Source organism: Leguminivora glycinivorella, chromosome Z (assembly GCF_023078275.1).
Source record: "Leguminivora glycinivorella isolate SPB_JAAS2020 chromosome Z, LegGlyc_1.1, whole genome shotgun sequence".
Lineage (NCBI taxonomy): Eukaryota > Metazoa > Arthropoda > Insecta > Lepidoptera > Tortricidae > Leguminivora > Leguminivora glycinivorella.
The window spans coordinates 48,459,543-48,885,705 of NC_062998.1; the positions used below are offsets into that span (position 1 = coordinate 48,459,543).

The 426,163-nt window shown below is 38.4% G+C and overlaps 6 protein-coding genes across 13 annotated transcripts; 3 read left to right on the forward strand and 3 right to left on the reverse strand.

The window, feature by feature from the left end:
* Positions 1–16,979: 16,979 nt before the first annotated feature.
* LOC125241576 (phosphatidylserine lipase ABHD16A) lies at positions 16,980–27,735 on the reverse strand. Its single transcript, XM_048150124.1, is given in 10 exon segments — positions 16,980–17,575; positions 18,736–18,916; positions 20,346–20,530; positions 21,214–21,378; positions 21,893–22,146; positions 24,636–24,697; positions 24,699–24,794; positions 25,458–25,768; positions 26,568–26,621; positions 27,443–27,735. Coding segments are annotated over 10 exon segments (1,476 nt in total). The 5' UTR covers positions 27,512–27,735; the 3' UTR covers positions 16,980–17,476.
* Positions 27,736–28,003: 268 nt separating this feature from the next.
* Positions 28,004–61,163, forward strand: LOC125240897 (protein GPR107). The gene is made up of 12 exons (XM_048149056.1): positions 28,004–28,216; positions 37,021–37,131; positions 37,772–37,926; positions 38,357–38,490; positions 44,370–44,449; positions 45,463–45,567; positions 46,585–46,868; positions 56,674–56,791; positions 57,871–58,001; positions 58,475–58,616; positions 59,360–59,505; positions 60,551–61,163. Exons 1-12 carry the CDS (start codon positions 28,130–28,132, stop codon positions 60,657–60,659), a joined length of 1,602 nt encoding a protein of 533 aa, XP_048005013.1. The 5' UTR covers positions 28,004–28,129; the 3' UTR covers positions 60,660–61,163.
* Positions 61,164–73,137: 11,974 nt separating this feature from the next.
* On the reverse strand, positions 73,138–216,751 carry LOC125240555 (disco-interacting protein 2). Its single transcript, XM_048148485.1, is given in 21 exon segments — positions 73,138–76,674; positions 77,118–78,730; positions 78,851–78,960; positions 79,668–79,899; positions 81,459–81,667; positions 82,245–82,466; positions 83,128–83,331; positions 90,348–90,517; positions 93,259–93,471; positions 95,173–95,365; positions 99,205–99,351; positions 99,354–99,515; positions 99,594–99,632; positions 99,635–99,893; positions 99,981–100,099; positions 100,533–100,733; positions 100,736–100,774; positions 101,234–101,362; positions 173,172–173,285; positions 197,432–197,503; positions 216,588–216,751. Coding segments are annotated over 21 exon segments (4,785 nt in total). The 5' UTR covers positions 216,673–216,751; the 3' UTR covers positions 73,138–76,421.
* On the forward strand, positions 113,541–114,788 carry LOC125240554 (zinc finger protein 366-like). The gene is made up of 2 exons (XM_048148484.1): positions 113,541–113,672; positions 114,515–114,788. The coding sequence occupies exons 1-2, from the start codon at positions 113,593–113,595 to the stop codon at positions 114,696–114,698; spliced, it is 264 nt and encodes an 87-aa protein (XP_048004441.1). The 5' UTR covers positions 113,541–113,592; the 3' UTR covers positions 114,699–114,788.
* Positions 216,752–218,048: 1,297 nt separating the features above from the next.
* On the forward strand, positions 218,049–332,836 carry LOC125241181 (protein phosphatase 1 regulatory subunit 12A). 8 transcript variants are annotated; one of them, XM_048149532.1, is made up of 21 exons: positions 218,049–218,649; positions 250,644–250,774; positions 252,876–252,994; positions 255,062–255,210; positions 255,830–255,985; positions 258,518–258,686; positions 260,774–260,902; positions 264,653–264,731; positions 274,614–274,733; positions 280,950–281,066; positions 282,795–282,887; positions 284,722–284,884; positions 285,546–285,611; positions 288,149–288,286; positions 290,957–291,083; positions 291,622–291,770; positions 294,428–294,487; positions 321,786–321,941; positions 324,487–324,570; positions 325,916–326,014; positions 332,191–332,836. In XM_048149532.1, exons 1-20 carry the CDS (start codon positions 218,407–218,409, stop codon positions 326,012–326,014), a joined length of 2,547 nt encoding a protein of 848 aa, XP_048005489.1. In that variant the 5' UTR covers positions 218,049–218,406; the 3' UTR covers positions 332,191–332,836. The 8 variants fall into 8 exon arrangements, with proteins under 8 accessions (XP_048005489.1, XP_048005490.1, XP_048005491.1 ...); XM_048149533.1 differs by having other exon boundaries at positions 282,798–282,887; XM_048149534.1 differs by lacking the exon at positions 325,916–326,014.
* An 8,412-nt stretch (positions 332,837–341,248) lies between these two features.
* LOC125240506 (CUB and sushi domain-containing protein 1) lies at positions 341,249–413,463 on the reverse strand. Its single transcript, XM_048148398.1, has 19 exons — positions 413,454–413,463; positions 410,415–410,597; positions 409,611–409,820; positions 394,100–394,195; positions 374,392–374,514; positions 373,568–373,731; positions 371,987–372,113; positions 368,575–368,724; positions 364,602–364,778; positions 360,171–360,469; positions 353,286–353,520; positions 352,545–352,718; positions 350,815–350,994; positions 350,435–350,607; positions 349,850–349,919; positions 347,144–347,323; positions 346,465–346,650; positions 345,646–345,934; positions 341,249–345,130 (listed from the first exon to the last, which is right to left on the reverse strand). The coding sequence occupies exons 1-19, from the start codon at positions 413,461–413,463 to the stop codon at positions 344,854–344,856; spliced, it is 3,303 nt and encodes a 1,100-aa protein (XP_048004355.1). The 3' UTR covers positions 341,249–344,853.
* Positions 413,464–426,163: the final 12,700 nt, after the last annotated feature.

Below are 426,163 nucleotides of genomic sequence, written 5' to 3' on the forward strand. Positions count from 1 at the left end.
TATGTAAACTTGGTTTTAATATAAGGTTGCAATATTTTATTTTGATTTGTAATGAAAATACATCTGTATGACTTTGTTTTTATGGGTCGGAATTAGATTTTATAATACTCCAATTTATGCCTATTACCGATGGTACGATCAGATAACCCTCGGTAATAGAATATATAAGAATTTATTACCGATCCATGCAATATTTGTTTGGGTCGGTAATGGGTTCCTATAGAAGTATCTATTACCGAGCGACATATTAGTCTTGCATCAAAATATGACATTTAGTGTACCGTAAGTACAGATTTCTTAGGTGAAACTGAGTCTTCTGTGGGTATTCATAAAGGAGGATAGTATAGGTATATGTATTTGTCATAATTTGTATATTCAACCGTCGGTATTAAGCTCCGAATTTTGAGATGGGTTTCTATTTACCGATGGCAGAAAAACACTGTCATTCATACCCTCGGTAATGAAATCTCAATTCGCGTTAATAGAACTGCAGCCTGTTCATTACCACGGTAATAGAAAATTTAGGTATGTTGGCTTCAATAATCATTTTATGACATATTAACCGATAGTGGCATTGGCGATATTTACAAATCTGCGAATCTGCCGAATGCCACGATCTTTACATATTGGATCATAGAAGGACAATTTTACGGCATTGTTAGAACAGCCCTAGCCATCGCCACGTCACTCTTCCTCATACGCATGGCCACAAGCCAAACTTTTCTCCACCGAAAGAGAACGACGTAAGCATCTACCAATCTAGTTTACACTTATTACCTTCCTGTTCTGAAGCGAGGCTAGCCTGTTAATACCACGACCAAGAACTTTCAATAGGTGACAGAGACAGCTGATTAGTAGCGACGCGTGAAACTATGATACTTAATATACAAGTTTATTAGAGTTTCATGTCAATTTAAGTACCTAGGGCAGCGGTTCTCAAACTTATTTTCCCATGGGAACCCTTTTAGAAAGTGAAACATCTGACGGAACCCTTAAATTATTATTTTTTTATTGCAATCTTTATTTTAATAAGCAATCATGATAGTAAAATCTAATGATAGTAATTCTAATGTGAGGTATTACATGAAACTGTTTTTAATTTTTTATTAATTGGTGAATATTTGGTTTTATGGAAGAGAGTTGAAGTTGCATATCAGGTACCCAAAATTCACACGGAGCCCCCAGAGAGGCTTTGCGGAGCCCTAGGGGTCCGCGGAGCACACTTTGAGAATGGTTGACCTAGGGATTAAAATATTCTTAATGTAAATTTTGAAGAAGATATAAGTACTTAGCTAACCGTTTGTCTGGTAAGATGACGTTAATTTAACGATGTGATGTTAACCTACATCTTGCTAGTACAAGGTCAGATTTAGTGTGAAAAGATTACAAGATGTACTGACATTGACTGAACTAGCGTGACAAATATTACGAACGTTTCCGGGAAAATACCGAGGAAACCCTTTTTGGGCCATTTTTTTCAAAGTTTACCACCCCACTTTTTTTGTAACATGGGTATTTTTTACGCGATTCATACTCAGAATCGAGAGTTCTTTCGATCCTGATAGGAGAAAAAAATGTCCCAAGATTTCCATACATTTTTTCGAACCTTCCATTCCGTTACCGCCATACAAAATGTATGAAAAAGTGGTAACGGAATGGGAAAAAACCTTGGGACACTTTTTTTCTCCTAGTAGGATTGAAAGAACTCGCGATTCTGAGTGGAAAACACATATTTCCAAATCTAAAAAAAGTGGGGTGGACAACTTTGAAAAAATGACCCTTTTGCACTACATCTGTACCAAAGTGCATTTTTTATGATTTTAAGGTGTGGTATTAAGACAAACACTGATTCAAATACTTATAGGGAATCTTTATACTGCAGTAGCTCTTGTAATGGGTAAAATAAAGTTCCTACACCTAGGTATGTCAGTCCTAACTGAGCCCATAAGGATGAAAACGAGCAAAACGAACTGTCGTCCATGGAAACCCGCAACAGCAAAGGGTCTTCGTGTTTCTGAAGTATCGCACAGTATCTAAGTGCGTGCTGACCTACTTGTTTCCGACTAGCGACGTTTCAGAGTTATGTAAGTGTACATGTCCCTACATTCGATTGTACTACGCGCATTACTTTTCTTTACATTTGATCTGTACACAACAGTAGCCCTTCAGTGCGATGACTCATAACACCAAGTCAAGAAGATAACCGACCCAAATGTACATTCATCACACAAGGCCATCTGTAAGCTCGAGAAAAATTGTAGTCTGAACCCACTCTAAGTACCCACCAACAAACAATGAGCTCGGGCAGTTTATTTCCGTTCAATAGCGTCAGCTATTGTTATTTCTTTTGCATCTTTCAAACAGACAACGTAAAATGAAACTTAGTGTCGAATGATTTAACGGTGAAGCCGTCCAATACTAAACAGTTTTGGGTTACGGCGACACAGCTTTCAAATTACAAAATAACATCTATATTTTTACAGACTAAAGTTTACACTCGCTTTTGGTAATAACTATTTTGTCGTGGGTAACAATTTTACTGCGGCAATTATAGTTAACATCGCAATCAATCAATTGAATCTTATCGACTAGGATGCCTCGTCAACATGCCTATATTGCCTATTGTTTGCTCCGTAGCATATAAAACGGCAATATAGGTATCACTCTTCCATATTAGTGCAAAAGAGCAGAGCTTTCGTTTGTTACAGTACATAAACGTTTAACATCTTATTAGCTAGCCTCCTCATGCAGCAGTGAAATTGTTAATACATATTTTTTCACCAGCGGCAGTTTGTCATTTCAGTGGCAAATTACGCACACGAAGTTGTCTAAATATAGTGCAACGTGACAGCATTATGTCGAGAAACGCAACCCGAAGAGTGACAGGGTACGAAAGCGTCCTCAATTAAGTTATAAAATGCGGGGACGCGCCAAAAAAACGCTAAATACACCTTTATTTACGCGCTTTTCAAGCGATTCGGGAACAAGTCTCCTGTACCACAAATTGCATCTACCCTCGCAAGTACTGATAACACCTTTATTTCTCACTGAAAGAGTACTCTTTGTTAACTCTCCTTAAAGTTTCTTTTTAAGTAGCATATACGGAGCGAAAGGAGCTTTTCAAAGTACCGATATGAATGGCATGTTGGCCACAAGCCAGAGGAATCACACACCGGTTCTTTTAATTGTGCGTAAAGTGTTAAACGAGATATTGACACGCTCTGGGCGTTTCGGTTGCAGCGCTGTACGCTAATTGACGGCCTTGAAAATAAACTCGGGCAACACAATACAGACATATGTTTTATTTTGTGTCATTAACTTTGGAAAGTAGGACGCTCACCGACCTCGTGGGTATTAGGTATGTGTTGTAGAAAGTCGGGAAAATCAATTCTTTTGGGACTAGCACGAGTCGCAAGAGTATAACCCCAACGCATGAAACGCAGCAGTTCCGAAACCTTCTTGATTCAAAAGTCTTTATAAATATAAATCCATACTAATCCATACTAATATTATAAATGGGAAAGTGTGTGTGTCTGTTTGTTTGTCCGTCTTTCACGCCGAAACGGTGCGACGAATTGACGTGATTTTTTAAGTGGAGATAGTTGAAGGGATGGAGAGTGACATAGGCTACTTTTTGGCTCTTTCTAACCCCCCATTTCCCTTCAATGGGAGCTGGAAGTTTGTATGGAGTATTCCACAAATTTCAAATTCACTTTTTGTCTCTTTTTAACCCATTTTAAAAATTTAACGCGAGCAAAGCCGAGGGCAAAAGTTATATATAAATGAAAGTGGATTAATAATCATGTAAATTACAATTTTATGAATAGGCACTATTGTATTAGGGTTACCTGGGTGCGTAGCCGAATGGCATTTCTGCGACGCGAAACGCCGCAAAAATGTAGTCTGGCTCTGTCGCGCCAATACGCAAGAGCGATAGAGATAGATAGCTACGAAAGAGGATATTATCGTGAACGTTTCGTGAGCGTTTGTGCATTCGGCTACGCACACTGTAATGATAGTTGTTAAGTGATAATAAATGATAAAAAAATTAAAAAAATATACGATGGGTACCTACCGGAGAGTCAGTTAAGGACAAATAGTGACAGCGCCGGCTCCTTTAAAGCGGGGCATTCTAGTCGGTTAAAATCGATAAAACGAATAATCGATTCACTATTTTCGTTCGTAATTTCGTTGGCAAGGGCCGCGTAAATTCCTAATCCATCATGAGCATACGCGTGTCAATGTACCGCAACTATTTTCACACTGCACCGAAAATTGGCACCGGTATCGCATAATAATGATAAACATCGTTACTGTCCACGGTACCTGTAGACAATTTGTATGTCTTCCAGTAGCCAAATATTATACTATAACGAAGAGCTTTAAGACGATACAAGAGGAGTCAATTCTCCATACAAACGCTCTCGACTATTTCCTTCCTGGTTTTTGAAGATAGAGCAATGATTGTTTCAACACAGATATTTGTATGTCTTTCCCATCACGGAACAATGGTGTTCCGGACCTTTGGGAGGCGTGTGCGGGGCCGAAGCCAACGCTCAGAGGCCCTTTTGACACTTTAATGAAATGTAAGGGGTACACCGAGCGGATGTTGCCCTTGTCCGTATCATGGAACACACGCAGAGGCAGCACCCGCCCATTATTATTATTTTTACATATCTGTGATGGACCGTTATCATTTTTTTTTTTAATTTTTAATTTTAAAGACGCTAGAGCCAACGAACAATTTCCAAAAATGCTTTTTTCATTATGGCGCAAAAAAAGGTGTGATACTCAAGATTGGTAACAATTAGCCAAAAAAACTAAACCGTGCGACACAGACTATTTCATTGTTATTCAGATTCTAAAATTTCGTTCCGATTGATTAAGTTTTGAAGGAGGAAACAGTCGAGAGCGAATAGCGATAGAGATAGATATCTACGAGCGTTTCGTTTCGTGAGCGTTTGTGCCATTCGGCTAGGTACCCAGCTTCTCTAAGTTTTCTTAAGTCGCTACAGGAGCGAAAATGCTAAAATTGAAAGGAGCTCCCCTTTCAATTTGGGAATTTTAGTTAAATATACTATAGGTAGTTTCAACTCAGTTGAGGCCACGCACACTATAACACTGTCATGTAATGACAACGAGATTTTGAAATTAGTGTTCTTAACGTGTACCGACTGCAGATTCAACAGTGAATTGTAAGAAAGTCCAAAAAGTTTCTAGTTACTATTTTGTTAAGAATTACGTCTATAGAACAATTTTCAAACCAGAAAATAAAATACTTATCTCGTATGTGATTAATTAATTGTCAGATTATGATTGTAATATAAATCGTAGAAATCAAAGATAATATGTAATAAATTGCCTTATTTTATCATCGTAGCTGTTAAAATGGTGTTTACCTATTTTTTCATTACTTATTAGCAGACATAGAAGTCGCAGTAGCAATAACGTCGATTAACATAGGGACATCCTTCCGATATAAAATATATCGATAGGGAACCTATGATAGATGATTTAACCGAAAACCAAAACCTTATAATCAATCCTAACGAATCAGATGAAGATATGCCAAGTGACGGTGGTTTATAAAAGGATTTGTTCATTATTTTTACTGCTTCTAATACCATTAATGATAAGTATATCAATAAATAATAATGTTTTTCAAAAATATATTAATCGTTTTTTTACATTCACTCACTCATTTCATTCATTCATTTTTTTGCAATCAGTACTAATCTTCATTTAGCTGTGTGTGTTATCATTCACTTCAACCTCCGTGGAATTACCTATACTTAGTGTTATTAACTAGATTTATCGAAAAAAAGTTGTCCATTCTGAACAACTCAGTTTAAAAGATGTTGCGAAAAAAATCTTTAAAATCGAGGTTCCACTCTCGACTGTTTTCCCCGTCAAAACTTAATCAATAGTAACGAAATTTCAGAATCTGAATAACAATTAAATAATCTGTGTCGGACCGTTTTGTTTTTTTGCCTGATTGTTACCAATTTTGAATACCACACCTTTTATTGCGCCATTATCAATAAGGCCGTTTTTGGAAATTTTTGATGGGCTCTAGCATCTTTAAAAATTAGAATATCAAAAAAATCAAAACGGTCCAACACAGATAGAAATAATAATAATCTGTGTTGAAAAAATCATTGCTCTTTCTTCAAAAACCAGGGAGGAAATAGTCGAGAGCGTTTGTATGGTGAATTGACCCGTCTTGTATCGTCTTAATTTGCAAGTTCCAAGTTTAGTGCATGAACTTCAGATTATATTTTTCGCACGAGAATAAGCATATTTCACTAGGTTCATTTACAGACAAGCATGAAAATTAAAACAATTTAGACGTTCTTCATATCATATTTAATCTTATTAAACCACAAATAAATCTTCAATACCTTTACACATGCCGCATCGTGTCTGTTAACAATTTATATTATTCCGAAACTACATCCAACATCAAATAATAATGAATGCATATTGTATTAGGATATTGTTAACAAGTTCACAGAAGACTCTGTCGGGAGGACCGCGCAGTTCATATTCACATTGGAAATATAATATTGATGTAAAGTTATTGTGACCAAATCGTGTCCGGAAAATTCCATACATGAGACCTTTTTTCAGATTTAACCATAGACTACACAGAGGCAGCATTAGCGCTGGTGGCCTAGCGGTAAGAGTGCGACTTACAATCACGAGGTCGCGGATTCGAACCCCAGCTCGTACCAATGAGTTCTTCGGGACTTATTTGCAAAATGTCATTTGATATTTGTTAATCGCTTTTCGGTGAAGGAAAATATTGCGAGCAAACCGGACTAATTCCAAAGGCCTAGTCACTCTTTGGGTTGGAAAGTCAGATGGCAGTTGTTTTCTTAACGTTAGTGCCTACGCCAAATCTTGGGATTAGTTGTCACAGCGGACCCCAGGCTTTCATGAAGCCATGGCGAATGCAGGGATAACGCAACGCTTTGTGTCTACGCAGCATTTTCATAATGTTTACAAAAAGCACGTGGTCACCATACCATGTAGACTGACCAGAAATATATGACTACGCGCCATGTTGCGGAATTTTAGAACTATTTTCTTCATACTATACCGAACTGACACCGCATAGTGCGCGGCAAAACTTTTAGACCATTAGGCGCGGTGGTGGGGGGTTCGCGCATCGTACACATACGATCATAATAACTACCTAACACAGATCAAATAATACTAGTACAGATACCTAATCCCATACTAAAAATGGGCGCCGTCCTAAGTATACCTGTAGGCTAAATTTAATCCACATCAAAATAATGGCGCCAGTAGCCACGCGTGGCCAACAAAAGAATGAACGAGATCCGCGGCGCCCCACCCCGCGCCCCACGCCCCGCGCCCCGCGACCACGGCGCCGGCGACCTTGAGTTGAGAGGCCCCAGCCCCCGACCAAAGGATGCATTGATTTGTTAAAATTTAAAGCACTCGAAAGCAGGCGCGTAGTTAATTAGAAATATGGAAAATTGGAAATGAATATTATTATGTAAGAAATACATAAGTATTATAGCTAAAAATGTACATGTAGTAAACATAATGAACAAAATGTAAAGTACGTATTTGATAAAACATTTTCGAGAGTAATATTTTTACTCATAAAATTGTGCAAACTCTGCAAACTTAATTTAAACTCCGAAACTATTTATTTTCTGAAACATGGTATGAAATGTTGTCATTACGTCCTTTTAAGTTAAAATATGCTTCCCGGTACCACAACATAGTGTAATTTAAAAATACAGATATAAAATTAATACTTCGCAAATAAATTACGACTATAAACACATAAAATTATTAAAACACCAAGACCAGACAATTTACCAGACAAAATTGACCAGACAACAGACCAGCTGATGTGGCGACAGGTGTATTCAATATATTGTTAATAAATAATTATATTTGTACAATAATAATGTTTTTAAATGCTGTTGCGCTTCGCGCGACGCAAGCGCGGCGTCGCGTCGAGGTCTCGGCCCACTCCGCCGCAGATCGGCGACCGAGCGCGCATTCGTGTGCGTTCGGAAATCCTAGCCAGTCGGCAATCGTCGCGTCTCAAGCTAGGAACACACTACGCGGACGTCCGTCGTAAATCGACCGCGGACGGGAATCTGGACAATGGAAATACACATAACCGTGCAAACTATCGGTCGACGGACGCGGACGTGGCCTTGAGCGCATGGACGTCCGATCGAAATCTGGCTCGCTGGATCTTTTGTTCCGTGCACACTGATAGGTCGCGGTCGCGGTCGTTTTACGACGGACGTCCGCGTAGTGTGTTCCGAGCTTCATACTTCCATATCGATAAGGTTTGATTTCGCATGCATCGCATCGGTCGTACATGTGGCAAATGTCGGAAGGATTTCAAAGGCAAAAATCAAAGATGGCGGCTTCAATGTATGGGATATCGGTCCTACATCCGATATCGGATCGGATAATGTGAAAACGCACTAACGGTTAATGCTTAGGCCGTTTTCACATTATCCGATCATTCCGATCCGATATCGGGTGTCAGATCGACATCCTACATCCGATAAACGCTTACGATAGTGTCGGATGTAGGTCCGATAAAAAGCATTGTTCCAAATCAATGAAGTATGATTTTGTATCAAAAAGTATTTAAAAAATGTTTTATATTTAATAATTATAAGCACTACATTCCAAATATTATATTGTAAAATTAAAATAACGGCATAAAAAATACTCAAGAGTGTCAGGCAAAATAAATAATTTTATATTCAATTATATCTACTAAAAGATGATAAAACTAGTATCCGCAATTCGGACATCGATGCATTTGGCTTCCCACAGACAGTCTTAAAAATTCATAATCTTAAAAAAAACTTGTATGCAATCTGACAGTTCAAATCTGTCAGTGTCTTGTCAGTGTCAGTTTGAACTGTCAGATTGCATACAAGTTTTTTTTAAGATTATGAATTTTTAAGACTGTCTGTGGGAAGCCTTACAAACTTTTTTTTTTCAATGGAAATTGTTCAACTAATTTGAATTTCAATCATTGGCAGCTGTTTAATAGACGACAACGACATTTTTGTCACGCACACTACTACAAACGTATACCTACATTATTAACGCACACAAACAAATATTATCGGCCGACAGCTGAATATTCTACGAACACGCGAGCGGGAGCGAGGCATCGATTTAAACTTCCCTAGATACCATAGAGGAATAAGTAAGGGAAGAGTTGTAACTCCATACATCAGTAAATGCGAGTTATTTGTAGTGACATCTATCGTCATTCACTCGTTAATCACGCGCCAACTAGCGTAAATTATCAGTACTGCTACTCGACACTAGGTGCCGACAGTCTTGCGTTTGCCAAAAATGTAATATTAAAACAGTTTACACCTTATATTATAAGCTGAAGTAATTGAAAGCAAAGTACTGATTAATACTATTGTAATATTAGCTAAAAATTGTTGAGCAATAGACTTTTTGTTCGTCGTGACGTCTATTGACAAGTAGCAGTACTGATAATTTACGCTAGTTGGCGCGTGATTGACGAGTGAATGACGATAGATGTCACTACAAATAACTCGCATTTACTGATGTATGGAGTTACAACTCTTCCCTTACTTATTTCCTCTATGCTAGATACACTATCGCCTACAAATTCGACACTCAAAAGTGTCCGATCGCTTAGTTGCAAATGTGTGCGTCTAGTTGACAAACGAAAACTTCGCAATGTAGTAAAAACTACTTTAATTTTTTTACAAAAACAACGTTATTTCTTAGTACTTAGAGTTCAATTTCAAATGCAAGCAATTGGCGGTTATGACATTAATGAATGTGATCATCGCGAAAGCCATAAAATTTTATGACCGCAGATCGCAGGTGTGCATATTTTTAAACAAATCTACGTCTTATTGCAACCAACATAAGTTTAATTTCGTTCGCGCTGCAACAATCTTAACGCCATTTTTAAATTGGGAACGAGGATGGACAGAGGCATCATGGGAGTCGCGCTATGAGATGAAAGGCGAGAATGAGGAAATTTGCGGTATTTTTGCGAAAAACTGTTTAAAATATATATATATATATATATATGTGTGTGTGTGTGTGTGTGTGTGTGTGTGTGTGTGTGTGTGTGTGTGTATGTATGTATGTTTATAAATAAATAGATATTGGGGACACCTTACACAGATCAACTTAGCCCCAAACTAAGCAAAGCTTGTACTATGGGTACTAAACGACGATATACATACTTAAATAGACAAATACATACTTATATACATAAGATACATCCATGACTCAGGAACAAATATCTGTGCTCATCACACAAATAAATGCCCTTACCGGGATTCGAACCCAGGACCGCAGCTTAGCAGGCAGGGTCACTACCGACTGAGCCAGACCGGTCGTCTAATATATATAACATATGTGTGTGTGTGCGTGTAGTGAGTGTATGTGTAGCGATTATGTGAAGGTAAACAGTTGAGGGATTGTATGTGGTGTGTGTGAGGGATGGTGCACTTGGAGAATATGAATTAAGTAGCTATTAAAACAAAGAAGAATTGAATGATGACATTAATTTATTATTCTACGTAATTTCTTTCAAAGCTTTGTGTGGGTAAATCTTCTCTCCGCTCCTCAGCTATAATCTTGCGCCATTTTTCCCTTTCAACGTCTTGTTTTGGGAATCTGGAATAAAAACCTTTTTTATTACTTAAAAACGAATTTGCTATTCCCGGGTTGTTTCTTTTTATAATTAAAGTAATTTATAAGATATGTATTAATATTATTGAATTGAAATCATTTATTTCAGACTTATTGGTCCATAATAATAAATAAATACATACACTAATAATATGAAATAGGCTTCTTTTATAAAAAATATAAATTAGCGACTCCATCATTCCATTTTTAACTATGTTCCACTTCATCCATCTTTTGTCGCCGTCCGCTCATTACTAGTATAGCGCGAGAGAAAGAGACAAACAGCGTAAGACCAAATCAAGGAATTTACTTTAATTATTCTAGAAAATAAATGTTTTTAGTAAGTTAGGAAGCCATTTTGGCCACAAATGCATAACATTATAAAATTATTAACAATTACTTACCGGAAGTACGATACGTCATCCTTTTTTAACGTATGTAAGGTGTTATTTTTGCACTTTTTTACGGAGCACTTAGACATGTTGCCGACACGGCGGATGAAGCGCTACTGACCGCCCAATTGTGCTTAAAACATTTTCAAGCACAATTTGCTGCGGACACATTCTACGCCATGATGGTGCATCTATGGAGCGAGGCTGCCGCGATTTAGGTGACGCAATCATAGACTAAAAAGTTAACCGCGCAGATGTGCCATTTTCATTGTTCCTTCTAATGTGTTTCACCTCTAATAGATTTGCGAAATATATTTATTTCAATTTGGAAAATTATTAGGTAACTATACTTACTACTTTATGAATTATACATACATACATACAATCACGCCTGTTTCCCAGAGGGGTAGGCAGAGATCACGGATTTCCATTTACTACGATCCTGACAAACCACTTTCGCTTCACACACTTTCATAACGTTTCTCATACACGCTCGTCGGTTTCGAGTACTTCTGACCTGGCCTTTTTGCAATATTTCCCCGATTTGATCAAGAAAAGTTCGCCTAGGTCTTCCACTACCAACTGACCCTTCCACTCCTTTTTCATATACTTTCTTCGTTAATCTCCTCTCATCCATCCTCTCTACATGCCCAAACCACCTTAACATACCCATCTCAATCTTTGTCACCACATCTACATCCACTCCACACTTCTCTCTTATCACGCTATTTCTGATCCTATCACTCAACTTTACACCAGCCATGCTTCTTAACGCTCTCATTTCCACGGCATTCACTTGACTTTGAAGTCTTTTCTCCCACACCCAACTTTCACTACCATACATAAGTGTAGGCACCAAAACTCCTCTATGCACTGCCAGACGTGCTTTTTGCGACACTTTCTGGCTGCCCATAAAAGCGTTTAGTGCTCCATTCACTCTATTCCCAGCATTCACTCTCCTTTCAATATCTTTTCCATGTTTACCGTCCCTTGTAAACAACGTTCCCTTTATGAATTATGTTACTATAATATAAAAAAAAGTTTATTTGTTTATTGATTGTTAATAGTTATTGAGTAAAATTGTCTTTTTAGCACGCTCACTTTTTGCTGTTTTCTTTGGCCTGGTCATGAAAAAAGAGAACAATGGATACGTTTTGTCCAAAAAAACTGACCGCACTATATATATATTATTATATATAAGTATATATTTGTATTTTAAAGAAGAAGATAAATCGTCAATCGTGACACTTGGCGCTACCTAATTAAGAAAAATCGTTTCTGCGCAGGTGAGGCCACAAGGTCTAAAAGTTTGCCGCGCACTATACATCAGATTAACAGAGCCCTCTTGACAATAGCATTAGTGTCATTCAAAGACATGTAACTCCGTATAGACAGATAAAGTCTAACGCTCCGCGCACACGGATGCAACAGTTGCACGGCGACATTTTTTGTCTCTGTCGTGCGTCTATGGAGTGACGACAGAGACAAAATATGTCGCCGTGCAACTGTTGCATCCGTGTGCGCGGGCCCTAAAACGTATCTCAGCACCATACAGAATAAGGTACGGTGGCCTAGATGGCATTACACTTTTGGGGTACGCTCAGCTAGATGGCGCTAATATTAATATGTGACATTTTAACACATATCGAGCTAAGAATATGGACCAAATTGTCAAAACTTAGGTTCAAAAGTTTTAAGCCTGTGTCAAGAGATGGCAGTCTATGCACTGTGATTACACATTTTACTTTGACTCTCTAAAAATACTCGATCCTCTTTGCTCTCTATAATACTTGATTCTCTTTGATAGTATGTATAAGTTATATAACAGTCCAGGTTCAACCCTAAAACACACTTTTTTATAAATATTCCTGAATCAAACGAGCGCTGGATGTAAACGTTAACACAAGCGGTTGCGTTCCCATAGGTACTAAATTACTACTGGAGAACAGTAACTTTGACTTGGCTTGAATGTTCCGAACCCTCGAAATACGTCCCTGGGTACATAGCCAAATGCACAAACGTTTACGATAATATCGTTATCGTAGCTAGCTATCTCTATCGCTCTTCCGTATTGGCGCGACAGAGCCAGACTCCATTTCGATCGGCGTCTAGCGTCAACGATAGTCATTTCGGCTGGGCCGGCTCGTATTGTGATGGTGAAACATTATGCACACATCTTGACCACAGTATAGTAAAGAGTACTATCGTACAGTATGGCCACTCCCACTCCCCGCTGAAAGTGCCGCCCACCCGCTCTCGGTTACATCACAGTTACCGGCTGTCAAAAACGCGAACAGTCCACCTGTCATATTTCACTTATACAAGCATAGTACTCGTTCACCTACACGACCTTAGACAGTGTGCTAGCAACGCGCCTCTTTCATATATTTGATCGCCAGTGTCCGGTTGCGCTTATGTACGAAACTATCCATAGACGGATTGGCCGTATTCATAATGTATTAAATTTACACAGTGAAAAAGTTAATTTACATAGAAAATATGTGATGCAATTATATGATTTGACTACCTACTATCTAACTATGTTTATAAAAAAGACGAAACATCGTGTTTTGAGAGGTAGAAATAAAAAATACGCAATGGCATTAATAATTTAGACCACCATCACAAAATTTTTGTAATAGAGATGTTTTACTATAATAAAAAACACATTACATGAGTAATATAGGTAATTCCACGGAGGTTGAAGTGAATGATAACACACACAGCTAAATGAAGATTAGTACTGATTAAATAAATTATGAATGAAATGATGAGTAATTAAAAAAAAGAATTAATATATTTTGAAAACATTACAAATTTTGATATACTTAGATTAATGTATTAAAACAGTAAATAATAAAAAAACTTTACATAAACCACCGTCACTTGGCACATCTTCATCTGATTCGTTAGGATTGATTATAAGGTTTTGGTTTTCGGTTAAATCATCTATCATAAGTTCACTTTCCCTATATCTTTCTTCGTTTTCTTGGGGTTTTCTGAAAATACTGTGAAACGTTTCTTTATCAAGTGCTGCTATTTCTTCGTTTAATTTTGTCATGACGCTATTAAATGTGAACTCAGTATTACTAGCTGGAAGTCGCGGTGGCACGAATAAAATTTTGCTAAGAACAAACGATATTATTTCATTAAATTAAATTATCCGGTGAACTTTCTAGTTCATATGAAATTTCACTTCCAAATAAGTATTCAGCTATCGATATATTTTGTATCGGAAGGATGTCTCTATGTTAATTGACGTTTTGCTACTGCGACTTCTATGTCTGCTAATAAGTAATGAAAAAATAGGTAAACACCGTTTTAACAGCTACGTTGATAAAATAAGGCAATTTATTACATACGAGATATTTTATTTACTGTTTTGTTTGAAAATTGTTCTATAGATACTAGCCCCTGTTGATGCATATGTTTTCGTCTAATCAGACCAGTTTTTTGAGGTTTTCGTCTCAGACCATTTTTTGAGGTTTTGTACAAAAATAATGTCTTAGTTCAAAAATCATTAATGTTTAATACTAATACTAATCTAGTTTATTTTTTATGGCAGTATTGTACAATAACCAAATCTAAATACGAGAAATATCATTGATACTGAAAAGAAAAAAAAATACGATTTTATATTATCTTTTATCGATGGGTATTATAATATTTATAATACATGACTGATGTAGGGCGGCCCAAGGAAAGTAACTAAGTTCTGCTAATAAACTAAAAACAAATCTTAAAGCCTAGCACGCAGAACTGCTATAGGAGAGGAGAACGTGATTAAGACAACAATTTTTAATATTATTTTTTTAACAATATAAGTCACATCCAACTTTATTTTACATTCATAATAAACTATATTAGAGTAGTTTTACAATTCTCACTACTGGGTCGTGATATACCTACATGTGTAAACGTTATTAGAATAAACAAAATATTTCTGTATTACTCTAGACGAACTCTTCTGCATCGGGGCTAGTAGAACAGTAATATTATGTACATATAGATCGGAATGATAAATAAAAGCAACATTTAAACCTAACACACAAAAAGCCCTAAAACACCGAAATTGAACATCAATCTGATTGTATTATAATTTAAAATGGTATAATTAAATACATTGCAATAGAAGAGGCTATTTAAGTACTTACTGTATGGACTCGCGCGCGACAAGGCAAGTTGTGCTAAAGGGGCCGAGGTTTGATTGTACTTCGACCAATCAGGATAAAATGGATAGAGACAGACAAAATAGGTACATAAATACTCCTAAATATATTCTCGCATACCCTTCTTTCGCAATGTATTTTTTTACCTATTAAAAATGTTAAAAAATTTAAGACTCAAATTTCAATATTGATATTTCATTAATTATTGTAAAACTTGAAGTACAATCGACCAATAGGGAACTTGACTGTTGTCAAAATAAAATATTGTATACCATGCACGAATTAAAGCATCAGATAATTATAGGAAAAACATGGACACTTGGACAGAAGTTATATTTAAACCCAATTCCTATTTAATCAGTCAGGTAGAAATATATGAAGTAACTGAGTTGACCGTGACGTCACTCAATTCGATTTCATATAAATTCCATATTAGCAAGTCGTTAAAATTCGTTTTGACAGTTCTTAAAAAGAAGCTGATTTGATTAGGAGGCAAGTAGCCTATTTGAATGCTAGGACACTGTAGAACCTTTTCTCAGTAAGCATCAAAGTGACTTCGAATGCAAATGAAGCACGATGTCAATAGGACAGGGTTCTAGTGTGGTCTAGGTTTCCAATGAGGAGGCACACTGACATTCTATCCCGCCAGGCGGCGCCTCTGCAGGTGTGTAGGCATGTCACTGTCATTCATATATGTGAGAGAGAGAAAACATATCATCTTCTCGCTCTCACGTATGGACTAATAGCACAGTATAATAGAGTAGGTACTAACGTAATAGGGTGGCGGCACCTTTGAGTGTGCCTCCTCATTGGTTGACCGTACATAATCATTTCAAAATCATACAAAGAAGTAAATGCATGCGGTCCTTGTATTTTCAACTATTTTTTTATTAACCTAACTATAACCATAAATCAAATATAAGAGGATCATACCATCCCATACATTAAAATGCGACCGCCTAAAAACGCGCATACACTACACCACACATGCAACAAAATGTCTTGTAGCTTTCGATTATTCATTTATTCAATATGTTCAGCCTCGTGTGCCTTTGCCAATGACAAGTGTATTACATAGATATAAAAAACACCGATGTGTGCATGTAAGTGATTAGGCCTTCACGTTGCACTGGAGGATAGCTGGAGCAGCAGTACAAAGCATGATGGCGGCCGGGACCACGAACTGCCGAGTGATGTCCGTAGAATTGGATATTCGCATCTCCAAACGAATTCTTCATCTACTGCACCCTTTGCGTAGGCCATTTACTGCATATGCTATCAAACTTATACATTAAACAGCAGAATGCAAAAATAAAAAATACATATTTGGAGAACGATTCGCCATGTTCCATGGATCAATCGAAAGTCCAGTAAATGGCGTTAAGAGTCACTATTGACATAAATTTATGGCTCGAAAGTGACACTTTCCACGCCATCTACAAATAATCGATGGCAGCAAGGATTTTTTTTTTGTGGCGCCATCTGTGTGTGGTGTAATGTATGCACGTTCCTAGGCGGTCGCATTTTAATGTATGGGATGGTATGATAGCGCCATAAACTAAAGTTAAAAGCTACAATAAATAAGTTAAAAATTAGTTAAAAATTATTGACACAATCATCCAAATCACAACAGCACAACTTCTCTAAAATGTGTTACAGGGTAATTTTCAACATTTTATAAATTCCAAAAGGAAGAAGATTGCCAAAATTCAACATGCTTTATTTTATTTATTTTCATTAAATTACCCTGCATTTTTGACCACGTCATTTGAGTTTAGACGCAACAATTTGAAATCTTACATGTAATATTTAACCCTTTCTAGTTGTCGATGAATAAAGTTGTCTATGGCGTCATATGCATCTTGGGTGCCAATTCTGAACATAAAGTAGCGTCACTTTTGATCTAGCATTCCCCATATAACAGCCTACTGCTACTGACTGGTCGTGAGACTCCATGAGAGACGTGAAGTATTAATGAAATATTAAGGGCGATACATGCACCTTGAAGTGTTCAACAAATATGAACTCTAGGGCGCTGTATCTTGGGCTTCAAAGGCCATCGTAGATGACCACACTAACAGTAGCGCGACTGACGGCCTCAAAAATATATCAAGATCGTCGTGTACCTCGGGCGCGTATTCTGTACACTCAACAGCGTCGCTTGTTCATCAGTAGGCCGCCGCGGATGACCACGACAACGCACCGCTACTGACGAGCGGCCAGACTCTCCATGATAGCTTCGAAGTGCTCCTCGGGAAGCGGCGTGCAGTGGCTCGAGCGGTAGTCGCGCATGTACTTTGAGATCTAAATAAAAAATGCATGTTATCAGAATGTGGAGTAAACCCCTACAATGTAGAAAACCTTTGTTCGATCGAGGTAACTAGGCAGATCGCGTAAAACTTATATTATGCCTATAAGGTACAGTCTGACCAAAAACAGTAGAAATTAAAAAGTGGCAACATGGTAGTGTCATCCCTTTCAAATCAATATGTGTGCGAAAATGGGATGATTCTTTTTGGTCAGACTGTATGTCATGTCTATAAAATTCTGTGATAGATATTCGTCTAAAGAAATCATATTATCAACGGAAAACTGCAAAACTAGAAGTTGCAAAATGAAATTGAAATGTTTTCTTACCAGGTTCAGAGGCCCCTTGACATTCTCATCGACATCCTGCTGGCTCTCAAGCAGCGCCACCTACTTATCTCCAGCGCCTTAACTGACAGACTCAAGTGTCAGCTGGCTACCAGGTGCACTCACCAGGTTCAGAGGCCCCTTGACGTTCTCATCGACATCCTGCCGCAGCAATGCGGCGCGCTGGCTCTCAAGCAGCGCCACCTACTTATCTCCAGCACCTCAACTGACAGACTCAAGTGTCAGCTGGCTACCAGGTGCACTCACCAGGTTCAGAGGCCCCTTGACGTTCTCATCGACATCCTGCTGGCTCTCAAGCAGCGCCACCTACTTATCTCCAGCACCTCAACTGACAGAGACTGCACTCACCAGGTTCAGAGGCCCCTTGTCAGCTGGCTATCTCCACCACAGACTCAAGTGTCACTCACCAGGTTCAGAGGCCCCTTGACGTTCTCATCGACATCCTGCTGGCTCTCGCAGCGCCACCACTTATCTCCAGCGCCTCAACTGACAGACTCAAGTGTCAGCTGGCTACCAGGTGCACTCACCAGGTTCAGAGGCCCCTTGACGTTCTCATCGACATCCTGCCGCAGCAATGCGGCGCGCTGGCTCTCAAGCAGCGCCACCTACTTATCTCCAGCGCCTCAACTGACAGACTCAAGTGTCAGCTGGCTACCACGTGCACTCACCAGGTTCAGAGGCCCCTTGACGTTCTCATCGACATCCTGCCGCAGCAATGCGGCGCGCTGGCTCTCAAGCAGCGCCACCTACTTATCTCCAGCGCCTCAACTGACAGACTCAAGTGTCAGCTGGCTACCACGTGCACTCACCAGGTTCAGAGGCCCCTTGACGTTCTCATCGACATCCTGTCGCAGCAATGCCGCGCGCTGGCTCTCAAGCAGCGCCGCGTACTTGCGAACAGCCTCTAGCGCTTCGGCTGACATCTCGTGGCGAGACTCGATCAGTTTCAGCAGGAGGTGGTTGCCTCGGTTCGAGGAGAGCTGACCCGGCCTGTTAGAACAAAAGTTAAGTTAACCACGATACAAAATTTTAATTTTAACAAACCACGACATAGTGGACCGATTCTCATCAAACATGGCTAGGAACACTGCCGATTAATTCAGCTTTCAAACAAAAAAAAACGAAATCTAAATCGGTTCATCCATCCGAAAGCTGCGACGCCACAGACAGACACACACAGACAGAAAGACACGTTAAACTTATAACACCCCATCTTTTTTGCGTCGGGGGTTAAAAATGTGTGCTATTAAATAGCAAAATTGCTCTTTGGTAGGCCAATGAGGAATCGCATCTCATAAAAATCACCGTAGAATAAAATACAGGTTTATAGACGCCGGTACTGCTTAACTGATGACGCTCTGATACTACATACTTCATATTACCTCACTAATCGCTTGACTTACGACATAAATGCTGCAGACAAGAATACTTGTGGACGTGACGCGCAAAGGATGACATTTTAGGGCCGGAGCCTCCAGACTTTGGCAAAATGATGTCAGTGGTGATTGTCATAAAAGGCGTCGCCGGAATCCATAGTCCGAACTATCAGTTCTTACGTAAATCATTATCATTAAACTGCGCTTCTACCTACTTTTTGCTATTTACCATGCCACTAATCGCTACCGTATTAGACCCACCGGGTATTACCGGGTAGAGAATTTCACCAAAACCTTTTTGTCCCGTGATTACTGTAAAAGTTGACTGTAAGACCTGTCTCTACAATATCACAATTTCGCTTAGGTACTCGTACTTTCAACCGTCGAATTGGTTGAATCGATTAGGCCCTATGTACAAGGAGGCGCTTAAACAAATATTATACGATTTCATTGTACAAATGTATGTGACATGTATGTAACGAATGTACGATGTGGTTTGAATCGAAATGACAGACTCTGCCACAGCACTAGTTTAAAAATAAAAATGAATGATAAATGACATACTGAGTAAATCCTGCCTGATAAATTAATATCGTAAAATACTCACTAACGAAGATCCGCAAAAATGTAACATGTGTTAGATTATATTTAAAGTAAGCGAAATATTGTTTGTTAATACTTGATTTTTTTTTAAATATTATTATAGGATTTTATTTAAAATTTCATTAGGTAGCGCGAGTTTTCGTTTTGTGGACGCTGTCATGTGTCAAAAAGAGGTTCTTACAGCTCTGGGACAATAAGTGTGGCACTGAAACTTGAGCAGTCTCGTGTGCTCTGCCTACCACTTTTGGGAATAACGGCGAGAGTTGATGTATGAATGTACATAGTATGTAGTTTATTTTATTTTATTTATATGAGCCTCTTCCTCAGCACATTTCAGATGGGTATAGTTTTAGTATTCTAATATATCTCTCTTTCTTATCATCTGAAAGTCTGTTTGCCAGTCGGCAAAGGCCTCCTATGTAGGCCTAGTATATAGTTACCGTAGGCAGATGATTTCGTCCTCGGTGCGGCGCAGAAGCTGCACCGGGCCCTTGTACTGAGCCAGCAGCTCCCCTATATTGAGGTCCACGTGCGACCTAACCACCTCCTTCACTAGTAGAGACCAGGAGGAAGGCATTTGGTTCTCGGCGAGAGGTAGAAGGTCGTCGAAGGTTGCGTCGAGTACCTGTAGGAAAAGTTAGATTTAAAGTCAACAGTATGGTGCCAATAATAAATTGTTGTCAACAGGGCCGCGTAGCCATTTTTAAACCAAGTGAAAAGCATGATCTACGGTCCAGCCACGACATTGGTCTAAGCGCGACAGCGGTGAGCGGCCGCCATACGTGCGAATGAAGTCCCATCGCTGTGTCTCGCTCCAATGTATGGCCGCCGCTCACCGCTGTCGCGCTTAGACTAATGTCGTGGCTGAGCCGTTAGGCTCGAAGCTTAACTCATATCTAGACGTACTACGTCACTTTGAAACGTAAACCACGCCACCTGGGAAGCTATACAAATTATACCACACCTACTTAGTAGAAGCTACTCGCTATGGCATATATCTATGGGGAAATAAGCTACAATAATCTTCTTAGCAGAGCTTTGGTCTCGGGGTAATTAGCAGAGGCCCACATCGCTGCATGGCCGCCTATAGAGTATTGACCAACCGTAAGGGACACTACCTGCTTCGACTCGATGATTAGCTTAAACCTAGATGTACCACTTCACCTTGAAAGCCATACAAATTATACCATGCGTACGTATGAGATACTACTTACTATGGCATTCATCTTTGGGGAAATTATAGTGAATATATTAGTTACTATGGCAGTCATCTTTGGAGAAATATAGTCAATATATTAGTTTCCTTACCAGGGCTTTGACCTCGGGATAGTTGACAGCGGCCCACGTAGCTGCATAGCCGCCTATAGACCACCCGTACATGACGATCTGTTTGGGCTCGAAGCCTAGTTCATTTATGGCGTAGCGCATTATGGCGTCCATGGCGTTTTGTTCTTGCGTCGGGTAGGGCAGGCCCTGCGAAGGGAAGCACATCATATAAGCAAATTCAAGACGAGTACACTTCAAATACTACTAAGTGGAGCGACATCGCCACCTTCGAAAACCAAGTTGATATGGTCATTTTGAGTGAAATTAAGGTTGTTTCTTAGTGTAAAGCCTGAGTGGACGCCCGGAGCGTTCGGCGGGCTGTGCAGCAGGACACTTGCACGAGCTTATATTGTTTGACATGCACGCCGCACGCCCTGCCCCCGCTGCACGCTCAATATAAGTATGCATTCAGGCCGCACACTTACCTACTAGTCTTTAGAATTGGCGGGGTGTTGAAGCTAATGCTAATGCTAGTTCAGCAGCAGCTGATATTCCAGTAAAGTAAAACGCGAGAATGTACTATTTATATGTAAATGAAACTGTGAAATGAATATCAATGAATTAAGGCTTATTATTTGGCAATGAGGATGAAGACATCATCGCATCTGGTAAGGCTTCCAATGAATAATAAGACATACACCATAAAAGATGGTTGACTCACAGTACTCCCGGCGAATCCCGGATGGTTCCACCCAAGCGCGGAAAACCCAGCCTTCACCGGCGTCGTCATGATACCAATCTCATAGAACCCGGAATTCCCCTCGCAGCAGATAACCAGGATCTTCCCCTTGGGCGACTCTTCCCGGTTGTCCACAAACATGGTGTCTAGGTCATTCCCGTCGCAAGTACGCAGCTTGGCGCGCTGGCCGTTGAATGCTTCGACCAGTTGGGTGCGCCCTTGGAATAATGCGGTTCCTAGAAACATTTGGATTGTTTAAAGATTGCCAATTGTTTACTTTTTAGGATATTAGATTATTCGAATAGAATCTGAAATCGCAAAAGCCATAATTATAACATAACTAGCTTTTGCCCGCGGCTTCGCTCGCGTTAAATTCGTAAATTGCTGAATTTTCCATACAAACTGTCAGCCTCCATTTTAGGAAATGGGGGGGTTATAAAGAGACAAAAAGTATCCTATGTCACTCTCCATCCCTGCAACTATCTCCACTTAAAAAATCACGTCAATTCGTCGCTCTCTTTTGCCGTGAAAAACAGACAAACAAACAGACACACTTTCCCGTTTATAATATTAGTATGGATGATTTTGTTGCACAAATTGTTTTTGTGTACTTAACACAGCAAAAGGGAGTGTACAAGTTTCTAATAGGGTGGCAACGCGCTTGTGACACTGTTTGAGTTGCAGGCGTCCATAGGTTACGGTGACCGCTTTACATCAGGCGGGCCGTATGTTTGTTTGCCACCGACGTAGTATAAAAATAAAATAAAAAAAAACAAATGTCTGCTTACTTTCGCTGGGCCAGAAATAGCAGCTAAATTTGATTTATATGTAAGTATTATTTTTTATTTCGCATAGCATAATATAAAAATCGCTTTTTTTAATATTCAAATGAACTAAGTCCCACGCTTACGTAACAATTTAATTACGTAAGCTCAAGAAGGTCCTTATTATGGATACACAACAAAAACATCCATGACAGGAACAATATAATTAATTATGTTATGAAATTGCTACTCTTTGTTGCCTGATATTTCAATATATCTAATGGTTTATGGGTCCTATATTGTAACTAGAATACGCGCAAAGCAGCATACCTACATATTGAGACCAAAAAATGTTATTTTGTGAAGTTTAAACTTAGAAATATTATTTACATTCGACCTGTGAAGTGTGAATAAATGATAATTTTAAATCTTATTTTTTACATTCGTTCACGTTCCCATATATTATATTAAAGTGTTAAGTAGTGTAAGGTGTAAGTACCTAAGTAGGGAAGAAAACTGTTTAGGAAAATTACTAATCAATATAAAAATTTATATGAGCAAGAAAATTTATCTTATCCAAGCTGAAACCAAGACCTAAGAAAATCCACACTCGTCCAGCCAATAACTAAAAACCATCAAAACTTGTGATTCAAAACATGTCGCGTCGCTAGCAGCCCTATAATAAGAGATGAACCGTATTTTTCTATGTTTAAAATATAACACAAAAGTTTAAATTCTATAACTAAACACGTAGGTCATGCTAGTTGAGACAGTGCCAGTACGTCTTGTACTAACACTGACTGGAATAGCATGACACTTCGTACGTTTCAAGTTTCGGAGGAAAATCTTTTCGCACTACACCTACATATATATTAAACTTACGAGCGAACGTTACGAGCAGATTCTGTATGAGTCCAAGTGAGCCAGGGTATACACTATACAGGGAGGCTCATTCAAATCGGTCAGTATGGGAAAGTCTGAAAATATAAGACATACGAAGATCTGTTCATAGGAACCATGACATCGATTTTAATAAAAAGAAAAACTGCATTCATACATTTGAAAAACTTTACAACATTACTTTACCCAGCTGGGGAATTGAACCCGGTTGTTTAGAAAAAAATAACTTGCACTTTTTCTATGCAAATATCGATTGCGTAGGTCTTAAGTAGTAAATGTCTCCATGAAACATGATGTCTAGAAGGAATAAAATGTACTGTTTTCACATACCTAATTTAATCTATTTTAGTAGACGTTCGAAGTGGCCCCCGTTACAATATTCAACAAGTTGGTACAGTTTTTTTAATTGTATATGAATGCATGAAATAAAACTATGGAAACGGATTAAATCGCGTATAATGAATACATAGCGCATAGTTTTATTTCATGAGTAACTATCGCGGTAACCGAAGACAATATTATATGAATGCAGTTTTTCTTTTTATAAAAATCGATGACAAGGTTCCTAAGAACAGATCGTATGTCTTATAGTTTCAGACTTTCCCGTACTGACCGATTTGAATAGGCCACCCTGTATAAGGCTCATCGCAAAGGTGTGTGTGGCCACTTAGGCAAGAACTTGTATGGTGGCCTGCTAGTATGCCGAGCTTAGGTTTGGTATGAAAGAGTCATGCCAAACTGAGCATAAATGCATACATTCTTCTAAGAACAAATTAATTTATTTTCATAGAAAATATTTTAATTTGTATTTTTAAGCAGTCACACTACTATTATACTTCATAAACATGAAATCAGGGATGGTTAGAGGGCGCCACGAGCCACATATACTTGGAATTTTCGACCCTTGCTTTCGTGACCCGATGGCCGAGCGGTTTAGGTATCCATCCGGTAAACAGGAGGACTTGGAGGACTTGGTCACTTTTTCATTGTATATGACATTTATTTCATGTGCATAAATTCTTTAAAATTTTTTCGCACTGCATCTGTAATGTGAAACTTACGCAGCAGATTCTGTATGAGCCCCAATGAGCCGGGGTATATAAGCCTCAGCGCGAAGGTGTGTGGCCACGTAGGCAAGGACCTGTATGGTAGTCCGCTGGTACGCTGGCAGCTCCGGGTTAGCGCAGGCAGCGAACGGGTGCCGGGCGAGCCATACTGAACTGAAAATATGGTAATGTTATAAAGCTACGTTTTCACTTACGGCCCAGCCACGACATTGGTCTAAGCGCTACAGCGGTGAGCGGCAGCCATACGTGCGAATGAAAAGTCCCATCGCTGTGTCTCGCTCCAATGTATGGCCGCCGCTCACCGCTGTCGCGCTTAGACCAGTGTCGTGGCTGAGCCGTTAGTGTTCTGAACAGATCTGAGCGAGCAATCGTCCGTTCGTGCGCAGATGATAACGCTTGACTTCCATCGGCTAACGAACGAACGAATGCTCGAAGCTCGCTAAGACATCCAAATATCCATCAAATAAAGGAGGAACTAATTTATCTAGACACCACCCTGGAGGATGTGCAATTTATCTTAAATTCAAATAGCAAGAAATCATGAAAACATTACAAGATTTGTTTTATTTTTAACCGACTTCAAAAAAAGGAGGAGGTTCTCAATTCGACTGAATTTTTCTTTTTTTGTGTGTATGTTACTCGATATCTCCGAAAATCATGGACCGATTTTCAAAATTTTTTTTTTATCAAATCTTTATTCTCACAGATGACATCGCCATTATCTTTACACAACAAAAATCATACAGGTGGAATTTAATCAACAACTCAACAGGCAACCTGCTTTTTCATAATGCAAAACAAAAGACAAATACACACCTGTTTTTCTGCTTCGACAACAGATAAGTAGCGGGCCAGTATTGGAATTCAAAGTCGTACTTCCTAATCCCTTGCAGGTACGCATTTTGATCCGTCAATGGTGTGTTGAGTGCCTTCAGGAACTCCACATATTTGGGGTTGCTAGCCCTTCCGATGCCCCTCATGATGTAGGATAGGGCGAGGAGACAGCTGATGCCGCCGATGTAGCGGATCAGCACGCGGGTCTCATCGAAGGAGAAGAAACCTCGCTTGTAGATGTAGAAGCAGATGAATGGGGATGTATACAGACCGATACTGAGGATGGTGCTAGCCTGAAAAGTATATAGAGCTTCTAGTGCACAGAAGTTTATCTCTCCGCCACACAGGAGCGTTTTGAGACCGTGGCATGAGCGGGGCGCGATGCTTGGGTAGCGTACGAGCAGTCAGAGCAACAACACAACACAGCAATGTTGCTTCCTGAGTCTAACGTGTGCTTCGCGAAGTGGACAGAAAAGGCGAGAGCAGCTCTTATCGCGTCCAGCTCACGCCACCTGAGTAGTATGCATTACAGCTCTACATTAGCTATCTTTGCTATAATATTTGTGCAGCCAAGTTCATAATTATAATAGATTATGTTATAAGTCTTATCTTATTATGTACTAGCTTTTGCCAGTGGCTTCGCTCGCGTTAGAAAGAGACAAAAAGTAGCATATATGTCACTCTCCATCCCTTTAACTATCTTCACTTAAAAAATCACGTCAATTCGTCGCTCCGTTTTGTCGTGACAGACGGACAAACAACCAGACACTCACACTTTCTTATTTATAACATTAGTATGGATTATACTGTCCCTACCAAAAGAAACTTACCCAAACAAAGATATTGGAGAAATATTTTCAATAAACATATATTAGGGTCAGCCTCAAGAGGCGTCCTGTGATGCTTTATAGTCTACCTGTCTCAGTAACAAATAAATACTGATAGCAAATTAAGTGATTTACATAATTTTCTTAAACCAAGAATTATTGTTCTATCTATTCTGAGTTTCTGGCGTCCATACCCGCTACCCGTAAGTACAATGAATAGCTATATCCTGAAAATAGCTCCCCAGGCACAACCAAGTAAACTTACTGTTGAGATGATTTTGTCTCCCCATTTCTCCATTCCTTCTGGTTGGTACAGGGTCTGAAAGGCAAACAAAAACATCTGTATATTATACCATTTACAATTCTCAGACTTTCATTATGTTATGATTTAACCACTTATTAGGCAAGTGTCGAAAAAAAAATCTTGCACAGAATTTTTAGCACAATAGGTTGGCAATGTAGCACTTTTTCAATTTAGCCCATTAAAGGATTAATAGTGATTACCTTTTTAACAATTAAACTAAACAAGAGTTAAGAAAATAATTTAAAAAACAAAATTTGTAAAATATGAAACAAAGTTAAACAATTTACCATTCCTATTGTACAGACTGGCAGTGAAAGTTAACTGCTTGTTTATAAAATGAACTGCAACTGATTGTCAGTTAACTAATTTTTTTTATACCTGTTGTGTACTGTATGTACTAATAGAAACAAAAAAACTGCTAAAAACAATTAGAAAAAATAAATACTAGCAGTTGGGTTTCGCAAAGAGGCAATCAGATTTTGTAAGCGCTTTGGGCACCAAGCATGTTCCCTTGGGAATATGAGTCTATACTGCTCTCTGAGGTTTAAATTATCTTTATGCAAGAAAGTTGATATCTTGATTTGTCCCTGCGTAAAAAAAAACTTATCAATAAACAAAACTAAGCATAATACCTAAAATGTTGTTTAAAAAAACATGGTTACAACACAACATTGGTATGTATTAAGAAAAGCTTATTTAAAGAATATAAGAGGCGACACCTGCGATTAACTATACGATGTAAAATTTATGCTTACTAATGTAGACATTCACCAATTAGCATGAACTAGTGAAACTTACACAATATTAATAGAAACAATATATTACATAGTACTTACATCTCTGCCCCCATCCTTGTAAATCTTGTACAGTCGCGGCGAGAACATGCATTGCCACGTTAGTTTCATTTTAGGATTTAGGAAACTCGGCTTGTACAAATTAAAACACAATTTCTAAGCGTTAATGTCTGCGTATAAAGCAGTTTGTAATTTTACTACCTAACTGTAAAAGTACAGTAATATTTCAATTATTCACTGGATCAAATATCTTGAATAATACAAAATGTAAGTCGCTCTATCGTTAATTCGATTAATTTCTTTTCACAATTTAGCGAATATTTTCCTAATCATTTTCCTTTCCTGTGACTGGAGTAATTTTTTTTTAAAGTTAATGTCATGTCACAATTGATTTTGTTAAATACATATCTAATCTGTGGTAATAATCTTCTATAATACGTGCAGCTTCTGAAAGCGGCAACAATTTTACTAGCGCCATTTTTTATTATAATGTTGGCCATACGCATTTACTACAGAATCACTCAAATCAGGTCTATTCAATGTATATTTTTAATAATATAATATTATCTGTGGCGAATCAAATAGACAGTCGCAGTCAGTCAAGTCGATCTCAAATATCTCAATTGCATTGAAAATGAAATTATTATAAGATTATAACGTATACATCAGAGAAATATTGTGGAAACTATCGCATTTTTCACCAAAATATTACGAGACTAGTCATGAAACATGGTTTATTTAGTGAAGATAATTTCGGTAGTTGTACTAACTGCTATAGTTGCAGTAAAAGCCAGAATACACAAGTTGCCTCTTACGGTAAGGATAATAAACATATTTTACTATTTTCTGTTGCTCCTGCTAGTTTATCCGTAGTAATATATTTATAAACACGTGGATACCTTTAAATTTATTCCGTAAAGTGAGTTAAAAATCGCTGTTTATTTTATATTTCAAAATTAAGTGAACATAATGTTATGTATATTGGATTAATGACGAAGAACGTCGCGGTTGGCTGGTTATTGTTGTCAGAGCTGTGCTAAATTATTCGTGTCATTTTATTCCGTATGCAAGGAAACTATTATTGGCTGATTGAACAAGTTTCACATTCACTGATACAATATTTTTGAGAAAAGTTATAAATTGTGTTTGCTAATAAAACAATTTTATGCAAAGCTATTTAGTATATAGCATAATGATTTCCTAATATAGTGTGTACCTACTGCTTCTGCTGTTATATGAGTTTAAAGACTTTTTTTTTTAATGAATGAATGATTTATTTGCATGTGAATATTGGGTTTACATTAATAGGTGTTAGGTACAATATTTTATATTCGAATCTCCAAGATTCTACCTATACAGGTGTACATTCACTGTATATTGGCTTGGCTCGCTACTAAATAGTAATAGAGTTTCACCATATTACAGAAAACTTACATATAACGAAGAACACGGCTTTTGCTGAACCAAAGATTTCCTATGGTAGGATTGGTCCTTAGGGCCCAAGAATGGATTTTTGAAGTGGGGCCACTGTGATTTTTGATGTTAGTTTTTTGAGGTTTTGGTAGCTTCTGCTCTGGAGGAAAATAGGGTCTCAATTTATATAGTGGTATTCATTATGCTACTATTCCAAGTTGGTACCATATTTGTATGACGTAAGGATGTCAAATACATTATAGGACCCATATGTGCACGAGGAAGATGTTAAACTTCGTAAAATAAGTAAAGATTACAGTACCTATTTATTTAAAAAAATCTAACACAAAAAAATCCGAAAAATTGGCACGATGGTTCCTAGGATCCTAGCCCTCGTCTTCAAATAACTCTAAATCCAACAAACCAGCAAGCAAACTAAAAGTGACAGTTATTCAAACATAATATACTTAGAATTATCACAGTTGCCATTACTGGTCTTGCATAGGAGTGTGCATGGCATTCCTTCTCGTCTACAAGAACAACGGCCTCTACAGCTGTTCTTACATCCACATTTTACCAGCTCTCATATGGACAACCCAGCACATTATCTGGGATGCGGCACGAGAGTTGGTAAAATGTGGATGTAAGAACAGATGTAGAGGCCGTTGTTCTTGTAGACGAAAAAGAATGCCGTGCACACTCCTATGCAGGACCTGTAATGGCAACTGCGATAATTCTAGGTATATTAGTGTATGAATAACTCTCGCTTTTAGTTTTCTTGCTGGTTTGTTTCAACTTTTTTGGATAATCATTGTTTTATTTTTTGTTACAGTGTAATGGACCGCGAAGCACTCATCGAAGATGATATAGAATAGGATATAGAGGTATTGGAAGACGAGGGCTAGGATCCTAGGAACCATCGTGCCAATTTTTTGGATTTTTTTGTCTTAGATTTTTTTTAATAAATAGGTACTGTAATCTTTACTTATTTTTTTATTTTACGTAGTTTAACATCTTCCTCGTGCACATATGAGTCCTATAATGTATTTGACATCCTTAAGTCATACAAATATGGTACCAAACTTGGAATAGTAGCATAATGAATACCTCTATATAGATTGAGACCCTATTTTCCTCCAGAGCAGAAGCTACCAAAACCTCAAAAAACTAACATCAAAAATCACGGTGGCCCCACTTCAAAAATCCATCCTTGGGCCCTAAGGACCAATCCTACCAAAGGAAATCTTTGGTTCAGCAATAGCCGTATAATTTACCCTACAGACGCAACTATATGGACTAATAATTAAAAATGCGAAAATAATGTCATACACATAAAAAATTAAGGTAAAATTAAGATTGAAATTTATAATTTAAAAAGTCATTAATACTATAAAAACAACACTTACATAACATTTCATAGAGTTTACGTTTGAATTGGCAAGGATTTTAGAGCTGCAGGAATTTTGTTAAAAATTCTAATGCACATAATGTATGTGTCGCAGTAAGATAGATAAAACCGTTATATAGTTATAACCCTAGGAATATAATTATACGTCGTAACATAGTTAAACGAAAGCGATTAATTGCTATCTTACTAGGAATATAACTATAATACGTTACTAGTTTAGTCAAATAGTTATATGACTGGATTCAGTCTAGTGAAATGATTGTAGGCAGGAGTGCGGCGCTGCGGCAGAGGTTTAGTTATAACCCTAGCTAACCATCTTACTAGGAATATAATTATAATGCGGTAGGTACTAGTTTAGTTATATAATTATATCACTGGATTAAACTTAGTCTACGGATATAATTATAATACGTCTCTAAGTGGGACTGCAACCGGGAGTCCCGGTTCTTTATAGTTCTGTACCATAAAAATCAAAAGGAACACTTATGTCGCGACTCTGTCCATCCGTCTGTGTGTTTAGAGAGAATAAGCACATTGAATTGGAAATAATTAACAAATTCTTGCCCTTAACAATTCTTCACTGTGGTTTGTTTGTTTAACGCATATAATTATATCCCTAGGGTTATAACTATACCTCCGCCGCACCACCACACTCCTGTCTACAATCATTTCACTAAACTGAATCCAGTCATATAACTATTTGACTAAACTAGTAACGTATTATAGTTATATTCCTAGTAAGATAGCAATTAATCGCTTTCGTTTAACTATGTTACGACGTATAATTATATTCCTAGGGTTATAACTATATAACGGCTTTATCTATCTTACTGCGACATATGCACTCTTTTTCCTGACTACTAAGCTATGTGGCGGTATTGGCATTTGGTATTGTCTTAAGGGCCTATTGGAAAGATTCCCCTGTGAAGGAAAGAGTTCAGTATGAGTCAAGATTGAAAGAAAATATATTGTAATTTTTATTATACACACCTTTCATTTCATTCTGTCAAGGTTTTAAGATATAATCTATAGGTATGTATTAAACAATATATGTTCCTAGCGAATTCTATTATTAAACCATAACACTGTAAACAACATAAATATTATAATGCTTATATGGAACTGCTTTTTATTATTTATTTATTTACTTTTTGTGTCATTTTGCTATTATGTCATAACAGGCTATCCACAGACCATGTAGTCTAAAGCAGAGTTTAGACCAGCAAGTTATTGCTGCAAGTTTTGAGACGCGACTATAGGTAAGAGTGAGTGGCAAATATCTGCATCTCTTTCTTGCATATACTTCTGTCTCAAAACTTGCAGCAATAACTTGCACGTCTAAACTCAGCTTAAGGCCAAGGCCCAACCACTTAAGTCATAGTTAGTGGTTACCCTTCAATTTTGTTGGTGAAAGTGGCCCTAATTGTTGTACAACATTTCTTTTAAAAACATTCGAAGTATTGTCCGTTGTACAATGGGACATGATAACAACACGAACATGTTGATTTGCCAACTTTCATTATTTTCTGACTCTGCTACTGAAGGTGCGTTTAAACGGCGCGCGATAACGCGAGCCGAGCCTGGCTCGGCTCGTGATCCGGCGCGCCACGCGCCGTTTAAACAGCTACGCTCGGCGCGGCTCGGCTCGGCTCGGCAAAGTTCGCGCGATCCATCACTTGTCGGTTTTTTCGACACGGATCAAAGGCGCGCGCGCCATCTTCGGCTCGGCTCGTGTTAATACGCGCCGTCTAAACAGATGGTACAAAGCGCGCGACGACGGAAGTCGAGTTTTAAGTTTTTAACACGCTTTTATTAGGTCATCGTGTATGTAACTATGTAATGGAATCTACGGAGGCTAATTTAACCATCTTCCAAGGATCGTAGCGTAATGAAAATTGGCAGCTGTATGCAGTTCCTGATGACAATGCAATAATATGGTACTGTTGAACTGATCTGATGATGGAGCCGGAAGATATGAACTGGAACTACATGATGGAACATCGTATCATAGCTGTTTTTGGGTTTCTTAGAAAAGTCTTGTAATGAACTTTGACTACGATTAGGTTTCAAAGTCTGATGATGGAGCCGGAAGATATGAACTGGAACTACATGATGGAACATCGTATGAAAGCTGTTTTTGGGTTTCTTAGAAAAGTCTTGTAATAAACTTTGACTACGATTAGGTTTCAAAGTCTGATGATGGAGCCGGAAGATATGAACTGGAACTACATGATGGAACATCGTGTCAAAGCTGTTTTTGGGTTTCTTAGAAAAGTATTGTAATGAACTTTGACTACGATTAGGTTTCAAGGTCTGATGTTGGAGCCGGAAGATATGAACTGGAACTACATGATGGAACTTCTTATCATAGCTGTTTTTGGGTTTCTTAGAAAAGTCTTATAATGAACTTTGACCACGATTAGGTTTCAAGGTCTGATAATGAAGCCCGAAGATAGGCACTGGCATTCCATGATGGCATATCGTATCATAGTTCTGTTTGCGCTTGTGAGAAAGGCCACGTAATGAACTTCGAACGTTACGTTTTCAACGTTATAACAAACCTATTATTGACCGAAGCGAAGCGAGGCCTAAGCTAGGTTAGGGTTTTCTTGCGACCCTTATGAGCGGAAAAAGGAAAGACCGAATCAGTATATCTAAACTAAGTCAGGTTAGGGTCTTTTTTGTGACCCTTAAATATGCAGCCCAGCCAGGCAATCATGGTCGCGCAATAAACGATAAAACATCGGGCATCGATAGGGACGGCCTGCTGTTTTATCATTTATCGCGCGACCATGATTGCCTAAATAAATATCAACGTAGTATTTAAAATAAGTTGGTTAAGGGTTTTCTTGTGACCCTTAAGAGCAAAAGTAAGAGGGGCTCGGGGGCGAAGCCCCCGCATAAAAGAAAGATTAACGTAATATTAAAAATAAGTTGGGTTAGGGTTTTCTTGTGACCCTTAAGAGTAAATAAAGGGGGCTCGGCCCCCGAAAAAAAGAAAGATTAACGTAGTATATAAAAAAGGTGGGTGTGGGTTTTCTTGCGACCCTTAAGAGCGAAAATAAGGTGGGGGGTGGGGGGGGGTGGCTTTATCAACGAAAAATTTCACGCCACGCTACTGCTAAGCATGTCGCGAAGGTCTACAGTTCCCAGAGCCACTATCAGTCTTTTAGTTGCTTAGCAAAATGTCGCGTCCACGTTCCATATCCAGGTTCAACCCAACGTAAATATACTAGAGTGTGACTGAGAAAATTCAACCCTTTGTCTCTATCCTCTTACAGAGTAAGATGAAATCCTTAAGTTCCGTATTGCATTAATCTTCAAATAAATATAAATACCGTGCACAAGATGCAAGGCACTACGCAGTGGTGTATTTAGGGTCCCTTACTTTTGCGGTTGGACAGGCTCATGTGGCCCTGAGTAGAGTAAAATTACTTAGTGCTCTCCAGATAGAAAGCTAGATTGTTCTAAAGCTGAAAGGTAAAACACCATGCAATACAGACACACTGGCGGAGATGGAGAGAATGTGGGCTCAATGAAATAGAAATTGAAATAAAAATTAAATGAATCAATGAAAAACTTTATTGCGATAAGTTTGGTACCTATACATCCGGTGGTATTAAAAATTATTATTAAGTAGCAATACGTGTTAGCCACAAATGGCTTGCGAAATTCGCCTACTTGGAATAAATTTATGTTTAAATTTTAAAGATATTTCATTATTAACGACTAAAAAGTATAAAATAAATTTATAGTTTAAAAAACTCTAGAAAAACACGCTTTTATAAATGCACGTAAAAGCCAAAAATAAATTATGGATCGTTCAAGTTGTCTCTATTTCTGGGATGAAGAGTAAACTCTGTGCTTTTAATTATACGGACGGTTACGGTCGTAATAAAAAATCTTTTTGTATAACTTGCTGAGAAATCAAGTTAAACTATATTACGAGAAGCAGTTTACACAGATTGGCGCGCTAACTGGACTTGCAGCACGACTGCAGCGCCCCACGCTTTTACAATCAAATATTATAAAAAAGCACATAGTTTACTCTTCATCCCAGAAATAGAGACAACTTGAACGATCCATAATTTATTTTTGGCTTTTACGTGCATTTATAAAAGCGTGTTTTTCTAGAGTTTTTTAAACTATAAATTTATTTATCGGCGTTTTCATGTGTTCGAATTATGGAGTGGAGCAATGATATGATTCAAAGCTTTATTTAATTATATGAAGAGGAACCATCAATATGGAACCCAAAACATCTCGGTCACAAAAATCGCAACAATATAATAGGCTTTCGTTCGTATCTACACGGACGGCTCGGCTCGCGTAGGATCGTGCTACCTCGCGCCGTGTAAACGCACAGGCTCGCGTCGTATTGAGCCGAGCCGCATCTACACGGACGTAAGATCGTGCTAACACGCGCCGTTTAAACGCACCTTGAGCTGAGTTGCTTCACAAAAATTCACATAAACACATAAAGAATCTCAGAGACATTAATAATTTAACACATTCGTGGACATATATGCTATAGCATACGCATAGTCATTTGTTTCCTTTGGTCTATGACAGATGTTGTCACTAGCTGTCCGTGAACGTGTTAACATGTTCATAAGCCCTCCGGTGCGAACGCCATCTTAGCGGTATCATGTTGTGAATAATTTCTTTTTCCCCTCACTAGCTCGGAAACACATGTTTTGTCCTTTAATACCAGCGAGTAAAAACGCATTTTATCCACTAGTGGGTAAAGTAATTTGACCTTGAATAAAGTCCAATTAACTGATTTAAAATTGATAAAAGTAGGTGAATCTAGTAATAAAGATGATTTACCACCTGTGGAACTACTGGAAGCAGTGATAAACGCATTTTTTGCGTTGTAGTTTCCTCGCTATAGTGAGGGGAAAAGTTGTGTGTTACACGGGTGCAAATGTATTTTACTTCTCGTGTGTTAAAAAAACTCGCAAGTTAAATTCTCGCACTCGCTTCGCTCGTGGTTCAACTATAGAATCCTTTCACTTGCTCGTTTTTCAATTCCACACTCGGCGTTTCTTTTTGCTCATTAATGTTGTTTAAAGTGTAATATTGATAGCTTATTAAACAGTAAACGAATGTTTTAGTGAGAAGCTGAAGAAGAATTAATCTTGAAACACGTATTATAGCCACTTTTTTGTCGTCAACGGCCGGTAGTCCACGTGCTCTTGTAAAATCTAGCTATCAATTTACAAGTGCTAATGTAACGTACACTGTCGTACTTACCGTACAAAAATTATTATTTATTATCGTATTAATAATTAATTAAGCGAGGGGAGGCCTTTGCCCAGCTGTGGGACACAAAAGAGGCTAATTAAAAAAATAATAATAATAATAATTAGGTCATATCACCTTGACACTGGCGAAATAGTCCCAATGGACTGAAGCCATTTAATTTTAAAAGCTGCTTTTTAAAAGCGGCTTTATAAATATCATACAAATTATTATATAACAAGCCAAGGATGTAGGAAATGGGATGCTACCTTATTGTATGTGACATATTAGATAACATGTCATAGACATAACAAAGATATGTAACCTACTTATATACATTCCTTTATTACAAATTTGATAAGGTTTTAACAACATTATCTTACACAACAGTAAGTGAAGTTAGACCACGTTCTCTGAATCTCTCCCTCACGCTGAGCGTAAGAGTGAGCGAGATGGAAGTCGGTGCACGAGAATGCCGATGAGAACCTCCTCCTTTTTTGAAGTCGGTTAAAATAGGGCTACAATATGCTACTAATTAAGTAATTTCTTGAAAATGAAGACCTGTGGCCCATTTCTCAAAACTGAAAGTTACAAGTTACAAGCGGAAGTTTCGTATTAGACATTGACTACCGCTTGTAAATTGTAATTTGTAGCTTCGAGAAATGGGCCCCCGGGCTCTTTGTATCACATAGGTCAGCGGTTCTCAAACTTATTTTCCCATGGAACCCTTTTGGAAAACAAAATATCTGACGGAACCCTTAAATTAAACAAACAAAAAAAAATAGTTTATAGTAGAGATGGGCCGAATACGGACTTTGCCGAATACGAATATTCGGCCGAACATTCGGTTCAGCTGTTAACGAACCGAACATTCGGCCGAATATTCGGTTCCGCCATATTTTAAATCCTTAGCCTTAGAGCTTAAAACTTTTCAATGATTGGTTAGTAATGAGTACTAAAGCTCTTAATGTTCCTATAATTTGGTGCATAACAAAATTTTGGTGTTTGTATGTTAAGCTACGTTATTTTACTTTTTTACATAATTAATTAATTATTTTAGGTATATATATTTTAACGCATATTTAAATCCCTTTGGTGGTTCCTTAGAATCCTAAAATAGGATGTCATTATCCGATGAATTACGAAACAACTTACGCTATTTATTTCCTTTGTTTATTCGGTAAATATTCGGCAATATAACCGAACTATTCGGCCGAATACGAACATTGAAAAACTTGCCGAATATGCCGAATACCGAATATTTACCGAATATTCCCCCATCTCTAGGTTATAGCAATCTTTATACTAGATTCTAATGTGAGGTATTACATGGAACTGTTTTTATTTTTACAATTGGTGAATATTTGGTTTTATGGAATAAGAGTAAAAGTCGCATATGAGTCAACCAAAATTCACACGGAGCCCCCAAAGAGGTTTTGCGGAGCCCTAGGGTTCCGCGGAGCACACTTTGAGTATGGCTGACATAGGTTATACCTACACGCTAATTAAACCATAAATATAGCTTAAGCTAATCATTGACACTGTGACACTTCAGGATGATTACCGCCACTATGTGGACCTGACCACCTTCGGGTTCTTCCAAGGCGGGGTGCTTGACGTGCGGATGGTAAACTTCAAACTACCCTCAAATGTGGAACCTGGAGAGGTATGCACACGATTCAGCTCACATTTTTTGTACTTTTTAGGGTTCCGTAGTCAACTTGGAACCCTTATAGTTTCGCCATGTCTGTCCGTCCGTCCGTCCGTCCGCGGATAACTTCAGTGACCGTTAGCACTAGAAAGCTGAAATTTGGTATATGTATATCAATCACGCCGACAAAGTGGTAAAATAAAAAGTCGAAAAAATGTTTTATTCGGGTACCCCCTACACGTAAAGAGGGGAGTGTTTTTTTTTTTTTCAATTTAAATACTAATGTGTGATATATTGTTGGATAGGTATTTAAAGATGAATAGGTGTTTACTAAAATAATTTTTTGATATTGTTAATAATTTCGAAAATAATTGCTCCACAAGAAAAAAAAAAATGGTCCCCCCTCTAACTTTTGAACCATAAGTTTAAAAAAATATGAAAAAAATCACAAAAGTAGAACTTTATAGGTTGAACAGTTTTTGAAAAAATACGGAAACTACGGAACCCTACACTGAGCGTGACCCGACACGCTCGTGGCCGGAAAAGTCCTATCGCTGTGTCTCGCTCCAATGTATGGCCGCCGCTCACCGCTGTCGCGCTTAGACCAATGTATGTCTTAGCTCATGTATTCACCGTGGTTATATTTCACTTTCAGTACGGGTTCACCCTTGACCGCACGGTGAACGACGCCATAAGTCCGTATCTAGAGGCACACTCTGACACCTGCTTCTTGAAGGACAGCGAGAGCAGTGTCACGTCACCCCAGCATCCCGCCATCGTGTTCCTTAAGATGGACTTCAATAACTTGAAGTAAGTATTGTTTTGTACTTTTTAAAGGCAACTATAAAGGCAGCATTGTTCTGATTTATGCTTACTAGCGAAAGTAGCTTCATGTTCTTAGGCACTGGCCCACTGGTGGAAGCAGCACGAAATACATTATTGACCCGTACAAAATACTGTCTTAATTTTCATGTTCGTAAATACCGCGTACCACGCTTGATGAGTGATATTGATATATGACAGGTCGACTGGTCGCATTTGTGACAGACGGTAACTGTGAGGTAACCGAGAGCGGGTGGGCGGCACTTTCAGCTGGGAGCGGGAGTGGCCATACTGTACGACAGTTCTCTTTATGTACTGTTATAAAGTCTTCAATTTTACCGACTCTAATACGAATATCTTGACAAAATAGGATAAAATACAAAACTCATTTCTTATATTGTCATTGTATGGGTTACAGGTTGAACATTACGTGCAAGGGCAACGACTTGAAAGCGATGCATCTGTACCAGAATCGGTCGCAGATACCGCTCGATCGCGCCAAGCGGAGCGACTTCTGGAGCCATCGTTACATCAACAAGCGCTCTGCAGACCGTATGTATATGTTGGATCGTGGGCGTATCATACCAGAACCGTTGTCAGGACCTTCCGTAGTTGTTCATGAGAGCTTTCAATGAAATACTACGTTCATATCACAGAATTTACTGCACAAAACCGATTACACATCAAATCACATCATAGAATACATTCCGCTTGCTATTTCGACCAAACCGCCGGATTAGACCGATGAATCTCCAATCTCCAACAATGCCAGCACTCCTCAACAATTTCCCCTGCAGATCGATTGACTCTGACGTTTTGGCAGAACTCGGTCGAATACCAGCCAGGTTGTACAAAGTTGTAAAATCCTTGTTTGCTCTATTTGTCAAATATCCATACTAATATTATAAATGGGAAAGTGTGTGTGTCTGTTTGTTTGTCCGTCTTTCACGGCAAAACGGAGCGACGGATTGACTTAATTTTTTCAGTGGAGATAGTTGAAGTGACATAGGATGAAGCAAAGCTGACATAGGTCTTAAATACTTTTTGTCATTCTCCGACATTCTCCCAAGACGCGAGGAAAGTACCTAAAATATCCAGATAGGATATATTGCTGAAAGAAGACTTTATTTTATTTTTAAAAGTAAAACTGCATTCAAAAAAAAATTTTTTTTTTTTTTAATGTATGGACATAAAACGCCATGTCTTAAAAAACGACACATGTTTTTAGAGAAAGATAATCATTCTATCGACATGACAAAATATATATTTTTTCACTACCTTTTTGCCCACATCTTCGCTCGCGTTAGAAAGAGACAAAAAGTAACGTATGTCACTCTCCGTCCCTTCAACTATCTTCACTTAAAAAATCACGTCAATTCCTCGCTCCGTTTTGCCGTGAAAGACGGACAAACAAACAGACACACACTTTCCCATTTATAGTATTAGTACGGATTAGTGTGGATTATTAGGGTTCCGTACCAAAAAGGTACAACAGGAACCCTTATGGTGCGACTCTGTCCGTCTGTCTGTCCGTCTGTCACATTCCTAAATATCTCGAGAACTACTAATGCTATCAACTTGAAATTTGGAATAGTTGTGAACATTGTAAACCTCTACAAATAGAAAGTATAATTTTTTTAAATATATTAATTTTAATTGTAGAAAATGGCCAAAATGAAAGGGGGCAAACTGTAAATTTCAAGTTACTAGGTCAAGTGGGGTATCGTTGGAAAGAGCTCAAATTGAACGTAAATAAACTATTTTTTATAATTTTTTTGTTGTGGAAAAAAAAAGAATTTTGAAGGAAAATGTAAAAAAAAATACCGTCCCTCCCCCCTTATCTCCGAAGTTTACCAACGAAAAATTATGAAAATTTTAGTAAACATTGGTTTTATGCTATATATTACAGGAAAAATATAATCGTGTTTGTATTTTGAATACTTTTTTTTTAATTCACAAAAAACTTTTCAGATTTTTACTTTCAATTTACCCACCCTTGCGGATGTATATCGTACTTAAAATTAATACGAGATGTTACGTAAACCATCTTCTGTCCTATAAAGTAAAAACTGTTTAAATCGGTTAATATTAGAAAGAATTATCCCTGAAAAACCAGGCAGGCAATTATGGTCGCGCGATAAGTGATAAAATAGCAGGCCGTCCCTATCGCACTATTTGTAAGTGCGATAGGGACGGCCTGATATTTTATCGTCTATCGCGCGACCATGCTTCCCGTGCAGGTCGTGCAAATTAGTTAGCAAATTGAACGGGAGATGGCGCTATACACTATAATACTCATTAGTGCCTATACTTTTGTCTTCTAGTCAAGTCATTAGAGTTATAGTTTAGTTTATTTATTTATTCATGAACAATTTGACATCGTGTTTGAATGTGTATGTACAATAAATATTAACCTAGTAAGTCTAATATATACAGTAAAATAATACAAACAAAAACATATTATACAATAAAAACCCCCAATAAAAATGTCTGCTATTATACTTATTAAATAAAACAATGATAAAAATAATGATTAAAAAAAAAAAAAATTAAAATTAATGAAAGAACATAATAACTAATAATAATAATACGCACTACATGTCAGCAAAAATAAATAATAATAATACCTACTTAGAACTAAAAATCATTAATGTCATAGCAGCATTTTTCTAATAAATACAATTTTAACTTATCTCTAAAGGTTACAGAGCATCTTATAACTTTAAACTCTATAGGCATCCTGTTAAATAATTTAACCGCTTGTACTTTGGCACTATGCTCTACAACCTCTAGCCGCGGTGCTACTTTTGGTGTTAAGTTCTTAGTCCTAGAGGCTTCCCGCAACACCATTTCTGAATCACATATGAAAATATGAGATTATTTTTACTAGGTAGTTTGAAAGAAAGTTTGTACGGAACCCTCGGTGGGCGAGTCCGACTCGCACTTGGCCGGTTTTTTATAAATGGGCTAACTCTTGGCCATAAACTAGCCTAAGGTAAAGACGTGGCACGTGGCCTACCATGGAGTGAACACGTCCAGAAGATGCCTGTTCACCCAATACTCGTATTACCGATTGACCAACATAAAGGTCTTTGCTCACTACATCGTATCATGTGTGATATTTGCCTACTACACCGTGCATGACACCCTTATAACACACTTACCAGTATTGACTTTAAATCATATTTTTTTGGTTGATACGCTCTTAGCACGGTCATAAGCAGGGAGCGTACTTTTCGTGCCGATGACATCAATTTGACGTCACGCTCCATATAGGGTGATCACAAATTGTTTTATTGTTAATTATTAATCATTAGTCATCAATCATTTTAAGTTATGAATTTCTTTGCATGGTAATGAATGCAAGAAGGATGGTGTGCTTTACGTTAGAGAGAAATTCTCTTTTCTACGTCTTTATTGTAATGTGTTGTTATCAATACTATTTAATTAAATTTATTTATAAAAACAAATCAAATAATTTTATTCACGTTTCACATTTCAAGTAGGTATTATTTATGCCACATGTAAATGGACTACTGAATTTGTACACGATTAAAATGATTGACGACTAATGATTAATAATTTACAATAAAACTATTTGGGATCACCCTATACGGAGCGTGACGTCAGATTAATGTCATCGGCATGAAAAGTACGCTCCCTGGTCATAAATATGGTACGGTGTAGTGATCTTTATGTTGGTCGATCATATAAGTAGCTTGAAAGTCATAAGTTCTAATAGAACTGGTGGCAGATAGTGTTGAATCGTGTTGATAGTATTTTTTGGGGTTATTTTTATATGACCAAGTCTCCAATCTGCGTCGGAAAGTGCTGGTGGCCTAGCGGTAAGAGCGTGCGACTTTCGATCCGGAGGTCACGGGTTTGAATCACGGGTCATACCAATGAGTTTTTTGGAATTTATGTCACACACACACTTTACCGTTTAAAATATTAGTATGGATGGGTGTGATTGTGTATGTAGATATTTGTTACGTAGTGTAGTAGTTTAGTAAAGTTGATGTGTGTAAGATTGTTAAGGGAATTTGGTGTGTTTTACAATGAATGAGTAATGTATTTTATTGGTAGTTGTGATTTTGTTTTTGAAGTTTGGGGTTGAACCCTGGTTAGGGTGTTTATCAGCAGCGGCTGGTCCATATAAGCCGATTTCTATTGGCTTGCCTAAAATTGATTATTAGTAAAGTTCTTCTTATTTTTACATCCTGTTACCCTGTGCTGGGGTGTAGGGCTCGAATCATATTTCTCCATTTACTCTGGTTTTGGGCAGTTTGGGTAACCTTCTGCCACTCCATGCCTAGTAAAGTACCTAATGTTAAGGTACCTAGGTTTCTTTATGTTTAGTGTTGCCTAGTAGAAATTTTCGTCAGCTGTTACTGGTGTTTATGTATATATGATGAGTGTCTCTATTATTATGGATAAGATGTTGTTAATTTAGATTTAGTATCAAGTCAGTTTTTTTTGTTTTAGTGGTTTAGAAAGGAATGTTTGATACAAGCATTTTCCCGCGGTTTTGTCTGTTAGAAAGAGATAAAACTATATTTTTACTTAAAAAATCACGTCAATTCGTCGCTCCGTTTTGCCGTGAAAGATGGACTAATAAACAGACACCCACTTTCTCATTCATAATATTAGTATGGATTTTCTAGTTGTTTTGTGGTGAAGAGAATAATCGTGAGGAAATTGGAGATTTAGTTATTTTTTGAGTTGGAAGGTCGGATGGTTAAGAAAAGATTTGATAGGTGTGTTACATTTTGCCGGAGACGTTCGCTCGGCGGCACGCCGAGGCCGGCCCCGATAGCGTCAGAATAGACGACCGTCGACCGCGGAGGGTCCCGGCCGGGCGCCGGGGTGGGCACCGAGACACGGAGCGGCGGCGGCCTTGGCTCAGGCTCGACGGTCAGCCGCTCGAGAGCCAGCCGCAGGAGGCTCGGCGGCGACGGACCACGGGCCAAGCAATTTCTTTTTCTTTGTTAAATACAATACAAAACAAATACATAGAAATTTACATTATTTCGTTACTGTAATACTGAAAATGATTGTGTACCTATTTAATGACTATTAAACATACTTACTATAAACCTGTTTTAATAAAAATACTTTCTTTATTTTTTTAAGTAAAAAACAATAAACTCTTATCAAAATCAATATAACTGTCATCAATTAATTACATAACTCTTAAAACATTTATACATCTTCAATAATATTAAACAAATACATATAATATAAATACAGCCACGAATTCATTAAAAACACATCATAGATTTGATAACCACAACATCACACAGCCATTTTTTAGGGTTCCGTAGCCAAAATGGCAAAAACGGAACCCTTATAGTTTCGTCATGTCCGTCTGTCCGTCTGTCCGTCTGTCCGTCTGTCCGTCTGTCACAGCCGATTTACTCGGAAACTATAAGTACTACAGTGATGAAATTTGATGGGAATATGTGTTGTATGAACCGCTACAAAATTATGACACTAAATAGTAAAAAAAAAGAATTGGGGGTGGGGCCCCCATACATGTAACTGAGGGATGAAAATTTTTTTTTCGATGTACATACCCGTGTGGGGTATCAATGGAAAGGTCTTTTAAAATGATATAAAGTTTTCTAAAAAACATTTTTCTTAAAGTGAACGGTTTTTGAGATATCAGCTCTCAAAGTCGTAAAAAGTATGTCCCCCCCCCTCTATTTTTATAACTACGGGGTATAAAATTCTAAAAAAAATAGAGGTGATGCATGCTAATTAACTCTTTCAACGATTTTTGGTTTGATCAAAGTATCTCTTATAGTTTTTGAGATAGGTTGATTTAACTGTAATTTTGGCAGGTGTATAAATTGACATAATAAGTTTATTATATTTGCTGCTACGGAACCCTTTGTGCGCGAGCCCGACTCGCACTTGGCCGGTTTTTTTTTAACATAAACCAACACACACTCACTACATTACAAAATACACCCAATATCCTCATAATCTTTTCTAAAGAAACTACTACCTCCAAAATATAAAATAACAAGACATTTAAACAACACCTAAAAACATTAACTTATATCAAATTATACCTTCAATACATATAAATTTAAAGTCACACACAGGTCAAATATGTGTACAAAGCGCGAGAACTGAAAGTGGCATATAAATTTTATTAAATCACTAACTTTTACCCGCGACTTCACTCGCATTAAATTCTACAATTGGGAATTACTCCATACAAATTTCCACCCCCATTTTAGGGAACTGAGGGAGTTAGAAAAAAACAAAAAGTAGCCTATATCACTCTCCATCCCTTCAACTATCTCCACTTAAAAAATCACAACAATTCGTCGCTCCGTTTTGCCGTAAAAGACGGACAAACAAACACACACTTTCCCATTTATAATATTAGTATGGATAACTATATACCTTTCTCATTTCAGACTGCGAACCTCCTTGCTCTTGCACCCATCTGCCCATCACGAAAGCAACGAAGAATGGCTTCGACTATTACAACACTAGTGTAAGTTATTTAAATTCATTTAATAGTACATTTCGAATTTTCGATTGAAGTGCGAAAAAGATGAAGGTCAAAACAAGTGGCGATAAATTGAAACACGACCGAAGAGTTTTAAATCACAACGTCTTACAAATGTCCTCTTCGCACGTGTATCAGTACATTTGAAGTATCGACATAGGCACATAATGAAACCACTTCTCGCACTAGTGCGATAAAGTAGCACCATACGTACTGAACTAGTACATTACGATACAAGTTCGAAAAAGGAAGTTCGAAACGAGTGGCGATAAATTAAAACACGACCGAAGGGAGTGTTTTAAATCGAATCGACACGCGCGAAAAAGAAATTCGTAACTCGTGTCGATTTTAAACACTCCTTATGGTCGTATTTTAATAAATCTCCACTCGTTTCGAACTTCTTTTTTCCGCACTTGTATCGCAATGCACTATTTCACCACACTAACTTTCTTGACGCTTCAAAAACAAAAGAGGAAATAACATTTTACACATATGCGAGCAAAGCTAGAATTGGTATAGTGAATCTATGCGCCTATTCGAATGCAAAATTTTATTTTACCATCCTGCCTTATAAGGCACTGGTCCCACCGAGAGCTTGTAAGCTATGAGCTATCGGCTATAAAAACAAACAAAAGATAATCACTCCCGTGTAAATAAAAGAGACACGGCGATGTTTATAGCTACTCGCCCAGTGGTGAGATATCAATATCGCCGTGTCTCTTTTATTTGCACGGGAATGCTTATCTTTTGTTCGTTTTTATAGCCAATAGCTCATAGTTTACCAGCTCTCAGTGGGACCAGTGCCTAATCCTGTCAAGGCTGATTAGGCCTGATTTAGACGGCGTGCGAACTCGCATGCGATTTTAGTTACATTGCGGGCTGTTGAGGTTAGATTAATTTTGCACAGCCATCAAATACCGCAATGTAATAAAACTCGTATGCGAGTTCTCGTGCCGCCTAAATGGGGCCTTATTCCATTATTTCCTTTATTTCCCCAGTTCGCTATGTACGTGGCATCCGTGCGAGAGGAGGGGTTGTACAACCTGTACTTCCACAACTGCCCCAAGACTGACAAGGGAGTCACTCCCGCTATGAACTTCGTTGTAAGTATTACCTAAGACATATGTAACTCCGTATAGACAGGTAGTCCAAGAAAAAACGTACCTCAAGCCATAGAGAAAAAGGTACGGTGGCCTAGATGGCGATACACCTTTGGGGAACGCTCGGCTAGATGGCGTTAATATTAATATTTGACATTTTAACACATATCAAGCTAAGAATATGGGCCAAATTGTCAAAACTGAGGTTCAAAAGTTTTAAAGTCGCCGTCAATAGAAATTGTCAACAATGTAAACAAACCATTCTATAAAATATCATTATTCTAGCACAATTTTATTATTCTAAAGGTTAGCGATCATAATGTGATATGAATTGATTAAATAACACATGGATTTAGCCAGTATCTGATGAGCAGGGAGCGTACTTTTCATGCCGATGACATTAATCTGACGTCACGCTCCGTATAGGGTGATCCCAAATAGTTTTATTGTAAATTATTAATCATTAGTCGTCAATCATTTTAATCGTGTACAAATTCAGTAGTCCATTTACATGTGGCATAAATAATACCTACTTGAAATGTGAAACGTGAATAAAATTATTTGATTTGTTTTTATAAATAAATTTAATTAAATAGTATTGATAACAACACATTACAATAAAGACGTAGAAAAGAGAATTTCTCTCTAACGTAAAGCACACCATCCTTCTTGCATTCATTATCATGCAAAGAAATTCATAACTTAAAATGATTGATGACTAATGATTAATAATTAACAATAAAACAATTTGTGATCACCCTATATGGAGCGTGACGTCAAATTGATGTCATCGGCACGAAAAGTACGCTCCCTGCTGATGAGTTAGGATAGAAATTAAAGTTATGTTGACTACAAGGTTTGTTTACATTGTTCAAAAATTCTATTGACGGCGACTTTAAGCTTGCGTCGAGAGATGGCAGTCTTTGCACTGTGATTACACGTTTTACTTTGACAGTAACTCTCTATAATACTCAATCCTCTTTAACTGTACATTGCACCAAAACCCCTTTTTCATTCCAGATAGAAATATACGAAAGCAATGACGGCAACTTCCTCTCAGCGGGCGAGATGCCCCTCCCCGCGCTGTACAGCACCATGTCTCTGATATTCCTGCTCTCCGCGGGCTTCTGGACGTTCATCTTGAAGAGCAGCCAGCACCCCGTGTACCGCATCCACATCCTGATGTGCGTGCTGGCGTACCTCAAGGCGCTCTCGCTCGCGTTCCACGGCATCAACTACTACTTCATCCGGACCCGCGGCGAGCACGTCACGGCCTGGGCCATACTCTACTACATCACGCACCTGTGAGTGTGCTGTAGGCTTGTGTAGTACAGTCGAGTTCATAAATGGCCGTTTTCCAAATTCAATCTCGAATATCGAATTTCACCAGATCTGGACGTGTTTGAATCTGAATCTGAATTCGATCCCGATGATAAAAAAATGTCTCCCAAATTTTCCATACAAAATTTGAGTTTCCAATACGTCTCGCACGTAGTAAGTTTATACTAAAATCGTGACGTAAATGGAAAAAAAAATTAGGAGACATTTTTTGTCGTTAGGATCAAATCAGCTCGTGATTCTGAGAAGTATGAGCCCAGACTCGTCCAGATCTGGTGAAATTTGATTTTCGAGATTTATTTTGGAAAACGCCCAAATATCTGTACATTATTTCACCTTATTGCTACGAGTTAAAGTGAAGAAATGTACAGAGATTTATGAATTCGACTGTACATGTACTAATATTACAAAAGACACGATCCCCTATGTACTAGACCGAACTACTCCCAAATGATTCTGCTCTCTAGGGATCATCCACATATTACGTCACACCAAATTTCAGGTTTTTGGACCCCTCCCCCCCCCCTATGTCACGCTTTTTTGTATCCCTTTAACAGGGCTTGTCACATTTAGTATGACCCCCCCCCCCTCCCCCTTACACTGTGACGTAATATATGGATGACGCCCTAGTACATTTAGTACACTCACACACGCGCAACAGAATGGGACCGAAAGGAGCGAAGAGCCGAAGTGACAATGACAGCAAAGCGATCCGTGTGACCCGACCGCAACTGAACTAGAACCAACTGACTCGGACCGAGAGCGCGCGAAAACGGCCGATCAGCTCTCGGCTAGTACGAGCGAGCGTTACTGTACGCCATATGCACAATTTGTCTCTCGGTGTACTACTGTACTAAATGTCCTAAAATAACAAACTAGTACACTTCGGCGATAGTATTAGATGTAAGCGATCTTTTCCATGAACGAGCAGGCACAACTCTAGCACATCTCGGACACTGGCGATCAAATATATGAAAGAGGCGCGTTCCTAGCACACATTCTAAGCTAGTGTAGGTGAACGCGTGCCAAAAAAAAAAAAAAAACGAAAATATCTGCTCCCATGCGAAAAACGACATGCAACATTTACCCCCCTCGTAACATCCGTTGATGGTATCTTCGCACCTCAAATGTCTGCCTTTGTGAAACATCTGGGTGAAGCAATCGCCGAACGATGGGACAGATCCCTCAGTGTGGTCATGGGTTGGTTAAGATCAAAAATTACAATTTCAATAATCCGTGCTACAAGCATGTGTATCCGGGGTACGCGATACAAATTTAACACGTTCAAAAACTTCTTTGGCTTAAATGATGGCGCAGCCCTACCCAATCCTTCCTCCACTTCATAAATTTCCCTGTTTTGTTGATAAATATTATCATATAGCTTGTACTGGTCGACTGTTCGCATATTTGACAGGCGGTAACTGTGAGGTAACCGAGAGGGGGTGGGCAACACTTTCAGCGGGGAGCGGGACTGGCCATACTGTACGATAGTACTCTTTATTATACTGTGACTCTAGTGTGCTGAGGCCTTAGTCCTTCTGACCCTTCGCCGGTGACGCCAGCTAGTTTATTTCTTCCTCGGTTCCTCATGGCTGAGGGTCGCGACTACATGAGATCGTTATTTTGCGCATCAAAGCTCTCCATTCAGTACGGTCTTCTGCAGTCCTAATAATAGATGCCTGTGTTAACCCCTCGAACGCCTTGTTCCAGATCTGTCACAGACGATTTAAACTACAATTAACGAATTTAATAAGGTTATTGATTCTGTAGCAAATTTTTAACATCAGCGTACCAGGGGTTAATGCCTGGTAGGCCTTCTTAACGCTGTCCACCCCGCCGGTGGTTTGTAAAGACAAATGGACAGACAAGTTTTAATTTTGGCAGATAATTTTAGCTCTCAAATTACGAGGGCAAAGGTCTTATGCCTGCTCCGGACACAAGGTTGACAAACAACGGCTTATAACAACCAGACCCTTTAACACAACTTGCCTTGTCGCGCGCGAGTCCATACATCAAGCGCGACTTCCAGTAAGGACTCGCGCGCGACAAGGCAAGTTGTACTAGAGGGGCAGGTATGTAACTACGAACACGAACGTGTGGATGTTCGTCTGTTCTGACATAGATTAAATATAACAAGATCATACCAGCCCATATATTAACACTTTCGCTACCAAGAACCCGACTGTCGGGTACACCGCTCGTAGAAGCGTAGCCGATTACATGGGTTTCCCCGTATGTAGCGAAAATGTCGTAGCGCCGCGTAGAGCCCGGTTTCGAAAGTGTTAAAATGCGACCGCCTAAGACCGCGCTTACACTCCACCACACATAGATAGCTTTCGATTGGTATGGTCGGAATTGACACTTAATGCCAATCTACAAATAATCGGTGGCAACAAGGCATTTTTTTGTGGCGTCATCTATGTGTGGTGGAGTGTAAGCGCGTTCGTAGGCGGTCGCATTTTAATGTATGGGATGGTATGATCTTGTTATATTTAATTTATGGTTCTGATCAGTATTTGCTAGTGTTCGACATCATTGTCGGTTTTTTTTTGCATAAATCAAAGGAGTCTTTGACATACTACAACGTGTTTGTGTTGCGAACTGTTTTAGCATGAGTTGGATATTCGTGGCAAACACCAACCCCCATATTCATCAACCCACATAAACGTAAATTTGTTTTTTATCATGCAAAAACGTCTACGTATTTAGTATGGGTTAGCACCACAGATGTCATATATACCATAGATCAAGCAAACGTATCTACTTAGCGTGTCAAATGAACTCAGTGAAATCCACTGAGTTGTCCGTCTTTACTCGCAGCTTGCAGCTTTCGGGCGTCAATTTTTGTAAGTTGAAGTCAACCAAAACATAAAAAATGCCTCGTTACGTGATATTTAATTGCAACAACACAAAAATTATGAACAATCAAGAGCCTGAGACATATTTAAAATTACAGGCAAGAATCAACTTCAGTACAAAATTTGACACGCTCGGCCCCTATACAAATAGAACCGTTTTTCCCCCGAAGGGTAAAAAACGGATATTTAGGTTCCTGCCGAAGCTTGAACCACTAATGAGATTAACACCTTCATAACTCGGCCCTAATCGAGTGAATTCCTCGACTAGTAGCGCCATCTGGCGCGCCAGTCAAGTACTAGTGTCGCCCTGTTACCAGCGCTCGGCTGCTTTTTCCTCAGTACCTTTAGCCGGCAAGGCCCTTAAGGGTGGTTCAAGCTTCGGCAGGAACCTAAATATCCGTTTTTTACCCTTCGGGGGAAAAACGGTTCTATTTAGGTGTCCGTGCCTTCGCTTGAACCACTAATGAGACGTGTTTAAACCTCTGCCGGCGCTGGTTAGGGCGTACTGTGACTGATATACTTTATTTATACAGAAATGTCATAATAAGAAATAGGAAGGTATACAAAGGGATGTTTCAAAATTTAGCCACTAAGGTTTCATGAGTTGAAACTGACTCAACACAGCACAGCACAGTTATCCATTATGACTCTATGATGGTGGTGAATCACTTAATTTATGCATAACATGAAACCGACAGGAAGCCAGTAGTTAATAGATCGGTATTACAATATTTACGGAAATAAAACCTGTTATTTCAATAACATTTTTGTGAGAAAATATCTGTAGCAACCCAAACTCTGAAGAGCTTCCCCTTAATCAATGGGTGTTACATCAACGTCGGCTAAATTTGTCTCGCGTTTCCCTTACAACAGTCCCTAGTCAGAACAAGATCATATACATGTTTTTTGTCTTATAAATTCACCAAAATACTAGTCTTCTTCTGCTTAAGATAACTATAATTATATCATGTAACTATAATAAACAATTATATCATAGCACTGCCATGAGCATTATGACATTATGTTTAAATTTTTATTTTTCATGTAAATTGATTACTGTACCATAAGTAATGCGCCTATATGTATCTCCGAATATGCACATATTATTGTTAGTATACTGAGTAATAAGCAATATTGACATAGCTTAAACATTGTCTTACATAGCCCACTGCCAAATGTCAACATTTCCCATAGCATAATGTGTTATGAATTCTGTATATGAAATATACATTTGCCAAAACAATTGAAATGAACGCTTGAGTTGGAAGAAATTGCACGCTATCATATGTTAATTTGTAATGTATACCCACATCACGATAATGTATGCGTTACTGCTGGACTAGTAGCAAAACTGCAAATAAGATGATAATACATTTTCGGCTTCTGACTGAATTGACAATACCATGGCCATGGTTAGCTAAGGATCCATATAATAAAAGGTAAGCTCCTACTCAAAGTCTTTACGAGAACGGAAACTATGCAAATTTTTCCTATTAAATTAAAATGGGTCAACTGAGCAAAAAACTTTGGGATACAAGCGATTGAAACGAATCAATGATCTAATGATTCACACATACTTAGGCGAAGATCAAATGAAGGCAATTATTTCTAATTAAATTGACTTTGATACTTCCATGAATATACATGAATGTTAATGCGGGAATCCTCTCTACACTGTACGTGTCAACTTTATTTAGTCTTTTACTATGTCTAGCTAGTATGCTTTTTTCGATATTTAATTTGTGTTTGAATAATTATGAATATGTGATGCATATATTTTTAGGCTTATCATTTTTATGACTTATGTGCTGACTAGCCGAAATTATAAAGGCAAAATTGTACGATTCGTGAGCTAGTAATTCTAAAACATTAAGACTTATAGCTCTTTAGTCCATTTCGATATTCTAATAAGAATGTAAGACGACAGATAACTCTTCAAATAAGGGTTAATGATGTACGATTACCCATTTATAATGAAAATTCAGTCATCAGCTTAAGATAGTAAATACATAGTTTTCTTTTCAGAACTTTCGTAATTTATCACCAAATTGCAAAGCAATATATTCTATATTGCTCTTTTGTGCGAATAATATAAATGTCTCACGTTCTTTATAAACTGATGTATACACATAAACATACGGGTTAATATTTACTGTATTCTTGCTTATTTCCCAAAATCCATATGCAGCGGGACTTCCCACAAACAAGATGCAACTGTTATGTAGGGTAATACCTGATTCTACAATTATATCGAGATGACAATTATTTATTTATCATATGGCATATAATTAGAATTTTTCTTAAAAGTCGTATGTGCGCACGGCTGTAGCATATAGCGCCACGGACGATGACAATGGTATTTACACTTGCCTGTCATCCGAGACCAATAGGTCAAAATATCGTAGCTATAAGTACTGCGTACCTTAAGCGCTTTCTTACTTCTGATAAATATAGTTCATCAATATCTATTTAAACGGCAATAATTTTAAGTTTTTTGTTACCACTAGAAACCCATTTTGCCTAGAATCTGCGCTACCTTTTATGAGTGTCCTAACAAATTCTTGTATGTCAGGTATATTAGGAGTCCGAAGTCTTCTAAATTAAGTCATAAGCACAGTAATGTTATAAATATCATATTTCTAGTTCCTTACACTAAATTCAATTGGGACTGGGACTCGTCCTCTGACCTTACGAACCGTTTTTGAATAAGTTGTGGCGTCTACTCTGTTACTGACAAATAGTCGCGCCGCAAAATTCTAATAAATGGCGTTTAGTAAGCAACTGCGGAAATGTGTATCGATCCTACAACGCGCTAATGGAGTTCCAAAAGTTAATTGTAAATATACAACTTCTGTTAATCTCTCTAGGCCCCAGAAACCTATTCAGAAAATATTTGTCAAATGAAATAAACGGGAACTTTCTGTTAGTAATACTGCAGTAGCGGGCGATAATTTTAGGATGCGAGCGCCTCTTTATTTGTAAGAGGAAACTGTGTTCTAAAATCGAAAGAGATTCATCCTTCAATTTCCGTTTAATTTATTATTTCAGAAACAGGCGTCCACATTCAGTGACTACCTTTCAACATTTTATCCATAAGAGTGCCTTAGCAAATTGTGAAAATCGGCTGCTCTCGGAAAATGTATTGCCCTATTGGTTTTAATGAGCTTAAAGTGTTTTCGATATATCATACTCATACAACAAATAAGCACTTTGAATACAATTTACCTACACGGTTTCTTGCTTTGTTTTGTGTAGTTGTTTAAGTTTAGGACCAACTTCATTTACTTCGGTCAAGAGATGTAAGCCATAGTTCTTCGCTGTAAGTAGTTTGAGAATATTGTTCGGTCGTCTCTTTAATCTAATTCGTTAGTTATTTATAGAAACATAGGATTCGTAACATTACGCCATCGAACTGGGCAACCGACAAATCCTTTTACGACGAGAGTCCGTCCTGAGTAACAATGCAATAAGGCATACTAAAATGCTATTGTACTAAATAACATATCCTTTAAGTCATTTTGCCAAACTATCCACAAAATATCGTATATATTTGGGAGTCAGATTTCCGGTACGAGTTTGTTGTCTTTGTAATTAACCTCTTCAAGGATTGTCTGTAACCTTGGTCTAGATAACGTTAGTAATAATGCATGATTGAGTATTCTAACCGTTGGTCGATTAACGGCAGTTTGAGGTCAATTTGTAGTACATATATGTATATATCGTACTTAGAAAACTTTCCGAGCTGTAGCTTTTTATTTCTAAATGAATTGGTTCAGAAGTCTCTACTGGGTCGATTGTTACAGAAGTAATACGTTTGTCAGTTCGGTATACTGAACAACATATACTGGAACATTATCCGCCATTAGTCCGACTGGATGTTTCAGCCGGACAGCTATAAGTTTGCTGAAATACAGACGAATATCCAGGTTTCACAAAGTAATGAGCCTAGTACAAGAATTTTCCTTTGCGGTAAGTTATTTTGTAGCTAATAGTCAACATTTGCTAAGTACCTGAGTGGTTCTTCTGCATTTCTAAAGTCCGTATCAAGACCCAAGACCATGCGTCAATTATTGACGCCCGTGAGTTGATGAGACTAGAGCTCTAATCATTCATTTAAAAGAATCTGCACTCTAGGAATAGCGTAAAACAGTGGCATAAATTAATGGATTTTCTTTTTCCCATTGGTATCTCTTCGCCGCCCCCTCTCCCTTTCTGATTGGGCAAGAAGGGCTTTGTAATATAAAGTGGTTTTTCATTCTGTTTAGCATCACTATTATGTATATTTCTTAATTCGCTTAGTATCTGACAACAAAGTGCTAGTTAATTGCTACCGAAGCTCCACCCACACGTTTTTAGATGTGGAAGTGGATTTTCACAACGTCAAACCTGCTAATAAACCTCTATCATGACGAGCATTCTAAAAGTTGACATGACAAATTAGGTTGGCAATAACGGCGTTGCTTTACAGTAATTGGATCACACATTCGTCATCATTATGGCCGTTCAGATATTCACGAGTGAGATAAATTTGGACATTCCTCACAATCATTCATCTGTTGGTCAGGTGACCACGCTGATTATGTATTAGCTAATTAGGCAATTGAGACGACGCCGATGTCGTTCACTTTACCTGTATAAAACGACCCCACTTATGAGAACCCATCACGTGATGATTATTGTCTAATAAGACAATGACTAAACTGTGTAATTGTGTATGTCTCAGGTTAACACGTACGCTGTGGTTCTGATTCGAAAGACCTTCTACGAAGAACATATGTTTAGAAATACCTTATACAAAGTATGTTTAGTTAAGAGTTGTGCTAATTACCGCAAAGTAGATGTTAAAGCGACATAATCTCATTGAGATTCGAGTACAAATACAACATTTTGCCTCGCGATCATAACGCTCGTCTCATGACACGAAAGGTGAATTAGTGCATAGCATGTAATAACCCAATGGGTTCTCACAGGATGTCGTAAATCATCGCATAGGGCAACGAAATCCAAATTTCAAGTCGCTGCAAAGTTTAATCTTTTACGGGGCGACGCTTGTCAATTTATATGACAGTGTACTTTTTCGCACAGCACAACTTTACTCATGTTGTCTCTAATGACGAATCATGTCTGCACAATGAATGATCTCCTTTGTCATATCACGAGGCGATACCCTACCGGATCGTGGGCCCTATCTTTTCATAGGCCAGGTTGTCTAATGGGACCTCATCTGTCGTTTCAAAACATCTCTTGTGTCCTGTCACCTCACGAGGCGAAGCTATGACTTTTCAAGGGACGAACCTATGTCGTCTCACGGGACGTCGCTCTGTCTCGTCTTACGTGAGCGTGGCATTTGTCCCTTATATTCTTTATGACGGTGCATAGGATTACACTGCGTCCCATCGCTGTCAATTTTCTTCATCGTCTCCATGCCACCACACAGGAACAACCCTGTCGTCTTGTGGGACAATGCAATGTCGTCTCATTGGACGACGCCTGTCATGTCACCGCACGACGCCATGTCGTCTAACAGGACGACATCTGTCGTCTCACGGGACTACGCTATGTCATCTCACTGGACGACGTCATGTCGTCTCACGGGACGACGCCTGTCGTCTCACGGGACGACGTCTTTCGTCTCACGGGACGACATCTGTTGTCTCACGGGACGACATCTGTCGTCTCACAGGATGACGTCTGTCGTCTCACAGGACAACGTCTATCGTCTTACGGGACGACATCTTTCGTCTCACGGGACGACGTCTGTCGTCTCACAGGACGACGTCTGTCGTCTCATGGGACGACGTCTGTCGTCTCACAGGACGACGTCTGTCGTCTCACGCGACGACGTCTGTCGTCTCACGGGACGACGCCTTGTCAGTCTCACGTGAGTGAGTCATATGTATCCGCGTATTTATGACGGTGCCTACAGGAGGTCACTGCGTCTCGTCGCTGGGCCAAAGGCACCGAGCGGAATATCACGAAGTTAGAAGTAATCATAATCTTTTCGATGTTTTAAATTTTTCGAACTTTTTAAGACTTGCTTTTGTAAACGTGTTGCTCGGCCGAGTTACAAAAGCGTACTGAGGAAAAAGCAGCCGAGCGCTGGTAACAGGGCGACACTAGTACTTGACTGGCGCGCCAGATGGCGCTACTAGTCGAGGAATTCACTCGATTAGGGCCGAGTTATGAAGGTGTTAATCTCATTAGTGGTTCAAGCGAAGGCACGGACACCTAAATATATGAATTTGTTTCTTCTATCTAAATTAAGTTCTGTGGTTAGCACATTGTTACTGGCGAATTCTCAATGTAAATTGGGACTCCAGTGCCTGTTAAGATCTATTCTTACGGGTAGATGTTTGCTATAACGCCACCCTAAGTGCGTTTTCACATTATCCGATCCGATATCGGATGTCGGACCGATATCCCATACATTACAGGTGCCATCTTGGATTTTTTTCTATTGAAATCCTTCCGACTTCCGATATCGGATCGGATAATGTGAAAACGGTCTAAGGCGGTTGAGAATTGAGGGAAGGCATGGATAAATTCGCACACATACAGCAGGCCTCCGTGGCGCAGTTGGAAGCGCCCCGGCAAGGCCAGAGGTCGCAGGTTCAAGTCCTGCCGGAGGTGTGAATTTTTCCATTTTTCCTTTAATTTAAAAATATGCCACATAAACGTACTCTAAAGTTATCCCTTTCCGACGTATTGGTGTGATAGAAAAGGACAAACGAACTTTATCGGCTTGATAACTTTTAGAGTACATTTATGAATAAGGGGACAAGTATGTGGAGCGGGCATTAGATAAATCTATTATACACATGTAATACAATAAATGGATTTAATTAATCCTTGTATAAATTGTTTCTAAGCATTATTATTTCTATAACTTTATATTATACTGTTTGTTCGTCAGGCTAAAAGGCGCGGTGTTATTCGTGACGATAGTGCTGGTAGGCACTGGCTGGAACTTCATCAAACACATCCTCGCTGATCGCGACAAGAAGCTCTTCATGATCGTCATCCCACTACAGGTATTGAAAATATAACTTTTTTACTTCACTTAGATATTTCTAATGTTCAGGAAACAGTTCAGGAAGTTGAGGTTATAATATAGGGTCAAACATCAGAGCCGCTACCACAGGTGCCTTAGCAATGACAAGCTGACATATTCGCTGATGTCTTCGTAACGTACTTTCTTTGACATTTCGCTCGCATTAATATGCAAGTCCAAATGATGGTCAAACTGGTAGTAATGTGACTGGTGATATTACATAGGCATTTTCACCTATTTTTACCTCTATTAGCTCTTCCTATGATAACAGCTTCCTGTAGAAAATAGGCTCATAGACTCATATCGAATTTAGCACAATAAATGATTTTCTTCTGTAGTATTTGACATAATAATTTAATAAACCAATATTAATAGATTTTGGCTATTAAATGTGTATGATGACTACGTATTTTTGATTAAAAATGTGTGTATTTTTTGTTTATATTGGCCACCGAAACGCTGTCAGCGATGTAGTCATTGAATTCGAACCTTACCGCATGTCAAAACAATCACTGACATATTGAACTTTATGCCTTACTTACTTAAAAAGTCAGAAAATATTGTTTTCGAGTAGAATGACCTGATGCACAGATTATCGTTTAACATGACTAAGTTGTTTTTGCCTGATTACGTAAAAGTATACTTTAAAAATATTTTTTGCTATTTTAAGTCATAATAAAATATGGTCATATTTACAAGTCTGCCTTATGAAGTATATTAGAAGAATTGCATGTCGTAGGCGACATTCTCGGGGACTTCCCCTTCAGTGTAATTAAAGTTACAAAAAAATCGTGCAAGTAAATCCAGACTAATATTATAAATAAGAAAATGTGTGTGTCTGTTTGTTTGTCCGTCTTTCACAACAAAACGGAGTGGCGGATTGACGTGATTTTTTAAGTGTAGATAGTTGAAGTGAAGGGATGGAATGTGACATAGGCTACTTCACTTCTATAAAATGGGGGGTGGAAGTTTGTATGGAGCATTCCGCAATTTTCGAATTTAACGCGAGCGAAGCCGCGGGCAAAAGCTAGTTTGATATAAAGGTATCTGCATTGATAGGTGGTGGCGAACGTAGCAGAAATCATAATAGCGGAGAGCGAGGAAGGCGCGGCCGAGCATAATGCGTGGAGCGACACCTTTATACTGGTGGATCTGCTGTGTTGCGGCGCCATACTGTTCCCTGTCGTGTGGTAAGTGATTATTCGAAACTGAATTTCTCAATTTGTACATTGTTAAGTCTCTCGCAATATCATTACTATCATTAGATCTCGAAAACAGATTGATATTTAACTAACGTTGCTTGAACCCCCCGCAACGCTCAAGATTTATTTATTTTCAACTTTAAGCACATAAAAAAAGTACAATTGGCGGACTTAATGCCACGTGTGTGCCATCCCTTACCACTTCTTAATGTTATTTGTTTTGACATGTGCCGTCAAACACTTGACAATGACTTTAATGTTATGATTAAGGTCGTCACACTATTAATCCATTTATTATGTATGGAAATGAAAAAAAAAATCCGATTTAACAAATAGCGATATATAGGGTGGTTCTTGATGATGAACCTCGAATTTAACGGAAAACAAAAAAAAAACACGGTGTATATTAACATGATTAGCGACAAGACTTGGGCAAAATAAAACAAATAGCAAATTTCCAGGTCGATACGTCACTTGCAAGACGCGTCGAGCACGGACGGCAAAGCGGCGATCAACCTTCGGAAACTGAAGCTATTCAGGCACTTCTACATTATGGTGGTGTGCTACATATACTTCACGAGGTTCATCGTCTATCTGCTCAAGGTACTTAAATTAGTCTCAGAGAATTTGGTTTCAGAGTCTTCAGAAAGAAAAGAGGCTTGGAAAGTATACATTCTGTGACTTTTCTTTTTCGCACAGACTCTAAAGATGCTGTTACACGGACAACGAGAAAATAGTGGAAATCATAAAGGGCTTAAGATACATTAGGGTCTAAGGCACTTATGACTGTTATGATCATTGTGAGGACGCTGTGATAGTAAACAGTTTTACGATGCTGTTACAGGGCAACACAATTGCCAGCAATTCACATGCCCTTGCCGCGTTCGCTCCATAGTTAGTTGGTGTGTATTGTGCAAATTGCTAGCAACTTGTCTGCCACTTTATCAATCGAATATGCAAAAGTGATAACGAAATTTTTATATTGGTGAATCACGTTAGGCTTTTAGGCTTATGTTATTAACGTTCTCGACGAAGAGAATTGTACAATATTCCCTTATTTCATTTATATTCTATTTATCTATATAAAAGAAGAAACTGACTGACTGACTGACATATGAACGCACAGCCGAAACCGCTGGTCCTAGAGATTCAAAATTTGGCACGTAAGTACCTTATACGGTGTAGAGGAGCACTAAGAAAGGATTTTTTTAAAATTCACATGCCAAGGGGGTGAAATGCGAGTCCAATTTTTTTAACTAACATTAATTTTAGTACGCGGTCTAAACCGCGGGAAAAAGCTAGTACCAAATAAAAAAATAAAAAAAAATACCCTTTCTGCTCCACAGATAACGGTACCGTTCCAGTACTCGTGGATAGACGAGATGTCGCGCGAGCTGGCAACGTTCGTGTTCTTCGTGATGACCGGGTACAAGTTCCGGCCGGCCGCCGCCAACCCGTACTTTACGCCCAACACGACTGACGACGCGCTAGTGTGAGTGCCCCCTACTCTACATACTTACCCCCTTATTCATAAACGTACGCTAAAGTTATCAAGTCCATAAAGTTCGTTTGTCCCTTTCCGACGTATTGGCGTGATAGAAAAGGACAAACGAGCTTTATCGGCTTGATAACTTTAGAGTACGTTTATGAATAAGGGGGTAAGTGTGCCCAGTACTAGGGATAGACGAGTGGAGCGAGCTGGCAACGTTCGTCTGTCTGGTTAACCCGTACTTCACGTCCAACAGGACCGATGCGCTAGTGTGAGTGTCCTTCACTCTACTTGTCCTGTCACGGTCGCCAGATGTAGGAATGTAACGCATCTCTCGGTCCCGTACGAGAAAAGGCGCGAGCTGGCAACGTGTGATGAGTGTCCCCTACTCGACGTGTTCTGTCACGGTCGCTAGATTTAGGAAACTAAGTAAAAGATTAGCCCAAAAGAAAACTAACGCGACCTGCATTTTACGTCTAAGACGTCTGACGACGCACCCATGTGAGTGAAGTTGGAGGCTTGTAACCCTCTCATTTTCAGGATAGGCGAAGGTGACGTTGCAGTTAGGCCATAGATTAAATATAAGAAGATCATACCATCCCATACATTAAAATGCGACCGCCTAAGAACGCACATACACTACAGCACACATAGATGGCGCCACAAAAAAAATGTCTAGTAGCTTTTGATTATGCTTTTAGATGGCGTTAATGACTTTTGGCATAGATCTATGGCTCGAAAGTGACACCTACCGCCAATCTACAAATAATCGATGGCAACAAGGCATTTTTGTGGCACTATCAATGCGTGTTGTAGTGTGTGCGCGTTCTCAGGCGGTCAAAAATGTTTGGGATGGTATGATCTTACATTTAATCTCTGGTTAGGTCTATTAAGAAGCATTCTATGAAATAGTCTGCCGTTGTCCTATTTAAACGCGAATTTGCTCCAAGTTGGCTGGTGTAAGAGGATTTTTTTGCCAACTATAGATGTTAATAAGAAAAAGTAGCAATTCGACAGTACTAATTTAAATTAATTCTATCGTTTTCAGCCTATCGGAAATCGGCGTGCTAGAAGGAGTGACGAAAATCCCTCACCGCGGCGAAAAGAAGCGAGAAGACACGGTCCCTCTCATGCAGGACGGATACAACTCCGACTAGCGTAGTTAGTTTATTAGTTATTAGTATTACCTAATTTGTGTCGAACCATGCCTGAAAGGCCCCTATGCTGCAATAAGGACGGATATGTGCCGAAATTGAATTATAAAAACACAGGTTACCTACCTACTTGAACAGTGGTGGGCAAACATTTTAGAGCGGGGCCCAAATTTTTAGAGGAGGCCGCCAGCTTTTTGCATTTCAAACGCCCTTTTTTGGTGGAAAACTATCTAAATTTTGTATAGGGGTTAGGAGTGCTAAAGACTATAAAAAATCTTGCTAAGTTAGACCGAAATTAGTACCGATTTTGACACAATATGTGTCCCCGGCAGGCATAACGTCTAGTGCTTATATATTTTGTCAGGGCGTCTGTATGAGTATCGGACAAAATAGGACGTTTTGCCGGACGCAGACAAATATACGGGATGTAATCGTTAAGCCGATTATTCGGTAAATAGAACAGAGAACGTTTTAAACTGATATCAAAAGTTTATTAACGATTTCACCCTGTATATACGATAAAATATACGATAAAAGTAGTCTATGACAATAACGTTTAAGGAGTGGATGTGCTATTGAACGCAATATGTGTGCCGTCTTTTATAATGATCCATATATTACAACGCACACGCGCGTTCGGTTTGCACAGGCTTTTACAGTGGCATTTGCATAATTTGTTCTGTCAGAGTCGGTGCTAAAATAGCTTACTTACTGTAAAATATCGGTCGCATTGTGTTTTTATACTATAAAGATAGTAAATTATGCTGCTTGTCTTATGATAAGCGGGAACCGCTGCCTATAGACATTTGGGAATTTAGCACCATATTTGTATATAAAAAAGTAATTACACATTACATTTGTATATAATTGACTACATTTTAAATGTTGCCTTTTTTATTTTTAGCATTCTATTAAGGCGAGACCGCATTAGCTTCGTGTGCCCTGACTTGCACGCACACTCCACGCAAGCAGTGTGTTGTCTATTATAATGAGTCATATAATACAACGTGCACGGGCATTTCTATTTAAACTTGTACCATGACTCATTTGAGAAGTTGAAAATAAAATTGGCATTATTTGGTATTTTGTCGTGTTATTCTGTTAGAAAATATATTCTAGTTTACGAAACACTGAAGAGAATCGCAATATTTTTAGGATAAACTAGTTAAAATGAATTTTTATTATGATGGGAGAGGTTTTTTTGTGGTCCGTTTGGTTACAAATGTTTTTAGTGTAGGAAATAAAAGACATACTTGAACCAAAGGTTTTAATGTTTAATAGATATAATTCGTATTAAACAAAGTAAAAACAATCATCATTTAATAATACTAATGAAACTTTTTTTATAAAACCGTATTTTAGGTGGTTTGGTTACGGCATGGTCCCAAACCGTACCTTATTTTTAGTTTTATTAAGTAACTACGGGCATTATTGACATATAATGAATAACAATCAATAGAATTAACGAAACTTGTAATTATTAGCATTAAAACATAAGATTTATAGCTTCTATACTTTAATTAAACAATAAAAAACACTTTTTTAACAAGGGGACAATTTCCAAATGGACACCTATGTAACTTAACGGACAAAGTAAGGACGAGATCACAATAAGCAAACATTTCACTCAAATGCTTGCTCAGTAAAAAAACACAGTACGTAGGTACTTGAAAAATCAGAACTTATAATATCAATACTTATTAAAAATATATATCACTATTATAATGGCTTTTTATGAAATATACCTAATATCTAATCTCACTTTGGGTAGAGTTTAGTTCTACTAAACATCTGTGGTATCAAATGCGTATTAATCACAGTTAGAAATAATAATATTAAAATTAATATTTCTTATCAAAATGAATTTAAGTAATAGTATATTTTAGTCTTAACTCTCTTAGTAAGTAGAAAACACATTAAACGGAGTATTTTCTTAAGTAATGGGAAATATCTTCTATTTAGTAACAAAAATTATCTTATTATTATATAAGGTCATATTTTGTGTCCATGAGATCTGCAAACTAGTATGAATATTACCAAAAAAATAAGCATGGACAAAGTCACGGCAAAAAACTAGCTATTCTCAATGTGCACGCAACTTTACCGTGTCAGTTTGGTTACATTTGACTGTCCGGCAATATGTTACGCTGCAAATTGTTTCCAAACGGACGTAACGATTTGTCTAGACCAGAATTAAATCGATTGAAAATAATACAAAACTAACAGCAATATTTAACTTATTTACTTGAGAAATAACTGTATGAGGCATTGATTCATTTAACATCAACAGTTCTTTACTTACCTAACAGTTTAGTTACGTAAAAATTAGAACAAAACGGACCAAACATAGTGGTAAACTTACCTGTCACATGCCAGCACTCCTTGTCGGTCGCGGTTTGGCTGTTTTATTAACCAAAGTGAAGTTAGACAAGGTTTGTTTATGGTCACAGGTTTGCCAGGATTAAAATAAACCTTAAATGTTGGTAAAAAATATTTTGCTACTTAGTTAAAACTGCGTAACCAAACGGACGATCTCGAAACTGGACATTTCGAGGGGACAACGTTTTTATCGAAATTATACCCTGTTACTGTTGATTTTAAAGTTCTTTTTCATCAAAAATACGTTTTCTACTACTTAAACTATGGTAGAAATGCATTACTTAATGTTACTATCATAGAAAAAAATTGTGTAAAAGTCCAACAAAACTTCGAATCGTGGAAGGGGACAGTACTAGAGCCACATTTTACCATATTTTAAAACTTAATTGTAAGTATAAAAAATTGATTTATTATGCATTTTACTTGATAAATGATGCGTCTACTTAATATATTTCAATAAAAACCAACATTTACCCAGTTAAAACTTCAATCTTAAGAGTAAATCGCAAAAAATGTAAGGGGACATGCGAAAACTCGGGGGTACAACTTTAAATAGAAATGCCCGCACGCATCCTGTGTGCAGACCTTTAAGTAGTTAGAAGTGGTACCTTATAAAATAACTCGATGTGTTTACCATCGTAAAATAGTTGTGGCTTCTTGTTTTCTTACATGAATTCAAAAGATGAAAACTTGAACAGGCATCTTCTGGGTGAGCTCACTCCTTCGTAAGCCACGTCTTTGCCTTTGGCTATTCTGTGGCCAAGAGTAAGCCCATTAATAAATATGACTGGTACCACTTTTTATTTTTTCTATAATGACTTTCAATCTGTACGAACAGGAACAGTGTATCAAATACTACATGCTTTTTTGTACCTTATTGGTACGGAACCCTAAAAAATGCAATGCAGACGAATATTTTTAGTTTTTAACAATTAGTTTTCAGTGTTTTCGTATATGGGGAGCACAATAAGTCTAGTCTGTACGAGCGATTATAGTAATTAATTTGGTTGAAAATAATATGATTTAACCATTATTGAAATGACTTCGATATTTTATCACTCATTATCTTTATTTTTATTTTTTTGTCATTTTTTTTCCTTTTACCTTAAAGTTATTATTTGACTTGGATTTACCAGATGGTACCATCACACGTTGTTACGGAAATCCTTAAAATCGTGATGTTTCTGGATAGTTTTGTCTTCTGTTTCATGGATGTTTTCTATGTATATAAGTATGTATTTCTCTATATAAATATGTTTATCGTCGCCTAGCACCCATAGTACAAGCTTTGCTTAGATTGGAGCCAGGTCTACCTGTGTAAGGTGTCCCCCAATATTTATTTATATTTATTTAGTATAGGTTCTGACAATAGATGATCGCTGTACAGACGCCGTCCTAGATAGATGTAGTAGCTGGTCTGAGCTGAAATTGTACGGTAACCACTCACGGTATGCTATATATAGACTCCTGAGTCCTGGAAGCAATTGTTTTGTTTTTGAATTTAAAACCTTTGGCTCCTCTATAAAAGTTCAAAATTGGAATATTCCAATGTACATATGTACAAAAATGTGTACACGAGGACTGAAGAGGAATAGGATAGTAGTATGCTCTTTCCCTATCACACAATGCTACAAAACATTTGCAACAATTTGGAGTACCTTTAGTCCGTTTTCACATTATCCAATCTGAAATCGGATGTCGGAAGGATTTCAATGGAAAAAATCCAAGATGGCGCCTGTAATGAATGGAATATCGGTCCGACATCCGATATCGGATCGGATAATGTGAAAACGCACTTACGCCCAAGCTTTTGACTTGCAAGTAGCGTTTCGAATATGACGATTTTAGACCGTTTTCACATTATTCGATCCGAAATCGGATGTCGGAAGGATTTCAATGGAAAAAATCCAAGATGGCGCCTGTAATGTATGGAATATCGGTCTGACATCCGATATCGGATCGGATAGTGTGAAAACGCACTTACGCCCAAACTTTTGACGTGCAAGTGGCGTTTCGAATATGACTATTTAAGGCTGAGCAATCAAACAATTAGTTGTGGTACAATTTTTCCTCAGACCTTAATATAATTATTATAGTTGCATTCATAGTGTAAAGTGGACCAAATCGTGAAGCGGCGTCGAAATAGTACACTCAAATCATTATTTAGGTCTAGTGTATTTTCCTTATCGAATATTTTGTGTTTTGTTGCATTTTGTCGAGTGTACTGTTCGACAGTGATATGGAATGGAGTTAAAGAGGTCTTGCCAACACATGTTGAAACTGACATTTTACGATGTAATTATTTGTCTAGTTAAACTGTAAGGTATAGACTTTTACAAAGAGAAATAAAAAAGCTTGAGCGCTCACTCCATATAAGGTCAATACGGATAACTGTGTCTTAAGGGCAAGTCTGTCTGGCTGGCCTCCACATTTGGCCTTTTTACTCGTTGTTACAAGTGGTTTTGCGAGTTCATACTTTTGCTACTTGCTGCACACGATTATTGGTTAACGTATTGAACGCTCAATAAATAAACAATGAACAATGATCATTGTTTGAACATGCGAACTGTGAAGGCCAGTCACATTTCCCCTTATGACACACAAGCCGTTTTGACCTTACGTGAGAAATTCTCAAAAAGTTTATATATTTGGTGACCGTTTTCGATATTGATACAGAAACAAACAAACACAGAAACTTTCTGGGGGATTTAGAGAAGTCTACTAGGCTCATCCTACCAATTTTTATCAATATCGGAGACATGATCAAAATATACAAACTTTTAAGAATTGATGAAATCCTGTTCTGTGCCTAAAACATTTGAAGCGAAACCCTTGTCAGTTTAAAAAATGGTGAATAGAGTTCATAATACTGGGTAAATTACAGCGGGCCAAATCTCGACTGGGGGGCAAATGTAACTGATCCAATTTTTTTTTTCATGTTTTACAATGTTTGCATTATTAAATAGAATGTCCACCGGTTATATATGGTCTGTGTTCAGTGGATACATGTAGAACTCAACAAATAATGGAAGAAATGGAATAGTTACAATTACAATTGCCCCCAGTCGACATTTGCCCCGCTGTACCTTATTTATAATGTATGGAGTAGGCGCTCTAAGCTTATTTATTACTCTATTTGGAAAGGACTGAAAACGGCTAAGAACTGACTGCGTCGTATAGGGTCGTTAATAACTTAATTTAATAAAAGAGTATGAAATCGTAATTTCGTTATAATTACAATGAACGTAGTTAGCTTCCGGAGAGTTTATTTAACGCTAAATCAGTGACTGACGGTTTGATGCAACCGTCCCTTAATCTGACAGTGAGTTATGTCAATATTTATTTATTGCTATTAAGAGTCACACTGTACAAATTTTTACACCGCTACCACGAGTCCATGCTTACCCGCCTGGCATTTGACTTTTTATCGACGGTATTCCATCTTTCGCCAATACTTCAGTGCCAGTGAGATGGTCCGTGATCAGCACGGGTAGCATGGTCGCGCGATAGACGATAAAATATCAGGCCGTCCCTATCGCACTATCCCTAAGCGCGATAGGGACGGCCAGATGTTTTATCATTTATCGCGCGACCATAATTGCCTGCCAGGTTTACGCAGCCGGTAGTCAAGTGTCAGTCAAGTCATGGTACAATCGAATTACGACAGCAATTCCCGTCAACTTTGTACAATGGCACGTCAGCAAATTTTAATTGATCCTATTTTGTTACCAACATTTAGTGATATAATTCGACTTTCGTAAGATATATACAGGATAATTGTTATAATTAAGAAAATATAGATACTAGAGAACCTTAATGACGAAATAAAACTTAATAAAATCTCAATTCATCAACCAAATCTTGGTAACAAAATAGGAATTAATAAAAACAAATTTAACTTTTCCCTTAATTTTTGTACAAAGTTGACGGGAATTGCTGACGAACTCTCTTTTTAAAATGGCGTGACGGCGGATTAGTGTGACTGTGTGACTCTTAATAAACAATGCAACAAATTTGTCTTCCGTAAAACAGTTCAAACAACTCTTTTGAGTTATCAATGTGACTGTTTTCTTCGGGTTTCTTCATATATTACAAGTATCTTATACTCCTGGGTGTTAATAATTATGAACCTTTATCAGGATAAGTTTATGAGCATGGTTTATTCGTCAAAATACCTACCTCCCTATTTTTATATCTAGTTATTTTGATGGTTGTTTCCTAAAATTATTCCATATGAATTATAAATTAATCCATTAACTATTATTATGTCGTTATGTTTACACCTGCAGGGGCTATGGTGCTTGCAATTATATCACTTATCGACGTGGATAAAACATATGGCACTCTCACACTGACATGCAAGTAGGTATGTCACAGATTCTTTCTCCACGTAGATAAGTAATAAAAGCAAGCATCATAGGCCTACTGTATACAGATGTAGTGCATATTATGGCCGCTGTACACATATGGCCAACGGTTCCACCAACCCTTTGTGAAACCCCTTGGCCAAGATAAGAGCCGCTGTTTACACATTGGCGAACCAATCACTTGACATTGGCTCTTCATGAAAGATGGACGTGGAATGGAAAAGGCTAGGAAATTCTAGGTCTTTTACGTTGTCAGCAAAATTTGATTAAAAAATAATAACCCCGTAGTAAAATTAAATTATTTGATATATTAACAATTTTTTGAATATTCTGATAAGAACATTTATCTTTTTTAGGAAATACATTAAACATTTGCAAGGTTATTTTATTTCCTAAAATCTACACTATTATTGGCATAGATAAACTTATTATTTTCGTAAATATTTCACTACTGTCCTCTCTGACGGCCGACGACCAACTGAATGAAGCGCCAACGTGTAAACGCAGTTGGCCATTGGCGCCAAGATCCTTTGATGTGTGGACAAAAAACCGACACCAATCGGTTGGCCGGCAAGCGTAAGCGCCAACTGCCAACTTACGGCCAAGTAGCCCTCTACACGCTTGGCCAAGGGGGTTGGTGAAACCGTTGGCCATATGTGTACAGGGGCCATTACAATGATTTCTCTATCTTATATTCTCGGAAACGTTCGTATTTATCGTGCTAGCTCGGTCAGCATTAGTAGATCGTGTACTGAGCCTCACTGAAATAGCATGACACGATCGTGAGTTTTTGTCAATATAAGAAAGAAAAATATTTCGCACTACATAATATGTACTGTTAGGGGGTTATGTTTATTTTAGATAAATTCGCTTTAGAAATATGTAATGTTCCGTTATTTGTATCATTAGTGTAAATAATTAAATATTCATACATGTTGAACATTTGTCGCATAGTGTATACCTGGCTTTATATTAAAGGGTGAAATATATTTTTGACCAGATGAAATCTATACTGACATTTTAATAGCTCGACAAAATTTTTTAATGTTTAAAAATATTGCATTGTGGGCGTTACGAGATATAATGACTAGTTGTCAACCTTAACCTCATAGCAACAAGGTTTCAATGGTGACATATGTCATCACATATATGTACATAGCAAGTAATTACGTTAGTTAGTAAATCATAGTTTTTTTATAAATTACATTCTTATTCTTGCAATCTGTTGGCACTTCTCAATTTTACTCATAGCCTGTATGCATCGGAATTTATTATTGTTCATTAGAGTGTATCATACAAACTAAAACTATATCGGCTATGACTAATTAAATTTGAAATTTGCCGACATTTTCAATTCTGATAGCAATAATTCGATATCACAATTTTAAATTCTTTATTAATAAGCGTTGTTTTCATAAAATTGTACAAAATAAATCGAAATTATTACAACCATGGTGTTTATTCTTCCGTTTCCTAGTTTGAAACTAACTACTCCTCACAATTTTAGAGTAGGTACAATGAGGAGGAAGAGCTTCAGATTCACTCCTCAAAGATTTTCATTGAACTATAAGTGGAGATCACAGATGTCATATATACCATAGATCAAGCAAACGTATCTACTTAGCGTGTCAAATAAACTCAGTGAAATCCACTGAGTTGTCCGTCTTTGATCGCAGCTTGCAGCTTTCGGGCGTCAATTTTTGTAAGTTGAAGTCAACCAAAACATAAAAAATGCCTCGTTACGTGATATTCAATTGCAACAACACAAAAATTATGAACAATCAAGAGCCTGAGACATATTTAAAATTACAGGCAAGAATCAACATCAGTACAAAATTTGACACGCTCGGCCCCTATACAAATATATAAATTTGTTTCTTCTATCTAAATTAAGTTCTATGGTGGAGATTGTGTGGCGTTTTCTCACGTCTTATGGCCGCTGTACACACATGGCCAACAGTTCCATCAACCCCTTGGCCATGTGTGAGGGCTACTTGGCCGTAAGTTGGCACTTGCTGGCCAACCGATTCGTGTCGGTTTTTTGTCCACACATCAAAGGATCTTGGCGCCAATGGACAACTGCGTTTACACGTTGGCGCTTCATTCAGTTGGTCGTCAGCCGTCAGAGAGGACAGTAGTGATATATTTACGAAAATAATAAGTTTATCTATTAGGAAATAAAATAACCTTGCAAATGTTTAATGTATTTCCTAAAAAAGATAAATGTTCTTATCAGAATATTCAAAAAATTGTTAATATTGCAAATAATTTAATTTTACTACGGGGTTATTATTTTTTAATATTTTTTTTCTGACAACGTCTATGACCAAGAATTTCCTAGATTTTTTCATTCCACGTCCATCTTTCATGAAGAGCCAATGCCAAGTGATTGGTTCGCCAATGTGTAAACAGCGGCTCTTATCTTGGCCAAGGGGTTTCACAAAGGGCTGGTGGAACCGTTGGCCATGTGTGTACAGGGGCCATTAGACGATGTTCACCAAATATCAAAAGAATTATCTGCTCGTTTAAACAAACATAGATCTATTCTCTGCGTTTAAGAACTAATCAAGACTAGCTTAAAGCCCGCGGCTTTGCTCGCGTTAAATTCGAAAAATGCGAAATGCTCCATACAAACTTTCACCCCCTATTTTAGGGGAGCGGGAGGTTAGAAAGAGACAAAAAGTAGCCTATGTCACTCTCCATCCCTTCAACTAACTCCACTTAAAAAATCACGACAATTTTTCACTCCGTTTTGTCGTGAAAGACGGACAAACAAACATACACACACATTTTCCCATTTATAATATTAGTATGGATTTGAATGTATGTCAGTTGTGGTTGATACTTAAGTTATCAAGTATTATGTCTAGGTATCAGATGGGAAGAAATTAATAAAAGCATACACATCAGAATGCACGTTTATTTATTCATTTTCAGAAAAGAATCACAATTTTTCAAAAGCGGGTCACCACACTTCCGTTTCTTTGGCCGTCACCGTTAGACAAAACAGAACCACAAAAAAAGTCTTCCAAAAATGTAGGTAAACAATTTTGTGCGTTTTATAAAAGTTTCCAAAGTTCAACTATAGACAGTACCTAATGTAATAGATTAACTTATCGGGAGACTTTATTTTGAGTGCACTAAATATTAATTGTGATGTTTGTCTTACACTAGTTGATCCAGGCGGCGTATCATGGTCTCAACTTTGTCATTTATCACAATGGATAAAGCGACACCTCGCGTTTATGTACCAATTCATAGGAACCTACCGGATTGCTATCTAGTGCGATAAATGACAAAATGCGATCACAACAACCGTGCAGTGCGCGCGACGTGCATTTAGTCGATTGTCGACTACCTTCCTCTATAACTTAGTTACAATAATAATGATTACAAATAATGCGTTTGTTCATTAAACTGAGTTATAAACTAAGTGTACACTTATACCGTATACTGACTACATTTTTTATCAATAAAAATATTTTTATAAGTGACAACTTAAAGAAGTTCTGATAATACAAAATCAGTTGGCGGATACATTTCCTTAAAGTAATTGCTGACTTGTCAAAAATAACAAAGCATCAATACCAAAATCATTTAAACGTAAAATTAAATAACAAAATTATATTTACATTTTTATCAATAAATAATTACAAAAAAGAAAAATGATCTAAATATGTATAGACGAAAATAAGCTCGTAACAAACCATAGTACATAATTTAAATGGATTGATTGCATAAATATAAATTCTGGAATGGATTACAACTGTTATTTCTTCAATAATTTGATCGCAAATCATTCATAAATTTCATTAACATTTGCATCGTGAGAAAATAAAAGAGTAATGGCGTATCGTCGAGTAGGCAAAGCCTTACCAAGCCCTGCAGGCTCAAATAGAGGAAGCGAGACCTCACACAAATTATGCTACATTGCCAATCACTGACATCCAACTCAATCGATATATCAAATACAACAACGTAGACACTCGCATGCAACTCCTCGCAACGTCTAAAGGAGCCATAAGCGACATCGCGTCTGAACTTTAATTTAACACATTCTTAAATTAAATGGTTTTTTAAATTGTTCTTGTGCACATGCTACGTTGAGCTGAACCGCAGTCAAACACTTAAGTTACATGAATACATGAATAATCAATTGAAATTCAATAATAAACGTTATCATCTAAAATCTTACATCAACTGGAATAAAAGTCATATATTACTTTCAACAAGGTTTCACTGCCATCAATATTATTTTGAATTATCTTTAATATAGCCTATTGTTTACTTGTTAATCGAAGAGTTTGAAATAGACATAAACCATTTTTTTTGTATTTGCTTCCCTCCAATGCAACATCGCTCACATATAAAACGTAACGCACACAAACAAGATTTGTTTGCCGTATTTTGTGTACGTTACTTTTAATGGCCCCTGTACACACATGGCCAACGGTTCCACCAGCCCTTTGTGAAACCCCTTGGCCAAGATAAGAGCCGCTGTTTACACATTGGCGAACCAATCACTTGGCATTGGCTCTTCATGAAAGATGGACGTGGAATGAAAAAATCTAGGAAATTCTTGGTCATAGACGTTGTCAGAAAAAAAATATTAAAAAATAATAACCCCGTAGTAAAATTAAATTATTTGCAATATTAACAATTTTTTGAATATTCTGATAAGAACATTTATCTTTTTTAGGAAATACATTAAACATTTGCAAGGTTATTTTATTTCCTAAAATCTACACTATTATTGGCATAGATAAACTTATTATTTTCGTAAATATATCACTACTGTCCTCTCTGACGGCTGACGACCAACTGAATGAAGCGCCAACGTGTAAACGCAGTTGGCCATTGGCGCCAAGATCCTTTGATGTGTGGACAAAAAACCGACACGAATCGGTTGGCCGGCAAGCGCAAGCGCCAACTGCCAACTTACGGCCAAGTAGCCCTCTACACACATGGCCAAGGGGGTTGGTGGAACTGTTGGCCATGTGTGTACAGCGGCCATAAGATGTGGATGTGGAATTGTGAATGATTTGGGGAGCAAAATGTTTTAACTCTAATTCGTACTCGTAGTAAATTATATTTGAAGTAGCATCTTAGTCAGTTTTTGAAATGTATAGATCAGTTTTTAAATATTGCCACAAGTTTAAAGACACATATCTACAAAAATAAAACAGCATGTTGGTTGAAGTGAATTTGAAAGTTTCAGTTTGAGCCTGACTCGTCGCTACGTTGTATAGTCTTTCTTGGACACAAAGAAGTTAGTAGGCTGCCCATGAGCCGTGGCAAATGCCGGGATAACGCAAGGAGGACGATGATGATAATAGGCTATAGACCTATCAATTTTGGTGCCAAATTCGTATCATGCATTTTCCAAATAACAGGTGCAGTCCATATTGAACACCTACGATATAAGCATTTAAGTTTACACGATTTGACACTTTAACGTTCCGAGAGCCAGGCTTGCGAAAATAATAAATGCAAAAAAACTAGTGTAAATTTGGTCTCAGCAGTAATGTTGTAAAAACCGCGTTGTCGTGTAAACAAAAGAACGGTCGCAAGAACAGTGGTTTCGTGGCGAGCCAACTTATTATACTCTCTTTAGCTTGAGAGGTGTCAATTTGTACAGAATAGTGCGAAATGATTTTCCTTCGTATTTTTAAATGAACTTATGCTATATCAGTCAGTCCAGGAGGCCGATTTTTGAATCTCACGGCGTTCGAATTCAGAAAATTTACACTGAAAATTCGGTGACAATTTTCTGAATTCGAACGCCGTGAGATTCAAAAATCGGCCCCCAGTACACGAAATACTGATATAGATTGAACTAGCACGACAAATACGAACGTTTCAAAAATACGAAGGAAAAACATTACTACATCGGTACGAGACGCATGTAACAAATTCTCGACATGTTGGGAAAACAGTTTTATTTTAGCGAACATTCTTCTGCCTGTCTTCTAACTCCGCGGTAACAATGAATACTATTAAATGATATGAAATGAAATGACACTTGAGCAAGGCTACCTGACCCTAGACGCGTATAGTCTAACTATTTGCAACAAACATTACTAAGTATTTAAATTTATTAACAACCATGCTGCTACTTGCTGGATAATGAAGATAACTTTCTTTGTGATACTATACAATACAGAAAATTATAAAACTGTACTTTGACCTTAACCAGGAGATGTATACCCATTAATATATTTATTTTTCGTCGGGTAAAGGTTTATTTTATTATTTTTATATACTTATTTTCTTTCAAAGCTTTTAACTAAGCTGACGCTGTAGTTTTCCCCGGCATAGTTGTAAAAAGCAACTGTTTGAGCAAAATCGCGGTGAAATGAAAGCGGCTCAAATTATTTATAAATTGAGCTAAGAGCCAAATACGCACATAAAAAACATCGCTAGGTTTTATTTTGAGCTGTCAAAGGAAAACGGTGGTATAGAATTAAAAGGCGTGAAGTAAAGCTAACATCCTAGAGAAAAACAGCGGTGCATCTACACTGTCAACTGAAAATTTAAGTAAATCTTGTTACCTAGACACAAATACCACAAATGATCAGTTAAGAGTGTTGCTGCTAAAGCAAGGACACTAATCTCGAAGAGTTTCGTACGATGACCCCCGTGTTGCTACTTCTATTGCTGTCTTGCCGATGATGCGATCGGCCGCGGCCGATCGGAGCGAGACTGCAATACAAATATGTAAGTGCGATAAAGACAGGAACATAAGGATCAATGTACGAAACTCACCGTGCTTAGCGCCCTACCTTTAGTACAGTGGAAACCACTATATGATGCGTAAGCTGTAACCATTCCTTCTATTTATGTCTACTTATTACGAACTAACACGTAATAAAGCTAACACTATGGTACGAGAATTTCATTTGTCAGTTTCACCGGATTCCAGTATCGTCATCACGTTATTGTCGACTTTAACCGAACCGCGAAACTAAAGTTAAACATATAATATTAAATGCGAAACATTATCGTCACTAACACTCATATTACTGACTGCCATACATAAATTTACAACTACGATAAATTATTGAATGATAATCACAACAATATAATTGTGTATAATAAAAACAGTACAAGCTGTTTGTCGGATAATTATCAATTATTATATAATTTTATAAGTTCTAATCATTATGTTGTGGTCAAACCCCGAAATTGCGGTAGTCCAGTTTTGGATAGCCAAACGTAATATTTATTAGAAAGTGGTCTTGACCAAAATCCTAAATTAAGACCTTTAACAAGTCAAATCTAGAAGGACCATTGAATATCAACCTTCGAAATGTACAAATGTTACGTAATTTGTTAGATTCTATTTCAAGAGCGGCACAAGCAATGGGACTGACTGTTGTAAATCCGATTTGATCGGTCTGTGTGTACCTGGTCAAACCTAGGACTGACTAGATAAAGGATGAGATACATGGATGGTTTCATATTTTTCCCCAGATCACTAACAAACCGTAGGAACATCCAAAATCGCCACAATTTTGAGGTTCGCATACAACCATTACACTAACAAATATAATTACTGCACAAACCCGAACCATGCATTAATATTCACTGTTCCACGTCACTGTTCAAATAGTTCCACATCCAAGTTACATTACTGGGAATAAGGGCGGTAAAAATACCTTAAAGAGAAAGTAAAAAACTTTTCTAGAATTCAGACTTGTATCAGTCTTGTCCCGATCTTGATTCGAGCTCAAAGCACGGTAATTTCAAAATGCTGCACAATTCAGGGCTTTGTCGTACTCAACTATTTATGATTTTCGTTTGACGTCACTAGACAGCTTGCAATACGACAAGGTCCTAAAAGGTCAGCTTCGACTACCGTACGTCTGATGTAATTGTAGAATTCGTTTAAAGTCTTAGAAATCGTAAAATATGTGTGGGTTGGTACCGGTGCCGGCTTTTGAGCTAAATACTAAGTATTCTATCAATTTCAAACAAACTAATCTAAGTCAGATAACAATTTTGACACCGAACTGGTAACTTTTAAACAACCTTACAAAATAACCTTAAAAATCGTTTAGGCGCCGGCACCGAAACTACTAACTAAGCTATTTGTTTTAGACAATTCCAATTTGGAAAGGGAGAGAGGGTAAAATGCTAACTTACAAAGTCGTGGGGTCGTAGTCGGTGTTCTAAGATACTAAATACGATGGGGTCGATAGGAGGCGTATGGCGCGTGAGGTAATAGACAGATTCTACTAACGGAACCAGCACTTGCTACTAAAAATAACACAGACTTATGTACTGCATTAGTTTCATTAAACATAAATTTACAACCAATATTAGATTAGGTTTAAATGAACCCATCTCTCAATGAAACTGGTACACATGTAACTATAGGTTAAAGTATAAATATAGTTTAACCAAGCACTGCGCGTCACAGTATCTGTCTGTTACCCGAACAAAATCTTTCCAAACGTAATCGTTTTTCGTCAACATCTGAAGCAACAGCTTCCGTCACAGTTTCTTGAGGAGATCGTCATTGGTCAACTGGGATACCTGCACTTATGTTACATACAGTCGTCAAATACTTCTAATATACAATCAAGACAAGATCTTGAAGATAACGTCACGTTAAACTTACCACAAAATTGCAAATTCGTAACTTTCTAGCTTTCTGAACTCATTTCATATGAGTTCCACGATCTCGGAATAATGTGGTCGTACGTTTTTTTTTGTTTTCATTAAAATTGTGCCAAACAATTCACCGCGCTGACATGCAATTACTAAAGTTTCATTTGACTTAAGAAATGTTTCGTAACAGATAAATTCGAATAAGTTTTTCTTTGAAAATTAAAGTACTAGTTTCAACACGCGAATGCCCAATAGATGGCACACTTCTGTCACATCACATTTAAAGACAGATTGAAAGTGGCATAAACTGTCGATCCCTTTACCTTAACAAAACCGAAAATTGCAGTCAAATGTAACATTAGCTATAGTAACAACTTTTCACTATCAAAAGCGAACCTGTCACAATTTACATATTATAAGCGATATAGATCGCGTCGATCTGGTCAGACAGGAACCCGTCTCGCAGGTGCATGCGCTGCTTCTCGCCCCGCGAGTTGATGGGCACGACTCCCGGGTCCACGACCACGACGACGCCCACGATGAGATGGTGCTCCTCCAGCACGGTGTTCGTAACGAGTGGGACCAGGTTCAGGGCCTCGCTGTCGCTGCCGTCCAACTCGACGACCACGACGAGGAGGTTCGTCCATGTGAACACGGCGCTGGAACAAATATGGATTTGTGAAGATTTTGTGACAAATCTATCCAGCTACAAGTTATGTTTTATGGTGGTGGTTTATGTGATGGTGTCGTTTTGTTTTTGCAGAGTTTTAACTAAAAATCTGTCGTCAGATAAGTGTCAGATGTTGTTTCTCCATGTTCCATTAAAATATATATCTATCGAGTATAGTAAATTAGTAATTACTAGTAGTTACACATGTCTATTTTGGCTTGTCAAATAGTTAAGGCAAATAGGGCGAGGTAAAATTCAACTTCTATTGGAATATTTCTGTATTGAGTTGTAAATGCGGTTTAACACAACTTGCGTTCCTGCGCGCGAGTCCGCACTTGAATACAGACTCGCGTGCGAGAACGCAAGTCGTATTACATCGCAAGGTCTGTTTACTCGCCTTTATAGCAACTAATGGAAAAAAAGCGTACTCACCATTCAGCAACCTTCTTGTGGCACCGCATGACCGAGTTCTCAATATCGATGGGATGGTATCGCATCCCGCGCAGCATGATGGTCTCGTCGAGCGCGCCCACCACGAACACGGCGTCGTGCGTGTCGTGCGCGTCCGCGCCGGCGCCAGCGCCGCCCACGCTGCCCGACGCCGACGCCAGCGACTCCGTGTCGCTGTCGCGCAGCAGCGAGCTGTCGTCGCCCGCGCTCGCCGTCGTGCTGATCTCCGTCCGCCGCAGGAACCCGAGGTACCCGGTCCGCGCGTACACCTCGCCCGTGTTCCCCGTCACCAGCTGCGCGCAGAAGTGGTCCGCGTAGTCACTCTCGTCCCCGTATATCGTGAAGTAACCGCTCGCGCTGTGCGGCGATTGAACCCAGATCTCACCCAAATGCGAATCCCCGCATTGACCTTTCGTTTCAGGGTTCGCCGTGATCACTTTCACTCCCGGCAAAAGCTTGCCGGACTCCATTAGACATAGCGAGTGCGGGCTGCCGCGTTCTACTAACGATACTCTGTCGTTGCGCAGCGCACGCAAGTCTACGTACACCGTAGAGGGCTCGGGGCTCGAGGCGCCCTGCAGGCAGATCGCTATGTTCACTCGACAGCCGAAGGACGTCGAGACGGCGCGTGGACTGAGTCCCAGCGCCGAGAACAGCTTCGAGAACGAATTCGTCAAGTTTATCCGCGGCCTCTCCTCGGCGACGACGACGCATGTCCGCACGCACGCCAAGTTAATCCCCTTCGATTTGAGCTGGTTCACGGAGCTTCCTAGCCCTTTAGTGCACAACTCCATCACTCCGTACGAGCAGAACGTGTCCCTCACTTTGTATTGCGACACGGCGCTGAGCCACAGCCCAGGGTTGATCTCCACTTCGGAAGGCGGAATCAAAATCGAGTGATGTCCGGAGTAGATGCTGCTGAGGCACCAGAGAGCGAATCCGAGGCCGCAGTAGGGGTCGAGGCATAGCGCTATATGTCTGGAGGGGTATAATTCGCAGGCGATTTTCATGGATCGACAGAGCGACGTGACCGCGGCGTGTGACATTTTGATGCCGGCGAGCATGCCCGTGGTGGACACGCTGAAGTCGAGGTACGCCAGCATCTCAGCCGTGGGCGCGCGGTACAGGATCGGGAGTTTCTTCTTAGGCATATCATCGGTGTCGAGCGTGATGGGCCAAGCTTTGCTGTCGAGCACGTTGCTGGCCTCCTTGGAGCGCAGCAGTTTTATCACAGACTGGTTGGAGAGGACTAGAGTGGCCTTGCTGACGTCGACGATCATTCTGACGGTGGGCAGCGTGGTGTGCAGGTTCTGCGGGTGCGGCGGGCGGATGGTGACGGGCACGGCGCCCACGTACAGACACCCGTAGAACGCGCAAATGAGATCGATCCCGGGCGGGAAGATGAGCGCTACGTGGTCCCCCGTGTTGACGCGGCCCTTCTCGAGCAGCAGGTTGCCGATCCGCTCCGCCTTCTTGTGCAGCTCGGCGCAGGTCAGCACCTTGGACACGGCGCCCTTCGAGTTGAGGAGCGTGAAGATCACGTGGTCGGAGGTGCTCTGCGCGCGCCATCTCAGGATTTGAGATATAAATTGATACTGAAAAGAAAATACATAGGTTTATATTTTATTTTATTAGTAAAAAGTATTTAAAGACAATAATTCAAAAGTGATTCTTCACAGTTTTCAGGCGTCGGTTAAAGCTATGTCCATGGTTACCTTTCTAGCAGCGTCCGAGTCGTCAGTGTATCCCATGTCACGACCCTGCGCGGACGCGAGGCGGTTGCCCTGCACCAGGTTGCCAACGATCACCGACGCCGGCCCGACGTCTAAGAACAAATACATGAAAATTTTAAAAGCGTACTTATTGGTGAAATTAGAGTGCCCTATCTTAATAGCGCCGTACTGCCTAATTTGAACATATTACTTTAAATTTGTATTATATCAAAATATACATAAATGCTACAGAAAAGGATATTGCTACATCTCGGCACATAACTACACATAACTTCACATACACAAACACATACACATATTGTGAGCATATTGAAGTTCGGGAATTAAGACTTCAAGTCTTCTTCTTTTCTTTGTAAGGTCCTGGCAGAATATCAGCGATGTGGCTTGCGCTTCATAATGCTGAGCCAGCGCCTGTTGTCTGCCACGACACATGGTTTTGAAAATTTGTATTACCTTCTTTTAAAAATGTAACAAATTAGCTTTTAATTTCTACTATAAGATGCATGCCTTTTATCTTTTGTTTTATCTACCATGTATGTTGTGGGAATTAATAAAGTTCTTATCTATCTATCTATCTATCTACTGGTTCATTCACGAAAGCTGGCTCGAATAGAATGAGCGAAACTATTTTTGTACGAATAGCGTACATACCTACTTACTATACACAATTCCTTACATACTAGCTAGAACCAAAAACTTCACATTTTCATGACGCTAACACTATTGAGCAAGACGTCAAAAAGTCATTCCACCAGCACCAGAGATACCCACCTGGGTGTAGTGAGGATCAAATAATTACCCGAATGTATTTCCCTCGGTTTCGGCAGGTTAGTGACGCAAGTATGCGGGCACATTAGCACATTGGCCGGGTGCAGGGTTCCCTCCAGGAATCTCCTCTTGCACTCGCTGAGATGGATGCCGCCGAGAGGAGTCTTCGGCAGGTAGTTGGGCTGCACCAGGGCAAGGCAGTATATCCCGACCTGGTGTATGGAGTCTACCGCTTGCAACACGCGGGACATCCATTGGAATGACTGGAAGACATTTTTAATGTTAGCGTACGAGTACAAAGGTATACACTGATTTAAAATGAAAGTTGTCAAGTCTGTGAACAATAGTTAACCCTTCCGGGTCCCAAGCATCTACATGTATTTACTTATATTTTACTGACATCAGATAATGTCGCTGGGACTCGAAAGGTAGCCTAGCTAATCTACATTTTAGTCATTTATCACACCGATTAGGAGGCAATTAGTCACCTACGAGACAGGCTTTGCCTAGTATAGGAACCAGCAAATCCTAATGATAATACCTAAATGTACATACATAACTGTCACTTAGTTGTAAGACCAGTGGCCCGTTTCTCGAAAGGTACAAGCCTTGTATTACAAGTGTGTTTTCATGTCAACCCATACGATTTGACAGTTCGCGCTCTTGTAACATAAGGCTTGTTTCGAGAAACGGGCCCCAGATAATTCAATTTCTGTTTAAGTTTTTTGTGTGTACAGTAAATACTTTTTACTTTACTTTACTTTTTTAGTTTTTAGAGTTCCGTACCTTAAAACTATAACACGGATCTCTTATGAGATCACTCGTGCGTCTGTCTGTCAGTCTACTTTTTTATAGGTTGAACTTTCTACTTACTCCTTTGCTCTTCGACGATGCATAACATCTCATCCCTCACCACTCTCACAGAGAACAGCAACCGAACTTCATCGGTTCAACAGCTAGCAGACAGTGCTTCTTGGTACAGATACAATAACGTAGTGTGTGCACTTAGAACAGCACTATAACATACCTCTTCTACAGTCCGGCCTCTGCTCCGGAACGATGCATATCCTCTCTTACCTCAACACTCTCACAGAGAACACAGCAATGCGTCCTCGGTATATAAACTTCAACGTTTCAACAGTTAGTACTATATTTAGATGGACAGTACGGTCAGCCAAAAAAGTGGTTTACCACTTTTCAACCTTACGCTGCCGATGCTTTGGAGGCTTGGAAGATTCTCAATTCGGGTGCGCCTGTGCCTGAGAGACAGGGTATTCAACGGCTGTGGGATGACGTTGGGGTGAAGCGGGTGTTTGATGGCCTGCTGGAGCCCTCAGTGGGAGCGGCCCGGGCTAGGCTCCTAGCGGGATAGAGTTCGGAGTTGGGAGCATGGTTGCAGGTGCTTCCCTCCCCTCATATAGAGACGGGTTCCTCGACAACGATTCATTATTCGTATTTAGAATGAGTTTTAGCTATTCTTTTCAACTCTATTTTAAACTCATAAGGTCGAAAAGTGGTAAACCACTTTTTTGGTTGACTGTACCAAGGTATAATCTATCTTCTATCTTCTAAATATATAAAAAAGAAACTGACTGACTGACTGACATATCAACGCACAGCCGAAACCACTGGTCCCAGAGATTCCAAATTTGGCAAGTAGGTTCCTTATACGGTGTAGAGGAGCACTAAGAAAGGATTTTACCAAATTCACCTCCTAAGGGGGTGAAATGGGGGTCCAAAGTTTGTATGGGAAAACAAGATTAGTACGCGGGCGAAGCCGCGGGAAAAGCTAGTAACATATAAGAGCATTATTATAACATACCTCTTCTTCCCCACAGTCCGGCCTCTGCTCAGCGACGATACATATCCGCTCATCCCTCAACACTCTCACAGAGAATACAGCGATGCGTCCTCGGTATATGAACTTCATCGGTTCAACGGCGAGTACTGTTGCGATGATGTCGTCCATGTTGTGTTTGCGGCCCGTCACCGTCATCAGACCGTCGCGGGAGCCGCAGACGAAGACCAGACCTGATGGGAAAAAACAGTTTATTAGCCTGGTCCACAACAAAGACAATAAATATATCGTCATTACTTTGAAAAAATCTCGTATCTCACGCTGCTCCTCAAAGTTAAAACGCAGTAAGTCTATATGCATTCCATACATACTTACTACAATTTTCTTTTCATTGACAGACGAAGATACATGTTTTTTTTAAAGTAGTGACGATATGTAACTCCATGTAGACAGATAAAGTCTAAGAAAAAACCGTACCTCAAAACCATACAGAAAAAGGCACGGTGACCTAGATGACTATACACCTTTGGGGGACGCTCGGCTGGCGGCCAGTGACCTAGATGGCTATCGTACAGTATGGCCACTCCCGCTCCCCGCTGAAAGTGCCACCCACCCCCTCTCGGTTACCGCACAGTTGCCGCCTGTCAAAAACGCGAACAGTCGATCTCACTCATACAAGCTTGGCACGCGTTCACCTACACTAGCTTAGAATGTGTGCTAGGAACGCGCCTCTTTCATATATATTTGATCGCCAGTGTCCGAGATGTGACTACGAACACAGTATTAGCCCCGCTAGGCCCCAGTACTCACCACCAGGCCCCAAGAATCCGAGCAGCCCGCTCCTCACGTAGCTCTCCTCGCCTATAGTATCGCCATCAGCGTCGAGGGGCCTCACTCGGAACACGGTGTTCGTTAGCCCCGGCAGGCCCCAGTACCCGGACCCCGTGGCCCCGGACAGCACGCAGATTTCACCCACTTCGTCCGTCTTGCAGAGATACGCGGGACCCTCCATTTTGACTACGACGATTACGCCTGTGGGACAAATTAGGTGTTAATATTGTGAGCCAAATAGTTGTTGTATGATATTGCACAAATACCTACTTAGGGCCAGTTGCAGCAACCACAGTTAGCAAACACATCAACGTGATGCAGCAGAAGTCTATGGATATTCCTATACAAAAAAATTGCGAACCAACCAAGTTTTGAGTAACCGAGCCTTAGTTTGTGTTGGTTCAAAGTACAAAATTACAAAGGTTGAACGTCTAAAGTTTCATTGAAAGCGAAAAAGTTAATTTCTACGGTTTTAATCGAGAGTCACTTTATTTTGAATTTCAAACGAGTTTCAAACCGTTGAGCTCTGAAACATGATTCTGTTTTGAATGAATATAGTATTTTGGTCAGAAGTACACGAGAGCATAACCTATCCGCAGTCTTGCAGCTTTAGCTACGCGAAAAAGTTCTCTGCATCCACCGGGACGACTCTATACGACAGTCCGGAAATAGACAACACACCGCAAAAAAAGGATGTTGCCCACTAAATACTAGGATATGATGACACTTACACGACGGCATGACCTGCTCGCAGTCCTGCAGCTTCAGCGACGAGAAAAAGTTCTCTGCATCCACCCGGACGGCTCTTTAAGACAGTCCGGAAATAGACAGCACACCGCAAAGGCTATATAATGACACTTACACGACGGCATGACCTGCCCGCAGTCCTGCAGCGTGAGCGACGTGAGCGAGTTCTCCGCGTCCACCCGGACGACGCCGTACGACAGCCCGGACATGGACAGCACGCCGCGTCCGGCAGAGGAGCCCCCGCGGCCCGCGCGCCGGACGCACACGACCAGCGACTCGCTGCTGCACGCGCACGGGCAGATGGCGTCGCCGCGGACACCTTTAAGACAAAATATACATGTTAAAAGTAAGTATGAGTGTTTTTAAATATTTTATTTATTTATCATTCTATAAGGCTTGCTAAGGTTAAGGCTTGCAATTGCTAAGTAAATATGGAGTTTTCAGACAGCTAATGTGATGGATAGCGGCCTGTCTATTACATAGTTTATAATGAAAATCCGTCAAATGATAATTTCCCAAACTGTTGTAATGCAACTTTTATAACCACAACTGTTCATTTCGCAAATGTTTCACTTAGACTAGAAAAGTTTGCTCAACTTTACTTTCGTCAAATTAATTACTGGACAAAATTATTTTGTCAATTATTTGATTTGTTTAGTAAAAAAATGTTTCTTTAAAAACACACCATGCAAAACCACTTTTTGACAAGTGTTTTAACATGATTGTTTTCATTTACCGAATTTCATTTCCCAAACAGATTTTAACAACTACTTACACGTTTGCTTCCCACAAACACTTCTGACGAAAATACCATAATTATGACGACTCAAATAATCTTTAAAAACCTAAACATAGCCTAAAAACCTAAAAGTAGGTTTAGGTAGGTTGGATTGGAATTGTGACCCCCACAAAAAACTGTTGCTAAGAAAGTATAGGTTTAGGTTAGGTTGGAACTGCGACTCCCACACAAAACTGTTGCTAAGAAAGTAGGTTTAGGTAAGGTTAGAACTGCGACCCCCACACAAAACTCTTGCTAAGAAAGTAGGTTTAGGTTAGGTTGGAACTGCGACCCCCACACAAAACTGTTGCTAAGAAAGTAGGTTTAGATTAGGTTGGAACTGCGACCCCCACACAAAACTGTTGCTAAGAAAGTAGGTTTAGGTTAGGTTAGAACTGCGACCCCCACATAAAACTCTTGCTAAGAAAGTAGGTTTAGGTTAGGTTGGAACTGCGACCCCCACACAAAACTGTTGCTAAGAAAGTATGTTTAAGTTAGGTTAGAACTGCGACTCCCACACAAAACTGTTGCTAAGAATGTAGGTTTAGGTTAGGTTAGAATTGCGACCCCCACACAAAATATTGCTAAGGTTTAGATTAGGTTAGAACTGCGACCCCCACACAAAACTGTTGCCAAGAAAGTAGGTTTAGATTAGGTTAGAACTGCGACCCCCACACAAAACTGTTGCTAAGAAAGTAGGTTTAGGTTAGGTTAGATCTGCCACCCCCACACAAAACTGTTGCTAAGAAAGTAGGTTTAGGTTAGGTTAGAACTGCGACCCCCACACAAAACTGTTGCTAAGAAAGTAGGTTTAGGTTAGGTTGGAACTGCGACCCCCACACAAAACTTTGCTAAGAAAGTAGGTTAAGAGGATACGATACCGAAGCACGAATTCAAATTTGAGATTTTTAGGTCTTTATCGCCGTCGCGCTGACGGGGGCGGCACCCACAGAGAGGCCCTGTGTGCGTGCGCGTGGCGCACGCACACACCCACGTCCGCCGTCGGCGCAAGTACTTACTCGCGCTCAAGCGCTCTCTATATTTTGTCTTGTTTCGGACTTCGTGTCGTGCATAATGTTTTGGACTCCGTGAAGATATTAATTGTTTTAAGGAATGGTAGAAACAATTCCTTATCTTATACATAATGTGATTATCTTAAAAGATGATTTCTTTTAAGATAGTCACATTGTTAGCGAAATAAAGTTATTCGGTATGTAAAAAGCTAAAACCTTTTCGATTTCAAAGAGAAGCCATATTAAGTATAGGAGTAGGTACGTACAATCAACCAATTAATCTGAATCCTAGGTCATAGGCCAATCTAGACCCTTTCACAGTAAAAGTAAAACTGGCTTCTGTAGCAAATAAAGGACGGTGTCAATACGACAGGGTTCTAGAGTGGCCTAGGATTCTACATAATTGGTTGACAGTATCTACCTACCAAAAATGTATGTGAATCTTATTCTTTTATTTTGCACATGTTTGACAGAAGTGACAGCGTAGGAAAATTTAACTAGGTAACAATTTGGTACCTATTATACTTACCAGACACCGGATTATGTTCCAAGGTAATTAGAACTTTTTAGCAGAATACTAACAAAAAATCTGCCAAACAAAATCTTATTGCATAATTATGAAGCATAAGGACCTTTATGGAAACCTACATATGCATCTTATATTTCTAATGTTCTAGGGTTGTGTATACATATTACCTACCTAGCATTAGAAATACAAGGCTTAGCACAGAACAAGACCAACCATAAAAATGCTTAACTAATTTGCCAGCTAAATTTAAACCTAGGTATCGGTACTTAAACGTATAGATACTTTTGATATTTTTATTATTTAAAACTTATTTATACTTACATATCAGCATTTCTGTTACCATAGAATTAAAACGTATATAACACTCATTTCATCTACCAACTAAAGGCATCTGTAATCTACATACAAATAAGGCCCGGTTAAAAGTCTCGAAATGTTATGTACATTTTATAATTAGATAAGTGTAAATGGGTCAAAAAATTGGGTCCATGTGCAATTGTGCATTAAGTAGGTGCACTTATCCCAAATTGCTGCATGTATGAAATAAGGCCCATCAGTAACTTAACAAAAAATAAGGCATTTCTTACATACCGAATTAAGCGTATTGTGTCGCTTAACTTCAAACCTGGATAAATCCATTCTGCTACAAGGTTAATATATATTTTTTATATATTCAATCTTAAAGCAGAATGGATTTAAGTACCCAAGTTTGAAACTAAGCGACACAATTGATAGTATGTATCTAGGAGATATTTTCTTTACAAAATCGTATTATTCAATTGATAGTATGTATCTAGGAGATATTTTCTTTACAAAATCGTATTATTCAAGAGCACAGTTCAAGAGCGCTATGATAAACGCACGTCGAAATAAAGTAAAATTGACAATATTTACCGATGAGATTGTGCTCTGTGTGTAATGGTAAACATTAATAATATGAAAAGTAATTGTTTCAGTCAGAGCATCTTCACTCGTCTATTTCGTCTTACTCTTTAGTTGTGAAACATGGGTGACAAAGGACGGTCGCCAGAAGGAAAAGAATAAAAATATATGGATACCTATATATATTATAATATTTATCCCGTAGGAGAGCAGGTTACTTCAAAGTACTTTAATTAACTACCTAATTTTAATGTTGTCTTCGGTTCCCGTCGTCGTTCGTCGTTCGTCGAATCCCGGTAAGGGTATTTATTTGTGTGATGAGCACAGATATTTGTTCCTGAGTCATGGATGTTTTCTATGTATATAAGTATGTATTTATCTATTTAAGTATGGTTTTGTATTTATCTATGGGATATGGGTTAAATTGTGGCGTAGGCGAGAGGCTGGCAACCTGTCACTGCAATGTCACAGTTTCGTTTTCTTTCAACCCCTTATTTGCCAAGAATGGCACTGAAGCTTTATTAGTTTCATGTGTTCTGCCTACCCCTTTATGGGATACAGGCGTGATTGTATGTATGTATGTTATCTATTTAAGTATGTATTATTTATTTATTTATTAGTAAAAACATGTTTACATGACATTACAGTAAAACCAATGCGTCACGAAACTTAGATAACAAAAAGAAAAAAAAACAGTAAGTAAGAACATGAAAAAAAAAACATACAATCAAGTTTAAAACTAAACAATTTATTTGGGCGATGACGTAACAGCGTGGCTCCGTTGCGTCGTTTGCCCCGGTGTAGGATTCGGCAAGTTGCCCCGGAATCGCCGAAAAACCACACCTTTCGGCCAGAAGTCTGCGCTCGCGATGGTGTCCTGCGCTATATCGTCGCCTAGCACCCATAGTACAAGCTTTGCTTAGTTTGGGGCTAAGTTGATCTGTGTAAGGTGTCCCCAATATTTATTTAATTATTTAATTACTTACCATAATGTAATAAAATGTGCATTTTTTCGTGGTTACCAACATGCATACCAACCATAAAAATGCTTAACTAATTTGCCAGCTAAATTTAAACCTAGGCTATTTAAACGTATAGATACTTTTATCTTATTTATTTATAGTTATTATTTAGATCTTATTTATACTTTTCGGCAAAGCATTTTTGTTACCGCAGAATTAAAACGTTGGTAATACTCATTTCATCTACCTACTAAGGGCATATGTAATGTCAATGCAAACAAGGCCCGGCTATTAAGTTTCGAAATGTTATGTACATTTTATAAATTGATAAGTGTAAATGGTTCAAAAATTTCGTGCAGTAAGTAAAAAAGTAAAAAGTAAGTATTATTAAACAGAAAAACTATGGGTCTTATTTGATGCAGGTATGAAATAAGGCCCATGCCGCCCATGTGTCCACATGTTCACAACCTTCGATACCCAAGAAGTAGCGCTGCGGAAATAGAGATGGATCGGATATAATCTTCAAAGATGAGCTATATCAACAGCGCCAGTATTTGAGTGGTGGCCTCAGAGTGGAAGGCGACCCCGCAAACGCCCAGTACTTATGATACACAATACACATAAACACAATACATTATAATATTTATTGCCCCGTAGGACAGCAGGCTACCCCACACTACTTTAATTAAGTACCTAATTTTGTCCCTTTAAACTTAATATGAAATAAAGTCTGCCTATCTTGACCACATTGACCTTGACGCACTGTTTGTTAAGACTTGAACCCCTCTAATTTAGAGTACCATATCCTAAATACATAGTCCTGAATAAATGTGTTTTAGACGACAGACCGTAGTATAAATACTTATCTCAAAAATTGATGATTGAATTCATGAACACAATGTTTACACAAAGTTATAAAACTTAAGAAGCGAGCGATGGGCCTTATTTAGAGAAGTAACTATTTAGGGCATTTTTTGATTCTATGTCTGCGAAGAAAATATACAAAACGGCATGATTGATAAAACTTAGAAGAAATATAAGCACTGGGCCGTATTAAGGGCAGGTACTGGTACCAACCTGAACAAACTATGTTTTACTAAATAAGGCCCATCGTTTTTTTTAATATTTTAAAACATGACTTAAATTACTAATATTATGTCTGTTTTTATTGTGTGTAAATAAGTACATATAATATGACTAATATAACTACTTACCTAATTGGTGTTCGGCAGAATAGTAATAAATAAACAATGATGACCGAATACCAAATTTTCGGCAAAATGGCTGAAAAGACCGAATACCAAATAGTTGCCTAATATTCGTGGAATCTATCGTAAAATACAGCATAACTTTATAATTGTTACTAGTAAACCAATGACGAGAAAAGTTATGCATGTATAAAATAAACCTATACCTGTATGCAATTGTTACGTACCTATACTTATAAAAATATGGACTTAGTATTTCCACAGAATATATAATACAGATTCAAACTTTCACGATTTTTACACATATTTAAAATTGCAAACGGGACTTAATCGCGTATTTACTATGTTTTAAACACTAACCTCCGACGTTTCAAGGACGGCATTGTCCCCGTGGTCTCGGAGCAGACTGGTCTTTTTTGGACCACCAATTTTAAATATGAACATATAATAGTACGTATTTCTAACTAAAAAGTTCGTCAAACACGGTATGTCGATATTTCGACGTAGTATATCGATAATTTTTCACATCACTAGATTATCGACATTAGATGTCGAGTATTTCCCATCACTTTATTTCAGTGTACGTATATAAAAACTTAGCCCCGCCCCTAAATTTGGTGCGATAGGGACAACTGCAGCTCAGGCGCGAAATCCCGCGTAAAAACTGCAAAAATCGAGGTTCCGCTCTCGACTGTTTCCTCCTCCAAAACTTAACCAATCGTTACGAAATTTGGAAATCAGAATGACAAGGAAATTATCTGTGTCGGACCGTTTCGTTTTTTTGGATAATTGATCTCAGTTTTTAATACCACGCCTTTCTTTCTGGCAAATTCAATTAAGCCGTTTTTGCCAACTTTGAGAGGCTCTAATTCCTTTTAAAACAAAAATATCAAAAAAAGCAAAACGGTCCGACACAGATATTGATAATAAAAGTCTGTGTTGAAAAAACCATTGATCTAGCTTCAAAAACCAGAGAGGAAACAGGCGAGAGCGTTTGTATGGAGAAATGAGGGGTATAGTAGCGTCTTAAGTTAGAACTGCGACCCCCACACAAAACTTTTGCTAAGAAAGTAGGTTTAGGTTAGGTTGGAACTGCGACACCCACACAAAACTGTTGCTAAGAAAGTAGGTTTAGGTTAGATTAGAACTGCGACCCCCACACAAAACTTTGCTAAGAATGTTTTAGGTTGGAACTGCGACCCCACACAAAACTGTTGCTAAGAAAGTAGGTTTAGGTTAGGTTAAAACTGCGACCCCCACACAAAATGTTGCTAAGAAAGTAGCTTTACCCGCAACGCCGGAGCAGACGCGGAGTCCGACTTGTCACTAGAACCTGACTGTTTTTAGGGTTCCGTACTCAACTAGGAACCCTTATAGTTTCGCCATGTCTGTCTGTCCGTCCGTCCGTCCGTCCGTCCGTCCGTCCGTCCGTCCGTCCGTCCGTCCGTCCGTCCGCGGATAATCTCAGTAACCGTTAGCACTAGAAAGCTGAAATTTGGTACCAATATGTATATCAATCACGCCAACAAAGTGCAAAAATAAAAAATGGAATAAAATGTTTTATTAGGGTACTCCCCCTACATGTAAAGTGGGGGCTGATTTTTTTTTTTCATTCCAACCGGTCTGGCACCATTTCAACCAGTAGCATGCCGCACGCTTAGCAAGATTTTATGGTCACTCTAGAGACCTGAAGAGAAACTGGTCGCAGGAAACAGCGACCAGGGGTTGGCGACATCAGCGACGACTAACATGCGTAGCGACCTCAGCGAGATCTTATTGCCATGTTAGTTTAGTTGTCTGCTTTATACTGCCTCACCCTTGCTCTGGAACATGGACAAGAACTGGTCGCAGGGCGACAGTAACCAGCGACCATCAGCGACCAACAAGTCACAAGAGCTCGTCCAGATTTTATAATCATGTGTCTAATGTCTACTTTACTAATGTAAAGTAAGTCAGTACTTACCCTTGCTCTGGAATACAGACAAGAACTGGTCGCAGGATGACAGCGACCAGGGGTTGGCGCCATCAGCGACCAGTAACATGCGCAGCGAGCTCAGTGAGATCTCCTTGTGGTCGCGTGTGGCCAGCAGACCCCAGTGGAGGTCGCGGGACTTCACTATTGCTACTGATGCCCTGAAAATGTAAATATATTAAATATTTTCCTTATTAAACTATGGAGATACTTTTGAAATAAGATACAGATGTAATGCGAAAAGATTTACCTTCGTATTATTACGGAAACTTACGAACATGTTATGCTATTTCAGTCAGTCTCAGTACAAGATGTACTGACATTGACTGAACTAGCATGACAAATACGAACGTCTCCGGAAAAATACGAAGAAAACACTTCTCGCACTACATCTGTAACAGCTTGTGTATGCGATGATGAAAATAATATACAGAGTGGGGCCTGTAACCAAGGTGAAGAATTGAACTGTAGGCTATTCTCCTTATACTGATCAACATTTGTTCGGCGACTTTTAAAATAAACTTGTATTTTGATTTTTATTACCCTTGAAAGTTTTTTCTAAGAGGTAATGTATTGCGAATTCTGTTAAGTCTAAAGTGTGACAGACAACGTCAATGACAACAATAATGGCGTACATTAAAGCTAATATTTATTTTGTATGAAAAATTAAAAATTTACAGACTTCATAATTTTTAAAAGTCACTGAACAAATGTTGATCAGTATAAGGAGAATAGCCAGTTACAGTTCAATTAGAGGCACAGTATAACAAAGAGTACTATCGTACAGTATGGCCACTTCCACTCCCCGCTGAAAGCGCCGCCCACCCCCTCTCGGTTACCTCACAGTTACCGCCTGTCAAAAACGCGAACAGTCAACCTGTCATATCTCACTCATACAAGCATGGTACGCGTTCACCTATACGAGCTTAGAATGTGTGCTAGGAACGCGCCTCTTTCATATATTTCATCGCCAGTGTCCGAGATGTGGTAGAGGTAATAATAGAATTCGCGATGCTCGTTATTTTAACTTTTGGGTTCATCCCGGTGAAATCTTTCGCATTTTAATGACAAAATATCAATAAAACTGTTTAATCTTGAATGACGACTTCTGTGAACTATGTCTGCTTGAAACTATGAGTATCTTAGTAACTAACAAATAATACCTGTAGTTTATATCTCTATCAATCCCATTCAGATTTCAATCTAACATTAATGTTAAAAACATCCTCATGGTTCGGTTGTTTCACCAATGATGTAAAACATAACATATTTGTAATACTGTACCTATAGACACCAGAATCTAAGTAGGTACTTAAGTACTTTATATTTTAAGATGATTTCAAATTGTTTTGTAAACTTGTCAACTTCGCTTGGCAGTAATTTGAATCGGCTAAGGCAATATGTATAAATATAATTATATAAATATGTAATAATACAGCATGACAAATTGGCATGATGAACTCGTGTTTTAAAGTGAATCATGTTTTGAATCAGACTTCGCAAATGCAGTATTAATAAAGACTAAATTGAGACTTAGGCTCCCCGAAATATACGCGAGTGACTAAAAATAAGTGAGTTAAACTGTAAAATTAGCTTTATGTTGGTATTACTCATGAGTCTCATGACACTAAAAAATTAATAAGTGTTTATAAAGTCTGTACATGTAGTAACAGAGTGACGGAAAAGACAAACATACATACATGTATTACTTACATAGCAATGTACGTTTCTTTCAAAATTTTATCTTTCATTTTGTGTTCCTATACTCCGATGAAATACATATTAGAATAACATTCGCAATCGGCATAGGCAACTTTAAATAGGTCACCAAATTAATTGGAACTGGTTGAATTAATTAGATTAATCACATTGACGTTACAGTAGCATGTCCGTAGCGTAGGTGTTATAAATTTGCCGCGCATTGACATCAATTCTTTTTCTTTTACATTTTACAAATATCGATTCGTTTTTTTTTCTAATGTGGTCAGGTGTCCTCAACAAGTTGTAGATAAGTAATGATCATCGCCATCGCTTACAATTGGAACGTAAAAATCTCAATTCGCTTTTGCAATAACGCGTAGTAAGTACGAGTACAGATGAAGTGCGTAAAGGATTTCCTTCGTGTTTTTCCGGAAATGTTCGTATTTGTCATGCTAGTTCAGTCTATGTCAGCACATCTTGTACTGAGACTGACTGAAATAGCACGACACGTTCGTACGTTTCCTTAACAATACGGCGGCAAATCTTTTCGCACTCCATCTGTATCGAGTATATGACGTTCACTTGTTTTCCCTTACCTTTAGTTGTACTGCATTAAGAGTCAACAATTACCTGTGTTTAGTGATCATGTGCATCCATGTGCATGACTTTCATAAACGCATACGAAATGAATGATACGTGCATGCCGTTGAGCACTCTCACTAGCACGGCGTGTCACAGCCCGATCTCCCATACTATCACACTTATTCCTTACTCTGTACTTATCATTCTAACTAGCAGTTTATAGTCTAATAGTTACCTGTATTTAGTAATCATGTGCATCCACGAGGCGGGGCTGACTTTCATGAGCGCGTACGGGATGAATATAACGTGCATCCCGTTGAGCACGCTCGCTAGCACGGCGTGTCACAGCCCGATCTCCCATACTATCACACTTATTCCTTACTCTGTACTTATCATTCTAACTAGCAGTTTATAGTCTAATAGTTACCTGTATTTAGTAATCATGTGCATCCACGAGGCGGGGCTGACTTTCATGAGCGCGTACGGGATGAATATAACGTGCATCCCGTTGAGCACGCTCGCGAGCACGGCGTGTCACAGCCCGATCTCCCATACTATCACACTTATTCCTTACTCTGTACTTATCATTCTAACTAGCAGTTTATAGTCTAATAGTTACCTGTATTTAGTAATCATGTGCATCCACGAGGCGGGGCTGACTTTCATGAGCGCGTACGGGATGAATATAACGTGCATCCCGTTGAGCACGCTCGCGAGCACGGCGTGCCAAAGCCCGGTCTCGCGCTTGAAGTCGAGCACACACACCATGTGCTCACCCTCGGTGTAGTTGCACGCTACGGAGAGCATGCGACAGTGAGCCAGCATTGATTGGCTGAAATAGATTAAATTAGTTGGATTAATGTTCAATATTAAATGTACGGTCAACCAATTGGAATCCTAGGTCACGAGTGAGGCATTCTGGCTTACTGGCCGTATTTGTCTATATATTGTATTGTATTTCAAGCCTGAGAAGCCTAATTAAAATTTACACAATAATTATGTACGACCACTTATATGCGTGTAGTGTGTACTAAAAACAAATTGTTTTACTATTGGAAATACGACTACAGTAATTTTGATACACAACTTCAGTTTAGTTTATTTATATGTTTAATTAATCGAAAATTTCTGTTTCAACATCTAAATAGGAGGACTTCATGATTAAAGAAAGTATATTGGTACGAACTTTTCTGTGTCCATATCTACTTATCGACCCGGAAATGTACCTACATACAATTGTCAGTGTCAACTATCTGCGTACCTGCGTAGTGAAACAGACCACTATAGAAAACTAACCAAAGCGACACCTGTTTATTACATAGTGTAACTAACCAAAACTGCAACATTCACCCGCATCCTGCATCTTGTTATCAAACGTACAGATCTAGATGGCGTTAGTAGACGCATTGCTCAAAGTTTCACTGCATGTAAACTTCAACTAAGTTTTGTATACTAGCTTGTATGTACTGTCCTCCACGCTGTTAACTGTAATCACGAGAAGGACTACCCGTCCTTGTCTTACTGAATTAATAAGAGTGGGACGGGTAATCTATCTCGCGGGCGAGACACTGTCGCTCCTATTATGTGCTTGCTACTGGTTGTACCGAAACCTTATTCGAGAGACATAACGTGCAATGCTACTCATGTTTATAGTACTACGCTTCAGCGATTGAATTCCACAAGATCATATTCGTACAACCTATTTGAATTTAACTTTAAATCTGTGTAGCTAAAGATGGTTTTTGCTACAGTTTCATTGTGAATGTGATTCGGTCGTATAGTAACAAAGTTAAACCGTCCAGTTAAAGTTTTCGTATACAAAGTGCGAACTCTGAACAAGTTATTGTAATGCAGGAGGCGATAGCTTGACGAGATACCTTTAACTTTGATAACTTTATGTTTTTTGTTGAAATTAAGTATAATAGAGTGGTTGGGTTGGGAGCAACTAAATGCAAAAAAAAAATCAAAGATACATCTGTATCTCTCCATTACTAATTGTACAAGTTGTCCGACATTAATACACAGTTTTGGTGTAAATAAATGGCATAATCGAGAGTAAATATTCTGCCATTTATTCGACTGCGTTCGAGACTAAATTTTACTAAAATTTTGATTAAAAAAAAGATGATCAAAGGTGTTGTATGCATTGTCATACACTGCCACAACGAATAGCAAATATTTCGCTGAAAATATTTGTCTACACAGAACGAGGCAAAATGCTCGCACGGCAAAATCCAACGTAGACGTGCTTCGTCGCTCGACCGAGGAAAATGCGTGCGCTACACCGGCGTAGGCACGTCTGCATTATTAGCCGTTTGACGCGACGGAAATTTTTCCTTTGGACACATTGTGAATCTGCGAGGAATGTTTCCAGTGGACTTTTTTATTGTCACCGTGTGACGATGACGGCAATGGTAGACCCGTCGACGGCCGACGTATGTTCAATATGCGCGGGGCTGTCATCTGGGGGGCTCGCGGTCAGGACCCAGTCTCACCAGGGCGGGGAATCCTTTCTTTGCACTTTGATACTTACCGTGTGACTATGACGCCCATGGCAGACCCGTCGACCGCCGACGTATGCTCAATATGCGCGGGGCTGTCATCCGCGGGGCGAGGGGGCGGGATCCAGTCTCGCGGGGGGCGAGGAAGTTTCTCTGTGGACACCCATTGGAGGGACGGCCAGCCGCGAAATGAGACCACGTCACCGGATGACGTCTTTGGCAGACCTGGGGAGAAGAATACAGTTAAGGTTGTAAGAGGAAATTTCGACTTTAGCATCATGTGTTGCTGTGTAGTTATTACTGAAGTTTTAGGTCTGAAATTTCTACACAAGATATTTAAGGATACAATTTTTCTTTATGCCATTCAAAGAACCCTTTTAAATACTTATTCTTTCCTCGAAAGTTTGTCCAAAGTTAACTCTAAAAACGAAAATACAGCATCTGGAAAGTCTGTGTTTGTCCGACTTTCAGGGCAAAACAGAGCGACGAACTTACGTGATTTTTTAAGTGGAGATACTTGAAGGGATGTAGAGTGACATAGACTATTTTTGTCTCTTTCTAACCCCTCCCACTTCTTTAAAATGGGAGTTGGTATGGAGCACTCCGCAATTTTCGAATTACCACGAACGAATCCGCGAGCAAAAGCTAGAAGTACTTCATATACCAAAGACTCAGACTGCCCTAATGCATAAACTTGGAAATGAAAAATCGTAAATGTCTTGTATTTAAACGAATAACCTGTTAAAGCATCTCGACAATGAACATTCTCTTGCTTGATTCTCCTAGCTTTAACTTAGTTTATTATAACTTTACGATATTGAGAATGCATTTTAGATGATCCTTTGTATTGTATTTTTAAAACTAGCTACCTTTTATCGTCGGTAAATAGCACAAATGTGCTAAAGCCACAAGACTTTCTCTCTGGAAAAGGAAACACAGATATCTAAAGTTTCTTATCTTAGCATTTTGTATAGAAATCTAGAAGAAATGGTAGTACGAAAAGGTATTTTCATTGTGGAACGCTCGGGAAATGCAATGCATGAAAGACTCTGAAGACATATGATATTTGTTTAGATAAGTCCTGTTTATAAACATAGGCCTAGTCATTCACATACAGTACGTAGGCTTACTCGCACATAGAAGATATACACATAGTATTAACATACACAATGAAAATGTTTTGTTTATTTAGAATACCTATCATATTTTCTAGAACTCACGGCTACTATTTCTATTTTCTTATTATTCATTTTGTTAATAATTAGTTTAGATAATAACTATGTTGATTTAAATTACAATGATTAAATAAATTTATCACATACTAGTTTTTGCCCGCGCATTCGCTCGCGTTAAAAAGAGACAAAAAGTAGCCTATGTCCCTTCAACTATCTCCACCTAAAAATCCCGTCAATTCGTCGCTCCGTTTTGCCGTGAAAGACGGACAAACAAACAGACACACATACTTGCTCATTCATAATATGTAGTATGGATGTTGATTTGTAATGAATATATCGGTGCAAGGCGTGAATAATTTGATAAATCCGTCGTGAGGACGAAACAAAACTGAACCACAAGACTTGTCCCCATAGCCGAATGGCATTTCTGCGGCGCCAAACGCCTACGAGCTCGGCTACAGGGCCAGATATAAAAATCTCGACCGATTTAATCTAAACTATTGTGGTACATACTACATATTATAGTATACTTATTGTAAAATATAATTTATTAGCTTTTTCCCGCGGCTTTGCCCGAGTACTAAACCAAATTTGTTTCCCCATAAAAAATTAGACCTTCATTTCATCCCCTTAGGAGGTGAATTTTGAAAAATCCTTTCTTAGTGCTCCTCTACACCTTATAAGGAACCTGCGTGCCAGGATTCTCTAGAACCAACGGTTTCAGCTGTGCGTTGATATGTCAGTCAGTCAGTTTCTTCTTTTATATATTTAGATAAAAGGGATGACGAGTACATAAAAAAATGGCATTCTGTTTTGTCCGTCAGATCGTCCAAAAAAACTAAACACGTATTTTTCGCTTTTTCTAATTAATAGAAAAATACAACGATATAGAGCATCAAAGTTCCGGAGTGGGGGCTTGTGACGTCACTTCTAAGTAAAAATTGTACCTATATGCGTTACGTCACGCGAAACTTCAACGCACTGTACCGTCGTAATTTTTCGTTTATGAGAAAAAAGAAAAAATATGTGTCCAAAATTCTTTGATAATCTAACTGACGGACTAATTAGTTTTTTTAGTCGTCTAGCCTAATGAAAGTGCACATAACATAATCATGATGAGAAAAAACTCCATAGTACCTACTTCGTCGGACACTTGAATTTTCACATGAATCCTAACTGGCCGTCCGACCGCTTTTCAATTCCATCCTCCATCGCGCTATTCGTTTTTGCCGCTTGTTCATTTTATTCTGCACGTTAAATGTAGAAAAACCACATTTTTAATGGAAATGTTGCAAACAGCAACATATTTTTTTTGCGAAGAGCACGTTTCGCAAAAAAGATTCAATTACAACTTTGTTCGCTGTTCGGATTATTACACTAGTTTGCTCGTTTGCCAGTTTATTAAAAGTAATTTACAATAAAACGTCAGGAAATGCGGCGAAATAAAATATCAAGTTCAGACCCGCGTTATAACGAGTTTTTTGCGGGCACTTTCGCCTCGCGTTCGTCTTTTTGTAATTAGGTAGATTTCGACCAAATTGAATCCCAGTGGCCCGTTTTTCGAAAGGTACAAGCCTTGTTTGCTTGTATTAAAAGTGTGTTTCCATGACAACCCATACGATTTGACAGTTCGCGCACTTGTAATACAAGGCTTGTACTGGCTTGTACCTTTCGAGAAACGGGCCCATCTCGCAATTTAACTATTGAGATTTTTATTACACTTCGCTTTTATGTCATTATTAATACAATTTTCAGAATAAATATCAGGATTATCAATATCGACATCATTGCCAAACCAAAGAAAGCTAACTAACTATACTCGATCGATACGGAAGTAATATCCAAAATGGGACTTCCGTTATTTGGATACCTAATGGATCATTACGCGAATTAGGTTGGAACCGTTATAAATATACTTACGGAATATGCAACGTTGGCGCCGACGTGTGAGATTAGATTTGGGATCTTTTTATAGGTTCAAAAGAGAACCAAGCGTAATGTAAGACGGGACGGCGGCGTATTAGTGAAGGCAAGGATTATTTATATAGGATTTACATACTTCATACTACTACTAAGAATCGTACCTCAATTTTATAGAGCCACCTATTAAATACTATTATAACTACACTGATGATGCCTACAAATTTATATTAAAAAAAAAGTGTATTGACGTGATATCATGATTTTAAAATAAAGAAATATGTCATTTGTACTTATAAAATATAAAAACACGCAAAAATATTTGGGGAAAATATGATTTTGGCCACTTCCAGGCTGCGAACAGCGCCATCTAGTTTTAAGCCTAAAAGGCCCATACATTTCAGAGGTACGCTTTTTTGAATGGGCTTTGTCAGTCCAGTATAAAATCGTTTTTAGTGAAGGGGGTCAAATATATTTAAACACTGCACATCATTTGTTACAATTATATAGGTACAACTTGTTTTTGCCCGCGGCCTCGCTCGTGTTAAATTCGATAATTTCGGAATGCTCCATACAAACATGCCATCTAGTTTTAAGTCTAAAAGGCCCATACATTTCAGGGGTACGCTTTTTTGTATGGTCTTTATCAGTCCCGGTATATACCGTCCGTGACAGTACGTACCATTTTGATTCATAGGCCAATTTAGAACCCTGTCTTATTGACACCGTGCTTTATTTGCCATCGAAGTCACTATGACGTTTACTGTGAAAAGATTTTACAGAGCCCTGGGGCCCATTTTCGAAAGGTACGGTATTACAAGTGCGCGAACTGTCAAATCGTGTGGGTTGCCATGGAAACACACTTGTAATACAAGGCTTGTACCTTTCGAGAAACGGGCCACTGTTCATTGTTCGTTAAAATTTTACTTATACACCTACGAACTTGGACATATTTTATAGAACACATACCTTTGAGACACGCGTCGGAAGTCAATGCGTATTGTATCCCACAAGAACCAAGCAGGAACCCAACTTGCTGCAATCCTGCATCTCGCCTCGTCAGCGGCACTTCTATCGGCACCGGCACCACCCCAGCTTGCAGGCACCCGTAAAAGCGCACATGAAGTTGATAGGGTCGTTGTTGGGGTAGACTAGAGCCACACGGTCGCCGGGCTTGATAGAAGTGTCGCCGGTCAGTGGGCCGCCGCTGCTCGCCTTCGATGTGAAGGATTTGTTGAGCAGCGCGAACGCGATTTTGAGCGAGCGACTTAGCAGTTTGCCTGGAAAGAAAACGGCTTGAGAATTGGAAAATAACGTAAACTTCGTACTGTACTTGTAGTAACTTTCATTCAACTCACCATAAGTCAGCGAGTTGCTCAACTTCCCATTCGGATCAGGACCGTAGCCACATTCGCTTTGAACGACGCCGTGCCGTATCTCTGTAACGCTGCCTCCAAGTTCCTCGGTAGCCCGGCGGGGACCACCAGCTGCTCTCCCACCGCTGGGGTCATGGTGCCTCCCTCTGGCTTGGGCGCGTTCGGGTCCTTCGGGTTGGCCGCGATCTCCAGCTCGATGTCGTCATCCTCGTAGAACTCCGGTAACGGTCGGCGCTTGGGCCGCTTCAGTGTGTTTAGCAGTTGCTGGATCTTGGCTGATACCTGGTGAGAAGATTATTGGCGACTTAAAGATATAATATACATAAGTTATGATCCGGAATATGAAGTTACGAGTATGATATGACGTACCTTCCACCGACCGGTCCCTGTGCCTGTATCATCTGACTGGTAGCACCCGACTCGGTCGGCAACCAATGCCCCGCCGCGCCGCGCGCCGGCTGATGTGTGTGTTACATCTGGCTGGATATCTGCACAGAAAACGTCAGTAAAGCTTTTACATACTAACACATATAAACCAAGCATTAAACCAGATTTAAAAGAAAACTGAAGCCGCGACTGGTTTAGTTATTTCTTGGATGTATACATATAGAAAGAGTGCATAACTGCATAATACTTCCATGTGAGTTTAATGACCCTCTTAGCACCATAAAGTGTCTGTCTACAAAGTTGACACAGTCTCTACATGGAGTCTGAACAAAGCATATAATCCATACTAATATTATACATGAGAAAGTGTGTGTGTCTGTTGGTTTGTCCGTCTTTCACGGCAAAACGGAGTGACGAATTGACGTGATTTTTTAAGTGGAGATAGTTAAAGGGATGGAGAGTGACATAGGTTACTTTTTGTCTCTTTCTAACGCGAGCGAAGCCGCGGGAAAAGCTAGTCTGTAATAAACTCACAAGCAGGCAAATGTGTCATCTCCGACAGATCGATCTCCGTCCTCTCCCTCGCGTGTTTCTTCTCCCGCTCTCGCTCCCGCTCCCTCTCCCGCTCTCGCTCGCGATGGTGCGGCGGCTGCGGCAGCGGGTGCGGGTGCGAGCGGGGGTGCGGCGCGGCAGGCCGCCGCGCGGGGGGCGACCCCAGCTCGGGGGGAGGGGGAGGTCTGTGTCGCCCGCGCACGAGTCTTCATCTGAACTTGATGCTACAAGAAAATAAGGTAAGCCAAATAAGTTAAGATAGCTTTCAAACAGATAAAATATGTAGATGAGACGCTACCCCAAAACGTGAGTACATAAAATACATGGAAAGATTTGCGAGTACCGGCGTGGCTTCCTTACCTCAATTTGGTTAAGAACTATGCGCGGATTGCAGAAGATACATGTTCAAGTCCCGCCAGAAGTAGATGAGTATCAAATATCAACAAAAGGGTACTGTGATCTTCAGAAGCTTTCAACTTCTATTCTTTCTTTGACCAGGCTCTTAGTTATTATAGAGGTTCTACAAAACAGCTTAGTAGTTGAGTTTAACAAGCAATGGTGCCTCTAGGTGGTTAAGAACCGATTATTTAAGTAGTTTAAATTACCTTCTAGATTAATATCTCTGATCATTGAATCGAAGAATCCTCTAAAATCGACGTTTTGAACTAGTTCAAAGAACTTACATAAATCGTGCCGCTCTCTGTCCGGACTCTTTGCCATCATGGAGGTCCGCTTTGACGGCATGGGCAGCGATGGCTTGGGTCTGTTCTGCATTTCTGCTAGCGCTTGCTGTACCGCCTCTTGTCGGACCTCTGTAATGTTTATGTTGTCTTAGTACTTTTATTCACTCAGTCATATGATCAGAAATTACGGAAGAGACAACAAAGCATTCTAGGAATCTAAAGAGATAAATCTCAACATGCCTATTTTAACATCTACTTTTTCATGCATTTAAAATGGTAAAAGTACACCTCAAGAGCATTTAAAAATTGTGACTTCATGGCATGCGGATTCACTACACACTCAACCCTTGGGTTGTGAAATATGTTCGTGTATTACGAGAATATTAATAGAAAATCAACATGTTATGACATCGAGATTCAACGACGCTACTTTTGTCTCTTTATTTATATTTTACAACGCAGACAACGAAGTTTCAAACCTGCCATGCGTAATACCACATTCGCGAACAACATAAAACTTCCGAATCCCATTTTAGTTTAGTACCTACATCAAAACCTTTATGATTAGCGGTGATCGGAACTATGGGAGCAAAACTTTAACAAAACCTTAGAGCTGACATAAATTTAAAAAAAAAACAAGATTATTAATTTCAGATCAGTGTTCAATTTGATTCTATACCTGAATCCTGATATACAATACTTTACCACAAGGATATTAATATTTTCAGGGTTGTAAGCACTCTATAATATCCACTTAGCAAGTTTTGTTAAAGTTTTGCTCCCATAGTTCCGATCACTGATTACACTGAATTGATTAGGTGAGGTGTTAGGTCTCGGTTGTTCTGAATCGCCGCGGATACTGATGTGCCGACGGAAAGTTTCCAAAATTCTGAAATTTTCACATAGGAAAACTTCGGAAACTTTCCATACTTTTTATGGACAATTGTATAGATAGAAACATTCCATTTCATAAATTTAAATTCCTTTTATTGTTCGTGAAAGTTTCGTGAATTTTTCAAAACATTTAAGATTTTTTTGGAAAGTTTCCGTAACTTGCACATCATTATCCGCGGATGACGAGCAGAGGGTGCCTGCACGGCGAGTCAGAACGACCAAAGCCTTATAGACCATCGTTGGAACAACGTACAACATTGTACATTCAACCATTTTTATTATTTACCTGTTCGTCACCGGCATAAGTGATGGATGATTTCTGTACCTTGTCACACTAATGTTTTGTTTGAAATGTCATACAAAATAGTCAAACTATTAAATACGACAAGGTGCAGAAATCATCACTTATTTATGCCAGTAAGTGTTCCCATAATAAATGATAAGATTGTTAGGTTTTTAGAGTGTTTACATGCTTATAATCTATGTTAAAATCCTCACAAAAGCTGAATGGTAAGCAACTATGACAGACATGCAAAATGGTTGGTTAGGCTTTCAAGTTATTCAATGAAATGCGTTTCAAAAACTAATGGCAACCATCAATGGCAATCTACTGGAAATAAGATATTAAATTACGAGTACTACACAGGTAAGTTGGAGAACTGTTTATACATAGGAATAAGTAATTTGTCGTAAATAAGGTACAAAATTAGTATTACGAATTATTCTAAGACTAGCAGCATAATGTTCGTCAATTTTGGCAATAAATAGTATTATGGTAACAGGTATACTCCTCATGAACAGCGTTTAACATTAAAGCTTTGGAAAGCTAACACCTGTAATCCCTATAACACCTGTCACTTATCGCCTCACGTTTCAGAAAAGTATGTTTCCAAAACGCGCCATTATCAAGTGATTCTTAACTACAGTAACATATTCATTGACTTATATATTACTTAGTAAGGACGTGGCTTTGAGCGCTAAAAATGGTGCTAGCTTAGCAGTTTCAGTATTCAGTAACACCGCTGTGCACCAATACGATCCAAGCGTGCAGTCTGTGCGATGAATCGCGCGCGTGCTACGATTTCTAATGGTCCTCCTCATCGATTCCGATGACGGCGACCTCAGAAATTATGGATTACATCTGTTATGTTATGTGCTCTAATATGGCTGAACAGACCGAACTTGGTAAGTGTTAAATAAGAGTTTGGCTGATTTATTGTATATAAAAACATAAGAGAGCTAGAAGTCTTTCTTTGCGTTGTTGACGTTTGACAACTTTAAATGACATCGACTAATATCGACCGTACCATCTAACGAGAATTATCAGTCGCATATGTATGGCCATATCCTTACTTTCGAAATCTTCGGGCATATTGGTAAAATGTTGTACTTGTGTGAATCAGCTCGTCTAATACTCGCAGCTTCACGTTAAGTGTTCTAACGAATGGAGAAAGTCATCAAACGTGTTGCAACAGGTGCGTGTTGACGTCACTGTCATGTTTACAAACTGCACGATTCGAACAGTGCTTTTAAGATATCACAGCGATACGGTACCGTATACAAATGTATTAATGTCTATAAGTGAGATTATTCCAACCAATATATCACATTGGACGCTGAGTGTGAGATCACGATCAGAATCGTATCGCTATTAAAATGTTATAAATCCTGTTGTGGATGAATCACAAACACTTTTTAAAAGAAAAAACTGTATTTTTTCAATAAATTTGGGACACGGGAGACGTTGAAAGAAAAGAGAAAGAGTGAGTCGATGATATAAAACTGTTCATTCAATTTAAATTATGGCTGCGTTCAGTAACAAATCCTTAAAAGATCCGACAGTTTATAAAATCCTCACTCGTCGAATGGTGTTAGGTACCTATTTCGTTTAAAAAATGTTATTTTCTATAATAGTAATTCCTAATTGCTTCCAATAATTTCTAATTGGATCTATGGATTTATCCTTCTAATAACATTGTTAAAGAAAACAAATGATTTTACTATTTAAATACGCAGCCTACTGGGCACCATCACCTCCGAGGATGATCTGGGGAGCATTTTCTATTTGTAAATATATATTTATTTATGTAGTTTTAAGTTGTGTATAATTATATTAAATTGTTTAGTTTAAATTATATATAAGTCATTGTTTTGTGTTTTTTTTTCTGATGTATACCATGTTTATAGCAATAAAGACGTGATTTATTTACTATAAGTGTGCCGTTCAGATTTGAGGAGTTCGGTTCTGACCATCATCAGCAGTTCCACTGCACCAAATGTCACTGTTCCGTACGTAAATGCATGCTGTTCTTATAATAATACCAAAGTCACTATAAGCGTGCCGTTCAGGTTTGAGGAGTTCCGTTCTGACCATCATCAGCAGTTCCACTGCACAAAATGTCACTGTTCCGTACGTAAATGCATGCTGTTCTTTAAATATACCTATGTAATTATAGATTTGATAAATTAAACATTACTTTCTACATTCTACAGTTTCTACGCAAAAACAATTACAAGTTATTTTGTTAAAACACAGTTAAGATGGCCGAGTGGTTGCATTTCTCAACGGATTCTGGTGTAATTTGATGAGCAGTTTTAACTACATAGCTACCGATGTGATGCGAAAAGATTTTCCTTCGTTTCACGGAAACATACGAACGCGTCAATGCTATCTCAATCAGTCTCAGTACAAGACGTATACTTACTGACACTGTCTAAACTACGAGTAGCAAGACAAATACGAACGTTTCCGTAAAAATACGAAGGAAAAATGTGTTCGCACACATCTGTATGTTTTTTTTTAGATTTAGACTTTTTTCAAAATGGCGGAGGGTTGATGGGTCCATCTAGCGTACATACTCGTATCATCATCATTTCAGCCATTAATCGCCCACTGCTGAGCATAGGCCTCCCTTCGTGTACGCCACTTATCCCGGTCCTGGGCTAATCTCATCCAGAAGTGCCCCGCAGTTTTTCGAATGTCGTCCACACAACGAGCCAACTCGTATGTATTACTTATACTACTTTTTGGTCTAGAGGTATAACCACTTAAACAGCCCTTACAGAGTCACTGCTTTAAATTGTGTTATAGTAAAACGTGCTTCAAATAACAGTCAATATTAAAGAGGAAGGAGTGACAGGTGCCCGTGCGAACACACATATGGCGTCCTTAAAAAGGGGACAGACAATGACTGGGGTGGCATTGCTAACGCTTGCATACACAGTGTATCTAGTTTATTTACTTGTGCACAATAAGTATTTGGTTAATTTCTGACCTTTATTTTACTTCTGTATGTTTCTCTTTCTTGCCTACTTTATTGTTCCTTTCATCTACTCTATAATATATATTATATATAATATAAAATGTAGAAGCCACTTTATTCGTAACAGTCACATCTTTGACGTACCTGACCGTTTGAGGTACCTGATCTACGATTAGAAATACTAAATTTGGATTTCATAAAACATTAAATCCATATATTTTTGTACCTCTGTACTTTTCGCATCAGTTCCTTTGAGTTTTCTAGGATCGAAATAAATTAAAAAGTTTCTAAAAAACAGATGAACTGTCAGAGAGACCATTACTACCTATATGTAATGCTTGAGATATACATAGATAGATGACTATACTGTTTCGACTTATACTGGTTTAGCTCCCACTATGCGGAATAAGTTGTGATAATAGACAGTTGGGTTACAAGTATGACAAAATGGACGGCGAACACAATAACAACGTGAATGATGGCCAACGCATAATTTACTACTAAATAATGTTCACTATGGACTTGTGTATTATAACGTGATACAGTTTGACTGTAGGACGATATTTCTAATTGGAGATTATTAAACGCATTTATTAACTTAGCTTTACGCAGGTTAGCGCTTTACGAAAAACAATATGAGCACCGTCTTAAGCGGATGCGTGAGACTAAGTGCGTTTTCACATTATCCGATCCGATATCGGATGTCGGAAGGATTTCAAAGGCAAAAATCAAAGATGGCGGCTCAAATGTATGGGGTATCGTTCCTGCATCCGATATTGGATCGGATAATGTGAAAACGCACTTAAAGTACCTACTCAGCTCATAGATTCGTCGTTATAAGACCTATTATAATATTTTAAATATAACATCATAGCGGGTATGGTCGGGTTAAGAAATTTTCCAGTAAGAAAGAGATCGTAATTAGACATGCGCGAAACAGTGCTTCAAAATGTAATGCCATATCACATCACTTTTCCGAGAAAGTAACATCTCACTGTGATGTCACATCATACATCACTCGAAACGTTACCCGACCTTGAACAGCGCGCGAGACACACATGTACGTAATGTACATCTAGATACATTATTAGCCGCGAAAGTCAACTAACCATTTCACAACAATAATAATAATGTTTAGTTTTCGGCGCGCCCAATTTCACAGACAAAATTACTCTGTTTACCCGCATCCACAAAATGATTATAAGAAATGATAATAATAAAATAAGCTCTATGGGGACTCATTACAGTTTTAAATCTTTTGGACTGTTATAAAATCATATTCGCAAGCGAAATTTGCAACTACATAAACGCGACCGCGTTCGGCTGAGTGGCGCGTTCCGAACTCTTCCGGAAATAGCCGAAAGCATCGTATGATATTTTGATGGTTAGAACGAGAGCGACCGAGCGCTTAGTGCGGCGCGTGTGAGCGCGAGAGCGGGATAAGAAATAAGAAAGTAATAAGTGTAATAAGTGATGCTTTCAAACATCTCAGTTGTTACACCATTACAGTTTTCACATGGGGCAGTAAACATTACGCGCACTGTTTTAGTAGTTCCCGGCATTTGCGTTCGGGTGATACGTAATGCTAGAGGTGATGGTGGATTTCTCGGAGTGATACGTAATGCCATATTACGTGTTCAAGTGATATCACATTTGTGATATTACTCGCATTACCTACACATGTCTAATCGTAATACCCTTGCGCTTATTTTATTTAGATTTACTGCCAGATCTGATTAACAATAAAACAACTGCACTAGCACACTTTACTTAGTGTTCCCACAGACGCTAAAACGCTTCCCGCTTCGGTGTACGGTCGAGTTAACGTTTATAATGTTCACGCACGCACGCAGAACGCATGTAGATAAGGGCCTCCGCTAGCTGGCGCGGAAGCCCGCCGCGTGTGCACACTCGCGGGTCCCACCAATAAGTAAAGTCCGTCGCACGCGCCCGCACCATTTAGCGCTGTTCATACAAAGCTTCTTACCCCCGAATTTTTCGGTATATATTGGTATATTGTCACTTACCCACTAGAAAAAGCCAAACAAAAAAGAATCGGTGTTATAACACCAGGTAGGGTTAAGTGGGTTAGACGGGCGTCCGGGAAATCGCGTCAGCTAGCGGAGGCCCTAATGTGAGACCAAGTCAGTCTGCAGCCGGAATTACAACCAGCCACGTATGGCTCGACACTTGCGCGACACATGGTATTCAACCAATTCTAAAATAAACTTTATATCGCAAATTCATAGTTGCATTTCTTTTAGACAAAAAAAGCTCACTTAAAACCTTTTAAACGGCTGCCATCATCTTTTTAATTCGCACATTTATCATAAGAGTTTAAGTGAAATTTTCGTTTTGTGTTGCCTCATTTTACTTTTAACAAAGAGGATCGAGTATTATAGAGAGTTACTGTCGAAGTAAAATGTGTAATCACAGAGCATAGACTGCCATCTCTTGAGACAGGCTTTTGAACCCCAGTTTTGACAATTTGGCACATATTCTTAGCTTGATATGTGCAAAGACCGTAAAGACCGATAAAGTCTAAGAAAAAAACGTACCCCAAAACCATACAGAAAAAGGTACGGTGAGCTAGATGCCGATACACATTTGGGGTACGCTCGGCTAGATGGCCCTAATATTAATATTTGACATTTTAAAACATATCAAGCTAAGAATATGGGCCAAATTGTCAAAACAGGTTCAAAAGTTTTAAGCCTGTGTCAAAAGATGGCAGTCTATGCACTGTGATTACACATTTTACTTTGACAGTAACTCTCTATAATACTCGATCCTCTTTTATATGTGTTAAAATGTCAAATATTAATATTAGCGCCATCTAGCTGAGCGTACCCGAAAGGTGTAGGCCACCGTGCCATTTTCTGTATGGTACTGAGGTACGTTTTTTTCTTAGCCTTTATCTGTCTATACGGAGTTATATATCTTTGCTTTTAATTTGCTGCCGACTAATGAAGTTGGACAATAGGCGAGAAGACTAAAAAAAACTAATTAGTCCATCAGTTAGATTATCAAAGAATTTTAGACACGTATTTTTTTCTTTTTTCTCATAAACGAAAAATTATGACGGTACAGTGCGTTGAAGTTTCGCGTGACGTCACGCCTAGGTACAATTGTTACTTAGAAGTGACGTCACAAGCCCCCACTCCGGAACTTTGATGCTCTATATCTTTGTATTTTTTCACTAATTAGAAAAAGCGAAAAATATGTGTTCAGTATTTTTGGACGATCTAACTGACGGACTAAACAGAATGCCATTTTTTTATGTAGTCGTCATCCCTATTTATGAAACAATTTGATAGCGTCTGATGCAATTATATTTCTCTTCTGATGCAACGAGAAAATGCTGCAGGAATTTCACCATTGACTCATCTGATTACTTATAAATAATAATTAAATAATAAATAAATAAATATATATATAGGACATTCTTAATTTCTTACACAGATTGACTGAGGCCCACGGTAAGCTCAAGAAGGCTTGTGTTGTGGGTACTCAGACAACGATATATATAATATATAAATACTTATATATATATATATATATATATATATATATATATGTAAAACATCCATGACTCCGGAACAAATATCTGTGCTCATCACACAAATAAATGCCCTTAGCGGGATTCGAACCCGGGACCGCGGCGCAGCAGGCAGGGTCACTACCGACTGCGCCAGACCGGTCGTCACTTATGTCACAGAATAAACACTAATAGAACAGTGATTAAATAAGGTTCTCTCAGTTTAAAACCTACGGTTACCGCGTAACAAAATTAGTAGGGAGAACTGCAGAGCGCATGGTTCGGATAATCAAATAAAGGAAACATTGTAAATGCAAAGCAATACAATTGCTAAGTAAGTAAGTATAAATTAAAAGAACATAGATTATTTGCATAGAAAATATTTTAATTTGTATTATTCCTTGGTAACTTTTTCTTTGTATATGACATTTATTTAATGTTTAAGTATAAACTGTTTATTGTCCCAGGAAATTAAATCTGTATGATAATTATGATGTGTTTTATCAAAGCTGAGTTAAAAAAGTGCGTTTTAAGAACCAATTAAAACACTCCACATTGTAGGTACGTGAAAAACAAGTGAAGTGTAATGATTTTATTAATTAAAAAAAAACAGTCAGTCGAATTGAGAACCTCCTCCTTTTTTGAAGTCGGTTAAAACATTTATAAACGCTACACGAGTTTAGTCAAAACACTTGGATTGAAATGAGGAGCACTTTATTATAAGCAATCTCAATGAGTGCGTATTGAAATGTTAGTTACATTTTCTTACATTTATTTTATTAATCTTATTAAAATTACATATTTTTTGCTTTTTTTCTAGAAGGGCCTAGGAGATTTAAATCGATATATCAATGGAAGGAAACCTCCCTGAATAATTGACTTAATTTTTTAAAGGAATATTACTTTTTTTATTAAATGCAAAATAAAACCTACAGGACTTGAACCTACATCCTTAATATTTTTTGAAGGTTATATCTGGCTCGTAAGTCCAAATTTTAATTATATTCACGACACGTTCACATGTTATGTGTTGGCATCCCTCCCCGTGCCATCTTATAACAAAAGAGTACCACTTTGTAACAAAAGGTACAAGGGACAAAGACGCCTATTCCAAAGGTACAATACTAAATGGGAATATTCATTTGAAGGGTTGACTTTGAATCAAAAACCAGTCCACTTTAAGTGACACTTTACATAACCCGTTTCGTGTAATGATTTGTTCAAATTCATTTCGTGCATACAATGAAACTACAGCTATCTACGTATAATAAGCTAAAATTCTTAAGACAAGTTTAATCATTTCAGATTAATAATTTGAAGCGCGTTCGTTCTCACAAACACATTCCAATTTGAGAATAAAATCTATCCGAGATATATTATCGAGCTAGATTTTCTTCAGAAGTGCGAGCGGTAAAAATTTAAATAGAGATACTTATCTTAAAAAGTCAAACAAAGAAGTACAAGAATAACTAGGTACTCAATCTACTTTGGCTGCTAAGTTTATAATTTAGTTTCAGTTGCAGACTCCGCTTTCAGCGCTAAAGTGTTACTAACGGGTTAATATTTAACGCCAGTCGAGTCAAAGCGAGCTTGCCAGCGTGTTTGCCTGTAGAGATTATCGCCTGCATGCCGGCTGTCAGCACTGGCAGGCCTCGAGGCGATTCTGACACCTTTGAGTCAAAGGACGTGCCGATTGGTCTCAAACGGCAAATACTGGGGTATTTACTGAGCGCAGAAGGCAATCGTTCTGGGAAATACTGTGGAGCATTATACATTGAAAGTTCGTCTAAAGAATTCTTTCACAACATGTTTACAACAGTAGTAACAGTACAACCTACTTGTGTTGTAAAATCTTCTTGATATTTTTTTTATAAATATTTTAATCCTGTAATAAAGTATATGTATATATGTACAGTCTGACCAAAAAAGTAGAAATTAAAAAGTGGCATCATAGTAGTGTCGTCCTGCTTTCTCACACATATTGATTTGAAAGGGATGACACTACACTGTTGCCACTTTTTAATTTTTACTCTTTTTGGTCAGACGTAAACATATCTGCTATAAATAGTTTCGTATGCGGTATACCTAGAGTTAAAATCACATAAAAGCAAATTTAATTAAAATTGTACTTGTAGTAATTATGGTCTAAGTTTTATGACCATTTAAATGCCAAGTCTATTTATTTTTGCATAAGCTCAACACGCAAATAGAAAGCTGCCTCATGAACAAGTTGTACCGGTTATAAGTTGTTTCCTGCAGTTATAGGAAAGATCGGTAAAAACTATTACGTAATAATAACTTGTACGAAAATGGATTCCTAAAATGAAAATGTCCGAAAGAATGAAAGAAGACCCAACCGGAAGAAAACCTAGCACCCAAAAGAAAAAAAAACAAATGCACCAATGACATCACACCTCCATGGCGTTAGGTTCTTTATGTGACTCACCGGAGTGGTACCGACTCTCGTTGCGCGTCAGCCGGCGATTGGTCCTGCCCGGCGGGGAGCGGAGCGCGTGTGCTCTCACTGCCCGATAAAGAACCCAAAAACACGTACCATCAAAATAAGCTGGCCACATTACCCTCAATGTAATTGATAAGGCGTAGTACACATCTATTATTAATTCGACACTTATTCATAATACAGGTTACAACAAAATTTGGAAGCGAATTGAGCTAGGTTGGTATCTATTAAGTAGATGTACTATCTAAACAAATCAATTCTGAAGCGGCGTTTTTTAATTTACCTCTTTTATACGACGGCTGATGGCAGAAGGCAATCAAAACGTTTTATCATTTTCGATTCCAAATTTCTTAGTGGAAAAAGTAAGATAATGCATGTGACACGAACATGACCTAGAAAGATGACGAATCCTTAAAGTAGAAAAAGTGTGAAAGAAAGGAAAATGCGTTGCACCAGCACGCTTTCGTGACCACATTTCTCGGCACTCCAATATCGTTGGTCCTCTTTGTGAAAAACTGGCTCGCACACAACTAACAACTAATACTCATAAACTGCCATACAATCAAGCAAGAGTCTTTGTGTAATCTGTTCATAGTATTGCCACCACACCATGCCAGTAACTTAGCTGATGTACATTTCAGCAAGAGACGAATCTAAAAAGTAGGTATTTAAATTGACTATTTGATAAATACGGGCGTCATAAGTAATATAAGTACAGCCTTCTTATATTAAACGACATTTTTAAAGAAAAAAAGGTTTAATATTAGATACACGTACATATTTCATTTACTGCAAGGTCAGAAATAATATAAAATTCACGGTCTTGTTACATAATATTTTATAAAGGCATCAACCACTCTTTTTTTATTAAAGAATATGTCAATATCAATTTAATGATATCTGTGAGATTAATAAGTTTAGGATACGTGGCATTGATAGTTGTAAAAATGGCGCGAAACTCGAATGTTACATTATAAACACGCTAACTCTTCGATCCTACACTTTTACTATACCTGTTTGTTTCTAGTGACGGAAATAGCTACACAGACTATATTAAAAATATTAGATTTTGCATGGCAACATTGACAACCACTGACTACGCACCACCAAAGAGCATTGAATATACGTTTGAACTGGCTTAAAAGTTTCGCAACCAGACCATAACGTTTAAAAAAACACGAATTTCAATTAAAAAAAAAAATCTGAAACTTGCTCGGCATTCACAAATACAGTATTTAAATATTAATTTCAAAGATAATACAAATTGAGAGTACAGTCTCGTTTCGACATAGTAAACAAAACTTCTAACACTTCAGTTAGGTATGTGATTGTGCTATTTGTGCCAGAACCGCTTACGCATAGAATTATAGGAATTATCCACGAATTATGAAATTATTTGATTTCCGCCCAGAGTCTAGGTTAATACATTGGATAGGATTAATAACATTACTATAAACCCCACAAAAATATATGAGCCAGTTTAATGAAAAATAAATAAAATCCGTAATTTTTTTTTATGTTACCATTATAACTTTTAAGAAAGCTACCTCTTTATGGTCGAATCTTATGACAATTAGTGGCCGAAAAAAAGAATCTTTTTTTTAACGTGACGTTTCATTCAGAACTAGTAAACTGAAGCAAACTTTTACTAGGTATATTTTTTTACATTTCAGTGGAAATGGATGGTGCTGAAGTCGAGGTGTTTGTAGAACGTTTAAATAGCGATATTATTGATGAACATTTACGTACATCGACGTCGTTTTTGCATGACATAATGACTCAAGAAACTCGAGATCTCGTAAACACTGACAAAATACAGTTAAATTCGCGTCCCAAACAAGAGAAAATGGATACAAAAGAGCCTACGAAAAAACGAATCTCTACACAAGAGTACACTTGTAGCTTCTGCGGTAAAATATACAAGACGCGCACCACGTTACAGAACCACGTGCTTCTAGAGCATACCGACGCAGAAAAGAGCAAGTGCGTTACATGCGATAAAATATATCCGTCGCGGCTAAGTTTAGAGAAGCACGAGCGATATATGCACTTGAGGCACCGGTGCACCGTGTGCTACAAGACGTTTGACGAGGCTCAATCCTTGTCTATGCACAGTGAGGAGTGCAAGCGAGTGAAGGTACCGTGCGACGCTTGCGGGAATGTCTACGCTTCGCTTGTGTCTTTGAGGAACCATGTCAAGTACATGCATCCGTCAAAGACGGGCCACTGGTGCATGCTCTGCCGTAGAGAATTCGTCAGCGAAGCGAATTTGATGAACCACAGGTTAGTACCGCAGTGCTTACATATGTTTATGAAAAACTTGTTAGCTTTACAGTTTAGAGCTTTACAGTTTAGAGCGTCGCGTTTATTGTAGAAGTTTGCATTCCATACTTGCACTTTGACATTTCATAACTTGACGTGACTTAATAGTACCTAACACAGAAAACCCCTAGGCGCGTTGCGACCTATTTATTCCCTGTAGTCTTACCAGTTGAACTATTGAGAATTTTCTTCCTAATAGACTTACTGATTGTAAGACTTCGCTTTATTTGTGCGAAACTGTTTCGACGGAGACCCGCTGCGCGGGGCGCCTATTTCTGCACTGTTTGCCCTTCAGGCATCTACAGGTACCTAACAAACCTAACCTACCTATTGTCTGGCCCTATCAGAAACTCTATTAGGATTAAAATTGCGAGTGGTTGAACTGGTAAAACTACGCGGTACGACTAGAGGGAGTAACATATTAATGCTTAGTGCTTACTAAAATCTGTCTAGTAATTATCATGAAAAGATAACCGAACGAGACCGCGACACCTTTTTCTACTGCTTTTAGTTGAGCCAGAGTGTATAAAGCCACGTGTTCATGGTAAACATTTGTTGAGCATCAGTTTAGCAATTTTGTTGATCAAGAAAATGAATATTAAAATGTCGCCTGAAGAAGTCTCGTCGTTGTGCTCTCTTGTATTTATATACTTTCTTAATTCCACAGTCAAACATACCGCAGTTTTGTGGAGCACTGTATATTTACACTGAATACCATGATTCTAAGTAAGGGAATAGTTGTAAGTTATTTGTAGTGACATCTAGCGACAATCACGCGTCAAATAGCGTAAACATGGTTGCAGGAACACAGCGCACCCCGCCGGCGCGACGAACTGCACTCGCTGCGGTTTGCAGTTCCCGTCCGTGGCGCGACTTCGAAGCCACGAGTTGTACAAGCATGCAGCCGTCAGCCATAAGTGCAGACACTGTCACAAGGCTTTCGCTTCCGACTCTAGGCTGCAGCGACATGTACAACGCTTACATTAGACCAGTGGTGGACAAACTATTTTCATGGAGGGCATTTTAGACCAAAAATGCAGTGCTGGCCATATCACACACTATTTTGAAGGACAGGACTTTGCCCACCACTTTCGCGATGACTGTTTTGATATACTGACTTTTCTTATTGTCATAAACTTTGATTGTTCTTACTCTAATTCATTCTGGGTTTTATAAATTGTATAAATTAATTAATTAGTTTGTCACGACTAGGCTGAAGCTACATGACATGTAGCGCGCTTATATTAGATATAGATGGTCAACCAAATCTTAGCACTACAAAATTTTCTATAAGGTACAAACCTTCGCCCCTACATTTTCAATCAATTTTTAAGTGTTATGGCTCGTTGATGATTCTGCCAACGTCAAGGTTTAGAAAGGCACGCGCTTTATTAAGGCAATTGGCCGGTGAACTCTGTTTTTTTTTAATTCTCTGTCTTATTTAGTGCCAAGATTTGCTAGACCGAGTGTGATAGATATTGAATTTCTTTCTCTAACCAGCATACCTACATACTTGATAGAAAATGTAAAACCAACTTTCGCATCCCGTCTGAAGAGTTTGATGATTATTTGTATTTATTGTAAAAGCGATGTCAAATTAAAATTGATGTGATGATTAACAGTTAGGTACTAATTATAATTAAAACGAATTGGATTTATTACCACCGATGCTTTAATTATTTTAATGGATTGTAAAGCTCTACATTCGGTTTTCACCGTACTCGTAATATTAATTAAAACTCATTTACTTTGTAAAATTTATAATGTTCGGCAGAGTACAGGATGAGTACAAGATGAAAATTAAACATAATAGCATAGACTAAATATAAAATGCAACCGCCTAAGAACGCGCATACACTACACACACATAGATGGCGCGTTCTTAGGCGGTCGCATTTTAATGTATGGGATGGTATGATCTTATATTTAATCTATGATAATAGGTACCTACCTGTGAACAGTTTCGTGACAAATTTTAACAATTATTTGTAAATACATATAACTGTTTATTTACGGTTTGTGGTAGAGGCGCCTCTAATGCAGAGTTCTCAATATTGCCTGTTGCTTCCAAAATAGAACATTCTATTCTCTTTTCGTATTAGGGTTCCGTGCCAAAGTGCCAAAAAGGTAAAACTCAATCCTTATGTCGCGTGTTAATTCATCTTAAGCAGATAGCTGTTTAAGATTAATTTAGTTTATTTATGTCCACTTGCACCAACGAAAATGGAGGGACCTAACAACAACAACAACAACAAGAATCTTCTTAGGCCCACTTGCACCAAACATTTAACTCGGGGTTAGCGGGGTTAGTTCTTTTTCGTTGGTGCAAGTGGCCCTTATAAGTACTCTTAAATTTAACTGATACTATATCGGATCACACAATATCTGACAAATTCACACATTACAGACATTGTTCAAAGTTAAACAATTTCAATGCACCCCGCATTGGAAAGGTGCCAAAAAAATGCCAAAGCGAAATCGTGCAATCCGAATCCGAATTCAGGTAAATTGCCAAAGGCAGCGTGATCCGATTTCACGGAACCGGGCACAATTAGGAATCCCACACAGGTGATATTGACGATGTAAATATGTGGAAATTAACGGATTCGTTAGTCAATTCCTTTCGAATGGGGGTGCAATACTTAATTCGAGAGATAGCGAGAAACTTTATTCGAGAGCAGGTACCTAGTCTGTTAATATTTTTTTTGATGAATACTTTTGCTTTTTAAATTGTATCTTGTTTTTTTTAATGCATGTTAATTGTAAGATGTAATGTTTTGAAAAGAAGTGGCCCGCCGTGTTTCTTGCCGGTCCCATAGCGGATAGGCCTCCAACTGAGGGGGGACTGAAATCTTTTCGAGGCTGATGCGTAGGGTTAGAGCCGGCGTAGCTTTATTTGACGTTCATATGCGCATTGTGATATGCCTACTTGGAAAATAAATATTTCATTTCATTTCAGATCTTTCAACCCATATTGGTTTCACTTGCAAAATTACCACAGTATTACAGTGTGATAAAGTCTCATAACTAATGTCTAGTTGTGACATTTCGCTAATATTGTTTGTGATACTTTTGAACTCTGTGTTGTACCTGTAAAATAGGTATGTGCAATTCTCGAATGTCTAGGCGCCTTCCGCTATCCGGTCTGAAGCACTGAATCTGAAGGGCTTCCTTTCTTTAGTTTATTACTGCGATTTCAGCTTATAAATTCTAAATAGTAGTGTATATTTTATCAAAACATAAAAGAAAGAGATAAACCTTATTCGATGGACTGAATTGATCCCTGGTTATCATCCTAAGTTGAAAGAATAAATACTAAGAATAGGCAACATTGTTATTTCTGTTACCACTTCCTACCTACTCCTTTAGGAACACCTTTCCATTTCTGGGTACCTACCTGTTTATATTAATTAAAATAAGGATTTATTATTGTTTGTAAACTTATTCTCAATAAACTTTCGTAATTTATTTGTTTACATTGACGAATAAAAATAAACTTTTGCGTATTCTTTAACTATGTTCTTGGAATATGACTGTATTAAAAACAGAAATGAATCAGATTATTGTTAGTCATAATTCATATAGTAGTTGTGTTTATAGGTATAGCCTGACAAGATTTTATTTGACCCTGAAAGAGTGTCGCTACAAACCGCTTTCATATGGCAATAATGTGCCGACGTCATACGTATTGGGGACAGCGTGTACTGGTTACCCGTTAATATTTGTAGAAAATTAAAACATGGTTTTAGAGAATCAAAATTTAAAAAGCAAGGTTTTAAGACTCGCTACTTCTTTCCGCACAGCCTAAAATCCATGAATCTTGTGCCTTAATCGAAGTCATCGATGTTTATTTTCTTTTTTCGTGGGACCTTATTCTGTACGGGTGGCAGTTATGGAACGGCCTCCTTATTTCTATACATATTTTTCACGGCAGAGCTACAGACACCTTAAATTAGAACAAAAAATATATTAGGCTAAACGCGAAACCAACAAATTAATACAGGAGAACCGCACTATAAACTGTCAGTCCCGGAGCTTAGCCCGCGGCTTTGCTCGCGTTAGAAAGAGACAAAAAGTAGCCTATGTCACTCTCCATCCCTTCAACTATCTCCACTTAAAAAAACACGACAATTCGTCGCTCCATTTTGTCGTGAAAGGCGGACGAACAAACAGACGCACACACTTTCCCATTTATATTAGTATGGATAAGTATTCTCGTAAGTAGTTATGAGTAGAATGATGCAACGGAAGCTGCAAAGCAAGTGAAGTGATCAAGTGAGTTCAGTAAATGTTTGGTTTGGTTGAAAATCCCACCCATCCTTTCGATTTTGTTTTAACACTAATACGCACTAAGTAGGTACCTACAAACACTCACCAAAACATGATCCGAGCCTACTGTGTACGAATATATTGAGCCTACTGTCAGCGAAGGTGATGTTAAGGATAACACCGTTTTTTTAACACAATATTCAATGCTGACTGTACCACTCTCGTAAGCAAAATATGATAACTGTCCAAATGAACTTCAATTAATACGCGAATTCATAACCTCCGGCATTTCGGAATTCATATTGAATTTCTACTTACTCCATGCAAATACTGACCTGAATACGCATTTCCATAAATTACAAATTTCGCTGTATCTCGTAAGCTTTCAAACAGCAACGGATAGTTTTGCAAACTCTTATTGAAGAAGTATTCAGTACATATGTTTCGTTATTTCGAGCTCGGAAGGGCGAAATTGCAATAGAATTGTAAAGTATGAATGTATGTGAAATGCTGCAGTGATTACAGCAAGCGTTTAATTAAAAGGGAGGATTATAAATGTCCACGGCAATCACACTTAGGTAAATGATGAAAAGGTATTTGGTATCGTGTGGTAATTTTACCCCTTTGAGCGACAAGAACTCAAAGCAGCCTCGTGTTGTGACCATAGCAATGTATATTTTTCAGTACAGATGTTGCTTTTTTACGCACTAGTGCAAGAAGTGATTCATTTCTTGTCAGGTCGAAACTTCGGAGGGCCGTCTGTATTGAAAAACGTCTTATGATACATGTGCGAAAAGGAAATCCCTACTTCTTCTTTTGCACTTACGTACTTGGTCGACGTTACGAAATTTTTTATTTGAAGAGACTTCCGCTTGTAACTTGTAACATTCGATTTTGAGAAATGGGCCCCTGCCCTGGGGCCTATTTCACGAAGCTACAAGTTACAATTTACAAGTGGTAGTCACTTTCAGTATGACAAGTTGAAAAGAGACTTCCGCTTGTAATTTGTAACTTTAAGCTTTGTGAAATGAGTCACTGTTCTCACTCAGTTCTGACGCTGCTCAAGGGCTGAGTACCTTGGACATCAATTTGTGATATTACTTGTTGTGATATATTCTTTTCAGTACAGATGGTGTTTTTTTTAAGCACTAGTGCGAGAAGTGGTTCATTATATGCCAGGTCGAAACTTCGGAGGGCCATCTGTACTGAAAAACGTCGTACGATACACGTGCAAAAAGGAAATTCGTAACTCGTGTCGATTTAAAACACTCCCTTCGGTCGTGTTTTAATTTATCGCCACTCGTTTCGAACTTCCTTTTTTACGCACTTGTATCGTGTATCGTAATGTTTAATACGATTTCCCGCATTATACGCCATTTTACGCCGGTCCCTACAATTTGAGACTCGTTTTCACACAATTTTTCACGGTTAATACGACTCGCGTCCCCGCTTAATACACTATCTAAAACCACCCACCTTGCATTACTTTTACAACTTTATTTATGCGGGTGACAATAATCGGAACTAATGTACTGTACTAATTACGCGATTCTGGCGACACCGCCACCCGTAAAGATTACTTTGAATTTACGGTGGACCATTATTTATGTGATTACGCGCTTATTTGTGTGAGTGTGAGTGTCAAATTTAATAAATCGGAATTAAAGCCATATAATTAAATGTCCAAATATATCTACAGTTTATTTAAATAAAACAACATTGAAGTAGAGGAAGTTGTCCAGGAAGGATCGGAGGGTAAAGTGGTTTTGCAGGAATTCTTCGTAGTGGGTGGGGCAGGACTGGTCAGGATCCGGGGACGCTGCAAACAACATAAAAGTCAAACTTGGTAACTGACATGCGGGACAAGGACACGGAAAACAAAGCAAACAATGACTACCTTTACGAAAGTGTAGGTAAATAAATATGGTATATAGGTTATACAGAATTGTATACTGGCCCGGCCCATTTAAAAAAAAACTGTAAATGTCCGAAAAGTTATTGAATTGAAAACTAGATTCTCACAAATCCTGGTGTTTTGTATCATTCTACTTAGAAGCGACAGTAATCTCCATTAATATGAGATTTTTCTCAAAATTCCGCTCCATCCGTTTTTTTTTACTTGAAGTGGAAAGTACAATTTCCATAGAATTTATGAACATTTTTATCAGGATTGAATCTGCTAGTGATTCTAAGTACGAGCCAAAAAAAACTCGAGGACTTGTGAGAATCAGGTTTTCAACAACTTTTCGTGAAAGCGCCGAAGTATAATTTAGCTACTAATAAATAAATATTTGTGCAATGTATGAGTCTGTATTGGTTCCCATAAAGTTAATAAAAGTTATAATGTATCTTTGTCCACATTTTAGTTAGTCATAATTTTCCCAGAAACGCGTAACTTTTCAGGATCATAAAACAAACCAAACCTATAATAACCCAATCAATCTATAGATGACGGTTCAGGATAATGACTAATGATAATCTGGAAATCATTACATTATAACTTTTAATCTTCATGTCGAACAAAGGTATTAGTACATAAACATTATATTTATTTGTGTATTTTGCCTTAAAGCCTTACTATGTTTCGCGTATTATATGTACATTCCTAGTTCTGATTGAAACTACAGCTGGTTACACATCAGCTTACTTAGGCGTTACGAACTAAGTAATCAAGCCTGCCAATGCTGCCAGGAATCCGATGTCAAAGCGACGAAGTTTGAGGGAGTGATTGAGTGTCAGTCTGCATATTGCATATACGGCCTCGGCAGCACGGACATACAGATATTTGTAAATGCCTGTGCTACGAAGTAACTGAGCGTAAAAGTAAACCGAAAGGATTTTAAGTAGGTAGTTGCCGGGCTGTACAAGTGTGGCTTAGATTTTTGGTCAAAAATGTATAGTCAAAGAAGGAAAGTACAAAAAAATGCAAATTCGGAGCATTGTCAGATGTTCACTTATCACTTTAAGTCTGTGCTATCATAATCCCTGCCCCATTATCTTGGTCTGACTCTTGCTTGCTGATCAAATGCATAAGTATCCAATCAAAATTTATTTTAAAGATCTTAAAGACTACGCCACGCAACGATGATTTGGGCATCCCGCAAGACTCGAGTAAAAAGTGGATAAAAAAGATTTTGATGTAAGAGATACGCATCGTTTTTTGTGAGACATTCAAGTGGCCGGTAGAAATCAGTTAGTTCAATGTAATCGGCTGTTTGCATTCGCTTTGTTGTGGTTTTTGTCCAATCTAACGCACATATTACGCACGCTGTGGGTAATCAAAATATACACAAACACATCTAATAATATGGCGTACCTAGGTATTACATAGGTTTATCTTTTATAGTATCTACGTTAGTAAATAAGTGTATCACTGTCAGTTAAAATCAAGTAGGTTACACCAGAAAACCGGCAACAGACTGAACTGTCAGTTGCCGAATCTCGGACAATTTACATCTCCGACATCTCCTGATGATGCCTCGTAGAGAGGCGAAGCACGTGTCGAGTTTTGTACTTTTGGTGGTGGTTCGTTCTATATTTATTTTTGCGGTGGGTGGTTGGAGAGTAAAAATAAGCAAGATTAACGGATTAGCACTGATTGACTAGCACATTATCTATTCGCGAATTAGCAAAATAATCTTCTTGTGCCTACTTATACGCAGTGAATCCATACTTACTAATACATACTTACTATAATATTATAAATAGGAAAGTGTGTGTGTCTGTTTGTTTGTCCGTCTTTTACGGCAAAACGGAGCAACGAATTGACGTGATTTTTTAAGTGGAGATAGTTGAAGGGATGGAGAGTGACATAGGCTACTTTTTGTCTCTTTCTAACGCGAGCGAAGCCACGGGCAAAAGCTAGTGATGAATAAATATGAAACTAAGGCCTGATTCCATCGATCGGTGTCAGTGTCAATGTAATATTATCAGTAAAAAAAGTTAAAAAGACTTGTTTGGAAACAGGAAGATGGAAGTTAAATAACTGTTATCATCATAGATATTATGGTGTGTGGGAAGTGACAGTAAGGTTTTATTTACTTTTTACCTGGGCAACTTCCTTAGTAGCCCAGGAGTCTCTCAAAATGTATTATGTAAAGACCTCTGCTAAAAACAAAATTATGTGAAAGATCAACAAAACATGTCGGCATGCCAGAGCATTTAATCCGTATATTGAAATTTTTGCAGCAATACAATACCAGACCAATTGCAATGTGGCCGACCACCAAAGACTACCTTTCGAACTTCGCTATTTCCTACGCGTATGTGGCATTAGAATATCTAGCCTATCTCGCTACTCGCTATTAAGCCGAGCCGATAAATCTTCTTGCGAGAGTCCTAATCGTGCGAATCGTTGGACTCTGGTTAATCAAAGCCGTGAGAACTAAGGACGATGGCGCGCTTTCATCGCTCTAACCAACTCTCGCTTTAGCAGCGTGGCGATGCGTTCAATGTATCTGTATATTGACATTTTGCCGTCAATGCAATATCCACTACTCGTAAAAAAGTTGCTTTATCGTTATGTCCCACGTATTCACCAGTCGTACCGAAAAGCATTCTTGCGAGTCTCCTAATCGTTGTACTTAGTATAATCAAAGCCGTGAGAACTAAGGACGACGGCGCGCTTTCCACGCTCTAACCATCAACTCTCGCATCAATAGCCCTGTGAGATTAAAGTTTCTGTACATATATTGACATTTTGCCGCCGACCCAAATGTCAGTAGTCGCTACGTACTGCATAAGTTCACGAGTGCATCATCTTTCGAGACTCCTAATCGTTGGACTTTAGTTAATCAAAGCCGTGAGAACTAAGGACGACGGCGCGCTTTCCACGCTCTAGCCAACTCTCGCTTGAACAGCGGTGCGGATGTGCGCTTCCTGCAGGCTGTGACGCGTGCCGACGTAACGGGGGCGGCGCGTGAGGACACTGACAACTGCACCCGCGTGCATACCGGACTGGATATACAACTTATTGCGAATGGATAAGGTCTGCTAGTAGTCAATGTTTGTAAGCCTTTTAAGGGGTACCAGTACACAAGGTGGGCAGTCGCGTGCAAAATATACGTTATGGACCGCACATGGCACGCTTTATTTTGACAATTACAATAGTGGGAAAGATTGACACAAAGAGTAAGACTCACTTTTTAAAATTGGCTTTCTCACTATCAGATTTTTATAATTGGTTAAATAAATAATACAATATGACGCTGAAACATTTACTTTTTACAGAGGACTGAAACGAGTCCGTTCTGAAAGATGCTACAAAAAGTCACTAATGTCACTATTACTTCTCTGCCGGCCTAGTCAGTCACAGTCGTTAACGCTTCGTGGCGAACAGAAGGCAACTGGCTCTGTCGCGGCAATACGGAAGAGAGAAAGAGAAATATAGCTACGATACGGATCGAGATAGATGTGCATTTGTGCAGCTTGTCTAAGCACCCTAGTGCCCCAGTGCTAACTTGATATGCAGCGCCAGCGAAAATTTTACACAACTTTTAGTTATTGATTGGCTATGTTTCAGACTTAGCGAAGCTTTAAATTCCGTTTATCCGCAATAATAACATTGTTGGCTATCGGCACGTTTCAGCACCGAATTTGGAATCAAGTGGATGCGGATTGCCGAGTCGAGAAGGCCGGTTGTGCCTAATCTCAGTTGAAGGCAAAGCCACTTTGAAATGTAATTTAATTAGACCCAAAAGACAACAGCGCTTGATTTTCCTTTGATGGGTAGACCGCAGACAGGCATCATCGTAAAAAAATTAATTGACTTTTCTGTTAAATATTATCGTATTCGAATACATTTAGCATCAGTAAATAACTATATTTACCATGATAATTACAATCGAAGCACCCGTTTTCTCGAATAAAACTGTAATATGAAAATACGAGTTGCTGCCATGTGACGGTCTGCCGGATAAAAAAAAAGGTAGCAGGCAAACGAGTACGGTACCGCTGCCCATTGATACCTAAAACATCAAGAAGGGTAGATGCACTAGCATTGCTGGCCTTAAGAACTTTTCTTTAGGGTTTGAACATCGTATCGGTCCGGAAATACGGCAGCCGACAGTTCATTTGATGTGGTTTTCATATTCCACTTTGACCTTATGTAAAGTGTGTGAAAACATAATAGGCTACTAGACTCATATCGAATTTGGCACAGTAAATAATCATTTACTGTAAGAAAAAAAGTAAAGTTAATCGACTTTTGTAGTATTTGACATAAAAAAAACAATATTTATAGATTTTGGGTATAAAAAGTGTATTTTGACTAGGTACGTATTTTCGATTAAAAATGTATGTAATTTTTTATTTATCTTGGCCACCGAAAACGCTGTCAGGGGGCGTCCATTAATCACGTCATACTGTATAGGGGGGGGAGGGGGTCATGGAAAAATCACCAAATATCACCATGGGGGGTGGGGGGGGTCAGGAACATATCACGTGTATTTTTTTTTTGTTCCTGTGTGATAAACTGTATTATAGTAAGTGAACAAAAAATCATATTTCTGGGCTGTTTTTTTTAATATTATCAACTTTTCCATAGATTTTTGAATCTCGGCCATTCGATTTCGTGAAATTCGTTCAATAATATCTCCACTACTAGCGATTTCAATTCTACTAACAGAATCGAAAACGAGTGATCATTACCACTAGTTTTAAATTTACTAGCCGTACTTTATCAAAAATAGCATTACTTCGTTTTCCACAGACTTTCGAACGGCGAATTCGGGCGTTCGAAATTCAAAAATCGATCCCCTGACTGTCTAAACCTGAGCTGAGTTTTAAAAATCCATGTGCGCTAATTTGCCTTAACTTGCGTTGTGCAGTGCAAAAAGAGCTGGGTGATATAATCGTCCTATTTTTAATTCTCAAAGATTTTTTTAGTTTGCCCTCATCACGTGTACTTATAGTAGACGGTCAACCTAATCATGGCACTAAAATATTTTATAAGAAAAAAAAACCGCTGCTTCTGGGGTTCTGGTGAAAGATACTTGCAAATGTTGGATTACTTGGATTATGTAGAAATGTGTATGTTTTAAATTATTTTCAATGTAAAACTTTGATTATTTGATGATAATACATAGGTATATAATTAATACATAATTATGTAATTATGTATACGGTTAAGGTTTCAGGAGTTCCCTCATTATAAGAAATTGACCTTGATAAACTCAATATGCTTAACAAACATAACAAAGAGAAGAAATCTTCTAACATGAGTTACGGCGACGCGTACGTTCAGGAGATCAGTTCTGCTCATCATCAGCTGGGTGCGTAGCCGAATGGCACAAACGTTCACGAAACGCTCACGAAACGAAACGCTAGTAGATATCTATCTCTATCGCTCTTACGTATTGGCGCGACAGAGCCAGACTACCTTCCGTTTTCGTTTCGCGTCGGAGAAATGCCATTCGGCTATGGCGCCAGTTCTACCTGCACCAAATGTCACTGTTCTGAACAAAAATGCATACCTACTGTTCTTATAAAAATAACTAAGTCTTTCAGATTTGAAAAGTTTTTTTTTCTGATCATCATCATCAGTTCCACTCCATCAGATGTCACTGTTCTTAACGTAAATTCATGTTTTCCTTTTAAAAATACCAAGGTCACTATAACGCGTGTGCGTTCAGATTTGAGGAGGTCCGTTCTGATCATCATCAGCAGTTCCACTGCATCAAATGTCACTCTTCTGGACGTAAATGCATGCTCAGCTGATCTCATAAAAACACAAAAATCGCTATAAATATGTATGCCTTTAAGATTTGAGGATTTCCCTTGATATCTCCAGGATCCCATTATCAGAATTGGGTTTTGATGAAAATGGGACCAATCTGTATGTATATACATTCAAAATTGGTCCAATAATGAGGAAGATATCGAATAACAAACATTAAAAAAAAAACATTGTCTTCATAAAACGCGTAATTTGAATTTCGCGCCATTTTTAGTGCCAAGATTTGGTTGATTCATGTATTCGAAAAAAATTTACTTAAGTTGGCAAAAAATTACACGTCATATTGGCTGGGGGGGGAGGGGGTCCTGAAAATATCACCAAAGATCACCATGGGGGAGGGGGGGGTCTAAAATAAGCCAAAAACGTATGACGCGATTAATGGACGCCCCCTCAGCGATGAAGTGACGTCATCGAATTCGAACCTTACTGCATGTCAACAATCACTGACATATTGAACTTTATGCCTTCATACTTAAAAAGTCAAAAAATATTGTTTTCGAATAGAATGACCTGATGCACAGATAATCTATAGATTAACATGACTGAGTTGTTATCGCATGATTACGTAAAAGTACAGTCAAGTTCATAAATATGTGTAAATTTTTTCACCTAATTGCAACAAGTTAAGGTGAAGAAATGTACATAAATTTATGAACTCGACTGTATACTTTAAAATATTTTTTTTGTTTTTAAATCATAATAAAATATAGTAATATTTTATTTCGGTTAATTGGACAGTGCTTAATCATATAAGACAGACTTTAAAAAAGGGTCAAGTAGCCTATTTGCGACTCAATAAATTCGTCTAGATTTTCCTATTTTCGTTCGTAGCCTGTCAGCAGCAATGTGTCGAAAATGGAACACTTTATTGAATATGGAACGAAATGAACCTGTCAACCGTCGCGGGTTTATAAAAGTTGGCCGAGCTATCTCGGCGGTCAGGTGAAATTAACTTGTTTATTAAAATCTGACATAGTTTTTTCTTGAAACGCTCGTGGTGGTGGCGTGAAAGCAAATTCGAAATAGACAACCTTCTTTCATTAAACTGTATGTTTTTGTTTACAGGAAAATGTTGAGATTAAATTTTTATCACTACATAGTGTAAAACAAAGTCACTTCCCGGTGAATGTCCCTATCTATGCCTATACGAGTATGCTTAGATCTTTAAAACTGCGTCGCGGGGTTTGATGCAGTTTTTTTTAATAGGTAGATAAAAGTGATTCAAGATTATATACGAGTAACCCGTACGAAGTCAGGCCGGATCGCTAGTAATTTATTACAAAACAAATCTTCGAGTTTTATTAATATTATGTCAAACTTACATACATACATACGTACGTATTATAGGACATTCTTACACAGATTGACTGAGTCCCACGGTAAGCTCAAGAAGGCTTGTGTTGCAGGAACTCAGACAACCAAACTTACAAATTGTTTTATTTGTAATACCTAGGTATTTCATTGAATATCGTTTTGATGTTCCAAATAAGTATTTAACAAAATATAACGGCTAAATATACCTTTTTCAATAATAACAAAGTTACTTTGACAGCGCTTGCCACAATAACTGTTTTATCGGGAGCTACAGCATTGAAAATTCTCTGCTGTTTCCGCGTTAATTCAGAAATAGCCCATGGAAATGGCGATTCTGTGTAGCACCGTCGTTCCTGTCATACTAGGCTGTAATGGCAAAGGAACGAAACCAGGTCAATTGAATCTTATTAATAATGTATGCATGCTCGCCCGTCGCACGTAAGCACACCTACCTACTACTGGACGCTGGTTCCCGTTGCAGTTGAGAGTTCTGGCCAAGCGCGGATCCAGCTTCGTGCCCAGGGGGGGGGGGGTCACGTGGTAAAGGCCCTTGGCCCCAGGAGGGGGGGGGGGGGTCACGTGGTCTATTGGCAAACTTAGGCTCCGGGTGGGGGGAGGGGGGGTCATGACCCCCATGAAATTATTGCTCTTAACACTCTAAACAACAAAATGTTGACACTTTTTTTTAAATGGGAGTAAGGGGGATGTACTATTACTATATTGTCAATGTTATAGTCAATGTACGGCCGGGTAGCATAATACGAAATCAAAAAATAATACATTTTAGTTTCATACGAATAAGTATATCTTTCCCATGATCAATTTTTGGAAACGTGCGCGAGACCGATATCATTGTAAAGTCCCTTTTGAGAATTTAATACATATTATTTTCATAATTTAATAATAATTTAATACATTTATAAGACAACCGGTCTGGCTCAGTCGGTATAGTGACCCTGCCTGCTAAGCCGCGGTCCTGGGTTCGAATCCCGGTAAGGGCATTTATTTGTGTGATGACTTGATGAGCACATATATTTGTTCCTAGGTCATGGATGTTTTCTATGTAAATAAGTATGTATTTATCTATTTAAATATGTATATCGCCGCTTAGCACCCATAGTATCAGCTTTGCTTAGTTTGGGGCTAAGTTGATCTGTGTAAGGTGTCCCCAATATTTATTTATATACCTATGTATTGTAGCTAGGGGTACACCGAGCGGACGCTGCACTTGACCGTGCATAGGACGCACGCAGCACCCGCCTAGGTGTAAGGACTATTTGGGCCATTTTTTTTAAAGTTGTCCCACACTTTTCCTTTGGATTTGGAAATTGTTATGTGTTTTCCACTCAGAATCGCGAGCTCTTTCAATCCTAATAGGAGAAAAAAGTGTCCCAAGGTTTTTTCCCATTCCGTTACCATTTTTTCATACATTTTGTATTGCGGTAACGGAATGGAAGGTTTAAAAATGTATGGAACTCCTGGGACATTTTTTTTCTCCTATCAGGATCAAAATACTTATGTTACAAAAAAGTGGGATGGACAACTTTGAAAAAAAAAAAATGGCCCATTTGAGAGTTGATGGAATCTGTAATGAACCGGACTATTGGGTGCACCGTGCAGGAATAGCTGTGTTGTCTGTGATTTTTAATAAAAGGATAGCAATTTTGGGATATACAGTTGGGATATATAGTTTACCTAAAATTAGTGACGGTTTCCGGACCTTAACCATGGTTTCTATTTGCCCATGTCCATTCCCTAAAATGCCGTAAATAGGCGTGAATTCGCCAGTTTATAAAAAAAAATGTTTATCTTTTGAAATTATTCCAATGTAAAAAACTGACCCCTTTAGAGCTGGACTCACGCACGCACTATGTGATTGTTATAAGTTCATGAACACGTATCTAAATTATAATCTATTGCACTTGCCATTATGGCTACGCGTTGTATTATTCAACGTGCCGAGCAAAGTGTCCAGTTTTATATTTACACTTTCATACAGATGCATGTATTCAACATTTCAATCAACTTGCAATATGATTAACCCGGTTTTTGTAAACAGTTTTGTTTGCGTGCGTAAAGAAAATTACATATCTAATGAATTGTAAATTGTATACAAGTGAAAATAATAGGTACTTGTTGTTTACAAAATGATCTAAAAAGCAAAGCGGTGTTTAGCATTTTTATTGATAGCTACAAGCTATTTTGTTAACAATGATTTTGAATATGATAACGTCTTTAGTTGCTGTTGAATTGTATCACTGAATATATTAAGTCCGAATATTCATAGAATACATTTTATTCAATACACTAATACAAAAAAAAATAACAAAATTAAAAAGGTACATTTTGGATATCTTGACGCTTTATTGTTTATAAGTTCTAATATTTTAGTCATTTTGCTGCTAATAAAGAGACTGAGAGTTGCTTCGACGTACATTCCTAGAACTCTTTTAAACACTTATTATTTTAGCCAGCAGAATGTTTATTTGAAAAATAAGCACTTTTAAACTTAGTAATTTTTAGAGTAACATACAAAGCTGCTGATAAAGTTGTTGTTTGTTTTAAATAATAGTGATTTTAAAGCACTACACATGAACAGAAGTAAGCATGGCCAGGCGCTTACTTACCCAATAAAATATAATCATTTTGGATAATAATTTTAATAATTCATCCTTAATTTCCTAACATTGTATAATTCATCTTTAGTTCGGAAAAACTGTGCAAATTTATGATTTACTCTCGTACTGTACATAGTATCTATAAAAATATACTATATAATTTATAAGGTCTATGTAATGGAATATTTACCCTTAAAAAAGGGCAGACGCTGGAGCAAGTGTCGGTGATGGGAACTATTGAAGGGGCGAAACCGGATCGAAGCCGCGGGCGGCGGATATCTGTGGTCGGCACCTTGTAACGTCTCGGTATCGACTTGGCTCTAAAGATTTCAGTGTTTAGTAAAGATAGGAGGCATTCTATGTGTCCTGTACAAACCCATGCGATTGTTTTTTCTTTGTCCTGAATTCCCAATTTCGATTAGGCCAATATGAAAATCTGGGAAACAATATAGTGCTCAAGTAGATACACAAAACCTCTTCCTACTAGTACTAACTCTACCTACATAGCCATCTAAATATATAAAAGAAGAAGCTGACTGACTGACTATCAACGCACAAACGCAACGCTTTTTACGCAAAAATTTGGCACGTAGGTTCCTTATAAGGTGTAGAAATTTTTCATAATTCACCTTTAGGGGTGAAATGGGGGTGCAAAGTTTGCCTGGGAAAACAAGATTAGATTGACTATTTTATTCGAAACATCACAGGGGTATTATATGACTTTTAGGCAGTTTAGTATAATTTCGTGATATTGTAGTCATTACAGGTGGACAGACTCCCCCCAAATTGCCTATCATATGCACCAGTGTGCCGATATTGATTGATTGGTTGACTTAACCGGAATTACATGGCTGATCTGTTAATTGAGATGATTACCTCGCATCTAACACTGGTGCGGCTATGTATGCGAACATAGATGTAATTAATGTTAAATAGACAAGTAATCTGACATTTCTTCCAAGCGAGCCCCTCTGCGAGCAAGACACCTCTATGTTAAGGTAACCACGCCATCGTTATAATCGCTTACATTCCGTAGCCTTTCGTAATTGTTAACTCAAAAGTAGACATAATTTTGCTTTCTTTCGTGGCGCGACAGAGCCAGTTTGCATCTCAATTGTTACTGGCTAGGCACACGGGTGACTTAGGTATAGTTTTCCCTGCTCGCATCTTAGTCGTAATTAAAGCGACAGTATGTGTGCAAGAGGACCTTTATATCAGAAAAGGGTCCTTATGCATAATTGCACATAGAGCTTAAAGCCATAGTAAAGCTAAGGCAGAGCATAGGGAGGCACGACCGAACCTTATTACCCACAGCACACACGGTACGTGTTCATACCGCCCATAATCTTCCTAATTAACATCCCTCGGTTCGACAGAACTGTATACTGACCGAAGAGTGCGTAGTCAAGTAAATCTTTCTTGGTTTAATATAATATTGGAAAGAGCTTTTTGACCGGCCTCGTTGGGTCTACGAAAGCGTTGACTGTGCGCAAAAAGAACTTACATATATTCCGACTCCTCTCTTCTCAGACTCTAGTTGATACGAATATTACGAAAAATTAAATGTATTATGAATTACAAGCTTTTTTTCTTTAAAGATGTACAATGTACATGTAGTTACAGTAGTTATAAATTAATAGTATTAACTGACTGATCACCAATACGGCATGCATTACTTATAACTGGCAATATGCGTGAAATTCTGTAGGTAGCGACACATCTCGGACACTAGCGATCAAATATATAAAAGAGGCGCGTTCCTAGCACACATTATAAGCTCGTGTAGGTAAACGCGTACCATTCTTGTATGAGTGAGATATGACAGGTCGACTGTTCGCGTTTTTGACAGGTGGTAACTGTGAGGTAACCGAGAGGGGTACATGGCACTTTCAGCAGGTAGAGGGAGTGGCCATACTGTACAATAGTACTCTTTATTATACTGTGGTAGAGATATTGGTTGCACAATCTATAAATAAACCCTTGTTGTATTCGTAGCGCCATGACATCCTAGTTATAGCGGAATTCAGCCCTCCCTGCCAATGAAATAAAGGTGAGTATACGTGCCTATACATGTCCCACTGCTGGGCACAGGCCTCCTCTCAAGGGCTCGGGCTATAGTCTCCACGCCAGCCCAATAGTATATTGATATTTTTTCAAAATAACAAATATACATATACAGTCACCGGCATATATATGTGATGATTTCTATACCTTACCTTGTCACATTAACGTCTCGTTGAAAATGTTATACGAAATTGTCAAACGATTAAAAGCGACCAGGTACAGAAATTATCACTTACATGCCGGTGACGGTACCATAAGAAACCAACATGAGGCATGGCGGATGGCGGTGCAATTTGTTGTATTGTATGTTAAGTTGTTAACGTCAATAGTCCGAAATAAGCTAATTAGTTAATTCAAGCTATTCGCGGCTGTTTATCGGTAGGTAACCGAGCGGCAATATACTCTTGGTAAGCGTGAACGCACAAGCACCTAGCTACGTGCTCTACCGAAATCAGTATGTAGACCAGGAAAAATAGCTTGACCTGGACATAATTCGATAACCGTAATTTTCTTTTTCTGTCGTATAAAGTATCATTAGTGATAGTTAAAATACAAATTATTAATCAAATTAGGGTTCTGATTCAATTTAAAAAAAAATAAAAACGAACTTTGAATATTTTTTGATTTTATAACTAAAGTATTAAATGTAATCCGGAAAAAGTGCTTGTATTATGTTGTGACACCTGCATTTCATATAAAAACATCTAATTTTTATAAATAATTCATACAGAACTATCATTTATAAAGAAGGTTTAGTAAGTTACACATTTTCAGGCGTATTTCACTAGAAAATATTGTTAACCGTAATCCTGCAATTTATTATGAATATAATATTACGTGTGTTGATAAATTATTAAAACTTATACCAATACTTTTGGCGCTTGTTCAAAATCTTAAATATTGATAATTTTAGGAAAGGAAAAATACCTAACTAAATTGAAAGATGGTAAATTTTGCCGTTAATATATTCTTAGTACTATACGAAATCAATTAAACAACAAATATGTAAGATTCATTACTTAATTGATATTTTTCTTACTTGCGCTTTAATATGAACGTTATTACCTGCAGAATAAGGTCGTGCACAGAGTAGGTATAGCTAGTATAGTAGTAGCGGGAACGGGCGGCGAGTCGTCAACACGTGTTTCATATCAAGGGCGCCGCGTTTTCAAAACGCTTCGATAACAAATATTTCACCGTCCAGTATAAGAGAGCTCCCTTATTACAAGTGACAAAAGTCATACAAATCAATTAGTCCGATAGGTCACGTTAAACTGGTCAAGTCGTTAGCTCAATAATAGTACCTATCGAGCTTGACGAGATGCTTGGATCACAACAACGTAATATGTATGAAAGCTTGCGGCGCTTAAGACTGTATTCTTTCGAGTCGTGTGTAACGTATTTTGGCGAGGCAAATTTGAAGCACAGTGCGTGTCTGTCTCACTCACTCTTACGGTAAACCTAATGAACTGTTTCACTTTCAGAGGATTTTTGAAGTAATTTGGGTAATATGACATTGTCGCGGTGAGGTCTTTCCTGTACAAATTTATCGGTGGATCTTTTCGGATTTGTGGATGATGAGCCGATGCGATGTCGCTTCATTTTGAAGTGTCGACTCTCGCGAGGGAGTTCTTAGAGGACCGCGAGGAGCGCGTGTGACTGTTGAGTTTTTGAATGATTTGAAGTTTGTGAATGATTTTATTTTGTGTGTATTTGTGTGGGCATGAGGTGTTTGTGTTGCGAGAGTCAAATCAATAATATGAGTGGTACAAATTTTATTAGGGGGCCTCATGTGTGAGAAACTCAACACGAATGCTGCGTAACAATGCGAGCCGAAATCGCCTAATCGGAAGTGTCCGACTTGGTATCGACTAATCTATACACGTTGTAACATGAGAAACCAGAAATCAAAACCTGGTTTCTGGTATCTAGTACCCGGTAACCGGTAACCGGTAACCGATAACCGGTAACCGGTATCCGGTATCCTGTATCCTGTATCCGGTATCCGGTAACCGGTATCCGGTAACCGGTATCCGGTATCCGGTAACCGGTATCCGGTAACCGGTAACCGGTATCCGGTAACCGGTATCCGGTAACCGGTATCCGGTAACCGGTATCCGGTAACCGGTATCCGGTAACCGGTATCCGGTAACCGGTAACCGGTATCCGGTAACCGGTATCCGGTAACCGGTATCCGGTAACCGGTATCCGGTAACCGGTAACCGGTGACGGGTCTCCGGTATTCGGTGACCGGTAACCGGTAACCAGTAACCAATGACCGTTAACCGGTATCCGGTAAACGGTGACCGGTAACCGGTAGACGGTAACCGGTATCCGGTAAACGGTAGACAGTAACCGGTAACCAGCATCCGATATACGGTATCCGATATCCGGTTTCCCGTGTTCGGTTTCCCGTTTCTGGTTTGGTTTTGGTTTTAGTTTTAGTTCTGTTAGTTTAAACAAAAACAAAACTGAAAACGAAAACGGAAACCGAAACGGGAATGGAAACGAAAACCGAAATCGAAACCGAAACCAAGACCAAAACCGAAACCGAAAAAAATATTTAAGTTCCTAGAAGTAAAGAGTGACAGAGATAGCACTATAATCATTTAAGTTCCTGGTAGTAAAGAGTGACAGAGATAGCACTCATGTTAGTCAAACTCGTGGTATGTGCACTTCCCGTACACAGTAAAGAGTGACAGAGATAGCACTATAATCATTTAAGTTCCTGGTAGTAAAGAGTGACAGAGATAGCACTGTAATAATAAAATTTATGTTCCTGGTAGTAAAGAGTGACAGAGATAGCACTATCATAATTAAAGTTCCTGGTAGTAAAGAGTGATAGAGATAGCACTCATGTTAGTCAAACTCGTGGTATGTGCACTTCCCGCACACAGTAAAGAGTGACAGAGATAGCACTATAATAATTTAAGGTCCTGGTAGTAAAGAGTGACAGAGATAGCACTATAACAATTTAAGTTCCTGATAGTAAAGAGTGACAGAGAATAGATAGCACTATAATAATTTAAGTTCCTGGTAGTAAAGAGTGACAGAGATAGCATTTTTGTTATTTAAATTTCTGTTAGTAAAGAGTGACAGAGATAGCACTATTGTTATTTAAATTTCTGTTAGTAAAGACGTAAAGAGTGACAGAGATATCACTCACGTTGGTCAAAGACGTGGTTTATGGACTACTATTTGGACCCCCCAATGTCACGCTTTTTTAATCCTTTAACATGGATTGTCACATTTAGTATGACGTAATATATGAATGACGCCTAAAGATTGAGAGAGACAGCAATATTGTTCTTCAAATTCGTGGTAGTGAGAACAGGGTGCGTAGCCGAATGGCACAAACGCTCACGAAACGAAACGCTAGTAGATATCTATCTCTATCGCTCTTGCGTATTGGCGCGACAGAGCCAGACTGCGTTTCGTTTTCGTTTCGCGTCGGAGAAATGGCATTCGGCTACGGGGCCTGAACAGAGACAGCACTATGTATCGCGCGGCCGCCGACTACGCAAGTCGCCGCGTAATTATAATAACCGTTCGGCTCCTTTTTAGATCGTGTACAGTCAACAACACAGCTGGCAAGACAAAGTGCCAAAAATATGTATAGAGTATTTTATTTCCTGTACAAGTGTTGGTACTTGGTACATTAAGGTATGTGTATACATATATTTGGCACTTTATCTTTATTCACAGCTGAGTTGCTGACTGTACCAATAACGATCAACTATGAACTTTTGTGGTTTGTTTTAAATAGTTCTATGCAGATATAGATTAGAATACCTATTCTATCGGTACTTTTTGTATAGGTTATTATAATAACTGGACAAAATAATTATAATCAGTGCCGGCGCACTCCGCGATCACGATTCTTTCGCCGAGCTACAAGGCCTTGATATATAGGATGTATTATTTTATCAGCAACAAAAATATGTGATGATATTGAATTAAGGCAAAACAAGACATATAAACGCTCTCCATTATTTCCTCCCTGGTTTATGAAGCTAGAACAATGATTTTTAACACATACGAAATTCGTACACTGAAATAAAGTGATGATACTATAAATATACTCGACATTCAAAGTCGATAATCTAGTGACGTGAGAAGTTATTGATATAACAGAATTTTGCACAAAATTTTGCAGAATTTTGCCCTTTGATGTTGAAAATGCCGCCACTCTATAAAACAAACAGACCGCACACGAGCAGCCGACATTAAATTCTATTGCACGGCGCGAAGGTCGAAAGCCGCGCCCGCACCTGGGCGTAGGTAGCGAGATCGGGTGCACGTGCGCTTACCTTTGAAATCGCCGACACACAGGTGTCGCCGTTCGCCCTCTCTTTTCATTTATGTTTCTGTTTCAATCGGTTAGCCGTATGCCGGCCGGCAATAAAGGTTGTTTTTTTAACCGACTTCAAAAAAAGTAGGAGGTTCTCAATTCGACTGAATGTTTTTTAGGGTTCCGTAGTCAACTAGGAATCCTTATAGTTTCCCCCTGTCTGTCTGTCTGTCCGTCCGTCCGCGGATAATCTCAGTAACCGTAAGCACTAGAAAGCTGAAATTTGGTACCAATGTATCAATCACGCCAACAAAGTGCAAAAATAAAAAATGGAAAAAAATGTTTTATTAGGGTACCCCCTACATGTAAAGTGGGGGCTGATTTTTTTTTTCATTCCAACCCCAACGTATGATATATTGTTGGATAGGTATTTAAAAATGAATAAGGGTTTACTAAGATCGTTTTTTGATAATATTAATATTTTCGGAAATAATCGCTCCTAAAGAAAAAAAAAGTGCGTCCCCACCCCTCTAACTTTTGAACCATATGTTTAAAAAATATGAAAAAAATCACAAAAGTAGAACTTTATAAAGACTTTCTAGGAAAATTGTTTTGAACTTGATAGGTTCAGTAGTTTTTGAGAAAAATACTGAAAACTACGGAACCCTACACTGAGCGTGGCCCGACACGCTCTTGGCCGGTTTTTGATCATATTAATATTTTCGGAAATAATCGCTCCTAAAGGAAAAAAAGTGCGTCCCCCCCCTCTATATTTTGAACCTTATGTTTAAAAAAATATGAAAAAAGATCAAAAAAGTAGAACTTTATAAAGACTTTCTAGGAAAATTGTTTTGAGAAAAATACGATAAACTACGGAACCCTACACTGAGCGTGGACCGACACGCTCTTGGTCGGTTTTTTGTTACTCGATATCTCCGAGAATCGTGGACCGATTTTCAAATTATTTTTTTAATCGAACGGGTATAACCCCGAGATGGTCCTATTGGCACCAAGTCCCAGGCGGCGCGGCGCGCGCCACGCCACCTGGGGCGCGTCTTACGTCCTTCCTATACAAAATGTACTGAGGAGACGATTTTTGAATTACACTCAGGTGGCGTGGCGCGGACGTCCGTCCGCGCCCCGAGACACGCGACGCTCTGGTGTGGCCGGTACCTTACGTCCCTAACCTATTAACCGATCCGCCGCGGTGACGCGGCCGGTGCGCGGCGCGCTCTCCCAGGCCCGCGCCCCGCGCGCTCCCCCCGTCCCGCGACAGCCGCTCTACGACAACTTTGCACCCTTTTAAATTACTGACATTTACAGTTTCTTAAGCGCGACCTTCACAGTATTAATTTTGATAAAATCATGATTATAGTACACAAAAACCTGGTCTTAAGCAAAAAAATCTCAGTTACAATTTATACCTACTGAGAAATTCATGTTTATTTAAGCGTTAAAAATATATGTTTAAGATCGGTGTTAAATGTCTATATATACTTAATACAATGCAAATTGATATATATATCATGGTCACCATTTTTACCTACCTAGATATTCACATTAAATGAAAACGGTAAAAAAAAGTACACAATCAGATTTATTTTCTGTGTAATATCGCTAATAACTGATCGCATCTGAGTGCACCACAAAGTTAATCTAACAAAGTTTTCGGTTAACTATTTTGCTGTTAGCGAAAAGTGGGATAATGTACTTTATCTCATGATTTTTATAAGATATGAATACGATCGTCTTTTTTTTTATCTATGTACATAATTACTATTTGATGCTTAATAATAATACCCAATAAAATATCAAAAAGGACGAGTTATTGAATTATGTCCAGGGTACCTTACTTTTACTCCACTATAGAAAATTTGTGTATTTTTTTTTGGGTTTTGGGAAGTAAAAAACTGATCGGTTTAAACATTAAATATTCAACATTATTTTCGTTATATACAGCGCGTAAACCTAATAAGGGCGATAAATGAAACCAGGCATATAATTCAATATTGTTATCATCAATTAAGAGGTGTTTTTGAGTTACTCTTAATTTTCAGCCCATAATTAATTTTTGAAAAAATTCCCAGCAGCAATGTACTGTATAGACCAGGAAAAATAGCTTGACCTGGACATAATTCGATAACCGTAATTTTCTTTTTCTGTCGTATAAAGTATCATTAGTGATAGTTAAAATACAAATTATTAATCAAATTAGGGTTCTGATTCAATTTAAAAAAAAATAAAAACGAACTTTGAATATTTTTTGATTTTATAACTAAAGTATTAAATGTAATCCGGAAAAAGTGCTTGTATTATGTTGTGACACCTGCATTTCATATAAAAACATCTAATTTTTATAAATAATTCATACAGAACTATCATTTATAAAGAAGGTTTAGTAAGTTACACATTTTCAGGCGTATTTCACTAGAAAATATTGTTAACCGTAATCCTGCAATTTATTATGAATATAATATTACGTGTGTTGATAAATTATTAAAACTTATACCAATACTTTTGGCGCTTGTTCAAAATCTTAAATATTGATAATTTTAGGAAAGGAAAAATACCTAACTAAATTGAAAGATGGTAAATTTTGCCGTTAATATATTCTTAGTACTATACGAAATCAATTAAACAACAAATATGTAAGATTCATTACTTAATTGATATTTTTCTTACTTGCGCTTTAATATGAACGTTATTACCTGCAGAATAAGGTCGTGCACAGAGTAGGTATAGCTAGTATAGTAGTAGCGGGAACGGGCGGCGAGTCGTCAACACGTGTTTCATATCAAGGGCGCCGCGTTTTCAAAACGCTTCGATAACAAATATTTCACCGTCCAGTATAAGAGAGCTCCCTTATTACAAGTGACAAAAGTCATACAAATCAATTAGTCCGATAGGTCACGTTAAACTGGTCAAGTCGTTAGCTCAATAATAGTACCTATCGAGCTTGACGAGATGCTTGGATCACAACAACGTAATATGTATGAAAGCTTGCGGCGCTTAAGACTGTATTCTTTCGAGTCGTGTGTAACGTATTTTGGCGAGGCAAATTTGAAGCACAGTGCGTGTCTGTCTCACTCACTCTTACGGTAAACCTAATGAACTGTTTCACTTTCAGAGGATTTTTGAAGTAATTTGGGTAATATGACATTGTCGCGGTGAGGTCTTTCCTGTACAAATTTATCGGTGGATCTTTTCGGATTTGTGGATGATGAGCCGATGCGATGTCGCTTCATTTTGAAGTGTCGACTCTCGCGAGGGAGTTCTTAGAGGACCGCGAGGAGCGCGTGTGACTGTTGAGTTTTTGAATGATTTGAAGTTTGTGAATGATTTTATTTTGTGTGTATTTGTGTGGGCATGAGGTGTTTGTGTTGCGAGAGTCAAATCAATAATATGAGTGGTACAAATTTTATTAGGGGGCCTCATGTGTGAGAAACTCAACACTCGAATGCTGCGTAACAATGCGAGCCGAAATCGCCTAATCGGAAGTGTCCGACTTGGTATCGACTAATCTATACACGTTGTAACATGAGAAACCAGAAATCAAAACCTGGTTTCTGGTATCTAGTACCCGGTAACCGGTAACCGGTAACCGATAACCGGTAACCGGTATCCGGTATCCTGTATCCTGTATCCGGTATCCGGTAACCGGTATCCGGTAACCGGTATCCGGTATCCGGTAACCGGTATCCGGTAACCGGTAACCGGTATCCGGTAACCGGTATCCGGTAACCGGTATCCGGTAACCGGTATCCGGTAACCGGTATCCGGTAACCGGTATCCGGTAACCGGTAACCGGTATCCGGTAACCGGTATCCGGTAACCGGTATCCGGTAACCGGTATCCGGTAACCGGTAACCGGTGACGGGTCTCCGGTATTCGGTGACCGGTAACCGGTAACCAGTAACCAATGACCGTTAACCGGTATCCGGTAAACGGTGACCGGTAACCGGTAGACGGTAACCGGTATCCGGTAAACGGTAGACAGTAACCGGTAACCAGCATCCGATATACGGTATCCGATATCCGGTTTCCCGTGTTCGGTTTCCCGTTTCTGGTTTGGTTTTGGTTTTAGTTTTAGTTCTGTTAGTTTAAACAAAAACAAAACTGAAAACGAAAACGGAAACCGAAACGGGAATGGAAACGAAAACCGAAATCGAAACCGAAACCAAGACCAAAACCGAAACCGAAAAAAATATTTAAGTTCCTAGAAGTAAAGAGTGACAGAGATAGCACTATAATCATTTAAGTTCCTGGTAGTAAAGAGTGACAGAGATAGCACTCATGTTAGTCAAACTCGTGGTATGTGCACTTCCCGTACACAGTAAAGAGTGACAGAGATAGCACTATAATCATTTAAGTTCCTGGTAGTAAAGAGTGACAGAGATAGCACTGTAATAATAAAATTTATGTTCCTGGTAGTAAAGAGTGACAGAGATAGCACTATCATAATTAAAGTTCCTGGTAGTAAAGAGTGATAGAGATAGCACTCATGTTAGTCAAACTCGTGGTATGTGCACTTCCCGCACACAGTAAAGAGTGACAGAGATAGCACTATAATAATTTAAGGTCCTGGTAGTAAAGAGTGACAGAGATAGCACTATAACAATTTAAGTTCCTGATAGTAAAGAGTGACAGAGAATAGATAGCACTATAATAATTTAAGTTCCTGGTAGTAAAGAGTGACAGAGATAGCATTTTTGTTATTTAAATTTCTGTTAGTAAAGAGTGACAGAGATAGCACTATTGTTATTTAAATTTCTGTTAGTAAAGACGTAAAGAGTGACAGAGATATCACTCACGTTGGTCAAAGACGTGGTTTATGGACTACTATTTGGACCCCCCAATGTCACGCTTTTTTAATCCTTTAACATGGATTGTCACATTTAGTATGACGTAATATATGAATGACGCCTAAAGATTGAGAGAGACAGCAATATTGTTCTTCAAATTCGTGGTAGTGAGAACAGGGTGCGTAGCCGAATGGCACAAACGCTCACGAAACGAAACGCTAGTAGATATCTATCTCTATCGCTCTTGCGTATTGGCGCGACAGAGCCAGACTGCGTTTCGTTTTCGTTTCGCGTCGGAGAAATGGCATTCGGCTACGGGGCCTGAACAGAGACAGCACTATGTATCGCGCGGCCGCCGACTACGCAAGTCGCCGCGTAATTATAATAACCGTTCGGCTCCTTTTTAGATCGTGTACAGTCAACAACACAGCTGGCAAGACAAAGTGCCAAAAATATGTATAGAGTATTTTATTTCCTGTACAAGTGTTGGTACTTGGTACATTAAGGTATGTGTATACATATATTTGGCACTTTATCTTTATTCACAGCTGAGTTGCTGACTGTACCAATAACGATCAACTATGAACTTTTGTGGTTTGTTTTAAATAGTTCTATGCAGATATAGATTAGAATACCTATTCTATCGGTACTTTTTGTATAGGTTATTATAATAACTGGACAAAATAATTATAATCAGTGCCGGCGCACTCCGCGATCACGATTCTTTCGCCGAGCTACAAGGCCTTGATATATAGGATGTATTATTTTATCAGCAACAAAAATATGTGATGATATTGAATTAAGGCAAAACAAGACATATAAACGCTCTCCATTATTTCCTCCCTGGTTTATGAAGCTAGAACAATGATTTTTAACACATACGAAATTCGTACACTGAAATAAAGTGATGATACTATAAATATACTCGACATTCAAAGTCGATAATCTAGTGACGTGAGAAGTTATTGATATAACAGAATTTTGCACAAAATTTTGCAGAATTTTGCCCTTTGATGTTGAAAATGCCGCCACTCTATAAAACAAACAGACCGCACACGAGCAGCCGACATTAAATTCTATTGCACGGCGCGAAGGTCGAAAGCCGCGCCCGCACCTGGGCGTAGGTAGCGAGATCGGGTGCACGTGCGCTTACCTTTGAAATCGCCGACACACAGGTGTCGCCGTTCGCCCTCTCTTTTCATTTATGTTTCTGTTTCAATCGGTTAGCCGTATGCCGGCCGGCAATAAAGGTTGTTTTTTTAACCGACTTCAAAAAAAGTAGGAGGTTCTCAATTCGACTGAATGTTTTTTAGGGTTCCGTAGTCAACTAGGAATCCTTATAGTTTCCCCCTGTCTGTCTGTCTGTCCGTCCGTCCGCGGATAATCTCAGTAACCGTAAGCACTAGAAAGCTGAAATTTGGTACCAATGTATCAATCACGCCAACAAAGTGCAAAAATAAAAAATGGAAAAAAATGTTTTATTAGGGTACCCCCCTACATGTAAAGTGGGGGCTGATTTTTTTTTCATTCCAACCCCAACGTATGATATATTGTTGGATAGGTATTTAAAAATGAATAAGGGTTTACTAAGATCGTTTTTTGATAATATTAATATTTTCGGAAATAATCGCTCCTAAAGAAAAAAAAAGTGCGTCCCCACCCCTCTAACTTTTGAACCATATGTTTAAAAAATATGAAAAAAATCACAAAAGTAGAACTTTATAAAGACTTTCTAGGAAAATTGTTTTGAACTTGATAGGTTCAGTAGTTTTTGAGAAAAATACTGAAAACTACGGAACCCTACACTGAGCGTGGCCCGACACGCTCTTGGCCGGTTTTTGATCATATTAATATTTTCGGAAATAATCGCTCCTAAAGGAAAAAAAGTGCGTCCCCCCTCTATATTTTGAACCTTATGTTTAAAAAAATATGAAAAAAGATCAAAAAAGTAGAACTTTATAAAGACTTTCTAGGAAAATTGTTTTGAGAAAAATACGATAAACTACGGAACCCTACACTGAGCGTGGACCGACACGCTCTTGGTCGGTTTTTTGTTACTCGATATCTCCGAGAATCGTGGACCGATTTTCAAATTATTTTTTTAATCGAACGGGTATAACCCCGAGATGGTCCTATTGGCACCAAGTCCCAGGCGGCGCGGCGCGCGCCACGCCACCTGGGGCGCGTCTTACGTCCTTCCTATACAAAATGTACTGAGGAGACGATTTTTGAATTACACTCAGGTGGCGTGGCGCGGACGTCCGTCCGCGCCCCGAGACACGCGACGCTCTGGTGTGGCCGGTACCTTACGTCCCTAACCTATTAACCGATCCGCCGCGGTGACGCGGCCGGTGCGCGGCGCGCTCTCCCAGGCCCGCGCCCGCGCGCTCCCCCGTCCCGCGACAGCCGCTCTACGACAACTTTGCACCCTTTTAAATTACTGACATTTACAGTTTCTTAAGCGCGACCTTCACAGTATTAATTTTGATAAAATCATGATTATAGTACACAAAAACCTGGTCTTAAGCAAAAAAATCTCAGTTACAATTTATACCTACTGAGAAATTCATGTTTATTTAAGCGTTAAAAATATATGTTTAAGATCGGTGTTAAATGTCTATATATACTTAATACAATGCAAATTGATATATATATCATGGTCACCATTTTTACCTACCTAGATATTCACATTAAATGAAAACGGTAAAAAAAAGTACACAATCAGATTTATTTTCTGTGTAATATCGCTAATAACTGATCGCATCTGAGTGCACCACAAAGTTAATCTAACAAAGTTTTCGGTTAACTATTTTGCTGTTAGCGAAAAGTGGGATAATGTACTTTATCTCATGATTTTTATAAGATATGAATACGATCGTCTTTTTTTTTATCTATGTACATAATTACTATTTGATGCTTAATAATAATACCCAATAAAATATCAAAAAGGACGAGTTATTGAATTATGTCCAGGGTACCTTACTTTTACTCCACTAATGCTGAGAGCGGTTACTAAATCAATGGCGTGGAGCAGCGCAGTCAAACCTTGTTATCTACGGCGCGCGGTGCTCAGGTACATATACCATTATAGCAAGGGAAGCGCTCAAATAGGTTCAGATTCGGAATATTCGGACGACAAATACTGTGGGGCACACATAAACTGGTACGAAATGTACATGAATAGATATATTTTCACAATTTTGAAACCAGAACAGGTGAACAGGACCAAACTGCTAATTTACCCAGACAAGGTGCAGTAACACTACACTACAATCTAGTAAGTCATTAAAAATCGGTCGTCAAACTTATACTTATAATGAATAAATAAGATCTAAAATGTTTTTGCGGTTTTTATGACAAAGAACACATTGGAAGAAGGTAGTTAGAAGGTAGGCAGTTTTTTTTTCATTTATAGATAGGTACTTAGGTCACGTTATAGTGAATAATTCATTAAGTATAGTATTATTTTACTCCTGTGTGTCGTTCCAAATGTGGACTAGGCGAATTTTGTATAAGCCTTTATCTGTGTAAATGTGTGTAAATTGTTATGACGCGTCTTGCGATTGACTTGAGATATGTACAATCAACCAATTGGAACCCTAGGCCACTCTACAGTCATGTCAAAATGACAAGCAGTAAGAGATTCTTACAATCTGATTTATAAAGCCACTATGACATAGTTCTACAGTGGCCTAGGGTTCCATTCCAATTGGTTGACTGTACCAATTTGTTACTATAAAATCGATACAGACTTAGATGAATTCTGGTAACTATCGAGATGAGCAACGAAATCTCATTACCTACGCTACGGTACATCGCGAGGCTTGCAACAATTTCCCGATACATGACTAAGGGAAGGGCCACTTAGTTTGCACCTACGAAAATGGAGGGTTAACCCGAGGGCTAACCCACCATTTTATATGGAATTTGACAGATGACAGCCCACTAACCCTGAGATAAGTGGTTGGTGCAAGTGGGCCTAAAAGGATTACGAACCGTCGACGAATACTATCAAATCAAAGTTCATTCAAAACACAAATACAGGTATATCGGTAACGAATCCGCTTTCCTGTTTGCAGAACATGAAACGAACCGAAAAATGGAACCACACAGCCCGAGGTTGTAAAAATTCTGTCGGGATTAAAACACTTTTTTTTGACGAAATACTATCTGAACTACAGAGGACGAAGGGAAACTGGTATCTACGATTTTTATTCCTTTTTAGGCTTAATATCACAACTACTGTTACCGGTAAAAACTTTCGGTTTGCATAAAAATCCGAAAAAACTATTAGTATAATATGATTTCAAAATGCGTCATGCATTTTTTAACAAGTAGGTACAAGAAGTACTTGAAGACGATTGCGATATAATAATGTAGTACCCAATTGTAATTTTGCGCTCACAACGTAGAGTCGTAGACAAACACCATAATGTTAAAATTAGTATCTACTTGGGAGGTAGTGCTAATATTTTTTGCATGTTTAATTTGCACGTTTACCGCCAAGCCAAAGTTAACATTAAAATAGTACGTGTTCGTTTACGAAAATATACAGTCCGTGAAGTAAAATAACATAGCATTTATGCGACCTAGATACTAACATAAAGTTTGCTCATACACCCTTATTATAGGAGATAAAAAGATAAGAATTGATAACAAGTGGCCTAGCCGAATGACAATATATTATGTATTGGTATTATATTAAAAATGCTAATTCCTGACTATTATTAGCATCATTTATCCCGAAGCATTTTTATTTTGTTTATTTATATGTCACCTCAGTACTAGACCCGACCTGTTAAGCAGGTTACCTAAATAATACCTCTGCAGGCAAGACTTTCAGTGCGCGGTCAATGTCGAAATGAGAAAAAAAATGCCTCTCCTACACGTTTTAAAAAAAGGGGCCAATATGTATTGTATGTATGAAACTAGCTTTTATCCCGCTTATTACACGCACTGTCATAGCACGTTCGAAAACTAGAGAATAGAATTTAATAGCAATCGATAATAGGTATATCGGGAACGGTCGTAAAGCAATTCGCTTGCAGCGAGTGTCGCATCAACAAATAAAACGGTGTTTACACAACGCAACCCACTGACCCTTCTGAAAGTCTTGCGAAATGCACCGTCTACTACTAGATTAAACTGCACCAAGTTATCATTGCTCTCCCTAAGTGTACACACACGTGTGAAAATGCGCTTTACCACAAAGGAGACAAAGTCTTGTCGCTTAAAAACGAGATGAATTAATAATGTTGCTGCATGTCTACTGATGCATTATATGGTGTTATCCGGCCGAATGGGATATGTCGTTCGTGGAAATGGAGGAGGACGGGTGCGCTGTCGTATTTAATTTGGCTGGGTGTCAGCTAATGGCTGAAGCCGTAAAACTTTGCTAGTAATCACAATGCATGTGTGCAAGTTGCTCGTGAAAATTGAGGTTTCATAATAACGGGTAGTTTTAAATTACCTACTACATCCTGGTCATTCCTAGAGTCACGCAACAGCTAGGTTGTGCATGTGTATGTTATTTTTTAAATACAGCAGACAACTTTCATAAGTATAAATAATGTAAGTGTTATAGTACATTACATCAGAAGCCGGGAAAATGAGGATTTCCGGCCAAGTGGCTAGGGATACGAGGCCGGGAATCCGTTTTCACGCCGAGGCATGTATAGTGCTTTTCTCAAACATACAATGAAATAAAAAAAAATGCTCTAAAGGACAATATTTTATACAAAAAAGTTACTTTGCAGGCCTAAAAAATAATATGAAATCCCTTTACAGTCCTCTCGAGTTGTTGCGCCCAAAAAGCGATACTTCCTAGCCCATTTTAAGGAACGTAAAGACAATATTTCATTGCATGTTTGAGAAAAATATATTATTGTGTCTGCTCCCTGACTTCACATATTCGGTCTCAATCAAAAGCAGTGAAAAAGATCTGTTTTCACAATTATCAAAAGTTACTTAGACGAACTTCCAAAGTAGATCTAAAGTTCGTTAACATGACAAACGCTGTTTTCAAGAGTGGCTTTTAATAAATTGCTTTGCAAACCGTAACTAAATAAATTGACTGAGTTGCTCTGCGGGGTCGTCATGAGAAAATAAAAACACATTCGCTTAGATTTTCGGTGCCTATTTAGAGGCAACCAAAAATACACCACTATATAAAAAAAGTCACTGTGTTTTGTTGCAGTGTTGATAAGGGCAGGCCAGGCAGGGCAGGCCCTATAAAGTCGCGCCCCGAGCGGTCAGCGGGCCCGCCCTCCGCGCTGTTTATGTTTTAACTTTTAACGCTCCAACTGTAGCAGGCAACCTGTTATTAAACCTTTGAACGCCGAACGTGAATCATGGGCTTCTGCAATATGCAGTAGTCGTTGTGCAGGCAAGTAAAGGTATCGTTCGAGCACGTTAGTTGTGTACTTAGTTTTTTTTAATCATTTGCTGCTTTAAAATTAGAGCTTTGTTAATACTAACAGCATTCTTAATTGTAGTTGTTCATCTCAAATATGTGAGTTAAGCGTGCAACTTACAATAAACAAAGGTACAGATGTAGTGCAAAAAGGTTTTCGTTGGTATATTTTCGGAAACGTTCGAATTTGTCATGCTAGTCCAGATAGTGTCAGTACGTCTTGTACCGAAACTGTCTGAAATAGCATGACACGTTCGTAGGTTTCCGTAACAATACGAAGGAAACTCTTTTCGCACTACATCTGTATAATACTAGTATGTACATATAACATTTTAACATTCAGTTGGGTTGGACACCGGTACCACGAGGAGCGCGACAGAGTTAAGCCACGCATTTGTAACACACAAAAAAAAAGAAAACCAATACGATCTTTAATTTGAGATTTATTAGGCTGGTTTTTGTTGGTGTATGAAATTTTTACATATATAGTAAATGTTATTTGTAAGACAGCAACTTAACTGTTTTTTACGAACCTACTTTTTATATGCATCAAAAACTACCACTACGAATATTTGACATTTTAGTTTTTAAACTATTGTTCTATAAAATCCTTCCTTCCTCGTGTTACCGTGTATAAAGCTACTAGCTTTTGCCCGCGGCTTCGCTCGCGTTAGAAAGTGACAAAAAGTAGCCTATGTCATCCTCCATCCCTTCAACTATCTCCACACGTCAATTCGTCGCTCCGTTTTGCCGTGCAAGACGGACAAACAAACAGACACACACTTTCTCATTAATTTTAGTATTGATATGTATACATTTCATTTTACCCCACTAACACTCAATCCTTCAACACGACTAAAACAACTCAGGAAGTCCCACATTAAAATGCCCTCTTAGTCAGTGTTACAAAAAAAAAACTATCTGGATCGATTTCTTCACGTCATCCCTCGATAACCGGTTCTATGATTCACTCGCGTCTCTCTCCATCAATATGGGTTGAAAAAGGACAATGGTAGTTGTTCTGAATGTTCTGATAGACTAGTCGAATGTGCAACGAAAACCAGTGTAAGGTACAGTGGGGCAAATCTCGACTAAGGGAACAAATATAACTAATCCATTTATTTCCATTATTACACTATGATGGTGAGTTCTACATGTATCCACTTAACACGCCTTCCATATATAACCGGTGGACACTCTATTTAATAATGTAAACATTGTAAAACATGGAAAAAATGGACTACTTAGTGACATTCCGTAGGTCCTTTCTGATATCCATTTTGATCTCTAACAAATAGTGTCTCGGCTAATTAATTGAAATACGGTTGTACTCACGTTATTATATCGCTATTGCTGCGACATGTTAATTATTTGAATATGTCTCACGGAAGTTTAACGTGTATAGTGTCTCGGCTCTTGCAGGTCAAGAAGAAATGAAAGGGCGATTGTTCGTCTCACTTGATCTGGCTGAACGTTGTAAGCACGACCACAAAAGTGAATTGACTTGTTAGTTTTACAATCACTTTACTAATGTGTTGGATGATAAAGTAATATAGGTATTAACATTTCAGTCTAAGCGTCTGCAAGGAGCTTCTCTCGCTCTTGCAGTAAAAGATTAGGTAAGAAAGAGCGGAATAGAACACGGGGAGGTTTGTTCGCTTAGTAATTTACAATTAATTTAATATTTTTGCTCTGTTTTGCGGTATTTCGATGCGTCGGTTGATTTCCCTGGGGATGTAATATCAATTAACGTGTTACATAAAGTTCTGAGAATTATTAAGTAGTGTATTGTATTTTCCAGTTCATGTAATATTAATATATGTTAAGGACTTTAACATTAATTCGATAATTTTACAGCTTTTAGCTATAAAATAATACTTGTAATGGTTGAAAATGATAACTGTCATACATGGTTGATAATATTGATAATGGTTGTATTAAGTTAAAATACATAGTTCACCTACCTTACAGTAGTAACAGCAGTAACTAACTAGCCGCTGGAGATTCAGAAGGAATGCTTCTGTTTATTCTGTTTAGTTGTGTTTCGGCCCTGGGGGTCCACTTGGAGCTTTAAACAAATGAGATAAAAGTCTGCGAAGCATGCTTGGGTTGAGATAAGTATTATATCGTCAGCATCAAGTTATTGTAGGTTTTTAAATCTTACATCGAACGGGGAAGTAACACGAAGTCAGTTCTTACTTTGTCTTTACAGGGCTGTCTCGGCATTGAGATGTTTTTTCCATCAGAGAATTCAACAACAACAACTTAAGCTTTTGTTTTTATCGTGAAAGGTACGGTTACGGTTAAAAGTTTATGGAGCGAGATAGAAGACTACTCTCATCGATAAACTATTAAAATGGGGACCGGTCGACATGACGAGAATCGCAGCCACAATGCGTCTCTGCCTAATTAGCTCACTCGTCGAGCTTCCAGGGTAATATAACTCGTTCCTGTATTTCCTAAAGGCTTAGACAGAGTACATGTAACTGCTCAAGTTTCAGTGCCCTTCTTAGCAATTAAGGGGTTGAAAGAACACGAAATTCTGCATGTTGCTGTGACAGGTTGGTCATCGCCCACAACCAACAACACAATTGCACCGACAGTCGACTACACCCATGGGAAGAAAGGGGGTGGCGAACTTCTTAACACGGCACGGGCATATCCGTACTAATATTATAAATGGAAAAGTGTGTCGTGTCCGTTTGTTTGTCCGTCTTTCACGGCAAACCCACACCACGGACACTGGCGATCAAATATGTATATGAAAGAGGCGCGTTCCTAGCACACAGTCTAAGCTGTCTCGCATGTACTCGCTGCGTGCGAGGGTAGTTTTTCGACACACCGCGCGGCGTGAAGTTTGTTAGAAGAGTTATTACTGCTTTATACTGTGACACATTCTAAGCTCGTGTAGGTGAACGCGTACTATGCTTGTATGATATTGAAGATCAACTGTTCGCGTTTTTGACAGGCGATAACTGTGAGGTAAACGAGTAAGGGTGGACGGCACTTTCAGCGGGCAGAGGGAGTGGCCATACTGTACGATAATACTCTTCATTATACATACTGTGGCAAAACGGAGCGACGAATTGACGTGATTTTGTAAGTGGAGATAGTTGAAGGGAGAATGGAGAGTGACATAGGCTACTTTTTGCCTCTTCCTAACCCACCACTTCCTTAAAATGGGGGGGTTAAAGTTTGTATGGAGCATTCCGCAATTTTCGAATTTAACACAGGGTTGGCCGCGGGCAAAACCTAGTGTAGTAATAAATGTAATATTTACGTGTACTAGGCGTGGATACTCACGAGGCGTCGTGTCAGACGGCTATCGGTTCTCGGAATATGAGTGCGCGATGACTCAGGCGCTCGCAAAAACGCCACAGTAGGCCACGCGCCAATAGGGTCATACATTGACGTTTGCACAAAAAAAGACTACTATATGTTGGTTTTATAGTGTGATGCTTACCTCTTGTTGTGTTAGTTTTAAGAGTTGGAATAAGAGTCGAGACTAAATCTAAATAAGACGCTAATGGCGTTATTTCATAAATGATTTAACCTGAATTAGCTTATAATCGTTTGGCAAGGGGCAAGTCATGAATTAAGGGATCAGTAAGGAAGAATATAGCCCTAACTGATTTAACTATGATATAGATAAAGAAGGTGCGAATAATAATTAAAATTTGGCAGAGATAGCTTGTCACAATGTGTTTAAAGCGTAATGAACGCGTAATACCCCGTATAGGCTACTTGGCCCTTTTTAAAAGTCTGTCTTATATGATTAAGTACTGTCCAAATAACCGAAATAGAATATTACCATATTTTACTATGACCTAAAAACAGAAAAAAAAATTAAAATATACTTTTACGTAATCGAAAACAACACAGTCATGTTCATTTATAGATTATCAGTGCGTCAGGTCATTCTACTTGAAAACAACATTTTCTGACTTTTGAGTATGAAGGCATGTTCATTATGTCAGTGATTGTTTTGACATAAAGTAAGTTCGAATTCGATGGTGTCATTACATCGCTGACAGCGTTTACGGAGGCCAAAGTAAAAAAAAATAAATGTAGTCATCACACACTTTTAACACTCAAAATATTGGTTTTTTTATGTCAAATACTACAGAAGACAATCATTTATTGTGCCAAATTCGATATGAGTCTAGTAGCCTATTGTATGTATGGTCGAGTTCACAAGTATGTTTAGAAGCCAGCGTCCCATGTTTTTATTTTTATTACATATAACATTTTTGCACAACGTAAAATCACTGCAATAATAACCGAACCGAAGGTCGGAAAATACGTGACAGGCTCTTTATTATGACTTTAAAATACCGATAGATATTTTTGCAGCCTTCGTTGTGTAATATTTTGCATGTGACTGTACGAATGGTCGACAATGGTACCTAGTACCTACAGACGACGTCAATGATACAAATGTTGATGTTTACACTTTACACCATGTAGGTACATTGTCTGTGTAATGCGAAAAATGATTGTACCTACCTAAGTGACGTTAGCTACCAACTGAACATGACTGAATTGTTAATTTGAGAAATCTTAGAATAACCTTTAAAAGTAAAAAATTGCTGTCTTGGGTTAGCCAACTTCACTGACTATCAGCAGCGGCTGGTCCATACAAGCCGATTCCCACCGGCTTGCCTAAAATTGATTACTAGTAAAGTTATGTTTCTTTGTGCTCAGTGTTGCCTAGCAGAAATTTTCACCAGCCGCCACTGCTGACTATGGTTGAGGTCTTGGTAAGTCCGTTTTTACAGCCAGTGTGGGAGCACCATAACGCAAAGCATTTTCCACTTTTAAATGTATTCTGCCTAGTTTCGACAATCAAGTTAGTAAGTTGGAATCTTGTTTAAAAAGTAGACATTTTGTGTGACGTTAATACCTACATGGACGATACTTTACCTCTCTATAGTAAAGTTCAGGAAAGGTCAGTTACCCGACTTAACCGTGTTATAGGTGGTCTTATAGGTGGCGCAGTCACCAGCAATAATATTTTGCACAATGAAACGCATTTATCGACCTATAAACTCATATCCTATATATTTTTTAATGCGCTATTTGGGAAATGTTATTGCGAATTTACAGAAAATTAAAGCGAGTTTATTACACAACTCAGTAAATAGTTTCGTCATATTGCATTCCCTCTATCATTGAAATGTACAAAATGAAAAATATTCCACAGTAGCGAGCTGCATGCGAAATGACTAAAGTTTGTTCCGAAACACATCCTACAGAATGTACAACTAGTACAACTACCGAATCTTAAAACCCGTTGCGTTATCCAATAAAACACAATCCTGACGATTCGCATATAAATGTAGTAACGCTGTCCCACTCAATCGTGGAACCAGCCAAGTGTAAAAGGATAGGAATGTTGGTAGCAGTTCGGTATGCCGCAGACCGCCCGGTATTCCGGACCGATTGCAAATCCGCTTTGATGCGGTTTATCCTGGGACACTGTTGCAATTTATTAATTAGTTGAACGGTTTCACCTGTTACCAGTTTCAATTGTAATTGGTTTTATTTTTAGCAGTTATATTTATTAAAATAAGCTCACAGAGAAAAACTTTGAAGGTTGAAAGAGTCCATAGAAATGACTACAGCAACTTTTTGTATTTACTCGTAACTTACAAACTTCTTGAGTAACAAGAACTTTTATTATTTTGCAGACTGAGCAAATAATATTACATGCCAAAACCACACCTTGGACACTGGCGATCATTATATGAAAGAGGCGCGTTCCTAGCACACAGTCTAAGCTCGTGTAGGTGAACGCGTATCATGCTTGTATATGAGTGAAATATGACAGGTCGACTGTTCGCAGTGTTCGCGTTTTTGACAGGCGGTAACTGTGAAGTAACCGAGAGGGGTGGGTGGCACTTTCAGCGGGGAGTGGGAGTGGCCATACTGTAAGATAGAACTCTTTATTAAACTGTGCCAAAAGCTAGCGAACTTACGAGACGTTGAAGCTATATTGTGAATCGTCGTACAATAGTGAAAAGGACACGATTCCATGCGATTTGGCATAACATAACTTTAGCAAATATTATTGCAAGGAATATTCTTGTATTGATCAATATTTCGTCTAATCCGCCCTGAGTAATAAAGTTGGGTAGGGAAGGCTGAAGTTGCACAAGCCGACTGGGCATACAGATAGGATTTACCCCTACCACGAGTGTATTCTGTCTCAGCTAAGGTAGTATATACTCGACAACAAAGTGAGTGCGTTTCTTATAGACGTAAAATATGTGTTGCACTTTGCTAGCGACTGTTTGCATAGTTTAAGTAGCATAATTTTGCATAAAACCAGCGTGACTGAGGGGACCGTAACCATGGCAATAACAGAAAAAGTTGATTCACCCACTAGACAATTTTTTGCGATCCATTTCGGCGAGCCCTCAAGGCTTGAATGTTTACATCGAGTTCATTTGGTAAGGGGTGGAGATAAACATCAACTGTAAAACCCGGATTCCACGGCTATCGATAACGTTGCGCAGTGACAGATAATTGCGTTTACGACTTAGAATGTCAGATACAAGACCGGGATAAATAAATTGATGACGTAAGCCGCCGAGCATTTCTTGGCTAGGTCTTTTGAGTCTTGTGAGAGCTTAGGTTTATGACTAAGATCTGTTTTATATCCTGGTAAGATGACAGTTCGATTGGTCAATTTACTGATCAATAATCCTTTTGAATCGTCTTCTTTTGTCCCGCGCTTTTTACCTTGTCTTTGATAAAATATTGCCTTAGGTTTAAACATTTTATTTTATTTCTTAGGACAACTTACAGCTAAAGTTACAATAAGGCTTATAACATAAAAACAATGAACCAATAACAAGTTTCCACAGATAGAAACTGGGCAAAGTACATGCGTATTTTGGTAAAACTGACATCTAGGTATTCAACCGGGATTCGATATGAAAACAGGGTATAGATATTTTTTTATACAACAAAAGGTTTTTGACATGGCGAGTAATCAGTGGCGTTTATTTATCTATTTAGTCAGCTTATAGATTTTATTAGCTACCTTTTTTAAAGCTCGGGCGCTTTTATCCTTTACATGTTGCAGTAATTACTGTACGTATCTGATAAATTCAATATTTCAACTGGGCGGCGCTGGAATAGGATTTTATTCCACGGTAAAATATTTTTTGTTATCAAATGGTACTCCAACAATAATAGGATTCACTGGTTTTTATTCCAGTTAACTCGCCTGTTAAAATGAAATTTAATGAAAAAGATCGTAAGAATTTGATTAACGAACATAAAAATAGTAATTTAATTGTGGTTTTAATTCAATTGGGAAACGGAAGTGTCATGTAATAGTATCTAACTAACTATGCTAAACTGAACATATTAATAATTAAATTGAAATTGATCTTGGACACAGCGCGGATAGTCCGGCGGCGGTTCCTTTCTCACGAGCCCTAACCACAGACAGCTTGGACCGTGCCCCGCTTCTGGAGGCACCCTAGGCTGTGTTTTTATATTGTTTTGTAAGTCATTTATATTTTACTTTTATAGATATACAAATGTTCGATTAACCTAAGATTTCAAACGAATACTAAGTAAAGATCAACAATTACATCGTTCAAAGTCAGCAACACTTTTTACCTGTACTTACAATCTTTAGTCACTTATTTACGCAAGCTAAGCAAAAACATCGAGTATAAGGTTTCGGGAACGATCGATCGGTGTCACGGCCAATGCAATGCAGCGTGTTGATTGTATTATGCAACGCTACAGCTATTAAATACCTGACAGGTTAATATTTGAAATGAATTCGGCTGTAATTGGTTTGCGTCACAGTTGGGATTGACTTGGTGGTTGTGTACTACCTGTACTACGTTATATTACCGTTAGTTATAGATACTATAGATAAAGATGAGAGAGAGCATCGGCACATTGAGTGCACGCCGTAGTACAGTCATTAGCAATAATAAGGTTTCGAAGGCCGCAATAATATCTGACAGGGTGTTATTTTTATTACAGATAAAAAGTTTGTGTATCAATTCGCGTACGATCTTTATGCGCATTTACTAAATATATAAAAGAAGAAACTGACCAACTTACTGACTGACTGACATATCAATGCACAGCCGAAACCGCTGGTCCTGGAGATCCCATATTGGGCACGTAGGTTCCTTATAACGTGTAAAAGAGCACTAAGAAAGGCTTTTCCAAGATTCACATCCTATAGGGGTGAAATGGGGGTCCAAAGATCAACGTTTTAAAAAGATTACTTTTGATACCTACGCGGTCGAAGCCGCGGGAAAAAGATAGTTAAATACATAAGCGGACGTCTGATTAGGACTCTCCCAACGGGAATTTTCTCTAGAATGCGAGTGACTTGGTATTTACAACAACAACAACACAGGAACTATCCTAGCTCAGGCATTTGTACAAATCATCCCTTGTAAAATTCTTAGTCTTTAAGAAAAACCAATGTACACTTATGTTATTCATAATAAATTATTTCTATTTCTATTTCTATTTCTATTTATCAAGAGGACAAAGACAAATGTTCAAAATTCTAAAATTGTAGCGAAGTCGCATTTGTAAACTTTTGAATAATCTGTCCAGCCAGTCAATGAGTCAATACAGCAGGACAATCAGAAGGCCTACCGCAAATTATGAAATTCGAAAATAGCGAACAAATTTCTGTCACTGTCTACCTACAGCTTGGAGTAAAGTTAAAAGGAAGATGCCCTTAATATTCGAACTGCGTCGTTCGCTGTAGGCCCTGTATCGTCTGTGATTCTACAGAATAGAACAAGGAACCGAAGTGCGCCGGCCAGTCTAATTAAGGAACTGCCGATAACTTAATGGAAGCACTCTTGCACGAAAATGGGGATGTGGTTTTCACTGAAAGAGTTTTAATTGCGTCCATTAATGCATCCCGCTGACACTGGTGTAGGACGTGCGGAAATAAACTTTAATATTAAGCTTTAAAGACAATTTTACGTGACATTAATTTATGGAAGCACTTTTTAAGTTGGACTTTGCATTAAGTGCTTCCTAATCGGAATGACAGTTCCTGACAGTGTGTAAAGCGTGTTGTTAGGTTGTAATCTTCATTGGCTTATTAATCATCAGAAACCATAGTCTTTCGTCATTATTTAATGGGCCATACACACAGGCCGAAACAGTATTGTGTCTTTTATAATTTTCATAACTGAAAGAGACTGAAAACGGTCGGATACAATATTGGAATTTTCTTCTTTTCTTCGTCTTTCACGGCAAAACTGACGTGATTTTTTAAGTGGGAGTTGAAGGGATGGAGAGTGACATAGGCTACATTTTGTCTCTATCTAACGTGAGTGAAGCCTCAGGAAAAAGCTAGTGAGTTATAAAAACGACGGATACAGTCAGTCAGTCAGTAAGGCATGTAACTACATAGTTCAAATTCTCCTGTATAATTAATTAATAAATATGATGGGTATATCCTTCACTGTGTGCCTCCGGCCTTATAGATCGCGTGCGCGAACGCATGTTTTTTACCGCATCACGTTTCAACCACTATGCATCGCGTCTCGTCCCCGCAGTCAACGCAAAAACGGATGCTAGCAGTATCATTACGACGTGACCCTTGACGCGCGGAATCATATTTTTGCATATGATTCTACATATGTCACTCAAGTCCCTCAGTTGATCTGAGGCATATTTCTCAAAGCTGAAAGTTACAAGCGGAAGTCTCTTTTCAACTTGTCATATTACTACTTGTAAATTGTAACTTGTAACTTCGAGAAATGGGCCACTGCTTGCAAAAAGCCGTACCCGCAAAAAAACCTGAACGCAAGTGCGAAAGAGCTCTAGCCAACCCCAAACTAGCGTTTCCCGCATTGGTCTGTGCTTGACCCGACGCAATAGCGCAGCGACGCCATTTTCCATAACTTTGAATAGGCACCTCAGCAATTCCCGAAAAGTTTGTACATTTGGATCACGTCTCCGATTTTGATGAAAATTGGTAGGCTGATAGAGTCCATGATGCTGAGCAAGATCCACTAGGTTTCCCAAAATGTCCTAGGCTGTTTGTATGAAACTTTCCTTTTTTGTTACCGAAAATGTATAGAAATCTGGTAACAAAAAAGGAAGGTTTCATACAAACTGCCTAGGACATTTTGGGAAACCTAGTGGATCTTGCTCAGCATCATGAACTCTATCAGCCTACCAATTTTTATCAAAATCGGAGAGGTGATCCAAATGTACAAACTTTTCGGGAATTGCTCACCTATGAACTTTCAGAAGACGCTATGGGATGGGAGATCTAAGAGACAGACTAACCCCCTTATTTATAAAAAAGTTACTACACTTATTAGTTAATAAGTGTTTTGTCTCCTTCTGTCATGTTCAGTAGCTTTTGTATGAATATGGGATAAGTATGTGTCACCTTAATAAGAATCTATATACGGCGATACCAAAGCAAGGAAAACAATAGACGCATGCGCATCTCTCGCGTAAATCAAAATGGCCGATGCCTGAGTCAGTAACTGAGGAATACTTAATTAAGGTGGCATCATCCTGTGATGAGGCCACCGATTTAATTGTTGCCGCCTTTACTGGTCACAAAGGGTCAGTTGCATTAAACCGCTCGCTAAATTTAATATATGTGAAGACGTTTCCAATACAGGGTACAGCCAACCAATTGGGACCCTACCCCACTGTAGAACTATGTCATAGTGACTTAGTGACGTTATAAATCAGATTGTAAGAAATCTCTTACTGCTTGTCATTTTGACATGGTTGTAGAGTGGCCTAGGGTTCCAATTGGTTGACTGTACTTATAGATCCTGTCAAGGTATTCTTCCTACTTCTGTAGGGCTGTGAAGGACGGCTGTATATAATTTGTCACCATGTCTGTCACGTTCTAACAAGTACGTAAGTGACGCGGTGATTGATCCTTATCAGTGCGGCCTTAAACATTTCTATCATACTATAAATTGATAAGAAAAGTCCAAATTCAGAAGTTTTCTATTAAGTATACTTATTCAGAAACACACATAAGGACAACTTCATCTTTGTAGATCCCTACCTCGATTTTCTATCTAATCTAAACCCGAGTACGCCAGTGATTACAGCCACCGGGCTTAATAGAGAAAATCACTATAAAAAGCGTAGCCTAGCTCTTTAGCGCTGATGGTACTTGGAGATAAGTACTAGGCCTGCAGTGACGTCAGCGGCCAGGTGCGTTCCACTGACACAGAAAATGTCGCTCAGACCCGCCAATCCCTCTGGTTACTTTACCAACTCGGGGTTTTCAATTTGTATTTTTTCTATCATTATTTTTGCACGGGTACTAGATATAATGCTTATGTCATGTTATTGTACCTTATGAAATAAAATAAAATAAATAAATAAACCTACCTCTTGATGAAACTGTATTTGGGCCATTTTTTTCAAAGTTGCCCCACTTTTTCGAATTTGGAAATTTTTATGTAGTTTTCACTCAAAATCGCGAGCTCTTTCCATCCTAATAGGAGAAAAAAAGTGTCCCAAGGTTTTTTCCCCATTCCGTTACCATTTTTTTCATACATTTTGTATGACGGTAACATGGCGTTTGAATAATGTATGGAAATCTTGGGACATTTTTTTTTTCTCCTATCAGGATCGAAAGACCTCACGATTCTGAGTATGGATCGCGTAAATACCCATGTTCCAAAAAAGTGGGGTGGACAACATCGAAAAAAATGGACCATTTATTTCAGAAAACGCATTAAAGTCCGTTGCGTAGTTTTAAAGATCTTACTATGCATACATAAGGTTAGACTTAGACAGCGGGAAGCGACAAGTTTAGTTTGAGTGTGTAGTGATGGCTTACTCATGGCCAGTATGGCCACACACTAGCCGAGGCTAAGCGAAGACGTGGTCTACGATGGAGCTCGCTCTGAAGGTACCTGTTCACCCTTAATTTGATGGTTGCCGGGTTATACGAGCTCGGAAATATTACTGTTATCAAAAAAAAAAACGCAAACAAATTTCACTGTTAAAAACCGTGTCGGTGCGAGGTTCGGGGAAACCGAATTCATTAGAGTGGTCCGTACACCTTTATTTGTCTTATATAATCCATTAGGACCGGCCTTTTGTGTGTCCGAATACGACACGTTTAATTCGTACAGGGTTCCTAGCCTGTCACAATCGCTTACGATTCGTGAGTAGCTAGCTCTCTCTATCGCACTTCCGTATTGGCGCAAGACTATCACGCTGCATATATATGATTCAAGAGTTTTATTTAATAATTAATCATTATTCATCAATAATTTTAATCATGACTTCAAAACTAATATATTCATACGTGAAATAATTAATACTTACTTGATACGTGAAAAGTAAATTAAATGATTTGTTTATTTTTTACATTCATTTTATTAATTGTGTTTGTTACTATATTTCAATAAATGATTAAAACAAAACAAATTATTTCCTTTTCGTTTCACATATCAAGTAGGTATTAATTATTTGACGTATGAATAGCTTACTTTTGAAGTCATTTGTACCTACATGATAAAAATTGAGTAATGAATAATGATTAATTATTACAATAAAACTATTTGAATCACCTATAAGCAGCGTGACGTCAAATTGATGTCATCGGCATGAAAGGTACGGGCCCTGGTTATCATATACGCATTTTTGTATTCAAATGTTATGAACCTTTTTACTTTTCTGAACTTATTAAAACTCATTGGTTCTGATGCTAGGTTACGAATATTTACTCACTGCCTGCCTTAACCGCCGAGATTTAGAAAGCGCTGATTTCAAGGTTGGATTTCAGGATGCTTCTGGATTTTGGCACATAAGAAGAACTGATATCGCCCCGCAGAGTAGGACTCAAATGAATCATATCAGACACTATGCAACGCTGACGAAATACTGCCCCATCTTTTCTTTGTATGAAAAGTTCAAATCCTGCATTCCGTTATTACTATTTAAAATTTTGTGTAATTTAAGACGATAACAGGAGCGAAAATGCTAAAATGGAAAGGAGCCCCCTTTCAATTTGGGAATTTTATCGGAAAAAAAATTGTCCGTTAAGAACAACTCCGAGGTTACGCTCTCGACCGTTTCCTCCTTCAAAACTTAATCAATCGGAACGAAATTTAAGAATCTGAATAACAATGAAATAATCTGTGTCGGACCGTTTCATTTTTTTGGCTAATTGTTACCAATCTTGAGTATCACACCTTTTTTGCGCCAAAATGAAAAAGGCCGTTTTTAGAAATTTTTGATTGGCTCTTTAAAAGTAAAAATATCAAAAAAATCAAAACGGTCCGACACAGATAAAAATAATAACAATCAATGTTGAAAAAAAAACATTGCCCTATCTTCAAAAACCAGGAGGAAATAGTCGAGAGCGTTTGTATGGAGAATTGACCCCTCCTGTATCGTCTTAAGAAATTTTGAAACAAAATGAAAACGCTCGCTATTCTATTCGTCTTCTTCTTGTCCTCTTTTACTCTTAGATCATATCGCGTAAAAAGGTTCCTCTCGCCTACAAAACAGCTTCCTAATAGTCTAGCTACTCTAGATAGTGGATTCAAAGTGGTCTGTCAGCCTATTTAATCGTCAGGACCAGTAATAAAGAAAATTAGACCACATTGCGGTTGGGTGTACCGACTGGTGGCCTACTTAACCATAATTAAGTATTTACGGGCGCTATAAAGCTTAAAAATAAACAGTTAGATTGGGAGCTTTATCTCGTTGAATTAAGGTTGATAAATATTATATACTCAACTGTTTACTCTAGGGGAGAGTTGGATATGTCGTACTGCGGGCTATATCGTACCACCAAGTCTTATTGAACAACTAGTTTTCACGTCACGTCAGGCATAAAATAGTGCTCTAAAAGTAAGAACAATAACCAATTAGTCTGATTTGAACTAAAACTTTTAAAATGTGGTTGTAAGAACAACATACATACTCGTAATCTGCAATGATACCTAAACTATTTTTACAGGCTTTTATTCAACTTGCACAAGGCAAGTATGTTAGTTTAGGTCAAAACGTAGACGCTAAATTTGACCCACTTCCAGGTTTCCGATTGAGCTGAAATTTTGCGCACATATGTAAATCACGTGACAATTCAATATTATGGTATCATGGACCTGATCTGATGATGGAGCAGAATGGTGGTCATAAGGAACTCTGTTATCAAAGGTCGTATCCCCATCGAATAAGGGGTTTTTAGAAACGTCTCGGAGATCAGTAGATGACTGTTGAAAGAAAGGTACAATCGGCGATAAAAGCTTGTGCCAAAAATGATTTTTATGAAAAAAAACTTATTATTAAACTCTTCTCTTACTTGTCTAACAAACTATTCTCTTTCTTTTTGCCAAACCTATTTATCAATGAATTACAACAGTCATAACGCTTAACAGTCACCTGCGCCCTGCAATAATATCGCACAACGAAAAATATGACACTTCTTGTGCCACATGGCGTGTCATATGTTTGCACGCTTTGTTGTGCAAGATTATTATTGCTGGTGACAGTGGTGACTCTATCTATAAGCCCCCTCCCCCCCCCCTTCCTCCTCCATCTCGCGTGTCGCGAGCGTAGCGTCGGGCCAACTGTATGGCAAAGACTGACCCATTCCATTTAAACATTTTCACTCCTGTAGCGTCTTAACTATTCGTATACTTACTGGGCATGACTTTTTAGTCAATCTACTTATCGCCCCGTAAGCCAGAACGCTCGTGTAACACTAAAAGCAATATGTTGTCACTGCTACCCGCATTACTTACGGTAATACGGTGCTAAATATAACGGAAAACAATGATTGTATGGTTGACTGGTAGAGAATGCCTTAAAACAGTCCGCCATTTGTATTTTTTATTGTGCAGTAAAGTTTGAACAAGTAAAAACCAACGACTCGTATGATAGTCAATATATGTAGCTTATGTTTCAGAACAATAAATTTTATAGTTTTTTTATAAGAATAAAGCTATTCTTGAATAATGGACTCGCGTTTATTATTGAATGGTCATATACTCGTAATATACCAAAGACTATTATAGCAAACATATTCACTACATGCTATTAGTTAACAGCGTAAGGTACCAAACAAATACAAGATATTCACCACTGTGCTATGTGCCTTGTATCCATATCCATAGGATCGATTATATTGGTAATTAAATAGGCTAGTCTCCTATACTTAAAATAAAATATTTTATGCAGTGCACGAAATAAAGCACTACATAATTAGAAGAAATATATGGACAGTGGTTATGTTTAAACATTGTTTCTATTTAATAAGTCAAAGAGAAAGATAAAGTAAATGAATGGACCGTGACGTCACTCCTTAGTATTTTATAGTAATTCCATATTAGCAAATCATTTTGACAGTTCTTAAAAAGACTGTCTAAGTAAAATGTGACTGACATCTTTCGACACAGGCTTAAAACTTTTGAACCTCAGTTTTGATAATTTGATCCATATGCTCAACTTGATATGTGTTAAAATTGTCAAATGTTGATATTAGCGCCATCTAGCCCAGAATCGACCAAAGGTGAAATCTCGTTGACCGTACATTTTTCTTGATGATTCCGAGGTACGATTTTCCTTACGCTTCATCTGTCAATGTACGGAGTTATATCGTCACTACTTTGAAAAAAACTTGTATTTTCTTCTGTCAATGAAAAGAAAAATGTAATAAGTATGTATGGAATGCATATAGACTTACTGCGTTTTAACTTTGAGGAGCAGCGTGAGATACGAGATTTTTTCAAAGTAGTGACGATATACGTCTTTGATATTATATATGCTGTGGGTATACACCGTATCCAATAAGTTTGAATACAGCACAAATAGCCAATAAAACAAAATGAACAAATAGTTACTACATTATTATTATATTTTATGAATGGCACTCTTATTTACTACATTCACAACAAATGTTTTGGAATAACTCCAGCATTAACTTGTTTACCAGCCTCAAACGCTTCTCAAACGGATCACACGCGGCACGCACCGTTTTCTTCACATTTCATCTCAAATACTCTCGATAACCTTTTTGAAATGATGTAGGTTTATGATTTTATAAAAATTTAGTCTTCAAAGCATGTATGACCATACAAAATAGTCTAATACGCCTAAACCTGGAGGCCTGGGTGGCCACTCATGTTTCGGATAAATAAATAAATAAATATTATACGACATTCTTACACAGATTGACTGAGGCCCACGGTAAGCTCAAGAAGGCTTGTGTTGTGGGTACTCAGCAACGATATATATAATATATAAATACTTATATACATAGAAAACATCCATGACTCAGGAACAAATATCTGTGCTCATCACACAAATAAATGCCCTTACCGGGATTCGAACCCGGGACCCGGGGATAAAAAACTGCCAAATTAGTCTGAAACTACGCTAGAATACCATTTGCCGAATGTGCTGGAGGTGCGTCTTCTTGGGACACATGATACTCATTCCCAAGCATCCTTTTTAACTTTAAGGCATTTTTTTCTCCAAAACCATGGTTTTAAAGAAAAAAAACGTTGATTTTAACGCTTTTATCTGTAAGTACTGAAGGTAGTTTACCTCGCTTACATACTGCATCCCACATCTGGGCCGATGGTGAGCTCTGGAACCTAGGCACATTTTTCTAGTTGCCCGGAACGTTATCTATCCTCGGTACCCATAATAGTTTATTTTGGACACGGGGCGTCTGTTTTATCACATACAGATTCTCCTTATAAAAAATAACTCGTCACCTGCGTGCCGAGCAAGTATTTTGTTGGCACTTTACCTCTTTGTTTTTCTTAGACACTTCGGAAATTTCATGTACTTTGTGCTTGTATTTTATTAAGAGGAATATACTCTTTAGTTTAAATAAGAATTTGATGGCCTGTGATCCCTATATCTTTAGAACTGAGGTAAAATGTGAGTATTCGGACTTATTGGACACGGTGTAAGTAGCAGGGCTACCACATGATTGGCGCCTCGGTATCTCGCCACGAAATAGATCAAGATCACACGTATTTTCTAATTGTATTAACGCCAAGGATGGATACTTGGGTAGCCTATGTCGCGGCGAGATAATCTCGAGCAAATCATGTGCTGCTGGTACTATTATTTTGGTTTGGCAAAAAGCTTATCTCAGACACCGTACAAAATTCCTCATAGATGACTCATACTCAGCAAAACTCGTTTAAACGAAAACTCAACGGACGCACCGACATGTAACTTTCCCGAGCTCACATGTTGTCCATTATTTTGATTTTGAATTTTACCGCGTATGAAATAGGGTTCTATCAAGTAGTTCAGGAGTAGAAATTTTCATGGGACGGAGAGGCGTATTAGGCCGGGAATTACTATCCTGGTGTAACAAGTGGACCTACATACTTTAAACTGAACATCAGTGGACCTTATGAACTCGGAATACGGCTCATAAAATGTCAGTTTGGACGGTTCGGAGACCGGAGTGAACACGGGCGACCCACGTTGCAATTTGTACGGAGTATACGGGACATGTATTAAAAATGGGTATAATTCTGGAAACTCGCATCGCGACACATTACTCAGACCAACACCGACCTTTCTCCTCGCTAGTTAATGTCCAATTTAGGATGACTAAAAAACGCGACCAGATTTTGCGGAAGTTACTCATTGGAATGCAGTTAGGAGTGCTCTTAGCGCGGAGAGATAGGGTCGTTTTTTGTTTGATTACTGCTACATTGCAGTGATAGATTTTTAGAGCATCTCATGGCCTATATCCAGAGCCAGGCATGCGTTACAAATTGCTGACTGAAAGATGTACACATGTTACAGATACAATGCAATGCTATTTATTAGCAGAGAACAGTTGTATTGAAGCTGTTTACTGCAAACATTGCGATTGTTTTCATGAGTAAACCCAAGAGGTATTCCAATATCTACATAGGTGTCTACATAATATCACAGTATAATAAAGAATACTATCGTACAGTATGGCCACTCCCGCTCCCCGCTGTAAGTGCCGCCGACCCCCTCTCGGTTACCTTACAGTTACCGTCTATCAAAAACGCGAACAGTCGACCTGTCATATCGCACTCATACAAGCATGGTACATGTTCACCTACACGAGCTTAGAATGTGTGCTAGGAACGCGCCTCTTTCATATATTTGATCGCCAGTGACCGAGATGATACAAGACCTTTGCGATACGTTTTAATCAGGACATTTTATAAAATATACTTTTAGCAACAAAATATGATAAATCTTGAATAGAACACCAATTTACACTGTACACCAACCTTTAGGCATTATATCAAATAAAATACAGGTAGTAATAGTAAGTATGTCTGACCATCGATACCATAAATCAAGCAAACAAATTGCCATCGAAAAGGTTTCCAACATCTGAAAACTCTCGACAATTCCCACTATTCCATGTTTAAATATAAACTTTCGTGCACTCGTCACATTTTCGGGGTTCAGGTAAATATAGAACACTTTTCACCGCCGGGAAAAGCAGAAACACTTTGTCAGCTTCCGCGAAAACAAATTTCTATAAATAGAGAGAGAACTCTTTCAGAGTTGATTGTTTATGGAATCGTGGCTCGGTGACCCGATTTAGATGCACTCAACGATCGCATCGATAAAGCTAGGATTATTGATTTGCTGCATTCAATGCGATAGCTGTAACGTTTTAGCTAGTCAAGATAAAGCTGCATTACAAATACGGAGGCCCGATAGTACTTTTGATACGCTAATTAAAATAGACTTAACAAATGCCAACGAGATCGAGTCCTCGCAAATTATTAAAAAAGTATGCAAGCTGTCCAGAATATTAAAAACAGGCATCTTAACGGGTGTTCCCCTAAATTTCGTAGCTAACACTATTCATGAAGTCAGGACAGCACAAAGGCTGGCCGCCGAGGAGGTGGCGTTTGCTAACACTTAACGTCTCCATCTTGGCCGCTTCTTAATCACCCTGGAGTGTCTTGCCCCTCCGGGACATTGCGGCGTCCGACTTGTGGATAAGATACGAGGTTCCCTCTAAATTCCCAACTCTTCTATAAAAAAAAAAAACTTGAAAGATGCTTATAAAGTTATAATGTTTGCCTCTTGTTACCTAATTAGGAGCACTTGAAACTGTATACAACTAAAGCGACAACAAAGCGAACGAGCGTGTAAATATCACGACCAAAAATGAAAAGGGTCTGACCAGGTATCATTTGTTTTCACTAATCCTATTGTTAACACCTAAAGACCTCTCAAGTGCTATCGGGCCTCTGTATTTTAAATGGAGTATATCTATAGAATCAGAAGTGTCTGCGAAGCGTAGGGCTGATTGGAACGGTACATCTCGTATGCGAGTTTCATTACAATGGGGGATTTGGCCGGACGGCTGAATTGGATGTGAGAGTAACGTGAATATTCCTCAATGTGCCTAAAATCGCAGAGGAATTCCTAGTATGCGCCTACGGGCAACTTTGTCACTGCAACTATTAATTAGTCTCTCACATCCAATCTATGAACATTCGCACTTTCATACCAGCCTATCAATAGCCTATAGATTGGATGTGAGAGACAAAATAGTTGTAGGGACAAAAGTAGCCAGTGGACGAATGCCCTGAACTGTTATAACATTTGTATTGAAGGATCGGGAGCATATCTTTTAATTTGACATATGTATTGAAGGGTAGACGGTTCATTAGAAACGTTTGAGTCTTACAGGGTGAACAATCCCTTGCAATCTTTCAAAAATGTATCCTAACAGCCTATTAGAAACGGCAATCTTAAAAGGAAAGAGGAAAAATCATAGTGCACACAGCGTTCCCAGTGACATCATCATAGAGAATAAAATAGGGAAATGAATATAATAAAGTCAGCTTAATAAAAGAAAGATAGAACATGATTGTCGAATGAATAGACGAGTAGTTACAATCAGGATATATTCAGACGAATATAATTAAAGGCCGTTCCACTCAGTCTTATTTAATGTCAAATACTACAGAAGACAATCATTTATTGTGCCAAATTCGATACGAGTCTAGTAGCCCATTTCTTCGCGCGGCAAACGTGTTACATATATATGTAGACGTGCAAAGGAGACGAGCGAAACGCGCGCACTTTTTTTTTTACCCAGGCAGAATCCATTATTGATGCCACTGTCTCAACCGAGGCACTTCTATATTCCGTGAGCGAATAAACAATCGAAGACGTTCACACAAATGATAATCATCAGATTATCACCCATAAGAATATGTTATGTATAATTACGTATATTTGCCTGCGCATCGGTGTGCACAGGCCTTTAGGGAGGTCAAGGTTTCAATGTTATGAGTGTTATGACTGTTTTCATAATATGAATAATGTATGTTACTATTATTTTTGTGTACGTGATTATGATGCGATATTACTGTATTTCGAACAACAGTGAATGAAACAATGCTGACCCAGCAGAGCGAGAAGGCATATAATATTTACACATGGTTCACTCTAAGTTTTATTTAATAGTAGCTTTTGACCGCAGCTGCGCTCGCGTTAAATTTAATAAAAATTGCAGAATTCTCCATACAAACTTCCTGCCCCCATTTTAGGGAAGTGGGGGATTAGAAATTGACAAAAAGTAGCCTATGTCACTCTCCTCCCAGCTCCCTTCCAACCATCTACAATTAAATCCAGTCAGTTCGTCGCTCCGTTTTGCCGTGAAAGACGAACAGACACACACACACTTTCCCATTTATAATATAAGTGTGGAAGTACGGATACTGGCATCTCATTAAGCTATTCACTTTGATAAAACGAGAATAATTTAGCCGTACCGTGCCGTTGTTAGATCTTAGAAATACAGAGAATCGGAACATTGCAAACATTGAAGTCCCGGGAAACACATTTAATTGAAATTGTAACAGGTGGTAAAAGGGGTGATGTTGTTCCCTTTACCGAGCGCAGACTAATTGGGTTGAGGGTCCCAATAAGTCGACACTCTTATAAGATGGTGAGGGTTCAGGCCTGGCTTAACAGAACAACAACAACGATTCCAATTGGATTTATTTAGACAACACAAGAGTTACACGCAAGTTTACACAAATAGTCTTATACAATGTAGTCTAGTAACACTAAGTAACACGAATGCCGTGAGTGGTATATCTAGCACTGTACACTGTTGCTTTCACTGAACTTCACTTTGACTATGGACGCGACGGTAGCGGGTGTACCGAAAAGAGGTGACGTGACGAGACGTACTCCGAACCGGGCTCACGCCTTGCTAGTAGAAGACTCTCCGTGTGTGATCGGAATTGCGACCTTACGCCAAACGCAGGGGTTTACGCAATGTGTGATCGGAACGGGCTTTCTCCGTACTTAGCAAGGAGCTAGCTTAGGCCTAGAGTAAGGTCCTAGTTAGGAGCAGACTGGGATGTCAACTGATTTGGGATGTGTCCCGGCGGGCTTTTATACCACCCGACGGCGTGGGTGAAAGCGACGCTTCCTTCCTGAGTAACGGGACGCTGGACCCGCGCATCTGCAGTGGCCGGCCATCGCAATGTAGAAACAATGGTGCGGTACCGTTGGAATCGGAAGGGCCGGCGGAACCTTCTACCTGCGTTACGCGTGGGAAACTTGGTCGTGCTACAGTCTCCCCCTCTGGATCCGACGACGTCCCGGCGAGGAGCCAGCACGAGGTAGCACTTCTTCTTTTCCATCGATTTTGCTTTTACATGCCCCTTGGGCTTCTTAGTCTTCTTCTTGAAGTTTTTGAGTGGCTGGAGTGATGGTTCCATAGGGGCCACCACCTCTTCGTGATATAGCGCAAACGCTGCATCTTGGGGAGGTTTAATCTTCTCCGGGCAGTCACTATTTCGAGTGACTATGCATGATGCGAGCTGACGTTGTGACTTTACGTCAGAGTCAGAGCTATCTTGTTTTGGTGCAAGTTTAACACGCACAACGTGAGCTGAACTTCTTACAGCTTTCTTAATGACCACCGATGGATCACGTGGCTGCGACTTCAAAGTTTCCTGACTATTCTTGTCTAATGCTTCTTTTCTTTCTTCCGTTGAGGGAATTAGCGTGCAACCTACTTCCACTTTTGTAGGGCTTGGCCCTATTTCACCAGGGACGCTTGGGGCCCAAGAATATAGGCCAACGCTCTGGTCTCCTGGATTTGCATTTCTGCAGCAATTAGGACACTTGCTGCGAACGACGCCGGGTCTGCCGCATCCGTAGCAACTGATGCCAATCGGTGCTGATGGAGCAACCTTGCTCACATCTCCCCCTGCAGTTGAGCTCATCTCTTGTTGTTGCCGCTTCTTTGTGCGACAATCCGCTTCGGCGTGCCCGTTCTTATCGCAGTACTCGCAGCGTTGTCGGCCTGAAGTGTTCCGTTCATTGTTTGAAGGTACTGAGGCAACATTTTCTTCCCAGCTCGTCTTCTTTTCCAATAGGATTTCTTCAGCGCTCCTTGCGAGTTTTAGAAGTTCGTCGATCGATTTGAAAGCGCTTCTTGGCACCATTTCCTGTATATTCAAGTGGAGCTGACCATAAATCATATGAAGTTGATGGGTCTCCGGTGGGATTGGTGCAGGCAGCTGGGCTATGAGTGCCCTCTTCTTTGCGACGAACTTCTCAGTGGGGGTTTTCGCATCCTGCTTGAGTTCTATTATCCTCTGATACAGGATGTCCGCTGGTATTTTCGGGGCGAACGCGTGCCGAAGCCGATTCTCAAAATCCGTCCAGGACTTGACGTCTGACTTGGCACCTTCCCACCAGACAGCGGCGTCTCCTTTTAAAAGGAGGGTAAGCCCTTCGAGAGCGTTCTCGTCGTCAATGTTCTCGATTTTCTTGTACACGTTGATAGCTGCGAGAAAAGTCTCTGCAGCCTCGTTTTCGCCGGTCCCGTCGTATACTGCGTTGCATCGTGCGAATGACCCTTGTCTGCTTGCCGGTGCCAGAGCTGCGATGATGCGCTGGAGCTGTTCTTCGGTCATTGTGAGGGCCATCTTCGCTCTGTGTTGTGCTCGTGTTCTGGGTTCTGAAGCCAGGGCCACTTAGTTGGGCGCCAGTTGTAACAGGTGGTAAAAGGGGTGATGTTGTTCCCTTTACCGAGCGCAGACTAATTGGGTTGAGGGTCCCAATAAGTCGACACTCTTATAAGATGGTGAGGGTTCAGGCCTGGCTTAACAGAACAACAACAACGATTCCAATTGGATTTATTTAGACAACACAAGAGTTACACGCAAGTTTACACAAATAGTCTTATACAATGTAGTCTAGTAACACTAAGTAACACGAATGCCGTGAGTGGTATATCTAGCACTGTACACTGTTGCTTTCACTGAACTTCACTTTGACTATGGACGCGACGGTAGCGGGTGTACCGAAAAGAGGTGACGTGACGAGACGTACTCCGAACCGGGCTCACGCCTTGCTAGTAGAAGACTCTCCGTGTGTGATCGGAATTGCGACCTTACGCCAAACGCAGGGGTTTACGCAATGTGTGATCGGAACGGGCTTTCTCCGTACTTAGCAAGGAGCTAGCTTAGGCCTAGAGTAAGGTCCTAGTTAGGAGCAGACTGGGATGTCAACTGATTTGGGATGTGTCCCGGCGGGCTTTTATACCACCCGACGGCGTGGGTGAAAGCGACGCTTCCTTCCTGAGTAACGGGACGCTGGACCCGCGCATCTGCAGTGGCCGGCCATCGCAATGTAGAAACAATGGTGCGGTACCGTTGGAATCGGAAGGGCCGGCGGAACCTTCTACCTGCGTTACGCGTGGGAAACTTGGTCGTGCTACAAAATAACTTTACGAATCCGATCCGCGCAGAGCAAAGCTTTAATGGAACAAATTTCAACATTTGAGCCTTACTGAAGTAGATAATTAGTAAGCTGCAATATACAGTTTTTTAAACGTAGGTATACAAGTTTTAAAGTAAATTTTAAAACATGCGAAACGCCACCATTATTTTGTAACTTAAAAAATAAATAAAACATTAATTAGAAAATGTTAGAACGTTACACAATTTGCAAAAGTCACCTAAATGTAACACTGATACATAAAAAAATCACTACCACATACCGCTAACTTTGCATGACATTTTAAATGATTGAGCAAGGTCATTTGAACATTAAATTTCTGCAATAACATGGACTTTACAAAGACTCCCTCACACTTGTTTACATACGTGTTATGTGTCAGTCAGTGCAAAGTTAGTAAAATTGAGTGTAAGGCCTGAGTGGACGCCTGGAGCGGAGTGTTCGACGACGGGGCGGGTGAGCGTGCGTACATTCTAATATGCAGCGTTGACTCAGGACACTTGTATGAGCTTCAATTGTTTGTCATGCACGCCGCACGCCCCGCCCCGCTGCACGTGCACGCCCAATATGAGCGTGCACTCAGCCCTTACACTTAGGTAGACTACATTATCATGCATTTTTGAATGCTACAATTTATTTCACACCAGTACAATCGCCATCAGCATCAGTGGCCAAGTGTGTACAAAAATGGGGCATTCCACGAAAATGTCCCCTAAAAACTAAATGATTCTAACACTTCTGAAAAGGCTAAGATAGCGATTTTTCATCTTAAAATAAAATCTCCTGGCAATATCATATTCAATCTTAGCGGATTTTATTGAAGTGGCTGCGATAAAGCATTTCGTAAGGGACTTTCTCGAGGAATGCGACATTTGGCGGCGAATGCACCAAAGGGTCAATGTACATTTGTGCTAAGATGCAGTTTGTTGCATAAGTGATTTATAAAATAACTGTCAAACACTATCTACTCACGACACTCAACTACATGTGCTCTCAAATGTATGTGTACAGTTGACTACAGAGAGATATACACTTTTTCACCTAATTACAATGCAATGAGGTGAAAAAGTGGATACATCTCTTTGTAGTCGACTGTACATGGCTCGATTACACTTTTAATAATTAAATCGTTACGGTTTTTATTTTATAATATGCATCCTGTTACATTTTTATATATTTATTTTCTCTAAATGAGTTTCCAAGCATATTTTATGTAATCGAGACATAATATAGAGAAAGAAAAATGTATTTTTCTTACTATGATGCTTTAGGTTATATGAGTATAACACATGTATATATCATAGATAGTCCTTAAAAGAACTCAAAACTCAGGTTCTATAAGATTTATAAACTGTTTCACGAAAAGCACTGTGCTCAAACCTAATGCACCATGTTACACTATTCTCAGGTCTACCCTGTTACGGCCTAGTCAAGGTGCCAAACGTTTACGCAGTACCGAATGAAAGAAAGAATCAAATATCAACTATTAAGCATTTTGGTGTCATTCATTAATTACATCCCCGTTCCTCCTACTCCAATGTCACACTTTATCACAGGAAAAAAATAATGCGTGGAGTCCTCCGCGCGGAAGAAGTGAAACTACGTAACATAACCTTAAAAACATTATGTCAAGTGACTGTCACGTTTTTGCGTTTAGTTACTTCCACCTTTTTACTGTTTTAAATATTTTACATTGCTAACTAATTGCTCAAATTATTGAAAAAACTAGTTCAAGAGCTTTACTTTAAAAATTGCCATATTCCTGACATCGCATTTAACATCTAGCATTTTTTCGAAATTCGAGTTGGCAACACTGTCAGTTTGAAGTCGCATTAGAAGTTTCACTTCAAAATGACTTGATGCATTGTCAGTGTCACACTTGGTTGGCATGACCCGTTCCTCCTGATGCTATGATGTAATCAATGGATGACCCCTTTCCCTACAACGCAAACGCTTAACACCTCGCCATCCGGCAGGACAGTCAAGCCTGGCGTTGGCGTCCACTAAATAAGGCGTAATCGAGCCGCGTCGAATCGACTTCTCATACATTTGAATGAGATTCGACGCGTCATCAATGCACGCAGTCTCATAAGAAAAGCAGAAAGCGAATTAACGAGACTGGACTCGGCGAGCCTAGTGGACGCCAACGCCAGGCTTCAGGTGTCACAGCTACAAACACACGATACCTGAGTGGTATCGCTTCTCATTGTGCGTGACGCGCCGGTGCGTCCGGCGGTTCCTGGTGTGCAGACGCCCGCTGCCGCCGTCGCCCCGCGGCCCGCGCGGCGGCTGGTTGCCTGCTGAGTAAGTCGGGTGAGGTGTTAGGCAGAGGACTCCAAACATCGACTAAAGTTACGCTAAGATCCGCCATTTTGTTTTTATATTACTGGTCAGCTATATGTGGCTGCCTTCCCATTTCTAAAGGGTCCTTATTCGTCAAATTCAATACGGTCCTTTCTACCCGATATTGTAACAGATTTTAAAAATGGTTCTTATTGGACATGGATGGAGGCAGGATGCAGAACTTGGGACTCTTCATGCAGACAAATATCATCAGGCGGGTCAATGTTCTCGTGCTTAGCGTCCTTATTTTAGTGTAGCCATTTCACGATTTTATTGAATTTGGTACTTAATAAAATAATCTAGGGCCGAAACATTCCATAGTTTGGAGTCCACTGTGTTAGAGGGATGTGGAGGGTGGGTATAACCTGGTTCGAGGAGGATATTATCGACAATACTGTTAACTGCTCCATGTTAAGAATTTCTGCCGATAAAAAGAAAAGGATTCAATCCACAAAAAACACTGTAATCAAAATTTTAACGTTTGTCTAAAGGATAAGTCATTGATTTCAAGGACAATATTTAGAGGATGGATCCTTTTCGCCAAATTACATTTAGTTACGAGCTGTTAGTAGGATCGATGGTGTAACATACTGCACTATAATAAATGTGTGACATTATCTGGGTAAAGGGACCTTATTGTCGATGGCGCTTACGGCGTCTTGAGCGATGTTCGTGTACAAATACGACGCCGCGGGACGTAAGCGCCATCGACATTAAGGACCCTTTACCCAGATAACGTCACATATAAAAGATGAAATAAACATAACGTAGTACGTATCATTGTGAGAATAACATTCGCACATTGATACATTCATTATATGTATTCACTTACACCTTCAGTTTTACAATCTTAAACAACAAACTTATTTCTGGAAAGAACACATATCTTATAATACGTAATTATACCAAAATACGTAATTAACATAGTTGACTTAATATCAGTTGTATCTGAAAAACATCTCATTTTAAGTCTTCAAAACACTGCGGTCAAATGTCCATAAAAACTGCAAATAAAAAATAAAACTAAAAGGGGAAAAAATGCATGTAAAGGAAGTGTTAGCATTTAATCAGGTGGACTGGTAGAGTCAATATTTATGTATATGTCGATGGAGGATAAAGGCGATGTGTGAAAACGTTTAGTTTTATAGCATTTCGAGAGGTCTGATTACTTTTTAATACTGACTTACTGAGATGAGATCTTTAATGAAAATTTCATATATTATTATGAAGTACGTGGTTACCATAACCGACGATAAAACAACACATATCGTCACTACTTTGAAAAAATCTCGTATCTCACGCTGCTCCTCAAAGTTAAAACGCAGTAAGTCTATATGCATTCATACATACTTACTACAATTTTCTTTTCATTGACAGACGAAGATACAAGTTTTTTAGGGTTCCGTACCTCAAAAGGAAAAAACGGAACCCTTATAGGATCACTTTGTTGTCCGTCTGTCCGTCCGTCCGTCTGTCAAGACCCTTTTTCTCAGGAACGCGTGGAGGTATAAAGCTGAAATTTATATCAATTACTCAGGTCTACTGTCCCTTGAAGCTGTGAAAAAATCAAACTTCTAAGCCAACGCAATCAAAAGATACAGCCGTTTATGCCGCAAATTTTCGACACTTGCAAGGGAATCAAAACCTACAGGGTGCTTCCCGTGAACTCAGAATCTTGAAATTTGGTACGAAGCAACGTCTTATAGCATAGATAAAGGAAAAATTACGAAAACCATAAATTTTTAGTTAAATCACATAATATTTTTTTTTTTTAATAATTTTAACCTTACTACCCATTTCCTCATAAACGCGTAGAGGTATTAAATTGAAATTCATACCAAATACTCAGGTCTATAATACCTTTAAGCTGTAACAAAATCAAACTTCTATGTCAACGCAATCAAAAGAAACAGCAAGTAAACCTTGCAGGTTTGTACGGAACCCTCGGTGCGCGAGTCCGACTCGCACTTGGCCGGTTTTTTTTTAAAGTAGTGACGATATACTATCCCGTTTGTTATCTGTGAAAGATCATAGCTACCGATTTGGTTTGTATGGCTCTTCTTTCTGAACGTTGGGGAAATGCATTTACGCATACCACTTGATCGACAGAAACCTGGTCCAGTAAATGACGGCCTGACCAGTGAATGACCATAGGAACCACAGTCTAAAACCGCCAACGAAGGCTGATGCTGAAGGGCTGCTATAACTTAGCCTGAAAACTACTGTGTTAGGTAGCCGCTATCATAGGGCATATCGAGCGGCCATTGTTGTCACTGATAAAACAATAATTATTGTCGTCTACCGTCTACAACCGACCAACGCAACCTCTGCCTTAGATGGAGTACCACTGTGCCATTATCATTACCAGAGATCGGACAACTGGGCGTCATTCTAACAACATAAGGTTCATTATTCTGAAAACGTCATACAAATGACGCCGACCCAACTGTCTGATCTCTGGTCATTATACTACATGCACTTTTTTTATTTAACTGTACCCTGTAAGGCTAGCACATGACTGGCGCGAGAGCATCTTGGCGCGATATAGATCACACATTATTGTATTAATGACATAAGGACGTGTCTATGTCGCAGCGCCAATCTAACCCCGCTGACTACAGTTAAATATGCCTGGACTCGCGACCATAGCCAGAATCACCGGGCGTATCGAGAGAGCATTGTTGTCAACCATAAAACAACAAATACTGTCAAGTGCGACATTGTGTGTTATCGCATTGTGCGACCACTTAACGCTTCGTACCTTTTAAACGGCGTGATTCAACTTATGTGATAGACTGCGGTACAGGCTAGCAAAAAAGATTAGAAATTAATAAGGGTGCCACGTCTATGTATACCGTTTTACATGTGGCAACTATTGGATCACTTTTGTATGAGAACAGTGTTGCTATGATTAAAAAATAGTTCCATTACTACTCTTTTTTGTCAGGCTGTAATATAATAGCGCGATCTGAGGTAAGCTATCTTCGTGTTTCCGAGAACGCGTTAGCAAACTTCGAGATAACAATGTTAAAGGCTTTTCATACAACGAGCTGCTTTAAAATTCCCGTGTATTTTATAATATTTGTATTTTTCTGAAAAATTATTCCCCTTTTGGAGCGTCCAAGAATACAAAAAATAAACTCTACTTGTAAGCCTGAAAAATGTGAATAGATCTTTAAAACATATAATATATTTTTAGTGAACCTGCAGGGTTAGCACATGATTGTCGCGAGAGTATGTCGCCGCGAGATAGGCTACCCGCCCTTATGTCATTACAGTTAGAAGAAGAAGTGTCATCTATCTCGCGGCGACATACTCTCGCGACAATCATGTGCTAGGTCTACTGCAGGGTTAGCACATGATTGCCGCGAGAGTATGTCGCTGCGAGATAGACTACCCGTCCTTATGTGATTAATACAGTTAGAAGAAGACGTGTCATCTATCATGTGCTAGGCCTACTGGTACGGAACCTTTATTTGGCGAGTCAGACTAGCATAACATAACAGATTACGAATACCCGTATAGTGAAATAAGTACCAACTTAATGATAAAATTAGAACACGCGCCACGAACCAGTAACCCCAGGTGCCGGGTTCATTGACCCTCTGATAAGCCGAGGTGGCTTATCAGCCGTCCCTAAAACCCTTTCGGCACACATCTGTTCCGATAGGCACATCAAAGGGCACACGACATTTGTATCGATTTTACCGTTATTCGAGAGTTTTACTAGGAATATTCTAGATTTATTAAAAGATGGTTCAAAAATACGTTGAAAAAATTAAATTACAGTACGGTTGGTACGGGAATGTTTTTATTCAATTGATGATTTGTTTTACTACTTTAGATATAATTAATAGACTATGACAATTGTAATTTAAAATTAGATTAAGTATGACATATTGGATATTTATTAGCTTGGGAATTATAAGAATTGACATGAACCTACCTACCAGTGGCGGCTGGTGAAAATTTCTGCCAGGCAACACTGAGCAAAAATACACCTACCTTAACATTGGGTAGGTACTTTACTAGTAATCAATTTTAGGCAAGCCGGTGGGAATCGGCTTGTATGGACTGTTTTGTGTTTTTACATGCCAGCTGCTGGTGAAAATATGCATGTCCTAAATTATGTTAAGTCCACCTTGTTTACCATATTTTAGGCAAAATAAATATATTTAATATTTTGATATTTATTTGAACTAAAACCGAACATATTAATTTTAAGATACCCTTTACTAAGCGTGGGTTTTTTACTTGCGTTAAACTCAGCGTAGCTTAATATCCGATCAAAAGATGACAATGCTCATCGCTTACCGCTGCTGCGTTAAGACGCTACAGGAGCGAAAATGCTATCCCTTTCAATTTGGGAACTCTAGTTTAACTAGTATATTAACTAGATTTACTGAAAAAAAAAAATTGTCCATTAAGAACAACTCAGTTAAAAGATATTGCGAAAAAATCTTTAAAATCGAGGTTCCGCTCTCGACTGTTTCCTCCTTCAAAACATAATCAATCGGAACTAAATTTGAGAATCTGAATAAAAATGAAATAATCTGTGTCGGACCGTTTAGTTTTTTTGGCTAATTGTAACCAATCTTGAGTATCACACCTTTTTTGCGCCAAAATGAAAAAGGCCGTTTTTAGAAATTTTTGACTCTTTAAAAGTAAAAATATAAAAAAAATCAAAACGGTCCGACACAGATAAAAATAATAACAATCTGTGTTGAAAAAAAACATTGCTCCATCTTCAAAAACCAGGGAGGAAATAGTCGAGAGCGTTTGTATGGAGAATTGACCCCTCCTGTATCGTCTTAATAGTATAAACTAACCGCACGTTTTTGATACACAAACCCCAACGTTTGTTTAAATAATCAACAATAAGCCGCAGTAAATTTCTTTGTCGTTACCTAGTAAATAGTAGTGCGGTTGATCTGGTTGCCGTAACCACAAAATCTGTGCAGTAGCATTGGCTTTGATCAAACCGCGTACGAATTCTGTGACAGTGTTGCTAAATAGAGAAAATACAGGGTGCTATCAAAGCATTCTGCAGCAGTCATGACAAATTTACCTTATTTTATTTTTAACCCTCGACGCTAAAACGACGGGGTGTTATAAGTTTGACATGTCTGTCTGTCTGTGGAATCGTAGCTCCCGAACGGATGGACCGATTTAGATTTAGTTTTTTTTTTGTTTGAATTCTGTATTAGTAGGGAGTGTTCTTAACCATATATGTTTCAAGATGATCGGTCCACTGTGTCGGGTTTTTTTTTCAAAATTGTTATTTTGTAGTTAGATTATATTCATAGACAGTAGACATAGCTTTATGGGGAATTCTTAATTTAAATTTTATAGGAAATTAAAGTATAATAATTAAGAAACTTCTAACCTCTAACCTGCAGGTCTAACACTTGATTGGCGCGACAGTATCTCGCCGAGACATTGATCATACATCTTTTTCTAATTGTATTAATGATATAAGAACGGGTAGTCTATCTCGCACCTATAGTGTAGTAGTGGTAGCCGGTTTGCAGGTTACAGGTTTCTTAGTTATTAAGAGGGGGTAGAGCAGGGAGAATTTTCAGAATCTGTCAAATTACCCCATTACACACACAAACACCCTTCACTCACACTACCTCAATTTACTGTGAAAGGTCAGTGACCCTTAATTTTTTTCAAGAGTGTTATTTTGAGTTTGTAGTCAACTACTGACCTCCTTTGAGAAATTAAAACTGTAAAAAAGGTAGCATACAAGAAGACAGAGAAAAAATACGCATCATCTAGCTTTCCTTCTCTGTTCATGTCTCATGTGAATTTAATTTACCTAAATATGTAGATAACGTTCCTTATTCAATTGATTGTTTATCTAGGTGTATTTCAAATTACTTTGCACTACATTTTGCGTTACTTTTCTATACTTAGATTAAAAATCGTCAGCCTGCCTATCCCCGCAAACATTATTCAAAGACGTGTGTGAAGGGCTAAAGGCCGATACCTCCAGGCAGACAATTATTATGGTCGCGTGATAAATGATAAAACATCAGCCCTATCACACTATTTGTAAGTGCGATAGGGACGGCCCTATGTTATACCATTTATCGCGCGACCATGATTGCCCTGCCGGTCTTCGGAGGCCTGTGCTGTGCATTACGTATATGCGGGGTGTATTAAAGACTAACAGATAGGTACTTTATTCTTTTTGGTCGTTAGGTTTTTTATCAATTTATCATTTATTTTGATACAAAAATAAAGTATGTGTATAAAATAAAAACCTAATGAATAGAGTACAGCTAGCAGCAGTCATGTCAGAGACACAAAGAAAGACGGGGAATATCGACGCATATCTTATCTTATCCAATACTGCCATCGCCATCTGCATCAGACTCTTGATCTTACCCAATTTCCGAGTCCCTTTTCTTAATTTCAGTTCCTTGAGTTGAAAATGTTGAAACTCATACTTAGTATTAAATAAACCACAAATACATATAAAAATCACAATATAATTTTAAATTATGGCTTGGGCCCTGTACCAGTTGCAGTCGCTACGTCTGTAAAGCCCCTTGTAGTTTCTTTTAAATGGCTAAATACCTAGATGTCATGTCATACACATCTGTGATGTAACTGAAAATTAAAAAACATCGCTCAGAGATAAGGTTCAAATTAGCATGGCAAAAAATACAGTGCAGTCAAAATACCATCAAAATACGAAAAAGCATATGTCAATGTCAATATCACTGCCGTATGCCGTATTTCAGGCCATAAGGGCTGTTTTCTCAAATATGAAAAAATCTCAAAAGCAGAACTTTAAATAGTATTTTATGCAACAGGCGTTTAAAGGAGATCAAAAAAGACGAGTGGCGTGGGTAACAATTTGAGGCGAAGCCGAAAATTGTTATTAAGACGCCACGAGTATTTTTTGACTCAGTTAAACACCGGTGCATACAATACCTTTTTTACGACCATGCACTTAGTTTTTAATAGGTTTCTTGAATAACTTTCGTGAAATTCACACTGTTTCCTGTATTTTGACGCAAAGGTTTGCACTGTCAGCTCAGCTGCCCAAAGCCTTCCCGCGCACGCGCGTCGTATCGTTATAAGGCGTTGCCATGGTTACAGAGCCAAACAATGCGTTTTCAATTTTTTCGATACTGCGCGCATGCGCGGAAAGCCGGCGGACACTGGCTTTGGGGAATAGACTTTTATGTAGGGTTTTAAAGATCTTTGCATGACCCTGTAAATGACGAATAATAGTTCGGGAGTAGAAAAAAGACTTTCTAGGAAAATTATTTTGAACTTGATAGGTAGAACAATTTTTAAAAGTTGTACAAAAAAAATCTGAACTAAGTTTGTAACTATATGAAAAGTATTTTTTATCTTAGATTGCATATTTTATATGCATATTATCGTAACGAATTTTCTTTCAAATAAAAAGAGAATTATTAGAATAGGTTGACGGTGTCTACCGTAAACTAGGGTTACATTGACCATTGACCAATTTGGGAATTTAAACTTCTCTAGCTTCTACATTTAACCCTTAATTTGGCAGAGACTCTGGTGACATAAATTTTCCGATTTTACTTAATATATTGAATAACAGGTGTTTTTAAAGCGTCCGAAAAATATTTAAAAAAATCTAGATTTATTAGTTTTGGAAAAAAAATCTGTCCGCCACAGCGGACTCTGCCAAATATTGGGATAAATTAATATGTCCGCTGAGGCGGACACTGCCAAACATACGGTCATTTAAAATAAACAAGTATTTCTTAACATATATTTATTTTAAAAATTAACAAATATAATAATTTTGTATGAAAATCAAACTGACACATATTTATAGTCAAATATCATTATTTTAACTTTTTTCCGACTTTTTGGCCAGGTTGCACAGGCCGTGATCACGACAGACTGATGTGACAGTGATGTCCCAGCAAAATGTCGTCGAAGATGTAAACAACACAAAACTACCCGAAATTAATTATATCAATGTTCGGGGCAGACAAAGAAATTATAAATTTTGATCTACCCGGTTTTCTTCAATGTTTATTGCCCCTCGCGCGACATGTAACATTCACAATATCCGCGCACTACGTATACCTAAAAGTGCCAAAATTTTAACTGCTTGGTCCAGCACCACACGCTGTTGGATTAAATAAAAAATCTAAGCATAAAAGCAGGCCACCAAAACAAGAAAATCAAAATAATAAACAAAACAATATAATAATTTGTTACAACACGTGTCACCGCAACATTGGCATAGTCCGCCACGGCGGACAAATCGTATTTAGTATATATTTGGCACTGTCCGGTGCGGTGGACAACTTGTTTAGATGATGATTATGAGTATTAGAAATTGAGAAATAAATTGAAAACATAACCACTTGCAACTATTATGTAATATATTTTATTATTTATACAACAGAAATACCCTGTTCTTACAAAAACCAAAAGAAAATCGCATAAATATTTTGCTAAAAACAGTTGACTTCTGATGCGGTGCCATCTTGACGAGTAACTGTCAAACGAGTGTTGACAGTGGTCAAATAGTATTTTTATACAAAGCATGTATCATAAAAGAGTCTCTTTCCATATGTTAAATTAAATAAAATTCTACCTAAAAAGCGAAATATTTTTTTTTATCACCTGTCCGTCCCACCGGACTTTGCCAAATTAAGGGTTAATGGGTATTTTTACCCATTAAATGTAGGAGTTAGAGAAGTATAAATTCCAAAATTGGTCAACGTAACGTAACTAAGGAAGAAAAAAAATGGGACCATCAACTTTTTTAGTCTTTTTCTGCTAAAAATCTAAAAAGGTAACAAAATAAGTGATATCAGGATTATTGTTTTCTGTCACGATGCCTGCACGTATGAAATGTTTCTTTTTAACCCAGTGGTTGACTGGTAGAGAATGCCTTAAGGTATTATGTCCACCATTTGTACTTATTTTTTTATGTGCAATAAGGAATAAATAAATAAAATAATGTACGCAGAAAAAAAACGATGTGATCGAACATAAACTGACATCCAACTTTATTTGCAATTATTTCAATATTTATCACAAGAAGCGATCAAATTATCAGCCTCAACAAGTACCGTGACAAAATCAGACAATAATTAACTATGTGTCATTATGGTCAATGTTACCCCATGCAAGTGATCAAAGACACCCCACAGAGTAAATCATTAGTAGTAAATACCTAGTTTGACTTTATGATACAAATTCAATACAATGGTATAGCTGAACACATTTCTGGCAACCTAATATTCACTGTGAACCTTTTACTTTAATACCCACTACGTTAGTTTAGAAGTTTATTTTATTATTAGTTCATAAGATCTCTCTTTTTCTCTCTTTTTTTAAAAATGTATGTGATGCTGTATGATGGTTTCTGCAATAAACGTTTTTCTATTCTATTCTATTTAAACATGAAAAATAGCGACAAACTATGCTTATATTTTGACATCCGCACTGCCCACGACCATACTTACTTATTCACCGCGTCAGAGCACCATCTAACTATAAAGGTTGGTTAAGGGTTATCATAATATATGTAGATTTCATTACCGACCACTCATAACATATTAAATCCTTATTTTTTGTTAAAATAAATATAATTTGCTCGTGACAGGTCATATTTTGTTCGCAATCCGAAAGAGTCAACCCTTTTCCCTATTCACCCCCATCCCGACCCTATTCACTCCAACGTTAGGGTGAGCGAAAATTACTAAATAAAACGACATATTTTCAAAGACAAACCGAAGTTCACACTGCCGGAAGATTTTTTGTGTAAAAAATTAGCATGGCACATATAAAAAAATTGCTATCGACGTTCAAAAGTCGGTTTTGGCCCTATTCACCATAAATTACGTTAGGTATACCCATTCCGACCCCATGAACCCAAAATCTTCAGAAAACGATGTACTATGTAGCCCAATTTTATTTGGTATTTTGGAGGTAGCTAGTAAAAATAATTTAGTTTAACAATTGTGCGAAAATAGATTCTCATTTGGCCGGTTTTTTTAACCTGGCCTAGTGGTAATAACGTTAGCTGCGTAAGCTGAAGACCCGGGTTCGATTCCCGGCTCAGCCACCGTGGGCCTTGTCGTTTTTTCTTTCGTGTATGATATCTATTTCAATATATGTATGTATGTATGTGAACACTTTATTGTACATAAGACAAGTTAGGACATAAAAATACAGTAAAGTTATGATGTACAAAGGCGAACTTATCCCTATAAGGGATCTCTTCCAACCTTTGAGCGAATTGAAAATTTATTATTTATATAAACTTGAAAAAGAACAAATCAAAAATGATTCAATTAAATAATTTTATTTCTTCCCTAGTTGTATAGTTTCATACTTATGATTTTTATTTTAAAGTAATCCGTCTATATTATAGCAACCATGGGTGATTTTTGCGGACTTAAGTAGAAACGTGGAGGTAGACAGAAGTGTGATTAACATTTCTAAGTGTTAATTTCTTGTATCTAGTCTAACTACGAAGCAATACATTGGCGTATAAATTGCGTCCATATACAGAGAGGTCATTCATAAAAATACCACTTTAAGTAAGTTATATATATTTTATACAATGTGACAAGCATTGACCACACATCCCAATTCACCCCTCTTCCGACCCTAATCAGCCCCTTCGTAAACCTATTCACCCCCTTTGCGACCCGATTCCCCCCATTCCTGATCCCATTCACCCCTCAGGCCGCGGATATTTATTCATCCCGTAAAAATTCCCCAACACAGTTGCATCGCTTGAAACTCATTATAACCATTATAAAAATGAAAATATGTCTTATGATTTTCTGTTATACATAAACTTTAGAAGTGTATACACATTCAAAAGGATAATGAACGATTAAAATGAGTAAAAATCCAATAAATTTGAACGTCAACTTTGACAGACATGAAACTGTAAATAAAAATGTGTGGCTTGCACATTTTCACTGTAATTTTAAATATTCACACATTTTTTTTTAGTAACATATTGTGTATAATACTTTTCACTCAACAGATAACTGTTATTGGCCTAAGACTATGTAAAAATACCTATGTAAGTTGAATATTTACGGCTGTTGTCCTAAACACAAATAATAATAATAATAAAATGGCCGTGCCACGCTCTATTGGGATCGATCTATTATCACTGATAGGACTATTGTAGCCAATAAGCCTGACATTGTGATAATAGATCGACCGCAACGCCGGGCCGTGCTCGTTGACATCACCATCCCCCATGATGAGAATCTCGTGAAAGCCGAGAAGGACAAGTCCAGTAAGTACCTAGACTTGGCTCACGAGATAACCACCATGTGGGATGTTGATTCAACGATCATTGTCCCGATAGTCGTTTCAGCGAACGGTCTCATAGCGAAGAGTCTCGACCAACATCTTAAGAGACTCTCGCTCGGTGGTTGGATCAAGGGCCAGATGCAGAAGGCGGTGATTTTGGACACAGCGCGGATAGTCCGACGGTTCCTCTCTCTGCAGCCCTAACCACCGGCAGCTTGGGCCCTGCCCCGCTGCTGGCGGCACCCTAGGTTAGGTTTTTTATAATGTGTTTATATGTTTTATATTGTTCTGTAAGTGTTTTATTTTATTTTACTTTTATACTCATATTGTAAAAAAACCTAATCTAAGAAAAGAAATAAATAAAGGTTATAATAATAAAAAAACATAATATATTATTTTCCTACTTTGATTGCGGAAAATAGAAGGAATATGTCAAGAAATATAATAACATTATATACCCCCGGAACCCTTTTCACCCCAAATTACGGTATTTATTAAATTGTCATTATGTAAAATGTCGGAAACTACGGAACCCTACACTGACGCGCTCTTGGTCGGTTTTTCTTCTAAATGCTATGTAAGAGATAATAAAAAATTACACCTCCCAATTTATAATGTTTTTTTTGCAAAAAAAAATATTTATTGCTCTCCGAGACATTTCTAAAAACCCCTGACTCAATGGGGATACGACGTTTCATAACAGAGTTCCTATGATCACCTTTCTGCTCCATCATCAGATAAGCTCCATGATACTATAATATTGCATTGTCACTTGATTTACATATGTGTGCAAAATTTCAGCTCAATTGGAAACCGGAAAGTGGGTCAAATTTAGCTTCTACGTTTTGACTCAAACTAACATAACTAACAAGGTAAGTTGAATAAGAGCTTGTACGTATAAAGGCTTCTGATACTAGATTTGCAATAAGTTTACTTGTCATAATTTAAGAACAGATGAGACAGACATATCCAATGACACAAGTCTATACCGTTTTTGTGAACTGTCAAATCACCTCATACAATTTACGGCTGTAAGGCAACCAGGTAGGGTTTATTATTGCACTTTAATTACATATTAATGATTTCTAGCCCGTAAGATATATATTTGCTTTAACAATGGATAGATATTTATGCGGGTGAGAGTGTTATTTAGGTTTTTATAAAGAATCAAATATTTTTAAGCGACCCGATCAGATATGTATGCGGATAAGGACCCTCCCACATCTACCGTCTTGCGATCGTAGCGTCGGGCCAACTGTATGGCCGCGCTGACGCGGCGTCTTTTTCCATACAGTTGGCCCGACGCTATACGCTCGCGAGACGCTAGAAAGAGAGACGATGTTTTTGCCGGTCACGGAGCATCACAAATTGTCGTCATGTATACTTATGGTCCCCTATAGAAAATCAGATATTTTTGCACGGCTGTTCATAGTCATTTATGCTGGTCACCAGCTGGTGTTCCATGAACATTTGGTCTAAGTAGTTGAGTGGAGAAGTGCCATTCAAAACAAGCGCTTTGTAAACAACGATGTATTTAGGTGATTTATAATTATTATTGTTTTCAACTTACGGTTACGTGTTCGCGGTATGCACAAAGCAAATCTTTAATGAAATTGAGTCATTTTTTTATATACACAATTAAATTTGAACCAGAAGCACTATACCTATACCCGCTCGCATTCCCCTTTTTCTATTCTAAATAAGAATCGATTAATACGTATCTGAATATGTATGAATAAATTAAATTGTAATTGTTTACATACAACCTGTGAAGTTTGGTTGACAAAATTTGAAGTAGGTACTGTCATATATATTTTTAAAATGACGTACTGTTAATACCAGCGTAATGAAAATGTATTCCAATGAGTAAAACAAAACATGAAACTTTTTTCAATTTAACCGAACTAGACTGAAATCATTTATACTCATTCGGTTGTGTTCGTTATTTTCTTTAATAATGTGATATATTTTTATTTATTTTTTATGCACAAGCCATGCACCTTTAAATTTTAAATGAGATTGGATCTCCACCTGACATATTTGATTTACCCTATTTATTTTGAGCACAGTTTTACACTGGTATGGTTTTTCGTGTACGTACACCATTTTCTGTCAAAATATTTGTCAAATTTAATTGTCAACGCGGAGCAACCGGCGACACGTCTGCCTCCGATGAGCCGCTCACGGCATCTAATCGAAAGGAGAATTCTGACAGCAATGGCGAATGTATGGAAATTTTACGATAGTTTAAATTTAAGGTAAAATTTCTTTGTTGCCTTTGAGAGGAAAAATATAAAAAACCTCAAAACTTCTAGTCCATTTATCTGGCTTTTAGAATCACTTAATGTTATAACTAAAGTATTGAATTTTTTTAACAAAGTTTACTAAACGGCGACATACGTTTTTCTCATTTTAGGTCAACTTTGCGTGTGTTTATTTATTATACCTTTAATAATTAGAGATTCTGAATAGTCAAAAGTTGTAGACACACTCTTTAAGATAATAACTACATTTATTTTATTCCATTTTATTGAGAAATGTGAGCAGCATTTGTTAAACGCCGAATGCACTTTTCGAGGATTTCGTACGACCCCCTCTTAAACTTGAATGCCCTATAAAATCTGTACATTTACACGACACATTTTCTACTTTATATCCTTAGAGTTTCCACACCTTTATAAAGTTTCTATACAAATCGTATTTCTCTACACTGTAGCACCATTTCCGTCAGCATTCGTAGAAGCGCTGTGAAAACCTATTTCCCTTTTGAGAAAAGCCATTTCGAGTGCAAGCTACGTGCTGAAGTGTTCTTATCGCGTTTGTTCACATCTAACAAATATTGGACTGGACAATTGTTTTTACAATAATAGTTACTTTATGGACTGATTTAGTACACAGTGCGAAATATCTCGCCTACGAGTTTTGATAAAAATATCACAATGCGTCGTTTAATCGATCGGATAAATATATAGGATGTAGTGTCACTAACGTCAATAGTATGTTTGAAATCGCATGCGATTTTGCACGCGTTTAAATTTAATGAGCCTTAAAGTTTGTCTTTTCAGCCGTTTTTGTAGATGTTAGTCACTGACCAAAGGAAGGAGTGTGCACATGCAGGCTAGAATTTCCGTTCGAGACGATTGGAATAGTCTCAAATCCTAAAACAACAATAGTCGTAACACTCGTAACGTCGAACTTGTATTGAATTAGTTTAGAAATTCGAATTGCAGAGTAGAACAGTTGGACTAACATATGAAAGCTAGTTTCCCTTTTGCCCAAGCTTAAAGGGGCATTCAGAAACTTCAGACGAGGTTAATCTAAGGATTGATTGATGAGTTCACATCTTATTAATTTTGAAGATTGCTCTTTCTCTGATCGGGATGCGATGCGGCATGCGATATGAATGCACGTCAAAAGCTAAGTCGATCCGATCGTGAAGGTTTAACATCGAAACCAACTTGTTGCATTCACATATCAACAAATTCATAAGATAAAATATATCAATGAGGGTTTTCTGAATCGTGTTTTTCGCCAGGCGTCTTCGTCAGCTGTCAGCTGAAGGCTCAAAATCCACTAATCAGATAAATGACGATCTAATAACACTGATGGATTTTGAAATTTGTTTTTAGAATGACCTGGCGCTTCGGTATCGCCGCCTGGCGAAAAAAACGATAATACCCTCATTGCAATGAAATATTTCCGCGTTCCTACAGATCGGCACAGCGATCCAAGTTATTCCGTGCAGTTCCGAGTTGAGACAACTATTCCCGCCCCGTGCTATAAAGAGGCATAGTTTGCAATAAGCTGGCATAGTTTACGTCGACTTGTTGAGCGCTTGTGCGTCCATCTTTATTTAGATGTGTTATGATCGGATCTGTATAGAACTAAAGGCGGTTTTATTTTAAATAAGAGATGTTTGATGATTTGAGATTGTTTAAGAGAGATGAGACGAACGATAAATGGGTTACATCCTCCTAAGGCCCAGCCATATAAATGAATAAAAATATGTCACTGAATTTTTAATTTATAGTGCAGTAACTAGAGTCTATTTTGTTTCGGTTGAAAATCTAACGAAAATAAAAACAAATGCAACTTTGTTCCAGTTTAACACCTTCGCTGGGGCAATTAACGTAACTCGTAATTAACTATTATATGTAAGAGTCGTAAGAGGTCTTTAGACCCCCTCAGTGAACGTGTTTAAGTTTTAAAAATCGAAATTAATAAGTACTACAAGTAAGACCTTGGGCCTAAGGAGGCTATTACGGTGACGAAATTATTCATTGTTGACATCAATTAAATGTTTAATAAACCAATACGATATTTCACGCCATGCTGATTTTCTGCGACGGATGAATTCATTCAGAGCGCACCGGAGCGTGGTGCAATATAGGTAGATTAGGTAGTTCTGTATATTATTGATCAACTCAATACGGATATTACACAAAACTTTGCTCTGAGGGCGCCATTTGTAAATTAACGAGGGCCTACCGTGAACCTTGTTTGGGTCCAACTCGTATATTGGCACATGAGTTCATACTCCCTGTCACCAGGGAGGCAACATGTCAAACGTGATTCGCAGTAGGATCTCTCTAAACAAACCGCCTTTATTCAATGTCTTAGAGAAAACTTTTCGAAACTGTTTAAGGCAATATTATGATCCCCTCTTTGGTTATGTTAGGTACTCTATGGTTTTTCCTTTTAACATACTTTGCAACAGTGGTCTACAACCGTGTTCCCGTAACCTCGCTCAAAAGAGCGCGTCGGAACACCCAAGAAGGGTTTAGTCCGTGGAAGTCAGACATACCTACTTGGCTCTCCCGGCCAGTAAGATCCTTGACGGATTCCCCCATTCCAACAATGTTTTTTTTTTCTTTTTGTGTGTTTACTAAGTTTCAAATTGTTGTATTCCCTATTCCTAAAGCAAAACTTCAAAGACTTGAGACGCCACTCAAGAGTGTGGACCGGATGACGATACAGAACGGGGTCGCGCCTCGTCTCGAATGGCCTGCACTGATTGGTCTATTAAGGACAAATAAAATCCTGGCTGCATGCGGTCGACGATGTTAGTGCTCTTTAAAATATAGTGCATTGGATTGGTGGTCTGCATTTATACTTTTCATCACACTCGCTCGTAAACGGTGTTATTACATGCCTGATACGTAATGAGCTATTTTACCTCCCTACGGCGGTAAACTGAATACCTGCGTGGAGCCTTCCACGATTAAAGCTTAAATATCTGGGTGACCGAGCTTCGCTCGGTTCTATTTTATTATATCACGACTTTATATAAAAAAAAACTGTTGTAAAAAAATAAAAACAAAAACTTAATTTCTGGCCGAAATTCGAAACCCTGACACATGCGATCTGTCTGCGAACATTAGATCGACCTCATCGCTGAGCTAAGCGCAGCTATATGGTCGTTAATTTCGCCGCCCGAGAATTCTCTCTTAACAATACAAGTACTCCACACGAGATGGCGGTAAGGCTTCGCTAGATCGATTTTTCACCCCCAAAATCCCCCACATAACAAATTTCAGCGAAATCGTTAGAGCGGTTTCCGCGAACGTCTATATATATATATATATATACAGAGTGGGGCCTGTAACAAAGGCGAATAATTGAACTCTAGGCTATTCTCCTTATACTGATCAACATTTGTTCGGCGACTTTTAAAAATAACTTGTATTTTGATTTTTATCACCCTTGAAAGTTTTTTCTAAGGGGTAATGTATTGCGAATTCTGTTAAGTCTAAAGTGTGACAGACAACGTCAATAACAACAATAATGGCGTACATTGAAGCTAATATTTATTTTGTATGAAAAATTAAAAATTTAAAGACTTCATAATTTTTAAAAGTCACTGAACAAATGTTGATCAGTATAAGGAGAATAGCCTACAGTTCAATTCTTCGCCTTTGTTACAGGCCCCACTCTGTATATAAATAGCAATTCTTGTATATTCAATAATTGCTCGTTTTTACTTGTTCGTATTTCTAAAATAACAGTACTTGCTAGTACGGATTACAATTAACAGATGGCAGTATGTGCCTAGCTATTATTTCCGGATAATTCTAGAATTCACTTCTGATTGAAGTATTGAATTTTAAAAATACTACTGAGATAACGGAAGGAGCTTAAAATTCGTAATAATAATGAAAGCACTTAATGAATACGCAAGTTTTGTCACCCGCGAATCCTAAGTTAGTCAATGTTTGATGTTTCGTATCCTTGACCTGTGTCGCCATCTAGTTTGATAATATATGGTACCTACATCGAGCGAAAGAATTCTCAGTCTTAACAATACAACTACTTCACACGAGATGGCGCGCGTTCCGCCACAAAAATTGTCATTAAAAAAATTGTGTAATTTTCTATTTGTGGTAAGTATTTTTTTCAGTAATATGAAATGACTTGAAAAAATTATTACACCTCGCCCGCGATTCATAAGTTACTCAATGTTTGTTGCTTCGTATACGGGGCCTTGACCTGTGTCGCCATCTAGTTTTTTCAATAAAAAGTACTTACATCGTCCGAAAGAATTCTGTCTTAATAATACAACTACTCCACACGAGATGGCGCGCGAAGAAAAACGCATGAAAACTCGAAAATTCGCGTTTTCCGGGACCTAAGGACAAGTTAGATCGACTTTTCACCCCCGAAAACCCCCACATAACAAATTTCAGCGAAATCGTTAGAGCGGTTTCCGAGATCGTCGGTGTATATAAATAAATAAATATACAAGAATTGCTCGTTTAAAAGTATAAGATATTAACTTTCCACCCTTAATACACAATGTACTATTACAACACTGGCCAGTCTCTTTACGCCCGAGCTGATACAATCATGTCATGAAAGTTGTTAATATATAATTGTCAATTTAAACACACGTCATTAAAATTCAAAATTAAGTTAGCAAACATCGATTTTTTTTCGGTTGAAAAGGGATAGTTATAATTTCGGGACATGTGATGTTAAGTGAATGGTTAGTCTACATTATCCCAAAGTTTCGTGCTTGAGAAAATGAGCAAGGTCTGGCAGCTCTGGGCTCTGAGTACCAATCCACAGACACAATAAATAACAAAGCAAGCTTAAACCGGCCGACCGCATTACAGCCAAAGAGCCGTTAATTGCACATGTACAATAATGTGTACAGACGCTAATTACAATTAAAACGATGCGTCCATTGCACAACACGCGGATACGTTCATCACTAGTTGTAAGCGACTTCGTTTGTGATAAAAAAAAATCGTGATAATAATGGTCGCTTTAGACATATCACTCATATCGTCACTACTTTAAAAAAAACTTGTATCTTCGTCTGTCAATGAAAAGAAAAATGTAGTAAGTATGTATGGAATGCATATAGACTTACTGCGTTTTAACTTTGAGGAACAGCGTGAGATACGAGATTTTTTAAAAGTAGTGACGATATGACGACCGGTAACTACGAACCAACAAATACGAACGTTTCCGAAAAAATACGAAACAAAACCCTCTTCGCACTACATCTGTAAGGGCATTTATTTGTGTGATGAGCACAGATATTTGTTCCTGGGTCATGGATGATGAATTCTGGGTCATGAATTCATAAATTGCAGAATGCTTCATACATTCCACCCCCCATTTTAGGAAAGTGAGGGGTTAGAAAGTAGCCTATGTCACTTTCCATCCCATCAACTATCTCCACTTAAAAAATCACGTCAATTCGTCGTCCCATGTCCCTAATATTTATTTATTTTAATAACATACTTTACGAGAAATGATCTAAAAAGATAGATTTGGAGGCGTCCTTCGCACTACGAGTACTTCTACTCTGCTGAAGTACATGCCCATCGTTGATACGATAGATTCAGAGCAAATAATTGATATCTTTTGAGCCAGGGAACTCTGGGATGATAGGTGGCATTCGCACGACTTTCCCTCTGCTGAAGTACATACCGGTGTGGGCAGTGCGTAGGCGCGTTGAAAAGATAGATTAAGAGCAAGTAACCCCTATGCCTTGAGCAATACTGGGGACTCTGGGAAGGGAGGCGGTATTCGCACAATTTCCCCGCTACTAATTAAATGCCCATATGGACATGTGCACTGAAAAGGCTGGTTTTAAAGTCACGCGGACCGATCCGTACTGGACTAATATGTATTAACTTCAAGGAGCGTTTTAGAGTAGAGAGTCCACGCAGACGACAACATCAACTTCATATAAATTGGTCGCGCGGATCGCTCCGCGCGGTCGGTCAGCGTGACACTAAAACCAGCCAAAGAGGGGGATCATGGTAAATAACCGCTCCTCCGAACAACAACGGTAAGGGTGGTAGGTGGTGGTAACCGCATACAACTTCTCAGAAATTTTCTGGCGGCTCTGGGCTCTTAGTCCATAATAATGTGCAATTTCGATAACTCAAACTCAAAAATATCTTTATTCATGTAGGCCTAATTACAAGCTCTTATGAATAGTTCATTACATATATATTATGATCTTAATCTAACCTCTCATAATAATATTGAGTCTAGAATATACAGTTTCATATAAAAATAATCGTTAAACAAAAAATATATAATTATATGTATATATAAAAATACATGTCTAGAATATTTCTAGGAAAAATCCAATGTCAAAAAAAATACAATATTAATTTCATCAACAATAATAAAAACATAAAAAAATGAACAATTTCGAAGAGATTTCGAATAACAAAGATACTTCTACCTATAGGATGCCACGATTTACACAAGTATGTAGGTACCTACATTTTAAGGGAGATATTTCTAATACTACAAATCAGGTACTTAGAATGTTTCTTAGCCATCATGTTCTTACAAAAAAGTTATTTTTTCATTTCCTAGTTTAAAGTTCTACTAGCTGTGTTCTTCCGTGTAAACATACGGCTAGTTCATACCTGCTATAAAGTATGTATGCCATCGCCTCAGTATTAATGTTTATTAATAATTATGTTTTACGATGCTAGTTAAATTTCACTAGAGTAAAAAAGGCAGTGCATCTCACGCAAGAGAGATAACGATACAATTAGTCGGGTACGCGTCTACCGGACGCGTTATGCGACGACGGGCATATCTCGGTTAAGGAGAACAGCTAAAATGATTCAGCTGTGAACTAAAATAAAATGATGTACATGCAAGGGAGATAAGATGACCCACCTTAGTTACATTTTATATTAAGCCGCTCAAATATAGAAGAGGCAGTGCATTAAAAAAATACACATAAAATAGCCAAATATTTATTTGATGGTCTTTATAGAATTAAATCGTGTGTTTAGATAACAAGATAACGTGTACTGAAGAAGATCTCTTAAGGGCTACCCCTCGAGAGCTTGAAATAGCTAAGCATTGGCAAATAAAAATTTTGTTTTACTTGATCCATTTACACGAAGAAGAAGAAGATATCAAGAACGAATTATTTGTTGTTCATTTAAAAAAAAAGCAAACAATGAAAAAAAAAGTTTTGTTTTGTATGGAGTTTATTCCGGTTTCAAAAGTGGTTTAAAAGGTGGATACTTATAACGAGATTCGATATTTCAATGTTGGCGATACACCAAACGAGTTGCAGAACTCCAAACGAGACAATAAAAAAAACTACCACTGTTTCATGACAGAGAAGCACCAAGCGTTACTTTCGTCAGGCTGAGTCAGTACTTCAATAAAGTACATAAGGCGTATGCATAGCTTTAGCGCAGCAAAACTGCCGGGCGGCAAACGTTCGGTGTGCGTGAACCCTACTAATGGGTACATAGTGCGTAATATTATGTTAAAATCTTACGCGTACTAGCATGATATTGAAAGATTGTTGCGTTTATAGTCACGAAAGAGATGAGAGGTAATTTTTTACGCAGTTACGCGTAATGTACGATGTTGTAAACGCGCTTAGGGGCATTACTTTTTTTGTATTTAGGTACTCGCAGTCATTAGTGGATACCAATGTGTACGTGAACCCAAAAGGTCTGCGGCACCTTTAGGAGTGATTAGAACGTAGGTTATATGTCTAGTTGTATACATGGTCGTTTTAAGTATTACAGATTAAACTAAAGCCTGACCAGAAATATAGAACTATGCGCCATGTTGCGGAATTTCATTACAACTATTTTCTTCATGTGTCAGTGACTGGCAAGAGGCTGCGCAGGATCGGGACAGGTGGCGATCTCTCATTTCGGACGCCAGGAAGCACTTTGGATTGTTGATCCAAAATAGTTAGTTTCGTTATTTTCTTCATACTATACTGAACTGTAACCGCATACATCAGAATAACAGCGCCCTCTTGATAATTGCCATATTATATTTCTGGTCAGGTTTTACTGTACACTTACCTAAATCATATCAATTCCAATACATAGTTAATAGGGAACAGGTTCATAGAAATTGGCTCGATACTAAACGCGAACCCCGGTAGACGTAGCAAGATACATAAACACCGCGACAAGCACCGCAACAAGTCGAACTTGTTAAATTCACAATGCAAATTTCTCTCAGTGTATGTATGCAACTATACATAAATAGGCATTATGCACCAGTCAAAACTATTATATGTATATCTGTCATTTAGACAAAACGGGCGATACGGATGGCGCCCATTAATGTTACTCTAATTGGGTGTGCTGTTACTGGTTACTGGATTGGAGTACCGTGAAGTGTGGTTACTGTGCGTGTGGTCACCAACTAAACCGAAAAAACAAAAAAAGCAGTACCGATTCATCGGATAGTAATTTTTGCTAAGCTTGTAACTATCGCGGTATAAGAACTCAAACACTTTGATCACATGTGTAGTAAGCAGATAGACATTATTTGCGCACATATGCGAATTAAGATGTGAGTCAGCAAAAATTACCAATCGATATCATCTAGTGGCCAACTTTCTCTGAGATGTATTATACTAACGCGTACTGCCTGATAAGGATAAAAAATATACAAACAAACATAAGAGGGAACGAAACAGCGCTATCGATGGACACTGGACCATTGGTTACATTAGTAGATCAGGTTTTTTTTTGTTGAAGGTTGGTGATTAATTTAGTAAGCGAACCGTTGCGGGCAGGCAATGGAACTCGGTAACTGGCACATCGGATGTGCCTCTATTGTTATTGATAACAATGATAACCATATTTTTAATTCAACCTCAACATGTATTAGGACAGGTGCCATAATATTTTGAAGTGTTGTTACTACAATTGGAACGAGGATTTTCAACGTGATTTGCATTTCATAGTTTTCTTTCGGTCAGCATTTTAGCTACGATCTTCATACTGACTGAATGATAAAAACCTAGACAACTTTTGACCGTTTCTTTTTCTGTACTAACATTAAATTAAATGTACCACAAGAATGTATATTAAAAGAAGAATACATATCAGACCTATGTTCCTTTAATTTTAGAACTTTGTTTGCTGTTCCCAATCATTTCATCAACGCACAAACCGATGCACCCGAAGAAGAAGACAGTAAGTAACCATCAACTTCGTATGTACTTACTGCTTCTCTTACTATACCGAGGTTCATTGCACCCAGTCCAAATCTTGCCCAATAATGGATGCTATGCCGTTTGAAATATGGTATAGATGGGTCGAGTTACAAGTGGGCTATCCAGATTCTGTGCCCCGGCAGTTTGACCCCAGTTGCGGAATCGAGGCGTCATCGTTTCGCGATTGTCCAGCGTCCATCTTAGCGGCCAATTGACACTTGACCCCAGCGACACTTACCGCGACCTTGACTGTACAGTGAGGCTAGTTAGTCTTCTCGCTTGTCGCGCGTTTATCGCTGTCGATAGCGAGACAAGCGAAAAGCAATGGAATGACAAACGCCGACCGCTGGGTCCCTGAGAGGTTGGAAGTCCTTCTTAGGCTTTGAGGAAAATATAAACATACTAGCATAGACTATTGTATTTAGCCGGCGTATTATGCTTCCAATTTTATCACTTATCTATGTGGATAAAGTATCCGTCACGCTTTGGCAAGTATGTCAGTGTGAGAGTGACAGATGACTTATCCACGTGGATAAGTGATAAAATTGGAAGCATAATACGCTGGTTGAATATTTAAGCATCAGTTCGTAGCTCATAGGAAACATTTTATATTTTATCAAAGCCAGCGGACCTGCAGCACGTGTATTGTACGACGTCAGAATGCTCGGAGATGTAGCTTGCGTTCTATTTATTTTCACATTACCTCTCCTGGCCGAGTACAATGGAATGCAATATAAAATCACTCGCATAGCGTATTCACATTATGAACAATATTATTGTACAAAAATATGGTAGATGCCATAATATTTTTTATAAGTTTAATAAATATAACTATATTCAGATACAATAATGGTACTAGAGATCTTTACTGTCTACTTCAGGATCAGACATTCCAGTGATAAAGTGTGGAAGTTTTTACAGTTTATGGAAACTGTACACCTTATAACTTCAAATTCATAGCAGTGTTAGCTTAAATTACATACATTGGCATTTTAAACTATGCATTTTCTTTGGTGTGATTGGGTGGTTAAAAATATTGCCTTGTAATCAAAATAGACACACAGCATATCTCCAAGTATTCTGAGACACAACTTTCCATTAGTATTAGGCGATGTTAGTTATGACATATACAAAAATACTCTAGAAAACACGCCCCTACCAAAACTGCAAACGGCCAGCGAACCCCAGACTGTAAGTCCATATTCGTTCTATACTGTAACCGTAGCAAAGTAAGCTTATATCGAGATTTTCATAGTAACCTTTCGTGTAATTTGCTGTTTTAGTAGTGATGGCATATTTTCTATAGTTTTTAAGATTTCGCAGTGCCAGACATACCTTGAGGCTGGTGCTGGTAGGGCGCGAGTAGCCGCGTCCGTTTCTTCTCATAGCCCTTTTGTGTGATGTCACCTGTGAACATTGATTACTGTTTAGCAACGAGGTCGAAGTTTGTCATGGAGGAACTGGGTCAGATATTGGCAGAATGTTTTTTTTTTTTGACGATGTAGCCGAGTAATAGTAGCATATATTGTGACCTACTGCTGGGCAAAGCCACACATGTTTTCCGTCACTGGTCAGGTGGTCACGGCTTTGTGCTTGCACCTGTCAGTCGCCACAAAATGAGACCAGTAGGCCTAGCACATGATGGCCGCGGGAGTATGTCGCCGCGAGATAGATGACACGTCTTTGTCTAATTGTATTAATGACATAAGGACAGGTAGTCTATCTCGCGGCGACATACTCCCGCGGCCATCATGCCAAAACTATCGCTCGCTTAGTATGAAGACTCTTACGCGTCATCATCGGCGTCATCGCTGAATAGATTCGTACGCAAGTTCATACTAACGAGCGATTTTTGGTCGGCGAAAGCAAATTCCGCGTCGATATGTTTGGGGAGACCCTTAGTGTTTGTCTTAATATATTTTTTCTGGCATAAAATAGTGATATGTGTCGCCCTAGTAGCCCGCTGATAGCTAGATATCTCAAGCAGAATTTAGCAACGTTAACTTGCCGAATATTTGTTTCCTACTTTAACCTTTGCATAATAGTTAGTGTAACAATAAGAAGGAGGCTCCTCGTTAAGAAAGACTAGACTTATTTTATCGACCTCCACGGGCACTATGTTTCCACTTGGCAACGTTCAATTTTATTTAACATCGTTTATTACTTCATAGCTTTCTTTTGAGAAGCACTTCGCAGGAAATCTGTTTGCCCTTTTTTTGTTTCTCTCCGTAGTTGCTCTGTGCAAGTTTGAAAGCGGACTTTTACCGAGAAAAACAAAACGAAAGAGGCAATAAGTACGCTTGAATTCTATTCTATAACGTTTCTACAGGCCCTTGTAACTCGTGATATTTCACGGAGTTCATTTTCCATAAAAACTGCCAGGATAATCAAATAGCCAATATGTAAGAAACAGCATATTTTTTTCGATTTTTGCTTTACTCTCCTGTAAAATTTTACAGCTGAATTCAAACTTCCTTGACTATCATTTTGCATGATGGCCGTCGGCCGGTATCAGACACAGAAAACTTGATTTAATATGGAAATATTATGCCTGCGTATTTACATTACTTAATTTAAGTGCTGTACACATGTCACTAAGTAAGTACATTGCAGTCTTGCTTTTTCGTACACTTAATTATTTTCTACATCAATTTATTATATTGGCCAACATATTAAGATCAACTTGTCGTACATTTGTTATACATGTTCGACTGTTCGCGTTGTATGTTTGATACGGTGACCTTGTCCAAACCTGTAGTCGATATTAGTACCAGATAAAAACTGGCCGAATCAATTATTGAGACATGTTTATTTTTTTTTATTTATTTAAACTTTATTGCACGACACAAAATTGTACAAATGGCGGACTTAATGCCTTAAGGCATTCTCTACCAGTCAACCATTACAAGACATGGTACTTGTATACAGGAATTATAAAAACGGACACTTCATATAGGTATTGAGCACGTGCTATTACTGATCACTGATGAGTGACTTTATGAGACGAGGAATATAAAACCAGACAGAGCCTAAGCTACAATGTGGTACCTTTTACTTGAAAACGTCACAATAATTGGTTTAAAGCCTGACCAGAATATATAGTCATACGCGCCATGTTGCGGAATTTCATTACAACTATTTTCTTCATTAAAAATCGAAATAAGATGTCATATATTAAAGAAAAAATTACGACGTGCACGTCATTTTTTCTTTAATATATGACATCTTATTTTTTAAAAATAATTTGATTTGTTCCCATAGTTCCCATAGTTGCTATATTTTCTTCATACTACACTGAACTGTCACCGCATACATCAGAATAAAAGCGTCTTATTGACAATAGTCATAAGATTCTGGTCAGGCTTTTTACTTTCAATTATTTAATGGATAACAAACAACTGTACAAGGGGTATTTCAACAACTGTTACACTAGGTGTTACTATATATATGTACAATCAACAACATTATCCACAAAGTACTATGCAACTGTTGAAGGTTGTCAGGCATGAGACTGATGACACTGATGTTCATAAAACTTAAAATTGAAAAAAAATACCATAAGGTAATTACTAGCAAGGTCAGATGGCAGTCGCTTTCGTAAAAACTAGTGCCTACGCCAAATCTTGGGATTAGTTGTCAAAGCGGACCCCAGGCTCCCATGAGCCGTGGCAAATGCCGGGATAACGCAAGGCGGATGATGAGGATGATGAAGGTAATTACTAGCAAACATATTAAATGGTATAGGCAGGTGTAGTTGTGAAACAGTATTTCTGAGTGTAGTTATCAATTTCAATCAACTTTTTAAATTTCAGTGAAAAAAAGAAAAAACACTAGGAACTAGGAACATTATTAGCTATGTTAGGGTTTTACAGATATCTAAAGAGATTTTTCTATAACAAGCTATAGATAAGTGGAAGATATCAACCTGGATTTATATAATAGTTCACATGTAAAACTCAAGATTCCCGATACCCAACTGATTTAGAGGAGCATCGCAATTGTTATTGCTATTGACGTCCAGAGACATATACATACCAATGACATATGTAAATCCGTATAGACGGATAAAGTCTAAGAAAAAAACGTACCTGAAAGCCCTAGAGAAAAGGTACGGTGGCCTAGATGGCGTTACACCTTTAGGGAACGCTCGACTAGATAGCGCTAATATTAATATTTGATATTTTAACAAATATCAAGCTAACAATATGAGCTAAATTGTCAAAACCGAGGTTAGAAAAACGCACGTATAGAGCTGAAAAAGTTTTAAGCTTGTGTCGAGAGATGGCAGAAATTACCTAAAATTAAGTGACATGCACTATGATTACACATACTACTTTGACAGTAACTCTCTATAATACTCGATCCTTTTTGCTTATACATACGATTATTACTCAGAAATTAAATACAGTTTTTAACTAAAATCAAAATAGTGGCAAGTGTTATCAAATATTTATAACGAAACATCGTGCATAAATAATGAGACATGTGAAATAATTATTATAGTTTGTGTGCATTTAACATTCAATTCAAAATGAGATTATCATATCGATAAAATCATGATAAACATTGATAACGCTGCATATCGACACGTGTATTGGCCACAATGTTGATTTATAATCCATACTAGCTTTTGCCCGCGGCTTCGCTCGCGTTAGAAAGAGACAAAAAGTAGCTTATGTCACTCTCCATCCCTTCAACTATCTCTACTTAAAAAATCACGTCAATTCGTCCCTCCGTTTTGCCGTGAAAGACGGACAAACAAACGGACACACACACTTTCCCATTTATAATATTAGTATGGATAATATATGGATGGATGGATATGGATGGATACTAATATCATAAATGAGAAAGTGTCTGTTTGTCTGTCCGTCTTTCATGGCGAAACGGAGCGACGAATTGACGTCACTTTTTAAGTGGGAATAGTTGACTGGATGGAGAGTGACATAGGCTACTTTTTGTCATTTTTTATCCCCCGCTGCCTTAAAATGGGGGGGGGGGGGGGGTGAAAGTTTGTATGGAGCATTCCGCAATTTTAGAATTTAACGCGAGCGCAGCCGCCAGCAAAAGCTAGTATTGTGTACTTAACACAGCAAAAGGGAATGTACAAGTTTCTAATGGGGTGGCAACGCGCATGTGACACTGTTTGCGTTGCATGCGTTCATAGGTTACGGTGACCGCTTTCCATCAGGCGGACCGTATGCTTGTTTGCCACCGACGTAGTATATAAAAAAAATATATGACGTTTGTTTTCTTGTAGTCAAAAGTTTTCACAGCTGGCGCTACGGAGCCAAGAAGGCTAATGCAAATTGCAGGATTTTTATCACCCGCGTGTGCATTTCTCTAGTACGTCTATTGGTACCAAAGACGTGTGTAATTTCGTATAGACGGATAAAGTCTAAGAAAAAAACGTACCTAAAAGCCATAGAGAAAAAGGTACGGTGGCCTAGATGGCCTACATTTGAAGAACGCTCGGCTAGATGGTGATGGTGTTAATATTAATATTAAGAATAATACTCGATCCTCTTTGATTGGTACGAAGAAATGAACGAAAGTCAAAATTAAGTTTCTTTTGAGCTTTGAGGTCTATTCACTTCGAAACAGTAAACTATCATAACTACTTAGCTGCTAGTATATTAAGTAAATACCTTATTGTTATTTTATTATAAAGCATGGTCAAGGTCACATTACCGGCCTAGGCAGGTAATGTTATGCGATAAGAACCCTACATTTACGAACGTGGGGTAATATCAATATTTCCACGTATTTTTGAAATAGTATTTTATGCAACAGGCGTTTAAAGGAGGTCAAAAAAGACGAGTGGCGTGGGTAACAATTTGAGGCGAAGCCGAAAATTGTTATTAAGACGCCACGAGTATTTTTTGACTCAGTTAAACACCGTTGCATACAATACTTTTTCTACGACCATGCACTTACTTTTGAATAGTTTTCTAGAATAACTTTCGTGAAATTCGCACTGTTTCCTATAAGTATTTTGACTTGTCCTCTGCAATGTTTCTGCACTCACCCTGTCGCTCGCACTCCCCCGCGCCGCCGCCCGGCCCGCTATATCCCTTAAAGGCATCCTAACAATGCTGTAAGAGCTATATCGTATGCGTGGGTGCGCGGGGCGCCGGCCGGGGGCGGGCATCTTTTATGTAGGGTTTTAACGATCTATGCACGACACGGTAAATGACGAATAACAACACGGGAGTAGAAAAAAGGTTTTAAAGCACAACTGAGATAGTCATATATCAGTTTGTATTACATGCAATACAGATGTAGTGCGAAAAGGTTTTCCTTCGTATTCTTACGGAAACGTACGAATGTGTCATGCTATTTCAGTCAGTCTCTGTACAAGAAGTACTGAAACTGTCTGAACTAGCATGACAAATACGAACGTTTCCGGAAAAATATGAAAATACGAAGAAAAACCATTTCGCACTACACCTGTGCAACATTAAGGGTCACTAGCACCACCGAAAATTAAGGGTTAACCCGAAGTTAACCCACCATTTTCTATGGAATTTGACAGAAATTAGAGCCCACTAACCTTGAGTTAAGCGGATGGTGCAAGTGGCCCTAAACGATATGAATGTTTGACAGTGCATGACAGTGCGTTAACAATGTTGGTTCACCAGAAAATAATAGAAAATATTGGTAAAAAGTCAAGTGCGGGTACACAAAAAGTAAACAATAGTAACATCGATCGTGGTAAAAACAGATCTGTTGCGAAATGAGAGTCGTTGATGCTTTGTTCGTACGAGATGAGATGAAATATAATTAATACATTTGTTCATTGATTTCAACAAGTGAGAGACAAACCATGAAATTTAATAGGCGATCAGCAGTTTACGAATAATCTATTTGAATTCCTTTTAGCACGTGTATCGTACGACTTTTTACGCACTTGTGCAAGAAGTGGTTTATTTCTTTCAGGTCTAAACTTCGGAAGGCCAACTGTATTGAAAAACGTCGTATGATACACGCGCGAAAAGAAGACTCTGAACTTCCTCTTTTTCGCACTTGTATCCTAATTTACTATTGTGCCGATTTTTAAGTAAAAGGTACCACATTGTCGGTTAATCATAAAGACTAGACACTACACATCCTAACGTGCAAAATGACGTGCAGATTTTGATCGAATATCGAAACAGTGATTTCTGCATTACTGCAATTCTAAAGCCGATGTTCCCGGAACGTCGAACACGAGTGCGGGTAGCGGCGGCGGCGAGCATTTCAAAGGTATTCCATTCGCACAGTTACCGGTAATTTCGTGTTCGCTTTGCTGTAGTTGGAAGCTCTTGGATTTCGACATTATTTTGTAATTTAATTACCACTGTAGGCGACGGAACCACCAACCTTCGTGCTGAGCGCGTGCTGGCAGCCTGGCCGGTACGCACCGGTACGGATGCCGCTGCCAATGCGCATTTTTTGTTTATATGTACAAATTTTTTCACTCTCGAACTGTCAATATGTACAAATGTCACAAGTTTTTTGAAAATGATTAGCCTTTATTTGAATAATATATTACTTGCTATTTCTGTGCTGTACAGCCGTAGATATATCCAATATATCCATACTATCCATACTAATATTATAAATGGGAAAGTGTGTGTGTCTGTTTGTTTGTCTGTCTTTCACGGTAAAACGGAGCAACAAATTGACATGATTTTTTAGGTGCAGATAGTTGAAGGGATGGAGAGTGACATAGGCTATTTTTTGTCTCTTTCTAACGCGAGCGAAGCCGCGGGCAAAAGCTAGTAATATTATAAATGGGAAAGTGTGTGTGTGTTTGCTTGTCCGTCTTTCACGGCAAAACGGAGCGACGAATTGACGTGATTTTTTAAGTGTAGATAGTTGAAGGGATGGAGAGTGACATAGGCTACTTTTTGTCTCTTTCTAACGCGAGCGAACGCGAGCGTAAACCGCCGGGCGTTTTATTCAAAGCCTGACGACTTACAACAATTTACGAATGAAAATCCAGTTGATACGACTTACCAATACTTGCCGTGTGAAAAGGAATTTTTGCTTTTTATTTTTATGATAGTCAGTGGCCACCTTTACAGAATGGCGGGTTATCCTAATAATACGCCAAATTAGGTGCGTAAATATTAACCGAATATGAAACAATGATAGCATTAAGTGCGTTTGTCAATCCGGAGTTCGCGGAACATCGAATACAAGTGCATTGCAATTTGTAAACTTGAAATGGCATTTCATTCGCAGAGTTACGGATAAATTCATATTCTCTGTGGTTAATTGCGAGTTCTTGGGTTCCGATATTAATGCAAAGTCGGTTACAGTGATGGATACTTATTGGAATAATTATTTGTTTATATTTTCAGTACAACTCATTTGATTTCCAGTGATTAAACGCAATTTTACGTGAATATTATTTTTGAAACATGATGGAATAAATGAAAAAGTTTTGATTCAAAATTTTGTAAAGAGGACAACTTGTTACTCAATAAAAGATCAAATATTTTTTTGAATATGTACACAAAGACTGAGAAGAAAGCCAGAAAAGAATAGATACAGAAAAAAGTAACTGATCTAACGAAAGTAGGAACAGAGGTATTAATTAGTTAAAATAAGACAATAAAATTGACCTCTGATTTCTCAGAATGGTTCAGTCGAAAATGCTTTAATTTGAATTACACATTTGCCGCGTAGGTATGTTTCTAAAGCCTGACTAGCCCCTCTAGCACAACTTGGCTTGTCGCGCGCGAGTCCATACTTAAGAGGATACGGTAGCGAAAATGCTAAAATGCAAAGGACCCCCTTTCAACTTGGGAATTTTAGTTAAATATACAAGTGTTATTAACTAGATTTATCGAAAAAAAATTGTCCATTAAGAACAACTTAGGCAAAAGATATTTCAAAAAAATCTTTAAAATCGCGGTTCCGCTCTCGACTCTTTCCTCCTTCAAAACTTAATCAATCGGAACGAAATTTGAGAATCTGAATAACAATGAAATAATCTATGTCGGACCGTTTAGCTTTTTTGGTTAAATGTTACCAATCTTGAGTATCACACCTTTTTTGCGGCAATGAAAAAGGCCCTTTTTGGAAATTTTTGATTGGCTCTAGAATCTTTTAAAAACAGAATATCAACAAAAATCAAAACGGTCCGACACAGATAAAAATAATAACAATCTGTGTTGAAAAAATCATTGCTCTATCTTCAAAAACCAGGGACAAAATAGTCGAGAGCGTTTGTATGGAGAATTGACCCCTACCGTATCGTCTTAAAGTCGCGCTTGGCGTATGGACTCGCGACAGCACATCTCGGACAAAGGCGATCAAATATATGAAACAGGCGTGTTCTTAATACGCACAGTCTTAAGCTCGCGTAGGTGAACGCGTACCATGCTTGTATGAGTGCGATTATATGACAGGTCGACTGGTCGCGTTTTTGACAGGCGGTAACTGTGAGGTAACCGAGAGCGGTTGGGCGGGACTTTCAGCGGGAGGCGGGAGTGGCCATTACTGTACGATAGTACTCTTTATATTCTTTATTATACTGTGGCGACAGTCAGACGAAGTTTGAATAGATAGATTAGTTTTATCATCATAAAATAGCGCGGTCCCCCAGTGCCGGAGTGGCCTAATTGAGTATTAACCCATTGACACAATATGAGGGATCTGTAGGCAGGGAAGAACGATGCTACTGCATTATTTTTATTTTCACTCAATTTCTGTGAAGAGGGTTATGATTTTAGTGTTCGACTTGTACGGTCAGCCAAGGAAATTGTACGAATAAAAAAATTGCAACATTATAGTGTCGTCTGCAGGCTCCTAGCACATGATGGCCGCGGGAGTATGTCGCCGCGAGATAGACTACCTGTCCTTATGTCATTAATACAATTAGACAAAGACGTGTCATCTATCTCGCGGCGACATACTCCCGCGGCCATCATGTGCTAGGCCTATGCTCCTCTAGCCCAACTTGCTTGAAGTCGCGCTTGATGTATGGACTCGCGCGCGACAAGGCAAGTTGTGCAAAGGACACTGATAAAATGTTGCCACTTTTACATTTCTATACACAGATGTCATATATACCATTGATCAAGCAAACGTATCTACTTAGCGTGTCAAATGAACTCAGTGAAATCCACTGAGTTGTCCGTCTTTACTCGCAGCTTGCAGCTTTCGGGCGTTAATTTTTGTAAGTTGAAGTCAACCAAAACATAAAAAATGCCTCGTTACGTGATATTCAATTGCAACAACACAAAAATTATGAACAATCAAGAGCCTGAGACATATTTAAAATTACAGGCAAGAATCAACTTCAGTAAAAAATTTGACACGCTCGGCCCCTATACAAATATATGAATTTGTTTCTTCTATCTAAATTAAGTTCTGTGGTTACAAACGCGGAATGGAACGATGGGATTTTGTAACTTAAGAAAAAAAAACTAAGACGATCCAAGACGATACCAGATACTTCTCATGGACAAATTGACGTACCTGAATAATATTTGATTTCGTAGTACAGTACGTTTTCTTGAAGGTGCATTTAGCTCGGTACTATATTTTTCTAATTGTAAATAAAATCGTCTAGTTTACTCATGCGTAAATCTTATTTCAAATAACGTTGCTATGCGTATGCGTCAATGATTGATCAGTGAAGTGGGTTCCCGTCAGTTGCGTCCAATATCCTCTACACAATATGGAGCCGGCTTACAATCTTCAGTCAGAGTTCAGAGTATTACACGGGCCCGGATTAAGTCTACCCCACAGACCATCTCAACATTCTCAACTACTACGCTACTAGTACTAGGTACTACCACAATATAATAGAGTACTATCGATATCGTACAGTATGGCCACCCCCTGCTTCCCGCTGACAGTGCCGCTCGCCCGCTCATGGTTACCTCACAGTTACCGCCTGTCAGTAAGGGAACGCAGTCGCTTGCTTCAATTGTGTCAAAAATGTACAACCAGCACTCGTGTTATTTTGGAATATTTAAAAAAATATAAGTATTACGGCTAAACCTGGGCTGTTATACGTAAGATTCTACTCAATTACGTTGCTGAAATCGCGGTATTATACCAGTACACTTTGTCATATGTCTAGTGACCACACGTTCTATGTAAACGCTTATATCGTGCGGTGTCTGGTTAGAGTGGGTACAGTCACCGGCATAAATAAGTGATGATTTTTGTACTTTGTCACATTAACGTCATTGTAGTCATTGACGTCATTGTAGTCTTTGATCATATGTATCATATAGTGATTTGCCTTTTACTTATTTCGACAGAGGCTATTGGCGAAAGTGACGCCAGAAGTGCCAGAACGTGGCAAAACACATGGGACGATCCACAAGTTCCACAACGATACCAAATAATATATCTCAAACCAGGCAGGCTGCACGGTCGCACGCTAAATGATAAAACATCAGGCCGTCCTTATCGCACTTTACAAATAGTGTGGCCAGGCCCCGTAGCCGAATGGCATTTCTCCGACGCCAAACGAAAGCGATACGCCGCTGGCTCTGTCGCGCCAATGCGCAAGCGCGATAGAGATAGATATCTACTAGCGCTTCGTTTCGTGAGCGTTTCGTGAGCGATTGTGCCATTCGGCTAGCCACCCTGATGTTTTATCATTTATCGCACGACCATGCTTGCCTGCCTGGTGTGTCAAATGTTTCATTGGCACATTCAAGATATCTTATCTTATACTTTTAAACGAGCAATTTTTGTATATTTATTTATTTATTTATTTATTTATTTATATATATATTTATTTACACTGACGATCTCGGAAACCGCTCTAACGATTTCACAGAAATTTGTTATGTGGGGGTTTTTGGGGGTGAAAAATCGGTCTAACTTATCCTTAGGTCCCGGAAAACGCGAATTTTCGAGTTTTCATGCGTTTTTCTTCGCGCGCCATCTCGTGTACAGTAGTTGTACTGTTAAGACAGAATTCTTTCGGTCGATGTAAGTACTATTTATTGCAAACACTAGATGGCGACACAGGTCAAGGCTAAAACGAATAGAAAAATACACTATTTGAGTTTTTGTGGCGAAATGCGCGCCATCTCGTGTGGAGTAGTTGTGTTGTTAAGGCTGAGAATTCTTTCGCTCGATGTAGGTACTATTCATTTTTGAACTAGATGGCGACACATGTCAAGGATACGAAACAGAACCGAGCGAAGCTCGGTTGCCCAGATATTAGTTTTATTATCGTAAACACAGGTGTATGGTACATAACTACGTAATACAATTTTATTTCACTACTAGCGCTATTGTAACACTTGTTGTGCGGATGCTAAATTGTCCAGTCAATTGTTTTAAACTCACGGCCGAACAAAAATGAGTCTTAACGTGTTCCTGCTGAAGTTGATTTGAAAGACTCGTTTGGATGTTATTATTACTGAGATTGCTTTTAGCGCCAGACAAAGGAACTGGGAGTCCAGCTCATATTTAATTAACATGTCAGTGGCTGGACCTCACCGACACTCTCTCTCTTAGTTATGGGACTGCATGCCGCCTGCATGCCAACTGCAAAGTGCGTGCAGTTCCCATACAAGTTAAAGTAGGATTACAGTCTGTCATTATCAACCCTTGTCTGTCAACTGTCAGTGTCAGTTGCATCTGCTATAGTTGACAGACACGTCAACATCACGCAGCAGAAGTCAATAGAAAATCCCATACAATCTAACGAAAGCTAAATTCGGTATAAGACGGTTTGACTTTCTATTAAGTCCCATACAATCTAACGAAAGCTAAATTCGGTATAAGACTTTTTGATGCAAACGATCCTTAGTCCATGACTCTTGTCGGAGATTTGATCTTATAGGGTGCTCGCTTACTGGCGATGGTGCTTGGAGAGGATCTATTTTCTATTTTATTTTTTTATTTAAAGGTTAACATACATATTAAGGTAAAATCGTAAGGATGACGGCAACATAGTATTTCAAAAAAATCACAGGCAAGAGATTGAAATTCGATGACATACACGGTGAAATAAAAAGGACCGTTCAAACTTTGCAGTGACTTCTGAGGTCATAATGAACAACTATTAATATGGGACCAAAGCAGAAACAGGGAAAAAAATTGGCTGTTCTATAGAAATGAGCGGCATCATAACATAACAGTCGAAAAGTGTGAAACAGGCAAATTTTTTTGTACGATTTCAGCATTCGTCCCATAATAAATTTGTCCATTATGACCTCAAAAGTCATGCAAAGTTTGAACGGTCTTTTTATTTCACCGTATACGAGGGCTGATTGAAAAGTTCGCGGCTTAAATATGAAATCAAAACCAAAGTTTTTTTATAATATTTTTATTTCTCTACGTAGTCCCCGTTAAGGTCTTTGCACTTATTCCATCTGGATTCCAAAGCCATTATACCACTTTAAAAAAAAAATTCCTCCAGGCCTTCAAAATAGGTATCCACTTCAGCTTGGACCTCGTCGTTGGTCAAAAATTTCTTACCACCCATGTGTTTTTTTAAGTTTGGAAATAAATGGAAGTCCGATGGTGCCAAATCGGGTGAATAAGGCAGATGCGGCAATAATTCAAACCCGCAATTATGAATTTCTGCCATTGACTTTAGTGACGTATGCACGCGTGCATTGTCCTGGTGGAAAAGAACTTTCTTTGTCAGCACTCCAGGTCTTTTTACTTTCAAAGTCGACGTAAAAGTCGACGTAATCGACGTAAAAGTTCGCAATAATAGTCCGAGTTTATAGTCGTACCTTTTTGGAGATAGTCAACCATTATTACACCCTTTGCGTCCCAGAACACTGATGCCATAACTTTATTTGCCGACAAAATGGCCTTTGCCTTTTTGGGTGGCGGAGATCCAACACGAACCCACTGTTTTGATTGCTGTTTAGTCTCGGGCGTATAGTGGTAGACCCATGTCTCATCCATAGTAACATATCTGTCCAAAAAGTCTTGAGGGTCAGCTTCATACAGGTCTAGACAGTCGCGTGAAATTGTTAGACGAGTGATTTTTTGTTCCACTGAAAGGAGCTTTGGAACCCATCTCGCCGACACCTTGGAAAACCCTAATTCGTTAACTATAATGTTTTGAGTTTTTTCATAGGAGATGCCTACGATGTCGGCTATTTCTCTCACTTTTAACCGTCGGTCTTGGATTATCATTTTGCATACAGTTGCCACATTATTTGGATTGGTCGCAGTAGTTGGCCTCCCGGAGCGACGGTCATCTGCGATACTGACTCGTCCCCGCATGAATTCAGCTGCCCACTTTTTTACCATCGTATATGATGGACCGGATTGCCCTAATGTACACTGCATATCTTCATAAATTTGTTTCGCAGTCAATCCTTTTTTATGAAGATATTTAATTACATCACGTTGCTCCAAATTGTCCATTGTGAAAAAACTGCTTACACGTATTTTTAAATGAGAGGAAAAACTTATTTTAAAATATTGCATTTAATTAAAATTTCGCGGCATGACAACTAAATAATGACAGTTCAAAATGACGGCAGAAAAAAGATACTAAGTTTTTTTTTTTAATGGTCAGGCCGCGAACTTTCCAATCAGCCCTCGTATTTGTCCAATAAATAGAAAAACCCCATATTTAGCATCGTAATGTGTGTATAATATCGTCACTACTTTTAAAAAACTTGTATTTTCGTCTGTCAATGAAAAGAAAATTGTAGTAATTGGAATGCAAACAGACTTACTGCGTTTTAACTTTGCGGAGCAGCGTGAGATACGAGATTTTTTCAAAGTAGTGACGATATGCTGTTTACAATAATATTTCGGAATAACATACATTACTCGACCAAAATTAGCATAAATAACTTTCATGCTCTCATCAGTTGCACTATTTTAAGTCATTCTCATTTCATATTAAAATGCCTAGAATAGCGACCAGCTTTCGTTTGAAACTGAATTCTGTTGCTCGCGAACTATGTTCTCATTTCAAACAGGCTGTTATTAGTAGATCGTTCCACGCCCCATTAGTATTTATAAAGAGTAATTATTTAATAATTCGCAAGGCATTTTATAATTATGAACATCACGAAACATCACGGTCCATCAGTCAATAAACATAGTAGGCATAGCGTTGCTGTGAGATATATTCGCATAGCGGAGGCATGGCAGCGGATTAAGACATAAAACCATTTAAATCATCATTTATAGTTTTACATCTTACTTAAAGCAAGAGGAGAGCATTTTCCAAAGGGATATTTGGCCATTTTACATATTAAAATCGGTCACATCACATGTGTGTCGCGCGGTGTTCAATGCGTATAAAGCCCTTGTAAAAATTACTCCTCAAATCTACGATTAGATTTTTTATAGGAACTAGCTTTTATCGCTGATTTAACTGTAATTTTATTTTAACAGACACTACGAGAAAATTCTAACGCCTTGACGAGATCCTATCGTCACCTGTCGCCATCATCAGATCAGCTCGATTGGAAACCTAATAATGCAAGGTTGTGATATTACATACTCGAACATGTTATTAGCAAAAGGAACATATAAAACCGACGATTAGAACAGACTGTGTTTCAATGGATAAACATATAAACCAAGGAAGGTTAAATAAAAGCTTGTGCTAACGATGTGATGCGCGCAGTTTGTGTATAAATACTAGTGAGGCGCAGAACGATAAAATGAAACTTTAATTCATAAGACCTAGTTGTAACTTTCCACTTAATTCACGAATACCAACCTCATTTTGCAACGATTTTTCAACGCAGAAATTTCTACGAGATTATAGTACACTATAATAATAAAGGGTGAAGTTACATTTATTAGCATCGAGCCGCATTTTATGTATGAGAAATCGCTCGTTACTATGAAAACGCTTACGCATCGAAAAGCTGACAGCATAACTAGCTTTTGCCCGCGGCTTCGCTCGCGTTAGAAAGAGACAAAAAGTAGCCTGTGTCACTCTCCATCCCTTCAACTATTTCCACCTAAGTGACCGGCCACACCAGACCGTCGCGTGTCTCGGGGCGCGCAACGGGCGTCCGCGCCACGCCGCTTCAGTGTAATTCAAAAAACGTCTCCTCAGTACATTTTGTATAGGAAAGACGTAAGACGCGCCTCAGGTGGCGTGGCGGCGGCGGGGCGCGCGCCGCGCCGCTTGGTGGCGCGCCTTACGTCCTTCCTATACAAAATGTACTGAGGAGACGCTTTTTGAATTACACTCAGGTGGCGTGGCGCGGACGCCCGTTGCGCGCCCCGAGACACGCGACGGTCTGGTGTGGCCGGTGCCTAAAAAATCACGTCCATTCGTCGCTCCGTTTTGCCGTGAAAGACGGACAAACAAACAGACACACACACTTTCCCATTTATGATATTAGTATGGATATGCGACTCGATGATGATGTGATTTCACTCTAAAGTATAGGTTAACCAAGGTACAGATATGGTGCGAAAAGATTTGCCTTCGTATTGTTACGGAAACGTACGAACGTGTCATGTTATTTCAGTCAGTCTCAGTACAAGATGTACTGACATTGACTGAACTAGCATGACAAATACCAACATTTCCGGAAAAACACGAAGGAAACTCTTTTCGCACTACATCGGTAACTCAGCCGCGAATTTGATATCACAGTTTGGAAGTACATTTTTGAAGATATGACAAATTCGATGTAATTAGTTTGATGCAACTCTAAGGCCGATTGTAGGTTGTAGAAGACCGGTAGTTTGGCCAGTCCACACATTTTCTGGGTTCAATGACGATGCCTCGTGTTTTTTAGGGTTCCGTAGTTGTTTTATATTGTTGCTAATAGCACAGTATAATAAAGAGTACTATCGTACAGTATGGCCACTCCCGCTCCCCGCTGAAAGTGCCGTCCACCCCCTCTCGGTTACCTCACAGTTACCGCCTGTCAAAAACGCGACCAGTCGACCTGTCATATCTCACTCATACAAGCTTAGTACGCGTTCACCTACACGAGCTTAGAATGTGTGCTAGGAACGCGCCTCTTTCATACATTTGATCGCCAGTGACCGAGGTGTGCTAATAGCCACATATAAAACAACCGGCTTAGACAAAATGACCATCATGGCTACGTGACCATCGAAACGCAATCTGGTTCTGTCGCGGCACTACAGAAGTACGATAGGGAGAGGTAACTACGAGGCACTTACAAAGCGTAAGCGATTGTGACGTAGGCTAGATATCCTGGAGGTAATACTGTTCGGATCACGGCGAAAACAACAGACGTACGGTACGTACGATCGCTCTGAGGCACTAAATTTGAAGAGGATTCTCCAGTGTGCGAGTGAGACATCGGTATAAAGGAACAGCGCTGTCACATTCATTGCATGTTAGATCCTAAGAAATACAAAACTAATTAGCACGTAAGGTTTAACTGTAAGTGTTAATTTGAAGCAATAAATTGAAATTGAATTCATATATTAGTTGAGTGTGATAACTGAGTAATTTCAGCCCGACTGAGTGAACTATATGTGAGAATAATATTATATGCAAAATGATTCTGTACTGAAGTAATAGTTTTCAATTCATTTTAATTTTTCAATTCAATAAATAGGGTACTGTACCACCAGTATCATAGATGGTAAAGCAATTTTCTTACGCTTCTAGTTAAAATATTGTTTAAAATATTCGGAACCCTATAACTATTTGTGTTCACAATAAATGTATACATACAGACATACATACGATCACGCCTGTATCCCATAAAGGGGTAGGCGGAGCACATGAAACTACTTAAGCTTCAGTGCCATATAAGGCTTGGCATATAAGGGGTTGAAAGAAAACGAAACTGTGACATTGCAGTGACAGGTTGCCAGCCTCTCGCCTACGCCACAATTTAACCCATGTCCCATAGTCGCCTTCTACGACACCCACGGGAAGAAAGGGAGTGGTGAAATTCTTAACCCGTCACCACACAGACAAAATGTAAATGTAAATGTATGTATTGTAAAAATCCACCTCTTCCAATAAGAATTTAATTTGAATCAAATAATTTTAATACCAGGTTTTATGAGTTTTTGTTTATTGATAAAATGAAATGAAATAAATGTTTATTCAAATTCAACTTAGAACTAAACAATGACAAACCATAGTAGTTATGGTTTGTTGGCAGACAAGGCAATACATTAGGTTCTATGTAAAGTAACTAATCTTTTAATTTAATTTTGTTTGTTTTATTACTTCAGGTAATTATAATTGTTTATTATTACTCGGATGTAGCAGGCCTTTGACTGTGTCAAAACAAAGAAGTATTCTTTCAAAAGAAGTCCTTGAATTTTAAAGGTCATTATGAATGCCCATTGAAGTCAAGAAGATCCAGATTCATAGAGTTGGAATATACATCTTCAAAGGTAAGTACTTCTTTTTTAGTGGACCATAGTGACAGACAATGCATTGCAGAACTTATTTAGCAAACTTGTTAAGTCGCTTCTTGCATGAGATAAGTATGTTAAGTGACCACTATACTAAAGACGTCATGTTATCTTTGATCAAGTCACAAATACTTTGAATACATTATGATCAGAGCCCGGAAAATCCATAGCAAAACATAAGACTGTCGCAATCAAACCAGGGTGAGAAACATTTTTTTATCGATATCGATAGTTCTAAATATGAGAAGAAAATGGCCCACCAAATGAAAAAAAAACGTATAAATAATTATACAGGTACAGATGAAATTTCTTCCTCGAAATCCACGTCAGTACACACAGCAGCACTTGACATCTTATTGGGTTTGTTATAGTGTATACTAAATGAACGTTCGACTTCACTCGACGTCAAGGGATCAAATTTATAAAACTCATTGTAATTGGTATGATGGTCAGGTCGGGTAAGATTTTCGGATATTTCTCGTAAATGGTCATAATCAGGATTTCGGTCCAGTACGGCTTCAAATTTGCGTATCACCGGTAAAAGTTTACTCCAGTTTACGTAACAACGAACAGTGTCCAGAATGAGGAATGATTCCGTAATAGACAAAGTTGAACATTGTAACTGTTCTATGGACCTAACCTAACCCTTAACTTACTACTTGTTTTGCGTTTGGCGTGAATAATTTATAAAATAACGTACGTACCTAAACATATCAGTATGATTTTTTTTAGACAAAACTTACTCGATATCGATAAAAAAATGTTTCTCACCCTAGTTTGATTGCGACAGTCTTTTGTTTTGCTATGGATTTTCCGGGCTCTGATTATGATCAATAGTGGTACTTTGTGCTGTCTGGATCAAGGGTCATAACTGAGTACCGTAAAACACTCAACTGTAGTTTTAAATGTTTTAATTTCATTTGAAGTGTCTAATGTTTGACAAAAATGTCTGTCTGTGACACTCTCAAACAGGTTGATGCAAATTTTCTTGTATTGTTTCTTACATAGACACGTCAAATAAGACTCAGTAATGTAGTTTTTAGTGCAGGGAGGTTTTATATTTTTATTTGGCTTGTTGATGTTTTAATACATAATCCATATTATTATTATTATAAATGGGAAAGTGTGTGTGTCTGTTTGTTTATCCGTATTTCCGGCATATCGGAGCGACAAATTCACGTGATTTTTTAAGTGAAAATAGTTGAAGGGATGGAGAGTGACATAGGATACTTTTTGTCTCTTTCTAACGCGAGCGAGGTCGCGGGCAAAAGCTAGTATACACATATTTATATCTTCCCTGATAGATGATTTAGTTCAGAGAGTTGATTTATCAATTGACAGTTCAATGAGGTATAAAATAGCACTTAAACTAGATAGACTGGATTAGATGCCTATCAACATTGTATACATTAACTATACTATAGAGCTGCTGCTATATGACTCAATAGTTTTCAAGAAAATTCTTATCAATTGATAAAGAATTTCTACTGACAATTACTTGTTCTCTACAAATTGTAACAACTCTTCAAATTGTAAGCGTTTAGTACCTCATACAATACACAGACGCCTAAATTGGATTTGAGTATAATGTAAATATGTACAAAGAGTATGAGTAATACTGCATTGTGCGAGCGCGAGGGGTACGTTATTTGTGGTCAACAAGTTACTCACACCAGTTAATAAGGAAAACACATGCAAAACTGTATTTATGTACGTTGTAGACACTACAGAGAGGCTACATGACTTAGGGTCAAATCTTCGCGGGACGCAAGTTTGCTGCAAAGTTTCTACGATCGTTCGAAATGTTTCCCTGCGGCCGGGGTGCCATCGTGCATACAATTGCATTCCTTGACAGCCGATGTGTGACAAAGCGCGTAACAACTCGAGCGTGAGCCGTAGCCCCGATACCATTATCAGTACCCCAAGAACTAAGAAAACACAAGACGCTACTCTCGCGCTCGCTAAAAACATCGTCAGCTGTCACAGATTGCGTCAATACTAGATAAACCTGTTCTATGCCGTCAACAAATATTTTATGCCCCAACGGACACAATTTGTCCATACCCATTAAAAAAGAACCAGACAATAATAAAGGCAACAAAATAAACTTAAGTTAACAAATTATCGATCTATGGTGATCCGCAAGTTACTGCACTCTTACCTTCGGATAACTCTAAGTCCAATTCAGCTAATTTGTCTCTTATCTCGTCCGGCAACTTTGATATATCAACACTTAAGTCAGCCATCGTGGTAAAACACTCTTTTCACACAAAACAAATAAACTTAGCGAGAACACTTCAAGAGACCATCGTGACACATGGCCATCTTGAATTTCGAACAATTTATGACTCCGAGTGTACTATAGTATAGACACTGTTAGTTTTCAATTAGTACACTAGAGGGCGCGTGCACCGGATCAAAATAGGTTAGTTCTCTTTTAGGAAAACCGTATCAGTTTTTATGTTATTTTTTAAATTAAAATGATAATGGTCAATATACAAAATATTCAAAGCGTATTTTTCTATTATATTAGTAAAGGTTTTAAAGATAAATTCTACGCGGCGATTTTTTTTGATATCTAAATTGTAAGACACTGTCTATGGTTTTATCAAATTAAAACAGTTATACACGAAGAGTGCATCACGAAAAAGAGGCTCACAAAATAATGTTTAGGATATTTTTAGGCTTTATTTTCGAAAAAAAAATCAGCCTGTCAAAAGGTTTACTGCGAAATTTGACATACAGCTATAAATTAAAAAAAAATCTTTTAAAAGACATTTGTTTCCAAAATGAGTAAGTATTTGTAACAGACATGTATGGATAAGGGTTTCCTTCGTATTTCTCGTAAACGTTCGTATTTTTCATGCTAGTTCAGAAAATGTCAGTATATCTTGTACTGAGACTAACACGTTCATATGTTTCCGTAACAATACGAAGGCAAATCTTTTCGCACTCTATCTGTAATCTTCGTATTATTATTTTCCGTAGTTACTGTAAAGCTAGACTAGAAAGAACATACCTAGCCTACCTAGGTACCCATGACGACTTCAACTTGATTGATGTACTGTACTGTACTGCTGTACTGTACTGCTGTACTGTACTGCTGTACTGTACTCCACAATTAGGTATTGCACAACTTCACAGGAGTTTCGCAGGTTCAGCAGGTGAGTTTTGGTTTACGCCAAAAAGGTGATTATCAATTATGTTATCTACGATATCATACACGCTGTAGATAGCTTTTCATTCAAGTTTTTTTAGAACCATATAATTTAGTTTTACAGTAAACTTTTTTTTGGAAAACCGTAACTGGTGATCGAAAAGCGCGCGACTTCCTCGTCCAATAATATGGGATAAAAAACCAACTATTAGGGGCCTATAAATATAATTATGACTTTACCAATGAAACGCTTGTTTATTTTGTGTACTACTTTAAAACGTAATGATTGTCAATGCTTTTTGTACTGATTTTTTAAACATGAGTGTGAAAGTTGCTTAAGATTAGTCTGTTCTCGTTGTCCAATATTATCACCATAAACAAGTCATTCCAAATAGACCGGCAATACATGGCAACAATGATCAAAAAAGTTTGTAGCTAGGTGGCGCTGGGTGTTTTCTTCTTCCCGTCATTCACACTTGATAGTTTTTTTACTTTTTACATTTCGGTAGTTTAGTTGGCTGTAAAATTATTTTCGTAATGGCTGCCACGCTAAAAGTGTAGCTCATTGGTTATGTCATGTACATAAAATCATTATTCTTAAGTGATACATGTGTAATTCAACAAGTGTTATGAACAATGATCGCATGAAAGGAGTCTTAGTCTCATTCTCGCAGGGACGTTTCTTCTTTCATGTTTCCTTTTTTGGCAATTAAGTTATGGACTCGGCGTTTGTGTACTATATGTAATAAAAACATAATCTATGCGTCGTGAAAAGTGTTCTCTGGGACCATATTGAGTGGAAAGTGTATCGAGAGAGTTGAAAATGACGGATACGCGTTCGTCGTCTGCGTTGTTCAAGCGCGCGGAGCAGCTGCGGCGATGGGAGGAATCCGACACCAATAAACAGAGTCCGACTCCTAAGCGGGCGTCGAGGATCCAGTTTTCCTCGGGGATCGTGTTCCTGGCTGCGTGCACGGCGGGCGACAAGGATGAGGTGCAGCGTCTTCTAAAAGCGGGAGCCGACATCAACACTGCGAACGTGGACGGGTTGACAGCTCTGCACCAGGTCAGTTCAGTGCCCCAGCACACATCCCGATCCTTCCTTACGTATCGGTCCTCAATACTGTTCCTTCATTGTGGTTGAGAAATATTCGTTAGTTTGACAGGTAGGAAGTTTCAAACTGGAATTCAACTTTTTTTACGTTTGCGTGAATAGAGAGATGATTATTATGCTTATTGTCGTCGATAGATTTAACTACATGCATTATCATCATTATCAATAATTCTGATTGCATTTTGGCTTTTTGCAAGTACATGACTCCCTTTAGAATATAATTATAACTCAGTTTCTGTCACTGGGAAAACATGCTTAACATAATTGAAATGTTATGTTGATAATTCTTTAGTGATGTATACAAAAAGTACCAAAACATTAGATATGAAGATTACAAGTTGAAGTAACTCAGATGTCAGTACAGGGAAAATATTTTCAAAATTTTCTTTATCATTTCAGCAGTGCACACTTGAATTCTGAAATGAAAACAAACAGTTAACTTTTGATATGTGTGGTCAAAACTAGTGGGTTTCCAGGATTTAGCCTGCTTTTGCTACAGCACAACCTGCAGCAAAATGAAATAATTGTAAAACAAAATCCTAAACTATCTAGCCTAGCCTCTCTCTAGCTCTGAAAGCCTAGTCCCATATCTGTCACAGACAATTTCGATTGACTTACAAATTAAAGGTTATTAATTCAGTAGTATTCCACGGATTATTTTAATTCTTATTTAGTGATGATGATTATTCCAAAATTGTCTGCTAAGAGCTAAATATTTTGTAGTAGAATTACGGTGATGTGACACGGTCAACACAATTGCCGCGTTTGTTCAATACACAACAACTAACTACGGAGCAAATGTGGCAATGGTATAATAATTGGTTTTTGGCGGAAAGCAGTGACCACCGGTTGTGATCTAGTGAGGATCTTTCACTTACGATCCCTTCCCATAGACACCGATCTTACGACAAATCAGTCACAATATACTCTGTGAAGCTGTGGAATGCGTTGCCAGCTCCATTAAGACAGTGTCAGTCAGTAGCATCGTTGAAGTCAAAATTAAAGAAATTATGGCTTTCACATGAAAACCAATAAAAAAATTAACTTGGGTCGTGAGCGGTTATTATTATTTTCATATATGTTTATTGTTTATATAAATATATATTATTATTTATTATTTAGGTATTTAGGTATAAGTATTGCATTCATTTTTAGAGTAGGGATGTATATTATGTGTATATATATATACCAATGCACTTTAGTTGTTTGTCTACCATCTATTTTCCTCTCTCAGTTATTCTAAGGTTAGCTGGAAGAGATCTCTTAAAGGGATAAGCTCGCCTTTGTACATAACTGTTATAATTATTCTCTGTACATGTAATTTGTTCTGTACAATAAAGTGTTTACTACTACTACTATAATTGCTGGCAATTGTGTTGCCTATGTAACAGGACATTTAGACTGTAATACTATTATGTAGATAATGATTGTGTGTTTCAAGAATAACTTGCTTTATATTCATTAAATTCCTAATAACAAGTTCATTTTAAATAACATCAATACCAAAAAAATATAATTTACAAGATACCATCTGCATTATCCAGAATAAACAGAAGTCATATTTATATGTGATGTAAATACTGGACTATTGTTTTCCTACCCACTTTATAATTTATTACCAGAACTTTTACATCCTTTTTATTATCAATTATTCTTAAACCTATTCAAAGCAACTTGTGAAGTCCGGAACAAGCTTCCTTCGCTATCCCAGCTAACTACATACTTCCTTAATTACTACACCCTAGAAAACATAAAAAATAAAAGGATTTCATTCAGCAATTCTAACTCGTCACTTTATGTAGGCCTCTTGTCTGCTTCTTGCAACACTCGTCCAAGCTGTTCCTCTCAGTCTTTCTTAGGTCATTGGACCATCTGCACTTTTGTGGCCCAATATTTCTGGTACTATATCTTGGGCACTACTCTGTTGTGTGGGTATTCATACCAAGATATACATTTATGTACTGGCGGGTAGATGGATAATAAATCAGTTGCTATGAATACTTCTTTCATTCACTACATGGTGGCAGCGGTGGGTGTGGGCACAAGTTCACTCAAACTGCCCAAGACCAGAGTAAATGGAGAAATATGATTCGAGCCCTACACCCCAGCAGAGGGTAACAGGATGTAAAGAAGAGAAGAAGAAGACTCCACAAGTTCTAGTCCATTTGTCTTTATTTTCCCTCATTATGTGACCAGCCCACCTCCACTTTTTTTTCTCCGTCATTGCTTATTACTCCTCGCTAATTTAGGCAAGATGAATTCTGCCAATGTCCACCTCCACTTTTGTTGCTTGATCACTGATGATAGAGCTTTTGCTCTGTGGTAGTTATTATCTCCCATTTTTTGTTTTTAAATTTAGAACCTTTGGTTATTCAATAAAAATTCAAAATTTATTTTGGATTTTGTACACAAGGACTGAGGAGGTTATAAATTATACTGTTTTGAGGGTTCTTAGTATGAATTAGATGTAAATGTGTAATGAACCAATTCTTTTTTTATTCTTCAATGTAAGATACTTGCTAATGAGAAAATCAATTAATTATTAATTTAGCTAGATCTTAAATAGTGAACCTGACCTTTGACCCTCTTAATGTTTTTTTTTAACCAAATTAATTACTACTAATGAGTTTCAAGGATGTTAGAACTCACTAACTTTGTTATAATTGATTTAAATGTTTAACAAAATAAGTTTTTTTAAATTGTAGTTCTATACAAACTCTACTCTAGAGAAAGATCAGAGATGAAGATAATAAACAAGTCGAAATAGACAAAATTTAAGAACTTAACAAAAAGTAAAACCAATGAGATGAATCCAAGATGATACTGTTTTTTAGTTTGTTTTTGTCCGCCATTGGTATTTAACAAAAGTTAAAGATGTATTTTTATTAGGTAACTTTTAATGTTAGATTCTTACACAGTAGTGTAGCTCCATTAACTGCAGTGTGCATTTTTAACCTACATTAAAAATAATCATTAATCAAATTAATATATTGACAAATTATAATTAATGTACTGGAATCACATTGCACAGGCCAATGAAGACTGTTAGGAACTAAGCACTGCAAATATTAGGTAAACATGACTCACTGGTTTCCTTCGTGTGAATAATATGACCCAATTGCTTTATTTACTGTACACAATACATCACTATTAATATGATTAATCGGCCACACAGTCAAGTAATGTGATATATATGTTCACTTTAATGATATACACTAATGATACATACATTGAGCCTTCTCAGATGTCATACTATAGTTTAAGTGAGCAGAAACTTGCAGGACAGGAAAGTCTTACCGGGAAATGGTGGATCAGACACATGAATGAGCAGAATGAGTAATGGAGAATTCTTCTGAAAGCTCTGTGTATAAACATGCTATAAGGTTACAGGTGCTAGCATGGTCGTGTCTTTATTACCTGTGACCTGTCACATTCTTACAGTATTATAGGTAAAATGTGTCCATGCTAACGCTGCAGAACTAGGGATGTGATGATGCATGTAAAACAGGTATACTATAGAGTGTAACATGTTAGAGTGGTATCCAAAAAGCTCGAATGACGAGGTAATCAGCTCACCGTTCTCACAAGATAGAATTTGAACATTTTCAATCCTAAATGCCACTGTAGTCCTAAAAATGGGCCATTTTTTTTTAAGTTGTCCACTCCACTTTTTTTTGGATTTGGAATTTTTTATGTGGTTTCCACTCAGAATCGCGAGCTCTTTCAATCCTAATAGGAGAAAAAAAGTGTCCCAAGGTTTTTTCCCCATTCCGTTACCATTTTTTCATACATTTTGTATGGCGGTAACGGAATGGAAGGTTCAAAAAAATGTATGGAAATCTTGGGATATTTTTTTTCTTCTATCAGGATCGAAAGACCTCGCGGTTCTGAGTATTAATCGCGTAAAAAATACCCTTGTTACAAAAAATGTGGGGTGGACAACTTTGAAACAAATGGCCCAAATACAAAAAAGTATGCTACAGGTTGGTCTATTGGTGGTTATATAAGTTATATTATAGTATTTTATGCAACTGGTGGTTAAAAGAGGTCAAAAAAGGTGAGTGGCGTGGGTAACAATTTGAGGCGAAGCCGAAAATTGTTAATAAAGACGCCACGAGCATTTTTTGACTCAGTTAAACACCGTTGCATACAATACTTTTTCTACGACCAAGCACTTATTTTGAAAGAAAATTATAAATCAACAAATACCTACTTTCAGTCATCTTAGTTATCTAGTGGACCGCCTACCATTTTGAATATGCAGTTTGAGTGCAAACATGAAAATAAAACTGTCTATGGTATGGTTCTTTGAAGCCTGGCCACTAAGACGAATCGAGCCGAGTTGAATCGAGTTCTCATACATTTGAATGCGATTCGACGCGTCGCCAATGAACGCAGCAGAAAACGAAGGAGTCTCGACTCTGCGAATTGGTTTGTTAAGTTGGTAGCAATGTATTTACTAAACTGTAACAGCTATATCGTGCTACTTCTACTAAATGTTTTCAGGGTATAGACTAGATAGACTTGTCCTGACATCTTTTATGTAGGGTTTTTAAGTTCTATGCACGACCTTGTAACTCACGAATAACAGTACGGGAGTAGAAAAAAAAGAGTAATAGTACATTGTGCAACAAGAGGAGGAAGTTGAATGTTACTAACGAGAGTAAGTTAAATCGCGACGGCTTGCCGGAGCGATTTAAAGACTCGAGTTAGTAATATTCATACTCCCCGAGTTACACACAATGTTTTTCATCACATTCGCAATGTAAAAAATATGTAAATAGATGTAAAAAAGTTAAGTACGGTACAAGAAATTTCATTATTCCCTTGGGAGAACGATTTTTCTATAACTCACGCTCCGCCTGCGTGAAATAGCATTTAGTGCGGGTGTGATGAAAAAGATATTACAACCGTGTCTTGTTGATGTTTGTAATAAAATGAGATATATTATAATAAACACCAGCTTTTTCACAATAGCCGACATATATTTTCAAGATAAGCAAATGTCACTTTCTGACATTGCTTGATAGTAAGGGTCTGGCTTGTCGTTATCAAGCAATAACAAGCACAGTAAGCCTGCAGAAAAAATTATAGAAATTTCATTGGGTGTTAAAAACGTACGTTCGCCAAAACCTTCAAAGTTTTAAAACAATAGGGATGACGACTACATAAAAAATGGCATTCTGTTTAGTCCGTCAGTTAGATCGTCCAATAATACTGAACACATATTTTTCGCTTCTTCTAATTAATGAAAAAAAACAAAGATATAGAGCATCAAAGTTCCGGAGTGGGAGCTTGTAACGTCACTTTAAGTAAAAATTGTACCTAGGCGTGACGTCACGCGAAACTTCAACGCATTGTACCGTCGTCATTTTTCGTTTACGAGAAAAAATATGTGTCTAAAATTCTTTGATAATCTAACGGACGGACTAATTAGTTTTTTTAGTCGTTTCGCCTATTAGCTTGTTGTGATATGTTCCCCTGTAACACAATAGTTATTTTGTTTACTATTTTAAAGTTGTACGAGTGGTAGTACCACATAGTCGAGTTCGGCGTTCTCGCGTAGCGCGACGTAACCGTCTTGAGTACCTAGTTACGGCCAAAAGGTAATAAGCGTAAAAGTCAAACCAACCAGGCGAAAGATTTTCAGAAAGACAATGCATACATAAACTCGCTGTATTCCAAATAGAGTAGGCACATGAAACGACAATTTCAGTGCCACTAACAATTCATCATCATCATCATTTCAGACATTAATCGCCCTCTGCTGAGCGTAGGCCTCCCTTCGTGTACGCCACTTATCCCGGTCCTGGGCTAATCTCATCCAGAAGTGCCCTGCAGTTTTTCGAATGTCGTCCACCCAACGAGCCAACGGATGCCAGGCGCTCCTTACATCCGATAGCGGCCACCATTCGGTCAACATTTTGGTCCACTTGCCTGGCAACATGTCCCGCCCAATTTCATTTGAGTTTGGAAATGACGCCACCACTAACATTTAAGGGGTTGAAAGAAAACGAAATCCTGGTAATGCAGTGACAGGTTGCTTAGCCTATTGCCCTTGCCACAAGAGAACCAATATCCTACAGACCCCAGTGTAGACTTCTACGACACCCACGGTAGGAACGGGGTTGGCGAAATTCTTAACGTATGTGAAATTCATTACAGAACAAGAAATGTAAAGCGTTTAATCGGAAATAGTTGGCAGCTTTACTCAGATTTATCAAATTATCATACTGTTTCGCCTCATAAAGACTGTATCGTTAAGTATGAGGACAACTTTGAGTAGCCGTATTTATTTGCTATTATATTTTTTTCTTAAAACAAGACATAGGCTTAATAAGGCACATAATAAGGTTCACATTTTGTCCTAGAAACTCGACGTAAAGCAAGTGGTTTAGACAGTATTGACTTAATCCTCCCGAGTAACAATTACGATTCCGGACAAATGCTACTAGAAAATTCACAAAGTGCGTAAAAAACGATACGATTGCGAAAAAAAAATTGTACTGTGTGAACCTCAACGACATATGATCCACAAAGCAGAATATCTGGACATAGTCTAGCCATAGTTATTTTTAAGAAATAAAGTTCAGGATCTGTGTATGGCGGCCATTTAGAGAATGTGGCATGGTGCTTCCTCTAACTCCGACTTTGATGTCGAATTTAACTATCATACACTGTTTATATCGATTTGGTTTAGGCACTGTTCAAACACCGTGAATGTCAATTAGACTTTGGCCTATGGCTAATTTTTTTATCTGTTTCTCTCATCCTGCTTGCATCAAAAATTTACGACAATCCGGAACGTTGCTCAAAATAGCGTTTTTTTTAATTATATAAATTCACCGCATTTATTCTGCAAGTACCCAATTGAAAAACCATGAAGAGGACTCTTAAAGAATATATTTTGGCAGCATATTAACCTTTGTTTGTTGAAATCGTGCAAACAGTCATTGAAATATTCTCAAATTAAGCCAGATAGGGGTTGTCCGAAATTTATTTGCTAGACCTTAATGAAAGTACCATAAAGTCTCTAAAATAAAATAAAAATTAGACCTTCTTATATCAAATAGTGCTTACCAATACCTTCAGATCATACTCTCGGAACATAATAATATAAAATTATGCACATGTCAACATTTAGACGAGGTTTGTTTTGTCCTTATACTTATCGATACAGTCCTTATAACTTAAAGCAAAATCTATTGATGCCCGTGCCATCACCGTCAAAATTGACGGACTCTATACCGTCGCAGTAAGACTTAGGAATGGTCAGATTGTCAGTACACGAAGACTTACTAAAGTTATCAAGCCGATAAAGTTCGTTGTCCCTTTCTATTACACCAATACGTTGGAAAGAGACAAACGAACTATATCGGCTTGATAACTTTAGTGTACGTTTATGAATAAGGGGGTTAGCATTTAGGTAACATCTGTGCGTTTCGCTTCCGCACCGACTCAGAATGCGGCACCGTCGTGACGCGGGAATAGCTAGATTGTCGCGACGTCACAGTACAGATTTAGCCTGACCGTCTGCCGTACTATCCGCCTAATTTTAAACGGCAGAAAACAGTACGGGTAGCCCACTGGATACACGACCTTTTTAAAATGACCAATGCTGTCGGATAACCTTTGCTGCCGGCGAAATTTTAGCCAAAAGGAAATCTCTTGTACAAGGTTTTGGGTCAATTGTAGAATTACTGGTTGGAAAACGTAGTGCTTAGTACTATATGACTGAAAGTATTTCCTTTATTTTAAAAGGCGGAACTCTTTAAAGCGGTAAGCGTGACAATACGTCGCATACGACAGAATGACACAGAACTAACATAACCTATGTGCGGGATTTCCCCAATAATTAATTTCATTTTTTACCTATTCAGTTCATCCATCTCTCTTCAGTATTGTGTCATTTGTAAATTATAAGACGCCGAGCCGAGCCCGCCTTGGGAAAAGATGAAAGCCACTGCTTCCTCATTTTAGACGTGTTAAAACACCGGAAATTTTAGCTTTTTCTTCATTAGCTTTCTTACTAAATGCATCTTGACGTCTCTTTTCACGTCAATATTCATTCTCGTGCTATTTACATAATTTCTAAAGAATGTTCCTTGCTAATTACATTTTATGAAGCTAGTTCTTGTTTAACCCCCGACGCAAAATAAATAAATAATAAATCGTAGCTCCCGAACAGATAAACCCATTTAGATTTAGTTTTTTTGTTTGAAAGCTGAATTAGTCGGGAAAATCGGTCCACTATGTCGCGGTCGGGGGTTTTTTCAACATTTTAATTCCGATAACATGTAAATTATATAATTCCGATGTGACGCTATCTGGGTAAAGGGACCTTATCGTCTATGTCGCTTACGTCTCACGGCGTCTTAATTGTACACAAACATCGCTCAAGACGCCGTAAGCGCCATCGACAATAAGGTTCCTTTACCCAGATAATGTCACATATTTGCAGAACAGAACAGACTGGTGAACTAAAGAGAAGTTTCTCAGCAAAATTAACTTCACTTTCTTTGCCAATGCCACGCAGAGTTAGCTTAGCCCGACTAAGTATTACCAAAGACATGTACGGATACAATCTAAGAAAAAACCGGCCAAGAGCGTGTCGGACCACGCTCAGTGTAGGGTTCCGTAGTTTTCCGTATTTTTCTCAAAAACTACTGAACCTATCAAGTTCAAAACAATTTTCCTAGAAAGTACTTATAAAGTTCTACTTTTGTGATTTTTTCATATTTTTTAAACATATGGTTCAAAAGTTAGAGGGGGGACGCACTTTTTTTCATTTAGGAGCGATTATTTCCGAAAATATTAATATTATCAAAAAACGATCTTAGTAAACCCTTATTCATTTTTAAATACCTATCCAACAATATATCACACGTTGGGGTTGGAACGAAAAAAAATATCAGCTCCCACTTTACATGTAGGGGGGGGTACCCTAATAAAACATATTTTTCCATTTTTTATTTTTTCACTTTGTTGGCGTGATTGATATACATATTGGTACCAAATTTCAGCTTTCTAGTGCTAACGGTTACTGAGATTATCCGCGGACGGACGGACGGACGGACGGACAGACAGACATGGCGAAACTATAAGGGTTCCTAGTTGACTACGGAACCCTAAAAACGTACCTCAAAGCCCTAGAGAAAAAGGTACGGTGGCCTAGATGGCGTTACACCTTTGGGGCACGCTCGGCTAGATGGCGCTAACATTAATATTTGACATTTTAACACATATATCAAGCTAACAATATGGGCCAAATTATCAAAACTGTGGTTCAAAAGTTTTAAGCTTGTGTCGAGAGATGGCAGTTTATGCACTGTGATTACACATTTTACTTTGACAGTAACTCTACAATACTCGATCCTCTTTGGTATTACATTAAGTTTGGTTCGACGAGAAGGTCAAAAGCCGCCATAATTCCCGAGGTTTGCTCGACTAATCAGTCAGTCAGTGCCCTGTTATCACATTAAGAAAGCATTTTGTCGACTTACGCAAAGAACTCCATTATATCTTGGTCTCTACGTTCCTATCGACTATAAGAAATCTTAGACAGTTAGTTTCATGACGACGATGCGCTCTGTACCTGACAACTCTTGACTATTGGTACTCTTTATGCTTTTTAGATAAGGTTTACATTGAGTTCTTATTTGTGTTGATAATAGTCCAGAATAACCCCTGTAGTAACGAATCTTAATAGATGTAATTAACGCCGTTTATAAGGCAGCGATGCAGACGAGTGATACGACCCTAGCGATATCGTCTGTCTCTATTATACCAACTAATAAAGACAGGGACTACTAATAATATTTTTATTAATGTATCTACAACACAGAGGGTAGTAGTTGTTCCAACTACGTACAAATTTCTACCCCCCCCCCCCCATTTTAGGGAAGTGGGGGTTAGAAAGAGACAAAAAGTAGCCTATGTCACTCTCCAAGTCTGCATTCCCTTCAACTATCTTTACTTAAAAAATCACGTTAATCCGTCGCTCCGTTTTGTCGTGAAAGACTGACAAACCGATACACACACTTTCCCATTTAAAATATTAAGTATGGATTAGTATGGGAATATCAATAGAGGTTAAACGGTACAGCGGGACAAATCCCGACTGGGGGCCGACTATTTTCCATTATTACACTATTAAGTAGAGTTCCATATGTATCCACTGAACACGAGTGCCATATGCGACAAGTGGACTCCTATTTAATAATTTAAACTTTGTAAAATATGGAAAAAGATGGATCGGTGCATTACCCCCATTCGAAAATGCCCTGCGGTAAAGTCAACCAAGTGGAACCCTAGGCCACTCTACAACCATGTCAAAATGACAAGCCGTAAGAGATTTCTTACAATCTGATTTATAACGTCACTGTGACATAGTTCTACTGTGGCCTAGGGTTCCAATTGGTTGACTGTACCTTACCTGTTCTACAAATAATATCATCTTGCTAGATACTTTGCATCAGCATTAGTGACCTACAAATCGAATTCGTACTCTGATACATACATTATTCTCGGGTAAACACAGTTACATCACTCTGCTTATAAACGGGTTTAAAAAGTAACCTTATCAATGAGAGTTAAGGTTCCATTTGTTGGATTCGGAAATACACCTGTTTGGAAATGTGGTCGAGTTATGACGCACTGCAACACTATACCTCATCGATACGGGCTCGTGCGCTTCTTGAGTTGCTTATGGGCATATGTTGGTTGCGATTTTGTCGTCTGCCTACGTTACGATGTGAGGTCATAGAGTGAAGTCGCAACCTTTCTGTCATTTCTTAGAGTTATAAACAAGGTAAAAAATATTTTTTAAATGAATTCTGATGAACTTGGTATTCATTTAGGCACAGAATGATCCAAGAATGACATGCGCAGGACACTTTATATGAGCTCCAATTGTTTGAAATGCACGCCGCAGTGCGCACGATCGGCCCCGCTGCACTCAAAACATGAGCGTGCACTCAGAATATGAGCGTGCAGCCGTGCACTCAGTGCTTTACACTGTGTGTCGCAGCGAAGGTGTTAAAATCTCATACGAGATTAGCCACCGTCAAAATGTATATTGAAGGGTTTGTTTGGTCAACTGTCTCCTGGATTAGGTCCAAGACCCGGCTGACAGACTAATGTCCTATGCCGAGCTATTCATTTGATGTATATATCAATAACTTGTGACTTGATTCATTTATAGATAACTCAACAAGTGTGAATAATTATTGTCTTTCCCTCTTATGCCCAGTGTCCACCTTTTAGTCTCTCTTCAAGCATTTGACGAAATATGCGTATGTGGTATGTAAGGTCAATACGGGTAAGTGTGTCAAAAGGAGAAGTGTGTCTGGCCTTCACATTTGGCCTGTTTAATACGAGGTACCCTAACAAACTCATATGTCCGAGAACACACACAAGTTTATATAAGAAAAGTTGCTATCCTATGAGTATACTTTTGTATAATAAGCTCCCAGACACTATCAAAGGCCTTACTTTACATTTGTTTAAAAGAAGATTACTTGAATGGCTAAATGAACAGACTTTCTACTCTGTAAAGGAATATTTGGACTACTAAACCACTAAATCTGTGACATCTCAATTAATTAATTAATTTATATTCGATGATTTGTATTGTTTTGTATATTAATATTTCTATGTAGATATAATCTAGCTTTAGATAGGTGTTATTTAAGTGCATGCATAATAGTACTAGACCTAGGTACAATCTGAGATTTGCATGTCACTGTGTGACAAGGTAGATTGGCTCACTTTATTGTAAACTAACACCTATGTATACCCTATCTTTCGCAAATAAATGACTTATGACTTAAACCAATAATCAGTTTATTGAGAGTTCATACGTTTACTCTAATCGTGGGTAGCAAAAGTATGAACTCGCAAAAACACCTGTTACAATGAGTAAAAAGGCCAAATGTGAAGGCCAGACACATTTCCCCTTATGACACACTTATCCGTAGTGACCTTACTTATTTTTGTTATTTCAACATTACATTTCTAAATAAATTTAATTTGTTGAACTTCCAAGTATTTGCTAATATATTTTTACACTAAGTTAGTGATGTGCAAGTTACGGAAACTTTCCAAAAAAATCTTCAATTTCTTGAAAAATTCACGAAACGTCCCCGAAAAATAAAAGGAATTTAAACTTATGAAATGGAAAGTTTCCGTCCATACAAAGTATGGAAAGTTTCTGAAGTTTTCCTATGTGAAAATTTCAGAATTTTGGAAACTTTCCGTCGGCACATCAGTACACGAAGTACGTCATATAAAAATTAACATGAAAAATTATATATGCACTATTTGACGCTATTTTAGAATCTCTGCACAAAATCGGCATTATTTTAATTCGCATGCGCGTAAAAGTTATACATACATACATACATACAATCACGCCTGTATCCCATAAAGGGGTAGGCAGAGCACATGAAACTACTAAAGCTTCAGTGCCACTCTTGGCAAGTAAGGGGTTGAAAGAAAATGAAACTGTGACATTGCAATGACAGGTTGCCAGCCTCTCGCCTACGCCACAATTTAACCCATACCCCACAGTCGCCTTCTATGACACCCACGGGAAGAAAGGGGGTGGTGAAATTCTTAACCCGGCACCACACAGGCATCTTAACCCGTCACCACACAGGCAATGCATTTAACTTGGCATAGCATACAATAATTCATTTACATAATTGTATTTACTCGTTACGTTAATCATTGTGCATATGTCCATGTTACATTTGTTACAGTATGTCAAGCCTAACTATATATTATCGGCAGCAAAGCATTTAGTCAGGGTGATATATTGGAATTCCTAAGGACTAGCTATCACCAGTGTAATAAAGATGCACTAGTAGGAAATATTTACAATTAACTAGTAGTGTGATACTATTATCCATATCCATACTAATATCATAAATGGGAAAGTGTGTGTGTCTGTATGTTTGTCGACGACATGGCGCGATTTTTACATAGGCTACTTTTTGTCTCTTTCTAACCCATTTTCGAATTTAACGCGAGCGAAGCCGTGGGCAAAAGCTAGTAATATTATATAACTTTGTTTTCAGTACAGATTGTGCTTTTTATACGCACTAGTGCGAGAAGTGGTTCATTATATGTCAGGTCGAATTTTTAACCGACTTCAAAAAAGGAGGAGGTTTTCAATTCGACTGAATGTTTTTTTTTTTTTATTTTTTTTTTATTTTTTTTTTGTATGTATGTTACTCGATATCTCCGAGAATCGTGGACCGATTTTCAAATTTTTTTTTTTTGATCGAACGGGTATAACCCCGAGATGGTCCCATTGGCACCAAGTCAGGGTCTGATGATGGGATCTTGGAGAAATCGAGGGAACTCTTCAAATGTTATAGGCACATGTAATGTTTTTAGTGTATTTTTCAAAGGTACACCAGTATTTACGCCTGACGGTAGTAATTTTATGTGGCTGAGCTGATGATGGAAGGTCAACTCCTCAATGGTTAGGAGTTAAAGGATAATTCTTTCACTACTGTACATATATTCGGACTGATACATATAATATCACTAGGAACCACTAAAAATCAACAAATAAATTAACTTTTTAACAAAAAATAAAACCGCCTTCAAAAATAAGCGCGTTACAAAACACGGAGAAACTAAAAAGCAAAAAATAATAAACCTTCGAATTCAGATTTCTTATCGTATTGCAATAATCTAAACATCCAAATTATAAACAAATCAATTATTTTTGGAGTCGGTACCAGCCTGTGTCCATATTCATTTCCTATCGTGAGCATTGCGACTTGCGAGAGATAACTACGCATTTCTGAGGATAAAAAAAAAGAAGAATAATAAAATACAGAGAGAGAAGTTTTTATAATTTTTTTGCACTATTTTGAATGTATTTTCACATAAAAAGTAAATTTTATTTGCACTTTAAAATGAGTTTTGACTAGAGATGGGCCGAATACGGACTTTGCCGTATACGAATATTCGGTTCCGCCATATTTTAAATCCTGGCTTAGAGTTAAAAACTTTTCAATGATTGATAAGTAAGTAATGGACCATACTAAGGCTCTTAATGTTCCTACAATTTAGTGCATAAGGAAATATTGGTTTTTGTATCTTAATCTATGTTATTTTACTTTTTTACATAATTTAATTAATTAATTAATTATTGTAGGTACATTTTAACGCTTTTTTAACTCCCTTTGGTGGTTCCTTAGAATGCTGAAATAGGATGTAATTATCCGATGAATTACGAAACAACTTACGCTATTTATTTACTTAGTTTATTTGGTAAATATTCAGCAATATAACCGAAATATTCGGCCGATTACGAACATTGAAAAATATGCCGAATACCGAATATTTACCGAATATTCGGCCCATCTCTAGTTTTGTCATTTTTTGAGAAAATATATATATCATATATATGACATTTTAGTCTTAAAATCTGATCAGGAATATACTGTTAAAATCTCTCGCAATACAAGCACTCTGTATATCAAATGCCGCAAACGTATACAGTGTGACTTATTAGCGCGCGGATATAGCAAATTAATCGCATTGCCTGGGTTATGTCATTCTGACAGGCAATCTATTGGAATAACTGTAAATAACTTCACACTTCGCTAATCGAGGAAGAGTATCTGACAATGTTAATGTACCTGTTGTAAATTCTATTATGTCAGGTGATATGTCTTAAGCTCAGGAATTTTTGCTTATTTTTGGTGAGACTAAAAAAGTTGATCTTTAAGTGTCTAGGTCTACTCTACACTGTCTACTATACTATGAAAGCGCCAATATGGAATATTACTCACAATTCTGTGGCCGTCTACGTTCTATATATGTTACGGCAATGTTAAACACGGTTCGCGGTAGGCCCTCTGTAATCCACTAGCATGGTAAGTCCCCGCGTACAAATTAGTGTAAGGGCTGAGTGCACGCTCATATTGGGCGTGCAGTGGGGCGGGGCGTGCGGCGTGCATGTTAAACAATTGAAGCTCATACAAGTGTCCTGACTGTCCTGAGTCGACGCTGCATAGTACGTATGTACGCACGCTCGCCCGCGCCGCCGCACGCCCCGTCGAACGCTTCGCACCCAGCGCCCACGCATCAGACCCTACAATTATATTCGAGTTTTCAACTACTACAAAAATAAAAGAAAAATCCAAATTTTAAATCGGAAAAACTGGCTTGGGTCTTGGGCACAGCGAGTAAGCTAATAAGCTATCGGCTATTATATAAAAACGATCAAAAGATATGTTCCCGTGTAAGACACGCAAGGATGACGGGCGAGTTATAGTTCGTAGCCGAGCTATGAGTACGAATCGCTCGCTCTCTCTTTTATTTCCACGGGATATCTTTTGTTCGTTTAATAGCCGATAGCTCATAGTTTCCTCGCCTTTGGTGGGATCAGTGCCTTATGAAGCTGGACGCGTCCTTTATGCAAAGTTTTGCGCCTTTACCCTATTTGCGAACTTCAGTGTTAACTGTAGGCTCTCTAAGTCAGCATGTAAAAAAAAACGGTCGGCCTAATTATTACGCAATGACATTTAAAATCGGTCGGGCTAAACACGTCAAGAATACTCGGGACTGTTATAAACAGCCTTGTATTTAAAAATATCGGCGCCGGGGCCGTATCGCGGGAAGCGGAAACAGCGAGTGGCTACGTCACTGGTGATAACTGAAGATTTCAGCCCTTTAGGCCCCTGAGTCTTGAGTTCGTTCTACTCTCGCTGAGCGTAGGCGAGTGCCTGAGATCTCGAATAATCACGTGTATTCGTTGTTGTAACGTTACTGGTGATACCTGAAGATTTTTGCCCTTTAGGCCCCTTGTCTTGAGTTCGTTCTACTCTGAGCGTAGGCGAGTGCCTGGAGATCGCAAATAATCACGTGTCTTTTTGTACGTTTTAATGAAAGAGTAACATTATTCTTTCAAAAAAATTGGATTAAAAAATAACTAATTCAGGATTCAAATCGATGAAGAGTTGAAGACCTTAAGATAAAATCTGTTTTCTGGACCTATTGCACATTAAGAATTGAGAGTTTGCGGTAAGAATTCATTCATAATATACCTCCCACATTAGAAAGCATGAAAGCATGCCCTTTCTTATAGGGCATATAAGGCCCCTACGTTAAAAGTTAGATGGAAATATTTGGATAATTTCAATTACTTTAACGACTGTCGACAACTCTGCACTCGTTCTTTAACGCCCATGGTATACTATTTTTACAAGTGACACACATCACGTTTTGTCAAAATAAATACAATGTCGCAAAGATGACGGTCGCTGTCACAACACTCACACTTGTGTGGTTTACTCCCCTTAAAAACTATTATTGGTTAATGTGAGTGGCCCTTAATTTTATTAAACTTAACGTTCTAGTTAATGTGTGCTTATACGAGTAAGTAATTAGTTTACATAAGTCAAAATGACAGATTAAGAAAACGACTCATAGCTAATATGGAATATTACGAACCACGTTGCCGTATTACTAATTACTAACCGTTGATTCTTTTCGTTCCTTTATGCATACCTATGTCGTATTTAATCTGAAGTGTATTTTGGCTTAGGCCAGCATTGACGCAGTAGGAATTTAGATCTTGAGTACTTTTTAGATATCTACTTGAAATTGTACTTTCTGTTGCATCGCAGTGCACTTGCGTGTGCGCGCTACTCTCCTGCCACAACCTGCATGTTGTTTTTTTTATATTTCTAAATGGAATAATTTAAGTAGTCACCGTCTTGCCTTAAGCGGTAGTAACTGTATTACCCATAATGAATGAGCCACACACGACTAGACGACAGAGAATTAGGAGCATTAAAAACAGGTCAATTTCTTCGGGAAATCCCAGGCTTTGGTTTCCTTGCCAGAATGTGGTTTACGAGCTACCTGCCTCGTGGCTAAACGAATGGCGCGAGCTGTGCCAAATCTTCGAACACCCAGCGTATCTGACGCCTTCTGCGTCATAAACTATACCAACACATTGAACAGTAATTTATTTTATCTCTGAGCGAGTAAGAGTCAAGTTAAAATACTTCAATACCTAAAGGTGCCTCAAACGCAGCACGCAGCAATGCTCCTAAACTCATTGAATTTTGTTTTGACGTCGATCTAACCAATATCAGCTTACGAACAACGTTACTAGGTTAAAACTCCCTTGTTCGCACTATGTTTCTTTTAGTTATTAACTCTTTTATATCCCGTAGTTAGTAGGGCGTTTTCTGTTCTGCCCTATATCTCACCACTCGTTATGTTTACATCATCGCCACCGATAACTATCGATACTTGTGTATTTTTAGTTTTTACATTCACACACATTCGCGTGTTCACCTATTCCCGTTCCTTTCTTGAACATCATCAGAAACAGAGCGCTGTAAACTTGATTTGACGTTGAAACTGCCCCACTTTTAAAGTTCAGTTTGATATCTTTGATCAGTATTCGCTATAGTTTATAAATAGGCTTATGAGAACTTTTTGGCATCGTTCACTGAGAAATGGCAGACTTTAAAGCGTTGATATAATGCCGGTGGAAATCGTATACTTTTGGGAGCACATAAAGTGTGTGAACAGTTTCTAGGTGTATGTGACGATGGCGAGACATGCACTGTAAGATAAATATGTCAAAAAAAGGCAGTGTTCCCATTCTCGTATTCAAAATAAAGTTGTCAGTTCTGCTATCCAGTGACAAGTGCATTGTTTTTGGCTCAAGTTATAATAAACGTTTGTAGCCTTATTATAGTTCTTTATTAAAATACCTTCATGTTTTGTCTGTCTTCCCGTCCAGTGTGCGTAAATAAGTGTCGCATGCGTAAGGTGTTATTGGTAATAGAAGTACTATTATCAATAATATTTAGCGACAGAAATGACATTCGATATGTGGATACTCTTATACTATATGGATGAGTCACGAGCTAAAGTCTAAAATGGACTCTGTTTATACACACCTATGTATTAGTTTCTTTTTCAAGTGTGATTTGCTTTTTATTAGTGATCTGGAAAAACTGGAGGACTATTTATTTGAGGTCAGAACTTAATATTAAAAACTAAAGACGTTAACTCTGTATATACAGATAAAGTCTAAGAAAAAAAATTACCTCTGAACCATCAAGAGAAACATACGATCGCCTATAGATATGGTGTCTACACTTTTAGCTGATTCTCGGCTAATATTATATTTATTAATTTTAACACATATCAGGTTAAAAATTTGGGCCAAAGTGTCAAACGTGAGGTTCAAGAGTTTTAAGCGGTGCGTAAGCCTGTGTCGAGAGATGGCAGTCACTGCACTGTGACTACACATTTTACTTTGACAGCAATTATCTATATAAGATACAGCGGGGCAAATCTCGACTCAACATCATAGTGTAATAATGGAAAAATGGATTAGTTACAATGGCCCCCAGTCGAGATTTGTCCCGCTGTACCTTACTCGATCCTCTTTGGTAGGTAATAATAATAACGAATGGTATAAGTACTGAGTAATAAATACTAGGTTGCATAAAATTGTCCTGTAATAAAATTGTGTTATTTTTCGCTTCACTATATCTATAACAATTCTCTATGTGACATCGTCTGGCAGCGGTCTACGACCAAGATTTGGCAGATGGCACTCGCGGCTTTATAGTGCAAATGTTACAAAATTAGCCGAATTCAGTTCCTGCCCCCAATGTGCCTTAGTACCGTGTAACAGAGTTTACAATTAAACGGAGTTAGCTCAGATGGTTATTAGATAGGATTTTGGTTACGTTTACAGGTAGACGCACTCTGAATGAATCAAAATTGTTAATTAATCATAATAATGAGTATATCTTCTCTTTTGCCGCAACGACAATCTATCCTTGGCTTATCTGTGTGCCGTGTAGTCAAGTTTTGTGTCCTCATCTCTTTTGACTTAGGACCACCGGGTTTGTGGACTTCTGCTCTTAATAATGAGTATTACTGTACGTTATGACGTACTGCGAAATGAAAAGTAAGAAATGTTTTGACTGCGACCGTGGACTGAACTCAATAAACGCAGCGCACATTAACTTTTTTGCCAAACACCAATTATAGCTAACTTTTATAGGTCAGCTAGGGTTTTCTAAATAAAACTGGAAACAGAAGGGCGGTTTTTGAACCTCGCATACGGGATTTTATCACTAAAATACCGGTTGAAAACAGTGACTTGCTTATTATTTTCAGTGACAATTTTCTGAATTCGAACGCGTGAGACTCAAAAATCGGTCCGCTGATCCCAAAATCCTGTGAGGCAACCCTATTTAAAAACAATGGTGTAATATGCGGCGCCATCTAAAACATAAAGCATTTGGTTTGAGATAAATCATTGTTCTAAATTCTCTAAATGAGGTTAGATTAATAAATGTAGGCGTTGCTGACAGCTTCAGTTGTTTTGAGGAATTTGTCTGAAAGATTTTTTTACGGTGTACCAGTCATGCTTAATAATATCTTTATGTCCAAGGTCACTACGAGTATTATTTAGTATTGACTTAATCTATTTTTTTATTTCCGCCATCGCTCTTTCGCGACATTCTCATCTCCAGTTGGCAGTCCTCAGCTGTGGGTTCTCCAGAAACTTCCTGCTTCGAACAGCTAAATTGTGGAATGAAATGTCGCCCGGGATATTTCCGGACAGATGCGACCTTCAAACCCAAACAAAAGAAAGTATATCATTTTAAGATGTTCCCACATCAAGTCATCAATGGCATCAGCCTGTTTGTTCCTTAGAGTATTTAGATAAATCGATCGATTGACCCTTTACAGTCTACTGTAATGCAATGCAAATTTTGCAAACCCTCTGGTTTTGCAATCCCAATTAAAGCGTAATATAAATATTCAGATGCCCCTGAAACCGCCAATTGATAAAATCTCGCCCACTCTGTCGTTAACCTAGTAGAAAACTGCACGAAATAGGATAGAAATCTAATCAGCGGATCTAATGTCATTTGATATTTGCCAGTAGCTTTTCGGTGAAGGAAAACATCGTGAGGTAACCGGACTAATTCCAATAAGGTCTGGTTTACCCTTCGGGTTGGAAGGTCAGGTTGGCAGTCGCTTTCGTAAAAACTAGTGCCTACGCCAAATCTTGGGATTAGTTGTCAAAGCGGACCCCAGGCTCCCATGAGCAGTGGAAAATTCCGGGATAACGGAAGGAGAATGATGATGGATCTAATTTTCATGGATGGATATGTTTTTCATGGAACTTAAAATATGGCTGGTTCGTTCATACATTTCCTTTCTTCCAATTAGTAGCTGTGTATAATTGTATGCAATGATCTAATGGCACGTCGAATTTCCTACCGGCACCTATAAGTATGTATTCGTGTTTAATGAATTCTTGCAAATAAATAGGGTACAAATTGAACGGTATAATAGTGTTAACTGTATAATTGTCACATACAATTTTGCATCGAATTCTGTGCCATTACACGATCACTTCAAAATGACGGTCAATTTTTATTATTGCAGACAATGGCCAAAGACTCTTAAAAAAGTAAAATATCTAATGATATTTTTCAGTACAGGGGGCCGATTTTTGAGTCTCACTGTCACTAAAATACCGGTTGAATACGGTGAATTGCCTATTATTTTCAGTGACAATTTCGCGAATTCGAACGCCGTGAGACTCAAAAATCGGCCCCCTGAGGGTGCTTTTTGCCCGCACTAGTGCGCAAAGTGATTCATTTCTTGTCAGGTTGAAACTTCAGAGGGCCGTATGTACTGAAAAACGTCGTTCGATACAAGTGCGAAAAGGAAATTCGAAACTCTTGTCAAATACATATATCGCCACGTTTCGATTTTTCTCTTTTTCGCACTTGTATCGTTATCTACTATTATCGTGTTTGACCCGTAAGAGCCGCGCGCGAAGTTGCATGCGATTTTAATTTATTACGAACTTTAGGCACTGGTCCCACCGCGGGCTAGTAATCTATGAGGCTATGAGCTATCGACTATAACAACGAACAAAAGATAATCACTCCCGTGCAAATAAGAGACACGGCGATGTTTATAGTTACTCGCCCAGAGGTGAGGTATAAAAATCGCCGTGTCTCTTTTATTTGCACGGGGGTGCTTATCTTTTGTTCGTTTTTATAGCAGATAGCTCATAGCTTGCTAGCTCGCGGTGGAACCAGTGCCACATTCGAAACGAGAATAAAAAAAATATTATTTGTCTTTGTAGTGTTGTGTTATACTGTATTACGTAAGAGTGTTCGCATTGCATTATCTTAAATCATTAGATCGGCGTAACGTCGCATGCGCACGCGTTTAGTTCACCTGATTTATCGCCACGTTTTGTTTCTATAACGCGTATTTTTAGCGCTCATGTCTTTAGGTAGCTCGCAATTGGGCCGGTGACTTTACGTCTAACTGTATTGTATGAATGCGTTTGTTACTGGTACCACAGAAATCACAGAATAGATTTTTTTTTTTAAATACCACGTCGGTGGCAAACAGGTATACGGCCCGCCTGATGGAAAGCGGTCACCGTAACCTATGGACGCCCGCAACTCAAGGGTTGTCACGTGCGCGTTGCCTCGGGCGCCCTGAGTCTCTTTGGAGAACTTTCAAAGAGACTCAGGGATACAACTGGCGACCGTAGAGCTGGCAGTTACCTCGCTCAACGAATCAGTTTGGCAGTCCAGCGAGGTAACGCAGCCAGCATCTGCGGCACCTTGCCGCGGGGACCTTTTTTAGATTTAGTTTAGGTTTAGTTTTTTATTCTTTCTATATATAGGAATTTTTGTATTTAGAATAATTATTTAATTTATACATTTACATAAATAAATAATATACATAGTACTGTTACCTGTAATAATATGTTACTTTTCGAAGTACAGAAAGGACACTTCATATAAAACCGAAATTTGAAAGCGGATCAGTGTCGAACCGACCACTGCTGGTACAGTCAGTGTCAAATAGTACATGTAGGTCTGGTCTGTCAAATCTTAATGTTGTCACGTTGGCGCGCCAGAAGTATTCAATATTTCTTATTTAATTATCCATGAGATTCGTTAAAAACATAAACTCAGTACTGAGTGATTTCTGTCAGTATTCGCATAACACACCCGTTTTGATTTAGTTATATCAAGATCAACCCATTATCCCACCAGTCAGGCGATCTGTCCGTATGCGCCTTTCGCGGCTTTGTATGCGTCTGATAAGTGAAATTGGCCCCATGTAAACAGGCCTTTATCATCCGAAGGCGTCTTCAGCCGCTGTCACTGACCGACCCGAATATTTTCCGATGGTATGATATAGCGGTGCGTATATATAGAACTGGGCCGGAAAATTGTGACCGAGGTCAAAGTGATTCGGTCTTACGTCACTTGTGTATGAGCTCTATACACTGAACTGAACATGATACGATGTTGAAGATGCATCCGAAAAGTGTGATCAAGGTCGTATCGTTCAAAATCATAAATTTAATAGTTGTTAAGTCGGAACTGACATCCAAAATAAGCGTGATGCCGGTAGCCTCAGCAAATCCCGGCGTACTACAAATTAAAATTATATTCGAGTTTTGAACTTTTATAGAAATAAAAGAAAGTTCGAAATAAAAAAAGAAAGACGCTAAAAACTTGCCTGGGTCCCACGAGGAAAGGTAACGCTTGAGATTATGTATGAAATGGTTCTGGGTCATTCCACAAAACTCTAGAGTTTAATTATATTGACACGGTTGCAAAATTGCTGATAGTAGTAACAGTAGCCGCGACGCCAAGGTGTTTCAGCGCCGATTTCCACAAACTTTTCTGGTCAGGGTATGTAGCCAAATGCATAAACGTTGACGATAATATCTTTTCACTTTCACCTTGGTCCTTCGTGCCTAGAATCCCTCGCAACGCTCAAGATTCCACTTTTTGATCCACTCGCTACACCCGTAGCGAGTGGATCAAAAAGTATCAATATTGGCACGTGCGGTTAAACAATAACTGTGCCCCCTTGTAAAACAATAGTTATTTGTTATACAAGGGGGCAAAGTTGTATTTTACACACGAGAAGTAAAATATTGGGTTGGTAAGAAAGTAATGAGCGATCGATTGAATTCCACATAAAATTTGCACAGTTTCTCGTCAGTCATTCACTAGCTGTCGCCGAGCTAATATAAGGAAGAAAATGGACGAATTAAAAGTGCATGTAAGGCATTGCTTACTATATGAATTTCAGTCTGGCCATTCAGCCGCCGAAGCAGTGCGTAATATATGTCAGCGTGTTGCTCCTGAAGTTGTGTCTGAGCCCACGGCGAAACGATGGTTCCAGCGGTTTCGTAGTGGCGACTTTTCATTATCAGATCAACCTAAGTCTGGTCGACCGGTGAAGATTGATGTAGCCAAATTAAAAACTTTAATTGAAGGAGATCCGAGGCTAACGAGTCGTACTCTTGCTACCGAGTTAGGCTGCTCTCATGTCACCATAGAAACACATTTACACGAGTTGGGAAAAAACTACAAATACAGTGTTTGGATACCGCACGAACTTGATAGAGATCAACTAAACCGCCGTGCCGATATCTGGTGAGCGTCAGAATGGCGGGTGTACATCAAGCAATCCTGGTGTGGTATACGTCAGGAGTTAGTGCTAGCAATGTGCCAAATGTGCGCCAAAATTCGAGCAATGTGCTCTTTGAACTCCAGAGATATTTAAGAAATTAATGACACCCGCTATTCTGACGTCAGGTTGGCGGGTGTACTTCCAGTTCTAGCTAATGGCTGCTTACTCGAGGGTGAAAGTATTGCCTAAAGTTAGTGCTCGCAATGTGCTTCCACATGTATGAAACACATACTAATTCAGAGAGCCGTTGAAGAGTAATATGGGATTGAATAAATATATCTATAAGTATCACTTTTTTGTGAAAAGCGCCTGAATGTTAATGCTGCATTGCAGGCAATGAACATTGCTATTTTATTTCAGCAGGCGTTATAGATATATTTATTCAATCCCATATTACTCTTCAACGGCTCTCTGAATTAATGTGTGTTTCATACATGTTGAAGCACATTGCGAGCACTAACTTTAGGCAGTACTTTCACCCTCGAGTAAGCAGCCATTAGCTAGAACTGGAAGTACACCCGCCAACCTGACGTCAGAATGGCGGGTGTCATTAATTTCTTAAATATCTCTGGAGTTCAAAGAGCACATTGCTCGAATTTTGGCGCACATTTGGCACATTGCTAGCACTAACTCCTGACGTATACCACACCAGGATTGCTTGATGTACACCCGCCATTCTGACGCTCACGATATCTGCATACAACTTCTGTCTTTTCGCCGCACATTCAACTGGTTGGACCATCTTATCACTGGAGATGGAAAATGGGTCTTATATATAAATCACACACGCAAACGTCAGGGGCTAGCTCCAAACGAAAAAGGAATAGAGGCACCAAAAACAGAGCCTCACCCGAAAAAAGTTATGCTGTCCGTTTGGTGGGATATTCATGGTATTATTCACTGGGAACTCCTACCAAGTGGAAATACTGTTACCGCATCAGTATACTGTAATCAGCTTGAAAATTTAAACCAAAAAATCTGTCAGAATCGTCCACAGCATGCTAAAGTTTTTTTCTTACACGACAATGCTCGACCACACATTGCAAAAGTGACTCGGCTAAAGCTATTGGAGCTAGGTTGGAAAGTGATACCTCATCCACCGTACTCTCCAGACTTGGCACCTACGGATTACGCATTGTTCAGATCGCTAAGCAATGCCTTGAATGAAAAAAAGTTCGATGATCAAGCCCATCTACGACAGTACATAGCTGAGTTTTTTGAATCTAAACCTAAGAACTTCTTCGCCGATGCTATTCATTCTTTACCAGAACGATGGAGACAAGTAGTAGATAATGAAGGCCGTTATATTTTTGATAAATGATTAAAATAATAAATTAAATAAAAATTACAATATTGGTTATGATTCGCTCATTACTTTCTTACCAACCCAATACATTTGCACCCTAATGTAACACAAAACTTTTCCCCTCACTATAGCGAGGAAGCTACAACGCAAAAAATGCGTTTATCACTGCTGCCAGTAGTTCCACAGGTGGTAAATCATCTTTATTACTAGATTCACCTATTTTTATCAATTTTAAAGCAGTTAATTTTACTTTATTCAAGGTCAAATTACTTTACTCACTAGTGGATAAAATGCGTTTTTACCCGCTGGTATTTAAAGGACAAAACACGTGTTTCTGAGCTAGTGAGGGAAAAATCACTATTATAGTAGCTAGCGATCTCTATTGCTCTCCCGTATTGGAGCGACAGAGCCGAACTACGTTTCGATCAGCGTCTAGCGTCAACGAATGTTATTCGGCTAGGCCGGCTGTCCTGCTGTAGACTACGTCGTTCTCGCATCGGTCTCTTAACCTTTCGTATGCGTCTGTCAAAAAATTGTCATTAATATATTAGTCATAATAACTACATGTTAAAGTTGAAACAATATGGAGCAGATCTGCTCCTAAGCATACGAGAGGTTAAGGGCCCATTTAGATGGTACGAGAACTAGCATACGAGTTGTATTACATTGCGGTATTTGATGGCTGTGCAAAATTGTATGTAACCTCAACAGCCCGCAATGTAACTAAAATCGCATGCGAGCTCACCGTCTAAATCAGGTATTAGTCATCAGAAGAAGTGTTTCTCGAATGATACACCATAAACCGTCTGCTGTAGTCGTTAAGGCCAATGCTGATGATGGTGCTAATTCAAGGGCCTAAGCTTTAAGGATAAAAATGAACATTTTTCTACATAGATAAATAAACGAATAAAAGTAACACATACCTACTAGCTGAGAAATTACGGTTTATGTAAATGTCTGTTGGTTTTACTGTAGGGTTATATGTAACTAACTTTGACGTAACAACTAACAGACATCGGTTTAAAATCTTAGTTTAACTATCTGCAATAGTGTTTTTGTAGTTTACCAGTGATTTTACTGCCGATAGTCACGTTCATTTGATGTTTTTTTTTATATTTATTTTATGATGTTCTAAACTCTGTTCTACCTGTATGTTTGTTACCACTACACGTTTTGACCGCTATAAACAAGTTTTTAACAAAATTTAGACGTAAACTGTCATTTGTATAACTTGAGATCTGGGGAAGGGAAGGCCATAGGATAGTTTTTATTATCAATATAATCATTTTCAATTATTTATTACTACACGCATTATGTAACATAATTTTTTGCTAATCCACACTGAACTAAATATTACTTTGTAAATGCTATATTACATACTATATTATATTTTTATACGGTCTGGGTGCCGCAAGACGGGCGAGGATCTGGCAGACCCAGGCGGCGATGGCGGGATGACTTAGACGCATATCTTAGCGACTGGCCAGAGATTGCTCAAGACCGTGACGGATAGAGATCCATGGGGGAGGCCTTTGCCCAGAAGTGGGACACCATGTAGGTTATCAATAATAATAATAAATGCTATATATGCCGTTTCAGCGAACGGTCTCATAGCGAAGAGTCTCGACCAACATCTTAAGAGACTCTCGCTAGGTGGCTGGATCAAGGGCCAGATGCAGAAGGCGGTGATCTTAGACACGGCGCGGATAGTCCGACGGGTCTCTCTGCGGCCCTAACCACCGGCAGCTTGGGCCCTGCCACGCTGCTGGCGGCACCCTAGGTTAGGTTTTTTATAATGTGTTTATATGTTTTATATTGTTTTGTAAGTGTTTTATTTTATTTTACTTTTATACTCATATTGTAAAAAACCTAGCTTAAGAAAAAAGATAAATAAATGAAATAATAAATGCTATATTATCTACACCCGTTACGCCATCCTTTCCGAGTTTAAAATGACATAATTCACATAATAATCGCGGGCCTCAACCCAACATCCGTACTGATAATGAAACCATAGTTAAGTCCAATGTCATCGTGTTTCAACTCCATTGTAACATAATTTCATGACCGTCGTCGACACTGTAAATTGACCGGCCGCATGACAGTATTACAAGGACATAAAGGTCTACACTGATCAGGCAATAACGCTGTTATCTGATATGTCGTTTGTATATGTATGTATGTATGTATATGCTACCTACGTGTATGTGGACCTACTGTTTTTACCAAGCTTGTATGATAAAAACCCTCAAAAATCGAACTTTTTAAAAGTGAACTGATAGTCAATCACTAGTTGATATTGCGTCTTACCTGAATAGACTAACCTCCTTATTCATAAACGTACGCTAAAGTTATAAGATCAAGGCGATAAAGTTCGTTTGTCCCTTTCCGACGTATTACTGTGATAGAAAGGGACAAACGAACTTTATCGGCTTGATAAATTTAGTGAACGTTTATGAATAAGGGGGTATATCTGTACATATTATAGTAAAAGTATTATATGGATCTAGATAAAGTTATGATTGCAACTGTACATGATTAGGTATTAAAACACTCGTGTTTTAACTGTTAAATAACTATTTCAGTACAGATGGTGTTTTTTTTACGAACTAGTGCGAGAAGTGGTTCATTATATGCCAGGGGCCGATTTTTGAGTCTCACGGCGTTCGAATTCAGAAAATTGTCACTGAAAATAATAGGCAATTCAACTTTTTCAACCGGTATTTAGTGACAGTGAGACTCAAAAATCGGCCCCCAGGTCGAAACTTCAGAGGCTCATCTGTACTGAAAAACGTCGTACGATACACGCGCGAAAAGGAAATTCGTTACTCGTGTCGATTTAAAACACTCCCTTCGGTCGTGTTTTAATTTATCGCCAATCGTTTCGAACTTCCTTTTTTACGCACTTGTATCGTAATGTACTATTAAGAGTCAGGTACGTCAAGTTTTCGTTTTTCAATGTTGTAGTAATATTATACTTACTTCGGCGGCGGATAGACCATTCAAAGTCGAATAAAATTCATCTCGTAATTTAAATTTTATCATCTATTCTAGTCATAATTATATGCTGTGGTTGTATTGAGAACTTATATACAATGCTTATCCGTTATTTACTGCTACCATTTGCTGCTGCTATTTGTTGACGACCCGTCTGGCGCAGTCGGTAGTGACCCTGCCTGCTGCGCCGCGGTCCCGGGTTCGAATCCGGGTAAGGGCATTTATTTGTGTGATGAGCACATATATTTGTTCCTGAGTCATGGATGTTTTCTATGTATATAAGTATTTATATATTATATACTAGCTTTTGCCCGCGGCTTCGCTCGCGTTAGAAAGAGACAAAAAGTAGCCTATGTCACTCTCCATCCCTTCAACTAACTCCCCTTAAATAATCACGTCAATTCGTCGCTCCGTTTTGCCGTGAAAGACGGACAAACAAACAGAGACACACACTTTCCCATTTATAATATTAGTATGGATTAGTATGGATATCGTTGTCTGAGTACCCATAACACAAGCCTTCTTGAGCTTACCGTGGGCCTCAGTCAATCTGTGTAAGAATGTCCTATAATATTTAATTATTTTTATATATGCCTGTACCGGCTTGATATACATATGTGATTATATGAAATATTTTTACGCGAGTTAAAACACACATTGAGAATATTTAATAAACTCTACGCCTGCCACATAAAAGTTTAATCCCGTTATATTAAGAATATAGACACTAATTAAGTGTATAGGGACTTCCTCACAGCAAACAGTCCATTATACTAAACGGCGTATGTAATAGGGGAAAACAAGCAAGATGGGCCCTTTCGTCTTAGATGCAATAACAAGTTGACCGCGTTATATGCGATGCGGGTCCCGGCGCTGAATGCTCCAGTGGGCTTGCGCTAGGGTTGTCCAATGTTAAAAAATAAAATATGTATATCATATCACTGACGTTAAAAACATTTGTATTTTGTACTTTCAATAGTTTCAATCAACATAAAAAATAGTTTCAGCGCTTCAACTCTAAATAGCAACGTCAGATAGATACAATACTTAATTCAAAGTAGACTACATGATGCTAAAATACAGATTGCATTTTTGATTTATTACCGTAAGACTAGACGTAGCTTTTTCAGCTGTGAAATTATTCACAGAGATTTTTTATGAACTCTACTAGAGCACAATTAATGTATTGGCCATATTTTTGACCGAGTTGTGACGTCACGTTTACATTAAAGAAACCGCAATTGATTGCATTGAAGTGGGTTATTTGCAAGCAGTATTACATATTTTCAGCCCACTGTCAATGATTCAAGCATTAAGCAAGCACACTAAACATATAAAAATAAAAAACCGGCCAAGAGCGTGTCGGGCCACGCTCAGTGTAGGGTTCCGTAGTTTTTCGTATTTTTCTCAAAAACTACTGAACCTATCAAGTTCAAAACAATTTTCCTAGAAAGTTTTTATAAAGTTCTACTTTTGTGATTTTTTCATATTTTTTAAACATATGGTTCAAAAGTTAGAGGGGGGGACGCACTTTTTTTTCCTTTAGGAGCGATTATTTCCGAAAATATTAATATTATCAAAAAACGATCTTAGTAAACCCTTATTCATTTTTAAATACCTATCCAACAATATATCACACGTTGGGGTTGGAATGAAAAAAAATACCAGCCCTCACTTTACATGTAGGGGGGGTACCCTAATAAAACATGTTTTTCCATTTTTTATTTTTGCACTTTGTTGGCGTGATTGATATACATATTGGTACCAAATTTCAGCTTTCTAGTGCTTACGGTTACTGAGATTATCCGCGGACGGACGGACGGACGGACGGACGGACGGACAGACAGACATGGCGAAACTATAAGGGTTCCTAGTTGACTACGGAACCCTAAAAAAGAGCTTTATTTCATTCCTTGCATTTCGATATTGTTTTCAAATGTCACATTTAAATATATGATTTAAATAAATTTAGTAATAATTTTAATAGGTAAGCATGCATTGGTCAAATTATTGATTAATATTTTTTTATTGTTACTTATCAATAAATGTAAATGTTTCTCTACACTAAACATATACTTCACGTTAATCCTGATTTCTTACTGACGTTTCATATTTTCTGACAAGGTTGTACCGTAGTAGTAAAATACTTTATTTTACACATCCACATTTATCCACATGAAATTGTCATAAGACCTTGTGTGAAAAACAAGTCTATCATTCTAATGACAATTACAATATGGATTGAACCGTTACTGCTTGACTATGTCCATTTTTTGTACTGTACATTATTTAAATTAGATATATTTCCTTGTGTCAGACTGTTTATTTGTTTGGACAGCCCTTTGTGGCACTGACCCAGCCACGGTTCCGTACTGCTGCGCCTAACTTAATGCATTATTCTTACGCGATGCTGAGATGCAATGGCGAATGTCCGAACAATATTATTTACCACCTAGCTTTTGCCCGTGCTCGCGTTATATTCGAAAATTGTGCAATGCTCCATACAAACCTCTAGCCCCCCATTTAAGGGATTAGAAAGTGACAAAAAGTAGCCTATGTCACTCTCCATCCCCTCAATTATCTCCACTTAAAAAAACACGTCAATTCGTCGCTCCGTTTTGTTGTGAAAGACTGATAAACAGACACACACTCTTTCCCGTTTGTAATACCTACTAGCTTTTGCTCGCGGCTTCGCTCGCGTAAAATTAGAAAATTGAGGAATACTCCATACAAATTTCGACCCCCTATTTGGGGAAGTTGGGGGTCAGAAAGAGAAAAAATGTAGCCTATGTCACTCTCCATCCCTTCAACTATTTATCTTCACAATTGAAATCAATTCGTCGCTCCGTTTTGCCGTGATAGACGAACACACACACTTTCCCATAAGTATGGATTAGTCTGGCCAAGATAAGTTGGCAACGATTTTAGCCCTGTCTCCGCAAGAATAATAAACGTCATAATTTCATCGAAGTTTTACGTTTTATATAACATTTGCACTAGGCTGTCAAAATTGTAGGTACCAATTTATCTTGGACTCACTCTATTAACAATTAACTACTTTTATAACTCCAGTTTAACTACGTCGTGCGTTTTTAAGCGAAAGTAATTTGCGCAATAAATGCCTGTGCCATTTCTTCTAATTTGTCATGCGGTGTAGATCAAATGATAGTAATAATTAATCGTAACTGCTTCTGCGAATTCTATATGGATCATTATCGTTATCGTTCTTGTTTTGAGGTTGGACAAAATATTGTTTATTTAAAAGTGAATCTCGCTTGTGAAATGTTCCTAAATATGAGAACACCTTTATTGAGTTTACTTTATGATTATTTAAGTAGCGTTACTGCTGAATTACCGATGTCTACAATTATTAAAATTTCAATAAATAACCACGTCTGATGTCTGTCTGTAACGTTTTCATACTTGTGCTGAACTAATTTAGACGATTTAGGCAAGGAGATAGCTTGAGGTCCCGATAAGGATAAAGGATAGTTCTTTCGGATGCCTTAACACCAGAGATCTGCTACGTAATTTAGGTTTCACGCAGATGAAGTCAGGTCTACTTTACACCTTTCTATACAAAGCCCTCACAGAACGCGTAGGCTATCAGCTATAGCAATTTTTTGAGAACTCTTATGCTAAATTGCGAAAGTTTGTCTAAAAATTCATAATTTGAATTTGGATTTGTATGCAACCTGTCAGTTCAAACTGACATCTGTCAGTAGCCAGTGTCAGATTGCGTACAAATCCAATTCAGATTATGAATTTTTCAATTTATTTATTTTTCTGCCATATGCGATGGTCTTTTATGTCAACGCTACCATATTATTTTCAGTACAGATGGTGAATTTTTCTCGCATTAGTGCAAGAAGTGGTTCATTACTTGTCAGGTCGAAACTCCGGAGGGCCATCTGTACTGAAAAACGTCATACGATACAAGTACAAAAAGGAAATTCGTAACTCTCTTCGGTCGTGTTTTAATTCATCGCCACTCGTTTTGAACTTCCTCTTTTCCGCACTTGTATCGTAATGTACTATTATGTCATACGTAACGCTTATCCAAAAAGGTTTCTTAATCACCAACGACTGTTTCCAGGCATGCATCGACGACAACCTAGACATGGTGGAGTTCCTCGTGGCGCACGGCGCGGACGTGAACCGCGGCGACAACGAGGGCTGGACGCCGCTGCACGCCACCGCCTCCTGCGGGTTCCTCAGCATAGCCAGGTGAGTCCAGGCATGCGTCGACGACAACCTAGACATGGTGGAGTTCCTCGTGGCGCACGGCGCGGACGTGAACCGCGGCGACAACGAGGGCTGGACGCCGCTGCACGCCACCGCCTCCTGCGGGTTCCTCAGCATAGCCAGGTGAGTCCAGGCATGCATCGACGATAACCTAGACATGGTGGAGTTCCTCGTGGCGCACGGCGCGGACGTGAACCGCGGCGACAACGAGGGCTGGACGCCTCTGCACGCCACCGCCTCCTGCGGGTTCCTCAGCATAGCCAGGTGAGTCCAGGCATGCATCGATGACAACCTAGACATGGTGGAGTTCCTCGTGGCGCACGGTGCGGACGTGAACCGCGGCGACAACGAGGGCTGGACGCCGCTGCACGCCACCGCCTCCTGCGGGTTCCTCAGCATAGCCAGGTGAGTCCAGGCATGCGTCGACGACAACCTAGACATGGTGGAGTTCCTCGTGGCGCACGGTGCGGACGTGAACCGCGGCGACAACGAGGGCTGGACGCCGCTGCACGCCACCGCCTCCTGCGGGTTCCTCAGCATAGCCAGGTGAGTCCAGCAGTACTGAACGCCTCCTGAGTTGAGTTCTTCGTCGAGCAAACATTAGGTCCCAGTGAGGTCCGGTAGGCTCGGGGGTAAAGCGCATACTGAACGCCTCCTGAGTTGAGTTCTTCGTCGGGCAAACATGTAGGTCCCAGTGAGGTCCGGTAGGCTCGGGGGTAAAGCGCATACTGAACGCCTCCTTAGTTGAGTTCTTCGTCGGGCAAACATTAGGTCCCAGTGAGGTCCGGTAGGCTCGGGGGTAAAGCGCATACTGAACGCCTCCTTAGTTGAGTTCTTCGTCGGGCAAACATTAGGTCCCAGTGAGGTCCGGTAGGCTCGGGGGTAAAGCGCATACTGAACGCCTCCTTAGTTGAGTTCTTCGTCGGGCAAACATTAGGTCCCAGTGAGGTCCGGTAGGCTCGGGGGTAAAGCGGCAAGACATCAGGGGCGGAAGCAAGGCGACGTTCTATGAACAGTAATGTCAAGTTATGATTTAGAAACAGACAACATATTTTATGAACAGACATCAATCTGAAGTCAGTCAAAAGCAAAGAAAAAGGTGGTAATGTAAGGATCTAAGGATCCAGGATGTAAGAATGGACTCCCTGTCAATGGCGACCAAAAATGAAATACAAATTGAAGCAGTAGAGAATATTAGAACTTAAGGAAATTGGAAATTTTCTACATCTCCGACCATTGGACGGTCTTTTTGGATTTTTTGGACCAGTGTTTCACAAGGTTGTCGGTTCAAGTTCAGGTTCGGTTGTGTGGTGGGTGTATTTTTCTCAGATTTTTCATTAATGGAAATAAATATGGCAATCATTCTCTCGCGCGTAACTCTGAGTGGCTTTACACGGCCTTACCGGTGTTTAGTAGCGTTTTTCAAAGACTTCCTTCTTACGCAATGCTAAGTTTACTCACTGACATTGCCGATAGCTATTCCAAACAGTGACTCATAGCCTGCCGCTGTTTCATAGACAGATTATTAACCTTTTTATAGAAACTATTTTACATAACACGTCACTTGTAGAAATTTAATAATGTGATTGTGTTTAGTAAAACGTCCCACTTTGTCGGTGACCATTAAGGCGAGATTTACTTGTATCTTTATATGAATAAATTGACAAAGTGGCTTTATAGCAGGCAAGTAACAACTTCAGTACCAAATCTGACACGCTCGGCCGCCATAAAAATAGATGAACTTATTTCTTCTATCTAAATCAAATTCTGTGGGGTGATGCTATTCTTTTCTGATACCGGCAACGTTTATTGTCATGTGGTAGACGGCCATGATGAATCCATACTAATATATGGGAAAGTGTGTTTGTTTGTCCGTCTTTCACGGCAAAACGGAGCGGCGAATTGACGTGATTTTTTTAGTGGAAATAGTTGAAGGAATGGAGAGTGACATAGGCTATTTTTTGTCTCTTTCTAACCCCCCACTTCCGTAAAATGGGGGGTGAAAGTTTGTATGGAGCATTTCGCAATTTTCGAAAAGCTAGTGTGGAATATATTATGTGTAACGATTTGTGTCATATTTCAGGTATCTCCTGGAGAGCGGAGCGGACGTCGCAGCGGTGAACTACGACGGCGAGCTAGCGGTCGACATCGCCGAGAGCGATGCGATGGAGCAACTTCTACAGAAGGCTATCGATGAGAAAGGTGAGGCCAACAAAAAAACAGCCCTAAAAATTCCTTGTTTTATTTTTATTTTGATTTATTGCGCTATCCCGATATTGCCTCGGCTCATGGGAGCCTGGGGTCCTTTTGACAACTAATCCCAAGATTTGGCGTAGGCACTAGTTTTACGAAAGTGACTGCCATCTGACCTTGCAACCCGAAGGGTAACTAGGCCTTATTGGGATTAGCCCGGTTTCCTCACGATGTTTTCCATCACCGAAAAGCGACTGGCAAATATCAAATGACATCGCAATAAGTTCAGAAAGACTCATTGGTACGAGCCGGGGTTCGAACCCGCGACCTCCGGATTGGAAGTCGCACGCTCTTACCGCTAGGCTACCGTGAAGATATGCGGCAATATTACTATATCTATACACTAATAAACAACTTTATATTTACATCACTTTGTCACCTTGCCTTTACCGTACCGAAACTGGCAAATTCAACAGTAACAGCCGTTCGGGACATATCCATAGGATAGTTTTTGATCTCTTGTTGGTCTCAATATTCGAGTAGTTGTTCCAAGTTCGTTGAACCAACTTAACAGGCGTATCCTTAGTGCGTTTTCACATTATCCGATCCGATATCGGATGTCGGACCGATATCCCATACATTCCAGACGCCACCTTGGATTTTTTCTATTGAAATCCTTCCGACATTCGATATCGGATCGGATAATGTGAAACGGTCTTACGCCTATCTCTCCAAGTTGTCAAATTAAACCAATGTCAATTTCTTCGAAATTTCTGGGTTTGAAAATAACGACGGTACTTGGTATTTAATATTTTCTAAACAGGAAAGTACGATGAATATTAAGTAACTATTCAGAAAACAATATGTCAGTATTGGATTGTATTCTTTAAATCTTTTAAAGATTGAAGTTCGCCCGATGGGTGTATGCGATCAAATAATATTGCGCCTTACATGCGCGGGGATAAATTGTCGATGTCGTGAACTTTGCCGGAATGCACGAAGGTTGATACTAGCCCCTATGCAGAAGAATTCGTCTAGTTATACAGAATAATTTGTTTATTCTAATAACGTTTACATATGAAGGTATATTGCGACCCAGTAGTGAGAATTGTAAAAGTACTCTAATATATTTGACTGTAAAATAAAGTTGCATGTGACTTATATTGTTTAAAAAAAGAACTTTAAAAAAATGTCTTAATCTCGTTCTCCTCTTTTATAATAGTTCTGAATGCATAGGCTTTAAGATTTGTTTTTAGTTTATTAGCAGAACTTAGTTACTTTCCTTGGGCCGCCTTACATCAGTCACACAGATGTCATATATACCATAGATCAAGCAAACGTATCTACTTAGCGTGTCAAATGAACTCAGTGAAATCCACTGAGTTGTCCGTCTTTACTCGCAGCTTGCAGCTTTCGGGCGTCAATTTTTGTAAGTTGAAGTCAACCAAAACATAAAAAATGCCTCGTTACGTGATATTCAATTGCAACAACACAAAAATTATGAGCAATCAAGATCAGTCATGTATTATAATACCCATCCATTGATAAAAGACAAAATAAAAATGGTAATTTTCTTCCTTTCAGTATCAATGATATTTCTTGTATTTAGATTTAGTTATTGTACAATACTGCCATAGAAATAAATTAGATTAGTATTAGTATTAAACATTAATGATTTTTGAACTAAGACATTATTTTTGTACAAAAAGGAGAACCTCAAAAAATGGTCTGACTAGACGAAAACATATGCATCGGGGCTAACTAGTATTAGGCACTGGTCCCACCGCGAGCTAGTAAGCTATGAGCTATCGGCTATAAAACGAACAAAAGATAAGCACCCCCGTGCAAATAAAAGAGACACGGCGATTTTGATAGCTCACCGCTGGAGAGTAACTATAAACATCGCCGTGTCTCTTTTATTTACACGGGAGTGATTATCTTTTGTTCGTTTTTATAGCCGATAACTCATAGCTTACTAGCTCGCGGTGGGACCAGTGCCTTAGGCTGTAGCAGAACGGCTCAAATGTCGCGATGTTTTCTGAATCACATAATAATGACAATATATTTATTCTACAGGCATCGACTGCGAGAAATCCCGTAACGCGGAAGTGGACAACCTGCTAAGCGACGCCAAGAACTGGGCCGCGAATGGCTACGTCGAAGTCAGAGACCCTAAAACTGGCGGCACGCCACTCCATGTAGCCGCTGCTAAGGGTTATATTGATGTAAGTATTACCTACTTAGGAATTATACAATTAATGAGGACAAAGAGTGGCTGAATACATCGTAATACGCCTTTGAGACTCCAGGGGCCCATTTCTCAAAACTGAAAGTTACAAGTTACAAGCGGAAGTCTCTTTCCAACGTATTATATTAGACATTGACTACCGCTTGTAAATTGTAACTCGTATCTTCGAGAAGTGGGCCCCTGAAATAAGGATGTGTCCCCGATATATTTGGTCAGCGCAAGAGCTGAGGAGCGAATAGTTAGGGATCTTAAATCACTCCATGAAGCCTTCTGTTAAGGGCTATGTCGACGTAAGTATAACATATGGATTATACACGTAATGAAAACTTTTGGATTTTGCCTTACGTCATTCGGAACCGGGTGTAAAAGAAGGGCAGAAGTCGTCAAAATGGTACATAATACTGCACAATGATTCCATGTGGCTTACTTACACTATTTATTTCAGTCTGAATTTTATACCGGCTATATAAAAATGCCCGGTCGGTGATAGTGATAAAGTTTCGAGGTATTTTTCATTAGTGTTACAATAATGTCAGGCCTTTGCAAAGAAATTTATCTTTTCTAGAGCTTATTCATTAATATTAAATATTCCCTAGGTGGCCAAGATGCTTCTAGAAGAGTGCGGCGCGGAACCCGACTGCGTGGACTACGAGGGTTGGACGCCACTACACGCCGCCGCTCTTTGGGGGCAAAAGGAGGCCGCCGCGCTGTTACTCAAGTGTGGCGCCGACCCGCATCTCAAGAACTACTCTGTATGTGTAGATATTACACTAGTATTCGATATAGATATTGAAGACTACAAAGATACAGTGTCACTGCAGGTTGCCGTGATCTAGGGTAAAAGGAGGCCGCCGCATTGTTACTCAAGTGTGGCGCCGATCCGCATCTCAAGAACTACTCCGTATGTATAGATATTAGACTAGTATTCGATATAGATGTCGGCGGCCGAACGAAGAATCCGCCAGATCACGAGATTCCTAGGCATATCGTGAAACGGCGCCAAATCATTATTTGGCTTAGTAACATTCGCCATATCGTTCAACACTCACCGTTTAACGATTTGCCCAGTGACGTTTAAGCAGATCATGAAATTCCTAGGCATATCATGAAACGCCGCCATTTCGTGATTACACCGAGTAAAACCCACCAGTGGCATTTAGGCAGATCATGTGATTCCTAGGCATATCATGAAACGCCGCCATATCGTTCAATACTTAAGTAGGGTTCCAAAATTGAAGTAAAAAATGCAAAAAATTATAATTTAAATATTGTTAAAACTATCGTGAGATATATTAAATCCATACTAATGGAATGGGAAAGAGTGTGTGTCTGTCTGTCCGTCTTTTACAACAAAACGGACCGACAGATTGAGGTCTTTTTTAAGTGGAGATAGTTGAAGAGATGGAGAGTGACGTAGGCTACCCCACTTCCCTAAAATGGGAGGTGGAATTTTGTATGGAGCATGCCGAATATTTGGATTTAACGCGAGCGAAACCGCGGCCGCCGCGGGCAAAAGATAGTTATTGAATCTCAGTTAACTGAAGTGAACTGTAATGAGATATTTTGCACTTCTATTTTGAATAACCACACTATTTTCGGTGCTAAAATAATTTTTTTGTGGCAAAAAAAATGTCGGCATTTTTCACGGCCGCCATCCGCGCCATTGCATACGCTGCAAACGCAGCGCCACCAATGACCAAGAAATAAACTATTCTACGAAGTGCCCGATATAAGGCTAGGAATATCGACGAATGCGTTGCTTTAATCGATCTGCCGTGTTGTTTATCAGGCACATCGTGATATGCCTGGGCAACTTTTAGGCATTTCATGATTTGGCGCCGTTTCACGATATGCCTAGGAATCTCGTGATCTGGCGGATTTTACGATCGGCCGCCGACATAGATATTGAAGACTACAAAGATACAGTGTCACTGCAGGTTGCCGTGGTCTAGGGTAAAAGGAGGCCGCCGCACTGTTACTCAAAAGTGTGGCGCCGATCCGCATCTCAAGAACTACTCCGTATGTGTATACGTGTGTTATATACCAAAGAGGATTGAGTATAAGGCACTGGTCCCACCGCGAGCTAGTAAGCTATGAGCTGTCGGCTATAAAAACGAACAAAAGATAAGGACTCCCGTGCAAATAAAAGAGACACGGCGATATTGATAGCTCACCGCTGGGCGAGTAACTATAAACATCGCCGTGTCTCTTTTATTTACACGGGAGTGATTATCTTTTGTTCGTTTTTATAGCCGACTAGCTTTTGCACGCGGCTTCGCACGCGTTAGAAAGAGACAAAAAGTAGCCTATGTCACTCTCCATCCCTTGAACTATCTCCACTTAAAAAAATCACGTCAATTCGTCGCTCCGTTTGGCCGTGAAAGACGGACAAACAAACAGACACACATACTTTCCCATTTATAATATTAGTAAGGATAGCTCTGGTTTACTAGCTCGCGGTGGGACCAGTGCCTTAAAGAGAGTTACTGTCAAAGTAAAATGTGTAATCACAGTGCATAGACTGCCATCTCTCGACACAGGCTTAAAACTTTTGAACCTCAGTTTTGACAATTTGGCCCATATTAGCTTGATATGAGTTAAAATGACAAATATTTTTGTTAGCGCCATCTAGCCGAGCGTTCCCCAGGTGTAACGCCATCTTGGTCACCGTACCTTTTTCATTATGGTTTTGAGGTACGTTTTTTTGTTAGACTTTATCCGTCTATACGGAGTTACATATGTCTGGTTATACTAATGTCTGAGATCCGTGTGAGAACTATGAGGGTTGTCACTGCACGCCGTCGTGCTACTGTAAAAATGCAGGGCCGATAAGAAATACTCTGTATGCTATCGTTTCTATTCTATTTAGACGACCGGTCTGGCTCAGTCGGTAGTGACCCTGCCTGCTGAGCCGCGGTCCCAGGTTCGAATCCCGGTAAGGGCATTTATTTGTGTGATGAGCACAGATATTTGTTCCTGAGTCATGGATGTTTTCTATGTATATAAGTATGTATTTATCTATTTATGTATGTATATCGTCGCTTAGCACCCATAGTACAAGCTTTGCTTAGTTTGGGGCTAAGTTGATCTGTGTAAGGTGTCCCCCAATATTTATTTATTTATTTATTTACAGTACACCAATATTGTGGGACTACCAACGTAAATAAGGTTCATTTATATAAGGACATTTGACAATTCGTTACTAATACACATACAGTACTGTAAAAAAATTCGTAATGTTCTAACTTCTCTGAACTCTACTAAACCACAAATTATACTTACAGGGCCAAACATGCATGGACCTAGTGGACCCGAGCATATCCTCCTGGCTCGCGGACGCCACGCTCAAGGCGCCGCGTCGTGTCAACAACAACAACAACAAACGCAAGCTCTCCCCGCCGCGGCACGAGGTCAAACGCGTCGAGCTGCAGATCACCGGCGACGTCGTCAATGGTACGCTTCACCAACAATTAATAAAGAGTACTATCGTACAGTATGGCCACTGTATGAAACCTTCCCGCTCCCCGCTGAAAGCGCCGCCCACCCGCTCTCGGTTACCTCACTGTCAAAAACGCGAACGGTCAACCTGTCCTATCTCACTCGTACAATCATGGTAGGCGTTTACCTATTAGTTATCGCCAGTGTCCGAGATGTGGCTTGACGCTTGCGAGCGCATACACTTGCATATTATTGATGTTGACGCTACCGGCGATTTACTGTTTTAGTTATACTGTTTAAGGGGCATTCCACGAGAATGAAGACTCTAAACGAAGTTGTGTCTGACAACCTTTCATGACTTGATGAACAAATTGGTAGTATTTTCACGAGCTTTACTTTGAAATAGCTGCCATACAAGGCAAAAGTATGTCGTGAGCGACATTCTCGTGGAATGCCTCTTAAGCTCAAGGATGAGATTTCTTTTACGACACTTGTCTTCTTCTTTAATTAATGTCACTTGTAAATTCATAAGCATGTAAACCATTAGTTCTGTGATAGGTCGCTATAATTTCTCCTAACCTAAGCTAACCTAACCATAAATTAAATATAAGAAGATCATACCATCCTATACATTAAAATGCGACCGCCTAAGAACGCGCATACACTACACCATAGATGGCGCCACAAAAAAATGCCTTGTTGCCATCGATTACTTGTAGATTGGCGTTAAGTATCACTTTCGAGCCATAAATCTATGTCAAAAGTGACACAACGCCATTTACAAGTATAATCGAAAGCTACAAGACATTTTTTTGTGGCGCCATCTATGTGTGGTGTAGTGTATGCGCGTTCTTAGGCGGTCGCATTTTAATGTATGGGATGGTATGATCTTATATTTAATCTATGACCTAACTCACATATGGGTATCATTTGTGTAATTTAATTGCATTTTCCTTTTCTCAGTGAAGATATCATAACGTCACGTCACGATTGTTGTATATTTTGTATTTAACGTGCATACAATATTTAGTTATGAATGAGAATGAAATAATTTCCCCTTCGATCATTACAGTTTATGTTATTTCATAGTTTGGATGTACTGTGGAATATTTTTGATTTCTCCTGTGCAAAGTTACAATTAACTTGTGTTTTGTAAAAAAAAAATATTTAAAAGAAATATTCCACAGCGACCATCTACATTGATATCCAGAAATAGAAAGAGTAAGCTGACAGCTTTTTTTTTAAACTGTGAGGCTCAAACACAAATACCCACGTTAAAATACCTCATGTTGTGAGCTGTTATAAGAATCCTCTACAACTGATACTGTCATCAGAGAGCTATCATGGCGGTATGACGGCCGACGCTTGCCGTGACGTGAATTATGATTTTTTTAAAGTATTTTTTTTTTTACATGGAAAACCAACAGCACTAAATCTAAAAACTTACAATAATATTACAAAGCCAACTAAAGGTGCTAACCCTGTCAAGCGCCTTGTTCCAGATATGTCCCAGGCAATTTTGACTGTAATTAACAGATTGAAAGTTATTAAATCAGTAGCAAATTTTTGACAACGGCGTTCCAGGGGTTAATATAGTATTTTATGCAACAGGCGTTAAAGGAGGTCAAAAAAGGCGAAGCCGAAAATTGTTATTAAGACGCCACTAGTATTTTTTGGCTCAGTTAATTGCATACATACTTTTTCTACGACCATGCACTTAGTTTTTAATAGTTTTCTTGAATAACTTTGGTGAAATTCACAATGGTTCCCGTATCTTGACGCAAAGATTTGCACTGTCAGCTCAGCTGCCCAAAGCCATCCCGCGCACGCGCGCTGTATCGTTATAACAATGCGTTGCCATGGTTACAGAGCCAAACAATGCGTTTTCAGTTTTTTCGATACTGCGCGAATGCGCGGAAAGCCGGCGGACGCTGGTTTTGGGGAATTGACTTTTATGTAGGGTTTTAAAGGTCTATACACGACCCTGTAAATGACGAATAACAGTTTGCGAGTAGAAAAAAAATATAATAAACCTGTCAGTGTACTCCCTAACGCTGCACACGATCTAACTCATCGACCCCCCTAATCTCACGCACACTCAGACAAGCCGCCGGCGCCAGAGATCATAAAGGACAGCAAGCCGCCGAAGGGACGCGCGCCATCTCCCGACGCGGAGGAGGAGGCGCCATCGTGGCGGCGCACGGCCAGCTTCAGGAAACAGGAGGTCACACGTGAGTATCGACACAGTAGTAACTCTTCTAACAAACTTATGCTGCGCGGTATGTATGTAGTAGCGGAAAATAATCCATACTAATATTATAAATGGGAAAGTGTATGTGTCTGTTTGTTTGTCCATCTTTCACGGCAACGTGTCGTGATTTTTTAAGTGGAGATACTTGAAGGGACGGAGAGTGACATAGGCTACTTTTTGCCTCTTTCTAACGCGAGCTATCATATTTTTTCGAACACATTTGCATTCATTAATTTTTAAAAGACGGCTATTGCGATGTCGTTGAAATCTACAATATAGGTGCATATGAAGAATAATACTATTTGGGCAACTTAAGGTTCATTATTAAAACAATTCGTATACCCGAGTTATGCAGGGTAGCCCTGTGGGCCTCAAATAGTAAAATAATAATATGGATTGATAAATCAATCTATATATATTATATTGTTAGTAGGATTCGCTATTTTGTGTATTTATAATATGAAATTCAATATTAGTAACATATAAGTACACGTTTGGTGTGTGTAAAGTCTCTGATCCGCATCAGGCTCTCGTGGCTGCCCACGGGCCACGTGCAGTGACTCCTAAGACTCGTAAGTATTCAAATACATATTTGTAATGATGATACATCAGTTGTTTACTTGATATAAGTCTAATTTTAAGAATTTTTGTCTTACTGTTTTCGATATATCCGCTCCGCCGCTCCGCGTCCGCTCGTGCCGGTGGACGCGCACCACCCGCCGCTGGCGGTGCGCGTGCGCCCGCGCGCGCGGCTGGACGCCCGCGCCGCCCGCCCATGCGACAGTCAACCTGCTCCCGATATAGGAACACAGTGGAATTTCAACAAAGCCAATTTCCAGCTCTTATATTCAAAACTCGCTGCAATTGACTGGACACATTTGTACAGTTTAGACTTAAAAGAGAGTTTAATTTTATTTTATGATAATTTAAATTCTATAATAGAAGAGTGTGTTCCAAAAAAAAGACAAAACAGGGGACAATTAAATGGTATTTATCCTGAGTGGTATACGGGAGAAATAATTCGAAATATAAAAATTAAAGCTAACTTGCATAAAAAATATAAATCTAGTAAATTAACTGTAGATTACGAAGCGTTTACTCAGTGTAGGGCTAGATTAAAAAATATGATGAAACAAGCACATGAACGTTATAGAGACCGGGTACAGAACCATATGGCAACAGATCCTAAATCGTTTTGGAGTTATATGAAATCTAAAAAAAGTAATAGAGGTACGAATAAACTTTTAATTAATGGAGAACCTTTGTGCGACGATCAAGTAAGTAGTGAATTTGCTAGGTTTTTTCACTCCGTGTACAGGGTGGAGAAGCCGAAGTTGGAGGTAAGTGCCGCAGTACTGGCAGCGGGTACTGAGAACAGCGCAGCGCGGGTTCACGTGGACAGGCTAGACGTACATGACGTAAGGCGAGCGCTTCAACAACTGAAGCCAAAAAAATCTGCAGGCCCGGATGGTATTCCCCCGTACATATTTAAGGACTGTAGAATGGTGCTGGGTGAGCCGCTGTTACACATATTTAACCTATGTCTCAAGCTAGAAGTATTCCCAGAAGTCTGGAAAACCACTCGAGTGATACCGGTACCGAAGGGTGGATCAGGAGCTAAGTCAGAGGATTATAGACCAGTAGCGGTTCTTTCGACACCGGCGAAGGTATTTGAATCGGCTATTCACAAAAAGGTATATGAGCAGGTAAGCGCGCAGCTCGTGGATGCGCAACACGGGTTTCGTCCGATGCGGAGTACGGCCAGCAATCTACTCAGTCACGTAGCGCATATTACACCTATAGTGGATGGTGGCGGTCAAACCGATACCGCTTACTTTGACTTTAAAAAAGCTTTTGACCTAGTCGATAATGACGTATTGCTGTCGAAGTTGGCGGGCTTCGGTTTTACCCCACATTTATTAAATTTTTTTGCAGACTACATGAGGGACAGGAAGCAGTACGTAGATTATAAGGGTCACAGATCGGCACCTTATTTTACTAGATCGGGCGTGAGTCAGGGTAGCAATTTAGGGCCTCTTGAATTTCTACTAATGATAAACGACTTGCCGGGAGCAGTAAAAAACGCAAAGTGTTTATTGTTTGCGGATGACCTTAAGTTATCTCTAACGATACATAATGACGATGACTGTAAAGAATTGCAAGCTGATATCGATAGAGTCGTACAATGGAGCAAGAAAAATCTCTTACAGTTTAATAGCAAAAAATGTATCACTATCTCTTTCTCTCGGGCGCGTAATCCTATTCAAAATAATTACACAGTAGATGGAGATTCAATGACTAGAGTCACAGAAGTAAGGGATCTCGGAGTTAGCTTTAACACTGATCTAACGTTTCGAAATCACATTTCTAATATTTGTAAAAAAGCATTCAGGAATCTCGGTTTTGTATTAAGGATGGCTAATGGATTCACAAATATGAAGGCTATAACTTCTTTATATAATGCATTAGTTAGAAGCCAACTTGAATATAATGCGGAAATATGGGCTCCACATGAAGCAAAGTATATCTTTATGTTAGAGCGTATACAAAACAAGTTTATTAGGTATATTTATATGAGGCAATACGGCGTGTACCCGTTTTACCCGTTGATGTATCCGACACTGTTTATTTTAGGCATGGTCGGATACAATCAGCTGATAGTCAGAAGGGAGCTAACACTCATAACATATATATATAAGCTGCTGAGAGGGAAGATATACAATGCAGATATATTGGGGGCACTGGGTATTTGTGTTCCGCGGTCTTGTGCGGAGCGCCGCCTGCCCGGGGTGCTAGCCGTGCCGCACGGGCGCACCAAGCTGCTGCGGGAGGCGCCGCTGACGCGCTCCGTACGCACTCTCAACCTCATAGCCACTCAAATAGACCTGTTTTCCTGTACGATGAGTGAATTCACAAAGGTAGCGTTATGTACTCTTTGTTACAATAAAGAAATCCAGAATAGGTAAAATTAACATTGTATACGTTCGTATGTATAAGTTCTTTGTTTTTATAATGTAATTTGTTACTACAATATCGCATTGGGTTCATCCTGTAATGATATTTGTATGTGTGAAATAAATAAATAAATAAATAATAAATAAATAATATAACCTGTATGATAGATTTTTTTTCGCTACTGTATATATGCGCGCCGTGTTCGTACGCAACACTTAAGCGGATGAGAAAGTTTCATTCTCCTCTGTGGTATCGGGGACCTGGTTATTTCTCAAAAGGGAAACATTGTTTAACCTGCTACTGCTATTAAGTATGACGCTGTCATCAGTCGTCATATCAAACTGGTCGTGTGGATCATAGAGTACAGGAAGCCGCCCAAAGGACGCGCGCCTTCACCCGACGCGGAGGAGGTCATCAGTCGTTCTGCCGGCGATTCATGCTTCCAAATCTTCCAATTTTATCACTTATCTATGTGGATAAAGTATCCGTCACGCTTTGGCAAGTGTGAGAGTGACAGATGTCTTATGCACGTGGATAAGTGATAAAATTGGAAGCATGATACTCCGGCTGGCGGGCTATTATGCCTGCAATTTTATTACTTATCAACGTGCATAAGACATATGTCACTCTCACACTGATATACTTGCCAGAACGTGATGGATGCTTTATCCACGTAGATGTATGTAAGTGTGATAAGACAAGTGACAAAAACACGGCCACTGAAGCCATACAGTCGCCTAAAATTATTCAAACGAAATTCCTTATTTGCTTCCAGGCGAGAACAAGCCAGCGAACAACACCGTAGACAATGACACCATACTCAGAAGGACGCACAGTTTTGAGAACGACAAGACGTGAGTTCTATGCATGCGAAGATTTTCTAGCTCTCTACCCGTGTTTTTCTAATTTTTATTCTATAAATGTTTCACTAGAGGACGTTTTTTCTTGGCATGATAACCGTTATTTTGGCAATGAACTGTGTCGGTTAACTTCAAACTCGGGTAAATCCATTCTGATATCGGGTTGATTATCTTTCAGATTTTTTTTTAATTAGAATGGATTTACCTGAATTTCAAGCTAAGATACACAAATTACTTGAGTTTTACCACAGGCCTAAGTGGCTTGCCAAATTAATGGTTAAAACTTGTATTACTCGAGATTCACTACTAGTCTATATAAAGCTAACTATACACTGACTAGAGTCAGTCCAAGATACAGCCTGACCAATAAGAGTAGAAATTAAAAACCGGCCAAGAGCGTGTCGGGCCACGCTCAGTGTAGGGTTCCGTAGTTTTCCGTATTTTTCTCAAAAACTACTTAACCTATCAAGTTCAAAACAATTTTCCTAGAAAGTCTTTATATAGTTCTACTTTTGTGATTTTTTTCATATTTTTTAAACATATGGTTCAAAAGTTAGAGGGGGGGGGACGCACTTTTTTTTCCTTTAGGAGCGCTTATTTATTTATTATCAAAAAACGATCTTAGTAAACCCTTATTCATTTTTAAATACCTATCTAACAATATATCACACGTTGGGGTTAGAATGAAAAAAAAGTCAGCCCCCACTTTACATGTAGGGGGGTACCCTAATAAAACATTTTTTTCCATTTTTTATTTTTGCACTTTGTTGGCGTGATAGATATACATATTGGTACCAAATTTCAGCTTTCTAGTGCTTACGGTTACTGAGATTATCCGCGGACGGACGGACGGACGGACGGACGGACGGACGGACGGACGGACGGACAGACAGACATGGCGAAACTATAAGGGTTCCTAGTTGACTACGGAACCCTTTGTAGTGTCGTCCCTTTCAAATTTATATGTGTGAGAAAACGGGACGACACTACGATGTTGCCACTTTTTAATTTCTACTCTTTTAGGTAAAACTGTAAGTTGGTAATGATTTTGACAGTTTCGCCGGTGCAAACGTTATTTTATACGTCAAAGAGTTTGACGTTTACTTAACCCTTGCAGAAGCAGGGCTGCGAAAATGTACGTCTAATGTTTCATTACAAAGTCTGTGTATAGTTAGCTTAATCTTAAGAAGCTAACAAATGATCGCACCGAACTGTGACATAATTCTTTTTTACGTAAGTGAGAGCGAAAAAAAATCTGTCTTTCTCGCTCACACTTACGGTTGCGGTGCGGTGCGGTCGTATGTTAGCACTTTAACTCTAGCTTTTGTTGTTTTTATCATTTGTCATTCTACAGAAGAGAAACATCTGCCGATTATCGAAAATAATAGAACTTGTGCTATGCGATCGTTTTTTGATTACTTGAATAGTGCTGGCGTGGCGAAATGTGGATAAGAGGAAGTAAGAAAGTTTATTTTTGTGCTTATTTCTTTTAATTTCAATTTGTCGCATTTATTTTACTCGGTCACTCGGTCATCTGCAATAATATCTTAATAATGTTCTTAATTGTTTTTAAAAAATCTAATAAAATTATTAAAGTATAGCAATAGTATTTGTTGCACTTTACTTACACACAGAACAATGTTGCACAGATGGAGTTTAATTATTTTTTGCAAGTCTGCATCTGCATTTGTATTCAAAATTTATTATTACAAAATATAAATGAAATATCTTTGGATGGTTCTCGTGTTCACAATACGGATTGTTATAAAATAAAAGTTTGTGTATGGCTGCGTTTACACCAGGGACCCATTTCTCAAAACTGAAAGTTACAAGTTACAAGCGGAAGTCTCTTTCCAACTTATGACAAGTTGGAAAGATTAGACATTGAAAACCACTTGTAAATTGTAACTTGTAGCTGAAATTGCAAACGGGACTTAATCGCGTATTTACTATGTTATTCATCATAAATCATCATTAGTAAATGCAAGAAGAAACAAATATCGCGGGTTGAAAATCCGAATATCGTGAGTGTTGTGTGTCGACAGGGTGACATCCCTAGTGCACAAACTGTTCAAGTGGGTAGTCAGGACCAGGTGCGGGTAGTTCGAAAAACTCGTACAGCTAGAAGATGTTGATGTCAACTTCAGCCAGTCTGCTCCGAGACCACGGGGACAATGCCGTCCTTGAAACGTCGGAGGTTAGTGTTTAAAACATAGTGTTTAAAACATAGTAAATACGCGATTAAGTCCCGTTTGCAATTTTAAATATGTGTAAAAATCGTGAAAGTTTGAATCAGTGTTGTAGCTGAAAGTTACAAGTTACAAGCTGAAGTCTCTTTCCAACTTGTCATATTAGACATTGACTACCGCTTGTAAATTGTAACTTGTAGCTTCTAGAAATGGGCCCCTGGGGCAAGTTGGATAGATACTTCCGCTTGTAACTTTCAGTTTTGAGAAATGGACTACAGAAATATGTTCCTTGCTTCGTATCCTTCTGGTCAAAAACAAATGCACCTGCAGCCACAATAGGTTAGTTTCCTATAGTTAAAATAAAATATTTTATGCAGTGCACGAAATAAAGCACCACATAATTAGAAGAAACATATGGACAGTAGTTATGTTTAAACCTAATTTCTATTTAATAAGTCAAAGAGAAAGATATAGTAAATGAATTGACCGTGACGTCACTCCTTAGTATTTCATAGTAATTCCATATTAGCAAATCGTTTTGACAGTTCTTAAAAAGTTCTAGTAGGAAACTAGCCTATTTATTTCGCAAAATTGATTTAACTCGCTATATTTTTCGCTTCGTTGTTACTCTTTGTTAGCTAACCATACCAGCACTATTCAAACAAAAGAATCAGGCTAAAGTAATATTAAACATGATCACCTAAATGTTAACAATAACATTAATGTCATTCATTCATTACTGATATTTTGAGCTTTATAATATGTAGTTGAAATGCAAGTAAATTATATCCCAACTCATTTCATTTAGTAACGTGGGCAGGCCTACGTCACTCGCTCGCAGACGCGCGTTAAGTACCTACCCGCTAGCAGTTGCCTCGAGGTAACAAGTGGCCGAGAGGCGCCACGCGCCCGCCTGTGTAGTCGCGTGGCGCGTACCTACTATTCTTCTGGTTTACGTAGTAGCTTAATAGTATTAGTTAAATAAAGCGTAGGCATTTGTCGTTTTGCGGGTAAGTGAAGGATCTGTTACGTTAGTAACTTATTAATAATCTGTGACGTGGGTATCAAAAGTTGGATTTTTTGAAAAAAAAAGCGTTCTTTGACAACGATTTCTTAGGTAAATGAGCGAGTGTAGGAGTACACTAACAATAAAAGCCATAACTTGCAAAATACAAGACATTACGTTATTGTTAACATTCAAAAAATTATTTAATATTTCAAAATAATGCTAAGACAGCGCCAAGTTCATTATTAACGAATAACTATCTGCTAACCAGGTCGCCATAGCAATATTAATACTAGGATTTTTGACAACGAAGGCACGGAGGCTAAAATTATTAGGTCAATACGGGTAAGTGTGCCATACCATAACTGTCTGGCTTTTTTACTCATCGTCACAGGTGTCTTTGCGAGTTCATTTACTAGTTGCTACTCAAGATTAGTAGTAGACGTAGGAACTCTCAATAAGCACTGATCATTGTTTAAACAGGCCAAATGTGAAGGCCAGTTACCCGTATTGACATTACATAGTAACTTTCTTAAAGTACAAAGTGCTCATAAGTACCATATCCGTAGCTTAGGTATACTAATGTACAAAGTGTAAGGAAAAATTAGTGCCCGCTAGTTTTACTTCTAGATCATGCGACATAAATGTTGTTTTGAAGATGTATAGGGAATATTAAACTTTCCGTTATTTCAATATTTTTCTTTGTCGTTTGAGGTTATATTTAAACTCTAAACGGTTAAGTTTACACCAGAACGTTTAGGCGCTTAATGTTCTGTGAGCTGCGAAATTGCATGTACAGTTAACCAATTGGAACCCTGTAGCCCTGCCACTGTAGACCTATGTCATACTGACGTTATAAATAAGATTGTAAGAAATCTCTCACTGCTTGTCATTTTGACATGGTTGTAGAGTGGCCTAGGGTTCCAATTGGTTGACTGTACACATAGCTGGGCACCGTTAATCAAATAGTTAACTTCGTTAATCGCTGTTCCGTTACTAAAAAAGTTACTGTACAATTGTACGTAGAAATTATGAATGAATTCATTGATAAATTCGCCATGCACTTTTGCAATGTTTGTGCTTCTTCTGTGTGAACTCACTGCAAGTATGTTATTACCGGAAAGCTCTGTCCATTTTAGCTGATTTACAAGCCTTTATTCAACTTGCCTTGTTAGTATGTTAGTTTGGGTCAAAACGTAGAAGCAAAATTTGACCCACTTCTCGATATGTAAATCACGTGACAATTCAATACTATGGTATCATGGAGCTGATCTGATGATGGAGCAGAAAGGTGGCCTTAGGAAGTCTGTTATGAAACGTCGTATCCCCATCGAGTAACGTCTCGGAGAGCAGTAGATGACTGTTGAAAGATTTTTTTTTTGCAAAAATCTTTTTCTAAGGTTTATTTCACATATTGAACTCAGTAACCTGTCGGTTTTCAGACTGAGACAGAAATTCAACCGAGTGAGTTTGTTGGCTAGCCGCTTCGACTCGATGTGTGGGCCGCGCGTGACGTTCGTGCGGACCGCCCGCAACGAGTTAGTTATGTGTCTGTGTTTCCTCCTGTTCGTCTGTAGGTCGCGTCTGCTTTTTCGGTCACTTGCTGGGTTGATCAGGCTGAGCAACAAAAACATCTGATAGTTGAGTGTTTAAATCTGCAATGATTGAAAATTGTATGAAATTAAAGTAACGAAATATCTAATAGATATTTTGAAGCCTGAAGGCATTTCTCTAAAGCAGTCAATTGTACTGAAAACAAGGGGTGAACTTAAACTTTCGACCGGTACAGTCATCGGAAATAACATCGCACAAAGAAAAGGTCGCTAAAATACATTATTTCTAGAGCCATAAGGGCATTTTCGCGAGAACAATCACCAGAAATATTTTTTCTAAGGCAGGTAAATTTTATATTTTTCCTACTCAGAATCACGAGCGCTTTCGATCCAGGACAAAAAAACAAGACACAAAAATGGTCCCAAAATTTTCTATTACATATTTTGCAATCTTTTCACTTTGTAACCGCTGTACAAAGTGTTTGAAAAATAGTAACGAAGTGGAAAAACTAAATTAAGGACGCTTTTTTTACCTAGTAGGGTCGAAAGGGCTCGTGATTCTGAGTAGGGAAAACATTAAATTTACCTATTAAAAAGTTTTGAATCTTTTTTTCGCGAAAATGCCTATGAGAGTGTGAGAAATATTTATGCAGCCTTCTTTTTGTATGTTTTTGCTGGGGACTGTGCTGTCGAATCGAGAATCAAGCAAATTTTCTCAGAGGTGACCGATATTGCAACCGGCAAAGATAGTTTGGGTACGGTACGGTGCGGTGTAGGGTTCAGTGTGCTTAACTCTATTAAAATTGTCTAAAAAAGGTTTTATAGATTCACAGGTTTTCCATTTAGGGTAGGTTTTTGAAATATTCCAACAGGTTATGTAGTTACTAGTTAGCGTATTTTTGAGCACAGAAGACTTTTGACGGGATTATAATTATTGGGCACCATAAAAACATAAAATGCATCAATAATACTAACTTACCAGTGGCGGAGCGTCGATACAACTCGATTCCCAACGGGTTCCCTAAAATTATCTAGTATCTGTAGAAGTCCATACAAAACAGATTCCAAAAACCCCTCCGGCTTTACCAACGAAAATTTTCACGCCCCGCCACTGTAACTTACAGATGTAATGCGAAAATATTTGCCTTCGTATTGTTACCGAAACGTACGAACATGTCATGCTATTTTTTTTTTTAGTCCAAGATGCACTTGACATTGACTGAACTAGCATGACAAATACGAACGTTTCCGCAAAAATACGGAGGAAACCCTTTTCGCACTGCATCTGTACAGTTGTAGCTGATGCCTACTGGATGTAAATGGTATAATTAGGTGTAAAGTTTAATGAGATGCGTTGTGAGCACTAATACGGAAACAGATTCAGTTTATCACCTGATTTAAAATCAACGAAGAATAACCGAAACATTTTAAGTGTGTTTAAAAAAAAACGGATAATGACTACGCCTGTGGTGGAAGAAAGTTACAAGAATCTTTATGTCGAAGAAACATTGCTTTTTATTAATTGAATTTTTATAATAACTACTCTTAACTAAGTCGGGCCTATCCAACTCTGCGGTGCCATAGCGTGCTTGTAACAAAAGTAAAATTCTTAAAACATTATTGTGTAAATATACTTCATATTTTCGATTCGTCACTGACATTATTATGTCTGAAATCCGTAAAGAGTTGGCTTAGACAGACTAACGGCTCAGCCACGACATTGGTCTAAGCGCGACAGCGTGAGCGGCGGCCAGCAATGGGACTTTTCATTCGCACGTATGGCTGCCGCACGCCGCTGTCGCGCTTAGCCCAATGTCGTGGCTGGGCCGTAAGAGTTACACGCCTTCTGAGTTTAATGTTCGTAATTTGTTGTCCTATTTTCAGTCATCAATTTCATCGGCGTTTGTGGGAAATAATGATATCACCTGCCGGCGTATCATGCTTCTAATTTTATCACTTATCCACGTGGATAAGACGTCTGTCACGCTTTAGCAAGTATGTCAGTGTGAGAGTGACAGATGTCTTATCCACGTGGATAAGTGATAAAATTGGAAGCATGGTAGGCCGGCTGATTGTCTTTACAAGATATCATATCGATATTTATTGACTAATCATACGTACAAGATGTAGGTGTTGTCAACTATTACGTTTAGAAATTTTTGACATTTGTCGTGAGCAAGTTGCCTCGCGACGTGCCTCGCTCTGTGTACCGGTTTATTCCATTGTATTTGAAGTTACTTCAGTAACTTACGGCATAGATTACATATAAGAAGATCATACCATCCCATGCATTACAATGCGACCGCATAAGAACGCGCATACACTACACCACACATAGTTGGCGCCACAAAAAATGTCTTGTAGCTTTCGATTATACTTGTAGATGGCGTTAAGTGTCATTTTTGATTTTGACATAGATTTATAGCTCGAAAGTGACACCAAAGAGGATCGAGTATTATATGGAGTTACTGTCGAAGTAAAATGTGTAATCACAGTGCATAGACTGCCATGTTTTGGCACAGGCTTAAAACTTTTGAATCTCAGTTTTGACAATTTGGCCCATATTCTTAGCTTGATATGTTCAAAGACCTATATAACTTCGTAAAGACCGATAAAGTCTTAGAAAAAAACGTACCCCAAAACCATACAGAAAAAGGTACGGTGAGCTAGATGGCGATACACCTTTGGGGTACGCTCGGCTAGATGGCGCTAATATTCATATTTGACATTTTAAAACATATCTAGCTAAGAATATGGGCCAAATTGTCAAAACGGAGGTTCAAAAGTTTTAAGCTTGTGTCGAGAGATGGCAGTCTATGCACTGTGATTACACATTTTACTTTGACAGTCATTCTCTATAATACTCGATCCTCTTTGATATGTTTTAAAATGTCAATTATTAATATTATCGCCATCTAGCTGAGCGTACCCCAAAGGTGTAATGCCATCTAGGCCACCGTACCTTTTTCTCTATGGTATTGAGGTACGTTTTTTTCTTAGACTTTATCTGTCTATACGGAGTTATATATGTATTTGGTGATACTTAACGCCAATCTACAAATAATCGATTGCAACAAGGCATTTTTTTTGTGGCGCCATCTATGTGTGGTGTAGTGTATGCGCGTTCTTAGGCGGTCACATTTTAATGTATTGGATGGTATGATATTCTTATATTTAATCAATGCTTAGGGCTACAAGTTTCGTGTAAACATAACTAATGTAAAAGAAAAAGAAATCATTCGATATGATATCTTGCACAGCCATAATAATTCCTACATCCGCATCGATAAAAACCTAACAATTACAGCATAGAAATTTAATTTCTGTGCCACTTCATACTTAGTCACAGTGACAATCGATAACAAAACTAGCTACAGGTGTATAGCGCGAAAAGATTTGCCTTCGTATTGTTACGCAAACATACGAACCTGGGGGCCGATTTTTGAATCTCGGCAATTCGATTTCGTGAAATTCGTTCAATGATATCTCAATTACTAGCGATTTAAATTCTACTAACAGAATCGAAAACGCATGGTCATTACCACTCGTTTTAAAATTACTAGCCGTCCTTTTTCAAAAATAGCATTACGTCGTTTTCCACAGACTTTCGAAAGGCGAATTCATGCGTTCCGAGATTCAAAAATCGGTCCTCTGTCTTGCTATTTCAGTCAGTCTCAGTACAAGATGTACTGACATTGACTGAACTAGCATGACAATTACGAACGTTTCCGGAAAAATACGAAGGAAACCCATTTCGCACTACATCTGTATCTCATACTATTGATAGTAAATAATATTTCTTTATTATAAGTTCTATTGTTACCGTGACAAGATTCTTACAGAACTCAAATTTCTTCACTGTACAATCTTACATACAGTGCTACGATTAAAACGCTCCGCAATTTAAGTGTTTGTATATTCAAAATGTGTCTTCAGTCTACTGTTACTGAAAAATAATATCTCGCAAACACATATTAAATTTGTGCTTTGAACGACCGTATTTTGTGAGGTTGCGTAAATTCTACTGTGGACACAGTGATTCCTTCCGCTGGGGTGAATAGGGATGACTGGGGCGAAGAGAAACAAACATTAAAATGTTTTACCTGACAATTAAAAAAAAATACACAACAAAATTTTACCATTCATATGAATTACCGACAGAAATGGTAATTAGACTTATATTGATCGGGATATAGACCGTGATTATCAAAAAGGTAATCACGGTCTATATCCCGGTCAATATAAGGGCCGGTTGCACCAAATCGTCTGTCACCGTTAAAGTATTCGTTAAATTTTATTTTATGGGAAGTTCCATAGACCTCTGCTGCGTGACGATGATGTGTCTGTCAAATGTGGTTGATGCAACTGGCCCTAAGTCTAATGAAAATAACCGTGAATCATTCAAAACTACTAAAAATAATAATTTCGTGTAAGTGGTAACTAAGAAACTATCAGGTAAGGTCAATACGGGTGTGTCTGGCCTTCAAATTTGACTTTTTTAGTCATTGTCACAGGTGTTTTTGCGAGTTCATACTTTTGCTACTTGCTACTCACGATTACCGTATGAACTCTCAATAAACACTGATCATTCATTTAAACAGGCAAAATGTGAAGACCAGACACAGTTCGCCTCATGACACACATATCCGTATGGACCTTAAATAACACACTTCAGCTATGTCTATTCACTCCGGTTCGTCACAAATAGTCTATTTAATTTTTCGTCCTCGTTAAATGCACTATTATCATAGATTAAATATAAGAAGATCATACCATCTCATACATTAAAATGCGACCGGCTAAGAACGCGCATACACTACACCACACATAGATGGCGCCACAAAAAAAAGTCTTGTAGCTTTCGATTATACTTGTAGATGGCGTTAAGTGTCACTTTTGACATAGATTTATGGCTCGAAAGTGACACTTAACGCCAATCTACAAATAATCGATGGCAACAAGGCATTTTTTTGTGGCGCCATCTATGTGTGGTGTAGTGTATGCGCGTTCTTGGCGGTCGCATTTTAATGTATGGGATGGTATGATCTTGTTATATTTAATCTATGCTATTATATAATATTAGTGAGCGTTTTAACCGTAGCACTGTAGCATGTTGTGTTGTGAACAGTTTCTATCAGCGCTACCGGGACGTGACGGCGCGTATAAAGGCGTCCTCGTGCCCCTCTATACCCCCGCCGGCGCTCGCCGAGAAGGAGACTAATGATACTAACGAGGACGTGCAGACAAGGTGCCTCATTTGTTGGCTTACAGCGGGTGATAGACGTACGGTCACTCTAGAACCTTTTCATAATAAACGTCAGAGTGACTTCTACGGCGAATAAAGCGCAGTTTCTATAAGACAAGGTTCTAGAGGTTGGTTGACTGTACGAGCAAGTACGCGTACTTATGGCCCGACGACCTTTTTCAATTGTGTGTCACCGTAAGTACGCGTATTTTAAAACCGCGACGTATAGTCGTCGACGATACAACCGGTTTGAAATCTTTAAGTACGCGTACTTGCTCGTACGTCTGTCACCCACTTTCGGCTTGGCCACAACATTGGTTGGAGCGAGACAGCGATGGGACCTTTCCTTCGCACTTATGACCGCCGCAGTCGTTTTAGACCAACGTCGTGGCCTGGCCTTTAGGCGGTATATCATGACTTGACTTCTCACGTGCGAGTCCATACATCTCTCGCTTACAGTATGGACGTGCGCGAAAGCGCAAGTAGTGCTGAACCGCCAGGTTCTGGATTCATTGTGTTTTTAGATAGTAATATACTTCGGGCCTAATGTTTGGCTACACTTAAGTAAAATTACCAGTGGTCAACAGTGTGCCAGTATATTTCATTTTCAACTGACAATAAATATGATAGAAGGGTGGCATCTATTGGGCACATTTTTTCTTATACTTACTTCGCATTATAAGTATACATCGCTACGTATTCTAGCAATAAACTAGCTGTGCTAAGGCTTTGACATATGGGTTTGGAACCACTAAGACAGATAAATGATTCCAAAAATAAGAATAATGGTCTCCTAAAAGTTTTCACTGAATAAATCTATATGCATGAATCCAGAACCTCCAACTACATTCTTACAATCATATTAAAATTTCATATTAACTTCATTTAAGATCAATTCGACCAAATCATCTTGTGTACTAACTTCGCATCTCCATTGCCTTGTACAGTATGTGTGTTTGAATTACAGAAATTGTTGATCTTGGATGAATCTTCACTTTTTTGTTTTTGTTTATGCTAGGGTATGATGATGTGTTCATCAGATCTTTCTGACTAATGCGGCCTCAGATAGTTAGTAGGCCCTTTCTCGCTTTAAAACTATGATTGCTGGAGGCTTACTGGCCTAGACGCAAACCCAGCCCTTTAAATGGGTCTCAAGCCTGACCAGAAATATATGACTATTGTCAAGAGGGCGCTGCTATTCTGATGTATGCAGTGACAGTTCATTAGAACTTTTTTTTTTCATAGTCTACTCTATGATGAAAATAGTTCTTATGAAATTCCTCATTGTGGCGCGTAGTCATATATTTATTTTCAGGCCCCGTAGCCGAATGGCATTTCTCCGACGCGAAACGAAAGCGAAACGCCGCGAAAGGTAGCGTTTCGTTTCGTGAGGTTTTCGTATGCGTTTGTGCCATTCGGCTACGAACCCAGGCGTTACTTATGTCTGATTAACTATTAATGAGTACTGACTGATGTGTCTGGAGATTTATCAGACATTTCATCTGCCAGAAAGATTTGATGGGCTTCTGTACATGTCCTATAAGTGTATAGTTTATGTGTATTTGCTATCTACGTATGTTTATTAAGTAGACGGGATTATGTGTAGAGAAAATAGCGTGTTTATTTATACGATATTATACTTAATTTTTAATTAAATCGTATCAAAGACAAATTCTAAAACAATTGGCATTGCAATTGACGAAATATTTTATATTTCTTTTTCCTCCTTGGTGATTGGCCTTATATTTGTATTCATTTTAGAATTAGTATGACGAGATTTTATATTAGAAAATTTAACATTGGCAGCGCATCTATATTTTGATTTTTAATATAAATACAACTTATATTTTTTATTTTATGTATACGTATTAGTTTTACTTATTAGCTCAGCAATTTGCTGGCGTTTTTATGTATTTATCTAGACGAGTCATATACTGTTCTTTAAATTTTTGCTCCTCGATATTTTCCTCTGAATCGACGCACAATGTAAATCAGTCACAAATAGCAAATCAACGCCATTCATTCGTCGCACTTTGATAATTTTTAGGGTTCCGTACCTCAAAGAGGAAAAACGGAACCCTTATAGGATCACTCGCGTGTCTGTCTGTCCCTCTGTCACAGCCGATTTCTCCGAAACTACTGGACCGATTTACTTGAAATTTGGCACACGTATGTAAACCTGTGGCCCAAAGACGGACATGTAATTTAATTAAATGAAATTTAATCACAGGGGTCACTTTTGGGGGGTAAAATTGAAAATTAAAAATCAAAGTTATTAAAACTATATTGTGTTACATATCAAATGAAAGAGCATTTTATCAGCATCTGAAATATATTTTTTATATTTTTTGTTTTGGTAATTTAGAAGTAATTTAAGAAAATAAGCAAAAAATGACCATTCCCCCCCCCTTATCTCCGAAACTACTTAGCGTAAAATTTTCAAAAAAATACACGAGATAGCCCTCTCCCTGTAGACTACAGGAAAACCTATTAGAAATCTACAGTCAAGCGTAAGTCGGACTTAAGAGAAAAAAACTCAGATTACGAATTTCACTCACTGCCGCTGCAAGTAGTTACTAAACGTCTTAAAATTGTGTAAGCGAGTTGGACAGGTATAAAGAAATTCATTTCTGTCTTTTTCTCCTTAGAACTTGTTCAATTTTTTTTTCATTTGTACAAAATGACTTAAGTTCCTACTAAAAAGGAGGCGCTTAAGACCGTTTATAAATTGACTGAGCAAAATTTTATTCAAATCGGTCCAAAAAAAGGTGTCTGTTGACGAAAACATAGAATTTGTGCCACCGAAAGCCCAAATCTGAAGTCCATTTTGCTCTATCTCTTATCGTTTCCGAGATATATACGTAAAGTCTTGAAAGTGCGAAACGTTAACTTTGCCATCATAGTCGTTCAGGCGCTCATGAGTTCTTTGTATGGAAAAGTCGAAAACCGACTCGCACTTGACCAATGTTCATAAAACGTTGTGGTTTTTTTTTATTAGCAAAAATGTCAAAAAATGACTTAAGCGCCTTCAGAAGTGCAGGTGCTTAAGACCGTTTGTAAGTTAAAGTTAGCTGTGATGGCTCAACGAAGAAAGAAGATTTCAATATCCTACTTATACATATTTCAATAATTTAACTATATAGTTTTTATTACTCAAGCCAAGCGTTAGGTTAGCTATTGCTATTGAAAGGAAAACTTGTGTATAAAGCTTGAAACAAATTATGGGACGCGTCTGACGGACGCGGCTGACGACCGCGACTGATAAGCCAATGGCTTGCGTGGGCGACGGTCGCGCTATGGTCGCGCGACGGCGATGCGACGCATACGAAATCAAACCTTATCGATATGGAAGCAGACGATGCACACATTTGCAACTAAGCGATCGGACACTTTTGAGTATTGTAGGTGACAGTGTATCTAGCCTCGTGGCGCCGAATGTACTTTTAAAGTACATAATGACTTATATTGACCGGGATATAGACCGTGACCGGAATATAAGTCTAATGATAATAACCGTGAATCATTCAAAACTCTTAAAGTACATAATGGTTTCAATGGAATTTTAACTCTCATGTAAACAAATAAAATATAATTTCTTATGTTTCTAAAATTTTTCGAATAACTGAAATTGAATTCAATCTCAAGTAGAATAAGAATCAAAATTCCCTAGCAAAAATTTTGTATGGTGGGCGCCACGAGGCTAGGGAAGTTTAAATCGATGTTACGCATCGATCTACTGAGGGGGGCGGTGCCTACAGCAGGGTGGCTAGCCGAATGGCACAATCGCTCACGAAACGCTCACGAAACGAAGCGCTAGTAGATATCTATCTCTATCGCGCTTGCGTATTGGCGCGACAGAGCCAGCGGCGTATCGCTTTCGTTTGGCGTCGGAGAAATGCTATTCGGCTACGGGGCCAGTTGTTGTTGTATGCATACCTAGCTCACGCACACAGACGCGTCCACTGGCGCCGCGCCGGTGTCCGCGTGCGCTCTCTGCAATATCTCTGCAAATTCTATGCACAGCGCAGAATATGCAGAAACCACATGGTGGTCTGTGGCAGAAACTCAATAGACATTTTTAGGGTTTTTAAAATAAGTACGTGAAGTAACATGGTAAATTAAAAATTATCATTAGATACTTATTTGCGGAGGTGTAAACAATTTCCTTCGTTTTGCCATATATCAATAATTACCTATCTATATTAAATTCATTAATCGGTATACATTACATTTTTACAATTAAGTGTATGAATTAATTATACTTTTTATCGTACGGTCAGCTACATAAATATCTATACACCTGTATTCATTCAATTTTGAACCTTCTTCTTCAGTAATAAGTTTCGATATGTAAAGAAATTGAAGGACGATACACAGGCGGGCGGAGACACCGCGCGCCGCTGCGGGCGGGGTGGGAGGGAGGAGGGGTGTCGATACTGTCGATGGACGATGTCACGCGGGATTCGCCGCGCGAACTCATCATTCGCGCGGTCGGCTCCCTTCGCTGCCTGCACACGTTCGCTGCTCTCGTACGATTTGATATTATACAGGGTGCCCGGTAATTAATGGACAACCTTTTAACCATCAAGAGGGCACCTTATACTGGTCCAGAAAATCTATGGGATATGGGTTAAATTGTGGTGTAGGCGAGAGGCTGGCAACCTGTCACTGCAATGCCATAGTTTCGTTTTCTTTTAACCCCTTATTTGCCAAGAGTGGCACCTTATACTGGTCCAGAAAATCGACTTTAAGGTTTAGTAAAAGTCGCCTGGTTTTCGAGATTTTCATAATTTTTAAAATTTTAATACCTACTACCTAAAATTTTAAAAAGTGTGAAAATCTCGAAAACCAGGCGACTTTTACTAAACCTTAATGTCGATTTTCTATAAGGTGCCCTCTTGGTGGTTAAAAGGTTGTCCATTAAATACCGGGCAGGTGCACCCGGTATACTTGTCAAGCAATTTCTGTCGTAAGAAAGCGCGACTCATTCGCGCAGTCGGCTCACGTCTCTCGTTGTCGTACAATCTGACATTATTCAGCTACCTTTTATCGCTTGGCTTTAGTTTGCATATTTAAGAGTACCTATAGGTCCAAGGCAAAATACAACAATAGATAATGTATTTACTAAATAATATTTATTTAGTAATTTCCCGCTAGAAACTTGCGTTATACTATTCTGTATACTTTTTCAGTAGGCCTAGCACATGATGGCCGCGGGAGTATGTCGCCGCGAGATAGATGACACGTCTTTGTCTAATTGTATTAATGACATAAGGACAGGTAGTCTATCTCGCGGCGATATACTCTCGCGGCCATCATGTGCTAGGCCTGCAGCTACCATAACCAAATTTGGATTAGATTAAAAAAACCTTTAAGTAAAACTTAGAACCTTTCAGATTGTTTTACTCACCCTTTCTGATGTTTACCATACTTACTTACCCCGTTATTCATAAACGTACTTACACTAAAGTTATCAAGCCGATAAATTTCGTTTGTCCCTTTCCGACGTATTGGTGTGACAGAAAGGGACAAACGAACTTTATCGGCTGGATACTTTAGTGTACGTTTATGAATAAGGGTGTTAAAATTTATAGCTACGAAATTTTACATAAAACACCTACTTTAAAATAAAATAAAAAATGTTGAATTTGGTTAACATTATAAAAGACCTCACGCAAGATGTGCTAATTAGTTCGCGAATTCGTCGAGAGGTGGCGCTAAACACAATTATGCTCATTAGAGAACCTATACTTCTAGCCTAGCCCAGTCTTTAGAATTATTGAGTAACGTAAAAGTTTTGTAGGTACGGAACCCTCGGTGGGCGAGTCCGACTCGCACTTGGCCGGTTTTTCTTTTACTATATTTTTACGGAAACGTACAAACGTGTTATACTATTTCAGTCACTATCAGTACAAACATAATGATCTCTTAGAATAAATTAAATTATCTTCATAGAAAAATATTGTGATTTGTATTTTACCAAGGCGTCCTCTGTTATAGCCACGGATGCCTGAACCACTCGACCATTCGGTCACCCGAATAGCTCAGGCACCCGCAACGGTAGCCACTGGTTTGATAGCAGCTTTAGGTGACTGGAGGTCATAATTACTTAGTCTAATCTATGCCCTACATGTACGAATGGCCTTGATTTGCCGCGTCGCGTCAGCCCGCTTAAACAAATACCCACAACCCAATACTAACCCATTTGTCCATATACAGAATAAACTCAACAGCGGAGAAGCGAGAGCGGGACGCCAACACATGGAGTCCCACGTCTACCGCCGCCAACACGAACACAACCAACACCAATACCACAACACAGACCACTGTCAGGAGGTATGTGTACTGTGTATGTGTATACTACGTATACGGCCATTTTCAGAATTTGGCTCACCCCAATTAGCGTAAGTCGTTAACAAAAATAAACTCGCTGTCAGTTTTGTGACGACAATTAAGCATAAAAATTTACTTTTTTCACATTCTGAATAATAATCTGTAATTGTGATAATCTCGCTTAAAGTATATGTAAGTAACACAAAAACAATATTTTTATTGAAATTTCATTCTTAATTTTATTATCGTTACAAAACGGACAGTTAGTAAATTTTTGTTAACGACTTTCGCTAATTGGGGGTCCCAAATTCTGAAAATGCTCATATCTATACTCAATCAGACTGTCTACAGTTGTGTTGGGCAAAGTACGGCCGAAATGTCTTAATTCGGCCCTCCATGGGTTCAAAATAGTGTGTGATATGACCAGCATTGTAGTCATAATGATTTTTTGATGCAAATAAAAGAGTTTGCCAACCACTGGTTTAAAATACTCGAGTTCTCGCGTTTTGTACACATATTTAAAGTCACTATCAGGTCGAACTCGATCAAATCGCAACACTTACGACCCGGCCACGAAATTGGTCTAAGCGGTGAGCGGCGGCAATACATTGGAGCGAGACAGAGCGATGGGACTTTTCATTCGCACGTATGGCTGCCGCTCACCGCTGTCGCGATTAGACCAATGTTGTGGCCGGGCCGTTAAAGTTATCTCGTTCTACCAGAGGCCCATTTCTCAAAACTGGAAGTTACAAGCGGAAGTCTCTTTCCAACTTGTCATATTAGACATTGACTACCGCTTGTAAATTGTAACTTGTAGCTTCTAGAAATGGCTTAGTGACTTTAAATACACTTGTATAAAGGCTGATTTAGACGGTACGAAATCCCGCATGAGAATTTCCATAGGGCCTCTAAATTATAAAATGTTAGAAGTTGGACTACTGTTTATAAAAATACACATTTCTTCTGTGATGTGATTCTGTCATTAAGGTGAGATGGTAAAAGATATATGTAACTTATAAGGGCAAGAGCAACAGTAAGATTCCTTAGAAATATTAATCTTGTCCTAGTGTTTGTATTACTCCATCTAATCTTAGTACTATAGATATCTGGTGAAGGGTATAGTTTAGAGGTGGAATGGGTTGTAATGTTGATTGTATAAGATTAGTTGCGTTGAATCCCTTGCGTTGATTTTTTTTTATTATTTATTTTGGGTGATTTCAATGCGCTCCTATACGTATACCACATGGATTAGGCCTTAATTAAAATGTCAGGGTTTCCGAGATAATGGCACTTTTCTATATTTTTACAAGCTTTTATTCAACTTGCCTTGTTAGTATGTTAGTGTTCGTCAAAACGTAGAAGCTAAATTTGACCCACTTCCCGGTTTCCGATCGAGGTGAAATTTTGCACACATATGTAAATCACATGACAATGCAATAATACGGTATCATAGAGCTGATCTGATGATGGAGCAGAAAGGTGGTCATAGGCTGTCATGAAACGTTGTATCCCCATTGAGTAAGGGTTTTTTAGAAAGTTTCGGAGAGCAGTTAATAGATGACTGTTGAAAGAAGGGTACAGTTGGCGATAAAAGCTTGTGCAAAAAATAAAATTTTTGCAATAAAACTTATTTTCTTTACGTTTTATAAATTAAACAGCCAATATCTCAAATAGTAGTAGGTAGATGTAGCGTTTAGTATAACGCCTGACTATAGCCTAGTGGTATTGTAGCAGTTCGGACGCGGAGAACAGTAGCAATTCCACGTCCAGCTCGGCCACCCCGACCAAGCTGTCGCCCGGGAACATTTTCAAGAACTTCTTCAAGTACTGTTGAAATGTTGCTTGGTGTGTTTTGCTTGCGACGTTTTGTAACATCACTTGCGACGCTTTTCATACTTTGCGCTGCAGGACTATGATCCTTGCAGTTTTATCACTTATCTACGTGGATAAAGCATCCGTCACGTTTTGGCAAGTATGTCAGTGTGAGAGTGACAGATGTCTTATCCACGTTGATAAGGGATAAAATTGCAAGCATGATAGCCCTACTGGTTTTAGTGTCAGACCCATGGTAAGACTGTAAGGCTGATTCTAGTGTAACGCAGACCGACCGCGCGGAGCGATCCGCACGCTTTACTCTAAAATGCTTCCTGATATTAGTCCGGTGCCAATCGCTTCGCATAACACCAAAATCAGCCTTACCACTACTACAAACTTATCGTGAATTTGACATACATCGAGAATATTTTAAGTACTTAATTCAAACGCGGCGCATCTCGCTTGAACAGTTACCAGAAATAACATGTTACACAATGCCGCAAAAATATCTGATATGATCTCATTCGTAGAGTCAGGAGTGACATATTTTTGCGACATTCAAGGAGTAACGTTATTGCAGGTGAATAATGTAACAATTTCAATATGAGAGAGATGCAGTTGTTAGAAAATTGTCATAGGAAAGAGAAATTTGACACAATATGTTCCTGATAAGTAGTGATTTTATAAAAACAAAAATGGCATATTTCCACAAAATGGGTAGCTCTGTTTTTGAAATAAATTCGATACAAACTTTGAGTTACTCAAAATACGCGACGTTTTCAACCAGAAGGTAATACATTGTCGGTTGTCTAAAATATCTATTGCATATTTAAGTTAGGATCTGAATGGCCCAGGCTGAGATGACCTGGCCCAGTAGCCGAATGGCATTTCTGCGACGCTAAACACTGCAGAAATCCAATTTATTACATCGCTCTTGCGTATTGGCGCGACAGAGCCAGACTGCATTTGGCGTCGCAGAAATGCCATTCGGCTACGGGGCCTGGGCGTGTATCTCAATGACTGAAACGAAGTGGCGGCCTTTGCCTAGCAGTGGGACACAGTATAGTTTTGTAATAATAATTTACTTATATACTTATTACCTACCCTACTTATATAATGTATTATATTGACAACCAACAAGTACGTACCATTTTGTATGAAAAAAACACACACACACACACACACACACACACACACACACACACACATACACACATATATATATATATATATATATATATATATATATATATATATATATAATGTTTATCTAATTTTGTAGTAATACAGCAATAATTAATGACATTGGCTAGGTTCCGCGACTAGTTTTCTAGTTAACATTTGTGTTACGATTTTCTGTGTTTTTATGATCCATTTGAAATCTAATTCAGTTTTGTTTTTGCTCGTTGAAAGCTAAACGAAAACTTTTTTTTGCGTTTTTTACTGTTTCTTTATGATTTACGTAGAATATTGCGCATGAGCATGTATTTTTTATTTTGCTATTATGTGAAGTAAAAAATCAAATTTATCTGAACTGAGAGCGCGTCAGCGGTGCCCATAGTCTATCCCATAGCTTCTCATAAATAACATATACCAGAAATTTTGGGACAACCGCAATGACCTAGGTTCTATCCCCGCCGAGCCGGGGATAGAACCTAGGTCTAGAGCCTGTAACTTGTCCGGGGATAGAGCCTGTAAACTTGGCCTCTTTAGTAAGACCGGTAATTTATATTTTAGCTTACTTCCAATTTCTCAAGTCCAAAAATTTACATATTTCTCTCAGTTCAGAAAAGTTTGCTTCACGCATAACCTTACCGCCTCTTAACAACAGCGAACGTTCCAGATCGTTCGTGCCGCCGGTACGCGACGAAGAGAGCGAGACGCAACGAAAGGCGCACGCCAAGCGAGTGAGGGAGACGAGGCGATCCACGCAGGGCGTCACGCTCGACGAGATCAAGTCCGCCGAGCAGCTCGTCAAGAAGAAGACGGGCAACGGTGTCACAGAGGTAAGAGCGAGATAGCAAGCGAGTGAGCGAGACGGGTGATCCACGCAGGGCGTCATCGACTAGATCAAGTAACAGCAACTCGTGAAGAAGAAGACGGGTCACGCTGCCCTGATAAGCCGAAAAGCGCTATCTCAAACGAAAATCCATAGCTAACTTATACTTAAGTATCTATAACTGCCTGTTCCATTTTCAAAATCATTTGTTTTTGAGATAGCGCCACTCCGCTTAAGGCCGTTTTCACATTATCCGATCCGATATCGGATGTCGGGAGGATTTCAATAGAAAAAATCCAAGATGGCGCCTATAATGTATGGGATATCGGTCCGACATCCGATATCGGATCGGATAATGTGAAAACGCACTAACAGGGCAGCACGGTGTCACAGAGGTGAGAGCGAGATAGCACGCGAGCGAGCGAGACGGGCGATCCACGCAAAGCGACATTGGCGAGATCAAGTCAAAGCAGATCGTCAAAAAGAAGACGGGCAACAGTGTCACAGAGGTGAGAACGAGATAGCAAATCAAGAAGGCGGGCAATGGTGTCGCAGTGTCAAAAATGTACAATTAATGTACATATTTTTCTTCTAGTTCTTCTTTTAGTATTTTCTTGTTTGTTCAGTTTTAATATTTTCGAGTTTTGATATTATTATATTTATTATAGTCGCCTGCGCCAGCTAGTCCCAAGAAAGAAGAACCCCCCTCCCCGGCCCCCGTTGAAAACAACTCGGTATGTACCCTTCTATACATTCACAAATAATACTTAACTATACGGGTTATGGCTATTTATATCGGGGAGTATATAAGTAAATTTTAAAGCAATTATGGTTGCGGGGTAACAATATAATATTAAAGCATATTTATTCATTTTTTAGAGCGTTACGTACAGTTCAAGCAGATATTTTTACCGTTTTTCACGTATTATAGTCAGGAGCGCGATATATTACGGAGAATTCAAGTCTTTTTGTTAGGAGTAATAATGTGTTTATGTAGCTTTCATGGTAAAAACGAACTGAACGCTTTTCGTGCATTATTATTGCTTAGAAATAAAGACCTAAGCTCTCCGAATATAAATCTTATATCGTCACTACTTTTAAAAAAAACTTGTATCTTCGTCTGTCAATGAAAAGAAAATTGTAGTAAGTATGTATGGAATGCATATAGACTTACTGCGTTTTAACTTTGAGGAGCAGCGTGAGATACGAGATTTTTTCAAAGTAGTGACGATATGTATAAGGCGATTTTGTAAGACTAGCCAAACTATTAGTAACTTTTGAGGTCATAATGAACAACTCTTACTATGGAACCAATGCTGAAATCGCGAAAAATAATTTGACTGTTCCATAGAAGTCGGTCGAAATGTGTGAAATAGCCAAAGTTTTGGTCGAGATATCAGAATTAGGCCCATAATACAGCAATTCCCGATAAGTTTGTACATTTGGATCACGTCTCCGATTTGGATAAAAATTGGTAGGCTGATAGAGTCCATGATGCTCAGCAAGATCCACTAGGTTTCCCAAAATGTCCTAGGTTGATTGTATGAAACTTTCCTTTTTTGTTACCGAAAATGTATAGAAATCTGGTAACAAAAAAGGAAGGTTTCATACAAACTACATAGGACATTTTAGGAAACCTAGTGGATCTTGCTCAGCATCACGGAATCTATCAGCCTACCAATTTTTATCAAAATCGGAGACGTGATCCAAATGTACAAACTTATCGGGAATTGCACAATAAAAGTTGTTCATTATGGCCTCAAAAGTCACTATGCAAAGTTTGGCCAGTACTTACAAAATCATCCTTTAAACGTGAGTTTTAATCTTAAAATCAGCTTAAAAATTGTTAGGTTCTCTGTAAATACTTTTGGGTTTGATTTTTCAATAATTTTGTGTTCACTTCAGTTTGGTCATTATTCACCGAACCCTGTTGTTTGTATTTATTAATTGATTAACTTTACAGTAATTAATACCGCAGTTGTTATTAAAATATCAATTTGGCCGCAAACAGTACATTATCGCCATTTTGTGCTCATTTTTTGTCTCATTACTGCTATTAAAAAATATATATATGTGCTATCGATACTTATTTATCGAATATCGAAATGTTTAAACTATTCTTGTAAGTTTGTATGTATGTTGCCATATGACTTCGTAAAAATTAAATTTAGTTAGCGGTTTTTCCAAATTCCAAATTTCGAATGTTTACTGTAAGAATAAAATAACGTACATTTGACGAATTAATCTAACTATTCATTACGATTGTCAGTCAAGGATAATATTGTATAAAACAACAAATTATATTTCATTTTTTTTGACATTAAATATTAATTCGCTTGTACACTTTTTTATTCTTATGCTATAATTTTGAATGATAGAAACAGTTATACTCTTCCCACCAATATTTGCCATTGTAAAGCTAATGAAGCTTTGCGATGGTATACTCGTTCGTGGCATTCCAGTGACTTATGAATTCATACTCTACTCTGAGCAGCTTAAGTTTTGCTGATGAGTCAAAACATAGATATATTAGGTATGATAAAGGCACATGGTATACATCATACTGCATTTATTCCGGGACTATATTATCTGTAACAAGTATTTTATAGTAATTATCTTTAAGGATTAGTTAAAGTAATGCAGTTAAGTATGATGTATACCATGTGCTTTTATCGTACTTATGTTTTCACTCATCAGCAAAACTTAAGCTGCTCAGAGTAGCTATTACATTCATAAATTCTTTATTCGATGCGTTGCCACGACCTCTTATGGATGTAAACTATGTGAAGTCCAATTTTTTCTAAAGGAAAGCAATTAGGTTTCGTAGAAAAAAATAAGTCCCATAAGCGCGTTTGGGCCATTTTTTTTAAGTTGTCCCCCCTCTTTTTTGGCTTTGGAATCTTTTATGTGGTTTCCACTCAGAATCACGAGCTCTTTCAATCCTAACAGGAGAAAAAAAGTGTCTTTAGGTTTTTTTCCCATTCCGTTACCATTTAATCATACATTTTGTAACGTATACGTTGTTTACGGTGGTAACGGAATGGAAGATTTAAAAAATATATGGAAGTCTTGGGTAATTTTTTCTCCTAATAGGATCGAAAGACCTCGCGACTCTGAATATGAATCGCTTAAAAAATACCCATGTTACAAAAAAGACAACTTTGAGAAAAATGGCCCTTTTTGATCGGCCTATTGGCAAAAGTGTAAAGTAAAAAGTTAGGCAATACGTTCTCATAAGTTACTGGAATGACGTTGGGTATGATGCGGGCAGACGCGGGACGTGGCCGTCACCGTGGCGCTGGCGTGCGCGACCGCCGTCGCCGCCGCCGCCACCGCCACCGCCACCGCCACAGTCGCGCCGCACGAGCGCCGCCCGTCGTGGCGGCTCCGGCTCGACCCGGCCAATAAGGTGGCTAGCGAATATCTCATTTGAATTGTGGCTCGCGTTTGCTCAAGTCTCAGATGGGCCAAGTTTTCCCTCTCACTTTTTTTCGATTTGGATATTTTTATGTTGTTTCCACTCAGAATGGCGAGCTCTTTCAATACTAATAGGAAAAAAAAGTGTCCCAAGGTTTTTCCATTCCGTTACCATTTTTATACGTTTTGTATGGCGGTAACGGAATGGAAGGTTTGAAAAATGTAAGGATATCTAGGGACATTTTTTTTTCTCCTATCAGGATCGAAATACCTCGTGATTCTAAGTATGATCGCGTAAAAAATACCCTTGTTACAAAAAAAGTGGGGAAAAAATGAAAAAAATGGCCCAGATGTTAGGAAATATTTCAAGCATGCTGTCAAAATCTCAGCCTAGGATATTAGGCTTCGATGTTGTTCTATATTGAAACATGCATGAAATATATGTGTATAATAACTGTGCTAAAACATTAACAAGTAAATGTCCTTTATTTTATAAGGAACCTCAAGTTCGTATAAATGTTGGCTTAAATATATATATTTACAATGTTGATGTTATACTTAATTTATTTGTTTTAATTATATTATAAATGAACGCTTATAATACTAACACATTTATACTAATACTGAGGGCTTAGCATGTATATGTAAACCTTATTTGTGATTTTGTCAGGAAAAGGTACCATGGCGTTGTAATACATATTTTACTTCGCGAAGCTTTTGGTGTGATTAGTAATTTTCTCGTTGCAATACTTGCAATACGTCCCATTTCGTATGAAATGGTTATTTCATACATTGAAATGAAAAATCGACTTATCTTATAAGTTTAGAATTCAGAATAAAATAAATAATCATTTGTAGACTATCTTACAAAGGTCAAACTAAGATAAGCAAAATTTGTGCCTACTGTGGGTATGGCCATGATATAGAAAGTTGGATAGATGATTCATCACTCATCGGCGATACAGATGTAATGCGAAATGGTTTTCCTTCGTATTCTTACGGTAACGGACGAACGTGTCATGCTATTTCAGTCAGTCTCTGTACAACACGCACTGACTCTGAACTAGCATGACAAATACGAACTATTCCGGAAAAATACGAAGGAAAACATTTTCACACTACATCTGTAAATACATACTCGTACTTAGATGACATCCACAACCTCTTATGAAATGGCCTACAATGCACTGTAATTTCCTTTTGTTACACCATAGACAAACGTATCCTAAAGACGTAAAAACTCCAAAATATACACAAATTTCAAAAAAAAGAAAGATACAAAAATATTTACTTAATTTTTGATAGTAAAGCCAGACTTGAAATATATGACTACGCGCCATGTTGCGGAATTTCATTGGAACTATTTTTTCCTACTAAACTGAACTGTCACCTATGGGGTGATCAGATCAGAATAACAGCGCCCTCCTGACAATAATCATACATTTCTGGTCAGGCTTTATCATCTTCTATTTTCATCATTTTGGGTAGTAGGAATATTATCCAAATTACCAACGAAACTTACATATTTTCTTTCTTTGAACACGTCTTAATAGAATTTGTTTGTCTATGGTTATACTAAGGTAAGTTTCTTTTAGTCCATCACGATTTTAATGTTGCCATAAACCAAATAAACATATACATAAATATACCAGTTATGCTTGATGTACTCCGCGTACTATCCGCTAGTATGAATATGCCTTAGTTGATCACATTGTAATTGAGACTCTACAGATGCAAACAAATATAACAACAAAAAGAAACGAACGTAGAGGGTTCTGTATAATACGATAGGCGTTTCTCAATGTTTACTTTTTAATTTACGATTTCAGAATCAGTATATTGATTTTTAATTTCGGATAAACTGTCCTATTGTGAATACGTTTATTTGGTTTTGTTGTGTTCTCCCCGCGTAGTGGTGACAGTGGGAACGAACGAAACGTCATTGTGTTGTTCCACCATTTTGTGAGTAGATTTGTGCACTGAATAATTTAGAACGGTTCTCCAACAATATACGACTTTTGAAGAAACCTCGAGGCAATAGATTGTTAAGGATTGTTTTAGTTCTAAAAATAAAGTTATAGAATCCTGGTCACGGTTAAAAATTATATCTGAACAACGTGTATAACATGTAAAATCGCATCTTGTAAGACCCACAATATACAGTTACCAATTTATTATAGAGTCAACAGGGGAAAAAAATTAAAACAAATCTTTGACGTTTCACGAGTTTCTGAAATTAAGTCATATATCGCTGGTCATGGATCTTTTTAAACCAACGACCGTTCCCTTTTGTCGCCGAAACCAAAGCGAACCGACGTGTGTTTAAAGTGAAGTTACTTCATTAGACTTATATTAGATAACCTCGGTATAGACCGTGATTACTTTTTGATTTTTATTGAGCTGAATGTGGACGCAGCCGATGCGCGCGAATGACGGCAGATCGTGCGCTGTCTACACATCTTTGACGTCCACCCACCGTTTTCAGTTTTCCGTGATCATGATGCGTGTAACAGCGTCGAAATATCGGGAGCTCAATAAAAATCAAAAAGGTAATCACGGTTTATATCCTGGTCAATATAAGTCTAATGAAATTAAAACATTTAAGACTCAAAGTTACTTCATTCGATTGTCAGAAGTCATGTGTGTATGTATGTGTGTACAGTTTGAGCTGGAAGATGCGGGTCGGCCGCGGTCGACAGACGCAACCGTCACGCTGCCGCTGCGGCGCCCGCCCGCCGCGAGCACGGCCAACACCGCCTCGCCACCGTCCAAGGAGGAGAGTCGCGCTGGTGAGGCATCTTACAACAGTATCACGCAAACTCGCCTTCAGATATAACAAGGAGGGCTTAGGTGTTCAAAATTACTGAACACGCACCGTTTAGAAAATTCTTAACAACTTGACTGTTCCGACATATTTGACATGGTCAGGGACATCGCTTCAACACAACACTCCAGCAAACTCCAAACTTTCTCCAAGACCTCAGCAAAAACACAAAGAGCTGCCACTCGCCACTCTCTAAGGACAGCATCTTCGCTTCGACGTAATATAATTGTTGGTCATGGTCTACACATATCGATTGACTCGGTCGCAGGCTATTGATATAGATTTCTGAAAGAATAACCTAATTCAATGTAGGTAACGTCTGTGATTGAATGAACATGTGTTAGAAACTATGGTTCCATCATTTCCATGCCGAGGGCTCTTATGTTTTAAGTGTAATAAGGTCCTTTTGATCTGACTTTCCAACAGAAGTGCTGATGAATTAGTCCTTATAGCACATATACAAAAAGGGTCCCATATAATTAACCGTTCTATATTCCCTCCAGGTGAAGACGAGAAAGAGCGCGAAAGCAGTTCAGAGAGCAAGTCATCATCAAACGCCTCCCCCGCGAGCACGCAGGCCGCCATGAATGTGATCCAGCGCCGGCGCAGGCCCAAGCGGCGCTCCACCGGCGTCGGCCACGTCGACATGGACGTGAGTACTTGTTGTACACTCCGGTGAGAGCGAGTCAGCAAGCACGTAGCCGCCATGAATGTGATCCAGCGCCGGCGCAGGCCCAAGCGGCGCTCCACCGGCGTCGGCCACGTCGACATGGACGTGAGTACTTGTTGTACACTCCGGTGAGAGCGAGTCAGCAAGCACGTAGCCGCCATGAATGTGATCCAGCGCCGGCGCAGGCCCAAGCGGCGCTCCACCGGCGTCGGCCACGTCGACATGGACGTGAGTACTTGTTGTACACTCCGGTGAGAGCGAGTCAGCGAGCACGTAGCCGCCATGAATGTAATCCAGCGCCGGCGCAGGCCCAAGCGGCGCTCCACCGGCATCGGCCACGTCGACATGGACGTGAGTACTTGTTGTACACTCCGGTGAGAGCGAGTCAGCGAGCACGTAGCCGCCATGAATGTAATCCAGCGCCGGCGCAGGCCCAAGCGGCGCTCCACCGGCATCGGCCACGTCGACATGGACGTGAGTACTTGTTGTACACTCCGGTGAGAGCGAGTCAGCGAGCACGTAGCCGCCATGAATGTGATCCAGCGCCGGCGCAGGCCCAAGCGGCGCTCCACCGGCGTCGGCCACGTCGACATGGACGTGAGTACTTGTTGTACACTCCGGTGAGAGCGAGTCAGCGAGCACGCAGCCGCCATGAATGTGATCCAGCGCCGGCGCAGGCCCAAGCGGCGCTCCACCGGCGTCGGCCACGTCGACATGGACGTGAGTACTTGTTGTACACTCCGGTGAGAGCGAGTCAGCGAGCACGCAGCCGCCATGAATGTAATCCAGCGCCGGCGCAGGCCCAAGCGGCGCTCCACCGGCGTCGGCCACGTCGACATGGACGTGAGTACTTGTTGTACACTCCGGTGAGAGCGAGTCAGCGAGCACGTAGCCGCCATGAGCGTGGCCTTTTCATTTTGGCGTTGGTTTTAAGGCCATCCGGTATAAATAAATAACATAGAACGTTTTTACATAGATTGACTGAGTCCAAAAGTAAGCTCAAGAAGGCTTGTGATGTGGGTACTCAGACAACGATATATATAATATACAAATACTTATATCGTTACTACTTTGAAAAAATCTCATATCTCACACTGCTCCTCAAAGACAACACGTAGTAATAAGTCTATATGCATTCCATACATACTTAATACATTTTTCTCTTTATTTACAGAAGAAGATACAAGTTTTTTTCAAAGTAGTGCCGATATACATAGAAAACATATATGACTCAGGAACAAATATCTGTGCTCATCACACAACTAAATGCCCTTACCGGGATTCGAACCCGGGACCGCGGCATAGCAGGCAGAGTTACTACCCGCCAGACCGGTCGTATACTCCAGTGAAAAAAAAATCAGTCGAATTGAGAACCTCCTCCTTTTTTTGAAGTCGTTAAAAAGAGAGAGAGAGTCGTCATCTCACATCTTTACACAGGCACGACTTTAATTTACTAAACTAAAACACATTCCTACGACTGAAAGTATTAGGAATGCCGCAGTTATAGGTGTATTAATTATTGTAATACTCTAGCACGCACAACTTTTGACTCAACTAGAAGTGACACGATCTGAATATCTATTCCGGCATCATACAACACATCTAATAGACACTTTAACTCCTTAGAAATTAAGTTTAATTCGTCTTAGTACTTGTCGGAATTTACTGCAAGCAAGAACTCAAATTGATAGCAATATGCGTCGTGTCAATTGCTTCTGAGTTTCTTATTAGTGCACCTACATCCAGAGAAATGTCAAATGGCCGCGTTGCCAACATGCCAACTTATCGAATCAGATGTATCGGGACTATATTGCACCTCAAAAAATATTACGCGAGCCACGTTTGTCTTTTTTGCGCCGCAACAGAAGCGTGGTTTGGCGACCTCTTCTGACTGATTGAAATATATATGTACATTTTTTCACTTTATGGTAACGAATTAAGGTGAAAAAATGTACACATATTTATGAACTCGACTGTAGGTCGGCAGGATTTAAGAAAACTGACATGGAGGAAATTAACAAACGAACTAAATCTATATTTGTGTGACACACGTGGCGGTACTAGCGGTACGGTAGTATGGGCATTTTCAGAATTTGGGACACCCCAATTAGCGTAAGTTGTTAACAAAAATTAACTCGCTGTCAGTTTTGTGACGACAATTAAGCATAAATTCTGTCTAAAAATTTACTTTTTTCACATTCTGAATGTAGATTATCGCTCAAAGTTTATGTAATTAACACAAAAACAATATTTTATAGAAATTTCGTGCTTAATTGTGAGTGTGCATGGGAAAACGTCCCACTTTGTCGATTGCTATAAAGCCGCTTTGTCAGTTTATTCTATTCATATAAAGATACAAGTAAATCTCGCCTTAATGAAGGCGTTACTCGACAAAGTGGGACGTTTTACTAAATACACTCACAAAACTGACAGTGAGTTAATTTGTGTTAACAACTTACGCTAATTGGGGGGTGCCAAATTCTGAAAAAGCCCGTATACATTTAGATTTGAGATATAATTGTTTTGTTCTAATGTATGTATTAGACATCCATTTTTTTTCAGAAGTTTCATGTTTTAGTTTAGGTCAAACGTTGATAGTTTTGATTCAGCAACTGTATCTAATGTGGTGTTTTTCGCAGGACATTGTGAACGATCGCGGCGGGGGCGGAGAGGGAGATGGCGAAACAGAAACTCTGCAGGTTAGTGAGAGACAGCATGCATTTGAATTGAGAAGTCATCGAGAACCTTTCGTGTGTACGCATAGCGCATACGGTGGTTAAAAATCAAGGAAAAAATAACCTGTAAAATATTGCTGCCAACTAGAGAATAGTAAAGTGGGTCATTTTTTTCAAAGTTGTCCACCCCACTTTTTTTTGGATTTGGAATTTTTTATGTGCTTTCCACTCAGAATCGCGAGCTATTTCCATCCTAACAGGAGAAAAAAAAGTGTCCCAAGGTTTTTTCCCATTCCGTTACCATTTTTTCATATATTTTGTATGGCGGTAACGGAATGGAAGGTTTGAAAAATGTATGGAAATCTTGGGACATTTTTTTTCTCCTATCAGGATCGAAAGAGCTCGCGATTCTGAGTATGAATCGCGTAAAAAATACCCATGCTACAAAAAAGTGGGGTGGACAACTTTGAAAAAAAAAAAAAACCGGCCAAGAGCGTGTCGGGCCACGCTCAGTGTAGGGTTCCGTAGTTTTCCGTATTTTTCTCAAAAACTACTGAACCTATCAAGTTCAAAACAATTTTCCTAGAAAGTCTTTATAAAGTTCTACTTTCGTGATTTTTTTCATATTTTTTAAGATATGGTTCAAAAGTTAGAGGGGGGGGACGCACTTTTTTTTCCTTTAGGAGCGATTATTTCCGAAAATATAAATATTACCAAAAAACGATCTTAGCAAACCCTTATTCATTTTTAAATACCTATCCAACAATATATCACACGTTAGGGTTGGAATGAAAAAAAATTTCAGCTCCCACTTTATAGTATGAATTTTCTGAGATGAACTTTTCGCTTTTGCCCTAATAAAACAGGCCTTTTTTCCATTTTTTATTTTTGCACTTTGATCAATAAGGCATGACGTTTTTCATATACATGTATGGGGGGTACCATAATAAAACATTTTTTTCCATTTTTTATTTTTGCACTTTGTCGGCGTGATTCATATACATATTGGTGCCAAATTTCAGCTTTCTAGTGCTAACGGTTACTGAGATTATCCGCGGACGGACGGACGGACGGACGGACGGACGGACAGACAGACATGGCGAAACTATAAGGGTTCCTAGTTGACTACGGAACCCTAAAAAATTGGTCCAAGTAAGAAATGTCACAGATCACACGTAATCGTAGGTCGAGGCGGAACCGAGGTCAACAAACATGTGATCTGGCTCTCTTAATTACTGGCCAAGGTATGTATACACTAATTTTCTGTTCGACGGAGCCGGGAAGCGATAACCTCGTTTAGCGCAGTGGACTGTAATTGGTCGTTTTCCGGCTGGAGGATAGAAGAGAACTTTGTTTACGTTTGGGATACAGTCGTCATTAGATATATTAAAATAAAACTATGGAAACGGATTATATCGCATATAATGAATTTACAATAGGGAACTTGACTGTTTTTAAAATAAAATATTTTATACCATGCACGGAATAAAGCATCAGATAATTATTAGAAAAACATGGACAAAAATTATTTTTAACTCGAATTTATATTTTATAAGACAGATAGAAATATATAAAGTAAATCAGTTGACCGTGACGTCACTCATTTCAATTTCATATAAATTCCATATTAGCAAGTCTAGGGTTGCAAATAGAAAAAAAACCAAATGTTTTTTTTCATAATTCTGAAAAAAAAACATGAAAAAAAAAACCGAGCACCATTGTTTTTTTTTTCTAAATATGGTTTTTTTCAGATGTACAAATAGTTCGACATTAACGGTTTTTCGTGAGTTGTAACGTGTTTCAATAACAAAAACGTACATTTTAATTCGACTAACATTCAGTATACAAACGTTTATTGGGGAATCCCCAACGCGGCGTGCAGCGTGGAGAGGCGGTGATGTTGCCAACAGTAAATAGTGATAACTACCAACTACAGATTTCGTAAATGTTACTTTTATAAGACTAGAAATCAAAGTTATTTGATTAAATTCGTTTAATAGTTAACATTTAGTCTAAAAAACCGCATAAAAGTGTTAACTACTTTGAAAATTTTGAGATTTTGTACTTTAGAAAAAAACATACTCCAGAAAAAAAACTGGTTTTTTTTCACGGTTTTTTTCATGTTTTTTTTTTCAAGCCAGAATAAAAACCGTTTTTTTGCAACCCTAAGCAAGTCGTTCAAATTCGTTTTGACAGTTCTTAAGAAGCTGATTTGTCTAGGAGGCAACGAGCCTATAAAGTCGTGTATATTTCTATATGAACTAAACTGTACAAAGTGATAAATTAGGCAATTTTAATAAATTAAAGTGGTAATTTATCAAATAATTTACTCGAACGAAAAAATAGTTGTCGCTACAGCGAGATCGATCGTCGATCGACGATTCGCTTCTGCGAATCCGTCAAAACGTACGTTTGACAGGTTTGAAATGGAGCGCAGATGCCGATATATATCCGCCGTGTTGTGACACCGCGAATAAAAAACGGAATCTAAAACTGCACTGTGACAGCCTGTTAGACTTCACACACTATGGTCAATCCGCGGGAAGAGTAATATGACATGAGTTACGATTTTATGGCATGTTACGTATATTCACGACGCAATTTCATGTGATAATCTATTTCTAAATAAGTGTACTTTCCCGATATATGCATAGATACTTTAATTTGCAGCTGTAATTCAAATAAACGCAATGAAGTCGTGACTCACGTTACTTTTACGTGCATTCACCCACTAGAAGTCCAGGTGGTTTGATGGATGGACAGCGAAAGAGTAAATTAAAGCCGCTATCTGAGAGACGCTAGAACGCTAGAACATACCTACACTGACAATGTAACCTAAAAATGCTAAAGAATCGTCTTTTGCATTGCTGCACGCAACCTCATTTAATTATACTATGGTGATGACCACAGATTTTCACTTTTAATTAATTAAACAGTGAAGAAATAACGCGAGACCTCGCCGAATAAGTTTAATTTGGGCTAAACTTTAATATTTTTCCACTCCTGTTCACGGAATAAAAATCATCGTGTATACGAGAATACGAGTATCATAGATCAAGAAAACGCACCCACTTAGCGTGTCAAACGAACTCGGTCGACTAGGTTGTCCGTGTCTGACAGCTTATAGCTTTCGGGCATCCATTTTTGAAGACATTGCGTATCACAGGTAAAAAACAATCTCAGTACAAAATGTGACACGCTCGGGCCCTATACAAGTACTTATTTCTTCTATCTAAATATAGTTAGTACCCAAAGGACGCCTGGAAGAGATCGCTCTTTAGCGATAAGGCCGCCTGTTGTTTACCTCTGTATAAATTTATTGTAGTGTGTTCCTATGAAAGACATATGTAACTCCGTATAGACGGATAAAGTCTAAGAAAAAAACGTACCTCAAAGCCCTAGAGAAAAAGGTATTGTGGCCTAGGTGGCGTTACATCTTTGGGGAACGCTCGGCTAGATGGCATTAATATTTGACATTTTAACACATATCAAGCTAAGAATATGGGCCAAATTGTCAAAACTGAGGTTCAAAAGTTTCAAGCTTGTGTCCAGAGATGGCAGTCTATGCACTGTGATTACACATTTTACTTTGACAGTAACTCTCTATAATACTTGATCCTCTTTGGTATAGTTCTGTGGTGATGACCCTCGGAAGAGACTACAAAAATCTCGAGTCATTGAATATCTTTCACCAGCCATTTACACGCACAGAAAACTTGCCCTTGACTTTACTCGTTCAAAGTTTTGTGCCAAATTATTGTCTATAGTTTTTAAATAGCCCAAGACGATTTCGCAACCAGCAATTATGCAGTCTAGCGGTAATGAGTAACAAGTGTTATTTTTTGTTTGTGAATCACATCTAAAATTATGTAAGTACAGTCGCCATCTGATATACCGAAACCAAAGAGGATCGAATATTACAGAGAATTATTGTCAAAGTAAAATCTGTAATCACAGTGCATAGACTGCCATCTCTTGACACAGGCTTAAAACTTTTGGACCTCAGTTTTGACAATTTGGCCCATATTCTTAGCTTGGTATGTGTTAAAATGTCAAATATTAATATTAGCGCCATCTAGCTGAGAGTACCCCAAAGGTGTAATGCCATCTAGTCCACCGTACCTTTTTCTGTATGGTACTGAGGTACGTTTTTTTCTTTGACTTTATCGGTCTATACGGAGTTATATATGTCTTTGCCGACACTCACATTTTTAATAATAAAGGCGTGTACCGAACAATTTATCAGAAGACTGTTCAATACCAGCTAATAATATAACATAACACGTCCATTTTATGATTTTTTTTTAAATATTCCTTTTTTATTTTTTTCCATATCCGGCTCGAAGGACCGTAACGTAGTGGTTTATCCTCGTAAGTCCCGGCGTACTTGTACAAGAACAAATTAAATTCGAGTTTTGAACTCAAATAGAAATAAAAGAAAGTTTCAAATTCAAAACCGGAGAAATCCGCCTGTGACTTACGTTACGAGGTTACGTGTATGTGTACTACATCAAAGACATATCGTCACTCCTTCTTCAACCTAGCGTTTTCCCGGCCTAGCGCCAGGGTCCGCTTTCCTGCTCAGCCTTCTCCACTTTGCCCGGTCTTCGGCATCCTGAGGTGAGAGATTGTTCTCTTCCATGTCCGCTGTCACGACGTCCAGCCAGCGTTAAGTATGTATGGAATGCATATAGACTTACTGCGTTTTAACTATGAGGAACAGCGTGAGATACGAGATTTTTGATTATGTAACTCCTTATAAACAGATAAAGTCTAAGAAAAAAACGTACCTCAAAACCATACAGAAAAAGGTACGATGACACCTTTGATGATACACCTTTAGGGGACGCTCGGCTAGATGGCACTAATATTAATATTTGACATTTTAACACATATCAAGCTAAGAATATGGTCCAAATTGTCAAAACTGAGGTTCAAAAGTTTTAAGCTTGTGTCGAGAGGTGGCAGTCTATGTACTGTGATTACACATTTTACTTTGACAGTAACTCTCTATAATACTCGATCCTCTTTGGTATACATATACATAAACCATTGCAGTATTAATCACATATTTGTAAACAACTGTGGTAATATCATTGGTACTGTACATTATAGTGTCGTAAACGAACTACCGAAACGCTTTGGCACGTAAATTTTCGCATCGCGGTTTGCGTAGGCAGAATCTCTCTTGGAAATCTTTATGAGCACCTTGGCAGTACTTTACATGGGTATTCAGTCATTACTGACTTCGGAGAAACTTGCTCTATTTTTGGAGCACGCGAGTTTTTGTTTGTATAATTATTTTCACGATGGAATAAACAGTTGATGCTCGAAAACTGGACCCGTATCGAATAGTTTTAAATAATGCAAAATGAAATGTTTCGGCTTGAAATAATATGTAGGTACAGTCGAGTTCCTAAAGATGTGTAAATTTTTTCACCTTAATGTAGAGTTATGTGAAGAAATGTACACATATTTTATGAACTTGACTGTACCATATCAATTTATCGTGTCAATGTCGGAAATATCTTATGCAGTACAGGAGGGTAATTGTTTTAAAATTCAACAAACGAACATATTTATTTACTTTAAATTTCATAGCACAGGTAATAAATAGGCCTCCTTAGGATCCTTGGCAGCACAACACCAACTCAACGATTGGTACTTAATCAATTGTTGCTGTAGATTTCCAATTTTGCCCATTTGTCCGATAACTCGGTTTATCGTGGCAAAAAATATCCTAGATCACGCGAGTGTTATTTTTTATATAATCGAAACTCGCTATTTGAGTACAAATCCACCATTTTTGGGATCATTGGAGGTTTTTAGGAAAAGCTATTGACCTCACGGAGATATAATAGTATTGGACTATAGTAGGTGTTTGTGTGTTCTGTGACCATGATGAAGTCGTCAAAGGGCTGTAAGCGGTTCAAATATAATAAATGGGGTAGTATTACTACGCGTCTCTGGCTCCCCGCCAGGCGGCGTAACGCGCATCCGTCATAATGTCTCAGTTGGTAAACACTCGGTATATTTATTCGAAACTCGCCATTTAAGTACATACTCAACATTTTAAGGACCATTTGGGGTTCTTCTGATAGTTGTCCTCAACATCCTTTAAACGATTATTGGTTCTTAGTTATTCCCATGACTCATGAAATAAAACGGAAACGGATTAAAGTAGCAGGCAGTTTGTTTTTTGTCAATTATGTGTAGATTCATTGGTTAATTGTTTTTTAACATACTAATGGTAATTTTTTTAAATATTGTATAACTAACTTTATTAATAGTGTGTGAACCTGCCTTAGAAAATCTAATATATTATTTATGGTCATGGTTCGTTAATATTTATTGTATGTAGGTAGCTTTTTCACATTGTAATTTTTCCTCAGTCACCCGTTGACCACGAACGCTGTAAAGTGTTCGAAAAACGTCGGGATGAATTGTAAATTCATTAGACGCGATTTAATCCGTTTCCATAGTTTTATTTCATGAGTAACTATCGCGGTAAACGAAGACAATATATTCTCATGACTCTCATGAGTTTCGAGTTTCCACGTTACAGGCTGAGACATTTCTCATCAAATGGAAATTACGAGAGAAGATCTTGAGGATGAAAACTTGAACTCCGTTTAGAAAACAGTGTAGGTAGGGTAGGTAGTAGGTAGTGTGGGTACCTATTTAATTAGCGTAAGTTTCTAACAAAAGGAAAACTTCATCACTGTCAGTGTTATGATTATGACGATGTGTATGTTATGATGCTTTATAAGCATCAATTTTGAATTAAACTTGTTACATACATACAATCACGCCTGTATCCCATAAAGGGGTAGGCAGAGCACATGAAACTACTAAAGCTTCAGGGCCACTCTTGGCAAATAAGGGGTTAAAATAAAACGAAACTGTGGCATTGCAGTGACAGGTTGCCAGCCTCTCGCCTACACCACAATTTAACCCATATCCCATAGTCGCCTTCTACGACACCCACGGGAAGAAAGGGGGTGGTGAAATTCTTAACCCGTCACCACACAGGCAATAAAACTTGTTATTGGTGTTAATTTCATAACATTTAACCGATTTGAGAATGTTAAAGACAAAGTTCTGTTCAGCCAGTACATTGTTGTCATTTAAAATATTAAGAAAATATACTAGATAAGACTTGGAAATTTCCCAATATTTCTCCAATATTTCTTAAATTTTCTCCATAGATTCCATGCTTAAAAAATAACTGCCAACAGTTTCCAACCAAAATTAATAACCAGCATCCCATCAACATCATCAGCACTACAAAACATACGCTCCTTGTCGTATAACAAGCAAACCATCTCGAAACGTAGACTAAGTAGACGAGAAGCAGAAAATAAGTTATTTTATACTTTGATATTTCTGTAACCCCCTACAGAAGTTGTCGAAAATTATCTCTGGAGTCCTCGGAAAGGACAATTGCTATTAATACAAATGATATGTTATGTGCATTTAAGTTCTTTTACATACAACTAGTTCTTTTACATATTAAAATAAAAATTATGACCATCAAAGTTTACGGGGGTTATCTAAATATACCTAAGCTCGGAATAAAATACAAATAATGTATATAAATACTAAAAACATTGATTCTGAATAGTAATATAGTAAGTTGTGACCATAATAAATAATCAGTCTTGCGTGTATAGCGGTACGAGAACAATAAATAAAAATGTGACCATATCGTAGAAAAACTATTTGTAAATTTCGTAAGAATAAAAAAAAATGAAAATTTCATATTTTTCTTATTATTCGGCCGTCGTCTTTAATTTTTTTAAATTATTTTAATTTTTATATGAATAAATGTTTTAATACAAACTGATAGCCACCCCAACCATTAAAATCGGTGCAGCCGTTATGATTCCAATTTTTTTTACATCATGTGCGAAAACGTCTTTTAAATTCGCGCGCTCCATTTGAAATGGGTATAGTTCAAAAACTAATCAACGGATTTTCATGATTCTTATTTTATTGTGTAGATAATATTATCAGGTTTAATTTAAATACATACAAATGTGGCCATATCATAGAAAATTTATTGGTAAATTTCACGAGAATAAAAAAAAACAGTTTGAAAATTTCATATTTTTCTTATTATTCGGCCGCTATCTTAATTTTTTTTATGATTTTATTTTTTTATATTAATAAGCGCTTTAATACGAACTGATAGACACCCCAACCATCAAAATCGGTGCAGCCGTTATGATTCTATAAATTTTTAAAAATATGCGGCCGCCATTTTGGAAAATGTCCGCCATCTTGAATTCTAGTGGATGAAAATCGTGTTTCCTCGGATGAAATCATTTGTATTGGTCCCTAGTATCACTGTGCAAAGTGGCTTGCTTTCTGCATAAAATGCAGTTTTTTTCCGTAAGCCCTATGACTATGACTACGCGACGCTAATTTCCTTAAAAAATCTCGTATAAGTACAGTGGAAACTGGATAAGTGGAACCTGGGTAAGTGGAAAACCTCTTTAAGTGGACCCATTCTCGGTTCCCTAGGACCGAATTACCTTATAAGAGGGAATAAGCGGAATCCATTTTTTTATTTCTTATTTTCACCTCTGCAACAAAGTTCTGGAAAAGCTTCGTTATAAATTTAGTTTTTTTAATAAACCGCCCAAGGAGGGTAGTTTATTTCGTACGTTTCCTGACTACGCGACGCTAATTTCCTAAAAAAATCTCGTATAAGTATATCACTGAAAAATAATTTCTAACACAAAGCTAGGGTTCGGCGACAATGCAACTGCATAGAAATTGCCACTAACCCAGCGGACGCAGAATACGCACTCAACGAGATGAGAGATGCGAGTGGCAACCGACAAATGAGATTGACAAATCGTTACATGATACGCTTCACAGCAGTTCATTGTTAGCCAAGTCTGGTTCATTGCTACCAGAGATTATCTCTTACGCAATACGTGCGGGTAAACTCAAAGATTAATAATTATATTTAGATACTAGATAGAGGACACAGTCACACAGTTTTGTTTGTGAAAGGGTGAATTTTCACCCTTTTTTATGCAGTAAATTACTGCAAAACTATAGTTATTTGTTATACAAGGGGGCAAAGTTTTATTTTAACGCCGAGTGTGGAATTGAAAAACGAGCATGTGAAAGGATTCTATAGTTGAACCACTAGCGAAGCGAGTTCGAGAATAGAATCCTGAACTTGGCGAGTTTTTCAACACACGAGAAGTAAAATACATTTGCACCCGTGTGTAACACAAAACTTTTCCCCTCACTATAGCGAGGAAATTACAACGCAAAAAAAACGCGTTTATCACTGCTTAACACAGCACAGGTGGTAAATCATCTTCATCGCTAAATTCATCCACTTTTATCAATTTTAAAGCAGAAAATTTGACTATATTCAAGGTCAAATTACTTTACCCACTAGTGGATAAAATACGTTTTTACCCGCTGGTATTAAAGGACAAAACACGTGTTTCCGAGCTAGTGAGGGGAAAAATATCTTACTTCATCATTGGCCCTAAACTCCCTAAAGACTAATAAGTATATGTAGATTGATCAAACAGTGTCAGGTAGGTCGGCAATTTTTCTCCTTACAAAATTTATTTATTTAAACTTTATTGCACAAATTATCAATAAAAAGTATAAATGGCGGACTTAACGTCTTAAGGCATTCTCTACCAGTCAACCATTGGGCAAAATAGACAAACACACACAGAACACAGAACAGACAGAATTATGACATTGATGAAGTTTATCCTGAATAATCTTTCAATAAATGCCTAATACGAGACTGGCAACTTAAGTATCAGCAATAGCTATACCTAGTAGATAATTCAATTCAATTCAAAAACTTTAATGTCATAAACACCACATGTCATAATATTATAGTATGTCTAATTTTCAAGTAAACAGAAAAAATATAATGTTTTATACCGTCGGAACTTAGCAGTTACTATTTAGTAATCAACAAAAGTCATTAGCTCATTGAACACATTGAAAATTCTAATACAAACAACATGCCAATAAACACATAAAAGAGCTTAAGGTACAGCGGGGCAAATCTCGACTGGGGGGCAATTGTAACTAATTCATTTTTTCCATTATTACACTACATATGATGTTGATTTCTACATGTATCCACTGAACAAGCCTACCATGTATAACCGGTGGCACTCTATTTAATAATGCAAACATTTAATAATGCAAATCGAGATTTGTCCCGCTGTACGTTACAGGAGATAAGAGAATGCCCTGAACTGCCAGAAAGTGGGAAACCATACCCTTGCCAAAAGCCTGGATAACGCTAAGTAGAACTGTCTTTCAACCCTATATTTTTGCGAGAGCCTACGCTTGCACACGCAAATGAAACTCCAAATGCGCTCTCCAGCGTATTAATTTGAGACGTTATTATACGTCAACAATGTTAGCGGTGCGTCACGGCCATGTGCACGCCAGAAATATACTGGAGTTTGCATCGATTAGGAATATTACGGGCGCGAGATATAATCTTGCTTGCGTCGAAAGGGTTAATCCGTACTAATATTATCAATGCGAGAGTGTATATATGTCTGTTAAGCCGCGTTTTCACTTAGTGTTCAGGCAGGCAATTATGGTCGCGCGACAAATCATAAAACATCAGGCCGTTCCTATCGCACTATTTGTAAGTGCGATAGGGACGGCCCGATGTTTTATCATTTATCGCGCGACCATGATTGCACTGCAGAACACTAAGTAAAAATGCAGCTTTATATCACGACATAGAGGAATGAGTAAGGGAAGAGTTGTAACTCCATACATTAGTAAATGCGGGTTATTTGTATAGGCATAGGTCACGACCCTTAGTTATTCTCTGTCTGACGAGGGCGTGACGTTCACAGATTATATGCGTTACTCTCTATCCCCCTTCCTTACGTATTCGTGAACTGGTGTTCTCAGAGTTACGAATACAAGTCAAGACTCCTTTGACCCCTTAGTCACCCTTGTTATGACTTGGAGTATTATTTTGATATATTTCTAAAGCTTTGCTCCTCCAGCCGGTCTACTTTGTGCACAAAGAGCATTAAGTGCTTTAGAGCAATCAGTTTGACCTTTAGTAAGTTATTTTGAGTATTTTCCGCAATTCGACTACCATCCTGCCTATTTTGTGTGCAAACGAGGTAACGCTACTCTCCACCCAGCTCTTTCACAAGATCTAGGCGCAATGTCTTCAGGTGGTCAATCTCCGGAGCTGTTTAGCATTTACCAACTTGTAAGCTGTCGGGTCGCCGATGGTGAATAAAAACGCGTAAACTTCAGCTGTACAGTATAATACAATTATGTACACATCACACATAAGGAAAACACAAAAATATATACAAAAAACTACCTATTTACAGTATTTACACCAATATTTACAAAAGTTGTGCGAAATAGAACATTTGTCGCTCATTGACATGACAGAACTAGTAGAAAATTGTTATAGTTTCAAGTTTTACCAAAATCATGTCGGCGGAAATTAGTTTTCTTAATATCACCCGTCCTGCGTCATTTGACTTGCGGAAATTTACTTTTTACTGATCGCTTCCGGCCCTGACGGCCGACGTAAATAGATTTTACATTTCACACTCATTTCTACGACGTTAATCGAAACTCTGACTATATATTAGTGTTTTTGTGATGTCGCTGACATTTACATTGTTCTATCATCTGTTAGGCCTAATAAGACATGGTGGGACGACTTTGCGACATTTCGTAGTAACTGAACGCTGGATGAAATGAAATGAAATGAAATGAAATGAAATGAAATGAAATGAAATGAAATGAAATGAAATATTTATTTTTCAAGTAGGCATATTACAATGCGCATATGAACGTCAAATAAAGCTACGCCGGCTCTAACCCTACGCCTCAGCCTCGAGAAGATTTCAGTCCCCCCTCAGTTGGGTGGGGGGTATCCACTATGGGACCGGCAAGAAACTCGGCGGGCAACTTCTTTTCAAAACATTACATCTTATAATTAACATGCATTAAATAACAAGATACAATTTAACATGCAAAAGTATTCATCAAAGAATATGAACAGACTAGGTACTCTATGGAAATTAATTTCAATAAATTATATTATTGCTTAATAATACGTCGTTCTTCTTCAGAGAAAACATATCAAATTGTCACAGAAGAAAAAGATAATATGAATCTCAATATCATTAAATATGTAATTTACCTACACAACATAAAATATAAAATATTTGATGTGCTTTCTTATCTGAACTGTGTCCTCTATACATAATACAATTATTTTAATTGCTATTCGTTTTTTGTAGTTTCTGGTTCGGGCCATGCATGTTTGTCTGTCAAATAGTCCTCGACTCTGTAATAAGCCTTTAACATCAATGTTTTTTTTAAGTAGTTCTTAAGAGCTGGGAGGGGTAATCTCAAAGCAGTGTCAGGTAACTTATTATAAAAATGAATGCATTGCCCAACAAATGACTTCTGTACTTTACGGACACGAAACTTCTTTATGGCAAGCTTATTTTTGTTTCTAGTGTTATAATTATGGATATCAGAATTCTTAGTGAAACAGTCTAAATTCTTAACAACATAAATTATACTATCATAAATGTATTGGGAAGCTACAGTTAAGATATTAATTTCTTTGAAGAGTTCTCTTACTGATTCACGTGTTCCTAAGTTGTAAATAGAACGAATGGCTCTCTTTTGTAATACAAAGATAGTCTGTATGTCAGCTGCTTTGCCCCAAACCAGAATACCGTATGACATTACACTGTGAAAATAACTATGATACACTAGGCGAGCTGTCTCAACATTAGTCAGTTGCCTGATTCTCCTAACGGCGTATGCGGCTGAACTTAATTTGCTTGCTAGTTTCTTTATATGAGGACTCCATTGTAGATTTTTGTCCAATGTTAAACCAAGGAACAGTGTTGTATCTACCATCTCTAAGCATTCATCATTCAAAAGTATTTTTGTATCGATTGGTTTAACATTCGGCAGAGAAAATCGAATACATTTGGTTTTCTTAGAATTAAGAAGTAAATTGTTGACAGTAAACCACTGCAGTACATCAGCTAACGTGCTATTAATTACATTGTAATCCGTAGATTTTCGGTCAACATTAAAAAGCAGTGATGTATCATCAGCAAAAAGTACTATTTCACAAAAGTTTTTTACTATATATGGCAAATCATTTATATAAACCAAAAACAGGAATGGACCTAAAATTGAGCCTTGTGGCACTCCTAATTGGACTACAGTCCCGCTAGAGCGAGTTTTGTTAACAACTACTGTTTGTGTTCTATTGCTAAGGTAAGAAGACATAAAGTTTAGGGCATTTATAGACAAACCATAGTGTTCTAATTTCAAAATGAGCGTTCCATGATCCACACAATCAAAGGCTTTTGAAAGATCACAAAATATGCCAATTGCATCACAAGAATTTTCCCAAAAATTATATATATGTTTAATGAGTACCGAAGCAGCATCGGTCGTGGAACGGCCCCTTGTGAAACCGAACTGTTTGCTTGTAAGTAATCTATGTCTGTTGAAGTGTCCCAGTAGATCATTTAACATTAGCTTCTCAAAGACTTTACTTAGTACAGGAAGTATTGATATGGGACGGAAATTGGTTATATCACTCGAATCACCCGATTTAAAAAGCGGTATGACTTTGCTACATTTCATAAGATCTGGAAAGGTGCCTTGTGAAATTGAAATATTATATATTACGGCCAAGTAAGGTGCTATTATATCTATGACATGACTAATTACTTTAACTGATGTTCCCCATAAGTCTTCCGTTTTCTTTAAATTGAGTGACTTGAATGTTTTAACAATATTTACAGAGGGCTTGAGCCGCAGAAGAATGTAAACATTTTGTGGTGTTAACGGCTATATTTGAGAAATAATCTTCGAATGCCGAGGCAACATCGCTGTTCGACACTATTTGTTGATTATCTGATACAATGTTGACTTGACAATCGCGTGATTTACATTTACCAGCTTCTTTATTTATAATACTCCAAGTTGTTTTCACTTTGTTGTCCGACACTTTCAATTTAGAACTAATAAAGTTTTTCTTAGCAGTTAAACACACTTTCTTGAAGATTCTTGATACAGTTAATCGGGAAAACTTTCAGCCTTTGGGGAAGCTTTTTTCCAGCAATAGGACACTATAGGCTTGTAATGAATTGATCCTATTTTCCAATTAAGGCATATTCAATAGTTATTTAAGTATAAATATGTGAAAAAGAAAAACTACCGAATGATCCAACCCTCACACCTGGTTTGTTATTTGTTTCAAAACAATATTCTTTTATATTGTGGAGCTAATTTTTAGTCTTTAATTGTTTTTCAATCGGCATTGTTTTGAGTAATACAATAAGGATGGAGTAAGAATACGTGATCTCAAGTAGGTAAATTTATGAAACAAAGCTGATGTATAATTAGGATACAGATAAATCGCCTTTCAGTACATATTTTAAGATTCGACTACTGAATCATTAATATTATTGGCTAGTTTCCTATACTTGAAATAATAGTTATTTGTTTTACAAGGGGGCAAAGTTGTTGTTTAACCGCACGTGCCAATATTGATACCCGAGCAAGCGAAAGATTCCAATATTGAAGTGAGCGAGACTGAGCGTTGCGAGGGTTTCAAGGCACGAAGGTTAAACAAACTTTGCCACTGAGTGAAACACAAAATTTTTCACCACACCAACACGAACAAAATACTGACTATAAAACATCAAACTGAATCAAATCTATCAATCTAAACAATATTTATGATTCAAAATCATCATTTTTACGTAAATTATACCAGCCAGCTCAAGAAATCAAGTTAAAATTGCACTCTTGTGGATAAAATGCAATTTTGCTATCTGTTTTCAAATAGCAAAGTAAGCCTTTACCAGTTGGTGTGGTGAAAAATATTTTATGCAGTGCACGAAATAATGACAAGAATAATTAAGAGACAAGAAAAATAAGAAAAAATCATAATTAGAAGAAAAATATGGACAGTAGTTATGTTTAAACATAATTCCTATTTAATAAGTCAAGGAGAAAGATATAAAGTAAATGAATTGACCGTGACGTCACTTTCATAGTAATTCAATATTAGCAAATCGTTTTGACAGTTCTTAAAAATAAATCAAAAAAGGAAAAGTAAGAAAAAGTAAAAACCGAAATAAATTACACATATGTAGGTATGAAAGAAAAAGTGCCCAAGGCCTGAGTGCCTGAGGTTGGAAGAAAAAGTACTTTCAAAAGTTTAACTATGACCAATAAATAGCAATTCCGTCATGACTGGAAAGCAATACTAAAATAGTACTACTCGTGGTTCGTACTCACCAAAGTGATAAACAACTCGAGAACTGTCAAATTATATTGCTCGTTATTTCCATTCTCCGTCGATATCTATAGCCACGTCGTAAACAGTTAATCAGAAGTTGGCAAAAAACCTTCTGCGCAGAAAGCTTGCACGAAAACTCTAGGCTCTTTTAGACGACGCGCGATCTCATGCGATTTTAGTTCGGACTGTTGAGGTTACATACAATTGATACAATTCAGTACTCGAATCAAATAGCGCAATGTAAATGAAACTATTATAGGAGTTCTTGCACTGTGTGAATGGGTGCTTAGGGTTCCGTTCCGAATGTCGGGAGAGAGAGCGCGGTAGCAGAAGACATTAGTGATCGACAATTTTCACGCGATATATCCATTGTGAATAAGCAAATATATTTTCCCCTCACTAGCTCGGAAACACGTGTTTTGTCCTTTAATACCAGCGGGTAAAAACGCATTTTATCCAATTTGACCTTGAATAAAGTCAAATTAACTGCTTTAAAATTGATAAAAGTAGGTGAATCTGGTAATAAAGATGATTTACCACCCGTGGAACTACTGGAAGCAGTGATAAACGCATTTTTTGCATTGTAGTTTCCTCGCTATAGTGAGGGGAAAAGTTTTGTGTTACACTCGGGTGCAAATGTATTTTACTTCTCGTGTGTTAAAAAACTCGCAAGTTCAGGATTCTATTCTCGAACCACTCGCTTCGCTCGTGGTTCAACTATAGAATCCTTTCACTTGCTCGTTTTTCAATTCCACACTCGGCGTTAAAATACAACTTTGCCCCCTTGTATAACAAATAACTATTAATTATATTATAAATATAAATATCGATCGCTCATTGATAAATGTGTAAGAGAGCTTTACTCAAAAGGGGCGCGCAAATCCTGTGGCGGAACATGTAAATAGCGTTGTCGCGGATTTTTATATTTTATAAATCAATATAATATCAAACTAAGTAAGACTCTTTATTTATTGTTTATTCTATAGAGCATGATATTTAATGTACAGTAGCGGAAAATAATCTATCATATTTTTTCGGACATATTTGCATACATATGTCATAAAATTTAAAAAAAAAACAGCTATTGTGATGTCGATGAAATGTACAATATATTAGGTGCGTATGAAAAAGACAATTTGGCCAACAAAAGCTTCATTTTTAAAACAATTCGTATACCCGAGTATTTAATATGTACAGGGTAGCCCTGTGGACCTCAAATAGTAAAACTTCTGATTTCTGAGATTGATCAATCAATCCATCTATATTATTTTGTTAGTAGGATTCGCTATTTTGTGTATATATCCTCCTAAGGCCCAATGTACATTACAATGTGCGTAGTGTTGCAATCTAATTTGAACCTTCCATGAACTGAATAAAGTAGAATTTCCATTGTTACATTGATTTTTGAAACAAACGAGAATCTTACTAATTTATTTACAGAATAAGGTTCAAATTCAAAATGGGAAAACTAACTATGGTGGGCCTTACGAGGTTATAAAAAAACCGGCCAAAAGCGTGTCGGGCCACGCTCAGTGTAGGGTTAGTTTTTCGTATTTTTCTCAAAAACTACTGAACCTATCAAGTTCAAAACAATTTTCCTAGAAAGTCTTCATAAAGTTCTACTTTTGTGATTTTTTTCATATTTTTTAAACATATGGTTCAAAAGTTAGAGGGGGGGGGACGCACTTTTTTTTCCTTTAGGAGCGATTATTTCCGAAAATATTAATATTAAAAAACGATCTTAGTAAACCCTTATTTATTTTTAAATACCTATCCAACAATATATCACACGTAGGGGTAGAAACGAAAAAAAAATCAGCCCCCACTTTACATGTATTGGGGGTATGTACCCTAATAAAACATTTTTTTTTTCATTTTTTATTTTTGCACTTTGTTGGCGTGATTGATATACATATTGGTACCAAATTTCAGCTTTCTAGTGCTAACGGTTACTGAAATTATCCGCGGACGGACGGACGGACGGACGGACAGACAGACATGGCGAAACTATAAGGGTTCCTAGTTGACTATTGACTACGGAACCCTAATAAAAAGTTCAATATGAGTAATATACACGATTGGTGTATGTAAATCCGCATCAGGCTCTCGTGACTGCCCACAGGCCACGTGCAGTCTTCGGTCCTGAGACTCGTAATTCTAATACATATTTCTAATGATGATCCAATAGTTGTTTATTTGGTATAAAAGTCTAATTTTAAGAATTTTGGACTCATTGTTTTCGATGTATAACTAATATGATAGATTTTTTTCCGCTACTGTATTATAATTGATCGCTGTTAAAACTATGATTTTGTTAACGACCTCTGAAAGAAAATTTCATTAAATACCTTCCGTTTTGATCTACGGTAGACTGTCCGACGCGACGGCAAACTTCTTCTTCACGTATGGTTTTCGTTACAGTGAACTGAATACTCGTAAATTTTGTAACGTGGTGCATAAATAAATTTTAGTACGCACTTTTGTTACGTGTAATTTAGTCCATTGGCCGTCTCTTTCATGCCACGTGCTTGTGAATTTTATGGACATTGCCCAATTTTTTTAAAGCTGACGTCATTATTTTTTAATACGTTCAATCGCCTGCTCTGAATTGTCAACCATACGGCGTTGTAATATGACTTTCCGTAACCCATATGCGTGGGAACTGGACAGTGTATGTGTAAAACTGTCATTCTCTTATGACGTATGTTCATGAAATTTAAATATGTGTTGACGTGGCTGAAGTAAAAATAATAATTAACAGCGCATAGATATGACTACGCACTCCATCATCGTAGGAAACGTCTTTGCCTTTGGCTAGTCTGTGGCCAAGAGTAAGCCCATTCATAATAATAAAAAAATGTTTTTTCACCACATCAACTGGCAAAGGCTTACTTTCGAAAACAGATTGCAAAATTGCATATTATCCACAAGAGTGCAAAGTAATTTCATACAAATTTTAACTTGATGTCTTAAACTGGCTGGTAGAATTTAAATTATCTATAAATGATAATTTTGAATCATAAATATTGAATAAATTGATGGATTTGATTTAGTTTGATGTTTTATAGTCAGTATTTTGTTCGTGTTGGTGTGGTGAAAAATTTTATGTTTCACTCGGTGGCAAAGTTTGTATAACCTTCGTGCCTTGAAACCCTCACAACGCTTAAGATTCAATATTGGAATTTTTCGCTTGCTCGGGTATTGGCACGTGCGGTTAAACAACAATTTTGCCCCCTTGTAAAAAAATAACTATTAATCTCTAGTTAAAGGTGTTTATGTTATTTTATTTTCCCAAAGATCCCGAAGAGCCGTCTCCAGGCGCGCACAGATGATCGTAATCGTAGTTTTTTTCATAAATTCATTGGTCTGCTACTTTACTGTGTTATTTACATCTGTCACGACATAATTATTTAAAAATAATATTTTCTTCTGAGTTTTAATTATCAACTTTATTTTTCAAATAAGCTTTTTTAAATATGTATGAGGTTGTACTGTAAAATCTATGTAGTAGAAAAATTAGTACCACGACTCGCTACATTTTAAGGCAGTCGTGCTAGAAGCATCGTTGAATGCAGAATTAATATTACTTTACATTTAGGCTGCGGGTTCGCTATACATACATATGTTCATTCAATGTATATAATATATCTAATTAACTGGATCCAGAAACAATCGAAACTCGCCGTACAATCTCGCGCGCCTTTTTCTGTCCGTGCCTTGCTCTAAATATAAATTCTATTTTCAAGTTTACACGCTATACATTTGTGCTGGGTAGTGACCCAAATACGCGTGTTTTGACTTGATGGAGTTCAGAGTTTTGAAATCGTCCGCGAATGTGCCGCGAGCTTGGAATATTTGAATGGGTACGGATGTTTCTTAATGGGTTGGTCTATGTTAAGTGGACGGGGACAAACGTACCTATATGCCGACTTGAATGTACACTGATGTCTGAATGACATTTGAGTTGTGTAAATTATGTAATTTACGAGTAGTAACGCTTATAGATGTGCGAAAAGAGAGGAGTCGTAAAATAGGATCCAATATTTATAAGGTACCGGAGTCTATGATAGCCAGCGTTATTTTTCTCATCAACTGTTTTTTACTTTATTCTACCGATCAAAAGTGCTATCAGTCGACATTCGATTTTATGTGATACTGAATAATAAAATACTGTTATATTAATAATAATGTCTATGTTTATGTATCTGTGCTGACGCACTATATTCAGTAGTCTGTCTTTCAGCCGAAAATATATTCTTAATCAACAAACTTTCATTCTGAACTAATTTACTTCCCCTTTGTCTCATAAACCACAAAACGTAAATAAAAGTCGTACTTTCTCGAGAACTCATTCATTTGTCATTACGTCGCACGAAAGAGAGTACTCAAGGACAGACAGAAATAAGGATTAGTAGTACTGCTGAGTCGTCAATCAGTTGGCAGTACATGAGGTATTGGCAAGTCATGAAGGCCACTTTAGTATACAACGATGTTTAGTGTTAAAACTAGGGATGTTACGGAGGTGGTTTTATCGGAACCGAAATCGGAACCGAAACCGAAACCGAAGCCGAAACCGGAACCGGAGATGTATGTTTAAGCCGCGGAGGGAGAGAAATTAGTACCTAATTTTTCTCCCTTCGCCTGCGTCAAGTAATAAAATAAAACAGTGGTATTATTATTTCGTATTTTTTATTGTTAATTAAAAAAGTACCTTCATACAAATCAGTACCTACCTAGGTGTGTAGGTATAGTCTCGACATTATCAAACAGGCATGGGAAATAAAAATGAACACCTTATTGTACGATTGAAAATGTTATAGCACAGGTATGTAATACATACATACAAGTCCAAACCTGTTTTCATAGCCAGGCACGCGCCGCGTACTGCGGCCATTAAGTTTCGGTTTCGGTATGACTTTCGCTTGAAATCAATCGGAACCGAAGCCGAAGCCGAAGGTGTGAAATCAACCGAAAGTTTCGGTATATCGGAACCGAAGCCGAAGCTCCGTAACATCCCTAGTTAAAACATAATATGGTCAATATGTAACATTATCGTTGTTGTACAGTGTCTAAAAATAGTAAAAATATGAAAGATACAGTAGTCAAGCACAGACAGAAATAAGAATTACCTACTAGTATGTTGACTTGTTGAGTCGTCAAGCAGTACATGAGGTATTGACAAGTAATGAAGGCCACTTGTATTGTATACATACAAGTACAACGATATTTAATGTTCCGTAGTAAAAACCTGAATTTGCCTGCTCTTATCCCATTTACTTGGGGTCGGCAGTTTGTTCCGTGATTAAAACATAATATGGTCAAAATGAAAGTACCTATGTAATAACAGTAGTTGTGAAGTAGCTAATCTTAATGACGAAAGAGACAGTACTTAAGGATGGACAGAAATAAGGATTTCTAGTACTGTTGAGTACTCGTCAATCAGTACCTACAAGAAGTATTGACAAGTAATGGAGGCCGCTTAAACAGCAATATTTAGTGTTCCGTACTAAATTTTTTAATTTGCCTGCCCTTATTCCATTTTCTTAGGGGCCAAATTTTGTTCCGTACTCAAAACATAATGTTGTCAAAATTAAAGTAACAATAGTTGTTGAATACCTAAACTTACTGATGAAAACGACAGAACTCAAGGACGGACAGAAATAAGGATTACTTTTAGTAGTGAGTGGTCGTCAATCAGTCGGCAGTCCACGAGGTATTGGCAAGTCATGAAGGCCATTATAGGTACAAGCAATATTGTACGCTTTTGTTTGAGTTTCCGATGTAAAAATCTAATTTAGGCGAAGGAAGGATTTAAAAAGTAAAATACATATTTCCTGGGTACGTTGCCTAATGCACAAACGCTTATGATATTATCGATAGAGATGCTAGCTCTATCGCTCTTTCGTACGGCGCGACAGAACCAGACGACTGCTTTTTGATCGGCGTCTAGGGTCAGCGATTGTCATTTTGGATAGGTCAGCTGTAGAGTAATACTCGAGTACTCATGAGACAGTGGTCTTGAGTGGCTGTGCGCAAGGGTGGATCAGGCCCCGTAGCCGAATGGCACAAACGCTCACGAAACGAAACCCTCGTAGATATCTATCTCTATCGCTCTTGCGTATTGGCGCGACAGAGCTAGACTACCTTTCGCGGCGTTTCGTTTTCGTTTCGCGACGCAGAAATGCCATTCGGCTACGGCACCAGGAATATTGTTCGTAATGATTTAGTGAAGGCCACTTTTTGGTAATATGATATTATATGATTGGTACAATTAATGTCCTTGAAACGGGGTTTGATTGCATGCATTCTTATGAATTCCTTTATTCTGCAGCAGGACGACCGAGTTTATCAACTTCAAAATTGACGTCCACAATGAAAATCGTATCTAGAGTAAAATTCTGACATATCTTAATTCGAACTGGGGTTTGTAGAGCAAGGTCTCAATCCTTATGTTGCGCAGACCAGCGGTGTCAGGATGGTAACATTTTATCGCATTTTTACACACGTAGGGTGATAGTTGCTGACGAGGAGTCCATGCTAACCCGCCAGAATGTTCAGAGTGAAATTTGAAATGTTTTGATGGACTTTGGTGCAAACTGGTCGGAACTGTCGTAAATCCCACCAGTGTCCGTATTTACAGTGCTCGTGACACGATATGACGTGCGTTTGTGTGGTATTAATAACTCGTACCTGACGGCGCGAGGGGCGCGCGCATGGCGAAGGGTGTGTTCCGGGGTTTACCAGCTTTTTCTTATCGAACTTGCAATTTTTATACAAGCCGTTGCAAGCTGGTGCAATAGATCGTTACTTAAACGGATATTTAAACATTAATCAAAATATATTTTTACATAAAAGCATCAAAACAAACTGAAACCTGAAAGACGTGTTATTTCAGAAAATCTACCAAAGATTTTACTGCCCAGAAACCAGGCAGGCAATTATGGTCGCGCGATAAATGATAAAACATCTGGCCGCCCCTATCGCACTTACTAATAGTGCGATAGGGACGGCCTGATATTTTATCGTCTATCGCGCGACCATGCTACCCGTGCAGAAAGAAGCTTTATCATGGGATGACGAGTTAAAAAAAACGACAACCAGTACAAACATTGTCAATTAATTAGAAATCACTTAGTAAGATTCTGAAACTGGGCGGTTGTAGTTTACGTACTGTGAAAACTTTTGTTTCATTAGATAACAAACGCATCATAACTGACATTGAAAACATCGAGCATTAGGTAAAGCTCGCGTAGGGTTGTACACAGCGTCCGTACACAACGTTAATACAGGTGATGGTCTCACGTGCGCGTCACCGCCGTCGCGGCCGCCTCGTGGGCGGCGGCGGCAGTCCCAGCCCAGCGCCCGCCGCGAGCGCGCGTGTCTCGCCGCCATGTCTCGCAAGCAAGACCGGTACTCCTCCCGACCCAGGTCCCTAACTACCCACTATGGCTCCTCCCCCAGCGTCCTCGGCTCCATGTTCTCCAGCCCCTCACAGTACAACCCATACTCCAACTATTCCAACTACGGATCCAACACCTACAGGAACTACAACCCGTACAGCCCCGGCTTCCAGCGCTCCAACCCCGCCGTATACGGGGGCACCAGCTCGGGCTATGGCGGCGTTTATCTCAGCGGAGCCCTGCTCGGCTCCCTCAACATTATGACGCCAGTTTTAAAAAAGTTAGACAAGAAGCTGAAAGACAGTAAAATAAACTTTAAACCTAAAGCGGTGCCGCCGGCTAAAGTGCCGGAGCCCCACGAGGAGACTGTGGGAGTGCCGCCGGTGCGGCCGGAGAGGAAGTCTCGCTCGGCTAGCAGGAGCAACCTTAACAAGGAGCGCTCGCGGTCGCTCACGGCGATCGAGCCGGGGGGGCAGCTCAGCGCGCGCACGCTCAGCCTCAACTCGCTCGCCTCTGACGGATATTGTGTACGTTACTTTTTACACCCTACATCTTGCCATCTTCTTAGGAACTAACTTTGGTCAATGAATGAACACGTCTATAATAGACAAATAATCTTCAGAATTAGAACTGATTCCTAATAGTAAGACAGAAGTGAAAGCAATGTTATTGTTATTGAACAAGTTTTCCTAAAATAACTGTGCGTGCTCCTGTTTGTGTTAAACACAGATGGTCAACATTAGATTATTGTAAATGTATCATACAGTTTAATTTACCTGGTAACGAAAATGAATGTAAATAGAATGTTACTACAGTCTGATATGTGCATAAACTTTCAAATTTACGTTTTAAGTACGGAAATACTGATTACTTATAGAAGTCGCTTTTAATCGATTGACAATTTCGTATGACATTTTAAACGACACGTTAATGTGACAAGGTCTAGAAATTATCGCATATTTATGCCGGTGACTGTATTATATTCGTTCGTCGTTGTATTTTCATATCGACGATATGACAACTTTGAACATTTTTTTTGTTATGTTACTGTGTATGCTTAATTAGGTACGTACGATATGATATGCCATCTCTGTTGTGTGTATTTATTATGACAAATACCTTCTTTTGGTAAATTGTGCAGTTCAACGCATTTGGTTTGTCTTTTCGTGGTTATTTACTTTTATTTTATAATACATCTAGGGATAAATCCACTTATGGAAAAATATTCTATCTCGTATCCTTTGCAGTTTTGTTTACATGTTTCTCAATCGGCAAGTACACGCGGCATCCTAATTTGATGACTATAAACACTTTAGAGTGTGGGTGTAAAATATATATGTCGGAATGGCTTAGAACTATATTTAAAAATGTTATTCGGTTTGTGTTTACTATATTCCACATTCATAATCAGACGTTGCTTATCATAAGGATCATAGCATAGCGTACCTTTATGCTTCTCCTAATAATGGGCTACTTGCCTTCTAGTCAATACAGCTTCTTTTTAAGAACTGTCAAAACGAATTTGAACGATTTGCTAATATGGAATTAATATGAAATTGTGCCGACTTGGCGAGTGACGTCACGGTCAAATGATTTACTTTATATCTTTATCTTCGACTTATAAAATAGAAATTGGGTTTAAAAATAACATAATTATCTGATGCTTTTTTCGTGCATGGAATAAAATATTTCATTTTAAGTACAGGCAAGTTGCCTATTGGCGTAAGCACTAGTTTCCCCTCCTGAGCATTTCTTTTTTTTGCCACTTTTATGAAGTGTGATATTTTTGAAAAAAAAAATATGCTATTTCTACTCAGAATTACTAGCCTTTTCAATACTAGTAGTTAAAAAAATTGTCCCATACGATTTTTTTCTTATTTTGTTACCATTTCCCGTACATTTTGTATGGGGTAACAAAAGAGGAAAGTAACAAAAATGTATGGAAATTCTGGGACACTTTTTGTCTGGGAAACAATAAAAAAAAATATTGGCAAAAAAAAAAAGAAATGCTCTCCTGATAACCCATATTCTGCAACTTTATTCCGGTAATAAACTACTGTATAATCTTTTCTTGATAATTGGTGGCCTGCCAAACATTTAGATCACCCACGTTTTAATTATTTGCCTTTAAGCTTTCTGTGACTGTGATAAATTATTTGAGCGTAACCAAAAATATATATGACCACTTTTTCCTGTGCCATCGACCGGGTTTAAACAACTCGCGATGTATCTTAGGTGGTACTTTATTGTTCTAGAATGCTACCTGACTTTTCTTTATTAATGACATTCAAATGTCACCACTTCTCCCTCAAGCTCACTTACAATAATATTTTATATGTTTATTGAATAAACACTGTAAAATATTTTACATTGATTATTCACAACTGTTCGCAACTGGCGAGTGTTTTATGGTTAAAATATACTCGAATAACACTTTCCAAAAACTTCACTTCTTCAGACACGCTTACCGATTCGAACTTTAAGACAGACGCCAGATATTAGCTCTAAATACGATATTTTGACATTGACCGATAGCTTTCATATCGCAGGTAAATCTTACTCGCATTTTAGAAGCATCACTCGAATACGGCAGGTAGTAGATACTTTTGCGTACAAAAAATTCCCCGTCTTGCTTAAAACCGCGCAGTCTAAACCATTACTCTGGCCGACTCCATCTTCACACCTTTCATCGTTCTTTTACCTATAAACGAGTCATTTGCGGTCCACGGCTCTAATTCCAGAGATGTATCGGAACAGTTAAACCATTTCAACATCATTGCGTCATGATATAAACTTTCGCTCACATTTAAATGGGGTTCTGACAAGGTCCCACCCGTTATATTTACTTCTAGATGTTTGAGCTATTCTATAAGAGTCGTTCGTTCTATCTTGTATACTAGCTTGAGCCCGCGGTTTCGCTCGCGGTAAATTCGAAAATTGCGGGTAATTTTAGGGAAGTGGGGGGTTAGAAATAGACGAAAACGTAGCCCATTTTAGTCTCCATCCCTTCAAATATCTCCTCTTAAAAAATCGCGTCAATTAGTTGCTCCGTTTTGTCGTGAAAGACGGACAAACACACTTTCCCATTTATAATATTATATTAGTACCGTAGTATGGATTTAATTTTCTGTAACCGAACCATCATGCATGTTTTTTACGAAATTTATGTTACAAATTTATAAATTAAAAAACTAATCTTCTTTTCATCCGTATAATTTGTAGTTATATGTCGTATCCGCTGTACCGTTAGTTATTTTAGGCTTGCCAAAATTTTAGCCCACAATCATACGGTCACGTTAGTGTATACCAAATGTAGAGATAATGGTATTCTAACATGGTCCATCACCTAACTCTGCGGACATTTAAACTTTATTTCTGTTTATGTTATATGTAGAAAGCGGTATACATCTTAACATATCCTGATTGCTATGGTGAGTGGTGAGTGGTGATATAGATATTTTGCACTGAGACAGAAGCAATACTTTCATGCCGAATGCTCAATGCAACAAATATTATTTATTCCGTGTTATTCTTCTCGGCGCTTAAGTGATTTTTTTAAACTAAACATACAGAAATGTAATATAGAAATAAGTGTTAGTAGTTTAGGGCGGGCGAAAAGTCGCTGTCATTTAGAACTTACCTTAACAGCAGTATAATTCTTGCAATAATCTCCTGACGGCCGGGTCGGTCTCCTATCCTACCTAGCACTTTTGACTCTTAGGGTCGGTTGCTCCAAACCGTCCGTTACCGTATTTAGCGCTTGTAATTTTTTTTTTGCATAGACTGTGTGATGATGTGTCTGCTAATTGTGGTTGATGCAACTGGCCCTCAGTCAACCTGACAAATTTTGAAACCATCAGTTGAATATTGTATGATTCACATAAAGGTGTGCAACATGTGTTCCTGATTTTTATAGCGCTCGTTATGTTCTCATCAGACGCACGCTTGCGGTTAGGGTTGTGGTCCCTGAGTCACTTTAGATAAAGATCGCGTTGACTCAGCAGTTGTTTGACTAAGCTAGTTATATCCTCTTGTATACATTGAGCAAGTTTTATTCAGAAAAGAAAGTCTTCGAGGCTTGCTTTCAGAATGCATAGGTGATTGGATTTCAATCGCAATTAGTCTAGATCGTGTCCTTCGCGGAAACTCTATATTGTGGTGATGATGGTATTAAAGGTTAGATTTCATACTTAAATCTGCACACACACTGCATTTAGCTAGTAGTCTCTGTTAGAATAAAATGTAGTGCAGTCTAGCCAAGTCAAGAATGACGTGTTACTGGTGCGTTTGTCAACCCTAAACCACAGTATAATAAAGAATACTATCGTACAGTATGGCCACTCCCGCTCCCCGCTGAAAGTGCCTCCCACCCGCTCTCGGTTAGCCTGTCAAAGATGCGACCAGTTTACCTATCATATCTCACTCATACAGACATGGTACGCGTTCACACGAACTTAGATTGCGTGCGTAGGAACGCGCCTCTTTCATATATTTGATCGCTATTTTCCGAAGTGTGACTAAACGCTCGCTAGGCTATGTGCAACAAATTTCTGACGGTATTATTTTAATTTTTCAGTCGGGAAGCGAGCGTACAGAAGACGGCGAGGACATCGACTACAAGGCGCTATACATCGCGTCCTCCAGCGAGGTCCGCCGTCTGCGCGCGTTGCTCGCCACCTCCGAGCAACAGCTGCGCGACGCGCGCGCCACCATCGCGCGCACCAGCCAAGTGGTAACACAACTCATCACTAGCCCACAGAGACCAGACGATACATACGGTGTTCTGCAGCGAGCATGTTGCTGGCGCCTCCGAGCTACATCTAAGTGGGAACACTATCAACTCATCACTAGCCCACAGAGACCAGGCGATGGAGTCCTTCAACGAGCATGTTGCTCTCCACCTCCGAACAACAGCTGTGCGTCAGCAAAGTTGTAAGTCGTAACACAAACGTTAGTGTTGGTCTTTCTTTGGACTAGTTTAGTCGGTTTAGTGTAGTGGGCACTAAACCGACTAAACTAGTCCAAAGTAAAACCAACACTAACTACAGGGTTACAACATCGCGCTTTCGAAATCTGTAGCGCTCATCACCTTCCCCCAAGTTTCGCCGCTCGCGATCAGCATCTACAGTCGCTTCCAGGTAACACAAGCTATCATCTCAGAAACCACATAGCGTCGTCGAGTATAGCGCCAAGTCATTTGCAATGGTAACTCAGAACTATTCATCATCGGCCGCCAGGATCTTAACGAGTGAGCTTTGTTATTCTAGCCTCTCTCGACCCTATTTTACAATTGAGTTTGAGTTCAATTCTACAGCTTGAGTGATGCTGTTGATGATGTTGACTTAGAATTTAGTTGCAATGCGTCACGATATTTTTTTTCACGATTCCTCATGTTTTCCATCACCGAAAATCACCCACACCCTTTTAAAAGCCGCACTTCAAAGAGCTTCGGTAATGTCTCCTATAGTGGGCTCAGCATGACTTCCCAAAATAAAACACGGGAAAACATACATCAGTACTATAATGTACTCCAGAAAGTGACACGATTTACATTTATAGAATTAGTATATGATTTAGTTATAAATTACCCCGCTTTGCGACCTTAACACCGTAGGTGATCTCAGTGCAATGCCAAATTGACTCATTAGTACGCTGCCCATGCAAATGTTTTAATAGATATTACACGTGGCTTGAAATTGAGAATTAAAAGGTTACATCTTAATTAGTTACATTTCAAAGTCAAATAATTTATTTCAGTATCATTTCGGTCCTTGTCAAACAATTTTTATGAATATCCTTTGGAACCTCATATAGTTGTCACTATGACAAGGTACAATAACGGGACTGAAATTGGATTATCGTACAGTATGGCCACTCCAGCTCCCCGCTGAAATAACAGTAGTGACTACAGTCGGCCTTTTTGTTAGTCGACTTGTAACCATATATTTGATCGCCAGTGTTTATTCTATTTTTTGTTTGGATTATTCTTGGATTAAGGTAAAAGTGGAGAAGACCGTCATAGGCGAGTAATTCTGAGTTCGCTCTGACACTGTTAGAATTAGAGGCATAACTTTAGTCCAATGTAACTGTCCTCCTGTATGTGGAGTATACAGACGCAAGAGTTAAAAACCACGAACGAGCTTAGTGATGTGCAAGTTGCGGAAACTTTCCAAAAAAATCTTAAATTTCTTGAAAAATGCAGGAAACCGTCACGAAAAATAAAGAGAATTTAAATTTATGAAATGGAAAGATTCCATCCATACAATTAATTGTCCATGAAAAGTATGGAAAGTTTCCTATTTGAAAATTTCAGAATTTTGGAAACTTTCCGTCGGCACATCAGTAAATGAGCTTGTACAGTGTTACCTGATAGACGGTCTTCGCCTCATTGACCTTCAAACAAGTGTGTTGTTCTTACGGCCCCACCACGACATTGGTCTAAGCGCAACAGCGGTGAGCGGCAGCCATACGTGCGAATGAAAAGTCCCATCGCTGTGTCTCGCTCTAATGCATGGCCGCCGCTCACCGCTGTCGCGCTTAGAAGAATGTCGTGACCAGGCCGTTATTGACTGTGACTTATTTTATGATTATGAAGTAGAATAAATGTGCCCTTCAGTTACAAGATAGTATTCACTAGAGTCATTATGTCCCGTGCTTAGAAGCATTTGACACTAAACTTATGCTATGCATCCAAGTTTTGTCTCCTTATTCATAAAATTCCTTATTCATATCAGTCAAAATGATACACGATAAAACAGTATTCGCTTGTTTAAACTTCTAGAGCATTTATAAATAACGCCATCTCATTTAAATATCTTTCGGATATTTTAAGTACTAAGACTTGAGTAACATATTAAGATATTTAATTTGCATTACTTACGGTTTATTAATATGTATAAGCCAAGCGAAATTAAAAATGCCAATTGATTATAAATACTCGTTTAGAAACTTTCCTAACATTGATGAATCGCCTACTAAGAGATAGGTACTGCGATAAGGCGATAAGATATTACTGAAATGCATAGAAGCTCTGTCTTGACATCGGGACTAATAAAAAGATTTCCCAATTCATTTACATGCCTGCGAATTCTGCCTGATGCCATAAAACCACTCAATTTTCCTGCCGTTTTTGTGATATATATGTATTGGCAAATACACCACAATCCCAATGTTACTCTGCATTGCAAAGCTTATATATAAATCATACAACCAACCAAACATTTACTATATTTAAATAAAATATAACAATCATTCATAATTTATTTTCTCCTTTCCAGAATCAAAATTCGCTCTCAGATATCGAGAAACGTGAGAAGCGAGCCATGGAGAGGAAACTATCCGAAATGGAGGAAGAATTAAAGGTAAACTACGTACACAAACAATAATATTAGTCGGTGAAGACAGCCCTTGCTTCTTAAAATTACATATTTTACAAGAATCACAAAAATGTGGCTATAGTCTAAAATACCCTGAACAATCCAGTGTCAAAAGTCTGAACGCAGCTGGCGAGCAGCAGTCATTGTTTCGACGAATATATGTACACTCATCTTTGGTCCATTGGTCATTACCGCCAGTGCCAGCGTATGTAACGCTGGCACTCTTCGAGGGTGTCATATATGTATGTAGGCGATTCCGTGCTCAGTCTACACTTATACTAAGTAAGACTTCTTTTCGGTAGCTTTAGAACCGAAGATTAACAGATTTCCAGAGGCTGTCCGATATCTAGTTTTATTTTATTTAGATACTAGCTTTTGCCCGCGGCTTCGCTCGCGTTAGAAAGAGACAAAATGTAGCCCATGTCACTTTCCATCCCTTCAACTACATCCACTTAAAAATTACTTCAATTCGTAGCTCCGTTTTGCTGTGAAAGACGGACAAACAAACAGACACACACACTTTTCCATTTATAATATTAGTATGGATGGTCCGACTAGGTATTTGGAATTTTCATTTAGTGAGATAAGAGTAACAAGTACAGTGGAAGTAAATGAAATGACAAGGGTAGCCTAGAGACTAGTCCAACGGTCGAGAAATCTTTTCTCGACCGCTTGACAATCTTTTAAGAAGAAAAGTCAACCGTAGTTGAAATAACCGGTTTTAAGAATCTCAATGTTGTTTTTGGTGATCTAAGAACTCTTAGGCCCACGTGCACCAAACATTTAACTCGGGGTTAGTGGGCTGTCATCTGTCAATTTCCATATGAAATGGTGGGTTAACCCTCCATTTTCGTTGGTGCAAGTGGCCCTTAATGTAATGTTTCAATCGCTTGAAGAAGTGCGATTGTACCTCTAGGCACTGCTCCCACCAAAAACGAGTAAAAAATGAACTGTCGGCTATTAAAACGAAGGATTGTCGCTCACGTGTAAATAAAAGAGAGAGCGAGCGATTTGTAGCTCATAGCTCGGCTACGAACTATAACTCGACCGCGCTATCATCGCGTCTCTTTTATTTACACGGGGGCGACTATATTTTGTTCGTTTTTATAGCCGATAGCTCATAGCTGACTCGCTCTTGTTAGGACCAGTGCCTCTAAATCTATTCAGCTTTGATACTAAATTACACATCGTCGGATTGACAACTTGATCCCCAATATTCAACTGATAAGCAAGGACTGTCTTTACTGTAAAAAAACGCACCCACACACAACACAATCTATATACGTACGAAAGTAAAGAGTACAGCAATAAACCGATGTTCGTTTTGTAGCAATTGCAAAAGCTAAAAGCCGAGAACGAAAGGCTGCGTGCCGAGAACCGTGCGTTGACGCGGGTCGTCAGCAAGCTTACCAACTCGGCCACGAAATAGGTAAATTGTGTTGAAGCGTGACTGCGGCCGGCGGACCGTATGACAACTTGTATCGTTCATTTACCCCGACGACCACGGTCGGCTGTGACCGTCATCGGAAAGTGTTGCGACCGACGGCCACAGCCGCCAGCTTTGCTAATGCAGTAAGGACTTAAGCGAGAGCCCGTAATGGTTTTCCCTTTAGCATCGGAAAGTTGAAATGCGTTCGCATATTTATATTGACGAGCGATTTATATAATGCGCCACGATAGATGCGAATCCACCATAAATGATCTGTAGTATGTGGCGTGCTATTTGAAATTATGTTGATTGATAATAGTAAATTGTAAGTTTTATTTGATTAAAGGCTAAAATTATTCCCATTTATTAGTAATCTTATGAAGTTTGCCACAGCGAAATACTTAACTATACTTATAAAACTTTATGGAAATTTGAACCTGAAGCTAACATAAATTAGAATCGGTAATTGAAACTCGAGTTGTAGATAATACGCGAAAGTAAGAGAATCATCAGTTTTACTGAAGCAAATTTAGAAATGACAAAACGCTTTAGTTGCTTGGACTATAAATAACACCTACTTAAAAAGAGTATACTGGCTATTTAGTCATAATAGTTACATTGGTAACCTTTTATAATACTTGGACGATACAAAAGTTGTCGATCGGCCGTCGGGCGCGACGCTCAGTGTCGCGCGCCCTTAATGCATAATAACTGTGTGTTGGCAAGCATGCTTTTGATACGTTTCGTTCCTAACTCGCGCCCGACTTGTCTACGCTTACGTACGATAATCTTACTGGCTATATGTATATAAGAATTAAACATAAATGAAAATATAAAAAGATTTGATAGACATTGTGAGAGGGTTTTTTATTAGCATAGTTAAAATGAACACTGCAGTCGAGGTCTTTTCTTTCCGAATTTTTTTTTATGATGTCGTATTAAAACTGTTTATTTCATCTCTAGCAGCAAGTATGGAAATACAGCTCAAAATTTTTACTGTTGCGTTGCGTTTAAAATGCACCGTTATTTGTCTGTCAGTATTACACAACACAATTGCTTAAAGAGTAACTTTTCTAATGCTTTGCCAAATAAAAAAATAAAATCGAAGCTATGGTAAATAGTTCTCAATATATGTATACAACTTTTGTAAATATCATTGTTGCTCTAGCAGGCTCGAAGCAACAATCGGAATATTTTTTTAGTATCGTATGACGTAGACTTTTCGGCGTGCACTGTGTTTTATCAGATAACGTTATTATACAAATACGTTGTTAATTCCAAATTCAATCAAAATACTCGTATGCAAGCAATTTCAAAGAATTCTCATTTAGTGTTACTTATTTTTGTTCTGAATTTTGTCTTGAACATATTAAAACGAGCGACTTTAGTCAGTTAACACAATATTGAAGGATCGAACAAGATATCGAGTCGGACATGTAACATTCGTGAGAACTTATCTATTGGGTTGGTAAGAAAGTAATGAGCGAATCATAACCAATATTGTAATATTTATTTAATTTATTATTTTAATCATTTATCAAAAATATAACGGCCTTCGTTATCTACTACTTGTCTCCATCGTTCTGGTAAAGAATGAACAGCATCGGCGAAGAAGTTCAAAGGTTTCGATTCAAAAAACTCAGCTATGTACTGTCGTAGATGGGCTTGATCATCGAACTTTTTTTCATTCAAGGCATTGCTTAGCGATCTGAACAATGCGTAATCCGTAGGTGCCAAGTCTGGAGAGTACGGTGGATGAGGAATCACTTTCCAACCTAGCTCCAATAGCTTTAGCCGTGTCACTTTTGCAATGTGTGGGCGAGCATTGTCGTGTAAGAAAAAAACTTTAGCATGCTGTGGACGATTCTGACAGATTTTTTGGTTTAAATTTTCAAGCTGATTACAGTGTACTGATGCGGTAACAGTCATTCCACTTGGTAGGAGTTCCCAGTGAATAATACCATGAATATCCCACCAAACGGACAGCATAACTTTTTTCGGGTGAGGCTCTGTTTTTGGTGCCTCTATTCCTTTTTCGTTTGGAGCTAGCCACTGACGTTTGCGTGTGTGATTTATATATAAGACCCATTTTTCATCTCCAGTGATAAGATGGTCCAACCAGTTGAATGTGCGGCGAAAAGACAGAAGTTGTATGCAGATATCGGCACGGCGGTTTAGTTGATCTCTATCAAGTTCGTGCGTTTCTATGGTGTAAATGTGTTTCTATGGTGACATGAGAGCAGCCTAACTCGGTAGCAAGAGTACGACTCGTTAGCCTCGGATCTCCTTAAATTAAGGTTTTTAATTTGGCTACATCAATCTTCACCGGTCGACCAGACTTAGGTTGATCTGATAATGAAAAGTCGCCACTACGAAACCGCTGGAACCATCGTTTCGCCGTGTCCTCAGACTCAACTTCAGGAGCAACACGCTGACATATATTACGCACTGCTTCGGCGGCTGCATGGCCAGACTGAAATTCATATAGTAAGCAATGCCTTACATGCACTTTTAATTCGTCCATTTTCTTCCTTATATTAGCTCGGTGACAGCTAGTGAATGACTGACGAGAAACTGTGCGACTCGCCCTTTATATACTTTCGACCATAGAATATTCTAGAACTCTCTCAAAAATTGTATGTGGAATTCAATCGATCGCTCATTACTTTCTTACCAACCCAATAAATAGGATTTTTTTAAACTGGTAGTTATTATAAAATAATAAAATAAAATATGTAATCAGTAAAAAGCTGAATTTTCTATTTATGATAAAATACACACTAATGTCGTAATGTCTGTATGAAACACAGTGCGTGCAGTGATCGCCAGTGTGCTGCATGCCTTGTAATGTCCGTGTTCGCAGCCCATCCGTAGCTAGAGTCGGACCAAACTAACTGTACACCGATTTCGATAGCGCCGCCAATGCAAGGGTTAAGTAATCGTCAAAATTTCATCCAACTTTGACCTTTAAATTAACATTTGCACCGGCCATGCTGTTAAAATCGCTGTTAACTTAGTTTGGATCTATGACTGTAGGACCATCGTGCGAACATATCGTGCCCGGCGTCATTCACATTGGATTGCTACTAATAAGGAGACACTTAACATCACGGGCGCACCTGTACATATCGTTATACTGTTTTGTTTTGGCTGTAGAAGAAACGAAATCGACTATTTGTGTTAAAACACGGCTTAAAAAGGTTTTTTTGACTACAATCACCACGAGTCTTGATAGAAATATGACTCTGAATTCTGATTCTGGCTGAAAGTGTAGCAGAAAAAATATGGTAGAATTTCGGGTGGCTTGGTTGACATAATCAACCTGCTTAAAATTGTTCTAAACATTTGGTATTCTCATACATGTGTTCAAAAAGCACCAATATTATAATATGCTCATAACTAAACTTGTAAACATTCAGTTCGTTACTTACCCCCTTATTCATAAATGTTCATTAAAGTTATCAAGTCGATATAGTTCGTTTGTCCCTTTCCATCCCACCAATACGTCGGAAAGGGACAAACGAACTTTATCAGCTTGATAACTTTAGTGAACGTTTATGAATAAGGGGGTTTATGTTTATATCAGATTTTAAGCTTTGATTTGTAAATAACACTGAAATAGTACATTACGATACAAGTGCGTAAAAAAGGAAGTTGGAAACGAGTGGCGATTCAGTACAGATGGTGTTTTTTATACGCACTAGTGCGAGAAGTGGTTCATTATATGCGAGGTCAAAACTTCGGAGGGCCATCTGTACTGAAAAACGTCGTACGATACACGTGCGAAAAGGAAATTCGAAACGAGTGGCGATAAATTAAAACACGACCGAAGGGAGTGTTTTAAATCGACACGACACTTCCTTTTTTACGCACTTGTATCGTAATGTACTATTTAACTGTAATTTTGTCTTAAGTCCTACACAGGGTGTCTTTTAAATAGATTGAGTTCGAATCCCAAATAAAAACCTTTCATTTTTGACGAAGGCTAATTATAGCCTTCGACCAATAAAAGTATTTACATTCCCAATTTTTTGTATCCCAAAACAAGAGTGGAACTAAAGTTTTTTTTTTGTGTAAATCGATTTATTCCAATAACAAAATGCGTTCTGTGTTAACAAAACCATATGTCCTCAATTTGACACGAAGCACTGCGTTACATCTTTTTGTCAATTGATTATATATTATCAGTAAAGATGAGAAAATAATAAAGACAATTCAGCTAACTTTTTTGACCCTATAAAAAAGTATTTGATTTAAAGAAATGTTTTTTCATCACACTTCCACAGTAACCCCCTTATTCATAAACGTTCACTAAAGTTATCGAGCCGATAAAGTTCGTTTGTCCCTTTCTATCACACCAATACGTCGGAATGGGACAAACGAACTTTATCGGCTTGATAACTGTAGTGAACGTTTATAAATAAGAGGGTAAATGTGCAATTGCACCCGGATTTAAAGAAAATTCTCCCTAGGGTTCTATCATATTTTTCATCACATTTGCTGTTTAAAGGTATCATTGCGTCTACGTGTACTGAAGCATAATGTACTATTTTATTCCCAAGGGAATAATGGATTTAGTTTTAAAAATTAATACAATCCGTACAATACTTCAGGCAAAGGATGTTTCAATCTGCCAAGGATTTTTATTGCACAACCAAAATTTTACTATTAAGCTATAAAATATATTATACGGTATGATTAATGCATTTTATTTATGTTTTACAATTATTTCAGTGTGTTTTGCATTTATTTCGTAAAATTTAACTCAGATATATTGTTATAATTTACAATCTGACAATATGCTCTCTACTCGCGCTTGACCGCGTGCGTACGCGAGGCACCCACCGTTGCCTAGCAACGGAGAGTACAACAGATCGAAGTATTTAAATAAATGAGAAATAAGTACAATTTTAGTTCAATTATATGATTTATATGCTTTTTTGGACGTTTCATTTAATTTATATGCAGTATTTTCGTGTTTGTTTTCGTTCAAAAAGTGTTTGTTGTCAAAACAATGGATTTAATATGAATAATTTGATGTAGATCAAGATACACTACTGGTCGCAACGCCGCCGGTTGAAGGTTTTGCCTTATGACTATTTCCTCTGTATTTTTCTCTCAAATGTGATGAAAAACATTGTGTGTAACTCGGGGAGTATGAATATTACTAACTCGAGTCTTTAAATCGCTCCGGCAAGCCGTCGCGATTTAACTTACTCTCGTTAGTAATATTCAACTTCCTCCCCTTGTTGCACAATGTACTATTATCGTATTTACCTTTTTTAGTTTTACATATTACATATTTACATATTTTCTTTATATTGCAAGTGTGATGAAGAACTTTGTGTGTAACTCGGGCGTAAGAATATTTCAAACTTGAGCCATTTAACTTACTCTTGTTAGCAATATTTACCTTCCGCCCCACATTGCACAATGTACAGTCGCCCTCATATATATCTGACTGGCCGGGTCGCGCATAAATATCTGGACACGCGTTATCGCTTTGATTATAGAGGCGTGTTCAGATAATTTTGAGCACCTTGACCGCTCCGATATATCAAGCGGCTTAGCACAACTTGCTTTCTCGCGCGCGAGTACATACATCAAACGCGACTTTAAGTATGGACTCGCGGGCGAAAGCGCAAGTTGTGCTAGACCGCCTGATGGCGACTGTACTAATGTATTCCTCCGAATCAAGTGCGAAAAGGGTTTCCTTCGTTTTTTTCCGGAAACGTTCGTATTTGTTTTTTTTTATTTATTGTTTTTATACCACGTCGGTGGCAAACAAGCACACGGTCCGCCTGATGGAAAGCGGTCACCGTAACCTATGGACGCCTGCAACTCAAGGGGTGTCACATGCGCGTTGCCGACCGATTAGAAACTTGTACACTCCTTTTTTGAAGAACCCCATTAGTTCATCGGAAATACCTCGGCAGGGAGCTCATTCCACAGCCGGAGCGTCCGCGGGAGGATTTGTCATGCTAGTTCAGTCAATGTCTGTACATCTTGTACTGAGACTGACTGGAATAGCATGACACGTTCGTAAGTTTCCGTAACAATACGAAGGCAAATCTTTTCGCCCTACATCTGTAATTTATTTATGTCTTCATCTTTTTCTCATCTATCTTAACTCCATACCTTTTACCTCACAATAATAAACCGTCTTACAATTCCAGTACCAGCAAGCGCTCCAAGCCGAGAACCAGCGGCTAAAGGACGAGAACGGAGCCCTTATCCGAGTGATCAGCAAACTGTCCAAGTGAGCGCGAGGCATCCGAACAGTATTCAGCGGCACTATCCTTTGCTCACCAAGTGGTACCTAGTCTAGCTTCACATCGCGTAACATCGCTCCCACAATATCCGGGAATGTAGGATGTAATGACACCTTTAATAGGATATCGGTCCTACATAATTTGAAAACGCACTAAGGGCCACTTGCACCAACGAAAATGGAGGGTTAACCCACCATTTTCTATGGAATTTGACAGTTGACAGCCCACTAACCCAGAGTTAAGTGGTTGGTGCAAGTGGACCTAAGAGTGTGCGCCCATGGGCGACAAAGTTATACTTGGCGATTTTTTCGTCGCTCCATAGACAGATAGTCTAAGAAAAAAGCCCTAAAATCGTACCTCAGAACCATAGAGAAAAAGGTACAGTGGCCTAGATTGCGATACACCTTTGAGGGACTCGGCTATTAGATGATGATAATATTAATATTTGACATTTTAACGCATATCAAATTAAGAATATGGGCCAAATTGTCAAAACCGAGGTTTTTTTTATACTACGTCGGTGGCAAACAAACAGTCACCGTAGCCTATGGACGCCTGCAACTCAAGGGGGTGTCACATGCGCGTTGCCAACCCATTAGAAACTTGTACACTCCCCTTTGATATGTTAAGTACACAGCAAAAAGGCGTGACAAGTTCTAAGGAGGGTTCGGGAGGTTCAAAAATTTTAAGCCCGTGTCGAGAGATGGCAGTCTATGCACTGTGACTACACATTTTTGTATGACAATAACTCTAGAAACTCGATGCTCTTTGGTCGCTCACAATGCTCACATCCTGTCTATGGCATAGTGTGATGACTAGCCCACTGGATGTGGGCGACAAAAAAGTCGCCGAGCAACTTTCTCGCCCGTGGGCGACACTCTAAGAAGTTGAAGTTTTCTCACGCAGTGGTATCTACATTACTGACGCAAAAGTGTCTCGCGACATAGATCACACGCCTTTTTCTAATTGTATCAATAAGGACGGGTAGTCTATCTCGTAGTGATATAATCTCGCGTCAATCATGTGCTAGCCTTATTGATGTGTTTTATTTTCATCTAAGTGTCAACAAGTGAAGTGTTCTCAGGTCTAAAGTGTTCACATTTCAACTAGCTCACTCTTCTTTCAGCTGCAATATATCTGCCTATTATGTTGGCTATTTTGGGTCTATGCAATAAAATAATGCAAAGAATGAGTAGTGTTACTGATTAAAATGTCTATTTAGGCACTATAAAAATACTGCGGCCATTGCTTTACTATAAAGATGAAAATAATAGCATTTTAGGGCGACACTGCGCTAACCTGAATGATTTGAGTCATGAGCAGGCGATGCAGAACAATGGAAATGGGAACACTTATTACATAGAAATAAACACATCTGCGGGCGTAGCACACTAGTGCAATAAACCCTATCGTACGCACCGTCTCTATCGCACTTCAAAATAGTGTGAAAGGGACGGATTGACGTGATACGCTTTATGAACGTTAGTATGCACTACCTGATCGGCTTTGATAAGGAGGATTCTTTGAAACCCTTTGTGCGATGTTAATCCAGCATAAGTACAGTCAACCAATTGGAACCCTAGGCCACTGTAGAACTATGTCATAGTGACGTTATAAATCAGATTGAAAGAAATCTCTTACTGCTTGTTCTTTTGACATGGTTGTAGAGTGGGCAAGGGTTCCAATTGGTTGACTGTACATTAGTGAATGTGGACCGAACCTAGCAAAGGTACGTCCGTGTCGTGGTGTGAAGTTATATTCCGTTTATATATCTGTTTGTTAACCGTAGTTGTAACGATCGGCCGAATATTTCGACCGGCTCTTGCCACAAAATAAGTTTTGATGAGTTTTATTAATAATGATGTGACCGACGACCGAGCAGTGAAATTATTAATGAGAGAATGACTTTTTGTATGCATGATAGCTGGGCTCTTTTTTTTTTTCAAAGTTGTCCACCCCACTTTTTTGTAACATGCATTTTTTACGCGATTCATACTCAGAATCGCGAGGTCTTTCGATCCTGATAGGAAAAAAAAATGTCCCAAGATTTCCATACATTTTTCAAACCTTCCAATCCTTCCATTCCGTTAGTGTCATACAAAATGTATGAAAATATGGTAACGGAATGGAAAAATAACCTTAGGACACTTTTTTTCTCCTATTAGGATTGAAAGAGCTCGTGACTCTGAGTGACAACCACATAAAAATTTCCAAATCAAAAAAAAATTGGGGTGAACAACTTTGAAAAAAAAAAAACGGCCTAGCTATGTTTAAATATTTAACAAATTATAGGTAGCAGTATTTTAAACCCAGATATTATACAAACAAAACATCGTCGGCTTACATTATTTATTAATGAAACATTAGATAATTACTCAAATCAACTTAAAAATATTAAATTCGTCATTATTATAAATTTATTTTTGTAAGGCAAAATGTATTTATGTTGAATGTGGTATCAATGAGCATCAGTGTCTGTAGATTATAATTAAGATTTTTCATTAACTAAAAAAAAACAAATGTGCCTCAATTGATTCTTCCTTTGACTTTATAAAGTATTATAATATATTTATTGTCAGACGTACGTAGGGACGACAGGTCGGCGCGAGGTAACGATCCTGATCTTTGTTCACCCAAAGAGAAAACTGCACAGTTTTAATGAAACTTTCATATGTACTAAGTGGGAGTCAAGCCAAGCTGGGTATAGTGATAGATCCGCTTATACACTGCAATTTTATACTACTAATAGCTTAGAAACGTTGACTGTTGCGTTCACTGTTATATTCTACGAATAAGTATCTATTTAGTGACTTTATGTCATGTTTAAATATTCGTTAAATAGATTATTAGGGTGCATCAACTTTTTATTGCCTGTTATTGCCATGGTTACGGTCCCCTGAGTCACGCTGGTTTTATGCAAAATTATGCTACTGAAATTATGCAAGCATGCAGGTAGTCCATGTTTGCAGGTAGTAAATTAAGGAAAGTGCTTGTTAACACCAGAAAAATGTATGTTTAAGTAATGCATGGTTAAGTAGCACAATTTTGCATAAAACCAGCGTGACTCAGGGGACCGTAACCATGGCAATAACAGGCAATAAAAAGTTGATTGACCCATTATCAGTGATCTTTGGGTGACAGTCATAATGTGTAAGAGTATTTTCATCATATCTTCCTATTTATGAGATTAGAGTTATCAATTGAATGCCATTACTACTGTCGTCTGTGCAGTCACCTCGAGCATTTGAGCGGGCGAGACTGTTAAATGTGACTTATGTATTATTAAACTTGACATGAACTTATACAAACTTTTTTATACGCGTTAAAACTAGTTCATTGAGTTCCTCCGCTTAGATGTACGCGGCGGTGACGACGCCTCATAAATCACTTACTGCACTACGGTTCCCAACGGTTAAACGATCTCCGTCGGTCTAGAAAGCAAAAAGACTAGTGTAATACTTTACCTATATCGCTATTAGTCTACATAGCAAACGGTCTGGAAAACAAAATGCCTACAGTATTCTATCCCTTATATATTAAAATATCTGAGCGACCTATTTTATTATATCACGTCCTTAGATTAAAAAAAGTCTTATAAATATAAAAAAAAACTTTATTTCTGTCCGGGATTCGAAACCCTGACACCCGCGATGTGCCTGCGAACAATAGACCGACCTCTTACGACTGCGCTACGCTTTGCGTTTACTAACGCGAAAGAAAAACGCATGAAAACTTGAAAATTCGCGTTTTCCAGGATCTAAGGCTAAGGGATAAAGCTAGATCAATTTTTCACCCCGAAAACCCCCACATAACAAATTTCAGCGAAATCGTTAGAGCGGTTTCCGAGATCGTCGGTATATAAGAATTACTCCTTTAAAGATAAAAGATTTAAAGCGATATCGACGGAGCCCGGCTTCTGCTTATTTTGAGTGGAGTGTCCTTCCTTCGGCCGTTCGAAGATACCTATTGAACCTAATCTACCTATATAAATGTAGTAATATAAAAAGTGGTCATTTTGCCACTACTGTTCCAGACCGTTTGCGATGTAGATTACTAGCGATATTTACTTAATATTACACTAGTAATATTGAGCTGTAGAACGTCCGAGATGGACTAGTTCCGTAGTGAAGCAAGTGTGGAACGAATGGTTATGCCGTCCCATAGAGTCCGCAGTGTTGACCCTGATGTATTCCTAGATGATATAAGACGTGTAAAGTAGACTAGTTTTATGTTACTATAAATCGCGCTGCCGCGCCTAATAATTTTGTGTAGTTATATATATCTCGAATTACTAATATCTATTTATATACGCATAGTTTTTATAAGCAATAGTTGAAAATTGGAAATGTGATATGTTGATTTTGTACGCACCGATAAGCATGTTATATGAATTTACTTGTTTTCTCTTGTGTATTTTTATTGTGAGCATCGGACGAACGTTTCGGGGCCATACGGGCTCCGCGTTGTATGGAGTTGCATTACTGTTACGACCAGAACAATACTTAACTAGTACGATTAATTATGATTACAAGTATATGCTTATGAGATATGGAAGGTCCTAATCTTGTGTATGAACTAAGCGAATACAAAAAAAAGATGGCGGGACTTTACTTTTGTGACAATAATATATATGAACCCCGACCCGGTGGGTATTTGTGTAGTTTTGGCTGAAAGTGGGCGAGGTCGAATGTAGTGAGGATTTAACATTGTGTGCATCCATCTCGTAAGCGCAATGCATGCGGTTTTTCATTCAATGGTTTAAACTGTAGTCGTTGATTCAGTTTATTATTATCATGATCAAGTACATGCTATTACGTGACAGGCCTTAGTTCAAAGCAATAAGGCGTTTTGAATGACGTGTGGATAGCCCAAACTAGTCGCGGCTTGTTCCCCACATCCTATACATAAGGGAGCATGCGTCACGATTACTATCTACCTTTCTCGCTCTGACTTGTAACCGCGTCCCTCTTTATCCAAGGGACGTACTAAAATAATAAGATTTTAATGATATTTATTTCTGATACTATTCATTAGAAATAATTTGAATTATATTTGTTTAACTAATGCCGTACGTGCGTATGTTTTAAAGCAAAGAATGTAATAAATAAAATTATATTAATTTAATGTTATTTAAAATGTTTACAATGCCGTCAACTTGGTCTATTGTATTGTATAAATTCGTAGCATTTTTTAACTTAGCGATTCTGATTTTTGTTCATTAAAGTTTTTTATTTATTTCCAGAGATAAGAGTTAAATGAAATAAATATCTTGATTAATTTATTTTTTGTTTTGTTTGTTTTTGTATGCTTATATGTCTTATTTGTTCCTAATTTGAATTAAACTATACCTTTCACTGATAGACTGAATATTTTAAGTATTTTGAACCACAAATTAGCAGTAAGTAAGCTTATGACAGTAATTTTCCTACTAAATTGCGCTCAGTCAGTTCCACGTGTTTTTGGCCATCAACTAGTACTACTGCGAATGTTAGGTACTTGATCTGTCTGTGACAATACAAATTGAGCACCGATTAAGGATAAAGGATAATATGTGAAATCAATAAAAACACTAACAATCTATGCATTCGCCAGCTACGGGTCTTATAATTGTAAGCCTTTTCAAGGCATGGGGAATATATTTCACATCTAATATTGAACAATGATAGGGTTCAATTTAGCATATGTAATCCCTGACAAAGGGAAAGGGGCTTATGTCACCATTTAGTTGCATATACATATATTTTATAGTAACTAGGTGATTCACTGGCAACAACAACGCTACGCTCATAGTAGCTGTCAGGGCTTTCCCGCTTTGTGGAAGAAAGCAACTAAGAACAAAAGAAACCTTTGTGTTCTAACAGTTCACCTATACAGTGTTTTACATGGTAATATCTTGGTAATATTATACTATTTATACCTACATATTAAAGCAAATATAAGTTTTAGAAAATGGTGATCATATGAATGTTTACTACTCTAATTCAACGTCATACTTTATCTTGTACCTAAACTGAACGAAGTAGAAATTATATGTCATATCAATTTCAAATGTGTAAATAGTTATTCGTTGAAATGTTACATATTTAGGTCTTCTAAATAGTAATCTTAAGTATGGATATGAAAATGTTGTCCTTAAATAACCAAATAACCTGTACAGTCCATATACTAAATTGCTAAGTCTGTCAGAATATATTATTATTTGATGACAAAGGTGGCATTAACCCGTCTGGTGGGCACTCGTACTCAGATACCGGAGAACCCGCTGGGCGGGTTCTCGCCGTACAAGCGGGCGGTTATAAATTACGACCGGTTTCTGACGAAGTGCGCCATTTTTTGCATGGTAGCGAATGTTAATACCTACCTGCCTAAGGCCGCTAACTGAAGCCTAAACTCGTAAACTTTGCTCAGACGCCGGACAACCCGCTCGGGCGGGATCTTGCCATTCAGGCAGGCGGTTATAGAATACGATTGGTTTCTGACGAAATGCACCAATATTAAAAAAAAACAAGATTAAGAAACTCATTTGCATTCGCAACTCGTTCTCGTTTTTTTGAACTGTACCTACAGAGGTGCCTTGTTACAGCGACTTGGTGAAGACTGCTTTTCTTGCTGATGTTTCTTTCCAGATTTTTGTACTTTTTATACCTTTTAGCCTTGTTATAATTAAAATGTGTCTAATAATGCTATAACCCAGGATATAACTAAATTTTCAGTAGATAAAGGTTTTTAATTGAAAACCAATCGATTCGATATATATCCAATAATCGATTGAAATATTACATACCTAATCATTAATCAATCCTTGGGCGATGACCGTCGGAGGCGATGACAGACTAACGTATTATAAGTGCTTTTAAATCAGTATGTAAAATCGCGTAAAGACCAATAAAATTAGCGAAATATACGGCGCGTAACACTGGTGCGGAGATAGGCGCAGATGAGAAGAGTCATGGTGGAATCAATAATCATAAGTGGGTATTAGTTAAGTAGTAAGGAGAAACGAGCGCTAAAGAAAATCCACGCTATTAACGGCATCGCAAGTGTCGCAACCAAGAACCCGCCTGGTGGGACCTCGTGAACTTTGCTCAGATGCAGGAGAACCCGCTAGGCGGGTTCTTGCTATACAAGCTGGCGGTTATAAATTACTACTGGTTTCTGACGTAGTCACCGTAGTGCGCCATTATTTGTCTGGCAATGAATGTGTTATCTGACTATCATGTCTTCTCACTTCTTCGCTTTGGACCTGGAATATTTTTGAGAGCTGGGTAAGTTACTTAAAAGGCTAGTTGAGTAATTCCATGTAAATGTGACGCAAGTTTGTGAGCATTTAATTGTGTGTTTATTTCTTTCTGAAACGGTTTCACGTATTCATTTGTCTCAAAATACACCGTATAACCCGAAAGATAATTCCTGACCACAATTAGAGACTATCATCATCCTCCTTGCGTTATCCCGGCATTTGCCACGGCTCATGGGAGCCTGGGGTCCGCTTTGACTAGAGACTATAATGTCATATAAACTTTTCTGGATATGGTAGTTACAGAGTTATTACCAGTTGAAAAATAAATATTTTCTCATTGTTATTCAGTACAAAAGGTATTTTTTACAGCGTTGATGTTATTATAATGGAGAATAGTCTCACTATCCTCATTGAAAGAATTAAAACCTTTCAAAAATGAGGTTTTTAGAAATTAAAAACTTTTAAACTAATTGTCAGTGCTAAACCTATGAATAACATTTAGTTTTATGTGAAAATACATTCATTCAAAAATTGTTTTTAAAAAAATTGTCGAATATTTACAAAAGTCATACTAACATGTTTTTGTTTGTTTCATAAATAACCTTTATTAATAATAACACTTAAATTAACACTGTTTTTGTTTGTTTTTAAATCTAAAATGCGTGGTTCAAATCTTTCGGGTACATGGTTCAAATGTACTGTGAAACAGGCGAGTTATTGGTAACTTCGTTACAATCTGCCATGAAATAGGCTAGTTTCCTATACTTACTTAAAATATTTTATGCAGTGCACGAAATAAAGCAACACATAATTAGAAGAAAAATATGGACAGTAGTTATGTTTAAACATAATTTCTATTTAATAAGTCAAAGAGAAAGATATAAAGTAAATGAATTGACCGTCACGTCACTCCTCAGTATTTTATTGTAATTCCATATTAGCAAATCGTTTTGACAGTTCTTAAAAAGAAGCTGATTTGACTAGTAGGAAACTAGCCTATTGCCCAGTTCAGTTATCTGTGGTGATTTTGGCTAGGCCGACAAATATTATCGCCGATTGTACTGAGTACAGTGTACTCCACTGTGAATATGATAATAATGTATATATTTGATAGGATTAGATTATGTTTGTAGGTAGACGACAATTATAAACATTTACGTCATATGTTAAAGCTATCGTTGTCTTCTCAATGTCTTGTCAATTTTATACAATAAACTAATTGGATTTCATTCTAGTTTTTTATTGTTATTTTTTTTACTAAGTTATTACTGGTATACTATACCTAATTGGTATCACCTTTTTTATGTTATTCTGTCTCGTCGACTAGCGACTACCAGTAAGTTCATAATGTGCAGTCACGGACTTGTTGATCCACTTCTAGCTCATTTTATACTGGACACATCATAGCTCTATGCTTAACTATGCGATGTCCAGTATAAAAGGACCTAGAAGTGGATCAAAAATTAAAGTCCGTGACCGTACAGTCGAGTTCAAAAATATGTATGCATTTTTTATCTTATTGCAACGAGTTAAGGTGAATAAATGTACACATAGGTATTTATGAAGTCGACTGTACCTATCTACGTGTGTGATCGTAGAAAAAGTAATACCTATTGTATGCAATTAACGATCTGACTCAAAAAAAGTAATCGTGGTGTCTTTATTAACATATTTTTGTCAGTAGTTAGAGGAAACAGGTTACGTAACGAAATAAAATAAAAATCACATCGAAGACATATATTCAACAAATCCATCTATGCATAATTTCGATTATCCTATAAATATTAACAATGTTTAGGCATGCTTTATACAATTTATTACTAATGAACACTAATTGGAAAGGAAATATAAAGATACATTTTATTAAAAGGTCCTGACAGTGCTGGTTAGCCTTTATCCATATTATGTACAGTCAACCAATTTGAATCTTAGGCCACTGTAGAACCTTTTCACAGTCAACGTCAAAAGTGACTTCTATGGCCAATAATGCACGGTGTTAATACGACAGGGTTCTAGAGTGGCCTAGGATTCTAATTGGTTGACTGTACCTACAGCTTGACAAAAAAAGAGTAGAAACGGTACTATGTTTTTATTATCAAGCAACACTTAGGGCCACTTGCACCACCCGCTTAACTCAAGGTTAGTGGGCTGTCAACTGTAAAATTCCATATAAAATGGTGGGTTAACCACGGGTTAACATCTGTTCTCATACGAAAGTGTCTCAATAGCTGCCTCATGCAAAACGGCTTGCATACACGGTGGCGGCGCCCCTATTCTTTTTTCTAGCCTGTAGAGACTGTAGTTTTCATATTGATGGCGCTTACATTTTTTAGAAACTGAACTTTTTGTGAACAAATAGATATAAACAGAGATATTCAATAATCATTGGATCATTCTCAGTACTAGTTTATTTCTTTGTGAATGAATATATACCTACATGGGGATTTACGTTATAGAATAGGCCTGTGTATATGATCCATTTTATGTTCAAATGTGCCGCTGCAATACGTATTAAATAAATATATTTTATTATTATTATTGCTTAGATATCTATATTATTGATTTCGCAATTCACTGACATACATACATGATTTAAACTACGATAGAGAGGACCTAAAATTTTTTTACAATGCCATAAAAATCGAAACTGCTAATTTCAATTACAGAGGTCTGGTTTGCCTCTTTAAGGGCCACTTGCACCAACAAAAGTGGAGGGTTAACCCTCCATAACAGAGGTAAATTTGGTTCCCCACCGGGGGAAGCTACAGAGATGTCTAAATTATCTAGGTTTCACTGTATTAGACAATTTGGTTTGTAAAGATGTTCGTGCTACAGAATAATTACTTTAAGGCCGATAGTGTACTTAAAGTAGGTATTCTCTATATAATTAAGTTAGATTAAGATCATAATATATATGTAATGAACTATTCATAAGAGCTTGTAATTAGGCCTACATGAATAAAGATATTTTGAATTGAATTATCATATGTTTATCATAGAAATATGATCATAGGCCTGTATGCCTCCCTTTTTCTCCAACGTGAAGAAAAAGGACGGCATGTTGCCTATGGTCATATTTCTATGATAAGCATATGATAGTGGACTATCGGCCTAAAATAATTTTTATATCTAATTAGAAAACCAATTTTTAAGGAACATTGTAACAAGGCCAAAACTAGGTATGTAAGTCTGTACTAAGTAGGTACGTTGTTAAAAAGAAGAAAATAGAGATATTATTCAGGCATCACCATTATAAATATTTATAAATTCCTAGCTTTTTATAGAAAACAAAATAAATAACTATATCCTCCTACGATATCTACTAGCAATTCGACGGGACTGAATTTAAAATATCACACCAGATACTAAAGATTCTTTCTACTAGGTATATAATTATACATATAATTAGGATCACAAATAAATTATGAGAAATCGTTTCGGAAAATCATAAAGATTCTAATTTTGATAATAGACGAATACAATAGGTAGAAAATTTAGTTACCATTTGCTAAGTTGTAACTAAACTAAAGTATAATACCTTATCAAACTAAATTTTGTCTAAAACCTCCGTCTATAAGGTACGTTACCACTTACATACTAAATAATAAAAATGTTCTGTTAATACTTTCGGGTCACATAAAACTAACGATACGAAAATGTGAGCTGAAAGTATGTTGTTAAAGAAAAGAAAATGTTCCACAAGATAAGATTCTGAAGATACAACTTAAGTTAAAAAAAAAAAAGATTCGACTTAAAAGTATAAAAGGAATAATTATTCTACTATTATGCTTTATGGTCCTTACAGTAAAATAACTTTACTTACTACTAAGAAGGCCTAAATTAAATATGTATTTTGGCTATGTAATTAATAGGAAATAATGCAAATTTAGATATCCGACCTATCTAACGTTTTAGTAAGCATGCATTTTGTTCACTGATAGTATTATCTCCATTTTAGTAGCTTAATATAATGAATTAAAATGCAATTTACGATATATATTTAAAACTAATTATAAACATGAATAATTGATAAAATCCAACACTTTTACATCTTTGGTTCGTACCTAGTAAGGGTTGGTGATCACTCCGCCTTCGCTACGCTCGCGCTTTTTAATATTATAGGCTATTTACACAACCGACTGCTGCATTTATATAATACAAAACTAATTATTATCAGAAGAGAATATTGTTCCATGGTCAAACAAACTGAATAGATACCTAAAATAGTTTCGTACAGTGACCTGCAAAAGTGCATGACGAATTTAACAATGAATTCATTCATAATCTCTTCATGTAATTGCGCAGCTCACTGTAGGTACCTACTCTACACAGTCCATCTCTGATGGGCGATTACCATTTCTAGAGGTAATTATTATTTTCATTATATTCTCGTGAATTATTATATGTAGTATGGTGGTCTCGAACTCTTCTTTATATACAGCATGTAAATAAAAATAATAATTATTATGAAGGTATTATTTGAAGAAGCGTTAACTTTTTACATAAAGCAGCCGGGTAAAATTATTACAAACTACAATCAACATCGGTGTAAACCACGTCTACAGAAAATGGTAACCATTACATTTGATTTTATATTATGAACGTAAAAAAATATAAAAATTGTAAATGAAGCTATCACTCGACATGCTCACATTAAACAAAAACAATATCAACCAATTTGCAAATACACTTATTCTTAAATAAAAAGCGACTACGAATTATGACACAAAAACGAGTCAAAACCAAGCGATTTAATGGCTATTTGGTTACCTAAATTCGTGAAAGTATAGCACATAACAACTTTCTTTAACACATAGTAAAACTAGATACCTACATCTAGAAATATACACTGATGATATTTCAACGTTCTTGACACTAGTTTTTAAAGTGAAAAACGCTAAGTAACTAATCATTACATCAGTATGGCTTATATTTAGAGTCCAATTCTAAGCTCGGCAGTAAATCAACATTCCATTTGATATTTGGTTGTTTAAGAATTGGCTCATGATTAAAGATGTGCAGTTAAGTTTTAAAACTCTCGGAATTTCGAAATGGAAAAAGTTCCCAGTTATTCATATGCTTTATACGGGCTTAATATATTATAATAGGTATACCGCGTTATCGGCGAGGTGGTCGCTGTTGTAAAGCGACTCGCAAACGTTGTCAGAAAGCATTTAAACACTCTGAATTTCGAAATGGAAAGGTATTCAAATGTTTCATAAACTGTCCTTTTTTTTAAACACTATTGAATTTCCAAGAGTTTTCTAAGAAAACTGTTCGTCACATCTAAATTAAAATAAATTTAAACCACAACTCTAAGCACGTCTCTAACGCACCGCGACGCCGTTGATAGTGACGACAGCGTTCGGCCCGGTCGGCTCGGGTTCGTACGCCGAGTCGGTGTCGCTTCGTCGGCCGTACGCCGTGTTGTCGGCGAGGTGGTCGCTGTAAGGCGAGTCATACACGTTGTCCGTCACGTGGTCGTAGATGTTCCGGCCGTTGGAGTCGTGCAGTGTGGCGTAGCTCATTACTGCTGCGTTCTGGTCCTCTTTGCGTTCGGCGCCTTCTATGTTCTCCGTGTTTTTTACTGGTGTCGATTTACGGCTGGAAGAAGGTTTAAATATGTAGGTGCTTTTGTTAAACTCAATAGAAATATCGAGGCGTGGTTGGTGTGGCTGCGTTATTTTATCACAGATTCATAATATTAAGAAATTGCAATGATATAATTTAATTTGGTATGCATTCTCTTCGGCCCAGACATAGATGGACTTAAGTAATTCATCACGAAAAGTAAGTATAATATCATTTTTGGTAGTCTAAAGTAGGTAGGGTCTGGCATTGACATTTTTTTTTTGTAAAATCTACGATCGCGACCATACCTACAGCTTGGGATAATCGTCTATTGTGAGAGTGCATGAATATGTGACGTATGATGATATCTTTTAGTAGTATAGATTTTTATTTCTTTTTATTCTAAATATTGTTAATGAGTTTCATTGTTTACATTCTATTAATATGTTTATCTTACTTTTAGTTGTAACTGGTATACTGTGTTCATTAGTGCATTATATAGGGATAACACATTAAGTTTGAAGGTTACTGGGTTAGTTAATACTCACAGTATCAAATAAATAGCTCCCAGCAGCACCAGCAAGAACAGCACAACGCCGCAGCCAATCCCGACGCGAAGCGGCAGCGTGCTGTTCTCTGCCGCCTCGTTATTGGCTATCTCGCAGCTAGGCTCGTCGCCCGACCAATGGCCGTCGTCCAGGCACTTGCGGAGGAAGGGCCCGACGCGCTGGAACTGCGGGAGACAGTGGTACTCTATGGAGCTGCTGAATAGGGTCGAACCGTTCGCTATGATTACGCGGCCGTTGTCGATCGAGCCGGGCGAGTGGCAGTCGATGGCTGAAAACAGAAGAATAAATAGAAATATCAAGTATTTCAAATGTCTTCTAACTCTCTTTTAAGCCAAGGTGGAAGAAAACAAAGAAGACCGCAGCCAAATAGCACTAGACCACATCTGAAGCTGAGTTCAAGTCCTAACATTGGATCCACTAGTCAATGGGACACCATCACTCAAGACAGAGGACTAACAGAGTAACAGAGAACTCAAGTGCGCAAGATGGTGGCGTCCTTTAGGCCGACAGGTCTTATTGTGATTGCCCTTGAGCCGGTATCCTTCTTCGCAGCGGTAGTGGGCCTCACTGATGCTGAGTCCAAGTGTAAACATACACTAGTTAATAGGACACCATCACTCGAGGCAGAGGCTGTCTCTGTTACTCACGTGCGCAATATGGTGGCGTCCCGCTCCACGCTCCTTTAGGCAGACAGGTCCTGCTTTGATTCCCATTAAGCCGGTATCCTCGTTCGCAGCGGTAGTGGGCCTCACTAGTTAATAGAACACTATTACTCAAGACTCTGTCTCTGTTACTCACGTGCGCAAGATGGTGGCGTCCCGCTCCAGGCTCCTTTAGGCAGACAGGTCCTACTCTGATTCCCCTTGAGCCGGTATCCTCGTTCGCAGCGGTAGTGGGCCTCGCCGCCGATGCTGCGGGTCCACGTCTCCACGTGGAGACCGACGCCACCCTTGATTTGGTCGGTGGGGTCTGGGCAAGTTATTTCTGTGGGTGAAAAGGTTTGGTCAGTAATGTGCTTATTTTGTCACTTTTTAGTTAGTTGACGATTCTGGCACATTGGTTGGACGTGCGAATATCGTCTTTAAGTAAGTACATTTTGTTAAAAAACACTATAAGTAAGTACTATCCATTGCTATTCAACGCGGTAACGCGGCGAGTGTAATGGGCACCTTTGCACCAAGGGTTGCGCGGGGAGGCCTCTTCCAGTAGGTTTTCTTTTTTTAAATACTTGATGTAAGTTTTTTAGGTTTTTAGATTTAATTTAGTTTTATTTGTAGGCTAATTGGTACCCATTTTATACGTTAAATTCAATAAATAAACTTTAAAACTTTAAAAAAAAGTACCATATTATGAAAATATGACAAACACATCAGAGATTTATGTATTGGCATGTGTGGGAAGTAAAATCGATAAACGGTGGCAGATCATCCAAATAACAAGTTCGTTCAAAGTTCTATAACTTGTGTCAAGCCCTTACCTTTGCAGACAGGAGCCTCAGAGCTCCAAGTCCCATTGTCCTGGCACAGCCTCCGTGAGACACCGTCCAGTTGCCAGTGCTCATCACATTCGTACAGGGCCGTAGCGCCGTAGTAAGTCGCGTTGGTGGCGAGAGTCACCTTGCCGTTCTCCAGACGACCGGGGTTACCGCAGTCAACATCTGAAGGAAAGAAATAGAAATGTGGGGCTTACAAACTACAACAATAGTCCGAGTTGGTTGTTACTTTCACACTCAAGAAAGGTTACTTCAATCATACGCATGGTTCATGACCCTCAACATTGTTATAAATTATATAATTAACATTATAATTAATATTGTTTTATTGTTGACAATAAGTGACAAGACGTAAACATGATATATGACAGTCATGACATGACATAATGAATGTTCTCTATGATCAAAGATGAGTTATGTACAATGAGGTTGTAACATTCGTCCGCCCTAAAAGATTTAAATGTCCATTTCTTGGATCAGTCGCCGAGGTGGTTTAATGTTACGATGGCTTCGACGCGGAGCCATGGGTGTCGCTGCTGTGGCCATACCAAACTCATTGTGAAGTGAAACACCTGGGGTAACTTCTGTAACTGGTTCAGTTACAACTCTTTGTCCTGGAGATGCCATTACGGATACGTTAGAGTGGGCTTCTTGTACTGGCGTAGAGGACGCGACTGGGACTGGGGCTGTTTGTGATTCTATCTCAGGAGCATTAGGGCTTTCTTCTGGATCAGGAAGACGGGGTCGTATGTGGTCTGCGTGATATCGCTTTTCTACCCCCACTGGCGTATTAATAACATACGAGTATCTATTAGTACGTCGTGAAATTGTAGCAGGCTCCCACCGCGACTGATCCCTGCTTCGCACATAGACAGTGTCACCTGGTCTGTGGTTTGGCGTCTGCTTTGGTTATGATTCCTTCTTCAACCAAACGATCTAGTTCAAGTTCAATATTTTTCTTCATTGAAAATTTAATCGATCTGGCCGGAATGTGTTTTGGTTGTGCATTGGGCTTGACATGTATGTTTACCTGATAATTTTTAACTTTCCCAAGTTTGCCGTCGAAAAGAGTAGAGTGTTTGTCCAACATTTGTTTAAGTGTTATGGATTCCTGTCGAGTTTTCTTAATGGAATAGACTGGTGTAGGAAAGTCCATCTGGAACATCTCGCTCCACTGTAGGCCAAACAACATAGGGTCAGCTGACTTCATTACAACAACAGGAAGTATTTTTTCCTCGTCTTCAATTCGTACGGTAACGTTTGTTAGACCCTTCGCTTTAAGTCTTGTGTTTCCATATGCTCGCAACCCTGGAGCTTTCATAAGCGGAGGTGCTCCGATACGTGCCCAGAATCGAGTACTGATAATTGAATATAGTGAACCAGGGTCCCAGTCCATCGTGCAGGGGGTTTCGTTAATGAAAACGTCAATTTTCTTACTGTCCTTACTTTTCTTTTTGTTTATTTGACATACGACGTCGGTTTCGTCTCCGCTGTCATCTGAGTCTGAAGATTGAGATGAACTGTCCTCATCGTGTTTAAGTTTATGCAACTTGTTTTTCTTGGTATATGTTCCATGTTTGAAATGACGGTTAGGTAAGCATGCTTTGCCTGACTTGATGCAGCAGTCCTCAAAATGGCCTGGTGTGTTGCACCGCTTGCATGTATGTGCTTTGGCAGCACAATGGTTAAGGGAGTGTCTTTCAGGTTCACCGCATCTTAAACATTGATGGGTTTGTAATTTGCGCGGTGACATGTTATGGTCCGGTTGATGGTGTTTTTTAATCTTATTGACTTTGACGTGTATATCTGCATCACTTTCTGCTCTTTCCCGCGACTGTGCAACGCTAAAAATTTGAGCGAAAGTCACTTCTTTCAGTCTACCGTCTTGAGTTTCTTGCAGGTCCGGCCATTTTTGTTTTAGGTCTATCTGTAGTTGTTCGTGGTTAAGCCCGGTTGCAAATCGGTCACGTAGTTGTCTTTCTAATATGTCATCGCTATAACCACAATCTTTACTTATCTCTTTCAGCCTGTTGGCGTAATGTTCCATAGATTCTTTGTCTTTTCTTATACAGTTCCAAAAATCCGTTAATGCTCTGTATCTAGTGCGTTTGATCCTGAATAGGTCGAGTAGTTTGTTTTTAATATCTGCGTATGTACTGCTTTCGAAATGTGGTGTAAGGGCAACTTTTATTTCGTGAAAAGTTTCCGGTGAGAGACAGGTGAATAAAAGTTCCTTCTGTATAACTCGTGCGTCCTCACCCCAAAGTTTGCATTTCGTTTCGAAATAGTCAATAAAATTTTCAACTGCGGTGTCTTCCGGGTTGAATTTGTCGCTTTTAAATCCGTTGTAAACATTGTTCTTGTTACCGTTAGTGTTCGAAGAGCTGGTAGACTCCGTTCCGTTTGTCGTCGGTGTGGGAGTTCTGGCTGCTGCGTCTTGCTGTTGTGTCAGCGACAAGACGTAAACATGATATATGACAGTCATGACATGACATAATTTCACAATTATTATACCATGTCCATGAAATCAGTCCATGAAAACGCGCGATCAAACATAATATCTATTTTATAGCTACTTGACAATCATGCAGTGAGACAGCGTTACATTAGGACCACCCCTGACTACCAGCGAGGTGTCCCGAACAATCTTACCTTTCTGCCATAACTAGGTATAGATATAAAAATACTTACATTGGCACCTTGGAGTGGATCCACTCCACTGGCCACTATCCTCACATGTGGACAGGCTTTCTCCGACAACCTGAAAACAAATAAAAGATGTTTTATCAGCAAATTAAAACTGCAGTAGTCATAGACGGGGGATGTCTAAAGACAGTATTGATAGTGCCTACCTTGTGTCCTCTTTCAGGCACTGGTCCCACCGCGAACTAGTAAGCTATGAGCTATCGGCTACAAAAACGAACAAAAGATAAGCACTCCCGTGTAAATAAAAGAGACACGGCGATGTTTATAGTTACTCGCCCAGCGGTGAGCTATCAATATCGCCGTGTCTCTTTTATTTGCACGGGAGTGACTTATCTTTTGTTCGTTTTTATAGCCGATAGCTCATAGCTTACTAGCTCGCGGTGGGACCAGTGCCTCAGAGCGGTTCTTGCCTAGTGCGTCGATGCGATAGGTGTTGCCGCTGCCTGCGCTGACTGTGGTCGAGGTTTGAATCATAGTGCGGCCGTGCATTCGGCCATCTTCGATTACTGACACAATACTAGCCACTATCGGCTTTGATTTGAGCAGTATCTGAAGACAGTGTCATCTTACCTTGTATCCTCTTTCACAGCGGTATTTGACCAGCGCGCCGATGCGGTAGGTGTTGCCGTTGCCCGCGCTTACGGAGGTCGAGGTTCGAATCATGGTGCGGCCGTGCATGCGATCGTTGCCGGTCACAGACACTATACTGTTCTCGGCCACTATAGGCTCTGGGCAGCGGATTTCTGTGAACAATATTCAAGTTTATACAAATTACTGATAATGTTAGGAGAACTATTTTATTATGACATAGCCCGACCAAACCTAAATAGCGTAACTTGTTGACATTAACCATGGTTATGTTGGTTGCTCTTTTCTCTGGCCGTCTCAGCGCACAGGTCTCGTGGTAGCCTGGTAGCGTTGCTGTCTCTCTCACTCTATATCGCGCTCACCTTCACACCGAGGCGACGAGTCGCTCCACTGTCTGTCGGGCCCGCATTCGCGTCGAACAGGCCCCGCGAGGCGGTAGTTCGTAGTGCACGAGTACTGTATGACGCTGCCGAGATGGGTCGTTCCGTTCAGAAGCTCAGCCGCTCCGTACGGCAATGGAGGCAGTTTTCCGCAGTCTATGTCTGTTGAAATAGAAAATAAAAATTAGCGAATCGTCGTATTATATCTACTTTTAAACTGTATTATAATTTTTTTCAGTACAGATGGTGTTTTTTTTACGCAGAAGTGGTTCATTATATGCCAGGTCGAAACTTCGGAGGACTGGTGAAATTCGAAACTCGTGTCGATTTAAAACACTCCCTCCGGTTTTTCGAACTTCCTTTTTTACGCACTTGTATCGTAATGTACTATTTCAGTACAGATGGTGTTTTTTTTACGCACTAGTGCGAGAAGTGGTTCATTATATGGCAGGTCGAAACTTCGGAGGCTCATCTGTACTGAAAAACGTCGTACGATACACGTGCGTAAAGGAAATTCGTAACTCGTGTTGATTTAAAACACTCCCTTCGATCGTGTTTTAATTTATCGCCACTCGCTTCGAACTTCCTTTTTACGCACTTGTATCGTAATGTACTAATAACAAGTCAGAATAACGAGGCCAAAAATAAGCTGACCCTTTTATTTTATCGTTACATGCAGTTTTGTGTATTACGCAGACATTATGTGGGGAAAAGGGGGCACGTTGTCCGTTATTTCTGTACAAATAAAGCGCTAGTCATATTTATAGGTACAATCGCTGTATCATACAACATAACGAAGGCCACAAAAATACCTAACCCGATCTTAATTGTGGAGACATAAAACCGTGCTACATTTCCAAAAAGCAACTTTTTGTTGCAGGTAACTGACAGACGACTAGGCTACCGAATAATCCTATAAAGTCTATATAAGATTATTACTTAATCCTATAAATAAAGTCTATAGTCTATAAGACGTTATAGCCGTAGGCATGTAGCTAGTAACGTACATTCACATTTCGGTGACTTGCCCGACCATTCCCCGTCTTGCTGACAGACCAGGCTCCTCTCGCCGACTAGTAGGTGGCCAGCTTCGCAGTGGAAGTCGATGGTGGCACGTTATAGCCGTAGGCATGTAGCTAGTAACTTACATTCACATTTCGGTGACTCGCCCGACCATTCCCCGTCTTGCTGACAGACCAGGATCCTCTCGCCGACTAGTAGGTGCCCAGCTTCGCAGTGGAAGTCGATGGTGGCACGTTATAGCCGTAGGCATGTAGCTAGTAACTTACATTCGCATTTCGGTGACTCGCCCGACCATTCCCCGTCTTGCTGACAGACCAGGCTCCTCTCGCCGACTAGTAGATGGCCAGCTTCGCGGTGGAAGTCGATGGTGGCACGTTATAGCCGTAGGCATGTAGCTAGTAACTTACATTCACATTTCGGTGACTCGCCCGACCATTCCCCGTCTTGCTGACAGACCAGGCTCCTCTCGCCGACTAGTAGATGGCCAGCTTCGCGGTGGAAGTCGATGGTGGCACGTTATAGCCGTAGGCATGTAGCTAGTAACTTACATTCACATTTCGGTGACTCGCCCGACCATTCCCCGTCTTGCTGACAGACCAGGCTCCTCTCGCCGACTAGTAGATGGCCAGCTTCGCGGTGGAAGTCGATGGTGGCACGTTATAGCCGTAGGCATGTAGCTAGTAACTTACATTCACATTTCGGTGACTCGCCCGACCATTCCCCGTCTTGCTGACAGACCAGGCTCCTCTCGCCGACTAGTAGATGGCCAGCTTCGCAGTGGAAGTCGATGGTGGAGTGAACGTTATAATCGTAGGCCTCCATGTAACCGCCCGCTGGGACCTCGGGGTCCGCGCAAGTTATCACTGGAATGAAATACGTGTTTATTTTCTTTATTCGGGAAACAAACCAGCACATAATAATACACAAAGTTAAACATAGTTAATAAATCATGGGCCAAACAGATTCCACTTATAAACTAACACACAATTACTATGCTTTGGTACATAGTTAGCAATATTACTCAACCGCAATTATTTTGGCTGTATGTTCGATTAGTAGATATAGTACCTAGTAGGTATTACTAATTATTTATTTTGATTCAAATACGTTACACAGTATGACCGTAAAAACCAAAGCACTGAGTAACTAAAAATGCATAAAAGCAAAACAGATAAACACATAAAAGTAAGAAAAAATGAACACATCACAAATTATCTAGATTTAGGTGATTTAGGTTTAGTTTAGGGGTTATAATAATCTTAAGCCCTCTGCTCTCTTTGAAAAAGCTACGCTTAGAGTAGAGGCGGGTACATCGCGCCTTCACTTTCCGGACCGCAAAAGCTGCCACAGACCCGTAGGTGGAAGTTCCATTCAGCAGTCTAGTAGAAGCGCTTGACCTCAGCCCGTTCATCATTAGGGGCAGTACTCACGTTCGCATGCGGGGATGTCGTGGCTCCACTTCCCATCGCGGTTGCACTGCAGTGTGTCCGCGCCCTGCAGCCAGTAATCCGGCTCGCAGGTAAAAGCCGCCACGGATCCGTAGGTGGTGGTACCGTTGAGTAGTCGGAAGGAGCCGGCGTGGATCTGCGCGGGGGTTCCGCAGTCCACGTACTTGCAGGACGGTGGGGTGCCTGACCATGAACCGCCGAGGGTGCACGTCACGCTCTGAAAAAGGAATAGAATAGAATAGAATAGAATAAACATTTATTCGTGAACACAGGCAAGATAAAATACACATGATAACAACAAGACAGAAAGGAATGAAGTGCCACGAAATGGCCTCATCTCAGTGTGTTGCTGGTGACTTCCAGCGCTGATCTTCCGATGAGACCATCAAGTGACAAATATTTTTGCGTATTTTTATTTTTTATAAGAACAAGTGACATATTTCTTTATTTTTATCAATATCATGATATCACGTCGAAACACATTTAAAAAAATTGTAGGCATCATCAGTGTAGTTATGATAGTATATAATAGGTGGCGCTAAAAAATGGAGGTACGATTCTTAGTATGAAGATTGTAAATCCTATATAAATAATCTTTGCTTTGAACGAATAAGCTCTGGTGCCCTGTGATAGTGGTGCTGCCATGTAACGGTTTCTTTTTACTCCAACCTTTTTTGTATTTTGCGTTTGGTGTTGGCCGATTTGACGATTCAAAAATAGCAAAGTCACTATAAGTGTGCCGTTCAGATTTGAGGAGTTCCGTTCTGACCATCATCAGCAGTTCCACTGCACCAAATGTCCCTGTTCTGGACGTAAGTGCATGCTGTTCTTATAAACCGGCCAAGAGCGTGTCGGGTCACGCTCAGTGTAGGGTTCCGTAGTTTTTCGTATTTTTCTCAAAAACTACTGAACCTATCAAGTTCAAAACAATTTTCCTAGAAAGTCTTTATAAAGTTCTACTATTGTGATTTTTTTCATATTTTTTAAACATATGGTTCAAAAGTTAGAGGGGGGGGGACGCACTTTTTTTTCCTTTAGGAGCGATTATTTCCGAAAATATTAATATTATCAAAAAACGATCTTAGTAAACCCTTATTCATTTTTAAATACCTATCCAACAATATATCACACGTTGGGGTTGGAATGAAAAAAAATATCAGCCCCCACTTTACATGTAGGGGGGGTACCCTAATAAAACATTTTTTTCCATTTTTTATTTTTGCACTTTGTTGGCGTGATTGATATACATATTGGTACCAAATTTCAGCTTTCTAGTGCTTACGGTTACTGAGATTATCCGCGGACGGACGGACGGACGGACGGACAGACAGACATGGCGAAACTATAAGGGTTCCTAGTTGACTACGGAACCCTAAAAAATGAAGCTTATGTAGCTTCCGTTTTCATATTTGTGAGTGTGCACGGAAAAACGTCCCACTTTGTCGATTGCTGTAAGGCCGCTGTGTCAGTTTATTCATATAAATATATAAGTAAATCTCACCTTAATGGTAACCGACAACGTGGGACGTTTTACTAAACACACTCACATTTCGTACCTACTTAGATTTTGTATGGAGACCGCCGCTATTAAACGGCACAGCTTTCCTAGGAAACGCGAGTTTAACGTTAAAGATGTTGATTGGAGCGCGGGGGTGGATATTGCTCAGGGGGGTTACCATGACGTACTAAAGACATTCAGTTTAGGTTGAGAGAAAGGGACACAGCTATAGCAGTTACATAGCTCCGTTCCTCTCTCTCAACCTAAACTGAACGGCTTTAGCACGTCATGGTAACCCCCCTGTATGTTTAAGTAAACATTTATTTTTCGAGGGTTTAGGTGCGGTATGATTTCTTGTATTTGACTTTGTTATGGATTACCTTATCCATACTAATACTATAAATGGGAAAGTGTGTGTGTCTGTTTGTTTGTCCGTCTTTCACTGCAAAACGGAGCGATGACTGGACGTGATTTTTTAAGTGCAGATAGTTGAAGGGATGGAGAGTGCCATAGGCTACTTTTTGTCTCTTTCTATTACCCCTCTTCCCTAAAACGGGGGACGGAAGTTTGTATGGAACATTTCGCAATTTTTGAATTTCACGCGAGCTAAAATGCGGGCAAAAGCCAGTAACTTAAATAACAACAAAAATTTAAGTAGGCACCTAAACAAAACTACAATTTTTGATCAGTTTTATTTACTGACTTTTACCACATGCAACTAAAATACTTATACGCGATATATCGAGTTGCTTTATTATCACAGAGTTACTACGAAATCACCACATACTTAATGATGCATAAGGTAACGGACCCAATCATGGACAGTTTAAGAAAAAAAATCGCGTGTTTTTGATATTTCTCTGATAAATGTAAAAATTAGGGATGTACCGACTATTGATTTGGCCGACTAGGCCGAAAATGCTACCGAACATAATGTTCGACTAAAATCACCAGATTTTTTAATCATTAAATTAAAAATGAATGTTAAATCCTATCTTTTACATTTCAAGCGTATTGCAGAATAGATACTCCTATTGGTTTCTTCATAGTTAACAAATTAAAACGGTGTTTTTTCTCCAATCATGGACGGCAGTTCTCCAGTAATGGATCCCCCATTATGGACAGTGAAATAAGTTTAAAATTGTACTTTTAAAGCCAACTGATACTCAATGAGTCAATTTTATATGCCTAAATAAAATTAGTTCAGGTTATTTTAACATAGGATTGTTTCTTGTAAATTTTGGTTTTGTAAATTGTTCCTTGTCCATCATAGGAGGTACGCAGTTTTTGGGTTCCAGTAATGGACACTCGCAAAATAACGCTATTTCTTTATATCTTTGGAGCAACAAACTAGTAGGTTTTATACCTTATCTCATGCTCAATACAGTAAGTAAAACTCATTCAAGTTTACACCGAGTATTATTTTTTTATTATTTTATACATGAACTCAAATCTCTTAGCAACATTACTATAAGAATTCGTCTTGATATTTTTTTCAGTAAACTGGTGAATTATACCATGCCGCCAAATCCTTCAGATATAACCGAATTAATTGAAACTTCAAAATAAAACAGCTCTACAACTCTAGTTTATGGTACATTGCCGTCAGTTTTTAGAAACTAATTTTAGATACTTATTTTTAAGGATTTGTGTTTTTTTGTCCATAATGGCATCACCGTCCATTATAGGGTATTTTACATTACATATACCTATTGCATTTATTCATAAACAGTTAGAGATTTTGACCTAAATGTCAGAGTCGTTGTAATCGATACCGCAACTAAGCGAGGTCGCCCCAAAGCGCGGTTACAGAATCGATCAAATCAAAGTAATAACCTAACCACAAAATTACAATTTTGAAAACCCCCGACCCCGACATAGTGGACCGATTTTCATAAACCATTGCTAAGAACACTCCCGACTAACTCAGCTTTCAAACAAAAAAAACTAAATCGAAATCGGTTCATCCGTTCGGGAGCTACGATGCCACAGACAGACACACAAACAGACACACACACACACACACACACACACACACACACACAGACAGACATACAGACAGACAAACAGACAGACAGACAGACAGACAGACAGACAGACAGACAGACAAACATACAGACAGACAGACAGACACGTCAAACTTATAACACCCCTTCGTTTTTGCGTCGGGGGTTAAAAAATTACCAGAGGGCGATTTTTGAATCTCGCATACGGGATTTTGTCACTAAAATATCGGTTGAAAACGGTGACTTGCTTATAATAAAATTTTCAGTGACAATTTTCTGAATTCGAACGCGTGAGACTCAAAAATCGGTCCGCTGCACCCCAAAACAGTTCGCTTTCATTCAATGTTGCGTTTAATTACAGTATTAATTAGTGCAAAAACAAATTACCGACATTCCGCACTTCGTTAAGCACATTTAAGGGGACAGCGGAGCAAGGCTTTTAACATACGTAGGTCATCACGCAAATTAGGCGCAATGAGGTCGAGTTGCGGAAAGCAAGCCCGCGTCTTTCTATGCTGAATTTACACCTGCACGTTTTGAAACAAAGGTATATGCAAGAAAGAGATGCAGATATATTCCACTCACTCTTACGCATAGTTCCGTCTTAAAACTTGCAGCAATAACAGACCGGTCTTTCAGAATATATTTCCCAATAGGTTCGGGAAAACGGTATTCGTGATGGAAACCTAGCCAATTTAACAACAATTTAAAGATCAATTTTACTTATTTTATGAGTTGTAACATTATTAGTTTCATATAGGTTTTTATTTTAGGATGTTTTTAAGTCATTTGTTTATAGGGTGCATTGGGGTAATTTCGAAAGTCGTCTAATTTCGAAAGTCACATGAAAATCACCATTATATCTATCGTATTAAGATTCCCCTTTCGAAATTACCCGAGCTTTTCTGTACTTCGAAATTACCCCAAATACACCCTAGTTCAAAAGACTAGATAATGATTTAAGGTATAATTATTTATAAGGAACCGGAAAGCAAATAATAAAACATATAACTACGTAAGACAAATTGAGTCTAAGAAAAATAGTACCTACCTAGGAATCATAAAGAAACATTTTATTCATGATTGATTCTCGGGTAGATTTGCACTAATGTTAATATGACAATTTTAACACATATCAAGTAAAGAATATGGCCCCGGCAAGGCCAAAGGTCGCAGGTTCGAGTCCTGCCGGAGGTGTGAATTTTTCCATTTTTCCTTTACAACATACAACATACAATCACGCCTGTATCCCATGAAGGGGTAGGCAGAGCACATGAAACTACTCAAGTTAAAAATTAATTTAAAAATATGTAAAGAATATGGGTCAAATTGTCAAAACTGAGGTACATTTTAATCCTGTGTAGAGAGACGGCAGTCATGCAGCATGACTACACATTTTACTTTGACAGTTATTCTCTATTTACTTGATTCTATTTGCGAACAATTTTAGCGTTATTTAGTCATGCGTAAATAGAAACATCGTGCAATATGCACACATTCACGTTACATTTTTAAAGTTTATAGCAGGGACATAAGTAAGGGGGAGTTTAAGGGGGTTCAACCACCTCCCACTTACATTTTTATTCTATATTATAGTCCGTTGGACTCGAACCTTCCCCCTCTCCCACTTGAACTTTCCATATCTACGTGCTTGATTTATAGTTATAGCAATTTATTAAAATCAATTACCAATCTTTATTAAAATCAAAATTGATAGAGCGCTTTAAAATCGGAATCACTGAAATAGTACATTTCGATACAAGTGCGAAAAAGAGGAAGTTCGAAACGAGTGGCGATAAATTAAAACACGACCGAAGGGAGTGTTTTAAATCGACACGAGTTACGAATTTCCTTTTCGCACGTGTATCGAACGACGTTTTTCAGTACAGATGAGCGTCCGAAGTTTCGACCTGGCATATAATGAACAACTTCTCAAACTAGTGCGTAAAAAACGACCATCTGTACTGAAAAATATTTTTCACTACACCAACTGGTAAAGGCTTACTTTGCTATTCGCAAACAGATGCAAAATTGCATTTTATCCACAAGAGTGCAAAAGTGTTTTTATTCAAATTTTAACTTGATGTCCTAAGCTGGCTGGTAGAATTTATGAATGTATGAATTTATTTATAGTAAGTATTTTGTTCGTGTTGGTGCGATGAAAAATTTTGTTTTTCACTCGGTGGCAAAGTTTAGAATAGAATAGAATAGAATTTTTATTGATCTCATGTTGGTGTACAGATCTTAAACTAGGTACAGTCAACCAATTGAAACCCTAGGCCACTCTACAACCATGTCAAAATGACAAGCAGTAAGAGATTTCTTACAATCTGATTTATAACGTCACTATGACATAGTTCTACCGTGGCCTAGGGTTCCAATTGGTTGACTGTACAATGGTTACATAGCAACATGATACTCTACAGGGTATTGCAATATGGTACACATATATTAAAAATGAAACAGGGCATCTTATAAATAACTAAGCACTTAATCTTAAATATAATAATCCGGCCTATTTCCTGTATGTAAGTAAAATAATATAGTGTACTTATTTATTTAATTATATTGAATTAGTACTCATTTGCGTTGAAAAACTCTTGTTTGTTTAACCTACGTGCCTTGAAACCATCTCAACCCTCAATATTGCAACCTACCGCTTGCTCGGGTATCAATATTGGCACGTGCGGTTAATAGTTATTTGTTATACAAGGGTGCAAAATTGTATTTTAACGCCAAGTGTGGAATTGAAAAACGAGCAAGTGAAAGGATTCGATAGTTGAACCAAGAGCAAAGCGAGTGGTTCTAGAATAGAATCCTGAACTTGCGAGTTTTTTAACATACGAGAAGTAAAATACATTTGCACCCGAGTGTAATAACACAAAACTTTTCCCCTCGCTATAGCGAGGAAAGTACAACCCAAAAAATGCGTTTATCACTGCTTCCAGTAGTTCCACAGGTGGTAAATCATCGTCATCACTAGATTCACTCACTTATATCAATTTTAAAGCCGAAAAATGACTATATTCAAGGTCAAATTACTTTATCCACTAGTGGATAAAACACGTGTTTCCGAGCTAGTGATGGGAAAACAATTTTGCCCCCTTGTAAAACAAATAACTATATACGTAGCTGGGAGTAATCAACTACGTTTCTCCAAAATCGGCGCAAAAATGGAATTGTTTACTGTTACACCGAGCTTTTCATGTACACCGGTATCCTGACCACCGTTTTACGAATGCATCAACGAATACTTTCATTAACTTTACTGACATACGCTTTCGTAATGGTCCCACCAAAATAAATAATAATAAATAAATAAATATTGGGGACACCTTACACTGCTATCAGTAATGTACTCACCGGCTGCCCAAACAGTATGAATCCGTTCTGACAACTGTAGGTAGCGAGGGAGCCCGCCTTGTGCCCCCCGACGGTCACCACAGCGCCGGCCACCGGCGGCGGTTCCGGGCACCAGTCGAACAGACATTTAGGCGCCGCGCCGGTCCAGAGCCCTTCTTCGCCGCACACCCTTTCCACGTCGCCCACGAGAGTGTGGTTCTCGCGGCAGGAGTAGGTGGCGCGCGCGCCGTGCGTCGTGCGACCGTCGGTGAGCGACACTTCACCGTCTTGGATTGAGGGGAGCCCGCCGCAGTTCACGTCTGAAAGAAAAAAAAGTAGGCTTTACACGATTGTTACTTTAAGTTTGAACCAAAGAGGATCGAGTATTATAGAGAGTTACTGTCGAAGTAAAATGTGTAATCACAGATAGACTGCCATCTCTTGACAGGCTTAAAACTTTTGAACTTCGTTTTGACAATTTGGTCCATATTCTTAGCTCGATATGTGTTAAAATGTCAAATATTAACATTAGCGCCATCTAGCTGACCGTACCCAAAAGGTGTAATGCCATCTAGACCACCGGACCTTTTTCTGTATGGTACTGAGGTACGTTTTTTCCTTAGACTTTATCTGTCTATACGGAGTTATATAAGTCTTTAGTTTGAACGTTTAGGTATTAATCGTACTACCGTACTAGTTAAAGTACAATAGTCAAATATTAAAACGATTCAATCAAACGAGAAGCTTGAAATTACCTTTGACGCCTTTGGGCCTTTGACGTTGAACCTATTGTTTTTGCAAATCCATTGTAGGAAAAAATATTTAAAATATTTCACCCCGAAAGCATTCGTGGAAAAAGAATGGACATTATGTGTTTGGGACAGCTGGCATTTTTGCAATTTCAGGATATTTGATTCAATCCTATCCTATTTCATTCAATAAAATATTATTGAAAAACAAAATACATCACGGCTAAGTGGCGAATATTTAGTTTTTGTTTTACTTTACTACCTCCTGCCGGTGTAGCCGAAGTGACAATCGTTGGAGGCTACGTGACTATCCAAACGCAGTCTGGCTCCGTCGCGCCACTACAGAAAAGCGATATAGGGAGAGCTACGAGACGCTCACGATGCGTAAGCGATTGTGACATCAATTGGCTAGATACTCTGCATTAAATTTCTCTTTGTTTCCTGCAAAATAATGGACATTTAAATTCGAAAGTGGTCCGAGAACGCGCCGGATCACTGAATGGCAAATTCCATTTTACAAGCTCCTATGTGATTTGCAATGTTTGTCGGGCGCTTTGTCCGTTCAAACAATAATCCGAAACCAGAACTATCAAAACAATCCGTCTGGTCCTAGTTCGATTGTTCGTTTAAAAATATTAGTAAACAAACGGCTTTTTACCATAAAAACTAGTAAATAAAAGCCTATGCGGAAAATAAATCTGGGTAAAAACTAGGAATCCAAACATTTTTATGATATAGCGTTTATTTTTCGGAGGGAAAAATGAATTAAATGTATAAAATACCACGCAAGTACAACGGGTTAGCACTGCGTGACGTTATCTATTCGCGAATAAGCAAAGTAATGTTCAAGATTTTGATTAAGTAACATGGATTCCGCAAAGTAACGCCTGATTCAATCGATTATATACGCAAACAATTATAGGAAGACTCGTGGACACGGGACGCCTATTGTCCCGGATCTGTAAGTTCACATTTTTGACACATTTGTTTTGAAGTATGTTGCGATGTGGCTAAGACGCATCGTTTGCCAAATCTAACGATTAATTTCGAATTGGTTGAATCGATTAGGCCCTATGTACAAGGAGGCGCTTAAACAAATATACGATTTCTGTCAACTTACTGAAATTTGAAACATTTGAATAAAAATAAAAATGAATGATAAATTACATAATAAGTAAATCCTGCGTGATAAATTAATATCGTAATAACCTCACTAAAGAAGATCCGCAAAAATGTAACATGTGTTAGATTATGTTTAAATTTCATTAGGTTGCGCGAGTTTACGTTTTGTTGACGCTGTCATGTGTCAAAAAGAGGTTCTTACAGCTCTGGGACAATAATACACGTGACTGACGCATGATTGAGGCGTGATTGACGCTTAGATGTTACTACAAATAACTCGCATTTACTGATGTATGGAGTTAAAACTCTTTCCTTACTTATTCCCCTATGGTTAGTCCCTGTCCGACCAGCCCCTCTAGCACAACTTGCCTTGTCGCGTGCGAGTCCATACTTGAAGTCGCGCTTGATGTATGGACTCGCGTGCGACAAGGCAAGTTGTGCTAAAAGGCCTGTTGGTATGATGGAAAGATATAAACGATTTTTATCTGGTTGTTAACGTTATCCCGGAATTTTGCCACGGCTCACGGGAGCCTGAGGTCCGCTTTGACAGCTTATTCCAAGATTTGGCGTAGACACTAGTTTTACGAAAGCAACAGCCATCTGACCTTCCAACCCGAACTAGACCTCATTGGAATTAGTCCGGTTTCCTCACAATGTTTTCCTTCATCGAAAAGCGACTGGCAAATATCCAATGACATTTCGCACATAAATCCGAAAAACTCATTGGCACGAGCCAGGGCTCTAACTCTGACAACAAAGTATAATAAAAAAATCGAAAAAGATAGAGATATAAATTACATTTTCCTGAAGGCATTACAGAGAAAAGATACTTAAGAAAACTTTGAGCAGTTTGGTCTCTGAATGTAAATAAATACCTCTGATGTAAGCCTGTGAAAGTTCTATTTCATATGTTTGGATTTCAATACGATCGCAGTGCAGTTTTCACTTTGTACTGCCGCTCACCTTTATGTTTGAGCGGAAATTGAGTATTCCAACTCTGTGCGATGTGCTGTTTACCTGTACTTGTGAGGTAAGATTTACAAGCAACTGAAGCAACGCTATGGCAAAACATTTAAATCAAAGGGAATATTCTAACATTTACATCTGATATTACCACAGAACTTAATTTAGATAGAAGAAACAAATTCATATATTTGTATAGGGGCCGAGCGTGTCAAATTTTGTACTGAAGTTGATTCTTGCCTGTAATTTTAAATATGTCTCAGGCTCTTGATTGTTCATAATTTTTGTGTTGTTGCAATTGAATATCACGTAACGAGGCATTTTTTATGTTTTGGTTGACTTCAACTTACAAAAATTGACGCCCGAAAGCTGCAAGCTGCGAGTAAAGACGGACAACTCAGTGGATTTCACTGAGTTCATTTGACACGCTAAGTAGATACGTTTGCTTGATCTATGGTATATATGACATCTGTGGATATTACAAACTTTCTTCTTAATATTTTATTGATCGTGATTTTAGTCGAAAACTGCCTGTTACGTTTTTACTGCCAAAGAGTATCCGTTCCGTATCCGTTCCACTAACTCCAGTTCCCGATGAAGATGATGCTCAGAGGTACCTCATCATCATCCTCCTTGCGTTATCGCGGCATTTGCCGCGGCTCATGGGAGCCTGGGGTCCGCTGTGACAACTAATCCCAAGATTTGGCGTAGGCACTGGTTTTACGAAAGCGACTGCCATCTGACCTTCCAACCCAAAGGGCAACTAGGCCTTATTGGAATTAGTCCGGTTTCCTCACAATGTTTTCCTTCACCGAAAAGTGACTGGAAAATAAATATCAAATGACATTTCGCACATAAGTTCCGAAAAACTCATTGGTACGAGCCGGGGTTCGAACCCGCGACCTCTGGATTGAAAGTTGCACGCTCTACATACCGCTAGACCACCAGCGATACTCAGAGGTGCCCTCTTAAACAAATAAAAGAAAGTTCCAAATTCAAAATCGGAAAAATTGGCCCGGGACTCAGGAGCCTATTAGAGTAAAATTTGTCGACAGATTTTCGACTAAAACACGTGAGCAACCCATTGCCTGCCGACCTTAAGGAGCTAACAACGGGGATCCCTATATCGAGTGTTAAACGATTTATCCCTGAATTTAGCCTGGGTGGTCACTAGATGGCAGTGCTAGTAACATTAATTTACAGTTCTGCGCACACGAGGCACCAGATTCCGACCTTCTTGTAAATAGTCACTAGTCTTGTGTCCTACCAGCATGTGACTTGTACCCTTCTCTAAAAGTTGTATCTAGCAGTTTACTTAGTCTGCCACTAGATGGCGCAACTAGTAACACTGACATTTTCAGTTCAGCGTCACTGCTGACCAAAATTCCTCCATGCGCTCCCTAGTGTTGCGTCTCACCAGCATGTGACTTGTAGTTGTTTTTGCTCAGCAAGAGACTGACGTGAGTTGTGAGAACGTCGAATTTTGGAAACTTATTTTCTGAACCATCATTATTTCCCAAAAATAGACATTGTCACAACTCACCTAGGTACTTTTTTAACCGCCTCTAAAGTTGTATAGCAGTGTCTGTCGCTAGATGGCACTAATAGTAACACTTACATTTACAGTTCGGCGCCGCTCCCGACCAGAACCCGTCCTTCTTGCACTCTCTAGTCTTGTCTCCTACCAGCATGTGCCCCACTGGGCAACGGTATGCGATGGAAGCGCCGACCTTATAGCTGTCTCCCTCTATCGTGGTGTTTAGCAGTTTGTCCGGACTGCCGCAAGTTGGCGGCACTGTAAAAAACGGTTAAGTTTAAAATATGGAACTCAATTTCGCTATTCAAATCGCAATCGCATGCTTTCGCAGTGACGTATTACACACAACAAACTGTCATACAGTTTGGCGAAAATACTATAATTAGAATAATACTGTGTAACCTTTTTTGAGTAAAAAACAAAAATGTAATTTCGAATGAAATTGTGCTTTTATTACATATTAACGGTTATAAATTGAAAAGATTGCATTCATAACATAATAAACGTTAATTATTTAATATAATGATTCATCTATAAGCTGCACTCATAATCCTTTTGCATTACAATATTGTATAGAATTATAAAAGTAAAAATTGGAACACGTTCCAAATGAAATTGTGACAAATCATTTAAATAATACAATACCTACATTAATCATTAATCATACATAATTTAAATGATATTATATTCGCAATGCAGAGTAGATTAAATGATATTTATATTAGATTCGCAATGCAAGTAGGTACACAGCATTTATAGATAGCAATACATGAACAAAAAGGCGGTGCTGCATTTTGATGATTGTTTTAAATTATTGCTTAAATATAAATAATTACAAATATATTATTCTATCTTCCAGTCGGAAAGCGTCAAACTTCAGGCCGCTGCGCTAACCGAAGTTACCGCTTACCGGCTCCGTCGAACAGAAAAATAGTATTTTGGTAAAATACTAATCTTTTATTTTATTCTGAAAGTGTCGATGCAGAAAATATTACAGTTTCGAAGAAATTAAAGCCAATTAGGTAGTTATTTTATAACAAGCATTTTAAATACTTGCGTTATAGAGCCCTTAGCAGCAATAACGGTAATAACTTCTAAGAATAATCGTTTTTAAGGAAAATATTATTATGAAAAACTCTACGTAGGAGGCGCCACTAGAATCAATATCATGATTCATGACTAAACGATAATTATGGTCAATTGACATACATACTTACTTATATTTTATTTGACTTGTTATAATAATATCTAATTAATTAACAAAGATTTGCTCTAACGTGTGGCGGGCGCGAGGTGAGTACCTATTTTATTAACATAATTACACACATACATTTAATCACGCCTGTATCCCATAAAGGGGTAGGAAGAGCACATGAACTACTAAGTTTCAGTGCCACTCATGACAAAAAAGTCGACTGTGGGATATGGGTTAAATTGTGACGTAGGCGAGAGGCTGGAAACCTGTCACTGCAATGTCACAATTTGGATTTTTCTTCAATCTATTTTATTTAACAAATGTATAAATAAATCTCATCACACAAATAAATGGACTCATAGGAATTCGAACACAGGACTGTTTTAAATACATGCCAATTTAGATTATAATGACGATATTATTGTTGACCACAGAATAGAACAATGCAATATTTATATATTGCTATATTCAATTACGGGATACTGTAAAATTTATTGCCAATACAAAGTAATGTTTATCTTAGAAATGAGCTCTGTGCCCCGAATCGCTCAACAATAATACTGTAATTTTTGGAAGAAGTAAATATGTCAAACATTATTAATGTAACTATAAAGAAAGAAAGGTGTTTGTTTACTTTGCTGAGAACTGTAACCGTTTGAAAGACTTGACACAGTCACACCTCGGACACTGGCGATCAAATATATGAAAGAGGCGCGTTCCTAGCACACAGCCTAAGCTCGTGCAGGTGAACGCGTACTATGCTTGTATGAGTGAAATATGACAGGTCGACTGTTCACGTTTTTAACAGGCGGTAACTGTGAGGTAACCGAGAGGGGGTGGGCGACACTTTCAGCGGGAGCGGAAGTGGCCAGACTGTACGATAGTACTCTTTATTATACTGTGACAGTTAAGTTTTCTCGAGGCGCCCATTTCTTCACCAGTACTCTTTCATTTTCATCACTCTGCATCAGTAGATATTTTGGTGTCTACGCCATTTTTGACACGGGCAGAAAGCATTCAAAATGATAAGCGATGGAAAATTCTGGCCATCCGGTCAAGCCGAAGTGACAATCGTTAACCGGTCAAGCTCCAAAACGAACTAACTATTATAGCTCTGTCGCAAAAACACGGAATAGCGACATGGAGATAGATAACTACCAGCTATGCAGCGTAGGTACACGATTGTCGCCAGTAGGCCTAGCACATTTATTCATTTATTTATTTAATCAAAAAGTAACACATCATTACAGTTTACACTAAGGCACTGTGAAACTACAATATACAAGACAAGACACAAACGATAAATAATATAAAACATAAACAAATTAAACATTCGATTTGGGCGACGACGTAACAGCGTGGCTCCGTTGATTGCGGCCACATGTGACATGATTGCCGCGAGAGTATGTCGCCGCGAGACAGATCACACGTCTTCTTTTAACTGTATTAATGACATAGGGACGGGTAGACACCTCGCGGCGACATATTCTCGCGGCAATCATGTGCTAACCCTGCAGCTTCATAAATTTCATAATGACTCGATTATAAAAGGGCAACTACTTAGTTTTTTATGCGATTGTTATTTACATAATAATAAATATAGTTACAAGCGTTTAATAATAAATAATAAAACTTCGCTTAAGCAATTTCTTTACAACGCGTGTATGTGCAAATTGTGCAATATTTTCAGCAAAATTAATTGCATTCGCTTGCAGCTTTCATGAAATGTTTTATATAATAAAATCATTCGATTTCAGTGCTATTTACATAAAAGAGGACTTAAATGTGTAAATTAATGTCTTTTGAAACATAATGTTATTTTAAATTAATGTTCTCTATAAACTACTAGCTTTTGCCCACAGCTTCGCTCGCAGTAATTTCGAAAATTGTGGAATGCTCCATACAAAGTTCCATCCCCCCCCCCCCCATTTTAGGGAAGCGAGGGGTTAGAAAGTGACAAAAAGTAGCCTATGTCACTCTCCATCTCTTCAACTATTAACTATCTCCAACATCACGTCAATTGGTCGCTCCGTTTTGCCGTGAAATACGGACAAACAAACAGACACACACACTTTCCCATTTATAATATCAGTATGGATAAACCTGGATCATTTCAAAAAGATTATCGAGGGTATTTGGGATGACATGCCTAGAAAATAGTGCGTGCCGCGTGTGATCCGTTCGAGAAGCATTTAAGGCTGGTAAAAAAGTTAAAGCTCGAAATATTCCAAAACATTGGTTGTGAATATGGTATATTTATAAGTGTGCCATTCATAAAATATAATAGGGAACTTGACTGTAGTTAAAATAAAATCTTTTATACCATGCACGAAATAAAGCATCAGAAAAACATGGACAGAAGTAATTTTTAAATCCAATTTCTATTTAATAAGTCAGGTAGAAATATATAAAGTAACTGAGTTGACCGTGACGTCACTCAATTCGATTTCATATAAATTCCATACGAGTGTTAGGCTAAGTCAAGTCGTTCAAATTCGTTTTGACAGTTCTTAAAAATAAGCTGATTTGACTAGGAGGCAAGTAGCCTATTATAACTGTAGTAACTATTTGTTAATTTGTTTTATTCGATATTTCGTCACTACTTTTAAAAAATCTCGTATCTCACGCTGTTCCTCAAAGTTAAGACGCAGTAAGTCTATATGCATTCCATACATACTAGAATTTTCTTTTCATTGACAGACGAAGATACACGTTTTTTTTAAAAGTAGTGACGATTTGTACTGTATTCGAACTTATTGGACACGGTGTAAGTATAAGTATGGATTGGATACACATCGCGCAGCACATTCGCGTCGGCGCAAATGAAAACTTTCGATATGTACCTAGATAGACACTCACTGTACTGGCAGATCCAGTGCAAGTAGTCCAGGTTACACCCCACGTCGTTCCAGAGCCACGCGCGACCGCCGTCCAGGACTACGCAGTTCTGCTCCCCATTGTAGTTGTTCGGCTGGTCCTTGCCCCAGGCTGGCTTGGAGACCAGCTCGCCTGTGAAAATAGGGTTAAATCTGTTAGATTTTAGACAATATTGGTTCGTTTCGTTCGGATGGCATTCCGGAGTACAGTCAACCAATTGGAACCCTAGGCCACTGTAGAACTATGTCATAGTGACGTTATAAATGATATCGTAAGAAATCTCTTGCTGCTTGTCATTTTGACATGGTTGTAGAGTGGCCTAGGGTTCCAATTGGTTGGCTGTACATCCAACCGGCTGCGCCATTAATGACAATTTGTAGAAACGTTTATTTTAATATTATTATGTTATTATAAAAGACAGGGTGAAAAACGCTGGTAGCTTAGCCGTAAGTACGTGCGATTTTCGTTCTGGAGGTCGTGGGTTCGAACCCCGGTCCGCACCAATGAGTTTTTCGGAATTTATGTGCGAAATGTCATTTGATATTTGCCAGTCGCTTTTCGGTGAAGGAAAACATCGTGAGGAAATCGGACTAATTCCAAAAAGGTCAATTTACCCTTCGGGTTGGAAGGTCAGATGGCAGTCGCTTTAGTGAAAACTAGTGTCTACGCCAAATCTTGGGATTAGTTGTCAAAGCGGACCTCAGGCTCCCATGAGCCGTGGCAAATGCCTTTCGTTAGGCATCTTACAGCAAAGACATATATAACTCCGTATAGACAGATAAAGTCTAAGAAAAAAACGTACCTCAGTACTATACAGAAAAAGGTACGGTGGCCTAGATGGCATTACACCTTTGGAGTACGCTCAGCTAGATGGCGCTAATATTAATATTTGACATTTTAAAACATATCAAGCTAAGAATATGGGCCAAATTGTCAAAACTGAGGTTCAAAAGTTTTAAGCCTGTGTCAAGAGATGGCAGTCTATGCACTGTGATTACACATTTTACTTCGACAGTAACTCTCTATAATTAATACTCGATTCTCTTTGCTTACAGTAAAAGATGGTGTGGTCACCCGTTGGCATTTGGACAGTAACTTTTTTAAAGGATAGTACCTATACGGGAACTATTTTACGACAGATATTGCCCACAGGTAAATCTTATGCACAATAAAACTTTGAGGGCATTTTCGCCAAAAAGAATTCAAAAACTTTTATTTCGAAAAAAGGTAAATTTAATGTTTTTCCTACTCGGAATCACGAGCCCTTTCGATCCTATTAGGTAAAAAAAGCGTCCCAAATTTAATTTTTCCACTTCGTTACCATTTTTCAAACACTTTGCGCATAACTTACACAGCGGTTACAAAGTGGAAAGTATGCAAAATAATAGAAAATTTTGGGAGCATTTTTTTGTCTCTTGATTTTTGCCCTAGATCGAAATGGCTCGTGATTCTGAGTAGGGAAAACATTAAATTTACCTTCCTTCGAAAAAATATTTATGGAGATTGTTCTCGCGAAAATGCCCTTGAGCTTTAATCGTGTGTTTAGTTTATTTACTTCCGTTGATTGAACCATATGAACCAGATTTGTTCCTAGGATTACCAAAAGTTAGGTAACGCAATTCCTGAAATTCCCAAAAGTGAATCTAATAGAAATTCGAATTACCACAAGGTTGAGATTGACATCTGTGAACCTTGCCTACTTTCTAGTTACGTGCAAATATGTCAGTCTGGTAAAACTACTTGGGATTACAACTTCTTGTCAATGCAACGGTATGCGCGAGTTATCTCTTTTTAAGGAATTTCACTAATAGGGAACTTTACTGTAGTTACAATAAAATATTTTATACCACGCACGACATAAAGCATCGGATAATTATAAGAAAAACATGGACAGAAGTTATTTTTAAATCCGATTTTTTTTAATAAGTCAGGTAGAAATATATAAAGTAACTGAGTTGACCGTGACGTCACTCAATTCGATTTCATATAAATTTCACAGTTCTTAAAAAGAAGCTGATTTGACTAGGAGGCAAGTAGCCTGCGTATAAGTTTTCTTGTAGAGAGCGAACTTTGTACACAGTTCTTGTAAAGATTCCTTGAGAATGAGAATGTTAGGAATACAGTGCATACTTGTCAAAAGTTCCTTAAAAGATTTCCCTACAAGTTTTGTTGCGAAATTCATATTTGAAAGTTTTAACGATAAGGAGACAAGCGCAAAACATGACAATAGGCTACTAGACCCATATCGAACTTGGCACAATAAATGATTATCTTATGTAGTATTTGACATAAAAAAACAATAATTATAGATTTTGGGTATTGTGTATGATGACTACGTATTTTCGATTAAAGATGTGTATAATTTATTATTTATTTTGGCCACCGAAAACGCTGTCAGCGATGTAGTGACGTCATCGAATTCGAACCTTACTGCATGTCAAAACAATCAGTGACATATTGAACTTTATGCCTTTACACTTAAAAAGTCAGAAAATATTGTTTTCAAGTAGAATGACCTGATGTACAGATAATCTATTAGATTAAAATGACTGTAATTAATCGCGTTCGACCTGTATGTGACTTTAAATATGTGTACAAAGAACGAGAACTTAAATATAATGACTGTGTTGTTTTCGCTTGATTACGTAAAATACATACTTTAAAAATATTTTTTGCTGTTTTTAAGTCATAATAAAATATGGCAATATTTTATTTCGGTTAATTGGACAGTACTTAGGGCCGGTTGCATCAAACCGTCTGTCACCGTTAAAGCGCTCGTTAAATTTTATTGATGGGAAGTTCCATAGACGTCTGCTGCGTGACGATGATGTGTCTGTCAAATGTGGTTGATGCAACTAGCCCTAAGAAAGGGTCAAGTAGCCTATTACTCTGGCGCCACAAGGTTAAGGTGGGTAGGTTATTATTCTAATTGACACAAGCGACTTCGGTGGGGAGGCTTATGAGCAGGGCCCGTAACTTTCATGCTGATGACATCAATTTGACGTCACGCTGCATACCTATATGCGTGATTTAAATAATTTTATTGTAATAATTAATCATTATTCATCAATCAATTTAATCATGTGCAAATGACTTCAAAAGTGAGCTACTCATACGTGAAATAATTAATACCTACTTGATACGTGAAACGAAAAGGAAACAATTTTGTTTTGTTTTTATAATTTATTGAAATATGGTAACAAAACTATTTAATAAAAGGTATGTATAAAAATAAACAAATAATTTAATCCGTTGTGCTGTGCCCTACCACACAAAGCGGAATATCATTCGCTATTATGCCCTACCACCTACAAACTGGATGTTGCTTCCTACAAACCTTGTATGTAACATGCAAGAGAACCTGCAGTTGTTATCCCTAGAACTGGATACTCACCGTCCACCCACTTCCACGTTCTGGCCGTGAGTCCAGGGTCCTTCTGAGCCCCGATCCACACTAGCTGGGTCTTCAGCTGTGCCTTGCGGCGCTCCAACTCTTGGATAAGGAAACTGGATGTCGCTCCCTGCAACAAAGAGCGAGTTTGATACTTGAAGATGGAAGGTTATTGTAGGATTGTCTGCCATGTCACCCCTACTACCCCCTTTCTTCCCGTGGGTGTCGTAGAAGTCTGTGGGATATGGATTAAATTGTGGCGTAGGCGAGAGGCTGGCAACCTGTCACTGCAATGTCACAATTTCGTTTTCTTTCTATCTTTTAGTAGCCAAAAGTGGCACTGAACCATGAGTAAGTACTCGTAGTTTCATGTGCTCTGCCTACTCCTTTATGGGACACAGGCGTGATTATATGAAGGTATGTCTATTAGGGTGTTTCATTTTTCCAAAATTTTGATTTATCTTTGACTTCGCTTTTCTTCTTGGTTCTACACCTATACAGAGCCCATATACCAAAAATCAGCGAAATCGTAGAGGCTAGGAACAAAACTCATGTAACTTTTTGTAGGAGGTGGTTTAAAAGTGATTTTGATGAGTAGTGTTTATATTGAAGCAAGTTCTTTTTTAAAAATGAGTAGTAGTCGTGACATTTAGTTTCTAGGCATAGTTCCTTATGGTAATTTTTTGGACGCTCGACTTCCTTCTAAGGAACAAGTTTTGTTGATTTTTTGTCCTGTTTTTGGCATGAAGCAGTGGTCTATTGGCCCTCTCAGGGCACTAATAACAGGATAGGTGGAAGAAATGAAGCGGCACCGCGGTGGCGGACCTAGTGATAGCCATGGACCAGCTCAGGAAAATATGGAGAAAAAGAAACATCACAAATGCCACTAAAATGCGACTTGTCAGGGCATTAGTATCTCCCAATTTTCCCATACAATTTTGACTTAAGTATATTTACCGGGACATAGACCGTACTTACCTTTGTGATTTTTGTTTTCGAACTATTTAATGTCCAGGATGTTAGCGATTTTTGTAGCCCTAAAACCAGAGACTTGGTCGATAGTCTGACAATAGTCTATGATACCGCAAGGAGGAGAATATATTTAATAATAGAAATTAACGCTCCAGTCAATGATAAAGAGCAAAACATCGGTGTCGAACATCACAGAAAATGCGTTGCTACTTACCTACTACTTAAGCGAACAGAAGATAAGGTTGCGGCTTACATTTGTAAGCTAAATTATGATGATGATGACTTTCTTTTATCAAGAATGGATGTTACAACTGTTGTATTTTAAGTTTAATAAATTTACTTTTACTTTAAAATAATTTACAACTACTCTATTGTTTTATTTGGTAATAAAATTGAATAACATTACTTTTTAGTGACTTTCTTTCAAACTGTTCATCAAGCGCGACCTCTAAACAACGTCCAAATCACTTGAAATTTGGTATATATGCGTTTAAGATAAGTTAGAACCGAAAGCCGAGGGGAGTCAGAAAAAATATCACAATTTTATTTTTCCCATACAAATGTGAAACACCCTAATGTCTATCTGTTATAATTTATCTGCAGCATTATTACCTGGAACCCGTGTATGAGATCCCCGCCGTGCGTCTGGCACTGTCTCCTCGCATCGTCGAAGCTGCCGCCCCGCGCAACGTTGAATTCGTAGCAGTTGCGAGAGAACGCGGCTAGCTCCACGTCGTCAGGCAGGCCCACGGGTGCGCAGCGGTCGTTCGAGAATTCTATAAATTAAGAAATGTTTAGTTAGAATAGAATAGAGTGCATTTATTCGTTAAACACACACACAAAAAAGAAAAATGTTACAAATAAGTATTGTCTTCTTGAGATGCTTCAAGAAACAGATGCTACGAAATGGTCTAATCTCAGCATATTGCTGGCGACTTCCAGCGCTAATCTTTAAATCAGATCATCCGGTGAAACAATCACGACAGGTAACAAAAATTATAGAAAACATACAAAAGCAAATTACATTATACATAAAAACACATTACATAGCACATGGTATATTAAAAAAAAATTAAGATACAATGGGGCAAATCTCGACTGGGGCAAATGTAACTAATCCATTTTTCCATGTTTTACAATGTTTGCATTATTAAATAGAGTGTCTACCGATGATATATGGTAGGCGTGTTCAGTGGATACATGTATAACTCAACATCATAGTGTAATAAGGGAAAAAATGGATCAGTTACAATTGCCCCCAGTCGAGATTTGCCCCGCTGTACCTTAAGGACAAATATTTCCAAAGTATAGGGACCCTGTTCGCAAATAGCTGTAGCTCTTTTCTTTCCGCAAATACTCAAAGCCCTATGTAATATTGAGCAAACTTGCCTGTAAATAAAAATATGTTAAATGACTTCATTACTCCCTGAACTTACCCTCAGTAGTGAAGACTTCCACTTCGCACAGGGACAGTGACCCTTCCACTCCCACCAGTTGTAGAAACACATGCTGTCCCACCAGGGGACGGGCGCAGGTAAACGTCTTCGTTACGCCTTCATCTGAAACATCGTCACCATTGTCACATCCATGGATGCATTACCCGGAGTTTTAGGTACGGGACTGTTCTAGACTAGCCAGTAAATATTGTCACAAATATGACCAGAAATATATGACTACGCGCCTATCTAGAACTATTTTCTTCATAGTAAACTGAACTGTCACCCCATACATCAGAATAAGAACGCCCTCCTGACAATATAGTCATATATTTTTGGTCAAACTTTACTAACAGAAAATTTGATATAAGATATAGCGATAAACTAAAACGCTACTTAAGAATGCCGATCTAGCGTGTTCGTTGCGAATTACTATTATACCAATGTAATATAAATAAACAACATTTTGATATCGGAAAATGGTCGTTTCACTCTGCCATAAAAAATATGCTTAACTAATACTATTCAATAAAAAATATGCTTAACTAATACTATTCAATATGATTATTATCCAGGTATCTTTACGATTGCCCGGTATTAAAAGTTGTGATTGTGCCGAGTCGCGCGCAATGCAATTGTCGAGTTACTTTTAAAGACTGGTTATACTTTTATTGTTATTCTAGTTCATTGTTTCGGTGATATAAAAAGATAAAACGCAACCGGTTCACATCTTGCGCATTTTTTGTAGAAAAATCTAAGCTTAGTGGAAAAATACGTCAGAAAAAAAACCGGTGTTCAATGTCAAATGCAGGTCGCAACGGCTCGTTTATTTTTCTCACAGTTACTTCTAAAACTAATAGATCTAGACTTGTACCAGTTTTATATAACACTATATATAAAAAATTAGTACCTATACCTACTGAACATCTATAATTATTTTCTGACGTTTTAGAATACGTTAAAGCCTGATCAGAAATATATGATTTCTTAGTGCGTTGTCACATTATCCGATTCGATATCGGATGTTGGACCGATATCCCACATATTCACGCCGCCATCTTTGATTTTCTCCTTAGAAATCCTTCCTACTTGCGATATCGGATCGGATAATGTGAAAACGCACTGACGCGCCATGTTGCGGAATTTCATAGGAATTATTTTCTTCATACTGTACTGAAACTACTGAACTGTCACCGCGTACATCAGAATAACAGTGCCCTCTTGACCATAGTCATATGAGTACGTCTGGGAAAACGACGTTCATTCTATGGAAAAAGTGAGAACCAAATAGAAACTTATATTTTACAAGATGTTTATAAGATACAGCGGGGCAAATCTCGACTGGGAGACAATTATAACTGATCGATTTTTTCCATTATTACACTATGATGTAGAGTTTTACATGTATCCACTGAACAAGCCTACCGTGTATAACCAATGGACACTCTATTTAATAATGCAAACATTGTAAAACATGGAAAAAATGGACCAGTTACATTTGGCCCCCAGTCGAGATTTGCTCCGCTGTACCTTATCCGCTAAAAGTTCTAGGCGAGGCTCAACATCTCTCTAAATATTCCCGGTAACATTTCGCACCAGCACCATAACTAATAGAGCAAGTTAATCTCTATGGGTCTATTGGTTTTCCTCGAAAGTTACTTCAACACACCAACCAATGACAACGAAGTGACAGCCGCAGCAAAACGTTACTGTGCAAATGGAAATTTGGGCTCAGCCCGGAATATCCAGGAAACCCTCTACCACGGTATAATAAAGAGTACGATCGTACAGTATGGCCACTCCCGCTCCCCGCTGAAAGTGCCGCCCAGTGCTCTCGGTAACCTCACAATTGCCGCCCGTCAAGAATGCGACCAGTCGACCTGTCATATCTCACTCATTCAAACATCGTACGCGTTCGCCTACACGAGCTTAGACTGTGTGCGCAGGAACGCGCTTTTTTCATACATTTGATCGCCACTGTCCGAGGTGTGCGTCTGCAGAATCATTCCTGTGTAATGTGTACCGGTAAAAACCGAACGTAGAGAATACATATAAAGGATTTATGTCACAGTAATATATTGTGGCCATGTCGCAATGACTGGTACCTCTCGATACATGATTACAACATTTAGAACCTCCGTTTTGGCAATTTAATCCATATCCTTCACCTGATACGTGTTAAAATTATAAAATATTAATATTAGCGTCACATAATCGAGGTTTCAGCGTTAGATATGAAGATTTCTGCAAATAAACACCTAATACTTATCAATAAACCACTCAAAGCAATTAAAAGCTAATTGGTATAATTTCCCGGCCAGTTCATAACAATGTGCGGCGCGTCGAAAAAACGACGGTAATAACGCATAAATTATATAACCGCTGCCCACGAAGCAAAACATTTTACATAATTCCTACTTCACAGTCTAAGTATACAGTATTTGAGGTCGGCGCAGCTTGTCCTTCTCTTCCATAAGAACCTCTCTATCGCACGTCATCTCATCATCCACTTACTTTCGTTTCATATATCTTTCACACAGTTCATCCATCTTTTCTTTTGGTTTTCCTCTCCCGTTTATTCCTTCTACATACTTTCGCAAAACCTTTCTTGTCACATGACTTTCATCCCTCCACATCACATGCCCATAACACGCTAAAGGATTAGCTCTTAATTTTTCTCTTATGGATCTACAAAACGTGTCAAATATTTTGAAGGCAAGATAAGATCATTTATTGCTTAAATATGGTACAATAAGTTGGAAAAAAATACAAATAAATAAGCAGTAGGTATCACATATTTAGCCAAGTGCGGCATGCAAATATTAATCTTAAATCTAAACTATTTACATTATATACGTTACATTACAATAAATTATTGAAACATGTAATTTTTTGCGGCGTTTCCGGCGTTTGTTCTGTAACGTGTTATTAATTTGTTTGTTTTACTATTGTACCTAGTTTGATACAAGCCAATATTCTGGTTCAAATATTTTATCTGCGACTCAGCTACGCGTTACAGGCACTGGTTAAATAGTCCAAGAGCTGTTGCGAAATAACCTATAAGATACCCTGTAACGAGTTCCAGTGGGCTGCACTGGATGTGATTACAGCTGTCGAGTTAGAAGTACTCCTTTATTTTATACTTTATGAACTAAGTACGATCCAAAATGTGTCCGTTTAGTAAAACGTCCCACTTTGTCGGTTACCATTAAAGCGAGATTTACTTGTATCTTTATATGAATAAACTGACAAAGCGGCTTTATAGCAATCTACAAAGTGGGACGTTTTCCCGTGCACACTCTCAAATATACATCGTGTTTTCTTGAAAATCCTGAGATTTCAAGAGATTTGCAAAATCCAGTAGCAATCCTGAGAAAAGTCAAAAAAATCCTGAAATCTCAGGACAAATCCTAAAATATGTGGTAACCCTAACGACACCTAAGCGCAAAAAATATATAGGTAGGTATTTGAAGATCTTTCCAGGTGTAGGTGGCCGACATAGAAAAGAGGGTAATGATGTCATTTAGTTTTTGCTTAATCAAAATACTAATTCGTTGTATTTCCTTTATTACTTTAATGTCTTATTTTAATTAGCCATTTCGTATTCCACTGCAATTTAATTCGGTTGTGAATTATCGTTATCTTAGAACTTTGAATAAATTAAAAACAATTGAATGTCTAGTCCGCGTTCATTTTATTTTGTTGGTGAAGTTTTTTTGATAATATGATGTTGAGTTCTACATGTATCCACCGAACACGCCTACCATTATAACCGGTGGACATTCTATTTAATAATGTAAACATTGTAAAACATGGAAAAATTGGACCAGTTACATTTGCCTCCCAGTCGAGATTCGCCCCGCTGTACCTTACACTCATATACACTTGACTGTACATACTCGTATGTCTTTGGTAGAAAGCAAAGAGGATCGAGTATTATAGACAGTTACTGTCAAAGTAAAATGTGTAATCACAGTGCATAGACAGCCATCTCTCGACACAGGCCTAAAACGAATTTGGCCTATATTATTAGCTTGATATGTGTGAAAATGTCAAATATTAGCGCCATCTAGCCGAGCGTTCCCCAAAGGTGTAACGCCATCTAGACCACCGTACCTTTTTCTCTATGGATTTGAGGTACGTTTTATTATTAGATTTTATCCGTCTATACGAGTTTGTATCTTCGTCTGTCAATGAAAAGAAAATTGTAGTAAGTATGTATGGAATGCATATAGACTTACTGCGTTTTAACTATGAGGAACAGCGTGAGATACGAGATTTTTTAAAAGTAGTGACGATATGTCTTTGGTGGAAAGTAAGTGTACGCACAGAGATTATGTCAGCATCAAACCCAAACGCAGATGTTATCAGAAAAGCGCGTCACATCAAAAAAAGGTTCCCATCGTTCACATTCCGCTTTCCTCGCTTGTGGGAAGTGAATCGACGACAATCGTAGAAAAGGTTTAGAAAGCGAACGTGGCTTTCGTTATGGTTCAACGTTTCTGTTTTTAATTAATACTGGCTCTTTCTGTCTTTAAGGATAGGAAAGTGACAGACATACAGGTTGACCTACCTTAAGGCCCTCCGCACCGACTTATTAACTGATTATTTATAATAAAATAAATAAATAATAAATATTGGGGATACCTTACACAAACTACCTCTATAAGCAAAGCTTGTACGGTCGAAGAAATTAATTCTTTAGCAGTTAACGGTTCACTATACGTTTGACAGCTCTTAGCATTAGTATGTGTCAACCAAATCTACTTGAACCGCAAATTGCTAAAGAATCAATTTCCTCGACCGTACTATGGGTCTTAAGCGACGATTATACATACTTAAATAGATAAATCCATACTTATATACATAGAAAACATCCATGACCCAGGAACAAATATCTATGCTCATTACACAAATAAATGATCTTATCGGGATTCGAACCCAGGACCGCGGCTCAGCAGGCAGGGTCACTACCTACTGAGCCAGACCGGTCGTCAAAATTAAATGAATTCGATGATTATTAGTTACGGAGCACGAATATATATATAATATAAAATTAGGCAGTTGCATTCAGTTACATCTATACAATAGGCTAGTTTTCTATACTTAAAATAAAATATTTTATACAGTGGACGAAAATATGGATAGTAGTTATGTTTAAACATAATTTCTATTTAATAAGTCAAAGAGAAAGATATAAAGTTAATGGATTGACCGTGACGTCACTCCTCTGTATTTCATAGTAATTCCATAATAATATAATTATACAAATCGTTTTGACAGTTCTTAAAAAGAAGCTGATTTGACTAGTAGGAAACTAGCCTACTCGTATTAGTGCGTTTTCACATTATCCGATCCGATATCGGATGTCGGACCGATATCCCATACATTACAGGCGCCATATTGGATTTTTTCTATGGAAATCCTTCCGACATCCGATATCGGATCGGATAATGTGAAAACGGCGTTACGCGGACAAAACCATCCGAACACAACTGTCGAAAACTGATGTAACTTTCCGCGCAGTGTCTACCACACTTCCATACAATACATATCTATTGCAGTTAGAGATGGGCCGAATATAGACTGCCGAATACGAATATTCGGCCGAACATTCGGTCCAGCTCTTACCGAACCGAACATTCGGCCGAATATTCGGTTACGTCATGTTTTTAAAGGGGATGATCATTAAAACTATTAAATGATTGATAATGGTTACATGTTACTACATCAATGTTTTTATGATTTAGTAGATAACTAAAACTTAGTTAAAACAACTCTGAACTCTTCTCAACTCTTAAACTATGGTTTTTAACTTTTTTTCAAAACAATTGTATTTATAGTTTGACGCATAGGTTTCTCTTTCTTTAGCAGTTCGTTAAAAAGCTACTAAAATAGAAGCATATTATCCAATGGAATACGTAAGATCTTCATTAGTTATTTATTTTGTTTATTCGGTAAATATTCGGCAATGCATCCGAACTATTCGGCCGAATACGAACATTGAAAAATTTGCCGTATATGCCGAATACCGAATATTTACCGAATATTCGGCCCATCTCTAATTGCAGTAAAGTCTGAAATGTCTGCACATGTGATCTAGGTTTTCTTTTTTACTGTTTGGCTTCGTGTTCTATTTGACTACTAGTATATGAACGGAGAGGCAACATACCAGTCACAGCGGGCCGACAGTTGATGCTTGTCTGCAGAATGCACAAAATATTTGGACGTATAGTAGTTACACATTCCTATTCACGTGAAATTGTCATTCATTTTAAACTTTGCATCAAACACAAGTCTAACTACAGTCGTATATGCAAACTAGTTTTTGCCCGCGGCTTCGCTCGCGTTAAATTGGAATAATGCATATAAATTTCTACTCCCCATTTTAGAGAAGTAATTAGGGGCTATAAAGGGACATAAAGTAACCTATGTCACTTTTCATCCCATTTATAATCCATACTAATTCCATACTAATATTATAAATGGGAAAGTGTGTGTGTCTGTTTCTTTGTCCGTCTTTCACGTCAAAACGGAGCGACGAATTGACGTGATTTTTTTAGCGGAGATAGTTGAAGGGATGGAGAGGGACATAGGCTACTTTCTGTCTCTTTCTAAATCTTCTCCTCCCTAAAAGGAGGAAGTTTGTATGGAGCATTCCAAAATTTTCGAATTTAGCGAGTGAAGCTGTGGGTAAAAGCTAGGTATTACAGCTATGCTATTACAATAATTATAATTAGACTATATGTATAGTATGGAGGTATGGATTGGGAATATTTTTGTAAGCGGCCCTTTACTCTTTACTATACTCAAAGTTTGAACGACGGTACTAAAATTCTCAAGTCACTGAGCTATTGTAAGCAACGAGTCCCTAAATAGCACATTAATTAGTCTAACAGCAGTGGCATATAAACCTAAATGAAGTCTGACCTAGTATCTGTATGGGAATTACGCTCTAATCGCGATCTTACTTAATAAAGAGACGCTGTTGAACAATAGTTATTCGTGTTACAAAGGGGCAAAAAGTACGAAAATATTGCTAGGTGCAAGCGAAAGTTCCAAAGTAGAATTTTACAAGCATAGCTAGTGACTGGGAAATTTGAATTTTGTGTGTTCTGAGGATTTCTAGAGAGAGGTTGAGAAATGGCAACTCTTTCACTACTCACGAACTTTGCGTTGCCAGAGCATAGGGGCTGTCCATAAATTACGTCATCGATTTTTTCAGATTTTAGACCCCCCCCCCCCTATAATCATCCTATCGTCATATCTTAATGACCCCCCCCCCTTCTCCCAAAATTGACGTCATTACCAGTTTTTCAAAATAAAACATTGCAGATTTGAGAAAAATAGGGTATTATATGATTAAAACACTTGGTTATAGAATCATCTTTTATTATTTTTACTTTGGCAATAATCATTGATATAATATAACTACTTATAATATAATATAAATACATAGTATAAAACAAAGTCGCTTTCGCTGTCTGTCCCTATGTATGCTTAGATCTTTAAAACTACGCAACGGATTTTGATGCGGTTTTTTTAAATAGATAGACTGATTCTTAAAGAAGGTTTATATGTATAATACATTTAAGTACCACGGGCGAAGCCGGGGCGGGCAGCTAGTATTATATGTAATATTATTGTTAGAGTATTTTATCTGTAGTTATTACTGTATTTGTGTACATCTATGTTGCATTACTTATGTATGTTTATTATGAGTTATTTTAGTATTGTATGCGCCTTAGCCGCCTCTCACATTTGCAGTCTCACTTACTAGGTGTGCTGGAAGAAATTTCTTTTTAGAAACAATCTTTTTGTACGTGAAAAATAAACTATAAATAAATAAATAAGAATGACGTCAATTTCGAAACACCCCCCCCCCCCCCCCCATCTATCATTTACCGTCATCCGCAGACCAACCCCCCCCTAATTTAGAATGACGTAATTTATGGACGGCCCCATAGTATAGTAAAGTACTAAATCGTATGGCCAGAGTGAGGTAGTGCCTCCATAACGTTATATTTCCTATGAAAATGTGACAATAGTTAATGTCATTTACAACTTTCTTTGCTCATAGTTTTATATACCTACTGGAAATGTAATAAAAACATACATAAAAATCTTCGCCATATAGCGAAAGCATGGGAACCAATGTGACATAGTTGATACAGTTCCAAACAATAGTACACCAGTGAGAACAAGATCCCGGTACAGGAACTTTTGCTATGGGCCTAGAGATCGCACTTTACCGGTTATTTGAGGCTGAGAGTAAGAGCTGCCTCACATTATCCGATCCGATTTCTGATGTAGGACGGATATCCTGTACATTAAATTAAAGACGCTACACTGAGAGAAAAAACAACCAGTTTTCATGTTCGTTCAACAAGTTTTTTTGGTTAAAATGGCGCCTTCGTGCTCTTTGGTCCAAACAAAAGTTAGATTTTGTTTAATGTAACTAGTACAGTCGACTACAAAGAGATGTATCCTCTTTTTCACTTTATTACAACGCAATAAGGTGAAAAAGTGGATACATCTCTTTGTAGTCGACTGTACATTATACAAGTTACTTGTTATTTGAAACAACAATATATTTGAATCAACAAGTCGATTTCATAAAAGCAATGACACATATTGTTTTAAACATATGTTTGGCTGATTCAATAAAATATCTTTTAACAAGTTTGACCTTGTTGTTCGAACAAATTCGACTTGCATCATCAATATTGTGATTTACGTTTAAAATATTTTGGTTTCAAACGGCTAAAGTCGAAACAAGTCGAACTTGTTAAATTCACAATGCAAATTTCGCTCAGTGCATCTTTGACATCTCTAAGAGCGGTTTCACATTATACGACCTGGCGGTTTAGCACAACTTGCGTTGTCGCGCATGAGTCCATACATCAAGCGCGACTTCAAATATGGATGGACACACGAGCGAGAGTGACAGTTGTGCTACCCCTGATGTCGAATGTATCTACATAGGATCCTACATACCTACATTTTGCACAATATGGTTATTGTGTCTAGTAAATTACCAATTCCAATAATTTATAACCAACTAGCTTTTGCCCGCGGCTTCGCTCGCAATAGAAAGAGACAAAAAGTACCCTATGTCACTCTCCATTCCGTCAGCTATCTCCACTTAAAAAATCACGTCAATACGTCGTTCCGTTTTGCCGTGAAAGACGGACAAACAAACAGACACACACATTCCCATTTATAATATTAGTATGGATGTATACTGGAATTGAATTAATTTACAACAAGGACTATGGATGGATACCTAAATTATTGGGTGTGTTAATCCAATAGTCAGGACTATGAACATGAAAAGGCGAAGTGGCTTAAAGATCGCCCTTTTTATGTGAATTTGTCATAATTTATTTCTCCGGGAAACATGTGTGAGATGTGACTTATATAGAGAAACTATATGATTCCCATACCTACTGCCCTCCGGTATAGAATCGGACTATGTGAAAACGATCTAACAACCCACCTTTCAATCTAATTGACTGATTCATATCAGCGTTGAGCAAGAGCGAAAAAATGGTGTAACTGGGGCTTATAGCAAACGAAAGAGTCGATTATAGGTGTACTTATACCATTAAGCCTGACGGTTATAGGGCTATACGAAATTAATGCCAAAATGTAATGCATATATAATATACTGGCCCCGTAGCCGAATGGCATTTCTCCGACGCCAAACGAAAGCGATACGCCGCTGGCTCTGTCGCGCCAATACGCAAGCGCGATAGAGATAGATATCTACTAGCGCTTCGTTTCGTGAGCGTTTCGTGAGCGATTGTGCCATTCGGCTAGCCACCCTGCTATCTGTATCAGAAGGATTTCAAAGTTAAAAGCGAGCGGGGTATAAAATATCGTTGTCTGAGAACCCACAACACAAGCCTTCTTGAGCTTACCGTGGGCCTCAGTCAATCTGTGTAAGAATGTCCTTTTTTATTTATTATAAGCATAACAAAATTAATTCTCAAGCCTGATCAGAAATATATGACTATTGTCAAGTCAAGAGGGTGCTGTTATTCTGGTTTATGCGGTGACAGTTTAGTACAGTTAACAGTTTGAAGAAAATAATTCTAATGAAATGAACGAAATGGCGCGTAGTCATATATTTCTGGTCATGCCCCGTAGCCGAATGGCATTTCTACGACGTGAGACGCCACCGAAACGCCGCAAAAAGTTAGTCTGGCTTTGTCGCACCAATACGCAAGAGCGATAGAGATAGATAGCTACGAAAGAGATATTGTCGTGAGCGTTTCGTGAGCGTTTGTGCATTCGGCTACGCACACTGGCTTTATATATTTTAATGTAGGTTTTCAACAAACTTTCAACGCAATTAACAGTTAAATTTTATAATTAATAATTTTTTGGTTTCCGATAATCTAAAATGTTGCAGATGTTGATTGTTACTATCGTGCTAGAGGTGCGATCTTATTGGTCCTATAGGAGTGTCACACGTTTTTGAGGACTTCGAAGTTCGAAGAGCAACATATTATCGCTGTTGACTATAAAGCAAGAACTATAATACGGGACTGACAAAGCCCATGCAAAAAAAGCTTACCCCTGAAATGTATGGGCTTTTTAGGCTTAAAACTAGATGGCGCTGTTTCGCAGCCTGGAAGTGGCAAAAATCATATTTTCCCCAATTATTTCGTGTTTTTAATTTTTATATGAAATTGGTTATGTATTCAGGATTTCCCGTAAATAGAAACCAACATAATTATATGTAATTATGTTCGCTAGGTTTTCTAGTTGAATGAAAAGTACAGCGTTATTATTTTGTGCTTAATAAAGAAGCTTATTTTAAAAGCTCCTTTTTCCCATTATAATGGACGCATAAACGAGGGCGCCAAGCTAACAGGCTATCAAATTTCATGAAGGAGTTTTCTAGCGCGTGAACATTAAAACATAGGAAATAAGGACGACGTTCGTATGGGAAAGCTAACTATGCTGTGACGTCGTCTTTTCTAATGCCGTATGCGTTTGTTACATTTAGGCTACGTTCACACGGGACAATTTTCCCGTATACCATGTATGTACGAGATTATATAGAACTAGCTTTTGCCCGCGGCTTCGTTCGCGTCAGAAAGAGACAACAAGTAGCCTATGTCACTCTCCATCCCTTCAACTATTTCCGCCTAAAGAATCACGTCAATTCGTCGCTCCAATAAACAAACAGACACACACACTTTGCCATTTATAATATTAGTATGGATATCGCAGTGACAGTAAAATTTGTATGGTAACTCTGTAAATCGATCACACGACGTCCATGCGAGAAAATCTCATTACTCGAGACAATTTTTTTACCGTACAGTCAACCAATTGGAACTCTAGGCCACTCAAGAACTATGTCGTAGTGACGTTCTAAATCAGATTGTAAGAAATCTCTTACTGCTTGTCATTTTGACATGGTTGTAGAGTGGCCTAGGATTCCAATTGGTTGACTGTACCTATATCGTAGGGCCACCGGAGATGCGTGATTCTAACAACTAATTATCTCGGTCGTTTAATTGATTCAGTGGCGTTTAAATATGTTTACGTTGATTCGTTCACACTGACTCACTGGTTTCTCTGGCGCTGGTGGCCTAGCGGTTCGATCCGGAGGTCACGGGTTCGAACCCCGGCTCGTAACAATGAGTTTTTCGGAACTTATGTGCGAAATGTCATTTGATATTTGCCAGTCGCTTTTCAGTGAAGGAAAACATCGTGAGGAAACCGGAGTAATCCCAATAAGGCCTTAGTTACCCTCCGGGTTGAAAGGTCAGATGGCAGTCGCTTTCGTAAAACTAGTGCCTACGCCAAATCTTGGGTTTAGTTGTCAAAGCGGACCCCAGGCTCCCATGAGCCGTGGCAAATGCCGGGATAACGCAAGGAGGATGATGATGACTCACTGGTTTCTCGTATAATTTGTGTTTGTAACGTCGTTGGCGAAGGTCATGATTTATGATGGAGGACGGATTGCCCATTGCATACGGGAAAACGTCCGAATGGACCTAGCACCACACCTCGGACACTGATTAAATATATATATGAAAGAGGCGCGTTCCGAGCACACAGTCTAAGCTCGTGTAGGTGAACGCGTACTGTGAGTGCAATATAACAGGTTCGGGTTTTTTTACAGGGGGTAACTGTGAGGTAACCGAGAGGGGGTGGGCGGCACTTTCTGCGGGGAGCGGGAAAGGCCATACTGTACGATAGTACTCTTTATTATACTGTGCTAGCACCGTGTGGACGACCGTCTCGTATATGGTTAAAGCGGTTACGAGAAAATATCGAATCGAATAGTCGCCGTGTGAACGTAGCCTTACAGTTTATAGGTACTATAAGTAATGTACCTAATACAACCGTCACGAAAGTGAGATTGTAGATGAATGGATTTAATCTGTCTCTTTTATTTACATTGTTATTGTGTTTGAGATCAGAGATAGAGAGATAAATTATGCATTTGATAGGCATTGGATATAGCTACAGTAGAAAGCATAGGGGCCGGGGGCATATTTTGGACACTTAGAGACTTTATACATCTCTGAGATTTTGATTATATTTTATTTTAAAATAGACTCCTTACTTTAATGACCTTGTTGTCGTTTGATTAAGTTAATGTTAGTTTTTTGGACACTTAGAGACCTTATACATCTCTGAGATTTTGATTATATTTTTAAACTTAATTTGTAACCTTGATTGGCCCTTATTTGTAAACTTGATTTGTTCTTTAATGATTGACAACTAGAGACTTGTACATCTCTTGAAATGTGTAATTTAGCTGTTCATTTTCTGTATTTTTTATTTTTTTTTGTATTATTTGACAAAGGTTTTTACTTTTAAATATTTTAATTTTATAAAATTTGACTCTTGGAGACGCTATACATCTCCATGGATTATTTGATTAAGTATAATATTTTTACTTGTAATATTCAGTCTTTTACAACTATTGAAGTATTATAGATTTCTTTTATCTTTGTATCTTTTTGCACTTTCTTTATGTATTGATTATAGTTAGTAATAATATGACATTTAGAGACTTTATACATCTCTAATTCTATATCAGTGTATAGCTACTTTGCTTATGATTAATATTTTTAGTTAATATTTCTATTAATTTCATTTGTTTAACTTTAATGAATACTCTGTAATGTTGACATGTAAAAGTGCCCCCGTGCTGAATAAATGATTTTGTATTTTGTATTTTGTATTTTGGCCCGCACATTGCCAGTTTGTCGGACGATATCAACCAGTGAATCAATCGCAAAATAAGCTACTTGCCTCCTAGTCAAATCAGCTTCTTTTTAGGAACTGTCAAAACGAATTTGAACGACTTGCTAATGTGGAATTTATATGAAATAGAATTGAGAGACGTGACGGTCAACTGAGTTACTTTATATTAAGGTGAAATACCCCATAATGGACGGTGATGCCATTATGTACAAAAAAACACAAATCCTTAAAAATAAGTATCTAAAATTAGTTTCTAAAAACTGACGGCTATGTACTATAAACTAGAGTTGTAGAGCTGTTTCATTTTGAAGTTTCAATTAATGCGGTTATTTCTGAAGGATTTGGCGACAAGATAAAATTCATCAGTTTACTGAAAAAAATATCAAGACGAATTCTTAGTAATGTTGCTAAGAGAGTTGAGTTCATGTATAAAATAATAATAAAATAATCCTCGGTGTAAACTTGAATGCGTTTTGCTTACTGCATTAAGCATGAGATAAGGTATAAAACATACTAGTTTGTTGCTCCAAAGATATAAAGAAATAGCGTTATTTTGCGAGTGTCCATTACTGGAACCGAAAAACTGCCTACCTCCTATGATGAACAAGGAACAATTTACAAAACCAAAATTTACAAGAAACAATCCTATGTTAAAATAACTCAAACTAAGGTCAGTGTGGGCAAGACCGGCATAGTTTATTTGAAATAAAGTTTGAGTGGATAAAACTCTATAATTAATGTAGTCTGGCGTAATGCGCATGGTCCTTTGGGATAGCAAATATTACAAATTACAAATACTATTATTATTATATTTTACAAAGCTTTTACAACATTTTGGTGAAATAAGGTACTTTTAAGTGATGAAAATCACATTTTTTAAGGCTCGGCGGGTTGACCGTCCTCCCGCGATGAGTACGGAATGACCGTCTAGTGCTTGTTGTCGCGTAATTTCATATGAGACTAGGTTCCAAAATCATGATCATTGTTATTTTACGTAATAACAGGGCAGAATGTGCTAGATAATTAATAAAATAACGTTGAAATTTTGAACATATAAGCATTTTTCTATTTATAAGGCAAGACCGGCATATGTCCCGTAGATGGGGTTCATAACCTTTTCTTTTTAGGTCCGGATATTGCATAATACTGTTTTTCCAACGAACACCTGCGAATCAATTTTGTCACGATCACGATATTACAGTCGACTACTTATCTGTTTTTGAAACTTTGTTATTAAGAAAAGGTAATAGGTACGATATTAGGATACATGAATTTGTTTGGGGTACCCATACGATCCCTGTTGGGTAATGCTGATCATAAAAATAATGACCAACTTGAAACCCTCTCCGCTCTTTTGAAATATGTGTTGCCGCATGTTGCACAATCTACACGTACTTAAACAAAAATAATAAAAAACGGGTAGAACTTACGATAATTCTACCAACTTCAATATGATGATGAATAATGCAGTGTAGGCTTACTTCTGTTCACCTCTTATCATTCTTCACAACCATGTCACATATATTTTATTTTTATTTAAAATACTTTCGAATGATTTTAGTAACACCATACGAATCATTATCAAAACTGTATTTGGAAGTTAAAATCAAAAACGGTACAACTATCATAAGCCATAAACGTACCTTACCTATATATTTATATTGTTTACGCTCGACTTATTTCCAATAAAGCCTAAAAAAGGTTGGCAACTCCTTGTTTATCGTATGCCGGTCTTGCCTTTCTCTTTTATGCCGGACTTTCTGAGTAGGCACAATTTCTAAGTTACATATTTCAGAACATAAAACTAGAAATTGAGCGCGTTTTCAGTAGATTAATAGTACTAGTCAGAAAGAACGGTTATTAAATGACTCCGTTACATACATGATATACAAATATTCCGACTGCTTCTATTTTATTTTAATTTTTTGCGGAACCATGTTGAACTCGATGTTCGAGTTCGAAACACGAATCAAGATTATTGTTAACTAGTGTTCGTCCTAGGGATATGTATTGAAGACCAATGGCTGGAGGATGAAAAACTGGTATACCTCCGGAGGTGTGAGAGGCGTAGATATATAAACACAAAAGTTATAGTCAATAGACGGTCTTTCCGGGTAGACGGTCTTCCCCACACTGACCTTAATTGTATTTATGGTATATAAAATTGACTCATTGAGTATCAGTTGGCTTTAAAAGTAAAATTTTATACTTATTTCACTGTCCATAATGGGGGATCCATTACTGGAGAACTGCCGTCCATAACTGGAGAAAAAACACCTAGTTTTCATTTGTTAAGTATGAAGAAACTAATAAGAGTATCCATTCTGCAATACGCTTGAAATGTAAAAGAAGGATAGGACATTCAAGATTTAACACGCTTAGCGGTAGAATTTTTACATTTATGAGTGAAATATCAAAAACAGGCGAAAATTTATCTTAAACTATCCATGATTGGGTCCGTTACCTTATACTAGCTTTTGCCCGCGGCTTCGCTGTCGTTAGAAAGAGAAAAATTAGCCTATGTCACTCTCCATCCCTTTAACTATATCCACCTAATAAATCACGTCAATTCGTCGCTCCGTTTTGCCGTGAAAGACGGACAAACAAACATACACACACACTTTCTCATTTATAATATTAGTATGGATTTCTACCCGAATTATTAAATAGAAATTGGATTTAAAAATAACTTCTGTCCATGCTTTTCTTGTAATTATCTGATGCTTTATTTCGTGCATGGCATAAAATATTTTATTTTAATTAAGTCATGTTCCCTATTGTAACCAATAACTGACCTGATGACCTTCCTCATCTTTTCAAAGATAAGACTTTGGGATAATGTAGAGATTGACCGTTTTGATTTTTTTGATATTCTTATATTTAAAGACGCTAGAGCCGATCAAAAATGTCTAAAAACGGTCTTATTTTTATTTAACGGATTATGGCGCAAAAAAAGGTGTGATACTCAAGATTGGTAACAATTTGCCAATACAAAAAAACTAATCCGTCCGACACAGATTATTTCATTGTTATTCAGATTCTCAGATTTCGTTTAATAAGTATTAAAGGAGGAAACAGTCGAGAGCGGAACCTCGATTTTAAACATTTTTTCGCAATATCTTTTAACTGAGTTGTTATTAATGGACATTTTTTTTCGATAAATCTAGTTAAGGCTGCTTTCAAAAAAAACGTCAAAAGAATGTAAAATTGATAGTTTTAGTCGGTGAAATACTACACTTTCCGTTATCCAGTAGATTTATTAAATTGAAGTTCCAGTTAGAGCATCTTATTGTCTTGATTTTTATAAGACTGGATTTTTGAAAACTAACTCACTAAATTAATTATGAATTTTTCTCTAATGCACGTTTAGAAAAACGCACGTATAGAGCTGAATTAGTCGATCCTATTTGTAAAATTTGGACAATTTTGAATATTAAAACGGGTAAATTTATAATTCGTATATCCTGTACCACAATCATTTCAGACTAGATTTTTATTTTAAGTTTTTGAAAAAGAGTAAACTAGCCTAAGGCGAATTCAATTTTTTTCAGAAATTACCTAAAATTAAGTGACAATTTCTTTGAAAATCTACATCACATCGAAGTAAGTTTTGTACTAAATTAATCTGCAACGTTTACTTAAATTGCTGTCATGCCTTAGTGATTATAAATTGCTATTATTGATTTTTGCCAATTTTTTGAAAACGAGCCTTCACCGGTACAATTATTACCACTTTTGGACATTTTCTCATATTTTGTTAGACCAAGTAGAAAAAGTCCTATAATGTGATATATATTTATAAACTGCTCGCAAAGCCCTTTAATTTAATACCACACACGGTATGATCGAGCGCTTGGTTGCGATTCCACTATTTTTAACACGAAAGCCCTCTTAATAACACTAGTATATTAAACTAGAATTCCCAAATTGAAAGGGGGACTTCTTTCCATTTTAGCATTTTCGCTCCTGTAGCGTCTTAATACTAGAGAGCGGCCAAGCCGCCGGCGGACGAGTCGCAGTTACATTACGCCGTGGCTTGCGTGGGCGGCGGTCGCGCGACGGCGATGCGACGCATACGAAATCAAACCTTATCGATATGGAAATATGAGACGCGACGGCGACGGTCGCGCGACCCTCGCCCACGCAAGACACGGCGTTGCAGTTGTCGTTGTGTGCGTGCGTGATGACACGACTCTCTGGCAGACATGAATTCCCGTTCTCATGTATCTGATGGCGACTGTACTTTTTACTTGAGAACGCAAATACACCCTGTTTTAATTTATTTTATTTATTTGGATATGAAACAAACGGTCATACAAAAATATTTATACATTAGTTTCTTCTCTTAATTTAGACCTATAGTTTCCATTTTTCTTTAACAAATCTTTATAAAAAGCACAATCAAGTTTTTATTGAATTCCGTTAACTTTAAGAGAAGGTTCTTAAGGTCAAACACAATTAATTTCTTTAAGAAACTAGCGTCCTAACTCTTACGGTTATCGAATTATTAAAAAATTAATAATTATAGAACACGTGTGTGGCATCCCTTACCACTTCCTTATGTTATTTGTTTTGACATGTGCCGTCAGACACTTTACACTGACTTTTATGTTATGATTAAAGTAAGCCATGGAAAGGATTTTTTTTTAATTTAACGAAAAGACTAAGAAGACTATACAGGGAACGGAAAACAATAAAAACACGGTGTATACGAGAATTTTATGCAGCAGATTTTACTCGCTAACTAACTTCAGGTCACATTGGGAAATTTTGAAGCCAACGTAATGGAGTATTTCAATACCTAGGAGATTTATTTTTATTTCAGTTGGAACTTCATAGGGATTCTACTTTTAGAAAGAGTTGTTATTTTCTTGTAAATTATGAAAAAATGGCCCTCAGAGAGTAAATATTTCCAGGGAATCCAGAAAAAGTTGTTCAAGCTAATCATTATTTTTCTACTAAGTAAATCCAGTTCCAGTAAATCATTATTTTTCTCTAAGTACGGCGCGGCAAATCTCGACTGCCAATTACTAATCCATTTTTTTCATTATTACACTATGATGTTGTTCTACTTTCTACATGTCTCCACTAAACACGCCTACTATATACATAACTATAACCGGTGGACACTCTATTGAATAGTGCAAACATTGTAAAACATTGAAAAAATGTACCAGTTACATTTGCCCCCCAGTCGAGATTTGCCCCGCTGTACCTTACTTTTTATATTTCAGAAAATGCATGATGAATAAATCTGGAAAGGGCCTTCATTATACATTTTAGAAAAGGTAATATTACTTCTTGTATTTTCTTTCGTAAAGGGCAACACGGGCAACACAATTGCTAGCGATTCGCATACTATTGCCGCGTTTGTTCAATACGCACCAACTAACTATGGAGCAAACGCGGCAATGGTATGTGAATTGTTGGCAATTGTGTTGCCCGTGTAACAGCACCTTAAGACATGACAAAGATATAAAAAATAAGTACCTACTTAAATAAAAGTTCCCAAGCCTAATTTCTTAGTTTCTATTTCAGGGGCACAGGTTGGTCTGTGTTCAGGGGATAGGGATACGTGGAGGAATTTTAGGGAGGCCTTTGGCCAGCAGGACTCTTCATAAATACAATAATAATACCTAAAGTGGAAGCGCTGGTAGCCTAGCGGTACGTGCGACTTTCGTTCCGGAGGTCGTGGGTTCGAACCCCTTTATGTGCGAAATGTCATTTGATATTTGCCAGTCGCTTTTCGGCGAAGGAAAACATCGTGAGGAAACCGGACAAATTCCAGGTCTAGTTTACCCTTCGGGTTGGAAGGTACCGCCATACAAAATGTATGAAAAAATGGTAACGGAATGGGGAAAAAACCTTGGGACACTTTTTTTCTTCTATTAGAATTGAAAGAGCTCGCGATTCTGAGTAGAAAACACATCAAAATTTCCAAATCCAAAAAAAAGTGGGGTGGACAACTTTAAAAAAAAAATGGCCCAGGTACAAACATGACATGACTCATCTCATGTGTTAGTTTCACCGTTCTCAATAAGTAGCGGTCTTGCAATGAATTTCACCACACTAAGATCGCGCATTACCCTCTTTCCTCTATAAATAAAAGCGATGAGAAGCACAGCTTTGTTTATCTTATTTTTACTTTTCAGGTGAGCTTGTGAAATAGGTGTTAGGGATACTTATTTAGTATGTGTAAGATGCTGATATTTAACCCGAGTTTTTGTACAAGGTACAGTCAACCAATTTGAATCCTAGACCACTGTAGAACCTTTGCACAGTAAGCGTCAAACAAACGAACAGACACACACACACTTTCCCATTTATAATATTAGTATGGATAGAATATAAAATTGTCACTAACATACGAGTAGGTTAAGAATAGCAATAAGTTACTAATACAATACGGAAATGTATTTCTGAAATAATAGATATTTAATTTTAACTTAATTAAGTATGGATTACTTACCAATAGTACCAGGGAACCAGGCGCACAGAGGGTTCCTTTGCAGGTCCGAGCTGCTGTTGCCCACTCTGATCTCCAAGTCTTGCAGCGGTTGGTGACCTGAACGAAGAAAAACAATTAAGCTCGCTTTAAAAATATACATATTTACAATCAATTGTACGGTTCTATCATAAACACTTCGAATACAATACGTGCGCTTTCGGGCGTCTTTCAAAATAATTTTTGCTACAAGGTTTTTTATAAAAACACTAACTTTCCTTAAATTCTCAAGGCTGATTTTTATATATGTAATAGAAAAGACAGTAAGGATTTGTTAATCATCATTTCCAGACCATTTCCGCCGGCCGTAACTTTTACCAGGCGCTTGAAAGTCTCTCTAACTTACCCTAATTTCTCAAGCTACGGCCGGCGCACATGGTTAGGAAATGATGATTATCAATTCCCAACAGTATTTTCTAACACATATATAAAAATTAGCCTTGAGGAGAGTCCACTGACTCTATTTAAAAAAACCTTATAGCAAAAAAAATGGCTGACGGGCCGAACTAGGTAATAAATGCAGACATTAAACGTCGATACGAACTCTACATTATCCCAAAGTTTCATCCTTGAGAATTTGAGGAAGGTCTTCAGCTCTGGGCTTTAGTACATTTCACATTATCTGGTTCAAAAAACGGATATAGGCCCGATATCTTTGAGAGACATCCTGCCTCTGACCGGATACTGAAAAACGCCCTAAATATATTTTCACTTGACTTCATCAGAAATTCACTTTTATTAAAGATGAAACACACGGACCCTTTAGACATCGAACGCCAGAATGTGTCTTTCTTGATACATACATACATACAATCACGCCTGTATCCCATGAAGGGGTAGGCAGAGCACATGAAACTACTTAAGTTTTAGTGCCACTCTTGGCAAATAAGGGGTCGATAGAAAACGAAAGTGTGACATTGCAGTGACAGGTTGCCAGCCTCTCGCCTACGCCACACTTTAACCCATATCCCACAGTCGCCTTCTACGACACCCACGGGATGAAAGGGGGTGGTGAAATTCTTAACCCGTCACCACACGGGCAACTGTCTTGGCTTGTGGGCTTCTTTCTTGATATTTACTATTTTTTGAATGCTCACGCGATAACAGAATAATTATGAAGTGCGATTAAAGCCGTTTAATTGATTAACAACGTTATTAACACGGATGATCAATTGAGCGTGCCTGTTGAATTGAATGCCAATTTTTTACACTTCAATATGTTGCTATCCACGCAAAAAGGGTCCTTACTTCAAGTGTAAGGGTCCCCCCACATCTAACGTCTCGCGAGCGTAGCGTCGGGCCAACTGTATGGAAAAAGACGCCGCGTCGACGTCGCGCCGACGAGGCGTCAGGCTTTGCCATACAGTTGGCCCGAGGGCCCGACGCTACGCTCGCGAGACGCTAGATGTGGGGGGACACTAAAATAGGCTGATTCCAGTGTCACGCGGACCGACTGAAGGCCCAAAGTCCAATTTGTTTACTTGTTAAGAGTATTCTCTTATTCTGATGATACTAAATAAATATTGTTGTCCAGGATGACATCAAAAACATCGTTCAAACGTTGTATAAGGTACTAATCCATTTTTTCTAATATTACACTAAGTATTAAGTTTAGTTCCACATGTATCCCCTGAACACGCGTGCCATATATGTATAACCAGTGGACACTAATTAATAATGCAAACATTGTAAAGCATTTAAAAAAAAAAACAGATCAGTTGCATTTGCCCCCCAGTCTTAATTGTCCCGCTGTACCTTACTGACTTTTGAGATCACAATGAACAATTTTCATTATGGGATCAATGCAAAATTGACTGTTCATAGAAATGAGCGGCATCATGATTTCATGATAGTCGAAATGTATGAAACAGCCATTTTTTTTGTGATTTCAACATTGGTCCCATACTCCCATACCTAATAAAAGTTGTTCATTATGACCTCAAAAGTCACTATGCAAAATTTGAACGATCCTTTATATTTCACCGTGTACCTATGTAGGTCTAGGTGGGCCATTTTTTTCAAAGTTGTCCACCCCACTTTTTTGTAACATGGGTATTTTTTACGCGATTAATACTTACGCCGTGGCTTGCGTGGGCGACGGTCGCGTGATGGTCGCGCGACGGCGATGCGACGCATACGAAATCAAACCTTATCGATATGGAAGTATGAGACACGACGGCGACCGTCACCCACGCAAGACACGGCGTCAGAAACGCGAGCTCTTTCGATCTTGATAGGAGAAAAAAAATGTCCCAAGATTTCCATACATTTTTTCGAACCTTCCATTCCGTTATCGCCATACAAAATGTATGAAAAAATGGTAACGAAATGGGAAAAAAACCTTGGGACACTTTTTTCTCCTATTAGAGAACAGAAAGAGCTCGCGATTCTGAGTGGAAACCACATAAAAATTTCCAAATATTATCCCTGTTAGTATTTACTGTTTGTGGTGACTGTACCTTAGATAAATTACTTGTTAGTATGAAGAGATTGAAGAGTTATACGCATGTTTTCAAATTTCCGATATGTGCAGTGAGCCGCGAAACTGCACGGACAAATTACGAATGTGTTTCTTGATACCTAATACGGGTCATTGACTGGATCGTGTACCTACTAATGTAATATGTGTGTTTTAATGATTTGTATTAAGTATTAGCATTACTTAGAATACCTAATGTGAAATGTGATTTTTTTTGTAAATAATCATTGTATGTAATTGACGTGTAACGCCGTGTCTTGCGTGGGCGACGGTCGCGCGACCGTCGCCGTCGCGTCTCATACTTCGATATCGATAAGGTTTGATTTCGTATGCGTCGCATGGCCGTCGCGCGATCATCGCGCGACCGTCGCCCACGCAAGCCACGGCGTAAATGTGAATATTTTACCAATAAACACCATGTACTTTTGCAGCTCACTGTACCTAAGTAAAATACGAATTTAGAATACAATATTTAGGTATTAAAACTTTCCAATTCATTTAGATTAAACATACATTAAACGCATACATATACAATATACATACTTATTAAGACATCATCCAAATAACATTATTTACGTACAGTCAACAACACAGCGGTGAATACAAAGTGCCAAAAAATGTATACACACCTTAATGTCCAGGAAATAAACTTCTGTATACATGTTTTTGGAACTGTCTGTAGTCACAGCTGCGTTGCAGACTGTACAACACGCGCACAGGTAATCCACGGCGTACGGCGAAAAACACGTAAAACTGTTTACACGCGATGTCCTGCGTGTAAACCCGTTTACTAGTAAATAGTAAATAGTGGTTGTTTTACATAACTCATAAAATAATAACGAATTATCTACATACACGATGTTATGTGGATTAAAGTGTTATCTTAGGTTGTGACATTTAGAGTAATTTGTACCTGTAAAGTAATTTTAGACTTTGATTTTTACATCTGTTTGTACTTTCTTGTATTATGTGTAGTTTTATTTGTAACTCGACTTGAAGAGACCTTAATATACATCTCGTAGTGCGTATACATTAGGTAAAATTAGTATTGTATCAATTGTAATTTAAATTCAAATATAAAAACCGGCCAAGAGCGTGTCGGGCCACGCTCAGTGTAGGGTTCCGTAGTTTTCCGTATTTTTCTCAAAAACTACTGAACCTATCAAGTTCAAAACAATTTTCCTAGAAAGTCTTTATAAAGTTCTACTTTTGCTATTATTTTCATATTTTTTAAACATATGGTTCAAAAGTTAGAGGGGGGGGGACGCACTTTTTTTTCCTTTAGGAGCGATTATTTCCGAAAATATTAATACTATCAAAAAACGATCTTAGTAAACCCTTATTCATTTTTAAATACCTATCCAACAATATATCACACGTTGGGGTTGAAATGAAAAAAAAATATCAGCCCCCACTTTACATGTAGGGGGGGTACCCTAATAAAACATCTTTTTCCATTTCTTATTTTTGCACTTTGTTGGCGTGATTGATATATATATTGGTACCAAATTTCAGCTTTCTAGTGCTTACGGTTACTGAGATTATCCGCGGACGGACGGACGGACGGACGGACGGACGGACGGACGGACAGACAGACATGGCGAAACTATAAGGGTTCCTAGTTGACTACGGAACCCTAAAAATGATGTTACGTATGTGACGTGTAAAAGTGCCCCTGTGCCCTATTTGCTGAATAAATTTATTGAACTTTGAATTTAACAAGAGGAAACCGAATAATTGTAACAGCGTGTTCCTCATCATATTGGAAGAGTAGTAAAATGTCATATAAACTTTTCTGGATTTCGTCTACTTTCAGAGTTATAAGCATTTAAAAAAATAACAACAAAACGCTGTTTTGATGGCGATGATTCCGTTATCGGACATAATCTAACGGTCAAAAGTAACTGGTGACTTTTATTTTAAGTGCCAGTGATAAAAATACATAAAACCGGCCAAGAGCGTGTCGGGCCACGCTCAGTGTAGGGTTCCGTAGTTTTCCGTATTTTTCTCAGAAACTACTAAACCTATCAAGTTCAAAATAATTTTCCTAGAAAGTCTTTATAAAGTTCTACTTCTGTGATTTTTTCATATTTTTTAAACATATGGTTCAAAAGTTAGAGGGGGGGGACGCACTTTTTTTCCTTTAGGAGCAATTATTTCCGAAAATATTAATATTATCAAAAAACGATCTTACTAAACCCTTATTCATTTTTAAATACCTATCCAACAATATATCACACGTTGGGGTTGGAATGAAAAAAAAAATCCGCCCCCACTTTACATGTAGGGGGGGTACCCTAATAAAACATTTTATTCCATTTTTTATTTTTGCACTTTGTTGGCGTAATTGATATACATATTGGTACCAAATTTCAGCTTTCTTAGTGCTAACGGTTACTAAGATTATCCGCGGACGGACGGACGGACGGACAGACAGACATGGCGAAACTATAAGGGTTCCTAGTTGACTACGGAACCCTAAAAAGAAAAAAAAAATATTCAAAAAAAAAAAATTTTTTTTTGACGGCTTAACGGCCTATAATATTTTATCTTTATTTTACCCTCAGAAATGCGCAGTTAAAATCTTTCGGTTTCCACCGTGTATATTGTCCAGCGCAATTAACGGCGCATTGAGTCGCAATGCCTATAAGTTGATCGAAGAAGCTGCCAGCTATTTTGCCCCCCGTGATATCAGTCAGACGCTTCGCCAAGTCCTTGTACAAAATCTGGGCGCCTGGGCCCCACGGACCGAGGGTTACAACTTTGTTGCTTTTGGCGTCGAGGCCTCCGTATGTACGTCTTTTAAGCGTCTCTGTAGCTGCGCCCGCTTTCTTTGTACAGTCAACCAATTGAAACCCTAGGCCACTGTAGAAGTGTAGAACTACGTCACAGTGACGTTATAGATCAGATTATATGAAATCTCTTACTGCTTGTCATTTTGACATGGTTGTAGAGTGGCCTAGGGTTCCAATTGGTTGACTATACTACCATGAAGATGGGACGAGGCCAGTGTGGCCACACAGGTTGCATCCCACACTAGCACTCGTCCCATATCTTCCATAGAGCTCTATCGAGTTATCAAATCCAAGGGCGGGTACTGACCAACGTTACGTGGTGAAATGTAACATGTTACACAGCGAGCCTCAGTCAGTACATCGTGTTACGGGGAAACCAGCGCGCAACGAGCCGCTCGTTGCACGCTTTGAGTGCTCCACCCGGCTGTCTTTTGGCGATCCCTTAGTTGATTGTTACGCGGTTCAGTCAGTACGCTGTAGATACCTTGCCGGCGAATGCGGAGAACAGAGTTCTGACGAGCATGTTACGCCGATTTTAGAACATGGCGTAACATGCTCGATACGTAACACGTTCGATGCGAATGTTACAAACAACTTGTAACGTTGGTCAGTTCAGTATCTCTGTGTGAAATCCACAAATCCTGGATGTCTATCAAATTGAGTTATTACTTATTACAAAAAGATTCCTCAAATTGTGCATTTACATTTAATAAAGGTTGAACACGCCAAAAATGGGGCACACTTAAATGTTTATTATAAAAAAACACACTTAAATGTATTTTAAATGCAAACCGTAATTAGTCAAGGTTTCTCGACGAATAAGCCCTCGATCGTACTTTTCTTCGAACACGACTCATAAGAGTTTGCATCATCACGTCAGGATACCTCTTTGTCGCCAGGTCCACAGTTTTCGCCGCTCCTCCGCGGAATTAACCTCCCCGCCTCTCTTTTTAAGAAACCCTTTCATTATACTCCAATATTCCTCGATAGGCCGGAGTTCTAGGCAATTTAGTGGATAGCTATATTTCGGTACCACGGCTACACCATTTGCTTTGTACCACTCCATGACAGGTTTCGCGTAGTAACACCTGGCAAGGTCTGGCTAAAATAAAGGCCAGGAGTGGTGTTTCTTAATAAACGGAAGTAATCGCTTTTGTAAGCACTCTTTTTGATAGATGCTGCCCTTTATTGTTCCGGTAGTGACAAAAGAGCTGCTTCTTTTCCCGCAACTGCTAATTGCCTGCCAAAGTAGGTATTTTTTTTGGAAACTTAGATCTTTTTTTATTTGACAGTCTTTGGGAGCCTCTGTGCTACTTTTGCTAGTATAAAACTCTTGGCCAGGGATTTACTAGAAATCGGATTTTATGTAAGTTTCACCATCCATCAGAACGCAGTCAAATTTTGTTAATAAATTTTCGTATAGTTTCTCAATCGAGTTTCTGCTGCTGATTTCTGTCGATCTGGTGCCGTTTTGTGCTTAAAAACTTCTTAGCCCTGCTCTACGTTTCACCTTTTGAACATACGATTGGGACATCTTTACTTTTTAGCCACGTCACGAGGTAACACCATACAATTTGAAGCAAATATCCTTAAGATGCGTTTCTTCTTTTTTTTATCCTTTATATCCTGCAACCCACCAATTCCTGGCTTTCGTTCTAAAGTTAGGCGTTCCCGAAACCTTTTCAATATGCAACAAACAGTGGATTGTGGAAATTTTAATCTTTTACCCACATCCCTGTAGCTGAGTTTTGGATTTTTTGTGTTTTCGTGCAAAATAAGTTCACGTTGTTTCAGTTGCCTCCCATACAACCATTTCAGTCGCAAAATCTTCAAATCAGTAACTAACTGTCAAATGTGACATAACGCGTGGTAACGGCGTGCAAACAATGCGACCGTATTGATACAATAACAAAATGTAGTCGTCGTGTGCACTCGTTACGGTAACAAAATGTGGACGAATTTGTGGCTGTCAATGTCACTGTCAGAATGACTTTTAACGACACTTTATTAGTCGACGTTTGCACACATAACGGTAACAACATGTGGACGAATTTGTGGCTGTTATTGTCACTGTCAGAACGGTTTCTGACAGTGACATTGACAGAATTTGTACACACATGTGTAGGTCTGATTACCGAACTGCTCCTAAACCACTGTATCCGCAAATGACAATCTGAAATACGAAGGTTTCTCAAACTGTCTTGTGAAGTTGTGGACTGGTTGCTTTGAATCATTTAAATATGAGCGAATTAAATAATAATAAACGACGACGACCATTTAAGCACTCTTCGACATTTTATAGAAATGTGGGAAAGTTAAGAAAAGTGCAGAATGATAATACAAATAGATAAGCACTTTATAGTTACTTAATGTATTAAATATATAATTTTTAATTCTTATTGATAAAAATGAAGTGTAGTGTTGCTTTACAGTTACATAATAAAAGTAGGAATCAAATGAAATAGAGTATTTACTGTGATATTAATAGAATTTCTGTTGCGCAATGATAGTTTTTTTCAGTACAGATGCTGCTTTTTTTAACGCAGTAGTGCGAGCAAATCAAGCAATGATTCATTTCTTGTCTGGTCGAAACTCTTAGCTTAGATTTAGGTACTGAAAATCGTCGTACGATACACGTGCGAAAAGGACATTCACAACTCGTGTCGATTTAAAACACTCCCTTCGTTCGTGTATTAATTTATTGCTACTCGTATCGATTTTCCTCTTTTCCGCACTCGTATCTACAAGTATTTTGTTTGGGTTACAAAAAAAACACATTATTTACTCTACTACGTTTTATTTATGTCTCTTTAACATTACAAATTTGTAGACACTTATCTATACAAAAATCTTGACAAAAGAAGTACAGATCGCTGAAATGAATGTTGATAGTAATATTAATGAAGACTACTTCAACAAGTGTCAATTGTGAAATGCCGCACAATACTAGTTGCTCTATAGAAGACCATAATAATATGATCCCCGATCCTTTACAACCCAGCAGCTCGGTACGCACGTTACAATTTTTTTTTAATCTTCTTTAGTGAGGGCAACTGAGTACGACGGCATATTTAATTGTTTGTAAAGTTTGAGGATACCTGAAAAAAATGAATACAAGAAGCCATTCTGCTTTCGGTCACGCGTGTACGCTGCGACCATTTTGCGACCGTTTGTTGACCGTTTGGCGACTGTTTTTTACATGGAATATTACCGTCTTAATCCATATTTTAACAACTTTATTGGTTTTCTAGGCATTATTTTTATTATTTCAGAGCACTAAAACTTCACCAATCAATATACATAACACGCAAACACCGAGTAGTCAATAATATTATTACTGGTTAAACTGAGGTAAATTGATGGCGCGTTGATAAATTTAGACTTATTTTATGAAATCACTCGAGCAATTTAATTGGCCATGGTAATTAGCCCACGTTATATTACAAATGCAAATATTTATCTATAAAAATATTTATCTTTAACAAATTCTTACGCCATTACATTTTAATGTCAAATGATTTTATTTCTTTTTTACTTTGACGTCTCTGACAGTCGCCATTTGAAAAGAATGAAATGAACGAATGATTTTGGGAAAGTAGTCGCCAAACGGTAACAATGTGTGCACGCGTAGTGCACACTTCTGTCACTTCTGTGACCATTTGTGCCTGTTACCAATCGTCCCCATTTGGGTCGCCGCGACTAAACGTCGACCGTACTGCGACTAAGCATTGAGACCCGAAGACCTGTGTGTACACAAAATAGGAGGATTTGCGTAGGAACGGCGACCGATTATGGTTATATGGGCTGTTCGATATCGCTATATATATAAATTTTTCACAAAAGTAACTGATATATTTAAAAACTATACTTTTTACGATTTATTTCGCATCAAAAAAAAATCTATACCTTTTATTATAACGAAGCAGCAAATGAATTTGTATGCCTCAGTTTTGGCGTGTTCAACCTTTATAAATGAATACGTAAGTATTTTTGCCGAATAATTATTACATTGAAATTAATTTTGGTAAGTTACAAAGAGATGAATGTGTCTAGTAAAGTCTATTAAATATCCTCCCCTTGCACTCAATATTATGATTAATACATTTATATTTAAACCTTTTCATTCGTTAATGAATTTAAATGTAAGTAACAACAGTATGAACGGCATATATAGATTAGATACCTACATATTCGTATTGCAAATGTAATGTGTAATTTGTACGTATATAAGTAGGTGGCCATTAGCAAAAGCCAGCCTCTCATCAAGAGCCGATCAATATGAGGGGTCTAGGGAATATAATACAATCCCAGGTAAACCTAGTCTAGACACGAGATGGCGTAAGTCACCACACTACCTCCGAATACTAGAACAAAGCTTGATATCTAGGTAAAAATATCTTGTAAGTAAGTACATTCTAAAGCGTTAAATTTAATATGCTATTATTTTTTCGGATGAGATTTCAAACGTAGATACGGAAGCTTGCCAGCCGCGTCATCGATATGGCACAGTCTAATAACTTCAGTTTGTAAACTCGACACACGCCAGCGGTTCAGCAGAAATGCACAAGAGCCGGCACTAGGCTGTGACGCTGGTGACATGTGGTTAGGAGGCAGTTGCGGTGCGTTTGCCAATTTCCTTGTAATCGAGGAAATGCAATCGGTTTCGAAAGGTTATTGTTGAGTAAAGTAAAAGTGCGCTTAGGGTCGGTTGCACCAAACAATACAAACATTCTGAACTGTTAAAATGTTAGCTACGTTTCATTGTTTAGGAAGTTTCATAGTACCATTTCTTGATGTTAGAGTCAGCAATAAAATACCTATACATACGTTTGAAGCTAACTAAAATATGTATACATGACTTAATAAATATTGGGGACACCTTACACAGATCAACTTAGCCCCAAACTAAGCAAAGCTTGTACTATGGGTGCTAAGCGACGATATACATACTTAAATAGATAAATACATACTTATATACATAGAAAACATCCATGACTCAGGAACAAATACCTATGCTCATCACACAAATAAATGCCCTTACCGGGATTCGAACCCAGGACCGCGTCACTACCGACTGAACCAGACCAGTCATCATGACTTAATAAAAGCGTGTACCGTGTAGACATATTTTTTGCACTTTAGCTGTATTCATATCTTAACTGAATCAAATTGTAAAAACTTCAAATCTGGGTAAATCCATCTGCTTTAAAGTTGATTATATAAAAAAAAAACTGATATTATCTGAAAGATAATCAACCTTATAGGATTAGCAGAATGGATTTACCCGAGATGGAAGTTAAGCGACACATACGACACACCCAGACAACCAAGTATAAAAATGTTTCTTGATTGATCTGAGGTATGTTTTTTTCTTAGATGTTATTTCAGGTATCTTTATACAAATTACTTGTTAGAGGTTCGTTATGCTTAAAGTACAGCGGGGCAAATCTCGCCTGGGGGCAAATATAACTGGTCCATTTTTGCCATCTTTTACAATATATTATTAAATAGAGTGTCCACCGGTTATATATGGTAGGCGTGTTCAGTGGATACATGTAGAACTCGACATCATAGTGTAATAATGGACAAAATGGAACAGTTACAATTGCTCCCCAGTCGAGATTTGTCCCACTGTACCTTACAGCTAAAATCTGTTTAATTTTGTTAAAGAATAACGTATATAATTTTAAATATACGAGTAACTGAACAAAATTTTAATTTTACAGTATTTGCAGTAACAAACAAGTGGGCTGCTTTCAAAACGACGAGTACAAATATTTCTGACAAATTGAGAAATTTCTGAAAATGATATAAAACATTTTACTATTTTAATGACACTCCATTGAAAACGCTGCAAATCGGTTGGATCCAAACGATATTAATATTTGGGGTTCGACAACAAGGATTTTCAATATTAAGGATAAGACAATTAATTTAATAATAAATAAATAAATATTGGGGACACCTTACATAGATCAATCGATCTTAGGCCCAAACTAAGCAAAGCTTGTACTAAGGGTGCTAAACGACGATATACATACTTAAATAGATAAATACATACTTATATACATAGAAAACATCCATGACTCAGGAACAAATATCTGTGCTCATCACACAAATAAATGCCCTTACCGGGAACCCAGGACCGCGGCTTAGCAGGCAGGGTCACTACCGACTGAGCCAGACCGGTCGTCATAATGACTGAACCGTCTCGTTTTACGCTCCCCGGTAGAACGCTATAGTGCGATTTAGTTGACGAGCCCATCACGCGATTAATCGCATAGACTGGCTAGACTGCACGCTTGGAATACCGTGCACCCACGCCGCTGTGCTTGCATCATTACTGGTGTCCGTTTGCCATGTCCTGATGTAACGCAATAAGTCAATGGTCGCAATATACATTTGACATATTTTGTATATTTTGAAAAGGTTACATGGAATGTAATTAAAATTGTAATTGAACTACCGACTGTATACACGAGTATTTATTGTACCGTATTTTTTTTTTATACTACGTCGGTGGCAAACAAGTATACGGCCCGCCTGATGTAAAGCGGTCACCGTAACCTATGGACGCCTGCAACTCAAACAGTGTCACATGCGCGTTACCACCCCATTAGAAACTTGTACATTCCCTTTTGCTGTGTTAAGTACACAGCAAAAAGGAGTGTACAAGTTCCAAGGAGGGTTCGGGTTGCCGACGACTCAAAGGACAATAAACGGAACAAGTTAGTTCCGTAAGTCCTCCCGTCATCAGCACACCGCACCCTCGTTGAGCTCTGGCAGCCTTACTCACCGACAGGAACACAACACATATTTATTGTATTTAATTTAATTTTGGCAAACGCGGACCGTTTAATACTCAGGGTGCCTAGCCAAGGGGACTAGTTATTTGCGCTGCGACACATAACCAGTCTCTAAACTCATCATCCTCCTTGCATTATTCGGGAATTGGCCGCGGCTAATGGGAGCCTGGGGCTTGCTTTGACAACTAATCCCAAGATTTGGCTTAGGCGCTAGTTTTACGAAAGCGACTGTTTCTATATGACTATTGTCAAGAGGGTGCTGTTATTTTGATGTATGCGGTGACACATACACTGTGATTCAGGATATCTAGTATGAAGAAAATAGTAGAAGCTGCGCAACATGGCGCGTAGTCATACACCCTGTTTTTATTGAATTCCGTTAACTTTAAGGGAAGGTTCTTTAGATCAAATACAATTAATTTCTCTAAGAAACTAGCATCTTAACTCTTACGGTTATCGAGCTATTAAAAAAATAAAGGTAATTACTGAACACGTGTGTGACAGACAGACAGCCTTTACCAGTTGACACTAACTAGAATGTTATTATTAAGGGTCTCTCACACTAATAAATTCATTTATTATGTATGGAAATGATGAAAAAATGTTTTTTGCGAATTAAACTAAAAGTGATATACAGGATGGTTCCTGATAATGAACCTAAGTATGTGTCGAATTTAAAGGAAAACAAAAAAAACACGGTGTATATTTCTGGTCAGACTATAATTAATACTTGTTTGTATATTACTGTACTCGATTGAAGCGGTACACAGGGATTCTTAAAAGCGCAACGGACCTTAATTCTTTGCTGGAAAGCCACAGACAATAAAATAATATACAGGGTGGCCCATTCAAATCGGTCAGTATGGGAAAGTCTGAAACTATAAGACATACGAAGATTTGTTCTTAGGAACCATGTCACCGATTTTGATAAAAAGAAAAACTGCATTCATACAATTAAAAAAAAAAAGTGTACCCAGCTGGGGAATCGAACCCGGTTGTTTTGAAAAAATAAACTTACACTATTTCTATTAAGATATCGTTTGTGTAGGTCTTAAGCAGTAAATATCTCTAAGAAATATAATGTCTAAAATGAATAAAATGCATTTTTTTCACATACTTTAATTTATCATAGTAGGTGTTCAAAGTGACCACCGTCTTTTTCAATACAATATTCAACACGTCTAGGTAACGATCTTACTATTGCATTTTGTATCTTCATGTGGTGAATCTGCGTTAAAGTTGACTCTATGGCTACTTTTAGGTCTTCAACGGTGTTATAGCTATTTTTGTACACTGTTGTAAAGATGAAGTGAACTTGCTGAATATTGTAACGGTGGTCACTTTGAACACCTACTATGATAAATTAAAGTATGTGAAAAAAATGCATTTTATTCATTTTAGACATTATGTTTCTTAGAGATGTTTACTGCTTAAGACCTACACAAACGATATCTGAATAGAAATAGTGTAAGTTTATTTTTTCAAAACAACCGGGTTCGATTCCTCAGCTGGGTGCACTTTTTTTTTAATTGTATGAATGCAGTTTTTCTTTTTATCAAAATCGGTGACATGGTTCCTAAGAACAAATCTTCGTATGTCTTATAGTTTCAGACTTTCCCATACTGACCGATTTGAATGGGCCATCCTGTATACAGATTGAAATTAAAAGGACCATTCAAACTTTGCATAGTTTTGAGGTCATAATGAACAATTTTTATTATGGGACCAATGCAGAAAACGCAAAAAATATTGGCTGTTTGTGAACAGCCAAATTTTTTTTGCGATTTCACCATTGGTCCTATAATAAAAGTTATTCATTATAAATAAATAAATATTATAGGACATTCTTACACAGATTGACTGAGTCCCACGGTAAGCTCAAGAAGGCTTGTGTTGTGGGTATTCAGACAACGATATACCTATATAATATACAAATACTTATATACATAGAAAACATCCATGACTCAGGAACAAATATCTGTGCTCATCACACAAATAAATGCCCTTATCGGGATTCTAACCCGGGACCGCGGCTTAGCAGGCAGGGTCACTACCGCCTACGCCAGACCGGTCGTCAAATGACCACAAAAGTATGAAGTATGAATCATTATGACCACAAAAGTATGCAAAGTTTGAACGCTCATATTTATCACACCGTGTATAACAGGGACAGGATTAACATAGCAATTGTTTGTATATTAGTGGAGTAATTGAACCGCGTTAATGGTAATGAACGTGAGGTGCATCCCGTCAAACGGTTTATCAGCGAAGGTGACACCTGGAGGTTAGGCCGAGTCAGAACACATACCCCCTTATTCAGAAACGTATTGTAAAGTTATCAAGCCGATAAAGTTCGTTTGTCCCTTTCTATCACACCAATACGACAGAAAGAGACAAACGAACTTTATCGGCTTGATAACTTTAGAGTACATATTTTTAAATTATAGGAAAAATGGAAAAATTCACACTTCCGGCAGGACTCGAACCTGCGACCTTTGGCCTTGCCGGGGCCATCACGATACCAACTGCGCCACGGAGGCCTGCTGGATGTGTGCGAATTTTTCCATGCCTTCCCTCAATTCTCAACCGCCTTACGTCCGCGTTACGGGTAGATGTTTGCTATAACGCCAGCCTAAGGCGGTTTCTGCATTTTAAACAAACTTTAGAGTACGTTTATGAATAAGGGGGATAATATACAGTCAAAAAGTCACCGGCATAAATACGTGATGATTTCTGTACCTTGTCACATTAACATCTTGTTTGCAATGTCATACGAAGTTGTCAAAGGATTAAAAGCGACAAGGTACCGAAATCATCACTTTTTTCCTTTGTTTTCCGTTAAGTTTGACACGTTGTCAGGTTCATTATCAATATATCAGGAACCACCCGGTATATAACTTTTTGTTATGTTCGATAAAAAATATTCCTAATATAAAATAGTATATTACGATACAAGTGCGTAAAAAAGGAAGTTGTTACGAATTTCTTTTTCGCAGTTTACGCACGTGTATCGTAGGACGTTTTTCAGTACAGATGGCCCTCCGAAGTTTCGACCTGACAAGAAAACCAGCGCTGCGGATGTCCGCGGCATTATGCTGAGTGGGGGTCCTATTTTAGCGTCTAATGTTTTTTGTTTGCATGACTTCTGTTTTATTTGTACTTTATTGTGGCGTTAAATAAATGTTCTCTATTTTATTCTATTCTATTCTAAATGAACCACTTCTCGCACTTAAATTAAGCACCATCTGTACTAAAAAATATCTTTTCTGACCTGACGACTTTGACAGCATAATGCCTAAGCAGGTCCACCTGCCACCAAGCACTGGCTTCTCTCTGCGTCTCCCTACACCTTCCCGTTATTTTTCCAATAGATTACAAAAGGTAGCATTACTCACCACAGCACCCTCTCGTGGTAACCCTGACGACTTTGACAGCATAATGCCTAAGCAGGTCCACCTGCCACCAAGGACTGGCTTCCCTCTGCGTCTCGGTGCACCGTTTCCCGTCGTGTTCGGTGGTCTTTTCTCCGTCGTTCCCATTGGCTGCGCCGCCGCCGCGGACCGTCGTTGATTGGTTGGCTGGCTTCCTGAATGCCACGTTCGTGCCTGTTGAAGTGGAAAATAAAAAGGGTAACATAAAGAACAAAAACTCCTACTAAATTAAACAACTATAAAACTTATTGAACTAAAATGTAATGTGTGATATTTTTGGTAAAAAAGAACACAAATAAAATAAATGAACAAGAAAACCTGCCACATATCTTCCGACTTCTTGCTTCCTTAAAACTTTTGGCGAACATATCACAAACCTTTTCAACTGCAACTTTTTAGATGGCGTTCTCGAGGTTATAAATAAATATTTTGATTTTTTTTTTGATAAATATGTACCTACGCGTCGCTTTTGTATCTGGGCTGGGTTGCCATTTAAGGTTCACTAGTGTTTCTTGAGATTAAAGATAGATGTTTTTTTAGGTTTTATCTTAAAACTTACCACAAAATGGCGACTAAGCCGTCCAGTCACCTCTCAGCGTGCATTCTGTCTGTCATGCTCCGAATAGATCGTAGTCGTCATCACACTCGAATCTGGCGATGGTGCCCGGGTTTATATCCGTGTCACTTTAGTATGGGGGCAGGGTCGCCATGTGATGTTCGCTTGTTCGCACGTGTTTCATGAAATTGAAGTTATGAGGAAAATCTTACCACAAAATGGCGGCTCAGCGGTCCAGTCGCCCCTTAGCGTGCACTCTCTCTGTCGTGCTCCGAATAACTCGTAGCCATCGTCACATTCGTATGTGGCGATGGTGCCTGGTGTGATGATTGTGTCGCTAGGCAACGACACGCGGGCGTTTGGCGGCACTGCTGGGTGCCCGCAGCGACGTTCCACTGAAAAAGAAATACATTATAAGCATTTTGTAACACAACTAGTAGTAGAGGGTTTTAATCACTAGGCTTAGAGGTATATTAGTGCTACTAGCGTCAACCTTTCGTATGCGTCTGTCAAAAAATTGTCATTAATATATTAGTCATAATAACTACATGTTAAAGTTGAAACAATATGGAGCAGATCTGCTCCTAAGCATACGAGAGGTTAAGAAAAGCGACAATAGGCGACAAAATGTCCCGCGATACTTGTCACCAGCGGAATTAGGTGGAAAAGTGGGCGCGACGTTGCCAAATTTCTTTGAACTGTTGATGATAGTAACCACTTGCACTTCTCAAACGCTTTATCATGCGTGGTCTGTTAAGTCTATGGCCCTTCATTGACATGTCCGCTAAGTACCAAGCCATGGAATGCTGTAATTAAGGAATGTCCCCTCAAAGGATCTGTCGCTATATTACAATCTCTATTAGAAAAGCGGTGACGCGTTATACACTAATCGAATGATGTACCCCTGAGTCACAGTATTAATAAAGAGTACTATCGTGCCTGAGTGTATAGTTGGTATTTCATTACCAGGGTTCAAGCGGTTTCAGGAGATGTGCTGTTTACTGACGCGTGCGCCCTTACTAGATTATATCCCTATAAGTTCACCCGCGCGCGTCCTGCAGTCCGACTGATATTCTAGGTGTAACTAATTAGGTAGTGTTTAATTGGGGACTGACCAACTAACTGATCACTTTGTGTGATCGATCAGGTGTAAAAGGTCAAAGTGATCCGATCTACGATATACCAATATCGGTGCAGCGGTTTTGGCGTGAAACGGTAACACGCACACAAATTGATATATATGTATCAAGATATGTATTATATATTATATCGCATTTATTTTAAATTTTTGCAGAAAATCTGTTTTTTGCTCTAGTTTTTAGAGTTATAAAATCATTTGAAAGTCAAACAAAAAATTTCTTGTAATCTTATAGTCGCGGGTTTATATGGCTTGCTGTTTTTCTGTAAGTTCAGTAAATAAAATATTATAGGAAATTCTTACACAAATTGACTGAGCCCCACGGTAAGCTCAAGAAGGCTTGTGTTATGGGTACCTACTCAGACATGTTTCGCCATATACATATATGTATGTACAAATACTTAAATAAGTATTAGACTTAAAACATCCATGAATCACGAATAAATACTCGTATATGTGCTGACACAAATAAATGTCCTGGCCGGGATTAGAATTCAGGTCCATCGGATTAGCAGGCAGGTTAAGCATTAGGAGACCGTACGTCAACAGGCAACAGAGTATATTTTCTCGGGGGTATTATGATCTCGCGATACAGAGACAGAGTTATTAACCTATAGTTAAATTTCATAGAAAACATTATGCCGCATCTCGTGCTAGCCGACAAACCCGACAAGGCAATTGTCCCGCCATTAAAGTTGTACTATTCCGCATATTTTCATTACGCGCAATGGAGTCATTTACGGCTAATTGTCGGCAAAGTTGCACGCAAGTGTGCTGTTTATTTTTTATTGCTGTTTGGTGTGAATGAGGCGCGGTGAAAGGGACAGATGTCGCCACTGCTGCTGCTTACGAAGTACATGAACTACCTACATGAAAAATGAACTAAACTATTCATATTATAGTTTCTAAAAAAATACGGAGTACATGCAAGCACCGTTGTCGAACCAGAAGCCATTTTATTCGGTACTAACCAATAGGTGAATGTTTAAAAATAGAAAATCAATGGGATTGCAACACAAATAAATGATATAATATATAATCACTGTGATTCGAATCCAGGACGTAAGCTTTATAAGTAGTGCCGACTACATATATGTTAGGAAGCTGAAAAAAGAAGCCAAAGCTTTTTGCGTAGGACGCAGAATACGGAAGAGAAATACTATAATTACACAACTAATCCTGATAACGATCGTAATATGCATGGTGATACATTCAAATCCACAAACTAGAACCATACATACACTCTGATATGGTTCAAAGTGGAAGAAACGTATTAAATTGATTATTAGGAACACTTAAAGGTATTTAAATGAACAACTCACGATGTAGATCAGGTTCGGTAACGCAGAGATGTTTATCCTATGCCTTCTAAATGAAACAATACGTGCGGCGGTCCTTCATAAAAGGTTATTATGCTCTGTGCAATACGTGCGGCGGTCCTGCGTGACAGGTTCTTATGTTCTGTGCACAAGAGCCCTACTGAATGGTAAGGCACTTGTGGCGAAAATCGTTGATAGCAAAACCACTGTACGGATCTGTACATGATTTTAAATAATTGATTTAACATCATACGAGTATCATAGATTGTAGAAACTTCTAGATGGCGGATATGTGACGTTGTCATGGTACCCCTTTTCTATTAGATAGCCAGTTGGTCACCAAACATTCTTTATCTGGTAAGTACCGGCTTTATTTGGTAAGTACACATTATTTTCGACTTTTGAACTTTTATAGAAATAAAAAAAAATTCAACATTTTTTGGCCACAGAATTTGGCCTGGGTCTAAGAAATTACAAATTAAAAATTGGAAAATCTTGCCTGTCTCGAGACGAGGTCAAATTTTAATCATAAAAAAATGAGTTTTTGGAGAGAAGAAGCGTTACCACGATACTGATTAAAGATCGAGTAGAGTACCTATCTTGTATCTTTCAGATATGCTTCATGAGAGAGTGTACCTACTTTACGACATAAGGTTACCTATTTAAATCGTGCTTTTCTATACCTATGTATGATACAGTAACTCATAGGTATCTACAGTCAACCAATTGGAACCCTAGGCCACTGTAGAACTATGTCACAGTGACGTTTTAAAACAGTGTAAGAAATCTCTTACCGCTTGTCATTTTCACGTGGTTGTAGAGTGGCCTTCCAATTGGTTGAGTGTACTATCGATTTTTATTTTCTCAGTGCTGAAGGTAATCGTCACTGCATGCTGCCTGTAAGCTGGCATCATGGCCGACTCAGCCGGCTCCTATTGGACCTGCCGCTTACCCTAAAGCCCCCCACCTCCACCCTGTGTTATCCACGTGGATAAGTGATAAACGGTCAACTGGGGTGGCTTTAAAACGCAGGGGCGACTTTGAAAATTTAGTTTTAAAGCCATACTGTAAGTTAATTTGAGATTTTCTATTTTTTTTAATTATTTATTACAGAAAACACATAATACAAATCACGACTTAAATCTTGGCCAAACTGCACAGCAGTTTGTTGGCGAAAAGAGACACTCTTTTTACATATTTTAAGTAACTTAGGTATAGGTATTGTTAGTAACATTTTGATTTTAATTATGCTGTTAGTATGTGGCCTTAATGACTAAACTATTTTAAAGATGGTACACGAACTCCTGCATACAGACGCGAGGCTATGGTAGATTGACAGGAATATTTATTGATCTAACTAGTTACACGAACAGTTTCAGTAAATAATGAAATTAATGTTAATTTTAAGGCCGTTCAAATACCATTAAAGTAACCCCAAAGTTTCCTAAAGTCACCCCGGTTGACATTGGAAGATTATTTGTCTATGCGTCATACAATTTAAAGGAAAAAGAAAACAAAAGATCCCCGTTCCGAGTCATGGCTTGTCCAACAGGTCTCCATCGCCATACAGCGGGGTAACGCTGCTAGCGTGATGGGGACCTTTGGACCCGGCATGGCCCGGAACGGGTTCCTTTAGGTATCCTACCTTTTTTTTTTATATATGTAGTAATAATTGTTTTTTTTTATATTTATTTTATAATTGTACGCAAGTTAATAAATAAAATCAAATTAAAAAAAAAAAATATTTAAAGGTGCTTACTAGTCTTTTAAAATTTTTATTTTCTCAGTGCTGTAGGTAATCCTTACTGCATGTCTGCCCGTCCTGTGTTTCTAGCAACATGGCCGACTTAAGACGCTACGGGAGGGGTCAATCCTACATACAAACGGTCTCGACTATTTCCTCCCTGGTTTTTGAAGATAGAGCAAGACTTTTTCAACACAGACTATTATTATTTTTATCTTTGTCAGACTGTTTTGATCTTTTTTATATTTTTATTTTTAAAGACGCTAGAGCACATCAAAAATTTCCAAAAAAGGCCTTATTGATTATGGCGCAAAAAAAAGGTATGGTACCCTACCTATTCAAAATTGGTAACAATTAGCCAAAAAAAAACTAAACGGTCCGACACAGATTATTTCATTGTTATTCAGATTCTCAAATTTCGTTACGATTGATTAAGTTTTGAAGGAGGAAACAGTCGAGAGCAGAACCTCGATTACAATTTTTTTTTTCGCAATATCTTTTAACTGAGTTATTCTAAATGAATATTTTTTTTCGATAAATCTAGTTAATAACACTAGTATATTAAACTAGAATTCCAAAATTGAAAGGGGGGCTTTCCATTTTAGCATTTTCGCTCCATGTATTTATTTATTTATTTATTTAAACTTTATTGCACAGTAAAAATATACAGTTACAAAAGGCGAACTTAATGCTACATGGCATTCTCTACCAGTCAACCTTAAGGCCAAACAGAGAAGACCAAAAAAAGGTGCGGGATATGTAAAGAACACTAAAGACTTGATTTTATTGGACTACGTTATAGAAAAAAAAATAGGGACTTATATTAATATATTTACCTATTTAAGACACTAATAACTATAATATATATATATATATGTATCGTTTTAACCTGCCCGCTCCTACTGGCCCAGGCGCTTACCCTAAAGCACAGTATAATAAAGAGTACTATCGTACAGTATGGCCACTTCCGCTCCCCGCTGAAAGCGCCGCCCACCCCCTCTCAGTTACCTCACAGTTACCGCCTGCCAAAAACGCGAACAGTCGGCCTGTCATATTTCTCTCATACAAGCATGATACGCGTTCACCTACACGAGCTTAGACAGTGTGCTATTAGGAACGCGCCTCTTTCATATATTTGATCGCCAGTGTCCGAGGTGTGGTATTGGGGATGCGGAGTGTTGTGTGTAAAATTGAACAGAGCGTCGATTTTATGTGTCATTCAATGATTTTAAGTTATTTTTATTTATTATTCATTTTGTGGTTGATTCTTTAGTAGGTAAATATCGCTGGTAAGTTTGAGGGTTACGATGTAATTATTACCAAACAAATTAATATATAACCAAATAATATTATAGGTAATTATTATATAACCAAAGAATATACAGTACTATATATTATAGAGAATTACTGTCAAACAACTAGGGAACAACCCAAATTATTTTATTGAATATTTGAGTAAGAGTTGGTCAAAAGGCGTCTAGCCTTATCAGAGATAACATACACTAGAGAAATTTCGTCGGGTACCACGGCGGCGGTGGGCGGGTGGTCTAGTGGTAATGACGTCAGCCGCGTAAGCTGAAGACCCGGGTTCGATTCCAGTCTCGGCCACCAGTGGGCCTTGTCGTTTTTTCTTTCGTGTATGATATCTATTTCAATTTATAATTACTGTCAAAGTAATAAATATATGTACCTATTGTGTGTGCAGTCACATAAAAACTGTCATGTCGTGACACAGGATTTAAACTTTCGAACCTCACTTTTGACAATTTGGCCCATATTATTATTATTAACTAAACTTGGTATTGTGGTAAAATTCCCATAATATACTAGCGCCATCTAGCCGAGAATTAACCAAAGGTGTAGCACCATCGTGGTGATCGTACATTTTCTTGATATTTCTGAAGTACGTTTTTTTCTTAGGTCTAACAGGGAGTTATATATGAGATAAATGACTGAATGAACTAACATCGATAACAATAAACGGTTTAATCCTCATTACCATTAAACACGTAATACAGAACAACAATACTATGAAACTTCCTGAATCAGTATCGATATTAGCAAATACACTGTAACACTGTTATGTATACTTTCATAATACTACGTGATCTCGGTCAGTTATACCACGGACCGTCCGTCGTCGACACAAGATTCGAATCCACTTGTCACGGACGTGAGCGAAATATAATATAAGATATACGTATATGGTTACTTCGAGGGAAAGTTTTATATATTTGCATGTCGAAAGATTTATGTTCTGTCGTTGACTTGATAAAAATTTAAAAACGTGATGTAAAGCCATTTGGACGGTGCAAAATGTGCTTGCAATATTTTAGCTTTCAATAGACTGCATTCAGTCGTTCACCAAATAAGTCCCGCAACACAAATATGACGGAGATCGGTTGCAAGTTTTTGAAGCGTCGAAATAAAAGATGGGTAAACGTTTAATAAATATCGTCGATATGAAGTAAGTGAACGTAATTTTACATATAATAAATAAGTTTTTAGTTTGTAGGTACAGTCGTCTCTAGTTGTCAAGACGTTAGATACGTATTCCTATGTTTGTGAGCTTTGACAGGTCCGATGTATCTGATGAAAATTTAATACAATACAATACCTGCCGGATCAGAGGAATAATTATATGTTACATTTTTAGGGTTCCGTAGTCAACTAGGAACCCTTATAGTTTCGCCATGTCTGTCTGTCCGTCCGTCCGTCCGTCCGCGGATAATCTCAGTAACCGTTAGCACTAGAAAGCTGAAATTTGGTATCAATATGTATATCAATCACGCCAACAAAGTGCAAAAATAAAAAATGGAAAAAAATGTTTTATTAGGGTACCCCCCTACATGTAAAGTGGGGGCTGTGATATTTTTTTCATTCCAACCCCAACGTGTGATATATTGTTGGATAGATATTTAAAAATGAATAAGGGTTTACTAAGATCGTTTTTTGATAATATTTATATTACGCTCCTAAAGGAAAAAAAAGTGCGCCCCCCCCCCCCTCTAACTTTTGAACCATAAGTTTAAAAAATATGAAAAAAATCACAAAAGTAGAACTTTATAAAGACTTTCTAGGAAAATTGTTTTGAACTTGATAGGTTCAGTAGTTTTTGAGAAAAATACGGAAAACTACGGAACCCTACACTGAGCGTGGCCCGACACGCTCTTAGCCGGTTTTTTTTAACATTAATTGGTAATATATTTAATTGGTATATTTGTAAATGTACAAATAAAAGAATACAAAAAAAACATAAGTATGATGTACGGAACCTTCAGAATTTGACTACGTTTCGCACTTGGCCTTTAATAGGTAAGCCAATACGTGATACCGTGTCACCTCGGCCCTTAAGGCCACGCTTTGTGGAACAGACAGACAAACAAAAAGTTCACATGGCATTGAATCCACAAACATTCATATTAATGGGAGTAATCTGACACTGTCTTGAGGTCTTACACCATCGTTCATATTCGTTTTAAAAGAAGGTACCAAAATAGTCAAAAATAATTGTGAATTGTGTAATAATTTATCTCCACTTTGAAATGTTTTTCCTATGGATTATTTGTAGAATATAAATATTTGGCCGGTAGCGTTTTTCAGAAACTGTTAATTTCTCGAATTCTGTAGAAGCCGATTAGATTGGTGACTATTTTCACAATGAATCGCTTTTCAGAACAAACGCGTTTTGTCAAATAAAAAATCAGTAAATTGAAAGGAAGTTGAAATATTTATGTAGGTAGCCTTTATCTTAGATTTTACACTTTGGACCTACAATAACAGAATTCATGGTCATACATGCACACTTACACAGGCAGACAAAGAGTGGAGCTCCTGTTTCCTATCTGGGTGCGTAGCCGAAAGGCACAAACGCTCACGAAACGAAACGCTCGTAGATATCTATCTCTATCGTTCGTGCGTATTGGCGCGAAAGAGCCAGACTACCTTTCGCGGCGTATCGTTTTCGTTTCTCGTCGCAGAAATGCCATTCGGCTACGGCACCTGGCCGCTAACCTTTCACCGTATGCTCCTGTCAAAAGATCTGGGGGCACGGCAGTGCCCCCGCCAAGTCGAGCAAAAAGAGGCATGGCCGTACCATCCTTTTCTCGAAGCATTTCAGACCATTTTCAACCCCCTGTTACTCCGTTCTGGTCATTATATTCATATGTACTTCCTATACCATAGTAGATACACGTTTTAAGGCCGGTTGCATCAAACCGTCTGTCACCGTTAAAGCGTTCGTTAAATTTTATTGTATGGGAAGTTTCATAGACGTCTGCTGCGTGACGATGATGTGTCTGGCAAATGTGGTTGATGCAACTGGCCCTAAGTTGAACATATACTTGCAAAAGGAGCAGATTTGCTCCTAAACAATAACCAAGCAACAGTAACCGAAGGTCAAGTATGTAGATTAAGTTTTCGTGGTCAACACACAAAATGGAGTCAAATGCCGAAGTGTACACATTGGAAATGCGCATAAATATAGTTAAATCATGTTAGCCCGACGGTTATAAATGTGTGGGTATTAAGTATGGCAAGACAATGCGTGCGTGATACGCGAACGCGTGGTACAGGTGAAAAGAGTCGGCGTGAGACTTCTGGAACGTGTCCAAAAAGGGAAAAAAGTTTACTAAGTAGGACATTTTACGGAAATTTATTTTTCATTGATACAAAAATAATTATGATTCATATTGTATGATTGAGGTTAAAATTTCCACGGATACAACACATCAGTTGCTTAGTGTATGTACCACATGAAGGTAAGTAAGTATGTAATTAATGAGATATTTTCTATACTGCGTGCGTAGCCGAATGCACAAACGCTCACGAAAAGAAACGCTCGTAGATATCTATCTCTATCGCTATTGCGTATTGACGCGACAGAGCCAGACTACCTTTCGCGGCGTTTCGTTTTCGTTTCGCGTCGTAGAAATGCCATTCGGCCACCGGGCCTGGAATATGACAATGAGCAAAACCTTACATGTTGTGCCGTACCCTTGCCGTAGGTCAGGGTTTGGTAAACTGAGAAAAAGATCAAACTCAAATCACTGTTTCAGGAAGATCAAAGAGCCACAAATGTTGATTTTAGGGTTGAAATTTCTCAAACATAAAATTTTAGGTCACTTGTGGAGACACCAATATTATACATTGTTGGACGCATTTTGCCTAACAGGGCCTGAAGCCAAGAGTACAATAGTTGACGCCCTGTGGCTTATCGTAGTTAATCGCTCATGCGTGCCACGGAGCGACAACGGTTGTCCTATTGCCTTGAGACTAACTTTAGAAGATTTAAAATACGTAACCTTGTAAAATCGCCGTCGCCTGTGGCTGGTCCCACGGCGAGTTTCCTGGCGCGACACGCTTACAATTCGGCGTTAACTTATGAATAGCTATTGTTTTTGCACAAATCATACCGCTAGAGTTAAAAGGCTGTATGGCACTTGTGAGTTACCTTATTTTAGCGTGGCGACGAAGTTATCTCCTTCGAAACTATTTAAATTGGATACTTACAATGGTTGCAGTTATTGTGTAGTCCAAGGCAAAATGTACTGACTGCCGCTTGTGTTTAAATCTCATTATTTTTTTCTTCGGTTAGATGTTTTACAATATGCATATAAAAATAAAATATAAAAACATTTACAAAACAATATAAAAACATATTATAAAAAACCTAACCTAGGGTGCCGCCAGCAGCGGGGCAGGGCCCAAGCTGCCGGTGGTTAGGGCTGCAGAGAGAGTAACCGTCGAACTATCCGCGATGTGTCCAAGATCACCGCCTTCTGCATCTGGCCCTTGATCCAGCCACCTAGCGAGAGTCTCTCGAGATGTTGGTCGAGACTCTTCGCTATGAGACGGTTCGCTGAAACGACTATCGGGACAATGATCGTCGAATCAACATCCCACATGGCGGTTATCTCGTAAGCCAAGTCTAGGTACTTACTGGACTTGTCCTTCTCGGCTTTCACGAGTAAATCTCATTATTATTAGATTGGCTGGTGGTCGATAGGTTGGTTACGTATACTAGTAGTACAAACTAGAAATTGGAAAAATATTACCTACTTACAATGTTTGGTTGCGGGCAGTAGAATTAAATAAAGCTTTTATTGTTAAGATGCAATACATACTACATACTAATATTATAAATGGAAAAGTGTGTGTCTGTTTGTTTGTCCGTCTTTCACGGCAAAACGGAACGACGAATTGACGTGATTATATAGGTGGAGATAGCTGAAGGGATGGAGAGTGACATAGGCTACTTTATGTCTCTTTCTAACCCCCCACTACCCTAACAAGGGGGGTGGAAGTTTGTATGGAACATTCCGCAATTTTCGAATTGAACGCGAGCGAAGCCGCGGGCAAAAGCTAGTTTACAATAAAGGTAATAATATAAATAACAGTATTTAGGTAAATAACATAAATGACAAAGCGGTTTTGACAGTTTATCATAGAGATGGAACATACCTACATGAAGGGTTTTAATCAAGTTTCGATGTATGGATCAAAGAAGTATTTACGTACCGTTCAAATCGTGCATAAAACGAGTTTGTTTTTCATCAGTTTCATCACACTCGCACACTAAATGCGCGGGAGTTATATAAAAAAATCGTTTTCCCGAGGGAGGAGAGGGAGATGTAACTTTTTTACCATTTGACATAATCTTTTATAGGTACTTCAAGTGTGAATATAAACGTTGTGTGTAACTCGGGCCGTAAGAATATTGCAAACTCGAGTCTTTAAATCTCGTTAGCAGCAAGGATTATTTATTAAGGATTTACAATCTTCGTACTAAGTATCGTACCTCGAATTTTTAGCGCCACCTATTAAATACTATCATAACTGCACTGATGATGCTTACAATTTTTTTCAAAATGTGTATTGGCGTGATAACATGATATTAAAATAATAAAAGAAATATGTCATTTGTTCTTATAAAAAATATAAACACGCAAATTAATTTGGGATAAATATGATTTTGGCCACTTCCAGGATCCGGAACAGCGCCATCTAGTTTTAAGCTTAAAAGGCCCATACATTTCAGGGGTATATACGCTTTTTTGTATGAGCTTTCTCTGTCCCGTATTATATGATCCTTGACATTAAATAAATGTCATATACAAAGAAAAAGTGACCAAAGCCTCCAGTGCTCCGAGCTGGAATATTTTCTATGAAAGTAATTTAATTTTTTCTTAGATATGATCCTTGCTTCGTGTGATTATAAACGTTGTGTGTAACTCGAGCCGTAAGAATATTGCAAACTTGAATCTTTAAATCTTACTTTCGTTAGCAATATTCAACTTCCGCTTCACATTGCACAATGTAGGTACTATGGGCTACTTTCCTCCTAGTCAAATCAGCTTCTTTTTAAGAACTGTCAAAACGATATTGAACGACTTGCTAATATGGAATTAGTATGAAATCGATGTCATATATCACCATAGATCAAGCAAACGTATCTACTTAGCGTGTCAAATGAACTCAGTAAAATCCACTGAGTTGTCCGTCTTTAATCGCAGCTTGCAGCTTTCGGGCGTCAATTTTGTAAGTTGAAGTCAACAAAAACATTAAAAATGCCTCGTTACGTGATATTTAATTGCAACAACACAAAAATTATGAACACTCAAGAGCCTGAGACATATTTAAAATCACAGGCAAGTAACAACTTCAGTACAAAATCTGACACGCTCGGCCGCCATACAAATAGATGAACTTGTTTCTTCTATCTAAATCTAATTCTGTGAGTTATTTTTAAATCCAATTTCTATTTAATAAGTCAGGTAGAAATATATAAACTGAGTTGACTGTGACGTCACTCAATTCGAGTTCATATAAATCCCATATTAGCAAGTCGTTCAAATTCGTTTTGATAGTTCTTAAAAAGAAGCTGATAGCCTATTGCCGCGACTAGCTCTTAGCCTATTCCGGCGGGCACGGCGGGTCACAGCGTGCATGTGAATGAAGACACACTTACCATCATTTAGTACCGTAAGGCCCGTAAGATGGTCATTTCCAGGCCGGTACATTGGTACAGTCACCATCGGATATATCGGAGCGGGCAGAGTGGTCACAAATATCGGAACACGCCTCTGCTATTAAAACGTGTTTTGTTACTCCAAAGAAATAGTGTTATTTTGCGAGTGTCTATAACTGTAACTGAAAAACTGCCTACCTCCTATGATGGTTAAGGAACAATTTATGAAACCAAAATTTACAAGAAACAATCCTATGCTAAAACTAATTTTATTTGGGGTATATAAAATTGACTCATTGAGTGTTCGTTGGCTTTTAAAAGTAAAATTTTAAACTTATTTCACTGTCCGTAATGAGGGATCCATTACTGGAGAACTGCCGTCCATCATTGGAGAAAAACATCTCATTCTAATTTGTTAACTATGAAGAAACCAATAGGAGTATCTATTCTGCAATATGCTTGAAATGTAAAAAGAAGGATAACATTCAAGTTTTAACATGCTTAGCGGTAGAATTTATACATGAATCAGTGATATATCAAAAATAGGCAAAATTTTATCTTAAACTGTCCATGATTGGGTCCGTTACCTTAGTTCATTATGATCTCAAAAGTCACTATGCAAAGTTTGAGCGGTCTTCTTTTCTTTCATAGTGTACTAGCTTTGCCCGCGGCTTCTGCTCGCGTTAAAAAGAGACAAAAAGTAGCCTATGTCCCTCTCACTCTCCGTCCCTTAAAATATCTCCACTTAAAAATCACGATAATTCGTCGACCCTCACTAGCTCGGAAACACGTGTTTTGTCCTTTAATACCAGCGGGTAAAAACGCATTTTATCCACTAGTGGGTAAAGTAATTTGACCTTGAATAAAGTCAAATTAACTGCTTTAAAATTGATAAAAGTAGGTGAATCTAGTAATAAAGATGATTTACCACCTGTGGAACTACTGAAGCAGTGATAAACGCATTTTTTGCGTTGTAGTTTCCTCGCTATAGTGAGGGAAAAGTTTTGTAGTTACACTCGGGTGCAAATGTATTTTACTTCTCGTGTGTTAAAAACTCGCAAGTTCAGGATTCTATTTCGAACTACTCGCTTCGCTCGTGGTTCAACTATAGAATCCTTTTCACTTGCTCGTTTTTCAATTCCACACTCGGCGTTAAAATACAACTTTGCCCCTTGTATAACAAATAACTATTACATTTTTTCCTATCTACGCCGGCCTTGCCAGCCTGTTATAACACTCTAAACACTTTCATTAGGTTATTTAAAGATCAATCTCAAAAACAAAGTGAATTTCATAAACAGCATTTACTTTTAAGTTACCTTAGAAAATGTAGTGCTTTATAAACGTTTAAGAAAATGACGTTAAATTATTGAAAGTGCGTCAGTCGTCAGTGATGTTATTTTTATTCAGTGGGTCCAGGGAGTATGGGAAAGTGTGTGTGTCTGTTTTGTTTGTCCGTCTTTTTCGGGGTGTTATAAGTTTGACGTGTCTGTTTGTCTGTCTGTCTGTCTGTTTGTTCATGTCTGTCTGTGGCATCGTAGCTGCCGAACGGATGAACCGATTTCGATTTAGTTTCTTTTTGTTTGAAAGCTGAGTTAGTCGGAAGTGTTCTTAGCCATGTTTCATGAAAATCGGTTCACTATGTCACGGTCATCAGTTCCACAGGTGGTAAACGCCATCTTTATTACTAGATTCACTCTACTTTTATCGATTTTAAAGCAGTTATTTTGACTTTATTCAAGGTCGAATATTTACCCACTAGTGGATAAAATGCGTTTTTACCCGCTGGTATTAAAGCGACAAAATACGTGTTTCCGAGCTAGTGAGGGGAAAAGATATTTATATTATATTGTAAATAAGTTTTGTATCTTATGGGTCTTAGTAAATAGGTACTCGTGTAGGGTAACGAATGGGACGTCCCAGGGCTGTACTGGGTATATATAAATTTAATATAAAGAAAACACAATTTGCATATAATTGAAATGACCGTTATATTTCAAAACCGACATAATTATCGATTAATGACATTCGTTTCAAAATATGCATAATAATATTTTACGTTTGTAAATAATCGGATGAACAGTTTGAAAGTCCAGTAAACGAAATTAAATCGTATAAAGTAAACTGCGCAATTAGGAAAATATTTTCTGTGAACCAAATTTTGATGGATAAAATTAAATTAATAAATTAAAATTAAAATAATTAAACTCGAATAAACGTTAACTCCAAACAACGTCCAACTATCTTCTTTTTTAAAGAATTTAGCTGCACAAGCAGTCATAATTCGTAGATAGTAGATGTTTATGTAAAATTAAATAATTATTTAAAATATGTCATCAGAATCTATAAAAAGTGATGATTGTGGTTCTTACTGAAAATAAATGCTACGGTTGGTTGGTAGGCGATGTTCCAGCATTGGTGTCTTTGGACGAAGTGGGAGCGGCCTTCTCAGGGAGCGGAGAGTAATAATAGATTTTTCGCTGGTCGGGTTTTTCTCTTGTTACCAGAGTTTGTTAAAGTTGGTCTTTGTTCAGTCAGACTCCATCATCTTGGTACTGGGCGCACGACCATCCCCTGATGTAAATGTCATCGTAGATGTCGGATGCAGAGTTCCTCCCTTTCCAGGGATTCTCAACCATGGCATTAGTATTATTTAAGTTTTTTGTAGTGCAATATTTGTGTTAATGTTGGCTGCATATACATGCCGTACTTTGGGTCCGAGTTCTTTTGATAAGCAATTTTGTTGTTGCATTGTATGTACCTTTTCAAATACATAGTCATTTGGAGTTTTTTTATATACGTTTCCAAATACATAGTTATTTGGAGTTGTTTTATATACGTTTCCAAATACATAGTCATTTGGAGTTGTTTTATATACGTGTCAGTCAAATATATAGTCATCAGGAGTTGTTTATATATATGTTGTCAAATCATATAGTCATGTTTTTCTTTGCCTCTCCCAGTACTGCCTTGCCTTTGTTTTGCCTCTTTTCATAAGAAACTCGTTCAGCCTTTAACTCCCTTTTTTATGTGCGGCTTTTGCATTCTGTGTCGATGTGTCATAGAAGAGGGATTTTCTTCTGAAAAATTGTTAATTGCTACTTCAGCATTTCTATTATTAAGATAATCTTCGCATGCATCTTGGATAATCGTCCCTGCTCCGTTTTTACGTCATGAGAAGTTTCTTTAAAATTTATCATTAACGGTTTAACAATGGTAATCTTAATGTCGTTTTGTCTCTCAACATAGGTTTCTTGTTTTGAACTGTCTGTCATATTACCGGTGGTATTTTGGGTTTTGCTATCTTCCTTTCTCTTGGAAAATCATTGTGTAAGTATGAATTTCAGGTAATAAAACTCTTTCTTTCTTCTCAGTAACACAAGAATCACTCTCAGATTTATATAATTTCTTATTTGAGTTATATACAGATTATGTACATTATTCGTATTCTCTTTCCTAAGTTCTATAGTTTTCTGTTTAACTAATGTATCCTGTGTATATTTATCTAGCCATCCTGTCTCTCGCTATTCCCATCTGCTAAAAGCAGTATTGTTATTTTTCGCTTGTAATTTGTCGTTGAAGACTTCTAAAATCTTTAAGTATTCAAGATTATTTCCCGTTGTTTGTGTTTTCATTCCAGAACTTACATTATGTTGCTTACCAAACTTGGTGTCCTTGTTTCTATGTTTGTTGTCAACTATAGAAGATATTGATAAAAAGAACCACCACCGGTAGCACCAGTTTTGGTGATATTACGTGATTGTACATCGTAGTTTTCATTATTATTTTCA

Bases quoted from the DNA above. Each gene is read 5' to 3' on its own strand.
- LOC125240897 (XM_048149056.1), top strand. From the start codon at position 28,130: ATGGTTTATTTAGTGAAGATAATTTCGGTAGTTGTACTAACTGCTATA. The intron at 37,132-37,771 runs GTATGCACACGA...TTTCACTTTCAG, and splicing joins CAAATGTGGAACCTGGAGAG to TACGGGTTCACCCTTGACCG. The intron at 58,617-59,359 runs GTACTTAAATTA...TCTGCTCCACAG, and splicing joins TCATCGTCTATCTGCTCAAG to ATAACGGTACCGTTCCAGTA.
- LOC125240554 (XM_048148484.1), top strand. From the start codon at position 113,593: ATGCATCCGTCAAAGACGGGCCACTGGTGCATGCTCTGCCGTAGAGAA. The intron at 113,673-114,514 runs GTTAGTACCGCA...ACATGGTTGCAG, and splicing joins GCGAATTTGATGAACCACAG to GAACACAGCGCACCCCGCCG.
- LOC125241181 (XM_048149532.1), top strand. From the start codon at position 218,407: ATGACGGATACGCGTTCGTCGTCTGCGTTGTTCAAGCGCGCGGAGCAG. The intron at 260,903-264,652 runs GTGAGTATCGAC...ATTTGCTTCCAG, and splicing joins CAGGAAACAGGAGGTCACAC to GCGAGAACAAGCCAGCGAAC. The intron at 284,885-285,545 runs GTAAGAGCGAGA...TATTTATTATAG, and splicing joins CGGGCAACGGTGTCACAGAG to TCGCCTGCGCCAGCTAGTCC.
- LOC125240506 (XM_048148398.1), bottom strand. The intron at 394,196-409,610 runs GTGAGTAATGCT...TTCTTCGTTCAG, and splicing joins TACCACGAGAGGGTGCTGTG to GTCACCAACCGCTGCAAGAC. The intron at 350,608-350,814 runs GTGAGCGCGATA...TATTGTTCACAG, and splicing joins CTCGTCGCCTCGGTGTGAAG to AAATCCGCTGCCCAGAGCCT.